Below are 576262 nucleotides of genomic sequence, written 5' to 3'. Positions count from 1 at the left end.
ACCAAGGGGTGGCCAAAGTGGCGGTGTGCCCACCAGGCAGGGTACCGAGCTGGGCTCAGAGGGGCCTGGGGGCTTTTGACTGCCTGCTGCCCGCAGCACCCTGTGGCCTGCTTCTGCCTGTGGGTGGTTCACCATCAGTCCAGCACAGGAGCTTTCCTTGGAGCTGGTTCACATAGGGGTGAGATCATGATGAGGCCATCAGACACATTTTGGGCAAAAGTAGCAAAAACTGCAGTGGCCAGCATGCTGCTCTGCAGCCAGAGGCAGATGGGGGAACCTGCTGCAACACCCCTATTAGAAGGCAGAATGCAGGATCTGACCTTCAGGGACTCTTGGCTCTTGTTGCCACCTGCTCCCAGAGCACAGCTGTCCCTTTCAGTGCCCTCCCCAGCTCTTCCTAGCCACTGCTGCTGCTCACCCGCTGGCCCCCCAGCGTTGTTACTCACCCAGTGCAGAGCTGGAGCTGGGGGCAGGCTCCACTGCCTGCACCTGTTGCCCACAAGGGCACCTGCAAGCCAGCATGAGGCCTTCCACTGTGTCCCCAGCTCCACAGGTGCCTAGGGAGGTTTGTGTTGCCCTCTGTGCAGTGGCAACAAACCTGTGGGAGATGCCTTACTGTGGCAAAGCCCATCCCAGGCTCGAGGCTTAGTGGGCTGGGCGAGTAGCTGGGCAAAGCCAACAACCCCAGTCAGGAGGAAAATAAGAGAAGTGGAGCTGTGTGCTGGGCTGTTGCCACTGCTTCCAAAGGGAGGCAGTGGGGGTGGTTCAGCCACTTCTGGGGTGCCTCTTTGGCTGCTTCATCTCTGCCCTAGTGCACCGCTGCACCCCTGCCCCACCCAAACCCTGCTGCACGGTGATGGCCAAAGGTGCTAAAGCACAGCTGCCGAAGTGCTGGGGCAGGCAGGGAAGACCTGGTTACTAAATTGACTAATGCAATGACTAATGACTATCGCAATTTTTATTAAATATATATCTGGGATTTTGGAGGTCTCCTAGCTTTGACCCTCATTCTGGAGAAAAGAAGCCACCACAGGGCGCTTCTCCAGGCACATGATCTTTGCCTGCAGCAGGACCAAGTGAGCCCAGGCAGGGGGGTGGGGGACACACTGGTGATAGCATTTAGTGGGCTGGGCACACATTTTGTCACCCATAGACAAGCCAGGCACAGGCGTCAAAGGGATCTGAAGCGAGATGCCAGAGGTAACAGTATGGAGTCAGTGTCAGAGGCAGCAAGTGGGCTTGATGCCATGACAATCAGGAAACACAGTGGCTGGTGAAATGTTTGTGCTCCTGGGTCTGTGCCTGGAGGGGGATGAAAGACCAGGCTGCTGAGCTGGAGCTGCTGGAGGCCACTGCTTGCCTTCACCAGGACCCCCACCAGTACTCAGCTTGGACAGCTGTCACAGACACCCACTCCTGTCTAAGGGGGACAGTGGGGTGGTGGAGACTGCTTTCCTGGCACCCTATTCTTGCAGGCATGGTTAGGCAAACAGCCCAGCTTCCCTGCACGATGCATGGGCATCTTTGGGCAGGGCAGAGTCCCAAGTGCCCCAGCCAGGCTCTGGGTCACCTGCTGTTTCATGGCCACAAGTACAGCCAGACCAGGGATCTGTCCTAGGGGCTTCATCCCTGTCTTAGCCATGAAGAGGACATCCAAAGGACTGTCAGCCTTTCCTAGCCCAGTGGGGCAGAGGGAGCCACCCCACAGATCCAGCTAGCTTCTCACTGCCTACATCTCCAAAATACATTTCCCATCTCTTGAACTGTTAAATTACCACCAGTGGGCAGCCCAGCATGCACTGCCAGCCTGCAGGAGGAGCAAAGTAGATGAGAACACATCTTTGCAGGGGCAGCTGGGCTCCATGCAGATGTCCAGCTTCCTGCAGAAAACCCTTCCAGTGGAGCTATTCCCAGTGCCCACCAGGGTGGCATGGAGCCTTGGGCATGTGGAGCTGCCCACTATGAAAGGCAGAAAGGTGGCAGGGCTGGACCAGGGAGCAGCTCCAGGAAGGGGAACAGCAGGAGCACATCAAGGCAGGGATTACAGCCAGGTGACCTGGAGCAGAAGGGCCTCCTACACAGCAGCTGGAGGCATTATTTGCTTAATAGACTTTGAAAAAGGCCAAAGTTTGGAGTCTCTGATTAAACTGGCACTCCCATAGCATTAAGGTTCAGGTTTGCACAAAACAGAGCCAGTAGTTTGTTTCCCTGCTTCTGGGACTCAGGCCACTGCAGCTGCTGGGGGCTTTTACTCTCCAGATAATAACACACTAGGGTGCCCATTGTCACCCACCTGCTTCCCATCTGCTGTAGCCATGTACTTCAGGCTATCTATCTCAGGAAAGTAGGTATCTTTGAATATCCCAGGAAGCACTGGAAAGCCAAAGTATTGTTGCATTTCCCCCTTCCCACACCCCAGAATTGCTACTGCAAAACTTATCAACTGTGCGAGGGGGATGAACTTACATACTCATTTCCTAAGCAACCTCTTCCCCATGAGCATAAAGCTTATTTCATGCTTTACCTGAGCTAAATTAGGCCAAAAAAAAAAGTTCTGCAGACTACTCACTGCCCAGCTTCAATGCACGTTGTAGGAGCAGGAGTGGAAAGCACCAGCTTAGCATTCCCCTTTGAAAACTGAAGTTTGACATCTACTGAAGGAAAAGGGGCTGGAGGAAAGCAGGTTTCCTGCATGGGTAAAAGCCCACCCTTTCTGCTTCAAGGATCTCTTCTAAAACCAGCATCTCACCCTGATCTCAGCTCAGTCACATTTGGACTGATCAGCGGCCAGAGTGGCTTCACCCCCACCAGAGGCAGCTCTGCTTGATGAGCAGACACCCAAACATCACATCCCTCCCTGGGCATCAGCTGGCAAAGGTGGAAATCTCCAAAGAAACACAGATGGGGCTGGCCTGGCTGCAGGTTCCTGCAGTACAGATCCTGCCACCAGACCCTTGCACCACACTGGTCTGCTGCACCGCAAGGAAGGCACAAGCCCATCTAGCAACCTCTGCCATGTACTTGGGATCTCTGATACTCTTCGCAGTACCCCACTAGCAAGGGCATGCTGCTACCTACAGTCTTCAAACGTCTGACTCCTTTCCACCTCTGTCATTAAATTAACAACCAAAGTGTTTGTAACAAAGTGTTATTTATTAGAATATTACATTGCACTTAAAAAATAAGGGAGGTCTGACCCTGTCATCTTGACCTACACGAAGGAGGCAGGGCCAGACCTACAATAAATATAAATACTATGTACAGTTTATCTAAAATAAATATATAATTTAAAATGAAAAATATATTGTTAAATAGCTGTTACCCTCCCACCCCTCCTGTGCCTAAGAAAGCCCCGGGCCTGGTTTCCTCGCCTTTCACAGTTTGTTCCTCAGCATCACTACAGCGGATGGAGATGCCCAAGAGCCCCTCTGCTGCAGACTGGCCTGTCCCTCCTGCCTCCATGCAGTCACCTGGCTGGCAAGTGTCTCTGTCAAGCCCCCTCCATCCCATAGTTAGCCACAAAGCTGCTTGCAGTGACACCACTGCCCAACCAGCCCCAAAGCAGGTGCTCTCCTGCTGCTTCAGTGAGCTCTTGCCAGGCTTCAGGCTCCCAGGGACGGCGCTGGTTCCATGGCTCTCATGTCTTCCAGGAGGTAGAAGTGTGTTAGTGCTGACCCCTACAAGACAGCAGCAGGAGAGCTCACAACACAGCCCGGGGCCGCTGTCCAGGGAGTGGCTCCTGCATAGCAGGGCCAGCCCAGTGGAAGAGCCCTCAGCAGCCACTCCACCTTGTGGGGCTGGACCCAGAAGGATGGGAGCCAGGAAGCTGGGGGAGCAGCAGCTAAGCATCCCACCCCATGTCCACCACATTTCCCTTCCAGTGACCGCAGCGTTTCCCCCTGGACACATCCTCCCAAATAATCCCCAGGACAGAGGGGACAGTGATGAAAGCCTTGTGCTGAATACCCTTCCCCAAAATTCAGCTCCTATAAACAGCTAAAAATCTCACCCCCAATACTATTACCAACATTACAAAAATTCTTTGAAGGCATTACCTCATCCTCACAAAGAACAAAGATTGGAGGTTTTTGAAAAAAAGAGAAGTAGCTGTAATACGTATGGGCACATCTAACGTCAGGGTTTGGACCAGACCAGAGGAAGTCTGCAAGCTTTCCAGAACCCAGCCACGTGGCCACCCCTGGGGCAGAGCACACCCCATGGCCCAGCCAGAGTAACATCGCATGGGGCTGGCAGCAAGATCCCCCCATGCCCAGCTGCAAGGCATTACATTAGTGCAAGTAATAAGCAGAGTGGGAGTGAAAAGGAAGGGTTTTTTTTTTTATGCATATATAAATAGAGGCAATATCCAAGGAGGGGAAGTGACTCAGAGGGTCACAGAGGGAGCAGAACAAGTGGGGGGAAAAAAAAAACAGAAGCAGCTTCCCCACTGCCAAACATCCCAAAAGCATGCAACAACAGGGCAAAGCAGGGACTTAAGATTAGAAAAGAGTTGGTGGTGGTGGCTTGGGGTGTCAGGGGACAAGGGCTTGAGCAGGAAGGGGAAGAGGGCTGGAGCCCTACAAAGAAGTCCAGGCTCTTGGGCCAAATCCAGCAAGCTGCTTCTCCAGACTCAGACTGCCTTCAGCTCCTGCCTGGCTCTGGCATGGGACCCACACAGCAGTCCCAGCCAGCATGAACAAGCAGAGCCCCCAGATGCCCACCTGCCTCACCACTGCCCCATGACCAGCCAAAGGCTCACCTTGCCAGCACCCGGCATCCTCAGTGACTCACAGCGATGCCCAGCTTGATTTTCTCTTCATTTTCTACATTGTAGACACCCCTCTTGTGACACCTGTGAGGCCAAGCAAAGAGATGCTCAGAGCATGGAGAGGTCCCTGCCACCTTCCCCTGCATGGATCCGATGGCTCAGCCCCAGCCCACTCACCTGAGCATCAGCAGGGCTGCGATGATGATGAGACACAGGGAGGACAGGATGACAGCAACAACAGCCAGTGCTGTAGTGTGGTCATATGCACTGGGGGGGTGCTCCACAGGCAGCAAAAGGCCATGGCATCTCTCTCCATGGTATCCTGGCTGGCATCTGGGCAAGAAGAAAAGTCTTAAAGGTCATTGAGTCCCTCACACCCCAATGAAAAGGTGCTGTCTCTTTTCTCAGCCTTAGCCAGCACCCTGCCTATTTCCATTGTTCCCCTTCCCCTGAGCTGGGAGGTCTGAAGTCACCATCACCTCTCTGGTATTGGTCAATTAAGTTTCTCCTTCCCCAAGCACAAAGTGAAGATTCCTAGAAAGGCTGAGCTCCCCCCAGAAGAAAATACCAAAGTCTGTGCTCTCCCCTGTTGTCCCCAGGTGGAGCCAGGCTGCCCAAACCACCTCTGGAAGTGGGAAGTCCCATGCAAGGTAGCAGAGAAGCAGCTGGACATAGCTCAGCACTTCCCTTAAAGCAGGATGTCCCTGCACACTCTGCCAGCCAGAGGTGTGCCATCTCCCTACAGACTCAGGGAGATTACTCACGTAGCAGAAACAACACTCCCCAGCAGAGCTACAAGGCTGCCCCCTCACCCTGTGAGTCAAAGTACACTGATGCAACCAGACAGATATACCAAGCCCACGGGTCACTAGCACTGATTTCCAAGATGGGGTCTCAGCCCAGCCCTCCTGCCTGCCCTGCAACCATGCCATGCACCAGCATACCCTTCCAGTGAGGCTGGGCATAACGCAGAGGTGCAGGACACAGCCTGGCAGCATCCTCATCCCACCCCATGCACCAGGGACCAGCCCAAGGAAGCCACCACCCAGGACGCTCTGCAACACAGGCAACCAGCCATGAAGAGCAGTGACAACCAAGTGACACCAGCCCACATGAGGTGTCATTATTGGAAGGGACTGGGGCTGCTGGTCCTAAAAACCATGATGGCTCTGAGGAGATACCACCCAGGGATGGGCCACCAGGCTGCAGAACCCCAGCCAGTCCCCACAGACCCCTCCTGCCTTTCCCACGTCCCAGGTCCTATTCCAGCCCCAGGGATCTGGGAAGGGCAGGAGAGACCTGGCTGTCCCAGTCCAAGGTAGGGGGTTGTGGTACCCCAGATCATGCTGGGTCACAGGTCCAAGCCGAACCAACAGAGATCTCCTCTTGCTGGCAGTCCCAAGCCCCCTATGCAAGGGCCCAACTTCATGAACTAAGCGGTTCAAGGAGCCATGTGGATCCTGATCCTTGTGGATTGCACAGCATGAGATCTTGTGGGCACTATAAGCCAGGGAGCTATTACTTTTCCCAGGCTCCAGGCACAGGGTTGGGTGGCTCAGAGGATTGACAGCAAAGAACAAAGCCTCTTATGTATCTGCCAGCTCAACTCTTGCCCACGTCAGCGGGGATCAAATGTGCACCCCTGGGTATTTCCCCTGGTAGCTGTGCTGGATCCAGGTGCCCTGGTAGCAGGCAAACACTTTCTTTTCCACTTGCCTCATCTAGTGCCTGCTCTCTACCTGCATCCCAGAGGGGTGGGGGAGGTGGCATTCACAGCCCTGTCCTTCATCAGGGCCAAGGGACAGCCTGGGCTTTGGCAGACTGTCCCCAAAGCTGCTACCTCCAAACTGCCTTGCTGGTGCCACAGCAGAGATGCTCCTCCTGCCTGCACCAGTATGTCTCAACAGCTGCAGAAGGTCCGAGCTCTCGGCCAAGGCTGGCAGCAGTGAGGGACAGTGGGACACAGGGTTACAGAGTCAGGATGGGCTCTGGCAAACCAGACCCACAGAAGACCTTGGCTGTGAGACCCCAGCCCCTGCTCACCATCTTCCAACCCCCACCACTGCAGGTCTCTGCAACAGCTCTGCCAGAGCTCACTGCACCAGCAGGGGATGCTGGGTCTAAGTCCATGAGAGCTTTTAGTGGGGGATGGACCTTGCTCAAGAAGCACAAGGAAGAGGCCAAGTCAGAGCTGTCCCTGCATGGACATAGAACATGCACTAAAAATATCTCCTCTGCTCTTCCTCTGTCCAGCCCAGAGAATTGAAGGAACCATGACTAAGGCTCCCCTGGCACAGGCACACGCCAGCAACTCACATGCAGGAGGGAGCTCCCAGCTCTCTGATGTATTTGCATTCGCCGTGAATACAGAAATCCTTGTACTTCCGCAGGCACGGGTCTCTCTTCTTCCCCAGGCCTTTGCCTTTTCTTCTTTTATTCCCATTCCCTTTTTTCTTGGGAGTAACCAGGCCCTGAGGCTTTGACAGGAAAGCAACTGGAAGACAATTTGGGATGGAGAAAACAGCAGTCACATCACCTCTGTGTGTCAGCTGAAGAGAAAGCAGAGCAGCAAACCCCAGGCTCAGCCCTGGCACTCCTGCAGCCCTTTGTGCAGTGATCTGCCCCCAAGCAGAGGTTTTTGGTTTGTGGGTTGGTTTTTTTTTTTTCAGCTTCTTGCAAATATCATGGCCTTTCTGATTCATAAGAACAATTTTCAAGGAAAGAAAGGAATCGGGGGGGGGGGGGCACACACAGAAACAGTGCTTTATGCATCTCGAATGTTGCTATTATATGCACAAGTTTCCACTGAACACAGAAAAGTCTTAATTGCTCCTTTATCTGGCTTTTATTTCCCCGATGAGCGCAGTCTTTTGTAAGACCCCTTTCATGGCTCTGATGGACACTCCTTCCTGTGGGTACAAGGATGCCTTGCACACCCAAAGCAGGATTAAGAGAGCAAGCCTGGCTTAATTTTTGGTTTTGCAGAGCCAAAGAGATGGCAAGAGCAGCATTCCCATGAGTTGCAAAGGTAAGTTTTAATTGCAGCGCAGAGCCTGGTGGCTTTTGGCACAAGGCCAGCTCTGCTCCCTGCTAGGTTGCCGAGAACCAGAGCAATGAACTCCTTGCCTGGACATGGACCAAAACCAGCAACATTACTGGAATAGTTTTTAAGATATGCAGATGCCCAAAAAGTCAGCCCACAGCTTGATCTCAGAAGGTGCCGAGATACTAGAGTGCTCACTGCTCTGAGAAGGACCTTTCAGCTCCCCCTGAACCACGGTGCTTGGTAACTCCACTGAGCCCAGGGGAAAATGAACTAAGCCCTGCAGTGCCTGGGGAGAAGAAGGTGGCTGAGCCTAACCTGGCAAGTTGTAGCCTGCCTAATTCCTTCTCAGCCACTTCCTGATGTAACCAGCACCTCTTGTGCTGGAGCACACCAGTTGCACACCTAGCAAAGTTATTTCTCAATTTCCATATCCTTCATGCTGCACCTGGAGACACTGATACTCCAGGAAACTCTGTGGCTTGGAGGAACTCCTGGATCCGGTTGAGGCCCAGGGCTCTGCCCCAGGCTGGCAGCAGAGGTTGTCCCCTCCCCTGTGAGTTATCTTCCAGCCACAGCCAGCAGACACACAGTGCTGCTGACCCTGCTGACCCCCCAAGCCACCTCCACTGTCACCACCCCTCCTCCCCAGGCCTCTGTCCCTTAGGGCAGCCAGAGAAGATCTGGAAGGTCTTGCTGGTAGGAAAACTGTCCAGACCAGGTGGGCAGGGGGATGCTGCTGCTTTCCCCCAGTCAGACACCCAGGGGGCTGTGGCACAGAGGAAGGTGCCTTCAACACAAAAGACAGATTTTTCTGACTGCAGCTCAGCTCAAGGCATCGAAAAAGTACTCAGAGAGGCTGCAGCGTCATTAATCAGATATCCCCCATCCCCTCAGCCTGTCCCACAGATGAGGGCCAGCCCATGCCTGCCAGACTACTTGCTCTAGGACAGGGTCCCCTCCTCAGGGGGATGCACAGAGGAGCAGGCTGCAGCATCTCTCTCCCAGCAGGAGGGGTAACAGTGTTTCCCGGGGGCTGCATCCCCTTGGATGCAAGGGCATCAGACCGGTTTTGCAGGCTTTTTTGTCACAGTCTGATGGCACAGCCAGAAAGCAAAGAATACAGAAAAAAAGGGAGGTTGAACTGTATGGGGCAGAACACGCTCCTCCTGGTTCCAGGATACTGATCTCAGCAGGTCATGTGCAGGGCACAGGTACAAGTCACCCTCCTCAGCCTGTGATGGGCTCCCTGTCCCACCCCCATGACAGTCCCCCGTACACTCTCTCCTCCTGAGGCCAGGGGAGAGGAGGCAAGCATGAATGCCCAGTGAGCCTAACAGAGCAACAGTGTCCCCAACGCCCCCGTAGCAGGGACTGCCGGCTGACTAGCCCTGCCTAGGTATGAGGAGCAGCCGTGTGTAGGCGAGGGGTGAGTCACAGTGATCCCCTTGCCGGCGGCCACCATCTGGAAGGCAGCACAGGCCCACTGGCCCGGGCTACACACCTGCAGGCTGGGACTGCCGTGCCCCCCCAGAAGGGCTCTGCCTTCCATCTGGCCAAGGAGTTGGAGGCCCGGGAACCCTTTGGACCCCCATCACAGAAATTTCAGGGACATAGTCCTTGGCACAAGGCAAGGAGCAACTAAAGCCGTTGCTCTGTGCTAGTGCTCCACGGGCTGGCCCCACTCAGGACGGCTGCCGTGGACACTCGGTACCCGGGGACTGGGGGCTCCCCGGCGGCCCCCTCCGACGCGGAGCCAGAGCTGCTGCCGGGGCACCCCGCGGGGCTGAGCCGATCCCAGCCCCGGTCCTTCTGCACCCCTCCCGGGTCCAGCCGCCCCCAGCCCGCCCCACCGGACAGTACCGGCCCCATGCCCCCGGCCCCGTGACACCACGCTTCGAACCCCCCAGGACCCCCACCCCCGCCCAGCACCCCAACCGCCCCGGCGGCGCCTCCGCCCGCCCGTCCGTACCTCTCGGCAGGTCGCTGAGGTCGTCCCCCGACGCCGCTCCGACGCCCTCCTTCGCTGGGCTGCCGGCGAGCAGCGGGGCCGTGGCCGGGGCCCCGCCGCCGCCCTTGTGCAGCACCTCGTTGTGCAGCTCGGCACGGCCCAGCCCGCCCGCCGCCACCGAGCACACTGCGGAGAGGGGGCACGATCAGGCGGGGTGGGCTGAGCCTTCCCGGGACCCCCCACGCATGCCTGGGACCGGAGCCGCGTAGCCCACGACCAGAGCCACCCACGCGTGCCCGGGACTCGCGTCCCCACCCATGCCCGGACCCAGGGTCACACCGCCCGAGCTCAGGACCTCCCACACGGGACCGGGGTCGCGCTGCCTGGGACCACCACCGCCCGCCACGTGCCCGGAACCCCCCACGCGTGTCCGGTGCTGGGGGCGCGTTGGTCGTGCCCAGGACCCTCCTCTCCCGTGCCCGTACCTGCCGCCAGCAGCGCGTGGACCAGCACCGCCCGCCCGTCCATGACCCGCGGGCACACGCGTCCCAGCCGCAGCTACCCCGCTCCGCTCCGCTCCGCTCCGCACCCACAGCCGCTCTCCGCCAGCGCGGCCCCGCGGCCGGTAGAAGGCGGCGAGCGGCGGGGCGGGGCTGCCCGGCCGTCCCGCCCCCGGGAAGGGCTTCCCCGGCCGCTGTGGGGGGGTCCCGCCGGCCGGAGCCCGCCGGGGCAGCGAGGAGTCTGGGACCGGAAGGGGACGACCCCAGGGGGTCCCTGGCTCCGGCGCTGCCGGGGTTGGAGGCTCACCGGCTACCGCCGCACTGGTACTACCCTCTGTCCCCAGCCTCTGTGACCCAGCACCGTGGGGCTGGGCTGCGCCGTGCCGTGGGGAGCCCGGCGGAGAGGATGATCTCTCTAGGGCTGCGCTAAAACTGTGCGGGGGGAAGAGGTGGCCTGGAGAAAGCAAGCTGGAGACTTCATTGTCTGGTCTCAGACAGAGAAAGAAGAAGGGGGATCACGGTGCACACCGTGGCACACTGGCACAGGGCATCCGCCGGCTGTTGGGACTAGTGCCCAAGGTGGCCTGGGAGGTTTGAGGAGGAGCAAGTGCACCCCACAAGAAGAGCATCAGGCAAGTGGCAGGACCTCACAGTTCAGGGTAAAAACCTCCTCCTGGCCTTGGTTGATGGGGTGGCACCCTGACAGGGAACAGTCTTCCAGCCACCTGCTAAACTGTACTGACAACGGGAGAGGTGTGGAGGTGGCAGCCTGAGATGGTGGCAGAGAACCTTTTTGTCGATGAGGCCACCTTTGTACCCTCTAAAGGTTAATGGAGAGCCTGACTGGTTCAGTCACAGCTCCACCTTGCAACACCCTCTTAGTTGGCTGCTGTCCTTGTCTCCTCTGTCCAGCCTGTGGCTGTTGTGTTTGGGGGCTGCCAGCACTTCTCCGTCCCCTTCACTAAGCTGGTGACCACTTGTTGTGTTTGGCCTTGTCTTCAACCCAGATGACTGCCCAGAAAACACTGCTGACACTGGCATCACACGAGCATGGAATCTTGTCCCAGCTCATGTTTGGGCTGCCCCTTGCTGGTTCCTGGAGGTCCTGAACCCCCAGCCTTGCTGCTGGTTTGGGTTCAGCAAGGCCTGATTAAATATTCCTGCCATTGTTGTTAGCATCTCCAAGGAATACTGCTGAAAAATTTGGCAACCCCCCCGACTCACGCCCTCATTCTTGCTCAGACTTGACTTTAGCATTTGTTTGCTGCCACCTCCTCCAGCCATCAGCAGCCTGAAAGACTTTGGTGGCAGAGCAAAGCACGTCAGTGGTGGCCCAGCCAAGGGGCTCCATCCCTGGGGAGCCCTGCGCAGTGGCTCCCTGGTAGGTCCCTGTGTGGGGAGGGGATTTTCCCCCCTGCCAGTTCCCCACCACATTCCCAAAGCTGGGCATGTGCGGGCAGCATTTGCTGGCTGACCTGGCGCCTTGGGAGTGTAAGGCACTGGCCCACGTCAGCTGCCAGGGAGGTTGCTGGCACAGAGGGCTGGCAGCTGGTGGGTTGGGGGGTTTGCAGGCTGCCATTCCTGCCTGCCTTCCTGCCTCTACCTCCCACTGCCTCCTGCTTGCCTGTCCCGGGACCTCCCCAGCTCTCCTCATCCACAGGTCCTGCTGCCAGACGTCTCCCCATAGTCCCCACCCCAGCCAAGAGCTGCTCCTGGGTATGAACCCTGCCCAGGGCCAGTGGGTTCCAGTGCAACCAGCCTGTGCTGGCCGGGTGTTTGTGTTGCCTGCCACTGTGTTTGCACTGCACACAACCTGGCTGTTTGTATCCACAGAGCCAAGGGAGCCAAGCCCAGTGACAGTGGCAGTGGGTATGCCACACAGGGTGCTGTTCTCCCCTGGCAGTAGTACCTTGCTGGCTGTGCCCAGCCAGGGTAGTGTGGCTGTACCCACATCTTTCCTCCCTGCACGTGCTGCAACATCTGCTCGTCTGCCACAGCCCACGAGGGGCCCTCCGCACACTGGGATGGCTGCAGCCCGGATGCACTCCCAGCCCTTGCCATGAGCCCCAGCAGCAGCAGCCCTGTATTGCCCCACTCTGGATTTCCTCAGCAGTGACACATCCTTCCCCAGTGTACACCCCCACAACCCATTTCCTAGAAAGAGCTGCCACTGGTCCGTACCACCCCTCCTTGCCATGGGCACAGATAACCTGGCACAGGCATCAATGCTGCCACCAGCTATCCGTTTGGCTTTGCTGTCCCCTTGCCAAAGCCTTGTGGGGTGCAGGAGAGCTTGGGAACACACTTCTCCCCCAAGAGCACCAGTGCAGCTTTGTCCACGTGGGTCACTAGGAGGCATGTTGGTGCCCTGGTCTCTGGCCCAGGTGGGCTGCCAGAGGTGATGCAGAAGCCAGCTGCACTGGGACCTGTGGGGTTGGCCCCAGTGTTTTGAGATCATTGTTTTGGGCTTAGCTCGCATGTATTGGTTTCTGACCAGTTTAACCTGGTTCACAGCTTTTATAAGGTGTGGGATGAGTGGGGTCCTGCGAGTGTCAGCAGCTCTGGAGGGGAGCCCATGCCTGTGACTGCCGGTGCTGGTGGCCATGACAGCCACAAGCCTGGAGCGGCCAGTGTGGCTCTCCAGATGACAGACACCCACCCACTGCCCAGATCAGAGGGCTGCAACCCTGAAGCTCCCTACCAGGCTTTTGGCTGCAGCATCTTCCCCTCCAGCATGGCCCCTGTGGCTAAGCAAGTCAGCGCTGCTCTGCAGATGGAGGAGATGGGGGACACCAGCCGCCCACTGCTCTTCATCCAGCTCAACCAGCTCCTCAGTACCCCAGCAGGGCTGGAGTGGAGAGAGACAGCCAGGTAGGCACGCCTGCAGTGGCCAAGTTGCTGGGCAATGCTTTGGGAAGCCCAGCCTTCAAAAGCCCAGCTCTGATGGAGCCCACAGCATCTCCCAAGGCTGGTGGTCTCTCAACCTCAGCCCCAAAGCAGGGCTGCTTGCTGCCTTCTGCCCCCTTCAGTGCCCGCACTGCTTCTGCCCAATTAAGGTGACTAGTTTCATGGGAGAGGGCAAGGTGTCAGCAGTGGCTTTGCACAGTCACAGCACTCTTGCTTCTGCTCCTGCTTTTGCTGCTTCTCCAAGGCTCCAACAGCTGCGCTGGGGCTGGGACAATGCTTTGATGCTCCCCAAATCCAGCTGTCGGGCACGTCTCAAGAGGCGGCCAGGTGAGTATGTGAGGGCAGGCTTGGCTGAGGACAATGGGGCCCAACAGAGAGGAGCTGGGACCAGCTGGTGCTGGAGTAGGGCAGGAGTGCGGCTGGGATATCTCCACACACCACACTGCCCCTCTGCAGCTTGGCAGGGGCACAGGGCCATGTGCCATGGGGGTTTGGGGGCAGTGATTGGTCTGCCCATGGGTCAGAGGGTCGCAAAGCTGCTGGGCTGTGGCTGTGATGGCTCTCCCCAGCACCCAGCCCTCTTCTCCCAGGTATAGCTGCCCATCAGTGGGAGCCTGCTTTGCCAGGGCACGCTCCTACTGTACAGCATGCTTAGCCACCCTGCAGCAGTGTGCCCATCCGTGGTGAGAAAGGGAAGCTCTGACTCTGCCTGGCATGAAAACATTTGGCATGGCCTGAGTGTGGCAGACAGCTCAGGACACTTCTATTTTGACTGCAGCAAGTGCTGTTAATGGCAGGGTAACCCCCAGTCCCAGCACCGCATGGGGATGGGTGGGTTGGGAGCAGCCCTGTGGAGAAGGGCTGGGGGATATCGGTGGGTGACAGATGGGACGTGAGCCAGCAATGTGCGCTCACAGCCCAGAAAGCCAAGCGTCTCCTGGGCTGCATCACCAGCATTGTGGCCAGCAAGGTGAGAGCAGGGATGTTACCCCTCTGCTCCGTTCTGGCAAGACCTGCCAGAGTGCTGCATCCAGCTCTGGGGCCCCCAGCACAAGACAGACACGGATCTGTCAGAGCGGGGCGGCAGCGGGAGGTGCAAAGAAATGGCCTGGGGTGTGGAAGAGCTCTGCCGCGGGGACAGGCTGGGGGAGTTGGGGGCATTCAGCCTGGAGGAGGCTCTGGGGAGGCTGTACTGAGGCTTTTCGGTGTATAAAGGGGGCTTATAAGAAAGACAGAGACTTTTTACCAGGGCCTGTCATGACAGAACAAGGGGCGATGGTTTTGAAACTGGATGGGGACAGGGCAAGATTGGACATAAGGAAGAAATGTTTTCTGATGGGGGTGCTGAGACACTGAAACAGGTTGCCCAGAGCAGCTGTGGATGCCCCATCATTGGAAGGGTTCAGGGTCAGGTTGGATGGGGCTCTGAGCAACCTGACCTAGTGGAAGATGTCCCTGCCCACCGCAGCGGGGGTTGGACTGGATAGTCTGTGAAGGTCCTTTCCAACACAAACATTCTGTGATCCCATGACTGGTGAAATCCCCCTGATCAGATCAGAGTGAGTTGTAGGTCAGCAGTAATGGGGATGTGACTGCTGAGGCTGCCCATCTGCCCCTGCTCTGTGAGCCCACTGCAGCCCTCTCTAGATCCCACCAAACACCTCCCTGAGTGTGCCAGCCTCATGCCAAGCTCAGAGCTGGACCCAACTCCCACTCCTACTGCTTGGCATGGGGCATGGAACTACCCTGCCACTGACCCTGCACATCTCCCTGGGCAGATGGATAAAGTTCGAGGAGAAGGTGGAGGATGGTGGGGAGCGGTGGAGTGCACCCCATATCCCAGTCCTCCCCCTGCACAGCCTCTTCCAGCTGAGAACATGCCTGCAGGAGGGGAAAATGCTCCTGGATCTGGAAGCCCCAACTTTCAAGGAAATAATTGGTAAATGGGGAATGGACAGGTCACCTCCTGGGACTGGCCGGTCACCAGAGAGGGACCAGACCACCAGGAAGTTCCTGTATAAAAGCACTGATGCACGATAGCTGCGTGCCTGGCGTGGCTGTCTGCTGCTCCAGCGAAGCAGGCTTTTCCCTGGGCAGCGCCCTACCAGGCAGCAGACTGGGGGGACTTAGGGTGGTCCCCCATCCCTGTTGCAGACAAGGTACTTTCCGGGCAGCCTGAAGAAACAGAGCTGCAGCCTGAGCTGAGGGAGCGCCTGGCAGACCTCCTGCTCCGCCAGCCACGGCATCAGCCCACCAAATCCCTTCTGTGGCTCATCCATGAGCTTATCCTCTCTCCCTGCCGAGGTAGGCATGGTGCCTGGCCATGGGTGGCAACACGGCTGTCCCACTGGGCATCCCTCTGCTGCCACCAGCCTGTGGTGATACCCACACTGGCTGTTCGCTTGCATATGTGTTTTGCTGTTTGTTCCCTTTCATTGCAGGGAAGGCCAAAAGCTGGTCTGAGCCTGGAGCCCAGCTCTCCAAAACACCTCTTAAGGAGCAGGTAAGGCAGGACAGAGCTGGGCTGAGAGCAGTTGTTGCACCTGAACTGCCCAGCTGCTGCATCACTCTCCTTTCAGCTGAGAAACCAATTTAAGAAGAAGGTCCCACCGGGGGCTGAGGTAGCCCATGTTGTTGTTGGTGAAGTTGAATTCCTGGAGAAGCCCTTCACCGCCTTCATCCGCCTCAGACAAGGGGTGGGTCTCGGCTCGCTGGCCGAAGTTGCTCTCCCCAGCAGGTAAACAAAGCATGGCTGATGGCCCTGTACCTCACTTCATTCCTGTCTCTCTGCTCGGCACAAGGCTTTGCTTGGCAAAAGCAAAGGCTACAGCACCCAATGCCACTGCAGTCCCAGAACCCTAGCTCACTGCTTTCCCCCGGCTTTTCCTAGCTCCTCATGAGCATCCTGGGATGGGCTGAGAGTGAAGCATCTGTTGGGCAGCCCTGGGGGGAACATCACCTGGGTTATCCCCACCTGAGCTCTGTGTTCACTTTCCTCCTTAGGAGGGTCTGGATGCTCTCCGTTTACTGCCTGGGAATATGGGGGATCATGGCTGGGAAGGATAGCAGGAAGAGGTTTGCAGCAACCTCTTGCCCTCCTGCTGCCTGCGGGTGCTCTACTGAGCCGTGAAGTAGCCCTTGTGGCACTGCTGGTAACGGAGGAAAGGAGCAGGGCAGGAGGTGTTTCTCCACAGTTGAGGAATGCATCACCTGATGCGGTAAGGGGAAATGGTCAGTGTGCCCCTTGAACCAGGGACTTAGGAAGTGTGTGGAGGAGGCAGGCAGGGATCAGGAGGGACATTGCCACCTCCTGGTCACTGCCCAGAGTACGCGTCCTCCAGGAACTGAGTGGAGCAGGGAGGGCATCCATCCACCTCTTGCTCTCTGCTTGGTGGGAGATGGGTGGCAGGTCCCCTAGGAGCCCCCACGACTCTCGAAGGGCTCACAATAACCCCTTGCCCTGCATTTTCATTCCCCAAAACAGGACAGGAAGGAAAGCTTGTCCCTACCTATCCTTTTGCCTGTGGTGGTGCCATCCCCTTTGCTGGCCACCGTGGGCTGTCCTGTGGGTACAGCCACTGTCTTGGGGCTATCTCCTACCCAGGTCATCTCTAGGATCTTAAGGTTGTCCCATTGCCTTGATGAAGGTGCCTGAGTGAAAGCTACTGTCACCTCCCAACCCCTTGGAGCAGGCTCCAGGAAGACTCCAGCACTGATGCCTTATGTCAGGGCTGCGGCAGGTTCTGTCAAGCCACTTTGAGCCCCACTCATGCTGTCAAGGCGTTTTCCTACCCCCTCTCTGGAGGTTTGTTCAGGGTACGATCACTGGAACCACTCTGCAGACTCAGAGTACCAGGACTATAACTATTTTTGCCAGTTTTGGAAAGGAGTGGAGGGCTCAGTTAAATATTTGGATGGACTGTCCCTCTGGAGACATTATTTTGCAGCACCCTCTGAGGTGTGGGATTTTAGTCATATTTCTGCAAGGACTCTAGGCCCTTTTTCCAGTCTCCTCCCATGTCCCCATAGTCCTATCAAACCTCCTGTCCATGCAGCTGGCAAGCTCTCCTTCCTGACGGTAACACAACTGCATTCTGCCTGTGAGCAACATTCCCATGAGCGCGACACTACAAACGGCACCAGTCAAGACCCTGACACTACAGACAGCCCCATACTAAAGCTCAGCCCCACAAACACCCCAGTCCCAGAGCCTGACCCCATAGACATCCCCAGCTGAGGATGTATCCTTCTCTGCCCCAAGGACTTGTCCCTCCCCACCCCGAGCCCAGGTTTCTGCAGACCCTGTGATCCAGATGGGGGTCCTGGCGTCCCATGGTCTTCTGTGGTGTTTCCATGCAGTGGGCAGCAGGCATGTCTTGCCTTCTGCCCCTGAGCCCCACTTATGGTAGCCACCTAGGCCACCTTAGGAAGGCAGCAGCCCCACAAGCCCGCCTAGCTGCTGTCCCCAGCATCCCTGCAGCATCATGGTCTCCCCTGGAGAAGGAACGTCCCCCAGCAAAGAGAGGGCTGCTCAGGAGATGCACTGTCTTGCCCACAGGTTCCTCTTCATTCTTTTGGGTCCCCAAACCAAAGTGAAAGCCTACCATGAGGTTGGCAGAGCCATGGCCACGCTGCTGATGGATGAGGTGAGCCTGGTGCAGTGCCCATGGATGGAATGGGTCTGAGGTGAGACCTAGGCTGAAGACACCGGAGCTCCTCTCCTCTGCAGGCTGCAGTGAGGGAGGGAGAGTATGGGGCAAGCTGGTGGCTTCCCTTGCCCAGGATGAGAAACAAAGTTTGGGGTGGGTGTGTAGGATGCAGGTGGACTGTTGCACTGAAGTGGATGGGTGTATTTCTCAGTGATGACTGCAGGCTGGGAGGAAAGCTCTGAGTGGCTGAATGCAGGGGCGTGGTGGCTAAACTGCAGCACCTTCCCATAGCTCTTCCAAAGGGTTGCCCAGCAGGCTGAGCACCGAGAGGACCTCATTGCAGGGATGGAGGCATTCTTGGATGAGTTGACTGTGCTTCCTCCCAGGAAATGGGACCCCAGCACCAGAATTCCTCCACCGAGCTGTCTGCCATCTCCATACAGGAGGTAGGCTGGAGGCAGGGCACCCACAGCCTCTGCCAGACCATCTGCAGGGTCCCAGGTAGAGACCTCTGCCTGTGACATTCAAATCTCCATCTCCATGGGGATGAAGCCACCCAGGAATTGACCTTTGCCAGTAAGGTCCTTCCAGCCAAACCCCTCTACTGCTCTAGCCAATGGCCACAGCTCTGGTCCCCACTGCTATTAGTCTTGCTGTTCTACTTGGCAGGGGATGGCAAAACCACTCTGTGCTGGTTTTCGGGCAGAAGCTGCTGGGAATGCTAGGTTTCGCACTTGCATGCAAAACTCATCCTCTGAGCAGGATACCTCCAGCACTCCCCAGCTCCTCCACCAAAACCAGTCCCACTAGGGCTGGCTGGCTTGGAGGACACCATGGTTGGGTTGGAAGGGACTTTTGAAGGTCATATAGTCCAACCCCCCATCTCTCTTCCTCCTGATCTTTTTCCTCCTCCTCCTTAAAAGGGAAAACATGAGGTCCCCTCAGCTCTGCTTGCACCCCTGACCCATGTCCACTCTCCATCCTTCCTGTCCCCTCACAGCATCCCCTAGACACAGCTGGGTCCTGAGGGTTCCAACCTGAAGCCTGTTGTCTCTCTCTGCTCTGCCACAGGACCACCGTGCACCCACCAGACTGGCAGTCTCATAGCAATGGGGACATGGCAGCAGCTGGGGACAGAACTGGCCTGGGGGACCTATGTCCCAGGGAGGAGCTGGAGAGGACAGGCAGGTGTGTGCCTGGAAGGAATGAGGGCGGTGGGAGGTGTAGCGGGATGCCACATTTGGGGCAGGCACTGGCTCTACCCAGCACATGGGGCCACCACATCCAAACCACTCTGGGCTGGTGTCTCCCAGGGCAGGGACCATCCCTTGTCTTGCAGCTGTCTTGAGGGGCCATGGGTGGCTGGGGGGGCTGCTCTGAGATCTCCCTCTGCTGCCCCAGGCTTTTTGGGGGGCTGCTGCAAGACATCCGGAGGAAGGCGCCATGGTATGGCAGTGACTTCACTGATGCACTTCATCCCCAGTGCCTCTCAGCAGTGCTCTACATCTACCTGGCGACTGTCACCAATGCCATCACCTTCGGGGGCATGCTGGGGGACGCGACTGCCAACATGCAGGTCAGTATGGCCATGGGGTTCCCTGCACTAACCCCACTCCGTCCACAGGTTTCCTGGATGCTTACCTCCCACCTGTGCCTGGGGAGCCAGCCTGAGCATCACCTGAATCCTGCATCCTTTCCTGGCCTCTGTGGTCTCTGAGCGCTGACTTAGCACCCTGCAGTGCAGGGAGGTGCAGGCACCTGCCTGCAGCTATGCCACTTTAGGGGACAGGCCTAGGACCCCCCATCCCTGCCACCCCATCCCTGCCTGGTGCCTGACACCCCTCCCCTGAATTTCAGGGGGTGCTGGAGAGCTTCCTGGGTACAGCCTTTGCTGGCTCCATTTTCTGCCTCTTTTCTGGCCAGCCCCTGACCATCCTCAGCAGCACCGGCCCTGTGCTGGTATTCGAGCGCCTCCTCTTCTCCTTCAGCCGGTAAGTGACCTGCCAGGGATGGTTCCTCAGGCCAGTGTCCCCTGGCCAGGGCACAGGCCATCATCATGCCAGATGGATGTTATCATTGAGGCTTTGGGTCACCCTTCCCACCAGGGACCACAGCCTGGACTACCTGGAGTTTCGCCTCTGGATTGGGCTCTGGGTGGCCTTTTTTGGTGTGGTCTTGGTGGCCACCGAGGCCAGCCATCTGGTGCAGTACTTCACCCGTTTCACCGAGGAAGGCTTCTGTGCTCTCATCAGCTTGATATTCATCTATGACTCCCTGAAGAAGATGCTGAGCCTGGCAGATGCCTTCCCCATCAACTGGCAGTACCGGCTGGACAACGTTACCTTCTACAGCTGTGTCTGCAACTTGTCCATCCCTGGTAAGCCCAGGCAGCTGCAGGGCTGGTGAGGAGCAGTTGGCTGACACCATGGGACCCTGCCACCCAGTTAGATGGGGGAAGGTGCTGGAGGAGGCTGCTCAATCCCATACTTGCCTGCCTGACCACATCAGCACCGTCCTCCACTCCCCTCCATGCAGTCAGTCCCTCGGTGCCTGCCTCCTGGCACTGCTAAGGCACTGGGCAGGGCAGCACTGGGAGCAAAGGAGAGACTTAGTCCATCTCCCATGGCTCTGGGATGGGGGGTGCCAGCAGCTGGAGATGGGTACCTGGGTGGGTTTGTGCTGCTGTTTCTAGCCCAGTCTGTAAATCACAGGGTGTTTCCTGGGGCCTGAAGATGTATCCACACTGATCCTGCAAATGGGACCCATACCATGTACCAAAAGCATCAGTGTTGGGCACAGCCTGGGCTGATTGCACCCCTAAGTAGCTGGTGCTTCAGCCAAGTTCTTCACAGGGGCATCCCTTGTTGGTGCTCCCTGGGCATGAGCTGGTGCTGGGGCCTCAGGGGTCCCATGGGGCCCCATCTAGTACCCTGAGCCCTTGGGGAGAGCCTGGGGAGCAACTCCAATGGCAATGCAGTCCCAGTCATCCCTGATGGAGTGTTCCCATGGTGCTGTCACACTGACATCCCGCCCCCCCCTCCATCCCCCTGCAGGTCACAGCTCTGCAAGGAACGACACGCTGACCCCCTTGCCCCTGGCCCACCAGCAGGTATATCCCCTGCTCCCAAGCAGGCAGGTGAGGGAGTGGGGTGTGTGCAAGGTGTCTGTGTATGACCCCTCCTTGCTGCCTGTTCTGTCCCTGCAGCCTCCTGCTGTCCCAGCTGGACTGAGTAGAACCCAGTGCCTGGGTCAAGGCGGGCATCTCCTGGGGACCAGCTGCCAGTATGTGCCCGATGTCACCCTTGTCTCCTTTCTGCTCTTCGGGGGCACTTTCCTCTCCTGCACTGTGCTCAAACACTTCAGGAGCAGCCGCTACTTCCCTGTGGGGGTGAGCATCCTTTGGCCGGCTTGGTGGTGTGGGGATGGCTCCTGGTGCTGTGACGCAGGGGTGCTCCTGGGGCAGCCCCCGACCAGCCCAGGCCAAGCCCTCTCTATTTGCAGGTGCGAAAGCTGGTGAGTGACTTTGCCGTCATCCTGGCCATCCTCACCTCCTGCACTGTTGACACTGCTCTGGGCCTGGAGACCCCCAAGCTCCTCGTCCCCAGTGAGCTGAAGGTGCTGTTGGGGTGGGCATGGTGCTGTCAGGGAGTGTGTCTGTGCCCCTCACAGTGGCCATCCCACCATGCTTCTGCTGTCCTTCCCACTGCCAGGTCCGGCCATATGGGGATGTGGGCTGTGCCCCAGCAAACAAGAAGGGGTTGAGCCGCAGCCGATCCGACGCCCTGTAAATAACCTGGCCCAGTCCCAGACTAACCACATCATGGTACAGCTCATGCTGCAGTGAGAGCCATAGGCTCAAGTATGGGCTTGGGTCCCCGCCCTGGGTGTGGTGTGGAGCTGGCAGCACCTCAGAGCAGCCCGTGCTTGCTGCTGTCTCCTTGGGCTTGCCATCATCAACACCCAGCGCCACCTCTTTCACCCACTCCCACGGACATGTGCCTAGCTCCTGGCTTGTGGTAGCCAGGACAACCCGCTGCTCCACCACAGCTGGGGTATTATAGGGGTGGGCTGGTGGGTCGCACTGCCCAGGAGCATCCCCAGCATAAAAGAGGATCCTCTTCCTCTCCCCTGGTGAGCACCCCTGGGTGTCAGCAGGGCTCCAGCTTAGGCACCTGAGGCTAGTCCCATCACCGAGCTGTGCCTCAGACCCCACAGGTGGGTGGCAGCTGCCATGACCCTTCTACTCTCCACAGCCCACAAACCCAGCACGGGGCTGGATCATCTTTCCCTTTGGAGCCAATCCATGGTGGGTCTGCCTGGTGTCCGCGGTGCCTGCCGTCCTTGTCACCATCCTCATTTTCATGGACCAGCAGATCACAGCCATCATCCTTAACCGCAGGGAGTACAAGCTGCAGGTGAGTGGGGGACAGGGGATGGGCAGGACCCAGGTCCTGGCTGGACCCTGTGGGCCAGGGGGCAGTCAGGGGAGGCAGCATGCTGAATTGGCCAGCAAGGTGGGCAGACCTCACTGCCACCCCTCTGATGCTCCCAGGGAGACGGCCTGCCCCCAGCCCTGCTGCCTCTCCTGTTGCAGAAAGGAGCAGGCTTTCACCTGGACCTCCTCTGTGTCTCCCTCCTGATGGCCATTACCTCTGCCACTGGCCTCCCCTGGTATGTCTCGACCACCGTCATCTCCCTGGCGCACATGGAGAGCCTGAGGAAGGAGAGTGCAAGCTCAGCCCCTGGCGAATACCCCAAGTTCCTGGGCATCAGGTACGCAATGAGCCTAGAGCCCACTCTGGGGCACCCCTGCCCATGGCTGTGGAGACAGGGAACAGGGACATGCCTGTACTGGCCAGCAGACCCAGCTTTGGGCTGCTTGTGTCTCCCTGGGGATGCCACTGGTCCCCATGGCCATCAAGGCTGAAAAGAGCAGAGATCCTGGGAGCCGGGAGGGCTGGTGTGGGTTGCAGGTTCCCGAGGGAACCTGGGGCACCCATGACACCTGTGCTGCTGCCTGCAGGGAGCAGAGGCTTACTGGCCTGGCTGTCTTCACTCTGACAGGGGTTTCCATCTTCATGGCACCCATTCTTAAGGTAGGGAGCCTGGCTGCTGGGTCTGACCTCTTTTCAAAGGCAGGGGGTGGCTTAATCCTGCAAGACTGGGGGGGGGGGGGGTCCTAACCTGCCATCCCTCATCCCATCAATCCACCACAGGAAGCTTGGCTGGCAGGTAGGGAGCTGTGAGCTATGTGGGGAGGGTCTGGGCAAAGGGTTTGGCTTGAATGCCACAGGACAGCTGGCACACCAGCACACTGTTGCCCCGTGTCAGCTGGCCAGCCTCCCTATAGGCATCAGGGTCCCCTTTGGTCCCCAAACAGGCCCTCCTGCTACCCCACACACTGCTATATGGGGGGCTGAGCCTGGCTGGTGTTGGTTTTCACCTGCTGCTGCTGCCACATTAGGCAAAGCTACCCCCAGTGCACCCTGGCCACACATCGATTATGTGCTAGCAGATGGGAGGTCCCTTCTCCATCTTTGTCCTCATCTCTGAGGATGTAAAGCCTTGTAAAGCCTTTGGTACGATCCCCCACAACATTCTTACCTCCAAACTGGAAAGATATGGGATTGGTGGATAGACTGTTAGATGGGTCAGGAATAGGCTGGATGGCTGCGTCCAAAGAGTTATTAGTTAGCAACTCAATGTCCAAGTGGAAACCAGTAACAAGTGCTTTCCCTCAAGGGTCCCTACTGGGATCAATAGTATTTAATATCTTCATCAACGACGCAGACAATGGCATCCAGTGTACCCTCAGCACATTTGCAGATGACACCAAGCTGAGTGGTGCGGTTCACATGCTTGAGGGAAGTGATGCCACCCGGGGGACCTTGGAGGACATGGGCCCATGTGAACCTCATGAGATTCAACAAGGCCAGGTGCAAGGTCTGGCAGCTGGGTGGGTGCAACCCCCGGTGTATCAATACAGGCTGGGGTGTGAAGGGTTTGGGAGCAGCCCTGTGGAGAAGGGCTGGGGGATATCGGTGGGTGACAGATGGGACGTGAGCCAGCAATGTGCGCTCACAGCCCAGAAAGCCAAGCGTCTCCTGGGCTGCATCACCAGCATTGTGGCCAGCAAGGTGAGAGCGGGGATGTTACCCCTCTGCTCCGTTCTGGCAAGACCTGCCAGAGTGCTGCATCCAGCTCTGGGGCCCCCAGCACAAGACAGACACGGATCTGTCAGAGCGGGGCGGCAGCGGGAGGTGCAAAGAAATGGCCTGGGGTGTGGAAGAGCTCTGCCGCGGGGACAGGCTGGGGGAGTTGGGGGCATTCAGCCTGGAGGAGGCTCTGGGGAGGCTGTACTGAGGCTTTTCGGTGTATAAAGGGGGCTTATAAGAAAGACAGAGACTTTTTACCAGGGCCTGTCATGACAGAACAAGGGGCGATGGTTTTGAAACTGGATGGGGACAGGGCAAGATTGGACATAAGGAAGAAATGTTTTCTGATGGGGGTGCTGAGACACTGAAACAGGTTGCCCAGAGCAGCTGTGGATGCCCCATCATTGGAAGGGTTCAAGGTCAGGTTGGATGGGGCTCTGAGCAACCTGACCTAGTGGAAGATGTCCCTGCCCACCGCAGCGGGGGTTGGACTGGATAGTCTGTGAAGGTCCTTTCCAACACAACCCTTCTGTGATTTCGTGGTGGAGAAACTGGATACTGAACCCAGCTGGTCCTCCCTGTCCCTTCACAGTGGGTGGTAACGTATAGGGCCACGAGGGGTGTCTGCAGGCTTTGGTAGCCTCCCCAGGTCAACTCCTCTTGCCTCCCCAGCCTGAGGATGTCTGGCTCTGTCCTTCATGCAAGGACCCATCTCACCTTTCAACCCTCTATGCCACACCTGCCCCAGGACTTGCAGTTAACTCCCACTTTGGGCGTCTGGATCAATGTTTCCTCTCAAACAGCCCTTGCATGGTCCTGGGGAAGCCCGCCCAGCCCCGCGCAGTCTCTCCTTGTGGAATCTATGGGGAATAGCAAGTGACCCCCATCTCCCTCCTTGCCTGCCCCGGGGCTCAAGAGAAAACCAAACCATGCTGAGCAACACAGAATGCAGGAGCCAGTTAAGTGTTGCAGAGGAGGTAAAAAGGAAAATGTTCTGGGGTGGCAGGCCGCCCCCAGATTCTGAACCATAAGTCGTATCTCCATGTGGCTTGGCATCATGTTCTCCATCTTCAGCCTGGACTGCTCCCACCATGTGCTGGAAAACAGGACAAGGAACTCAATGCATGTTTCCTCTCTTTGAAGACAGTGATGTCCCCACACAAGCAGCATAGCCAGGAGCATGTCTGGGTTTTGAAGCCCTTGAAGCTGTAAGACAAGCAAATAGCCATTAAATTAAACTGGAAATGAAGGGAGCAAATGCTGCGGCCACGTGTGCAGGCTTTTGTAAAGAAAAGGATGTTTAGTGGGGAATCACGCCCTGCTGACCACTTGCCCTGCTGTTTTGCAGTACATCCCAATGCCAGTGCTGTATGGGGTCTTTCTGCACATGGGGGTGGAAGCACTGAATAGCATTCAGGTGAGCAGGGGCTGTACCAAGGGTGCTGGTGGGGGTTGTTTTGTGGTTATGGGGATTTGCTCAATACCAGCTTTTACTGAGCAGCAGAGACTGGATTTTATCTCTGCACGATGTGGAGCTTGGCAGGGGTCTGTCCCCTGCCAGGCCCAGGACAAGGAGGGGCAGAGAGACCTTTACGGGGCAGAGGAAAGGGAAAGGGAGGTGTCTGGGATTCTGAGGAGCATGAGCAACTTCTGCACTGATGGATCAGATGGTTTGGGAGAGGTGGAGGGACCAGTGGATAACCCAGACTTGCTCTCAAATCCACAGGGATGCCCCTGTCTGGGAGCTGGGATCTGCTGGTCGTTTGGTCCTGGCACTGCTGCCAATGTGCCAGCTCTGTTCCTCTCCTGAGACACCCACGGAGGGGGAAAAAAAATCTCCACTCCAGAAATATCTAGCCCTTTTTTTTCTCTCTAAACAGTACATTTTCCTTGCAATTACCTTGCTCTGAATGACAGACTGGGAAACCCCCTCCTTCCCCTCCCTTTGCTTGGGGAATCCTGGGTTGTGCTCTGGCAAAGGCAGAAGCCATTTCCTGCATGCATGGAGGGGAATCAAAGGGTTGTAATTAACCCTTTAAGACCAGCTTGAGTTCTTTCTAGATGTCTGCCTGGAAAGCAATCCCCTGGCCTGGGGTGATGATGGTACCAGGGCCCCTGGTCTTGCAGACAAAACTCACTTGCCCAGGCGTCATGCTGGTGTCCAGCATGGATGGCAGGAGGGCTGAAATGCAAAGACAATGATGAAAACCCATCCTGCCAGACCCAGTCCCAACAGAGAGGTGGGTGAGAGCTGCCTGAAAGCTGGAGGTGTGTGACACACATGCCATGCTCTTGCTACAGCTCACAGACCGCGTACGGCTGCTCCTGATGCCAGCCAAACACCAGCCGGACCTTGCCTACCTCCGCCATGTGCCCCTGCGCCGGGTGCACCTCTTCACCATCATCCAGCTGCTGTGCCTGGCCCTGCTCTGGGTCCTCAAGTCCACCGTGGCTGCTATTATTTTCCCAGTGATGGTACAACATCCCTTCTAATTGGGTAGCACTGCTTTGGTGCTGGGCTGGGTGCTACCCACATGTGCCCTAGGCATTGCTGGAGCCCCAACGCTCACCTTGGCCAAGGGGTGCAGGAGCCGCCCTGGATGGGGGCACACACCCCTGGCAGGTGGTGGATGTGGGTGCTCAGACCCCCAAGGGCTGGTGGGGACCCTGCAGGGCCACAACATGGCTTTACCACCAGGCTTCACCTCCCAGGCTGGGGCTGGCAGAGTGGTCACTGCTTCACATTATATCGGTATCATCCTCTGGGACAAAGCCCCCAAAAGTGACATGCCACCTACGTGGAATTCACCAGGGGGACAGAGAGGCTGGGACAGGGACCACACTGCCTGTGCCCCAGCCACTGTGTGATGCTGATTCACACTTTGCTCTGGCCCCAGCTGCTGGCGCTGGTGGGGATCCGGAAGGGGTTGGAGCGCATCTTCTCCCTGCATGACCTGAGCTGGCTGGACAGCCTTCTGCCCGAATCAACCAGGAAGGAGGCAAAGAGAGGACAACCCAGGGAGCAGGAGGAGGAAAGCAATGGTGAGGAGGTAGGTGATGTCCTGGGCACTACGCTCTTTTGCAGCTGTCCACGGCGTTTCTGTGGTGTGGGGGCTGAGCTTGGCCCAAGCTAAGACTAAGCCTGGCTAGGGCTGAGCTGCATGGTGGCCGCAGTCGGCAGCACAGTGGCAGCAGGGCTGGGAGCGCCGCCAGTCTCACCCTCCCTTTACTTCTCCCTCCAGTCTGAGTTGATGCATCGCCGGGAACAGGGCCCAACACCTGCAGGAGTTACGATCACAGAGGGGACGATCACAGAGGGGACGTGGGGCAGCACTACAGACCCTCAGCACGGCCCAGCATGGAAGGGGCCCTCGGCCACCAGCCAGGCCAACCCCCGCCACGGGCAGGGGCATCTCACACTCGGACCGGCTGCTCGAGGCTCCGTTTAGCCCATCCCTGAAGACGGACGGGGACATGACAGGCCCGGCCGCGGCCGCGACTCGTGGCAATAAAGGGCGCCGGGCCCCGCGCCGGCAGAGGCCACGTGGCCGCGCCAGTGTCGTCACGGCGGGCGGGGCGGCGCGGGGCGCAGAGTGACGGCGTGCCCAGCCTATGGCGGCCCGCGCTAGCCATCGGAGGGCGGAAAAGGGGGTTGGCAGCCGTTCGCCTTGATGGGCAGCGCCCGGCTCCAATCGCCGCTCGGGACAGGCGGGCGTATGGCGGTCTCTCGCGGTGACGGAGTCCTTCAGAGGGGTTCGGAGGAGAGGCGGGAGCCAGGGAACGGCAGCAGCCAACCGAGCGGCGCCAGGCGCCGTGTGTCGTGAGCGATGTGCCTTTCGACCAATCGGAACTCGTGGAAACCGGATTCGCTTTGACCGACAGCCCGCTCGCTTCATCGGTGCCCGCAGCCCTGGCGAGGTGCATGACTGACGTTCCAGGCGACCAGTCATCTGCCGGGCAGTTCAGGAAGCGGGGCTGAGGGAACCGGGCGGGGCTGCGAGCTCAAACCGCCTCGCCGTGCGCTCTCAGGGCAGCATGCTGGGAGCGCGTGACGCACCGCTGAGTGGCGGGCCCTGCGCCCAATAGCGCGCCGCCGTCGGCTGGGCTCGCCCAATGGGTACGGGCGGAGCGGCGGGTGGGCGGCGCGGAGTCCGCGGCCGGGTAGGGTGTGAGAAGTTAGTGGCGCTGCTGCGGTGCTGTGAGGGGACGGTGGGGCTCTGCGAGCGGCGGCGGCCCCGGATCAGCGCGATGCTCACAGACGGCACCGCCGCCCCCGTCGGCGACGAGGAGATCGACTCGGTCGCTCCCCGCGCGCCGCCCGCTGCCGACCCGCCGGCCGCGGCCGGGCCCTCCCCGCTGGGCTTGCGGGCCGTGCGCCTCTTCGGGGAGGCCGGGCCCGGCGGGCCGGGAGGCCCCGGCGTGCCCGCGGCCGGCGAGGCCGCCCTCGACTTCAAACTGGCGGCCGCCGTGCTGCGGAGCGGGGGCGGTGGCGGCTCCGGCAGCGACGAGGACGAGGTGTCCGAGGTGAGCGATCCCGCCGGCGGGCCCGGCCCGCCCCTCCGCCGCTTCCTGACAGGCCTGGCCGGCGGCCGGGGCCGGCGCCCGCCCTCCCGTTCGCCGCGCTGGGCCCGCCGCTGTCAGCTGAGCGCTCGGCGCCGCCCCGACCGGGCACGGGGGTCGCAGGCCGCACCACACCTCTCTTCCCCCCGCCCCGCGCCGGCCCGGGCCTCCCCGCCGCCATGGGCGTGAGCGGCCGCACCGGAGCCGCGGGGGCGGGGTCCCGGCGGGCCCCGCACTGGCAGGGCGGCCCAGGGCCCTTCTGCTGAGGCCGGGAGGCGGGAGGGGGTCTCGGCACCGACACGCCTCCCGGCGGCCCCCGGGGAAAGAGGGCCGGGCCCCCTGCCCGCGCTCTCCCGGGGCCGACGGGCCCTCTGTTCGCCGCCTCTCTGCGTGAGGGGGGTGGGGGAGACATACCTCTCGTGCTGCTGCCTCCTGACCTCGAGGAGTGCTTCCCACTTGGAACCAGGTTCGCAGAGGGAGGTGAGGTCCTCCGCCCAGCGGAGAACAAAGTAAAGCCTCCGGCCGCTGGTATTGCTGCTGTGGGGTCGGTAGGAAGGAGATGAGATTCCCAAACTGCTAAATTCTTCTCTCGCACACATACATATATACACATGCGTGCGTGCACTTTTATGCAGTAGAACTATTTCTTATCGACAAAATGGAGATGGAGGTGTCTTCCTTTGATCTGCTAAACTTGCAGAGAATTTTAAGGGAAGGGTGTGGGGGAGGAGCTGGAGCCTTGTCCGAATTCAAATACAGTGCTGTTGGGCCTGCAAACTTGGATCTAATACTGCTCCATGTAGCCTAGGGAGAGAAGATAAATGAAGGCTCTTATCTGTCACTGCTGCCCACTCATCTTACACCAATGGGTGAATATTACTTCTTTCGCTGCCTCTTTTAGAAAGAAGACTTGAGATCACAGCTGCCATTGTGGCCCTTATGTAGTCTTCATGGAAAGCAGGAGACAGTGCTAGCACTTGCAAGCTTGTTGTGTTTTCAGTGTTTTGTACTTCTGTGTGCTTCTGCAGGAGGAAGAAGATGGTAGCCAAGGCAATGCATACCGTTTTTTCTTTGGGGGCCAGGACTGGGTATTTTGGTATGTGTCCACGTTTCATCTGAAGAACTGGAGGGAGTGGAGCCTGCATTCGTCCTCCTGTGTCAAAATTTTTAACCTTCCTTTGATGACGTTCTTTTGTCCAGCCCTCCTGGAACCTGAACTGACAAGTCTTAGCAGAGTAAAAAAGTGAATTGACGCAGACCCACATGTGCACTTTGTGGGTTTTTGTGTGGTCACAAAGTGTGTGGGTCAGGCGCTTTGCCTGGGACCACCTAACCTACATTAAAAATTGTATTAACAGCAGGACATTAAACTAAAAATTAAATGATCAGACAGATGAGTGCTTTAGTGTGAAAGTTCCTTGTGAGATCAGTATCCTGAACATCGGATGGTATGAGATTATGTGTTCAAGTATGTACCTGTTTTGGGGAGCTGGAAGGCCTACTGTAGATGGAATAGGGTGCAAGTAATTAATGAGTTTCTGCTCTCTAGGATGTCTTTTATGTCACATTTTGATCTGTCTTTGAAGATACAAAGCAGTAGTTACAGAACCTGGGGAGTGGGCTGTGTCAGAGTGTTTGTGGCTTTTTAGGAGGTGAGCAGAGGTCTGCTTTGAAAGCTTCTCTCTCCTGAACTCACCCCGTTACTTAAAGCATGTGAAGATTGAACAGCAAAGGTATTTACGAAGCACTGTATTGGTCTTTTGACTAATGGCAAGTATTAAGAAAGCTTATTCTAAAGAATGTCTGGGAGGTTGGCATTGAGGTCAAAAAAGTAAAGGTTCCCAGACAGTTGTTAAAGCAAAATTACTTGTGTGAAAAACTTGGGAAAAGCTTTCTTATTTAAAGTATGTAGTAGTAGTAATAATAATGCTAACAATAAAAATTTGGAATTAAAACACTTGGAGATTTCCAGAACACAGTAGAGGAGTTGGGCTAATCTTGAAGCTAAAATTGCCTGGGGAGCTCTGTCTTATGTTTCTGGTTGTGGAGCATAACCTGGGGAAGAAGCATGGGTGGGAAGGCTATGCCTTGCCTCTGTGCTGCCTTACTGCACTATGGGGTATGTCTGGGAGGATCGAGAGTGAATTTTTTTTCCATTTTTTTTTTTAAATTTGTGTGTATGAGAACTAAAGAAGCACCTGTTGTCAGTGTTTTGTTGTTTTTTAACAACAGTTAAACTCCTGGGATGGAACATTGCAAATCTTGAACAGCACTGCTTTGAAAACCCAGTGACTGTTTGGACTGTGGTCTTGTGTCATGAGTCACTGATTTGGGTGTATGCCTTCAGCTATTACCAGTGAGTGGAATTAGTGAGAAGTAGAAGGAAGAATTAAATAAAGTATTTGCCATGCTGCCTTGATCTGTACTCTTTTCTCTACTTTTGAAATCATAAAAATAGTGGTACAATATTCTGTAGGTTCTGCTGTGTGTCTGCAGCAGTATTTAGGTATCCTTGTATTAGTCTGAGTTTATTATGCTAAAATAATTGGATTAGTCAAAATGGCAAATTAAGTAGAACAGAAAATCATCAGAGAAGCGCAGGACAAAGTGTATGATTAAATATTTATCTACAGAATTAAAAGAGCAGTATATTTTAGCTTAACTTTTTAAAAAATATATTGCATTTCTTACATGAGATCTTCCAGTATTTTACAGTGGGAGTACTGTCCCCATTTTACAGGTGAAGACAGTGAAGAGTACATGCTGCATTTATCCTGTCGTGCAGAACTGGGAGTGAAATCAAAGCTTTCTGGTTTCCTAGCTCAGTGCCCACTTAATGGTAATCACCAGGCTGCTTGTTGGAAAAGCAGGGTCTGAAGTTGATCCTGTGTAAATGAGTTATCAGGTCTGCAAGGTGAAATTTAAATGCAGCTGTACAGAATATTTTCTAGAATTACCAGTTAACATTATCACATGCGAATAGAAACAGTTGCAAGCTGAAGCATGCCTTTGGGCATGGAGGGGTGAAGCCAGGAGGCTTTGTGTTGTTTCTGTGTAAAACAGTGTGGAAGCCATGCGTTCAGAGAAATTTTTGCCACTAGTTGCAGTCTGAGAGATGAGGTGTTTTTGACCTTGGTGTAAGTAGTTGCATGGTTGCCTTTTAAACTTGGTGAGGATTTGGACACATGCTGCAACTTTAGAGTGAGATTTTGGTGTAATTTTAAGTATGTTACTACCACTCTTTGTGAATTTTTCTGGCACTTAAAGTGGTGCCAAAGGCATGAGTATTAAATAGCCTCCTCCATACTAGTTGTGAAGCCTGTAGGTCAAGGTGAAGGCATGCTGGCAGGGCAGTGATTAATAGTGCATGTATGTGATGTGCATAGGGTCCTTGGTGGCTGAGGGCTTCTGGCCACAGAGCATGCAATTTCTTAACAAAAACTTGTGGTGGAAAACTGGGCTGTAGAAATAGAGTTGAAGCAAGTGATAAATATGGCAGTGTTAGTGCTCACAGGATTGTGTGGTTTGCTGATCTGTTGTAAATCAAGTAGGAGAAGCCAGCTGTGCTGACAAAAGTACCAGAGGATCCTGGAGCTCAGTTCAGTAAGTGGCTTTTGGTGGTGAGCATATGAATGTAGCAAGTCTCTTGTGTTCTGTAATACCAGGGTTTGGAGGCCTTCAATGGTAACTGGAGCTCACCCACCCCTTGGCTATGGAGTCAGCTCAGCTCTCAGCTTCCCTTTCCAGAGCAGGCTGCCTGCCTCCACCAGCTTGCCTTACTTAAGCCTGTACCTATTGCATAAGCCTCTGGGGATATTTACATAAAGCATAATTAAAAATCAGACATAACCTACCTCCTACAATGAGTAGAATTAATAGTCGAATGGCATGCATTCCAGATCAGTTCAGTACTAGGAGATTTTATCTGAGGCTTAATCTTTTGTTTTTGACCTGCCCCAAATCTGAGGTCTTAATTTTTAAACTGGGTTTTGAATTCAGAGTAAATACTTGGGTAGTTTGTTTTAAATTGGTGATGTTGTCTATTAAAGTTGTTACTGTGTTAGTGAATCTTCTTACCATGGCACTGCTTCTTAAATGGCATATACAATTATCTTTGGCTTCTTAGGCTAATTTAATAATCTAATGCTTATGCATTTTAATTTTCTGTATTATATTTGAAATAATGTTAATAGCAACATTTTCTTGACCATAAGGAATAAAACTCAAAGTTGATGCAAAACCAGGTAAATAATATTAGGCAGAAAAGTCTTTTCTCTGGAAAATTTAAGTTTTAGTTCAGAAGTTGATGTTTTTCTTATTTTGGCTAGCCCTTTTGAAGCTGAAAGTAAGAGAGAGGTGGAGCCAAATGGAAAATTATCTTCAAAAATTATTGACCAATTAGAAAACATTGAAGGATAATGGGTTCACATTTCTAGAAGTATTGAGATGATGCTTAAGGATGCAGAGAGCTGGTTAGTAGGGTGTTTGTTCATTCCCAGCCTGATTAGGCCTCTTATTCTTGTAAAAATCTCGTTAGGTATCTCAGTAACTTTGAAAGCCTAGCCTGTGGTAGCCAAAAACCATCTGTCTAGTTATGGTTAATAGTTACTATTCAAGAACACTTTAAAATGAACTGATTTCTAAAGTTTCTTGCAGAACTCCAGTTTCCCTTCAGTGCAGCTTGACCCAGTTGAGTACATGACCTAAAATAAATGTTAGCAGCCATTTTCTAGTGATAGGTGTAGAAAGTAAAGATGTGAAATATTATTGTATAATTATATAAATATGCAGTGCAACCCCTTGGTAAGGAGAGATTTAACAAATATAGCAGAACATCTATATTTAGTTACAAATTTGCACATAGGTTTTACCAGTCAACTAGTAACAGTTGGGGGAGGGGGGAAGTGTTCCTTTGAGCATTAGTGCAAGGCAAGACTACAGCTGGTGAATCATGAGTTCTTGTTTTTTATTGGGGCTACCCAGCTGCTCTGCTGTGGGCTTGATGTTGGGATGCTCTCCTCCCTCATCTCAGAGGACCCTGAAATACAGCTGTAAGGACAGCTGGATGATGCTGTGGGAACTTTGTCCTGTGCTTAGAGCTTAAACCATCCCTGTGACATTTATTTAAAAGAAGGGTAGGTGTGGAGGTAAGAGGAATATAAAGGCACATCTTTTTCTGTGCATGCATATGGCCTGGCTTTTTAAAACTGAGAGTAACGACATTATTGAATTGGCATGCCTATTGAAGGAGTTCAGAACTAGGGTATAGACCCTGCAGGTGAGGAGGCTGCATAGCTTTGATCTTAATAGGTCATTTTGAGTTCTTGTAACATATGAAGATTCCTTAGAAGTATTAAGCTGTTGTTGGAGGGTCATAGTGACTTTTGGATTTAAAACAGAGGCAAGTCTGACTTTTATGGATAAAGGAACCGTTATTAGATTTGTTTCCCACTTAAAACCTCATTAATAGACAGCTGCTGTATTTTTTCCCTCTTGACAACTAGCTTTCCCTTTTTGTTGTGAAGGTGCACAGGTTTCATTTTGCGTATTTTTTGAGGAATGCTGAGCAAGTGAAATTTATGGAAATACTTCCTATCACAGGATAATGTCTTCCTTTTACTCTTGCAACTCATTACTTAAGAATATTTTCCTAGGTAACATTGATTATTTTAATGTCTTCATAAAATACTAGAAAATTTTCCTAATTTTTGTGGTGTTCTGCATCTTCTGTTCAAATGTGTATCGAAAACACTTACTACCATAAGATGTAAAAGACTTGGTCCTGCGCTGGATCCTGTGACTTCTTCATTGCTTTTTGTGGGATGAGACCACTCACTCATTTTTGCCTTTTACTTTTAATAGGGAGTCATGCATGTTGTTTTCCGAATTTCTTTTAATCTTTAGCTCTTCCAAAGCGTCTCAGAATCTGAAGGAAAAGTGTCCCTGACTGAGGGGGTTGCTCATTGTTGAGTTACTGTGTTTGTCAGAATGCTGGTGGTAAGTGAGAAGGACTGTGTGTGTGACTGGCTCTTCTGACCAGGGGAGGTTTTGAAAATTACCTAACTGTATACCTGTCCTGCAGGAAAAATTATTCCCTGTTTGTCAAGTGAAAAAATGGATGTTTTACTGGCTAATGTAAGGTGGGCCAGCTGAGGATCACCTCTCTGGTTGTTTAAACATCTCATGGGCATTAAGTTTCAGTTAGGTCCATAACTTATTGTCACTTGCTTTCAGTAAAAAAATAGAGATTACTAATTAATGAAGATTTTCTTCTAGGAGAATTCCCAGCTCTGTTGACCTCTTCCTGCTCCAAAATCATGAATAAAACTAATGGTGTCGCATGGTGGGTGGGTAGTATATCAGTCATATTTCAAATCAAGGGAAAACAGGAGATCAGCTTTTAGGGCTGAGTGGTCTACTTCTGTTCTGTGTTCCTCCATCATGGTGTCTTCAGAGAGTCACCTAGTCAGAGCATGTGTTCATCCACATCATCATAAGGTAACTGAGCGAAGAGGGAGTCTATGAAGTGAATGCTTAACATTTAGGATTTGTTAAGGTAAACTCAATACCTTATATACATGTACATCTTCTGGTTCTTTTTCTAAAATTAAATAATTTAAAGCCCTTTCACTGCTACAACTTGAGTTTTCAGTGGGTCATACTTTAGATGGGGATCTCTGCTGTGTTATTCATTATGATAGCTTCTTTTAAATGGCTAACTGATGGATCAGTAGATTATTGTTTCTGCTGGTTTTGCAGTAGTAGAGTATCCTTAAACCTGTTTATACAGGCCTTGAAAAAATAGTTACCTTTCCACTAGCCTCAGCTCTGAGACTAGCAAAAAGCCCAGTATGATTTTCAGTTTGATGTAAGTTTCCAGATAACTTAAAGTCAGTTAGTCACTTTAAATGTGAGGTGCCTTTCTGTCTGAAATGTGTAGTTTGGCCTGGGAACAGATTATTGAATTTTTAGACTGGGCTATGTTCATCATATCCACTTGTATGGTTTTGGTTTGTTTTTTTAATTGCGGTGTCCCTTTGGATTTGCAAGAGATCTTAAAAGGTCATTCCCAAGAAGGTGGCTTAGAATACTTTGTCTTGGATGGGTGTGAGCTTTTGCATCGGCAAACAAATGCATTTATTCATCTTCTGTTTTGAAGTTTCCTTCACTTCAGTTTAATGCTTGGGATTTAATACTTGACCGAAGATCCCAGCCTGAAAGCCCTGGCAAAATTAATGCAGCAATTATATTTTACATTCTAATAAATAAGAATGTTGTTACACCTGCTGTTTCATGGTTTGAGATGAGGAAAGAAGAGGTGCAGGATTATTAGATAGAAAAAATAGGGGGCAGAAGGGAATCTTAAAGCACGTAAAGGAGATAGAGCACTGAAAATTTATAATTTAGAGTGGGCGGAGATAGAATACGTGAAAATAAGGAGTGCTTTGTGTAATTGCTATTTTAGTAAGGTTTGCTGGTCTCCATTCAATGGTTTTCTTCAGTATGAAGACTGTACATACAAAGAACAGGCACTTGATTTACTGGGATTCATGTGAATTTTGGATATACTTAGATTGTCAGTTCCAGTTCTGTAAATGGCAGCTCCTTGCTGCAAAAGATTCTTTTGTACATCAGGAAAACTTGGTCATAGTTATTTTTGTTTACCAGACATTGAATATGTGATGGCTGTAGTCTGGTTTTTAACAGGTTGGTTGTTTTGGTTTGGGTTTTTTTCAGTAGTGACTGAAATAAATAATGCTTTCTTTTCTGCTATACAGAGAAACTTTTTTTATGTTGCCAGCCTCTTGACCCAAGAGGACTCACCCTGTGTGTTCTGTGACTTAGGTTTTTTTGAGGGTTAACTAGGGTTGCAGTTATATCTTGGGTTTACTGTTGTGGAACAGTGTTTTAATAAAAATGAATTGGAGATTTCTTGTTTGTAGAAGAACCATAAATCAAACAGCTCTGTCCAGAGGTGTGTGATAAGGTGTAGTTTTTAGTATTCAAAATTACTTAAATTGGTTATAAGGATATCTAGTGACAGGTGATTGCTTAAGAGAGAAATTAGGTAAGTGGTTAAATTTACTTGAACCATTTGACAGACGCTTGCTCATGAATGCCTGCTTATGCATTTAATGCAAGAAAATTGAAAACCCAGGATTAACAATCTCTGGCATAGAAGAGTAGTCTCATAAAACAATAAACCAGAACTAATGTTTTATCTGCATGTTTCAAATATTAGACATGATTTTGAGAAATGACTAGTGATTTGAGCTGCCAGGCTTGAGAACCTTTGATGGGGCAAGACTGAGCAGAGAGGAGCTGCTGTACAAATGTCAGGCCTCTCTTCCTGCCAGTTGTCTCACCCATCATTTTAGTCGGCTTAAGTTAATGCTGAGATGGGTTTATGTGTGTGCTAACACATCAAGAACATATGGCACAGTTTTATACACAAAAGTCAGACTTCTGGACTGCACTGTGTGGATGAGAGGCATTTTCCTTGTCTCTGGTGTCAAAGCATAGAGTTGTGTCCATCTTTATTTGCATTGTGTCTATAGCAGCATTTGCAAAATGAACCTGTGTTTTGAAATTAACTTACTACGGCCCAGATCCTATAGTTGCTTGTTTCATTATCTGATAACTGCTTAATGTATATTGGAGTAAAGGCTGGCCTTTAGGTAATTCTGCCTCAAGTTAGTCAACTTCCTATTGTAATTGGGACTAAATAGATTTGCACCCCTCCTCTTTCCCACCCTCCCAGTCTAATTTACTGCCTGCAAAATCTATTGTACACAGCTCAGCTACTAACAGGTCTGCTTAAATGTGTGGGGCAGTCAGATCTGTAGCCTTGAAGAGAGCTGATCTGATCTAATGGCTTGCTATTCATAGAAGAATAATATTCTAGTTTATCAAGCCCCTTTGTAAGTCTGTGAAATTCAGTAAAGTGCTGGAAAAGTATTTGCTTCCCCCACTTGCTTCCCCTCCTTCCCCGAACACCCCCCCCCCCCCACCCCCACCCACCGTATTTTCTCCCTTTTTGATATGTTAAATCAACCCATGAAAGTGGCTGATAGCTGCCTGACTTGTCACAAGATGAGCAGTGAGCAGAAATTATTGTTAGTAGATTTTTACACTTCCTCTGTTCAAGGTGGTGGTGTCCCCAAGCATTGTGTAACTCCCCTGAGTTGTTAGGATACTTTGTAATCACAAGGTCCACTGGAAGATGATCTCTTGGCAATTCAGTGATCTTAGTGTCTTCTGTTTTCTTGGCCTGAAACTTTTTTTGTTAAAGTCTTCAGAAATTACAGTTCAGGCCTAACAGAGTGGGCGTGGTCTTATGTCATTAATTATGACTGAATTGTTTAAATTGATTGTATGTTGTTCCTGTGTGTTGACTCTGAAGTACTTCTCTGATATTTTCTTTTTCTGGCTTTGAAGTACCAAGAAGAGGCAGTGTTACTGAAGTCCCACCAAAAGGTTTTGTGAAAACACCTGCATTTGTGTGTGTTTTTTTCTTCCTTTATGCCATCTCTTGAAACTGAAATAGTAATGCCAGGAAGATACTTTAAGTAGGTTCAAAAATGTTTGACTAGCATGGCTGGGGGCAGGGGCAGGAGGGTGTCTTTGTGTGTGTGTGTGTAAAAGTATGCCTTAAGGTAAACCAAAGCCAGGCCTTTTGGTGGTGTGATATCTACACCAGGGATGTAGTGGTGCATCTGTCACAGGACGATCCTAAGTGTCATGTAAGTGATAGTCCTTCACTTCACTTTCTCATTGGAATAATTATTTTTTTAATGGTTTTGAAGTGGACATTTTTTTATATCTGGATTTTAAAGGCGTTTGATGTTAAATTTGAAATAAAAACTAATTTTCATTCTTTGTTTACTGCAGGGGTCTTCAAACTATGGTCTGCGGGCCAGATACGGCCCCCAAGGTCCTCAATCCAGCCCCCAGTATTTACGGAGCCCCCCGCCAGGGGTTGGGGGGGGAAACCAAGCAGCTGTGGATGACTGCCTGCCACTTAATCCACGCGCTGGCCCCCTGTTTAAAAAGTTTGAGGACCCCTGGTTTAGTTTTATGGTGTCTGACATCCTATCAGTATTCTCCAGTACTTTTAGAGCAGCAATACAAGCATTAATCAGTTATTTGCATTCAATGTAATAAAGGACACGAAACGTAAAGTATCAGAGATTGGGTTTATCAGACAAAACCACGACATCTTCTTGGTGTGATCTTAATAGCGTTGCGCATCTTGTTAATTATGGAGTGAAAATCGTTTAAATATAGATGACCAATTTTAACTTCATAGCCATGAACTTTCAGCCTGATTTACAGGCCTGTATTAGCCTTAAAGGAAGCCAAGGTACCTCTGCGTACGTTCAGTTGTATTTAGCCATATGTCCAAATGGAATTCTACAGAAATAATTATGAAGGGTTACCTAACACAAAAGAGGAAAAAAAAGAGTAGTTTGTTTGCTTAATAAATAGAAGTTTAGGAGTCCCAGTCAAGGGGTCACGTACTCATTATTTGTAGACTCTCCAGAAGTACAGAGCAAGCAGTATTGTTACTCCTGAAAAGTGTTCATAGCTCAGGGCATATCTGGAAAATGCAAGTTCAATAGGAGGCTTTAACAGCAGCTTTCTCTTTTCTGTGGACGCTTCTTGTAAAGATTGTCCTTCCCAGAAGTACTAGTTGGCACAAATGGAAGGAGAAGGTGGAATGAGCTGTCTGTGCTGCTGCCTATTGCCTGCTGGAGGAGGAGGTGCTGGTATAGCTACGGCAAGAAGCTTTTCCATGGTTTATAGCCTGTGTCAATAACAGGCTATTTGTGAGCAGGTTCTGGCTATTCTGGGAAAAGTGCTTTTTCTGCAGTAGTGCAATGTACGAAAGATCAGTTTAGACTTAATATTAGAAATGTGTTTCTAACCCTGTATGTCATTGCCCATCTTGTAAGAATTGCTAGTGTTAGATGTGATGTTAGTGGTTGCAAAGTCGCCTTTACATACCCCTGACCTGAGGTAAACTCAGTCATGGTACTGACATATAAATACTGATATAGTTGAGTCCAAATAGCTGTGAATATAGCTGCTATGGAGGGAAGAACCAGTGGTGTAACTGGATCTGCAGAGCTGTGAGGCTGCTGCAGTCCTTGGCAGAACTTCAGGAAAGGTCCATCATTCCTGTGCATGAGTGTGAAAATATGATGCTTTAGTGAAGTACGTTGATGTTCTGCATTCAGTGCCCTGTCCTCAGGACCTGTGCAGCTAGCAGCTTTTTTTGGTTTTTGGTTGGGAATTGCTCCTAGTTGCAATTGTTTTGGCAGTTAAAATAATGTCTTGAATCCATGTGTTGCTAATGAGCCTTACCAAGTAAGATGCTTATTAACTGCCTGAAGCAGCTCACAAAATAATCCAAAAATAGTACAGTGACTGGTTACTCTATCACTTGCTACAGATCTGATTAGCATAGAGCAGAGTGCCTAAGTGCCTAAGTTTTGCCATATGAGCAGTATATTAAGTCTTCCAGGAATGCTAACATGAAATCTGGTTGGTTTGGGGTTTGTTTCTTTTTCTTTTTTTTGTTGTTGTTTCACCTCCCTCCCCAGTTTATTTTTTGTTTAAAAATTAAAATTTGTTTGGTATATTTGGAGTATTTTGAATTATTATTTTTTTTAATTTCTTACTCTGGTTATCAGTGATAAGGTATCCAACTGTTCATCCTCTCTAGCCTTGTCTTCGTGCATGAGAAACTGCATTGATTTACAGAGATGTCAGACATCCTGATTTGAAAATGCATTGAAACTTGTTCAGGGAGACTGGCAATGGTACAGCTATTTTAAGATTTTGCATGTGGATTTTCTGTATTTTCACACTCAAGTTATATTTGTATTATTGATAGGTTATTAAGCTCTTACTAAAAATCAAAACAAAAACCTAAAAATTCATGTGCCGCAATAATGAAAGCAGCTGACTTTTCTTGCTGTAGTATAAGACTAAGATTAAGATAATGTATATGAAGCAAGACTTTTGTGTGAGACTTTAAATGTGTGAGGTCTTTGGAAGTACAGTTGCAAACCTAAAGAAGGGCAGAAAAGGCAGTAAGATGAAAAGAAGACACTGCACTGATACTACCCCATTTGTACCCTAAGTAAAAGCTGTATCTGTACTTCACTTTAAGTAGTGTTTGCATAATCAGTGTTCAAAAGACAGAATTTTAGTTTCCTGTAAGCAAAATACACTTCCTGTTGGGGGAAGAGAGGAATTCCTTGTAAGTTCATAGGGTATTTGTGGATGGTGAATTAACACTGATTTAGGTTCAAAGAGGTGTATTGTCGCAGATACTGGCCTGTAAATATATATGTTAGAGCTTGGGGCGGTGTCAGTCGGGAAGAGAATGGTCCATACCATTACCAAAGTGTCAAAAAATGAAATTTTAAAACTTGCAGTGCAACAGCTTCTGGAAGGTTGATGCAAGGCTGATGTGCTTACTTTTGCTTGGGTGTTGTCTGGCTGTTCCTGAGATCGAAAGTTAAGGCTTGCCAGAAGCCACTTTGAAAGATTTTGCAGTATCTGTTCTTCATAAGTGCAGCTGCTTCAGTGGTAGGTAGCATTTTTACCCCTTTTGGTGTGTCTTCAAAAGTTGTTAATTTCAAAATTCACTTCAAAAGTGGTGTAATTGAATAAGAAAAAAAATATCCCATTAGCATCTAATAAAATTTCTTGTGTGTAGTTCTCAGCTATATATAATAAATAGTCACTTAGGTACACAGTGAGATTTTCTGTTGGTCACCAGATCACACAAACATTGTTGTGATAGGAATAATATTTCTAGCATATTGGTGAGGCAGAGCGTGTTTTGTAGTCTTAGGGGAGAAAATGAAAAACTGAAGTACTTCTGTATATAAGGGTGAATTTTTCCAGAAGTCAGTTTTGCATCAGAGCTTATGCTGTCAGGGCATCCTCAAGCTGGCTAGGTGGACATAACCTGGAATTTGAGTTCTGCAGAAGGGAATCTTTTTGTAGGGGTACATTTTGCTGTGAATTGTAAATAGCTCTTCTTTGTTTGTAGAAAAATGTGTACCACTTGTTCAGGCGAGTAAATTTTCTATGTGTTTAATGTTCAGCTCTTTCTCACAGTGACATTTATCTTATTTTAGGACTGTTGTCTGGACTAATCTAGAAATCTTGCTTCTTAGCTTTAGTATCTGTGCCTTGGCACACAAGACATAATACCTGTAAGCTAGCCAATATCGTGCATATCCACTGAGATATGCATATCCACTCATGTTCTGTGTTCCTAAAAGCCACTCTTTCTCCCTGATGCCAATTGGATTCCATATGTTAGCAGTGCATTTCACTGGGCACCCACAAATTGACTTGGACACCAGGGGACAACATTATAGAACATTTACATATCAAAAAGAGGAAGAAATTAACACAAGTTGGCTCCTGAATAGCAGTGCTGTGTAGCTCTCCAGACTCCTGTTAATGTTGTTCACACAATGAGGCACTTCATAAATTTGCAGATGGCCTGACTCGACTTTTTTTGAAGTGTCAGCTATCCCTTTCTGAAGTTTTTGTGGGGTGTTGTGTGACAGGGCTGAATATGGTGGTAGTTATTCCTGGTCGGAGAAAGATAGGGGGAAGTATTAGGGGGGAAAAGAGAGAAAGGAAGATGAGACTGGGGCATGAACTGGGAAGGGCAGTAGTGATTGTATAATGAGCATTTCTCATTTCTATGGCATATTTAGGTCACCAGTAGCGTTGAACAGATAATGTCTAATTATGAAATAGTGGTTTTATCTTAAAAGTATTGCTGAAAATAGAGGAAATTATGCCTGTACTTGGGACAGAATCTGAAGGGGTGTTCTGCTCTAATGAGAGTACGAGTCGGGTATCCTCCTTGTTTACTCTGGCAAGCTGTCATAAAACTACAGTGTGATGTGTTGAGCAATTCCACAAGCTTGTATTTGGAGATCATGTGGGCCACTGGTGGGACAATGTTATTGCTGCTCAGTGGGAATACCTGCTTGCTTAATTGTTCTATGTGTCTGTTCTTGCCTAGAAAACAGTAACTGGGGGTAATACCAAGTGCCAGCATGGAAACAGATACTTTCGTTTTGAATTTAGTCAACTACCATGTTTCTACTCAAAACAAACAAAATCTTTGTGCTACATTAGTTGAAATGACTTTTAAAATAGAACAGAAGAGCATCTCGGGAAACTGTTCAGTCTGTCCCTGGCTCTCATGTAGGTTCATACTAAAGTCATTACTGATAGGGTTTCTTTTAATAACAAGGTAGACAGAATTCTGATGACAGAAGATGCTTTTGTGGCAGTCTGTTGTTATAGCTAACTATCCAAACATGCTTATCACTTTTTCAATATTTAATCTGAGTTGCCCTAGCTATAGTTTAAGATCTTGTTAATTGTAATTTTTACAATAAACCTTTCCATATAGAGTTTTTCTTTTGTGATTTCAACTACCTTTTCAGTGAGTTGACCAGATGATTTTTATAGCTGTCCTATAATCTACATTTTATATATATATATATTTAATAACATATTATAATATATATAAAAACCATAATATAACCTACAGTTAAAACATGATTATGATAGTACAGTTAAATTATTTTGGTGGTTTTTCTAGTATTTTAGATTTAGCATAAAACTTCAAAAATGGTAAAATTATTTTTGTAACTTGGCAAACAGGTTGAATCATTTATTTTGGACCAAGAAGATCTTGATAACCCAGTACTTAAAACCACATCGGAGCTATTCTTATCGAGTGCTGCAGAAGGTGCGGACTTGAGAACTGTGGATCCAGAAACACAAGCAAGACTAGAAGCCTTACTGGAGGCAGCAGGTACTTTCCTTGTATATTTTTTTTTCTGAACTTAATTTGCACATAGATCTGGCAACCTGTAAATTTTGATCCTAGTGAAGTATTCACAAGTCTGGAAATTTACCATGATGATGGGGAGCAGAACATGGAAAACAAGCTTATAATTCTTACAGGTGTTGAGGGTTGCTTGGTCTACTCTTTCTGTATGTATAAAGTTAGAAAAGTTAATTTGAATTGAATGGTATTTCATTGATCAAATGAGATTATATGTGTTACCAGAGATTAAAGGGGAGAGAACAGAAGGAAGTAGACTTGCTAAAATGATGTTTTTTCTGCTGCTTTGGTTGATACATAATTATTAATAAATTGGTCCAGAAATTTACAGGTGAATTACTTGTTTCTCTGTTTTGACTTTAGCAAATATATTTTTCCATTCTGTAGGTCTGAGATATGACTGTTGGAAAATACATATTTAATGTTCATGTGCTGGAACCAGACTAGATGAACATAGTGCCATTACATTTGTTACTTTTATAGTGAAGGCTTGACTAATTTCAAGTCTTTCTAAGGTTTGTGACTCAGATGAGGGTTTGGGACGTGAGTATTGGCAATGGATTTGAAAATTACTTCTCAGTTTCAAAATTCCAAGGACAAAAAGATGTAAAAAACCTGCTTTGAAGCAAGTTCTGTTTGATCATTATGGGTGCGTATTCAGACTGCTAGTAGCGTACTGAAATTGCAGTTTTCAAATTTTAGCTTTGAACACACTTAAGAGCTAGATAAAATAGCGTTTACTTGCAGATGTTTAGAGGTAAAGCTATTTACAGTCTTAAAGGAGAACTTCATTCTGGGGAAGCAGGAGGGGCAAGGGACTCAGGCTTTGGGCTGTCTTTGCATTTTGAATTTGAAAAAACCCAACTTACAACATAGCATAGCTTTTGTCAGCAGAAAGTTGCAGCAGCCTAATTAAATGTGGTCTCCTAAAATTACTCTATCCTGATGTAACTCTTGGGGACCAAACTTTGCTATGCAGGGAAGATAAACTATTTCTGGGATACTCTGGACAGTAAGAGAATTTGAATAATCTGATCCCTTTTTAAGCATCTTTAAAATGAAAATGATTTTCAGTTACTGTCATGTACCTGATGACTGGTGTGTCCTGAAACCTATTGCTGGCTTTATAAATTGTCAGTGGAGACTTCTGATGGCTAGTGGTACAAGGGCAGTCAGTCTCTGAGGCATGTACTTACATCTAGGGTTGCAGTGTTCAAAATGATTTCACGGTATTTAACAAGTGTAGCAGGTACCATTGCTTCCTGTAATGCCTGTGAGAATACTTTACATTTCTAAGCAGTAGTTGGCCACTTGTCCCCAGGATTAGATTAAAAACAAATAATCAGAGGTTTCCATACTTAGATTCCTGGAGTGCTTGGAGTAGGAATGTAGAAAATGGGCAGAACAGAAGGAATCTGGAAAGAAGAGCAAATAATAAAAAAAAAGTGTTTTTATTTGAGGGCTTCGTCTCCCTCTAAAAAGACTGGACAAAATTAATGCCACTTGATGAATGAGTGAGATTGAAAGACTGAAATTCAACACTCTTGAGAAATTCCTCGTTAAGCAGTACTAGTCTTTCCCACTGTGAATTTGAACACTAAAAATATCATTAGGCTAACCTAAACGAGACACTGAGAATCTGGTAGTTCATGAATAAAAAGCATAGTCTGAAAGTGTTTGAAAAAGAAGCTAGTGTTTCTTGGTGATGTTCTAATATCTTTGCTGGATTTCTCTGGCTGGTTTGGCTGAAAATACCCTTTCTAAACTTCAGTGAGCTGCTAGGTTTCTGTCATGGCAACAAAGAAAGCAGACTAGTGTTGAGACTTTGTATTGTTTTGCAGCTTGGCAAAACCAAGTGATTTCTCTTGTTTTAGTCACATTTTAGTCCCCAGCATTAATGATAGCAAGCAAAAATCTTGCAGAAAAAAAAAAAAGCAGCAAAAGGTGGCAGAACTATTGTTTGAACAAGTAGTTTAGCTACGGCATTATCTGATGTCATTTCCAGGGTAGCGTGGCTTTTGTTGTGATGATGCTCTCTCCTGTGGGAGGCTTGAATCCGAACTTCTTACAACCTAGAGGAAAATTGGTTTGCATTTATTGTTTCATATTTCTTAGGGTTTTTCACATGCAGGGTTCGTGGCTGTGTCATTAGGATCTTAATGAGTATGACTTGCAAAACTAGTTTTGCTCATTCTTCATGAATCCTTTAATGCTCAGATCTCCCATGGACATGCTGTTTATTACTTTTGGAAGGTAAGTTCTAGCAACTGCAGCCAGATGGGTTGTTCTTCAGATTACCTTTTTTTCACTGTTGCACTCTTAAAGATTGTGGGAGTTTTGATTTTAAGGAGTTGTCTTGATTTGAGAGCTTGTTAGGCCTGCATATGCAAGGGTAGAGGCCAGAGGTTAGTTGAACTGCTTAAAAATGTTTCTACGTGTTGTATTTACCAGTCACAAATAGTTTTTTTGCAGTTTTTTAGCTTGTTTAATCTGCTTCTAAGAGGACATAAAATACTTTGTGCATTTGGATGTTGAGGGTGATAGCCTTGAGTAGAATTGCCCCCCTTAACTGAACGGGAAGTATACACATATGTGCATACACATGTACATGCGAACAGTGATTAGTTTTTTCATGTTTACTAGAGCCTCTGAAAACCTGGCTGATTACCTTTAGTTTGGACAATGATACTTCCTTCTGTAATCTGTTTAAGCAAAGCACAGGTGGTGTTTTAATGGACAGCTATCTTAATACAATCGCTGACAGCTGTTTAATTTCACAGAAAAACTAGTTTTACATTTTGAAGACAGAGACTTCACTGTTCTATGAACATCATGAATTGTTTTCATCTTCAGAAATTAAAGATAAAATAAAACATGAAGCATGTTCTTTGGGAAGTTATCCTAAACAAACCACGTCTTTTGTATACCTTCCTTCAGTTTGACTCCTAGTAGCAAAGAAAGGATTTATAGGTAAAATAACCCATGGAAAGAGAACAATACTGTTTGGAGGTATTTCCATTTTTCAGGATGCAGTTATATTGATTCATAATATTCTGACAGTGGCTTCATGCTCTGTGCTAGAAACACTCAGTTCCACTGTTAAGAGTACTGTTGATTTCTCAAAACAGTATTCTAGTTCTGAAGAATCATGATTGTTCATGGATCTTCAATAAGGTTACCTATTAAATTTCCTTTTTAGGGATGCTAGTTGACTGCTGCAGGATGAGAGCTCTTTGCTACTATGAATGAATGTTTATACCGTTCAGAGCTGTTGCTCTTCTTGGTTACTCCATGGGTCACTCAACACATGTTCTTAAAAGGGTCAAACTCACGTCCAAAGAATTGGGGAAAGTTTGACAGGTTAAAGTGGTTTCATTTTATGGTCCCGCCTTTTATAGGCGTCAGGAAAGGAAAATGACTTGTTTATGTAGTGCAGTCATCTTTCTGGAGTACAAGTTGTTTCTTAAGAAGGATAGAGAGATGTGTTGGTTGAAGCATGTGGTCAAGTAAACACAGTTTGGTATATTCTGCACCCAAAATGCAGAGTTCCGCAGGAAGTTGTAAAATGTCAAAATGTTAATCCCTGCAGTGAAAATACTCTGTTCATAGTGTTTCAGCGTGGTTTTGCTGGGTTTTTCTGGGAAATGACATAGAATGTTACTGAACTAATTTTTAACTTGAGGAAATAGCTTGAGTGCCTGAATCCTTACCAGCAGACCTTTTGAGCATGTTCCTTCTCAATTTGAATGTTGAAGCACTTTGACTATGAAGCATCACAAAATAGATAACGGAAGGCAGTGGTAAAGAAACTTTGTCTAGCATTGGAGCACTTAGTATTCCTGTTGTGTATCTACACAGGGAAGATTTTTGTTAGCAATGACTTTTTCAGGAGTCCTACTGTTGTTTATGAAGAAGCTTGTGAAGAAAATCAGGGTATTTTGGAGAGAAACTGTGTTCAGCCAAGGGTTTGCTTAATGAAACAGATGTGAGTAGTCAATCCTTATGTTTAAACAGGGAGCAGAGTTGTATACATCAGTCTTTTCTGTTGAAATACAGGATTGAAGGTGACAAGAGACCCTCACATAGATGTTTTGGTGTATTTGAGACTTTAGGGAATTAAATGCAGTATAAATGGTGAAAGAGAAATTTAGTTTTAATAACAAGTGTCTGTTGATACCTGGTGAATTTCAGTAGTTGATTCAGGCATGAAGGCCTGATACTGCTCTTTGTAAAGTTGATAGGATGAGGTGGTGGTGGTGGGTTGGAACAGGGGAAGGCAAAAAGTGGAAGTAATCACTCACTTAGTGGAAGTACAGAACACAGGTCAAAGTATGAATGGGCCCAGATAAAATCTGCCTGCTTTAGGATAAACTGAAAGGATAGAGCAAGATTCAGCAATTGTAAAATTGAATGCTTTCCAGTGTGTGTATGTGTATCTGTATTTACTCACTTGCCAAGCTGTGGACCAAACTTGTTCATAGTTGCTTTTTGGGTTTGGTGGGGTTTTTTGTGTTTGTTTTTGTTGTGGTGTGTGTGTTTTTTTGTTTTTTGTTTTGTTTTTTTTTTTTAATGATGTGACCCAGACCATTCATTATTCACTAACAGCAAGGGGTTGTTTTTTGGTTCATACGAAGTAAGTTATATTTGTTTCCCCCAGCTTTAGGGGCTTGAATGTGACAAGATAGACCTGTGATCCAGCTGCCAGATTCAAAAGATGCACAGCTTGCTTTCATCCTGTATCAGAGAGGCCCCTTAGGAAGTGTCAGAGACTAGGCTAGATAAATTCTTTGATCACATTGTTTATGATCAATAAGATTCACTTTTAGACCTGATGCCTCTTTTCTTAGGGCTGATGAGTAAGTAACTTGTGATTTAAATGGAGGTGGGCATCTAATCCTTTAGAAACTTAACCTCTGAAGGGTTACCCAGGCTCCACTTCAAACTGTAGTGAGGGCTGGAGAAAACGGCTGATTCATATTTGCCAGTTTAATGGCTGTACTTCTGTGCTCCTGGAATGTAACAAATATGTTTCTAGAACATTATCAGTATTATTGAATAAAAAAGAAAAACAGGATCTTTACTGGGGGGAATCTGAGAGTGTGTTTCTGGAATCTGAGCAAAGATGGAACTTTATTGTTAAAATGTAGCACTATCAAATTTGAATTGTGTTTAGCTGCCTTCAATGTGGCAAAAGTCTTACCTTTGTCCAACCATTTTTGACTGTGGGTTGTTTTTATTTTAAACCAACAAAAGGTTTTCACCCAAATTTGATCTGACCTGAAATACTTGGTGTTGTATGGACACAGTATACTGATAACATAAGACAAAGTTTTCATTAAGAAAGATCAAATAGGCTTCATTCTAGGCATTTATTTGGAGGTCAAAGCTACACTGCTACTAAAATCGCCACTGTCTTGTTAACTGGAAAACTTTTGCCTTTTGAGAAACTGGCACATTACAGTGACTTGCTCATTTTCTTCCTTCACCATCTAAAGATTCAGAGTGGGAAGGAATATATGGTATGTGAAACATACAGATCTGTTGTGCTTTTGAGTAAGTTGGATAAACTGTCTGAATTTTGTGCATGTAATTGAATTATTAATATTCTATTTCTCTGAAGCTTTGCATGATTTAAAGATAGGTTTTTTTTCTAACCTAGTAGACTTTTAGATTAGAAGAAGTCTATTCTAATCCTGCTCTTAGTCAAATTAACTCCCATACTTTGAAAGTGCATTAAATATGCCAGCTTCATATTTTATGGCTGTTTCTCAGTTGGATTTTGCTGTGAAGAACAGTTTTATTGTCATAACACTTAACCGATGCGTTTAAGTATCGGACCACTAAGTTACCTTACCACATCTGAACACTGCTTTTGGAATTCTTTGGCAAAGATGATTCTGAGATTTTAACTCTAGCAGGAATGGGGAGTGAGAAGAGATGAGACAAAAAGTTCCAAGTTTTAATCTGTGAAGTATTAAAATTGTCCAGGGTACTCTTCAATCTCTTTGTCTGCATATTTATATATCTACATATATCTGTCATACATAAGTCTATCAGAGTAACCATAGTTAATCAGCTAGTGCTTCATGACCATACAAGTATTGTGCAATTCTTTTTAACATGGTTTTTTTGAAGTCCTGGATATATTTTTTTATTAACTCTACTTCTCCTTTCTATTTTACTTCAGCCATATTTTATTTTTCATGCAAGTTGGATTCTTCTGCAAGATAAAATCCCCTTTGGTCTCCTGTTCCAATACAGGGATATTCCTTGTTAAAAACTTTTTTCATTTCGGTATCGTTTCCAGGACTTCATGTCATGTTAGTGACTGGAGTAGACTCAGCCAAAGGAGGAAAGCAGGGAGGGTTTGGCCAGGAGAAAAGAAGCAGTGCTTTATTGACAGTCTTATGTAATGCCTGAATTGAGATGGGATTTAGCCCATACCAAGACAAGAACCTACTCTGTGGTTTGGTTGGTTTTGGTTTTTTGGTGTGTGATGGTTTTTGGTTTGTTTTTTTTTTTAAAAAAACAAACAAAAAACCATGTATGCTTCCTTCACCTATCAAAGTAAAAATGATTGCGTTCACACTTTGCAGTGGGGTGCAGAAGCTTACACTGGGCTTTGTGCTACTGCTGGCCATTGGCTTAGAGCTGGTTGTGTAGGACTGCAGACTGTGCTAGGGAGCTGGTACCCCTTACAGGGTACAAGGGGTCTGTTGTGGGACAGCTGGTAAGACTCTTGTTTGTTGACAGTACATTGAAGCAAGCTTTTGTTTTGGTTGTCTTGAGATTTGTGCTAGAGTTGGTAAATAAAGATCTTGTATAGCAATATTGTAGGTAAGCTACTTATGTGGGTCTGTGATATTAATTGGGTAACAGAAAAAATACAGAACGCTAGCTTAAACCACAGGTCCCTGAAAGCTAGTATCTCACAAGTATTGATGTTGACCCAAATGTCTTACCAGCCAAAGAATATATCTTATTTTAGCGTGTTAAAATTTTTTTTTCTGTGTTCTGTTTAATTTGTGTGCATGCTTTCTCTCTCTAAACAGATGGCTACTGGTATCATTCTTTGTGATGCCTATATAAGAGGGGAGTATAGGTGGTAACCTTGTGAAATGAAGCAATTAACTATGCTTGCAAGTTTGAGTTCATCAGAATGTAACTCTCCCTAAGTACATCCGAGAGTAAAAAAGGAGCGAGGAGGTAGAAAAGCCTGTGTCTCTTGTATCTCCTGCAAGAAAACGTGATTAATAGTTTATTAAAAAAGACTTAGTTACACAGACTTGGTTTTGAAGTTTGTATTTTTGATGACTTCCTGCATTTCTGTCATGCAGTTTCCTTAGCGCATGATAAAAAATAAAAACAGCGTTTAGAAGTGTTCAGAACAGCTTGAGTATTTTGAGTGCTTGATAGTGTTCAGAAGATGGGATCTGAATCTCCCCACTCAGATTTCTTTTTTTTTTTTTTTTTTTTTTTATGTTTTGTAATGTAATGGCAAAGTGTGGTGGCAGTAACTACTGCCAGCTGCTTAATTTCGTACTAGACAGACTGGTAAATCAGATTGGTAGTCTGAACATGTAGCCACCTTTTCTGGGGCTGGTGGGAAGTATACTGTGAGATGTAGCATTAATTGTATTGGAAGCAGAGCTGCTTGCTACCTGTTTATGTAAGAACTTCTTAAGCTATCTAGTTAGTGTGTTGTGACAAGTGTCTTGGGACACAAGAGGAATTAACTGAGCTCTTGTTGGCAGACCTACAATACATTCTTCTATCAGTTTTAGAATGGCATTAAATACTGTTTGTTTTTTTTTAAAGTGTCAGAAGCAACAGACTATACTGAGTCATTAATACACCATGTACTGTAAAGTAACAGGTGAATCTGTTGCTTTTTTTCAGTTCGTAACTTACCTTTGAGAAAATACTACTATTGTATATTTAGGAAGTAATTACACTAAGCAAGTTTATAGGAAAACAGATGATAATACATAATGCATAGCATTAATGATCAAATTCTGCTTATTTCTCCAAAGTCAAGCTAGTTCTCACCAGATAAATGACAAATTTATGTAAGATATGCTGCCACATGTCTTTGATTCTACTTATGGAAGCAAGTGGCTTTTTGCAGTGGGGCATGAGCACCTTCATTGCTTGTTGTAAATAATTTTCTGCCCTTGTAAAGACCTCATTTTGAAAGTCAAGAACTTTTAAATCTCTTGATTTGAAACAATCCCTAGTACATTAAGCATCTTGCATAAAAATGGCATTTATATTCTTTGTGAATACAAAGTATTTAAATACTTGAGGATCTAAAACATACTAGGAAACTAAAAAAAATTTTGCATTGCACAAATTCATCCTTGTTGTATCCATCAAGAAAATGCTGTAGGAACAAAAGGCTCAGTGCAGTTCTGTAACTACTTTTTCCTCTGTGTGACAAAGCATTATCTCAGAAACAGCAATTACTAACTTGTCGCTTAGCCATCACATTTTCCTCAAATTCTGTACAGCTTCTTAAAACTTCCCAAAAATAGGGCTGAAAGAAATCTCAGTAGGTCTAGGTTTATCTCCTCTCTTCTCCTCAGGCAAATTCAGCTGTGCTTGTGCTGTTCCTGAAGGGTGGCTTTAAGAACCGGTTAGACAAACTATCTCCAGTGCTGGAAGCTCCACAGCATGCCAAGCCAGCTGCAGTCCTTAGGATGAGAAAATTTTTCAGAGTTATCAGTCCTCAGTGTTACATGCTGAAATATGTAACTTGGGAGCGAGGGGGCACTAAGCTGCTTTGGAAGAACTTCACGAGGGAAAGAAGAAAGTTGTAGTAAAGCAGTTGGTATGTTTTTAGTGGAGTTGCTTTGGCTGCTTGTTTTATGCATCATACCCAAGTTCAGTGTTCGCTCTTTCAATGCAGCCACACTTAGAATCAACTTGCAAACTTACCTTCCTCAGTTCTTTTTAAATTATTTTCTTTTTTTAGGCTAAATAACATCAACTATTTCTCTGCCCTTAACTCATGTTATTTAGACTTTCATCTGCTCTTGTTCTCCTCTGGAGTCTCTGTACGTGATCTTTGTTCTTCATAGCTTGTTGCCCCAAATTAGTCATATTACTCAAGTTGAGCTCTATTGATGCATGAAGAGTAGGAGTGTTATTTCATCTGTCCTGCAAGCTGTGCTTTTGTTTATACATCTCAGTTTGTTGTCTTTGGTTTACAAGTTGAATTTGACCTTAGATCTACCAGTACTTTTCTGGCAAACTGTTACCTGAACAAATTATGCCTGTGTGCAGTGGATTATTCCTGCGTGTAAATATATATGTGTATGCATGTAAATATCTATACACACATGCATATTTGCTGACGCTCCTGTTTGAGTATGTTCTTTAAAAAAACTTCTTGAATCTCAGTTGTTAAAAGGCTAAAATTCTGTCTTTGCTTTCAAAGAATTGCATGGCTTTTGAGTAACAGAGGAAGGCCACAGTGAACAAGAATATTTTAACCAACCTGGCATGACAATCAGTTGGCTTTGTCTTGTATTGCCAAAACCAAGCAAGCAGCCTGATTTGGAAATCTCTGCAGATGAAGGAGCATGTAGGGAGATCTAATAATAAAAAGAGGAAAAACCTGCAATGTGGCTGTGCTTTTGGCTATTAGCCTTCTCTTATAGTGAGCATACCCAGTGCCTGATCTTCCTAAACTGTAGAGACAGAATAAGGGGTAGAACAACTTCATTTTAGTCTTTATGCAGACAAGAGCAAAGACATGGAGGGAAATAATGGAAGATGTTTGCTTTAGTAAAATCTTAGTTGGCTGGACTTTTCCAAGCTTGCTCTGAGAAGCAGCTCCATCCAGAAGCTGTCCCATTGGATGAATACTTGTTACAATTCCCGTCTGCATTGTGCTACAAAGCAGAAGACTTATGCTTCGTGATGCCGTGTGTTGGATTCTGTGACCTCTGATGGACAAAACCTCCACTTGAAGAAGCAGAGCTTCAGAGACATGGGCCTAGGTGGAAGTGCATATCTATGCACCTGTGTTCTCTACCCTTTTCATTTTTGAACTGTAAGAGGATGCTGCAAAGAATAAAAAGATGTGATGGTGTGAATACCCTGGACTGTTCTTGTAGAGAGGTGTGTTTTTCTGATGCATTAACATTCTTTCTTCAAGTTGAGTCATGGTAAAATAAAGTCCGTATTTTTTTTCTGAAGACTGTAGCATCCTGATTTTTGGTGGTTTTATCATTCCCAGAGACCTTACTTTCAGGATGTTTTGTTACACAGCGTCTATGTAATGACAGTACACTGAAAGTTAACAGGAGAGGTTTTTATGAACAGTTTCTCAAATGTTCATTTTGAAACAACAATTTGTACAGTAGTCTGTGGTATACGCCATTAGGGTGGTGATATTTTTCTTTTTAAAGGAAGTGGTGTACTTGGTCAGCCTCTGAAAATACTTGTATTTTTGGCTTACTTTGGCATGCGTAATTGGCATAAACTGGGGGCTAAAAGTCCACGGGCTTCTACATTAAGTTGATGATATTACTGGCCCTCAAACTTTACTCTTAGTTCTTTGCTTGAAAATGTAGAAATATTTATCTTTTTTTTTTTTTCCCCAGACGGTAACTGAGTACTGAGCCAGAGCTATTTTCTGATTTAGGAAAGCAATTACAGCCCATTTAGACTCACTTTCTCACTGAATGCTAGAAATCGAGAGAAAACAGTTCAAGTGAGTGTTTGCTTATAAACAGTACTCAAAGGTTATTGGAGTTGCCCTCTTCCTGCATCTCTGTTGTGCATGGGCATCATACCCTGGTGTTAGTCTCTGCAGGGGCATGAAACTTGGCCTTAGGTTACTCAAAAAGCATAAAGTAATTCCACTGTTTTTTCCTTCTACTACCAAATAGGTGAGAGTGTCTGTAATCTGTTTTCAAAAGTCAGAAGCCCTAAAGTAGAGATGAGACTTCAAGTATTTGGCTTAGAATGCAAGAAGTCAAGAATACATATTTTGTGCCCCTTCAGCATGAATACATTTTTTTCTTCTTTTGATGGTTCTCAGGGATATGTGGGGATTTTCTTTGCTCCTTACCCTCCCACAGTGGTCAGTACCATTTCCATGTTCGTTCTTTCCATGTTTCAGTAGCAGTCTTAGCTCTTTGCGGTGTATCTTTTCAGATTCTTGGAGGTAAGCAATTGCCAGACTTAAAATGAGGAAATACTAGTTTTTCTTTCTGATAAGGCATGAAAGGAAGAGTCAGGAATTAAAGAATAATTGCCTACCATTACGTTTGGTATTTTTCTATAAAATAACGAAATAATCCTTGTAAATTTTTCTATATTTGATGGCACTAAGTACAGAATTAATTTTGAAGCTTTCCTTACAGAGGTCATGATTTCTGCTTCTGGATCATTTACAAAGTTGTTGCCTTGATAGTTGTGTGGGTCAATATTTTAAGTACTACAGTCTCAACTTAACTCACTCTTGAAGAATTTATTTTACTTGGGGTTTCAATACTATTTTGTATAAGCAACCTCTTGCTTGTTTCTCAGTCTGTAGCCTGGATGCTTCCTTGAGACACAGGAATGTCAGAGCTGATGTCCAAAGCTCTGAATTTGGTGGAGTGTAGCTGCTTTGATTCTTGCTGGGGCACTCGGTAGATGATACCAATCCTTGCATATTCATTTAGCACTGTATACTGTCATTAGAATCCAGTTGAGTGTGCTGGTATGTTTGTGTTTGACAGGGTGTGAGTAGGTGACTGCCCATCACTAGGGGAAATGTGCTGAGTCTGCCTTTTGAGCCCATGTCCATTTAAAAGCTAAACAAAGCCAGGCAAACAATTGAGCTTTTGGCTGACGTTTTTCCTTAGCTAATCATAGGAATACTGGCAAGCGTGATAGAGCTAGAAGAGCATTTGTTTCAAGTGTATAATGTACCTGAATACTTGCTGGTGCTGTGGCCCTGGAAAAGATGTTGTGGAAGGTGGGTAATGAGGGAGGGAAGAGAAGGCTGGCAATGAAAAAGACATCAGGCACCCAAGTAATTCACTGTGATTTTGGTGTCATGACAAATCTTTCTGGGTGTGTATTTGCTGTCTTTTATCAATGTTAAGGATGGAAATAAAACCCTTAAAAAATCCCCGATTGGTCGTTAGAAAAAATTCAGAAATTAAATGATAAACCACTAGTTAACTGTAATATATATTACCTTCTGTTTAATTCCAGAGAGGCACCAGAACAAATTTGTGTCCCGAGTAACATAGATATTTATAAACTAGTGCTTAATCCCACCCTTGTCCTTTATAATTTGGATTAACGTTAGCATTGTCTTGAATATTCCTTTCAAATGCAAGACAGTACATTTTCTTAGTATCAAAACAAGTTAGAAAGGAGGCCTTAGTTGCCATGGGTGAAAGTGCTTGTTTTTAATTTAAAAACAAAACAAAAATAACCCAAACCCTAACAGTTAACTGGAACTGGTAGAATTAGCTGTTACTCTATGACTTGTTTAATAAAAATACCTGAGTTAGTGCAACAAGATCTGACAGTAGCTAGAACTAGTACATATGTTGAGGGAAGACAGGCAGGGTACTGTGACTATTCTATAGGATGTAGAATTATTTTCTTAATATTTAAATATAGACGCCTAGTAGATATTAGATCTTTACAGACTGAGAAAATCTAGAAAAAGAGTAGTTTGTGCTGTGGGGATCATCCCTGGGTTGACATGTGCCTTACAACAGTTGAAGTTACTGGGTTACAACTGTCCCAAGGTTAAAGCAATTTCTTGATGAACAACGTTTTTTTCTGACTGTTTCCTATTGCAGTTCCTACTTAGTAGTCCCTGTGGATGTGGCTCAGGTTTTTGGAGGTTTGGCTGTTTATTTTTTTGGGGGTGGCGGGGTGTGTGTGTGTTTGGTTTGGTTTTTCTGCTGGGCTGGTCTTCTACATTTGCTCTTAACTCATAATGAACAGAAGCTTTTCTCCTCCAAAGCCATATTCAAATGTCTGTTCTTGCATTTGATCTATCTTGCAAAACACAGATAATTCGAACAAACATTTTGTAGGAATCTTTGTTGCCACACATTGAAAAGATCCAGTTTAGCTTAATCTCTTTTGACTTACACTTTTTCGTTTTTTTAAAAAAGCCATGTACCTTGAAGAAACTAAACTTACTTTTTCCAGCACAAAATCTTGGGGCTGAGGAAGATCTTCCTTTCTCCCCTCCTTTCTGTCTTACCTCTCCATCTTGTTGCCTTTTGAATATGCTAGCTGAGCAGATGCCTTGGCCAGCAGGGATCCTGTGGAATTACAGAAGATAAACTAGCATTTACGTGTCAATCGAAGCCTAGCTGTTAATGGAAGGTAGAGAGTAAGAACCCCTGTCCAGGGGTTCACATGTGTAATAGCTTTCAGCGCATACCAAGTATTTTGATTGGTTGTAGTATTTCATAGGTGTGAGGAATGTACTCATTAGGTTTTGAGCCAAGGCTTAATTCTTCCAAAGATACTTCAAAACCAAACAGACAAGAAAACCCTATCCAAACAAAACAGAAAAAAAAATCCAAACAAAAAAAACACCAACTCCAGATAAACCGAAAAGGAGAGGATGAGTGAACACTTCAGACCAGTCTATACAAGTTCAGCATTAATGTCTTTTCATTCCATAATTGTGTTATATATTCACTACTCTGCTAGAGGAAATACGAATGCTTTCTTGTAGCTGAATATAATCCTTCAGGCTTTATGACGAACCACAAGCCCTCTCATATTCTCCCCTGAGCTTTAGTTTGCTTTAAAGCAATTCAGCCATCAAATTGCTGTTTAAACGATGCCTGTGACAAAACTGGCAATTTTTTAAATTTTTTTTTACTATATTGTTGCTTTTGTCCTAATTGTAGCTGATCCAAGAGGCAGGTATCTCTTCCAGACAAATATCTACAGTGAAATGGGTGAAAAAGCCATTTGATGAAGTACATCTTTAACTATGACATGGGAGCAATTCATGATGCTTCCATATTAACTACATGTAATATGTATTGGATCAAAGTGCATTCGGTTGAGTTACCAGCATGATTTTATGCGCATACATGATGAATGTGTCTGAACGGCCTGGCTCCTGTAAGCAGTCAGCAGTTTTGAGAATAGTATCTGGAAACTTGTCACCTTGTAATAAGGCAAATGTTTATTTGCTAGAGATTTAATAGAAACAAAAGCTTAAAAAATGGAAAGATTTGTTTTTTTAAAAAATATTTGACTAGGAAACATAAAAATTTGGATATTCTTAATGAGTGGCATGAGGAGGGGGGAAAGGTGTGTGAGGTGACTGAGGTGGTTTAGTGGCTATTTGCTGTCACCTTCAAGCAGGAATCTTCTGTTCCTGGCCATGAAGTTTTCTCTTGCCAGTTCTGGTGGTGGCTAGAAAGACCCTTTGCTGATCAAATTCATCTTGCTGTGCTGGTGGAAAGCTCCCTCTTCTTTTTGCGGATGTGAGTGCAGTGGGGTTGGTGGGAGCGCCTGGGGAAACCCAGGGAAAGGAGGACGACCAAGTCATTTTTCTGGCAGTGGGCAAATGTTAGATCGGGACAGGAGAGCTTCTGTTATTTCAGCTTTAGAAAAGGTAACTTGATTTCATACAAAGAGAGAAAATGGATGCCTAGTGAAAGCTTGAAAAAAATCAAACTGATAGAAAAAATTAGTTAAACTAGCAAAGTCTGTTATGGTCAGGAATTTAATTAAGATGGAGTATGAGGAGATAGTTATGGATAACTTTTCGGGTATTATTCTTTACTATTTGAACTCTCATATGGTAACTGTCACAAAGTTTAAAACTATCTTGTATTTTAGTATTTTAAACTAAAATAGGTATGGTATTCCATATCTGTCAAATATCCATGTTCTTGCATTCTGAAAACAAAGGAGATGGGTGGGTTGTTTTGGTGGAGAGGAACTGCATGAAATTGCAGACTATTTGGGGTAGATTGGGTTTTTGCTAGAAAGATCTGTGATTTAGGTAGAGTTGGGTTTTCATTGCTGAATTTGCTTATGGGGCTTTCAAGCTTTAGTAAAAGTGGAATTTGCTGGCTAATGTTGTGATTACCTGACTAGGTAACCTGGTATTGAATTCTTCAGTATGAGACTACATTGAAATCTAATGGGGAAACTCTCAAAAGAAATGCAGATGTTAATGGGTATTGACTAGTTAAACAAGAATTCCTGTTTGTGCTAAGTATAGAGAATGAGTTTTCAGATTTTAAGATAATCTGAGCACACTGATATAAAAGCAGATGATCACAGAAAGGAACCCTTGTCATCAAAATGCTTCCAAAATAACAGTAAGAAGTAATTGTATATGGAGAAATGCTTCCTTGCTTTTGATTGTGAAGAAAGAAAATCTCACTGCTGGAGTTGTCATACTGGAAAGCAGAGAGAAATGTCATTGAGATTTCTGGCTCCTGTTCTGACAGCTACATTGAAATATATGTAAATGCAAATACAATATTAAGAGTTTGCAATGTCAAGCAAGTGAAAAATTAGAAGCTGTAATTAAGGATAGTTTTCTCTAGTGGCATGTGTATGTTGTGATGGCCTGGTTTTTTTTCAGGTATCCCTTATCACTTGTAGATGTTGCTCAAGTGGGTGAATTCCTATTATTTTGGGGAGTGATTTGTGAACGGGCTGTTTTGAGGTTAAGACCACGAAATACAAGCCAGTAGAATAAAATTATATTTCTGCTTTTGCCAGAAAATGCTTAGTAGGTTATCTGAACATGTCATTGTCATTTTTGGGTGTGATGGTTTGCTGTCAGGAACCTGATTTGTAGAAATTAAAAACTTGGCTGCTCTGGAAGTCTGTGGGCAACTGTGGTGATGACACATGAAATATTGTAAAATACTAATTACTCAAAAAAACCCCTACCAAACCCTCAAGCTGTAACTCTTTAATTTCATGCTAAATGAATTTCAGTTAGCATGTCCATACACTGATTGAGAAGAATAAAAATGGCAGTGAACTCTGTGCCATGTGCTGGGTGATGGGGTGGGTGGCAGGGGGTGGGGTTGGGTGGGGGTGGCGGTGTGGGAAATACACTTTTATAGTGGAAGTTTGTAGCAAATGTATATAAAAGGATACATTCTTCTGGTAAGTGTAGTTAGAACGGGGATGTTAAGGGTACAGTAAGTTCCGGTGTCACATTAAGCCACCAGATATATTTACAGGAGAATTCTTTTGTTGTGATTTGGAAGATGGCAAAGGCTTACTCAAGGAGTTCAACTGAGCCTTTCTGCTGTAAGATTGGCACCAAATGCCTAAGCTACACTGAGCTTATCATCCTCACTTTGCTGGTACGGTCCATGGGCAAGACTATCCTTTCTTCTCTACAGGTTGGAAAAGTAGCTGCATGGGACTTCCAAGCATATGCTAGGAGTTACTGGATTGAACAACTGTACAATGTAGGCTGAGGAAGACCAGCTCTTCTAGATAGGTGTATTTCAGAGACCTTTTGCATTTATTCTGCACTATGTGGCCACAGCCCTTCTCTGAGATATCTGATGGACCAGCTGGCTAGGCGCAGTTGCTCAAATGCATTCCAAAAGTGCCAAATTTAGTTAAAGCACATAGAATCATAGAATTGTTGCTGGAAAAGACCTTTAAGGTCGAGTCCAACTATTAACTGCCAAGTCTACCACTAAACAGTGCCCTTAAGTGCCACATCTGCATGTCTTTCAAATACCTCCAGGGATGGTGACTCAACCACTTCCCTGGGCAGCCTGTTCCAATGCTTGACCACTCTTTCAGTGAAGGTATTTTTCCTAATATCCATATTAAACCTCCCCTGGTTTAGAGGAGTGGTCTTAAGAGGCAATGTGAGGCCATTTCCTCTTCTCCTATTGCTTGTTACTTGGGAAAAGAGACAAACACCTGTCTACAGCTTCTTTTCAAGTAGTTGCAGAGGGCGATAGGGTTCCTCCTGAGCCTGCTTTCTTCCAGGCTAAAGACCCCCAGATCCCTCACCTGCTTTTCATAAGACTTGTACTTTAGACCCATCACCAGCTTCCATTGCCCTTCTCTGGATGCTCTGCAGCACTTCATTGTCTTTCTTGCAGTGAAAGGCCCAAAACAGAACACAGTGTTTGGGGTGTGGACTAACCATGGCTGAGTAGAGGGGGACAATGGCTTCCTTAGTCCTGCTGGCAACACTGTTTCTGATACAAGCCACGATGCTATTGGCCACCTGGGCACATGGCCAGCTCATTCTGCTGGCTGTTGACCAACAGCCCCAGGTTCTTTCCCACCAGGCAGCTTTCCAGCCACCCTTTCCCAAGCCTGTAGCATTGTGTGGGGTTGTTGTGACCCAAGTGCAGGACTCGGCACTGAGCCTTGTTGAACCCCATACAATTGACCTCAGTCCACTGATCCAGCCTGTCCGGATCCCTCTGCAGAGCCTTCAGGTTCTCAAGATCAACTCTCCTGCCCAACTTGGTGGTGACTGCAGACTTACTGAGGGTGCACTTGATCACCTCGTCCAGACCAGTGATAAACATACTGAACAGAACTGGCCCAGTACTGAGCCCTGGGGAACACCACGTGTGATTTGCTGCCACCTGGCTTTAATTCCCTTCACCACTGCTCTTAGGGCCCAGCCATCCAGGCAGTTTTTTACCCAGTGAACAGTATGCACATCCAAGCTGTGAGCAGGCAGTTTCTTCATGAGAATGCTGTGGGAAATGATGTCAAAAGTTTTCATAAAGTCTAGGAAGATAATATCCATAGCCTTTCCCTCATCCACTAAGCAGGTCACCTTGTAATATGAAGGAGATCAGGTTAGTCAAGCAGGACCTGCCTTTCATAAACCCTTGCTGACTGGTTCTGATCACCTGTTTGTCCTGTACATGCTGTGTGATGGCACTTGAATTTATCTGCTCCATAACCTGATTGAGCTCTGATGTACCTGAGTAGTAGGCATGACTTCCCTGAAGCAGGGGTTATACTGTGTGAAGATGCATGAAGCTTTTGTCTGGATAGAGGTGTGGCAGTGCTCATTACAAGGTTGGACTGCTGTGGAGCAGCCTTTTGATAGGAGTAGTTTACTTAGAAATGCTGTTATGGCTCTGCAAATACATTGTTGTAAAGGACTGAAGCATTAGAAAGGCTCATGGATAGCTTTGAGCGCACACAAGATGTTTAGGTGGTATCTCTGCATGATTTTTTTTGGCCATCGTTTGTTTGGAGACGTCCTGTGAGATGGTAGCAGCTTAGTCTGTTCCAAATGGTTTCTGGTGTGGGTTTTTTTGACTAGAACAGTGGTGGTCTGCTCACCCACCATGTAATGTCAGGATGCTTCATTTACTTTATTGCATGATCCATTTCCAGCAAAAGCACTGAGCTTTTTTTTTAATTTAAAAAAAAAAAAAATCTCAGGAAGGTGTTGGGAAAACTTAAAGCTACTTCTGTATGAGAGAATCCCTTCTAGGTGGTACGTCTTGTGGGTGACCTCTTGCTGAACTCTGTTATAGTTTGAGTTGTGTGTCATCCCCCTCCCACCAAAAATCTGGCCTTGTTAAGTGGAGAGGGAATAGCTAACAGAAGACTTGGCACTTGTCTAAAGATTTTTATATCTTAACTAGAAGCTAGCATCTTGCTGATGCATGATTTTGAGCTATCATGACCTTGGGGAGGGGAGTTTGAATACTTGTTCATTAGATTTTATCTTTGAAAGAGATTTTGGGTCAGAAGACAAGCTCTGGTTTTGATATATTGCACTGGCTTTGTAGTACCCTGAACTTAAACACTTTAATAGGGTTAACGCTAAAACCAACAGAAAACAGCCAAGGAATCAAACCTCTGTGGTAACACAGAAACAGGATAAACTTCAGGGTTACCATTTCAATCTGGGAATGTTACTGAAATCTGGTAAATACAACAGAATATAGTTAGAAGGGATATTCTCCTACTCTTGGTTTTCTGTTTGGTTTTATGAGGCGATAAATCATCTGCTGAGGAAGCTGTCAAGCTTCAGCCTTCTCAGGCAAGCTGACAGTGCAGCACAAGAAGGGTTACTTGTGTTGTGAAAATCTCTGCACAAGCTGAGGCAGTAGGTGTGGTCTGAAGTATTGTGGTGGTTGTATAGACTTTGAGCCCTGCCTTCCAGGGAATGGCACTGCCTTCAGAGAGGTTGATTTTTATTATTTTATTGGCATGGTAATAAAGAACAACATTAGCCTTCCAAAAATGTTACAGGGTGACACTAGTTAAGGTTGAAAACCTTGAGAGGTGTGGTTATAAAGCCTTTAGAGGTTATATTTGTTGGAAGGGAAAAATCTTTCAGTTACAACATGGCTAGTTGTAAGACAAATTACTCTGGTACCTTATAGTCCCCTCTTTACTAGGTCAAAATAAGGAACACAGACATTAGATATGTAAACACAGCATATATGTTTAGTTAACTTTAATACAGCCCTGCTGTATTTGAGAGAGCATTGTGAATTTTAGCAATAAGTTTAGTAATGGTCAGCTGACTTACAATTTAAGCACATTGGCAATGTGTAGAAGCAATTGGAGAGAGCAGGTATATAATTAAATTTTTTTCCCCTTGCTACTGAAGATGGGCTAGGGAACTAGTTTAGTCTGAATTGGGATTGATAAGGCCTTTGAAAACATGACTGATATATGTCAGCATAATTTTGTCTCCTTTCATTTGCATTCACATCTGTCTTTTGGGAATAACTGTTTCTGTTAAGTAGTGACTAAGGTTTCCTATCTTTCAGTTTGACTATTAGACAGTGCAGAAAGACTTTCAGGAAGAATCTGGAGCAGAAGAGGGGACCCAACTTATTGTTCAAAATAATTATTAGTATTTAAAGAGTTTTCTATTATCTGTGAGATAGCATGCTTATTTAAGCACTAATGGGTAATCATACATAATGACACAGTAATGTGTGATAATCTGTTATGTAGGGATCAGAAAGGGTGTTGCCAAGTGGCTTAGATATCTTTTCGATGATGTGTCAGACCATAATCAAATGTTCTGGGATTGGGATGGTAGAGTAAGATTATAAGCAAGTTTTTAATGGCAAGTATTTAATGGTTGGGCTCAATCCTTTCCAACCTAAATGATTCTATGATTCTAAGTTTGTTGCAACATGGAAGTATGTGGCATTTTTAAATGTCAGGAGTGAGAATTCAAAAACTTGGAAAGAGCATTTCTGTTCAAAGTTCATCTTCTGAATGATGCAAAAGATGAGGTAGAAAAAAATACAATAAAAGGGTATTTGCTACAAATGTATTTATTAAGGGCATGAGTGTCAGGAGAGAACTTGCCTGGTATGAAATTGATTTCAAAATGTGGGTTTTTCTGAAAGGCAAAATAAAATAGAATTGGCCATGCCTGCACGGAGTTTATGTCACTATACATATAATGTTAGCAATGAAATGTAGGGAAGACAAGTGTATTTTGTTGTTGTGGTTTGTAGGGGTGTTTTGGTTTGGGGTGGGTTTGTTGTTTGTTTGTTTTTGTGTGTTTTGTTTTGTTTGTTTTTGTGTGTGTGTTTTGTTTGTTTGTTTTTGTGATATGGATATTCCAGATGGAAAATCTTTGCAGATTTTAGTGCAGCTCTTCTTTGTGCATCCTTGGATTTCAAGCTCCTGAAGGTTTGCCTTCACACATGGTCCTGGGTGTTGCATTAGATATGATTAGGGTCTGTAAATATTGAGTGAATTCTTCAAAGGTTCACCAGAATCATACAGCAATTTAAGGCAGGCATGCTTAACTTAACAAAGAGGGTTTTAAACTTTAACTGCTTTAGTGAAGAAATATGTTCAGAGGACCAAATGGCTTTACCCAAAAATCCCAATGGGCTCAGTCTGTACTCTGACTTAAAATAGTTATTTTCCTTGCTCAGCAAGTAAACCCTCCCTTGTAAGTCTAGTGTTGTTTAGCTTAGTGTGAATTAACATTTTTTAACAACACTTTATCTTAAATTTTTAAAAGCGTAAAACTCTTAGAAAGATTATTACACTAGAATAAATTACTAGTATTTTTGTAATTCCTATACATAATTTGTATATTCGTATACAAAAATAATTTGTAATTTGTATACAAAGACCACTACTCAATGTGTGGTTTCTTCCTTGAGGATTTTAGTCTGAGCAATCAGCATACAGTAAAGCACATTTAAACATTTACAATATATTAAAAAAATTGTAAATATATTGTGTCCCTCATTCGGATGTTGTGAATTAGATATCTTGATTTATTAGGCTTTGGACTGTTTTTTACAAGAAAACATAAACCAGCACAATACACTGTAACTTTAGATGGGCTTGAGTAATTTGTGTTGCATTCTTGCTGAAATCTCTTTTGCAAGACTAAAGTGTGTCTGTCTTTCCATTGCTGTGTGGCCACGTAATCAGTGGGATCCACTGGTGAGGCAGAACTGTGTTCAGTGCTTCTGTGCCCATGTCTTTCCAGCTGGCAGTGGCTGAGCTGGGAGCATCATGCAGTTGTTGAAACCTGACCCGGAGCAGAGTGGGCACAAGTCTGGCAATGAATGTGCTGTTGGCATCTGTGCTGTGCTCACCAATTCCAGTTGCTTCACCACGTGGCTGCTAACTTAAGTTAGTTGGTCAAGGCAACAAGAACTTTACTTGGGCATTAAACACGGGCAACAAGGTATGGCTGGTTCAGTGTTTTCCTGGATTTGCCAGAAGATCAGTATGGGTCTTGGTGAGTGTGCTGACCGCTATATTTTGGTTTACTGGGTCTGAAAATGATGTAATATGAACCTAGTGTTTGGGAAAATACTTCAACATCATCAGAGTAGGAGCAAAGTGCACGCTTTTTTGTTAGTTATATGGGGAATTAGAAAACCGCTTTCTGTTTAACATACAGAAAGCAGGAAGTTAGGACATTACAGAGTGGCAGCCTGCTGTTGGTAGATGACTGATACAATCATACAGTCTCTGCTTGCTTCCACCACTGCTAGAATTTACAGAAAATAGTAGGTGGTAATTTTCTACAGATGCTTCAGTGGTAAGTATTACCAGAAATAAACATAAAATGTAGATTTAAAGGCTGTGAGAAATCTCATTTCTTTAGGAAACCTTCCTTTAGGTTCTCCTTTTAACATGCCAGAACTGAATTCATCTGAGGTGCTGTTAGGGGAGCGAGACCCATGTTGAAAATTTATGTTAAGCCACCTGAGACCTTACAGAACAGTGCACACTCAGTCTTCCTTGTTGCCACCTTGTCTTGTGGTAGCACCTGTGTGATGTGCCAGAATTAGTACTTTTCTGGTAAAGTTACTGCTTATGGCCCAAGACTGGCAAAAAAACCTGCTACAGTCCAGAACTTCTCAGTTCCTCTGAATGGGAACTCCAGTAAAGAAGCTAAAACAAAGTCCACTCTCTCCTTCCCTGAACCCTCTTTACCTTGTTTGAGGTGCTACTTGTACGACATGCTGATTAAAGCAGGTTCTTGGCATACTGTTAAAAAAAAAAAAGAAAGAAAAAAAGGACACATTTCTGTGCCATGATTCTGATTTCTTTCTTCTTTTGGGCTTTTAAAGCTGTTCACATTTCCATCAAAACCTGCCTTTGGGGGCAAGTGATGTAAGATCTTAAGGAAACAGAGGATCCATTTGAGCTTCTGGGACCAGATGATTCCATGTGAGCTGAAGTTGAGTTAGACACTGTGATGAATGTGAGATGATAAATTTGACATACTAGCAGGTGAATGGGCTCACGTGTGTGTTAGAATGTATGATGTACTGAAACTGGGAAGAAACATAATCACTACTGAATCTGCATTTTTTGGTGAGGATTGTTGGATGTTACCTCTTACGCTTAGATATTTTGACCTCTGGAACGATCTCTCTTGATATTCAAAGTGTGTGTTGACACCAGTTGTATGTGGTATGAGGGACTTAACTGTGGGCTTTATCAGAGTAATTTCTTTTTAAGGTGTTGTAAATGGTGATAATTATGAGCAGTAGCTAGAAACTACACTTCAGTATTTTCTTTATACTTAATATGAACTTTATCCAGTTAGGGAGGGTAGAGCAACTGATGCTCTTGTGAGAATGTTTCTTTTCTTGAAATAGAAGGGAAGGGAATGGTTGCTCAAGTGTGGGTATCTTACTTATGCCTTTACTGCAGTGTACTTGGAACAACTTTGGCCTTGGTTATTCATGTTGGTTCTAAGATTTATTCATGGCTTTCAACATCTGTGTGCAAGTTGTAAAAACATACAGACATGGTTTTCAGAGCATGTAATCTCAGATTCCTCATGGCAAAAATCACAGGAGTGGTAAAAGATCCTGCTCTTTCACAGGTAATAGTCTCTCCTTTCCCTATCCTTCCAGTAATCTCTTGTTCAGGAATGTCCTTAAATAGTGACTTCCAGGGCCGCTGTTCTTAGTATTACTGTAAAGCCTGTGCCTCCAATGAATCTGTCCGATCTATTTTTAAATTTGGCTTTTTGGCCTTTGCATGGTAGCTTATGTTGTATGGAAGTACTTCCTTCTGGTTTGCTTATGAACATGCTCTTAATTTTAGTGGTAAGTTGTAACTTTGTATTGGGAGTGTCACCATCTCCATATGGTTAATGGCTGTAGAATGTTCTCAGTAAAAAATAATCTGCAGTGGCTCCCATATTCTCTTTTCAAACTTACTCTGCAACAGTGATTAGTCCATGAAAAGATGAGGTATGTTATAGAACATCTGTGGTTACTTGTGTTCCTGAAAATGTGCCATTGACCTGCAGCGAGCACAGAATGTCAGACACTGGGTTTCAGTTCAGGTAGTGTCAGATCAGTAATCAATAACGTGCTAGTGAGACTGTAATAACATGAGAAATTGTGATCACTTGTGTGCAGGAAGGATAAATTCGAGCAAATGTGGAGAATGGTCTTGAGGATGCTTTCAGTATCTTGGGACAGGACTCTAGATCTGTGGTGTGACTTCTTGCCTTCAGAAATCCTGGGTATGAATGCTTTAACAGGTAAACTTTAAAAATGAAGAGAATAGTCAAGTGTAGGTTCTGCTTGTCTAGTTAACCTCGGTGTTCTACTGCCTTAGTGATTTGAAATAATTGAGATTGCCAGTTTAGTTTCAGATAGTCATGTTACTTTGGGTTTTTTTTTTAATGTGGATTGTGTGGGGGTTTTTGTTTGTTTTATTTTTGGACCGGACTTCTTATTTCCTCCTTCTTTTCCCAGCAGTATTGCTGTTCACCAGCTCCTTCATGAGACCCTTCTGAGTGGAGGGGAACTGCTGTTGTGCTGCTCCTTGTAAGCAAAATCTGTAGGTTTTTTAGCCTGGCTCAGGGGTTGCTTTTCTAAATCCTGTGGATTTCTCTCAAGTACTCCTTCACTTTGCTTACCACAGTGTTCAGCTTTGGTTGCAGTGGTCCTAGATGAGGCCTGAGAACTGAGTTGTGAAGACTTAAATCCTGGGGTTTTTTTCCTTAGGCAGTACTTTTATGTATACTGCAAGCTAGTGTAAACCAGCACCGCCACCAGAAATAGCCAGTGTAGACATCTGTGTAGTTACTCTGTGAGCTGTCCCAGAGAAGCAGATGTATAGAAAAAATACAGCTTTCTGTATGTGTTTGGTAGTAAATTGATGCCCCAGTACAACTGCACAGTGACTATCCTCCACTGTCCCACCTGCTGCAACTGCAAAGTCAACGGGAATTAACATCCCCCTTTAAACCACCAACGCATTCAGTTTACATTAATGTGTGAGGCGTGAGCTGTGGTGTTTGAGCCTTGTTGTTTATATCCTCACTGTATTAACAGAGGTGGCCAGAAGGGTTATAGCCTCAACAGTTTGGATGGAAGGAGGAGTGTGGCTGGTAGCCTCTTCAAGTATGGTGGAGTCAAGAGTCTGTGGCTCTGTGTTTCTCTGCTCTGATTGCTCTGCAGTGTGCTGGACAGGCTTCAAAAACCAGATGGATGTGGTGTGGGAAAATCTAGTTGTGATTTTCCATTTTATTATCAGTAGTTTATTATAAATGGTTTTTCATAGCCTTTTGACAATGCTGAAGTGCTCCGGAGGTGGGATGGTGTAGCCAGGTAGAAAGTGTGCTTGGATCTTGCAAAGTATTTCAAGCAGTTCATTTCAACCTTCATAGCCTGTGCTTAGTTTCGCTTGGCCAAATAAACTTCTGCACCCCATTGTAGGTGTCTGCCTTGGTGACAGGATAGGGACTTTTCATCATTTCCAGGAACACTGAGCTTGAATACTGTAAGCCAGTGTTTACCAGCACCGCAGCAGTGGTGCAGGGTAATCTAACTGTGTGCCCGGCCTGTGTTGGCCTAAATGGTTTTCAGGGTGGAGAAATTTGGTAAGTATTGGTTCTTACATTAATGAGAAACAAATTGGATGCTCTCAAATTGGGGAAATACATTGTCTGAAGACAATGTTTGAAACTTTCAAAGTATGATTTCAGTATTTATTCTGTAATAATTACAAGCTGGGTTGTGGAGACATGGTCTAAATCTGTCTTGCAGAGATATGCACATACCAAATAGCAGATCTTGTGAGGCATAAGATGTGTTATTTTCAGATGTTTATATCTAATGTGATTCTGCTTAACAGCTAAAGAATTGAAAAGTTACTGATTCATCACTGGTGAAGGTAGCTAACCTATAAACCAGTAACCATTGCTTTTTGTAGCCTGTGAAACAGATTTCTTTCTTTTTTTTCCCTCTTTTTTTTTTTTACCCTAGGTGTGGGTGCTATTCATCAGTGCATTTATTTACACTATTTGCACATTTGTATATGCAAATATAAGCTCTGCCTACACTACAGAGGCAACTGCAGTGATGTTTGCATATGTAAAATAAGCTGTGCTGAACTATATGTAGTAAGACTGGTGTGGAATAGAACTACACAGCTGTACTATAATTTTGTATCAGCCATGTGATACACCTTATGGTGCTGTTCTGTATTGGCCTTCAGCTTTAGTCTTGCAGCAAAGAAACTGTTACAGAAGTTCCTTCAGTCTAAGCATTTCTACTGTGTAATGTTAGTGTAGAGGGGGGCATTGATTTCAAGTATACTTAAAATACTTGAAATTCTGTTTCATAATTTTTGTGTCTAGCTAGAGCTGTGCGGTTTAAAATGTTAAAATACTGGGAATTTAAGCTAGTAATCTTTCACAACTTTTTCCTCCTCTTAAAAAATAAAAGGCATTTTAGAACTAAGTGTACTTCATTTTGGATGGAGTAGGGTGGGAAAGGGGTAGTAACTTCAGATTTTAAATTGGAAAATCCTTCACATTCAGAAAAGAGTAAATAAAGCCTGTGGAATAATACCCGTTTCCCAGACTTTTGGTTTTGGGCTCAATCCCTGGATTTACCTTTATTCCCCTGAGATTATTTTATTTATTTTTATTCTTCAAAGGTATGAGTTGGGAATTTGGGACAGGTAATGAAGCTGCCAGTTGAAAAATAGTTTTCTTACTGCTGTATTATAGTTAATTAAATGTTCAGATCTTATGCAAATGTTAGCAGTTACTTTTAAGTAGCTGATTTTCTGGCATGTTTGCATATCGTTTTTAACTAATAGTGCATGTGGCTGAAATCTAAAATAGTGTCTTTGCATTTCTTTTGTGTGACTTTCTTACTAACCTGACTGATGAATGAACATACACTGAAGGAATTGGTAAATTGTCCACTGCCGATGGTAAAGCCTTCGCAGATCCTGAGGTTCTCCGAAGACTGACATCCTCTGTCAGCTGTGCACTGGATGAAGCTGCTGCTGCATTGACACGGATGAGAGCAGAGAACAATCACAATGCAGGACAAGTGGACAAGTATGTATTGATCACTCCCCACCTCCAGTTTCCCAACTATATGTATTTTTAATTTCAAATTAAGTAAACTTTATAGTTAGCACTTGGTAATGTAGCTGCTCCACTACTTGCAGAAGCAAAGTTAGTGAATCTGAAGGTGTAATCTGTCCCATCAGATAGCTTCGAAGTGTAAGAGAAAAGTACAAAAAAAGTGATACTGTCTAACCTGCTGCTCTTTCTGTGTATTAAACAATTGATTTCTTTTTCAAAAATGGACTAAATTCTTAGCTGTGGAAGAGTTGGTGATAGTAAATAAAACTATATTATCTGATAACTTTTTTTTGTAACATAATTAATGAGGATGGCATTTAACTCCCATGATGACAAACTGAGGATTTATCCTGTGTCATCAAAAGCTTTCTACATTAGTAATTTGAAGGCATCTTTAGGGATCCTGAAATATTTTCTACTCTGACAAGTGATGCAAATACTTTGTAAACTGTTGGGATGGTGTGACTGCTGCATATACTGTTGAACTTCACATTTAGGATCAAAAATGGAAAGTCTTAAGTTTTCTTTAATATGGATGTCCTCTTGGAATTCAGACTGGGATTGGCAAAACAAAGTGCTTACAATAAGGGCAATAGTCTTGAGTCATTGCTGAAAATATAAATACAAATATAGTTTCATTTCCTAACTGAAGCTGAATAAATTACTTGTGGATCAAAACATGAGGAGGCAAAAATACACTGGGGAAGCATGTTTGAATGTAAAAAGGAAGTATGCAAGCGATGGAAGCAGGCCAGGTGGCCCATGGGGAGTATAGAAACAATGTCAGGCATATAGGGGCATGATTAGGAAAGCCAAAGCCCACCTGGATTTGAATCTAGCAAAGGGCGTGAAAAGAAATAAGATATACGAGCGTGAGTATATCGGCTGCAAAAAGAAGATGAGGGAAGATGTGGGCCAGCTTTAGAATATGGCAGGGTACCTACTGATGGGGACACCGAAGGGGGTTTGCCTTGGGCTTTACTGGTGAGATTTGCTTTCAGGAATCCCAAGCCCCTGAGATGAGTGGGAAGGTTGGTATCAGATTAGGGAGCATTTAAACAGGTTGGACATAGTCTAGTGAACAAGTTCCTGGGACTTGATAGTATGTACCTGTGTGTACTGAAGGAGCTGGCTGATGTCACTGTGAGACTAGTCTCAATTTATTTGAAAGGTCGTAGGGAATGAGGGAGGTTCCTGAGGACTGGAAGAAAGCAAATGTCACCCTTGTCCTCAAGAAGGGCAAGAAAGAGGATCCAAGGGACTTGCAGGCAGGTTGTCCTCACCTCAGTCCCTGAAAAGGTGATGGAGCAAATCCTCCTGGAAGCCATTTCCTAACATAATAAGTACAAAATGATGATGGGAAGTAGTCAGCATGGTTTTACAAAGGGGAGATCAAGCCTGAGCTGATAGCTATCTACAAAGAGATGGCTATGTTGGTAGATGATGGATGCTGTTTATCTTTACTTTAGCAAGTCTTTTCACACTATATCCCACAACATCCTGTGGGACAAGCTGATGAAGTACAGGCTAGTTAAGTGGACAGTGAGGTGGATTGAAAACTGAACTGCTAGTCTAGTTAACTGCTAGTTGTTAGTATCAGAAAGTCTGTCCAGGTAAAGGCAAGTTGCTAGTGGTGTACTCCAGGGGACGATATTGGGGCTAGTACTGTTTGATGTCTTCATCAGTGACTAATGTAATGGTACGGAGTGCATCCTCAGCAAGTTTGCAGATGATACAAAACTGAAAGGAGTGCTTGATGGAGCAGATAGCTGTGCTGCCATGTAGATGGACCTTGACAAGCTGCAGAAAAGGAGCCAGCAGGAATCTCATGAAATGCAAGAAAGGGAAATACAAAGTCTTGTACCTGGAGAGAAGTATCTCTGCATTTGTACAGATGGGGAGAGCTGAATGGCTGGAAATCAACTTTGGAGAAAAAGGCCTGAGTTTTGTGGTAGACAAGTGGAACAGGAGCTAGCAATGCACCCTTGGAGCAAAAGTGAACAGCATTCTGTGCTTCATTTGGAAGAACATCCTCATGACATTCTTGTCAATTTACAAAATGCCTTGGATGCATCACAAACAGAACCTGAGCAGAGAGCAAACTGGGAGACCTCTCAAGGTGCCTGGTCGACTAGAATCAAGTTTGTTTTAATAACTCTTTCCCAGAGCATATTTGGTTTTGCAGCAGTTCTGTATTATATGAGGTGGTTTACGGTCATCTGAGAATGACGGATCTGTTTCAGGATTTGTCTCCGAGGTCATGGTGTTAGGTGGCTCCCATTTGTAAAGGCTAGGCTAAGGCTATGTGTGTGCAAAAGTGCATTGAATCCCCACCCTCTCCTCCCCGCTGAACACGGGGACCTGAGCTCTAAGTGCCTCATTATGTGTGAGTTCCATCAGGGCTGTTTGCTTGTGCCATGAGCACACATCTGTCCCTTATCTTCTTCCCAGGAGAAGGTGGCAGGTTTGGTAGTGTCCTGCAGCCTTTTAGTGGAATCCCATTGCTTCAGTATATGGACTTGACTATGTAGCCAAATAATAAACTTTACCAAAATATCAGTTATTTTGCTTAAAATACGTAGTGATTACAATGCAAATGTAAGTGATCAGATGCTGGATACTCTCTTCGGGTCAGGTCTCGGCTTTTATCTAGCAGCTGCTAGCACAGATTATTTCACTTTGGGGTATATGGCAACTGAGGTCCTTTTAAAACAGGGACTTAACATAGTTTAACCATTACAGTCTTTGACCAATTGAAAATTACAACTGGTCTGCTTTCCTGAGGGAACTTTGTGTGCTCAAATGGATATTTTCTTCAACATGAGTGAATTTGAGTGAACTACTATTTTTTACAGAAGAAAAGTAGAAGTTTGAGGTTTTTAATGAATCTGAGTATACTAGGTTTTTTTTAAGAGACAAGTTTCCATATCTTGCCAATAAAATACACTGACAGGAATGCATCACATACAATCCACTACTGTTTGTAACAGTGCTGCTCTTCCTTTCCCCCTCCTGCCAGGGCATTAACTGTGGCTTGGTTCCCAGTGACTGAGGGATGATGGTTCCTTGCATATATTTTCTAAATAAAATTGTCACCAGTTGGAGAAGTGTAACAGAGTTGGTACTGAGCATGACTTGCTGTTGTTTGCACTTGTGTTTAGCAGTGCTTTGACAGTTGTCTTTGCTTAAACTTTTTTTTTTTGTAACAGAAAAAGATTTAAAGGACAGGTGACTTGATTTGAAATAAGTTGAAGCTCAGCTCACAGTTTTCAAGATTTGTTTAGTGTACTTTCCTAGGTCTCAGGGGAGGTAGCTATTCTCTCTGCTTTAGAGGTTAATGATGGTTAAAGTAGTGATTATAGACTTCTGAACTTTCAGATGCCAAGCACTTGGGGTTTGTCTTGTCTTTTGCTTCTGACTCTTAGCTTGTAATTACTATGTGTAGCTTTTTTTTTTTTTAAGGATGAGTTAGTAGTGTTCTGTGTAGAATTTGTGCTACTGCTATTTTAAAAAAGTGCAGTTCATTTGGCTTATTTCATCCATCTGAAAGCTTCTGTAATATGCTTTTAACAGTGCATGAATGGGAAAGTAGTAAACTTCTGTAAGGCTCCTCTCCTTTCTTCCTGTAAGATGTCATTAGGTAAGGATTTTTAAGAAAAAAAAACTTTGAGCTAGTGCAGAGTAGGAGATAGTCCCACTAAAGGAGAGACAATGGTTAGATATTTTTCTTGTTAAGTATTCAATATCAGTGGTCTCTGTGATACTAGTCTGTTCACTTTTTGGCTTTATCTCCACTAGAAATTTACCTTGGTACCTATAGTCAGTAGCTTGTCGTGGTCATTACCCTCTGTGTGTCTGGCATTCCACTGAAGTGTAAATAGTACCAGTGAGATGTATTCTGTATCTTGCAACCACCACAGATTACCTAGATTTGAGCACTCTTCTCTGAATCTAAGCTATATGAGAACTTATGTGAGTTAACAACTGGTAAGGACAAGAGCTAATTTAGGTATAAGCAAGGTCTATCTCACTTTCTCCTGTGGAAATAATGGGTGTGTGTATATATGTATTTTTTCTTAAAAAATCTGTAAGGTATATTTTCTAGTAAGGCATAGTACTAATGTCATGAGTCTTCATTTAAAGACTTCCTTGCATAGGAAAGTTACACATCTACTGCAGATTTATTTTGAGCTTATTCTGTGATAACTGATTTTCCAGTCGCAGTTTGGCAGAAGCATGCTCAGATGGGGATGTAAATGCTGTCCGGAAACTGTTGGATGAAGGAAGAAGTGTAAATGAACATACTGAAGAAGGGGAGAGTCTCCTTTGCTTGGCCTGTTCAGCAGGATATTATGAATTGGCACAAGTAAGTAATACACAATCAAAACTAAACCTTTGTGAAATGCTGTCTAAAGGGTGGCTTTGATAGGTAAACATTTTAGCTATTTTGATTGTAATTTTTTTTATAATCTAAACAGATTATCGGTTAATACACTTTACATTTGTCTTTTAAATGGTAAATGCATCATATATGCCTTTAGGTTTAAGTGACTTGTCTGAGGAATGCATCTTGTTTTATGATGTATCTACTTTTCTGGCACTGTTCTAGATGCAGTCGAGTTGTTCTGCCAAGCAGATGTTGCAAGAGGGTCCAAAATAGCAGAAAACGCTACAAATGCTTACCTTCTAAAAATTCATGTCTCAGTCACTCAAGATTCTTTAAATCACATCTATATCAACAGTGCATTAATTTCTGTGAATTTTTGGCTTTTATACTTGTGTAGCTAAGGGCAGATTTTGTGCTTCTTTGAAGATGTTTAGATGACGGTTCTCAGAAGGTGGCCAGCTTCATGTTTTGATGCTAGGTGTGAGTACAGGGAAAAAACTGTTTACCTGTAAGCTTGACCCTATGTGTGCTGTGGTCATTAATGCAAGTTTACAGTTTCTCTGCTGTCATTCTTGTTAGTGAAGTACCTTGTGACTTTTGAAAAAGTCCAGTATTGCACTGTAACTTAAGGTTGACTTAAGCAGATGTGAACAAACACAGAAAAACAGGATTTCCTGAAGCAGAGCACAGTGCAGATAGTAGTTACGGACAGTCCTGGGGAGTGCCATTGTGCTTCACCATTGAGGGTATTACTGCAAGGGAATGCTGTGGCTGGCTGGGGAATCGTGCTCACAAGCCCCACTGAACTAAAAGCAAAATGTTGGTGTTACAGTTTATTCATAAAGTGATTTTTTTTTTTCTCTAGGTGCTACTAGCAATGCATGCAAATGTTGAAGATCGAGGGAATAAAGGAGACATAACTCCCTTAATGGCAGCTGCCAGCGGAGGCTATGTAGATATTGTTAAACTTCTCCTTGTTCATTGTGCAGATGTCAACGCACAGTCTTCAACAGGTAACTGGGAAGCAGAAACACAAAGGATTAATAAGACTGGCACATAAGATGTGCAGCTGTTCAGAATATCTGTGGTTTTGTCTAATAGTTTCATTCACAAGAGAAGGTGACAGGAATTATTAAGAATAGGCCAGATACACAGCAGATGTGTTTAGTGTCTTACCTGGCTGTTTTAAATTTTTTTTTTAATACAAACTGTGATGGAAAGCAGAGTTCCTGTGAGAACCACCATGGTGTTAAATGATCAGAAAAATACACAGAAATTTGTTTTTTCTCATCTGTAATCCAAAATTACACAGTAAGAAGACCATGGGACACATCTGGTCAAGACCAGTTATTTCAGTCTATAGCTTTTTACCAAAGAGGAGGTGCAATTCTTTGAACCTTGAATGTTGTCTACATTGCTGATGCTTGACGACACCTTAACTAACCTTGCTGACAGTATTAACCTGCAGCTGGATTCTGTTAATATTAAGATAGAATTTAAACTTTGTTTAAATTTTTAAAAAGTGCAGTCTGAACTATGGAATGAAATGTTCTTTTTATCTTGATGATTAGCCATATTAGGCAGAACTTACCTTAAAATTGACTGTAGCTTCTAAAACATAAGCCATATGTGATTGTCTGTCACTTACAGTACCAGTTTTAAATTAAAATTTATTTTCATCTAGCCAGTAGAAGTTTTTCAAGGGATTACAGGATAAAAACCCAAACGTGACAACCCTGCACCCTCCCCACCCCCAAACTCTACAGTGAGCATGAAAATTACTCACTGATCTTTCTGTGTGTGTATTTGATCTCTCTGTATGCTGAAGTAGGAAATGTAATAATCAAAGAAAAAAAATCCTAATTTTTAATACTGGCTTAGCTTTAAAAGTGACATCATAGTTGTGATTTTGGAATTTTATACCCAGCCTGAAATTATTGACTGTGAGGTAAAAGGCTGCTGTTAGTGATGCATTTGGTTTTGTTCAGAGCTGTTAAAACTATTCCTTTCCTGTATTAGGAGTGGGTGATGGAAAGGGCTTTCGTGTAAACTACTTCTTCTCTGCAGGGAACACAGCTCTCACTTACGCTTGTGCTGGGGGCTTTGTTGACATTGTGAAGGTGCTATTGAAAGCTGGTGCTAATATAGAAGACCACAATGAGAATGGGCATACTCCTTTAATGGAAGCAGCCAGTGCAGGTCATGTTGAGGTTGCAAGAGTATTGCTGGAATATGGTGCAGGAATCAACACTCACTCCAACGAGTTCAAAGAAAGTGCACTTACACTTGCATGCTATAAAGGTATGTCTCTTGCCTTCTTCTGTATTTTTGTTTAAATTTATTTGCTAGGATTTATGTAACTAAAGCTTCTAGCCATACTTTGAATATTTTCTTAAGTGTTTTGGAATACTGGATTTTGGTTTTAAACTTGATGTCAGGAAATGCTCATCTGTGATGTAGTGGTGTTAAGCCTGTCTACTTGTGTCCAGATGTGGTGGACATGTATTAGGCATGCTGCAGATGAAAACTTGTGACTGGCTGCATCCAGACTTGTGCTTTGACAAGCTGCCGCTCTCCTCTTCCCCCAGTACTGCATTCCATATTTCATTCAGATTCCCCGTACCAACTGTGTGCAAGTTCTGAAAACCTCTCTGTTAGTTCTTAGGAAAATAGGAAGTTAGAACAAATGTTCCTGGATACCTGATGGGGTGAAAATACTAGTATTATGGATACTTTTCCTTCAGTGTAATTTTGGAGGATGTCTATGAATTGTTAATGTATTATGAACTGTTAGGGACTTTTGACTTAAATTCTTCTGTTTAGAGTTTCTATATAAAGTAACTTAGTGCGATGGTAATCCAGTGTGCTTCCAAGTCTTTGTTTCTTTAAAAAATCTCCATAAAATTTCCAACAATTGCCTTTCTCCTAAGAGAAGCTTTAAGGATGTGGATTATTGTTACGGTAATTCCAGGTTTTGCCTCTGTGGTTAGAATTGGGAGGATACATAGTATGTATAACCCATCTGAAAACTGGTGTCTGGATTTGTAATGGATTTTCTGCAGGATATAGTAGTTCGTTACATGGAAATTTCAGCATTAGTACTCTTGGATATATGTTGCAGGGGCATTCTTGATTCTTGTGACCTTCAAGTGATGTAGTGTAAGATCTCCATTGACTAGAGATTTCCTGTATTAGCTTTAGCAAGATGGTTGAGCTGCCTTGTTTTCCTAACAGTTTATGTAAAACTAAGTCTTGTCTTGGAGGAGGGTGCTCATTGAGAGAATAATGTATAAGGACAAATTCTAAAATGACAGAAGCCATAACAGAGTTGAAAACAAGTATTGGTAAAGTTCACTAGAAGCTTTTAAAAATTGTGTCAGATACCATAATATGACATAATGCGTGTATCTTAGTTCTCAGAAATATGTCTGTGAATACTGTGATAAAAGCATAAAGTTAAGTTCAGATCTACATGGTCTTATTCTAAAAGATAAATTCCCCCCCCCCCCCCCAATTGTGTATACTGCCTTGGAACACTTAGGTAGGTCGTTATACAGTTGAATAAGGAACAAACACTGTCTTTTATAGCTCGAAGTCACAAGGAAAAGTTCCAGTTGTGTAAACTTGAATTATTCGAGAGGTCTGTCTTCATCTCATAGTTGGGCAGTATCTTTGGGAAAGACTTCTCTGTCTGTTCTGCATTGGTATTTTTTTAGAGTCCTTTAAAAAAAGCAGGTTTGTGAATTATAACTTGTAAAAATTATAATAGAAAACTATGAAAATTAAGTGATTTTAAGTGTGCTCTCTGCACTACTAAGTTTATGATATTAAATGCTTGCTTATTTTGATCTGTTTCATTTAAAGGCCATTTAGATATGGTTCGTTTTTTGCTTGAAGCTGGAGCTGATCAAGAGCATAAAACAGATGAGATGCACACAGCGCTAATGGAGGCCTGCATGGTAAATAGCCTTTATTTGTACCCTCCCTTTTCAATGAGAGAAGAATGAAAGAGATGGTAAATTAAAGTGAGCCTTTGTTAACAAGCTGTTTTGGGTCTGCAAGAGGATGTGTTTTAGTTTTTATGGTAAGAAAGCCTTTACTATAGCTACCACAGGTGGCCAGCTTCTCAGTCTGATTGGTCACAGGGGAAAATTACTCTGATTTTTGGGAGTGTGATGTATTGTTTTAAATGCTCCCTATGTGAAGTGTTAGGGGTAACTAATCTGTAGTGTGATAAGTAGTAGGTTGAGCCCAAGTCACTGTTTCTTTTGCAGTGGAATAGTTATTTTTCCACCTTTGTCTTTAGAGAAGGCCTCTTGGATCACCATGGTGTGAGCCTTCCAGAAGTGCACTGAGCTAGATGACTAATGCATTGCACTTGTCCTTTCACCACTGCAGGAAGTATTTTGCATGTAGAGATAGTTTGTTCTCTTCTGAGTTTCTGTAAATAGTCTGTTAGGTTTTTTCTTTTGAAATTAAGATGGTAAGTCAAAAGTAGTTTAGTTCTTAGTTCCTGGGCAACTCATAATTTCAAAGCAGCCACTGAGGTAAAACTTGCCTTTCTAAGAGCTTCATCTTAATAAAGAGTGTGCTGCTGTGTCAAAGCATGTCCGTAACCAGTTTTGTCCAGACTTTAGGTGACCTTTGATCTGTTCTTCAAGCTAGGAAACTTCTTTGAAGAAAGATAGGAAGCACAGCAAAGAGAGGAAAACTTAATTTGCTTCCAGTAGCCTATACTCTTTAAGATAGGCTGCAATGTTCCTCCAGTCTTCTGAGAGCTGGAGGATCAAGTGTTCTTTTATTGCAGTTGTGAGGTGATGATGCAAGTGACCAAGGTCAGATTGTAGTGTCTCAAGCTGTGATGAAGTCTTCCAATAGTGGGATGGTAATGGTGTCCTTGAATAGTCTTCCCAGAGCCTAGTGAGAAGGATGTAGTTGCAGTGGGTGTATGCTGTCTCCTAAAGGAGATTGCCACATGACTACAAACTAAATGTTTTAATTGGCCCACTGTTCTGTTTAGGCTTAGTTTTAGGTGGCTGTGAAGTGTCTTGCTTGGAGAAGATAAAGTTGTGTGGGTTGCTTGCACATTTTTAGCTCTTGAATGTTTCAGACTAGTTTGCATTATAGAGTGTGTATTGACCTTTAAAAGCAACAGGGAGGAAACTGATCCTTTGAAGTCTGGGTCAAAGGATGGAATTTGTTCCTTGTTATCTTTTGGCTGCACCCTTGCAGAAGGGAACCATTCCTGCAAATTATTGTGACCTTTCCCAGTCTTGACTGTTTTCCAACTAATGAATGCTGCAGATACCAGAAGCTGAGATGTCTGGTCTCTGATCCCCAATTGTACTGTAAGTGCCTCTGAGTTTTAGTATGTTTTGGTCAAGACAGTGCCACACGTAGGATAATGCCTTTAGATCAGGTTGTGATTGGCTTTTACCCAGCTTCTCTGAGAACAACACCCTGTTTTTAATTTACAAGCTTGATTGCTGTCAATATCAGGTTGCTTACTACCTGCTTTGTGGTCAACTTAAGACAAGTGTTGACAGGAGTTGCATGTTTGATAGCCCTCTTGCCCCCTTTTCTATAGCTCTGTGTTAGTTAAATTACTGGCTGACAATTCTGGCTAGGTCAGGACAGGAAACTGGTAGTTCACTTGAGGTTGCTGTTCTTAGTATCTAAGAAGTTCTTTAATTTTGGGAATTAGTGGAATTCTTAGCTTTATAACTCACCTCTAAGTATCAGTGCCCTGTCCTGGACAGCTCTGGCTTGAACCTTGGGCATAGACAGAGGTCTTCTAATGTCTTCCCCCCTCCTTTAGTATTCCCCAACTATATTTGGATTTCCTTCCAAGGATACAACATAAAAACGTCTGCTATTTGCCACTGATATTTTTATGTCTTCCTCAGGAAGAAGTATTCTTTAGTTCTCTTAGCAAAATCTGTCAGCATGCCTTGGGGCTAGTTTAAAGAATAAATCCAGCTTAACTCTCAGATCTCAGGAGAATCACTGTGTCATGACACAGGGCTCTAAATCATCAAAGCTGGCTGACAGATTACTCCTTCTGGAAGAATTCCATATTTCTTTGGGTGTCAAATGGAGTGACCATGGTGGTGCACCTAATACCCACGCACCTGCAGTATGCAAGGCAGCGAGTGGTTTTCTCTCTCCTGGTTGATACAAAGAGCATGCTTTGATTCATGTCTTCTACTTGGAGTTTTCTTTCCATCCTGAAGTTATCCTATTAATTATGTATGCTGAAGAAAGGTCTAGTATGAAGTGGCCTCTGATTAGATCCTCAGACCTTCTATGTCTCACTGAGCACTCTGCATGGCTGGAACCTCCCCCTTCATTAGGTGTGGTTTGTAATGTTACAATTTTACAAGATATCTTCTCTAAACTGTTACACAAGTTTGGGTCCCAGTTTTTTAAGTTATGCAGGATAGAGAAACCATTGAATGTTTCTTCTTTCCTAATGCCTGAAATTCTTTAAGTTTTCCCCTTTTCAGAGGTATTGTGGCTCCCTACAAACCACACCTTAGGTGAAACACGGATTTTTGGTACTTGGTCTATTGAAGTAACTTTGAGGAGTTTAGTAAAAGTTTATTGAGAAGCTGACAGCTGCGTTTACATGCTTTGGTTGGTAAGGGCTCAACCAGACTGCTCTGGCAGTCCTAATTCTTTTCCCTCTATGACAAAGATCACTTTACTCTGAGGCACTTCTCAGTATCCTTTAAGATGTATTCAAGTCTTCTCTCCTGGGAAGACTTCAGTTTCTCCTGAAACCACTTCAGTTTCTCTGCAGGTACCTTTCCCAGGATCTAGAAACTGCCAGTTGGAGCTTTTTTTTTTTTTTTTGTCTGTAGAAGCTGTGAATCAACTACAAAGAAAAAGATCTTTTTTTCTGATGCTTGTTTTGAGGTTTAGTCACGGAATGGGTTTATTACTTAAGGTATTTGATCACTATCTCTGTTACTTTTGTGGCCCAGGTATTGTGATGGATATTTAAGAAGGTCTTACAACTCTTTCCCTACTGGCCCAAGAAAGAAAAAAAACCCAAACCAAAACCCCCAAAACCCCTCAATATCTGTCTATCTTTTTTTCCCTCATGCATTTAAACCTAATTTAGATGTAGGTGGAAACCTAAATGTCAGATTAATCCAAGTATTACCGTAACTGTAGTAAATCATCATAAGTGAAAAGACCCTGTCTTTTTAGGATCATTTGCAGGCCTAGTATGATAGTGGTTGCAACTACAACAACTAATTTTCTGATTTTTTTTTTTTTCTGATTTTTGTATTCACCTTTGTTTTGTAGGATGGACATGTGGAAGTGGCACGCTTGCTTTTAGACAGTGGTGCTCAAGTGAATATGCCTGCAGATTCATTTGAGTCTCCACTCACTCTGGCTGCTTGTGGTGGACACGTGGAGTTAGCAGCCCTTCTGATTGAAAGGGGAGCTAATCTGGAGGAAGTTAATGATGAAGGTTACACTCCTCTAATGGAAGCTGCCCGGGAGGGCCATGAAGAGATGGTAGCCTTACTACTGGCACAAGGTGAGATCACTGTTGTTTCTTGAGCATTCATTGTGAAGAATGCAGTGTTGACCATTTGCCATTAAGTGTTCTGTGCAAATACCTATGATGTAGTGTGTGGCTGTCACTGCTCATTGCTGTAACTACAGAGCAAATCTAGAACACCCAGACTGTGGAGGTGATGAGCATTCATCTTCCTACCCTGTGTCTGGTCAGTTAAAGTAATAGCTATTTTGTTTCCTAGGGGCAAATATAAATGCACAGACAGAAGAAACACAGGAAACAGCTCTTACTCTGGCGTGTTGTGGAGGGTTTTCTGAAGTAGCCGACTTCCTTATTAAGGCAGGAGCTGATATAGAACTTGGTTGCTCAACACCTTTGATGGAAGCTGCTCAAGAGGGTCATCTTGAATTGGTGAAATACTTGCTGGCAGCAGGTAGGTGTGTAGTGCAAATGATCTAGCCCACAGATGATAAAGACTGTGTTCTGTGTGATTCAGAAGATAACTGGGCTTGATGGTGGCAGTGTTGGAACAAGAAACTATTCTCAGATCTTAGCAAGCAGAAAAAAACGTGTTACACCTTAGTATTCTTTGATGCTGATATAGGAAAGTGCCTCATGGAACACTGGATTCTGTTGCATATATAGTAGACATCAGCATTCATTAGGAACATTGTTTCCAGCTAACTGCATTTAGGACAGAATGCTAATACAGATAATGTTTGGGGTTTTTTTTTATATATGCTACTCCTGCTTTGGCTGAGCCTGATTATCTGCAGTCAGTCTCCTAGAATAACCGGTACTTTAGGAATGGTGCCCTGGGAAATAGTGTGCAAGACAGATTCTGGAATTTGATGAATTTCTGCGGTGAATGAATTTTACTACTACATTATACAGTTTTAAAAAGTCATGCTGAGTTGGGGAGAAATGACACTTCAATGTTTATCTGTTAGTTCAAAGCTGGTAGAGACTGAAGTGTAGTAATACTGCTTAAAATAATAAAGAAAAAGAGCTGCATTTTGGAAATCTTCCTTGTTATGGGTGGTGATTTAATTCTGTGCACTTCTAAGAATAAGCATAAAATTGTCTAGATTTTTAATTCTAGAAAGTAGTACTCCCTGCTCATCAGGGGACAGTAACAACTTTGTCTCTGTGCAGTGATACAACATGTGACACCCATCACCAGCTCACTTGGAATGCTGCTTGCACTTCACTTCTGATAAAGTAGAAAATTAATTGAGGAGCCTTGTTTTGGCATGAGGGAGTCTAGATTCAATCTCACACCTTGAAAATAAGAAAATGGCTAATCACATTGGCTTTTTTTTTTAACTAATGCATTACATGGCAAGAATCATGCATAGTTTTCATGTAGCTGGCATATATGAAGCTAGTCATTTCAACAAAATGGTTTTAAAGGAAATGATTTTAAAGAGCAAGGAAGAAATTAAATTTATAGAAGTGTAAGATGTAGTATTAATACTAGTTCAGTAACACACATTTTGTCTGGTTTTCCTTGGCATGTAGCTCCTTGTCAAACTGATAGCCTAGACAGCTGTCTGGATTCACTTTTATTTGTTGTAACAACTGCCGTCTTCATTGCTGTAGAGGGAACCTAGAAATAAGTGAGCATATAGTTTTAAGTGCTTAGATTGCCAGTCATGCTTTTTCAAAGCCTTGGCTTATTCCCCTCTCTTCAATGTATTTTTACAATGAGAGTGATTTTTACCATGAGAGCAATGCCCAGGGGCCTGTGGAAGCTGTTGGTCAGTAGGATATAGCTGGTGTCACAGATAGTGCCATTTTTGTGTTTATCTGATATGAAATACTCGATAAGGAGATATCCAATAAGAAAAACCTGATGTGTTTCTAGGAGCTAATGTGCATGCCACCACAGCAACAGGAGATACAGCTTTGACCTATGCCTGTGAAAATGGACATACCGATGTTGCAGACGTATTGCTTCAAGCTGGTGCTGATTTGGTAAGAGTTCTGCTGCATATTGTGGGGAAAGTACTTTGGTTGCAAACTGTACACCAAAGCTTATATGCTTATAGATCAAGAAGACTGTTTTAGCAGTTTTGTATATGGGTGTGAAAAGTCATGACAGAAACTTTTCAAAACACCTGCGTATTCCGATTGGTCTAAAAAATAAAAATTCTTATTGGGTAATCTTCCATCCATTAAGTGAAAAGTTTTATCTACAGGTGGTGTTTGTGACAGTTGATTTTCTTCATTTTGGTATAATCCATAAGTTTAATTGTTTAGCAGGATGTATTTTTGCATTGCCTTTATTGATCAAGCTACTTTATTATTCCCAGACTCTTGTGGATTAGAGTTTACCTGCTCGACTGCTCGGAATTTAAGATGTTTTAGTATTAGGAGCTACTACTTCTCTGTTTTTGTGTTAGTTTCTGAACACTCTGAGTCTTAACTTCTTAAAACTGCAGCACAAAGCCCCCCCCCAAGTAAGCAGTGCCTTTTACATGACCAGCATATTACCTCTTTCCTTTGTTCCAGAACTCTCTTTCTTCTTGTAATTCTTGGATTTAGCATACTGCTTTCAGTGCGTTTTTTTTCTGTAATGCATTTAATCATAACTAAGTTTACATAATTGTCTTTACTTTTTTCTCATTATGTAGACAGGGACCTAAAACTGCCTCTTCATCAGCTACAGGGTTATAATGTGTGTTTGACTTAAGCAGTAAAAACAAATTGATATGTTAAGCTTTCTAAAGGAGTTCAGAAGCCTTATGTCTAATGAGGCATAAGCAGGGAAGAATGTTCTTTTGGTTGCTTTTTTGTTTTTTTTTCCTCCACTACTCTCCTTCCTTTTTTCATATTTCCTGCTTATGTTGGCTTTTTTGTTTGTGGAAGGGGTTGGAGTTGGATGTTTAGGGGTTTTTGTTCCTTTTAAGTAATAAGAATGCCAGAAAAGTTTATCATTGAACCTGATAAATTGACATCCTAATTTAATTACTTAAATTTCAGTCTTAAATGAAGTGTGGGGTATTTTTTAAGTTTATATTTACAAATATAAATAAATTAATGCTCTTAATTGTGATTTAATAATACTTCCATTTTTTTGTGTGTGAATATACTTTTTTTCATGCTTTATTAATTCTTCTGCAGTAAAATTCTGCTTCATATGTTCCTGCCAGGAGGGAAGGTCACTGTAATTGGTGTGTGTGTGCGGGTTTTTTGGTACACCTGCTGTACTTGGCTCAGTTCAGTGTTAGATACGGAGTGTCAGCCACTTCAGTAAACACAGGAAATGTTTTGAGGATTTTATGGTATTTAAAAGCATTTAAGTACTTGGTTATAAAAAGGTATAATCCATGAAGTTATCTCATAGTGAGGAGCAAAGCCTGAAACAAAAATATAAATTGCTATGCATAAACTTTTAAACATGTGCAAGGGTTGCTGCTTAAATATCACTTCAAATTACTAAGAGTCATGTCATTTGTTTTTTCCCTCATCACTAAGGTGAGCAGTGCTTGTAGCCTTTAGCATCTAGTGCTGATCAGTATTGGTGAGAGAAATCTCATGCCTTTCTGAAGTTTATTTTATTGCATTTCTTTGTACTGCCAGTCAAAATTGGAGCTGTCAAGAAAAATATAATGAGGCAGACGAAAATTGCACATGTATGGGAGACCTGCCATATAATTCTACCAGTTTTGAATTCTGATTGTAAGTAAATGGGAATTGCCCACAAAATGGCAGTGATGCTTACGGCAGGTGCCTCAGGTTTGGAGCAATTTCCTTTCAAACCTCTGTGTTGTTTTACTCTGTTAGAAGTTGTAAGCTCTTCTGAATAGATTTTGTTATCTTCAGAAACCTTCCTCAGAGCAATTACGAAGTGTGTTGCCTTACTGCTAAAGTATGAAAAAGCTGCTTTGGTGGTATTGTGGGAGATTATTTTTCTAAATTTCAAATTTTCATTAGTAGTTTTGTCCCAGGAAGTCTGTGGTGGGTCAGGTAATTGAACACAGATCTGGACTTAGACCCCTGGTCAATCTGTCTCCATTTGTCTAGTTAATTTTGCTCTCCCTGTGGTGTACTTTCATTTGCTGTGTCTGAACATCTCCTGTTGCGTTTCTTTCCTTTTTTTTTATCCTGCAACTTCAGTGTTTCCTGGGATTGCTTTCACTGGTGTTTCATTGTTTTCAGAAACCTTCTTTATACCTGAGGTTTATATCACAGTCACTGAGGAGCCTGACATACATCATCTTACCTGTTGTGGAACAGTCCTTTTTGAGGAGAACAGTGGTTATGTCTTAAACAGTAAAATAAACAGCCCTCAGCCCTGTTTCTCTGTTTGCAAGGACAAATGGCACCCACTGAATTTATCCATGCTGTGTAGCACTGGGCCTGGCAGGTCATTGAGTGTGGGGCTATGCCCCTGTCTGTAAGAATGTCAGCAGCTATTTTGCAGTCCTCCAAAGTGGTGTTTTCATAACACAGTACTGAGAGTGTACGTTGGACACCCCTGGATTGTGGCTTGAGGTCTTGTTAGGGGTTTTTGAGTGTGTGAGGTCTCTGAGATAAGTGGAGACTTAACTTCATGTGACATATTCATGTTGCCTGTTGGGAGCAGTCCCTGGTGGCCTCCTTCACCTGTGGTTCTCTACAGGGCCAGCACTGTGCCAGGGAGGCTACAAAGGAATAAGCAGCGTGAATGCCTAACCTCATGCATAAGTTTGTCTCCTGGCCCCGTTTTATTTACCTGTAGAGATGCAGCCACTGCTGGATTTTGCTGCTGTTACTTTTTTTGTTTTGTGAGCCATGTGCATGTTCTGTTTTCTTCCAGGGCAGGAAGGCAAGGAGCATAGTTTTTAGGATTTTTCTTCTCCCTGATTCTAGACTGAGGAAAGAAAGTTGATCTATCTTCCCCAGATGCTCTTGAGTTAAAGAAACAATAAACACTGGCTGTCAGTATACATTGCTTTCAGTTCTCCCATTTCTTCCCAATTCATAGCTGTTATTCCATGATTTGGAAAGCATATAATCTAAGACCTTAAATCTTTCTTGGCTTCTCAGGTCTCTCTTCACTTGCCAGGAGGTCAGGACCGAGTGGCATTTGAGGTGCAAACTTTGAGACTGCAGGTGTGAAGAGGAGCTGGATCACCCAAATCGACAGAGGGCAGAAGATGTTTTTGTCAGGGGTTTTCATGTATTGTGCTCACTGAAAACCTAAGTCTTCCAACTTTGCTGAAATTACCCAACTCACTTTACTGACCCGATTCCTTTGTTGCTCATGTCCAGTTGAGTTTTTTTTCTATCTCAAAGTAGAACCTTGAGGTGAAGTTTAGGCATGTTTTACGATGAGGGTGGTAAGACACTGGAATGGGTTGCCCAGAGGAGTTGCGGATGCCCCATTCTTGGAAAAGTTTAAGGCCAGGTTGGATGGGGCTTTGAGCAACATGATCTTGTGGAAGATGACCCTGCCCATGGCAGAGGTGTGGACTAGATGGTCTTTGAAGGTCCCGTCCAACCCAGACTTTCCTATGGTCATTATATGATAAGTGATTTCTAGCTCCTAGTGGAGTTTTGTCTGAACCAGGGAGCAATTATCACCACCACATCTCAGCACAAAAAGGCTGTTATTCTTGCAAGTAGAAAGTGGGGACTCTTGCTTTTCAGGTATTGATCCTCTGGCCTACATATCAAATACATAATTTAGTTCAAGAACCAGTGAAGATCTTGAGAGCTATGTTACATTCATTAATGTGGCTTTATAACCAGGAGAACTGAAGGAAAATGATGGCTGAGATTAACTTTCTTCAGCTGGTGATTAATTTTTCCTTAAAACTCTGGAGTGGTGAATTATACTAGAAATGAACAGTGTCAGAGTACACTTATCTTTTTCTGTCTGCTGGAGAGCTGCTCAATCATGTGTGGTATTTTGATGAATTTCTGTGTCCTTGTGACTAATTATTTATGAAGTCTGGCTTGTTACCAGTTGTTCTGATGCTTTCCTGATGCCCTTTTTTAAGGGATCTGCCTTTTCCATGTCCTTACAGGGACAAAGTTGGCCTGTCACAATCTGTAGCAACGCTAACTTGGCAGGCCTACATCCTTCCTTGTTAATGTATGCATTTTTGAAATCAGCTTGCTTCTGCCAAGTGTATGAATGACCTAATATGAGGCACATCTGTAGACTTCAGCCTGTGATCCCACCTGTGTCTTAGTTGCATTCTAGTTCCTTCATCGCCTGCAGGACTAGAGACTTTGAAAGTCTTGATCTGAACTCCTGCCACTGGACCAAACGTAAATTTAACTGGTTTACATACTTCTTTAGGGGACAAAACAACTACTTTAGATACTATGATTAATAGGAGTAAAAGTTTGGAGATTGGAAGGCTGAAATATGATTTGATAAAAGCATTTTTTCTAATTGGTGGTTCTGTTTAATAGCTGCAGGAAAAAATAACCAGTGCTTCAGTAATACAGTTATTTACCTGTGTGGTAAGGAGACTTGTTTCCCTGTAAGGTTTTGAATTACTATTTTCTTCTTCTTCTTCTCAGTCGTCTTTGTCTTTAGTAGCAGTTACCTTTATTTCAAACCTTGCAAAAGGTTAAGACATGCCTTGTGCATGTATGTTCCCGCAGGAGCTAGATTAAGGACTGTAAAGCTCACAGAGAGTATTGGTGATACTTAATGAGAGGTAATACCCTGCTTTTAAGCTGTATACCTTCCTATCAACTAACACTGTCAGTTTGGATACCTGTTCCCTTTGAATGTAAAATTAAACCTGGGTGAAATGCTGCGCAATGGAGATTCCGTTTGCTCTTGACCAGGTGGTTGTATCTTTGCCTGTTTCATGGTAGCTGAAAACAAAAGAAAGATTGTTCTTTTTTTGACAGTGAGAAAATCCCAGCTTTTTTCTCAGCTGGGAAGTAAAGAAAAGGATTTTAAATTGGTATTTTCTAATCTTGGCTGCCTTGCAGCTGTACGTGAGTCTCTGCTGCACAGAGAGTTGGTCTAGTGATGGAGTTTATCTTTCTACTACAAGTAGATATAAAAGTGCTTTTATGCTGAAATTGAGAGATGGAAGGAGAACCCCAGAGGGCAGCTTCATCTTTGCGTTCTTCTCGTTTTACACTCTCAAGCTTTCCCCACAGCTCTTTCCACTTGTTAAAATTCCATGCATGGCTTTCCTTAAAAGACTAAAACTGGCTACCTGTCATCCATATAACTCCAGTTGAGGTGGTGGTAAACAAAACCAAACCCCCCCAAACAAACAAACAAAATACCAAAACCAAAAAGCCACAAAAAACAGGCACGACAAACTACCTATTGATTCTTCCCCTATGACAGAATATTTTGACAGATGTTTTTGGCATTGCAGGGATCATTGCTTTGCCTTCAGCTCATAACATCCCTCACACTAATGTAGCTCCTTAATTAAAAACTCACTTTTCTTTATGTGTGTGGCACACTGCATGTTTGATGCAGTGTGCATAAGGGAGCATTTAAATATCTACAAAAGTAGCCAACACTGTATGGATTTGAATGAAACTGTGCTGGAGATAGCTATGTTGTTGTTACAGTGAGGGATCTGAGAAGTTACCATGTTTTTCCATGCTGTTTCTTGAACCATCATGAAAGTCTGGGATTTCAGGTCCTTTTAGACTTGGACCACAGTCTTTTGCTTTTGAAGGATGTGTGAAGCTAGTATTTGTAGTTAACACCTTTTGGATGTTGTGTTGCATCTGGATAGTGCAAAATACAATGAAATCCTCTCTTTTGCCAGTAGTGAACAAAAAGTCATCTTGTATTTAACGAGATGCTGCGTATGACCTTTGTGCTGTCTTTATGAATCTGAATGGCTTGTGTTGCCAGTCTTAACTGGCAACAGCTGCATTGCTTGGTCTTACCTTTGTGCTTGCTTGCCAAATTTCAGCAAACAGTTTTCAGCTGGTGGATCTGATCCATGTAAGTTCGCATTCCAGGTCTTCATGACCAAGAACAACATTTATTTGTAGAACAAGAGCCGTGAGTTCTTCTTTTTCCTTCCGCAGGACAAGCAGGAGGACTTAAAGAAGACAATTTTGGAGGGCATAGAGCCGGGCAAGCATCAGGTGAGGTTGGCCTTTGATGCTTGTAAGCTGCAGCCTCAGGATACATGCTAATGACAAGCATGGCTTTAAGGCACTTAATTTTCTTCAAAAACGCAAGCACTTGCTGTGTAGACCAGACATGTCATCTTTGTCCTGCATTTTCCCTTCTGCTGGGTTTTCTAAACCCCTGTTTTTACGGTATCTCAACCTTCACAAATCCAGTAAGTTATCTCACAGAGTCTGTTAGTATAAGTAGTTATGTTAAGTCTGTTAGCGTATATCTAGCTTCCTGTAAGGTCTTCCCTTTTCAGATACTTTAAACTAGAGGCCTGGCTGAGTTCTAGGTGCCTCTGCTGGTTTGCTCCATATCTCAGGAAGTTTATTTATATCTGGGATAGTTAGGTTGGTGACTGCTAGAATACTGTATCTCTTGATAGGAGTTCAATCTTGAAAATCAGCAAAGTGGCATAGTGTTAAGAATGGTATTGTTTGGCTGTTGTCTTGCATCAAAAACTTCATCTAGATAATTTTGGTTAGAATAACATTTAGATTTCCATTAAATATTCCCTGTTGTCATGGATGATACAAGCTTGTTAAAGAATTGAAGAGAGCAGTTGGACCTTTACTTTGAAAATGCAGATTTTGTTCTAGAACTTTAAAATAACATACAGCATTGGAAACAAACACAAAAAAAATATATCCTGATGAATAGTACTTGCCAACCGTGAATACTTGTGAACCAAGGGGAGTAATAGTGTGTGTGTGTGCGCGCCCTTGTGTAGCTGACCTTGGAATTGCCTAAAATTCTCAAACTTGAGAACTCAAACTTAAGAATAAAAAAAATATTAAAAAATCAATGGTTGTCGTAAGATGCTTCTGATGACTCTGCTTTTGCTCTGCTCTCTGGAGTATTGATTTGTCTAGAAAGAAAATAATTATTACTGACTGGATTCTCTCCTCCATTTTGAGTCCCAGTGGAAGAGGTGCAGATAATGTAAACTTGTACCTGATCTGGGTTATACTCTCGCTTTCCGCTTGCTTCCTATCTGGTACCCAAATCTACAGAAAATTCTTCTCAGGTGTTCCTTGTGTTGAAGCAGTACTAGCAGGAGAGCACATCAGTTGTGCTGTGTTAGGGAATGGCTTTTCTAGTCACAACTGTTGTAGGTGTTCTTTATACCTCTTTCTGATCATATTAACTGCACTTTCTTAGGATTGGAGCAGTGAAGAGTCCTACAGTGCAGATAGCTAGGGAAATTTTCTTTGGCGACAAGCACTCCATGCTAATTTTTGTTCTTACAAAATAAGCATTTCCATGTACTTCATGTTAAAACAAGAAAGTAGTGCATTGGAAGGCTGAATGGAGGATGCTTTTTGACAGCTTTTATGTTCTCTGTCGTGATTTTGATTACCTACCACAGCTAGAAAATACTTGAAATTTATGGCTGTTCTAGGTAAAAGAAAGGATGTGAGTAGACAAAGGCACTGCACTGTCTTAACTGCTTATTTTGGTTTGTTCCAGCTGTTTTCCCTTAAAGCTTGAGTTGATGCTATCTGCTGGCCTTTGTTAGTGCTAAATAAAGTGCTGAAGTAATAGGATTAATTTCACCTTTAAAATAAAATATGCATTTCTGTCTTCCAATGTGAAAAATACCATCAAAATGCAGTGATTTGTGAAGATCTACAGCAGGTGGGCACACAAATGGCTTGGTTTGACTGGACTGATGTGTGTGGTACTGCAAGTATTTGAAGTGTATAATAGTTGAGGATTAAGTTCTGCCCCCTTGACGAAGTGACGGTTAAACTGGGCAGAGTAACTGCATTGCATTTAAATGAGGAAGCCTCCTGACATCCCTATTTAAGACTGCACTGTTGAAGTCTGTTAGGAATAGAGAATGTTGCAAATAATATTTTACTGCTAGTTATCTGAAATGCTACCTTTAAATGCAATATAGGATGACTTTTTACTGTCTTGAATCTATGTAGCTAAGATGATCTAATGGCCAAATAAATGTTTCTTCTTGTCATCTTTGCTGTTGCATCAATGGGGATTTAGAAATGCGTATCAAATTGTTTGGGCAGTAATGTTCTCGTCCTGCTCAGTGAGTGAAGTGGCACCGAGTAGTTCTTTGCATCTGTAGTTGCTTTGTGAGTGATTTGCCAGCAGTACCAGGGGTTTACTGTGCATAAGGCAAATGGCAGCGTCTGGCTTTTTATGATCTATTGGCAGTGGCTGAGGAAGGAAGAACTATGCCGAAGAACAGAATCTAAGCATCAGAGCTCCAGGGCATACTAGTAATTCTGGTACATCATAGGGCCACATATTAACGTATGCTTTACATGTCCTGCAAATACTTCTGACATCAGACAATCCAAAAGCATGCATATATTTATCGACAGCTAAGCAGTCATTTGCCCTGGGAATGGAATCTACTTAGTAAATTAAAAAAAGCTACTTCAGTATAGGTCTGTGAGGCTTCCTATCTGCCTGCGAGCATTATATTACCAAGTAAGCAAAGAAATCAGAGCACTAACGTGGAGTTTAAATGTTTGTTAAAGCAGTGTACGGTAATACAAAGTTCTTATGAAGGTGCAGGAGCAGAGAGTTTCTGCTCTTTCCAAAGCACGTAAGAGGAGAAGGGTTAGGGTAACCCCTGTTATGGCAAAGGTTTGTTTTATGTTTTCTGCACAGGGTCACTCTCCAATAGAAGAGTCAGTCAAGAGAGTACTTCCTTATGTGTATGAACAGAAAGTTAAGGTGCAGCTTGCAACCAAAGCAAGCCATATGTGAAAGGACATATGCAGCCTTTTCAGGAATACTGAAGCTACAGGAAGGAGTTGATTTGTTTTATTAGATCTATTCTTGTCCTTTTATATTTGTAAACAGAAGTATCATCTGTTGCCAGTACTAAATGTTAACTTTCACTGTCAGGTATACATGCAATTCCAGAAGTAAATAGTGAATTTAGAGCTTGGCTTCCTGCATATTTAATTACAAACCCCCACAGTTTTAATGTATTATTGATCAGACTAATATTCAGAGTTCAAATACACTCTCAGGAAGGTGATGTTTTCTCCCCTTGTTGCTACGGGAGGGTTGATATATATTAGTCAGCATTCTTTGTGGTATTGATCATGTCTACATAGCAGGCAAATTTTCTAGTTCTGTAACTTCTCTAATACAGTTGTATTCAACCACGTCTTTCCAGTATTCAGCAGTCTTTTAAATTAGAAAAATTGTTATTGTCATTCATTCCTTTTTTGTTGGTTTGTGTCATCCTTTTGTCATCTTTCTGCTTTATTCTCCAGTCTTTTTATTCAGAGATTTTTTTGTGACCTGCAGTGATTTGTCTCATTTTTATTGCTGGTCCTTTTCTCTGCTTTGAAAATATTGTCTGCAATTCAGACATTATTGCAGTTCTAAAGGTCTGGCATGCAGCATGTGACAGCTTTCAGAACTGTTGCACATCAGTTCATAGTTGTTTGTATACTTCCTGATGCTGGATGATATTTGTGTTCAATAGTGATCCCTTTCTGAGGAGGAAACAAGATATTACTGTTCTCAGTATGTTATGCAAATGAACACATTTGGGTATGTGAGTAGGGAAGCTTCCTTGTGTGATAACGGTATGGATGTGGTCTTAATGTTTTGTACATTACAATGTGATTTAAATTACAATGTGATTCAATATTTAAGGTAGAATGAAAATTTATTCCAGTCAGTTAGTGTTGGTTACAGTCAGTTTGTAAGAGAGATCTTCTACTGAAACAGGTAATTCTGGTCCCTTCATGAGATGGTTCAAAAGCTGAAACAATGGTATTTCTTCTTTACAATAGGAGCATGAATCCGAAGGTGGAAGAACCCCACTAATGAAGGCTGCACGAGCTGGTCACTTATGCACTGTGCAATTCCTTATTAGCAAAGGTAAAATACTGGTTTAAATTAACTAATCTAAAAACCTTAAAATGCCACTTTACAATTCTGCATGTTTGTGATCCTTCTTAAGAATTAGTCTGATTATATGTATTTGAGCATTTGTCAAACCATTAAGGGTGTTTTGAATTTTACTTGGTTCATGATACAATGAATCACAAAATATTTTGCTATTACTTTTCCTACTCTGTTATATAGATCAATAAATAGATTTGAAGTACAGCAAACATTTTCAGTTTTTTTTAAAAAAATTACTCCCTCCTTCAGCAAAAACACATCCTCAATTACTGTCTGAAACAGTAAAAATTATACCGTGTAGTGATACTGATAAATGCTTAGAATTAAAATTTGAAAGTTAGTGCTTTTTACACCGTAAGTGTTCCCTCTCTTACCACTTAGGAGGCCCACTGTTACTGTCATTGCTGCATTGTCTTTACAAGATGAGGAAGATGATGTGTAGAAGCCGTCAGTTATTCAAAAACCCTTCTTTTATCCTAGAAGTGTGTATGAATTAGGAAGATTAGAAAGGTTTATCCTATTCCAGACAATACTGTACTACTTGATACTTTCTTTTAAAGAATTTCCTTGTTTAATTCTGAGATCATCTTTTTATAGGTGCCAACGTTAACAGAGCTACAGCTAATAATGACCACACGGTGGTGTCACTGGCATGTGCAGGAGGTCATCTGGCGGTTGTTGAGCTCCTTCTGGCTCACGGTGCAGACCCTACTCATCGACTCAAGGTATTCACTTAAAAATATGTATTTATCATTGATACTGAAAGAACCATGTAATTGATTTAATGGATTAGTAAATGTGTAATTTTAAATGGTCTAATTAATATCTTGTGTGCTACACCAGGTAGCAGAATTCATCTTCTGACTTTATTTTCAAAATCTCACTTCAGGATGGCTCAACAATGCTCATTGAAGCTGCCAAAGGAGGACATACAAATGTTGTTTCTTACTTGCTGGATTACCCAAACAATGTTTTGTCAGTTCCTGCAGCAGACTTGTCTCAACTCACACCTCCATCTCAGGATCAGTCTCAGGTAAGGAATGAGGAATTTTTATAAAATATCACCTTGTATGTTGTAAAGAAACACTTAGTAGATGTTTATTTAGATGTGAACACATACAATGGAAAGAACTAAAAAAAAAAAAAGTCTGCACATTTGAAAGTGGTAGACTGAGGAAGTTGGTTGGTGATGTCTGCGCAGTGTCCTGAAGAGTGCATGAACCTTGCTCCCTTTTCTGCTGCTTAGACAGGATACTCCTAAACCCTAGTACCTCAAAAGAGTATTATATTCTTGGTTGCATTTGCTTGGTATTTTGTTTCAATAGTTCTAAATCCTTGTGATTGCACCCTCAAATGTTCCAGATTTTGTTTGTTGTTTGAAAGAAAATATATTGTGTAAATTTAGAATTCTGCAAGGCGGAGAGGTAACTTCCCAGTGGAGTTAGTAGATTAAAAGCCTAAAGATTTTTAACAATTTTCCAGCCTACGCAGCCCGAGATTTTGTGAAGAGTAATGTAGTTAACTTTGACATAATACCCATAATAAAATAGCACAGGACAGGTCATTCTAAGAGGCAGCATAGCGTACACAGTTTGGGAAGAGTGGAATGGAGGTCCACTGTAGATTATGTATTTTTGTATTACACTTCCAACCTCTGGTCCATTCAAAAGGTGTTTTTTTTTTTAATCAGTGTGTGTGTCTGTGGCTTTGTTTTTAAGGTTCCACGCGTACCGGTGCATACACTTGCTATGGTTGTACCTCCCCAGGAACCTGACAGAACCCCTCAAGAGAGCTCGCCACCTCTTTTGGGAGTTGTGAAAGGTTAGTATGTAGCCACTTAGAGAGTATATGCATTTTGGAAACTGGTAGGCTGGGGACAATTTTATTAGAGCTTATGCACAGTATAGTCCACTCCATCGATTTTTGAATACTTCTAATGAAGTATAACTGAAAAGTATTTTATGTAGTACATAGTTTTTGCTTATTTTCTTGTATTCTACTGTGTAATAACACTGGTTATTCTAATTTTATTATGCTTATTCTGATTTTTTGGAAGAAAATGACTGCATTAACTGCCATCCTGCAGACTGATTAGAAAAAACATTAATAAATTCTAGGTATGATGTGAATTTTTGAATATTGTATGTTGGCCATCTAGAATAGTCACAACTATTATCCATGAACCTGATATATAAACTTTTTTCTGTTTCTACAGTAGCAATGCAAACACATTGGCACTGTAAAATGGCAGTGCAGATCTGCTTACAGGAGAATTTTTCTTGTATTTCTAATAGTACTCTTGTAAGTAATTGTAACATCAGGGTTTTTGCTTTTAACATGGTTGAACTGACTGGTTAAAACTATTTGCAGTCATTAAATGGCAAATTTAGCAGTTCATTTCCATCTGTGAATTCTGTAACGAATTCTTTGTACCTGCTAAGTCAGCTCAGAAACAGAAGCAGATTCTCAAGTGGAAAGTTAAAAACTGCAACTCCCAATGATTTACAGTTTTGGACAGGGGATATTAAATATTATCCAAAGCTCTATTAGCTAGCTTTATGCAATTCCTTTATTCTGGAAGTGCTCAGTGCTTCCTAAAACAGACAAACAAAAAAACCCCCCAGAGGCACAAATGCAGAGACGAAAAAAAAATTGCATAGCTGATGGTGTTTCAGTGTGCAGCCATGACACTATCCATGCATATGTGCCATGAGTGTGACTTCACAAATGCAGTTACTGTATTATTTTCCTAGGATGTGCAAACTTGGTATTTTGGATTTCATAAAAATATGTACCAAACAAATGAAAAGAACATGCAGCTTCTGGTTCAGCAGGAAAAGCTATATAACAGCAAAAAGCTATATACCAGCATGTGTGCCCTTAAAATTAAATAACTTAGTATTGCAATGTGGATTTGTGTTCTGGAAGTAGATTTTGTAATGCAAGGGAATCAATGGAAGATTAAATGATACTGAGTCAGAAGACTAAAGTTAAAAGCTTGAAGGCTCATGTTCCTTAAATTATGAAAACCAAATAGTTGATTGTAGTTTAAGAAATAACTTTTTAAAAAACTTATTTCAAATGTCAGCATATACTTCAGGTATGTTTTTAGCAGTTCTGTGTTGTTTGAACTGGCACAAGGGAGATGCAATTGTTCTCAGTGTTTCAGGACGTGCTTCGTGCATGTCAGCAAAACTAATCTGTGATGTGTTGCAAGGGATGTAACAATCCCAGATGTGTCATTGGGCTGATGAAGCATTCCTGAAAACTGTGTGCAAAGCTGTTGTGTATCTCAGATCTTTAAGGGAAAAATGGTATTTTGGTGATAAACACTGTGTGATCATTGTAGTGATACCACTCTGCTACTTTAACTGTGATAGACTTAGTGTTCTTTGCAGAACTTCCATTCTTGTTATACACGCATGGTTTTAATATCCCAGACTTTCATCATTAGGCTTTTCGGGAGACAAAGAGCAAGAGAGTACAAATAGAGGCGTGTTCATTATTTCCATGGGAAGGAACAGTCTTTAAGTTCTTATGTAAGGCAATTGTTTATCCTGGGGAAGACAAATTTCTTGCTTCACAGTTTGAAGTAGCCCCCTGAGTTTTTGTATGAACTCTTAACTGCTTTGAGGAGGGAGAGGAGCACCAAGCCTTCTTAATCTCAACATGGTCTAGTTTTTAAAGACCTGTATTGATTTTGCAAGAAATGCAATAGTAACAGCTTGTTTCTGAAAGAGTTCTTGGCAAATCAGGTGTAAAACTAGAATACACTTGTATGTTACTGTTACGATTCAAATATGGTTTGAGATTTTTCAAGAGGAATTTATGATCTACTTTTGAATTACATTGTTAATCTTCAGTAAAGTAAGAAGACATGTGGAATAGTTGCCATTTAAATGCTTTGCCAGAATAATTATTCAACATAAATGTTCAGCAACTGGAAAGAGAAACATTTCGGAGCTGATGGTGATCTAGAGAGACTCTGAAAAGGTGATATGCAAAGATGGCAACCTCCTAAAGACCTGAAGAAAAACCAAGTGAAAGATGGGGCAGAATTAGTTCACAGGACTGAACAGATTTCAACTCTTAGGTGCTTAGAAAGGATTGTTTTTTAGTGCACTGTTTAGCATGTGTCTGTTGTGTCCACGTAAAAGTGAAATCCCAGTGAAGTTCAGCTCTTTGTGCTTTCATGGGGGAGAGGCAGGAAATACCTACCTTGGTGTTTTGTATTTGCTGCTGCCCTTGCTTGAACACAGTCAGAATTGCTCAGCAGCATGTACCAGTTCTGATGCAGCAGCTCAACACAGAGTCTTTTGACTAGGTAAAACAAATGTGCTATTTCTGCAGGACCAGTGGGTCTCTCCTGGTTTACACTGTGAGGGAGGTGTAAAGCACAGTTGCTATGATGCAGCTTCAAGTGCCCTTGCATCTGGTTCCCTGGGGTGAGGGGGGGTCTTAATGCCCAGCACCTAAAGTGGTCAAAAGGAATGTTGTTGGATTCCTTCAGGAAATCGGCTGGTGTAATAGTGTTGCCATTGATAATTGTGTCTAGTTTATAAATGCAAGCTAATGTTTTTAATAAGAGCAAGATTTGAAGCTCCCATTGGTGTTTGTGATTCTGCCTTAGTCTTTTGCAGAGTGTGCCTGGTGAGCGGAGTGGCTTGAACCCATGGTATGTTTTTAGAACATCATTGAGAAACAAACATGCTAGTGCAACAAGGGGGAGCTCAGGAAGCTGGTGGGAAGCATCAGAGTGGTTTTCTTTAGTCAACATATTTGAACTATGTCAAATTTTAAAGTGGTCTATTTTTGCAGGCTGAGGTATCAGTTATTTTGTATATTTTTCTCCAGATTCGTTTTATTTCATCGCTAATCTGAAATAGTGCTTACAAATGAACTAATTGTGTTAACTGAGTGCTTAAAACCTATCAATGTGCTGTCATTAGACTTCTCTGCTGTTGCTTTTAAGTGGGTAGTAACTTGCAGTGTTTCTCATTTGGCGTGCATGTTTGTTTAGAATTCTGCAAGACCTAATAGGCTTAAGTTAGTCATGTGAAAGCTGCCCACATATGCCTTTGATCCCTGGGAAGGAGACCAGCCTTCCCTTGAAGTTGAGTAGGAGTTTTGGAATCTGTAAGCTTTTTAAGTTAGACCTTCAGTATGCAATATTCCCTGTATCCTCACGCTAAGTCTAACAGTAATGGCTTGGAGAAAGGAAATAAAATGAAACTCTATGTAACTTTAATAGCTACAAATTCATGAAATACATTTTAATGCAGTATCTGTCTTCTGTGCCTCATACTGAGTTATATACTGACAGAGATCTCATGAATGTATGATTTAATTGAAATAGGGTCCAGGTTAACAGAACTAGAAAGATTATATTGTCCTCACTGGGGTGAAGGCATTAAGAAGGCAAGATGACATTCTTGCTTTTCCATTCTGACTCCTTTCAGACTTCTCTAGTGTACAGTCCAGCTGTCTACTCATTGTTTCACGTGCCTCAGCATCTTCTGATTAACTCTTGCCATTTTCTCCATATTTTCTGCCTGGGTCAGCAGCTGACCTGGTTGTCCAGGAGCTTTCTAACTTCATTAATGCTTTCTTAGCAGACTTAAAGACTTGTTATTCTTTTATGCGAATCTTTAGTAGTGCAGGCAGATGAGTTAAAAACAAGACACATGTAGGTCCCCAAGAGCACAAGATTATAGAAATCTTTTCATGGTAGTTCATGAAATTCTGCTCCTTTGAAGCTTCAGCCACCTTGCCACTGACTAATTTAATTACATCTTAGCAATTTTCCATTTAGATACTGTCAAGCCACCAGAGGAAACTTTGGAAGACTGAGATTGGAAAGTAACTCAAATTTTTGAATGTCAGAAAATTGAGTTAAGTTTGGCTTGGTTTCAACCATGTAACCATTGCCTTTTGGTTAATATTACACCTATTCCCTGCAAGTTTTCCATATAAACAGTTGCAGGATTGATAAAGATTGGCAAAAATACTGCATGGTTCACAGCATGAACCATGTAGTGAAAATGCAAACTCCTCTGACCATACAGCCCTCCACAGATTGTCCTGTCCTTTATAAAGAAGAATTAAATATGTATTAAAAACTATGCAGCAGATTGATTTACTTGGGAAAGGTAGAGTATTTTTTTTGTTGCCTAATTAGCAAGATTATATACTATTGTACTTTGTGTGTATTCGGATTGACTGATTGTTGCCCCAGGTTCTTAGAGCTGAATTTCTTACTCATATGTAGTAGTTAAATACAGAACTTTGGTGAAAATTCAATGTTGAGCTCATCTTATTCCAGTTGATAAGGCTGGTGAATTTTAATTGCAGACTGCAAATCTAACTCCCAACTTTAAGTGAAATCAGAGTTTTAAAAAAACCTAAACTGCAAAAACAGTGAAGAAGCAATTCTGTTAAAAAAAAACAACACAGAGGTTGTAGTATGGATTTGTTTTCCTGATATCTGTCTTTTGTGAAGTGAGGAACAGACTGTATCTGGTTTTTTGGTTGGTTGGTTTGTGTTTGGTTTTTGCTTTTGGGGTGGTTGGTTTTGGGGTGGGTTCTGGTTGATTTTTGTTTGCTTTTTGTGTTTTTAGTTGGTTGGTTTAAGTTCTAAGTAATATTATGTGTCAGGATGACATGGTGATTCATACAGATTTATATACTAGGCATCAGTTCCAGCAGAGAAGATATATTTGAATGTACAAATGTGTATCTTACAATTGACCTTTTTCTTACTATCATTTTTTAACGCTGGAAAAATCTTTTGGAATTTAACTGTTTGGATTTGGATCAATTTTTTTAATCTCTTTTTTTTTAAAAAAAAAAATAAATTAACAACTCCAGAGATTGAGGAGCTGTCAGCAAGTCCCAGAATTTAATCTAATAAGAAGTGAAGTATAATACAACAAATTCAGATGGTGGCCAAGGTGAAAACCACTAACCTGAAATGCAAGTTGTGTTGCCAGAAACTTTCTGATGAGTATGATGGATTGTAAAAAAACAACACAACCCAACAAAATTCTTGGGTCTTTCTAATTTTTTGAAAAGGCCTTAAAAATAAAGCAGTACTTTTTCTTAAACCTCTGTTGCTTGCTCTAAAATACAACAAATGTCTGTCCTTGCTAATTGATCAGTTAGTGCTTTTAGGGTAAGATCTGAACTAGGCTTTGTTTAAGTAAGAAACTTACTTGTGTACTTCATGTTTCTTGAATGCTTCCTTAGAGTATGTATCTCAGTCAGACTTGCAGGGGACAGTGCAAATACTTGCCTGTGCTACCACTGTACAGTATGAGACCGTGATTTGAGTGTTAGCAAATGTAGGTAGTACATCTAATAACAATGTCATTGGAGTCAATAAGCTAGTTTTAGCTAGGTTTATTTTGGACCAGTAGCATCTCATCTGTGCTACTCCATTCATTGCGAAAGGGCATATAAATTACTTCTTTCCTGGGAGAAGGTGACATCCTAAGGGTTAGAAGCCAGGGCTAGAAGAGCAAGTTCCTCGAGAATGAATCATAAGCACTCGGGATGAAGTATGGTGTTGGACTTGTTCATAAACAGCAACCCTATAAAGAGTGAATATGTTTTAAGCAAATTCAAATTAGAAGAGTTTAATTGCTTAGGAGAGCTATCTGAGGATTATGAATATGAAGGTTATTTTTTCAAACTTTTGTTCAGTGTCTAGGACCTTTAAATGTTACTTGCAGCCGGAAGTCATTAAAAACTGGTAATGCAGTCCTCCCTACATAATATTGGGTGGTCAAGAGACCAGTAATGGTGCTTGTGGGAGGCTTATCTGGGTGAATGGACTATTCCAACTCAGGTACTTAAGAGATTATCTGCAGTGCATGGGAGAAGTACAGGAGTTTTCTCTAGGAAACATCTACCTCTCATTTCTTGGAGAAAATAATAAGACAGAGAAATGGATGGGAAGCTCTGTTTGTGCAAACCAGGTCTTGCCCCAGGTCATGTGTGCTGGTCAAAAAAACTGGCTGAAGATGCATGCTCTGCAGGAATGGTGGTGAAGTCTGAGTTGGTCAAGTTACGAACTGGGACCAGAACCTGTGGGAATATGGAAATAAAAATAAAAAAGCAATTGATGCTACTGTTCACAAAATAAATTGGGAAACAGTAATTTTCTTACTCTGGCTTTCCTGGAGTGCCCATAACCACTCTGGGTTTTCTGCCAACCGAACAATTGATTGTCCTGCAGTCATGATTACCTGAAGGCAGGGGGTGTTTGTGTAGCAACATCTGGATTTTATTGATCCTCAAGTCTTCATTTCATACTAAACAAGTCCTCTAAAAGTGGTGAAAACAGTTGCTTTAGAAGCTAGATTGACTACTTAATATTGCTAGCTCTAATTTTGTAGTAGGTTAGTTGTGTACAAGATTGCTCCACGAAAAAGATAAATGAACAGTGACAAAAAGTTAAAGTAATTATTATCTGGCCTGTGATTGGATTTTTAAGTCTTACTGCACTCACGTATTTCAAATGTGAAAGTATGAAGTAGTATCTTGTTCAGAATTATTTACTAAAATGGGCACAGTGTTTTTCAGAGTATTATAAGAGAGATTTGGATAAAACAGGAAATCGTTACTTTAAAATACTTCCAATGTTATAATATTATATTACAATGCTTATGTATTCAAAGCTGCCAACAATGTCTTCTCCACCTCTGGTCTGAAGTGGCTCTTCAGGTGTGCATGTCAGGTTTAGCAATCTTTCTTCCTATTGCTCATCCTCCTCCAGTATCCCCAAGAAGACAGGTTGCAACTATTTTCTGGCATGGAAAGGGTGATCTGGAACCTGGAAAATGGCCCAGTTAACTAATTAGAAGCTGATTAAATTAAATCTCTGCACCTCTTCTGAAACTTGAGAGCCCAGCGCTTCACTTCTTGGTTTCCTAATGTCTGTCTTCAGAAACTGTCCCAACTTTCTGTGGTCATTTCTGGTCTGACCCGCTGTGTGGGGAGCACTGCTTGCTGTGAGACCGGCCTTGGCTCCTCTGCTGAGTCCCAGCCTTCATACGAGGCTGCACTTCTGCTCTTTACTTGTGCTTGTAGAAGTTTTCCTATGACAGGCTTGTTTTCTCCCCAGGTGGGACTTACTGAGAGGGATAATATTGGTACTTTATTGTGTGGGGACTCTTTGAACTGCAGGCTTTCTTTCCTACAGAGTGATGGAAGCTGTCCAGAGCTGCCAGGTCATGGGAATACTTTGCATTAGGATGGAAATGGTAGATGCAGTAACCTTAGGAACGACATTAAACAGAGCAGTGCGAAGGGTTCCCATCTTAGCTGTGTCTTAAAGGCAGGGTTAATTTGCAGTTAGCTTTCTATAACATTTCTGCTGCTTCAGCAGCGGAGCAGTTTAGTTTCAAAAGACAGCAACTAACTTTTATTAGTTTCTAACAAAGATATAGACAAGCATTTCAGACATTTTTAGTGAGTGAAAATAGAATTTTCAAGAGTGGTCTGCAAAACTTAAGGCACATTTTTTTAAAATTTAAAGGGTAACTATATAAACTCTTAAGTATACTACAAAGCCAAATAGCCAGTGGCTTGATCTAAATATCCACCAGTCAGCACAAAGCAAGTTATTGCTAAATTTTAGTGAAATTCTTTATTGTCTTCTGAAAAATTGTCTTGGGACTCACAGTTCAGAGACTAAATAATAGTAATTATTGGAATAGGTATTCAGCTGGAACTACTGACAAGGCAGTTGTATAAAGTACCAAGTTGGAAAAGAGCTTACTGAAGGGTGTCGACAGTATTTGTGGGATGATGGCATATTTCCTGGGGTTAAGATTGTTGTTTTTTCCCTTAAATTTGGAATATGGTTTGCTTTAACTCCAGAGAGCCTGGTGAAGGTATTCGGCACAGAGTTGGTTCAATTCTATTTTAATATTCTTTCTTTTTATAAGGGAAAAATCTCTTTAAAGAAAAAATTCTCACATTTGTTTGCTTTTTCAGTTAGTTCCTCAAAAGAAGATTAATTTCAGAGTAAGGTGTATGTGACTCTGGTTTTGACAGCAATGCAAAATGAAGTAATTTTTGCATTAGTGTTTTAGTGAAGGAATGCCCAGAGAGAAATAAATCGGTGTTTGAGGAAACTTAATCCTTCCAGAGCTAGTGACTGATCTGGCACTTAATTCCTGCACTCAGATTTTCACTTAATTGTGTGATGTGTAGGTAACTTTATTAAGCCATGGCTCAAACTGTACATAACTTTAATTCCCCATTTAATGATTAGTTTTATGAGTCTGGTTTTTTTAAGTTACAGATATCACTGTTTGGGTATAGCAAATGAGTGTTAGTGCAGAAAATTATTTGATCAGGCTAAAACTTTACACATTTGTAGTTAAAGTTTCTTGCACGGATGTCATAATTAAAATTTCAGCACTTAATCAATTCCTTATGAGCAAGATCTGACTGGAGGCTTCACAGGTGTGGCATTCAGGAAAGTAACTTTGGCTTGCTTGAAGGCAGTAAGCTCTCAGAGAAGCACTGCCCTGGCTTGGTGTTCCTTGCTAGTTTTATATTGAAGTTTTAAGTCTTAATAGTGACAGAATTGTTAATTTGTTACTGGAAAGAGGGAGGCAAGCAAGCTGTTAATTTTGTCTCAGAACTTTTAAAAAGGTGCTAGATCGCCAAAGATTTTTTTGTATACATTAAGTCTGTACTGACAGGGTTCTGTTTGTAACATGAAGGTGGAATGCTCTAGTGTTTGGAGCAATTACAGTTCAAAACAGTGATCTTACTATAGAGTTAGTCTTCTCTCAAATACAGATTACTCTTGGTTTTAACTGTGCTGTTGGAAGTTAGCCTCTGGAAAATAGTCTTAGTTTAATTGCTGTGCACATCAGAACAACTTTGGGAACTCAGTAAATTATTTAAATTGCCTTATTCTTCTTGCTGATTGCATTTCCTGGATGCATTGTCATGTGTCAGAAACCGTAAAAGTTCCTTATTCCTTAAGATTAAAATAGCTGTGTTCAAAGGGATATTAGGATCAATACTGAAAAATCTAGCTATATGCTTTGTCCTTTCTTGTCTTAACATGGAGTGTAGGGTTTACCTTTCTGTGGTTTGACAGATGTGCAGTGTTAGTTGTAAAGTTTTTTTTGGTTTGGTTTTTTTTGGTTGGTGGTTTTCTTTTTGTTTGGTTGGTTTTTTTTTTTGTTTGGTTGGTTTTTTTTTTTGGTGGGTGAGAGGGGAGGTTTGGGGTGTCTTCAGCATGGCATTTTTTCAAACATTTTTCATGTGCTTAGGTGCATCCAAGCAGAAGTCAAGTTCCCTGCAGGTAGCAGATAAGGACCTACTGCCACCTTTTCACCCATACCAGCCTTTGGAATGCATAGTAGAAGAGACTGAAGGCAAGCTGAATGAACTTGGACAGAGAATTAGTGCTATTGAAAAAGCACAACTTAAATCATTGGAATTAATTCAAGGTGAACCTTTAAATAAAGATAAGATTGAAGAACTTAAAAAGAACAGAGAAGAACAAGTACAGAAGAAGAAGAAAATATTGAAGGAGCTGCAGAAGGTGGAAAGGCAGTTGCAGATGAAAACCCAACAGCAGTTTACCAAAGAATATTTGGAGACCAAAGGTCAGACAGACACAGCACTTACCCTGCAGCAGCAGTGCCCACTTACAGGGGTCTTCCCAGAAGTGGAAGCCAGTAAGGGTCTGCCAGAGGGTAACTTCTCAGGGTTCCCTCAAGCTGACACAATCTTGTCTAAAGATGATGAGCAACAACAGTCTCAACCACCTGCTGAACAAATAGAGTTTGTCCCTACCCAGCCTTTGCCAGCACCGCAATGTAATTATTCTAGTAATTTAGGTTATAATGGGACAGAGTCTCTTGAACTTCAGAAAGCATTAGGGAATCAGCAGAATGTAGGACAGCAGCAGCAAATTGCTGGACAGGGGCTCTTAGTTCAAGAACCAGACGGATTAATGGTTGCCACTCCAGCACAGACGCTTACCGACACTCTTGATGACCTAATAGCAGGTGGGTTAAGAAATGTACCTATTATTGCATTAATTTGTGTGCTCCGTTTCCCTCTCTCTCCTTCCCTCCAGAAACATCTTGGGGTTTTCCAGTTTGGGAATACTTGCTTAAGAATAAAGTTCCTGATTAGTGCTATTAATCCTAACAGTGACTTCCAGCTCTAACATGAGACTTTTAAATATCTTTTTTCCAAAGTGCAAAACTTTGTTTTAGCCCCTTTGGCTTCATCTTTTTCTGTGCTGCTTTAAAAAGCCTTATCACAGGTTATTAGTAGTGCCCATTAGGAGGCCTGAAACTGTGACAGTTTTTTATATCTTCTGTAGAATTTTCTATACAGGCTTATACCTCAGTGACTTTCTTCAATGTAGTAGCCATCTCTAGAAAAAGCCAAATTATTGTCACTTGTATGGACAAATATGTCTCTCTCCTTGCTGCTTGAGGTGTTGCTACAGTTTAAACACAACCTGGAATCCATGCACAACCACTCAGTTCTGTAATGGCTTGTGTTTTCAGAATACCCTCTAAACCCTGGTTGTTACACAGGAATATCTGCTTGTTAGATATAACATGGCAAAAGATGTGTCCTTTTTTCTGGATGAAAAGCAAAAAGTCCAAACGTGTTTCCATTTGTTGATAACGGTGTGAAGAGGAATGGAGGTTCCCACAGATTGGGTTGTGTGAGTCTCCTGTGGAGAAAGAGGTATCATTTTGGTTGACTTAATTTCATGGATTTGACTAGGATTGATATTGCTGCTGGAGGTATGTAGGATGTAGCCAGTGTTGTCTGGTCTGTAGTTTTGGGGTGTGTGTGTGTGTGGTGTGGTGTTTGTTTTGTGTGTTGTGGGTTTTGGGGTTTGTTTTGTTTTTTAATTCAGTGTTTCTTCACTTTTATTTGCACCTTGTGTCTGTCCCTCAGCCTTTATTTTCCTGTCTTCGCTGCCCCCCCCTTGGTAGGCACTGCCCTGTCCTCTTATGTTCATTTCAAGGCTGTAGAAATGTGTGGTAAGACATTTTGCCAGGCATTCCTGTGGGCTTCTAGAATCGTAATTGCATCAATCTCATACAAGTTGAGGCTACCTGCAACTTTGCAACCTCCATGGAAACCACAGTTGATGAAAGTGTGTTGTGTTGTACCAGCTCCCTTCAGCTCTACAGTGGAATTCAAAGAAAGCCTCTTGTATTGCCTTAGTTCCCCCTTTTCTGACATAGTGTGCCTCCCCCCAACTGTATGGTGCTCTTCAGAGTATTCGGCCAACACTAAAACAGAAATGCAATTGGAATATTCTTGATTTTTATTACTTGAGATTTGGTATTGGAATGTGTGAGGAGGAGAATTTGAATGGTTAATGCAAAACATAATCAACAAGGGCTTAATCTTGGGAGTAGTTCCTGTTGCTGACAGTTCAGCGTATCTAACACAAGACCATGTAGTAATATACCCTTTCATGGTTAGCAGTAGTGTATTACTTCCAATACTCAGTGCACCCAAGATGAATAACTGCTGCATCAGCTGAATGCGAGAACTGCGCTGTTCGAAAAAAGATTGCCACTAACCGGAAAAGCTTTATCTTAAAAATAATTTTAAAAAAAAATCTTGAATAGACATTGCTTCATCTTCAGAAATTGTTTAGTTTTTGCTAAGAAATTAGATTTACTAACTTCCAAAATTTAAACAAATAACATGTTCTTCTACAACTGTTGGAAACTGTAGTTACAGAAATGCAACTTGAGGAAACTTCAGCTGTTCTATTCCAGAGGCCTCTACAAAAATGTGTTGATGTTGCTTTATTGAAGTATATTTTCTTCTGAAATTCACAAGTTTTACTTCCCTCCCCCAAAAAAAGTTGTTTAAAGAGAATTAGGTATTTTGCTCACTTCTTAAATCCAGACTGTGTAAAAGAGTGATCCCTGTTTAAATTATAATCCTACTGTATCTCAAATTTATGTACATTTAAAAACAAACTGTAAATCTACCTATTCATACTCCAAACTCTTTGATCCATATATAAAACACACTTAGCCTTTTTCCACAAACTTGCCCAACAGCCCTCAATTTTGTAAAGAAGTTTTGAGCAATAGAAACTGTTACGAGAACTGATTTTTACATGCGTGCTACAGATGCCAGATAAAATTAAGGGGCTTGTGCCTGGTGTGTGGGAAGTCTGTCTCTTAGAGAAAGTTGTCTTGCACTTGGGTGTGCTGATGAAGTGTGCCCTTGGTGTGCAGTAATGGTGGTGAGTGACTCTTAGTTTAGAAGAGCTATGAACATTTTTATTGCTGCTGAGTATTCCAGTTTGTATCAGATCTGCTTCAGAAGAAAAGAAATGCTAAATCAGCTTTTTGGCCTCTGCACTGAAACACCTTTTACTGCTGCTCTTACCAGTGGCGATACAAGAGGCAGGTTTTCCAAAGCCTCAGCTGAGACTAGTTGTAAGGGAGAAGCTGCGTTTCTACAAAGCCTCAAATCTTTATTTTGCTGACTAATTGTGACAACACACATAAATAGAGTATTTATCTTGCTAGTCTGCTGACATAATTTCTCAGCTGCTAGGTGTTGAGGTGGTTGATGTCAAGGTGCAAAGTGCTAGAAGTTTCACTGGCAGTCAGTCACTGGTAGATGTGTATCCAAGTCCCCTCTTTCATAAAGCTATGCAGAAGTAACAGAGTAACCTTTGGAAAGTCAGGTAGAATCTAAAAATGAAGGAGCTCTTTCCGCTCCAGAACATTTCAGTTCTAACAGAGTTTTATATGTGTTGAAGCAAAAATCTTGCAACTGATCCTATCTGTGAAGGTATGACTAGTAAGTCAAAACTGGCTTTACAGAAGAGATACAGACGTTGTGCAGTTTAGGGTGGGAAAGCAATGAATTATTTTGGATCACATCTTCCAATAGGAGAGGATGTTTTGAATCTAATTTTCGTTACTTAGTACACATTTGTGTGTACTTGAAGCATCTTGTCTTCCATAGTTGGAATTTCAGTTCAGTTCACATTATGCATTTACCATATTAGATTTCTTAATTGGCAGTATCTGAATTGAAGCTTTTTTGTGTTTTAAGGTATTCAAGATGAGGAACTTTCTTTTCTTTGGTGCTAGGTTTTGTCTGTAGTTGGAGTATTTTTATTCCTATTTGTTTTAATCAGTCAGTATTTTTAGTCAGGAGGTGGCATCTCTGTGTGCTTCTGTCTGACTCTCCTCCTGCAAGCTCCCATTCCAGGCATGTTTTGAGAAACATGTTATTTGGTCCAGAAATTATGGTTGTGGTCAGTTATACAGAATTGCGGTCTTTTAAGATCATGATTTGGAAGATGACATCTGAGTTACTGTATTTAGGATTGTTGTTTGGAGTAAAACTGATTACTAGGATAATCTGGTGTGAGAAATGGTGGCTCATAAAATGAGTTAGCAATGTGCAAAAGCCTCAGTGCAGTAACATGCTACTGAGAAGTTGTGGGAACAGGCTGAAAGACTTATTGGTCATGAAAAAGGGTTGCTTTCTTTGTCCTGAAAATCCCGGTTCCTTTGAGGAAAGGGAAACTGAAATCCCAAGTCCAGTGTCTGTGAATGTCCATGCTCATGGAATGACAGCAGTTAGGTAGAGGCAGTTTCAGACTACAGCTGCAGTCTCATCCAGAGCTGCTTGATTGAGGTTCTACCAGTGCCTCCAGAGTCTTACTTAGATAAAATACCAAGTTCTTTCTTCCTTGTGTTTCACTTGTGGTCCTGTGATACTTTTTCATAACTTTTGAAAACAGTCATCAGTGTCTTTGGAGACCTGTCTTCAACTTCACACTGATTGAACAAAAGACCCTCTGGAAGGTTGCAAGCCCTTCTTAAAATGTGGGGAACCTGGATTTTGCCATGTGTAGAAAAATACTTATTTTTTAATACAAATTCTTTGAAGTCTCTGGAGACATCCAAAACCTATGTCACAAAATGAGTATTTTATAAAGATTTGAGGTACACATTGTGACTTTTTTTTGGGGGGGTGGGGTTGGGGTGTTGTTTGTTTGGTTTTTATTTTATTTAAACCAGTGTCTGGCTATCAGTGTGTTTATCAGCACCCTTCCTGGTGAAAAGACAAAATGCCTGTTCAGTAGGAAGGAACATTTCCTGCATGTTGCAAAGTTTCCCCATGTCTTCTCAGAGAATGAAAGCCATATGTGTTTCTAGTCTGTTAAAATTCTGCAATATGGCATAGAGATGCTGAAGGTGATAATCTCCCATGGTTGGTTTTATGCCCTCCAGCTAGTCTTTTGCTTTGGAGTCTCGGGCAGTGCCAGCGCTGCTCTCCACTGCTAAGTTACATTGCCGCAGTTGTTCCTGCATTAATGCCAATTATTGAGATGAAAGTCTGGAGTGGGTATGGTGGTATTGCTCCATGGGGAAACTGCACATTAGCTTCTGGCACTGTGAGTATGACCTTCTAACTACAAGTGATTGGCAAGACATCCTTGACTTCCCTGGGGCCCATGTTAGACTGATGAAGCCATCCCAGAGGTTATGGCTGGGCTCCTGGTAGCAGGAGGCAGAGGCAGAGAGGTGGCTGTCCCATTGTGTCCCATCGGTGAGATGACCTTGTCTCCCTGCATGGGGTTCAGAGGAGCAGTAGCTGTCCCACCATCTGTGATCAAGGTTGGTAATCCGGAAATGGACTTGGAAATACAAGTTAACTCTGTTTTCATACAAATGTATGTGAAGGGATGTTGTAACCATTGTTGCAAGGTCAACTTTGAGTTAAAAAACTGTATGTTTTTGTGTAACTTGGGCTGAGCTAAATCAGCCCCGTGAAACTGGAGGTAGAAGTTCTCAGACATGTTTTGCTCCACAAGGCTTGAATTATGTTGATGCTCCATTGGGCCAGCTTGCCAGCCACACTAAGGAAATAGATAATTACGCTTCAGAAAATCCTGCAGTTTTGTCAACTCAGTAGAGGGGATGATTAATCAGTGTGCGTTGTAGGTCTGTTTGTTAGATTATATTTTAAACAAGAGTTTGGGGTATCAGTACAGGGGTTATCTACATTTCTATTGCCTTTGGTCTTCTTTCTCATGTTTGACATCATTGTTACTGTGCACGTGAAGCGCTTAGCACACATTCATGTGTTTCAAACACATGATGAAAATGTAAAGTATGCAAGAAATACTTGGGCATTTTCAGTCATGGTTGTGAAATACAGAGAATTTCTGGAACCATTGACAGCAGCACTAAATATATTACTTTAAGGACCCTTAAACTGGGTCAGGTGGAGCCCCTCTGCATACCCCTGCTTTGTATGCACAGCCCATGCACATGTTTTTAGACACATTTATTGTTGCAAGATCTGAAAGCATTTGGCCAGTGTCCTTCATGAGGAAGGACCAGTTTGATTTATTGTAAGTCCTTAAAAGGGTGATTTGGTGTCTTGTGTTTTGGAAGGTATAATCTTTAGAAATCCAAGTAGTATTTTGCACGTCAGTGCATTGAGCAAAACAACTGTATTGCATTAATGCTCATCTGCTGCTAAAAGTGGTAATCTATAGTAAGGAGATGAAGTGGGAGCTTTTATATTGGAAAATTTTAATACAAACCTGGTTTGCTTCACATTACAACCTTCTCGAGCAAGAGTCAACTCTCAGTTCAGATACAGTACTTTGTTGCTTAAATGTGGTAGCCAAATGTTAATGCTGGTTTTTGCTTATGAGCAAGGAGATTGCTTTACTTAAAAACTACAGCTGAAAACTTGTTACCTCCCAAAATTTCAGTGACAACCCCCCACCGTGTTTCCAGAACCCAGCTGAAGTGACCCACCTAAACTTTCTCTAATCTTATGTCTCCTTTGTTGTGGTATGCAGTCCTGTAGGCTGAATTAGTGGTGTTACTGGTCATGGTGAGGATTTTACTAAGACTTTTTAGTCTGCACCATTTTCCTTTGAGTAGTTGCTGGTGTGCAATGTGTCAGTGGAATAGGGAAGGTTGAGCTGGGGAAGGTTTGCAAAAATTTAAGTTGTACGCAGGTTTGAGTTCATCCTTCATCTTCCTGTATTGCTTGAAACACTTGGACTAAAACAAAATGATGCTGCTTACCTGCAGTTGTTAGTGTTTTCCATCAGTTGCTTGTTGCAGGAATACTACAAGGTATTGTGTATTTTGAAATAATTAAAATGCTAACGAGGTATGCCATGTAATGAGACTGCAAGGTATAGAAATTTGGCAATCCAGCAGGGACAATACTTGTCAAATCCAGCTGCTATATTAGCATGGCTTACTATGGTTAAAGTGCCCTCGTAGCTAGTGCATAGGTTTGTTAGACCTTCCTGCCAGGTAATCCCAGCTGAGCCTTAGACACATTCCGGCTCCCCTCAGACTCTCATTTGGTTACAAAGGCAGGCAGAGGTCTTGGCCCTGCAGTACGTATGTGCAAGGATATGTCTGCTTGTTCTGGTAAAGGTTCATTTAAAACTAGTTGAATAAAACTGGAGTCTCTTCCCCGCCCCGCCCCCCCCCCCCAATATAAAAGTTTCATTCCTTGTGACACCAAGCTGTGTTAGATCTTCAGGATGAAATCTTTTACAGATGGGTCAATCAGGATAAATTTTAGGGAGCACAGACAGTTTTCAGCTTTCTTATTTTTGTTGACTGCTCCCTCTTGTCTGCTTTTCTTCTACCCTTATTTACTGGGTTGTTGCAACTCTGAGACACGTTTAATGGTGTAAGTTACTGTCAGTCATCTTGCTTTGAAAACCTGCTATAGGGACTAGGTATGCACTAACCTTTACATGAAAAACGTAGGAATTCCAGAATGAGACTGTATTTCTGCACATTAGGTATGTGCTTTAGTGATGAATCATTTGTCTGCTTAAAGTGAGCATATGATTGAATTTTAACAGTGAAGGTTACAATTTGAAAAGGATAACAAATAACCTTCATAATTCATACTCGCAATGCATACAGACTAATTCATAAAAATATTTTCTAACTTAACACAGTTCAGAGACGATGCTTACACTGTTCAACTGCCAGAAGGCTTCTTTGTGCAAGACACCAACCTGTTTGGGTTTGGGAACACTTGTTTCCCCCCATTACTGTTTTGTTATTAGACTGTTGCAGTTAAACAGGACTGAATATTTTTCATATAGAATGTGGCATTCCTGAGAGTGGATCGATAACTTGGTATTACTTTTCAGCTGTGAATAGCAGAGTGCCCAGTGGCTCCACCAGCTCCTCGCACGCGACTGAATCCCCTACGTCTGAGCCTTGTTCACAGGCATCATGCAATGTGCCCTCGCAGTCAGTGCTCCCTATGTATCCTTCAGTTGACATCGATGCACATGTGAGTAATTGCAACTGGTTTTGAGTGGATTTGCTTTCTGATAAGTTCTGAAAGGAAAAAAAAATCTAGTATGGTATTAAAAAGTTATCTTAAAGTATTTTTATTTTCTGAATATCTACTTCTTTTTCTTCCCAACTGTGAAGACTGAAAGTAATCACGACACTGCTCTGACCCTTGCCTGTGCGGGAGGTCACGAAGAACTTGTATCTGTACTGATAGCCCGTGGTGCCAATATTGAACACAGAGATAAGAAAGGTAAGCTAAAACAGTAAAACAGTTTGACCATGAACTACAATTTGAAACAGTAAATTTCAAATTGGGATTTGGGATTCTTTGCTCCAGAGAATTATCACAGCATGCAAAAATGTAGAATTGCATTCCTGTGCTTCATGTAGAAATGTTGGCTATAATATAGCCAGGGACATTACCTGCCTTTCTATGTGTATTTTTGAAAGGAGCTGCGTCTGAGTGGTATCTTAAGCAGATATGTGAGATGTGAAATGCTTTTGTCTTTATGATCCACCTTCTACAAAAGACCTTAGATACTAGGTAGAGCAGCTAATGGGGGTAAATAGCAAATCTTGGCTGACAAAGCTAACAGGGAGTAGTTGTCAGGTTGTGTATCCTATTGTCACCAATAACTGAGTTCAGCAAAATCTCAAATCTTGTAGAGCTGAGAGAAAAAAAACAACCCACATTGCCACTGTCCTTGGAGCTCACATTGACTACTGGAAATAAGCAGCAGGCACAGTGCAGATGTGTTCACTTGTTGGAGCTTTATTAAACAGGAATTAAGTGGAAAGCTGCAACTTCTCTAAAGAGATGAGTTGTTCAGAACTTGATCCAAACTGATGAGTGCAAGTACTGTTTAGATTTCCTTTGAAGAGTCTTTGGCTATATTTGGCTGGAATAAGATGTGTCAGGGTCAGAAGAGTAAGCTATAGGAAAGGGTCGGAGATTGTGGCCTATACCAGGAAGCTCCCAGTCTGGGGAAGATGTCTGCTCAATAGATGTCATTGTGCATTAACCATTTTGTGTATTTCTGCAGCTTTAAAACTTTTGAGATTCTCAAGGCTGCTTTTAACATGATCTCTTGTTACTAGGTTTTACACCTTTGATTCTGGCTGCAACTGCTGGACATGTTGGTGTAGTGGAAATTCTTCTAGACAAAGGTGGGGATATAGAAGCACAGTCTGAGCGTACAAAGGATACTCCGCTCTCATTGGCATGCTCTGGTGGACGCCAAGAGGTATAGACATACTTGTCCTCAGTGGGTTTGAATTTGCTTTGTAGGCAGTTTTTTGTACAGTGGCGGTGGTTTTTTGGAGGGGTTTTTTTTTTCGATGGTATAATAGATCATCTTTTTTCTGGAAGTTTTTTTAACCTGTATAGGTGTAGCTGTTTCAGGTATTTCTTTTCTTGCAAGAGGAAAGGGGATTTATTCTTTTCTCCCTTGGGTATTCCAGTTTTGTTAGCTAATGTTTGTAAGTTGTGGTCATTCTTCTGTTGATGTATCCTTGCGAGATAAGTACTTTTGTGAGGGAGGTAGAGATGTTTAATGAATAACTGTATTTACTGCACACTTCCATTACGCTTTCCCCTACTCTCAAAACTAAAACAGCTGGTGCAGGCACACAAGGACAGAAACTGGAATTTTGTTGCCAGTACATGGTTTTAGTGGTAATGTGCAGAGCTGATAAGTGCAGATGCAGGATACGTTACACTAGTCTTTTAAGGATGCTTCAGTTTTCTCTGAGCTGGGTTTGTGTGTGGTTTTTTGTGGGGTTTTTCTGTTTTGGTTTTTGTTTGGGGTTTTTTGTGGGTTTTTTTTTCTTTTTGGTCCAAATAGGATTTGTTAAATCCTTCCTATGTTAGTCATGGGCATACTAGCTTAGAAGATGGCATGGAGATGGCAAAGGGCTCTATGCCAGATACGGGAGTGGTAAATTTGGGAACTTCTAAAGCTTAAAACAATTGGCCAAAACTCAGAGTTTCCACTTTGACTTCTGAATTGCAGATCTTTAACTGTGAAAGTGCTGCTCACACATAAAAGGAGACGTCAGTTTGGCCTGTGGTAGCATTGCTTATTGAACTACTTAAGTCTTTTGTTCTTCCTCTTTATATTTTTTTCCTTATGCCAGAATCTGCCTCTTCTGTTTCTGGCTTAGCAGCTGGCAACCTTTTTTTCTAGCTTATTTGAAAATCACCTAGCCTCTGTTAGTAATAAAATGAGGTCCACTAAGGTGCAGTACATCACCAGAAGTATTTCAGATTTCCCCCCTTTTGTCTTAAACAGCTTCTGATAGAGAAGTGCTTCCTGACACTTGTTCCATTACCATGTGTTTTATTGGAAAGATGGTCAGACTTGGCTCAGGTGTCATTTGAATTAAAGTTGTGGGAGTTTTTGAAAGAGAGGCTCAGTGTGAGACATTATGGGAGTGGGATAGATCCCTTGTTTGCAGACTTCAAGAAGAGCTTCACTTTACGGCCTTGCATCTTTGATTAGGTAAAATAATCTTTCTGGAAGACAAGTGTTGCACTGCTGCAACCCACAGAGATTACCTGATGTATTCATAAGTTGCTAAGTCTGTACAGCACATACATAAAAGTAAAACAAAAGAGAGGTTTTCCTGTAGAATCTTACCTATTGACAATGGAAACTGGTAGCATACTTGGAAGGTTTGAAGATGTGATAACATCCTTTCACTTCCTGAGTAATCAGCAAAGCCACAGTATCTTTTAATGTGCATGCTTGTCTTTTCAGGTTGTTGATTTGCTGTTGGCCCGAGGAGCAAATAAAGAACATAGGAATGTGTCTGATTATACGCCATTAAGCCTTGCTGCGTCTGGTGGCTACGTTAATATCATCAAGATTCTTCTCAATGCGGGGGCAGAAATTAATTCAAGGTAATGTACTATGTACACCAGATGAACTGCAGTATAGCACAGACACTCCGTTGTTGGCTATGTACTGAGGCATAGGCTGGAATCTTGAGTGCTTTCAGACCTCCTTGCAGCCATTCTACACTGATATTATCCTTCATGTTATCTTAGTGCTTTTAAATTGCTTTTAACTGTCAAAAATTTCATCTGCCTTATACCTAAATCTTAAGGGATTATTACAGTTTGGAAACTTATTCTTTCCCTTTTCCACCATTCTGGGATCTAGAAGTCAAACTGTTTCCAGTAGAACCAGGTAAAGGAATGACGCAAAGCACTTGGGCCAGCTCTGTGTTTGCTTGAAGATGTCTTTTTCAGTAAGAGGAACAAATTTACACAGCTATGTCCCTTAAGCCTTCATTCATTTTAAGAAAAATTACATATATTCTATCACTTTGAGCAAGTTAGAAATGCAGCTGTGCTAGAAGCATGTGTTTTTATGAACTGATCAGATGCAGCCTTCATTTTTAGTATATGTAGTTTAAGGCTGATGTGTGCCTCAGCCATCTGAATGTCTAAAAGCTGAAATGTATTTTCCTTTATAAATTACAATTGTCTATTGCATGTAGTTACTTAAATGATTTCTCCAAATCAGTTAAAAAATGCTAGTATTTTAGGTCAATGTCTATATTTGTGTATGTTATATGTTTCTTTCTGGCTTACAAAAAACATTTTGTCCCTCTTAGACACACTTATTTCCCAGAGCATTCCTCTGGTTCTGGGAACTGCAGTTTGTTTCTTTCCCTTTAGGACTGGTAGTAAGCTAGGTATTTCTCCTCTGATGCTGGCTGCTATGAATGGCCATGTACCAGCAGTGAAATTGTTGCTTGATATGGGCTCTGATATTAATGCCCAAATTGAGACCAACCGGAATACAGCCCTCACCCTGGCCTGTTTCCAAGGCCGAGCAGAGGTGGTCAGTCTACTTCTGGACAGGAAGGCCAATGTCGAGCACAGGGCGAAGGTAAGTGTGTGAATCACCTTTCCTTATGATTTATTCCTAACAGGTGATTTCTCCGAGTCATCAAGTTTCTTCAGATTTCCCTGTTACTTTGAGCTGTCTTGGCTCAGAGGATTTACTGCATCAGAGGACTTATTAAATGCTCTGAAATAAGTTTTTTTTCTTTTTTCTTTTTTTTTTTTTAAATAGAAACATCGATGATGAATTTTCTGCATTAGGGAAAAGCTGACTGGCCCTTCTGAGTTCATAATGAAACTTAGATTGACTTGTTCTGTAGTACTAAGAAACTTTTCAAGTTTAAGTTTGACACGATACTTGTTAACAGAACAGATGGTTATACATATTTTTACATATCAGTAAAGTCTAGGCAGGAGAGAATAGTGCTGCTTCTGGTGATTCTCATATAGAACAGAGGTCTTGTCTACAACAGAAGTAGTGCAATCAAACTTTGTAAAACTTTTACATTACTGTAGAACCTGTGGCTTCAGTACTGTGACTTTCTGTGCCTCTGAAATGCTCTACAGGTCCCATCCTTTGGTACTCTGGGACGCCTTTGTGTCTCCTACCATAAAGCAAGCTTTAAGCTTGTGTACACAGCCAGACTGATTTCCCCAGCACAAAGGAATTTTTGGTAACCCCTAAAGCTGCTGAAATAATGGCTGTGTCTGTCCTACCCCGCCTGCTTCTGGAATGACTGTGGCTGGAGAAAAGGGGATATGGATAAAAGCCAGCTCTCAAATGGTCAGTTTGGCATGTTAGCAGCTGGTATAAGTTTATTTAATAGTCTAGCCTGGCAACCAAGTTGGGCGCAGATCAGTCTCAACGCTAAGGGAGGCTAGAGAAAAGCAATAAAGCTAGTTTCTGAGCATTTTCTTAGAAACACCTGTGTTTTCATTTGTTCTGTTTAGAACGTTGATCTGTTCTAATCTGTGTTTTACAGAATCTCTGTTGTAAACTTTTGTTTTTGCTGTTGAGACAGGTTATCTGGTGGTACTTAGTCAATTGTATAAATCAAAGCCCGAGAGTATTCGTTCTTTTTGCGTTTTTTTTGTTTTATTTGGGTCTTTTTTGAGAGAGAAAATGCTTGAAGGTTAGGCTTCTAAACTAAGTATAAGCAGCTAAATAAAAAAATCTGATTTCCCAGTGTAGAAATCATTTGTGTCTTAGCCAAAGTATGTTGTACAAATTTCACACTGTGTAACTTACTCTCCTTGCACAGACTGGTCTCACACCTCTGATGGAAGCAGCTTCAGGAGGATATGCAGAGGTTGGAAGGGTTCTTCTTGATAAAGGAGCAGATGTTAATGCTCCGCCTGTGCCTTCCTCAAGAGATACAGCTTTAACAATTGCAGCAGATAAGGGTCACTACAAGTTCTGTGAGCTCCTGATTAATCGGTAAATTATTCCTTGTCATTAGCAGCACATTGGTTTTGTAGCTGTATTCTTCTGTGGCAAGAGTGCCCTTGTTTACATCGCCTCTTGCATCTGATAGTAAAGGGAATGGGAAGCTGCAGAAGTAGGATGTGGTATCTGTTCCCTACTCTCCACTGTTATCTTGGTGTATCCTGCTACTTCAGTGTTAATTAAATGAAGCAGGCAGCTGGGACCAGAGGTAGGCAAACACTGTCTGGCTTCACAGCTCTGTTGGCTGTGTATTAATCCACAATTCCCATATGAGCATTTCCCAGCTGTCACTTGGGAGGCAAAGTCTGAAAGTAACTCTTGAGCTCTTCAAGCATAACCGTGTGCACTGCTGAAATCTGAAGGGGCTTCTTTGTCCTGGGGGGAGCCACCACATTAATGATGATTTAAAGGACCCGTGGTTGCTATTTGCATTGCTGTGGTGCAGTAGGCTACATGAAGTGAGTGTTTGTTACTGTGAGGTGGTTTGAATAATTCCTGTGTTGCTACATTGCAACTTAAAACAGCAGATTTCAGGGACAGAATTTTTCTATCTAGTCACTGTAATTAAAGTTATATATAGAGTTTTACTCTGATCTTTCACGGCCTTACTTCCTGACTTCCACCTTTATTCATACCTTGTTTCACTTGATTACACTTGTACTTTATTAGAGGAGCACATATTGATGTTCGTAACAAGAAAGGAAACACACCTCTGTGGTTGGCAGCTAATGGTGGTCACTATGATGTGGTTCAGTTGCTTGTGCAAGCAGGAGCAGATGTGGATGCTGCAGATAATCGGAAAATTACACCTCTTATGTCAGCGTTTCGCAAGGTAGGAGACCAACAATGTTATGTTTCAATGCTAAATGTTTTCAAAACAAGAATTTCTCATTTGGTCTTAAATCAGAATGCTTGGTTTTGGAAAACTCATATATTTAACACAGCAAAATTACTATTTTGGTAAAATGCCTGCTTTAAAGTAATCATGATCTGTGTACTTCACACAGATCTAATTTTTGAAAGGTGAAAAACTTTGCTCCATAAACCATGTTAACATTATTATTTCCAGTTATACACTGTCCAAAAACTTGCACTGTTTGATATTTTACTGTTTCGAGATTACCATTGTCCCCTCTAAATTTCTGCAGATCAACTGCTTGTTTCAGTCCTGCTTTTGAGATGAGCAAAATACCAGTCTGTAATAAGCTGTCCTGATTCCTTTGTGCTTCTCCTGTTCTGTTCCTTATTTGTTCTTGAGTGGGACACTTTGTGTAGTTGGCTCTTTTGTCACCACCTTTTCTTCTTGGCAGGAAGAACATTGTTTCTTCAGTTATGTTGTTGAACACAAGGAGCATAGCTATATAGCTGAGGAGTTTATTAACTGTAGCTGCCTGGCCTTTAACAAAATACCAACTTGAGTGTACAGCTTTCTTGACAAACAGCAATACTGAGCTCCACTGCTGTCCCTCCACTGCTTTCAAATAACTTCAGATGCAACAGTTGGGTACTTCTCTGTGGTTACACAGTATACCCCATCAATGAGTGGATCCAGCAGCAAAGGAATGTGTTTGCTAGGATAATATTCAGGTGGCCCAGTTCCCTGATTAGATTTGCCTTGTAATTGAACAATCTAAGTTAGCTCTGTGTTGTGAGTAGCAAGAGTGGGCTGGGGTGACAAGTGGGGTCTAAAGAGGGTCATCTGGCCTGTTATTAAAAACATGAACAGCTGCCTCTGCCCTTGGGCCTGTTTTGTTTTGGTCCATGTATTTTAAAATAAATTTACTTGTGTGAGAGCTTGTCTTTGCCACCGTGATGTAGAAGAGCAGATGTGCTGGCAACACTGAGCAAACAGTAATTACCTTTCTTCCCAAACAGCAGCTTACCAGGAATGTTCTTGCTTATTTTTAGTCTTTTGCACTGGACTAGGAGATATCAAACTTGTATTTTCATGATGAATGTTGAAAATTGTATACAAGAGATCAGAATTTTCTTTCCTATTCTAGGGGCATGTGAAAGTAGTTCAGTTCCTGGTGAAAGAAGTTAACCAGTTTCCTTCAGATATTGAATGCATGCGATACATAGCGACAATAACTGACAAGGTGAGTTCAACTTCAGGAAAAGACCCTATTCATTATTTTCAGCAAATATATGCATGAGGAATTCTTAAGTATGCAAAATCTGAATGTACATGTTCTCACATGCATTTGATTCAGAGGTTTATGTACGTCTCCTTTTTAATACAGAATAAAAAAAAAAGTAATCAGCATTCAGAGTCCTGTTCTGTTGAAGTAGTCTGTATGTCTACAAATACAGGGAAGCTAATCTCACATTTGTAGAGCAAGCCTTACTCGTCAATTTTAATTTATTATGGAGGTAGTAAGACAAGTTTGCATTCCAGGACCTGTTGAAAAAGTGTCACCAGTGTGTGGAGACAATTGTGAAAGCTAAAGACCAGCAGGCAGCAGAAGCAAATAAGAATGCAACTATATTGCTGAAGGAGCTAGACCTGGAAAAAGTGAGTAGAGAGTTGCTGTTGTGTAGCATAGCTGTTTGAACTATATATTAATCTATAGGCTGTGTTTTCTGTTGATGCTTCTTGGGGCAGTAGTTCTTCATGCTGTGATTGTATGTGCTTTCTTTCCTCTAATACACAAAAAGTGAAGCATACACTGAGGGTGGCAAATTAGAACTGCCTTCTGCTTCAGCCACTCTGTTGTCCCTTTCAGTAAAGCTTGGACTTGTCAATAGTTAACTGTAGGTAGTAGCTCTCTTGCATTACTTCAGCAAGTTACATTCATGACAGGTGATGTGTGAGTAATGTTGGTCTTCAGTCTTGGTGGTGTGATACATGGTATATTATAAGTTGTGTAAGATGTGTTGTTCATGAGCATTTTATGGACTTAAGCTGCCCGATGAGCTATATGGAGTTGAGCAGAGAGTGGAGAAAATCAACTTCTCCTTCACCAAGGGTACTGTGAAGTGTCCTGGAGTAATGCAGATGCTTCTTCAGCATTCTTTAGCGGGCTCTTTTAATGGAGGCTTTTACAGTTTTTGGCAAACAAGCTCCATATTATTAGTTCATTACATTTTCCAGATGGCTGACTTGTTAAACACCTATAACTTGCTGTGCAAAGCTACAGTATTGCATAGTTGACTTGGCTGATTCCATATATAAAAAAAAAAGCGGTTAAAATTATAGCAGTTTTTTCTGTAAAATATTCTGGGAGATCTTTTTGAGATCTTTGTGAACATTGCTGCAAAGAATGTTAATGAAGTTATTCAGTATTTTTTGGGAAAGGACTGAAGTGATCAGAGATTTGCTGGTTATCCAGTAAAATTATACTTTTTATAGTACCTCTGGTTTTGTTGTTACTTTGTTGTCATTCCTTAGAAGTTTTGGGACTAACTAGCCATGTTGTTCCATAAGGTATTCCCAGTTTCTGCATAATGATTCAGTATATGGCAAAGTTCTAGTTCATTGTGCTCTCTCCTTTCTCCCTCCCCTCAGATTTCTAGGGAAGATCTGAATTCTAAGTATATTTCAGTCTGTGTGAAAATGTTTTTAAATATGGATCCTTTTATCCTATACAGTCAAGAGAGGAGAGCAGAAAACAAGCTCTTGCAGCTAAAAGGGAGAAAAGAAAGGAAAAGAGAAAGAAGAAGAAAGAGGAACAAAAAAGAAAACAAGAAGAAGATGAAGAAAACAAGCCTAAAGAAACTCTGGAACTTCAAGAAGATGATGATGAAGAAGAAAATGATGATGAAGGTAAAGAAAAAGTGTTTCTGTGAACAATGTAGTTGTGGGGATGCCTTTCATTAATCATCTAGGTAAGGGAATCTGTTTAAAAGCTGGCTTCTCTGGTACTGTGACATTGTTGCTTCTGCACTGGTTCTTCCCTCTGCAGTCAGAGTTCCTGGCAAAACTCCTTTATTCACTTTCTCTCTGCCCCTTTGTCTTTTGTTCACCCCTCCCACCTCCACTCCACCCTACTTTGTTCCTAAAAGTCTTTTGCTCTTGGAGGATTTACAGCTGAATGTGGTGCAAATAGTCTGACAGCTCAACAAGGAGCATAATTTCAGCTGTAGTGTCTTCAGTCAGAGCACTGATTTCTGTATATTGTGGCTTTTGACAATATATCAACGGCTTTTCTTTCAGTGGATCAAGAAGTTCCTATAGAGCCTCCTAGTGCAACTACTACGACTACAATTGGAATTTCTGCAACTTCAACTACTTTCACAAATGCCTTTGGGAAGAAGAGAGCTAATGTGGTGACTACCCCCAGCACAAATAGAAAAAATAAGAAAAATAAAACAAAAGAGACTCCTCAGAACATGCAGATAATTTTACCAGATCAGCATATATCTCTAGCACAGCAAAAAGCAGATAAAAATAAAATAAATGGAGAGCCAAGAGGTGGTGGTGCAAGTGGGAATAGTGATTCAGATAACTTGGATAGCACAGATTGCAATAGCGAAAGTAGCAGTGGAGGGAAAAGCCAAGAGTTGAACTTCACAATGGATACAAATTCGTCTGAGCGGCGCTATGCCTCATTACTTATCCCCTCTCAGGAAGAAAAAACGAGCAGCTCTGCTTCAAAAACACCAACAAGGTGAGACTGCCATATTGCTTCCCTGTTGTTTCACAGAGTTTTACCTATGCCAATGTAAAATTTGTAGCTTAAGCTATACACCAACTGGTACATTCCCAAAGTCTTGAGAAACTGAGTTTGCTTTATTTGTGTAGTTCTTAAATAACACTGTCAAAATTGTTGTATGCAACCTCTTTGAAATGGTGAAGGTAAGATTATTTTTTTTTAACGGGCTAGCTAGTTTTTAATACTACTTCAGCAAAGGAGCCAGTTACCTCTCTGTGCTATTTAAGCATCCATGTTGCATTGTCAACTTTATTAGAATAGATTTGAAAGTGAATATGCTGGGAATTGAAAAAGGAAATGCCAGCTTTACTTATAATCAATTTACAGAAGTGGTTTCATTACCTTTTGATTGTTTTATGGTTTCATCATTAACTCAGTTGAATTGCAATTTCTTTGTTTTAAGGAGGGAAGAAGTTGATGACTCTGAGCATTTCACCTGCCAGGTTGATGGCCAGTTTGATTTAACTTTGTCAAGCCAGAGGTGAGAGTCACAAGAACTTGGTGAATGTACAGGGACTATATGGATGGTTTGGAAGATAAAATATAATCGTAAACATAAAAATGAGCCTTTTTATAACACCAGTTTCTAGATAGGTCATTGGTCTGAATCAAAAAGCTTAGATCCTGTCTGGATCTGTAGTAGTCTTTGATTATTTTTATGTATAAGCAGTGTGAGTCTGATCCTCCATAGTTTTCTTTTTTCTTTTCCTGCATTAAGGGAGGGGAGAGGGTATGGGGGTTGATCTACAGGACAACTGGCTGGCTGAGAACCCAGCTTCAATAAGAACGCAAACACTACAGGATCAAAAAGAGCAGCAGGTGTTAGGACTGTTGCCAGATTGATTGAGGCACTTGCCTGAGAGCACGAAGGGAGTTGGGGTTTTCTTTTTTTCTTTTCTTTTTTTCCCCTAGTTTAAAATTAGGGGCAGAATGAGTGGATTTGTCAGCCCTTGTGTTTGGGGGGGTGTATGTTTTGGATTACCTTTAGGAATGTTAGAAACTGGATTTTGTCTACGTACTGGTTTATGAACACAAACCTTTTGTCCAAGGTCTCCTAAAAAACCCTTGAAATCTTGCGCAGTTCACTACAGCAGGAGTAACTAAATGCATACTTCTAACTCCTTGTTGGAAGTGGTGCTTCTGTTAAAGTACACCTAGGAAGCAAGACAGTATGTAAATATCAAAACGGGGCTAGTGTATTTTATTAACTTCTGCAGGTGCTCTTTGGCTTTTGCACTAGGCAGACTTTGTCTGAAAATAATTTCTAAATTTGTTCTTCCTGAATTCCTCTTCTCTCTAGTCATAGACGTGCCAATGCCAAGGCTACTGTAACTGAAATATAAACTCAGACTTCATAACAACACTTCTCTGAAAACATACCTAGAGATTTTCAAAGCAGAAAAAAGCTTTTAAAGTCTACCCAGGAATCACTGTTCCACAATGTACTTCATTCTTTTCTTTCGTATGCATTTTCTTGTTCTCTTTGGTTCAATCTTAACAGTTACCTGAGAACAAGTAAAGTTCTACGGAGAACTTTCAAATGCCTTGGGCAGATGTACTATCAGAGAGCTAGAAATTACTAAGGTAAAGAGAGAAGACACTGCTATTTTAAAAGGCATATTGTCTAAACATTGCTTTTCATATAATCAGTATGCTTGGGTTACTTAAATGTGGATAGATCTCTGAAGTTTGTATATAGTATAAACAAACAATTTGCCTGCAAGAAGACACAGTGAATGTAAAATATGGTAAAGAATGAAGAATAAAATGGATAAATAAAAATTTGCATGTAGTAAAGAGGAGGAGTGATGCTTAGCAGGATAGCTGAAGCATGAGGTCCTTTGTAAATTTTCCAGCTATGCCTTGCTAGTATAACGTAAGGCTAGTTTTTCAATAACTTTTGAATGTTGCTGAGTATGTTTCAGTGCTGCTGATAAACTTGTGGGCTCCCAGTGCTGCTTTTTTTCACCTCCACATAGGTCAGTTAGCCTAACAAGAGATTGCCTGTTCTCTTTAATTTTTTTTCTCTCTCACCCAAACTTTGTGATGTTTGTACCACTAGAACTGCTGCAGCTGTATTAGTACCGGTAATGATATTTGGGCACCTGCTTCCAAATTTATGTCACTGGGACTTAAATACATAAATGTGTTCAAATACCTGTGCCTCAGTTAACCATGCATAAAATGGGGAGTGAGGTGTAGAAGCAGTTTCCAGGAAATCTGTAACAATAAGACCTGAAAAAGACATTTTCAAGTACTTAGTAATAAAAAGACATTGTTGCTAAAAGTACCATTTATTAAAAAGCTATTTGAAAAGGAGGACATAGTATAGACACATTATCAAGATGTGCCTAAGTGGCTGTGTGCCACCTGTTATAAACTATTTTTTTCTGATGTCCTTAGTGCTTCTGGTATTACTTCACTCAGTTTAGCACTCCACTTCTTGGAGGAAGGATATAGGCTGTGGATTAGAAGGTAAAAAAATTACCTGTGAAGTCACCCAACAGTTGCTCCAGGTGGAAAATAAGAATGAAAACAGTTCATGCTAGTAGTTTTAAGCTGCAGAAATGTACACTGTAATGCTGTCGTTTTCTTCTGTAAATTATAATCGGCACATTTCTGTTCCCAGACTTGACAGTGAAGGTCATTCAAATTCTTTGTCAACTACTTATAAGCCCGTTTCCCTGCCTCTGACCTCTCCAAATGTAAAGCTGAATCTGACTAGTCCAAAAAGAGGCCAGAAGAGAGAAGAAGGCTGGAAAGAAGTGGTTAGAAGGTAAAGACTTCGATTCTGTGTTTAAAAACTCTGTGAGCTCTTCAGCTTGTAAATTATTCTCAAGGATTAGAATGTCCAACAAGCTTAATTACTTAGTTGTATGATTAATTTATAAAAAAATCTATCCCCCTTCCTTACTCTTATAGTGCTGTGAAAAAAAATTGCATCCTAATTTTAGCATCTCCTCGCTAACTTAAGATCAATATGGCATGAACATGTTATTTGACTTAACCTTTGTGTTGTCAAATTTTACCTGTGACTTCAGTGGAGTAAAGGCTGTGGGGATAAGATAAAAGGGGGAGGGAGCAGATGGCAGTGAAAAGCCCCAGCATCCAATGATTGCTTGCATGTGAACTAAAGGCGGGATGGATGTTAGCAGAGGAGAGATGGATGATCTTCAAGGCTAAAACTCATAGTGCTTTGGGTGATGATCTTGGTTGCTGATTCCATGGAAAATGTTGTCGCCTTAAACTGAGTGCTAGAGATTCCATTAGATTTAAAGGTTTTCAGTGAAGCAGGCTTTCCCTTTGAAAATGTACTGGGTTTTATTATATGGCTCTTAACACACCAGTACTTCCGCTGTAACCTTTATGATGTCTACTACTTGTAACTAGAAGTGATCACCTGGCTTTCCTTTTTTGTTCCCTCTATCAAAAAGGAATACAGCATAAACATAGAAGTGTCAGAGGCTTCAGGTGCACTTATAATGCCCTCCTGTGTTTGTGTTCTGCAATGGTAGTGACCAAATATGCTTGTTTTAGAGATTTTTAGGCTATGTGCACAGAGCATAATTGTACAAAGAATTTAACGCATTGATTAGTGGAAGCCACAGACTGTTCTTAATAAAGGTTAAAAAGGCAATTTAATCTGAAAATGTAATTTAGAGTTGGTTTGGTCTCTGCCTTTTATTGTATTCACAAATGGGGTTCTCCTCTGTGACATAGCCTTGCTGAATGTATGATTGCAGGCTGCCCACCACTTGGTGAGTCATGCAGGCATGAAACCATTAAACAGGCAGCAGAATTTTCCAGGGCTGCACACAGACCCCACCATTGGCCCTGGAGCTGCTCCGTCTCTCCTCCTGGGTCTCTTGAGTCTCATAGGCTCAACTCAGCTGCTTGGTTGGGTATTGTCTGCTCTTCTGCTGGAGGTGGTAGGGTTCTAGAGATGTCATCCAAACTCCAACCTTTCCTCATCCCTGAGGAGTCAGGCCTTACATTATAAAGAACGTGACCACAAAGCATGCAGTCCAGTGCAGCACTGGTGTTTGCTGTGCCCTGACTGATTGAATCATTTATCCTACCAGAGAGCTTTTTGGTGACTTTAGATGCATATGCAAAATGCCCGGGAGCTGCATGTCTTCCTCTTTTAAAAGTCTCTCTTGGTCTCAACAACAGTTCTCCTTCCCTCTCCCCTGAGTAACCCCCTGGCTGGAAGGGATGTCTATCAAGGTAGTAACCAATGAAAACATCCCTTCTGCCCTTGACAGGCAAGTAGGCAGAGTTTTGAAAGACCCTCCCCCTAGCAACACTCTGCAGCCAACACCAATTGAGCAATTTCAGCTGCAGAGAGGAGGGCGCTGCTGTTCGGGAGCAAAAAGGTACTGTTTTGAGCACTTCTCAAGGTAAAAACCATCGAGCTTGATGGGTAGGGAGGGAAACAGCAGTGGGTGATGGTGGTGGATGGGAGCCTGGGCACTGGGGTGACCTCTCCTGTAGGAGGAATGTCTCCATGGGTGGTGGCATGGAGCTTCTAGTGGGCTGAGGTGGAAGCAGACCAAGGTACAGTTAGGAGCTCTGTGAGTAATGTGGGCATACCTTGAAAGTTAGGTGATGATGGAAGCTCTGGTTTGGGGAGGGAGTGACTGGGATGTCTAGCTTGAGAGAGGAGCCTTGGAGGTGGGAGTGGGGGAAGAAAGCCCAAAGCATTGAAACAGCCTTGAAAGAGACCTGAGTGCATGCTCTGAGGACCTGATTTTTGGGAATGGGGAGGGTTGTAGAATGCTCTTCTGCAGTAGTGGGGGAAAGAAAAAACACCTTGACAAGATGACGTGATGCTTTAGAACATTTCCATGTATTTAGATGTGTTTGAAGTAAAATGAGGTTCCTTTAAGTCCTATTAAGTGAGAAATAATTTCCTGATGATCAAGTTACTTCCACGTTTCCAAGACTGGAAGGTGAAGGTGGCAGTCTTTTGGGAGGGGGTGGTGGGGTAGTGATCTGTACAAAGTTTGGAGGCACCTGCACTGTGATCACAGTGGTTTCTGAAACACCTTTGAATCCCCACTAATTGTTCAGTGTTGAACTAATGCACATCACTGACGAGCTCGAAAGTGGTATATGGGCTTGAGAGGTCCGGCCTTTAAAGTCTGGGGACAGTAGTAGCCCAGAGAGACCTTGGCTGGGGTCTGGTTGCAAGCATAGCTCGTGTTCAAAGACTTCCCAGTACTGTATGCCTGCACTGACCCACCAATACCATGTGAATTAGAAAAATCCTTAATTGACTTATTTTGCTGAACACATGGGTTGCAGTGTTGTGGCCTGACAGTGAGCTTGCTTCTGAAAATCTGTGCTGCCTTCACAGTGGCTTCCAGCAGCTCCTTAAATCAGAGCTGCACAGTTTAACCACCTGCCATCTACCATTGTGTAGCATCACCAATAAACTTTCAGATCTTGAGTTCTGAGAGATGGATACTAAAAGGCTTGTGAATGCAAGTGGTATTACAGAGCTGATCACTGGGAAGATGTTGGGAAACCACCTTCTTCTTATGTAAACCCTTGCTATAAACAGTCAAAGTAGCTACGCCATGGGCTTTTAAGTTTGAAGCGGTGCTATTTATGTAAATTTAGGTTGATAAGCTAAGAATTTGTCTCACTTTGAAGGTACACAAGATAAGGTAAAATCCAAAAGTGTTTCTGAAGCAGTGTGAGGCACATATGTCTGTGCCACAACAGTGGTGGAATAAAACGCTTCTGGAAAATCCTTGTCAGGTATTGAGCATGATGAGTAATTTCAGTGGGGGGGAGTTCTAGAGAGGCTCCAAAGGGTGAAGAAAATATCAGCAGAAAACCACTTGCTGCCCTGAAACTTAAGAATATTGCATCAGCCACCTGTTAGCCAGCAAGGTATTTTTGCATGCCTTTGAAGTCTTGAATACGTTTCACAAATTTGTGATCTTTGTGATATAGGTCAAAGAAATTATCTGTCCCAGCTTCTGTCGTATCTAGAATAATGGGAAGAGGTGGGTGCAACATCACAGCAATTCAAGATGTGACTGGTGCCCATATTGATGTTGATAAGCAAAAAGATAAGAATGGAGAGAGAATGATCACTATAAGGTACAGTATCTAGAAATTAAAGTCTTGAGTTAGTCCACAATGTCATTTATTGAGGAGTTTGCTTTTTAAGACAGACAGCTGCTTGGTTCTATCCTACTAGGAATAGAAGGTACGTTACTGCTGCCAAGAAATGCTGAAGGTCTGCTTCTTTAAAGATAATCCTTAAGATATGCCAAAGTCAAGAAGTAAATCACTGGAGTAAACATACAATAGACTTGCATACCAGTACAAAATTGTGGCTATGGAATGTTGCGTGAAGTGGGGTTTCCTTTTGCAAAAGATAAATATTTTTGTATTTAATCTAGGGGCGGTACAGAGTCAACGCGATACGCAGTGCAACTCATCAATGCCCTTATTCAAGATCCTGCCAAGGAACTAGAAGACTTGATTCCTAAAACTCATATAAGAACACCTGCTTCAAGTACCAAATCAATCCATGCAAACTTTTCATCTGGAGTCAGCACTGCAACTGCTTCAAACAAGAACTCCTTTCCTCTTGGAGCACCACCCCTAGTCACATCGCAGTCATCAACACTGTCTACTTTCCAGCCTACTAACAAATTAAACAAGAATGTCCCAGCAAATGTGCGCTCATCTTTTCCGGTGTCTCTTCCTCTAGCTTATTCTCACCCTCACTTTGCCTTGCTGGCTGCTCAAACTATGCAACAGATCCGGCACCCTCGCTTACCTATGGCCCAATTTGGAGGAACTTTTTCACCTTCACCGAACACTTGGGGACCATTCCCAGTGAGACCAGTTAATCCTGGCAGCACAAACAGCTCTCCAAAGCATAGTAGTTCGAGTCGTGTAGGTAGTCAGAATGGAAATATTTTACAGACAGAGTCTCCTGGATTAGCTACTAATAGTTGTCCCATTACTGTCTCTTCTGTAGCTGCTTCCACTCAACCGCTGTGTGTTACCAGTAATCGGACTCCCTCTTCGGTCAGAAAGCAGTTGTTTGCTTGCGTTCCCAAGACAAGTGCTGCAGCAACAGCAATTTCAACTGTGACAAGCGCCTGTAGCACTCTGCCTTCAGTTTCCTCTGCCCCCGCAAACAACGGGCAAGTGCCCACAGCATTTCAGCCATCTAATGCTCCACAAACACAGCATTCCGCACTTAAAGCAGAGTCTTTCTCTGCTGTCTCAGCACCCAAAGAGAAGGTGCCAGCACCAGACCAGCTCGCTGCAAATGAGTGTGCACCATCTTCCGTTGCAAGTAGTTGCAGTATGTCAGCTAGCAGCAACTCAGGAGTCACTGAAACTCACCCATCGAGTAGCCCTGCACCGCTAAATAATGTCCAAGATGAAATACTGCCGACCAGCATGTCAGATATCAATCCCTCCATGTCGATGCCTTTTTCATCCAGCTCAGAAACTGCTCCTTTAAGCTTAGCGTCACCCAGGTCAGTTGTTGCAGATAATCAGGACAACAGTAACTTACCTCAAGTAGCTGTACCAGCACCTCGAGTTACTCACAGGATGCAGTCCAGAGGTTCTTTCTATTCAGTGGTACCAAATGCAAACCTCCATCAAGATCCTCAGTCTATTTTTGTTACGAATCAAGTTCCTTTGGCACCTTCTCAAGGTCCACCTGCTGCAGTGCAGCTTTCGTCAGCCATGAACGTTATGAACGGTTCTCAGATGCACATTAACCCAGCAAACAAATCATTGCCTCCTACCTTTGGGCCAGCAACGCTTTTCAATCACTTTAGTAGTCTTTTTGATAGCAACCAGGTGCCAGCTAACCAAGGATGGGGAGACTGTCCACTCTCTACCCGAGCAGCAGCCGACCCATCTTTCACTGTTCAGTCTACCTTTCTGAATAACGCTGTGCTAGGACATGTGGAAAACGCGCATCCTGACAACTCCAAGGCTCCTGGTTTCAGGCCACCTTCTCAACAGGTTTCAACTAGTCCTGTAGGTAAGTCATTAAGATCATGCACTGGACAGAACACTTTCTCCAACCATTAGACTTTCAGAATCTCAAACTGATCGAGAAGTACTTTACAAATGACAGCTAGAGAATACTAATATAATGAGGATGGCCTATATTTTCCAAGTGCTCTTTAAAACACTGATTATTTTTTCCCCTCTTTTCTTCAGCTCTTGTAGGATGTTAGGTGTTGGGAACATTGCAGACATTGCATTGCTTACCCTCTGTAAGGCACAGGAATACTTCCACCTGTTTGTAGAGTTCAGAATTGTAACTTTTAAGTTGAAATGAAATATAGGGTTGGGTGATACCAAACCTGAAACACTGGGGCCAGGACTCTTGACAGGCTCCAGCTGCAGGAGAGTGACTGCGTGCAGTTGTTCAGTATATTATCTGAGACTCCAGCTTGACTCAACGAGGGTAAACTCTCTGTACCTTTTGTCTCTCGATACGGCTCTGGGATTTTAAGAAGCTTATGTTGTGATTTGGTGTGCTACAGCATAATAATAATAATACACTAATGTGTTTTGTTAGGAAGTTACTGTCCTGCTGTTAAGTATAGCAGTTAAAGCTTGTCTGCATTTATTTGAAATGGGTTAGGAACACTCACAGTGAGTTCTCTGCCCTTGCTGTGCTGTGCCTAAAGGATTATTATCATCTTAGTGTTAAAACTATGCTGCAGGCATGCTGAACCCATTTGGCTGGAAGGGGCCCTCAAGAGATCTAGTCTGTGCCACCCTGTTCTCCCCTTCGTTCTTGCCATAATGGCTTTGTGGTGCCTTGAAGCTCAGGGTAGCTAGAGAGCCTTGCTCTGAAATTGTCTTCACTCCCACAGTGCGTGGTTTTAGATATTGGAGCTAACGCTTCAGGACCTGAATGCTGGATTGACATGAGTCAAGTATAGTTTGACTTTCAGACTAAAGGAGAGGGGGCATTTGGAAGATGTGGTGAGAAAAGATTTTTTGGTGTTCCTGTTCCTCTCTGTTGAGTTACAAATGTGCAGGACTTCTGAAAACCAGAACACTTGTCTCTAACTAGCTTTAACCACAAAACTGGGATATTTACTATGACTCTACTTTTCTTAATACTTTAACTTGGGCTGTATAGCTCTGCAAAGTGAGTGAATACCTCGAGCTCTGGGGCCATGTCCAGTCCCAGTGCAGTAAGCAGAACCAGATGTAATTAAGGCTGTGTAAGGTAAAGTAATGACCTTGTTCATCAGGCTGCTAATAAAAGAATTGCCAGACCCTTCTCAGGAGACTCCAGAAACACTTTATGTTGACTCAGCTTTTTTTCTGCAGTGCTCTAACCTGGGAGTTGGTAGTTGCTGGAATAATCCTTGGGGAAGGAGGCTTGTGGCAAATGCTATCTTCGGAGTTTTGTGATGATCACATCCTGCCTTTGCAAAGATGGCTGACTGGGACTTCTCATAGCAGCAAAAAAATTTGCTGTTCCTTTATGCTAAGGTCATCTGTTTGTCATTGGGAAGAATTTCTTGGTCCTTTATATATCCTTAAGTAACTGTCTAAATCTGTTTCTTCCCTGAATTAGGAAGGTTAGGTAGATACCCAAGGAAAGCTCATGTATTTGACTTTAGGGGAGACAAGTGTGAAGTTCTGCTCGACTGAAGCACAGAAATACTTGGATAGAACACTGGTGGTTTGTGGGGGTTTTTCTGAGCTGGGATTGGGTTAGGGTATTGCAAAGCGAAGAAAAGCTGTGGATAGGTGCATGTGCCACTAAAATTTTGCCTGGCAGGAGGTGTCTGGTTAGTCAGGACCTTAGTTGATTCATTTAATGTCATTCTACTTAATACTGTTTTTGATCACTTTCATTTCCGAATCGTAAATTCTGTCACACTAGAGCAGTGGGTGATGAGGGGAGCCTGGGGAGAAGGGAATGTTTTGAAGGTGTGCTAGTGAGGGAAGGAGTGGGGGACGGTAGGCTGAGGAAGTTTCTGATGCCTTCACTGGGAGTGAAGGTGCTGTCCTGTGGTCTGTCCACCCATCTCATTCAGTGACTCTTCCCAGGGGAGCGGACTTTTCCACCCAGCTCAGGCTCTGAGGTGGGCTGAACTGGGGACTGCCGTAGCTGTTTCCATAGGGTTCATTGGCAGGCTTCACGACACTTTGAGAAGGCAGGAAAAGGCCAGTCACTGCTGGTTTATGCTTTGGCCAACAGCACTGTGATGGACAAAGAGCGGTCTGGGCCTTACCTAGCAATGTGGTACACTTCTGTGTGATGAGTGCAAGTAGTAATGGCCATCAAAGCAGGTGGACGCTGAGCCTTTAATCTCAGCTATGACTACACCTAACAGAGCAGAGGTTTGCCTGTCTTGCAGAGTTGGGCTGTGGCAAATTTTCCCACAAATCGGCATCTCTTGGTGATCACTTCTAAGCTGATTTGATGGGAGATTTTATATAATTTGATCGAGCATTAAACCACCTTTTTCTTAATAAGTTGTCACCTCAGCGTGGAGTTTGGGTACTCTGCCTTTCCTGTTCATGGGTAAGCTCTGTTGCAGCTTGAGTTTTCTCTGATTCAGCAGTTCCTTTGAGGCATGTGTTTATCTTCTCACCAGCTGTGGATCTGTTCTGGACATGGCCTTTTGTCTCACTTATGTCTTTAGATGTCTTGTCCTAGCAGCTTGCAGATTGAGGGCAGATTTGGCCCAACCATTTGAGGAGGCTGTGGAGACGACCAAAAGAAGTTAATTTGTTACCTCTTTTCTCTGCATTGTAAGGAGGAGTTTGAGACCTTGCTCATGTGGCATTAAAAAGTATCACAGACTTGAAATATGCCAGCATAGGAAGCAGCACATGAATATGAAGTTGCATGAAATGGCCGGGCTCCCTGTTTTACATGGAGTAACCCAAGTGTTGGAGCTGTTTCTCTAAAGGTGGAGGTAGCCCCCTTAGAGTAACCAGTTTCTGCTGAAGTGCCCGGGGGGCTTTGATAGACTGAATTTTGAAGCAGACTACGTGAAATTGATACACCAGCCTCAAAAGTTCAGTTACACTTTCAGAACATGATGAAGAGTTAGAATTCATGGCCCAAGCAACTGTGGAGTATGGTATGGCAAAAGCTTTTAGTATTACAAAACCTGATTTTGTTGGTAAGTACATAAATAAGAAGCTGATTGCTGAAATTGTTCATAGAAGCTATTTTCAATATTGAGCAAAGGGATTTTTCATCCAGTTTTATGAAAGGCAAGATAATGATGATAAAAAGTGTTCTTTACAGCCAGAAAACTGACTGCCCTGTTGAATTTGTGCATCTCTGGCTGTCGTACTTCCTTCAACCTGTAGAAAACACACAGCAGTACCGGAATGGTCTTGGCTGTACAGTCATTGCACTTTGAAATCTGTACATCCATCCTACCAAGTCTTCAAAAGATACAGCTGGGCATCTCTCTTCTGCAGAAGAATTATTTTTGTCATAATCTCTGCCTTGTTCTCTGTTTAGGAAACCAGCAGTCCCCATGGGCAGCAGTAGCTCTGTTACCCCTTCTGTATGGGGCAGAGACTCGGGATCTTTGGTGATCTGTCAACCAGCTGGAAACGTTTCTCATGTGTGGTGTAATCAGTCACTGTAGGGACCTTTTGACTGCCTCTGAGTTGACTTTAGTGGATGAAGGGTTAGCAGCGGTGTCCCGTTTGTAGCTCCACAGCAGATGCACAGGGAGAGCACCCAGCTGGAGGTGCTGCACTCTGCTTACAGCTAGGCTCTGTTCTGGAGGCCAGTCTGCAGCTCTAGACAAACACACATCTGTCAAATTGTGTTTACAGTCAGAATGCACCGGCATTAGCATCCTCCTTGTAGCCATCTTGTACTTTGTGCTATTACAAACCCTGAAAGATTGTCCTCCCATACTGAGATTTGCTCATCTGAGCACCCCATGTTCTGGTGGTGGTGGTAATTTACTTCTCCTTGTCTGTAATGGAGACTCTCTTTTTCTGACCTTTGGAGTACGGCTAGTGAGAAAAATACCTACGTCAAATCCAGTGACTCGCTTCTGTCAGTGTGAGCAGGTTGGATCTGGCATTTCTGGAAGTGTAAACCAGGTTGGTTTGGTTGATTAATATTGAAGGAAAAAGACATGGTTTTCAGGAATGCATCCAGGAGATGAAAGGTGCACCTCTAGCCTTATGACATAAGCTATTGCCTGTCACCACTGCTGTTTGCAGCCTGCTGTGGTATAAGTAGGTACAACCTTCAGTCTTGCTGTGTAGCAATATTGGCTGGTCCTGGTTGTGGTCATTTTGAAACGTTTAAGTGGCTTTGAAACTACTCTTGCTTAATAGGCCCTTGAAACTAAACCCAAACCTCAGGTAAACATATAGCCATGCCTGTTTCTGCTTTCAGGTAACGATGTGTGATAAGAGCTTTTACAATATTTGGAGAAGTACTTAAAAGCTTTGGCTTATTTAAAACCTGTAATTACCCCTTGCTAATAATTTTTGTGAGACTTTGAACTTTCTCTCCATCTCTCCCTTCCTCTCACTCATCCCTGTAGAAGGCAGCCCTCCCACCTGTTGTGCTGTGCATTGTCAGCCCTGTTTCTCTGGACACAGCATTCTCTGACTGATCTATATGTGAACGTACCTATAGGATGGCAAAAAATACACTGCAACGAACTGTTTCCCTGGTGCTGGATTCTCCTGGGACTCTCACAGAGCCCTGTATCCCTGTTTGACTTGCGTGGCTTTTTTGTAAGCTAAGATCCTTGCCACACCCAGCTTTCCTCCTTTGCCCTCCATGCTGCGATAATTTCCTTTCAGTGACCAAAGGGATGGCTATTTTTGTCAAAACTTCAGGCCAAACCAGAAAGCATACAGAAATGCCTTCTGTCGGTTTCTAAAGGAGAATCATGCACTGTAAAGTGAACTTACCATGTGCAGATACCCCTGAAGGTGATGAGATGCTTTAATTATATTTGGAGCACTAGCTTTCTCTGGTGCTTTGAAGCAGGTTCCCAAAGACAGATATTTAATCAAATTTATGTTTATTTCAGGCTTACCCTCTCTAGATCCATCCAACAGCTCTACAACTTCTTCTTCAGGTCCTTTGACAGGCTTTTCAGCAAACATACAAGGAGCACGGGTTTACCTTCAAGGGCCAGCGCCTGTTGGGACTCCCAGCTTTAACAGACAGCATTTTTCACCACATCCTTGGACAAGCGCAACAAATTCATGTAGGAACTTCATGGGTCTGTCTTAGTTAACTATAAATTCATAGCTATTGTCTTTTAGTAGATTTGTAACTTGAGGGGAGATCACCTAGTCATGCACAAAATGCTTTCCAATTGTTCCAGCAGCTGTGATAATGGTGTGCAAATCCCAAGCTGTACTATTTTGCATTTTTTTCCCATGTAAAATGCCACTAGTTCTGCTAGCATTAATAAAGGCATATTTGGACAAAAAAAAAAAAAATCAGTCATTGTAGGCTTTGAGAGGTGAGGCCATGAAGCTGTGGGGGAGTGGAGGTGATTACACCAACCTAAAGATTCCCTGCTAAATAGTGTGAGTGTAATATTAGGTGAAAATGTCATGTTTCCCATGGTTTGAAGTTACAATTGCCTTTTTTTCCTATTTTTTTTTTTAATTGGGATTCTGGAATTGTTTCAAGTTACTTAAAATTTTCTAAAACCTTTAAGCGTCATCCAAGGTAACACTGGGTTTTCCCCCTAATGGGAAGAACATAGAAGTAGCTTTACAGAAAATACGGGTCTTTGATTCAGAATCTTAAGTGAAGAGGCTTTTCATGTCAGTGCATGCAACTTCATTGCCACTCTGAGCTTAAGAACCAAAATGTTTAAAGGAGTGCTTCAAAGGAAGTTGGATTTCCCAAGAAGAGTTAGTGACACTTCTGAAGTTAGTGGGACTTAAGCTCTCATGTTATACATGGCTTTGGGAAGCTGTCCAATTCCTCTTCTGCTAGAAGTGGTGGATACCAAAACTAGACTGTTTAGATATTTATGGTATTTTGGCTGATTTTTTCACCTCTTCCTGAAACTCTTCCATGTTTCTTATTCTTTCTTGTAATTATTTTAGATATACTGCTATGTCATGATCATATCACATGATTGTAATGGCTGAAAGTATTAATGTTAAGGTTGATTTTTAGAGTTAAAGTATAAATAGAATTTCCTTGAAAGACTTGAATGCTTGCCAAAAAAGCCTTTAAAACCTTTTTATTATTTGCTTTGAGATATTGAGGGGATAGAGTGGTAGCATTTATGCTTGCTAGCTTGTGTGCTTTGTGTGTAATTAAGCAAGAGAAATATTCTTTTCAGCAGGTGAATCTCCTATTCCATCAGTTTCCTCAGGATCATCTTCACCCCTTTCAGCTGCTTCTGCACCTTCTAATTTGGGCCAGCCGAAAATGGGTAATGCCAATCAAGATCGAAAGGTACCCCCTCCCATTGGGACAGAAAGGCTTGCTAGAATTCGACAGGGAGGATCTGTCACTCCTACGCCCTTAGGAACCAACTTCACAGCTCCTGTCGGTCATAGTGGTATTTGGTCCTTTGGAGTGAACAGTGTATCTGGTAAGCCTGTTGTACAGCCTGGGGTAGCCTAAAGAAACTTCTAGGGCCTTTTGGAAGTACTACATTTGACAAGAAAGTTGGGGAGGAGGAATAAAGTTCCATGGTCTGTAATCAACTTTCACGTAGTATGTCCTGAAGGGAAAACTGATGTCAGTGGTGGGAGAGTGTACATCAACGAAAGTGCTGTGTTTTTTTCTCCTAATGTAGGTGGTTCTCACCCAACCTAGATTATCTGTCAGTGTATATTTTTAAACCCTGAGAACAGTTCAGAAGTTTCACATTAAATCTATTGATCCAGAATTTAAAAAGCAAATACATTTTATCTGTTAAGGGCATCCATTTTGAAGTCTGACCCTTGGTCTAAAAGGACACTTGCCTCTGTCCAAGTTTTTAGCTTGCTTTCCATTAATGTTTAAAAATGTTAGTTGTGGTGCAACTAACGCATCCAGAAGACATCGTTGTGGATGCTGATTTTTGCATTGATGTCCTCGTGACTCTTGAACAGTATGGGGTAACTTCTGTTCCAAGCAGCCCGGGTTTTAAAAGAATGACTTTGAAACGGCTGAAGTTTTATGTTCAGTTTCCTGGTAGTTTGAGGTTTTTTGTGGAAAGGAGGAGCCGCAGCATTTGAGGCCTAAAGTGTTTCCATTGGCAACTTTAAAGACAAATGTTTAATAGTCCTGTATTTGTTAGGCTTTTCAGTGAAGTCCTCCATACTTTGGTTAACTTAGTGTCTCAGCATTGCTGTGTTTTTTTTCAAGATAACTTGCATGTGCTTGGAGGTTTATTGGATCTTAGCTGTTCTGCTGTGGACACCTGAAACTTGCAGTTATGAATAGTTCCTGTTATATCCACACTTGTCTGGAGGATCAAGATGAATGTACATGCAGATGACAGGTGCCTGGCCAAACTTCCCTGGCCTCACCAGTCTCTCGTCTTTCCCTGTTTTTGCCCCTGTCATAAGTGTAACTTTTTTTCTGTGATCCTGTGTTATATGAGAGGATGCAGGAGCTGGAGGGAAAGGAAGTGTATGTGTGTATAGCCAGCCTTATATAGTGTTGCCTGCTGCAGCTTCTGTGGGGAGAGACCTTGATGCTACAGCTACAGACGACTTGTGTGTTTGCATTGGCTGTAATGCGTTACTAGCCTAAAAACTGCAGGGATCTTCCTGCTTTGCATAGATTGTGGAAAGTCTGCCTTTGCTTAGAGCAGAGCTCTAAGATACCTCTGCAGCTGCATGTTTTCTGGGAGCCTTTGGGTGTATGTAGGTGTAAGCAGCAGCTGAATTCTACTCCGGAGTATATTCAATGAATTGTAATTGGCCATTTTCGATCTCTTTCCAGAAGGCTTGTCAGGTTGGTCTCAGCCTGTCATGGGAAATCACCCGATGCATCAGCAGCTGTCGGACCCAGGCACATTTTCTCAGCATCAGCCAATGGAGAGAGATGATTCTGGAATAGTGGCTCCCTCTAATATTTTCCACCAACCTATGCCAAATAGTTTTGTGGATTTTTCTAAAGTAAGTTACAGAGGGCTGGATTTAGTCTATAAAATGACCGAGGACTGACTTTGTTACATCTCCTGTTCTGCCTGTTTACAGTGTATGTGTGTGCCTCTTCTACCATTGCTTGCCACACCTAGTCCTGAATGTCCTTTCATCCCAGTACTGACTAGAAAAGGTGCCCAAGGCTGGTGTCACATTTAAACAGAACCAGAATTTGTAGATTGCAGATGTTCTCCTATCGAATAGCTGAATGTCTTCATCGCTTTCCACTGTTTCCTTTCTCAGAGGCTCGGTCACTAGGAAATGTTTCATAAGGCTTGCTCAGCTCTGGAGGCTCATTAAAGATTTGCTTAATGCTTTCAGTACAAATTGTGCCCACAAGTACTACATGCCTTTCTTAAAGAAGCAGCCGGAGAGAGGACTACTTGGAAGTCTATGCCTTGTATGTAGCTTGAGGCAGGTGGATGTAGCCAAGCTTTAGTCAGCTCAGCCACCACTGGAGGAATGTCCAGGACAACAGCAGAGCTGCTCACAGCATATTTTAAAAGTAGCTGTATTATGTGCTCTTGGGATCTTCTAAATTGCAGAGCAGCAGTCATTCAAACATGGGAAAGAAGTATCATCATTGTAAAAGCCTGTTCTGTAACTTGCTCTTTATGAACTGGAAGAATATTTTAGACAGCCATTAATAATTTATAGAAAATCTTCAACTCCGAGCCTTGTAGACTCAAGCTGTGTATATGGGCTTGGCTGCAGTGCAGCCCCTGGCTGCAATCTTGTGTGCACCAAGGTTATTGCATGCTGCAGAGGTGAGAGGGAGGAGCACTGAGGTCACTTCGTACAGCTTCTGTGTCTGGCTTTATGGGGTCACCTGAAAGTGCTGTGCAGAGGCTCCTGCATACTGGCAAGGGGTAATTTCAGAAAAATGGATAAACTGATTTGAATCTCAAGCTCTGAATAGTCCCGATATTCAGTACTCTGCCTAGGTGTGCAGGGATGCCCAGTTTCCTCACAGTGCTGAGATACTTGCCAGTAGGTGAACATTAGGTACAGATGTGAACTGCCTCTGTCATCTTGGCAAACATGGTACTATGGTCATCCTTCAAAACCACCAACGTCTTCACTGGCGGTGCTTTCTCTTGTTCCCTCAGGGCTTACCGATTTCCATGTATGGTGGCACTCTAATACCTTCGCATCCTCAGCTAGCAGATGGCCCAGGAGGCCCCCTCTTTAATGGGCTCCATACTCCAGATCCTGCCTGGAATCCCATGATCAAAGTTGTCCAGAACTCAACAGAATGTACTGATGCTCAGCAGGTAGTGTGGCAGCTTCTTTTCACCTTTGCTTACCTGTGTTTTGTTACGGTGTTGTGCTTTGTTTTATTTTCTTTATTTTTGGATAGGTGAGATGTTTTTTCAGTTCTTTGATACTAGATTTGAGATTGTTTGCATGAGTTTTTCCCCTACAGTGCATGTATGTATATAAAACATACATGGTGCTATCTGTACCAAACCTTTCACATTTCAGCACTGCTCAGCCAGGTAATCTACTTTGTCGTGAGAGGGTTTATATCCATACTTGGCATCTTGCAGGTTCTCGGTCAAACCTTGGCCAGAGCTGAAGAGGGCTCCCAGCCTTTGGGCAGTCTGGTTGTATTTTAGGGGGAAGCATTAAGCTAGCCCTCTAGTGGTTAAACATGCTGTTAAAGGAACCTTTATTTGTTTTCATAATTTACTTGTCTTTTTATTTCTTGCTGTAGATTTGGCCTGGCACCTGGGCACCTCACATTGGAAACATGCATCTCAAGTACGTCAACTGATTTAAGGGGGTCTATCGTTTTGTTTTAACCTTGTTTGGGAATCTTTATGATCTTGGAGAACTCTGGGGATTTTTTTGATGTGCCTAACTAAGCAATTTTCTGTGGGCTGTAACGATGGAAACTTGATTGCCCATTGTATAAAAAACAATTTATTAACCTATACAAGCTGATTTTGTTCTCCAGTTAGTTTAGCCATTTTGAACTTAAAAATCAGACATAACTAGTGCTTTTGGCTAAACACTACTGAGTGTTCCTTGTATGCAGCAGAGAACTAGCTAATTACATGATTTCAACCTTTTAGGGTGGTAAATACATGTATAATTGTTTACAGACTTAAAAGGAAAAGCTGAGTAAATTCAATGTCGTATAGTGGCTCTACTTTATGTAGCCTGTATTAATGTGAAATATTTACCTGAATATTCAATAAAAGGCAAACAGTATTTATAGGTTGTGTGTGAGAATTTTGGAACAGGCTGTATCTTGCTGTCATTGGTGGCTGCTGCCGTGCCCAGTGATGCATCTCTTCAGTGTCACATAACTGGCACGTGGATGCAGTCGGGGTTTGGGGGAGGGTTTTTGATCTGCCGTCATCTGTGAGACAAGGTTTGCAGAGTCCTTCCTCCTGCCAGTTGTTAGCCTTTTATTTTTTGTGTGTGTGAACGTAGTTGTGCATTATTTTTAATCCTTCTGGATTAGTTCTGCTGCTTGTAGCACTCTTTTTTTCCAGGTGGGTCTCCTGAGAGATTAGGTTTTCAGGGGCTGGAAATGAGGGCTTGAGTTGACAATGTGACAACTGATGGCCTCTTAATTTGCAAAGGTAAATAGGTAGCTTGTAGGTAAACACAGGGTTTCTTCACCTGACTTGCTGTGACCAGCTGCCTGGAAGCAAGAATCATAGGAAAGCAAAGACCACTTTCCACTAGAGAAAAACATTCAATTCTAAGCTTTCCATAACCCTTCAAATATTGTAAGAGATCCTCAAGGCCTTTCTGTGAGTAAGAAGGAGATTTTTGCACACTGCTTAGGGTGAACATCCATTCTGTAGCCAGGTGCAGAAGTTCCCCACTTTCTGCTCTTGGACTATGCTTATTTCTGCTTTTTGCTCAGTGGTGATGCAGTAACTACACTTGAGTATTTGGTCCATTCCTCAAGCAGGTAACTGCAGTGCACGTAGTGTCCAATGTAATGGACCACTTTTGGTGGTCCCTCAGATCAGATGGAGACTTCTCCACCTTCCTCCACCTTCTCCAGACAAATCCCTACATGTAGCAGCAGAGTTTCCCTGGGAAAAGTATGAGGAAGGAGTACTGAAAACCCAAAGTGCACAAGCAGTATTGGAGTACTGCAGGCAAATAAGCCTCAGAAATGCTTGGCATGATATATTCAGGTATTTTATCTAGTATTTGAGGAAAAAAATGCAAAAAACATTAAACTGCTGCTGCCCCCCTGATAATGCAAATGCCAAAGGAGAAACACTTGTGTTAACAGTAATTGTACTGAAAACAGATGGTATTGTAGTGCAGTAGGTGTTTGCTCTTGGGGTGAGTTGCAGGGGAGGGGCCTCCTCCACTCCACCCATGTGGGCTTCATGGCTGCAACAGGCACCACCACTTCCTCCTGCCCCATTCCAGGGAGCCACCATCTCTCCATTCCGGATGGCTGCAGCTCCACACTGGGTGGCACACTCTACTCCACCACATGGAGGGGTAGGACCCAGCATGGGAATGGGGTAGTCCCTTGAAAGGAATTGTGGCCTCAGCTACCCCATCCCTGCCTTATTTAGGCAGCTCTTTTCTGATTGGGGTCCCTTCCTGGGCTCTACCTTTTGCAGCTTAGTCTTTGGGGCATGGGTGCCTGCTCTGGGCACTAGATCCCGGCAGGCCCATGGGGTGGTGGCTTCCCTGGCAGCCCAGACCTGGAGTGGAAGAGGGAACCCCAGAGCTTTGAAGGAAGATACCGCTAGAAGTTAGGGCCATCATTGCCCTGTGGTACTGAGGGAAGCAAGCACAGGCAGTGCCTGGTGCTTGTACTGCTGGGGAGCGGTCTGCCAGCAGTGCTGCTGGGGTGGTAGATGCAGCATTGGTCCTTTGGAGGTAGGTCGTGCCCAGGTATGGCTGACTGGAGCTGGGGGAGGTACAGGGGGCTAGCACAAAGTCTTCTCCCACCTTGAGTTCACCAGCCCTGGGGGAAGGTACTGGGTGGTGCACCTCCTTCCAGGGGTACCCTAAGTCTTCCCTCTTTGCCCCACATTCCAGCCCAGGTCCTTTACTTTGCTGCCTGTCCTCAGGGTAGCATGTGCCCACTTCTTGTGCTGGGAATGTTTCAGCTTAGCTGAAAGGTGCCCACCCTGTGGACGCTGGCTCCATTGTGTGCCTCCAATAAGCTTAGCTGAGGCTGGAGAGCCAGGCCCAGTGCTGGTGGAGCCAGGGCAGGTGGGGGTTCTGTAACATGTTTGTGGCACAGGGAAGAGCCCAGCCTGCACAGGAGCTCTGGCCTTGCCGCCAGACCCTGGCAGGGAAGCAGTGCAGGAGGGCACCGCAGACATGGCATGTGGCCTGGCATGACTTCGGAGATCACTGGCAGGTGACTGGGGCATGGGAGGTGGGGGGAGGCAGCACATGCCCTGGGTGGGCACTGTGACCTGGGGTTGTACACCCAGCAGGCTGGCACAGTGGAGGAGGTGTCCCACTGAAACCAGTGCATTATTCTTGTGCAGGGCGCAGCAGGGTGGCTTGCTGGCTGAGCTGACGGGAACGGGTCCCCAGGTACAGACCCCCCATGGTGCCATTAGGAGGGCAGCCAGCCTTTGCTGTTTGATAGCTGCAAGGAGCCACACCCGAGCCAGCCACCTCTGGGCAGGATGTGCTGCGGAGCTGCCTGGCTGTTGGGCTTGGGCTGTGCCGGGTGCCCCAGTGCTGGCCCTGCCTTCCAGAGAGTGACTATGGTGTCAGCTATTATGAGGCACGTGCATTGAGGCTGGACCCTTTGTACTGTGCCTTGGCAGAGCTCCAGGAGTGGCAAGGGGAGGAACAATGGGGGGAAGAGCTGCTGGGCAGGGTGGGTGTCACAGTTTGCTCTGTGAGAAGCCCCACAGTAGCTCCAGAGCCGTGTCACTGAGCCATGATTGAGTGCTGGGTCCCACCCCCTACTCACTCCAGGCTCAGGCTGCAGTGCTCAGAGATGGGGGCAGCCAGGGGCTGGCAGCGACTGACAGTCCCCTGCTTTTGGCAGGTACCCGCATCATCTACGACCGCAAGTTCCTGCTGGAGTGCAAGAATTCACCCGTGGCCAGGACCCCTCCCTGCTGCCTGCCCCAGATCCCCGGTGTCACATCCCTGGCCCAGTCCAGCCTCGCCAAGCTGGAGGAGCTCAAGGAGCGGAATGAGAGTGGAGAAGCCATGCCAGGTGAGCAGCCAGGCATACAACCCCACGTATGTGCTGTATGTGCTGCATGGGGCTCCTGCCTGGCTGTAAGGGCAAGGGGAGATCCCACCTCAGCCCCAGTTCCAGCTCCTGACCCCTTTGCCTGTACATTCCTCCCAAAGCAGCCCCATCCTAACCCTGGCCCTGTATCCCTCCATACCCTTGCAGATCAAGACCAGTTTGAGATGGACATCTGAGTTTCCAGCTCCCCATCTCCAGGCCATGGCTGGGCCTGTTCCTGGGCCTCATGGAGGTGCTGGCACCGTGACCAGCTGGCTGCAGCCCTCTCTGATATTGGAGATGGATGTGTGACACCTCAGGCTCTAGCACAACTGGCTGGTGCAACTGCCTAGGAGCTCATGCTTGATCAATAAACACCATGAAACCCTGGTGCTGACCTGGTGTATCTCTGTGCTGGGGCTTAGCTGGGATCTCAGAGCCCTGGGGAGGGGAGCTAAGAGGACCCAAGAAGCACCAGGAGCCATTTTAGGGTGGAGAGGATCTCTGCCTCCTGCACCAAGACCCTGTGGCATGGGAGTAGTGAACACAAGGATTGGGGTCACACACAGCCTGCCCCAGCCATGGTGGGGCCAGCTGGTGATGTTTTCCTGTGAGCGGAGGAGGGACCAGCATGCTGCAATCTGCTTGCTATCCAGGGTAAACATTAACAACCTGACCTGGTTGGGCAGCACTAGCGCATGGTGACGTTTCTTCCTGGATCTCCCTGTCCCTGAGGCCACCCAGGTCTCTTTGGTCCCAAACCTGGGTCTGAGCTGTGCCAGGAGCCCAGATGGGAGCATGGACTGTAGCTGCAGCACAAACCCTGGATGTGCTGGGCTGCTCTGGGCTTGTAGCAGGTTGGCCGCTCCAGCCAGCCTAGAACTCCTCAGGGGCCATCTCCTGCTGCCGAAAAACTGGGCCCTGTGCCTGCTGCCATGTCAGGCTTTGCCAGCTGGTGCAGCAGGGAAACGTAGCACTGGCCACTGAGCCTCAGTGATGCTAGGGGTGCTGCCAGGGCCACTCCTTCCCTCTGTGGGCTGGAAACAAAGCCAGGGCAAGCGCCTCTTGGGCCAGCTTGGAAGCTGTGATAGCCTCACCCAGGAGCCTTGTCTCCTGATGCTCTTGGGAGAGAACCTGGGACCAGCCAGAGAACCAGCCAGAACCCCAGAGCAGGCTGCAGCTAGGGGCAGGTTAGTGCCGTTTATTAAATGCCATGTAGTGAATCACCACCAAAATGTTGCAGTGATTAAAATCCCATTTTCCTGTGTGAGGAGTGGGAGGCAGAGATGCCCACGCTCCCTTATGCAGTGTGGGCCCTTCTCCTGCCGGTGGCCCTGGGCATAGGTTGCCCTGCTCACAGTTCACAGCCCAGTCCCTGGGCATCAGGGATCCTCCTGGCCAGGTCCGACCTCGGTGCTGCCATCCATTGCGGCAGCAGGCAGGCTCCTCATCTCAGCAATCAGGCGTTTGACACCCACCAGCCACTGGCTCACCTCGTTCACGTGGTCCACCATGAGTGAGCGGTGGATCTCATCAGCCATGTCCCAGTGCTGTTCCTGGAGCTCTGTATGTGAGGGAGAACCCATCAGTGCTGTGGGGTCAGCCCTCCCGTGGGTGCCCCCGGTGCTGGCCTGGATACAGCCCCCCTTGCCCCTCACCTTGCACCAGGAGGCTCATCCTCCTCTTCACCGGGGCTGACAGCTTCCCCTGAGCCCACGCGCCCCCCAGCACCGTCAGCCGGCGCCCGATGTCGTCGCACACTTGTTTCTGGAAGCAAAGATGAGCAGAAGGGGGGCACTGCCCACTGCCGGCTTTGCAGGGTGGGGGGCCCGGCCCGGCCCCCCGACTCCGCGCCCCTGCCGAGGGGGAGAAGGGGCTGGGGCCTCACCTGCAGGGCGGGACGGCAGGCGGCCAGGGCCTCCTGCAGCGGGGCGAGCACGGCGTCGGCGGGCACACCGCACTCCTCCGGGCGCGCTGCCGCGGCCGCGCTCGGCTCCCCGCTGGCTGCCCGCGGGGCCGGCCGGGCGGGCCCCAGCGGGGGCGGCCCCAGCGCAGCGGGGGCGGCGGGCGGCTCCGGAGGGGCACCTGCAGTAAGAGGCACCAGCGGGGAGCCCCGGCAGCCCGAACGCGGCAGCCCGGCCCCCGCACAAGGACGGCGGCCGGCCGCGCGGAGCGGCACCCTTGTCACCCCATCAACCGAGCCCAGCCCAGCGCGACGGGGGCAGGCCCCGCCGCCCCACCGCGCCGGCCTCTGCCCCCTTGGGGCCGGCAGCGCGGGCAGGGGCCGCCGGCTCCGCTGCTCCGCAGCCACCGCCACGCAGCAGGGGGAGCCAGGTCCCCCCCTCCGTGCCCAGGCGGGAAGGAGGGCCCGGACCCCCTGAGGGGAGGGGGCGCCGCTGTGGCGCCAGTCGTTCGGGGGCTGCGCTGGGCCCCGGCTCCCCCGGAGCAGCCCCCTGCCTGGGCAGGCGTGAAGCTGGGGGGGCGGGGGTGGGGGGAGCTTTGCGGGTGCTGACCTGGGGGAACTCCCGCGGGCGGCGCGGGGACCCGGCGGGTGAGCGGGGCTCGCCTGGGACCCCTGACCTGCGCCTGCAGCCCGTAGGAGAACTGGGGGGGGTCGTTCCAGCCGCGCTCCTGGTTCCCTGCGGCAGCGAAGGGCATAGTGAGACCGTGCGGGGGACTAAGGCGACGCCCCCGAACACGGAATCCCGGCCCCCTGCGCCAGGATGGAGCTCGCTCCCCCAGACCCGGGGCTCCCACCGCCACGGACACGGCTCTCCCGCACGTCCCCCCGCCAGGGCCCGGCGCCCCCTCCCCGCCGGACCGGAAGTTCATCCTCACAGCGACCCGAGCCCCCTCACCCGGCTTCACGTAGAGCTCCGCCATTCCGCCACGTCACGCCCGACCACGCCCTTTCCGCCTGGCCGTGGGGGGCTGGGAAGGGGTGGGGCCACGCGAGGCACCGCCCCGCCGGGGAGACTGAGGCCGGGGCGGAGGCCGGGGCGGAGGCCGGGGGGCCCCGGCCCCCGGCCCCCGCCCCGGCCCCCTACGGGCTGTGGAGGAGAGTTCGCCTGAGGCGGAAGGCCTCCAGCAAGGAGAAGAGACCGCGCCTGCGGGCACCGGGCCCCGCCGCACCTCCGCTGCTCCCGCTCGCCTTGGCCGCCCCGGTGGCAGCGTCCCCTGCGGCCGTCGGCCCGGCCCAGCCCCGGCCTGTCGCGCCTTTCACCTTAGCCGGTGCAGCGGCCACCAGGCACTTCTGGTACTGCACCTGTGGGGACGCGAGGCACAGGGCGTGGCCGTGGGGTGGAGGAACAAGGCGACACCACCGCAGGGCCGCATACCACGAGGCGTGGCCGCAGGGTGGCATCGCTGGGGGGTTGGGTGTGGCGAGGGGTTGGATGCGGCTCCGAGGGGTCAGCTCCTTCCCGTCCCTGCCGCCCCCCAGGGTTGGGCATCCCACTCAGGCCCTCAGCTTTGCCCTCCTCTGTTCCCAGCCCTTGCCTCCTCCTCCTCCCGCAGGTGTCCCACAGGGCTGGGGAGTTGGGGGGATTCCTGCTCCCGCTCACCATGCAGGCTGCCTGCACTGCTTCCGAGATGGTGCCGGCGTCGGGCTCGCACCAGAAGGCTGTGCACTGGAAGCATCGCCCCGTGTCCACGATGAGTGCAAAGGTGTGGGCATCCCGGCCCACCCCCAGGAAGGTCACATACCGCACCTGGCACTCCCAGATGTGTGCTGCTTCCTCGTCCTCCTGCGGGGACCCCATGGACCCATCCACCCCTGACCATACTCCAGACAGCCCTGCCACCCCCACCAGATCACCTCTGCCAGCAGACTGGGTCCCCTGTGGGGGTTGCCTGTCCTACCCCAGTGGCAGCAGGGTGCCTGCTTCGGCCATAGCCCCCTGTTCCCCTTCCCACCTGCGCGGGGTGCACCCGCATGGCTGTGTCAGATACGTGGATGAGGGAAGGCATCCAGTGCTCCCGCCCAGGCCCCCTTGTCAGCTTTTCAATGGCCTTGTTCAGCACATCCATCCCTGGGGATCGGGAGACCCCATCCCATCAGCCCCTGCCCCAGCTGCAGGCACAGTGCAGGCAGGGTGCTGCCAGGCAGCCCCAAGGGCAGGGACTGCTCAGCACCGAGGCACAGCTGGGGGTGGGTCTCGGGCACCTCCCAGCTGTGGCAGGGCCAGTAGCACTTACCCATGGCCCTGGGCACAGGCAGGCTTCCAATGTACAGCGCCTTGTAGGTCTGCATAGACTGCCTCACCGCTTCCAGGATATCCACTGCCAAGATAGAAGGGGAAGGGGTGGCACCCCTATGTCCCACCCTGTCCCCAAGGACCCCAGGGATACAGCCGAGCAGGCCAAAGGGCTGTGGTCACTGGACATCCCGCTGCCTCAGGGAAGACTGTGGGCTGGGGGAGCAGCTGGCAGCAGTCGGGGGTATGATACCTTGCAGTGGCAGGTCCTCGGTGGAGACGGGCTCCAGTGTAGTGGCACATGGCAGCCTGCTGCTTGCTACAGCTCGCTCAGCCACAATCTGCAAGAGGTGGGGGTCCCTATGCCTCCCCTTACCCCCAAGACCTCCGGGCCATGCTCCCACCAACTCAGGCCCTGCACCCCACCTTGGAGCACATCTCATGCAGGGCCTTGGCGATGCCTTTGGCAGGCACATTGCAGTGAAAGACGTGACACTTGAGGACACAGGTGTCCTTGTCACTGGCCACGAAGGCGAAGTCTCTGCAAGGCCACAGGCAAGTCAGTGAGACCCCGGCAGAGGCAACCCCCCTCTACCTGCACTGTCCCCTGGCCCTGTGACCTCTTACCTGTCCCTGTAGCCACAGCAGCAGTTGGGGAGAAAGGAGAGGGAACAGGTTACTGCTGGTGTGCCTTCCCGCCACCCAGCAGGCTGAGCCACCCCACCCCCCCCAGCCCCCAGCTCTGCCCCAGCCCCCAGCACCTGCCATTGTTGCAGCCAACACCCCAGACACGGATGTTGAGGATGGGCTGGCGGTGGATGAGGCTGTGGTCGAGGGGGTCCACCAGGCTCATGGTGTCCTTCTTCAGGATCATCACCAGGTCTTGGCCCTGCAGAGGGTCAGCAGTTCCCTCTGCCTGGCAGACAGCCTGGGTGCCCGCAGCACCCAGCCCATGTGTAGGGACACCCCATTCCCCCAGCCTGATCAGCCCCAAGTGTGGGGGGACAGCCCTGCCCCACCCCCCCTCCCCCTCATGCCTCCCCAGGTACCATTCCCATGTGTGGTGACAGCCCACCCAAGCACCTCTGGCATCGTTCCCAAGGGAAAGCCCTGTTAGACCCACCTGCCCCACACTCTGGACCACCTCGTGGATGCCATATTTGGACAGAGTTGACTGCCACTGGGACCTCTCCCTGACCCGGCCCCTAGCAGACCCCCCATCGGTGGGGACAGCCAGACTCAGCAGCAGTGGCACCAGGGTGGGACTCTGCCTAGCAACACCATCCCAGGCTCTTACCTCACCCTGGTTCTCCCCAGAGCCCTGGCCCTTGCTGTTGGAGAGCTGCTGGATACAGTTATTGACAGCGATGCTGCTCTTGCCAGGTGCCAGGTCCTCCTCGGGGATCTCCACCGAGCCCAGCAAACGCACAGCAAAGCACTGAGCAGAGACACATGGGGCTTCAGTGCCCAGCCAGCACAGCCACCCATTGCCATGCCAGCATGCTCACCCCTGCTCTTGCTCCCATCCCTGTCCCTGCCAACTACTGTCTGCCTTCTCTCCTCTGCCAGCCCCAGCCCACAACGCTGCAGTGAAGCCCCTGGGTGTGGTACCTTGGAGCCAGGCTCTGCGCTGTGCTGGAAGTCATCTCCCTGCCAGGGCAGTGAGGTCCTGTAGATGGATGGGGCAGTGAGGGGACAGCTCCCGCTCAGCAGCACAGAACCTGGGGACACCCAGGGAAGTACCAGGATGTCCTGGCACTGGCAGACCCCCATGCCACCAGCTGGGAAGCATCCCACAGAGGTGACCAGCATGGTCATACTGGCTCCAATGTGTGGGGCTGCTCCGGTGGGGTGCACCAGGGCCCAGCACCCAGTGGCGGTCAAGGGTCAGTGGTGCCCCACAAACGAGCAGAATGCATGGGCAGCCCTACCTTTGGGACAGCGAAGCCATGGGGCTGGGAATGGGCCTGTTCTTTGCCAAGTGCTTTGCCACAGGGGCCTGGCAGTCCTGGGAGAGAAGAAGGGGTGAGAGCAGCAAGAGAGGCTGTCAGGAGGCACCAGGTAGGAGCCCTCCCTTCCGGGGTAGCAGTGCCTCAGCTTGTGGGCATCCCATGTAGACAGGATGAGGCCAATATAGAGCCTGCTGGAGCCTTTCAGGGGGCTTAACCCGGTCCAGGAATAGGCTGAGCAGGACTTTAGGGTGACAGACAAGCCTGCTCCAAGGGGAGGATGGACTACCAATGCCTAGAGGGCCCTTCAGCAGGCTCCTGCCAGCTCCTGGGGAAGCCATCCAGGTGGAATCCAACACCAGCCCTTACCCCCTTGCCCACAACCCCTACCATTCCCTGGAGTGTCTCCTCTCCATCAGCCTCCAGGTGCCCTCCTGGGCAAGTGGTGTGTGCAGGGTGCTGCCACTGTGTCGTGCCCGTTGACACATGCCAGTAGTAGGTGCCCAGAGAGTCACAGATTTTCCTCCAGCCTGGGGGGAGGTCAGGGTCTGTCTCCAGGCTCTGGTCACTCCAGAGGTTGTCTGTGCAGAGGGAGAGTGTGAGGCAAGGGCCGGGGGGAAGGTCCCCCAGCTGCAGGGCACCCTGAGAAGCAAGCAGCTTCAGCCAGCAACTAAAGGGTCCTGTGGTAGCCTCTGGGTGCACGGCTGGGTACATGGCCTAGGAGAGGAGCACAGTGAAGGAAGGCTTGGCATAACGCCAGAGAGGCTGCAGTGGTGGTGGACCCCAGGCAAGTGAGCAGTGCACCAGCTGCCTCATTGGCACCCAAAGGGATGGGGTGACACTGGCAGGGGCACAGAGAACACAAGGCAGCCTGAGGCTGCCAGGAAGAGGCATCCTGCAGGGGTGCCCAGGCAGGGCACAGGGCTGCCAGCCCAGAACTTGCCCCCTGCCAGCTTGTGGTCCCTGGCCCTCTGCCAGGAAGCTGAAGACTGGCTTCTTCTCAGCTTGGCGGGGGAAAGGGGTTGGGGACAGTTCCCTGGGGTCTAGGAGAAGAAAAGTACCCTTGGGGGGTTGCAGCTAGGAGGGGTAGATTAACTCCCTCTTCCCTGCACCCCAAGCCCTGGAGAGGTCGTGAAAATGAGCCCGTGGTGCAGCACAGCTCTGCTTCTAGGAACGCAGCCCAAAATCTGTAGGGCTCGGCACATCCCTCGTGGGTGCTCATCCCCTGGGGCTGCGCTGTCGGGGGAGGCGGCCGCAGTGCGGTGGTCCACCACTTCTCCTCCCTAGCCCTGCGGGACCCTCGACCCGCGGGAGGGTGGAGACGGAAGTTGGTGGTGCCCCCCACGACCTTGGGAGGGACGAGGAGATGGCGCGGGACGGGGCTGGCGTCTCCAGGACAGGCCGCTGCGGGCCCCGTTCAGCACCACGGACAGCGCCCGGCGCGGCCGCCGCTCCAGCCCGCAGGTCCCGGCCCCCCGGCCCGGCCTCGGCCCTCCCCAGCCCGGCCCCCGGCCCCGACCCGACCCGGTCCCCGGCCCCCGGCCCCGACCCGGCCCGGTCCCCGGCCCCCGGCCCCGCCCCGGCCCGGTCCCCGGCCCCCGGCCCCGCCCCGCCCCGCCCCGGTCCCCGGCCCCCGGCCCCGACCCGCCCCGGTTCCCGGCCCCGGCCCCGCCCCGCCCCGGTCCCCGGCCCCCGGCCCCGACCCGCACCGGCCCCCGGCGCCCGGCCCCCGGCCCCTGGTCCCCGGAGCGCGGCCCACCCCCCGCGCGGCTGACCGTCGCAGTTGACGAGGACGATGGCCAGCATGTAGTCCTTGCCCAGCATGGTCCCGGCGCCCGTCCCGGCGCGGCCCCCCGGCCCGCCGCCTCCCCAGGCCCGGACCCAGCGGTGGCTGCGGCGGGAGGGGCGGATCCCGCGGGGGCGGGGCGGCCGAGCAGACGGGCAGGCGGAGGGCGGTGACGGGAGGGGCTGCTCGATCGCGGCAAGGACCGAGGCGGGGAAGGGGGGGGTGGGGGGGTGGGAGGGGGTGGGGAGCGGGTGTGAGCTGTAGCCATAGCGTGCGGAAGGGGGCGTCTCGTCGGCGTTTGGCAGGGAAGCGGGTGTTTGGGTGCCCGGCGGTGTTACCAAGAGTTCAGAGGGGCAGTGAGGTCCTTCGGGTGGTTTGGTGCAGAAAATGGGACACTGGAGTGGGGAAGGGGCATCTGGGGCAGGAAAGGAGGTTTCTGAGTGCAGTAGCAGGTCCAGGTGCCCTTGTGCCCTTAGGTTCATTCCCTTCCCCTCCATGCACCCTTAGGTTTCCTCCATTCCCCTCCCTTTTCCCCACAGATCACCCTTATTCCTCTCCATCCATGCTTATTCCTTGTTCATTCTCTTCCATGCATGCTCAGGTCCTCCGACATCCCTCTGCCTGCAGTCCAACCTCCTTCAGTCAGTACTGAGGACACTTAAATGTGCATGCTTGTCATCTCCCCCTTCTCACCGGAGGCCAAGAGCTTTTCTTCTCTAGTTTGAGACTTCTGTTTTCTGTGCTACACTGAACTGACAGTCTTGATTGATGCTCAGTACTCGGGGACAGAGGCAATGGAGACATTTTTTGTACGCCTCAATTTTCCCATGGAGCCCCTCCACGTGCTGCTAGGGACAAAGTCCTTCCAAGCTATATATTCCAAAATGGTTTGCTGTCCTCAGCATGCCTAGACACTCCGTCATGGCCTCTTAACCCTTTCTTCTTCATACCTAGAAGCTAGTAGTCCTGGACGTAGCCCGTGTCCTTGATAGCCTCCCATGCCACCTCAACTGCGTAATACAACTTTGTAGTCATCCACAATAATTTATGTATCTTCTGCTGATATCTGACTTTGCAGCCACAGGCCATTTCTTCTGCATCTGTCCAGAGCTGGTTGGGTTTCTAAGATCCCAATTCAAGCCTTGAGCCCCTGGGGCATGTTTTGCCTAAACCTAACCCAATCCAACAGAGCAGGGTCAAGGGAAGCTCATGCTTACCTGTGCTCAGATGTGTCTGAGGTGATGGAACTCAGAGGGGGTTGTAGGCCTTACCTTGACACCTGTTTTGCTCAGACCAAGTGATGCTTCCTCTTTTTCGAGTTCCCAGGAGTGACCTTGCCCCTACAAGGAACAAGCTTATGCTACACTTGCAACACCATGGTATCCTCTGCTGCATGTGTCTCCTTTTCCTTAGTTCAACATGTATTTCACATCCCTAAACCAAGCATGGCTGATCAGAACATGAGGTAGCAACACCAACACAAACTGTTCCCATGCCTTTTCCTGCTCAGCAAAACCTGCAAAGGAGGCAAGGCCCTGGTTCGGCCCGGATCGGCTCGACTTGGCTCGGCTCGGCTGGGCTCGACTGCCTGCTCGTCGCTCTCGTGCGGAGCAGAGGCTATATGCTCCCTCCCCGGGACGCTGTGCCTCTGCAGCAGGTGGGTAGGTAGGTCAGACCAGGCCGTTTCTGACCAGGCGCCCGGCCTGTATCTCCACTTGCCCACCCCCACCCCCACCCCATCCCTGCGGTGGTAAGGCCCCGGCGGGCTCTTTCCTTTGCCGGGGAGCCTCCCGGGATGCCGTGCGGCGCGGCCGAGAGCAACGCCCTCGCGCCCGGATGGCTGGTGGGTGGGGGCGCGTGGCCAGATGCGGAGACCAGATCTCCCTCGGCACAGGGCGCGTGTCGTCCACGAGGTGGTGGCAGTCGCCGGCTGTCTGCGCACCCTGCTATTGCCCGGTGATGATTGGCTGGAACCGACTGATGGACAGACAGACGGACGGACGGAGGGACGGATGGGGCAGACGGGGAGGGCCTCAGTCAGCCTCGCTGGCCGTCAAGAAGCGGGCCCAAGAAAGCCCCGCCTTCGGGCAGTCGAAGCAGAGCGAACGGGGCACCTGTTCCTGATGCGCATGACTGACGGGAGGTCCTTTGTGGCTGCCGCCATCCCTTCTGTCCTCGATGGCGATCGCCCCATGGAACGGGACTCTGCCCTGCCTGCCCTGCCCTGGCCCGGCCTGGCCCAGCCCGGCTCGACTCGGCTTGGCACGGCTGGGATCAGCCCGGCTCGGCCCGGCTTGGCTCGGATCAGCTCGGCTTGGATCGGCTAGGTTCGGATCGGCTCAGCCAGGCTCCGCTAGGCTCAGCCTGGCTAGTCTTGGCTCGACATGGCCCAGCTCAGTTTGGCTCGGCTCAGCTCGACATGGCCTGGCTCGGTTCAGCTCGGCTCGGCTCAGCTCAGCTCGGATCAGCTCAGCTCGGCTTGGCCCAGCTCGGCTTGGCTTGGCTCGGCTCGGCTTCCCTTGGCACAGCACGGTTCAGACTGGCTTAGCTCGAATCGGCCCGGCACGGCCCGGCTCGGCTTGGCTCGGCTCGGCTCATCCCTGCTCGGCTCGGCTCTAATCAGCCCGGCTAGGCTCGGCTTGGCTCCGCTCTGCTCGGTTGAGCTCGGCTCGGCTGCCTGCTCGTCACTCTCGTGTGCCTCAGAGGCTATACGCTCCCTCCCTGGAACTCCAGCGGGGAAAGGTGCCAGGAAGGCATTCCGCTGGCACTTCTCACACTGCCCCGGTAGCCAGCTGAAAGGCACCACAGAAGTTGGGCTTCCTGGGCTGACGCGGCGAAACACTGATGACTTCTTTTGCACACCCCATGGCCAACTCCAGCGGGGAAAGGTGCCAAGAAGGCATTCCGCTGGCACTTCTCACACTGCCCCAGTAGCCAGCTGAAGGGCACCACAGAAGTTGGGCTTCCTGGGCTGAGGTGGGGAACCACTGACTTTTGCACACCCCATGGCCAACTCCAGCCGGGAAAGGTGCCAGGAAGGCATTCCACCTAACCCTAACCCTAATACGCATGTTCAATAGCGTTAGTGGCAAACTAAGGGCAGCGCATGCACAGCATAAGGTTGACGCCCCGAGGCGTGGTTTCTGGCAGCACATGAACATTACCAAATGGGCAATTACGCATGCACAGTCAGAGTTCTGTCATAATTAAGGGCAGCTCATTCGTATAATGGGCTTGACGCCGCGGGGCGTGGTTTCTATTGGCGCATATTGGTTATGAAATCGCCTCTTACGCATACACAGTGGGGTTTCTTGCAAAACTAAGGGCAGCGCATGCGCGTAATTGGCTTGACGCCGACGGAGTGGTTTCCATAGATGCATATGCATTACGAAATCGCCTTTTACGCATGCGCAGTGGCATTTCAGGAAAAAGTAAGGGCAGCCTTTGCACAGAATCGGCTTGACGCCGCGGGGCGGGGTTTGTGGTTTTGTATGCTTATTACGAAATCCGCTTTCACGCATGTGAAGTAGCATTTGTGGCAAACTAAGGGCAGCGCATGCGTAGAAGTGGCTCGACTGAAACGACCCAGGTTCGGGTCACGCCAACGGTAGAATCTTTCCCGCGCGGAGGACATGCGTTCGAGCCCCATGGTCTGGTACCAATTTTTGGTTGCCAGATGGCAGTAGCGCTCCACTAACCGGGCGGCTGCAGTACCCAATTTGTTTCGCTAGATGGCAGCAGCGAACCACCAAGCGCCTGGCTGCAGTATTTAATTTTTTGTCGCTAGATGACAGCAGCGCTCTACCAACCGGGCGGATGCAGTACCCAATGTTTTTCGCCAGATGGCAGTGGCGATCCATCAACTGGGCGGCTGCAGTACCCCATTTTTTTTCGCCAGATGGCAGCAGCGCTCAACCAACCGGGCGGCTGCAGTACCCCTTTTTTTTCGCCAGATGGCAGCAGCGCTCTACCAACCAGGCGGCTGCAGTACCCAATTTTTTCTTGCCAGATGGCAGCAGCACTCCTCCAATCGGGCGGCTGCAGTACCCAATTTCTTCTCGCTAGATGGCAGCAGTGCTCCATCAACCCTGTGCTGAGCACTGGCACGGTGAGCACGGGCCGAGATCTCGGCCCAGTTTACACCACCGGACCACGGGAGCTGCTCGCCGCCGCTGCAGGTTTCACGTTGCTCTGCCCTTTTCCCACTCGCAGCCCAGGCACTTATTGCCTCCGTATGCAAAAGCACCCACGTGGCTCAAGCTGTTAAATCTTTCTGTATGACGCATTCCATTTTGCTGTGCGCAATAGGGGTGCATTTGCTCTGCTTGCATTTGGAAGCACGTTAGTAACAGCAATTTTAAATATATTTTTTTTAAATAGAAGAGATTTTGCAGGAATGCACTTTTTGAGTAGGAAAAAGCGAGTAGTGTGGATATGTGGCTTAGGAAAAGCTCATACAAGGTTTTCCCCTGCACAAGTAAGCCATTATGAGGTGTTGCACGGTTTAACCTCTTGAGCTCACAGCCTTTCCCTGTGACGGGAAAGTGAGGTGTTATCAGAACGAAGGGGTGCAGACTAGGCGGCAGGGCTGCAAGGTGGGACAACGGAGAGGCGTCTTTCCTTCACCTGCGTCTCCCCGCCCCCCCCTCCCCCAGGTAGCCGCTCTCGGCACAGCCCGCACCCCGCGGGCATCCCCCACAGGGACCCGGGGGCCGGCAGGCTCAGAGGAGCCCGCGGCGGCACCGAGGCCCTGCCCGCCCCGGCGCAGACCGGGAGCCCCAGCCCCTCCTCGGCCGGCTCTGGGTCGCGCTGCCCGGCGGGGCGGGGCCGGGGCGGGCGGGCGTGGGCGGGGCGGGCGGGCGTGGGCGGGGCCGGCGGGCGTGGGCGGGGCTGGCGGCGGGCCCGGCCCGGCCCCGGAAGGTGGGTTCATTTCCGGCCCGCGCGGCACCCTGGGGCGGCGGTGGCGGTGCGGCAGTTCCGCGGGAGCCCGGAAGACTTTCGGGCCGGGACGCGCTGGGTGAGCGGTCGGGCTGAGGGCGGCCGGGGGCCGGCGGGCGAGCCTGGCGGGCAGAGGCCGGCTGGGGGGGACGTATCGGGCCGGCGCTTGGCTGCGGCAGGGAGCGCCTGGTGCCGGCGGCGGGCGGGCTGAGGTGAGCGGGCTGCCAGCGGGTCTCGTCTCCCCGGCAGTCACGGTGGTCAGCGGGCTCCTCACGCTGCTGCCTTTTTTTTTTTCTCGGAGCTGCGCCGCTGCCTCAGCGAGGAGCGGCGGCGGGGCGGCCCCGGTGCTCCCTTGTGGCGGCGGGGCCCGGGAGGGGGGTCGGCCCTGGCGCTCTGCCGCCCCCCCGCCGCCTCCGGGCTGCCCGGGCAGCCGCTGCAGCTCTGCGCGGGGCTTTGTCTTTCCCCCAGCCGCTGGCCGGGGCCGTGGCAGCGGGCTGGGGCAGCCGCCCCCCGCGGGCCGCAGAGGCTGCCTTGGGGCCTGCGGTAACGCTGTCACGGGGGGGGGTCAGGAGCCTCTTCCCGTCTCTGCGAGCGGCCAAGGGAAAGGAAAGAAAGCCGGCGGCGGAATCCGCCCCCCTCGCCCCAGACTGCCGATTTCTCTAAAAAGTACTGCGAAGGGCGAGCGTTTAACTACCGGGGAGTGTTGGGAGGCAGCAGCTCAGGTGTCTCGCTGATCCTGTGTCTTGACAGTCAGCTCCTGGGCCAGAGCAGCCGAGGGGAAGAGGCCTTTGGATTTGCTTCTCAGCAAAACGGGGCTCTTTTGTTTTTTCTTTGTACCTAGGTCCATTGGAATTGTACGTTGACAAATCAAGGGAAGCTAAACTGAAGGTCAGTCTAGATGTTACTTTTCCACATGTGCCTTGTGCTTGTGAGTCGGACTGCTGACTACGGAGGGATAACTTTTGCACTTGCCAAGGGCCCACGAGGCTCCATGTGCCCGCTGCTTCAGAGTGCTGCGCTGCTGCTTGGGCAATAATTGGACTGTAATGCCAATGCCACATGTTAGCCTTTCTCCAGAAGTTACAAAAGCAGAATGAGCGTTAAGAATCTGATTACCTTTTAACTAAATTCAAAATAAAGTTGCAGGATGAAGTGACTGGAAGTGTCCTGCAAGTCTGACTGGGTATTGCTGCCGTGCATGTTATCTGCCTGTCTACCGATTGTTCCTGCCTCTTGTTCTGTTGTGGTAATTCTTCTGGGTAACACGTTGGGCTCCGAGTGTAGTGCATCTCGACTTCCTCCTGATCCCCCCGAGATGTTACCGGTCTTTGCCTTCCTCACGTTTCACAGTGCGTGGGAAGGCTAGAGAGGCTGGAAGCCTCAGCTGTTGTGTGCGGAGAAGCTGTCAGCCTTCTAAGAGAGCATGTAGCCAGCAAGCGCATCGTGGTGCTTCGGTACCGAGCTGATATCACAGGCCTCAATCTTTTTTTTGTGAAAAGGTATCACAAGGAAATGTGCTGATGTTGAAGGGGGAAAGGTGGTGGGGGAAGAGGTAGGAAGCAGCTTTCAACCAATTTTAGGCTTAACTCCTGTGTTCCTGAGAATGGTTCTGGGCTTTGAGGGGTTGCTTTTGGCTTTTTGCCTTAAGCTATCAATGTGCGCTGAGCTGCTGCTTCTTAGGGAACTGTGGTGACACAAATTGTGTGCATGCCAACCTTCCTGAAGGCTGTAGCTGTATTTTACCCTAAAAAAGCTTTCCGTAATACTACGCTTCTGTTAGGATGCAATTTTCTCAAATTCCCTCCCCCCTTCAAGGTGATTTTCCCCCACACCTCCCGGCAGTAGGACTAATGTCATCTCCTTTTGCCCGCTTGGGCTTGGACTAAAATCCTTTCCCCGACTATTCTTCAGCTTTTACAGCCTTTGAGCCTTCCCTTGGGCCTGGTTGATAGTCCTTTGCCATTTCACCCTGTTCACAGACAGTGTGAGTCTAGCTACAGACTATCTCAAAGACTTTCAGTTACACGATAAACCTGCTTTTTTGTAAATTAATTTTAGCATTTTAATTGCTTTCAAAGGGAACTACAGGAAATCCTGTCCGCATGGTGGCCTAGCATAAGCAACGATGGAAAGGTGCATCAGATGTGACCTTCGTGTCAGCTCGGCGTGCCTCAGACAGACTGCATTTGGCACTCCGTGGCATGCTGCGCAGCTCCAGAAATCAATGCTAGGGAAAAAATGGGCAAAAATAATAGTCACGTAGAAACACAAGTTAGGAAGAAATGCTATAAATTAAGTCTTTCTGTTGATTGAGGCAGTTGATCTTGCTTGTGGATCTTTGGGGTGTGAACGTGATGCTGAACGGCTCGTTTTTCATTTGACATGCCTTGAATTATTTTCAAAGAGATAGAAGAGAAGCTTATGAAATAGAATAGGTTATCGAGTCTTCCTAATACGCTCACAACGATTATGTATAAAGCCAAAGTGAAGGATGATGGAATAAAGTTCTGTGCTTTATAAGTAAATACAGTACACTTAAACCTGATCTCCGTGGAATGTCCTAGTTATTTCTGGTTTTAAAATCCAAAAGAAGTTTAGGAAGTCTCAGAGGTTAGTATTGTGGGAAATAAATGGCTCTTTCACAAAAAATTCCACGTAAGCAAGGCTCTTTGAACAATTCTTTTCAAAATCAGTTCTAACTACAGCCAGTTAGCGGTTTAATGTTGAAATGTATACTTGCCCTCCTATAAAGTAGTATTTCATTTGCATTTCAGTGCTGTGAGTCATGACAAATTTGGGAAGAGCCTGAGGGAAACTTTTCATCCTGAGATACAGAAGGTAGGAGGTGACTTCTTTTTTTTTTGTTTGGCTGTGGCTTTTTATTATTTTCTGGAAAAATAAGTTGTTACCTATAAATGCCAGTGGTTTGTTTCTTTCGGTAGTAGGACAATAACGAGGAGTAGGGTTACAGTTACAAAATCGGCTGTCTTTATCAGTTGAACTGGCTACTTTGAAATTGAAACAAATACACAACTACGTTACAGGGGGTTTTGTGCTGTCTTCATTACTGGTGTGCTAAAGATACTGTTTTGTTTACAGGATTTATTGGCTCTTGAAGAGCAAGAGGTAAATGTAACCTTTTTACTCCTAGCACTCACTTGGTGATGTATAATGACTTAGATATCAATTGCTTATTGCAGTAAAAAAATGTGGTGTTTCCGTGCAACATCTGAGATTGAAAATCATTTTAAGCACCGGCATAATATATCATATTAATAGATGACCAACTTAGTAATATCATAAAATTCATAACCTATGATCAAAAGTAAATTATTAGGTATCTGCTACTTGAGCATGTAATGGAGCTGGTATGAAGTGTATATTCCCGTGTGTAGGACGTATATAAAAGTCCTTGGAGGAAACATTATTTTAGGTCTTTTGTGTGATTGTCTGTTTATCCTATAATGTGTGGTTCTATTTCTCAGGGACCTGTGAATTTTAAATTTGGAGTCCTTTATGCTAAGGATGGACAGCTTACAGATGATGAAATGTTCGGCAATGGTGTTCAAAACTCTGTTCAAAGGGTTCAAAACTCTGCTCAAACCTGTGGTACGTCCTGGCTATATTAATTGGGGGAAGCAGGAATTTGAGTCAAGCAGCCCTTATATTAGGTAAAACGGAATGATTAATGGTTTTCACTGCTTAAAATAATCACTGAAACGTCATCTTAAGTGTGGGTCTGGAGAAGAGAGATGTCTATTTCTGTTCTTAACAGGACAAAAATATGGAGCCTGTTCCCATAATGAAAAGGAGCACTGGAATTCCAATGAGTTTCCTGTTGGAGGTGAAGGATCCCAACACAGAAGGTGCTGTGCTGACAAAGGCTGGGAAGTACACAATACCAACTATTAATGCGCAAGTATGGAATTAACTGGACTGACCAAAAAGTGAAGAGAGTAACCGTGCATACATGTATGAGTGGCAATGCAGCCGAGGTGGCCAGCCCCTAATTAAAAGGGAGGAACCACTACCTTCATATCTTAACCTTAAAATATGTAGTACTTTCCAATATTAAAATAGGGTGGCACTACTGTTCATGGCCCTGGAAGCTGGCTGACCTTGGGGTATGCTAGGAACCTGTATTTCTGCAAGACATTTCAGTACTGTTTACAGTTGGCGTCGTTCTCTTTGAAAGCTCATTTTGCTTCTGGTTTACATTTCAAAGTCTTCTTGCAAAATTTAATAGCCGTTGGACTGGGATTTCCTCCCCCTCTGACTTTTAGCAAATGTCATGTGTGAAACAGTCTGAAGTTTTCCTGTTGCTATAAGCTAAGAAATTACTCCTGTGTACTGACAAGAGTGGCTGTTTGAAAATGCACTCGGTAGCACTTCTTTTTCTGTTGTGGATCTCCTGTCGCACAAGCTGTAACATAAGACTTCTTACAAAATGAAATTACTCTGAGACTAACTTTACCCTGATCCAGCAATTTACGTTTACCCTTTGGCAAAGGAGAGGTGGGATTCCTTTCCCCTGCTTTTCTTCCTCTTTTCTTTCTTTTCCACTCTGAGCTGACTGGGTAGTTCATCCTATGGATGGGAGAGTTCTGCAGAAGGAAAACTGTTACCCCCTCCTCCTTCTGATGTTGTGGCTCTAGAAAAGTCATTTAACCTAAACGCCTGTGTTGTAGAGAGCTAATGTGGAGTGAGAAGACTTCCATCTATTATTTTACTCTGATAAAATCCAAACCTTGGAAAAATTTACCCATCTTTCACTTTTTTCTTTTTTCCTTTCCCACCCACCCTCCAGGGAAGCTTATGCTAGAGAGAAAAAGGAAAAGCCTCCCTCTTTACCAGAGGAGCTGCGCTCCTCCTCCACATATGATCCCATTCCAGATGACTTGTTGTGTCCCCTTTGTAAAGATCCAATGATGGATGCAGCAGTTATTCTCTGCTATGGAGCAAGTTATTGTGACGAATGTGAGTAGTTTAGAGTAAACTCCTCTCCCATGTTTTTTAATCCAAAACACCACATCGGATCTTCTGAAAGCAGGAATAGGAGATCACCTGTGCTGCCATGTCTATTTCATACTTAAGTATGCCTGGAGTAGGAAAAGCCTCTTCTATAAAGGAAAAAAAAAAAAAAAAGGCCAAAAAACTTTTTTCCCTTTCTGTGTATCTAGTCAAATCTCCTTCACATGTGGAAGGACGAGTACAAGAAGAGTGCATAATTGTGCAGGTGATTACAGTATTAGATATGGAATGCACGTTGTTTGTCCACAGCCCTTTTTCTCATACACAACTATAGAGCCAGCTCTGGTGACTAACTCTGGTCCGCCACAAACAGGCAGTCAGGCATTTAATCTACATTCTTTGCCACTGGGGAGTTGGTTAAACCTTCAAAACTCAAACTGACTCATGGCTTTTTGGGATGTGCTTTGTTCATTAGCCTTGATGTTGGTGGCTTCTTCCTGTACTAGACAGCGGAGAAAAGGCTAGTCCAAACATCAGGACACAGCTCATTCTACATCTTCACCTGTTACAACAGGGAAGTGTCAGAACTGTATAGCGATTTGCTGCATACTAGCCATTTTTTACACTACTGAACATTTATAGCTTCATGCTCTCCATTCAGGGCGATATTCACCCATTAATCGTCTATGTGTTAGTATAATTGATGAGAACCCCAAAGATTTCCTCAGTTTGGCTAAAAACTATTTTGATGCTTCTAATTACACACAGGTATTAGAACAGCTTTACTGGAATTGGAGGAACATACTTGCCCAGCGTGTCATCAGGCAGGTGTTTCTCCTGATGCTTTAGTTGCCAACAACTTCCTGCGCCAGGTAACATAATGACACTTTCATAAACTGTTTGTAAGAAAAGTCTGTTTGTAAAAAGCTGAACGGGAAGAAATTTTTTACATCTCCTTAAAGAAGGCTAAACTGAGTAAGGCTGTATTCACTTGTCAAATGCATTATCTGTAGTTAGAGAAGCTGACAACTCTTTGGAGGCAACCTGGTAAATTCAGGTCACACTTCTGTGTAAGCATGCTTGCCTGTCTCTCAAATTTGCTGTTAACACTGAAGTACTCTAACTACAGATACTCTGAGCTACCAGTCCTTAATAGCAGTGTGGCATGTGATGTGTTCACATATGTATCTGTATGCTTCTTTACTGTAGGCTTGGTAGACTTTACAGGAATAAACAAGTCATTTTACCCCGAGGAGGCTTTTCTTCATCTATCTACTGAACTGTCATAATCTGACACTTTGACCTTTTTGTAAATGTTCTTCTGCCTCTAGGCTGTGAACAACTTCCAAAATGGAACAGGCTACACAAAAGGGCTCTGTAAAGAGATTCAGCAGCAGCAGTCACCACCACCACTTGTGACTGTGACACTTGCTGCTTTGGTGACAGCCACCAAACTTTCTAAATCTTCCTGTCAATCAGCAGTGTGGTGGAAGAGAAGGTAAGTTTTATTTCAACATATGCTGTTGAAATACGGTATTGACTAGAGCTTATTTTCCAACTGTTTGCACTTACTCACAAGGGCTGTCCAGTTCCAGTAGCAAGACAACTGGCACTACCATGTCTTCTGGGCCCCCCCAAGAGCAATCAATACCCACAACTGGTAAGTGATCGTAACTTTAGAATTTCTTTAAAAAAATTACCTTCAGATGAACTGAATGGGATTTTCTTTTTCTTCTCCCCAGTCCAAAAGGTCATCCAATGAGAGCCAGTCCAGTTTTCTCAGCAGGTGGCAGACCAGGGTGGGGACTGTAAGTATTTCACAGAAATTCAGTCTGTGACTACTTGTAACCTGTTAAACCAGGCTGTAACACATACATTACTTCTACAATATCTGATTTGTAATGAAATGCCTATGCACAGAAAGCTGTGGAGAATACAAGTGGTAATTCATTTTTAAGTGGCTCAGTTTGAGTTGGCTTTAACAAAGGGGATCTGTGCTTGCAGTAAAATTATTTTTAAAAATATTCAATTTCTTAAAATATTTTTAAAAATATTTATTATAAATAATAAAACTATTTTTTAAAATATACAAAAAAGATACAGATACCATCTATCAGATAGTATACTATCTGAAAAACACTTTTTGAGGAAACTAAGTATATATCACAAAATTAAACATAATGGCAGAATGAGGTGGAAAGCCAGCCTTTTGATTACTGGCTGGATAGGCCTGAAGAAGCTGATTTCCCTAAAAATAGAATGCCTCCAGCATTCTATTTTTAATGACTTAGTTGGTAGTGATTGAACAAATTCTTGGAAGAGTCAATGCTGGGTTTTTATGACCATTTTGAATTTTTTCAGTTTAGTCATCTCAAATAGCCAAACTACTTTCTCTCAGTTGGAGAGAGAGGAGTCTGTTTTCTCTATTATTGCCATGCCAGGTTAGTCCTTCCTTTTGGTATATGTGTGTTACAGATAGACTGTAAGTGTGCATCAGTGTTTATAAAATCTTAAAGATAAAACAAAACCCAGCATCCGTCCCAGAGATACCTAAAATTCTCAGATTCAGTAAGCCAGGAAAGAACAGTTCAGGGACAAGACCAGGCCAAACAGATCATCACGAGGCAACAACCTAGGAAAGTTTACGGGGAAGAATTGAAAAGACATTTGAGAGAAGATTGGTTAGTATCTGTGCAGTACTTCGAAGCTCAGAAGTGTATTGAGGAGTGGCAGAGGAGCCTTGAGCACATGGCACCTGGGAGATGGGAGTCTCTTTTAAGCATGGGCAGCCTCTTCCCACAGTCACAAAGCTGAATGTAGGGGGAGAAGACTGAGGCAACTGCTTGGGGTGAGGATGTGGAAGGCAAATGTGAGGATCCAGAAATGAGGGTATGTTCATGCTCAAATAAACAGAAAGCTGCCAGAAAAATGCTGAAGTTGAAGTGCTCACCACCATGCTCCCGCTTTGCTTTATTTTCCAGGTAATTGCTTTGCATGTCCCTAACAGAGAAGCAGATTGTCTAGAAGAATCAGGAGGAGTTCCAGTCCACCTCTCTATCCTTAGGTGGACTGGATGGTTCAAGGGATTAGCAGTGATGGGAGCTCCACATGTACGTCACTAGCTCAAAGATGGCAGGGATTACAGGTGACTGATAGTTATAACTGGACAGCAGTTGTGAAGGAATAGGTGTTCTCTTTTGCCAAAGCTTCTCTGTAGTGATATCCTTCACCTCTTGACAGCCCTGAGGAGGCTAGAAACTGAACAGGTGTAGATTCCTCGTCTCTGTGCTCCGATTGTAACTGTTACATCAAAGCACTTTGGAGAAGATACATAAGAGAAATTGCTTTAATGTTCTCTTTGTCTAATCTCACGTGGGTACAGATTTCAGCCTGGACTGCAAACTGGTGCCTTTCACTCAGATTTTGTTGACATTCTTAACATTTTTCTTATGAATTAAAAGATCAGACTTGTATAAGGAAATCTTAAATTGGAGGAGGAATGAACATACGTGGAACAACTTGAGTTTTTTCTTCACAAGATAGCTGATGTCTTCTGTCCTCAAAAAGCACTTGGGCAGGAATTGGAAGAACTCTCTGCTAGTAATGCTGTCAGTATCTTTCCCAGAGCAATGGCATTTGGTCATGTTACTAGAGACTGAGCTCTAGTATTTTTCTTGAAATGTGGTCACTGTCCTTGGTTAGAGCTAGAGGTATGTGCAAAATTTGGCTACAACTGGCTAGAAGTGGGGTATTTTGCATCCTGTACAAATTGCCAAATAGGTAGTGAAGTTAAATAGACTAAGCTGGCATTTTCAAATGGAGCTTTACTGTCTCCAGCCTAAATCCTATTTTCTTGGTGTTTGATGCCATGCTGTAGCCATTAAGACTTGCTCTTTTTGCATCTTACTGCAACAGAAGTGATTTGTGCTGCAGGTAGTTGCTGGGTAGTGACACATCTGTATGTTCACGTACCAGTAGACGCCAGTGTACACCCCTGAAATCCATCCATAGCTAGGGTAGTTCATGCGATAGAATTGAGTGGAAGCAGACTTACCCTTCCTGGGTGTTTTTACACTACCACAGCAGCAGCTGTTCTGGCTTGTAAGCAGAAACCTTTACATGCTGTCATGCTCTTCGGTTTGCAGTAGCAGTATATCAGCAGCTGAAAGAAGCTTTGATATAAGCGTATGGAGAGGAAAAAAACCCAAACCTAAACAAATTTGGGAGAAAAAAGAAAAAAAAAAGGTGTGAATTACTGTTTTGAATTAACTTCATAAATTTCTTTTGTTTTTTAAGGTCCAAGTCTCCATATACAACTTCATCTCACTCTAGAAGTTCGCATACCTACTCCAAGTCAAGACCAGGTTCTTCCCACTCTTGCTCCTGCACTCTTATCATCTAGCCGTGCCCCCTCTCATTCCTACTCACGATCACCACCATATCCAAGCAGAGGCAGAAAGGAGTCAGAACTGTTGTCGTAGGTCAAGGTCACATGGTTATTCCCACTCACAGTCAAGATCACCCCCCTACAGAAGATACCAAGCACGGTAAAGGTCTCTAGTCCGGTATTTAGAGGCCACTCTCCCACTAAACAGGCCACACGTTAAGGGGAAGGAGAACGTGTTTTCAACACATACAGAGAAGTTCCACCGTATGATGTGAAAGCTTACTCTGGCAGATCTGTAGACTTCCAAGATCCATTGGAAGAGGAAAGATACAGAGAATGGGAAAGGAACTATAGAGAACAGTATGACAATTTTTACAAGGTCTATGCTGTTGACACTCAACCTCTACCTGTTTCTCTAGATAGGTCTGGTCCACCTGGGACCAGACAAGAAAATTTGCAGGGATGTGAGACAGAGCCACAGAAATCATTATAGGGCTGGAAATCACCCTGAAGAACCTTCTGGATGGGAGAGGTCATGGCATCAACAATCCTACAAAATCCAAAGAGAAAGCAGTACAAAATCCCCTGGGAGATGGCAAAGGAAACGAGCACAGAAGACACTGGAAGAGAAGGGGATGACAAGCAAGGACTTCCCAAGGCTGAGTTGTTAGAAGGTGCAAAAAACCCAAGAGAGCCCATTATAGCAGGAGACGTTGAAAGAAGAACATATATCTAATTTATCCACTATTGGTAGAAGTAGGACATGAAGGAATTACCACATCAGACCCTGATAAGAATCTTGTGTCTTTGTTAATTCAAAGTAGAATCAGAAGATACTAAATAGACTGCTTATCATCTTAGCTAGTGGACTCACCCTTTCTCTTGTCTGTTCCCATAACTGCACAGCTTTTGAAAAAACACTGAAGACTTAGAAATCAATAAAAGCCATTTTATGAAACATTATGAAAGATGACAGTGTGCACCTCACCCGTTACGACTGGACTGCATGCTTTTTTCCTCTTGGCATTAGTTCTACCCGAGGAAGCCCCATTCAAAAGAGTGAAGAAAAGCCAGATACAAAATGAACCATCATTAATACCATGGAGTATAACAAGGACAACACTGCGCCACCCTGAGATGTCCCCTCCCTGCACTGCCCCAGTGCTACAGGCATCAGCTGGAGCCCCAGGGGAACAAGGGCCGTTGCCAGAGCCCCACAGCATATCACCCCCTCCCTTGCATCTGGGCACAGCCAGGAGCTGCAAACACACCTGGGGGGCACACAGGAGGCAGGAGATGTTTATTCACTAACGCACATGAGAAATCTGAGCTTGCCACAAGGCTCAGTGGCCAGATGCAGTAGGACAGGGGCATAAAAGGGAAGAGAAAGGCAGGAGGAAGGACAGAGGGACATAGAGGGAGCTGGAAAACATGATGCTGCAAACAAGAAACGGACAAGGAGCAGGAAAAAGGTGTAAGGAGAGGAGAGATTAAGCAAGTAAGGGACAGAAAAATATTTAGTAAGTAGTAGACAGACAAAAAAATTGCAGTGCTCTGCAATGTGCTGGAAGGCGAACACAGGGAGTGTGAGGGAAGGGTGGCAAATGGGGCGGTCCCAAGTACAGTAGAATGCAATTTCTGTATTTATCCACTTCCATGCTGTTTGGTGGAAATCAAAGGCACAATCAATAACTCTTTCAGCCAGCCTCAGCTGACAATTCTTCCCAGTGCTCATGCTGCAGAAAAAGCCAAGACTGGCAGTCATTTTTTGTAACAAAGGTGCATTAGAACTTCCTACCCCATTCCATCTTCAACCCAGCAACCTATCCCAGACACACAAGGTTACATCCTTATGCAGCAACCAACAAAGCCTGCACCCACTTCCTTTACTAGAGGTCCCAAGACTTCAATATTGTACCAGTTGTACCATGTAGCTAGCAAGCACTCACCCTGGCCCACAGGGAACACCCCCCGCTTCATTTTCCAAACAAGATGCACACAGAATTCCACATGCATAACCCACCTGACTCTAGAATGGAATAGTTCATTTGCAAGGAGCCTACAGCAATCATCTAATCCAACTGCCAGCAACACAGATACCATAGCCAGAATTGAACGCCCTACCCTTCCAACTCCATTATTACCTTACTACATGCTAGATGACCCAGAACTCCAGGCTTCTCTGTTCTTCTGAGCTCATTAAGCTTGCTGGAAGCTTTCACTGCTCATCCTTTGCTGTTCCAGCATCTTTCTAGACATCCTGTGTTAAAGACACTTGTCCAGAGATAGTGTATCAAGCGTGAAGTAACTTCCTCGTAATGGAAGAGTGGCAGAACAGCCAGAACCACGGCCAGGTTTGGGAAGAGCCTAACAATGCACAAGACAAAGGACATTTGAAATACAGTGTAGCACAAGCAACCTGGAAAATTAAGCTGGCACACAACAAAAGAACAGTACACACAGAGTTGCAAAAGTAAGAATTGTGACATGGAAAATCATGCTCTCACCCCCGACACAAAAGCAGCTGTAGAACCCCAGGATGGACACTTGCAAGCATCTCCATCTGAGGGAGCTGCAGCACGAAGGACTCACAATGGCACTGCACACCTTCGGGCCCTATCAACCCCACAACTCTTATCTGTGGGGCAAGGCACTCTCAACTCTGCAGCTTATTCCCACCCCCATGCTGCCATCCACACCTCGACCTGTCATCACTGGCCTCACTGGGGAGATCTGGGCCCACCACTGAGGATCAGGTACCCCTGGAAACAGCTAGAACCAGCAACCAGCTGTAGCCATTCCCTATGTCTCCAAACCCAGGGAGAGAACATGGTGCAGGCATGAGACAGCACCAGCAGACAAGACAAACACCCGTTTGCACAGACACTTACGTGAGCATATATATGCTTTGTGCTGACACAAACAGCACTTGCACAGACCAACAAGGGCTTACCCAGACACCCCCACAGACAGAGATCTCACAGTTCAGGTCTACAGAAGACAGCAAATTGTGGCTGCTCCCAGCCTCTACCCTTCTGTAGCCAGGTGGGGACCTGGGTTGCAAGGCAGAGCTCTCCTCAGGGGAGGCAGCTGGGGCTGGCAGCAGCATTCTTCCCAACTGCTGCATTCAGAACCTCTGCTCTTCACTGATTCCACCAGTATTCCCCCATGTCACTCCTTTGTTTGCACTGGAGCTCAACAAGGCTGCAGGACAACAAAGTGACAATTGACTTGAACTGAATTTGTACATGGAACTGTAGCTACTTAAATCGCTCACCTCCTTGGAATGCTATTTGTTAAAAGGACAAATTGAATACATTTTCACATATGCCTGGCCCTTCACTTTTTAAACTGATGTCTGGAAGAAAGCTGTATTTCAACTAATTGTTGGAATGATACTTCTGAGTGTTGGCACTGAATACTCAATGCCTAAGGTTACCAGAAGGAGCACAGAAATGAGCAATTTCCTTAGCATTCCATTTTCTTTCAAGTCTTACAGATGACAGGCCATCTTATGTAATGCTAGCAAAGTTAACTCCTAAAATCATGTGAGCTCATTTCAGCTGTTAAGGCACATCCTTCCTTCTGCACAAGTTAGTTTTACATACTGTAACAATAAACTAAACTCAAGGTATTTCAACATACTGCACTCTTTGCAGATACATTGGTACTATAGTAATTAAAACTAACAAATATTTATAGGAAATACAATTACAGTACATGTATGACAATTTATTGTACCACTGTTCATATAAAGTATTTCAATGGTCAGATACAATCTTAAATATCTGCATAAGAATTTACAAACATTAGTAAAGATATACCACAGACTATAGCCTTCTAAATTTTCAAGTGTAAGTGCTGGTAGATATCCATGTTTAAATAAAATGGACAATACCAGTAAAGATGCATACCTCTATTGTCTTTATTTATAAAGAAGTGACAACACTAGAAAACACATTGATAACCAGTGCTTTGAACAGTGAAGGTGGGATCTAAAAAAGTCTGATTAAACTGAACAACCTTAGGTCTTTATCAAGTTGCATATCTGCCAGGAATGCTGAAATGCAAGAGTTTACACCTGCAATATTCCATAACGGAATAGCCACATAATATCAAATATAATCTCCAATTTCCAAACCAGTACATAAAAAAAGCCATCACTAAGTATTAGAAGACCACTGCAAGTTCTTATTGCTTTTTGAGTTAAATAATAATCTTCAAATAAACCAAAACCTAATCTCAACGGTATCTTGCTCATCCTCCTGTTCATTCATTAACACTGGAAGCAATCAGTTATTATATAATGTGGCAACAGAGGCATTTAAAAAACCCAAACAAAACCTAATTAAGTACACGGACATCCCCACCCTCCCTGCCCACCCTCACCCTGAAACTCACTATAACCACTTAGTGCCAGTAGAGGAGAAAAACTTGATAGACAAAACCAGAAATCTGACTACAGTAGGAAGGAAACATAAAGGGAGATATAGCTTTCTTAAATATTCAAAATCTGCTGTCTTCCAAACCAAAGCACATCATCCTCATCATTTAAAAAGGGAAGTTGCTTTTTATTTATCTAATCCTTGCACATGCTGAGTAGTTTGCAAGTCCACTGAGTCCCACTGCCGAGCAGCTGATTTTGAATTCAACAATACTTCAAAAACTACAGTAATATTCAATGCACTTTTTACTAAGGAGAGGAAAAAAACAAATGCATGTTGACGTTGTTCTTGCCAGTTCAGCATTTCTGCAGCAATTCTATTTATCTCTTGCAGTATGAAGGTTCTACCAGCATCAGTCTTCAGAATCATCCTCGGAAGCTATTGAACAACATAGTATAATTAGAAGCCTTTACAAAGGTTTGTGAACTTAGAACACTAAGATGAATAGTGTAAATAAAGGTAATATTATAAAATTAAATAGCAGATTGAACACCCACCCAAACCTTGTGTAATTACATAGCTTAATATTTAAATGCACCTTATGTCAGAAAAATACAGCATTTTCAAATCAAAACTCAACATTACAAAATGCAGTGTCCTCCTGCTGTTCTTCCTCAAAATAGATGGAAGAAAAACTTAATTACGCCAGAGATTCAACTTTTATGTAGTGTTTACAGTGGCTAATTCCAACAGCACTCAGAGGAGAACATATTCAATCCATGACAGCAGCACCCAACACTAGGAAAAGAAATTACTCACAAAGTGAACAATTTGGATACTAAAATATTTAGAAAGGTTCTGCAGTCTAAACAAACGGACTCTTATAAAAATTTTTCATATATATGTATGTTGCTTAATACAGTTATGTCAGGCCTACTTGGAAGCAGCTCCTCTCCCACCCCCATTCTTTCAGCATATGCAAAATGAACATAAAGCCCACATATGCATAGGATTTTGTTGTTGCAAGCTGAATTAAAAGACAAATACATACTTGTCAACTATGATTAAAGAAAAAGTCAGCACACACATCTACAATAGGTTTGTAAAGTGCTGCTTGTCCAAAACAGGAATGTAATTGTCCACTTAAGCAAACTCTGCAGGCAAGAAAGTATTTACACTTGAGTAACTTGTCCCATCTCTGAACACAGAAAGAAGCAATGCCTATCTCCTCACTTCCCCAGATCTTAAAAGAGAAATGTAACTAAAGTAGCACCAATAACAAACATAAAACCCTGTATTCCTCACCTGCAGGTTAGGTAAAGCCTGAATCAAATATAGATCAAATTACTGTGTAAAATGGCACTCATTAATTTTTACTCTAGTAAGGACGCACATAACTTAGGAATAAGTTCTGAACTCAAGTACACCTTTGTCTGTTCTGAACGCAGAAATAATCACCTGCTCCTTGAACTAAGACTTCCACACACATACAACATTCCCTATCATACTCTAAATACATCCTATGCACTGAAAATTCATATATGAACTTGGAATGTTGACATTCACATGCACACTAGGAAAAACAAAAAGGTAGATCCACTACCCTTCCACTGCCTATTAGATTCAGAATACCTTTATTAGAAGTCAGGACATAGTTTTGAATTTAAGTATACTGAAGAAGCCATTAGGTGAAAAGTAGGCTAGTCCTTTGTCAAAACTGGCGACCGTTAAATTTAATTCCTGAAGTGGATAGGTCTTAACAAGGAATACACACAACCAAAAACCGTGCGTGGATAGAAAAAAGAAAGGGGAGAAGAGCGCAAAAAAAGCAAGGGGAAAAGAGGAAATGGCAAGGTAAGTATGGTAACTTAAGTGCAGTGAAATTCAACTTTAAATGTTTCTTTTCTACTAGGACTCATGTAAAAGGCTATAACCTGATGGTTGGTCACCACCAATCCTGTAACAATATACTACCTGAATTACGATAACCAGACTGTATCTAGTGAGGAATCTTGTTGTCACTTGCAGAAAACACTTCTGTGGTCTAAACAACTCTATGCTGTTGGGAAATTAATCATGGAGAATTAAAACCAGTTCCCCCTTGGAATAATCCTACTGATAATGGAAAAACCACTGCTGGGTAAAGTCAGATTTTCAGTAATTAAGCTCAGTATTATGAATCTTGGCAAGGAGGATTGTACTCAAATTTAACTTCCGAGTTGATCTAATGGGAAAAGAGGGGAAGCACCTACTTTCAATATCTTCCATATGTGCCTGAAGAGTTCTTGCAAGGTTAATAAACTAGAAACAAGGCAGAGAGAAAGTAGTTTAAAAGTTGCAAAGTTATCTGCAGAGATTTGCAACAAGTTAGCAAAGTTTTCTTCACTTTTTCCATCCCAAAGCTTCACCCCAGAGGTTGGTTATCCTAACCCATTAGCCCAACTTACAAAAATCAGTGCAAAATTTAATATAAATCCACACACACTAGATTTCAAATTGCTACTGCACAGTTATTTCAGCTTTCACTCTATGTCAAATGTTTATGGTAGCGCTTACTGGCATCATCTTCATGTTCTACAGTCTGTAAAACATCATTTTCAAAAGTAGCACACATGAACAAGTGCCAGTTATATGAAAATTTTTCCTAGAAATTGTAATGCAGAAAACCACGATCTGTAAGGACTTCGTTAGTTGCATCCATTTCATTTACTTCACCATTAAAAGGCAAAACAGAGCCCTCTGACTGAACGAGGTTAATGGAAAATGCATAAACACACTTAAGATTTTAACTATAAAGTTCAAGAGCAGGATTACTATTAGGCATTGGTGGCAGTTTAATCTTAGAAGTACATAGTATCAAAATCCAAAGCCAAAATCCCTACGAATACAAGTTCCTTAGACAATTCTGAAAGTCTCAGCCAAGTGCTTTTTTGTCAGTGACAACCTACATCACTCTTTCAGTGATAGTCCAGATGTTAAGACACAGCAAATAAGAATATAACGCTATGGTTTCCATATGTCAGTTGTATGCTGGGTATGAAATACGCATCGGTGCTCTCCCTGGTTTAAAATGCAGCATCACACAATTGTGTAATGCCACCTCTGATGAAAAAAGTAAAAATATGGTATTTCCGCAATACACTCAAGCTAAGAACCTGCATTGGATGCTGGCTACTATTAGATTGTATGTCTTTTATGTTTCTGCACTTGTAGCAGAGAAAATTGGACATTTCATTTGTGGATCGTGCACTACATTAGATGGGTACCAAAAAAAAAAAAAAAAAGAAAAAAAAAAAAGGAGGACCACTGTTCTAATACAGTAAGAAATTAGAGCACAGTCCTGCCTCTACCCCAAAGGCAGAGTACCTGCTAGCAACCATTCCAGAAAGTGTTGGACAAGTTAAATATTGTCAATTCTATGTCATTAAAAAAAAACAGTCATCAGCTTTTCAGGAGCTCAGTTGATGAAGAACACTGATTCATTACCTAGTATCAAATAAATGTGTAAGAATACAGGATTTCTGAATGAGTCACTATGCAGAAATAACTTTGCATTATGATCTCTTAATGGTAAAATGTGTACTTACTGCATTTCTAAGCCAAGCCACTTAAGTAACAAGAATCCAGCTGAATACCACTAATAAAGAATTCTGACTAATGCCAGAAAATCATAATATAGCTAGTCAGCTGCAGAAAGTAATATTCAAGTACATATTTAGGCACAATCCAGCAGAAAAGCACTGCAAGGTATAGACCTTTGAGATGTAAACTGGCATAATAAGAAAAATTAATCAAATAAGACAGTCCAACATTCTCAACTGCATCTTTTGTACACAGGGAGGTTAACCCTCCAGTTCTGCATAAATTCTCAACAATCATGACAATACATGCAAAGCAATGAATTACCAACAACCTTGACATAAATGATTTTACAACAAAGTAACTGCAATGAAGTAGTACCTTCAGCTTCAAATGCATGGTGTTACTGCACTGACAAACCCTGATCATTTCAAACCTAAATTTGTTAAATAAGCATGCTTTTTGGGTATCTAGCTCCTAGGTCACTCCAGGTAACTATCTAGTTCCAAGTTCTCTGTACGAGCAATTCCTGTCATAAAGTCACTGCGTACTTACTCTGACACGTGTGCTGGCCTCACTTGCAGTTCCTAGCATATCAGAAAAGCGCTGCTCACATAAGTGTAACAACACTACAAGGTAGAGACCAGAGCTGATAAATTCATAGTCTGCCTTAAAGGAGATGAAAAGAAACATTCAGAATGTCAGTGATGCATCTGCATATATGATTCAAAAAGTAGAATAATTATTGAATTTTACTGGAAACATTATAAATTTGATCTCTAGCTGTTCCAAGAGAATTAGTGAAATGTAGTATTAAAAAAATTGAAATTCCAAAAAGCTACTTATACTTCTGGTTCTTCCCATCCACATCCATGTTAGATCCCAGATCTAACATGTTATCCTTGAAGACAACTAAAGCTCTACAAATAAAATTTCAGTCAGCACTATTGGTTCATGGGAAGGAATCTAAGAATCAGAGTATTATACCACTGGAGAAAATAAAACCAACAAATTTTGCTGGTTTCTCTTCAATGGTCACAACACTTTACAGAAAGCCAAAATAAAGGGAAATACTCTAAAGAACCTTGTGATGTTTTAAGTATTTTGAGAAATTATTTTCCCTCCTAAGATAAAAACTTTCAGAATGCTACTGCTGATCTGATCATTTAGTCTCAATTCCTTAGGAAAAAAGTTTCAAAGTTCTTATTTCTATCTAAGTACAGTGACAGTAAACGAACAACCAGTTGTGCTAAAACAGAAGATGATGGCACTCTCAGGAAAGAGTTTTCAGAGTCTAGCCTAAGTGACAGAACTACAGTACTAGGGTAAGAGCTTACTCTAAATAGTAAGAGAATTAGAAGCTGACGTTTGGCCCCAAAACTGGTGTAATTTTCTGTTTTCTTTCGATTTCTGAGGCGGGCAAATTTCATTGTCTTTCTATATCCACAGAACACAACCCAGAGAATAAGGAAAACCTTCTGAATAAAGTTCACTAAAATAACACCAGATTTTTGTTATTTATTCAGTTTTAAACACTACACAATCCAGTAGTTCTAGGATAATTTTTTTACGTAGTGAGAGTAATACTAGTGGGCATGCATTTATTTTTGATTTAGGAAAGGACTTCAGGGAGCAGCAGGAAGTTCTTAGAAAAGAGGTTAGTTTCTACCACTCTGATGAAACAGAAGAATTTTTAAATGGTATGTTTAAACCAACTGCTTTAGCGTGTTAAAAGATGGCTAAAAGCAAAGACAATTCATGACTTAATGTGACATCCAATCTCATCATACTAGTATTCTCACTGCACCTATGTATCAAGAGACACTGGACTGCAAAGCTAGATGACAGATCTGCACCTAAGAAAAGGGTAAGAGATTACACTTACTGAAAGCTCAGCTATGGGAAGCACAGGAGGAAGACAGAATTTCTCTGAACACTGAGGAGAAAAATCTGTTCCATGTTGACATTCCTTTATGTGCATATCAGTCCTTCTGAAAAGGAGATGCATTTCCCTTCTCTAAAGAAGAGCACCCTCCCAGCACTAAAACAACACTTACCAAATTATGCAAAATATACTAACTTGTTCATTCGCATGTGCCCTATAGAGTTCATGAATATCAAAGTCTTCCAGATTCAGGTGCAACTTCTCTTTGCACAGTTCACAAGTTGTTACTGCTTCCAAAGAAGAACCTGGTGGGGAGGGACAGGGGGAAAGTCAGTGTCAAGTTGCAACAATCAACAACATAGGAAACAATTACACAAGCATTACAAACTGTAACTTAATATTTGAGTTTATTTTGCAGAGCAAGGTTAGAAGAAAAGAAAACCTCTAAAACAAATGTAGTAACTATCTGCTACTGTCAGAACTTAAATGCTACAGAATGTTTATTCTCTATCCAACACCACATATTTTGCCTCATGTTCATTCTGGACACCAAACGTCTCCTACTGAAAGCCTGACATAAAATCGCTGCTTGGGCTGTTTGAATGCTACAGTGTAATCCAAATATACACAAAAGTAGTAATAAATATACTGGAATAGCTTAAAAGTTATTGTCAGAGTAACCCTTTGCTTTAAAGTACCAGGTTTAAAACAAACTGCTCTAATAAGCAACAAGATGAACAAAGCAAGTTTGTGGTAGATTTACATCTTCTGTAGTTAAATACTGCAAATTAATTTCTCTGACAGGCTGAGGCTTCTAATACATCCCTACTCTGATGTGGGTCCTCTGATAGTAAGTAAAAAAAGTAAACAGGTGCTAGCACCTTCCTTTGATAAAAAGTATTCACTGTTTTCCTGTCTGCTACCAAGCCACCTGTTTTTGAGTCTTAAAAATACTATAGATAAGTTATAAATTGGTCAATCAATTTATTACAAAAACATTGGTACAGTGTGCAATTTCTGAAGTATTTCTTCAAAAAAAAATCTATACGCAGTCTGAAGCACTGTTTTGAATAAGTAGTTTTAACTGACTTGAACAGGAGTTAGTATCTTAAAAAAAAAAAGATTCAAGTACAGTTACAGTAGAAAAACACTTGGATTTTCAAATCCCTATCACTCTGCTACAAGCACATCTACAAAAGTCTTAACAATTAGAACCACATACATGAGGAAGGGTGGAGAAAAGTGGTAAGTAGTTCTAAAGCTACACTTCTGCAATATTGTATTTTTTCTAACGTCTTAGTATACAAACCCAGAAACATGATCCTTTAAATGACAAATACAGTTCTTGGAACTAATCACATGAGAAACTGCACAGACACACAAGTCTGGAAGTGCCACACTGCTCTTTGTCCCCAGCTGCTCATTTTTCAAATAATTTTAACCAGGAGGACTACCCTTAATATTAAGCCTCCCAATTTAACTGGAAATCTACCTTGGTCCAGAGTCTGTTTTACCTGAATTAATCTTGGACTGCAGCCACTTTTTCATGCACTCCTGGTGAACATACTGCAGACTGCCAGTGCATTTGCATGGCTCTATTAGAAGGTTGTCAGAACTCGCAGAGGACATCTGACAGATTCTGCATAAGTCACCCTCTTCATCTTCAGAATCTTCTAAAAGCAGGCTGCAGGAAGAAACATCAACAAGTGCTGTGACACATTTAATGTAAGACTTTTTATAATGACAATTCTGTTCACTAAACTGTTCTAACACCTACAAGGATTAAAACAAGTTTTTCTAAAGACAAAAGTGAGAACACAGGCAACAAGACTCAGTTGCCACCTTCTTAGAAGGAAAGCTTCCTTTTAACATCACAGTTACAGAAAACTCATGTTAAGTCAGGTGAATTTTATCTCAAAAGAACATACTAATTTACCTCTCTTTAATTTTCTGGAGCCTTTCTGGATCTCTTGAAGGTGGTATTTTAGACTTGCCACTTTCCTGTCCATCAGACTGATTCCAGCCAGAGGGAATAATATCTACAGTTATCATAAGATTGTCAGACAGACTGCTTCCTAATGTTGGAGGCACTGCAAAGCGAAAGAGAGAACCAGGCAGAGTTCCAGAACTTCTCCTACTGTGGGCTGAATGTGGTGGGGAGGCAGTAGCTGCAGGAATACCAGATACTGCAGGTGTTGGTGGTCTGCTAACAGAAGCCCGAGGAGGGCTATCTGAAGCCTCAAGAGAGGTCTCCTCACCTGACTCTCTTCTTCTGAAGACATGTTGTGATCTAGCAGTTGTATCAGAGGTAGAGATCCTTGAGGATTCATCTCTTCCTTCTCTTCTTCGTCTGGAAAAGAGAGGTGTGCATCTGTTCCTCAGAGATGATGATAACCAGGATCCTGTGCTCCTACTTTCAGAGTCTGGCCTGTAACTTTCTCCATCTGAATCTGAGTTATGATTCTGTGAAACTCCTGATAAACCCCATCTTCGCCTAAGAAAACTAAATCCCTGAGAAGCTTCAGATGTCTGAAGTCCTGGAACTTCGGACAACGGAGTTGCAGCTCCATTACTGCTTGACAGAGTAGAAGCTTGAACTCTTGGGACCGTTGACTCTTCAGAGCCTAATGGTCTTGTATGCAATGAATCTTGGCTAGACCTTCGAGAGAAAAATGTAGATGACATACTAGATGCTAAACGAGATAGCAGCTGTCTGGTTGTGCGCCTCCCTTCGCTGTCAGCTGTAGGCTCATTCAATGACCTCTGAGAAGATAAAACCCTTTCAGAACCACTTGAAGAAGGAGTTTCATCTCTCATGGCAGCAAGAGAAAATGCTGGCTGCATGCTCCTCTGGGGAGACTCCAATTCATTTCTCCTTTGTCTTGAAGAATAGCTGGATCTTGAAGAGCTCATGTTAGAGTCTCTGTTGAAAAAAGATGGCCGATGATCAGAAGGCAACTGGCGGTTCATGGATGCATTCAGCCTCAAAGCGCTTAATGAGTTCTCTTTTGGTCTTGCTCCCTCTGCATATGAAGAGGCAGGCCTGTCTTGAAGATCTGTTACAGAAAAGCAGAGGAAAATACCATCACAAGATGTCCTCCAATTGTTACAATCCAGATGGATAACTCTACTGTGTAAATGCAGAAATTCAAGATTTTGTGATCCTACTCAAATTTTTTTCAAACCTGACAGATTCCAGAGCAGTATTAAATTTAAATTTACTTACCAGAATTCTAAAGTTAAGCTGAAACCTAGGCTGGTTTCAGTCTGGTAAATCCATCTGGGATCTTCAGATTATTAAGGTATGACTCTCTCTCTCTTATACATGAATATGAAAATTCTGACCATTTGTCAGAAGTTACATAAGAACAGCACCGGAGTTAAAAACAGCAAACTGTACACAATACTATTAAGGTCCACTTTGCCTGTAGACTGAGAAATACAAGTTAAAGTTTCAGCAACGTAGCAGATGCCAGAGCACCTGCAACAAATGCATGGATAAAGTCAAGTGTATTCCCCACCTATTAGAACAAGCTACCCTTACTCTTCTCATTGTAAGCACATCAAAGGCTGCAGTTATGAACACTACTTAAAAGTAGCATAATATTGACTCTGGATTACAGAAATTGAGCATTATCTAAATTAAAAGTATTTACTAATACAACGTTTTAAACCAAGAACTCAAAAATTAAAAAAATCCTAGAAATACAGTAGTTCCACTACTCCAGCCCAAAAAGGTTATCTACCTATTGTTTTTATCAAAGTAATGCAAGAACTAAGTTAGTTCACATGTTCAGCTACACAGCTGGTTTAAACACCACCAGGCTCAATCATTCTGGATTAATACTCCCACCTGCTCTCCACCTCGAGTACTTATAGTCAGTTAGGTAACTATTACCACATTGTTGTGTCCTCTCCTGCTTATTAATTGTACATTTGATCACCCAGTGCTTCCCAGTGGCCTGCAGGTCAAGGGAAGTGATTCTCCCCGTCTCTCCACTCATGAGACTCCACCAGTAGTACTGCATCCAGCTCTGGAATCCTCTGTACAAGACAGATGCAGACCTGTTGGAGCAGGTCCAGAGGAGGCTACAACAGTCATAAGAGGGATGGAACACCTCTTCTATAAGGAAAGGCTGAGAGAGTTGGGGTTGTTCAGCCTGGAGAAGACAAGGCTCTGGGGGGACCTTATTGGGGCCTTTCAATATATAAAGGGGGCTTATAAGAAAGATGGGAACAGACTTTTCAAACAGGGCCTGCAGCAACAGGGCAAAGCGTAATGGTTCTGAACTAAAAGAGAGTAGATTCAGGCTAGATATAAGGAAGAAATTTTTTTACGATGAGGATGGTGAAACACTGGAACAGGTTGCCCTGAGAGGTGGGTAGATGCCCCGTCCCTGGAAACATTCAAGGTCGAGTTGGATAGGGCTCTAAAGCAACTTGATCTAGTTGAAGATGTCCCTGCTCACTGCAGGGTGGGTCAGACTAGATGACCTTAAAGGGTCCCTTCCAACCCAAACCATTCTATGATTCTTATAAGCATATTTCCTGTAAATACCATGTAAGTACCTCAACACACTAAGAAGCATCCAGCTGTAGTTAACACTACACAAAGCAGCTGAGGAGGCTAACATGAGCTAGTCTCCTTCCTTCAAATGGCTAGATGTGGGGGGAGTGGCGGAATAGAGAGGGAAGGAGGAAGCTGCTGGAGCCCGCTAACCTCATAAGAAGGGAAACTTCTTCAATATTTTAACTACTTAACAAGCATAGGCAAATTAAGTTAGGAGGCAGAACCTTTCTCTACGCATTCTAGAATTGAAGCTTTCAGTGTCTGTAGTTTTGGTGGGGTTTTTTGTGGGTGGTTTTGTTGGGTTTTTTTCTTTTCCCCCCCAGAACAGTTCTGCATGGCAACCACCTTCTACTGTTGAAGTTGAGGTTTATGCATCTGGCAGACTAACTAAAGAAGCATCTGCCATATGGTTTTGATTACACAGCAGGGAACACAGGTCTTTTTAGAGAACTGAACAGTGACACTACTGCTAGAAATGCAGCACAGACAGTACAAAGCAGGGTTGTCCACCCATCCATTTCTCCCATTAGGTTCTACCAGATAAACTCCAACTGTCCACACAGACCATGATAACATTAAAATATACTCTCCTGGTGAGGTAAAGCTTCAGGATGAAATCTGCAACTAGTTTTTATCTTTTCTGCTTATCTTCTGTAATTGCGAACCCAAATGGAAAGAGAGAATATGATACAGGCCCCTCTGTGAAAACCCTTTCCACAATCAAATAACATTATTTTTTTTCCTACACCTAAGTACAAAGAGATCTGAAGATGAACAAGACGACACTTACTGGCTATTCACACAGTTACAGTGGCAAACACCGATGCCATTTTCTTACAACTGAATGCATCCACAAGCTAGACCAGTCATATATCCTTTGACAGTTTAGCTAGTGCATGAAAGTGGCCAATGGACTTCATTTAAAAGGATACCTTAAAATTAAATAGAACTTTTGGCTTTGTGTTTTGAAGAAAATATTAAAAGAACACGCAAAGAAACTAACAGACATGAAAGCTATGGGTTTACAAGCTTTCAGCTGTACAATACATACATGTTGAAGATGAAAAGTCACTGCTTCTGTAGCTGTGATCCACCAGGTTATTAACGGAGAGATCTGTTCTTCTTTCTAATTCTCTTCGCTCTCTCACTAGCTCAGTTCCAAGGGAGCCAAGCATCACTGATGAAGATCTAGGAATCCTACTGTACCTCCAAGAGGAATCTGTAAAGAAAAAGTAAGTAAATCCCCTGGTTTTGTAATAATTAAAAAAAAAATTAAAACTGGTGCTTAAGCATGCATTCTGGTTACACCCGTATCAAGGGTGAGTTTAACAATACCACTAAGCTGATCAGGTGGCCAGCTGCCAACATAAAGCCAATAGTAAGTAGCACTCTGCTGACTCTGGCACTTGAATGAGTTCTGAAAGCTGAACTGGAAAAAAGTAATAATACTTTTGTGAAGAGTCAGACCCATTAACACTCATACAAGATAGGAGAAGGAAGAGAAATAGCATCTTGCTTTCTAATGGTAGCTAGTTATTAAATAGGCTTCACAATATGGCAACACAGCAGCTTAAGACTTCGTAAATGCTGCCATTCTATTGATGCTTCTTAAATGCTCCTAGAATACACTTTCCAGAGAGGTATAAATGCAGCTTAGACACAACTTTAAGAACAATGAGTAATACTATTCTTGCTCATATTGCAGAGTAAAACATGTCAGTTTAAAAAGGGATCTTGTTTTTTGTTAACAGCAACAACAACTAAATAGGGAACTGTACACACTTCAGCTGTGAACAAAACTGTTGTTTCAAAATAGTGTTCTTCAATGGTTCTGAAAAATCTACTTTGATTTTTTTACTGCTAACTTGTAAACCCAAATTTAAGCATTCAATGGTCAGCAGTGTGACGACCAACCGATCTACAAATGGAAAGACAAATAGTCCTACACTATAATGACAAATGTTAATGGCAGTCATTTTCTTAGCAAAGAGTAAGAAAGCATCAACAATATTGTGTTTTGAGCAAGAATTTTTTAGCTTTTATTTGGATGGCTGCATGGTTCCAAAAGGGGATATAAAAAGAACACCGATCCATACTCACAGGGGTAACCTGAATGGATCTATTTGTCTGTTTCAAAATACTGTTCTAGAAATATTTTCAATGTAAGTTTCTGACTGTTATTTCCTAACATTTAGGCTTTTGTTAGCATACTGCTTAACTTATGTCTATCCAATACCATACACTTATTTACAGCTTTAATGAAAATCTCAGTTTTTGTTGAAAGAGCTCGTAGCATAGAAAGTTTCTTTTTGCCTGGCCTATAGAAGTGAGTTTAGGCCCTGCTAAAAAATAACTTTTTCTACCCTGACCCCTAACAACAGTGCTTGAACCAACCATGACACTATGCTTCTTGGAACACAATGCTAAGCAAGGTAAAGATTTCCTTTCTGCTGCCCCTGGCACACATCAGTTTACCAACACAATTTGACTCACAAAGTAAGAGCAGCTGCACTCATTCTTTCTTTGAAATCTTAACCAATTAAGACATATTTGAGCCACAAAGTTCATCTTTACAGCAAACGGAGTAAGTACAGGTAATAATTTTAAAATGACATAAGCACAACTGGGTTCTCAAAAGACCATGTTAACAGCATTCTCAGTACTTTGGATACCGCTATCACTGTGAACACACTCTTCTGTAAGGCATAGGATTTTAAAATTAATAAAAGTGTAATACTTCAAATAAAGTCTTTTAAAACTTGATAAAACCTAATCTTGCTACTCAGAAAATTTTCATGTAACTCAGCTCCAGTAATCAACCTCTCACCTGAAAAGGCAGTCAAGCCATTACTTCTCACAGAAGAGGTAGATGTACAAGATAGCTTAGGTCTCTTTGAATCACTATCTCGCTGCTGGCTATGCAGTCTTGAATATGCTCCCTGAGTTCTCTCAGACTCACCGTAACACCCAGATGCAAAATGAGCGGAAGAAGATGTAGACTGAAATAACATAAAAAAAAAAAATTACACAGTATTTCAGATATAGTTACACTAACAAAAGTGCACAAATGTTACAGACTCAGAAAAATAGTAAAGAACAACTTTAAGATGCAAAGCCTTTCTATTTAAAAATAATGTAGGATCTATGCTTGACCAGTATTTCCAGATTTACTCAATACAGTCCTACCAGCAAAAGCCAGTTTCTATTACAATCAGCATTATTCTTCCTTTATAGATGTGGCTTACAGAGGAAAAAGATATTCCTGACTTGCAAGATGCTACAAACATGATCAAATATAGCTTTACAGATCTCCACGGAAACATAATTTTGCTGTCCAGAAATGGCCAATACTCATCACCTTCATTAATTTATTTAACAGTTTAACTAATTCAGCTTACTTTTCACCAACCTAAAATACACTTGGCTAAGGAGTCAGCTCTGGCTTCTAGCAAACTGTTTAGACTAGATACACTTTGATTACATTAAGTTCAAGTGCAACTGAATCAGTTCAGAGTAAAGAATGGGTACAAAATGATTTTTGCAGTGTACAGCACTGAAATAAAGCATTTTTCAGAAACTAGTACTAAAAAAAAAAAATATAAAAATTTAAAAAGTTGGGATAGCCTGTAAAGTTGTTAGTCTGGACACTTGCTGCCAAGGCACTAATTTTCTATTTGAAATAGTTTTGGTTTATTTTTTGATATTAAAAACTTCAGCTCAATCAAAAAGCTCAATTAAGCTGTCTGTGCTCCAGAAAGCACCTACAACCAAGATCCTTTAAGGATCAATCAAATTACAGTGGATGTTCTAGTTGTGTTTTATTTTTATTTTGTTATGTTTTCTACTAAGCTTATGCCACAACGTTTTAGTCTTTAGAACTAAAGAGGATTTAAGTATTTCTCTTATGCCATCATGAAAGACAGATGGGGAATCACAGAAACTAACATCACAAACCAAGTACAAAACCAGGTCAAATTCCCTCATGAATAATCTGTTTAAAATATAATTTATGTTTTAATAATTTGATATTTGGTAAGTAGAAGATTCAACAGTGTCTTCTGCAATGTTCACTTGCATTAGAACCTAATCTAAGAGAAAAATTAACCTTAATGGGAAAAAAATATACCATTTTGAAAACTCTACAGCACCAACTTGACTAGATATGTAGGCCAATTGAACCACAGACTATTTCCATTTCAACTACATGTAGAGACATCTCCCACTACTTCCCCTGAAGGCCAGCAACTCCACAACAGTTCCTCTCTCCCTCCCACTTATCTCAAAGTGTCGTCACCTTTAAATCACACTAAGAAAACAAAGATCTATTTAAGGTGAAAGCACTCTTAAGGACCCAAACATCTTTCCATTTTAAAGTGAGCAGAATTTTCACTTGTTCAGTATCTTCCCACCAAGCATCCTCACAGTTCTCTGCTTTTCTCATCTTAATATTTCTACTGCAATTGAAAGTGGTTTATTGTCCCTCTACAGTGCATAAGCACGGCAAAGCAGCAAACTACTTTTTTGTAACTAAAGTTAACTAAAAGTTACGAAGGCACATTCTGGAGCCCAGTTAAGCTGTTGAGGCTTGAGCCTTGGATCTCAGTCAGGTGACAGTTAAGGCTCCATTTTCTTTCACAGTACGCTGTAAGCAGCATGCAAGTAAATACAGTCAGACTATGAACTACTCCTCCACAGTTAAATTTTCTAAAGCAGGTGTCCAAACCCATGAACTTTGTGTTAACTCACAAAGCTGGCAGCATCCAAAAACCACACCACCTAGAAACCTGATGCAAGAAGCAGAGTACAAACAACATTAATTTTGCCATCTGTAGGACTACAACACATATGAGATTCTAATCACCCTGATTTTTTCTTTGTAAATTGGTATTTGCAGCACCACTCTCACTTTATTTCTTAACTATTAGTAAAAAATATACATTATTATTTTCATCATCTAATTTCTTAACACTGCAACCTTCTTGCTTTCCGTCCATCTTGACTTAGTAACACCTACTTACCTAGAAACATTACAGTGAGCCCCTGCTAGCAGCTTTGCAGATTAGGAAGACTAAGGTAAAACCTTGCATTTTATGTTGTTGTTGTTGCCATTTTTTAAAAAGTATTACACATGAACAGTTCTCACCAATCTGCTTCTGCTTCCCCAAAATCTTCCAGAACGTGGATGATCAAGTGTCCCTGAGTAGCGAGTTGGAGAGGACGTTGTAAGCTTCCAAGGAGTTTCATGGGTGTCTGTTTCTCCGATTCCCCAGTCTCTACTGGAACTATTCAATACATTGGATTCCTGAAGAACAACATGCTTATCATATGCATCTTGTAACTCAAAATGAACTCGGTATCTGATCTGAATATTGAAAATACAGGGAAGTGGAGGCACTACCAAATCTGGAAATCTTTCAGGAGAAACCTCAAGGGATACCCAAGAAGAAATGAAACAGGCTTATGAGAGAACCACTGGCAAAAGGAAAGATCTTTTTAAACTACTTTCTAGCAATTATCAGCTCCTTTATCCATCCTGTCATTTGACTGTGAACAGTAAGAAGTTGAAGTAAAGGCTTTTGAGGCATTACCCCAACTGAGATACTCCAGCAGCGGGGCAGAACTACAGACCTCACTTTCAAGTGTTAAGTAAAAAAACCCACACAGGTAGAAGAAGAATCTCCATCGCAGCAAAAGTGCCTTTTTGGCCACTAAAGCAAGCCATCTGTCTTGTCCTGGTCATCAGTTTTAATACATGAAAGAACAGGTGCAAAGACATGGGGAAGAAGAAAAGTCACGTTTTGGGCCTACTAAAATAATTATTTTTACAAAAGGAGCATCATCTGTCCTAGTAAAATATATGGGACAACAAATGTAAACTATGTCATCAAGTTATTTCTAAAAAAATACCACACTACTGAAATGACAGTTATCTTCTACAATTCTTAAACACTTTCCTTTATCATCGCTTAAGTTTTTTATTTCTCTGCCGTCTACTCTAATAATCCATCATTGTCCTATTGGTAGGGAAGTCTTGCAAATTAGTCATTATTATTCCAATTATATTTCATGCAATCAGCGAAAAAATAATTTCCATCTTTCACTACAAAACTGAAACTTTTTTGTCTCCTAAATTACTAACATTGAAGACCATCATAAACCAGTAAACTGCACCGGGTACAAAACCACTTTGGGCTTACAAAATAAACAGTTTCAGTAACTAATTTCAGACACAGTGCAAAGATACTGAATCCACAGTTTGATACACATAACAAGCTAAGACTGTTTGGCAGAACAGTCCTGCAAATAAACGTTTGCTGCATTACCTCAGAACAAAATGCTCCAATTATTTGAAGTCTGATGTCTGCAGGGCAGTGACACTAACTGTTCTTTTTGTGTTTTCTCTTCCAAGATATTTAGAAGCCCTAATCTTTACCGTGGCTACACAGGCAAGTTTCTAACAATAAAACCGGGAACTGTCTAACATACAAATCTATCTTATCTTTAAGACAATCTAAGGGATGAGGTTCTATACTTTTAGTTTCACTGAATTTCAATGAATAGATTATAATTAAGGAGATGCACTGCAGTTTAATTTGCTCCACAGAATAATCATTTAAATTAGTAAAATTCATAGAAACAGAAATCTAAATTTTATTACACTTAAGCAGTTTCTGATTATCTGTCCACCTGCTTCCTGTGAACTATTAATACAACTACAGTAGCTTCTGTCACCACTTCTTAAAATTTGTAGTATTAAGATTTTAAAAGCTAAAGAAATATTCACACTCAATTATCATTCTCACAAGCAAAATTAAACCTGAAAATAAAGTATCAGTCAGTAAGTTTTCTCATATTTCAAAGTCTCAGTAGGATTCCTCAGGCTTCTGCATTATTTCATATTGGATAGTCTGCCCATAGGCACTAGACTACATAATTTTAAAGACAAAAAGTAAAGCTCTCTTAAAATTTTCTTAATATGAGCCATACCTGCAGACTTAACTGATCTTGAAATATTTACTTTTCTTTTTTCTCCAGCTGTTAGATTCTGAAGATCTGAGTTATTTTAAGTGTCTGGATCACCACAGTAAAGATCTTAATCCAAGAACAACACACTCACACTAGCACAGCACTAAAAGCCCGTTCATGGAACTACACCATGTATGGTTCTAATGCCAAAGCTGCTTTTGGTAGCTGTGGCATCTCTGCTCTGTGCTCATTTTTTTAAGAAATGTCCCAAGACCAAAGCAACCTACTGGGTATGAAAAAAATGACTTTAAGAGAAAGTAGACAATCAGGCATGACATCAGGAAAGCTCAATCTAATTGATGTATCTGAAACAAAACAAACTTAGAGTACGTCCCATCCCTTGCCAGAGCTTAACAATTAAAGCATTACACTAGATATTCTATTTCTGACATCTATTTTCAGTAGCAGAAAAATGTAATCAGGAAAACATGCAAAACAATTTTATACGTTGTTATTTACATATGTGTAATTTTACATGTATTTATGATATTTATATAAGTCTATTTTATATGCATATTTATACATATACACACTTGGCCCTATCACTCCATTAAAACAAAGAAAACGAAAACCAACTAACCAACTTCCACTTAATTTCTCACAAAATGGTTAATGACGTTGCATCATAAACCATAGGAATTTTTTTCTTCATACCATCACACTGATTTTTATATTCTAAGTCACCTAGAAACAACGCTACGTCACATATATCAGATTAGTTAAGAATTACCCTGCTTGTTATGCCTCCTCAGATGAGCAGCGACTACTACCAAGACTGATCTCAAGTGTACACTATACAAGAATTCATGCCTATATGAAAAAAAAAAAAAGAGAAAGGGAAGTAGAACAAACCCACATGATAGAAACCTGCCTTGTTGCTGTTAGCCCTAGCCACAACCACATATTTAAAGTTTGACGGTTCTGCCCCTGAAAGTTTTTGAGTGAAGCTATAATCAAGTATGGACTCCAGCTGCATAAACGGCTTTATATTAAAAAGCCAAGTCTCAAAGTTCTCTTTCCTCTATATATCCAAAGTATTACTGATAAGTCATGAATTTCTTCTTCTAAATGACAAATCTTTTAAATTATTTGGAACTGAAGCAGCTCTTAATATGGTAGGCTTCTGCATGCATTAACAAAGCAAAAAGCCCTGCCCATTTCATTCCTATATGAGTGAACTTAATCTTGTTTAGACTATGTTTCTTCTTGCTCCACCAACTTGTAATCTTATCCTGCAGGTAGTAATGGAATTTGCTCCTACTACCTCTTTAAGTACCAAAGGTTAGTAAAGAGAGGAAGCTTCCCTAAACCTTTATCACTAAGCACTAGTCTTGTGTAACAAGCTCTCAGACTACCTTCTTCTATGAACTGGGAGTGCAAAGAAGGGATACAACATAAATCTTCTACACAATTATTTTCCCTTCTGTTTTAACTGGAAAGCATTATAAAGATCAGTCCTCAGACTAGAAGCACTTCGTTCAACAGCAGATAGTCAAAAGATAATACACAGTGCACTGATTACACTGCACTTCATGTAATAAAAGACAATATGCAGTAAACACCCTGCAGTTCATGTAATAAATGAAATAATGTAAAGTACATAACTCTCTTGTGTCTGTGTGGGTCCATAAACCCCTAAAAAAAAAGTAAGACTCTGATTTGGTTTTGCTGAGCAGCCAGCCAGTGAAAAATGTGCAGGAATCCAAAAAGCAAAAATGACTGAAGACGACCCTTACATGCTCCCTGTAGCCTACATACTAACAACACGTGTGCTAGATATGGCAAAATAGAACACATACACATGTAATTGTGCTAAAAATAATTAATGCTCTATTACTTGTAAAACTGTTTCTAGAAAAGGCATTATATAACACAGTGTCCCAGATAGCTTGTCAGCAGGGACCAAACTCATAACCATTTTATCAAAAAAACTATGAATATTTAACCATGGAGTTACATTTCTGCAATTTCAAAGACTGGGATGAGCTTACATTTGCAGGCCCAAAATTGAGGTAAGAACTGCTGAAGGAGCAGAAACAAAGTAGTAAGAGAATTGAGCCAAAGAATCACCTGTTGCTTCCAAGTGCTCAAAATAACTGCTGAAGTAGTTTAATCTCTGCTTCCTGCAATACTCTTTTCAAAGTGAAAGTACCTGCAGAGTGTGAAGTCTTATTCTTTAGCATGGCTCCCTTCCCCCACAAAAGCAATTTGGTTAGTGTAAAATACTGCGTGTAAAGCAGCAAATGCCTTCACCCCAACCCTGTCTACTACACACAAAGCCTAGCTGTATTAATGTACTGACAGGAAGTATGATGTAAGCCTACGGGTCCTCTTCTTACCTTCACAAAAAACCTAGATGCTGCAGAACATTACAGCCTACTGTCACTCTTACAGCTGCAACATTTTCCTGTACTTTTTGCATCATCTACACATGAAGTGTAATGCGCTACACGTATCAAAATTCAAACAAAATCCTCACCTCCCCTCAACTGAAAACCCCATTTACCCAGGTTTAGGACTGCAGTGACTAGTGCCAAAACAGACCCTTAAGTGTCAGGATGCCCTTCATTCATCGAACAGCTGCTTTTTAAAGGTGCAGCTACAAACAAAAGCAGGTAAAGATGGCAAACCTAGAACTACCAGTTCACACTGCAGAATACTGTAATTGGCCTGGTTATTAAATCCTTGTACTTTAGAATTAATCTTTGGAGTTTTTCCACAAATGCAAGGTCCTCAGTGGGACTTTTCCTTTTATTCCCCCCCCCCCTTTTTTTTTTTTTTGGGGGGGGGGGGGTGCTGTGTCTGGGTGTTAGGGTTTTTCTTGGTGAAAACCAGACAAATTAATTTATACTTTACAGAAATAGACAAAACACATTACCTGGTATCCAGATTCTAATCTCCATGAAGATTCTCTTGCACTATATGCACCAGCTAAACTGTTCCCAGTCAACGTCCTAGATCCTAGCGAAGAGCTGGAGGCCTGAACAGATATCCTTCGAGGAATTCTTGAGGGTTTTGACTCCATTCTTTGTATCCTGTATAAGGACACACTGATTATTTTTTTTTTAGAAGCAGGGACCTACACGCAAAACATGCACAAGTCATTCTGAGTGCATCATAAATATGACTCACAAGATACAAATTTATCACAGCACTATGGTCTGACTGTGCATCAGTAAGATGGGGAAACAATTTCTTATCCTAGTTTTTGCAACCTCTTCTTTACATTTCCTCCCATTCCATGTTAGAAAACTAGCAACATAGCCCCTTTTGCTATTCTTATTATGTTACAATATATTCTTGCTATTATATTACAAGTGGGACTCCCCTAAGAACTCTGCAGCACTAATATTAACACAAAATGAGCCAGGAAAAGAGCCCTCAGATTTCCTAAATTCCTATGTTACTTTTTTGTTAATGAACTGCATCTCAACACTTGCAGAAACTACTACACACAGACTTATTCTTCAGGGTCAAAACTACGAAATTTCACCCTCCTGTGAAAAACACACATTTGCAGACTACCAGCCTCAAAGAAATATTTAACTTCTCCAAAGACAACGCCCATTAATAATAATGTATACAAAAGAGCACATGGTGTCTCACAGGCATATACATTTACCTTACAGTCGCTGAGGGTTTATTCACTCTACTGGTATTTCTAGGCATTTCAAAATAAATGTTCATGCCTTTTCTGCATGAGAATTGACCCTGTAGTCATTCCTGTCATCAGATGATCTTTAAGGTCCCTTCCAATTTGAGCCATTATACAACTCCATGAAGGGTTATCTTGAATTAATGTTACTCAAAAACCTCAGAGAGCTAGCTGACTGGTTTGCTAACACTGCCAGATTCCTCCTCCTCAGGATGGTACAGACAATACCAGACCACAAAAGATAGCACTTAAATTTAAGAGAACTGCAGTATCCTCAGTGGTATGGTGCAGGAAAAGTAGCATGACAGCTAACACTCTAGAACAGATGGCCGAGAACGCCAACGGCACAAGTTGATTAGAAGAAGTGGTACAATCTTTCATTTAACCACTTTTAATTCTGGTATAACCTCCTGAGAATGGGAATAAGCTCTATCAGAAATAAAAAATCATCAATCAATAAAGCACTTGGTTTTTTCCCACCTCAGCCATGCTCATCAGTAACAGCCTGTGAAAAGCTGCTCCATCAATCCCAATGTACCTCAGGTCTGGCTGCGGTTTCGAGTTCACATACTCAGGACTTTGATCTTAGCAGAAAGTCATGCTGCATTACATATTCTACCTAGTAAAAGCTAGTTTGTACAACTCCACTGCCCAAACAGCTGCATAGCTGAGGTTACTTTTCTTAATGGAAGATTTTTTTAACGACTGTTCGGCTGCATGTTCAGCTGCTAGCTTTACAACACAGGTCACAAAGTACCCTAGATGTTTCATCTTGCAAGTAAGACTTTTTTTTTAACTTCTTTTTATTATTTGGAACAAAACCACATAATGTGTATCAGATTTAAGTGAAATTTACATTCATGTACAAAAAAGCTATGAGGTTGTATTATGGAGAAGCCCACCAGCTTCTAGACCATGCTTCGGACATTAGCAACCCATTCACTTTTGCCAGAGACATCACCAGTTAAGCAAGATCAGCTCAGGAATCTTGAAATTCTCATGTTCCTAACTGTGGATTAGGAACCTGAAATCATTAATTCATTAAATTTCACAGATCACATTTAAACTCCTAAGTAAATATTGAGCAATTGGGTGCAATTCTCAAAGTTGTAAATACAGCTGTATCAGTCAGAATGCTCTAAGCAGTGTTCCAAAGTACAGAAGAACACTGTCAACTGTGGAAGCTTAAAAGAAATTCAGTATGATCAAATCTAATAATCTAAGCTATGCCACTTCAAGTGGACTATTTGTGCAATAAAATGTAAAAATAATATTTTTTTTTTATTTGTGACATTAGATAAGACAGTGTAATGATGGTTAATTTAAGATGTAATCTGCCATAACATGCACTGCAAGTCTAGTACTTCTAAGCTGCCACGCATGAAGCTAAATTGTCACAGTAATATAGACTAGGCCATATGCTGGACAGGACAGCTGTAGGTCTTGATGAGGTCTGACATCCAAAGCACTGTTTATCTAACTTCTATGCCAATACAAAATATACAGGACAGATACATAGAATAATAGATCCAATTCTGTACTATTAAGTACTTGACAAAAGAGTGCCAACATTATTGCTTTCATTATGCATCATTCTGCCTCTGGATCACTTTGCTTCAGACAGGCATGGAACCAAATGAGTTAAGTAACATAGACTGAAGTCAAACACGGACATATGTAGAATATGCAAAGGTTTTAGAATAAGAAATGGAAGCTTCCTATCGGAAGCTCCAGATGAGCAGGGGAAAGAGACATAAGAAGTTATAAGGACTTCAAGACTAATTTAGAGATCACTTAATAATAATAAAATTGCTTATGCACATCCACAGAACAGACAAAATAAGAGCATTCAGATAGGAAAGCACAGGGTGGAAGACTGTGAACACCAGCGCCAACTATCTCTAGAAGCTGAAACGGAGTCCAAGATTAGCAGATTGCTTCTACAAATACAAAAAAACACACAAAACTAATTTTCTCCTCCAGTGGTAACCCCAAGAGGACAATGTTGCCAATCAACTTAATCTTGTAAATTAGCACAGGCTGTGATTTCAAGTTGAACGTCAGAATGATGCTGTCTATATATTTTAAGTAAAGAAATCTTGCAGAAACTACACACAAATAACATGTTAAAACAAGATAAAGGCAGAACATCAGAAAATCCAAAATTCAATATGTCAGTTTATGTATACACATTATGATTAACTTCTCTAATACCACTGTACATTTTTTCTGCAGTCCTGGCCCTGGCCAGCAAATGAGAAGGATATGCTATACAGATGAATCACAGTTGCGTAAGACAGGCATTTAACAAGAGGAACCTTGCCTTGTTTGATGCAGAGGTGGAAAGGTACTGAAAAACAAAAGGCTTTGTGGTCTAGGCAAAGAACCTCTCCCCGAGGAAACTGGATTTTATCTTTGCCTTTCCATAAAGATTCAGCAACATAAAGCATGTCATTCAGATTAATCAGGTTTTTTAAAACACTCTCCAAGAGCTCTTCAATTTCTGGGCATCCAAATTTACTTTGAATCTGAATAGCAAAAATCATGGAACCATGTATCTGCAACTGAAGACAATTGAGCCATGACTTGAAAATATTAGATAGATAGAACTAGATACTAGGCATCTCAACTTTTGTAACCTAACCAACACTAGTAAGAAGTGTTCTGGGTTGTTATATTTTGGTTGGGTTTGGGATTTGTTGTTTGGGGGTTTTTTTGTCCAGAGTTCTTTGAAAACCATTTTAAGCACTGTATCTTGAAAGCTTGAGAAGGAACTGTCTTCATAGTTGACAATCAATACACACAATACACATAAAAGGCTTATGCTTATCATGGTAATACAATGAGGTGGTCAAGGTGAACATGCTAAGCTATCACAGAACACAGGACAGCACAAGACAGCAGTCTCACAATAAATAAGAATATATTATCAAAGCCACAATAATATTTGTCTGCAAGGGGAATATCACGGTTTTATAGGGCATTTCAGAATGAGAACAGCACCCTTTTACAGTACCAGCATCTTAAGGGTTTTTTTGAATGAGCTCAGACACTCAGATTAAAACCTGGAACATTTTGTTTACCCACACAGGTATTCAACAAATCACAAGTGGTAATCAACATGCTCCAATGACTTGATAATGGCAACCTAGCCACCTCAATTTACACAGAGGATAGTGATGCTATTACTTGAGGAACAAATTTAAAAAAACCCCAACATTTAAGTTGTGTTGCAGCCTGAAGTGATTTAAAAGCCTGTTGTTGCCACAAAGGAAAGGAACACCTTACTCAAATATGACACCACTGCTGTGTCCTTCATTGAGCAACCTCAACACACTACCCTGGCAAAACACACTTCTGGCTTCTCCATCATTTTGACACTACTCACCCTGATATCCAACAACAGAGAAATGAGAAGGAACATCAGAGTGAGAAGCATCTCATCAAAGACACGTATTTCATCAGTTCATGCCGTGTTATGCAACTTAGCAATCAAGATCTCATGCAAAAAACTGGAAACTACTTTTGTGTCTCCTGGAATATGGGATACATGTGATGCCTCTCAAGACTTGGTAAGAAACCAAGTTCTGAAATCAAACTTTAAATTTGAAGTTGCACCTGGGAAACAGATGACCAACTTACAACGGGAGGTGGAGCTGAACAGCCTATTTTGAGTACACAGCTCAAATGTCCTGCCCTTCATGATCTGTCATCCCTCCAACTACATTATAAAAAGATCAACCAGAACTTACATAGCCACAAACAGAGATTACAAGAGATAAAAGATCCAAGAAGTCTTTGCAGGAAAGCAGTGTTATCTCAAAAGGTAAAAAAGCAAGTATTTCAAATTAAAACCTCTCACTCCTCCCATCTTTTTGCCTTGACCTCCTCTACTGAAAAATGAAGGGCAATATGAGGTAGTCATGTCTACCAGTAAGAGAAGCCTTTACTAGCTTCCATGCATTCTACTATCAGCTTAAAGCATTCTTGTAACCTCAATCACAACAAAGCAGCACATGCTTCACTCCCAGCTCCTAAATTACAGTTTTCTACCTTGGAACTATGCGGTGACACTTAGGCCTACCTAAGACTTGAGCTTTTATGTCTACAGGTTTTTGCATGTACAACTGCTCATGAGACTTTCTCCCAAGCAACCTGTGATCACGTGCTTTCCTCTGTGTTTACTCACAATGATGTTTTGATTACAAACAAGATAGAGTTCAGGGGCAATTCTGTCTGTCTGCGCAATTCTTCGTTCGCGTTATTTTCTCAACCTTCAATCAAGGAAGACGGACAAAAAATCAAACAGCCTCTCAGGAGCCCCATGAGCAAAAAAAATGTTTACAAATGCCATTCGCCTGCCTATGCCGCAGCAGCTTGTGCCATGACGCTGGGCTGCTCCCCTAGACCGGAGCCAGCCGGCCCCAGACCACACGTGCTTCGCAGCGCCGCTGGAGGGCGCCACACTCTCCTCCCCAGGCCTGAAGGGAGCGATCCAGCCAGCAAGGCCCAGGCCCAGGCCCAGGCGCCGGCTAGGAGCTCAGGGCCGCACTCGCTCGGCGCCCGCCCTCCAAGCCAACGCCGAACCGGGGCTCGCACCAGGCTGAAGGGCAGCGCCGACCGCTCTGCCCCGACCCCGCCGGGCAGTGGCTCCTCAAGGGGAAGGAAAGGTACGGAGAGGCAGAGTGCCACACCGCTCCGTTTCCGGCGAAGGCCCGCGGCCGTCAGAAGCACTTCGCACAGAGAAGGGCAGGGGAGCCAGGCGCCAGCCCCGAGACAAAATGGTTCCCCCCCTGCCCTGGCGCGGAGCCACCGGCACCGGCCCACACACAGGCGCAAGCTGGACTGTGTGGGGCCACCTTCCCCCCCTCAGCAGCGCCAGCCCCCGTACTCACCCTCACGGCACAGCCCTCACGATGCAGGCATTCGGGAGCTGAGGATCCACCGGAAGGGCCGAGTCGGGCCTGGCCCACAGGCTGCCACGCCGAGCCAGCGGCCTCTCCCTGCAACACAATGGCGACAGCGCCGAGACTGCACGACTGTCGATCACCACCCGCGCCCCGCCCATGCCCAGCTCCCGCGAGAGCTGCGGGGGAGCGGCTTGGTGGCGGGGGCGCGGGGGTGGGGGCGCGCCGCGTGGTGCAGGGCGGCGCCGTGTCACGCTGTGTCACGCTGTGTCCTGTCGCGTCGTGTCGCCTGGCCTGGGCGGCCGAGCCGGGCGGCGGGAGCTCGGTGAGCGGGCGCTGCCGGGCCGTGCACGGAGCGGGTGGTGCTAGGGGGAGACCCAAGGTGCGTTTAGCACTGCTCTCCTCAGCTGTGAGGTGATGCAACGACTGCGAATACGGCACTCTGCAATAGGGAGATAATCCGAAAAATACTCATGTTAAAGACAGAATTTCTCTTCATTTTATGGGGAAACATCCCAAAAGCCACAGTCTGATTCCATTTGAAAATTCAACGTTCAGCCTTAAAACTGCAAGCAGAGGTCTGAGCTTTCTTCCTGTGCTACGTTACTTCTCAGCCGCCGCCACACGTAGCCCGCATCTGATGTCAGTCCCCTGAGGGCCGTGGTGGGGTGGGACACCCGAGAAAGCCTCAGCTGCCAGCTGTGGCAATGCCGTTCATTTTAATTGTGTTCAGACTTCAGTTTTGTCGTCTTGAGATAAATAGACGTTGGCAGACGTTTTTACTTGAGAAGATTTTGCATGATTTACAAAATGAGGACTGAAAATGCCAAGTCCTCGCAAATCTGTGTCAATCCTAAATAAACGATGGTTTGCAGTGTCCCTGCCCTCTACAGAATGTGGCAGAGATCTCATGCTACTGTGTTTTCTGAACGAGGCTCTGAAGGAGACAGGCTGTGTTGTTACTATAGAGTCTACTCTACTATCACTGTGTCACAAGTCTCAGTATCTTACTGATCTGATATCCATCTGTCAGCAGGACTTTCCTCAATCCCAGTATCACAGCGAGTGCCCAAGACTGCATTGCTGCAAGTCAGATAAAGGGGTGTGCAATAGTACCAGGCCAGCCATTCTTTAAGGGAGAAAAAAAAAAAAGGGCTGGGAGGCATGCACAAAAATAGCCCAAAACCACAGAAAACGTGACCAAACATCCTGGCACAGGGCTACAACACATATAAATTAAATGTGTGCATGATTAATAGCTCAGAGAGATCTGGGACACGTAAGACCAGCCAGGCTGGTTAGAAATTAGCCAGGTGGCATCTCTAAATTATAGGATAGTCCTATGTTTAGCAATATCCTTGATTTTGTTTCCCTTTCATGCTTTTAAATGTGTTTTTCCATATGTTTGGAGTGTGATGGGTTTTGTTCACTGATTCTCTTCCGCAGAGAAATGGTGGGCAAAGTACTAGTGAATGGGAGATGAGGACAAAGGGCCTGGAAGAGCTGTAAACACAGAGAGCAGCCACTTCAACAAAAACTGATAGGAGAGAAAGGCTGCTGGGTTTTTGCTGATGGGCATGTTGCCTTTCACCAGCATGCCCAAAGCAATGCTTATTGGACTTGGGAAAATCTTGTCTACAGCAGCCAGAAGCAGGCTGCTGCCCCTGCCAATACCATTTATTTGGCATATCCATCTCCAGGGAAAGAGGACAGCTAGGAATGGACTTCATGAATCATTCCAGCAACAGCGGCTGCCCTTTTCCTTGGTTAGCAAACAAAAACACTTACAGAGAGATTCAGATCTACATTAAATTCAATCCTTAAAGGAGGCATTCTGTCTTTTAGTCACATAGAAATCACCTGTAATTGACAGATCAAGTAAAATGACTGTGTGAATATAGAGGACAGAGCGTAAAGCCCTCCTGCAGCCAGAACCGATCATGGCCACCACCGAGCAAGTCCATTATGCTTTTCTTTTTGAAAGTAAGTTAAAAAGTAAGTAGCGTAAGCTCTATCCAATACAAAAATTCAGAGTTCTTCAGCTCAAGTCTCACTATTGTCAGAAGAGGACTTACTGGGGGTGCTAAGAGAGATGTTACACCATTCACCACATTAGCCCTGTCCAATGCAATGCATAATTTGTATTAATTGACGGTTGATGCAATACCGTTTTATTAGCAATCAATGAGCCATTTGTTGGCCATACTTTTGTCACAACCTTGTACCTCTTCTAAGAATAATAAAAAAAATACTATCACCTCAGCTCATAGGCTTGCATTTTTTTTAATCTGCATAATGGATTAAGGATCTAACCTGTAATATTACAACACTGCATAAGTAAATCAGTTTAGTTACAAATATACAAAATCAGGAAAGGTTAATATATAATGATCAATATCATCACATTGCACAAAGACTTCTCTTCATCGTGACTTATTGCTAAAATGGCACCATCTAATGAGCGTGGAATAGTTTAGGATTTGTCTAAAGGAAAACATCAAAATGTTGGGCGATAGTGGCTGAAGTCACAAAAGCCTGTGTAATAATGTGCTTGTAAATGGCAAAGCAGCAGGTTTAGAGTACATATGCTTCATCATGTCCTTTAAGCATATATAGAAATAGGGAAATAGGCAGATTCAAGTCAGTATTAACAGAGTTACTATCTCTAACTGTCCATTCTCACAAAAGCTGTTTTTCCACAAATGACTAAACTTTTCGTAGAGTCTGTCCTTAACTTCAGTAAAACATGGTCTGGAATTTTAAGATTATCTGAAATAGGTGGTATCTAGTTGTCTACTTTTAATCTACTCATGTTGGTAAGTCATACTTAAGTAACGTTCACTTCTAATAAGCACCTGGAGACAGCCACTTTCCAAAGAGTTTTCATAGCATTTCTGACCAGACTGCAAGAATTTCATTAGAGGGTACTAATTTTTTAAATTTTTTTTAACACAGCTTAGATTGCATCTTGACTATTAATTTGTTACGAAGGACTTCAGACAATATCATAACAATTTTGACCCTCTCCTTTCAGTGAGAAATAACAGCGAAAAGGTCCCAAATCAAGAAAAGTTTTTTGGATGTGGCATGTCTTCACAAAAATGGTCCCAAATATTACAGTAGCCATTCACATTTGCAAAGGTGGGCACAGGCAGAAGGAAGACCTCCATGGATAGGGAACATTGTGTCCTAGAAAAAGGAAAACGCATCCTTGAGTCAAAAGTCAGTCCATTCAGCACTTACTGTGAAATACAGTTTTTGGAATACAGCATTGGCTGTGTACGTGTAACTTGGGCTGCAGAAAAGGAATAGGTTGAAGAACGTAGGGACAGACAAAACCAGGGCAATCTTAAATCATCCCTTTACTGTGTTTTTTCTGCATTGAAGAGCTACATTAGGTTATATATGTGGACTTGTCCTTTTCGTTTTATCAGCTAAAACAAGTACTATGGAGATAGTTGCTACAGTTGACTCCATACAGATTCCAAGGGTTATCTTCAATTAGTTTTACCCTTGCCTTTTCTTCCTTGTGTTGTACTTTACCAGCAGGCTGTCATGTGCATTATAGTTACTGAGCATGACACTAAATGTATTATACGTTCCCTGGCTTCCAGTCTGCCAGGAGGAGTTCTGAGCTTGTTCCTGGATTACTTGCTAAACAGTAAGACTGCACCGTGTAAGTTTAGAACATGTTGCAGAGGAGGGAAAACTGCGATGTGAGGAAAAGCAGAGCTCATGTTAAACTGTATATTGTAAACATTACACAGGAAAGATTTCTGAAAGTGGCCAGTGAACTAGAAAGTTGTCCTCAGAGGATCCAAATCACAGTCCACAACTTAAACAAACCTTTTGTATGGTGACTGTGAAAGGCTCATTCTAACCATCCAAACTGCAAAGTACACAGTAATGATACAAAACAAAAAAAAAACAAAACAAAACTAAACAAAACAAAAACAAAAACAAAAAAAAATTATGGCAGCAGAGATAAAAGAATTTGGAACAGATGGAGCCTTAAAGAAACTACTGTAATACTACCTGTGAGAAACATTGCATAATTCTTATAGAAATGAATAATTTATGAAAATGCATGTCTAGCCTTTATAATGCAGTCATTTTGAATGTAGCAATTATTTAAGGCAAAGTCAAAATCACTGCTTCTAAACTTTTTGATATGGGAAACTAATTTAAACGAAAACAAATTTTGATATGGAAAGCTTTGTAACTAAAAGACTTTATAACTTTATTGAAATAAAATTGAAATAATTTTGGCCCATACAGATCCTAGTTCTGTGAGATAAAATACTGCGGTGCACACTCATTTTAGAAAGGTTTTCTTGTTACTTTACCTTATAAATCTATACTTCCTTTTCAGTACCCAGAATAAAATCATTGTCCAATTAATTGATAATTAATTTTTTAAAGTATAAAAATATTTACTTCATTCTGTTACAAATTTCAATAAAATTTTATTTGCGTTTAGAATAAAGTAGAAGACAATTAAAACATATTAATGGTTTAAATTTGTCAGGTAATAATACTTTGGGTAGACAGACCAAGTGTAACTGTATCTTCTTTCAAAATTTTAGGTTTTGGCTACAGGTACATTTTGCAAGTTAAAGGAATGCATCTTAAAAATTACAGAAATAGTTTAGAATTGCTAAAAATTATTTGGGTTTTTTTAATAGAAGTGGTTACTTGGTTTTTTTACTGTAATTGCTACTTAAAGAATTCTAATAGTATAGAAAGTGTTAGTGTTTTAAAATCTTTGTTTAAAGTCTACTTTCGTCTACTGCATACTCCAAGTCAGGAAGAAGTCTAAAGCTTTATGAGGCATAGAATTCAGTTTCTAGTAATGTTTTATTCACTGAGGAGCTCTTACAGCTGATTTGCATTAAAAACATTGATCAAAATGTTTCTGCAGGTTTGTCTTCTCAGAATACCTGTATTCTCTTTCATTCCTTTCAGTGGAATGTTGTCTTTCTAAAGCCAAGGCAAATTTTACAGATACATAAACCTAAAAAAAAATAAATAATTCAGAACTAACATATTCTTCGGCAGAAAACAGGAACCACAAATTTCTTCTTTCCAATAGCTTTTATTATATGCTTGAAAAAAACCCCAACTACATATACCTTGTATAGAAATATACTGATGACTAGGAATAATTCTTCACCCCTGAAATCACATCCATGGATTGATTCACTTTTTTTTAATATATGATGCTAATAGTAAAAAGTCACAAAACATTTCAGAGAGAATGTTTAAGCATCAGCATTCTTTTACATCTTCCTATCCAGGGTGATTTCTTCAATCAGGGACAGTGCTTGCAGATTTACAAATACCTGATCTCTGCAGGTGCAGAAAAACCCAGGTGGCAGTTAATTTCTATTGCTTAACCCAGACTAGAGCAGTAGAAGTTACTCCTTTGAAGATGAAAATGTTTTTAATTATTGTCATTCAGGAAGAAATTTTTGCAACTGAGAACTTAACTGGTATAGCCTTAAGATATCTATGTGCCTAAGTTATAATAATCAAATAATTGCACAAACCCAACATATATATATATATATATATACGCACACATAAACATATGGGGTTGAAAAAGTTTTGGAACAAGAATAATAGCGATGTAAGATTTTATTGAAATCTATCTGAGGTCTTTTACTAGGGACAGTATGTAAGTAGGGTAGGGAGTACAGTATGTTACTACTGTGTGTACTACTGTGTTGATGAGAACGGACCAGAATCCAGGAACAACATAATTATTGTTATTGTGTTACTGTGACTAATTTAGTGCCAAAGCAGAGAAGGAAGCGGTAGGAGCAAAGCATCAGGAATTATTAATTGCATGTACACACAACAAGGAGATCATTGCGCTTTTCCTGTAACTGAAATACAGGCAGTAGAGCTGTCTCTCTCCCTCTCAAAATTAACTACTTGAGTTTATTTATTTATTTATTTTCAACATCTACTCCCTGGCCACCTGACTTTCTTCTGCTTTACAGCGCATATGTGGTAGATAAAGTAATGTAATTTTTAAAAGATACATAATTATTGATTTAAAATGAAAATGCTTGTACATAAATACAATGAAGGCCTAGTTAGAGTTTACCTGGTAATACTAAAAAACAAACCATATTTTTGCTTGTGTCTATTTTATGCCAGCTTATGATAAACAAATTAAAGGAGAAAAGGGTTTTGTTTTGACCAAGGATGGGGATCCACCCATAGCAGAGACAGCAATGGGGAAGAGAGGCAATGAGGTCAGACTTCTGCTTTTGGTTTAAGGCATTATTGGAGGTTTTTATCAGGGAGGCCCAGATAGGCCTGAAACAGTCTATCTTCACCTTTGCCTTCAAGAGAAAGCATTGGAAATAACAAGAGGACAACATAGACAATGCTGGAAACAGGTGGGGGAGTAAAGATGCTCCTTGAGTCTGTGGGATACTGGACAGCTGAGGCAGTTTTGTTGCCTTTTGTTGGGTTTGTCAATGATGTGATGATATGCACTGTCAGTGTTTCACATACCGTGATACTGGACACTCACAGTGTTTGTGGGAAGAGACAGCAAATAACAGAGACACAGCCCAGAGCTGTACATCGAGAACAGGTGGTGACACACATCTTCAGTCTTCATTTTTATGATGGCTGATCATTTTGTCCTCAAAGACACAGACTGATGCTACAAGATTTCTTTTCTTTCTCAGATGCCATGAAGGGTCAAGCAAGAACATAACTGGGGTTAATGCTTCATGTCTTTTTTTCTGAGAATGTGCTATAGGCAAGTTACCCAAAGCAGACTTCTGTGTTCATCTGATGTGAATGAACTCCAGGGACTTGCAGACAGCACATGATGCTTCTAGCTACGAACTCCTGAGTGCAGTGTGCAGTCCTAGTAAGCAGGTCCAGCCTTTCCTTCTGTGCTCTCCTACTGTTTGTGTGCTGAATTACACCAAGTTGTTCTGACCATATCAGTTATTTTCGTGTCTCCCAATGGAACAGGCATGGAATAGCATGCTGCTACTATGTAGTGACTTTCAGGATCTGCTTTTTGCCAGTACTTTATGTGAGTTCAATATGATTTGCTTGTGTTTGGCAGCAGAAAAAAATGGTTTCGCACTAGACAACCCTAAAATATTTTCATACTTTATGAAAGTAAAGCTCATTGCCTTGAGAGAGTGCTCAGCTTTGCCATTTCTTTCTACAGTCCCACACTCTGCCTTATTAAAGCCCAAAGCTACAAGCTGTTGCATGACTGTTCAATGTCAAGGAGAGGGAGCTGGGGGTGGGGGGGATGTGTGTGTTGGAAAGGACATTTATAAGTAACAGACATGGGTGTTAATACTTACGATGACTAATGAATGGGAAATACTAATGGGCAGCATACCTGTGCAATTTATTTCACATTGCCTGTCATGACTGGTAAAGCGCAGTATGCTTTGCATGTGAGCAGAGCTATACCTTCATCTGTTTCTAAAATGAGTATGACTGAAATAAAGATGAGACGTATGTCCTGGCCCTGGCACAATTAGGCATACTATGCTGCAGGGCAGACCTAATAGTTTTGAACAAAACCAGCATCCAACATATGTTCCCACATGCTTACTGTAGTAAGCAACTTAGTACCAAGGTCTTATCAGAGCTCATTGTGGGCACTAGCATCTGGATATGCATGTGGTCGTACAAAGAGGAGTGCTGCTAGTCTCTATTAGTGTGATCTCTGGATGTGTAACATTACACAAGGATACACATGTTACACAAGGATAGATAGCTCTGGTTGGGTAGCTCTGCCCCACCACTTGCAATCTTTTGATCCTTTCCACTTAAGTGGAGTTCTGATGGAAATGTAGGAGCTGGCTCTACATCTGTTACCATTCTATCAATGGTGTTCGAGCTGTACTGTTCCTAATAGTTCGATGCTCTTTTAATCTTCTAAGTATGTGAAAGAAGCAGAGGTGGTTATTTTCTGTCTTTGCCTAAAAATCATTGTGACTATGAAGCAAAAAAGTTAGCTTCCTGCTCTTGCAGTTGTCCCAGTGTTACCCCAATGCAAAGTACACACAAGCAATTTCTACACTAATTCTAGTAGAGAAACATTTGTAAATAATGCAGTCATGTTTCTAGTTCTGTTGTCCATTTATGTTCTACACCTGTTTTTTTGAGAGAGCAAAATGCTTATGAGTCTAAATGGTGGGAAAGAATTCCTACAAATTGAATATTAGATTGCTGACACAATGTAGCCAATTATTTTTCAAAATATGCTAAACACAAGTCTTCAGGGGCATATGCAAGACTAAATAGTTTACCAAATAATATTCTTATTGATTTAGTGTTAATAAAACATTAGCTGTCAGCTCTATAACATGACTCCACACATACTCCCTCCTCATTTGAAAAAAAGGGAATATAGCCTTGTGGCTTACTCCAAAGATGATTTGGAGTGTCACAAATAGAATGGAAAATCCCTTCTGAAATAACAAGTACAGCAAAATCACAGGAGAAAAAAGGATTATTCCAATCTTAGCTGGAATCAATTTTTTCAGACTCTAGAAATTAGAACCAAAAATGTAAAAGTAATTCTGAAACGTGTGAAGTTTTCCCGATACAAACACATATATTAGTAAGTGTACATATACACACATTACAAGCAATGTCTTCTCAGTTTCCATTTTATACAGTGAGGGGATGTTCTTGTGAGATTTGTCCTTGAAGTAGGTATGGATCTTGCCAAGAGCAGGCTCAAGCTGAAATAAGGAGGATCTAGTTCTGTGTGAGTAGCCAGGAGAAAGGAATTTGAGTGCAGTGAAGCCAAGGGGTCAAGACTGAACTGAACTGCACTGTCTTGTTAGAATGTAAGAATAGCCATATTAGGCTGATGAAAGGTCCAGTCAGTCTGGTATCTCATCTCAAATTATGGCTGGTAGACCCATCTAGCAGATTATTAAAAACAGGGCAAAGTACACTATGAAACTTTCCTGTTTCACCAACCCCAGATTTCAGCAATTTGGCCATAATACCCATGTTTTCAACAGCCTTTGATGGATCATATTTTTACTTAATTGTTTTTTTGGAACTTTTTGGATATTTTTGTACATCCTGTAGTAGTAATTCTAGAATTCAGCTTTGCACTCTGCAAAAAAAGGATCTTCTTGTTGTTTGTTTAGAATTTGGTATCTGATAATTTAATTTACTACTTCCCAATTCTTGCAATAAGAGAAACAGCAAATAATTGTTTCAAGTTGTGACTTTATAGATGCCTATCATCTTGACTTTAATTTTTTCCTTTGCTGAGTTACAAGGTCCTAGTCCATTTTTCAATCCATAAGTTCTCTAACTTTGAACATTGTACTTGGGTTTGATAGTAGTGACATGCTCTGTAGTGACAGAGCATGAAGAAGTACAGACACCTAAGGATTCAGTCTAAATGAATTTCATACTGCTTCCCAGAAGGAGGGTTGAACAGTGCCTCCTCTGTATGCTATATTCTAAAGCAAATCAGACAAGCTGCCTGTCACTGTATCTTGGGTTATTCCTGTACTCTTACTAGATATCTGCTGTTAGCTTGTATTTGGTTTATGTGGCCAGGGTTTGGTAGCAGGGGGGGCTTCAGGGGTGCTTCTATGAGGAGACACCAGGAGCTGCCCCTATGTCCAACAGAACCAGTTCCAGACAGCTCCAAGACAGACCCACTGCTGGCCAAAGCTGAGCCCCATCGGTGACGTTGGTGGCGTCTCTGTGATAATATATTTAAGAAAGGGTAAAAATACTGTGCAGCACCTGTATGAGAGAGGAGTGAGAAAAATGTGAAAACCCTGGAGTCACCAAGGTCAGTGAAGGAGGGGTAGGAGGTGCTTCAGGTACTGGAGCAGAGATTCCGCTGTAGCCCATGGGGAGGACCATGGTGATGCAAGTTGACACCCTGCAGCCCATGGAGGACCATGGTGGAGCAGATACCTGCACTGCAGCCCATAGAGAACCCCACGCCTATGGAGGGGAGTCCACACAGGAGCATGTTTTCTGGCAGGACCTGTGGCCCAAAGGGGAGCCATACTGGAACACTTTTCCTGAACGGCTGTACTGCATGGGAAGGACCCATGATGCAGCCCATGGGAAGGACTCATGCTGGAGCAGTTTGTGAAGGACTGTATCTTGTGGAAGGGACCTCATGCCAGAGAAGGGGAACAGTGTGAAAAGGAAGGAGCAGTAGAGAAGTGCATACTGGTTTTGGCTGAGCTAGACGTAATTTTCTTCATTGTATCTTGTATGGGCCTGTGTTTTAGATTCATGATGAAAACAGTGTTGATAACAGTAATGTTTTGTTGCTGAATAGTGCAGTCCTCATTCCCCATCCCTGCTGTACCACTCATGGGGGAGGAAGCAGAAGAGTGAGAAGAAAGGAGTAAAGTTGAGGCTGGGAAGAAGAGGGAGTGGAGGAAGAGTGATTTGCATTTTGGCTTGCTTTCTCACCCTCCTGCTCAATTTTAAATTGGCAATAAATTAAAATTATTTTTCCCCAGTCAGTTCTGTTTTGCCCCTGATAGTAAGTAATAAGTGATCTCCCTGTCTTTATCTCCAGCCAGGAGCTTTTTCATCTTACCTTCTACCCCTGAGCTGTTGAGGAGGGGGAGTGGGAGAGCAGCCTAGTGGGTGTCTGGCAGCCAGCCAAGGTTAACCCACCACATGGACACTGTTGGAAACAAGGTACTGGCCTGGAGATGCTAATTTTCTGACCCTGAATGGGCAGACTTATGTCTTTATACACATTCTTTGAATGTCCCATTAAGCAGGAAAGGTGTCAAACTAAATCACTGACAATTACTGAGTTGTTCCTTTCTTGCAGTGTGAGTTTGATAGCTCTACATCAACCTGAGGAGAGGTCTCTTAATTAGGCCAGAGAGCTGCTTGACAAAAGGAGAGTTAGAGATGAAAGGCACATAGCTGTCACATAGCAAGTATCTTTACTGGGTTCACTATGTCTGAGGTTTTATGGATGTTGGAAATATCAGTACAGCAAATTGGAAACACCAAGCTATGGAACGATCTCATGATGTGGTGAATTCAGAATTCCAACTAATTTTACTCAGGTCCATGTCTAGAAACATTTAGGTGCTGAAGTGCAATTTAATCTTTTATATCTGGGAATATAACTCAGAAAAGCAAAACTGAAAAAAGTAGCTAACCTCTTGTGTCTGTCTGTAGGTGACTACTTTCCTTCCACTGGCATTTTGTAGGCTATTGCTTTTCATCCATTGTAAGTAGCTAAAGACATTGTCACAGATCTCCAGAGTCTCTTTGCATGCACAAAATAGGCATCTTTAAGTCCTCTAACGATGGTGATTTGATAGCATAACTAGCACACAAACAATACATGCAACACCGAACACATTAGCAATTTAGTTCAGATGGAGGCAGAGGTAGCTATCTCCACTGCTTACAAAATAGCCAAATGATTAGGTAACTTTACTACTGCTACACATGTGCCCCTAAATAAATCTGAATCTTCCTACCTGGAAGGATTGAACCTGAAATCAGAATCTACAGTGAGTGATATATGGCTTTTTGATTTAAGGCAAGCTTGTGTGCAATTTGGCAAGTTGAAACAAATTAATTAGATTATTTCCTTCTTAATACTGTTTCTGAAACCACTGGGTGCCTCATATAGAGCACCTTACATAAAAAGGGATTCATTTTTGATCATACTGCCTTAATTGTGACATTATGATGTCACGCAGGGAGAAAATTAGAAGGACCAAAGCCCAACTAGAACTTAATCTGACTACTGCCACAAAAGACAATAGAAAGTGTTTCTATAAATGCATTAACAACAAACCGAGGGCGAAGGAGCCTCTCTGTAAATGCATTAGCAACAAATGGAGGGCTAAGGAGTCTCTCCATCCTTTACTGGATGTGGGGGAAACATAGTGACAAAGGACGAGGACAAAGCTGAGGTGCTTCATGCCTTCTTTGCTTCAGCCTTTAACAGTAAGACCAGTTGCTCTCCAGGTACCGAGTCCCCTGTGCTGGAAGACCAGGGCGGGGGTACCGTGAGGCACCCACAGTCCAAGGGCAATGGTCAGCGTAGCAACCTGCTACACCACTGAGACACACCCGAGTCTGTGGGGCCGGATGGATCCACCCAAGGGTGCTGAGGCAGCTGGTGGCTGCGCGCCCCAAGCTGTTCCCCATCCCTGATCAGCAGCCCTGGCTTGCCGGGGAGGTCCCAGCTGACGGGGGCGGCAGGGTTAGCCAGTGTGCCGCTCATGTACAAGGAGGGCAGGAAGGAGGATCCGGGGAGCTGCAGGCCTGTCGGGCTGACCTGGGTGCCAGGGAAGGTTATGGAGCAGGTCATCCTGAGTGCCGTCACATGGCACATGCAGGACAGCCAGGTGATCAGGCCCAGCCAGCACGCATTTCTGAAAGGCAGGTCCTGCTTGACAAACCCGAGTCCTATGACAAGGTGACCCACTCTAGTGGGTGAGGGAAAGGCTGTGGGTGTTGTTTACATAGGCTTTAATAAAGTCTTCGACACCAGCTGCCACTGCATTCCTCTGGAGAAACTGGCTGTGCATGGCATGGGTGCGCTCTGCGCTGGGTGACAAACTGGCTGACGGCTGAACCCAAAGAGTGGTGGTGGATGGGGTTTACATCCTGCTGGTGCTGGGCACACGTGGTGTTCGCCAGGGCTCAGTGCTGGGGCCGGTGCTGTTCGGTATCTTTATCAGTGATCTGGGTGAGGGGATCGAGTGCAGCCTCAGTAAGTTTTCAGATGACTCTAAGCTGGATGGGACTGCGGATGTGCTGGAGGGCTCTGCAGAGGGGTCTGGGTAGGCTGGACCGATGGGCCGAGGCCAACGGTATGAGATTCACCAGGGCTGTGCGCCAGGTCCTGCATTGGGGTCACACCAACTCCCCACAACACTACAGGCTGGGGGAGGGCGGCTAGAAAGCTGCCTGCCAGGAAAGGACCAGGGGGTGATGGCTGATGGCCGGCTGAACATGAGCCGGCAGCATGCCCAGTGGCCAACAGCATCCCAGCTTGTGTCAGAAACAGTGTGGCCAGCAGGACCAGGGCAGCGGTGATGGTTCCCCTGTACTCGGCACTGGTGAGGCCCCACCACCTTGAATCCTGGCTTCAGTATTGGGCCAGCCCCCCCGCAAGAAGGACACTGAGGTGCTGGAGCACGTCCAGAGAAAACGGGGCACGAGCCTGATGGGGGGAGCTGGGGGGTTCAGCCTGGAGAGGAGGGGGCTCAGGGGGGCCCTGATCGCTCCCTACAGCTCCCTGGAAGGGGGCTGCAGCCAGGGGGGTCGGGCTCTGCTCCCAGGTAACAAGCGACAGGACCAGAGGGAACGGCCTCAAGTGCACCGGGGCAGGGTCAGACTGGGCATTGGGGAACATTTCTTCATGGAAAGGGTGGTCAGGCACTGGGACAGGCTGCCCAGGGGGTGGTGGGGTCAACGTCCCTGGGGGTATTTAAAAGACGTGTAGCTGTGGTGCTGAGGGACATGGTTTAGTGGTGGGCTTGGCAGTGCTGAGGTAGTGGTTCGATCTTTTCCAACCTCCAATGACTCTGTGATTCTATGATTCAATGATCCAGAAAAGGTGAATTTCTGTATGTTAATTTCTCTTCCAGTTATTATAGTACATCTAGGCCTTATCCATATGCATAAAGGAAATGGCAGCTGTTAATACCCTTCCTTGTTTCTTTTTATGTGCAATTGCAAAGATCTTTTTTTGTCCTCTCCTGCATGATAGAACAGGTGTGTCATCTGGAATGGTTCAAAAAGCTTTGGCCTAGTACTTAAGCAGTTGTGGGCAGGAGAAAGCAAGAGGAGGGTTGTTGCCAGTCAGGTAGCACATTCCCACCCTGCAGGTACCATTTTCTTAGGTTTTTCTGGCCAGTCTGAGAAACATGCAGTGCTCACCGAATACAGGGCCTATTGCTCCTATTGTGTGCTGTTTAGAGGCCACATGCCAGTGACTCAGAGGGCTGTGTTCTTCATTCTGGAAACCAGAACCTTATATTCAGGAATAATTAAATGCAGGCTTCTCCTGTTTCACTTGCATCTTGACTTTATAACTTGTTTTTTAGGGAACTAAGAATGCCTTTGTCACGCATGCCTAGCTTCATCTAATTTATTTATGTTTCTTCATTTAAAATGTCAAATACAATATAAAAGGTTTCCATTTAGATGTTTTGTACATTTTTTAGTTTTGTAAACAAAATAAATTGGTTTTATCCAACCTCTATAGCCTAAATAACAAATACATAACATCACATTCATAAGACAGAATAAGAAAAATTAGATCTTACATTTTTAATCATGTTCTTAATATAGCTATTTAGCACTTCTTAACCTTTTCATTATTAGAACTTAAGACTACTAACAAAACTATTGCTTCCTAAAGTAGTGAAAATAAGAAATTATCACAGCTAGAAATATCTGCTTTCTTTGTAAATGTTTGTTGGGTAGATGGGGACTAAAATGTTAGCGAAATAATCACATTTTTCAAACCACTATTCAAATTATTCTTATTGTTACAATAAAAAACGTTAGTGTTTTGACAGCTGATTTAGCTGTACTTGGTGGAAAATCATTGAAAGAAAATCCATGGCAGACTATTTGCATTTTCACTTCTCATTAAAGATGTAAAGAATAAAAAAAAAAATCTAAAAATACAACCAGTAACACTTTACTCCTAAAAGAACAAAATGTGGGAGAAAAGGCTTTTACAATGGGAGCAGCTCTTACAGACTGAATAGCAGCTGGTAGAGGCCTATTTAGAAGACTTTTGTGTGACTACTATGCTGAAAATGTGGAATTTAAGCTGTTGTTAAATGCAGATAAAGGTCAGAGATCATGATCTCCATAAATGATAGTTTGCAACATTTCTTACTTCCTTTATGCACAGGAGGGATGTACAATGCAAAAAACTAGACAAATTGCTGCAAAATAAGGTTTTCTTGGCAACCAGGAGAAATTTACAGCTCCTAACAAAGACCAGCATACAAACAGGTTTAAAATTCAGATACAGACAACTGTTGGAAAAGACTGCAGAACTGTGTTTGTCTTGCATCAGCTGGCTGCTAGGGAAAGGATATAATCTGTAATTTTTTCTAGGAAGTTTCCCCTTCATTGCTGGAGCTCATTTTTATGAGTCCATACTTAGAATTTGTAAATGTTATATTTAGTTATAACCATTTACAGATTTAAATAATGTTACAGAAACCATAGCTCATACATATTAAAAGATCTGCCCCATTTACTTTTATTATAAAAATGTATGTAAACATTGCTACCCACACTGTTGTAGAAATGGAATAGTACTTACCATAATACATGTATCATCTTATATATTAAAAAATGAACATATATATTATGTTTTGCATGGGATTCTTTTAGTTTATTTTTGTAGATCCTCCAAAGGATCACAGATACTTGTTTTGGTTTTGACCTGTGCAGACTCTAGTATAAACCAATACTGCATCTAGCGTCTGCTAGTGGAGTCATTACTGATATATTGGAATTGATCCTGCAGACTTCATTCAGATAAATAAGCTTTGTATGTGTAACTGATAAGTTAATATTAAATTTATATTTACAGATACTACTGACATCCTCTATAAGACAGCCTGTGACATTCATACTTAGATCTCTAGCCTGCTTATCAGGCAGCTGCCCTTATATGCTATGTGAGTTACGGAACTTCTCACAAACCATAAAGGTTAGCATACTCATAAATCTTTGTAATGCTAGAGGTTAAGAGTAGCAAAATAGAAAGTTGTATTGATTTGGAGATACTAGCTATACCAGCAGTGTGTTCACAAGTTTGCAATAGGACTTGGATGCCATTGCCACATATTAAAATGTGTGGTTTATAATTTATTGAAAAAATACTGGTTTTCTCTGGAAACAGTTTTGAATAGCTGTTTTAACTGGTTTGGAGATGTAGCTTCGTTTTTACTCACTAATTACCTTGAGATCTTGCCACTGGACTAACTACAGTATTTTTTTATTTTGCGAAGACTGGAAAGTCTACAGTCAGGTTGTTTATATAATGTATACTGCATTTCTTTTTTTCCAGTGAGACCTGTGAAAAACTAGAAAGCAGTTTAATTTCCTTTTTTCAAGTGTCATAGTCTTAATGTTTTTGTAGAAATGCACCAAAGCTTAGTTCTAATTAATATCCATTAAATATATATTTATGATCGACAAAAATATAACCAATTATTCCACGCCACCTTAAACATTTTCAAAGAAGCATTTATCCAAAGAAGGTCAAACTTACAGGATTAGCCTATGGTTTTGATGGTAATTTAAATAATTTTTTAAACAGAAAACGTACATAAGAAGAACTTTATATATGGGCACACAGACAAATGCTTGCAAACATTTCTGCTTATATTGCTTGCCTGTAGACCATCAACTAAATGTATTATTTAGTACATAAGACCAATTACATCTACTGGTAGCAAAACTATCGTAGGTTATTTTGGGTTTCAGGGGAGACATAATTCCTTATATAAACCATTTCAGAATAGATATGGTTTAGTACAGAGCTATTAAACCCTTTTTTCATCTGTGTTACAGCAAGTCAGAATTCTGTTTTGTGTTTCCCTTCAGATGACACTCCCTGCACCTGCAACATAATGGGCTTTGGCATGAATCAAAATAGGCAGAAGGAAAGATAATTTTTGTTGCGCAAAAGGCCCGTTTTATGCCAGTGGAGCTTTTCTGATTTTAAGGTAGCTATACGAGAAAAGAACTACAGAATGTAAACTTTCTTTAGCAAACTAGAAATTCACAACCCCTCTGCTGATTTTTCCTTTGGGGTCATTTTCAAGACTGGGTGGGGAAGCAAGGCATGATGATAACATACTTTTGCCCTCGAACAAATCAGAAAATCAGATCATGGCAACTGATGCTGTTTTGCCAATCTAGCAACTTCCATTTTTACCTGACGTGACACTCCTGCTATTCACAGAAGCTTTTCCCTAAATGTTAAATTTTACTATTGGGTCATACACTTTCTGGCATCTTTCAAATATTTGCTGCATCGAGATCCTTGGAACTTCTTTGACTGAAGTATATTTTGGTATACTGATATTCAGTGTGTTCAAAACTGGTACTTGGGTAGATAGGGTTTTTCTCCTGGATTTAACTTTGGCAAATCTTTTGGCAACCCAAACTTGGATGTCGTTACTAATACACAATGAAAAGCGTTCACTTGTTGCATAAAAACTTGCAATCCGTTTCTTTTCATCACATCTCCATTCAGTGATCATTTGCTTGTGTGGTTTTAGTATTCTTCCCCTCAACTTTGTCTTCCTATGCACATAACTCTTCTCCACCCAATGATTTAGTTTGTTTCATTAGTGAAAGAGGAATTCAGCCTGCTGCTTTTAGGTTTTAAGACTGAATATAAATGTGGTCTTGGTCAGAGTGAGGATTGTTTGCTACTGAATTTTCTTTCAGAGCTAGATGGGAATTTTCAATGAGCTAATTTCAAGAGCTATCTTACCTCAGTAAATATTTATGTAATGAGTGGGAAACAAACAAGATTTAAATATAAAATTGGGAACTAAGTATCATTGTAATCAGGTCAGAGTCCACATCCCTCTCAAACACTTGCTACACTCATTATAATGTCTTTTTCTTTTGTAGCTTGTACTGCTGTTTCTAAAGGAAGTGACAGAATTCTCAAACCATACAAAATCTGCAAACATAACTCAGTGTTTTATGTCCTTCTCTCTATCCACCTAAGAACAAATCTAAAAACCAATAAAAATGTTATTGCAAAATGTTGCTTAATTTCCCTTTTTCTCTGGAAGCTCAATTTCAAACCAGAGAAGTCAAAAAAATTTACTTGCCAAGCTGTTGGCTACTAGCATCTCACTTCTTCACCACAATTACTGCACATTCAAAAATCCCACTTGGAGTGCATTTGATTGTGGTGGTGTGATTGACCTTCTTCCTTATGAGTACCACTAAACATCATCTTTCATGCATGTGATCTTTCTTCTATTCTTCACCATGATTAAATACAGAATCTCAAAATACTTTTGGAAACAATTTTATACAAGCTAGTATTTGCTTAATGCAGAGTCAAAAGCTTGAAATGTAATTAAACTGACACCATCCTGTAGCTAGGGATGTGTTGAACTGCATTCACCAAATAGGAATGCAGTTTTGTTTTACAGAAACCTTATGACTAACTATAAAAGTGTATTAAGTGCTATGGTGTGTATTTTTTTTTATATAAATAGGCATATTTCTGCTGAGCTTTTGAAGTAACATAGCCTAATGCAAGGTACAAAGTCCTGTGCAAACCTGCAGAATAATTTACTGACTTATCAAACCAGCTGAATCACTTTTAAACAAGAATTTAAGTGGTTTTCACCTTTTTGGAGCAATGTCTTAAAAGGAAGAGGAAAAAAAGGGGCTGCACAGGAGAAAACACTCTGAATGTGGTAAAGGCAGACACTTCAAAGCATATCTGAATCAAAACAACAGACCATTACCAGAGTTATTATAATTAAATACTGATCAATTTATAATACTAGTGTAATGTGTTGCTTGTAACATGTAAGTGGTGGTACGGATATACAAAAGCAAGAGCTGCAGCAGCTGGGAATAAGAGTGAGTTCCACGGCTACATGAAATTACAGCAACAGTCACTTTGACATTGCTGCCTACATCCCATTTTATTTCTCAGGACTACACCTGTGCTTGTGGTCTGGATGCTAGGAGTGGGAGATGTGCAATGGACCAGGTTAGGACTTCTCCACAGGAACAAGTTCTTGGAGCTAAACAAGATCCGGCTTGTTTGCCAAGCTGTGTGCACCCTGGCAGAGGGCGCAGTCTTGGACTATGGTAAATATTCAATAATGTATCCTAATTTAAGCCTCTCCACTTTCAGTGTAAGCCAAATTAACCTCAGGTTTGATATGGGTAAGGCACACTCATGGGTAATTACGATTGCTCAGCTGATACGCATTTAAATACTGGTAATTTGAGCTTCCATCTTCTTGCAGTGTCCTTGTGGTATAGCTCAGTGGTACCAAAGACTGATCTGTACTAGCACTGGCAGGGTCCTTTCCTCCTGCCTAGCCATAGGCCTGTTCAAAGACACTAGTATTTGTGCATCCTAGTGATGTTCACATTCAAGGATCATATCTGGCCATAAGCTTTTTACTACTTACTGTGTTAACTGTTTGTCCATAGGCTGGTTCCATGAGCAGCTGAGCTCATCTAGTGGCTCATGAATGTCAAAAGGTAATCTCATTGCCTTTTCCATCTGCCAGCCCTTGCTCATCCCCTTTCCTGCCGCTTCTTACCTCCTGACTCTCCGCTAGTGGATGTTCACGGATCATACCCTTCGTTTATACTGATTCTCATTGGTAATTCACATTCTTATGTGTGTGAATTTGTATCAGTAAACTCCTGAAAACAATCTATGTTGGGCAGTGTGTGGGTGGGTGGATTCTTTTGTATCACTTTAACTGAGGTAAAAATAAAAGTCATGGTACAAGTTAAGGGAAAGAATAAAGAGCTGGGAGCTGGGAGGAAGGTGTGAGCTGAATTGTATCTGCCTCTTTTCTCTGTAGTTACCTGTTAAATCAGCATAAGTGTCTAATAGAAAAGAAACACAGTCTGAAACAAATTTCTGCATTTAAGGCAATAATTCAAAGGGATCAGTGATTAAGCAGTGTTGGACTTAATGACAAATGAGATAAAAGTAACAGCCAGGTTGTAATAAAATGGATGGGTATCTTAAAATGAAGATGTTGTACAACTAACCCAGCTAAAAGGTTCAGAATAGAATAGACTATTTCAGTTGGAAGAGACCTACAACAGTCAACTAGTCCAACTGCCTGACCACTTCAGGGCTGAGCAAGTTAACACATGTTATTAAAGGCATTGTCCAAATGCCTCTTAAACACTGACAGGTGTGGGGCATTGACCACATCTCCAGGAAGCTTTTTTCAGTGTTTGACCACCCTCTCAGTAAAGGAATGCTTCCTAATATCCAGTCTAAACCTCTCCTGGTGCAGCTTTGAGCCATTCGCATGCTTTCTATCCCTGGATGCCGGGGAAGACTTCAGCACCTCTCATGTCCTGTCCTCAGGAAGCTGCAGAGACTAATTAGGTTGCCCCTTAGCCTCCTTTTCTCCAAACTAGACAAGCCCACAGTCCTCAGCTGCTCCACAGAGGACAGCACTGCCAGCCCTGTCACCAGCTGTGTTGTCCTCCTCTGGATGTATTCAAGGACCTTCACATCCTTCTTCAATTGCGGGTCCCAGAACAGCACGCAGTATTCAAGGTGGGGCCACACCAACATGGAATACGGTGGGATAATGACCTCATGTGAGCTCCTGGTTATGCTGCATTCAATGCACCCCAGGACGCAGGTTGCCCTCTTGGCTGCCAGGGCACACTGCTGGCTTACACTGAGCCTGCTGCCAGCCCAGCACCCCTGGGTTGCATAAGACCTTTGGGCATTGCTTTGAAAGTGTAACAACCGTTCCCGCTGCAACACAGGAAGCAAATGAAGAAAACAAATGCAAATACTCCAAGTCAGAAACTCAGGAAACATGCCATTGAGACTAGACAGAAGAATGTCAGATCATTCTTAAATAATGTCATCAAACCCACAAACTATGACTTGGATCTATGAAAGGAGTTAGGTATGTAATACAAGAACTGCATTTTTTTTGTGCTCAGCTGACCCCTTGCCTAGGCGAGGTAAAAATCAAGTTCGGTCTCCTTCTGGGGAAACCTTCTCATATCCTTTATAAAATATCCTTAGCTTGCACTATTGGCAAGGCCATGTATATGGGAAAGTGAGGAGGGTGTGTCCTGTCGTCATTGGAAGTTGTTACACAGAAAAGGGTTAAAAATAATGGAATATCCATGAAACTAGGAAATAAGATTATCTCATTTAAAATATTATTGCCTTTACCTCTAATAATCAGGCATATTCACATATGCACACTGATTTGTTTTCACAGAAACATATTATTCTCCTGGATGAAAAGATAACTTTTACATATAGATTTTCACATCCAAGACATTACTTAAAAATTAATGGTCTATTTGCAATGTTAATGAGGGTAAATGCATTTATGAAGGCCTCATCCATAACTAATTAGAAAAATTTTCTTGTGAAGACATGTTTTTCTGATGTATTATATTTTCTTCCTTTTCTAGGAATTGAAGTTTTGTGTTGCAGATACTTGTCATGCCTTATTGACACTTCATATGTGGTCTGTGAGGCTTTAGTCAATGCCTTAGTTATACTTTCTTGTGTATTGTCTGTGGCATGAAGAACATAAAAGCTGTAATGATCCATTGGATCTTTTTAAAAAAGCTGCTGTTCTAATAAAGAAAGAAAGATGGTTTTAACCCCAATAGCATGTAAAGGAAGTAAACAGGAAACATGACACTAGGCAATGAGAGCGTACTGCTCACTAGATAGGGAGTTGTCTCAGTGAAAGGTCATCGTATTTAAAGACTGAATTCTAATCCGTATGTACAGGAGACCAGTGTAAAGATGGTTAAGGTGCAAGTGCTTGAAGATTTCTAAATGTGAGATTCTCTTTATCAGGTTATCCTGGGAAATAAATTGCTTATGTAAATTGGCAGTTCAGCAGATGGTACCCTTTCCTCTGGGTAACTTAAGCACAAATGTCCTGTACTGTAATGGGGAACACTGTTCTTCTACAGATGATAGACTGTTTGTTTCTCAGGTTGAATATAAAATCAAGATCCTCAGCATTTGTAATTAAATATTCTAGATCATTATTTGCAAGAGATAAAATATTAATTCTTGTGTACTCCTCATGCAAGCTCCTGCACACAGTCGGGGCAGTGCCAAGCACAGATGCAGGAGCTTGCTCACAGATGCACTGGGCTGAGAGCGGCCCTGCGGAGGAGGACCTGGGGGTGTCGGTGGGCGAGAAGCTCAGCGCGACCCCAGCCATGGGCACTCGCAGCCAGAGCCCCGGCCATGCCTGGGCTGCCCCCCCAGCAGGGCCGGCAGGGCGAGGGAGGGGGCTCTGCCCCTCTGCCCCGCTCTGCTGAGACCCCCCCGCAGCGCTGCCTCCAGCTCTGGGACCCGGCATAAGGGGGGCACGGAGCTGTGGGAGCGAGCCCAGCGGGGGCCACGGAGATGGGCAGGGGCTGGAGCCCCTCTCCTGGGAAGCCGGGCTGGGAGAGCTGGGGCTGTTCAGCCTGGAGAAGAGCAGGCTCCGGGGGGGCCTTAGAGCAGCTCCCAGCGCCTGAAGGGGCCGGCAGGAAAGCTGGGGGGGGGCTTCTTACAGGGGCACGTGTGACAGGGCACGGGGGTGGCTTTGAGCGCAGAGAGGGCAGATGCAGGTCAGAGATCAGGAAGAACCTCTCCCCGTGAGGGCGGCGAGGCGGTGGGCCAGGCTGCCCAGAGCAGCTGTGGGTGCCCCATCCCTGGCAGTGCTCCAGGCCAGGCTGGATGGGGCTGGGAGCAGCCTGGGCTGGGGGGGGTCCCTGCCCGGGGCAGGGGTGGGAACCGGGTGGGCTTTAAGGTCCCTTCCAGCCCAAACCGTCCTGTGATTCTATGATTCGCTATCTTACTATCTTACTTTTTGCAGTTTCAGGTTGAACACTGTTCCTCTCCGTTTCAAATGGTCTGTAATGTGGCCATATATTGTCAAATAGATGTTGAGTTCCACTTCAAGAATGGATTCAGTTAGCACTGAGTAACAAGATCCCTATATACAGTTTGCACCTTGGCTTGTTATGTTGCAGTTATAAAACATTGTGACTGTTCAAGATGAAAATTGCTAAATATCTGTAAAACAATTGCTGCTATAATAGAGATACTGCAAAGCCCGGGTAAATAAAATGCATTTAGTTTTTAATTGAATATTCAAGTATAAAAATAAGAGGAATATAGCCAGAAACAAATAAGGAAACAGTTCTAAACGTACAGGTTGTCAACTACATACATCCATTGGAAATTTTTAAGTTTAAGACCACTAGGTGGGGTTGCAAACAATGTTGTATTGGTGTGATTTGTTAGATTTGTTAAGATTCCACTGAAACTATACACTGCCAAAATTGTAATCTCCAGGAAATAAAGAAAGCGATAGTCTACTAACAGAACAGAAATAAGGCTTTCACAATAATTTATTTACCTTAAAATACCATATCCGGTATATAGGTAGAAAAAGGTTTCTAAAACATACTCCAGGCTTAATGATTCTATTGTGTAATCACGCAATATCATGTTGTGCTTTTTTTTTCCTTTTTGTATCTCAGTATCCATTTTCCTCACTGATACAGCACGGGTTTCCCCCCTTTATTGTAACAGTTTATTAGCACCAGTTGACACAGTAACGCTGGCGAAATCAGAAACCTTGTGCTGCAGTAAAAACAGATTTTGATGTATTCTTTCTATTTCTTCTTCCTCTTGTAAGAAAAAACATTCTGATGAATAGACCTTGCTCTGGAAAGCTACACATTGAAGCAATTTTATAAATGAATTCTTATTGATTAACTGTATCCCAGTGAAGTACAAAGAGGGGCAACAAACTGTACCACCCCAATCCTAATACTCTCAAGCTACTTTTAAATACCCTTTGAGAAATTGCTTTGTTGCAAGACATTATGCTGCTTTGTTGTGTAATTTATGCGTACTTTTTGAACATAATGTAAAGGCAAGGTCACTTATTACATCACTGAAATGACTGAGTGTATGTTCTAGGGATGTTAACCTCTAATTTTTTCAGCATATCCATTGCATCTTCTAACATATTTACTCCTTTTCTTTGTCTCCCTTGCAAATAAGGCTTACATCCATGTAACTGCATGCAAAAACACCAGTCTTGCTTGTTTGTATGTCATTATCAATGTTAAAGATTATTTTTATAACATATTAGAGACTTTCTATTCAGTTACAATCATAAAAGTTGATGTTATTTACTTTTTGCCTCCTGAGTCTCAATTAAGCATTGGTCAGCTTTGAAATCAGTCATGGATTTTTAAACTGCCTCCTGCTTCACCTTCAAAATTGTCTGTCTTCTTAGCTCAGGCTATAATAAGTGTTTAGCATATTGCTGAACAAGTAATATTGTCTGGAATTTAAATAACATAGATCCTGTAAGAAAAATATTTGCATTTGAGGAATAGTGGATTGAATTATGGATTATTGCTTATCTGTGAGGTTAAAAACTCTGGATTTCAAGCTAGCTTCGGAGAGCAAAAAAAGGGTCTGACAAAAAGAAAGCTTGTATCTTAAATTTTTTATAACATAACTCGATCTACTTCTATTTACTGTGCAGAATTATAATATTCTTATGATAATATATATAGATTCCTGTGATTACACTTGACATAATTAAATTTAGCATGTGTTTTGTTTGTAAGGTGTCATTTAACTTCTGTATTATTGTCACTTAATAAGATAAAGAACAGATATTGTAAGAAATATTAATCATTTCTCATAATTTAAGCACATTCATGGAATTAGTTAAATCACTTAATATCTTTTATTTGATATCACAACCTTAGGTTCTTTTGTTTGCCTTAATAAATAAGCATGACTGGCAGTTTCATATGAAGCAATAATGTAGGGGAAGAGAGAACCATCACCAAGCTATAAGAGCTGCAAGTAAGAGGCGAAAATAAATACAGTACTCCTTTAAAATAATCAGTCAGCATTTATCATTGTCAGCTCTAACATAAATAGCTAAGGGTAATGTTTAATTTTTGCTAAATCGTCATCCAAGCAATTATCCAAACCAAATACATTCAATTAACATTGATTATGGCTCTGAATCCAAATAGTAACTGACCTTAAAAAAAAGAAAGGAAGAAAAAAAGAAAAAAATACCAAATGACCAAAACACAGGAATTGAGTTTGCATATTATACCCTCCCAGCAATTTTGTCAGAAGTCATTTAGGCAACAGTTCTAGGCTTTTAAAAGCCTAGAGCCATCTCAAGATTCACCCAGGATTTTTGAAAGTCTGGATAAAACTGATGTTCAAAGCCTTGGGCTCACAGGTGCCTATTTGATTGGCATAATATTAAGTGCTTTACAAGAATCTGAGATGCTGGTTTCTGTCTAATACTAAAACAAAGGTGATATTGTGGCTCTTCAAAGATTTGTTTACTAATAGGCTTGGTGCTTTTTGCAGTGGCTTTTCATCAGATGCATAGTTATTATCCTGGGCTGAGATATTGGTGACAATGATCCCTAAAACCCTCAGTGAGGCTTTCTGTGCTCACCGTCACCTGCCATTACATGCCAAGACATGGCAGTTTGGACTGATACAGCATTTGGAAAGAAGTCCTGCAGTGTGGGGTAAGTCCACTCCCTGTAGAAGGCTAACGCTTGTGATGCTGACAGGATTGCTTCTGAATGATGGAGGAAAAGGTGACATATGACAAGGGGAAAAATTAACCACTAATACAGTAATTCACTTACTGAAAGTCTACTTATTCCACGCAACTTCTCTTGCACATCTCTTTCTGAAGTTTGTAAAATTGTTCTGTGTTCTTTCCTTCCTCTATGTTGTGTATACATAGCGACTGATTTAGGAGTGCTCCAAATATGAAGTGGGGTAGCTTTTTTAACAGTATACTTGGCCAACTATTTATTTTACATTTTTGTCCACTTTTGCCAAATATATGCTTTCTTCCACTGGTACTTCATAATGAGAAAAAGGAGTGTTCTGTTAGAGCCAACAACCCAAGACTCGTGAGAAACTATCATTACTGTCAAAGTAAAAAGAACAAACAAATATGAGAAACTTGTGTCTTTATCTTGTGGAAACAAAGCCAATGGAAGAAACTACAGGAATGATGCAAAAAGTTGAAAAAAGGGTTGTATTTTTTGAGGAAATTTCCTCCACTTTGTACTAAAAGTATTTTATTAAAAAAATGTATGTATACCAGCATTTTCTCCAGTCCTTGGCAATAAAAAAAATACTGAAAGCAATATATACGCATTCTTGGAGGATTCTGTGGTCGACCATCTGCATCCATTAAGGATCCAGCCAAACAGCTCATCCCATGCTGCTGGAAGACATGGGAATGCCAGGAATCAACTGTCACCTTCTTACCATTTACTTACTTAAAATGAAACCTTTCTGAAACTATTAACCATTGTGTGTTGCAATTGTTTGCTTTGTTTAGAAGACAGCCAGAAGAATCTTACACCCAAGTCATGTACCAGCTTAGTTTTACATACTGAGCCAGTCTGTTTGAGTACACTTTGTCAAAGTACATCTCGGCAGGCTTCAGCTCCTGGTTAGAAGATTAACTTCAAGTGAAGATCAGAGTAAATCTTAAATGTTTATTTGAAACAAATTTTGATGGAGATTCCTTTTTGTAGTCCTAAGTCATTAATTTTTCCCCCCCAACATGCCTCTGTTTATATTGAGAAGGAGCCTGTAATGTAGGTGTGTCCACAAAGGGGGCAACTGTGTTTCTGCTTACCCTGTAACTGGAGCCAGTTTGACCCCTGCATAGGTTACGATGCTCTCATCAGCATGGTTGAGAGACGTAATTCTAGCATGCTTTCCCAAGGAAATGAGGCACATAGAAACACCCTGTCAGTCACACTGATGGTTCAGTGTCTCGACCAATTTCAACCCATTTTGAAAGATGGATAGAAATCTAAAAGATAACCGTGTTCCTGCAAGTTTTCTGAGAATCAGTGGCTGTACAGAGGTGAACACCAAAATAACATAGACATTTCAGTGATAAAGCCAGGGTATGTGGCAGCAGAGATTTCTAAATCTGAGCCTGAACAGAGAGAGAGAGAAGTTCCTTGCTGGGACAGAGATGCTCAGTGAAGATCCTGGGAGAGTGATAAAGGCAGACAGAAAGAAAACTTACTGGAGGTCTCAGTGGCTGGATCTTTCCAGGCATGAAGGAGAGTAATAGGAATCAATACTTTTTGAGAAGAAAAAGATGGCAGGATGCATATACTGTATGGTCTGGTTGGAACAAATCTCCTGGCCAGTCAACACTTGCATGGATCGACATTAGGCTGACACGTGTTGTCTCCTGCCCTGGGAAAGGATATCAAAGGGGTAAAGTGGACTACTGTGGTAAAAGAGGAATAAAAGGGCACAAATCCATAGAAGTAATGCTTTACTGATTCTTCTGTTCACTGAAAACTTGTATTTTGTGCAAACATAAATATTCAGGTGAAAAGTTTTGCTTTAAGGATGTCAATAAACACAAATTAAAATAGCTCCACAACTACTGAAACTAGCAAAGCCTAGCTTCATTTCCCTCTTCCAGAAGGCCATATTAACAGCTTTTTCTGTAGTTAACAAAAGGTTAACAGGAGATAGGACATCAAATCAGTGCATGGCTTCTTACATAGTTTTTAGACTGAAATCTCTATTATTAAATTCAGTTTCCTTCAACAAGTTGGATTTTTAAATGAGAAATAAACTTATGGAAAATCAAATGTTTAATTTAGGGAGACAGAAATATTCCTGAAATTAGTGACAAAATAAAATAAATTTTCCACCTTTTTCACAATGTGAGGACTTTGAGAAAATATTTTTGATTTAATTTGCCACGGTTACAAAGCGACAGTAATAAAAATCACCTTTAGATTGAGACACACGAGCAAAATCATTCTGTCAGAAATGCCAGCATTCTGAGCGCAGGAATCTTTAACAAAACTACCTTTCCAGTCATAAGTCTTGAATTGCTGCCGTGTACTTTTAGCAATGCCAATACGCCTCAGATAACAAGGAGATATTTTAAACAAGTCTTCGTACATTTGTTACTGCATTGACTGTAAATCAATTGCCCTGTTTGAAAGCAACTGAAGTCAAACTACAAAGCCAGATTATATTGGCAATTGCTTGTGTGTACAAAATGAAGGACAACAGGCTTCTACTTCTTGTACTGTAGCAATGTACACACCAGAGAGGCACATGAGTAATTTACCAATTCAGAAGCAAGGAGTGGGCTGTATGTAAGATTTTTTTATAGGTGAAAATTAATCTGGAACAAAAGCAGACATGAATTTAAAGTAGATTTTTTATAATATGGTGGTTAAGCCATGCATGAGACCTTGTTTACATGACAGTTTATTCTGGAATAATAGTCCTGATGTGGCATACTGGTTTATGCATATTAGAATTATTTTCTCATTTTCCATATGTGGCATATTGGAATACATATCTGCTAACTTCGCTTGATCAGTTTGGATACTCAACTCAAATGCCTGTGTTTTGTGAAGATCTTTGCTCAAACTTTAAAATCATGTCAATTGCAGTTGTGAATACCTTATACTTTCAGAAAATAGGTAGTCAAAAGTGCATATTTAGATAGTGAAGACTAATTATTGACCAGCTCTGAAAATTCAGTTTAAGAAAAAACATTTCATGACAGAGGTAGGCTTAGAAAGCCTGCTCTCCTTGTGGTGTTCATTTTCCTTAACTTAAAGACCAGCAACTCAATATTTCATTAATTCTGTGCTCCAATTTCTGCAGCAAGTTAGTCAGGAATTCAATAGACAACTGCCTCCTTTGTGTACAGACCCGATACCCCACCAAACCACACTAGAATAGTAAGCTCATCAGCACAAGGAGGCCAAATTAATGTCACACATGCAGCTTTAGTTCTGTTTGCTCTTAATGCAGAGAGCTTGCCTTTGCAGTCTTGACAATATTTTTTTATATAACAGCAAAATGAAGAAGTGCAGGATTATTTCTATAATATATGTAAATTCTTGGTCCTTAGGCCTGCTCAGCTCACAGTTGATTGACATTTAATAGCTGTCAAATTTGTAGTCCCTGTCAAGGAAGCTAAATCTGAGATCTTTGTCTATTCAGTTTACTGAAAAATTTAAACCAATGGCATAGAAATCAAAGCTGACAGTTTGCACTGCTCCCCTCCAAAAATCTGTTCTTTCTTCTCTTACTGCTGCCACCCAGGATTTAGGAATCTAGACTCTTCTTCCTTGGCCATCCAGCTCTCTATTGCAATGCAGTGTTATTACAGACATACACATTGTATATAGTTGTCTTTTTTAATCAAGTTCCTGCGCATATGAGCAACCTCAGTACTGTCCTCTGGGGTGGATTTTCAAACATCCATGAAAGAGGGGTATTTAGAATTTTGACTTTCCTGGGTCAAAGCAAAAACAACTCAAAAGATGATGGACAGTCTCACTTATTATTCTGCATGCATTTTAATGTATAAATATATAAATGAAGCTACGGAATTTGAAGCCAGTATAGCTGCACTTAGAACTCATGAACACCATTTGTAGTCCACTCAAATTAAGAACATATGGGCAGGTGTGGAAAAGAGAATTTCCAGGGCTGACTACATCAAGTACTACATCAAGCCAGCCCTTCAAAACCCAGGTTGTTATTAGGGGGCTAGTTGTGCTGTGCTTTTTCAACCTAGCCTTAACTGAAATCCAACTAGCGTCTGGACTTGAAAGCAAAAAGCCTCATTTCTCAACTTCCTCAAATTTTGTATGAGACTGAGGCTCCTTAGACGAAGGACCCTGTCTCCCAGTTTATTTTGGTTCCATATACTTTAGTGCACGTGGAAGACAGCCAAAAAATCTATAAATGCTGGTAAGTGCAAGAGAGGAGATCAAGGTAAGTCTCAGACAATCTTAAGAGGTAACTTGATAGCTAATAGTAAATACCTGCTGGTGTGCTTATAGAACTCAAACTTTTATGAAAAGACAAAGTATCAATCAATACATGTAATTAATATTATGCAGCAAAAGTAGGGAAAAGAATAAAACCTGAGATTACTTTTGTCAGTTCATTTGGCTTGAGATAAATTGGTGGAAGTTAGGATGGCTCAGAGAACTGAACTAGTATGTTTGACGTTGGGGAAAATAAACCCCCCTATTTTTATCTGAACTCTTCAGTAGAGTTAATGGAAAAAAATTTTAGGAAAAAACAACATATAGCTCAAGGTCTTAGAGCAGAAGCATACTCTTTTGTACCCTGTAACATGGAAAATTAATGCTTGGTAAGAACAGGTTCAGAAATTCAGTAAACATGTTTTCTTAATAAACGTCCCATAGAGGAAAAGACAGACTATTGAGGACTTCCTTGGTGATAGGTTTCAAATATAACTACAGGAATTCTTTGCTAGCAGTTTCCTTGCCAGCATCTAAATCTCTGGACAGTAGCACTATAATGATACTGTTAAGGTTAGCTATTAGGGTTGACTGAGACTTACCTTGATCTTCTTTCTTGCAGTCATCAGTATCTACAGATTTCTTGGCTGTCTTCTATGTGCACTGAAGTATATGGAATGAAATCATTTGAGGTTAGTCTGCAATGGGAAAATTGCCTGTTGTTGGCAGTTTGTCCTTACTCTTAAACAATGTTCAACACTGGATAAACTTGTTGAACTGCCTCTACTACTAACACTGATTTCTGACAGCAGATAATATGTCCAATGGAGATCAAGTCTTTTATATAATTCTTTGTCATTGGAATTCTTCATTCAAATTCCACATTGGTATCTTATGGCAAGAATTATTCCTCTCTTTCTATATGTATTGAGAGAAAAGGATCCAAAACTGGCTTGGTTTTGGTTTGGTTTTTTTTTTTTTCTGTAAAATTTAAGACTTGCACTTATGATTAGTCCAGAGGCCTCACTATTATTATTAATATTATTATTATTACTGCTTTACATGGACTGCGTTTATATTGACTGTGTTAAAGCTTCTTGGCTTCATAGTTCAGACTGCATCTACACCCAAAAATCACATCTCATTTCAAGTGTAGCGTATATATTTGCCCCCAAATGTTAAAAAATGTTTCCCTAACTTCTTGTTCAGATACTGTTAATAGACTGAGAAGTTTCTGTCATTACTTTCAGTACCGGAACTAGGTCCAGCAGTGAAAAAAGGTAATAAATATGACTCATTTAGATTTTTCATATTTCTTTCATAGATATAACCTTTCAAGAAACAAGTACACCTATTCAGCTGTATGCATAACTGCTTTGAAAAACAAAAGAAAATAACCAAGTCTTTTGTTTTCCATCTAAACTGTGTGTTGATACCTACTCCTTTCCCCCACTGTTTGCCTCAATTCCTCTGTGCGTAAATATGCTTTTACCTACTCTGAACTTCCACATATTTTATAATGAACATTTCACTGGTTGTTGCCTAACAGTTTTTGTGTACATAAATTGACTCATTCTGAAGCACCACCCTGTTTGACACCTGCACACATTTTAAACAAAGGAACATAAACTGAATTTCACTGTATTTTAGAAGCATCCTTGCCAACAAGTGAGGTAGGTGAGAGAATTTAATTGTGCAATAAACCACTCCAGTTGAGCATGAGGTCACCCTACGTGGATCTTACACTAGCAAAACCCAACTTCACGCAGAGAGATAGTTTAATAATCAAAGTAGGACCCAGACCCAAGGGTTTTCAGGCACTTGGAGGCAGGTCTGGTACTGGGAACACAAACTCCGGAAAAGCAAGGGTCAGTTAGGTCCATCAGTTTTGCTGCCGTGTCACACTGCACACCCACACAGCAAGGCCACCTGCCCCCTCTCCAGCCAGGCAGGCCAGCATGGCTGCCGGCCTTTAAGTTTGGCCAATCACCACAGATGTTACTGAAGGGCGAATCAGCACTCAGGCCCCACCCTACTGCCTTGGCGCTGTGTCTGGAGGTCCGAGAGCATGCTGAGAGGGTGAGCAGGTGGGCGAGGGCCACTAGGCAAGGCCTGCATGGCAGCACGGCTTCAGGGGTGATGGAGAGACGGAGATGCTGCTTGGTGTGATGCTTCATGGGGGTTTGTGTTGGGACCATGAAAACCCAGGTGGGGTCTAGTAAGTGCGCTGCCTTCAACAACTAGAAATCAAAAACATGGCTGAATGTGGGCTGAAGGCCACTGATGTGGTAAAATCACAGAAAAGCTATAGGATCTAGTGATCAACACTACAGGTATTCCACTAACTTTTTTTTTTTTTTAAATAACTGTTTAAAGTTTTTGGTAAACTACTGAAGAGCCACAGAAAAGTAGGTTGATTTTAGTGTATATAGCTTATTAAAAATGCTAGGAAAAGCATCGAGGTTATTTTTAACTCTTGCATTTTATGAATGTATGCTGTCTTTCTTATTATCTGTCATGCAGCTCTATTTATATTTTCTGAGTATGATTAATGTTGAAATTCAAGGCTAGACACTTGGACTGTTTTGGGGTTCCTTTTTTTTAAGTATTTCTCTGTTTATGTTAAAAAATTACATTGGAGGCATCAACAGAATTTTTACTGATTTCTTTGATCAAAATGTGATCAGAAACCTAATGTTTAGAAGCTAAAATTTGGATTGACATGCTTAATTTAAGAACAGTTTCTATTATAGTCATAAAAAGTTCAAACATTATATACTTTTCCTACTTATGAGAATTCTTAATGTGCTTTCACAGAACCACAAATTAGTTGTTTTACCATGCAAGCAAGTGCTTTAGGCAAGGTTTTGTCCTAGAGCTTTGCCAAAAGCTCTCTGTAGGGGATAGTAATGAATTTATGCAGTTTTAACTTTCAACAAAGGAAGTTAGTATAATCTGAGAAGAGAGAAGGAGGGAAAAGGTAGCAGGAAGGCCAAGATTGCAAAAGTTTGGAGTTATCAACGTGCATATGTCAGCTTTCTGCTTTTCTAGTTAGTAAGCAGCTTTTTGTTACAATTGTTTGCCAAAAATACCCCCAAACATATGAAAATAAACCTAGGGTGTTTCAAATTTTCACTAGTGAGGAAATGGTCCTTTTCATCTTTGCTTTCGTAACAAGAAATGCTAGTATAGAATGGTACAAAATTTCCTTAACACTTGCTTCAATCCTTTCAGAAACACTTTTGAAAAACATTCAGTTTCTGATAGCTCCAATAAAAATTTCTAGAACTGTAGTTCAGCATTCTGTAGTCCTGAAAGAAGCCTGATCTGTATTTGGGTTATGTTGTGCCATGCATGGTGATGATGTTCTGAGGGTTCTAAGTGAGTGTGAAGAGTTAAGAAATCAACTTGATGATGCAGAAAATGTGCTCAGATTAAGAAATAGTAGATTAGCAAGAGTTTCTGATAGCATGGAGATAGGATGAACATTTTTTAAAAATGGCAATAGTCAATATTACATTCAGGAAGAATACTTCTGAACTCTTCTACAAACTGTATTATTATAAACCGAATTCATAGAAAACCATGAGTTTCTGGAATTTGTATTTCTTTAGCAACATGTACAACTAGCCTTAGTACAAAACTCTTCCTTAAAAGGTTTTTGTCTGCTGTTTGAAAGGTGGAATTTGTACAATTTGGAATCACAAGCTTATGGTTTCAGCTGTTAGTTCTGTCTACCTCAGTCCTTATCAATGAAAGAGACGTAACTATTAGCAGTTTTCAAATTTAAGGGTTCCTGTTTATAAGGCAATGAAGAAAGATCAAGTAAATGTAACTTTTAAGGATCACTGTATAATTCACCTTTGAATCTAGCTCTCATCTAAAATAGCACTTATGATATAGGCGGAAAAGCAAATATACTAATTGGTTGATTCTGTTATGCTAAGGACACTCTTTGGACATTAGAACCCCTGTCCTCAGTATTTCTTCCACTTAATGGCATTGTTGGAAAAGCCATTATCTGAAGAGATGAGTCAGAGCACTTTGACATTGCATACTTTGTCTTTAATTACTTCACCAGTTATTGTATCTGCCATATTTAATCAAATCAATGAAGTTATCTGCAATGATAAAGTATCAGATTAATATTTAATTATTTTAAAATTATTTAAAGTTAAATAATTTTCTGTGAAGTAGTTAATAGAGGCTTTTGTAACTGAAAGTTATGAGGAGTTAATTGGATCAAACATACACATGTATGCTGGATGAACATTGGTATTTTAGGATGTTGTTTTTTTCTTTATGAACATGGTTTTGTAAATTCATCTGACTTATCCTCCAGGTTACCTTTCTTGTAGTTATTCTGGTTTATGTATTTTCTATTTTATGGATGCACTACCAAGTTCTTAGAAGATAAAAGTGTGTTTATAATGTCTTTAGCAATGTTCTTTGTAAACATGATAAGGACAGACTAAGAGAAGAGCAAGAAGGCTAAGAATCTGAACTGCATAAGCAGAGACAGTTGTGCCTCAAAACCAAAGGCTTTGCAGGCACCAGAGATCGTAATGAAGTAAAATGTGCCCCACATGCATCTCTTTAAAAAAAGAAAAAAACCCCACCAGAACCCACCCACCCAACCAACAAACAAAACCCCATCTCTCTTGTGTCACAGTATTGGTGAGTTTTGAAAAGAAATTCTACATTATTCTGTTTTTATATACTAAAAATCAGCTAGACAATATAAATCTGATGTAGCTTTAAAGTTAGCCAACTGCATGGTACTTTATGGATAAAACTATTTAAAGTACACTAAAGGTAACTTACCTTAAATAGCCCAAGTGCAAGTTGAATATATACATACTGACAAAATAATTTGTCATGGCTTCTTTTGGTGCATACTGTACTATATACGCAGCAGTAATATGCTGTGCTTTCAAATTAAATTCATGGACAATTAATGAAGAGTGTGCTGAACTTTTCGCAAGACTTCTTAATCCTTGTGACCTGGCCAGATGCCAAGTTAGCTAATTACATAAGGTTATTTCCTGCTTAGCTATAGTTTAATAAGAGATGCCATCACTTCCTGTCCTAAACTATTGTGTAGTCTTGTCTGCTGTGTAACAGCTGTTGTACTCCACCCTGAAAGAGCTTCTTTCACTTGTGGGTGTAATTAGTACAGATCAATGCTAAATTTTGAGGTGGGCTTTTTTGAATCCCTGTAGATAAAGAAGGAACAGGAGGGAACCTCCACACACACACTATGTCCTTTGGTCAGAGAAAACTCAGCTTTAATTTTAGTCTGGAAAAAAGAAGCCTTCATAGACATAAAGAAAATTAACAAATCTATTTCATGAAGTATTTTCTAGAGTTATATAGGGAAAGGGAAATGCCAAATATGCCTAAATAGCAAAAAGCATCTGATTTTTTGGAAGAAGATAAAAATGAATTGGATTTGCAAGTTAGTATTTCCCTGTCTTATTTCTTATAAAAGGCTTAGAAAAAAAGGATAGAAAAACCCCTGGATTTTTGTCTTTATGTGTCTCTTTTGGTCACTTTATTTTGCAAAGATTTTGATAAAACAAGGTGAGCTCTCACAGTAATAAAAGATTTTCAGTATCTTAATTGCTAACACTACTATTGGTGAGGCTGGTGTTTTTGCAGTCAAATAGAAACAACTAACCTAAGTCTTTCCTAGTGTAGAAGTATTTTATTACCTGACTGAAAAATTTAATATGAGCTTACTTTTCACTCATTCCGAGGGTCAAAATTACATCCTGGATATCTGGCCCAAACAACTTGCAGTTGAAAGCACTCCAGTACTTAGAAAGAAACATTGGTTCTAAGTACTAGACAGAACCATGTATTTTAACTGTAAAATGGAATAAGAATACCAGTATAGAGGGAACACAGTGAAGAATTTTTTTTATATCTGTCTACTTTTAAAGGGTTAATAGTTTAATTGTTTACAATGAACTGACATTTCTCGTTGTTAGTGATTAAACTGGTTAATAAAAATACTACTTTTGTTCACACTCGGGGCTTTCAGATGGGAGAAGACATGAAAGAGATGCTGAAGGAGCTATAGAAGGCAAGGCTGGATATGAGACCGCTAAAATGGAGCGGGCAGAATAAATCATAGATTTCTGTATTTTTTTAAGGAGAGCAGAAGTACCTTTTAACAGTTGAGGACTGAAAGGAAATAAAATAACTCATAGCTGATTTTGCCTTTTTCAGTGAGATGTGCAATAACAGGACCGCACTTACTAGGCAAATGTGTCTAGTAAGTTGTCCGTAACATAAGCTGATGCAGAAGCTCCTCAGGGAAGATTTTTAGGCTTTGGTAGTATGTGTGAAGTTGCAGTCTAGATTCTTTCCCATCCTTTGGAAGTTCTTACTTTGGCCCTCGTTCAGATCATCTGACTTCAAATCTGTATTCTGTGCAGTTATGGCTGTTCTTCTGGGGATTCATTTGGCTCAGCACCTTTGCAAAGCTTTAGAAGAAAAACTACCTACCTACTGACTCTCAGCAATTAAACAGCATTTCTTAATGGAAGCAACTTAGTGGTGAACACATCAACCCAGCTGCAAAGCTATTACCTTTGGTTTATATTCTGTATACACTTGTGCTTTTAAAGATTACTTGGCCTTTTCCATTGTAGTGAGGAGTAGATCCCCATTTGACCACTCTGGGATGGTCACCTAATAAAGGTCACCCCTAATAAAACCAGGGGTGTAACAGCATAAAGCCGGGAGTACTTAGAGATGTTGAGTTGTATAAATAGCCCTCAGAGAGTGGTAGCATAACCTCTGCAACACCAACAAGTATTTGTGAGGAGAATAACCCTCCTAAACACAGAGTAAATTCAGCAAAATGGCTATGCTTTTAACTGGTTTACACTGTTACTAGTTTTGAATGTAATGTTTTAAAACATAGATTGCAGATAAAAATTGAATGATATATTCATTTTTTTATTAAAATCGACCTTTCTATATTTTTTTAACAGCATGCATTAAATGCTGACTGTTTCTACCCTTCATTGAAGAAATGACTAGCCCTACTAACCTTGCAAAAACTTTGTTTTTTCTTGTATGGTAACTTTCTGCTGGTCCTTTGTGTGTGTCAAATCTGTCTTACTATATAATAATAAAATACATACTTTGCAAACACCACGCCAGGACAGCTGTTAATGGAAGTATGTAGTATGGTTTGTAGCCTCTAGTGAAGACTGCATAGCCTTTTAAAACGCTTTCAAAGATTTTTGTTTGTTTAGGTGGATAAGGTGGTCTGCCTAGAACAGACCGTGTTACAAGATCAGAGCCTGGAAATATTTGTGCGGGTTTTAACTTTACTCACTGACCTTAGAGTGTGGCCCCACAAACAGATGAATTGCTACAAATGAAGGGTTGTAAACTTGTGAAACCGGGTGGAGAAGAGAGGAACCTCTTCAACTGGCTTTGCCTTTGTGGAGATCATTACAGTGAACTCCGCCTATGTAGCTCCATAGGAATTTTGGGCTTGACTTTCCAGATGTTTATGTATGGTACATAGATGGTCCTAGTGACACCAGTATAATTATGCAAATGCATAAGGTTACATGTCTGCAAATCTGGAGTTTACTTGATTTTATTTCTGTTTTCTCCCAATTCAGCAATTAAGTATATGAATGCATTGGTGGGTGCAAATAGTTAATGATAGTGTCAATAACTATTGCAGAAAAGACAAAAGGAACTACAAAACAATACTCTGACATGGTGCACTGTGGTTTTTGGTTGGTTGGTGTTTTGTTTTTTTAATGGCACTTACACTGGAAGCCTGAAAAGAAGGCAAAGAGTAACTATTTGTGATTAAGTCATCATACAAAGAAAGCAAAAGAAACAAGAATCCTGTTTTTGCAGTATACATGCTGCAGTTTGAATCTGCATTTTTTTAAATTGAGAATTACACCTTTAATATTGCCTGGGGGAGAACAGCCAATTTTGAAAGCTAGGAGCACTTCTGATGTAATAGTTATCACTTTAAATGCATCAGTAGCATCCACTAAGAACAGCTTCTGTTGAATAAGCATATTAAAACAAAGGAATTGTTAACACATTTTAAAAAATGTAGTAAGTTTTGCAGTAGTCAAAATGATGTGTTTGTGACCAATGGAAAAACAATAACTTTTAAAAAATACTTTGGTGTGGACTATAAAATACTAGTAGTTACCTAAAACTATTTTAAATTGTTGACTGAAGGCCAAATTCAGTGCAACGAGAAATATATTGTTCACATTCTGATGTCAAATATATCCCAGTGGCTTAAGTTTGGATAGTTGACTGAACTCAGTGAAGAGAAGTGTGTGTTGGGGCTTGCAGTTCTGTATTCAAACTGATTAAATTCTGTCCTGCTGAGCATTACAGAAAACAAAGATTACATAACATTGTCTAAACATACGCATATCTTTATTTTTCACAAGATACTATGGTTTGCCTTATTAAAAGCAAAATATATATTTAGAATGGTTATTTAGAGCAGTCATAATAATAGATACTAAAATTTATTTTAAATGTTACAAGGAAAGATATTAAATACATGCATAACACCAGTAGATTTGATAGTGAATTATCTAAACTCATTGTTTGTTTCCCCTTAAAAAATCCTGTTACCTCCTGAGTGACAATATTGTTGTCTTGGAAAATGCATGAGTTTTTGATGCATAACATTCTGAGCAAACCAGCTATTTATTGTACCCATACTCATTCTTATCCCACACTCCTTTTTCAAGACCATTATTAGTAAATTTTGAGGTTAGAGAGGTACTGACCCAATCAAACATGTACAGAGCTTGGCCTCAGAGTTAATTAAATATGGGTTAATAACATATTATAAGGAAATCATTGTCCTTATTACAGTTATTAGGTAGTTAGTCAAATTATAGCTTCAAAGGAATGCAGAGCATGGAGAACTCAGGACTAAATTATGCATTTGAACCTTAGGCCAGCTTTTACTGTTGAGACAGTTTGCTGCTAAAAGAAATTGTGTGTCATTGAAATTAAATGCCTTTCTGGGGATGGAAGGTTCCATTTTTAAATGAAATTACTGTGTGGTGTAGGGAAATGATTAAAATCTGTATTCCGGGAATGTGGTGGACAAAAAAAATCAATAAACGCTAGCAAGCCTTTGCTGCTGGATGTGAATCCTGGGAACAAAATAAACTAGTACAAAAATAACAATTAAAAACATATCAGCACATTAATGTATTTAGCATGAGTCTCGTGAGACATCATCTTCACTAATTTTTAGCATACATTTTACTGTGTAATGAGAAGCTTTCTTTTCTCATATCCGTATTAGGCAGCATTTTTGCCCTTCCCCCCCGTGTTCCTGCATTGCAATCATTGTGCTTGCACTTATTATGTTACAAATGACCGAGGTAAGGCTGACATTCTCATTGCATGCAAAAAGAGCTAGTCTGCCAAGCTTTTTTTTTTCTCTAATGAAGCAGCTTTGTGAAATCTCCCCATGTGTTAATACTAATGAAGATCCTCCAGCACAATTAAAATCACAGCCAGTGGCTGAAGAGGAAACAGAAAACAATGGCATCTTTCTACATATGCATATTTCTTTATGCTGAGATCAGCTTTATTTAGAAATAACGTTGATTTTTAAAATGCTTGTAGGTAGCATTTAACAAGGTTAAGGAGCTTGCGTATTCTTCAATTCTGCGAGCGCAATTTTTTTACTAGCTTGTACTGAAATCACTGGAGATTTCCTCCGCTGCACTGTGGTGTAACTTTAAAGCTACAGCGTTAGGGTTTAGGGGGAGCAGTCCCGTGGCTCTAAAGTGTACTTCAACCCTGCCCGAGGCTGGGGCTGTGCCAGGGAGGAGGGCACCACGCCTGCGGTCTGGGAGGCTGGCACCGGGAAACGCAGCTTTTACAAATCACCTGTAAAGGCTGTGGCAGGCGAGGCGAGAACGTTGGTGTTTAGAAGCTGGACTGTGGTTTGGTGTTTGGTTTTTTTTTTTTTTAATTTTTGTGTCAATAGCTGGTGAATATGAATACTTCCCCGTAACTTTAATTCCCCCGCCCCTGTTACCCGTTTCGCTTGAATGTAATTTACCTAGTTCGTCTAGAGCATGCAAGTTGAACATTACTTCCACGGTGGATTTCTGCTTTGCTAGGCTTCTGTAAAACGTCTCCTCTTTCGAAATGGGTCACTTTTTTTCCTTCTGGTGGTTTTTGGGTTTTGGTATTTTTTTTTCATTTTTTTTTTCAGTAGATGGCTATTTGTATCACGGATTCTTTGCATTTTTTTTTTTTTACCTGAACTTACATCTGCAGCCCAAGAATTTATTTCGGTGCTTAAGGTGGACAACCCTGTTTCTCCCCCGATCGGTAAAACCCGTCATTAAAAAACCGACGCAAGGCAGCCCCGCAGCCGCCTGGCGTTGTTCGAAACCACGAACCGCGGGCAACTTTCTCCGGACAGAACGGGGCTGCGCGGGGGGCTGCGGGCGCGCAGCTCGTTCCCCCGCTCCTCCTGCGGGCTGGTGGCTCTCTCGTTACCGGGGCCGGGGGGAGGGAGGCGACTCGGCCCCACCGCCCGCCTGCTCCACTGCCGGCAGCCGCCTGGCCGGGGAGCGCGGAGCGGGGCGGTGACGTCACCGCGGGCTGGCCGAGCCCCGCGAGCCCCGAGGCGGGACCGGCGCGGCCTGGCCGGGGGCACGGGGCGGCCGCCGTTGCGCCCGCCGCGCGCGCTCCCGCGCACACGCCCCCCGCCCTCGCGCGCGCCCCCGCCCCCTCCCCGAGCTGCGTTAGACTCCGGAGAGCGTTGGGCTGGGGCGGCCCGCCGGCTCGCACCGCCCGGCCCGCCGCCGCCGCCGCCCGGGACGCAGGCAGCGCTCTGCCGAACTGCGGAGGTGAGTTGCGGCCGCCGCCCCGGGGGGGGGTTCGCCTCACGGACGGCGAGCTAACGCGTCAGGGCGGCGCGGGGCGCGGGGTGCCCCGCTGGGGCGGCGGGCCCCAGGCGGAGCGCTCCCCTGCCAGCGCGTATCGCCCCTTTGTTGTGGTGGGCCGGCCGCGTCTCCGGGCGCCAGCGCGGGTTCTGCCGCGGGGCCCTGCCCGGGCAGGGCTGCGGCCGGGGGCGGCGAGGCGCAGGGAAGCGGTCGGGGCGGGACGGGACGGCCCGGCCCGGGTCCCACGCGATTTTAAACTTTCCTGGCGGCCGCGAGCCCGTCCCTCGGCCCGGCGGCGCCGGTCACGTCTCCGCTGGCGGCCGCCCGTAGCCTCCTGGGCGGCGCAGCGGCTGGCGGCGGCCGCCGGGACGGCTCTTTTGTGTGGCGCGGTGGGCTGCGCGCCGGCCCCCGGCCCCGCTCGGCCGGCGCTGCCCCGCGGCTCCGGCCGCCGTCGCTGCGCTCCCTGCGGCCCCGGGCAGGCGCGGCCCCACCGGCCGGTGCTGACTGGCCAGGCGTGCCGACCGGCAGCGCGCGGGCGCGGAGCGGCGTGAGGCGCCCGGCGGGGCCGCGCGGAGCGGCGGCGGCGGCGGCGGAGAGGGGGCGGCGGGGAGGGGGCCGCGGCGGCGGGAGCGCGCTCCGCCTCTCCACCCGCGTCTCCCGGGCTCCGCAACGGCAGCGCGGGCGCGCCTGCCTGCGCGGGGTGCGCTGGCGTGGGGCAGGAGCGGGCGCCGAGCCCCTCTGCCTTCATCTTTTGTGCGTGCCGCTTCCTTATAAAGAGAACAAGCAGCTGCAGCCCTGGGCCGAGTTGCTGAAATTCATCCCTTTGTGTATATTACAATATCCTCCATTTTTCTGCCCTCTAAACAACGAGCCTTTCGCCATCTTGGGTAAATTGTTATTCCCAAGTCTGTCCGTCTCTTTTCGGAGGGAATGAGTGGAAATCCCGAAAGTCCTTTTGGATGAGACTCAAAGTTTAGGAAATGTTACAGGGACGGACAGTGACGTCATGTAAAGTTTAAGGGGAATTTTTCCAAGAGCCTGTGCTTTCCCCCGGAATTCCTGATAACAACGTGCTGCAAACGGCGCGTGAAAGAGAAAGGTGCCTAGTTGAGCCTGCACGTTCAGGGAGTGTTAAGACCAACATGCTGCTTTAGCTGGCGTCTGGGTTTGTAACAGGTAGGGAAATAATCGTGCTTTTCGGTTATTGCTTCTCCCACCACCCCGCCTTTTTATTTTTTTTTTTTTAAATCCCCCCCCCCCCCCCCTTCGGCCCTTGGTATATAATACGTGATGCTTGCGTAGTTAAAAAACCCCCAACATTCCAAAGTTCTTATGTTAAATAACGAATCATCTGGAGATTTGCATTATTTTTGTTTATGGGAAGTAGTAATCTGACATGAAGTTTACATGGAACACTCGGTACAGACTCTTCCCTGAGGAATAAACAGTTTCAACTTGGGATAAGGAATGGAAATACACAGTTGTTCCGTTTTTAAGTGACAGATTTGGGGGACCTATTTGGAAGGAACAAATTTATTAAGCTATATTGTTAAAAGGTGCTGCTTGGAAAGTACCTATATGTGTATTACATGCGGTTTGGGTTATGTTCCAGATACTGTATAATGTAGGTGGCAAAACGTAGTTACTATGCTAAACACTTTCGAAAAAAAATATTTACAAATGTCTTTACCTCTGGCTACAGGCTTTGTGTCAGCTGTTGTGAAAAGGGAAACAGTAAAAGGTTCTGTTCTGTTAATTCTTAATTGCACTTTTTAAAAAAAAAATCTCGTAAGTTTTTCTGGTCACATGATACGACTTAGAGAAACATGGGGTACTTGATAAGGAGTAACTATTATAGATGAAGTTTTGCTTTTCCATTCTTTTTCCTTTACCTGTCTTACTTGCTGCATATTTACAATCACACTAACGAGAACATGAAACTGCCTGTATTTAATTTGCATTTTCTTTCTCTTCAGGGTTGGGAAAAACATTAACAACCGTTAACATAGATGGTAATAGGGATAGCTGTTAGTATGTCAAGACTTCTTGTTTCTTGTCAGTATTGAATGATGTACCTAAAGCGTTCTTTGGGGTTATGTTGGAACAAATGTCAGAGGCTTACCTTGAGGGGCGTGTGTGTGTATGTTTTGATTTTTTTGTTTTGTTTTGTCTTTAAATGCATTAGAAATTGTGGTTGAACTGAGTATTTATTAGGTGTGTGGATATCAGGTAGAGGAAAATGTGCAAATAGTTGAAAGCATGTACAACAGATGGTTTTAAATTATACATGCAACAAAGGTCTAGAAGATTTGACAGATTATAAATGGTGAGCAACAGAGGGTAAGTGGTTTCAGAAAACGATCTCATACCTATAAAACTATGTACACATTTTTGTCATAATCCTACAAATCAATAAACTACGTAATATTAGGAAAATGGCAGCCAAGGTGATTTTTAAGTGTGTATGGAGGAAGCATTAGGAGTTGCTAAGGGATCTCTTCGATGTTAAAGAAATTTTGTATTTACTTCAAGCAGGGGGTATTTAATCATAGATGGTACCAATTCCTTGCAAGCAGTGGAGTATGTATGTCAGGTTGTGATAAAGTCCTTTGTATGGAGAGTAAAAAATGTTTCTTCAGAGGATCAGGCAGTTTTCCCTTTTCATTACTGACTTAAGTCTGTTCTGAGTAACGCAGAATAAGGTTTTGTGACTGAAGTGTATTGAAAATAAACTAGATTGTGGTACTGGTATTTCACATCCTAATTTTTTTTTTTTTTTTTAACTGAACTGGGTTCCTTACCAAGTCAGTGTTGCCACGGAAGGTAATTGTTTTTAAAATTCGTTCTTGTGGAGTATTGTAGGTTGTCAATAACACTGTAAAATTATTTTAATAGTGTTGGGGGAAAGATAATACATACTTTGTAGCTTTTGGTGAGAAAAATCTTCATGAACATGGAATAAGATGCTTTGCATTTTCAAAAGATAAATTAGCAATATTTTTTATATGATGGAATAAGCATTGGTTGACCACTGCGGTATATTTTTGTAATCTTTATACTGACCTTATGATAAGAAGAAAGGGCTGCAAGACTGACTTTTTTTGTCCTTTTGGGAGACACTGAAAACACAGATAAAGTAGTGGAAGTCTTTCTTTTTAGGTCCTGTTGCCCTTTTTCTCGTTTTCTTTGTTTGCGTGTTTATTGTAATACTGCAGCATAAAGGAGCAGATGTTTTGCAAAACATCCTGATGTGTGGCTTTTTCTTATGGGAGTGCATAACTTCCTTCTGATGCATCAACTTGACAGCTGGTTGATTTGATGGAACTGCTAAGAAGCCATTAGTGGTGTCATTGGATTGAAACAGAACAGTCACTCCCAGCTTGAACTGCAGTTGTTAACGTCTTTGTTGCTACTTCTCTGTTCTTACACAAGATGCGGAATATCACAATTGCAAAGAAAAGGAAGTTTGTGCTCTCTGTCTCCTTTCCCTGAATTAGGGAAAGGAGGCATTAGTACTTGAGTACTTCTAGTGTCATATTATTTTTGTAATGGAATGTTTGAGATCAAGAGATTTTAGCTACTGGGAGGTAGACTTAGCACAACCAAAAATGCAATTTGCTACACGCACCCGCCCTGACACAATAAGAGCATCCCACAGTTCAAATTGCTTCACTGTAATTCTGTCGTTTCCCCCCCCCCCCAGGCCCTAATATAGGTATCTTTAACTAAAACTAAATAGCGGGGTCTTTTTTTGGGGTGTGTGTGTTTGTTTGGTGTAGGTTTTTTAATTTTATTTTTTTTTAACCAGCAAACTTTATTGTAATAGAAGATTACACAACAGTGATACTCATTTTTTCATCACTTAAATAATTCAGACCAATGGAGATTCCCAAAGTCTACCAGTTTCCTCCCAAGTATCATTTGACTTCTGAGTTAATTTTGTTTTACTACAGTACATTCAGTAAGCTATGTCATACCATCAATTATAAATTAGTTTGTGATTATAAATTGCCATCAGAAGAAATGCTGACACGTGTGTCAACAGCAGCAGTGGGTTTGTGATTGTTGGGTAGTTTACAACGTCCTGAACGTTGATAAAATGTAGTAAGTATGTGCTGGTCAACATATTTTAAAGAAATTGGAAGTTTGTGGTGAAGATACCTGAATTTTGAGTTCTGCATAATGTGAAGATTATCTTCCCCACCACATCAAAGAAGAAAAAGAAATGTCCTCTTTGTGATGTGACATTTATGTTTTTTAATTTTTTTCAGTTATGCTGCTACATTTTTGCTTTAAAACTATTTTACTGTATTCTTTCTCTGTAATGGTAGAATTAAAGTGCATCTTGATTTTGAGTGAGTGGTAGAGGTTTGGAATTCTTCCCTGGTTACTTTTTACTGATCAGGAACAGAAACAAGGATACCGTGTTAGTAAGATTAGAGAAAATGGATCCTCCCCCACCCCAAATATGGCCTGCTTATTTAAAAAAAAAAAAAAAAGAGGAGGAGGGGGGAGTGAATAAAGCAACAAACCATTGGACAAGGAGTTCCCAGAAGGATTTGTGTAAGGAAAATAGTAGGTTCACATCAGTTTTTTTTGTGTGTGTTTCTTAATACTTTCATGAAGGTGAGAATGTATTAGTTTTACTGTTACACAGATGAAGACTCTGATGCATGGAAGGATTTAGTCTTTTACCTACATGGCAAGAAGTTGGTGGTAGGGGTAGAAAGAAAAACTGACTTTAATCTGTTGTGTGTTGTGTAGATGTTGCCTTGAAAACTGAAATGGGTGTTTGTTGTTCTGCAGCGAGTAATGCTACACCAGTAGCTGAGTTCAGTGCATATAGTCATTAAAAGAAATTGGGACCGTGTTTTCACCCAGCCTGTACAGAAGGGCCAAGCAAGATGCAGTACTTTTCTGTTACTGTGTTTCATAATTGTACAATTTTTAATTTAAAAAAAAATGTAGAACATTTAATTCAATTGACACACAGTGTCATGTATTGGCTGTGCTAAGTTCTTGCTTACTCTTTTATCCCTTTACTGCCCTAAATTTACAGTTGTATAATGTCATAGTCTTGAACTATTCCTTAAAAAAAGAAAATCAAATATAGTTTTTAAAGTCTGATACAGAGGTTCTCTTGAGATTTAAATGGAAATAAAACAAAAACTTAGTAATTTTACAGTATTATTTGGAATTTTGGGGTTTTTTTTTGGGGGGAAATAAATTGTGATTTATTTTATTGCAATATTAGCATTCACCAGGTGAAAGAAACACCCTCAGAGAATGAGAAAGCCTTACGTTTGTTTCAGCTTTTTAATGTAGAAACAAGGGAAGGAGTATACAGAGTGTTCCTCTGCTTAGTTTAACAGAATTTTATGCATTTGATGAAATTCCTAATACTAGTTTTTGCACTGAAGTGAAGTTTTCTCCAGGTCGGTTAGGAAAACAAATATCAAATTACACATTTTTTTAAAACCTTACGTAGTGACAGATGATTTCTCAGACATAATCTGCAGTAGTATGGACTTACTGACAAGCCCAACACGTCTTTTTGTGTGTGTTTTATTCTTTCAGAAGGATGATGCCTGTTGCCATTAATGTAGAATCTCTCTCTTCGCCTTCCTACTTACATTGAGCAGGGCCTCCTATATGTCTTGTTTTCTGTGTGTAAAGGACATAAGACTCTTTTCACTTGATGTAGGTCAGGCATTGTGAAGAGCTGAATGGGTTAAGCCTTGGTAGTTTGCAATAAGAGATTGCAGAGATTTTTCTAGCCCCTGAGGGAGGAATCGTACAAAACCTTAAAATTCAAACTACTAAAAATGTAAAGGCACCATCTGAAAAATTGGTCTACCTGATAGACTGTTTATATTAGTCATGGTCCCATTGAAATCAATGGGACTACTAAATATGAAGACTTGTCTCGCATAATGTTTGCAGTATAAAACCTTGGAAAAGAAGGTAAGTTTAGAAACAATGCAGTGATAGTCAGTGTCATCTTTTTGGAGCATCACACAGAACTTACTTCTGCTCTGGAATTGTCGGAAGGGATAATGAGGAATTTATATGTTTGGGTAATGGAAAACCCTACTGGTGTCTTCTTGGAAATTACAGGAAGTGTAAGCTAAATTTTCTTCAGAATATTTATTAAATACAGTGATTTAAAGTCACAAAATACTCTGCGTAGCTGTTCTTGAGCTTGAATCTCAGTTGTGAGACTGTTGGACAAGAAGCTAAAACTTTAGAAATCTTCCAAGGGAGTATTTTTTCCTTCACTTTGAATACATAGCTAACTTTTTTGGATTGTGACCCTATTTATTAATCTATTTTTATTAATTCATGTTTTTCTAACATTGAAAGATTCTTCAATAAGCAATGCATCGCATATTAGAACAGTGGTGTGTGGTATCTAAATATAATCTGCAAGTAAACCCACAACCCCGTCTTCAGCCCTCCGTCTTTTCTTGTACAAAAGAAAACCAGTTTGATGAAAATGGTTGCAGTGGTCAGTCAGTTGCATAGGGACATGATTGTGTGGATTTTGACCCATTTTCTGTTCCTATACTTCTCCACAAGCATGTACTCATTAATCAAAGACACTGTACTCCTGCTGAGGGCAGAGAGGTTCATCAAATTGGCAGCCAGTTTGGTGTAAAGAACAGCGTACTGAAGCTCTTAACCTGCTAGGACATAAATAAATCTAAGGTCTTTGTATGCAAACCCTGGAGGTTAATACTGTATAATTCAATGTCCTGTCTTTGTTTTTATGATTGATGTTTTTAAGTGTTTGAAGCAAGCCTTCAAGCAGGTCAGGGCTGACCATCTGATTGGCTGAAGCAAAAAAGCGTTAGCTTGGCAAGAGGGGCTTTTGTGTATGCTGCTGAGTGTATTTTCAGTCTTTTTTTAGATTTATTTTTTTGGCTGGGAGATCATTGTTATATTGCCTGAGCTGTTACAGGAAAGTTCCAGAGATTGACAACCCCTGCTGTGCTAATGGACTTAGTGCGTAAAACACCGATGGTGGATGGTGTGGTCCTATTTGTTCTGAAGCTATTTGTATCCTTAACAGAATAACATGTAGAACAATCAAAAACTACTGGGATTTCCCTGTAGAAATAGTGCTGGGATTTGGCTTTAAAATGAATTGGTTGCATTTTCATAATTTAAGAACAGCTAGTTACAGCAGGCACATAGTCATTTGCAAGCTATTATAAACCATTCTATTCACACATGGAAGGCTGTGCTTGAGCATTATTTTTTTTTTTTAATTGATCTACCTGCATTTGAAATCTGGTCACTGCAGCCGCAGATGCCTTTCATTTTAGCTGTGCTTGCATCATAGAGCAGCCTCGGTATTAAATATTTAATTTTAACTAAATACTGAATAAAATGATAAACTGTGAACTTAAAAAAAAAACCTGTAAGAGAGCGCAGAGACATACATCTTAAATACAATATGTTGTTATGTAAACCAGACTAAAAAAGCAACGTCAGCCAACCTTGGTAGTCCTTTGGTAGCTTTTTTTGTTCTCAGTAAGAAGTCTTTGTTAGATTTAGCCAAGGTTACCTTTCTAAAGCTGTAGTTGCTGAAATTTGTGGTTTTCATGCATTTGATGCCAGTGATTTCGGACGAAAACCCAGAAGTATGATGTGATTACATTGCGCAAAATGATGGTGTAGTAAAACAGTAGTAAGCACAGTCTTGCTATTACATGGAAAAAATAATGGATATATTAGAAATGACGGTACTCTTACATGGACAAGCTTATCTGTTGTCATAATGTGAAAAATACATACTTAGAAATATTGATTAGTAATATATGTAAGCTGTGTTAGTAAAGTTGATCTTCCCCCTCGTACCCTTTCAGTTTTGCTTTCCAGGTTAGAAATCAAGTGAGGCATTTCCATTAGTTTATGAACTTAGTTTGATAACTTTTCTGTATCTTTGCTTGTCCTAGTAACTGGAATTTGTAAACGGACAACTATACTTTTGACTATAAAACTCATTTTTCTGAACATCCTTATTTCCTTTGGAACATTAAGGAAGGTTCACTACTGTGTTAGAGCCAGTGAGTTAAAAATATCAGGCATACATGCCTGAAAGAGAGTCTAGTTTATCAAGCTCTATCAGTTGATTTAATAAAAGATACTAGCACTCCCTACAGCTGTTGTCTTTTCTAAATAATTACAGCAAATTTAAAAAGTCTAAACTGTAAGAAATGCAAACCTGTGTTTTTCTATTTCAGCTCTGATCATTTTTCATCCTTGGAGTTACCCTTAAGCACCTCACTAGTTCTTACCAGTGTTGATGGAAGAGCTGGATCAGAGAATAGTTGAGAATTCAGCTGTGTGGTTTAGGAGAAAAGTGAGGCAGGAGAGAAGAATGCTCAATAGTTAGGTCATTTGGGGACCCAACTTCTATGACAGCTGTAATGCCAGAAACAAATTCTTTATAGCACGGTTGTAGGAGCTTTCAAGGCTAGGAGAATTGCTCTGGTTTCATTACATGCCTAGTTCTAGTATTAGAAAAAATATGAGTTGCCATTTGGGCTCTTTCAGGGAAATTACCTTAAGTGGGATTCCAAAGAAGCAAATGGATGCTTTTCTTCCCGCCCCCCGCCCCCCTCCTTCCCCCCATCCCCCCGCCCCGAAACACTGTTTGGGAATAGTCTACTTAGTAGTCATTAACAATCTGACAACAGCAGACAGTGATTATATTGACATGGTGAAAAAAATTCAGACCATGTTAAAAAACTACTGTTCCTGAAGAAAGTCTGAGAAATGGGAAGAAAGTTGAGATCCAAAGTCTTAAAGATGGAAAGATGTAGATTATTGCAAAAAAATCCCAGTAATACATTCCAATAATTCTTTATCTTTTTGAAAATGTAGTAGAGAAAGCACTCCAATTTAGCCATACCTTGAATGTGTCTGATAAAGATTTGGAGGATAGGGTTTAAGTGGAGTGGGTGGGTGTTTGTACGCATAACAAGGATGTCACAAACTACTGAGTCTTTGGATGGCATACTGGGGGCCTTCCATCTGGCAAGTTTGGGTTTTGTTTTTTTTTTTCTTTTTTTCTCTTCTCCTAACTTTCTGATAGCTACCAAATAAAAATAATATTAAAGGGTTTGTATAGTTTACTTGTTACTTAATGCATGTAGGGGTGTTTGGAGAAGTAAATTTTAGAAAAGAGCCTTAAGGAAAGAATATATTCCTAAAATGACAACAAACTGTTACTGAAGATCCTTTATTGTTTGGCATTTAACTGATACTAGCACTAAATTCTTCTGCAGTTGTCACCTTTTTTTTCTTCTCTTGAAGTGCTTTTCAAGCCTTATTTCCCCTCCTTAAGGCTTCAAAGTATAGCAAGTTGTCCTCCTTGAACCAAACGTATTTTTGAACAAGAGTGGGAAGTATTGATTCCATAGTTGAGCATTGTCCAGAGGGTTAGTTTTGAAGTAGTTTTTTACGACTGTGTGAAGGAGTGTATTTGTCAAGCAAAGGTATATTCAGAGGGCATGCGGAGAAGGAAGGAACTTGCTGTCACTTATTTTAGGGTAAAATTAATGTTAAGTGCACTAGTAAGTGAAGTCAGTTATAAAATGCCCCTTTTTCTCCTGGTATGAGGAAGTAAAAGGAACAGATTATGTGAGGTGATTTCCCTTTTGTTTGTATGTGATAAAGATATAGAGGAGCTTGGAATACTTACCTGTTTTTTTGAGAGATGTTCTTCTATGTGTCAAGCTGTTTTTGATTATCATTGAAGTAAATTTATACTCTTTTGACTCTTGCAGATGCCGGAAAATTTTCAGTGTTAACAATTATGATATTAAGGATGTACAGCATATTGCAAAGTTTTTGTTGATAGAAGTGTTTTATACAGCGTACCATTTAAATATAGCCTACAGTCTTTTTGCAGTCAGGGAAATTAATTTTGTATTTTGCGACATCCATTAATAGTTCAAAGACTTCAGGCATGTGGGGGGGCAATCACTTTTTTTATTTCTTTGCTTCTAAATGCTTAATGTATATAATTATTTTAGTTTTGGTATCTTGTGAAGAGCTTAAAATAAATACACAAGCAATCATCCTGGAATGATCTGTGTCATAGTCGTTGGTAAAGCTGAGCTACTTTTTTTTTTCTTCATACATAGACGTCAACAGAACTGGCCTGTATTCTATTAATTTTGTAAAACTTGGACTGGCAGAAGGGTTTATTATTTAATGTTTGTTGTCCCTGTTGCTTCCAGCAGCATAGGCAACAATATAGGTAATTTGAGTGCTAGAGTAGTTAGGTGATCTGTATAAATCTTTGTTTTCATTGTATTATGTTCTTTATATACACAAATCTTGTTTTTCATTTGAGCCGCCCATTACAGTTGTCTTGTTTCCATAAATAATTTGAGGGATTCGTAACTCAATAAACAATTTGTAGTTTTCTGCAAAAGTTTGCTTGAATTGTAAAGAGCTATTTGTGTGCCAAGTTTAAAGTCTGGTTCTTTATAATAGTAATTTCAGGTGTTTTAAGAAAAAAATAATATGCTAATTTCTGGGGGAGACCCCGTGACGGAGAAGATGATCCAGAAATAGTAAATCAAAATTCTTGGCCAAAACCAGCGCTGCAAGTTACAATAATGTTGTTTAGTGAGAACTGCTGATTGTACAAAGCAGTGACAAACACTTAAACACACACTTTTTTCAGAGGTGTCTCAGAAGAATGTTTGAGGTATACAGCGCTTGATGTTCAGAAGCAAAAGTTGCATTTTATCATGTTAGGATTTAGTCAGTCTGGAGATGCGCAGTGACCTCTGTTTACGTACAGCATTAGACCGATTGGTAGATAGTTCTTGTCAGCCTTTCTGTCAACAGAAATAAAGGAACAGTTCAGAGAAGTTACCTGTGTTATTTAGTGATGTTATTTATGAACTCAGAATGTCAAGGGTGGAAACGAAGAGTCATGTATTGTTTTGGATGTAGAGTGATCTAGTACTGTGTTGAAAGGTTTCTCTGGCTTTGTAAGGAGGAATAGTTGCTGGTATGACCGATTGTCAAATCCTTTTTCATTCATATTTTTTAATTCTTAAGTTTGTGATGGTTTACTTGGAGAGGAAGAAGTAGGATGACAAGTAAATGACTGGTACTTGTGGGTTGTTTGCCTGTCTTGCTAGCCATGAAAAGACATTCACAGGATCAGTTTTTGTCCATTTTTCAGGTCAAAACTATTAAGGCCTCAACTGTTCCCCTGAAAAAAGGGCATGACGGACCTCTCATTTTGTATTGCTTCAACTTCTTGAAAAGACAGTTATTTCTTTGGCAGTTATGGTGGTGATTGGTGTTGTCTAGCCTTGAGCCTGTTGGCTGTAACCTATTCCACTGCACTATCAGAATAAAAGTTAAGATACTACTTGTTTATTGAACATTCACAGTAATGTTTATGGACATAAAAATGTGAAACTGACTCAAAAAATGTTGCGTTATGTAGGCAGAGTGGTATCAGATTACTTCATGTTTATGCCCCATTTTGTAAGAAAATTTCACTTCCAGCATGAATTCACCAAATGCTTTATGTATTTTTGATTTACTGAAATTCTGACTTATTTATTAAGTTTTATTCTGAAAAGCAGCAACCACATGCAGATTAAAAGTAAGCTAAGACCTCATCCTAGTTATTGAACAGTGTTTACAAACAATGTACTTCAGATTCATGAGACACATTGATCTCTGCTACCGGGTAGCTTGTCTGTACAATGACATTCAGATTTTTTTGATGGCTTGGCTAAAATGCAGGATATATATATATATATATATATATATATATATATTTTTTTTTTTTTCAGTAGGCTGTGATTTGAAAGACCATATAGGGCACAGGCTGAGTTTATCTGTTAACAAGAAAACCCTTTTATCATGGTGAAAAACCACCATGCTTATGAAAAGATCAAACTGAACTGGAAGAGTCTTGGGAAACTTAAGTGGCTGCATGAAATTAATCACTGATGAATTTGAAATAAGGCACGTGGGGCAGAGGGAAGCAGGAAGAATAACATGGACTAAACATACACAGTGATGGGTTCTAAATTAATTACCAGCCATCAGGTAGAGAGATTGGAGTCATAATGCATAGTTCTGTTGAAAACATCAGTTCAGCAGCAGTCACAATGCAAGTTTGACAGGTTACTGGGAGACAGGAGAGAGAAAAAACCAGAAAATGTCTAGGACACTATATTAAGTCAGGTCACCCTGTCAAGTAGAATAAAAAGCAAATAAAAGTGAAAGGAAACATCAGTTTTGGAACACTTCCCATATGAGAAAAGAGTATATAGAAGTCTTCACATGGGGCTATGACCAAGTGCTATGAAGTCATGCTTGGAATAATAAAGTAAATAGAAAATTATTTTTTGGCATTTCAGATATGACTGAAATATAATATTGGAACTACAATAACACAGTGGAAGAAAACCCAGTAGCATGCTAACATAAAATACGAAGTAGTGCTTTTCAGTTGCTGCTGGGTTAAACTGTGGAATCATCCTTGGATGACAACACACTTAGAATGGTAAGATATATTAATGGAAGATGTGTTTTATCAGTGGCTTCTGAACATGGTGATTGAAATGCAGTGTTAGGTTTGTTAAGTCTTCATACTTCTGACTTCTGAGAGAAGGATATATACCTTTGTTCTTTCTCAAAATGTTTATTACTTGTGTGGATGAACATCTGTTCTGAAGTAGTTGCTGTTAGGGTTTTTTTGTTAATATTTAATGTTTTGTGTCATTGATAATTTGTGTAGATGGAGTAATAAGGATGCCAAAAATATAACAATTCTTCTAAGATTTAAATGAATATAGAGGTTTCTTCATGTGTTTCTGTGAGGGACTGAAAAGTAACCATCTTTGGTTTGTGTTTATTAACCACAGTTTTTTCAGTCATCACTGATTATCCTGTCCTTCGTTTTTTTTCCTTACTGAGCTCTTTTGGCATTGAGTTTGTTGATGTGCGTTCTGCCATTAACATAATGTAACAGAGAATAATTTTATGTACTGTAACATCAACCTTACAGATTTTTCCCCTATCTGTTTCCTTCCCTGTACTTGTGTGTGTATATTTCATTTTCAGGTATATAATGTGTGATATTTGTAAACTCAATCTTTACCCCACTCCTGCCATTTTTCTTCACCTTCTCTCCATCTCTAGGAAACCATTTATGATGAAGAGGATGGTTTTTTTTCTGCTTCTTGACTAAATTCTCCTAACACCATAGCTGATAAGATGAGCCTCATACGTTTCAAAAATAGTCTGGATCTCAAATATTGTCAAAATTGGAAGGGGAGAGTTGAAGATAGCACATTCCATACCTAGTTCTTAGTCCTAACATATATATTTTCTATGTATAAGAAACAGTCTTGAACTAACTGCATGTTGCAGTGTCACTTTAATATTAAGTATGTGTAATCCTCTCTCAGGCTAGCTGGAAACATTGGCTGGGGGTGGGGTGGGTGGAGGAAGATCATTGTAGGCCTTAACCTATTGTTGTTTTCAGCAGAGTGAAAAACAAACCAGAAATTCTGGGATCAAAGGAGAAGAACATTCAGAAGGAAAAGCTGCCCAGGAAATGGCAGAGTTAAAGAATAATGCATAGAGCAAAGGAATCCCTTGCATTTTGCCGTATTTTACCGGCAGAGACATTATTAAAGTTTGGTCCGATCAGCACCCTCATTCTGTTCTCTCTTGAGACAGCGGGCGGCCAAGTGTAATGACTGGGTAGTACCTACTGAGAATATTTATTTATTTATTCTCTGCAGCTTGTGGCAGTTCAGGGCTAGCTGCTCAGGAAGAAAAAGAGGAAAGAAACCAAGCTATTTCTGTTCTAAAATGAGCTTGGGACAGTCTCATTTATTATGGTGCCAGATATGCAGGGAGCAAATAAATGACAACTGTGTATGTCAGTATATTTGTGTGTCCTTACATAGGAAGGGAGAAGATAGAAGAAGGATTTTGCTGCATGATGAAGAATTTTCATACTGTGCAGATTCTTTTATAAATACTTCAGATTATTACTTCTGTGGTTTTCACAGACTGTTTTTTGACTTCTAGTACAGGGCTTCTAATGATGTAATTCATGTTTATTTGCATTTTTGAGTTCAGAGGTAATTTTTTCTTTTTTTCCCCTCTTTTTTTATCCTTTCTGTTTGTTTTGGTGAAATAGCACTTCTACCCTTAGCTGTTGTTTATCCTTTTTATTTTATTAGTTTTTCATAATACTGTATCAGTTGCCATGGGATCAAAAGCATAACTGGAGAACCAGCAGCCAGCAGCTGGACTGTCTTGACCTGGTTTCTCCTTCTCTTCTCTTCAAAAGAGTTGTTTTAGAGAGGGGAGGATAAATACTTAAATTACTCTGGCAACTTGAGCTTTACCTTTTTATGACTTCTCTGATTTGGAAAAAAAAAGCACTTGAGAATGGGGTTTTTGTTACGGACTTGAGGAACAGGCCATGAGTAGTCAGATTAATGTGTCAGTAGAAGATAGGACTTGAAGAACTCCTTCATTTTTTGATTTGACAAGTGATTTCAGGATTTGATACATAAATATATTGTCTTAAATTGTGTATGTTTCCATTGAATACTGAAAAGGAACAATTTGAACATAGTGCATGTTTTCATAGATGCGTTTTAGTCACTGATTTAGTAAATGTTTTAGTAAATGATTTAGTAAAATTTCAGCCATGGACTAAATTCTTATATGCCTCACCTGTTAATCCTAGACTAATTTTAATAATTCCTAAAGTCCTGACTACATTGTTCTATTGTAGATTTTTTTTTTTAAATTATTTCTCTTGTTTAAGAGGACATTTTGAAGCTATAGACTGAGTCACTTGTATAGTTGTTATTATATTTGAATATTTCTCTGGTGACTGGAACTGCTGCTTCAGTTTTAGAAAGTTTATTAAAGCTCTGGATAGTGTGTAGGTGTTTGTGTAGTAGCATATATAAACATTTAAATATTTGGACCACAGAATTGCAAAATGCAACGTTTTCAGCGTGTGCATAATGTGTATCATAGCTAAGATGTAACAATTCACATATTAAGGGTAGAAATTAAGGCACATAGTAAAAAAATAACTAGAAAATCCAGTTCTACTGTAAACTTTGAATTCTGAATTTGCTTTACAAGTGTTAAAGTCCCCAAGCCATCTGAAACAATGTTGGAGGTGCTGGCATGAAATTTTTCAACAGAAGAGAATTTTGAGCAAGGCTTTGCAGCATGTTGTTAGAACTGTGTTTAAAAAGAGGTTTTAATCTTTATGTACAAGCAGCACTTTTTTTTTTTTTCTTGGATGTATTTTAAATATGTTTTTATGAGCTTTCTGAAAAGGTCTTCTGTGTTGACCAGAATTTTACGAATGGAAGTAATGTGAAACTACTGGTGAAACATAAGGTGCATAAATAGGTTAGTTCCTTGGCCAGTACAAGTTCATTCTTTTCATTGGGAAAAAATTATGATAGCAGTGTGGTAAACAACAAAACTGTTACATAAAAAGTACTGATTTCTTGTGAATTATGATCTAAAAAAAAAAAAGGCAAACCTCGGCAGGTGTCAACTCAGAGTATGGTGTTGGTATTATTATATTAAAAGGAAATGAAAAATGTCCTGTCCTAAAGATTTCACACAGTATTGTGAGTAAATGGCAGTTAAACTTGAGCTAATGTGTTTGGCTGGAGTAATGAATAAAGATGTTGAAACTACTGCTGTCCTGTGGGGCTTACAGTAGTTGAGGCATAAGAGTTTGCATCTGGTTTAGAGAAGACCTGCTGTAACTTGTACATAAAAAAAGGCTAAAAGAGGCCACCTGCTACATACAGTTCTCAGCTTGTTTACCTTTTGGATCACCCCTGAGAGAAGATTAAAAGCACATCAGAAACTCGTGTAAACATGTTACTTGGTTTTTATCTCTTTTTGAGTATAGCAGGTAACCTATCAGTGCTATCGATGTGAACAACATAGTACTAATAAGCAGAGTATTTGGTGGAGTAATTGCTCTCTGAAATACAGCTTTTAAAAGAATATCTTAGAATTATACTTGGCGATGACATCACTCCAAATAGTGTACAACATTATTTTGTAACACAGAAGCCAGAGTGCATTAATTGCCACAAAAGACTTAACTGTTAGGATTGGCCATTCCATACATGGATATACTGCGTTTAACTTTCATTACAAGAATAAAAGAAATAGCGCTGCTAGGAATTTGAAAGTTTGTATGTTACAGATGGGTAATATTCTAAAGTGTTGAAATACATTTTGCTCAAGTGCAACAAAGCTTTTAGTTTGTTTGCTTTCTTAAGAGGAAGGTTTGTGACTTTGATATAACAATGATATTTTTAGAGGAACTTCTTGGATTGTAGTTACTTACAAGGAAGTGTCTTATTTTGGTTAGGCTAAATTAAACAAGTTCAGCCTGCTCATGAGCTTAAGTTTATCTCCAATTCATATATAGTGTGAAAATGAAGGCCTCCAGTTTGTTGGATATGTTTATTCTCTGAATGGAATGTATCCAGTTGAAGTAAACGTTATCTACTTCAGAGAACTGTTAAGTGAAAATGAGCAGATCCGTGTGCTTATTAATATACTGGGTAAACATTGCTTATAAACCTTGATTCAACAAGAAGGTATGCATTTATTCCCAGATTGTGTTTCACTAAAGTAGATAAACTAGTGAAGGTGCCCATGGGACCTGCCGCTTGTGAGCAGAGAAGGACTGCTGGGGGATGTGGTTGGAGGCCAACCTGGGCACAGTGATCACAAAACCACAGAGAGTGATTCTTGGAGAAGTAAGGAGGGGCCAACAGAACTGCCACCCGGGGCACCCAGAGGGCAGGCTCTGGCCAGAGTCCCTTGGGCAGCAGTCCCGACGGGCCCAGGGCTCCGGGAAGGCTGGGCATCCTCCGGGAAGGAAAGCTGAAAGGCACAGGAACAGGCCTGCACGGCCCTGAGTGCATAAGGATGAGCTGGTGGGGGGAGACGACCAGCCTGGCTGAACAGAGAGCTTTGGCTGCAACTGGGAAAAGGAGAGCTTACAACCTTGGAAAGAAAGGGCAGGCAACTCAGAAGAGCTGCAAGGATGTCATGATGTCACGCAGGGAGAAAATTAGAAGGGCCAAAGCCCAACTAGAACTTAATCTGACTACTGCCACAAAAGACAATAGAAAGTGTTTCTATAAATGCATTAACAACAAACCGAGGGCGAAGGAGCCTCTCTGTAAATGCATTAGCAACAAATGGAGGGCTAAGGAGTCTCTCCATCCTTTACTGGATGTGGGGGAAACATAGTGACAAAGGACGAGGACAAAGCTGAGGTGCTTCATGCCTTCTTTGCTTCAGCCTTTAACAGTAAGACCAGTTGCTCTCCAGGTACCGAGTCCCCTGTGCTGGAAGACCAGGGCGGGGGTACCGTGAGGCACCCACAGTCCAAGGGCAATGGTCAGCGTAGCAACCTGCTACACCACTGAGACACACCCGAGTCTGTGGGGCCGGATGGATCCACCCAAGGGTGCTGAGGCAGCTGGTGGCTGCGCGCCCCAAGCTGTTCCCCATCCCTGATCAGCAGCCCTGGCTTGCCGGGGAGGTCCCAGCTGACGGGGGCGGCGGGGTTAGCCAGTGTGCCGCTCATGTACAAGGAGGGCAGGAAGGAGGATCCGGGGAGCTGCAGGCCTGTCGGGCTGACCTGGGTGCCAGGGAAGGTTATGGAGCAGGTCATCCTGAGTGCCGTCACATGGCACATGCAGGACAGCCAGGTGATCAGGCCCAGCCAGCACGCGTTTCTGAAAGGCAGGTCCTGCTTGACAAACCCGAGTCCTATGAGAAGGTGACCCACTCTAGTGGGTGAGGGAAAGGCTGTGGGTGTTGTTTACATAGGCTTTAATAAAGTCTTCGACACCAGCTGCCACTGCATTCCTCTGGAGAAACTGGCTGTGCATGGCATGGGTGCGCTCTGCGCTGGGTGACAAACTGGCTGACGGCTGAACCCAAAGAGTGGTGGTGGATGGGGTTTACATCCTGCTGGTGCTGGGCACACGTGGTGTTCGCCAGGGCTCAGTGCTGGGGCCGGTGCTGTTCGGTATCTTTATCAGTGATCTGGGTGAGGGGATCGAGTGCAGCCTCAGTAAGTTTTCAGATGACTCTAAGCTGGATGGGACTGCGGATGTGCTGGAGGGCTCTGCAGAGGGGTCTGGGTAGGCTGGACCGATGGGCCGAGGCCAACGGTATGAGATTCACCAGGGCTGTGCGCCAGGTCCTGCATTGGGGTCACACCAACTCCCCACAACACTACAGGCTGGGGGAGGGCGGCTAGAAAGCTGCCTGCCAGGAAAGGACCAGGGGGTGATGGCTGATGGCCGGCTGAACATGAGCCGGCAGCATGCCCAGTGGCCAACAGCATCCCAGCTTGTGTCAGAAACAGTGTGGCCAGCAGGACCAGGGCAGCGGTGATGGTTCCCCTGTACTCGGCACTGGTGAGGCCCCACCACCTTGAATCCTGGCTTCAGTATTGGGCCAGCCCCCCCGCAAGAAGGACACTGAGGTGCTGGAGCACGTCCAGAGAAAACGGGGCACGAGCCTGATGGGGGGAGCTGGGGGGTTCAGCCTGGAGAGGAGGGGGCTCAGGGGGGCCCTGATCGCTCCCTACAGCTCCCTGGAAGGGGGCTGCAGCCAGGGGGGTCGGGCTCTGCTCCCAGGTAACAAGCGACAGGACCAGAGGGAACGGCCTCAAGTGCACCGGGGCAGGGTCAGACTGGGCACTGGGGAACATTTCTTCATGGAAAGGGTGGTCAGGCACTGGGACAGGCTGCCCAGGGGGTGGTGGGGTCACCATCCCTGGGGGTATTTAAAAGACGTGTAGCTGTGGTGCTGAGGGACATGGTTTAGTGGTGGGCTTGGCAGTGTTAGATTAATGGTTGAACTCAGTGATCTTAAGGGCCTTTTCCAGCTGAAGTGATCGGTTCTGTGGTTCTGTTAAGGTGCATGTTTCCTTGTCACTTGCATTCCTTCAGTTGGGGCCTGTATCTGCTGGAAAAATATTTAAGCATCACATGTATCTGTAGTGACCCCACTACAGAAGTTTACCATTACATGTAGGGCATGTATCATAACTCAGATGCAGTTAAATTAAGTAAATACATATTAATCCTGAATAGATCTAAGTGTGCCTGCATTCATAAATAGGTATTGACCTATTGCCATTTAAAGGAGCTTATCATGTAAAATTGTTTTGTAGAGTCTCAACTTTAATTTAGTTGGTGGCTGGGCGCTTTTAATGATTTCTTTAGTAACATTAATGCTATTTTAATACCTTTTAGTAATTTGGTTTCTTTTTTCTCTTCAAAACCTAAGTATATATGCTTTTTTTAATAAAAAATTATTTACCAGATTTCAGCTGTCTTCTCATCTCATTGATACTTTCTTTACTATGAAAAATGTTTTACCCCACTTCCTCTTAATCAAGTAGTCAGAAGAATGTAGGCTGTAAAAAACCTTGGCTGTTTTTCTCTGGAAGATTCCAAGTTTTTGCACTTCTGTTTTTTAAACATAACTACTTTTTCTAGACATAATGGTTAGAGAAAGAAGGGAAGTTTTATGTGGCTGCTGATCCAGTATGATACACTTTTCAATATGGTAGTGTTCTGTACTTAAAAGTTTAGCTTTGGTGCATGTACACTATTCACATCGTGATGATGTGAGGTAACAACTAAAAAGCTGCCTGTGATGTACAAAATGGCATTAGTTAAAATGAAATATGCTTTCGAATACTGATTCTACATAATGCAGGGTTTTGAGTCTCCTTAAATAGTTATTGTCATGGACCCAGAGCCTTGTTAGTGTCGGAGCTGCAGATTAACTTGTATTCACATGCTTGATTATAAACAGAGCTTGAACTCAGTGTTTATGAAATGGTACAAGTAATGTCTGATAAAACTCAACTGCTTCCGTGATGCTTCTGTTACTCTTAATTATGCATATAGAAGGTTACATTATGGCTTGTTCTCTTTTGAGTACCTGTTGTCAACAGATGTAAAATCCTACTGTGTCTGTTCACCTGTTTGTCCATGTGCCTGTCTGTTTCATGCAGTACCTCTTGTTTGCTGTTCATTTTTAGTCATAATTGAAGCTAGGCTAGACATTCAAAGTTCTACAGTTTTTTGGGAAAATCAGTCGCTGTATTGAAGAAGATGCACAGATTAGACCTGCCAGTTGAGGAAATGGTAGGCAGTATTAGTATTACTTCACCCCTGCCCCAAGCAGTTTTCAGACTCCTCAGTGTGTGCGCACTGTCCAGCAAGTGTATCTCTGCTGTCATTACTGTGCTTGCCAGGTGGGTTGTTGCAGTGGACTTGTGTTTCCCAGAGAAGATCTGGTTTATGGCAGTAGGAAAACGCAAGGATTCATCACAGGAATACTGCTCACAGGAGAATTTTTTTCTGCCATCTCAAAAGTAGCATGTACATAAGGAAACCTGTAGTAAAAAACTCCTGCATGGTACCTTCTTACATGTGTTCAGCGCATAATAGAATGTGGACACTGGATGCTAAAGTTTACTTTTTGATTTAAAATATGTTTTCAGAATAAAATTGGTATGATTTCAATTAGAAAATGTTGGTCACTTTTAAAGTGACATGGATAGAATGATGTTAACGTATGTAACTACAAGCAGTAAGAAATCCAATTATTTCTGTTAGTGAAAATACCTTAGAATCATTCCCATGTTCACATGTAAGTATTTCTTACCGAGGGTGCAGATATGGTAATGCAAGTCATTCATATTTGTTGTTATCTTTTCATTCCAGTATTACATGAGAGAACAAACATTTGCATTGATGTGTGAAATCAAAACTTGCCTTTATGAAACACATGCACATAATATACAGTGTTCCAGAGCTCTCGTTTTAGTTGGGGATTTTTCAGAGCCAAAATCTGTGTGCTTAACAGTGTCCTGTGAAACAGATTGTGCACATGGTTAGATTATGGGCAGCTGACTGCAGTTTCATCAATAAAAGCAGGACTTGCTATTTTATTTGGTCAAATGTAAACGAAAACCATAGGGTTTTGAAAAGTACAGTGATTTTTTTTTTTTTTAAAGCAAGTGAAGGCTTGGGTTTTTTTCTTTTTTTTTTTTTTTTAAATACTTTGGACTGGATTTCAACTATGCAGTAGACAATACCTGATTCACTTCCATATTGTAAACTGTAAACTAGACTAACAAGAGTATGACCTGTTTGTCAGATATTAAAAAGCCTACACAAATGGCTACTTTATTGTAATATAAATCACGCTGGTTCATGCATGTGGCAATAATTAACTTCTGTTGATGTTAGAAAAGAAGTCATATCATTGCTGAAAAACTGGTTTCAGTATGCTTTGACTTAGCTAACAGAAGTTAGGTGCCATTAGACTGGTAGAAATTTAACTAATTTTGAACAGCAGAAGTGTAAGACTACAAATTTTAAAGGGCTTGGAGCAGCTTTGTTATTTAAACAAGACATTCAAGTTGTGTTCTGTCATCATCGCCCCCCTCCCTTTTTGTTTTAAATGGAATATTTTGCATATAGCAACTAATGACATAATCAGAAATTGCATCTTTTAAACTTTAAGAGTGTGGTCTCAGAATGATTGATTTTCAACTTCCCTGTTGCTTGCTTTCCTGGTTAGTTTTTATAGGCCATCAAGAAGCAGTCAGGGAGCAGGTTAGCAGGAGTGTGTAGATCGCAAACTGAAAGCAAGTGTGCTAAGTTTTATAACAAATGTGTATCTTGACCATCTTTCTTTCTAAAGAAAAAGTAGTTTGTTAATAAATCTATTCCAGAGTGGATTATTAATAAATGGCTTTAATGTTTTTTGTCTGAGATACTCAGATATTATTTGATACTTAGCAGTTTCTAAATACTGCCCTTAGAATTTCTGTTGATACTCCTATTAGGTGTGCTTTGCACTCCATTAGTAGGAGAGTTAAATTGGTGCTAAATAGTGGTGGATGTTTCATTCTTTAGCTCAAGATCCAGCCTTTTAGGAAATGAAAAGGGAATGATACTCTGTTAAGACACACTTGATATATATTTGGACTTTGGCTAGCTTGTGGCCTCTTGCCCCATCATGCCCTGCAGTAGTCCCTTCCACTCAGGTTTTGGTGCCCTTTCTTTCACTCACTTCATTCACTGAGCAGAAAACTTTCTTCTACAGTTTCCTAAGTTGCCTTGTCAACCTTCGTCTTAGCAGAAGTCTGAGTCAAAACTGTGTTCTTACCCTGAACCTGAAAACCAGATCAGAATAAAGTACTTGCAAGCTTAGTTTTGCCCAGAATGTGTAGGGAAGCAGAAGGAAAATAACCTGAAACACAAAGCTATAGTTACTTTCAATAGGTAGCCATGAATAAAGTCTTCAGGCTTGCAGTAATTCTTGCTGCTGTTTACCATCACTGTCAGAGGTCATGCCACTGCTATTGTACTAGAATGATGCTAGGATAATGCATTTAATATATATGAATGGTTTGAAGTAAGAAATTTATGACTACCACTAGTTCCTTATTTCTAGAGTCTTTATTTTCTGCGTGTGTAATTCACTGTGGCCAAGATTTACGTCATCACTTCAGCAAGACGTGGCTCATAGGAAAGGAGAAAGAGGAGTACAGAAAAAAACACTGGCACTCCTAGCAGCAATGTGCATCACTCCTACCTAATTCTTGATTTTCTTTTAACTAGTAGGAGGTTACACTGTTAGCTAACTTTGAGCTTCCAACTTCCAGTGATGTCTTGTAGTCTGTTTTGGTGCTGCAGTGCTGTCAGTATTTTTTGTTCATTAATATCATGGAACTGTGTTTTCCAGTAGTACAGAGAAATGTCTGTGTGCAGTTTCTGTTTCTTTGAACTAGTTATCATAATTCTTTCTGCCATAAGAATATTTGTATTTTAGAATGTTTTGGTGACTTGTTTAAATTGATTTTATGTCAGAATGGTGCTGGGAGCACATGCAGAGTCATAAGTTTTGACCAGAAGAGTAGAATATTGCTACGGTCTTGACGTAAAGTATTCTAAAATTCTGAGGTCTTTTAAATTTCATTGGAGTAAGATGCATGAGGATTAAATACAGTCTACCCAATGTGTTCTTTAAAAAGATAACTTCTTTTGTTCTGCTATTTCTTAGTTTGTACTGTTTTGACAGTTAAAGCACAATGTCCTGAGAGGGGAGGAGGCGGCCTTCTTCAAAGTGCGCCTTAAGGAAATTGATGCATGGAAAGTACAAAATGGCTTTTCTTGTCCTGCTGTTATATCGTGTTACATCATGTTATGAGAGAACATCGACACACGTGAGCTTAGTAACTGTGTGATAAACTGTGAGTACAGTGAAACGTTGACTGTTACAGGTTAAACTTCAGTTCTTTTTGTTGTTCTTCCTCAGAATAATAAAAATGTTGTAAGTTGACAGAATGGAGCTACAGACAAGAAAGTTGTGTCTTTGTTTAGGCGTGGGTAAAGTTGAATGGAGATGATTGTTGGTTTTCAGGGAAAAACAAAGGAGCTAATTTTAATACAAGAAAAATCAACCCTTCTCCCTATCTCCTCACATTTTGGGTAAGGAAGAACTCGGCAATGTAAATACATGCAGTAAGCCATCAAAGGCAGAACTGAAGAACTTGCTACTAAGCTTATAATAAAGCAATTACCAAGTCCAACTAAATGTAAATCACTTGTACCTGCCTTTTTTCCTTAACCAGGCATTACAGAGCCATGGTATAAGTGACCCTATTGGCATAAACTAAAACAGTACTTATTTTCTCTTTGAGAGAAGGAAAATGCTTTCTTCTTACTGGGAATATAGTTGTGGCATAACTGTCAGTGCTCCTGTAGTGTGTATGACTCGTTCATCTGACTGCTGTCTTGTGTCTGGTTGGTGGCTTTCTCAGTGCCTGTATTCTGCATGCTACCAGGGAGCAACGTGACTTCTCTGTTACAGAATTTTGTGTGGTAGTCTCAGTTGGAGGGTCTGTTTTGCCTTTTAAGCTTCATGGAAGTGAACTTTCTGTAGTGGGTTGTTTAGGAAGCTCTGTGGAACAGACTTCACACACCAATGTGTGGGGTTTTTTTTAATTTTTTCTTCAGGTAACATGTCTTACACCTGTACTTATCATGTGACATGATAAATCAGCTAGGTATGCCTGTCATATGGCTCACGCCATGTGTTTTGACAGTAAGGGATAAACAACCAAAGATTAGTACTGTTGTTTTTCTGTGAAGTGATGTAGGCTTTTATATTTGCACGTTGACCAATTTGAAGCCTTTTATTGTTCAAGTGTAATATGTTACTTTAAAGTCACTGTTTGATAAAATATGTTCATTAGTTTAATTTCTTTGTGGCTGTAATGCTACCTTTTAATAATCACACTCCATTTCTGGAAATATGAAAACATAAAGGGTAATAAGTAAACATAGTATGATTTTGAAAATCAGGAAGATTTTTCCCTTTGTTCTTTGCCATGATAAGATACAGTTTACCAACTTAAGTGCCTTTTGTTGGTAAGGCAGTAAACTTCAGAAACTAAACAAGTAACTTAATAAATAAACCTGTAATAACAAACCCCATTTTGGTTGTTTCGAAAAGTAATGCTGCCTTCACTATACATCTAGGAAACATACTGTGTGATCCATTATCTTGTAATTTTCACTGTGGTTAATGAGAGCATTGTTCTAATCTAAATTTAGTAGAGTGATACAAACCTATAAAGTTTATTACAAGGGTTTTAATTGAAATCAAGTATTTTGCTAAGCACTGTTAAATGAGAATGGAATATTTGAACCACAGATGGGATATTTTGTTATCACAGCTCCTTCATATCTTGATACATTTTCCTAACATATTGCTGCTAGTTATCTTAATAGTACTAGGTATTTGTTAATCACATCTCCCAGTACAAGGCTGTGTAACTCAGATTTGAGTATGTGCTGCTTCTGTAGTAGCATAAAAGCAGCATACTACATAATTGTCAAGGACAGAATTGAAGCGTATGCATTGTGAAATACAGGTGAGGGAATGTGATATTGCTATCTAAGGACTATGTGATATGAAAAATAAATGTTACTCTGATCAGCTTTGTATGACAGATGCCAGTGCAGGAGCCTGTGATTGTTATCTTGGAAGAAGAAGCAAGAGCTGTGAACTGTAGGTATTTGGCCTACTGAAGGGGGTGTGTTTGTGTTTGAACGTTGTATTATGCTGACTTGGTTTGTGGATAGATGGAGACTGTTAGTTCCAGTGTGCAAAACATTCTAGTGCCTAAAAGTGTTACACATTTGTGTTTGAAGAAGATAGTGTTACCTTGGGCAAGAGTGAATTCAAATTCCAATAGACGGTTGTTCCCTAACAAATATTTGTAGGTAAAAGCTATCTCCATTTCTATAATAGTCTTATTGTTAAATCTATTATTGTTTTTTCTGACGTGCCTATGAAATATATGTATTGATAAATAGTATGATCTTAGCATTGTGCAAGATTGTTTTTCTGGAAGTGGTTTTGTTCTTGGGTTCTGGTAGTCCTCTGCTGAGTAAGCTTTCAGATGCATTACACAGGCCTCCCCCCTAATTTCCATTTGTGACTTCTGTTTTATGAAACTGTTATGTCCTACTAGCTTCAGGTGATGTAATTTCTTATGTATTTAATATCAAAAAATAATTTTTTACATGTATCACGAGAACATTTACAAATAACTGTAAAAAGTACTTGTGTTTGTCTCAAAAATACTACTTCTGCATTAGGTCTGAATTAATTCTTCAGTGTCACAATATGGGTGGTCCTTTTCTCCCACGGTATCTCAGGCTCTAAATGGCAGGTGATTGGTAAGGTGGATTTACAGTAGTATCAGGAAAGAAAATCCTTCCCTGTGGGGCTGGTGAGATATTGGGAGAGGCTGCCCAGAGCAGCTGTGGGTGCCCCATCCCTGGCAGTGCTCCAGGCCAGGCTGGATGGGGAGCAGCCTGGGCGGGAAGCGGGGGGGTTGTCCCTGCCTGGGGCAGGGAGTTGGAACGACAGACCATTCTGTGATTCTATGAATGATTCGATGAGATACTTGCTAGTGTGTCAGAAAACCATGTATGTAAGAATTTATTTCCGTGTCTGGTTAATTTTTAGGAGTAGGAGATAAAATATATTTGCCAGTTGGATTAATTGGTTTTGCTAACAGGCAGGGCAGTGTTTTTGTCATTGATGTGAAAATATAGAGAGACAAGATCTGATGCAAAGGATGTTTATATGTAGCTATACTGGATAACTGGTTAATTTCAATTTCATTTGGTTAAAGTGCTTTATCTTGCCAGCTCATGATTACTTTTATGAGAGGAGACAGGCTGTTTCTGTTTGTCACATCAGAGGGAGCCCAGCTTTCAGAGTTTAAAGATCAAACTACTTTCTTTTAAGGACCCGGGAATAAGTTTACATGGAAAGAAGTAGCTTCTTACAGTTTTCAGAATAGGGCTTGGTATTTGCTTTGTGTACCCAATATAATTTAATTGGGAATCAAACCTGTATTTCACACCTCCTTATAGCGTATTGTTTAAATGAGATTTCAGTGCTGGAGAATTAATAAAAGTAACTTACTGCCCTTTTAAATATGATGTCTCAGTTTTGTGCTGGCTGTGATAGTAAACTCATGCCTAATAAAGGTTCCTGTGTCAGTGGTGAGAATTTGCAGAAATTAATCAAAGAATCCCAGAGTGGTCGAGGTTGGAAGGGACCTCTGGAGATTGCACAAGGATTGCATCCAGATGGGTTTTGAATGTCTCTGCAGAAGGAGACTCCACAGCCTCTCTGGGCAGCCTGTTCCAGTGCTCTGTCACCCTCAAAGTGAAGAAGTTCTTCCTCATATTCAGGAATTTCCTGTGTTGGAGTTTGTGGCCTTTCCTCCTTGTCCTATCGATGGGCACCACTGAAAAGAGCCTGGCCCTGTCCTCTTGGCACTCACCATTAAGATACTTGTAGACATTGATAAGCTGCCCTCTCAACCGTCTCTTCTCCAGGCTGAACAGCCCCAGCTCTCTCAGCCTTTCCTTGTAAGGGAGATGGTCCAGTCCCCTTATCTTCATAGCCCTCCAGTCCCCTTATCATCTTCATAGCTCTCCGCTGGACACTCTGCAGTAGTTCCCAGTCTCTCCTGAACTGGGGAGTCCAGTTAAAAGAACTTTAAACTATTTGTGTTAACAATTCTAATAACTATAATAATACTACTAATTCAGAGAATTACTACTTCATTCCTGTACAAAGAATTGTCACTTCATTCCTGTATGATTTTTTCCCCCTTCTCATTTGCATTGTGTTTATGTTTTTCAGTTAGTTAAATTAATTTTTTCATTTTTTAAAAAAAAAGCAAACACCTTTCAATCTTTCTCATAGGTTTGATTTTTTATTTTCTTCCCTTGACTGGCTCTTTCAGCCTTGTTTTTCTCTCTTTTCCTCAGCTAGGTTTGTGTCTGTGTGACTTTTTGCTTTTTTAATATGGTACATGTTTCCCAGAGTCACGCAGAATGCAGTGAAGTTTTGTTTGTGACTGGGATTTCTGGCTCTATGCAAAACAATTCCTGTGTCTTTTTGGCAGACAGGAGCAGCTACATGAATGCTGAAGTCATGTCTTGCTGCTCCTTTGTTTGCTGGAGCTTACAATATCGTAGAACAAGTATGCGATCTCTAGGTAGTGGTCAGTTTTTAAACAGAGGATGAAGATATTAAGTCCCTTCTAATGCAGTAATGCTCAGACTTTTGCTTGTTCAGTGCAAAATAGACGTTAAAAGATGAAATGACACTTCTTTTGCTAGGAGAAGAACTTAGTTCTTTTCACGTTGGGGTTTTTTGTTTGTTTTTTTTTTCTTCATATTCTATTGATGATGATGGCAGGAAGAGGAACAGTATTGTGATTTTACTGACTGTTCCTTACTTTGGTTTATACTGGCATGGTAGAGTTGTTAATCAGCATGTCCCCAGTTGTTAGAGAATGGCCCTGACATCATTCTTGTTTATCAAATGTATGGAAGTGACATACCAGGGAGGTTATATAGAAAGGCTGACACTTTTTAGTCGTAAGTGTGCTTGCTGATCCCTGTAAGTGCTGAGTCAGAGAAAAAAAATCTATCATGTGTGTAGAATGTGGGAGTCGATGAAAATTAATTGATGCAAAAACCTTTTAGCACTTTTAGACAAGCTTTGCCAAAAGATATTTTTTTTGTAAGTCTTGAATCTTGATCAAAAGACCTAATCATGATGTAGACCTTCTTGTCATTGCTAACATCATTGCTTTCATCCATCGTAACAGTGAAAGGTCCTGATGTGGAAAGGTTCATGGCCTAATACTGTGTGATGTGCTGACAGAGCTTTGACAATCCAGACAGCTTTTGTTTCTTCCAAAGGGATTTTTTTTTCTTAGTAGCTGAGTCTAGGAATCTCACCTTGTCAAGCTGTGTGAAATGGTCAGCAACGTGAATAAACCCCCCATACTTCAGCATTCTGAACTTTTTTGCATTTTAGCTTGGATTCCTCTTCAGTGAGAGGATAATGGTGCTACAAACTGGCATGTTTCACAGACACATTTTACCTCAAAAAAGCAAAAAGGACTTAGAAGTTGAATTATTTTTCAATACTACTGAACTAAATAAAGCCTCAGACTTTAGATCAGTAGTTAAGCTTTTTGTGGCCTGCTGCACTGAAATAGGAAGAAGCACAAAGGAAGATCCTCTTCGTTCTTCACACAGTGTATACAGAGATTTTCAGCATTTGGAAGTCAGATGCTGTATAATTATTCTAGTATGAGAATTAGTAATATTTTTAAAATAGTTGAAAATGGGTAGACAAGCAAACAAATTAATGAAGATTTAATGGGAAGGTTAACAAATCAGAGAATAAGGACTGTGTCCAGAAGATGTCTACTTGATCATAATCAGACAGTCTTGTGCCAGGGAGGTTTAGATTGGATATTAGCAAAAATTTCTTCACTGAAAGGGTTGTCAAGCACTCGAACAGGCTGTCCAGGGATGTGGTTGAGTCACCGTCCCTGGAGGTATTTAGACCTGTACATATGGTGCTGAGGGTCATGATTTAGTGGTGAGCTTGGCAGTGTTAGGTTTACAGTTGGACTTAACAATCTTAAAGGTCTTTTCTGACCTGAATGATTATATGATTCTCTGTAAGTTGATCCCTGTACCCAGAGAATTGAATATGAGAGAATTCTCCAGATGCATAGATCAGATTACTTAAGTAAAAGAATATAGAGGAACTGTGGGCTAGAAGCCTTAGTTTTGCGTTTTAAGGCCAGTTCATAGTTCCTGCGTGCAGTGTTCTAGTGGCTAACTCTTGAATTTCCTCTGCAACAGAAAAGCATGGTCTGCCCAGTGCTTTGATCAAAGGGTCTGCGTGGCTTCTGCTTTCATAAAGGAGTGCTAGCATACTCACAATAAAAATGTGGCTTCCAGAGTTTAAAACAATTGTCATAAAAATAGATAACTCCCATTTTCTGCTGCTCAAAAGATGATTTCTTGGTACAGTGAAATGGAATTAATGTTTCTTACCTTCATTATCTTTTTACAAAGTTAAGATGTGGGTAAAGGCCTTAGTTTCCTGCCACTTCCAGGACTGTGTTTAATGTAGGTGAAGAGTGGAAGAGACCCAGTGAAACTTGATAATATTGAAGATAAATTATTGTGTGGTTTTTCTTACACCGCCACCCCCCAATTGCATTGTTCCTGTTTAGAAGGCACAGCAAGAGCTGTAAAGACCTTAGCCAACAAAACATTTCTGCCTGGCAGCAAGTGAGCATGTGACTGCTGTATCTCTCTGTTGGCGGGTACTTGAATACTTTACTGAGGTAAATGTGGCATCTCTGGATGGGAGGCCTTCTGTGCAGTGGTTCTAATGATTCTCTTAAATCTTTGTTGCATTTGGAATGTCCTGATAAGGCCTCATCTGGAATACAGTGTTTGTCTTTTTTGTTCCAGAAGGATTATTCATGTTCAAGAAACTTGAAACTAAAATATGTGAAAAGATACACTAGGATCCCAAGGGTAATTTGGAGACTTACAGAAGGATTTGAAAGAACTAAAGACTGGTTTAGTTAAAATTAAAATATGAGAGCTTGCCTGTTCCTCCTGCCCCTCCTTGGGCCACAAACTCCATGAAAAAAGTGTTAAGAGAACAAAAATTGTATGATTCAACAAACGGGGTTAAGCTGATAGATAACAATTTTAGGCTGAAAACCTGAGGAACATAAAGGTGGGGGAAGGAAGCTAAATTTTAAGATGGCATCTGATCCGTTATGACGAGGGTTGTATCATGTGGGATAGGAAGGAAGTATATTCGATCCAGGAAGTCTTCTCCAGTCATGTGCTCTTTTAGTATTAGTACACTGGTTTATGGGAGGGGGCGAGAGAAGAATTGCAAGCAGGCAAAACCTGAATACATGAATCTTTAAAACAAATTAAACCCAGAATCCAAACTCTTAAGGGGAAGTATCTGATTTCTAGTACTTAAATATTCCTCATACCAACTGATGCCCAGTCTTTGCTAGCACTACTGTGCACATTGCTGAAATACTGAACTCTTGTTGAATTATTAGTAGTTTCCAAAATCATAATGGATAGTTTTGCTTTGGTAGATAAAAAATTTTCTGAAACTACATGATATATTTGTATAAAGCTTATATTCTCAACTCTACTGTCATAGTGGAGATTTTTTTTAGTTGAGTTTTTGTTCTTAATCCCTATTAGTTCATCAAAAGAGATAAAAACCTTTAAAAAATATTTCTAAAAATATGTGAATTTTTTAAAATCGGCTCACTTTCCTAAAGTTGTCTATTTTAGGGCCATGAATTCTCCTTTCTTTTGCTTTTGACTGTTTTGGTAGAAGAGTTTGCCAAGAAGCAGGTTGTCATGTGTTAGTCTTTAATAGGCGCTAATGACTTCTTTGCTAAGACTTTGAAAAGTGTCTGTAATGGCATGGCTCATCTTGCACAGAGAAACTTGCTTCATTTTAAAAACAATATTTATGTAAGCTTTAGAGAAAAAGTGCCCCCATTTCATCAAGTATCCTTTCTGTCCTTTCAAGAATAGTAGTTGTAAATGTTAACAAAGTATGAAAAAGTTTGACAGTTGTCTTATCTCACTTTTTCAGTCTTTTATAGTGCCTTAACTTTGTTAGCCTTCCCATCACAGTAAACTTCCAGGGCCGACAAGCCCTGAATACTGATGAAAACCTGGAAGAATGTAGCTTAAAATTCATGTTCCTTCAACCTTTTTTTGCAATATAATTGGAAGGGGCACTAAGTCGAATTCAACAAGACAGGCATATCTTCTGTAAGATGCTTGCATTGGAGAAAGAAGAAGACTGCAGTCAAGAGCGAGCCTCTCAGCTCTATGAAAATGGTGCAGTTTTTACTGCATTTGCAGCGATTTCAGATTCTAAGTTTTGAGTTAATTGAGAAGTTGCCAGTGCCAGAATGTAAACCAGTTATACTAGTCTTGTTTTAAAAAAAACACCTCGCAAAGTGATAACAGTAACAAAGGTGGGAACTCACCCCACCCTGTCTTCCCACTTAGGTCAAACCTCAGTTAGCTCCATTTATATGCTAATATCAAGGACAGGAAACTTCCTTTTTCTTTACTTTGTACACAATAAGGAAATAATGCTGGAAAAGAGATAAGGTTACAGTAACATTGCATAGTTATCAAAGAAACTTGAAAATAAAAAATAACATAACATTTCCTGTCCACATTAACTGTCCCATTCTTGCAATGAGATGCAGTTATCACACCTGTGTGTCTGTGTAGCACAGTGCAGCCAATGAGACACCGCCTGTGCTGAGTTGATACTGGGAAATATAAAAGAAAGTTCAGAATCTCCTTTTGCAGGCACTCCACATGTTCTGTTCTTTCAAATATTCACCTTCTGCCTATCTGCATTGAGTGTGGAATGTCGGCTGCTTCTGGCCTTTTATTTTCAAATTGCATTAGAATTTTGTTTGTGTTTAAGGATACCTTGTTTCATGCTTTGCAATAATCAATTCTAAAAATAAATCTAAAAAATAAGCCACCATAAAATGCTTTTCTCTTGGGCTTTGTTAGTGGAATAACTGTGGGTACTGAAAGGCAAAAGAAACTAGTTGCAAGAATGTACGTTACTGTGCAATTAAATAGTAAATCCTGAAATTTCCATGTTTGTGTGTATGTGCAGTTGTGACAAGGAAAAGAATATTTAGTCTGAAACAATATTCTGTGGTACTTTCTATTTTTTTTTTTTTTAATTGGACAGAGAAGTTGGTATTTGTGTTAACTCCCTTAAATTAATCCCAAATCATATCTTTACTGTTGAGTTTTAGCTTAGCTTTCTGCTTAGTATAGTATTTGTGTACCTAAGGCACCTGTTTATCCTGTACTGCAGGAAGATGCTGGAGCCAGTACCAGTCTGTGTGCTTTTGATCGGGGAGAAGAAAACGACTGCAATACACAAGGAATGTATTATTTATAAAAGTAGATGCTTCATTTGTTTTTAATTGCAAAATTATAACGTTTCGGTCTTGGTATATACATATCTAGAGCAAATAGTACAGTTTTTGAAACTTCACAATCACTAGTTTTAAGTTACGTTTTCCCAAGTTTTGCCCTAAAAATAATAGTTGTGTCTTTTTGTAGGTAATGGTTTATGTTGAGTTTTCATTTCTTTTACAGTTTGTTTTTAAAAACCTTCAGTTAACATAGAAGTTTGGGTTCTTCCTTGAACTTGCTTCTAAAAAAGTTTTTATATGTTAATTGTTCTTTATAGTGCAAACCTCTACATGGTCAGCTAATGCAAATACAATTCTGAGTAAAGCAACCATAAGGATGGACTCCAGAGGAAGTAACAATCAGAATCACATTTGCCACAGTAGATGTGCCTTTTAGTTATAAGTTGGTACATACCAATGGTTGAGTTGGACTGGTCAGTAAGTTGTAAAGTGATGGTAGAAATGTGCAGTAGACAGATATAATCTAGTGAGGTAATTAAACCCCACAGCTGTGAAAAGGATGTGCCATAGTTTCCATCTGAGTACTTCCTTTATTTGGGCCATCAAGTACATTCTGGTTGCAATGATAAAAATTCTTGCTTTTTCTAATAGTTTAAACCAATTGGGAGTCTGTACTGCTTCCATTTAATTGGTACGATTTTCTATTGTGCCTTCTTTGGTCTTGTGCTGAGATGTTGTGGTGAGGAGCAGTCCCATTGCTTTAGCTGCATCCTGCCCCTCTTTCATGTTGGATTGTACGCTTGCTTGGCTGAGTGAAGAGTGAGGTGAACTGATGTGTTGGAGGGTGTCTGTGTGTGTGTGAAATAGACTACAAGTCGCTTTACTGCGGTACCTCTCAGTCTCCGTTAAAACTGGCTGTTCAAGAGCAGTGTTACTGAACTCCTGAGCATGTGACCAGCACGTTCAGACTGATGTTGGTAGTGTCTGAATAGAGCGTTTGTTTAGAAGGAGTTGCAACCAGAAGCAATGGGATGAGGAAGAAAAAAGGAATATGTTAAATGGAAGTACTGTCTGTTCAAATTTATAAATGGTTAAGGGAATTTTTTTTGAAGATGGAGATTCTGGTTCCTGAAAACTTGTAGAAAGCTTTGGGGAGCTAGCGTGTTTGCAATGGAAGCAGCTCACAGAACCCTGAACCAGCTTTGGACTGGCTAAATTTAAGTGTTGCTGACAGTGTAGATGCAGCTGCTCACAGGCTGAAGGAAAAATAAGTAAATACTTGACAATTAGCTGCACTGTGTTTTGTGTGCATTGTTTAGCTTAGCTTAAAGTTGGCAGAAAACGAGTTCGACAGACATAGTGGGGGTTGTAGTGAGGATATATCCATTTACAGGAGAGTCTTTTGCCTCCCAGAACCCATCAAGTGGTGTGGTAGATCTGTTTCACTTTTACCCTTGATTTTATCAGGTAGATGTCTTGCTACAATTAAATTTTATACAAAACCAGCCTGACCACTGGGTGTATGATAGCCCAGTTTATGCTTACAGGGCACAGGCTGTGAGGGTTTCACAGTGCCCTGCACTATGTGTGTTTCTTACATTGTCTCACTTGTGATATTAAAGCCCTCTAACTTTTCTCCACCTCTTCCTCATGTGTTCGTGTGTAATATGCAAGTGTCCAATTAGGTCTTGGAATGTTAACCAAAAAATTATCATACTACTGAGTGCTACTTCCCTTTAGAAAGAAATGCACAGCTGTGTTTACCTGGGAGGGTAGAGAGTAATTTCTTTCAAGCAAAGCAGGTTGATAATTTCCAATTTTCCAGAATAAAGTGTGAAATAATTTGATTGCACCACTGATAATCATCTTTTGACTCTCTTGGGAGCACCAAATACAAGCTGCTGGAAAGAGGGGAAAATAAGAATTCTGCTTGTGTAACCTTCAAATTACTTAAAGTCAAGCTAATTCAATGTGTGAGATATGTGCGTTGTCCAGGTGATAGCAGATGTCAAATCCCCTGTGTTTAAAATAATGATTAAAGTTACAAAAGTATCTCCTATGCATCTGCTGTAAGGTGAGAGAAGGAGCAGTAGTTTTGTTGACATGTTACAGGGAGGTGAAATTCAGTTATTGAAATAGACAGTGTGTGGCTGAGATTTGGCAAGGTAATGAAGGGAGATCAATTCAGAAGTCCTACAGAAACAGAATGGGAGCAAAATGAATAAATGACACTTAGTGACTCAACTTTAAGCCATTCGTTCTGCTTTCATGATGGTGTGTTTAAGGAAATACTGTAACCATTGTGGAATGGAATGTATATTTAAAATAAAGAAGAGTTACTTCTACTAATGGATGCACCTTGTATAACATTAATTTTAATCTTGTGATAGACGTGCAAAACATACCTGCAGCCTACATTACACCTAATTCCTGGGACTGAGGTTTTGACTGGTGCCTATTGTGGGTTTTTTAAATAAAAAAAATCACAGAGTTATTTTAAGAATAAAGTGAGTAATTGGGAAGGTTAGCTATGTCTGTATAGAAGTGCCATTTTTTAAGAAAAACTCATGAGGCAGATTCCAATCCATTCCAGCATGTGAGCTTGTAATATTTCTTTGATGCTGAGGAAGGTGGAGTCTGGGGGGAGGGATGTCATCAACATGTAAGTTTCTTCCCACTTTCAAAGGGAAAATTGCTATACCTAGTTTAGAGGCCTTGGACCGTTTCTTTACTGACTGTGGCAAGTACTACTAATGTATTGAGATAGCTTTCTACAGCAAGCAAATAAAACTCTGAACAATGAAGCCATTAGTCTTTGCAAAGAGAATAAACAACCTCAGTAATACAAGACCATGCATAAATATGCTTTTCTTTATTGGTGAAGAATGGACAATGGTCTTTGATTAACGTGGTGATTTGTTTATTATAAATATATATAGTATATGGAGAAGGAACCAGGGCAGTGTATGATGCACGTTGTCATGTTGCATTGTATTTGCATTTGTTTGTTTACTTGAGCAAGAAATGGGATGTAAGATTTGTCCTCCTGTAAATATATCACACTTGTCTATTTTTGTTCTTAAATACTGAGTTTATTTGATGAAGTTTACAGCAGTTGCATCAAGATGCACTTTTTTCCCTGCATTGAAGAGTCTTAGATACACAGGACGTTGGTCAGTCAGTTGTGTGTAATACAGAGTTGTCCAACTGAAGTTAGTTTTGGCTCATCAAAAGATAGTAGGTAAGTCTGTGTGTACACATTTAGACCTTCACTAAAATACTGACTGCGCAGTTGACACTGTCTGGGAGGAAGAACATTTGACCACTGCATTAGGTTAATTTGACACTAGTACTGGTTTTATTGTCTGTAGTTTTGAATGTAGTACTAAAATTTTCCTTCTGAATACAGGCTTTTTTAGTGTAATGAAAGTATGTGATACTCATATATTCATGCTGGATGATTTGCATACCATATGATATTTTAATGGACAACTGTGCTCCTGGATTTCTGTTAAGTGTTTCAATAAAGGGATTAAGGAATTACCTTGTTCGGGTTCCACAGCACCTGCTGGTGGTGTTGCACATTTGCATGCCTTCCTATCCTGGTTTTTCATCCTCGCATCTCCCAGGCGTTTCCTGACACTTGTGCTTATCTGTCTCAAACTCTGATTTCATATTCCATTCCCCTTTCCAAGGTTAGATTCCACAGCCCTCCTATCCCTACCCCTTCCCTGAGGTGCAATCAACTTCATGGCTCAACTGCCTGTGGAAAGGTATTCTACATACACAGGCATTGAAGGTAGGAATGAACATAGAACATGACCTCTAATAACATGGGTATCAAGAGTATAGAAGACTGAAAGCTTACACAGGCAGCAGTCTTGAGGTTTTGTATGAGTTTTGAAGGTGGACTGAAATGGTTATTGCATCATTTCAGATTAAAGGCTGACTTTAGTAGGTCTTTAGTCAAAGAAAGCTAAGAAAATGCAAATGTACTTTGTTGAAACTCATTTTACATTACTATCTTAAGTAGTTCATGTGGTATGAAGCTGTGAGATAACTCGAGACAGTATGAAGTTACTTTGCTTCTGCATGTGGTTAATGTTGAATTTTTTTTGCTCTGGAAATAGTTCTTAACATACGCAGACCATGAAGTATTGGAGCCATAGTAAAGCATGTTTTTGAAGCTGTCACCTGTTTTTACTTGCAGTCATGCAGTCTTTTGCATTACAATTTCTGAAGTACCTGTTCCAGTTTCTTGTGGAAGCTGCTTTGTTTACAATTTTTTGGATTTCTAGTTAAGTTGTAGAGGGTTTTCCAAGAAGTGATGCTTTCCATGTACTAAGATAGAGAAGAGATGAAAAAAATCCCCTTTCTCTCTCTTTCCCCACGGCTTGGCTTACATACTTGCATCCAGTCAGAGCAAAGTATAAAGAAGTCAGCGGCTGGTAAAGGAGATTTGTTGAAGCAACAGATTGTCAGAGGGCATCAGGCTGAATCTACTACTCAAGATTTCTTCCCAAGTCTTGTCTTCCCTTTTGGTAGTGTTGTTACCATGGGGAAACAAGTCAGCTGTATTCCAGTGTGGTTGGATCCTTAGAGGTTTGGGAAACAACTTCTTCTCAATGGACAGTATTCAGGGCTGTGACAGTGCAGTATGCTCTGCCTGCTGGTAAGGTAGTTGATTATCACTGCTTGCAGATGGCACACTGGAACCTTAATAGATGTTTTCACTATTCTCAACTGTATTGAAGCTCTAACATTTGTCTCAAGGTTCAGGTTTTGGTGGGCTATTCAATGCCTTCAGGACTGATACCAACCCCAAAACTTAGCGGTGCCACAGGTATAGATGTAGTCAGAAGTAGAACATAACGTGCAAAATTATAACAGGTAGCAAGTACTTGAGCTTCATTTGATACAGGAAATGCCATGTTTCCAGCTTAGAAGAAGAAATACAACTTCATTTTCTGCTTTCCGAAGGGTGGTTCCGGGTTCTAGCCAACCAGCAGGATATTTGAGAGTGTAGCAAAATACATGCTTTATTAAGCTTTTCCTCTCCAAAAAAAAAAAAAAAAAAAAAAAAAAGCAGCTTTGCTCTCACTTTTTAAATGGTGTAGGTACTGTGTCATGTCTCCTTCCATTGCTTCTGTTTGTTTCTGGTCTAGTAGGTTGGGGAGTTCTTTGGTGGTGGTAAAGCATGGCAGTAGGGTAGAGAAGGAAAACAGTAATGTTTTGATTTCTCCTTGGGAGAACAAGTGTGATTCCTTTCCTCTGTAGGTTGATGATGTTGCCACTGACTGTTCTGAGGAGTGATTTGTTTCTGGCTGCCCTTTGACAGGGGAGAATACCTATTTTTTCCTGGCAGGCCTGGGAGTAGAGTTTGACAGTAGTGGCCATAATAAATAAAAAACTTGGTGATGTTAATGCCCACACATTTTCAGGTTGTAATTTAAAACTAAATTTAAAAAACTATGGCTGTTGTTGATGTAACTACCTACCTACATTGAAATTGTTACGTAGCTTACCTAACTCTGTAAAAAAAGTTCTTGCTTATGTAGATGGCTGAAGTTTTGGTTATGTAAACTTATTAGCATGTTTTCTTGACTGAGCTACTGTGAGATAGTGGGAGCTTTATGCTCCCATCAGTGTGATGCTGTAGAAAAATTCTGGAGCAAAAATGTCCATTCCCCCCCCCCCCCCCCCATTTTCTTTGTAAAAAGTGTTCAGTAAAGATAAAATCCCCAAACAAACCAACAACACCCCCACCCCACCCCCAAATGCCATTTTACTCTGGCAGTTTTTGATAGGCAATTATTCATATTTGATAGACAGTTTTAACTGAGCAATGTAGCTGTAGAGAGCATTGTACAAGCTTAATATAACAAGTATATGTTTAGTGCTGCAGAAAATACATTTAAAAAATAAAACTGTAAAATCTCACTGAGTATTTACTAGTCTCCAATGAAAAAAAATAATTAGAAACCCCTAATAATACCAGATTTCTGTTACTATAGCAAGTAACATTTTCCTGAAGTGGTTGTATTCCAAACGTAGCATCTGTTGTGCTGTTTTCTATTTCCTATACAGTGTGAAGCAAGAAAGCAATCCAAACAAATGTTTGAAAATTAATTTTAGTTTTCAATTTTCAGTGAAATATGTGTGGATTTTGTACTGACATAGACATTCTTTGAATTTTCAAAGCATGAGGAGAAGTTGAAATCCCCATGCTAGAGAGTGTTAGTAATGGAATGGAACTCTGGCTCCACAGAAACAGAATAGAAGATTCTCATTGATTTCTGGGAGGCCAGAATTCTTTTTGAGTTTTAAGAGGAAGATTCCTTTGACTTACTGGGTACAACAAAGGGGAAAGCATTGTATCATTCACAGTTTAGTAAGGGTAAAATGGGTATGTGTATTTAAACAGCTGGTTGCAAACAAAGAAAGTGTGATTACATAGCATTATGCTTAAACTATTGTTGTTTTTAATAGCTTCATGTCTGGCTGTGGGAAGCAAAGTATTTTCAGTATACTGAAAATACCTTACGTGTTTTTTTTAAGAATTTTTACTGTTCTGTTCTATGCGTCTGTCCTTGTTAAAGTTGCTTGATGAAAGGATGACTCAGCTGATAATTAATTGTTTTCTGTTTACAGGTTGCGAAACAGCAATGTCACAGAACTGACCAGGTTCATCACAGTAAGTAAGCCATAGCGATAAGTGTTTTCTGATAAGATTTTCTGAGAAGCATGAATCATGCAGGGGGAAAAAGAAGGTGTTAGGTACTGTATGGCTTAGTGCTAAATTCTGCATCCAGGTCCTGATTGCAGCAAGACATTAAGCACAGGCTTAACGAAGACTCTTAGATTCTTAGTTCACAAGTGCTATTACTTTCGTGGCTGCATGTCTAACCGTTGAGTAGGTGTTTTAACAATTAATGTCTGTAATAACACTGTTAATTTTCTTTCTGGATTTCTTTATATGTAGGCTTGAAATATGATAGAATGTAATCTTAGTGTGTTGCATGTTGTCAAATACATCTTTAGTAGTTTTGATATCTGACATTACATAGTTTAGGGAACAGTTAAAATGAATGGAGAGATTGTGCAGAGAGTTTTGATTCCAAAATCAGTTTTAGCAACTTTGGAAAAAGTACTTTGAATAGTCAGAGCCATGTGATATTTTGCTGTGTGATGAGCATGAATTATCTTGTTTTATTAATAGTTTACTACAATATTAGGAAATGAAGAATAATTTTCCAAGTTTATTATTTTGGTGCTCCTCATATTAACCATCAATTCTTCATACACTTGTGATAATATACCCTGAAAATAGCCAATAACATACTTAAATCTGTAAAGACGTATTGCAAGTTTATGTACAGTAATGAGACAGGTTCATTAATGAGAGCCTTGTTTAGATCCCAGACATGATACTGTGTGATACAGTGGAGTCTTACATTTCAGTAGCAGCCTTCATGCCCTCTTTTCAGAGGTACCTTTGCAATCAGTAAAGATTAAATTTGCACTGACAAGGTGGGGATGGAGTGGGGGGGGGAGGAGGGAAGAAGGCTAAATCAGTCATTTTTACGTGCTGATTAAAATAATTTTTTAAGATTAAATTTAAAAGGCTCAGGTTTTAGAAGTACTTCAGGTGTACAGTTGCGTGATTTCTGTACAGTGCAGAAAGAGAAGCTATTAAAACCACTACATGTGACTTAATACAGTACTTAACGGAATGGGAAGAACAGCAACATCTGCTGAATTCAAAGAATGTATAGGTTCATATGGAGAGAGCAGATCTATTAAATCAAGTGAATTAAAGGTCAAAAGAACAGTTTTCTAGTGAACACATTGCTTAGCAGGCAGTGATATGAGAGCAGGTAAGGGCAGAACATAAGATAGCGTGCTATTTTGAAGTGAGGAGCAGCAATCTGAACCTGTTTAAAAAAGCAGAACTAGGAAAGTCATTAAGTAATCTGCAATAGTAGACAAAAAATAGGAAGACTGTATCTAGGATTTAGAGTTTACTTCAGCCATCAGACATGAAACTTACCCTACTACAGTAGTATAGTGCCAGCTCATATAAGCTAGGCAAGTTTTAATGAAAAAGCTTTCTTTTCTTAAAAACTGAACCCTGTTGTTTCTGTGTTAGAAGTTAACTTTTTTTTTTTTGGATGTACTGAAATGGAAAGGCTGGGGCTTTCCCAGCCTCCCTGGGTCTGATGGAAGTTGCTGAAACTTCCTGCAAAACTGGAAGCTTCCTCTAGGGGGTAGCGGGCTGTGGTATCTAATTAATTTTAGAAACATTACCTGTATCTTGGGCTTTAAAAAGGTAAACCTGCTAACCTTCTAACTTGTGAAATCTTGTTTGAAAAAAATAAAATTAGTCCTTTTCCTTGGGAAGGAGGTATGAATCCCATTGTGAATAGAAGTACATAAAAATATGAAAACAACCATTGCTCGAGTTGAAAATTTCTCTGTGACTTTTCTGAACACTGAAGTGTTATGAAAGCTCCTTTCTCCTTAATGTTTTGGGAGTTACTACCCACAAACAAGTCTAGATCCCACTTTGGGGGGGCAGTTTCCCCTAGACTTACAACCATGGAGTGAGAGGTGCTAGATGGGTGCAGCTGTGTTACACTGTGGAACAGTCAGGATGAATACTGAACAAAAAAACGGAAAAGTGCCTTACTCAGTAGAATGAGAAGAATGCTCCATAAATGGTCAAGTTTACATGCATAGCTTTTCTTCCTTTAAATATGCTATTGGGGAAAGACAGGAGGGTTTATAGATTGATTTGTGTTTTTTGGTCAGTTTTCCCATAGGCCTTAAATGCAAAGGAAATAATAGCCAGGTGCTGATCTCTTTCTTTCAACAAGCCAGTTGTTAAGACTGATTGTACTAACTCAGTGTACCAGTTTATTTTACTTGTGTGTTTATGGCCAACTTTAAGTTAGTTACTCCTTTTGTGAGGAATGAAAAAGGTCAAATCTCTGAAAAAGGGGAAAAAACATATCCGTAGCCATCTCTAACACTTCTGTGGGTACAGTCAATTCTTTACCCTACATTCTTTCTTTGTTATGAAGCAATAACAGCCCTTCCATCCAAACAAAGAAATGACACTTCAGAATGCATTCTGTGGTAACAAATAGGTTGCTCCAGGGAGAGCTTGAAAAGACTAGGAAAAATGGCAAGTAATACTTCCTTGTACTTTCTGAGTTGTGGTGGTGGTTTTTTGTTTGTTTTTTTTTTTTTTTTTTCCTTCTGTTAAGTCATGCCATTTTAGATACGAGGTTCTTGAGGAGACTAATTTCGGCTCCCAAAATACAAAATTCTTTTCATCCCTAATGGTGGCTCTTTTTATTTGTTCCAAAAGGTGGTGGTGGTGGTTGTGAATTCTAACAGTACCACTTTACTTGTGGAAACAGAATTAATGCAGAATGTTGGCATAGTACTTGAAAGTTACGCAGATAATACTTTCAAAAAAATTTTCTATATGGTTATAATGAAACAAATTTATTAACAGCTAGAATTAAACAAGTGATTTAAAAGTAAAAGGTCAGCTGCACAGAAGGCTGAACAAAAACTTCTAGAGTTAAGGTAAAATGAAGAAGAGAACCCTCAGAATTTGAACAAAATTGTGATGACAAGTTACATTTGAGAGATGCTGCCACTACAGGAATGCTAGTTGGTGAATATTGAGGTTAGCAGAAGAGTCATTGTAGGTGAGATCTACATTTAAGTTTTTTTCCTTTTGGGGAGGTGGGGGTGGCAGGCGGGCAGGGAGAGAGGGTGGAGGAGAAGATCAAGGCTTCACAAATTGTGCTTTCTGCAGAAAGTAGAAGTAAGGATTTGGCATGTTCTGAAAATTACCCAGTTTCTTTTTGCAGTAACAAGTATGCATTGGCCTACTTTGAATTGGTGGCTCGGAGTGTGAAGATGAACAGCAACAAAAAAAGTGTGTGAGTGTTTTTGCTGTCAGATCCAGGAAAGATGTTATATATTTGAATTACTGCTTCTAAAATGCAGAAATTGCCAAGAAAAGCCCTTCCCTTACATGAAACTTAAGTGTGTGTAAATAGTAGCCTGTTTGCAAACTAAATAAAAACACAACAGTCTCTCAGAAACATGCAAGTTAGGCAGACATCTTGCTTTCTTGTTTGTTTGTGCTTCATCACTTGTCAGATGTCTCAAAACAAAAGAAATGGCACAAAAAGATTGATTGTTTCACTGTGAGTAAAATTTGACAAGAAGCCTGGGAACTGGCAACTAATGAGAAACTATTGGTAATAAATTGGAACACGCTGTGTGGAGAGGTAAGGGGGAAAGAAAGAAGAAAATATTAGGTGACTTCAGGTTAGTGAAAATAGTTCTGTGCTTTTATGAAAATTTGAGTGTATCATTAGCTCCTTCCCCACAACTTCCCATTCTTCTTGTCAGAAGCTAGCTTGAAGCATCTAGATGCAGAGCTATGTTTGCCTTTTTTCATCACGTAAATACTCAAGGGTCTAAAGAATTCAGGTGAAGGTGTATTTGGTTATGGAAAGGGAATCTTTGTTTTTATATTCCCCCAAAACTATTCTGGGGCCTACAGTGCAAGAAGGACATGGGCCTGTTGGAGTCGGACCAGAGTCGGGCCAGAACAGCTCAGAGGGCTGGAGCCCCTGCTCCTGTGGAGACAGGCTGAGAGCATTGGGTTTGTTCAGCCTGGAGGAGAGAAGGCTCCAGGGACATCTGATTGTGGCTTTTCAGTATATAAAGGAGGATCATAAGAAAGATGGGGAGATGCTTTTTACCAGCGCCTGTAGCAACAGGACAATGGGTAATGGCTTTAAGTGGAAAGAAGGCAGATGCAGATTAGATATTAGGAAGAGCCTCTCCCCGTGAGGGCGGTGAGGCGGTGGGCCAGGCTGCCCAGAGCAGCTGTGGGTGCCCCATCCCTGGCAGTGCTCCAGGCCAGGCTGGATGGGGCTGGGAGCAGCCTGGGCTGGGGGGGTGTCCCTGCCCGGGGCAGGGCTGGGAACTGGGTGGGCTTTAAGGTCCCTTCCAGCCCACACTGTCCTGTGATTCTATGAAAACATGCTTCATTACTTTTAGTAATAGTGCTTGAAAAGGAGCAATTCGGTTTTTTGACTGTGTAGGTGGATGTACATTTGGTAAGCTCAGAAAAAATATAAAAGCTGCCAAAACAGCCCATCCCCCAAAGAACATGAGGATTTACTTCTTTGTACATATGTAACACCTGCAGATTTAATTATATCTTTACTTCAGTATAATAACAACAATTAACATTGACTAAGAAACTAAAAATAATATGATGTTAACAGTTTTATGTGCCTACAGTAATTATACAGAGTGTAAATAAAAAAGTAAAGGCAATTACACTTTTTTCCTACTTAATTTTGCATAGTTATTTTTAGAAAATAATCTCATCAAAATTGAAACAAAAGTAGTTTATGGCTGTATGTTTGCTGATTTGTCTGCAAAGATGGTCATTGTGTGTGTATATGTTTGCTTGTATGTGTATGTATGTTTAGATTTATCAAAGAGAACAAATTAACATGCTAGATAAAATAATTATGGAAGTAAAATTACAAAATAGCTGACAGTTTCAAGGAGAAAAGAACTAATAAACTGTATTTCTCTGCAGAAAACCTAGGTTTATTACAGTTTTCTTTTAAACTAATAGTCTATATTTTATGTGTTGTGTTTTATAATAGGAAGGCAATTTTAAAAAACAAAATGGAAAAAACCCATACTACTGGCACAGCTTCTGTACATTACTCCCAGCTGTTTTAGTGCTGCTGCTGCAAACCAGATTTAATAATGGTTATTTGCTGAAAGAGTTAAAGAGGAGATTTTGATTATGTATTGTCAATCCATGATTAGTATCTCTTAGCAGGAGTAAGTGGTTTATTAAGCTTTATTGTACAGATGGCAAATGGAGGACCTCAGATTTAAGTTGACTTTTCGATAGTGCCACTGTATTGTTCAGAGCAGCTGATTTTATCTTTGCAATAGCAGTGATCTGTTCTCACAAAAAAGTAGTTTCGTTGTTTACAGGTACTTCAAAAGTTCACAGATCTTTCCAAGTATATACAATTAGATGAGGGTTTTCACTTAGGCTGCTTTGACTTTCTCACAGAAGCGGTGTTCTTAGTGTTTAAATACAAAGCTTTGTCCGCTTATGAGAATGAGAAATATTTCTTCTAATTAAATTTATGAGTATTAATATACAGTAGCTCTGTAATTTAGATGTTCAGGTTAAGAAGACATTTCTGGTCAAATACTGAAAAGATAATTTTCCATATGTAAATTGATGCAACCTTATTTGTTGAATATAAATCTTCAGGGACTTTTCTGCTAGTAGCTAATCTGAGTATTCCTGTTTCAGCTAGAAAGCTGCTTTTTAGTAGGACTTCACCAGTTCACCACAGGAAAACTGTTTTTAAAAAGTCTGATCTGGGTAAGGATTAAAAGTTTGAGGAGGGAGGCATATTGTACATGGTTTTTTGTGTTTTTCTTTAAATTTTCTGTTACAGCATTCATATGATATTTGATTGTATTCTTAAAGTATATTCATCAAAATCCTTAGGCAAAACTAAATTTGCTTTATTTAATTTCTTTTCTGATTTTAAGGTAAGTAATGAATCCTGTGGTAATAAAGAAAACTTGAAATAGTGGAATCAAAAGAGTCAAAACTGAGAAGGCAACCACGATTCTTAATTAAGTAAAGAATGAGAGTTCTTTTATTTTTAACTTGACAACTGGAAGAGCTTAGACGTGCATTTTGTGAGAAACTGATGTGAAAATGGAACAGCTTGGTAATGGGCATACTGATCAGCATCTCTCTTCAGCCATGTGTGAAAGGCACAAGGCCTTGGCTTAGTCTTGATTTGTGGTTGTAGTGCTGTTCTTCTGTTGCTTGTATCATTGGTAGTCCATAAAACACTTACTAATTTATTTTGACAGTAGGTGAATAAGAACAAAAACCCCTCTTTTTCAGAACGTTTTGCCTAGCGGGACAGGTTGGGGGCAGTAGGCGCTTGGTTTTGATAGACAGCAAGCTGAACATGAGTCAGCCATGCAGTCTTGTAGCAAAGCAGGCCAGCTGCATCGCTGAGTGTATCAGTGAGAGTGTAGGCAGCAAGTAGTCTGAGGGGAGCAACTCCTACTGCCCCATTTGGGTGAGACCACATCTAGAGTGCAGTATCCCAATTCAGAGGTCCCAGGTACAAGAAAGGGGCATACTTTACTGATACCAGTGGCTGGCTACCAAGACGCATAGGGAACAGGAATGTGTGATGTAATACAGATGTGTGGGAGAACTGGAATAATTCAGGCTCGAGGAGGCTCAGTGAAGCTCGTGGTTATCTTGAACTGCCTGAAAGCTGTTAAAAGTCAGATTCTTCTTGGAAGTGTACGATGAAGAGAAAAGAGGCAAAAGACACAAACTGTGTGAAGGGAAAACCTGACTGATAAAAGAAAAATTCCTGAGAATGAAAGGTGTCAAACTTCACGAGCTGGCAGTGTGTGCTTGCACCCCAGAAATCCAGTAGCATCTCAAGCTGCATCAAAACAAGTAAGTCCAGCAAGTCAAGGGATGTGATTCTTTCCCTCTGCTCTGCTCTCATGAAAGCCCCCCTTGGATCACTTATCCAGCTCTGTAACAGGTTGCCCAGAGAAGTTGTGGGTGCCCCATCATTGGAAGTGGTCAGAGTGTGGCTGAATGGGGCTTTGAGCAACCTGATGTAGTAAAAAATGGCCTTGCCCATGGCGGTGGGGTTGGACTTAATGATCTTTAAGGTCCCTTCCAACCCAAACCACTCTGTGCCTCTGCAAAACACTGAAATGGGAGCTCAGCCTGCAAAATCTGCATCTTGTTTAATGGACAAGGCTCTGACCAACTTGATGTAACTTCGAAGTTTACCGTGCTTTGAGTAGGAGATGGGACCAGATGACCCCTGTAAGATCCTTCCAATCTAAACAACTTTATGATTCTATCTTAACTAGGAAGTTGTTAATTATTTCCCTGTTCTTTGCTTTTGTCTCTTTCCTCCTACAATTTTTAGAGGAGGAAGGCAAAATTGGAAAGAGGCAGTAGCACCAACAAGTTGTTGAGTCAGGGCAGTGCTTCATAGCAGGGAGGATGTGGTGGAAGACATCTGCGGTTGTGTAAGAATGAGAAGTACTGGGTTTCTGACAGTGATTGACTCTGGTTTTTTCCACTGCCCTTCTACATCCTCAGTGAAATCTTTCTTGGGGTAGTGCTGTCTCCCATATCTGGCCATGCCTGAATACCTTGTCTTGGTCTCCTCCTTAGCTCTGCTGCACTGTAGTAGTACATTGTTTCAAAGATGCATTCCTTTGCTTTTCTGTTGGGCCTGGTTTTCCCCAGTTCAGGAACAGTCGTCTTAAATTTGGATGCAGCCTGGTGCCCTTCTTCAGGTTAGACTTTTGGGTGCAAAAAGTACTGAACAATGAAATGCTGGTCAGTATTAGACTTGAGACAAGTATGTTTCATGCAGGTGCTCCCTTGTATTCTATAGTTTGCCAGCCCACTTTAATTACTTTGGCTTTTTAGTGGTGTTAGCTGGTGGTAATGAGGAGATGGGTAGGGGTAGTTGAATTGCAGATGAGATAAGATACAATGGAAATGTATATTGGAAGCAGGTGGGAAATTGAATGAGTTTGGTGGGGCTTTTTTGTTTGTGGTTTTTTGTTTGTTTGTTTTTGTTTTTTGGGCTTTGGATGAGAGATGTGATATGATAGTGTCAGGTGAATACCTGTAAGTCATAAAATAAACATGTTGGATCTATAACCATGTATATCTGATCCTACCCTTTCTAAGGCAAGCGCAAAGGTAACGCCTGAACTAGTTCAACCTTATACTGGAGTCTACCCAAGCCCTAGTGTGATTTATCCAGGGAAATTCTAGTGGGCAGTGTGTTTTGGGGGGTGAAGAGACATTGTTTTCCCTATGGATTTAGAAAAATATTCTTGGCTTAAATTGTGTTTATGTTTGGAATATTAAAAGCAGCCTGAACAAAGTGAGTAGTGAGCAGAAAGCACATAGAAATAGAACAGATTCAGTTTATCAAGTGTCTTGACACTTACTTCTGTAATAGGAAGAAGTAAAGACACAGGCAGTGAGAAGAAAGGATGGGAGGTGAAGTTGAGGTTGTAAAATATGTGCATTATAGGTGCTATGAAGTAAATTTTCATGAAGTTGCTTGCAAGTTTTCTCTAGTGTTAAATATTTTGCTCCTGTATATTTAACATGTCAAAGGTTTGTATGGCAGTAGTTGGACATCTAGCTTTGCAATCGTATGTGTTCATATATATATATGTGTAATACAAAATTATTTCTTCTGTGATCCAGTTTCACTGTAAAATCAAGCTGCAGGTTTGCATATTTAAAAATTAGGGTACCAACATGTGCCTGAATTTCAGTACTCCAGAAGCTGTTACCATGAAATAAATTAATTAAAAGCTATGTTGTGATGAGCCTGATGATGGACTATATATTCTCATACTTGATGGACAGCGTATGTGTGCATATGCACAGGAAAAAGAAAATGTATAAAAAAATTGCTTTTATTGATCCATGTATAATCTGTTTTTATCTGAGGTCCTAATTCTTTAGGTATTCATTCAGTAAGGCAAGATTCTCTTTCCTTTTTTGTCCCAGCTCTAATGTGGAATTTTTTTTAAATGAGTTTTTATATACATCAAGAGGTGTAGAGCTGAATGTCATTTTGTTGGTTTCAGTGGAGCTGTGATAGTTTATTCTGCATGGTGGTCTGTAATGAAGATCTTACCAGGCATGTTTTGTTTATTTGGAAAAGGAAAAATAAATTAAGGTTGTGTGCATGTATGTTATTTAAATACAGATTTTAAAATTAACAGATGTTTTCTAACTGTTTTAATGCGTGTTGTCAATATTTGAAAGGCTTTCTTTTTAGGTTTTCCAAATGTGATTTATTTAAAACAAGCACAGCAATGAAAAGGATGTAGAATTTTGAGTTTTAATATTCTTGTACAAATCAGTGGAAGTAAAGAAGTGGTATGTTAGGGCACAGTTTAAATGCATATCAGTTGAATAAAATGTGGGCTTAGAGCTTGTAGAGGGGCTATAGTTATCATCTGGTTCAGGTGTGTTACAGAGGTGATGTCAAGGTGAAAGCAGACTTGCGGAATAGTTGGAAATCATTGATATTCTGACTCTGAGGCTGTAAATGGCTCTGAGGCAGATGGAGTCATTGTCAAGGAAGAAAAATGGCAGCTCTGGAACATAGATGTTTTTGCTTACCAGCTCAGCAGCATAGGCTGTGACCTTCCAGTGTTCAGAAGTTCCTCCTGTGCTTTAATAAATTGCCCTCCACTTTTATCCCCTAAAAGTGGATAAATAGTAGTCATCATAATTCAGTACAATTCGGGGTATTTCACTGTGAAAAAAATATAAGCATGCTTCATTGCCACATTTTAAAAAGTAAGCTTTGACGGATGCTTGCAATTTGTGCATGAAGTGCCAGAAATAGCTTTTAACTAAGCATTGTGTGTTACTGAAAATAAAGGCATGTGTCTGTGTTTGTGTGCATAGGTATGACTACTGGTACAGCACAGTACTAAAACTGTGCATGCAAACTGTTAGTTCTCTGGAATATGATTTTAAACCACAACAAAAAATACAGTAAACTGGACAATGTTGATTTTTAGAATATGTTCATACTGTGGGCATCTATATCTGTGTGATTTATTCCAACAAAATACAGAATCTTAGACTCTATTGAAGAAGGTATTTCTGGTTAGTTCAGAGAGGATAAATATGGTTGATAAATTCAGTTCATGTTTTTTCTTTACTGATAAAAATTCAGGTATTTTTTAGCACCTGGCAGCATCTAATGCTGTGTACTGTTGGTAACAGTTTAATTTGTGTTCCTTTGAGGTTGAGTCTACATTTATAGGATGAGGGTTCACTTTTTTCTGTAGAGTAACTGATTTCTATATTGTCACTCCTATTAATGAAATTTGTGCCAAGTTGTGTAAGTTGTGAAGTTGGATGTCCTGTACTTAAGATAGATGCGTGATTGCCTAAAGCCAAACAGGTATGTAACCAGCATCACATATTTCATATGTACAGTAGATTTGGATATCTTAGGGTCTTTCTCATTTAATCATTTGGATTAAGACTGCATCCTTTAACAGTTTTCTACATTCTTAGGTCCCATATACACTAGTTTGATCCCTAATAAAACCATTGATGTCAGTTGTGTAGTGTATGGCTTCAGGAGCCTGTAACATCTTGTAGAAGATGCTCAATTGGACAGTTGACCTGTATTACAGGGTAATAAGTCATTGTTAAAAGTGCAAGCATTTCACGACTATCACCTGCCAGCCTACTCTTTAGCCTACTTGACAATTGTTAGAATTATAGAAAGCAATCACTGTTCATCACAGGAGAAAATGACCCAGCACTTTCAAGGGTCAAGGTTGTTGCATTAGAGTCTCTTTCTTTCAGATGCTGGAGGTTGTATAGTCTTTGCTTTTAAAGGTGAGCCCACTATAATTAACTGTGCCTCTGTCTATTCACTTTCAGTCATTTTGAGATGTAATGTGGATGGCCTTTTTGCAGAAGGACAAATGCTTTGTAATTGAAACAGAATTTTTGATAGCATGTGATTGAAAATAGTCTTCATACATCTTTTCATTAGGACATCATAATGCACGAACCAGAGTAAGACTGCTTCATATGACATGCCTGGATGTTTATATCATGTAGCTGCCTATCTTTAAAAGTGAGAGAAATAGAAGGAAAAGTAAAACCACATTATATACTTTCAGCTTTCAAAGCCTTTAGTGATGTAAGTGCTTGTTAACGCAGAATTGGAGCACATATGAAGATAGTTTATGGAAATTTTTATGCTTTCAATTACTTACCTAGTTCATTACGTCTACTATCTTGATGGTATTCTTCCTGGGTTTATAACAACAATTTGATGTGACTAGCTCCGGGTATGGTTAAAGTCTGTTTTCAGACATTTCATTATTTTTCTCCTCTATTTTTCAGGGGTCTCTTGTGCCTTCTGTTTCTTTGCTGTTGTGGTGGCCGTCGTAACTATAGAATGACTGAATGGCTTCCTTATGCCCTCAAGATAAAATGAGAAAAAAAATTTACAAATTAATTTATTTCAGAGGAGCTCTCAGTGCAATTTTGGTATACGAAAGTAACTAATTGGCAGTTTGTCTTCATGGAATTAGGGTTTTGGAGTGTTAGTTGAAAAATAAAGGAGAAAAAGCAGCAAACAACCGCACCCCACCCCACCCTTCAAACTGACCAACCAACTCTACCAAACAAGCCAGCAAACATTTAATTTTTACTGTTTTGTATTAGTTTTTGGTATGACTTTGAACTTACTGATGATAGTGCTAATGTGACAGTGGCATTATGGTAACAATATCTTATTTGTATTATTTCAATTGAAAAAACCTCTGTCAAAGAGAACAGTGGAAAAATGTAGTGGGCTGTATTAGTTGTAATAGTTTTGGAGTGAATTAAAAACATAGTTTTGATACTCTTGGAGTAGGGGTGTAAATAGATTGCTTTTTGTCGATGAAGTATACTGCAGCATGTATCCCATGAAACCAAGATAGGGTGTTAGTATAATGAGAGAAAAATGTCTTTTAAAATACCTTAGTAATGTTTTAATTTTTATGGTCAGGTCTGAGTAGTAGAATAAAGTACTCCATAGAATAAATAATTCCACACCCTCTCCACCCCCCTTTTTTTTCTTCCTTTTTTTTTTTTTCCAGTAAAGTGTTTGCGTAACTGATGTGTATACTGCATGCTTATACATACTGTTACTGAACTTGCTAGATTGTTTTACTTGGATTCTTGATGATTTTGCACGTTCATGCAAAGCAATTACACTTTATTTGTGTAATGGCTCTAAATTCTGTTCCTGTTTAATCAGTAGATAGAGATTTTAAAAAATGGTTTGTCTTGTATTAAATTCTTCTATTAATTGCTGTGCAACTTCGGCTGTGAAAGTATAGTTTGTTCAAAGTGACACCTAATTTTTATTAGACATTCCTGCTGTTTTACAGGAAAATAAAACTCCTTTGTCTCCTTAGCATCCATTGATTTTTTTTTTTTTTTTTTCAAGGCTACATTAACAATACTGAGAGAAACCATGCAATTAGAATCTACGTGTAGCAATAAGTAGAAAAATAAATATTGTAAAATAAAAACTGTTGTACATACAGTGTTAACAAAATATATTGCAGTGTTGCTGTACTTGAAACATTGAAACCAGGAGGAGGACAAGATACTGAAAGGTCGAGGAAAAATGAGAGAAAGAACAAATGATGCAAAAAGAAAATGACACTGAGGTCTTGGTTTAATACATATGTATTCCAGGTTGATGGCTGATTTCATTAGCAAATCTCATTGTTATGCAATGTCTGTTCTTCTGCAGCAAAATGAATATTGTATTCTCAGAGGGTCTGTGAGTGTGTGTATGTGTATATTATGATGATAGATAAAGAATATATATTTTATAGTTGTTCTAACCTTTTAAAACTTCTGAAAAGCCTTTATATTTTCAAAATAATTTTGTATTTCAGTTTTTCCTATGAAATGGTAAATTAATGGTTATTTTTATGGAAAATAGCAGTTTAACCCTCCTTTTCTGTGCCATGTTTGTTACCTGTGTAATCTTTTCCCCAAAACCTTCAGTTTGACTAAGTAACAGTTAATACTGAATTTACCATATCAGAAATAGAAATCTAGCTGTAAGAATATTGGTCTCTGTAATGCTTTTTTTTTAAGTGGATGATAGTAAAGTATATACACATCGAAACAAATATCATCTCAGTCTCTAATCAAACTCAGATTACTTTATATTTTAATAGAATATACTGAAAATTATTGTAAGATAGATCAACTTTATTATGAAATGACATGTTTTGGTACATAGGACGATAGGTTCCTTAAGATACTGATGTGCTTTGGCTTCTTTTGTTTCCAAGTTGCTAGTTAAAACTGCTGGTTTTGTAAAGTTAAGGCATTTTGATAAACACAACATTCAAAATGAGAAGAAACATACGGAAGGCTTTGATGCAGGAAAATTAAAATGCACTGAAATTATGTAATTTAGGTATTTTTCTAAGCTCTTTCAGAATTTATTCCATATAAACTTTGTGGGGTCGAAATCTAGTAGTAAATGTGTGAAATGCTACTAAATAAACTACAATTTGGGATTTTGAATAGTTTTGTGATTAGTTCTAAGCAATGAGCCAGCATGCTGGATGTTTTTGGGCACTGTGGTAATGTAAAGAATAAACCAGTTTTCTGGGTTTTCATTTGCGTGACTTTTACATGCCTTGAAACAATTTGTTCTTATTAGGATTTTGTTAGAGATGTGTTTAATAGTAGTAGAATATGGCTGGCTTTTTCTGAGTGATAGTTCTGTAGTAGCTACCCGTTTATTCCAATTCCCAGATACTATTTTAAGGATCAAATTGATAGATGGAGTGTCCATGCATTTGGTAAATAATTCAATGAGGAGCAAAGGGCTTTTAACGTGAAAGTGAATCATGAGCAATATGACCAATATATGCGACCAGAATACGGAGGAGGTAGAACAAAGAGAAGATTGCTGCCTCTCTTTTCCCCTTGGGAAAGGAAGCCTGTTTCACATTGCTTTGGTAGGGCTAGGGTCAGCTGATGAGTTTGAGAGGTTGCTTGGATTGGTTTAGTTGGTTTTGGTGGCAAGAAACTAGTTGAAATGAGATAATCTGTCTCTTGCTGCATCTTAATGTTTTCAAATGTGTGAGGCTGATTTCAGCATCCTGTGTTCCTCTGTGTAACAGCAGAACCCAAGAATGTTCTCTGCCTCGTAGCATAAGTGGGGAGAGAAGGGTACTGGGGCTTGTGAATGCTGTCAGCATCTAACATACAGGGATGGAAACAGGACATGCTTCCATGTGCCATTGCATGAAGGGGTCTCAGGAGCCAAAGGCACAGGCTGAGTATGAGGAGGAAAGTTGGTTGCTTCGTGTGCCCACCCGCATCTATAGTAGTTTAGCTGGAGGTCACTTTTGTTAACTTGTTAATTTTTCTTGAGTAAAAAGATGACTTAGAACTTCTGGCGTCCCACCCCAGAAAATTACTTCTCTAAGTAATTAATTGTGCCTTTTGCCCCCTCCTTACTTGTCCATGCAGCTAGTGTCAAAGGATTCCAGCTAAAATTGCTAGAAGCAAAAGAAACTAATACTGTCTGTGAATCTTTCAGAAACAATTGTTGATTTAATGTACTGCAGAGGTAGACACAGGGAGTAAATACTCTCTAAAACCATTGTTGAAAGTTGTATTCACAGATGATGTTGGATTTATTTATTCATAAATGTTTAATATTTTAAGCAAGTATTTCTACTGTGAATTAGTGTTTCTTGCCAGCAATTCCGGTGTTTGCATCAAGGTATAATGCAAAATTCAGATCTCTAGCTTTGTTGGCATTCACTAGGGCTTGTGTAGAGATCACATGTTCTTCTCAGGTAAGTGTAAGCAAGTTTATGGTTTAACTGCTTTTATGTTTCTTTATCACAGGGTAAACAATGAAGTTATAAATAAAAACTTTTTTTGGAATAGAGCTATACCTGAATTTTATAGGTAGTTCTAGATAGTCACAGATCTCTCTTTTGGGGTTGATACTTGGTTTTTTGATGCAGGGTTGAGATGATTCTTACACTCTGTAGTGGTATGATTCTTAACTTTTTGAAATTTCTTTGGCAGATAGCATACCACACAAGGCCCTGTAATAAGCTATTGATGTTTTAAAAAAAAGACAACAAAAAACAAACAAACAAAACTTTCAAGATTTTGTATTGTCTACGTGACGATAGATTTAATCCCTCTGAGCAATATTTGAAATTTTAATAAAAGAACACCTCAGTATTTTACTGTTACAGTATGTATAGTAAAAAAAAATAATTTAAAGATACTTCTTTTTCAATACCCTTATTTATAGCTAGACCCATAGTCGATACCCTTAATAATTTATAATTCAAAATTTCTGTATAGAAACTGATACTCTTTTTTTTTTTTTTTTTTAAAAAAAAAAATGTCTCCCAGAAAGACAGTAACTGTTCGGTTGGGCTCCCCAGGTTGATGCTTTGCCATTTGCTGAGGGTAGGTGCTGATGTGTATTTAAGGCATAGCTGGAGTAGTGATTAATTTTATCATATGTTCCAGTATCCTACTAGGACTGTTTCATAGACATAGTTTCTTCATGGTGCTGAGGTGCTGGATGCCAGTATTTTAGTAGGCTGTAGAATTTAGGGCTGAGAACATCAGTTTTTAAGTCATTGCTCTTACTCTCTTGCTGACTAACACGGACGGAGGTAGTGAGATGTTCAGTGTGTTCAGCTTCTCTAATGGGCGTACTAGTAGAAAACAAATCCCTGCTTTTTAATGTCTTCTACAGACTGTTACTGGGCTAGGGCCTGATTCAACCTGGGGTTCAGAAATCAAGGATGGACCTTCTGCTTGGCTGTTCCTATTTTTGTTTATATTTTTGTTTTCCCTCTCCTTTGTTGCTATCTCAATGCAAAACAGCTGTTCCACACTAACTTTTTTCCCACATTATAAGCAATATGGATAGAAATAATCTTAGGAAAACCATCATTTATGAGCTGATCTTCTGACATGTAGAACTATTGTATGTGATTCTCCCTGAGTCATGTAAGACTCAAATTCACTGTGGTTGTATTTTAGGGTGCAGATTTTTGGTATTAAGAATAATTACCAGACTGAGGCTTTAGATCATGATCTCCTAAAACTTGTTGTGAGAGCTTGTTCGCAGTGATACTAGTACCAAACTTCCCTGATTAAATACAACATATGTTGCTTTTTAAGATTATTTAAAGACTATTGTGAAGAGTTCTGGTGATCTTCCTTGTCTTTGCAGAAGGCTTTTCTTGTTTGATGGTTTGGACTGTTACTATTCCCTTCAGAAGCACTGTATATTGTTTGAAGAGACAACTTTTTTGTAAGGCGAGTAACAGTTGAAAACTAGATGAATGAAATGTTGAAGTTTTGCTGTGGTTTTACTTTAAGGGAATGAGTTCTTTTGAAAAGTTTGATCAGGAAATTGTGGCTGTACAAATTATATCTATAACAAGCACAGCTTGTAGAAGTCTTACTTTGGGTATTGTTTTGGTTGCGGAGATCCCTCTTGCTAATATATCTTGCTTGGGAGTTTGTGATGGTAGAATAACTCCCTTATGGAAGAAGATGCACCTTCATTAGCAGGATTCACTTATACAGATACACCTGTTCATATTTAATGATCTTTCCAGTAATGCTTTCTGTATTTTTGTGTCATAGTTTTCCTTTGTTCCTTCCTTGAGCTTAACGTGAAAAATGGCTGCAGTGTAGTTACAACACTGTTACTAGCTTTTCCAATTTGTCAGACATGTTCCTTTAGTGTATTCCTTAGGTCATCTTGTTTCATTCCTCTGAGTTTCCAAGAGGGAGAATTAATTGATTGATCCATTCCCCCACCTTTGCATATTTCCTCTAGTATGCACATAACCTTTTATCTTGCTGCATGCTAAAGTTCAGGCCCTTGTGCTGTTGTTTCAGGGCCTGGAGCAGTTTCACTTGCACCAACCTGTTGTGTAGTAAGTTGACAGTATTTATCCTGTAAGTTCTGTCTTCTGTCAGTGGACCACATACTTAATTCTAGTTGCTTAGGAATAACAAGCTTTTTCTTTGTTAGTTGAGGGTTTTTTGGGGGGAGGTGAGGTGGGTGTTGTTTGTTTGTGGTTGTTTTTTTCCTGTTTTTTCCTTTTTAATTTTCATAGAGCCCTCTTCAGTTCCACTGTGAAACCCTGGTTTTTAAACTGGAGCTTGGTGAAATTAATTTTTTGAAAGAGTATAGATTGAAAACAACTAGCTTTTCTCACTGGATCACTTCCATGTGCAATGTAAGTTTTTTTGAGGAGGAAAAGCGTTAGGCAGTTTAAAAAGGGGGGTGGGGGGAAGCATTAATTTTTTCTTCTTTTAAAATTCTGTTCAGTAAGTTAATTTTGATCATTTCTGAGTACTGCTAGGAGGTTTCTTTAATTGTGCTTTTTGGAGAGAGACGGTTAAAATCTGAACACAGTGATCAGCATTTGCTTTTCTCAGTTTCAGGTTTTTCCAGAGTTGATTCACGTTTTCATTTCATAGCACATTCTCATGCCAAAACAACTTTGTGAGTGGTTTGTTCTGGGGTGTGTGTGAACATAAGCATAATTGAAAAGAAAAGAAAGTAACTTTTATTTGGCTTGGCTTAGAAAAGAATACGACAGAGTAAGGCAGTGATGACTATGTAACTTTGTGGAAAAAAACTTCCTTCATGGTTCAGTTATTTTTATGTTTTGGGCTACCTTGTTGCCTCATGTAATTAAAATACAGATAAAACTGCATGCTTCACCTGGGTTGGTTTTGGTCATGTGAGCCTGTGTGTTTACTAGTGATCTGAGTGCTCCACCTGCCTTCCAGTTTGTTTACCAGGAAATCAAGTTGTGTAAACTGCAGGAAGTACTATTTGACCCTCTCGACAGTATCTCATTACAATAATTGCTAATCTCTGAATAAGACAGCCATGTTTTGTGTGTAACACAGAGGAGGTTGTGGTAGATTTTAGATGCTTCCTCAAACACGGCTTTGTAAAAGCTTGCTTGAATTCTGTTTTCAGGGTGGCTTTTGACAATAGACATCTGGCAACCTTTGGGCTTAGCAGAGCTCGGGCTCCGTAGCCTGTGTTCCGTTTTCCTTCTTAACTGAGGGGGGTTGAAGGAAAAAAACCACAACCCAACACCAAACCCACGGCTTGTTTTGGAGTGCTGTCACTGCTCTGCAGCGACAGGATAATGGCTACTTCCTGATTAAACCACTCTCCACAGTAAGCTGTTAATGTTCTGTATCTATTCTTCTGTACTGCCAAGTGTTCAGTGCTTTTCTTGTGTGCTTCCTTCCCTCTCCCCCTCCCTCCCTCCCTCTTTCCCAGGTTAATAGTTTGAAATGCTTATAGATTGCAGAAAGAATATATAGAGTTGCAACTTTCATTTTTTTTGCTATTCTAAGATAGACAACTACTGCTTTTTTGTAATGCTTATCTAATGGTAGTAATCAGCAAATATATCTGATTTGCATGAGATTTTAAACGAAGTCTATTTAGGTGTTAGACAACTAGTATTAACTTTATGAAAAATTCTGATGAATACTCTGGATAAATACAATGACATAAAATATATGCACATTCCAAAGTATTGGTGTTTCATAGCTTATTTGTTATCACTTGCAGAACATGTCTAAAAAACAGTTTTCAAATTAAACAAAACGGCTTTTTTTCAGCTTTTCTTATGTTTTGGAAGTGTTGTGCTGTTTCTATATTTATTATAGTTGATGTGTTATTTTTACTTCAAGTAATTTCTTGACTCTTGCTGATGAGGACTAGGTGGGTGTGACATCTGTTACTCGGTGCACAAGTCCAGTTTTATTTTGCTTCAGAGTATCAGCCTAACAGGTTTCATATTGTAAAATGATGGTTGCCATGCAATTTTGGTCATCTCTGCTCTATTAAATGGGTCTACAATGATTATTTTTTTGTTGTTTTATTAAGGTTGGTCTTATCATACACTAGTATAAATGGCAAGGAATTTGCAATAGCATTATATGTACCACGAGACACTTCACTGAAGCTCTGTACCAGATAATGCCAATGCATGTTTTTGGTTATTTTGTGAAACTTTAGTTCCAATATAACTTAATATTAAAATAATAATGTGTTCTTGATACCAGAGACTTTTTGACTTTTTTTTTGTAAGCTAGAGAGTATTAAAAAACCCCTGTAGTGAATTCCTGGCCAAAACCATTATTGCTGTCCACTTTTTTTATTACTGTATCCACTATCTTGATAGATACTAGAACCAAAAATGAAATCTGGAGGAAAATTACGATTCAGTTAAAAGAAATAGGTATTTTCATCATAGTTAAAAGAACAGGTATTTTCAAATAGCTATTATTAGAGAACTTGTGAAGTAGACAGCATATACAAGAGATGTGTGTGTTTGACACTGAGAAAAACAAGTAGGTGAGGAGTTCTTCCAGCTTGGGTAGAAAGAGGTTTTTGGAGATGCTTGACCTGTTAGTTCATGTGGGTTTTTACATACAGAGAAAAGGGTGTGGGCAATGGAGTTTAAGCTAGTAGATACAGGTCTATTTTGAGGGGAACAAAGCAGGAAAAGTGCCATGGGGAAGAAAAGAAGATTCAACCTACATGAATCTGTTAAAGGGCTCTTCTCCAGTGGTAGTGAAGACCTGGTATTTGAAAACTGTTGATGTGCACTGTGCCCACATATTCTGAGGATTATTGAGCAGTGAGAGCCAGTCAGCATTCTGTGTGAAACTATGACCTCTTCATGTGGAGAGCATCAGCTGCCAAATCAAGGTTTCATGGGATAGCCTTAGGTCTGTTACGCATGCTGCTTCCCTTACAAGCACCTTTAACACTGGCTATTTAATCTGAAGGGCTGGTGACCTGCAGTATTATTCTATGCTAATTCCTCTTACAAAATGGCATTCCATTAATTTTTTTAAACAAAATACTGAATTGTTCCTGTTACTAAATAAAATTTTATGTAAACTAAGTTACAGCAATGCTTATTATTGATGATGTCTAAGAAATGTCCTAATGTGGGTGGCAGCAAAATATATCTGTCTTCTTTCAGCAGGCTTGCACTTCCTCATTGTCTAGCTGCCTTCTTGGACCCCGGTCAGTTTTTTCTAGAGTCCTACAATCCTCGTGTATTAAAAATGTTTCCCTTGCTATTTTTAATCTTTTTTGCATACTCCATCTCTATAGAGGCTTTAAAACTCAAAACTTGGTGCCTCACAACTGAACTTGTTGGCTCAAAGCTTCAGCTTAGCTTACCTGATTAAACTGGATTCCTGTAAAACAGGAGGGACAGCCCTGATCTGATGGGTGCTGCTGGTGCTACCTGTTTGTGGGCTGCCTCGGTTCATGTCAGCTGTGTGTCCCATGGGGAGAGGGCAGTGTGGGTGGGGGGTGGCTGCATTTGAGGAGTGCAGCTGCTCTTGCTGCACAGAGAAGGGCAGGCAAATCCTAATCCAGGGTGCAGCCATCGGCCATCACTGTGCACTGCTTGTTGCACTCTTGAAGTGATCGCTGTGTGGCCGAGTTTGAGCTGCCTAGGCTTCCTTCTCCCCCACTGCACGAAAGAGCTACAGTTGTATCTGTTACTCGTATATGACTGTGATGTACCAGCTTGCCTTTGCAGAGTGCCTTTAAATACTCAAAGAATGGTTTATGGGAATACTTTGTGTCTTTGGTAATAATTTAAAGATGAACAAACTTTCCCAGAAAACAGCACTTGATACAGCTGAAATGGACTCCTGTATTTTAGCTAGTGTTCTTTACTAATGTAGGAAAATGTGATGTTTAGCATGTGGTTTTGTTAGAAGCCTAAAATCTAGATACATGTTCTGACAGTGCTTTTGTTTTTGTAGGTGGGAATATGGGTGGTGTATTATCTTTTTTCTCTTCAGGCTGTAGAAACACAAATGCAGTCTGTCAGGTTTTTTTATGTCTAACCACTTCCTTCAAGTGTGTAAATAACATTATCAGATTTGCATCAGCTTGGTTCGTAAGAATAGTACTGTGAATGGAGTCAGTAAGGGTAGTCTTCTGATGTGGTAATAGCTGCCATGGTTTCTGCTGAGGCTTGGTTTTATTTCTTAGTATCTTGAGAACCCCATCATTAAGAACACAGCATAAGAAGGACTCAGGCCTGTGGGAGTGAGCCCAGCGGGGGCCACGGAGATGGGCAGGGGCTGGAGCCCCTCTCCTGGGAAGCCGGGCTGGGAGAGCTGGGGCTGTTCAGCCTGGAGAAGAGCAGGCTCCGGGGGGGCCTTAGAGCAGCTCCCAGCGCCTGAAGGGGCCGGCAGGAAAGCTGGGGGGGGGCTTCTTACAGGGGCACGTGTGACAGGGCACGGGGGTGGCTTTGAGCGCAGAGAGGGCAGATGCAGGTCAGAGATCAGGAAGAACCTCTCCCCGTGAGGGCGGCGAGGCGGTGGGCCAGGCTGCCCAGAGCAGCTGTGGGTGCCCCATCCCTGGCAGTGCTCCAGGCCAGGCTGGATGGGGCTGGGAGCAGCCTGGGCTGGGGGGGGTCCCTGCCTGGGGCAGGGGTGGGAACTGGGTGGGCTTTAAGGTCCCTTCCAGCCCAAACCGTCCTGTGATTCTATGATTATTATTCGTTCTTGTTACTCTGTTTAGGTAAACTTAAAGTGGAGTCTTTGTTTTGTTTTGGTTTTGTTTTTTGGTGTTGGGTTTGGCTATCTCAATTTTGTAAAAGATCATAGTGCCCTAAACCTAGAAAAAACAATGAACAGATAACCTAAGAAAGGTATTTTGGAAATGAGGGTGGATGCCAATGACAAAGCTGTCTGAAGTTGATTGCTACTGTAGCACAGAATGCTTCCTTCTAGAACTGGTTCTCTGTTTCCAAAGAACGACATGATTTGAACAACTTGAAAACGTGGAAACCATTTATCTGTGTGTCAGCCTTGCTGCCTCAGACTATTAGTGGGAGCCATTACATTCCTGCTAGATGACACCACAAGGTGCTTTAAGAGTTCAGAACTGAGGAATTAGCATTCCTCAATGATCAATTTGTTTGGTTTGTGTTTTTTTTATTTTATTTTTGTTCTGTTTTCTTTTAGTCAGGGTGCCAAAACTCAATGACATGAGAGGATGATAGCCTTCTTCGCTATCGTACAGGCTGAAAGTGGTGTTTGCTGGCATTGGACAATTGAATGTACAAATATAGATGTTTGGCTTTCTCTCTTTTTGTTTAAATATAAAACAATAGTAACGTTATAGTAATGAGACTGGTCTGGTGCTGTTGTAAAACAAAATCAAGACCCAGTGCAAAGCCTGAGGCTGCTACAGGTACACATGCAAAAGATTTGTTTCACTTGTGCTTTTGTGGAAGTCTTACTTGGTGTCCAAGAACTCATTTCTCATCAGAGTATGCTAGTTGATTTAGTTTTAGCAATTTTTTGAAGGAGTAAAATAGATTTTTCATCCTAACAATTTTAGATACTTCAAAAAAAAAAAGTAGCAGCAGCTAATGGAGGCTTCAGACCATTTATTATGAAGGAGCTTGATTAACATCTTTGCTCTTTCTTATTCATTTGGAGTATGTTTTGTATAGTCTAATTCTTTTTATCATCATTATTACTATTTTTCTTATTTTACCTTCCTTTTCTGTCCTATTAAACTGTCTTTATCTCAACCCACAATTTTTACTTATTGTCCCAGTTCTCTCTCCCATCCCATGGTAGAGGGAGAGGAATGAGCAAGCAGCTGTACAGTTTAACTGCCTGCCATCTTAAACCATGACACTGAGGTATTATGGTAGTTTGTAATTTAGGACTGCAAGGTAAAGGAATCCTTTTTTCTGCATCTTTATTCTTTGAAAGATTTACAGGGGAGTGCCCATGAACTAGTTCTGAGTCAGTTACTTTGACCCATGTGCAGAGTTCATACACAGAGATAGATACCTTGGGTTTATAGTTATTTCTTCCCCAAATTATCTTTCCTTTAGCTTATGCTTTTAAAGTTTTAACTGTTTGGATTGACATTTTATCTGCCTACTCTTTTTTTTAATGCACTTTTTTTGCCAGCGTGAAGCAAAATAATATCAGCTGGGCAAAATAAGTTGTTTGTAGCAAGTGTTTTGGAGAGTTTTTGTATATGTATGTTAGAGCAGATACAAAATTAGCTTTTGTTGTAGTGCCTTCTATCGTTCTTTGGCAAAGATATGCAAAGTACAGTTATGGAAATACTAACCAGCATGTTTGGCACAAGGATGAATTTTAACACTCTTGAATCTTAACAATTGCCAGACAAACCTGTGGCAGCTTTTGCCATCAAAGGTTCAACAGGGCACTTCCTCTGTAAGTTTTTTCCTCAAGCTCTGTTGGAACCTGTAATTGGGGCTAAGCTAGATTTTGAGTTTGAGGAGATGAAGTTTGGCTTTTGAACCATGGGAAGCGGTGTACAATACAATTGCTAAACTGGAACTAAGTTTCTGAGTGGCAGAAGGTCAGCAGAAAAGCAGAAGCTGTGCTGCTGACAGATTAAAAATCAGGTTTTGGAGGAGCACAGGAAGATGCACTGGTATGTGTTTATTGGTAGGAGATGAAGAAACAGATTCAGAGATTGAAAGGATTTCTTCAGCTATCAAGCAGGATTTATTTAAAATAAATACATATTTTGATAGAAAGATGGTTCTGTATTTTGGGGATTTTCCTTACTACAAGGTGAATTTTAACAGGTATTTTGAACACTGAGTATCTATCCAATTAATATAGTGTTTTGTTTGAGACCTGCTTGTTTTCATAAAATAAAACGCTCATTAAGAATATAGAAATGGGTTAGAAAATTGTAGAGGAATCATGCAATGGTCAGAAATACCCAGCTGCCAAGCAACACTACTTTATCCTGTCTGTTGATTCTTTGATAATAAGTGCCATTACATAGTAATAAAGAAAGTTCACATTGGGAGCTACATACATAAATAGTTGATTTCAGAGTGTAGCTATCAATTTGCTTTAGAAAACAGTCTGCATAGATTGCTTTTCTGTCTTTTGTCATTTAATTTGGTGCTAATGTGCAGTTGTTAAGAGAACCTATTTAAGTTGAGCATAACAATGCAAAATTTGGATATTTTTGCAGGGCATTAATTTAAACTTTTTGTTTAGATAAGAGATAGTTGCATACCATGCACACAACTTTCTAAACACATTGAGATCAAAATAAGAATTAGAAAATAACACTAGCTCAGCTCAGTAGATCACTCTGTGGTAGCTAGCTACCTTAAATATTTGTTTCTACTTGCATTTAAAAATAAGGCATTTAACGTTTCAGTCAGGTGTCAATAACATTTAAAATTATGTGCAGTCTTCAGCGAGTCAGTTCTGTGTTTATTTAAAAATAGCTTATTCTGATAAGATAATCAGGTTTAATTAAAAGTGCTTTGCTGAAAGAGGTTGCTTTAACTTCCTTGGACTACTGCTGTTTTGCTGCATTAATATTGTCAGATAAAATAAACCAGAACAAAATGTTGGAATCTTTTACTTTACTTTTTTTTCAAGCTTGTTTATCTTGAAAAGTCAGATAGAAAATAGCTATTAGTCATGTTTCCCAACTGATTCTATAACAGTGGAAGAAAGAGTCTGCTTATTGAGGTTTGCTTCATCTTGATAAATCAAACATATTGATACAGAGTTGAGGAAACGCAGGCGAGGTTTTTGTAGGTCGTGTATCAGATGTGGTAGGGACATTTGCTCAGGCCCTGTGGTGCATGACGGCAATCCTTGGACAGTGGTCAGCAGGGCTTCTGGGCCCCTCGCTCTGCTGCCCTGCGAGCCGTGCGGCAACCTGCTTTTCCTCCGGCGCTGGCACTGCATCGGTTACGGGCAACAGCTACCTGTGCTCCCCGTTCACCAGAAAGCTAGTAGGCACTGACAGCTACAGCTGACACAAACAAAAGGTGCCTGGTGCCAGCCATCACTGTCTGCATCAGGCCACCAGAAGTTCCTAAAAGGTGACTCCTAAAGAAATTTCCCTCCAAAATTCCCTGAAGAAGCAACCCGGTTAACTGCTGCACCAATTGCTCTGCCTCTGTCAGTTGCCTCGCTTGCTGCACTGTTATAGCAAGGTCAGAAAGCTATAATACACTTAATGGAGCTGCATTATGTATGAGACTCACCTGCTTTCAATTTTAGTTTAAAAGATATTATTTTGTAATTACTGTTTCTTACGCTGTTACTTACAATATATAACTATGGGTAAGAAATTCTTCTTTATGCTCCACTGAAATACAATTTTCATTTTTCAAACTGTTTCCTCCCCTTGTAGAGAAAGATAAAGGAGGAGAACAAAATTAGGAGGTAGATAATTTATGAAGTGGCATATATCTAGATATTAATGTTAAAAAGGTTAGAAACTGCTGTCCTAAACCCCTGCTATGTGAGCTACTATTATGTGGTAATAGTTAGAAGTTAATTATGCTCTTTCCCTGTGATCATTCTCAATGGTGATATTTACTAAGCTTAAAAATGTTGACTGGAGGACGCTCCTGTGTCATCAGTCTTGAAAAAACTTGCCAGAATTATCCTGTGAATGACTGAGTCACTTAAAAGTATGATGCTTATTCTCATTTAACTCAATGAATAGGAACTTAGGTGGAAAGAGCATTTCTCACCTTGTTATCACAGAATAAAGTGTATTCAGGCTTTCTTCACTGAAAGGAAAAATATTTATCTCGGAGAAAAAATTATAACGTAGAGGGAAAATAAAACTTTTTTTGTTAGGCATCTATATTTAGGTATGTAAACATTGGAGATTAAGGTGACTTCAGGACGTGTTGGTGTCGTGTGCATTTCAGTGAAATGACTCTACCTGGAACTTTTTCTGCTTTCATTCCTTTACATGCAGATTATCATTGCAGCACCTGTAATTAAGTCCATGGACAAGTATACTTCCAACAAGGCAATTACTGAAAGGTGATGTTCTTCACTTAAGTCTTTATTCTTACTGGGGCATTATCTTATTGGATACTTGAAGTTGGAGGGAACACAGTAACAAAGGAGTTTGGTTAGCTGTTCACACAGTTAAAAGTACAAAAAGACTAATTAATGCAGATTTTGGGAGCAAGTCCCAAGTGTTTAGTCATGCAAGGCCCAGGAACCTTCTCATCTAGAGTTGTCTTTACTATTAGAATATGATGAGAATTTGAGACAGATAAATAAAAGGTGACAGTTTTTATTTCACAGTTCTGATTTTAATGGATTTGTCTGCCACAGGAGTGTTCAGACACTCCTCTTCTTTCATGTTAAAGTCCAGTCAAAGCAATTCTTTGTGTTAGTGGTTTTATTTCAGCACTCAAGTTTGCTGATGTAAAGACTTCCTGGAGAAGTGTATTGAAAGAGACTGTGCTGCTGCACTTCACATCATTCTGGTAGCTTAATTTCTAAAATGACACTGTTCTTTGTTGTCCTTTCTTGGTAGGTGAGGAAAATGTTAATAATAAAAATGCGTAGTCATACTTTTGTGAGTTCTAAATGTATTTATTTACCTCTGTGAAACATCTAGATATTCTGTGCATAAGTAGTACATGGTTGAGTGAAAAGATTAGCTTGATAGACATCAGCAAGTAAAATTTGGATGCATAGTAACTGGTAAGCAAAATAATATGGAGTGTATCACTGGGATATTACGAGCAGGAGTACTTGTTTCAGACATCGCAAGTTTTAGATGTGAGCAGGGAAGATAACCAAGTGATTCTCAGGAAAAGAACCTGAGTTGTTGTTCAGCTTAGAGAGGTGAATAGGAGAGCAGGATACACGTAACCAAAAAAAATTAGGTGATGGTACTTGCTTTCAGTTGCAGAATGGTAGACTAGGTAGTGGCCAAGTACTATGCTACTGACTTGTCCTGTTTCTCTTAATGTTTGGAAACTGGAGGCCTGATGTTCATAGTACTGGGAGCCCTAGCACGCAATTAGGTTTGTAAGACTAGAACAAAATATAATTACTTTGAGTCCTTAAACATAAATTTTATTACTGTACCATGTCAAGGAATGCATTGTAAGGGCCCCCTGTTCTCCCCTCATCTGAGGAACTTTTTTGAGATTTCCTATAGGTAGCCTGCTTACACCTATGTTTATGGATTTAATTCAGAGTTTTCATGTTTGTAAGCTGCAATGAAACAGGTGTATTGACAAAGTATTGCCAACAACAGAGCAATGTGCTGTCTTTTTAGCTCAGTGTTAAAAATCACCTGATTATCAAATGACTGGATAAGAATGAAATAGAAATGTTTAACGCCTTATTTTCTAGTATGTACAACAAAAAGGACTAAAAAATGGACTTTAGAATACCTAAAGTACTCAAATAATCTTTATACTGCTACTTAATATTCTGATTATTTTAGCAGCTATACTTAGAAATGCTGGTTTTGTTTGATCGAGCCAAATGGTAATTTCTGTAAAAAGCATGCTATGAAATAGCTCACTTGTAATATATTTTCTGTGCTTTTTCAAAACTTACTGATTTTTTCAAACTACTGTTGGCATAGGATTTCCAGTGTGATTCCTGTTAGCTATTTAAGAGCTACCCTAAGAAACAGTTTTTGCTATGTGTTTGAAAAATGTTGTATTGAGTATTGGAATGCAGAGATTGTATAATAATTTATGATTTCAAAAATCGAGGTGGTTATAGGTACAGTTTGCTCAGTGCCCTCACAAACTTAAGTAATAGTATAAAATCCTATCAGTCTTGCTTCTGTAGAACAAGATGTAGTAGTACTAGAGTCTAGTACAGATGAACCAAGTATCAAAGTCTTATAATCAGGATATAAAGAAACAGTTGTGTGTGGAATGAAAGATTGTATTTTTACACAGAATTTGGAAACAATTTTTTAATCTGTTTAATCTGAACTGTCATGCACAAAACTATAATCCTTAAACTGATATTCATCCCAAGTCAGTATAAAATATTGCAGTCATGCATTTTTTTTTCTCTTTGAACAGAAAGTTTTGTGAAACGTCAGTTCTGAAATGAAACATTTGCTTCGGTTTGGTGACAGAATCTGGTGGAATTGCCTCTTTTCGGCACTTATCAAACTGATGCCAGAGAATCCTTGCATTTGAATATTCTTCAGATACTATTATTTCAGCATGTGCAGTCATGACTGAGTCCAGGCTCTACCTCAATTTTAGGTAGTGCCAATACTTACTTGCTGTTTAGAATCTGCTTAGAAGTGCTGGAATACAGACATGTAGTGCTGTCATCTCTGCTCCATGAGCTGTGTCTCCTTGGGCCTTAATGTTGTCTCCACAGAATTGCACTGTACCATTGTAATCCTGCTATCTAGAGAATGACTGCTCATCTTCCGGAGCTGGATGAATTGCATAGCTTTTCTGCTGGCAAAAGTAAATTATATGATGGGGTCCTTTTCTTGTCACCTGATCGGAATTTGTTGCCCTGCAAGGAGTGGCTTGTGCAGATTAATTGTACTAGCAGGCAGCTTTGTAGGGTGAGCATTCCTGATTGAGAGTGTTTACATCTGTGTAAAAAGCTATCTGCACTAATCTATTTTTGTGTTTTCAGGGTGGTGGTGTCAGCTTTTCCTGTCCTAACCCAACACAGAAGTGAAAATAACAGAAGTTGAAGGGTGCTTAATTGAAATAAAAGTGGTGACTGCTAAACATACATGTACAAAGTAGATAGTCTAATACAGAATAACAAATATTATTGCTGGATTTGCCTTTATTTATTTAAACCAGACTCTTAGTCTTTTTTTTTGGTACAACTTGGATAGATTGTATTTCTTGCCCAGCATTAAACAGCTTTCAGGAATATATTCTGAGGTTTATCCTGAAGTGAGGAACTTGGAGGGTTGCAATTTATTCTGGCCTGTGTACCCCTTCCCTTTTCTGTCCATGGAACGTAAAGCAACTGCATTATAATGCCCTCTGTCATTCATAAGTATTCTTTCAATATCATAATCATGAAATGTGTGCATGCAGAAGTATTTGAACTGAGGTGTATTTCCAACTAAAAACAACACACTTGTAAAATAGGAGAAAATGAGATTTTGAGTTGCAACTTAATTTGCATGTATCATGTAATGATGAGTTTATCTTGTCAGATGAAGTCAAAACAGATGCATTTTTTAAAAAATGGCAGATTATCCTGAGTCTATTTAAAATAGCCATTACATGTTGCCAAGTTGTAAAATGGCAACTGATTGCCTTCTCTGTTTCCATTTTTGCCAGGCCAGTCCTGTCTCACTTACGCCAAACGTAAGACTTGGATCTGCTTTGAAGTGGCTTTTAGTAATCCACCTTATGTGGGTAAAGACTGTTAAACATTTGTGGGGTTGTGATGTATTTGTGATTTTTGAATTATTTTGAATATTTTCACTGCTATGGATTCTGATGCAGTAAACAGTGAGTTATTACACCGCTGACTGAATCTTGTCTGGTATGAGAAAGGGAAGGGCTATGAAGGGTTTAGAGCATAATGTAGAAGTGTACTGTGTGCCTTGCACAGTGTAACTGACAGTAATATATTGAAGTTACTTGTGGATAGAAGCGTCTTTGTAGTTGGTATGGTACCTATGAAACACAAGCCAGTGTTGCTGTTGATTTACTAAAAAGAGTGTTATTGTGGTGGTTGATTTACTAAAAAAAGTTTTATTGTGCTAGGTTTCTTCCCTAGAGAGTTTTATGTAAAGTGCTTATAGTAATTTATTGAAAGTGACACAATTATAGTCAAGTTCTGCAAAACTTGGAATGTTTAGCACTTAACCTGGCCTTTAAGGTTTATACATCATTTGAGACTTGTAAAATGAATCTCATTAATAATATTGACACTTTTTTTTGAGCTTAATCTCAGATGTCTAAAACACTGTAGCAGTAGTAGACTGCATGTTGGAAGGTCTGTGACTAGATGTTGTCACCAGAGCAGAGAGCATCACTGGGAGCCTCCTGTGTCTTGTCTGCAATGAACTGGACCCGTTCCTGTGGGTGCTGCACTTCTTTCTCTGCGAGGTTTTGGTCAGGGTACTTGTTTGGCTTGTGGTGGTCAAAAATATGCACTGCTTTGACAGTTGCTCCTCCTTGGTTCTGTGGCCATTGTTACCTTGTAGCATGGAATCCGTGGGTGCAGCTTAGCCTGCTGGGTTGCCCCCCAGCCAGCGCTCAAGCTCTGCACTCAGCTTCTGTGCGTTCACTTTTTTGAGCTCTGCCCCACTTTGAAGGAGACAAGTTAGATTTTAAATTTTACTTCATAAAATTAAACCAAATTTCAGATCTGTGATGAATTCTAATTTGCTGGAGTGTAGAAGTTAAACTGAAAGTTCGAGGTAAGTCTTGATCTTCAGATTTTTTTCAAGACTCACTTTATAGTATCACGCATCCCAACTAACATTGACAGGATACTGTTATATCATGATAATAGCCCATGAAGGGTATTATTTTTTAATAACTGTTTATAGGTTTTTCTGTGTTAGTACACATTTCAGCAAAGGCTTTGAGCATGGAATTGGTAGGAAATCTAGTTCACAGACATTTGATCTTGTTAAATGTGAAAATGATTTGATTGATGTTTCCTTTAGTAAACTTTTACCTCATTTTAGTGTTCTTATTTTTGTTAAACATTAGTAATTAGTTTCTGTTGTTTCTACTTATTCAATTTTTCTTTTACAAATACGAGCGTTTAAAAAGCAGTCATGAAAGATCATAAGTATTGGCTGGAAAATACGCTAAAATAGAACAAATGTCTAATTTATACTTGAGTTTAAAAAGAATATGGATCTGCTGTAACTGGTATGGATCTTTTTAGTCACAGAACGTATTAGGTCTACAGTATAATTATTGCTGATCCCGACTAATGACTGTTTCGGGGATTATCTCTTTTGGAGTCAGCCATCTGCTGTGGTCTGAGTAATTAACTAAACATAATTAAAGGTTGACTTAGTTTGAAAGCAGAAGTATGTATGTCTCTAGGAAAAGAATATGATTTCTTCAGTTCAAAATCATTCAGAAATGCCAATGTTCCAGTTTTCTATTAATGACTTTAAATAAGCAGCTGAATTAAAGGTTGAAAATGCAACCCCCTCAACCACCACCCACAAACTGAAACAAAAAGAGCTGGGGAGAAGCCTTACAAGGGTAGTTTATTACTGTTCTCTCAGTTCTTACTTGATGCTGTATTACCAATTCAAGCAGATGGCTTGCCTTGGTTAAAAGCTTGGAAGTATAGCTAAATTTACATTTCTATATTAAAAGAAGTATTGATATACCAAGAATATCTTCCCATTTATGACAACAATACAGATTGCTTCTAAGTGGTTCTTAACTGTGCTTATTTATAACATATAGTAGATGGTAAAGACTTACTGTAATGCTCTATTATTATACACAACTTGACAGCAATTTTTTTAGAAATTGGAGAGTTATATATGTTTCTGTCAGGAAACACAAGTAAAATAAAAAGTTTCAATCCTGAGTTTTGAATGCAATGTGTTAAAACTTGGAAATACTTTCCCTTTTATAAGTGATTACTGTAATAATACCATTATGATGTCTTACTGATTTCCTTTATGCCATCCATATATAGAGTAAATTCACTGTGGCCATACTTACAACAATGAATACCAAAATACAGAACCATAGTTTTTTGTACAAGGACTGCTTGTTGGCCTCACCTAAATTCAGTCATTCATAGTGTCTAAAAACTGTACTTTGTTATATTCATTTATGTCTATTTATTAATCTGTATATACACTGAAGATAGTAATTTATTTTTTTTTGTAGTATGAAATAATGCATGTGGACATAATGATGTTTAAAGTCTACGGTATACAAAATATTTAACAGTGCCCTGTTTCCACTAAGTAGCAGTTTAGCTGAACTATAGTCACAGATTATTAAAAATCAGTGAGTTATTCTTTAACTCTAGATACAAAATGTTTAATTGGAGAAAAGTATGTATTTAGGAACCCTGAATTAAAAATTAAAATGTTTAATAATCTTTTGCCTTGGTAAGTTCTCTGAAGGAAATAGTTTTCGTGATTTCTACTGTTGTTCTCAGTATAGTAGTAGATACTTTTTTTGTACTGTATCAGTGTAAGTAGTTGATTTCTCTGTATTTGCAGAAAACCCCCCAGTTTTCTTCTGTATTCATGAAGATTACGTGTGATAAATTGGGCTGTAAAGAATAAAAGCAGTGAAGTCTTTTGGTGCTGTTTGCAGAATTGTTTGCAGTTTGTGTAAAGGGTAGATTCTATAAGATATACTATAGTTCCCTAGTTAGCAGAATTTTCACTTCAGGTAAGCAGTATCTCGTGTTCTGTTAGCTAGCAAAATCTGTATAGACTTTATCCGGTATGTAGAAATTGGCACATATAAAAGTTACTAGTGGTAAGGAATAAATGATTTAGTTAAAATGGTAAAAGATACACAGTGTATCTTCCAGGTATTTTGTGTGTTTCTCTGTGACTCTTGCTTTTGTGTTTCCTTTGGCTTTTTAAGGTTCATTTTTACTGACTGAGAGAAGAGAAGAATACTGTGTCTTTCTGGAGAAGCAGTTAACAGCTTTTATGCTGGCTTTCCAAATGACTATTTGCGAAGTTGCTGTTTAGCATAACTTTGGATCAGAAGTGCTGTTTAACACATCAGTTGTCTAAACTGATTAGGATAGCATTTGGAAAAGTGTCTCTTGTGTACTTGGCATTCTGTTGTACAATGGTTGGGGTGAGATTTTACAGCCTGGTACCTGTGATGGGGCTGGGAAAGGTGTTGCCTCTGTAGCTGAAGGAGGCTGCAGGATGGGAATTGGTTTCTCAGAAGTTTCCCTGGCAGGAGTTAACTGTGCTTAATCTCCTTGCTTTTGTAATAATAAAGGCACTCTGAAAAGACTTTTTTCCCCCACCTTATTTATACTTTGATCCTGACATACTGTCAACTGAAGCTCTGGCAGGTTGAGTCAGATAGTGTTTTGACTCTGCTACCACTGTGCTTGGACAGCATTTGCTTGGTTGCAATTTGTAAGAATTTGAGGAACTACTTCTCAACAAGTATTATTTTTAATAATAATTTTACTCTTGTGTGTTTTTGTACAACATGTGTGCTTGTTCAGTGAAATACATCTGGTAACTTTTGGTTTAGGCAATAGTGGTACAAATAAAAATGTCTTATTTCACATGGAAAGCTCACCAGGGAAAAAAAAAAAGCTAGCAGCTTACAGGAGTTGTGATACGCTATCTCATCATAATTGCTGGGTCTTTCCCTAAATTAAGAGACTAGATGCAGACTTGCTGGCATGCGTTACAGGTTGTGTAAAGCTGGGGTGTGTCAGGGAGCCCAAGAGCAGGGCAGCTGTGCCAGCAGGGACAAGCTAGCAATAGGGGAGCTGCAGGCAGCGCTGGTCCCGGCTCCGGCACAGGCCCACAGGCTCCGAGCCTGAGGTGTCACACGGGCCAGGCCAGCTGAAAGGGGCCCGTTGGGCCCAGGGGACCCCTGGCAGTGCGGGCAGGCGCGGCGGCAGGCAGCACTGGTGCAGGCCTGGCAGGCAGCTGTAATGAGACATGGACACAGCCCAGGCTGCAGAGCTGTGGCCTGCCTCAGGCGAGGGCTGGAGGTGCTGGCCTGAGCCAGTATGGACCTTCTGAGCAGAGGGTGTGGGTGGTGGTCCCAGGTGAAGCTGTTGTCATAGTTGAAATGTGATGTAGCTCTCAACAGCGCTGCTCTGTTCCCTGACTGTGGCAGTTGTGCTGGATTCCCCTGAGCGCCGTTCATGTGACATACCCCTTGTGTGAAGGTCTTGTAGCACCTAATCAAGAATTGAGTGCAGATCCCGAGGCGTGGTCAGCACAGGCACTCCTGTAGTTCCCTTGTGATTTCATTTCCTGCCATAGAAGAAAAACATGTATCTTCTCTCTTACAGATATGGAGTCTGGGGAGTGGTTAACGTCATCATCCGTCTCTTCTACTGCAACTGCCTCGACTCCAGCATCTTCTACACCATCTGTAGCTTCAGCAGTATCGAAGGGTGGCCTTTCCACTGGAGCTGCATCACTGAGTTCTGCAATCAACACATGCGGTAAAAATGACTCAGTTAATACATTGCAATGTGATTTTAGTGTTTGTCAACAATTCTAATTATTATTACAAGTCGAATATAATAAGATCGCACAGATGCATCAAAAACAAATGTTTGGATTCCTTTTGCTAAGTGACATGTGAATACATTTTACATAAGTACTTGTTTATTGAAGGAATGAAATTAACTTAAAATTGCTTATTTCAAATATTAAAGAACTTTTCAGTTTGCAAAGCTGCCTTGGAAATGAGGATCAAATTAAGTATTGATCTAACAAACTCTGTGCCATGTTCAGGCTAATATCTAATAATCCACTTCTGAATATACATCATGTTCTCAGCATTCAGGCCCAACCCTGACTGTATTTTTGTATCTGGAGGAATAGTTTTGTCTAATGGAACTTGAGATCAAAAAGGTGAATTTCAAAATGTCATAGTCTTAGATATTCTTGACTTGAGTGTGAAACACCTTGCCTTGAGTCAGAAAATTACATGGAAGATTTCTCCATGCAAGAATCTCATTTTTGTCAATGAAACTCATTTCAACTGAATGATGCGTATGTCACCAACAGAACAAGAAATGGTATCTCACTCTTCCCTGCTGTTTCTTCACTGTGGAGAACAGATGATACATACTCTTTTTGTTAGCCTGAGTACTGCTGATTTTTATGACATATGCAGGAAATGGGAAGATTTTCAGCTTAAATTCATGGTAATCTGCTACTTTCGGAACAAACTTGGTTCTTGCAATGAAGTGAGCAAGTGTGTGTTCTCCAAACTGAAAAATTTTTCTGCCCTGGATACTATAGAACCAGTAGATTCTAAGTGCTCTACTACAGCCTGTGTTTTTTCATTTGCAGCTTGCTTGGGAAGAAAAATAGAAACCAGAATGTTTGCATACCTAGAATTAGGTTTCAGCTATTTTTTTTAATTACTTTAAAATCAGCCAGAAAAGTTCTTAACTAAAACTGATCCAGAACAAGTAACTATGTTTTATTTTTCAGTACCCCACTACAAACTCAACTGCAGGAGACTTTTGTGTCTGTTCGTTAGCCCATGCCATTTGAAATGGTTCTCTGTGGTGGTTCCCAGAATCTAGTAGGAGTTCATTTACGTATGGCTATAAATGTACGGTCCCCAAATGAGGGTTAATATGACTCCATTTACCTCTCCCTGCTGCCTTTGCTTTGTAGCTATTACAGCATGTAATTTTTTGTCTCCTGTAACATTATGTTTGTATATTGAAGGATATGTATTTGGTCTATCAATATACAGTGAGACAAAAGTAGATGAATGATGTCATAAGGATAGTAAACTGTCATTTTCTTTCTTCATTAGGAAATCCAGTAGTCCTTTTCTTAAGTAGCCTTAAAAGTTTTATACTCAACTTTTATTTAAAAAAAAAAAAAAATTCATTGCTGTCTGATAGCTAATTAAGACTGATAGTAATTCTGAGTATTCATGGCTTGTTCCTTTTGGTTTTTTTTAAGGTCAGAGCCGTTGTCTGGCTGCATCTGATTTTTAAGAATGTATATATTTTCTCAAGGACACTTCATATACCTAAACACAAGCTGGAATGATGTTTACTATTGATACCCTCCCAGCAGTTATCAGTTTCTCTGCATGACACAGTACACTATGGTTACTGTTGCATCTGCTCTGAAAAGGTATACTGTCCCAGAGAAACCTCACAGAAGTGTTTATGCTGTCAACCAGCCAAAGACTGTTTTCCCATGAATGACCTGTGGCTGGAATGGCAACTTCATTGAGTCAAAACTTTCTTGAATTTACAAGATATTCAGTAGTCAGGATAGACTAGTGTCGTAAACTGAGATGTTATTCACTTCTGTGATAATTTAAAAAGTAAAAAAAACCACAAACCAAAAAACACAAAACCAAAAAAAACCCAAAACAAAAAAAAAAAAGACAATATCTGCCAGTGTCAGTCTTTACATTTAGAAATGCATTTCTCTAGCATCTAATAAAATAATTGTTTAAGAATGAACAGTTATTCTTGTTCTAAGAGAACCTGCTAGAAGAAGGTAAAGTCATCTTAATCTACGTTAGATCAGAGAGGTTCTTTTTATTCCAGTTCATCTATTTATTTTCTTTGTAGCAATCAATAGTCTATTAAGTAGTCTCCACAATACACTTGATTGGATGCCCTGTCAGGTCCCCACGATGCATGGTGAGTTAGGACTGAGAATCTTTATGCTTTGGCAGGTAGATTTCACTACATATAAATTATTTTGGCATATTCCCAAGTCAAATGGGCAAAGCACCTGTGTTGAAACTATTATGGAATATATATACTGTTAGTTTAATTGGCTAATATGACATTAGTTCCTAAATAATTGAAGCATTCCAGTCAAGTAAACAGATACTTCACTTAATTCCTCCTTATTCACCTATTCCTGAAAATAAGAAGGTGTATTGGAAAAGAAAATTGGCTCTGGAAAGAGGTTTAAATTCATCCTCATGAGAATGGTAGCAACTTTGGAAGAATATAAATCAACAACCTTTTCCTTGCATGAGTAAATGATACCGTAATTCATTGTTTTGTCTTTGTGAGGGGCAGTAATGCCAGTATGTGAAACTGTTCAAAGTTGAACAACAGAGTCGTACAGTTCTGATATTGTCAGACATAAGGGTCCTTTATTTTTAATTTTCAAAAGAAGGAAGTTCATTAACATTTTATAAAATGGAAAAAACCCCAATCAAAACCAGAAAGCAACCTTCTTTTCCAAACCAGGAACTGCTTCTATCAAAGCAAAATTCTTCATTCTTTTTGGAGTCTGCTATTTCTCCTTAAATGAGACCCAGAAGAATTTTAAAGTTGTGGGCATAAATGTACAAAATCACAGGATTATTTTAATTAGAAAAGTTTGTAATTTTCCACTTGATTTTCTGATTTATAGTTAAAAAATTGTTTTGTTTTTTTTTTAACTCCAACTATTTTTTGTGTCTCAGTCTTTTATATAAAAATGATATTGTTGCACCTGAAATAAATGCTGAGAAAGATCAGATTTAGTGCCTAAAATGTAAAACTGTATAAACAATTTTTTTTTGTGGTGTTTTGTATCATCCTTGGGTTTGTCAGAATTTTCATCCAAGGCTTGTAGGTATTTATTGACTTCTAGAGATTTTTAAAGATTGTGACTGCTAAGTGACAATAGCAAAATTGAAGTGGTTATGTAGAAACAAAGTGGTGATTAGCAGTTTGTGGACTGTACAACGATTTTTTATGTTGAGGGAGAGAATGTGATGGTAATAGTTAAAGCGATGCAGATGCTTAGGCGAAGTACAAGGATGTGAAGAATAGTAAAGTACAGTTGCCAGCTTTGATACTAACAGACTACCCATAGTGTTACACAGTCTACATCACAGGTTCTCAGATTTTGGAAATGAATGTTAATGGTCAGTACATCTTAATTTTAGTGTGTTATATATGTATCGTTAAGAAGCAGTCTCTAATTTCATTATTATCAATAATTCTTGAAACATACCAGTTTCATTCAAACTTCCTGCTTTATATTATTACCTTTAAAGGCCAGAAACTGATTTCTTTCTCACTGTTCAGTCTGGACAGTGCAGTGGGGTCCAGGCACTGGCTAAACTCTGTTTTTTAGGGATAGGACTGTGACAAGAATGTGCCATGTGTAAAAAGTAAAAAAAAAAAAACCAAAACCCAAACAAACCACAAACAAAACCAACCTATTTTTTCAAGGTTATTGAAGAACATAAAAATAAGGAGGAGAATAATTGAATAGGTATAATTCAAGTACTTCAGTGTTTCCAAATTCTGTCGTATCTAATATTTGCTATAGGGACTACACAGATGAGTGAACAATTTTGAGTATTGTTTGGACGTGGAATTTTACCTTTGTATGTAAGAAATGGACTTAGTAGAAACAACCTTGAAAGAAAAACAGTTTCAGTGTATTGGTTTTTGGATCTTAGAGATTAAAAGAAACCATTGTATTCAAGTACCAAAATAATTCCATTTAAAAACACATCAAGGACCTAGTAGTTGTTATATTAAATAAAGCAAGTCTCATCGAGATTTGCCATGTGATTGCTAAGCTTTAAAACATGGCTTAGTAGGTCAGTGCACTGTTCCTTGTATTCTTACTTCTCAAAGTTAATCTGCAGTGTTTGTGCCTAAATTATGTATCAGCTTTCTTAGTAGAGTGCAGTTTTGTCAATCCCTTTTGAAAATTTCATTTTTTTAAAAAAATTAGTCCAAAACTAACTTCTTTTAACCTGTAACTTATGAGGGAAAGCTAAAGATGGAGTCCTTGCAACTGCATTCATGTTTGTTACCTGTGTACTTGCTTCTGTGAGAGCATATTCAGAATTCATTAAAATACTGGTTTTTTTGGGGGATGGTGGTGGTGATGTTGAAGTGCTTTAATGAGATAGCCAGTGCTTTTTCTTCATTTAAATTAACATATTTTTTATGTTCTCTCTATTCGTATGAGGGTTTCTGGTTTTTAAACCAATGATAGGGGTGGATGTTTGTTTCTTCCGTACATATAAACGGTTTCCAGCCTTTTCCAATCTTTCCAGCTTCTTACAATAAGGAACATTCACCAGTACTATGAAGTCGTGCGTGCAAGTAGTTCGGAATCATGCATACAAGGAGTCTGGAAGAATTGCTGGTGTTGGGAGGCATTGAAGGCAAACTTTGCAAGCACTGTAATGATTAAAGAGCACAAAGGAAGAAAACACAGAAATTTCTGTCACCCTAAACAGTTCTCTAGATTTGATGTGTAAATTGGAATGTCCTTAGCATTGTTAGAAATACCATGTCATTTTTGTATTTCTGCTGGTTGGTGCATTGATGCTTTGTATTTTAAGGCATTATTTATTCCTTTTTAGCTCTTTTGAAAACCATATATTGCACCATGAAGTTCATTAATATTAACAAAGGCATTCATAGTTATCATTCCTTGTTACTAAGAGACCAGGATTGTTGGAATGGATGTTGCCCTTTGGAGTAATGCTTTCAATCATTTTATCTATGTAGTGGTTAGTAGAATTTCAAAAGCTGTGCCCCAAAATATTTAACCTATTTAAAGTAAGTCAAGAATGTTAAGGAGAGCAGTTTAACATGAAATTTTGCTATGCAGAGCATGTCTAGGGTTAGTTAGTAACTGGAAGAGCAAACACTAAAAGAAGAAATTTAAGGAAATATTAGAATTAATTGCTAGACAAACTATTAAATGTTTTCATCCAATAAAGAAGAGGAAAAATGTCATTACAGTTCAGTTTATTGTTACAAGACTTTGCTTCCATTTTTCCTTTATGTTGTGTTTCTTCTGAGTGTCTTTTAAATGCATATTTTTAAATTTATTATTTATCTGGAAACATTAGATAATGGCTTAGGTAGCACACAATGTATTTTTTACATAATAATGCGTACTAAAGTCACCTACTTTTTTGATGCAGACATTTGATAATACTCTAAAGATAGGTCAAATTAAAACATCTTTTGAGCTTAAGTTTATCATAGAATAACATCATGGTTTGGGCTGGAAGGGACACCCCCCCCCGCCCAGGCTGCTCCCAGCCCCATCCAGCCTGGCCTGGAGCACTGCCAGGGATGGGGCACCCACAGCTGCTCTGGGCAGCCTGGCCCACCGCCTCGCCGCCCTCACGGGGAGAGGTTCTTCCTGATCTCTGACCTGCATCTGCCCTCTCTGCGCTCAAAGCCACCCCCGTGCCCTGTCACACGTGCCCCTGTAAGAAGCCCCCCCCCAGCTTTCCTGCCGGCCCCTTCAGGCGCTGGGAGCTGCTCTAAGGCCCCCCCGGAGCCTGCTCTTCTCCAGGCTGAACAGCCCCAGCTCTCCCAGCCCGGCTTCCCAGGAGAGGGGCTCCAGCCCTTGCCCATCTCCGTGGCCCCCGCTGGGCTCGCTCCCACAGCTCCGTGCCCCCCTTATGCCGGGTCCCAGAGCTGGAGGCAGCGCTGCGGGGGGGTCTCAGCAGAGCGGGGCAGAGGGGCAGAGCCCCCTCCCTCGCCCTGCTGGCCCTGCTGGGGGGGCAGCCCAGGCACGGCCGGGGCTCTGGCTGCGAGCGCCCATGGCTGGGTCGCGCTGAGCTTCTCGCCCACCGACACCCCCAGGTCCTCCTCCGCAGGGCCGCTTTCAGCCCAGTGCATCTGTGAGCAAGCTCCTGCATCTGTGCTTGGCACTGCCCCGACCGTGTGCAGGAGCTTGCACTTGGCCTTTTTGAACTTCATGAGATTCAATGGGCCCACCTTTCAAGCCTGTCAAGGTCCTTCTGGATATGGTATCCCTTCCCTCCTGCATGCTGATTGCACAAAATGGCTTGGTGTCGTCAGCAAACTTGTTGAGTGTGCACTCAATCCCAGTTTTTGTTGAGTTTCATAAGGTTCCCCAGTCCATTCCTTCAGCCTGTCTGGGTCCCCTTGGATATGAGCTGTTGCCTCAAGTGGATTCACTTGTCCCCCAGTTTGATGTCTTTGCAAATTTTATGAGAAAGTGATCAATTATCTGGAGCAGGAAATAGATAAAGGTGTTAAACAGGACAGGTCTGAGGATGAAACCCTGCACTAATTCACTTGTTGTGGTCATCAATGTAGAGTAGGGCTCATTAACCGCTATCGTCTGCACATCCCACTGTTTTCTTGCCCATCTAGTTGTGACCCCATCTAGACCATAATGTCCTAATTTGGGTTAAGGAGTATTTGTAGGAGACTGTATCAAAATCCATGCTTACTTAGAGGTTAGTGAGATGGAACTGTTCTCTTGCCTGTAGACCCAGTAATTTTATCATAGAAGGCTTTCTGCATGTGCCCAGAAATGTCTTCCTACATGGTTCATACAGAGGGCTCACTGCATTATTTACCAGGGGACTAGCAGAAGTGTGCCCTTTTTGTAGGTCTTTTTCTAGTGTCCTCCTGGTCTTTTTTTGAAGATGGGTGTGATGGTGGTCCTTCCCCAGTTGTTAGAGACTTCCCCCAAGATGCATGTCCTTTCAAAGGTGATAGTGTGACTTTGTCCTTGCATAGGCTGGGTCTGTCCTCCTGTCAAATTGCAGTGACGGCCTGATTTGGCTAGAAATGGTGATAGGTACATGATGGGTATAAGAGTTTGCCGTATGTCAACTGTATGCAATCATAATGGGAAATGAGTCATTGCGATATAGCTGTATTAGTATCACAAGTTAGGTCAGGATGTTGTTTTGGACACTAACAAATTACAAGAAGGAAGCTTAAAATGGTCTTTATGCTTATACCTGTCAATCGTAACAGATTTTTTAAGAAAACCTGTGTAAATTGTATGGTTCTAGAGAGGTACAGAACATTGGTAGAACTTCCGTAAATTAAAAAATTAAATTGGAAGCAGAAATATCTAGTTAAAGAAAAATAAATGTTTTTATTTAATACTAAACATTTGCAATATTTTTAGGTACGTTTGTCTTTTGTAGCTGCCTGCAATGTTTTATATGATGTGTAAGCTGCTAAATAAAACTAGTTGTAAATAATTTGTTCTTAGATGTGGGATATTGTCTTGAGTTTACACTGACATGTGCTTGCAAGTTTGTAGGATCAGAGGAAAACTCAGGTTGGAGGGAACTTTAGGAGGCCCCTGGTCTGAAGAGCAGAACCCATTTCCAGGGTCAAGATTGTCACCTCAACCCTTATCCAGTCTGGTTTTGGAAATCCCCAAGGACTGAGACTGCATATTGTCTTGGGGCAATCTGTTCCACTTGAAGTAAATCCACTGAGAAAGAAATAGAACCAAACCACTGAAACTCAAAATGAGTACTGAGAGATCTTAATGTAGACTGTGGAAAACCCCCTAGTTTCTCAGTGTCTCATTCCAGGGGTCCATGTTGTTGGTTTTGTATACTCCTACATCTTTTCTAAGGGAAATGCATACCACAGGCTGCCAAGTTTGTAGACACCAGACTTAACTTTTCTTTCTTCTGTTTGTTCAAGTGACAGATGGAAGATCTTATCTGTAGACTGTTTTTTTGGATTAGTTAATGCTGTTAATTTTGAAAGGGGGAAAAAAAGAGGAATTGTGAGAGTGGTTTAGAAAATTGTTTTTTGTAAGTGCCTTTATTTTTTGGATGCTATTGAAGTCCAGCTGTGTGAAAGATACCTTATTGTAAAGCAGGGTGGTATTTTTGTTGGTTGTGTGTTTGTGGTTTTTTTGTGTTCTGTTTTTGTTTTTTAAATAAAATTTGGCTTTAAAGGCATTCAGTCAAGAAAAGAAGTGTCTTACAAAAATAGAGGCTACAAAGAGCTGTAGCATATCCAAGCTTGACTGATGAAGTCATTTGACATGACTGTTGACAGATGTCTGACAAAGCATTGTAATGCTTCCTGTTGTTTGACCATGGGATTGGTAATTAGCATTCTAGGTGTTTTAAATGAAGTTGTGAGCTTTGAAATTAAAAGTCTGAGATTAGAACTAAGTACTGTGGAAAAAGATTTAGGAGTAAGGTACATCTTCCATTTAAAATGGGGTTTTTTTGGATCATCTTCAGAAATTCAGCCCTGTTTAATTCAGTGTAATTCATCTAGAACCACAGCTAAAAAGATGAAATGCAATGTTTTAGCAATAGAAGAGTGGTTTCACAATTTCTACAAGGCAAAACTAATGGTTTCCTAAGAAATTTTACTTTGTACTTTGATACCAGGAAGGACTGAATGTTGAAGTGCTTACAAATGGGTAATTTGGTCATGATCAATAGAAGTTTCTTTAAATACTTTTCTAAAACTCACTTGCTTATGTTTAATTTTAGATCTTCAAAATGTTTGAATTTATTGGGATTTTTGAGTTCCGTTTTAAAATCTGTAATGTGCAAAATATCTTTGTTATTTTGTGTATTTCATTATTAGTTTGTGCTTTGTGTGTTTTGTAGGCCCCTATTCTTCTCTGAAATGGTATGTTTCATGTGTATTAAGGATAGATACATCAAACAGTTCTGCTTATAGAAAGATACTCTTCTGTTTCTGATCCCAGAATGCTAAAGCAACAGACTCTTTTCCACTGCTAACAGGAACTTCCATGGCAAATGTAATACCATTTTTTGTTAGAATTGCTCCCATTTTCAGCTGTTGCAGAAATACAGTGCCAATACTAGAAGATGCTAAGTGTAAAACTTTAATGATAGCTTTTAAAATATAAAAGCTTTTAAATAATTTTTGTTATTAAACCTTGAGGTTGGACTCACAGCATGTGTTTGAATAGTGCAATTTCAAGTGTGTTTTTTTCCCCTGAGGACACATAGGTAGGTCATTTCATGGGGGGTTACTGCAGGTGTGCTTCTGTGGTGGAGGCCTTGGAGCATTCTGAGGTTGCAGAGGTGACTTAAAGGCATTGTGCCTTTGCGTACTTCTGATGGAGGAGGACTGGTGAGGTAATAATGGATGTTTAAGAGTCACCTGTGAATCTTGATCCTATTTATGACTAGCAGTCTCATTTTGGGGTGATCAGTCAAATAGCTTTCTAGTAAGTATTTATTTTCAGAATGCATTTAAATAGAACTGCACTGAAACCTTTACCAGAATGGCTGTAATGACTTAAGACCAGAATTGGCTGCAGGAAACTAATGTTGTTTAAGGAGTTCCTAAGTGTTTTGTTTTCTTCTTACTCCCAGATTTAGTAAACCTGCTCCAGATTACGTACAACAACATGCTTACAGAAATACTTAAATATATTATTTGAACTACTAAAGTTTGTTTTTATTTTCTTTGTGGAGCAGAATGGTGGCGAGCAGCGGACACACACTCTCGTCCTGGGGCAGCTTTTTTCCCACCACTCTTGGGAATTCCACCACTGTTTGCACCTCCTGCACAGAATCATGATTCTGCTTCATTCCACTCCAGAGCTACAGGAAAAAATATTCGGAGTAGTACAGAAAAAGGTAATGGCTAAAGTTGTAAAGGGAATAATCAGACTGAACTTGAGCACATGCAGAAAGGTGTGGAATTTGAGCTTTACCTCTCATTGTTCTTCCCGTTCCCGAACAGTTCTATAAAAATTGATTTTTATCAAGCCAGGCATGAGACATGCAAGTATGGGCTTTCAATTACTAAGTATTCCTACTAATTTTTTTAGTATATCTACTTTTTCCTTAGATAGTTTGTCTGGGACTGAGTAGTAGGGAAAAGTTTTCTTTTAAAGCTTGTGGTTTGATTTAGGAGGCCTTGTACTTCTACAGTGAACACTCCATAGTGAATCCTGTGTGTATGGGAAGCATCGGGTAGTAGCTCGTTGGGGGGTCATGGCAGGGATGGCTGCGGCCACAGGATCCCAATGAAAGTAGCCCAGTGACATTAGAACACTTTCTTGCATTGCAGGACATTATTTTAGGTAGTAGCATTGCATGCCTTTTGAAGATGGGAGGCGCATTTGTTTTACGTTTGATCTCAGGATTGTTCAATAACCTCAGTGCTGCTGATGGCTTCCTGGGGGGGTTGGGTGGTGGCACTGGGAGGGAGGTGCTGCTCTCTCCCCTGGTGTTGGTGCCAGGACTTGAGGGCATGACTTAGAGCTGCTTCAGGGGAAGTTCGTGTTGGCTGTGAGGAGAATGTTGTTCACTGAGAGGGTGAGCTCGCTCACCAGGGAAGTGGTCATGGCTGCAAGCCTGTCAGTGTTCAAGGAGCATTTGGATGATGCTTTTAGATCTATGGTTTCCTGACTGAGTTGTCTGTCCTGTGTGCCGTCAGGACCTGACTCGGGATCCTTGTGGATCCCTTCCAGCTCAGGATATTCTGGTCTGTGATTCCATGACGTACTAACCAAACTGTTTTCTTACACTTTTGGTAGGTTTTAGGACCTGGTGTGTGTTTCAGAATCAATGTGGTGATAGTCTTGGGATTGCAGAGTAGTGAGTTTGTGTGATTAGGGGTATTTTCTTAGAAAACAAGTCATCTTGACAGATAAGTAAGCAAGCTTGAATGTGGATGTTACTTCAAATCGCAAAACTCATAAAATACTTTGGGCTTAGTGTGGTTTTCTTTGGAGCTGATTAATACTTTTGAAACTGTAAGCAAATTATTCTGTGAGGTACTTATTTGAATATGTATTTTTGTCTTTCTTTAAAATCATCTTTTTTTGCCCCTGACTAAACTCAAGGATAGTTTGGACTTAAAAATAGATGATTTCAGGTTTATTTTTTATTTCTTATTTCGCTCTTTACAGCATTGAATATGTTTGTCCTTTGAATCATGGGTGCTCTGTATGTTCTAATTAAAATAATTCCATCAGCAAATCAAAGTGACTCTTGGATGCAAATTTTAGTATATGTTGGGAGTAACCTGTGAGTAGTCTAGTGTCTTGTTATGTGTTTATTCAAGCTAGGTTAGTGTGACTGGAAAATCTTAAAGTATCTGCTAATTCAGAATTTTTAAGTGACACTTTGTAAATCTGTCATCTTAAGGTATAAATGGATCACTGAATGGGAACAGTACCACTGCAGTATCTGGTATCAGCACATCTGTACTATCCACTAGCATTGCAACATCAGCAGGACAAGTGAAAGCTATAACCTCAGGAGCAGGAGGCCGTAAATACAACCAGGAGCAAAACAAAGTTCAGCTTTTGGACACCAGAGCTGACAAAATCAAAGATAAGGTAAATATACAGAAAAAAACTTTTAAGATTCAGACAAAAAAATTGACATTTTCTGATGGTGCACAGCAGCATTTTTAAGTGTTCTCTCCCAGTAGAAAATGTTTTGGGTTTTTCATATTTATTAGAGCAAGATCTGTACACTTGTTGCCTCTGTTGTTGGTTTTTTTGTATTGGGGTGTCTTTTTTTAAAAATTATTTTTTGTTTGTTTTTTGACATGTTTATGAGTCAAAAGCTACATTTAGCAGTAATTTCACTAGATAATATCTGTATGCAATAACATATTTTTACTTAATTTAATTAGGAAAATGAATATATTATTCTAACACTACTATTTGATACTACTATGTTAAAGTATAAATATTTTTATAATAATAACAGTAAGTAACCTATTATATCTGTTTAATTATGTTTTCTTGTAACTTAAAATATAAAAAATGTAAGAAACAAAATGACATTTTTAGACATTTATAGGAAGATGCTTTTCAGGGAGTAATTTCCTGTTTATCAGAAGAATGAAATATTATTAACAGCAGTGATTCAGCCAAAAATTTAAGACGGCCATCTAATGTAAAAAACATGAGTAGTCTCAGTGAGTTAGCAAACCTCCTTATATATTGACCCAAGCAGGCCTTAAGAACTTTGCTAATCTTGGAATCAAAACTGTTCAGTCAAAGCACAGGAGGTGGGATACTGGGAGATGGATTACTGTCAGAACTGAAGATGAGGGAGTCATTCCCTACCGGCAGCCATCTAGGCTAAAATACTTTTATTTCTTGATATGTATTTTTTATTTTTGTTTTGTGAGTGAATTTGGCCTGTTGCTTTCTTTCTCTTTCTGTTATCGCATTACATTCAGGTCCCAAATCCGAGTGTTCTTAGGGGAGAGATTGGCATTTTTCAGAGGACAGTTGGTGTTTGCATGTATCTGCATCAAAATAGCTGTTAGCACTAAAATGGTTAACTTCTGTTTGTGTAGTGATACGTTTAATATATTGACATTAGGGAAAGTATTAACGTATTAAAAAACATTTCCCCTCAAAATGTTCTTCATGTGTTCAACAATTGACAGCTTCTGATGAAGGTATTAAGGTAGATACAGGTGTTTGGAAAATCTTAAGACTTCTTTTTTTCAGGGTTAAATACAAGAAATGGCTCTTCCCTTTCTAAAATTCTGCTTTTATCTTGGATATCTATGTGCAAAACATAAGCTTTGTTTCTGTGGTGCAGAGGTAAAGCTTTTTCCAGGTAATGCCTCTGTGTTTCTGACTATTACTGCAGTTACACAGAATACCAGAGAAATTACTACCTTTTAATATGTCCCAAAAATACCTTCCCAAAAGTTTGTATTGTAAATAAATGAACAGACTCTTTCTGTTCACTTTTTGGCTCTGTCTTTTCAGAAGAGCTGAGCTGGTTAAGCTAGCTACTTGTTAATATGAGTATCACTGAAAAATTCACCTTTCTGCTTTATTTTCAAATTTCATTCAGGATGTTTGTGAGCATTGTTATTTTCTCCTTTGTATTACCATTTGTCTTTAAGTATAAATTTTGTATCCTTGATACATTTTCCTTTTATGTGGGTGCTGATTTCACACTTCACTTCGAATTTGCTAAATACTGTTTGTTGTAAAACTGTGTGCTCAATAAATTAGTGTACCTCCTTTCTTGAATTTGTTTAATTTTGTATCTTAACATTTGAATTGTCTAATGCAGATAAATTTCAGGATGTCAACAGTTGTGCTTCTTAGGTTTTTCTAGTAATTTTTCTACTACTGAAGTGGAGTTTATTGTTCCTGGTCTTACTTGATACACTGACCTTTAATCTTAACTTCTTTTCCTCCAAAACTTTTTGAGGTAATTGGTATTTGTCAATGTAATGATTTGGACAAGCTTTTCCATTAAAATATACAGAATACTCTAAATGAGAAGTCCAACATGAGGAAAAGATCAACGAGATCTGATTCAACAAAAAAATAAAAATCAGTATTTTAATTTCAGTATGTTAGAATGAAGTCTCAACTGGAATTGAAGGCAGAGGAATAAGCAGGGCCAGTAGGTAGGTGAAGTATTTTGTGCTGGGCTTTGTACAAGTGATGTTACATTTTTAAATTTCAAAGTGTAACAACACTTGTGTCTTTTTCTGAAAAAGCACAGTTTATTTTAAAACATTTTAGTTCTGAATGTTCCTTTCTTTAGGGTGTTAGTTTTTTTTTTTAGTATTCATCTGCTGACTTCTTCAATCTTCAGTTGTAAATTTCTTTCGAGGTTGGTATTTAAAAAAAATACTTAGTTTTAATGAAAAGGCAAAGCTTATAGCAAGGTGTTTTTGCAGCAGAAAATCTAAAGAGTTACTTGCTGTGCAGTGTTTTTTTCCTGGCTGAATTCTAGTTCCATTGTCCTAACATCTTAGGGAATCCTATAGGACAGTCTGATAGTAAGTTGTATTTTGTAAGTTCTTTTGCCTGTAGTGTGTGAAAAACAACTTCTGAGTTGACAGAAGCATCTTATCTTCAAAGCTGTAGTTATTAGAAGTTCTCATCCAGTTCCTTTTGTCTAGGGTGTCTTATTTGATCATTCAGAGGGCTCTACGTACCAGACAATGATGAACTGGAATCTGTGTGAAACACGAGCTTAAAGTTGTGCCGTATCCTCACTCATCACTGTCTATTTGCAGCATATCATGTTATATCTGTTGTGCATAATGATGCTGTATTGAAGACAGATGTCATCATGATGATCTGAGATACTGTCCATTACTTCTTGCATACAAAAATTTGGTGACTGCATTACCTTTTACCTTTGCTGTGTTGCTCGCTGTGTTGGTAACTTCAGCATGCTTTAGTTGTCTTCTTTTAAGCCTGCCCTGTTTGTGGCCAAGATAAAACTGAATAAGCCAGATGCACTTTATAAATAGTCTGAATGTGCTGCTTCAGCCTCACAAAAAAAATATAAAGCTGCCCCTGTGTTAATTGGTGAATATTGTTATAGTGAACTTCTAGGATGAGGAAGGTCAGCAGGATTTTAGGTTGGTAAAGTGTCTTGTTTTCAGCTGGGACAGAATTAATTTTCCTCTTAGTTGCTGGTGCAGTGCCGTGTTTTGGATTTGACGTGAGAACAGTGTTGGTAACACACTGATGTTTTAGTTGTTCCTAAGTCATGCTTACTCTGCCAAGGACTTTGTTTCCCATGCTCTGCCAGTGAGGAGGGGCAGTAGAAGCCGGGAGGGAGCAGAGCCAGGACAGCTGACCCCGGCTAGCCCAAGAGCTATTCCATATCATGGAGCATCATGCTCGGTAAAGTGGGGGGAACTGGGAACTGGCCAGGGCCTGCCAATCGCTGCTGGGGGACTGGCTGGTCATGGGTCAGCGGGTGGTAAGCAGTTGTATTGTGCATCACCTAGGGCTTTTTTCTTCCTTCCCTTTGGATTTTGTTCTTCTCTCCTTCTCCTTCCTTTTCATTATTGTTGTTGTTATTATTGTTTTGGGTTTTTTTCTCCTATTTTATTTTAATTATTAAACTGTCCTTATCTCAACCCTTGAGTTTTACATCCTTTTCCAATTCTCCTCCCCATCCCTCAGGGGGTACTTAGTTTCTGGCTGGGGTTAAGCCACAGACATAAAGCAACAGTCTCCTGGGACAGAAGGCATAATGGGTGAACTTGAGTCTCATTTGGCTTAGAGAAAGCCCTCTACCATTAAGGGCACCTGGTGAGGTAGGAATCCCCTCCCAAGATCTTGTATCAGGAGCTTCTACTTACCTGGATTCCAGAATTAGCATCAGGACACTTGGTTATGAACTGTAGTCACATCCTTTACTTTTAATATCTCTTCTTGGCAATTACCATGGTATTTCCTTTATAAAACTCAGTAGTTTGAAATCATGACTGAAATGTTTCTAAACTACCACTTTAGTCACCTTTTCATGATACTATACCATTGTGTCATTAAGGTCAGGCTACTTTTCTTGGTTCTCGTGTTCGGTCTAGATTATTGATTTCTGAACAATGGACATTTTCAACTAGCATAACCATCCAGCAGATTTGCTAAAGTTAGTGAACCAAAATAAAATATGTAATTTATTATAATTGAACCCACTCTTGCATCAACTTCTGTGACTATATCGTGGCCTAGTTGAAGTGAAATTTGCTCTTTAATATAACTTCATAATTTATTTAATAGCCTGTATTTCTTGAAGAGTCTTTTATTGTCTTTTTCTAAATACTATATTATTTTATAAATATCTGCCTGGTCTTACATATATCTTTGGAAGTCTAATGCTCTCTCTTTTTTTTTTTCTTTCTTTCTTTCTAGTATATTTCAAATGAAGTAAACCAGTACTTTTTGGTTTGTACTTTTCCTTCTCTTTCTTGGCTATTTTCTTTTGTGTCAGCAAGCTTTTAGAATTTCTTGCAAGTTGTTTTTTTGTTGTTCTAAATGTTTTTACAGAGAGATTTTTCTTTACAGTTATGTTTTTGTCCTTCTGGCTTACATAATTTGAATTATTTCTTCTTTATGCATTTTACTGGCGGCCCCTGCCTTCCCCCTGCCCCCGCTGCTTTACCTTTTATGCTGGATTTGATAAAAACTTCTCCATCAAGATTAATCCTTTTATAGCCACTAAATGCACGAGTTTAAATTTCCCCTATCGTTACATTTTCTCTAAGCTACTAATTTGCCATCCATTCTTGTGGAATCCTGCTAATTCAACAGCTTTTATTGGTTTTATCCATGTCAAAAGATTCTGTTTATTTGTGAAGTTAAAACTGCCTGGGAAGTGTTTGCATTTCATGGTGTAGTTAAGTGCCTGATGTGTTCTGAAGCATTTGATTGCTTACAAGTCACCCTAAATTTCATGTCAAAATTAGCTGTCCCTTTTCTTACTCGAGGTAATTCTTTGTGAGTCAGATTTAGTGTTGGATGTTGCTTGGCACTTGCCACCTCCTTTTTCATGAGAATGTGCCTGATTTCTTGTATGGTAGTTTTCTTGTGTTCTTGTCTGCAGTATGAAAAGATAGATTTGTAAGATACAGCAGCTAACACATTTTGTAAAGGTAGATGGACAGCAAAAGTTTTACAGTGTTCATGAGTGGAGGTAATTACTGTCGGTTAAGTAAGCACATGACATACTTTTTTTTTTTTTTTTTTCCAGACTGCTACATGCATCTCTTGGGAAGCTGATGCTATGAATATGTATTTCATCAGCATTGTGAATAAAGTGGATATTTCTGACTTTAGTATTATTGCAGTGTTTTAGGTGTTTCCCTTTGCACATACAGAGAAAAATGGAGAACCATGAAGGGGAAAACCCAGAAAAGGATTCTAGAGGTGTGATTCCAGGAGGCATTGTTACTTTTACTGCTTCAGATCATGGCCTTGTCCTTTGATCTTGACCTTCATGAAGAAATTCTGCATCTGTGCCAAATAGTAGACAGGAAGATACTTAAATATATGATGTAAAGGGTACCAGCAATGAAACATACAGGATATACCATAGACTGGCACAGTTACTTAGATCAATTTTTTTTTTTAAGTCTCTGCATTCATTCAGATTGTTGTCCCTGCTGTGAAGTATTAACTGACACCTTTCTGAATTGAGCAGTGAAAAAATAAATCCAAATAAATACACTGAACGTTCTTAAGATTTCCCAACAGTGAAGCAATGCATGTGACAGTATGCAGAAGGTGTGATGATAGAAAGTATACTGTGTTCATCACAGGAATCAATAAAGAGAACATAGTTTTTAAAATAGAGATACCAGCCAATTGACAAACAGATGAAACTTAATCTACCTACTGCTTACATGTTTCATCGCTATTTTACAAAGTAAATGGAATCCCATTGCTGTGGGCAGCTCAGTCCTGTGCAGCAGCTCGCTCGCTGTCCCCACAGTGGTTTGAGGACAGAATTGAAGGGTAAAAGCATGAAAACTCTTGACTTGAGAGAAAGGCAGTTTAATGGAGAAGGCAAAAGTTGCACGCACACAGGCAAAGCAAAGGAAGGAATTCACTCACTGCTTCCCACCGGCAGGCAGGAGTGCAGCCACTTCAGGAAAGGGGGCTGGAGAAGACAAATGACTTAACTCTGAACGTCCCCCTTCCTCCTCCTTTCGGCTGCTGAGCGTGATGTCATGTGGTCTGGAATATCCCTTGGGTCAGCCGGGGTCAGCTGTCCCAGCTGTGCCCCCCCCAACCCCTCGTGCCCCCCGCCGGCTGGCTGGCAGGGCAGGGCAAGGGGCAGAACGGCTGTGACACTGCGCAAGTGCTGCTCAGCGGTAACTCACACACCCCTCTGCCATCAGCGCTGCTTTGGCCACAGGTTCCAGACCCAGCACCACAGCAGCTACTATGAGGAAAAATTAAACTCTATCCCAGCCCAAACCAGTACACCCGCTTAGAAGAAAGTTTGTCATGTTCTCCCACTAATTTAAGTGAATTTCTTCTTCATAAGACAAGGATCTTTGACATAAAATTGCTCGCTCTTCTTAGCTTCTTGTTTCATGATGCACCTACCATAAAAAAATAGTCAACTTTTTGGGAAAGGTTTGTTAAGAAAACTTTTTTTTTTTAAAGCAGTTTTTCTCTGTTGATTCTGTCAGCGTTTTTATTTAGGATTGCTGCCGCTTTGCCCTCCAGTCACCTACATTTGCTGTCTACCTCTCTTCCCTTGGTCTAATTCTAACCTTAGAGTTCCCTCAGGCACTCCACGTGCCCTGTTTAGATGCCACAGAACACTTGCTGCTGCTGCCTGGCACCTGTAATCTTGTTTCATGTTGCTCTCCCTTCGAACATGATTCTGTGAACTCTTCAATGCTTAAATATGCTTTAATGTAGTAACACATACTTTCATGCCTGTCTCACAGCTTGAGTCCATGTGTACCTCCTTCAGACACGGTTGTGAAATACACACATGAGTTTTAGTTAACTCACCGAAAAGCTAACTCTCCTCATCCATTGCGCTTTAAAACCTGATCTTGCCGTATCAACATTTTGGAATTCCTGTGTTTTTTACACCTTCTGTTTCTACATTCTTGTGTGTTGCTGCTTTTACTTTCCCATTCTGGTCTGCAAATTTGTTCTTTCCAAGAATTTAAATGTAATATAGTTGGCAGAGTATTTCAGCAGATTTTGGTCCATTTTTCAGAAGCAAATTTCAGAAGCAATGTGATGAACATACTCTTTTCAGTCCTCAAAACCTTAGATTGCTGAACAGTGCATACTGTGAAACTCAAGTTCAGTAACACATTTAAATGGATGTATCGCTGAAACATATTGATGAATCTAATATGTATTGTTCTTTCTATGTTAGTTTGCAATAAAGCTTTTTGTTTTAAATTTTTTTGGAAGCAATAAATTCTGCTGAGGTTTGCAAGACCTTGAATTCAGGCCAATTTTTCTAGGTGTAAAATTTAATATATTGCTTGGAAATATAGTGATGCCAACTGTTCTGTCGGTGTGTGTTGTCAGAAAAATACTTTAGTAGAACCTTGTGACCAGTTTTTCATTTTCATCATCTTGTGCAGCACTTTTTTCTCTTCAGTCTTCTGCGAAGGCAGGCACTTGTGTTCAGGGATTGCAGCTTTACTCCAAAGTCTCACTGTGTTTTTGTTTTAAAGATACGCATAGTAATAAGATATAACAGATTAAAGCTGAACTATTAATAGAGCGTTCGTCTTCCTGGTAGAAGCCCAGAAAAAAAGCGGTGGAAAGCTCTAGTAACAGCGACAGTGATTCAGGCTCCTCTTCAGACACCTCAAGTGAAGGCATAAGCAGTAGTGACTCCGATGATCTAGAGGAGGATGAAGAAGAGGAGGAGGACCAGAGTGCTGAAGAGAGTGAAGATGATGAATCTGATTCTGAAAATGAAGCACATTGCAAAAACAAGAACAAGGTATGACACCTTGCTCTTCTGCTCAGTCTTGTCACTGAAAGTCATTTGTGACAAATTGACCTGTTCACGTTCGTACTAGCGAGCGGTTATTTAACTGCACATTAATGAATGCTAAGAATACTCCTTTTGGTTTTGCTTCAGGGTTTTCTGGGTTTTCTTTTTGCTTCCTTTGTGTGCATGCTTATGTGTGTGGTGGTGTTCTTTATGGGCTAGGAGTTTAACAGTCAGTAGACTCGTTATAAAGCGGGAAATCGAAAGAAATTAAGTGCTGTGTGCTGATAGCATATTGGAAGTATATCTTTCTATGGATGTTGCTTTGGCAGTTGCTTTTTTCCTAGTAGAGCTACTACTTTTCCTGGGAGCCAATAGAAGAACAAAATTGGAATCTTGGGTATCCTTTTAAGTTTACAGTCAAAAATACATTTAAAACCAACCATGGTTTAGTACTCCTCCTCTACTAAATGTTGTTTTCATGTGCTGAAACTATATGTGGAAAAAAATCCCTAAACAATATATGGCAAGACTGATTTAAAAATTACTATTGCTCATCCTCTGTCAAGAATAGTATAATTGTTTCACGGGGACTGATGATGTACTTTTTTTTTAAAAAGATCTTTAATTGATCTCATGTGAACGGTTGAAAATATATATTTTGCAGGTGCTAATGCATAGTGGTGTAACAGATACGAAAAGTGATGGACAAAAACCACATGAAAAGTCCCAAGAAAAAAGACCACACCAGCAGATACCTCTTGTGTCTGATTCCCAGACTCACTCATCATTCCAGTCCCAGCAGAAGCAGCCTCAGGTTTTGTCACAGCAGCTTCCGTTTATTTTCCAAAGCTCTCAGGCAAAGGAGGAATCTGTGAACAAACACACAAGTGTAATACAGTCTACAGGATTGGTTCCCAATGTGAAACCTTTGTCTTTGGTACATCAAGCCAAAAAGGAAACCTATTTAAAACTCATAGTTCCTTCCCCTGATCTACTCAAAGCAGGGAATAAAAATACCTCTGAAGAATCTATCTCTTTGACCAGCGATGTAAGATCAAAACGGGTGAGTAAAAAATGACTGTTTTTTTGATCATTTGTAACCTGCGTTGACTGCTTAATGAGATGCAACATTCTGCTATAATACGATTTTTTTTTAAATTATGTGTATATTTATTTTCATATCATGTTTTTTTTATCATGTTCTTAGGGTTGATGCAGATTTCTGAGTTATGTAAATTAACACAAATTTTGTGGGTAGAACTGTGGTGGTTGTTCTTTTGGGGTTTTTTTTGTTGCTGTTGCTGCTACTTTTTTTTTAAAGAGCAGCAAATAATATGCTTTAATTTTGGAGTTGATCCACTCTGCATTACAAGTGCTCTGAACTATTCCATAACTTCATCTTGGAGAAGAGTCATGTATTTGGCAGTTCATGTATGCATGCCCGAATGTATACACAGTGTGATCGTATACACAACTTACTGTCACATCGTGCCAAACTTGAGTTTCATGCTCATCACACAGCAGAACTTTACAGCTCAGCTGAAAGCAATCACTGTAGTGGTGAGGGTAATGGGTACAGAGAAAGCAAAGGATTTTGTCATGCATTTCTTAAGGAAGATGAGCAGCTAAAATCAACATCAAAACAAGAAAAGTACTCATGGGTTAATTGTTTTGGATATTTTCTCTGTGCTGTTCCTAGTTTGAGTCAGTACTCTGATTTAATACTTTCCCTATCCAGTATGTAAGCATGGCTTTGCTTTGTGTTAAGTCAGATAGTTTTAAGTCAAAGTAATTAAAATTACCTTGTTTAATAATTGGTTTCAACAAAATAGTTGAAAGCTTCTTTTTTTTTAAAAAAAAGTTAGATTTAATCTTGGAAATTTTTTGCTATTTAAAGACAGAAGGATATTGGTGCACTGACAGCTATTAAAACTCAGTATGGCCATCGCAATAAATCTTGATTTTCCTTTTTCCTGGTTAGGAATCTGCGGAATGTTTAGATGTGTCTATCTTAGCAGTTCTGTAGTTCAGAAAAATTCTTTCTAGATTCTCAGTTTATTTTGTTAATGGTGATTGTCATGACTAGTGGAGAATGTTCATGATTTCAATTCAGTTAGATTAGAAGAGAATAAAAATCGAGCATTTTAGAAGGGTTGAGGCTTGATAGGTATATATGTGTGTATATATATTTACACGCACACACACACACAAAAAAGTGCATTTACCAAGGCAAGTTTCATTGTTACAAATCAACTTTATTTTAAACTAAGTAGTATTGGTGAAGAGTAAACTGAACCCTGAACATAGCTACACTCAGTCCCTGGTGAGGGCAGAAAAATATTTTTATCACATAGTTTCTATCCCTAGACCAGAAGAGAAACAATATTTTTCCTTTGAACTCCCAGTTACTTCGTAAAATTCATTAGTTAATCATTTACCTGGAATGGTTAAATAAATTACAATTATGAAAACACAGGTCTTTGACATTGGAAGAGACTTCTGCTGTCAGTTTTAGGTTATGAGTCTTTAGCTGATGATACATCACCCATTTAGTCATTTGATTTCTTTAAAATTTTTACTGGAAACATGCACTGTGTGAATATTTATTTTACAGGTTTTCATAATTTCATGCTCAGTTTTAAATGTTAGTAACTTCAATAATTTATTGTATTTGACTTAATATTTAAAAAAATATTTCAAATGCAGCATCTTTATCCATCCTATTAATTTTTCTCCATCAAAGATTATGTATTTTCTTTTTCCTTGGAAGTGTCTTGACAGTAAAGACAGTGTGAACTTTACATGCATTTGTCAGCCACTACCGATTAAGTTTTACCTTAAGAACTTTCAAGTACTACTGTTTCAGAGTTAAAAAGCTAGCATATCACAGTACTTCTGAGTAATACCTTTTCCCCATTTTTTAAAATATTTTTCTATGCCAAGACCCTTCTCTTGGTTTTCTGCTAGTGTTGTAGCCATTAGAGTGTTGTATTTACCTTGTGCTTTAAAATGAACAAACTACTAAAGCTAAGTTGACATTCACTACTGAGATTTTTATGTGCTGAAATGAGTAACAAGTGGGGTTTTTCCTATGCCAGCATATAAATCCTTTTAAAAAAAATTCTTTTTTCAAGATGCTTAATATCTTTATGAAAATCAGTCTAGAGTGATGTAGCAAGTGAGAAAGCTTCCTTGCATAATTTAGATCGGCTTCATCTTGAGTTCAGTATGTCTTTTTCTGCTTGTTTTACAGTGAAAATCACGACTTACATAACTTGTAGTTACTCATCTCTTCCGTGGCACCTACTTTTGACCTGCTAAAAATAGCTTAGCAGATGTTTTAAGATCTCATAGAGTTCACCTGCCTGCATACTAAAAAAAATAAAATGTCAGCATTTTATTCCTCTGTCTTCTTATTTCTTTAGGAACAATATAAACAGACATTCCCAGCAGCACAGCTAAAGAAACAGGAATCATCTAAGAACCTGAAGAAGGTTATTGCAGCTTTGTCAAGCCCCAAATCAACATCTAGTTCACCAGCTCATCAAAAACTCACATCCTTGGAAAACAACCATTCTAATCCATTCCTGACAAATGCACTTTTAGGTAATCACCAACCCAATGGAGTTATTCAGAGCGTCATCCAGGAGGCTCCTCTTGCGCTTACTACGAAACTGAAATCCCAGACCAAGATCAATGAAAGTGTAGCCATTTCTAGTAGTGCCCCCTTTTCTTTGCCAGTAAACTTGGGTGCATGTGGGAAAAAAACAGCTGGTAACCGGACACCTGTTATGCCCTCTACCTCTCCTGTGTTACCTGGTTCAGGAAAGGATAAACCAGTCAGCAATAATGCAGTAAACGCAGTAAAAACACAACACCGCCTTCATTCTGCAAAACTGGTGGTGGAGCAGTTCAGAGGGGTAGACTCAGATGCCCCCAGCAGTAAGGACTCTGACGACTCAAATGACGATGACGACGATGATGAAGATGAAGATGAGGACGATGAAGATGATGATTCTGATGATAGCCAATCAGGTGGTTTAACCTTTTTAATAGGAAAAGCAGAAACTTCATTTTTTGAGTGTTGAAAACATGCATTTCCCACCATACGTTAAAATGGGGGTAGGAACTTTTGGGGTGGCATGGCCCAGAGCGTCCTACAGACAGTAGGAAAGTAGCACGTCTCCCATTGTGTCATATCCAAAGTCATATTTTGGGTGTTCCGATCCTTGGTCATATGGCAGGTATATTTTCAGCTGTCCTGGTAAGATGGCTCCCCAGCCTTCAGGAAAGGCTGGCAGAGACCTACCTTCCAGATCAGTTACCCAGCCTGCAGCTTGTGTACTGCTCATGTGGCAGGGTGCTGGGGAAGGAGATGGAGAAAATAGGCTGGCTGATGGTTAATTATTCTGGCAGGCAGAGGCCATCTGCAGAACAGGCTGTCCAGCCTGAGCGGGACTAAACAAAGGCCTTCAAATTGTCGAGAGTGGCAAGAAAAGTACATTTCCAGGCTTCACGCAAGGAGCACAGTAGTCAATGAGCAAGATAAAAGTACCAGGACAGTTGTAAGGGCTGCAGTGTTCATGGATAGCATTCCGACTACTGTTTCAAAGGCTCTGAAGCAATACAGAAAGGCAAGGCCTGTTGTTAAAGTTGAGTGTATTCCTAGTAACTCTGTGCTCCCCTGTGTGCACGTATCCCTTGGGTCCAGCTTCACCTTCATCATTCTCTTTCCCCCTCATCGACACACCTTATACTAATCCTCTTTCTCTCCCTCACAGCTGCAGCCTGTCTTCAGCGCCTTATGCTGTCTGCCCTTTACTCTGTCTCTAACTCTTCCTTTGCCCAGGTTGCCATACTTCCGGTTCTGACACCTTTCAGCCTGTACCCAGATCCATCATTTGCTTCCTCTTCATGCTAGGCTTCACAAGCTGTAAAGAGCCTTTCCTGCAGTAGTGTTCAACCACTGCCTGGCTCACAGGGCACATGTCATAGCTGTAGCTTATTCTAGGGTAAACAAATCTTTTAAAATACTGCACCTTCTGTCTCTCATCTCCTCATGGAAAAGCAAAGAATTCCATCTGAAACAACAGTGCATTATCATGCAGAATTACTTTATGCTGTCATATAGTCATTTAAATTTTAGGTAGTTAATTATAACCACCTATTTATACTCCAGAGATGTTATACAAAAAAAAATAAAGTTAGGAAAGCTTCTTATTTAATAAGACAAAAGACTTTGCAGGTGTTAGAGCTTAAATGTATTTGCTGGTAGTTATAAAGTCATAATGTGCCTTTTGCCACACTTCTTTTTTTACACAGAGTCTGACAGCAATTCTGAGTCAGATACAGAAGGGTCTGAGGATGAAGATGACGAGGATGATAAAGACCAAGATGAATCAGATACAGACACTGAGGGAGAAAAACCTCCACTGAAACGGCGTAAAACTTCATCCTCTGTGAAGAGCTCTTCCATTGGTCTTGCAGCTCATTCCACCCCACTTAATCTTCAAGTAGCAAAGACCCCAAGCTCTGCGCCAGCTGCCTTATGTCCTGAGTCCCAGCCTGCGGTTTTCCTTGGGACAGCACCATCTGCTCTTACACCAAGTACACACTGTGGTATCTGAATGTCTTTTATTAGAGTACAGTGTAACATCTAAGCAGCATGTGATGTAAAAGTAGTTATAAAATGGTTTAGACACTGGTATGAAGTGGTATCTCAACCTAAACCCCCCCATTTTTGTATTGAGAACAGTCATTCACTGCAACCGCCTCCACAGGGATGTGGTAGAGTCCCCATCACTGGAGATCTGGAGGTTTTCAAGATGTGGTTGAACAGGGTGCTAGATAATCTCATGTAAGCTCCCTTTCCCATGAAAGGCTAGGCCAGATGATCTCTTGGGATGCCTTCCAACCTGGGCTGTTCAGTGATTCTGTGAGCTTTTCACGAGTGTTTGCAACAGATGTTAAAATCAGTCAGCAGAATTGCAAGTTCTCAAGACATGAGCATTACATTTAGTCCAGGATGTTTTAGCTCATATTGTTATTTGAGAGAAGGTAGGATGAAATAGCCAGAGTTTATATTTATTACATTAAAAACACTTCATTGTTTAGTGTTTGTTATTTACCATTTTATTCTAAACGTTGTTATTATTTCTGATTTCTGAGCATCATAGCTTGCATTCTGAATCTTAAATTTCTGCCCCTTCCTCAACAAATTTAATAACTGTATTTAGTTAAAATCTAACTTTGTTATGCTTACAAAATTCTCAGTAGAATTTGTGGATTACTTGCAAGGAATTATTTTTAAAAGGTTCATGAAAAATACATTTAGCGTTTGCGTGATGTTATATAGTGTTTATAATCCCTCATTTGCTGGCTGATTTGTAAGATTTGAGTAATTACTACTGCTACAGAAAAGAATGCTTTTCTGAAAATCATACTTCTCAATTTGCATGGTAACAGTTAAATGAAATTGCGTGTTTACTACATATAATTAGAAACTTGATACTTAATTAACATGCAAGTGAACAGATTTCAGATATATATTTTTTATATTTATGTCCAGTGGAATAGGGATTTCTTTCCATGTCATCAAGGGCATTAACCTCTGAGGCAGTGTAATGTGATCTACTTAATATTTTTCACAGAAACAGGCCTGTTAATCACACAGTTTGTAAAAGAGTTCCTATACATTAGGTGTAATCCAGATCATTAAAATGTTGATATTTTTCCTCAGGAATCTGTGTTGATTTTAAGGTATTTTGAAAAGGCTGATAGTGGATTTTTGTCTGTTTATATAGGTGGGAGGTAGAATAAACTAATTTTGAGTCCATGATTTAGATGTAGGACTTCTTCAGTCATACAATTAAAGTATTTTTGTGTCCATTTTAGCTAAAGCTAGTCCCTCCCTGAAGAGGTCTTTTGTCTCTTCTTAGTACCTGTTTGTCAGTGCACAACTCATCTTTTCGATTCATTGTATTTGGACAAGCAATCTCCCTCCCTCCACTGTGACTATTAAAAGTAAGATAACAGTCATGGTAGTTTAAGAGTGCAGACATGTCCAAGAAGCTTGCCATTCAAGCGTGGGCAATTCTGCAGTGCTTTCTGGAGGGAACTCTAGGCAGTTGCTTCCAGATCATGCAGGCATCTCAGCTGGAAACCTGTGCCATTGCGCCATTGGCCCAGTATGATACTCCTTCGGACTGTAAGAGATTGGAGCAAGTTTTGAGCAGACGATGCTCTCTCATGTCCATTTCCACAGGGAAGGAGATATGTCACATTGTTTACACAAGGTCCAAACTACCTTTCTTGAGAAACCTATCTTCCAAAAGCTTGTCTATGTACACAGCTCCTGTCCTGCAGCATGCTCAGAGGGGCCTGAGAAAAGTATCAGCCTTTGGCACTCTAAACCCTGTGTTTGGTGGTTGCCTCTATCATATTATCGATTCAGTCTCATGACTAGCACCAAACACAACATCTGTTTGAACTTTGAAAAGCTGGAATAATCCTGAAAATTTTCTGCATTTGGCAGTTGACTGCAGTCTACATGCAGTGTTCTTTGAAGGCTAAGCCTGTTATACTGTATGGATTTTTAAAGTAAAGAGTGTTTTCATTTTCTTCTTCTGTACTGAAAAAATTTAAATATGGTCTACAATAGAAAAACAGGTGTGCAAGGAATTATTTTAGCAATATCTGAGAGCCAAACAAGGCAAACAGTTCAGTATGGCATAATTAGGTTTTCTTCTGTTTACAATTTTAGAAGATGTTGTTAAAGGAAGCTTAGAGGAAAATGTTTTTCAGGGGGATAATAGTTACATTAATTTTCTTGGTAGTTGAGGTGTGTAATGGTTAGAGTGTAGAAATGAATTATCTTTTGGTTTAGGGATGTAGGAATAAAAAGTATATTTGAGGAACATGTTTTCATTTTGCAAATTCTCTTAGGTGTTAATCAGAAATTTTGTTTTAGGTATTTCAAAAAGACGACGAGTAACAGATGAACGGGAGTTGCGTGTTCCTCTTGAATATGGGTAGGTTGTGTATATACTTGCTATTCCTTCAAGGGAAATAATATTTCAAAAGTCAGTTTGTAGAGAAATGACTGTTGAAAAGAATTTGAGGCTGAATACTGAGGAAAGGGATTGAACAATTCAGATTTCCAGCTGAGAGTGACTGTGGAGCTCTTTAAAAGTGTTAGCATACTTCATAGGTTAATTTTTGTGCATTAGATTTGCTCTTTTACAACCATGACCTTTCTCTTAGCAGTTTTGCCGCTGGAAATTAATCCTGATGGTTAGATCTGAGCCAGTATAGACTCCAAATAACTCCATGAAATGTAGTTCTAAGCCATTTTAAATCTGGTAATATCTGAAGTAACTTGATTCCAGTAAATCCTTATATAGTCAGTTTGGACAATAACAATTTTAACAACAATTTAATAACAATTTTGGATAATAACCGTTTCTGGGTTTGCCTATCTGATTTATGATACTCTTGTTACATTTTAGTTCTGTGCCTTTTTCCTTTTATGTAAAAATCTTAAATTTACATTACTTTTTAAAAAGTGTATTATTGTGTGCAACTATTTCATATTACTCTAGTTGGCAAAGAGAAACCCGAATAAGAAACTTCGGTGGTCGTCTTCAAGGAGAAGTGGCATATTTTGCACCTTGTGGAAAGAAGCTGAGACAGTATCCTGAAGTAGTAAAGGTACATTAATTTTTTTTAACATCTGTGTTCTAATGCTACTAAGCATGCTTACAATTAAGAAATGTCATTTTTTTCCCTCCAATAAAGATACTTATTTCAAAACATCCTGTGATATGAGGCATAATGTATCTCAGCCTGTTGCTGATTTGATCTCCTATAAATGCATATCCCTTTGATAGAATATGCAAAACATTACACTCACTAAGTTAGCTGTACATCAAAGCTGAGTTGTAATTGTTTACAAGCTGAAGTGGAAAAATATGTGATTTTTTCAGTATCTCAGCAGAAATGGAATAATGGATATCTCAAGGGACAATTTCAGCTTCAGTGCAAAAATAGGAGTGGGTGACTTCTATGAAGCCAGAGATGGACCGCAGGTATCCACTTTTTAAAAAGTAAAGTCTTTGATCCAAGGAACCTTAACTTAAATTTAGTTGAAGTAATTTTTGCTACAAACGGAAGCATTGCCTGTTCTTAGCTAATTCTTTCTAAAAATTGTGCATATTTCTTAATAGTAGTTATATTGAGATGCTGAGAGCTTGATCCTGGGCAGTGCTGAAAACTGCTCCTCTCAGTGATTTTATTAGGAGGTTGCAGGAGCTCAGCATGCTTTATGATCAGCTCGAAACTTGGATTTGTCTAGTACAAAAGAACTCTGAGCTACATGTTTTATCTTAGTCAGTATTTAGATATTTCTGACTAGAGCTCTTACTTCTTCCTTTACTGTATAAACATAACTTTGATAGTAGTTTGTGTATGCGTTAAATCACACTCTTTTCATGTATTCATATGCATTATATATATACACACACACAAAATCCGTGTTTATATAGAAGTGATTTCTGTATCCAGAATACAGTCTTAAGCTTCCTAAAGCATGAGCTTTTTCTGGGAAGAAAAGCTGATTTATACTAGTTATGCTTTACAGTGGTAGAACTGTTAGACTTTGTGAGGATAAACCACACAAGGATAAGTATAAAATTAGAATTTTAAGGAAATGAATATTATGTTTGTGCCATACTTTGTAACTGTATTCTGGTCATGTTGCCACTTCTTCAGGATGTGCATGAAAAATTTTGGACTTCTGTAATTGAATATGTTTGCTTCTTTAAAAGATAAGTATACTGAATATGCTACTACAGGAAGGTGGACAGACATCGGGCTCTCGGCAGTCTTAAATTCAGGCTCTAGTTAAGTCTTATGTCCATGTGATACCCTGTAGAAATACGTAACATTTAAATAGTATAAATTTAAAAGCAATGAAGACTGAGTTCATAGTAAGCAGCTGCTTCTAGGTGGTGCTTCCTGATTCCTGGCTTTCAGGGTAAAGCATCGCTAAATCCTCTTCATGTTTGGCCTTCATAAATCAACAATTACAAGTTCATGTAGTTGTGAACTTCATTATGTGCCTGAATGGCTTGATTGAAATAATTCCTTACGCTGTGAGCACAATAATGTCAGGGTATCTGCTGTCTTTTTACTCTGTCACCTTTTTTGTGCCTGTGCCCATCTATTCTATTCCTTCATTAGTCTTGTCCCCTTTTCTAGTTATCTCTTTCTCCTCTTTCATTCATGAGGTGTTTTGCAGCTTTTGCCCTTTTTTGATACTGAACACTTGAGAATGAAGGCATCGGGAGGGGCGGGTTTCTGTAGGCACAGTTGGCAATAAGAACATGAAGTTGATGTACACAATCTTGCTGTAGTTTCCGCTTGTATAGTTTATGGTAGGTTCCACTGAGACTTGGTTAGACAAGGGAAAAGTTTTTGGTGGGGCAGGCAGGGGGAAGGGGGCAAAGGCAGCTGCTTCAGGTGTGCTAAAACATTTACATTTTGTGTGTGAAAATTTCAATGAGATTTTAATTTAAACAGTGGAGCTACACTCAGGCTGATAACATGTACTTGGTAGAACAATATGTGATACTGGTACTTCATGAAGAGAATTTGCACCCTTTTTACTGAATTTTTTTTAGTTGTCCAGCTTCAAAACAGTATGTGATAAACATATCGTCATGGATGTTTGGAGGTAATGCCAGGAATTTTATTACTGGTTTTCCTGTAATTTGAATTATTCTGTGTAGCCTTTCATGGTTACTCTTTCCTTTCTTTGTTATATATTTCTGTCATCTTTTGAGACATGCAACATGCATACAGAGTGATTGGATAAGTTTCACAAAGTTCAAAGGTGGAACAAGATGTAAAGAAAATTACCTAAGGGCTAAACCAATTACATTGAAGAATTACCTATAGCAAGCCAAAAATACATTTGGGTCTGATAGCACCTGTGTTTCTGTCTCCGGGTACAGTCAGATATGGCAGATTATTGAAAGCGGTGATTAACTGCTTTAAAGAAGTATATCTGGCACAAGTGAACCACGGAAGGCAGGGTGAGGAGAATGAAGTTTGGCAAATGTGGAAATTCAGTGACAGGACCTGGAGCCTTTAAACTGCTGTGGTTTTGAAACACTAGTGTGAATGTTATTTGGGGTTATGGAGAGGGTATGGGTCCTTGTGAGTTCAAGTAATCTAGGTAGGAATACTGCAGCAAGTAGTAGGTAGAAGAGAGTGTTGTGGAGTGATACTGTGCTGTGCCCTAAGATTGTGTCTTGCTGGCTTTGATTAATACATAACAGCAAGAGTATCAATCACAGAACCGCTGAGGTTGGAAGGGATCTCTGGAGGTCACCTTGCCCAGGCTTCTGCTCCAGAAGGGTCATCTGCAGCCGGTTGCCCAGGATCGTGTCCAGACAGCTGTCGAAAACCCCTAAGGTGGGAGACTCCACAGCCTCCCTGGGCCACCTGTGTCACTGCTCAGTCACCCTCACGGCAGCGACAGAGTTGCCCATGTTAGGGGGAACCTCCTGTGTTCTGGTTTGTGCCCACTGCCGCTGGTCCTGTCACCGGGCACCTCTGAGCAGAGCCTGGCTCCATCCTCTCCACTCTTTGCACCCTCCCTCCCGGTGTTTACACCCATGGGTGAGATCCCCCGAGCCTCCCCTCCCTCAGGCTGAGCACTCCCAGCGCTCTCTGCCTTTCCTTCGCAGGGTCATTATGTAGTTAAAAGAAAACTTGACTCTTCATGCAGTTCCAGTGAGATCTATTTTAGTTGAAGATGAAGTATCAACAAGGGCAAAATACAGACTTTTTAACCTGGATATAGCTCTCTGGGAGTAATCGTTAAGTCATGTTAAACATGGCCTGAATTTTTTTTTCCCAGTAAGATTTTGTATGAAGCTATGAAAATAACTTTTTTTTTTTTTCCCCAATGAGTCTGAATACTTGCCTGGGAAGGGAGGAAAGTGCTTAAACTACTTTTCTCCATCAATTTAGTGTGAATAACTTCTGATGTAAATTAGTCTTTCTCAGAGTGTCCAAATACAGTGCTACCTCAGAACATACACACAGAGCATCTTTATAAGTCATGAAGTCTACCTTTTAAGCCAATTCTTAAGCTTACTGTTGTGTACTTAAGAGACTTACTCTGTGAGAAAGAAGTCTAAAATGTTCATTACAGGCGCAATAGTAATACTATACAGAACAGCCAACTATAAAATCAGCTGTTACATGTGTTTGTAATATAGTAGTAATTATTTGCTTCCTCTTCTAGAAACTGTTTGTCCTATTCTGAATTCTGGAATTCACTTTAGAAAGCTTCTGTTAACTTTTTCTCACAAATCTACACTGAAATGAATGAGCATGTCTGCTTCTTGCAAAGTACCTGTGGTTTTCTTCATCGGTTTGGATAATAACGGGCATTGAACTTGGTTCTGCTTCAGTGCATAGCTACCTGGTGTGTCTTTGGCAAATGTCCTGATTATAGTACAGTATTGCAATAGATGGTAGATGCCTGAAGGTGAGAAATTTAATTAAGTTCTTATTTTGATTAGTTTAAACAATAAACCACAACATTTCAAAATGTTACTCACATTTTTTCGTCTAATGTTCGTGTGGTGAAGCTTAGATTTTATGGGAGCCCCTGATTCTCCTGTGTTGGGGCACAATACCCATATTTTTATCTTTGGAATATTGGAAATCCACAGAATATTAGATTGTGCATTACTTTAGCAGAAATATATTTTGGGTCAGATTTTAAGATATCTGAACACAAAATACAGATGTTAATTACCTCTTGCTTAACCCTTAACGGTTCTGTTCTGGACAAGTTTTGTCTTGTTCTCTCTGTAAACTTGTGGAAACTTGTTGGATCCACAGTGTCCTTTGGCAGAATATTAGACAGTCTTCTCTCCATTCCTTGAAACACCATCTTCCTTCTGCTTATTGGACTTGCTACTAGCTTCATTTGATGGCCTCTGGTTTCTCTTTTGGGAAGCGTTAGGAAAATGTAATATACATCCATGGTCTCTTGTAACCCTCTTTCTCTTCGGTGTATTTGTTGTCTGTAGTAACATTGACCATAGAATATGCAAGAGCAATCTCCGTATCTCCATTGCAGTACCTAAGGTACTTCTTGAGCTATATATAGCTGCTTCTCCTCCCTTTCTTTGAATTCTGTTCCACCCCCCGCAACCCTCTGGCGCTTGTGGTTTATGGAGTAAGATTTCCTAGGTTGGAGGTTGGTGTAGATGATAAGTACAGTATTAAATCTAGCTTAATATTGCACAACAAACTGCACCTGTGATAAATGGTAAATCAGGAACTAGACAGTGAAATGAATGTGTATGCCTAAGCAGTACTCTTAAAGGTAGAAGCTGAATTAACTTCTGTTTAAGTGGTAGAGGTAACTATTTTGGATTAAAAAGTCCACAGTGATGATGCATTGTACGTATAGTGATACGGCTGTGATTCTGAACAGCTTGGTTTTAGGAACATATCTAATAACAAAGCCCTGTGGAATGTCTGCAAACTTGAGTGTGAGATGTACTCTTGGGATAGTCTTACATGGGAGTGGTTCAAAGTTCAAAAAAGGTATCTTTGCAGATATTGATAGCTTCCTTGGAATCTGAGTGTTTCATTAGCAAAATGCCATTTCTTTTGTCAAATCCTATATTAAGCATTTGTAATTATGAAGAATGAGCAGAAGAAATTAAAAGATAAATATTCAGAATAAGCAAATAAGAATGTATGTTATGATACAGCAAATTTGATTTCAGTATTTATGTACATGTAAATGTGAAAACTTTGGTAACATGTATGTGTTTTTTCTGAACAGGTATTTGATTACTGTGTTTTATATGTTACCAACTTTTATTCTTGCTTTAGTAGTCATTTTCAAAGTCTTTTACAAGCCTTTTTAAGACAAATTATGGAGTAAGTAATTTCTGAAGGGGATAGTTAGCATACACTTTTCCCGCGAATTTTTCAAAAACTTGGGAAAGTGGTAAAAGATGTTACAGTTTTGAAATACTCATGTTCCATCAAACAGGATCAGGTAGACCGTGTTCCTGTTCTGCTCAGTAGATGCAGTAAGCCACTTTTTATCAGTTACAGAAAAGCTGTTTCTCTGTGAGGACTAACTTGGGTATTGGTATTTACAAATTACTTCAATATTTGTTTTTGAGATTCCACATAAAAACAGTAGTGATAGTGAAAAAGAAAGGGTTGAATGTATTGCTGCGTACTTTGTTTAGTTAGAGAATATAGTTAACGTAACTTTTAGGTCAGATAGATGTATTCTTAAAGTTTATAAACTTTGATTACTTCAAGTTGGTACAAAAATTAATTATCTTGCAGTGGGTGAGGGGAGAGCTAAATTGTCCTAAATAAAACTTTAAAATGAGTCTGTGTTTTTCCAACTCAGTTGAGATCTAGAACACCTCAGAAAGCACTATGTGAAAATGCACTACTGCATTTGCTTGTTATGGGTATCAAAATTTCTGTAAACACTAACAGTTGAAAACAGTGACTCATAGTTTGACACATTTTTTCATTCATGTGGAGCAGTGCATTATGTGAAAGCAGAGTAGTTATGAGTTTACATAATAAGGAAGAATCTGTTTCACCTTTTAAAAAGGGTTGAGCAATTTGATTTGGTCAGAAATACTTAAACGTAACAACACAGTAGTGATACACCTGCTAGGTAGTAACTGTGAATGTCACTGAATAGTCTTCAAAATCTTGTGTAGTAGTACTATTTGCAAAAGTTCGTAGTCATAAGCTAATACTATATAGCTTCTGTGCATCCTGAAAACATTGTACTACCCAAATAGTACATCACAGCTCTCACATATTTTATATGTGTATCTTATTTGGAAAGGAAATCTCTTGATGTTCATGTTCTCAAGTGTCTTAGCTTTATTTTTCCTTTTTTAAATCTGTGTTTATAATACCTGTCTGTGAAATGTGTCAATTAAAAGGGTGTGCAGTGGTGTCTTCTGAAGGAAGAGGAAGTCATTCCCCGTATCAGAGCTATGGAAGGGCGTAGAGGGCGACCACCGAATCCAGACAGACAGCACTCTAGAGAGGAGTCAAGAATGAGACGACGCAAAGGCCGACCTCCGAATGTTGGTAGCACTGAATTTCTAGACAACACCAACGCAAAGCTTTTAAGAAAGCTCCAGGCTCAAGGTAAGAAGTATGTTACTGTTTTCACGAACAGAGGGTATCTGTATATGGAGTTAATGTTTCTTCTAAAGAGGAGTGATGTGTTTCACTGGGTTGTTAGCATACAACATTTTGTTTTGGAGATTTGTCACAGGCTTTTATTGAAGCCTCTTTCAAGATCAGTAAATTTATATATGAATCAAAGGAAGAAGTGTGTGTGTAAATGTGTGTCTGGGAGCTTACTCTATAGTTACTTCATTTAGATGTATAAAATTTTAAAAAGCAGACACCCAATAACCTGCTTACCACTGATGTATTTTTTAAATTAGCAAAAGTCAGCAGGTTTTTGTTTCCTCCTGTATCAGCTCAAAAAACGGTAGACCTGGAAATTGAGAACCCTGGAAGTTAGCATTTCTGTGAAGCTTTTGGCTGTTCCAGGGAAAATGCTTTTCTTGTGAAATCCCTGATGGTGACAAGATTTAAATTCCTGTAAGACTGAATAGGTTCCTGTAATAAGTAGTACCAATGTGAACAAAAGAACTTTCATGATATCAGGTACTACTGTATATTAAAAGCATGAGGGCCTGGTTTTAATTAAACATCAGGTACACAACTTTTGAATTCCAGTTCTTTAGTCCATAACTGTATCATATTTTCTGATTGCATCTAATAAAATATGAAGAATTCTTACAGTCCAGGCAGGAGTCAAGATGTTTCTTTTAACTTAAGACTTAACTGTTCTTTCATGTACTGACCATGGGCATGTTTGGGTAGCTATCTTGTATTTTGCATAAAGTCCTTGCTAACAGTATGTGTGCGTTTAATATTTGCTTTGGTGTGATTCTTTGCATCTTTTTCCCTTGTTGCCTGAAAAGCGTGCTCTTCTGTACAAATGTATTTAAGGCATGCAGTGATAATTCTTTGAGCACGGGGACAGAGAGAACACAATTTGAGAAATACCTTAGGACATGGTATGTCTTACAGTGTTACACAGCTATTTTACTTGTGTAAAAAGTCGCCACCCCCTTTTGTTCAGTCTGAGAATTAGGAAACTGTTTCAACTGCTGAAGCATCATAGCATTTGTGGAGAGGCTGTGTATTTATTGTTGAGACACGGTAACTGATTCCAGAAGTCTTTTCTTGTCGGTGAGAAAAGATAAGCCCTAGTCATTAAGCCATTTTGCTGCACTTTGTATCTTTCCTTTCCCTGAATCAGTCTCTGTAAGGGGTAGGCATTAAGGGAGCACTCTCCCATGTGTATTTTCCCACCACACACTGTAGCATTTAATAGAATTAACAAACACTTATGGTCTGTATAAACAAGAAGATTCAGAATGTATAATATTTGGAGTTACATGTGTTCGTATCTACCTAAGGTACTTTTGTTGCTTTTTTCCCCCTCATGAGAACATAAGAAATGTCTCAGTGGCTCAGCCTGGGGGTTTACTGGGTGAAGAGCTCTTCCTCCAGTAGTGGCTATAGGAGATGCTGCTTGGAGAAAGCAGTTGAACCTGATGGCTTCTTGGTCCTTTTATGTCCTCATACATGCACCATGGCATCCTGAGGTGCTTTATGAGTGATGTCACAGAGCACGTTTTCTTCCTGCATTTATTTTCTGCTTATGGAACTGTTGCCCATGAATTAGCCTGTTCTTTGGTTTTTAACCTCATGACAATGTTTGCTCTGCCAGCCTTCTATGGCAACAAGCTCCAGAAGTCTGCTAACTACTGGACTATTTTAATTTTTAAAAAATGATCTTCTGTTGCTGTCAGTGGGTGTTCCCTAGTTCCATTATGATGGGCTTTGGGGAATAACAGTTCTCCAGTGTATGTTGTCCACCACCTTGATTGTCATGGTTTAAGCCCATCTGGCAACTAAGCACCATGCAGCCACTCCCTCAGTTCCCCACCCCACCCCTAGCGGGATGGCGAGGAGAACTGGGGGAAAAAAAAAGGTAAAACTTGTGGGTTGATGGAAGAACAATTTAATAATTGAAATATAATAACGATGAAATATAATAACTGTAATGAAAAAGAGAGAGAAAGAGAGAAGAATAAAACCCAAGTGATACACAGTAGAGTTCACCCCCTGCTGATGCCCAGCAAGTCCCCAAGCAATGATTGACCCCTCCTGGCCAGCTCCCCCCAGATGTCACTGAGCGACATTCTATGATGCGGAAGGCCCCTTGGGCTAGTTGGAGTCAGCTGTTCTGGCTGTGTCCCCTCCCAGCTTCCTCCTGTTCACCTACTTGCTGACAGGGCATGGGAAACTGGAGAAGTCCTTGATTTAGAGGAAGCAGAACGTAGGTACAACCAAAACATCCATGTGTTCTCACCGTTACTTTCATACTAAATCCAAAACATAGCAGTGCACCAGCTACTAAGAAGAAAATTAACCGTATTGCAGCTGAAACCAGGGTATTGATGATTTTGCAGACCTTGATCCTCTCTGTCCGTAGTCTTTTACTGTTCAAACTGCAGAGCCCAAGTATTTTCAGTCTTTTCTCAGACGGTAGTTGTTCAATCCCTTTGATTCTGTGTCATCTAATTCCAGACTTTCTTTTCTAGATGTATTACCTTATGTTTATCTGTGATGAAGCTGTTCTGCTACCTTTGCCCACTGTTTTGCCGGGCTTTTCCAGAGTTCCTTGTCAGCACAGCCTTGGAATTTCCAGAATGCTAAATAGCATGTTGACGTTTTGGGATTTAACTTTGCAGTCCCCTTTACAGGTTTCATTGATGGGAAAAAAAAAAAATTAAATAAAGCTGGTTCTAATATTGATTTGAGAAGAAACTCTCTACTAAGTTCCTTTGTCACAAAAGGTGGCTGCTGATCTCTGCCCTTTGCTTACTATCATTTAAAGAGTTTTCAGTCTGTGAAGCTTTCCTTTAGTGACATAACAGCTTAGTTTTATTAATAATGTTTGACTTAGAACCTAGTCAGAAACTGTCTGAAACTTCCAATGTTATGCCCATTAGCTTCGCTTTATCTACTTGCTAATGGCACACTTCCCTTTCTAAAAGCCATGCTGACTGCCTGAAATGATGGTATTGTATAATGTACTCAGTATATATAAGGCATAACATGCAGTAAGACTCCGACACCTCAAAAGGAAAGAAAAATCAGACTAATTGATCTGATCTTTCCAAGGCTTCTGTTAGAGCCCCTCCTCCTTTTTTGTTGTTGATAAGTCACCAATCCTGTGATACAGTGACTGTTGTTAATAATATGGTAAACACTAAGACCAAAGACCAATGTCTCTGTGTCTTCATGTTAGTGTTCCTTCAGATTTCTCAGCTTAGTCAGCCACATCCTGGTGATCTGTTAACATCTGACTTACCTTCTTGATGTAATGCTTCTTTTATGTTTACCCAGAATTAATCTAGCTTTTCGACCTCTCTGTTGTAGAGTAGGGGAATCTACCCAACGTCATCAGCAGTAGAGACTGACACAAGGAATTCAGTAACCTTTGTCTTTTGGAGGTTCTTTTCTCTATCCTGTTTGCTGTTAGGTCCCACTGATTGCATTTCTGGCTTTCTGTTGTGATGTGTGTAGAGATCTTTTACTGTTTGCTTAGGCATCCTTTGCAAGGTGCTCTTCAAATTACTTTTTTTAGCCTGACTCACTCTTTAAGTTCGGTGTGTCATAGTCTTTCCTGTTGTTACTTGAACAAGCTTTAAATTTTTTACATGCTCACCATTTTCCTATGAAGGCCTCCTTTTCTGAAGAGGCACATGTGGACTACCTTTTCCCTTTTTCAAATGTAGCTGAGTGTTTACCTGGACTTTATACATTCTTTTGAACTGCTTCTAAGTTGCTTGCTTGAAGACTACTTTTGTACAGCTTCAGGGGTTCCACCAAACAGACTGTATAGATAGCTCTTCATCATCATTTTTTTTAATGCTCTGTGACTTGACAATGCATTTTGCATAGAAAGCTGGTCTTTTGCCTGTACATCTCATTCTGATACTCCTGTAACATTGGTACCTGCCAACACTGTGTATTATTAATTATACTTCTAATGGCTTGAGTTGTCCATTACATCTAGGTTATAATTTGATACCAAGAATTCTAGTTTCCCTAATTTCTTCTTAGATTTGTTGGCTTGATTTAGAAGCCCTTTAGAAGCTGCATTTGCTCAATGCAGCACTTGCTAGTTGAATGGAAACTGCAGGTGGTCTGATTTGTGGTTCCTGTTTTTTGCAGTATAGGTGTTTGTTTCCTGTCTGTTTCCAACACGTGCTGAGCATTAACTACATCCTCCTCATGGATTGTGTCAACTCAGACTAAGCGGTCCTCTGCATTTGTTGGCCTTTCCATAGTTCATAGTTTTAAGTTCTCTGTAATGTAAATTCTAATTTCCAGCTACTGGTTCTGTTTCAGTTAAGGTGTGACTTCTTCAGTATGGTTTCCCCTTGGCCCTGTTTGTCATGTACCTATTTATACTGCCCTTGCTATCTACAGCGTCGTCTTATCTATACGTGGATTTTCCATGTCTGCCTGTGTCTTGGTCACTGCACAACAGCCTACAGCTGTCTTACATCAGTGTGTCCATGCACAGTTCGTCCAAATTCCATGAATATTCTCACTTAAAATAGTAGAATAATTCAGGAAGCTGCTAATTACCGGAACAGTGGCTGGCTGTAGGCAGCCACAGTAAAGTGAAGTGTGACCCAGATGGGTGTGCTCTTACTGCATTGTTAAGAAAGATTTAGATAATTACATGGTGTGACTTACAAGGAAAACAGTAGTTCCATGCTTTCTGAATAAAATGTTGATTTAGTACTGAGATACAAGTGTTTTCTGTTTTAAAAAGAAAGAAGAAATTAGTTTTTAAATGAAGCATTATTGGCCTGATGCTATCACTTAATAGATAATTTGTTCCTCCAAAAATGTAGAAAGGATCCATGTTTGTTTGTGCTGTAGATATAGTTACTGATAGATGAGGTGCCACTAAAGGTAGTTGATGGTGAAAAGCTGTCAAATGGGTGCAAAACAAATCCATTGTTTTCTCTATCTTTACATCATGCAGATGTCTGGAATATGAACCTCTGTCTTTATTGTTGGACAGCACTGGTTTTCTGAACTTAATATTTTCTTTTTTCAACAGAAATAGCTAGGCAAGCAGCACAAATAAAGCTACTGAGAAAACTCCAGAAGCAGGAACAAGCTCGAGCTGCCAAAGAAGCAAAAAAACAGCAAGGTAAGTACTACTTGTGAAAGTTTGTGCATGCTAGCAGGTTATTATGAAAATTACTTATGAAAAATTACCTGTCTCTTGTCATGTTCTGCTGGTACTAATTTTTTGTTTGCTTTTGTTTGTTAGCTATTATGGCAGCTGAGGAGAAGCGAAAGCAAAAGGAGCAGATGAAGATAATGAAGCAGCAGGTAAACTTTATATGATTGCTGGATAAGATCTTTAAATTATGTTTTGCATTACTGAATTTGTGGTATTTTAATTATTAAGTGGGCTGATTACAAAGTGGAAGTTTAAGTCTAGTTTTCAAGATCACACGGTGTATATTACTTAAAATTCTAAACTCTATAGTTGTTCATAGTGGTAGGACATCACAGTTTTGTCTGTGTTGATTTAAGCCACCCAACCTTTAGTTGCTTGCCAGTATCAGTAAGAAATTTTAGAAGTGCTACTAAAGTATGGTGATGCGGTCTTCCGTTATTTGGTTCTGTGGGGGAAAAAAAACCCCCAACCCACAGTGTTATCTCTGTTTACGCAATTACTGGAATAGTGTAATTAGCTTCTTCAGTTATTCTGGCTGGCTGACACTGGTTTTAAGCTGTGTATGAAGAGTTGTGTCTCAGTATGCCAGTGAATTAATTGGTTTTTTTAAAACATACAAGTAATGTTAAATACTGTCATAACAAATACTTAACAATAAAAGTGAGCCCATATAAACTTCACCAAATGAAGTTACTTATGGAAGCAGGCTTTTACATTGTTTTAACAACCGATTTTAGTGAGTTAGTGAAAAGTTACGTTGGGAATCTGAAAATTTTTAAAAGGGAATAAATTGCATCCAAAAATATATTTGTGTGGTTGGTGTTTATATTCATTCTGTTCAGTATGAAACTTACTGCAGAGTTCAGCAATTAAATACTTCATCTGATAGCAGTCAAAGGACATGTTTTTAGCTTTCAGTGGATAGACATCTTTTGTGTTGAGTAGCATTATTGCTTTAGGTTTTTACCCTCTTAACAGTGGCGGAGAATTAACTATATAAAGAACCTTCTAAAAGCAGGACAAGCTGACTTCAGTAGGCCAATTCAACCTGTACTACTGTTGAATTAGTATGTGTTTGCATAGTACAGATAGTACGTATGTTTTTTTAATTATTTTTTAAAGGAACGTCTAAATATTGTTTGAATTAACTGTTTTATATTATTTAATGTTCATGTTCTTATTATAGTTGTATTTATAGATGCTTAAATAAAAGGGGTATGTGAAGATGGAAAGGATGAATATTTACTATTAAAACCAATACCTTTTATTTGTGATAGAAACTTTTACTGAAATCTCCATGAAATTCTACAAGTATTTGCACTTGATGATATATGTGTTTGCTTTGTGAAGTGTATTTTTAGCTCTAAATAAAATTGTGAAGTTGGACATGGGAAGAGAGGATTCCATGTTTGGCTTGCCCTGCAGTCAGTGCATCAGATTATCAGGACATTTCATAACTTCCTGCTTTAAAATACCTCATGGCTTTTGTACAGGATAATGCTGAACTCTGTTGCAGTGGAAATGTTTCTTCGCTGTTGAAGTGTCTTCACTGTAGTCTCAAGACTGGTTTCTGTTTATATTATTTGGTTGTGTTTTTTTCTAAAGATGGCTTAGGTATTTTTTTTTTGGAGCTCTAGTTACACCTTATCAACCTGTTACGTTAGGCTCTGTTGAGTAATTTTATTTTCCAGCGAAGTTACATTTAGATCTCTCTAGAAGCTTCACACCTAGAATTCAGATTCAGAAACTGGCAAACCAAAACATGCCTTTATTTGATCCAATTTGTGTTTTTGTTAAATCTCAGAGAACAACTAATAAGGATGAAGTAATAGAATTGTAGAATTGTTTAGGTTGGAAAAGACCTTTAATACTGAGTCAAACCTCGCGCAGCCAAGCGCACCACTGAAGCATGTCTCTCAGCACTGCATCTATGTGTCTTTTAAATACCCCCAGGGACGCTGACCCCACCACCCCCTGGGCAGCCTGTCCCAGTGCCTGACCACCCTTTCCATGAAGAAATGTTCCCCAGTGCCCAGTCTGACCCTGCCCCGGTGCACTTGAGGCCGTTCCCTCTGGTCCTGTCGCTTGTTACCTGGGAGCAGAGCCCGACCCCCCTGGCTGCAGCCCCCTTCCAGGGAGCTGTAGGGAGCGATCAGGGCCCCCCTGAGCCCCCTCCTCTCCAGGCTGAACCCCCCAGCTCCCCCAGCCACTCCCCATCAGGCTTGTGTCCCAGTTCCATTGCCCATCTTCATATAAAGACTGCTTCAATGTCTTTATATGATCTCATCATCCCACCACTTTGAAATAGTACTAGAGAACCAGATCTCTCATTATTTTGCGTGTAAGTGGCATCCTGAGGTATTAAAAATGCCAATGAAAATAAAGGCCTTTTCACATCTTTGAAATCCAGATATTAAAACAAGAGTACTTTTTTTTAAAAAAAATAAAATCACTTAACCAAAATTGGTGATACTGCAGGCTGTCCCAGGAATATATAATAATTCATCTTTGTTGGTAACTGTTTAGATCTATTTTCCATTAAGAAAGTGGTTAGTGTAGTAGACAGTGGGCTAGAAGTGGTCACTGCCATCTACGAGTTAAACAAGGAAAGGCAGAGAGCGCTGGGAGTGCTCAGCCTGAGGGAGGGGAGGCTCGGGGGATCTCACCCATGGGTGTAAACACCGGGAGGGAGGGTGCAAAGAGTGGAGAGGATGGAGCCAGGCTCTGCTCAGAGGTGCCCGGTGACAGCGGCAGTGGGCACAAACCAGAACACAGGAGGTTCCCCCTAACATGGGCAACTCTGTCGCTGCCGTGAGGGTGACTGAGCAGTGACACAGGTGGCCCAGGGAGGCTGTGGAGTCTCCCACCTTAGGGGTTTTCGACAGCTGTCTGGACACGATCCTGGGCAACCGGCTGCAGATGACCCTTCTGGAGCAGAAGCCTGGGCAAGGTGACCTCCAGAGATCCCTTCCAACCTCAGCGGTTCTGAACTGTAGGTAGTGATGGCTTCAAAGTTTCCACTTCTGCAGGCAATTCATAGTTGTTAAAGAAAGGCAGATAACTGGAGTTGTATCCATTGACATCACTGTATGATTGTAAAGTGGTCCTTACGTTCTCAGGTGTGCAGGGAGCGAAAATTGCTTAATTGTTGAATGCATCAAATCCAGACCTTTTTTGTCATTGCCGTATTCCTTCTTGATACAAAACTGACAAAATTTTCATGATTCCAATGTGCAGAATACATCTTTTCTCCTTTGAGATATTTCTTTACTCTGATCTATGCTGAAAAGTTAGTTCTGTATTAAGTGTAGCCTATGTGGAATTGAGAGAGTATAGTACATACTCTCAACTTTTGTACAGTTTTATTTATGAAGTATAATAGGGGATAATACAGATGTAAGGTCCATGCTTGAAAATGAAAGGTCAACATGTATAAAGAGGGCCCCCGAATTAATTTACTGGATAAGGCAGTCCTATGCTGGATGTCTCAACAGTTTAAGGACCTGGTAGGATTTGCCTGAAGTTTGTAGGATCTCATGAGGATCTCTGCTGGAGCTCTACTCTCCAGGAAATTCAGTATGTCTTTGTCTTCTGTGATTGCTCCTTTTCTGTTAAATATTTTCGGTTTATCTTCTCTTAGGCTTGGTTTTGGTTTTAGTTACTTTTTGATGAAGTGAACACTTTGTGTTCTCTAGAAAGTAAAATTTTACAGTGATCCATGTACTAGGGTCCCGGACCGGCTCACGAGAAAACAGTGTCTTTTGTGCAGGTGGGCTTTACCCTCGCTGTTTGGAAAACCTCTGCTGTTCCAGAGGAGGCGGCTGAGCTCCATCCCAGGCTTCTGGTTGAGGCCTCCTAGCGTGCAGGGCTTTCCCATGGTCTGGTTTCTGCTGCTAAAACTGTACAGCACGTCCAGCTGAATGTGTGGCAGTTATTTCTCTTCGTAGTGGACCCTTTCTGGTCACTGGGTTGTACTGCCTATGGCTGCTGTTTCGGTTACTTTTCTTCTTATTTCTGTTGAGCATGTATAAAATTCAGTCCTCTAAACTACATATTAAGGCATCCAGACTTGTCATCGATTACTTGAATGCTTTAAAAATCTGGAGAAACTGAAGCATACTTCATTGTGAATATATTATCCAGGTTGCACATGGGTGACTGTTACAGTCCGGCAGTATGTGCATTGGGTTTCACAGAACTCAGATTCATTGTGTGGCCCATGGTACCATAATGAACTGGAAGGCTGTGAGAACCAAGGCATAGTGGTTTGACAGAACCCTGTATTTCCTGTTTGGGAAGATTACATCAAAACCTCATGTCTTTCATGTCATAGCTCCCATCTACATTCATTCCTAAATAGCTCCACCATTGCCAGCTAATTTTTAATTGTGCTAGCTTGCTTAAATTGTCATTAATCTGGTCCCCTTAAAGCTGTTAAAAAAAACCAAAAAACCTATGGCAATCTAAACATGAGCACCTATGCATAAAAAAGTGTTGGTTCCTTCAGGGATAGTACAGGCATCTTCCAATGCTAGTAAAAATTATAAACGTACATTGTTACATGGGAGCAATTGACTACAATGAGTGTTAGACTTAATAACAAGAAATACAGGTGTATAAACGTGGCCATTTTTTTGAAATGTAAAAGTAAATTTACTTTCTCATAATTATTTTTTTTTTAAATAACTTTCTTCCGCTTGTAGGAAAAAATTAAACGAATCCAGCAAATCAGAATGGAGAAAGAACTTCGAGCTCAGCAAATTTTAGAGGTAAAAATAATAGCTTTAATATAATTTTTGTGTTGCCATTTTAAATAATGTTGTATTTTAATAGCCACACATGCAGTTAGGAATGTTACTAAATGCAACACCTCTAACAGCTTGGACTTCCAAAAGCTATTTAAAAAATGTGTCTTAAAATATTTTTCTTAAAAACATTTATTTTAACTGTGACCCACATCTTGGAAACGTTCACTTAAGTTCCCAGCTTCCTACACAAATAGTCTTGTATTTGCTGAAGTTAACAGCATAGCTTTCCTTTGTTAGAAAGCAAGTTTGCCATAATAGGATATTAAAGCAGTATCATGCTCTGGTCTGTGTGAAGTACAGTGGATTTAACATACTAAATTTAGATGTATGTTAGAATATACTGGTATACTATACTAGTTTGCTGGTATAGAAAGTTTGCTAGTTTTCAAGTCTCTGTGCATGGAAAAATTAATGGTAATCTCTTCGCTATTTCCATTTTATTGTTTATGTGTATACTTACTTTCTTAGTTGTAATAACCAGGGGAAGCAGTTTTGAGTGGGACTTGAAATTCTGGCTTAATTTTTAAAAAGTGAATGAATTTTGAATTGATTGATTATGCAAGCTGGGGAAGAAATCTGTTGGGGTGTACATGATATGTGATGATGTTTTGAATTTCTGAAGGCACGTAACTTTATTCCTAGTCAGATAATTTTCAGGTTGTGATGGCGCTGTTGTGTGACCTGTTTTGCATGCACAGGCAAAAAAGAAAAAGAAGGAAGAAGCAGCAAATGCCAAATTATTGGAGGCCGAAAAACGAATAAAGGTTAGTTTAGAGGAGCTCCAAAACCAAGAGCTGTGTTATTGCGCATAATATATGTTGATATATAAAACTAGTAAATTTGGGAGATTATTCATTGGTAATGAACTGTAAATAGAGATGGCATATGATTAACATGCGTACGTATGTTTATATAAATACATGAAGCATACACAGAGCGAAGTTTGTGTGGCATACACAAACACACACATGTACGTTTATATGTACACACATGACTATATAGGGAGACAGTAATTTTTTGTATGCCATTACCTTGAGGTTTTTTTATATGACACTTAGACTTAAAATGCTTGTGGCAGTAACAACATTATTCACAATATTCTTTTAAGCACACTGTATCCAAACACTTTGTTGTTTCTCAACAAGCGTAGTCTTTTCTAGGCTGTGTGTAATACAAGACTGCAGAACTCTTACAAATATTGGAAAACCCAGTTTATATATGTACTTCTGTTACTGCTCTGGTGGTCTTGGTGTGTTGTAACATGGAACTCCCAAAGCATACATTTGCTGTTACGTACACTGTGTGTACTTCTCTGTGGTCAGTTTGTGGGGGGTGGGGAAGTAAGAACTGAATTTGATGTGCTGTTTTAGTGTGGCAAAAATGTGTAGCTTGGTAAGTAATTTTTGATAAATACTTTAAATACATCTTTGGCTTTTTGTTTAAGGAGAAAGAGATGCGAAGGCAGCAAGCTGTTCTTCTGAAACACCAGGTTGGTATACATTCAGTTGACCAAATAGCCAGAATGCGTATTACTTAAGCTATATGGTGGGGGTGGGGGTGGGGGAAATCTTCAAAATACGCCCTTTTTAAATTTCTGAGTTTGATTCCTGCACAGATTTTCTTTCACGTTATGATTTGTTGCTTTGCTTTGGTATTGGGGTCTTTTGGGGGATAATAAAGTGGTTTTATGACTTTGTGATTTCTGTTTCATAATGTTGTGCCAACTCTTTCTACCAGGAGTTGGAGAGGCATAGACTAGATATGGTATGGGTATGTTTATTTTTGTACATCTAACACCGCATTGTGATTTGGTTGTGATATGGTTGTCATAGCAATGCATAAAATGTAGCACTGGCTGCTGTCATATTACATACTGCTGCATGGCTTTACAGCACAGTGCATTGCATACATCTGCTTGTCTTGTCTGTTCAGGAAAAAAAAAAAGACATCTTGAACATGTGTATAAATTGAACATGGCAATAAATAAGTGAGTTTTTTAACCAGAAATCTGTTACTGATGTCCTAATAGAAATTGGACTAGAGATTAATTGATACAAAATTCATAGGTAGTCACTTGGATAATTTTTGCAAGTCTTGTCCCATTCACTGGGAGTGAATCCAGACAGTTTAAATACAATTTGAATTAACCTGTTTTAGAAGTCAGGATGATGTCTTCCTAAGTTTGTAAGGTACTGAGGAAATTAGCTTTCAGTCAGTGGTAAATACATAATTTTACAAGTACACAGTGAAACATTAGAATGTAATCCTAGCCTCACTGAATTAGGTGGTAAAGTTCCCATAGCCTTTATTGGGGCCAGTATTTACTTTGCATTTTTTAAGGCAAAGCTCCCATACTTAATGCTCTAGAATACAGCTCCTTAATGTATTTGAAGTTACCAGCATAATTTATTGAGGGACAGGCATCAGTAAATGCAAGTGTCATTGCATATGTATATGCGCCACCAGTAGCTTGATTAAAACAGATCTACTGCTGAGAAAATTAATCATATTAATTTGTTGCTTGGTTATAAAAATACTAGTATTTGCAGTTTTTGAAAATGACCACTTTAAAATTTCTGGTGAATTGGCTACTGAAGAAGTAAATTGCAAGTTCCATAATAGCAGATGTAAGGTAACTGACCTGTTCCAGCCAACCATTATGCTTTTTGTTCTGCCAGCTTATGAAGGAGCATCACAACTGACCATAAGTAAAATCTGTATGCTTCTTTTTTACACTGTCTCCATGTTCATTGCTTTACCTTTTTGCTTTTGATTGTTCTTGTATTTGCTTTCTAAACCTGAACTAAACATGCACAGACTTGGCCATTCTTGTCCTATATTTAGTATTTACTGTGACTTGTCTATTAATGCTAAATTCGTTACTCAGCTTTTTTACTCATTTGAAAACATGGATTAGTGTTGCTCTAATCTCACCTGCTTCAACAGGAACGAGAAAGGAGAAGACAACACATGATGCTTATGAAAGCCATGGAAGCACGTAAGAAAGCAGAAGTGAGTATTAACCTTAAAGTTTGACATTTGCATGCTTTCGTTCTGTAGATATATAGAAAAGCAGTGTCTTTGATGTACCTGTATGTATAATTTAATTTGGGTACATGGCAGTGGCAGGACAAGAAGCAACAGGCACAAATTGAAATACAGGAAATTCTGTTTAAACTTGAGAAAAACTTGATTACTTGGAGGGTGATGATTGAACACTGGCACAGGTTGGCCTGTTAGGTTGTGGATATCAGTCTGCTGTAGCTGATACTGTCTGGGGGGGAGATGATGGCAGGGACAGGTCATACATGGGGTTGGGGACTGGATGATCTCAAAGAGGGTCCCTTACATCCTCAGTGATTCTGAGCAAGAAGCCAATAAATTACATACCCTCTTCAGAGTCCTTGGGATTTTCTGGAAAGGAAATTTTGTTTACTTTTCTTCACATTGTTCATGTGTGTAAGGACTTCATCATACTGACTCATCAGACTTGCTGAATAGGTTTTCCTCAGTAGTTATCCAGGGGTAAAAATACACATCTTATTCCAGTCCAGGCTTCCTAGAACTTGGGGGTTTTGTAGATGATTCTAGATTTGGACCCCAATGAAACCAAGCAAATAGAATTATTATGCCTTAATAATTTTGTTTTTTCTCCTTCAGTAGAAGGTACTGCTGCACTACAGAAAGTAGATGCTTGATTTCTTGTTTTGATTTACTAAATATATATGTTACAAATTCTGAACCAAGAGATAGAGAAGTATAAAGTCCTAAATGCGTGTATTTCTTTTTGTGTACAATCATTTTACTTTGTCCATCTCTGAATCTAGTTATTCAGTTTGTTTTCTTTTTTGAACACATTGATCTGATGTGACATTGACCTGGTGACAAAAACCTGCTTGGTGTCACTTCCCAAATTTTCAGGCTTCTTTTGGTGCTGATCATCTAAATACCTAGATTTTTTTAAAATCTGTTTTGTTTCTGAAAAGACGACTGTTTTCAAAATAGCTGCCTTTTTCCTTACAGTGTGTGCTGAGTGCTTCTTACTCTGGTGACTGCTTTCATTATCGCAAGAGGACCTAATAACATTTGCTTATTATGAGTTAATGTTAAAGATCAAATACACATTCTGTGCTATTAAATTGGGTGTTTGTTGGGCAACTGAATTAAACTGTTTCTTATAAAGTACTGCAGAATGGAAATGTTCTTCACAATCCAAATGATTACTTTGCTTAAAAGTTAAGGAACTCTAGACACTTTATTTAAAGGGAGGAAAAATATTCAAGAAACACTTGCAGTCTGTATTGGCACAGCCTAACCCCAAATCCATCAAAATATTTTCATTGAGTTGATTAATCAGGCCTTTAACTAGTTAAATTTTACTCCTAGCCATACTATCATATGACAGATGCTGAAGGTTCCCTGCCCTTAAGCTAATGCAATAGTGGTTTTGTAATAGAACTTGTTCTTATAATCAGTTGAGAGGTCTCAAGTTCATTACAATATTGCAGAAGGAAATGAGGGAAAAGTCTTTGCCTTGAAAAGCATTTGTGACCACATTGCTTATGTTCATAACTGAGGTGGCTTGAGGAAGAAGCCTATCTTACTGGTGTACCATATCCTGCTTATTCAGGGTACACTGCACTAAATGCATTGTTACTAGCTAAAACAACTCCAGCATTTTCAGCTTCATTGGTTTGAAATAATACAGTAGTTTATGTTGCATTATAGATGGTTACAAAAAGATTATCTGAAAAAAAAGTACATGATGGAATAGCATTGATGATGATAAAACCAGACGTGTACAGTGTGATGGATGAAAATTTTATTAGACCATGATAAGCTAATTTACATGTTAATTCTGAGGCTGGCTTCATTTTTAACCCTCATATTATCTTAAGAGGGACTATCAGTGTATTTATGTAATTGCTAACTTTTTAATTTTACTTTTTATATATTTCTCTGTATCTTGAGACTTTTATCTCTGTATTTTGGGACTTTTATAGATAAAACGCAGATAGCTGAGAGATTGAAGTAAAATAACCATCATTATAGCATCTAGTTGTCAAATACATTGTTAAAACCTTTCTCTTAGACAGTGTTCATAAATTTAAATGAAAGCGACAGAGCAAAACAAATTAAAATTGAATAATACTTTAGTGCAAGGAAGAATTTCAGGTTAACTCTTAAGCCGGCTAGGAAAGGTGGCCTCCTAGAATTCTTGTTTGTGAATAGAGAGAGCAAAGTGGTAATCAGTGGCTGTCTTGGTCACTGTGACCACGTCACCGATGATGGCAAGTTGAATATGAGTCAACAGTGTGCCCTGGCAGCCAGAAGAGCCAACTGTGTCCTGGAGTGCCCCAAGCACACATAGCTAGCTGGTCAAGAGAGGTGACTGTCCCACTCCACACTAGTATGGCCCCACCTCAAGTACTGTGTGAAGTTTTGGGCTCCTCAGTGTAAGAAGGACATCAAACTAATTATTAGTGTGTCCAGAGGAGGATGACTAAGATGGTGAAGGGTCTTGAGGGCAAGACTTAGGAGGCATGGCTGAGGTCACTTGGTTTGTTCACCTTGGAGTGAAGAAGGAGAAGGCTGAGGGGTGCCCTCATTGCAGTCTACAGCCTCCTCAAGGGGGGCAGTGGAGGGGAGGTGCTGGTCATCTCTCTGGTGACCGGCAACAAGACATGAAGGAATGAAATGAAGCTGCATCAGGAGAAGTTCAGATTGGACATGAGGAAAAGGTTCTTCACTGAGAGGGTGGTTGATCACCAGAACAGGCTTCTCAGGGAAGTGAGCATGGCACCACGCCTGTCAGAGTTCAAGGGATGTCTGGATGATGCTTTTAGTCATATGGTTTGATTTTAGGTAGTCCTGCAAGGAGCAGGGAGTTGGAATTGATCATCATTATGGGTCCCTTCCAACTTGAGATACTGTATGGTTCTGTGATTAATGTTTGTTAAAAGATTAGATTGAGTTGTTTCTGATCTTCCTAGTGGTATCCCGTAATACAAACTGGAAAGGAAAATAATGGCAGTTTTGTTGATAATATTTTGATAAACTAAAATCAGGACTCTGTTTCGGAGCTATATCATTCTGATAAGTAGTGACAGTTACACTTGTGCAAATAAAGCTACTAAGAGCTGAATATTCTGAAGATGTTTTTTCCACAACAGCCATAAATGAGGATTAGATCTGATTTAAAAAAAGAAAAAGAAGTATGTTTGTCACATGAAAAGGTGGTAGTGGTGGGGGAAATCCTCTCAACCCCAGGTGCTTGATCTGTCTATTTTAGCACCCTGGGAAAACCCAGACCCTTGTACCCGACCAGTCTGTCAGCATCCCGTTACAGGGACCCTTCACTGAACAGTTCCACTGCACTGGAGGGCAATTCAACCAACTCGTTCAGGGCAACACACCAACAGCATTAGGGGGACCCCTCAACAGGTCTGTCCACTTTGTTTAAATGTGTTACCTGCTGCTGGCAACTGCTAGCGCCCACAATGGACTCACATTAACAGTTTACAGAATAACACTCTTTATTAATAATTACAAATTAAGGTTTGTGCTCACTGGTGATAGGGACTGTCTGCAAAAGCAAACTTGAAATGATATACAACCAAATCACATACAACTAAAATAACAGCTAGCGTGGGTTAGTTATTTAGCATGCATAAGTCAAAGTTCTTACCCAACAGGCGTCCCTGTGAGGGAGAAGACAGGTTCAGCCCGTTGACTGATCCCAGAAGTTACAATGGAGTCTTCCCTAACTTCTCCCTCCTTTGCTTGCCTTTTATGCTTCACAGGGCATTGCATAGTCATCACCATACACAGGATTGGCTGCAAGTTTCTTGCTTCTATTGCAAATTAGCACACATCCTCAGAGAGCAATGCTGAAGTCCTCTACTAACTACACATGCTCCTCAAGTGGGGTTTGGCCCTCTTTTTTTTTTTTTTTTCTTTTTTTTTGGGGGGGGGGGGGGGAGGGAGGGAGCTATTTGAGTTGGAGGTCGCAGTCACCGCAGTTATCTTTGTCTTATTTTCAGCTAATTTTCTGTTGATGTCAGTGGACTGCAACACCTTATCATCCTGTTTCCTCTCATAGCCAGAACTTTCCTCACTTGAAGGCTTCTTTCTGGGTAACTTAGATAACGGTGGTGTTTTCACTACCTGTTCTTTGTTTCTTGTCCTCCCCAAGGCTGACTACCTTGATTAGAAGTCCATTCATAACAACTTTAGAGAGTGAGTCAGCTTGACCTAACTTTGTGAACACTGAATCAAAGTTAGGTAATCTGGGAGTTTAGACAACAATTCCCTCCCTTCGGATTTATTTCAGTCCAGGACCAGTCCATTTCCATCACATTTAAGCGGAGCTTGAGTGACTCTAGTCATACCTGTTGTTGTTACTAACTGGTACTGTGTGCCCAGTGAGGTCTGGTAGTACCTTGGAAGCAGGCAACTTTGAGATGGAGGTGTGCGTTAGTGTTACGATGAGATTATTTCATCTGAGGAAAGTAATTTTGCCGCAATGGTTTTGCTCAGGCACAGACATCTCATGGGTTCTTCATGCGACAACTGCTATGCAACTTATCTGCTGTGTGGTGCCATCGAGTTCCCGTTCCTGCAGGGAGCATGACAGAGCATGGCCGTGGTGTCTCTACTCCATCCTCTGTCACTCCTATCAGCATATGCTGAGCTGGCAGGAGGTGTTGCTTAGGGAACTGTGGTGATGTAGATTCTGTGCACGCCAACTGTCCTGAAGGTGATAGCTGTATTTTACCCTAAAAAAGCTTTCTGTGATACTATGCTTCTGTTAGGACCCAATTTTCTCTTAATTCCTCGCCTCAAGGTGATTTTCCCACAATGTTCCATTTTAAAGACAGTGTTACCCTCTCCATGTTTTCCACATCCTTTTTGAGGTAGAGGGCTCAAAACTGGACACTTTTCCAGGTATAGTCTCTTCAGCTCTGTGCAGAGGAAGATGGTACCCTCAGCACCTGATCCACTCTTGGAAATCAGGATGTCAGGCTAAATGGTAGTTTAGTCTTGCCCAGTGCTGTAATTATTCTTACTCTTAATAGAAATAGAAAAGTAAATGTTTCTTGCAGCCAGTAAAAGTAATCTCTAAATACATTCATGCAATTTAACATGGTTAAGGTTTGCATTTTTAATTATAACTGCAAAATAGTTTGCTGCCACTTAAATATCCATATGTACTTCTCTTGTTTTCTTCTGACATAGAGTGTTTCTAGTTGTCAAAAACAAGTTGTGGGGAATGCCAGTTGGCTTTGAAACCTTGACATAGGTTAAGATGAAAGGGAATGAACCAAGTTAGGGAGTATTTTCCGTATTAAAATGAAGTAAAGGATTTTGTGTGCTGCTTTAGTGTGTTGTGATTTTTCCATACAAGCTGTGTGCTGTTAAAGGGAGAAAAACACGCATAAACAGTGTGACCCTTGTGAAATCACCGCAGATATGAGGGCCAGCATTGTCAATACAGAGGATGCTTACACAGCCACATATCAGCAGTTGGACAGATGGGTAGTTCTGTACGTGACTGCTTTTTTTCCCACCAGTGTAAGATTGCTGGACCGAACATGTTCTTTGTGCCCAGCTCCAAGCTTCATCTTGCCTAAATTCCACTGAAGACTGTAGCAGTAGAGGCCATTATCAACTGCTCTGTGCTGTTATCACCAGAGGTGTAGTAACATTCAGTATAGAATCAAATGAAAGGATAAAATGTTATGGAGCCTCACAGAACTATACAGCGAAGTCAGCAGTTAATGCCATTCTACAAACACGGGCAAGTCCTGACTTACAGTTACAGCCCATGCTGTAATCCGTGCTCTCTGATTTAGGCAGAATTTGGTAGTGGTAGAATGGAGAGACTAGAGTGACCTCTTACACTGACAAAATAAGGGGGAATGATTCCGAATAATGCACAACTTGGCTTGGTTCTGCAGCCCTCTGTGTCCACAAGTGAAAAGCATGTGTAGGGTCTTCACCTTTACATTGTGTCAGGTTCTTAGGTTGTGACAAACACACGCACACATGTTTGTGTATATGCATGCATTTCTGTGATCTAAAGAGGTAGCACTGACACGTGGCAGATTCCATACCTGGTTTCTTATTCGCTACTTTGCATTTGATACTGGTTACACAGAGGTATGTAATGAGTTGTGTAGGCAGACCAGCATATCCACGCAGGGTGTGTGCAGCAGAACCGCTGGAGTCAGGGATGGGAAAGGCAAGTGGAGCTCCAAATTCAGTCTTAGCAGGTTAGAGATAACTAGCATAGTATTCTGTGTGATGTCAGTGTAGAGGGTGTTGGAAGAGAAAAATAGCAGATGCTTGGCTTCTCACTTGGTTGGCCCTGTGTTCTTGTTGTACAGAATAAGATATTAATGACTGTTGGGTTCTCAGATTGCATGCTAAGTGCATGGTAGTTCAAGACCAGAGGCTATGTGCGTTCACAAGATCGATCGTGTTTTATAAGCTACTCGTATCCAGCTTATGTATTACAAGAATTTTTAAACCATGTGCTGTCCAGAGAGGTCCTCCCAACCACTGCTTTCTTGAGTAATCTCTGCTTTAGTGGATGCGTACTGATGATACTAGTTTGTAAGTGGGGACTTTAAAATCAGGTGCCTTGCATGTATGACAGTTCGTTGCTACATTTTTCACTCAGTCAGTCATCTTTCTGAAAGTTACTCCAAAGAATCTTTGAATCTTTCAATGTAAACATACTCAATACCCATTTGCATGTGGGCAGGAGAGGGGGGGGGGGGGGGGAAAGTGAATCTCAGATTTGATCACAAATTTGATTGTTTTGTTCTATTTCTGTAGTTCCCCCCTGCCCTTTAGTTCAATGCAGGTTCCTTAATTGCTGTGGTAATTACTAAGATTATGTAAGTAGCGCTTTTCAAATTTGTAGATTGTTCTGTTTTAAGAATAATAAGTGGGGTTTGTTTTATGCCTTTTAAATTCTATTTAAGGAAAAAGAGCGGTTAAAGCAAGAGAAACGTGATGAAAAAAGACTAAATAAAGAACGTAAACTGGAACAGCGAAGACTGGAGTTAGAAATGGCAAAGGAGCTAAAGAAGCCTAATGAAGATATGTGCTTAGCAGACCAGAAGGTAATCATAATAATGTAAACTTAGGTTTTGCCTCTTGTTTCTGTATTTTGCCACTTTGACAATTTTTGTTCTTGCAGCCACTCCCAAAGCATTCAAGTTTTGGTCTAGATTGGTCAAATACTTTAGGTACATACAAATACAAGATACTACAAACACTAAAGTAGCATATATTTAGTTAATTAAACACATTTTGTTTAAAAGTGGCCTGCTTCCCAAAAAGCAGTTGCATGATTGCTTCCAAAAAAATTGATCACTCTTGAGTTATTTTTACAGCAGGAATGCGCATCATGTCTCAGTACACAGTCACTAGGTAAAGCTTTTCTCATATGATTTTTTTCGGCAATTATTCTAAGCTGTTCTTCAAAAAACATTACTCTCCTAGTCCTCTGTGTTCTTAGTTCTTGTCCTTCAGGACTTGACCTACCTCAGGTTCAAGACCTTTCTTTTCCACAGAATTCCCCTCCCTATGTCCCCCAAATATTTTTGTACCACCTTTAATAGTATTTTGGCTCAGAATAGAGCTTGAGAGCATCTCCTGGCCAAAAAGTAAGTATTTGTTCATCTCTTGCCTCCTACCATATGGAATTACCAGCCAAATTCCCTAGCTAGTATCGAAAAAGTTTTCTTTTGAAATATACTGCTGAATCTTTCATTGGTTTTCTTTACTTTTCAGCCTTTACCAGACTTGCCTCGCATCCCAGGCCTTGTTCTTGATGGAAGCACATTTTCAGATTGTCTCATGGTAGTGCAGTTCCTGCGTAACTTTGGTAAAGTTCTTGGCTTTGAAGTGAATGTGGATGTCCCTTCCCTGAGCGTTCTACAAGAAGGTTTGCTGAACATAGGGGACAGCATGGGAGAAGTACAAGACTTGCTTGTAAAGCTTGTCTCTGCAGCAGTTTGTGATCCAGGACTTGTTACAGGATACAAGGTAAAAAAAATAAGAAAGAAAAAGCAATCTATAGTAAACACCCTATATTTATGAATGCATTCTTCATAACATGTTTTTACATCAAATCTCTGTTTTGAAAACAAAACTCTCATTTGGATTTCCATTCTTTTTCCTAATTCTTCTCTGTGGTGTCACTGTTCTAATGTTATTCCAAGACTTTGTGCCCTGCCAGCCTTCCCATTTTCCAGAAGTGATGTATTTCTGGGCATTTTCTCTACCCTCCCCTATTTTTATTTGGACCTCTTGCAGGGCTCTATTGCATCTGTGGCCATGTCTTTTATCTCCTTTCTCCTCCCTGCCCCCCTATTCTTACCCTCATGTTATACTCTCAGTAAATCTTGCCATTTCTTTCTTCAGTCTGCTGTCTATGTCGCTTCATCAAAAATCTGATTCATACATGATTCTTTTTCTTACTGTCCTTTTTCAAGCCAACATTGCTCTTTTCTACTCTATATAACATGATTGTACAAAACAGTACTCATCAAGTTTCAGTTGGACCATGTCTTTTTTCATTTAACCTATTTTGTTAATTATCTCTGCTCTTAAAAAAACTTAAGAGTTGAAGACGTTCTACTTTGTTACTCTATTCAAGACTTATATCTGAATAGTTTTAAAGAAAAATCCTGATTAAAGTCCTTAAGTAAATGCAAACAGAACCACCCCACTGTTTTATACACAATAATACAGCCTGCAGAGGAAACCAGTATTTTAAATGTGACTATTCGAAGTATCTTTATTCTTTTTAGGCTAAAACTATTCTTGGGGAACACTTACTGAATGTTGGTATCAATCGGGATAATGTGTCTGAGATCCTGCAGATATTCATGGAGGCACACTGTGGGCAAACTGAGCTGACAGAGAGCTTGAAGACAAAAGCTTTTCAGGCACATACTCCAGCTCAGAAAGCATCAGTACTTGCTTTTCTTGTCAATGAGTTAGCGTGCAGCAAAAGTGTAGTAAGGTAAGATCTTTCCCAAACAGGTCTGTAAAAATCAAATTATAAAAATAGTTCGGAATTACTGTATACACTGTGTTCTGTTGCAGGAGTGTTCTTGATGTTCTTATAATGAAAGCTGGAATTTGCTATGTTACTGCTTCTTGCTTTTATCTACTTCTGATACGATGGAAGAGTAAAACTTTTCCATGTTTGGTCTGTAAGTTTGTTTTCAAAGCTTGCACCAAAATGTCTCCAGCTGCTTTTGGAGTAAAAGATGAAGTTGATTACAAAGAAGTTTACCAGTTCTTCTAGGGAATAATGTAGAAGAGTTGTATAAGGCTTCTGCAGTACTCTATATTCCCTTTTTTCCTTTTGTTCTTCAAGACCTCTTTTGTCCAGGTACTTAAACTAGGGTCATAAGCTAAGGTGGCAAGCCTGATTTATCGTGGTAGTAATTCAAGAAAGTATACTTCATTTGTGGTCAGTAATGTATAGCATTTCAGAATTTAACCCCCCCCAATCCCTATGTTAAACAACATTCTAAAGCCCAACAACGTGCAGTACAAACTTCAGAAAAGCCAGCCTTTTGAGTACCTCCACTTACTTATCATGGCAAAGTCTTTCATTGCCTAATTGAATGCTCTTTTGTGAGTTCTGCTGCTTTTGGTGTACTGTGGTGCAAAAGTGAATCACAGTTGCGTAAGGCAAGACTGAAAGAGATGCTTTGTGTTTTCCAAAGCTGAAAACTAGCAGAAGTGGGCAGTGCAAGTGCTGTGCATGTACTGTGCAAGAGTTCAATTGTATTTATCAAACTCATCTTAGTAAGAAACTTCATCTTACTGCACATGACCATCTATTAAGTCATATTTGTAGAAATTATTATTCAGAGCTTGAGTGTCTGTATTTTCATCATAGAAACAACTATAACCTGCTGAATTACTGAGTTTGGGACATCTCATCAGTGGGCTTGCAGACAGTTGTACTGAAGCACTTGTTTTGGTTCTTCAATTTCTGCAGTGAAAAGTGTATGTTAATTTGTAGATCACATGGATCCTAGTGAGAATACCATAGACATACCAGTGATAACTGTTTTCAGTGCAGGGCTAGATGCCTTGTGGCAAATACACCTGGAGGCTTGAAATTGAATTACAGCTATGGAGAGAAATGTCAAATTGTTTGAATGACCTGCTTGTTACATGGAAAGAAAACTTAGATGATACTGTAAATAAGACTGCCTGACATAGGTACAGCAGTGCGCTACGTCAGCATTCCTAGTATTGAAATTTCCTAGCTTTAAGAGTATTTATTTTTAATTTTAAACATTTCTCCAACATGTTTCTTTGAGATGTAGTATCTGTACATAAATGTATGACAGAAAAAGATAATGGAAGCTCAGAGTTAATGGATTGTTTTGTCTTTGACAGTGAAATTGATAAAAACATTGATTATATGTCAAACTTAAGGAGAGATAAATGGATGGTTGAAGGCAAACTTCGGAAGTAAGTTTTCGTTTCCTTCAATGTTACGATATGTTGCTCTTTTTTATTTGCTCAGATATGCTGCTATATAGGCAACTGGTTCTAAGAGCAAAATTAGCTGAGGTAGTTATGGGTTTACCAAGAAGATCGTAACTGAGCTGCTCAATTAAGGTAGAAGTGGATTTAGATTGGTGCAGCACCGGTCTTTTACAATCTGGTAAAGATGCATGAGATTCAGAGGGTTAGGTGTCCCTCAGAATTGGAGCAAAATCAAGTCCATTTTGTCTTCTTTGGAAGAAAGTACAGACATTTTTTATTGGAATATTACAGGAGCTGTCAAATCGCTGTTGGCATTATCAAGGTTTATTTGGACCTACCTTAATTACCAATGTTTGTTCTGAAAGGCCTTTTGAGAGGATGTGATTGTCATACAATGATTAACAATCAAATTTTTTTAATTTATATTATGTTACCTTAGTGTTTCCCATCTGTCAATGTTGCATTGTTCCCTATAGCTAGGGACCATATGTAGAATGCAAACTAAGAGATTTTTTAAAAAAATACTTTTATCTAAGGGAAAATTGGAAATTTTTAAGGGTTGTCACTTTCATATCCACTGTTCTCCCATCCTACAAGACAAAATTCCATACAGCAAGCATAACGGCTCCAACTACCGGGGTGCTAGAAGGCATAAAGTTCATGAATCACAGGGGGTAAAAATACATGGCCAGTCTCTACTTTCTTTTTTTTTTTTCCTTAGTCATCTTTACCTCTTACTAGGAACGGTGAATCCTTTCTTAGTCCTTGCTTTAGGTACTTGTGTTTCTAATCTTGTCTCCCTTTTTTCCCTTTAATTTATCTCAGAAGGAAGAAGGAAAGAAGTAAAGAAGAAGGACAAGAGGGAGGTAGAGGAAAAAAAATTAGACCAGTAAAAAGAAATTCTCCACTAATACTGCAGATCCCAGTCTGCACAGGGTTAATATATTTTATCTTTTAGGACAACGCAAATACCTTTTCCTGTCTTCATCTGTATCCCCTCTATGTGCTATAGTTTAAAAAGTGTTTCTGAAGTTCTGATGTAGCCAACTGTCCATTAGTGGAACAGGACCCTTGCCTGTCCCTGTCTCCTTAGGGGCTCATTAGTCTTTCTCTCCCTCCATCAAACTGTAAGTACTTGTAGATGTAGGATCCTCCCTTTTCCTCATGATCTCTCTTTTCTTCCCTTCCAAATAGTAGGCGTAATACCCTGAAGTCCCAAGCCCCTCTTCCTTTCTGCAGTCATTTCTCTGCTTCTTGTGTTTCTCCCTTGTGTGGATTTCAGGTTCCAGTAGTGCTGTCCCTGTTTCCGAGTGTAAGTATCGTGGGAGTGCTCAGAAACATTGTTCTTCCTCTTCTTTGAATTTACTAGACTTGATTCATATCTCTCATCTTTGGTTCAAAATCTTTGGATTTTCCACTGTTTTTCTGATGAACTCTGCTTTTTAGAAAAGCCTTCTTTGATCAATTTTAAACAATGTTTTCTTCTTTAATATGTCAGTTGGTGTTTTTCATAAACTCTTAGAACTGTTCTGGGGCTTCTCTGGAAAGAATCCTGTCCTTTTCAGTCTTCTGTTTGGTCTTTTTTTTCTGCTTCCAGACTTCATCCTTGTGCATGTTATCTTCCCCATCCATTTCAAAGCTCAGTTTAGTTTTTAAACATCCCAGTCCCAAACAGTTTTGCACAGAAATATCTTGCCATGTGATCAACAGATATGTACTCTTCATATGCATACAGACCTTTACATGACCCTCAGCCTGGGAAGCATGTAGTGTTAGGATGTGGAGGAATGGGTTTATTCCATTTCAGCCTGGTTTGCCAGTGTTTGTTGTGGTAAATCTTCATACTGCTATGTCCAGACTGTCTTGAAGTATATCCAAGTGGGATGAGTAAAGATTCTGGCTGTATTAGATGTTTTCACCAAGCCATTTTTTGTGCTTACAGTCTCACTTATTTATGAGATCAATTATTCAGCTGCGTATTGGGGGTGGGAGGAGGGAGGCAAAAAAAACCCCACCAAAACTCCATGTGTTTGTAGGATACAAAAAAGCAACTTTAAAATCCCGGGTGGGAAAAAGGAATCATTGTATAAAAGCCTATAGGGATGCTTTTTTTTTCTTTTCTCCCACCCCCCTCCCTCACCCACTCCCTTAAGGATATTGGTCAAAATTCCTTGATAATCATGATATATATGATTGATACTGAATTCTTAGCTGCTTGGACTGATTCTGCTGGGCTGATGGTCAGTGAGAGGTTGCGTCTAATTCCTTCTCTGTCACATTTAGATCCGAATCTTGATACTAATCGCCATCTTTGTAAAGGCACCTGTCTCACACAATCAGTTCATCTTCTTTGTGCTTCTGTATCACAGGTAGTCAGAAGACTGTCTCATCTGAGATGATTTGGCTGTTTTTTGACTAGATGATCACAATCTTAGCATCTCCTTTTCCTTTACATGTCTTCTGCTTGGCATCTCTTTTGTAGCTTGATCAATATAAAAGGGAATAAAAAAGAAATAGAGCTTCTTGAAGTATTAGGTAATAGCTGTTTCTTTACAAGAGTTAAAATATTGCAGAACAAGGTTTTTCACTGCAACAGTGTTCTTTTTAACATGCCAATATTATGGCATACTCCTTGTAAGTTAATTTCTTCCCAACAAAGGCCATCTCAACTGTAAATGATGATGCTATATCAAAAGCAGTGTTACATGAGAGGAGAAATTACAGCCTGAGTTTGGGTAGGAGGTGGTAGTGCTGATTTGGGAAACTCATTTTTTGAGACCCAAGCTGAAGCATGTTAGAAGTGCATGAAAAGTATGATATTTAGAATTTCTTTGTCTTGCTACTACTTACTATTTATGTGCAAAAATTAGGAGGAAGGCATGAAAATTAAGTCAAAAGGTGATTTTTACCTCTGTGGTCTAGTAAACATCACAGATTAGGTTAGAGCCGGCTTCAGTCACACACATGATTATCTGGTGGGCCACCCACTCTTTTTGTTGGCCAATAGACTTTATGATTCTCTCAACACTTGCAGATGTTGTTTTGGTATATACCTGAAAGTGAGAAAGAAGAAGTGAAGGTTTTCTTCTCTGTGAGCTGTATCTCTAAGTAGCAGCAGGAAAATTATGCCAACTGTGGAAATACCTGAAGATTTTTAAAGTTACGCTGTCATTGGTTTTTGCCTCTGCACTACTTTGGGTACAGGCTGTTGCCTTCGTACGCTTATGGTGCTATTAAAAGAGAGCATCTCTGATTTATTTCCATCCTTATAATCTGTAGTGTCTTTCGTGCAGTCTTCCTTTAGTGCTTGACAGCATTATATCTCTACTGTTGCTTTCAGCAAAAGTACCCTTTTTGGCTGCTTCTCATTTCTTTTAGGTATATGAGAGACATGCGTTGGTCATTGAACTTCCACCTGCCAGCTTTATTATTGAATTGTCTTCAAGATTATCTTAGTCTAATTTGTCTCTAAAATTGTCCAGTCACGCTGCAGTCAATCCAATCATTGACTAGTGGCTTTGTTTGATAGTTAATTCCTGCGTATAGGCAGGAATTTCCAGTCTGGAGAGAAGAGGATTTGGCGTTCTGAAGTTATCCTCATAAAAAGGAATTTTTTTTCTAAAAAACTTCACTTGGTGGAAGCCTGAGTAGTATTGATACTCAGTGAGACCACGGCTTTTTGCAATAGACTTGAAAATATTAGTTGCTTCTGAATTCACTGGGAGGCTTGAGAAATTTTTTAGATAAAAAAATATTTTAAGTAACTAAAATAGTTAAAAATTCATTTGTATTGGAAAAATGTAAGTGTAAAACTTTCTAAATTCTTCGGTGGATTAACCACTGTATAAAGAAAAAAACCCAACCAAACAAAAAAACCTAAAAAACCCAGAACCAAAAACACACACAGAGAAAACAAAGCCCCACTGTTTTCAGGCAAACAGAAGTCCCCTTGATTTCTTCCTAATGGTCTTTTTTAAAAAGTGCTGCTACCGCTTGAGCAGTGACAGCTTCATTTAAATCTGTGCTGTTGAGTACAGATTTTGTTTATTAGCATTTTAGAAGGCTGACAGGTTTGTCAGTATGCTCAGAAGCCAGCACTTCTACAACACTCATCATACTTGTAGCCACTTGCTGTATGGAATATTGTTTTGTAGGATGGGAAGAGAGAGAAGTATGACAAGGAAAAATTACGTACTGGTAATTGTGTTTGTCGTTACCGTTCTACTTTTCCCATCCTACCTTCTTCCAGTCATCTCTTACAAATCTTTGTCTTTTCTACACGTGTTTATGAATCTCTTCTAAGTCAGTTGCATTTTTGGTCTGCGTTATAAGTGACTGGTTAGGTCTGGCTATTTATACCTCCTGTGATTCAGCATGTTTGCCTGCTAGCTCCCTGATAGGTGGAACTGTAATTTTTGCTGTGTGGAATCTTGTCTTATAGGGGTTTTATAGAAGAAGAAGGTCTACTACAACCATAATTACTGGTATGTAAGTTTCCCTTTTCTTTCATAAAAGGAAAAATGAGAGTTTGATTGAGTAATCTCTTAGTAGTTTAGGTAGCTAAGATTTCTCAGAAAAGAAAATATGTCCTAGAATAGAAAGTTCAGCCAAAGGACTAAAATCAAATAATATGTAATAAATGAAAAATGCATAAAAATCTGAAATGGAAAAAACCCAGTACTTTAAACCAATCTTGCTGTTGCCATGCAAATGTAATAATTTCATACTTCCAGCTGAGGATTTTTCCTTCCCCCCCCCCCCCCTACTTCAGACATAGGTGATTTACGTTCATATTCTTAAAACACATAAAGCAAAAGATAAAGAAGTTGAAATGGTTATTTCTTCTAATTGTTTTTCCTGACTTTTCAAAATCCGTCTTGTGTTTCATTTCTTCTAAACAGTTACGCAATTAAAATTCACATGGGAGAAACAGAAATTCTATTCAGAACTGAATAAGCGGCTTAAGAGGTTTTATAACCTGATTTATTTTTTCCATTGACTAATGGCAATAAATACCGAGAAAACACAATGCCATATTAGAACAGAAATGCTAATTTGAATCCAAAATGTATGATTTACTTTCAGTCATACAGGAAGAAAGGTATGTTTACACTGTAGACATATTCCATAATTTCACTCCTTATCATGTGTTTCAAGGCTTAGAATAATTCACGCCAAGAAAACTGGTAAAAGAGATGCTACAGGAGGTGTTGACGTAGGAGAGGAACAGCACTCTTTGGAAACACCAACACCAGGCCGCAAACGCAGACGAAAGGGTGGGGATAGTGATTACGATGATGATGATGATGATGACAGTGATGATCAGGCAGATGAAGATGATGAGGATGAAGAGGACAAAGAAGACAAAAAAGGAAAGAAGGCAGAAGTTTGTGAAGATGAGGTGGGGGATTTTAAGTATAGTGAAACTTAATCAACTAATAAGTTAAAACTTGTTTTCCTTCTGTTTCTCCACAATATGTCACTACTTCCTCAAAATCTTACGATAAAAAGGAAGGAAGGATGGCATACCTCTAATATTTCTGAATTTTTTAATTAAGTTTATTTTTTGGAGTGTTTTTTCCTTTTATTTATGGCTGTTGTACTGTGGTTTGGTGGAGTTTTTTTGTCTAGTTTGGAGGTGGTTTTTTTTTTTAGTTAGGGGTTTTTTTCTGCTTTTAATTTCTCTGAGATTCTCAGAGATTGTACCAGATACAAGGAAGTGCAGCTTTGTTAGCAAATGAGCAAAACCGTAGTTTTCTCTTAGACGAGAGTAAAGGTCATTTTTTTTAGTTAACAAAATAATAAAGTATAAAGTTATATTTAACCTTATCTATTATAAAGCTTGCCTGTGACTTTCCTGCATTTTTTTTTTCATAACTTTTCTAGGGTAGTTGCTGCCTGACTGTGTATTTGATCACAAGATGATAAGTTTTACTAGTCAGTATGAGATAAGATAGAGAAAGGGTCAGCAAAACAGTTTTAGCTTGTTGAGCTGAATTGTATCTACAATAGTCAGAAGACTTTTAATTAAAGTGCTACAGGCCTGTAAGATTCACTGTAGAACTATAGAATTCTCTACTGGGTGAAACCTGATGAGAGACAAGCAATACCAAATGCTACATTTTAGCATACTGGGTGTTGTGCTGCCAGAAAATGATCCATTAATGCAAGGTTATTGAAGTTCAAAGTGAGGTTTTAGGGGCGCTGTGGATATGGCTGCTTGAATAATGCGTGTATACGACATGATATGTGGACTCACATCTTGTCAAACACTGTTCCTTAGAAACCCAGCTAGTTTTTAGGGTAGGACAGCCCTTTGCGCTGTTACACTAAATTTATTTAAAGTCTGTAATGTGTTTGAATTTAGGAGAATACCTTGGAGGCATAGAATGAAGTTCTTATAAATTAATACTTCAGAATTAAAAATAAAATTTAGGTATCTAATCTCACGTTCATTCCTTAATCTTTTTTCCATTAGTACAGTCTGCTGGTTTTGGTGCACTGGGCATTTCATAGACAAAAGTCCTGTAACTCCTGTAGAGAGATTAATTTTCTGATGCAACAGAAGTTCCACTGCATTCGTGCTGTATGTGGTATTTCAGAAGGCTCCACTCTGGTACACTTTTTACAGAGCCAGGAAATAACAAGACCAGTATCTTAAGGTGTAGGTGACTGGGAACTCCTAGGATTTTGGTTATATTCTTCTGGAACTTAGTGTTAACTCCAAAGACTTTCTTGAACTAAATTAAAACTCTCTTTACGGAAATTACTCTCACTTTTAAACAGTGTCGAGAAGAAGGTGACCATAGATTCAATTATGGGTGCATTCCTCTTCAAAAATCAGCACGATAAATACTGGAACTTTTTTAGCAGGCTTGCAATTTAAAGTGGCTCTACAGTTTCTTGTAGACATTGAAGGAAGATCCAAGTGTGCACTGACCAAGGACTTTTGGCAATACCATTATTTTCATGCATGAAAAACACTTAGAAATGTATTTTAATATCCAAAAAGCTTCATAGAAACTAAGGTTAAATTCTGTAGCCTTAAATGTTTGTGCACAAACTGAATTATTTCTTCCCATAAAAGAATGTTTTCAGCAAACATCTGGCCATGAGCTTTCTCCTTCATATGTATCTGGGATAGTTTGGAAAGATTCAAGATACATCTTCTTCCAGTTACATTTTTCTTAGCAAATATATTGAACAAGCACAAAGTTTGAACTTTTTTACCCTTAGAATTTGCTTCTCATTTTTTGTTACATCTTTTTACTGTCATATTGGTAAGACATAGTAGTCTGATTTTATCCTGGAATAAATTTGGTGTGACAGTATATTTGCTGATTATAGGATGATGGGGACCAGACAGCAAGTGTTGAAGAACTAGAGAAGCAGATTGAAAAACTGACAAAGGTGAGAGGTCATTTGCCTTTTTTATACTACAAATTTCATTACTGTATGTTGCGAGTTGTGGTGTTAACAATCATTTTCAGTGCTCCAACTTAATATAAATTGAAATCAGGATCAGCTTTTTTTTTTCATGAAAATATGAGTGATGCTACTGTTCATGGCACCTGAATTGTGAGTTTAGGGTAGTGGCAGTAAGTGAATATGACTCAAAAGACAGTTAGGAAGCTGTTGATGATAATATATTTTCACATCTCAGAATAAAAAGTAATACTGTTTTTATCCAAAGCTAATTAATATTCCTCTGTTTGTTGATCTTAGAAAGTGATAAATCTGTAGGAGAAGCAATGACTTTTCCATTATACAAATGATTGCGGTTCTCATTCCCTCCTACAGTTGGCTAATTTCTGCAACTGTGTTCCAAGCCAATACAGAGCTGTCTTTGCTTCAGATTTTGAAAGAAGAATTAATGAAATAGGAAGAGAAATGTAAATTAAAAAGGTGGAATGCTGTAGATAGGGGTACTCGTGGCCCATGTTTATATCCTTTGTATTAGACAATTCGTCATGTAAGACTTTGTCTCTTGGTTTCTCTCATGTTCCAAATTGCAGTAAATTAGCAGTCCAGAATTACGCCTGACTTCTAGCATTGTCAATTTGACAGAGCAAGAATTGAATAAAAACCCTGAAATTTTTGTTGGCTCCCCTTCAGAGAACTTTGTTGTTGAATACAGCGTTTATTTTCAGGCATCATTGTTCTCATTCTTTTATGAATCACTTAAGATATTTCACTAGTTTCCCATCGGGAGCTGCAGTATCAGCTGTCTTCAGTGCTGTGTTTACCATTTGCTGTTAGTGTATAATTGATAGGATTTCAGCTGTTCTGGTACAATGAAGTCTTTGATCCTATTGTTCTGTGAGAGTCAGTGCTAAAAAGACAGGACCTACCAAAGCAAAATGTGTTCTTAAAGGAAGACTGATAAACTTCACCTGAACCAGGAAGTGATTGAATTGATTTTTTTTAAAGGGACTCTGTAACTAAAATCAATCAAGGCAGCAGTTGTGAGTAGAATATCATATAGCGCACACACACACGCGAACTCTTAAGAGAAACCTCCTCATGTGACCCTTGGAACTTTTGTTCAGCCTGGCAGCCAGGAGATGTTTTTTGTTCTAACAAATTTTTCTCCCCTATTGAATTATAATGCTTTCCCTTTTTTAAAACAGCAACAGAGCCAGTATAGAAAGAAGTTATTTGAAGCTTCGCATTGTTTGCGTTCCATGATGTTTGGTCAAGATCGTTACAGGCGCCGATACTGGATCCTGCCCCAGTGTGGTGGTATTTTTGTAGAAGGCATGGAAAGTGGTGAAGGTAAGAAACATAAAGGAAAGAAACATCACAGCAAGAACCGCTGCCTGCATCTGTAGGCTGTGGTTTTGTGCAGCGTGGTATTCAGGCTTCACCTTCAACCTAAGGCTAAACAGGCAGCTGCTGTCAGTAGACCTCTTTATTCATATGGTTCTCTCTGAGAGTCTTTTTCTGATTATTAAATATCAGTTAATATCTTTCAGAATTAGTATTAACATTTTGGAAGTCTTCAGTTGTTACAGTTCTATATGTATGCTTTTTCATATTTATCTATGTGGGATATTTTTTGGCTCTTTCCGAACCATTTCACATTTCCCTATGGTAGCGAACGCTGCTTGTGAAAACTAGGATGACCATAAAACGCTAAAAAAAAATAAATAATCTTATAATGTTCAGTTATATTCTGCAAATGCACACACAGTTCTGTGCTTGAAGATTTGATTTCTGTCTCAAAAAATATGAAAATTGCTTTTACACAGTGAAGTACTGTGTTTTCTAATGAACAATATGATTTAGTCTCTGTATTTTACCAACTGATCTTTCTTCCAGTCTAGCAAATGCTGAAGTTACATTTGCTAAAATTAAAATGTAATTTTGTGGTTGTGATAGTTCTAACTGTGATTGAATTTTTCATACACTTTAAATTGGATAGATGCAGTAAATATATATTAATCTGACCTTTTCATGGATATTAGAATTTTTAAACGTAAGCCTTCATTTTAGTCACAGAAAAATCTGTTCTAATTCTGATACAGATGAAACAAAACCCCACTAACTGTCACTATTTCCCCCCCCCCCCCCCCCAAAATAACAAAATCTCTGATATACATCAGGATTGTATGATCTCAAGATAATTGCATCATTCTAGAGAGCTATTTAATTAAAATTACTGTAAAATTACAACACGGTATGAAATTGAAGCCCTGTTTTGACCCCAGAAATAAGCAATAGAACTTTACCTAAATCTAATGTTGATCTTCAAGTTATCTTTCTAAAGTGGGTAGCATAAAAATTCATTTTTATGTATCTCCTGTTCTGCATTATTTTATGCTGTATGTTAGGAATTGTTTTACACATGCGTAGCTGGATACAGAAGGTAAACTGTCATATGCTGTACTGCTTGCATTTCTTTTGTTCACTAGATTTATGATATTTTAACCAGGTAAATCCCCAAATACTTTAGAAATTGTACACGAAGAAAATCACTGAAATACAACTACCTGTCTTAAGATAGTAATCAAACCCAACAAAACTTAGTTTTAGCCAAAAATGGTAGAGCAAACCCATATTTTTTAATGTATTAATCAAAGTTTAATCACCCTGAATAGCAAAACGGACATGTTTTTAAGTTCTCAGCTAGTCCCTCATCCCCTCAGCTCTTGGTTTGCCCTGTTTCAGTAAATTCTACAGTTTATCTTCTTCTGATTCCTTTATCTAAACATTTGAAATGTGAGGCAAACTGTTGAATGGTCTGTCCATTATAAAAATTACTTCTCCTTCCCTCTTCATGTAGCATTTTAGTTTTTACATTTTGCTGTATCTTTGTTGTTGTTAAATGTCTTTGCTGATACTCAAATTGTTCCTGTTTTGACATACAGCGTAACTGTGGACACATTTTTAAGTTTTAATGGCAAGGAGTATTATTTTTGTTAATGAATTATCTTTGTAGAAATTATCATTTTCCAGAACAAGCAAGTAAACTTTTGTGGATATTCTGGACTTAAGCAGGACCTCTGTTTATTTGCAACTGCAGTTCCATTAAAAAAAAATATGTGGCTGCAGTGTTGGATTTTCTACCTCCTCTTTCTTTTCTGATGTTTTTTCATCCTGTTTCTAACTTTTTAAGACTTGTCTTAAGTTGACGCATCAGTATAAGGGTAGAAGAGAAATAGTTAAGGAGGACTAGGAGAGCAAAGAAGACAGAAAAATGCATTTCCTTTCTGATAAAATCAAAATTCCTTTCTGATAAAATGATCTTTTGTACCTCATATGTTTAAAGAAACTGACTTTTGCAATAAACTTCTACTGGTTGTACTTTAAATGCCTAGATGTTATGCGGTCTGAACACATCTGTCTGCTTAGCTGTGTGTCATTTCCCAGTCATCGCATTAGGTGGCTGTTGAAAGAGTTCTCAACTTTCAAGACTGTTGACATTGTTTCACAGTCAAATTGTTAATGATTTTTTATTGAAACAGATAAAATACTTAATGTTGTGTTTCAATATTTGAGAAATACTTGATTTCATGATAGGAATTTTGATCTTCCTTTTCGTAGTTGGCTGTGAGTTTAATGAACAGTCCTTTGCAAAAATAAGCTTTAAGGCTGTAAACACTGTACCCAGTTGATATAAACAGAGGCATTTTTTGATTAAGTATGGAGAGTCTTCTAAAAAGAAAGCTTGCAAAAATTTGTCCCTTTCAAAGACTTTGCGCTGGCAAGCTGCTTCAGACATACATGCATCTTAAGGGAGAATCCTCTAAGTATGTTAATTACATGGAGGTTATTTTTCTTCCACGTGTTTATTAGTTTTTAAATCTGTGTATGCCTTGAAGCTTGTTTCCTTCTGCAAATTGTTCATAAAGTAAGAAGTAATTTCATGTAGAAAAGAAAAAAGACATTGCAATCTAGCATGCATTGAGCCAAAAAAAAAGTTATTTTTTTTATTTAACTGTGCTGATGAAAATAGTCTCTATTCGTTGGTCTGTTATTCCATCTATGTTTCTTGTACATTTTTAGGCCTAGAAGAAATTGCAAAAGAAAAAGAGAAGTTAAAAAATGTAGAAAGTATGCATATCAAAGAGGAAGAATTTGAGACTGAAGAAAAATTACACTGTTTAAATACAACTCACTGTGAACAAAAGGAAGATCTGAAAGAAAAGGACAACACTAATTTGTTTTTACAAAAACCTGGGTCATTTTCAAAACTAAGCAAACTGTTGGAGGTAGCAAAAATGCCACCTGAATCTGACACTATGTCCCCAAAACCTAATGGCAGCGCAGCAAATGGCTGCATGTTATCTTACCCAAGTAACTCAAAAAACTCTCTCTGCAGTCTTCAGCCTACTGTATCACCAAGCACCATTGAGAAGTCTGATCCTAATAATCTTTTCAGCCCTAATGCAAGTGGGACAGGAAAGTTTTACAGTTCTCCACTTACTCCAAATGATCAGTTGTTAAAGACTCTTACTGACAAGAGCAGACAGTGGTTCAGCCTTTTACCAAGAATACCCTGTGATGACATGTCAGTTACCCATGTAGATACACCAGCTGCTACAGCTTCACTCACTCCTCCGACACATCCACCATCAAAGTCACCTTCACCTGTTCCATCACCTCTTCTGGGCTCAACCTCTGCACAGAGCCCAATAGGATTAAGTCCTTTTGCACTGCCACCATTGCAGGTAAGTAAATGAATTTTTGAATAGTCTGAATTTGCTGTCCTTACGTGGGCAGAACTTCAGTTCAGACAAATCCTTTCACAGAATTGCTGTAGTTATGTCTTAATTTCTCGATTACTTTTTTTTCTGTTCCTAAATATTAATAACTAATTCCATGTTACAGATGTTTTGTAATACTAAAAGTTTTTTGATAAAAAAAGATTGATAGATAGAATTAGGTAAGCCAATGTATGAGACTTCATACGTGCATTTCAGTAGTTTAATATGACTTTTAAGAGGTTGCCCCCGGGTATTCAATGAAAAGTAAATAAATAAAAACTAGCTTTCAGAAATGTGACACACCATACCCTTCCTTTAAAAGGTATTATTTTTTAAGCATTAACAGGGCCCTAAGAAGTGTTACATGTTAGTGTTACATTAGTTTTTCTTCAAACTAATCAAAGTACTGAGTAAAGACCTCCTTTCTGTTTTGATTGTTGTTTGACAAATAGCATCCTAATGATAATTCAGGTTTCTGGGTGATTACTAATGGTAGTTGTAATTGTGTTAATATATTCTGTGTAGCAGATGAAGGCTGGACTACCTATAATGGGACTTCAGTTTTGTGGATGGCCTACAGGAGTTCTTACTTCAACTGTTCCATTTCCATCTCCTTTACCTGCTCTTGGATCAGGGTTGGGATTGTCAGAAGTGAATAGTAACTCATTCGTGGCATCTAGTGTTCCTGCAAGTAAAAGTGAATCACCAGCGCTACAGACTGAAAAACCAGCTTCTGCCTCTGCTACAGCAGTTGAAGTAGCCAAGGCAGTAGATTACCCTAACCCAAAACCTATACCAGAAGGTAAGTACATAATACAGCAATAAGATGGAACTCCATGAAGGATAATTTCTACAGTGCTACTATGATGTTACAATTTATTATTTTTATAATTTGCCTAAAAATGCCTGCAAGTGTCTACATATGCTTGTCTTGATTTAGAAATGCAGTATGGCTGGTGGAGGATTACTGATCCAGAGGACCTAAAATCTTTGCTTAAAGTGCTGCATCTCAGGGGAATAAGAGAAAAGGCCTTACAAAAGCAAATACAGAAACACATGGATTATATCACTCTGGCCTGCATCAAAAACAAGGACGGTATGTAACTGGTATTTATGTTATGCATGGTGTCGGGGCATAAGACAACTGGCATAGAGCCCAACAAGACATGTTTAGATGCAGATAAGAGTAGCTGCTGGAGAAAAAAGGTAAAGGTCTCATTGTAGTTGCCTTTTAACCAGCCTTGCTGTGTAAAGTTACAGGGTTGGAGAATTTTTTTATACAAATTGCTGTAGTGGCCTAAGTGTTGGTAACCTTTTTAAGCTCCTTCTGTCTCTGCAACACTAGCTCAGGCTCTCCTTCCCCTTCCTGCCTTTAAATTGCAAGTGTGAAAACCTACAGAATTTGTTGTCCGTGTTAGGTATCTCAAAGAGGAGTACACTTTAACAACACTTCTTCAGTGTGGAGTGACAGGTAAATTAGCTTGAATTTACTCAGAGAAGTTACAATACTAATTGAAGTAATAACAATGTAATTCTTCAACACAGTTGCAATTATTGATATCAGTGAAAATGAAGATAACCAGGTAACTCGAGATGTTGTGGAAAACTGGTCAGTAGAAGAACAAGCCATGGAGATGGATCTTGCTATTCTTCAGCAGGTGGAAGATCTAGAGCGGAGAGTTGCATCAGCTAGTTTACAAGTTAAGGTAAAACCAATTTTTAGTAAAATGTCTCTTTAAAATAAGCGGTAAGAATTTAGATAGTAGCACTGCTTGTGCTGTTGGTAAGTGCCTTCTTATTCCATCTTTAATTGTCTGCAAATAAAACAAATGCACTGCAGCAAGTATCATGCATATTTGTGTTTGAAATATTTCATTGCAGTTAAATCTTCAGCTGAAGATGCTCAGAATGGCAGTTCATGGGGAGTGTTCTTGTATAGTGTACAGTTCCCTGCATGTTTTGTTAACCTTCTATGTTTTATTGCATATGAATTGCTTAATTATAGTTAGTTTTGACACTGTTCTGCCTAGTTTGGGTGATTGTTGCTGTTAAGGCTTTCAGAAAAGCCTACAAGTGCTTGAGTATTGTAGAATCGTGGAGAAGTGATGGTTGTGAGTGTGAAAGAGTTAAAAATTCACTGGCTGTCATTACAATTTGGAATTTTTCCAAGGTGGGTGTAGGGATACCAAATTGTATATGTTCGGTTGTAGTACGGATGTAGTGTTTGGGATCTAGTTTGTTGTAGGGGTGGATGTTACTTCTGTGTGATTGATAACTGCCTCCTGAGCCTGTTGAAGAGATAGACCTATTCTGACGTTTCATCCAATAGAACAGGATGCTTCAAAAGGAGATAAGAATGCAGACTGTTGCAGAAAGTCCCTTCAGAAAGCCTGGTAATGCTCGTATTTTTTGATTAATTATTTAGTTGTCCGAATGTTTTGGAAACTGTCTCTACAGATGGATTACAAGTAACCAAGATCTACTGGAAACAGCGCTTCAGTTACTTAGTTTGATTCCGTAACACAGTTCCTCTGTTTACACACTTAAGTTAACAGCAACCAATAAATGCACAAACCTTTCTATTAACATAGGGTTGGCTGTGTCCTGAACCTGCATCAGAGAGAGACGACTTGGTATATCGTGAACATAAGTCAATTACTAGATTGCACAAGAAGCACGATGGAGATTGTGCTGGAGGCGGAGAAGGCAATACCAGCTCTCTAGAGCGGAAGAGTGACAACCCTCTAGATATAGCTGTAACCAGGCTTGCTGACTTGGAGCGGAACATAGAGCGAAGGTATCTGAAGAGCCCCTTAAGTACCACCATTCAGATCAAACTGGATAATGTGGGCACAGTTACTGTCCCTGCTCCTGCACCATCCGTTAGTGGTGATGGTGACGGGTAGGTTATTGAGATTAACTTGAAAAATTATTGTGCTTCTTTGCTAATTGGAGCCTATTTTCTTATTGCCTGTTATCTATGTACTTTCTTGTATGTCTGTGATCCATATGGATCATGTTATTCTGCATGGTGCTTTGTAAAGATATTTTTTTGTTACGTTTGTTGATAATCTTGCAAAGTTATCTTACATTTAACTGGTTGTGACTAAGCTTTGAGGCACGTAGCTACAGTCTGTGCACTACATGAAATTTAGTTGCTTAAACTTTATACTTATTGGCTGTGTACGTTTTGTCATTGCTTGGCTTTCAATGTGATAATGATTGTTCCACATTTAAACATAAGAAACATGGATGTGACCTACTTAATTTCTCTGTATTTCAATGCAGAACAGAAGAGGACATTGCTCCAGGGCTAAGGGTATGGAGAAGGGCATTGTCAGAAGCGCGTAGTGCTGCACAGGTAGCTCTGTGCATTCAGCAGTTACAGAAATCAATAGCATGGGAAAAATCTATTATGAAAGTTGTAAGTGTTTTTAATTTAAAAAAAATAATACTGTAACTAAATTATTTTTGCTATGTCATATTCCACTTTTAGGCACTTTAAGATACCATGGTTAATAATGTGTTTTTTATTACTGCATGTAAAACTTAATACAGTTAAATAGTACATTGTGCACAGATACATATAGGCCTAGTGGAAAAGATTGTCCCTTGCTTGCCAAATTCAGCATACTGAATGTTCTGAGATAAAAAACCCATGTAGCTTGTTGCTTTATTTAAGATGGTAATTACTCTTTGTTGTTAACATTTAGGTAAAAAAAAAAAAAGAGTAATTTCTGGCTCTATCTGATGAAAGATACTCTATCTGGTGGAGTATTTCTGATCTCACATGTGACATAAGCTTTATGGAGGTTCAACAGCACATATCCCAATTAAGGACTTAATTTTTCAGAAAGTTAAGATGTTCCAAATATGTGGCTTTTTTGCATGCACACTTCTTACAACTGAACATACAAATTGGGCAAGTGTGTGAGCAAATAGGCTGAAATACCCGTTTCCTTGTACACTTACCAAGTAGATCTGTGTTAACTCCATGTACAAAGAAGGTATGCAAAATGCATCTGTTGAAATTTGCATAGACCTTTGAACCTCAGATTTCTGAAAGCAAAACTATTACTACAGCAGTAGTGATTATGGTGTGATTAAGTATGGCCACTGCTATGTAGTAGGTAGCAAAAGTGATTCTTCCATTAGTGATCTTTTCCCTAATTTTTTAATTTCTGCTAGTCCTATACAGATTCTAATTATATTTGGACAATTAAAGGATTATTTAAATAGACATTCTAGTGTAAGGCTGTACCTTTTGAGTTTCTATAGCTCTAAGTTTAAAGCTGTATCTTTAGAGAAAAAAGTTTATGAATTTTGTAGGAGCACTTGAAAAGGCATTTGAATTTTTCAAGGTGTAGTAATTTATTATCCAGAGAAAATGTATAGTGTCAATCTCAATTTGATTGAAATGTTCTGTGCATTTAATTACACAGTAAACGTAAGTATTTAGTGAAAACATGGGGAGACTTTTAAGTTGTTGAAAAAGAAGTCCAGATATAAGTGTGTATCCAAATGACACAGTGTACGTAAGAAAACTGACAATGCATTTTTTCAGTTAGTGTGAATTTTAGGTAGTGCTAGGATCATTTGTTTTGCCTCACTGAATTTGTTCATGGTGGCCTTTGGATAAGATCCTTACTGATTATTATTTGAAAATACCATTATAAAACATAAATTATTTTTATGAAATAGCAACTTATATATGCAGTATAGGCATAAGTAAATACTCCTGAGCTAGTATGTGTAGGCCAAGTGACTTTGATGGGTATAAGATACCTTTACTTTTCATGAACGTTAATGAAATACAAAAAATATTGATAATTTTGTGTGCTGAAGGACACCTATCTTATAATGAATTGCTTTTCAAATGTCTTCCTAAATGTAGTCTTTAGATTAGTTCTTCGCATACTATATATGTATTCTTTTACAAATGAGATCATTTGCCACTCTGATTGTGGCAAAATGAAAGTAATTTTGAGAGTGAATGTATATGTTTGGAGGGGAGAGGTAATTTAGGTACTATTCCTGTGTTTCAAATTTTAAAAATTGAATTGTATTACAGTACTGCCAAATTTGTCGAAAGGGAGATAATGAGGAACTGCTGCTCCTTTGTGATGGTTGCGATAAAGGTTGCCATACCTACTGCCACAGACCCAAGATCACGACCATACCAGATGGTGACTGGTTTTGTCCTGCCTGCATAGCAAAGGTAATACTAACCATAAAGGTGAAGTGACATACAGTAACCTTTTTATATATGGTAAAGTTACAAGTCTACCAGTGCTTTTTTCAATGAAAACAATGAACTGTATATTTTGTGTTGGGCTGCCATTAAATAACGAGATTAATAGCTTTATTTAACTTGGATTTTAGTGGCAGTAAAGGCTACAGTTTTATTTGTTTTAAACTGTATTTTTTTAAATTTAAGTAGGTACAGATTTTTTTTGCTGATTCAATACCATGTTTTTTTATTTCTCTTTTAGAATTTTTTCAGTATTTGTCTTTCAAGATTAATTTTGAAGTGTTGACAGACCAATGTCTTAGATTCTCTTTGAAAAGAAAAATCAGAGAAAATACTTTTCTGTCATTTTTGTACAACATACTTTAGTTTTAGGTTTTTGGTACGCAGTACATTAGAGAGTCAGTCTGTGTATGTTTCCTGTGAGGTTTGGTTTGGGTTTTTTTCCTCTCCCAAGAGCAGTAGTCTAAATAGAACTTTAGAATAGCTCCATTGAAATGACTGAATTAGCAGTTAGTGTTGCTTAGAAGTTCACAATGTTCCCATCCCTAGTTAGTCCTAAAATTAAATGCATTTTTTGCAAAACTTATTTTTTCTACCATTACCTGTGAACAATGTAACTGAAGAAGTAGCTTTACAGTAAACACTCAATTTTGTATTTTTTTTGGTTATTCTCAATGTGATCCTTTTTTCTGTGTGTCTTCCACAAAGTGGTAAGGAAGACAAATTGTTTTTTAAATTGTTATGTCCAACAGAAGTAATAGAAACAGGTTACTGTTGAGAATTGATTGTGTAGTAGTTTATAAGGGGTTAACTCATGCTGTAACTTTTTCTGTCATCGTTGTTATATTACAACTTACCTTGTTATAAAGATAGAAAGTACCCTATCATGCTGTAACTTACCCAATCATTTCTCTTGATATTTCCCTCTTCCCCCCCTGCCCCAACTACTGGGTTTAATATAACAGAAAAATGTGGGGGTGGGGTTCTCATTTTGGTGGGTTTTGTTGGTTTGGTGGTTTTTTCCTGTCGCAAATTTGGCTGAAAGCTATAGATGTAAAGGTGACAGAAATTTAAGGTGAAATTCCAGCAGAACTTTAAAACACGTTGAATATTGATTCAGTATTCTGCAAAACATTGAAACTTTTGTTGAAGACTAGCTATAAATTATGTTATCATAATTTAACTCAACTTTTTTTTTTTCTTGTCTAAACCAAGAAAAACACGAGTATCTGCCATTACACCTACTTAAAATGAATATTCACAGAATGTCTGAAAGTCAGGTCTTAGGTGATTATGGTTGATCTGTTCACATTGCCTTACATTGTGTTTTTAACCAAATGGCTGAAAATCAGCATTCCTTTTCAATTGCCATGTCAACTGATGTACTTGGACTGTTTTTCTGTTCTTGGACCACGAACATAGTGATGATACAGAGTTGTGTTCAGAGAGTGCAATTATTTACAGATATTTCCAGTGTTCTGTGTTAAGCAAAAGTAACTCTATACACAACATGCATTTTTTCATATTGGTGCATTCATCCATCTCATCTGATTTGTACAAACTTGACTACAGTTTTCACCATGCTAGTTACAATCAGTGCCGCATGCTTAAGAAAGTCATTTATGACATACGTGAAATAAAGAAATCGTGTAGTAATAGCAGGCAGCAAAATCTGCATATTCTTACCTCTGGAAAAGTATATTATAAAAATACAGGCTTAGACAACTTTAAAACCATAGTGTTTTGATAGGAGAATATAAAATATAAATGTTACAGTTCAAAAATTGTTCACACTATCTAAAGTAGTCTTAGTAGCACAGGTACAACTTAGTACTTTTGATGCTGGCTCTCTTCCTGAAAATTGCTTTATCCTGTCATTCTTTGACTGTCAAGTCTTTTCAATGGCATCACATGCTTGACTTGACGTTCCACAAAGGTCCTATTCTGATGATCAGAATGAGGTCTTCAAATACTGTGCCACATTACAGTGCTGTTAATACCCATAACAACTTCTTTCATCTTAAGCGTACCCCTTAATTTCATCTTACTGTCTATAAATAATTGTGTATTATAAATAGTTGTATATTAAATATGTTCCTTTTTTCCCATTTAGCAGCATTCTTGTATTGTCATACTCCTTATACATCCTCCTGCAATTGTCTTGTAGCCAAGCTATCTATATCTTTCATATCTAGCTTTTAATCTTTAAATCAATTGATCCTGTCCGTGACTTTTTTAATAACCCTTTTCCAGTTTTCCTTACCTTGCAAAAAATATCGTTGCTTGAAAATGAATAATACTATTCCAGCTGTGATTATAACAGTCATTTTAGGAATAGACAGATCTTTGTATAAAAAGTATGCCAGCCTGGCTTGTTAGGAGCCACTGTTTTACCAATCTGCAGGTCAGGTGCTTTTATATTGTCACAAGTTGAGAACCTGAATCACTAGTAACAGGAATTTCTACAGCCTTACTTGCCTTTAGAGAGGAGCAAAAAATGAATAATCTCTGGTATTAAACATTTTGGTGCATCTGTTTATCTGATCTTCATTCCTGCCTATCAATAATAACAGAGGTTTCTGTAATTTCTTGGTTATTGCTTATTTCAGTTCTCTCTATTGTAGGCAAGTGGTCAAACTCTAAAAATAAAAAAACTTCAAATCAAAGGAAAAAAAAGCAATGAACAAAAGAGAAGCAGGAAATTAGCAGGAGATACAGAGGATGAAGATTCTGCAACTACAAGCGCCTCTTTAAAAAGAGGGAAAACAGAACCTAAAAAAAGAAAAATAGATGAAAATGTTTCTGTAATCCAATTAAAGCAAGAAAATTTCACTGCTATTAAGAAACCTAAAAGAGATGACTCCAAGGACCTGGCTATATGCAGGTAAAGTGACAAATTCTAAACTTTGGGTAAGTGTTGTTGAAACAAGTAATGCCTGATTCTTTGTATCTGTGTTCTGGGGAACAAGGACCCCGTTTTTGTCACATATCCCATACAGGTTTTGATAATTTGAGTTTATATATAAAGGATTTAATGTGTGCATGCTGGAGTAACTGCTGTATTTGGTAATGAAGCTCAAGAGGAATGTAACCAAATACTGGAATGTAGTCTGTGAAATCTGGTCCTCCATGCCCTTCCAAGAATGGGAAGAAAGGAACCTGACAGCAGTGGTACTGGCAGCTTTCTCAAATGTTGCAAAGATCATTAATCCACTCTGTCCAAAAGGTGTTGCATTACACAGGAGGAGACGGGAATGGGAATGCATCTTCGTTTGTAGTATTGCTGGTCAGTCAAAAGTGACACAGTTTGGCCTTGTCACAGTTTTGGAAAACCAGTATTAGCACCTGTTTTACTTGTTTGCAGATGGTTTACATTGAGGTTTTAATACTGAAGTTGCAGGGCTGCATTTTTCTTTCAGAATGTTGATCACTAGAATTTCATCTTACATAGGTTGCCTGGAGATAACTTAATGCAATTTTAAATACACGGGTAAGATGTCATCTTCATCAGCATTGTTCTGAGCCTTGCACAGGGCACAGAATGAAGTGCTTTCCTTTTATAAAGTGAATGGGTTGGCAGTATGTGATGAATTGAGGAATGGTGAAAAACATCTGTGGATATATTAATAGCTTAAAAATACTGATTTAAAATCTTGTTTTATTCAGCATGATTCTCTCAGAATTGGAAACTCACGAAGATGCCTGGCCTTTCTTACTTCCTGTAAACTTGAAACTTGTTCCTGGTTATAAGAAAGTTATTAAAAAACCTATGGACTTTTCCACCATTAGAGACAAGCTAAACAGTGGACAGTAAGTAAACCTATTGTAAATTTTACTTTACATTTTAAAAATATTTAAACACTGAAATACAGTACATTTTTTAAAGCTAAACTATTTCAATCTGCCTGCTTGAGCACCCCTGTGATCACTTCTTTAACTGTATACTTTTGACTTTGCTATATCTAAGTGAAATAGCATGTTAGGTGGGAGAACCTGTGAAACTGGCTGAAAACCAGTAAAACTGCCAGGTCAAATGCACAAAATAGAACAACAGGAAAAACTTTTATTTCCTCATCTTTCCTCATTGAGACATCATAATGTTATTACATGTAAGCAAGAACCAACTCTGTGGGCTTTAAGCTAGTGGAGGTCCCTGTAAATGATGTTGCAGCTGTGGAGCGAATTTGTTCCTCTGTTGTGGGAAGCCAGGTGGCATTTCAGTAATGGTGGTTAATCATTTTATAGTCTTAGAATTAGACTCCACAACTTTTTTAAAAAGAAAAAGACACTACTTGCCTCTGTTCCCCTTCCCTCCTTGTTACAGCCCTGTGCTCTAATGTCTCGCCACCACCAAAGAAAATTTTGTCATCTCTAAAGACTGACCCTCCTCAGCATCTGCCAGTTGCACACAAAGTGAATTTCCTAGTATAACTAGAGCTTTTTAACCTCTTCAGGCTTTTTCTCCCTTGAATGTGCACTTTAAATGCTCCACACATGCTTGTTCGTATTGGTAGACTTGTAACTTTCAATGTCTTTCTTTTAAATAATAATTCCTGTGAATATTGGAACACTGGGCCATGTATATTCAGGATAATGAAAACAATAACAAAGACAATGTTGCAGGATTGATCTGGGCAACATTTTTGTACCTGGTTATTCCTCTTTTTACGTAAATGTAGTGTACTCAACACTTAACTTTGAAAGGACTTGACCCCAAGAATAGATGAATAAATGGAAAACAGCCATAGCATTTTACCTAGAAAGCTATTGAAAGGAAGGGGAAAGTTAATGAAAAAAAATTTTTTTTTTCCAGTATGGGCTTGAAATTCTAACTTCTGGAGTTTTTGAGGAAGATTAACAAATACAATGACAAAAGAGTATTTCCTTCCGCTGATGTTCATTTTCTTGTTAATATTTAAATTAAAACTAAAAAATCATAATTAACATGTACAACATCCATTGAATATTCTGTGGCTGGTTGTAAATTCACTGATGTTAAGGTAGTTCTTTCTCATGTAGTTGAAGTGTTTTCCCCCTTTGATTCTCCATGTTCTAAAAGTCACTCACCTTTTTCTTCTTTCAGGTACCCTAACCTTGAAGCATTTTCGCTAGATGTCAGGCTTGTTTTTGACAACTGTGAAACCTTTAATGAAGATGATTCTGACATAGGCAGGGCTGGCCACAACATGAGGAAGTATTTTGAAAAAAAATGGACAGAGATTTTCAAAGTGAGCTGAAGTTACCAGAAGTCTTTCTTTCTCTTTCTCTTTTTTTTTCTTTTTTCCATTAAATGAGGACTGATAAGACCAGCAATGTGAACTGTATTTACATGAAAGTGCAAGGCACATGCATAACTAATGACTGTTTTTTTCATTTAAAATATCACAGAGTTGTGATACTAGTTCTAAAGGCTTCACTCCTACAGCAACCATGGCCCCTTGGTTATTGGGTTGTGTGTTTTAACAAACTAATTTAGGTAGAACAGGGAAGCACACCCAAAGAATTTCAAAGAAAGGGGTGTTATAGTGCAATAGCAATTTAAAATATATCAAAACGCACTGAATATTCAACCACCAGAGCTCTACTTGGGGAAATGGTTCTCTTTTCCCTTTCAATAAATATCTATTTTTCATTTTTTTACTTTGTAGTTTATTTTTTAGTGAATGTATTTAATTTTATGAATTATTTATGATTATACAGCATTCAGAATCTTCGTTTTCTGTGAAAAGGAAGAATTAGAAAATTGCTTTAAATCTTGAAAATACAACAAGGAATGTTTTAAAATATAAAACAAAGCCAAGTAAAACTGTTTACACTGTTGTGCTGTAAAAGCACTAAAAATTAAACTTTACTGTAGAGTTACAAGTACATTTATATATATGTTGCTGGATCACTTGTGTAGTTAAATTGTATTTCAAGACAGTGAAGAAAAATTGAGACATGTATATACTGTTCATTATTGTTTATATTAAGTCTTGTTTTAAATATGTATGATGTGTACATATTGTTTGCAGACATTATTGTTTATGCCTTAGGAGGATGGTAGCATTTTATTTTAGTCTTAAGGTAATTATAGCTATATGGCTTGTACAGTAATTATCCTCTACCAACACTGTGGAGTCTCCTTAATCTTGGTAGTGCCTGCCTTTAAAACAGGGTGTAGGGGATATTAGTTTTCCATTTTTTCTATTTTGTTATATAATTTCAAGCCACCACGGCCTCAAATTCAAGTATAATCATTTGTATCCATGTGGAATAAAATTGTGACAATTTCCTACGCACACAATATTTTTTCATAGAAACATTTCCCTCCATTTGCCTTGCCACAGAAATAACAAAGACATTTGTAACCACTGTGTTTTATCTACTGTGTGTTGTGGTGGCCTGTTGGGGCAGATAGATCAGAATTTTTTTTGTACTAATGTAACAGTACTTGAAGTTTTATTTAAAAGAAATGTTGTGGAAAGGTAGCATTCTTTTTGTTTTCCTTTTTTAGGAGTGTTATTTTTCACTAGTATGTGTGGCACGGATACAATAAAAGACTGTTTTGCAAACCAGATTTTCTTGGCGATTTTATACTTCAGATCCTGTGTATACAGGATTTTTTTAATATCTTGGGAGCCTTGCATTTAACGTTCAGTTCTTACTATGACGCATCTAATTCTCCTGGCCTTTTAATGGTAATTCAAACAGAAGCCATTGCCAAGCAGTCAGAGTGCAGTGAGTGTAAATAACGTTAGCTGAGGCCTTCAGGTATAACCATCGGGCTGCCTAGTGTTTGACCTGGTTTTGCCAGTCCTGTTTACTGTTGCTACAGTGTAAATGCACATGATAATTTAAATAGATGCCACATGTAATGTTTCTGAAAACCACTGTCCGTTTAAGGTTTTGTTCTTTTTCTGGTCTGTGGACGGGCAGGAATCATAATCCTTGCTCTGACTGAAGCACACAGAATTACAAATGAATATTGTGGAACTCCAGTGCTGATCGCTTCCTCACCAAGTAATGTTTTGGGTTGGGGTTTTTTTGGGGGGAAGTGCTGTTTTTTGCTTTTAAACTAGCCCTTCCATGTTTGAGTCTTTAAGCCTTGTTTTATATACTTCCTTGCCATTGTACTTCTTGTCTCTGCTGAGAAAGAACAGTCAATGCCTGATTTTTAATAAAACTTTTGTTTCCGTTGTCCTCCCCAGAACATCTGGTTCAATAATATTTTTCTTTTCTGATGTGCTGTTAGAATAATTTGTGTTACCTAGAATAAAATACTCACATTTGGGTGTCAGGCACTCTTGCATTCTAACATGAGCTCCACCACTGACTGCTTCACACCTTCCATTTTCATCTCCTTTCTGAAGACATCAATAAAAGGTTTGCTGACATGTTCCAGAGATGTGAAGATAAATCAGTGTTTTGAACATATGATGGTATGCTTCTAAGAGTGTTACAACTATGCTTAGATTATTTGGAAAACTATTTATTTGATGCCAAAAAATTGATTTCTTTCTCACATTCTGTACAGGTTAATGCTTTATCTGCCATACTAAATGTAATACTAGTTTTCTGGAAAGTCAGAACAACATTACTAGCTACACTGCATACATGGTTACGTTTTTTCAGCTTGTATCCTAATCTATCTGAACAGCTGGGAAAGTTCAGGTGGTAACAGCTGCTATAGCTGTGACAGTCAGACAGGCATCACCTTTCTTAAATGGACATGACCAATGTATTGCTTTGCGCACTTAGCAGCCAGTGTCTTCATTACTGTTTCGGTAAAATTGAATTTACAGGAATTAACTGTATTTTAATGGCAAGGTTGAATCATACACATGCCATCATATATCTCCATAGAAAAAAGCTGGGATTTAACGACTAGAAAAATATGCTTAACATTTTTTACTAACTTTCTCTCCTGTTGATGTTTCTGTCTGTCAGTTTTCTTAAAGGAAAAGTTTTTCCATTGTGCGCTCTTCCTTTTTAAATGAAGTATGTTGGTCTTGGTTTAGAGAATTTATTGACAAGCTGTCAAACTCTTTTATTTTAAAATACTGTTAATGGTGCTCCATGAAGAGTGTTCTGGTTGTGAGCATGGGTTCTATTTTATCTCTTGGCATGTCTTTGAAAAAAACTGAATGATACAGAAGTAGCTGAAAATCTGGAGTTGCAGTTGTCTTGGACAAAGTATGTATCTTTAAAAAGGGGTCTAAAGCTTTTTCTTTATTCTTTTTTTTCTTTTTTAAATATTATTTCTGTTGCTTCCTACTGACAATTGGAAGGGTAGGGGGTGCTCTGTTAACTGTGAATGGGCACAGGCATCTGAGGAACAGTAATTTTATGTAAAATGGTGAATGGGTAGCCTAGAGGACCTGGTTTGTTCAACCTGTATCATTCCTTGATGTCGGATTTTACCAAAACTGTGCCTGCAAACTGAGGGCTAAAGACCGACATCAGGAAAGCCACAATTATGCTATTTAAACTACCTTGAGCCTAGAATTTCAAAGTTAACCAGAAGTTTTTATAGCCGGTACATTACATTCAGAAAAATGAATTTGTTATATTTTATTGCACAAACTTCCATTGCTTGTATTATCCAAACTAATCATCGTTACTAGAACTGATTGTAGCTAAAATTCTGGGCATGCTACTGATTGTCAATGTCTTACTTAGCAAGTAATTTCAAGTTTCCTGTCCGTAAAATAATATGGAACAGTCTTTTAAGTGTATTGGTATGGTAGTCACAATCAGCTGTCTACACTCCTCTTCAGTAAGGAAGCCTGTAGCAGTTTATGGCCAGGAAGTGTTTTATTTAGTAGCATATATTTACAATGTGTGAAAATTCAGGATTGCTGAATCAATGCAGCACATGAAATAAGACTGAATACTAGCCATCATCTATCATTCAAATAATTAATGGACAGTCACCAGACAGTGAATAAAACAGCGTGCCATCAGGTGACGCATACCACAAAACAGAATGCGGCATCTTACAGGTTCCGAAGTGGCCCAGTGCATGGAGGGGAATGTTTCCTGGGGAAAGTGATACCAAGACAGTGACTTCATTTTCCTCAGTAACGTAGGTGCTGCGATAAACCGTGTATTTTGCATGTATCTGCATGTGAAAAGGGCAGTGATGCGGTTGTGGGGAGCTTTATTTGAAACCCCTTTAATTAAGCTGTTGGTCGCAGCTGCCCTCAGGCATTGGCAGGCGCGGCGCCCCGCGGCGGGCGGGGACACTCGCGCCGCCCCTGCCACCGGCTGCGCGCGCAGCCTCGGCACGCCCCGCCGCCGCTGGAGCTGGCCCTGGAGTGACAGGCACTGGCGCCAGCCAATCAGCTCTCGGGTCCAGCAACGTCCGCAGCTCATCTGCCCCGCGCCGCCCCTCAGTCCTCAGGTGGGGGCCCGTGTCGCACAGCGGCAGGGCGTGCTCGAGCAGACACAGCGGCTGGGGGTCACGGGTGGCTCTAGGCCACCGAATCTGTGAAGTGGAAAGGGTCTGGGCAAGGGCTGCGGTCGCAGCGGGGCAAAAGGACCTCGCACGGCCGCGGCGAGGGGAGGGGAGGGGAGCGGCCGAGTCCACCCCCCCGCGGCCAGGGCGCGGTGAGCCGGAGCGGGCCGTACCACGCAGACAAGGGGGGGGGGCGGACTGGGGAGAGGCTTGCGCGTGCGCAGCGGCCCTGGCCTGTGTGGCGGCTCTGCGCGGCGGGAGTGCTCCGGTTGGGCCCGCGTCCAGGCGCGTGCGCAGCACTCCCGTGCCCTCGAGGGGCGGCGGACCCTGGGCGGGTGTGGTGTCCCTCCGAGCCGCTGCGCGCGGCTGGGCCCCGGCGCAGGGACCCCGCCGGAGCTGGGGGAGGCGCCCGCCGGCCTGTGCCGCTGCCCCGGCCGCGCGTGCCTGCGGGTGGCTGGAGGCGGGTGGCAGTCACGCCTGGAGCTGCTGCAGCGTTTTCTGCCAGCAGCTGGCGGCGGCCTGTGGGCTCGGAGCGAGCGAGCCGCTGGAGGAGGGAACGCTGCAGCGCTACGCGTGTCTGGCGACAAGTGATCCAGGTTCTCCTTGCTCCCTCAGCTACTTTAAACTGTAGATACCTGAGACTTCTCGTTCCTAGGTTTGCTTTTCTGTTCCTGAAATTGTCATCACAACGAGATTAAGGTGCCTTTTTCAGCCTCGTCTTTCCAGATACCGAGCTCAGGTTGACATCTTACTTCCTGATAGCTGAAGGAAGTATGTTCGTTTTCCTTCTACAGATAAGAGATGTTATTGCCAGTACTTAATCTGTTTAATGGGTTTAAAGGGAACAGTAGTAAAAGTAGGAGAATCCTGAAGCTAAAAGAGCAGTCAGAGGTCTGATCTTTAACTAAATTGGCATGCATACGCTGCCTGAAGGGAACAGTTATTTTATCTTTCTATATACACCTTATATATACATGTATAGACATGTATATGTGCATACATTTATACATATTAATGTGACCACATGTATATGGACATGTGTGTGTATATATATATAGAACCACGCCTGTTTGTAGTTGCCTCAGTTCTGAAATTATTGTTCAGAATGAAGCACTTAATATCCTGCTGTTTTAGACAAGTTAACTCAGTATAAATAGCATTACTGCTTTTGTTCAGCATAAGCAACTTTTAAGAGTTACAGGCACTTCCTTTTGGCTCTGTGCTTCTTTGTTCTCAGGAAGTGTGACCGCGATCTGCAGCATGAGGAGGAACTGTTCGGAACGTACCTTTTTGGGGTGTTTCTGGGCATCAGTGGTGTAAATTGCTTGTCTGATGCTGAGATCTAAACTGGTCCCAGCAGTCTTAAGTACTGGGAAAATGTGCATGGAGTTCACCTTTTCTTTTGTTGTTTTGCATATCAGCAGATGCATTTCTGGAGATGTCCACCACCTTCTCATCACCTCTTAATATTCATATTTTAACAAATTTGTTACTGAATATGTGATGTTTGCTTTACATGAACATTGGGTCAAATCTCTGATTGGCAGCACAAGCCTGTTGTTGGTGTTTTTATGATGTTTTGCTATCACTAGCATTGCTGCCTAGCAGAAGGGAGCTCCTGGACAAACTCAAATACGAAAAGGAAGCCTACACAGGGTAGAAGCAAGAACAGGTAATCTGGGAGGAATACAGAGAAATTGTCCAAGCAGTTAAGGATCAGGTTAGCAAAGCTAAAGCTCTAATAGAATTTAATCTGGCAGGAACATCAAGGGCAACTGGAAAAGCTTCTGTTGGTGTGTTGGTAATAAGAGGAAGACTAGAGAAAATGTGGGCCTTCTCTGGAAGGAAACGGGAGACTTGATTACCTGGGACATGGGGAAGGCTGAGGTACTCAATGACTTTTTTGCCTCCGTCTTCACTGGCAAGTGCTCCAGCCACACCGCCCAAGTCAGAAGGCGATGGCAGGGACTGCAAGAATGAAGAGCTGCCTGCTGTAGCAGATCAGGTTTGAGACCATCTAAGGAACCTGAAGTTGCACAAGTCCATGGGACCTGATGACATGCATCTGCAGGTCCTGAGGGAAGCGGAGGACGAAGTGGCCAAGCTACTATTCATCATATCTGAGAAGTCATGGCAGTCTGTTGGAAGTTCCCACTGACTGGAAAAGGGGGAAAAAAAAAAGACCTGGGGAACTACAGGCTGATCAGTCTTACCTCTGTGCCCAGCAAGATCATGGAGCAGATCCTCCTGGAAACTGTGCAAAGGCACATGGAAAATAAGGAGGTGTGACTGGTGACAGCCAACATGGCTTCACTAAGGGCAGATCACACCTGAAAAATTTGATGGCCTTCTATGACAGGGTTACAGCTTTTGTAGATGAGGGATGAGAAACTGACGTCATCTGCCTGGACTTGTGCAAAGCATTTGACACTGTCCTGCATGACATCCTTGTCTCTAAACTGAAGAGGTGTGGATTTGATGGATGGACCACTCAGTGAATGAGGAATTAGCTGGATGGTCACACACAAAGAGTTGTGGACAATGGCTTGATGTCCAGGTGGAGACCAGTGACAAGTGGTGTTCCTCAGGGGTCAGTGTTGGGACCAGTGCTGTTTAACACCATTGGCAACATGGATGCTGGGATCAAGTGGACCCTCAGCAGGTTTGCTGACACTACTAAACTGTGTGGTGTGGTTGACATACTAGAGGGGAGAGATGCCAGCTTGAGGCTTGAGAAGTGGACCAGCTCGTGAAGTTCAAAAAGAACATGTGCAAGGCCCTGCACCTGGGTCAGGGCAATCCCCAGTACCAGTACAGAATGGGGAACGAATGGACTGAGTAAGATCAGCCCTGCAAAGGAGGACACGGGAATACTGAGTAGATGAAAAAGTAGCTATGAGCCAGCAGCATGTGCCTGCACCCCAGAAATGCAGCCGTATTCTGGGCTGCATCAAAATAATTTTTTCTTTTCAGGTGCTGCTGCATCAGGGCCAGCAGGTTGAGGGAGGAGATTCTGCCCTTCTGCTCAGCTCCCCCGGAGCCCTACATCCAGCTCTGGGGTCCCCGGTACAAGGAAGACACGGACCTGTCGGAGCGGGTCCAGAGGAGGCCATGGAGACGCTCAGAAGGCTGGAGCCCCTCTGCTGTAGAGACAGGCTGAGAGAGCTGGGCTTGTTCAGCCTGGGGAGGAGAAGGCTGTGGGGGAGACCTGACCGGGGCCTTTCTACTTATAAAGGAGGATCATAAGAAAGATGGAGAAACCTTTTACCGGGGCCTGCAGTGACAGGGCAAGGGGCAGTGGATATAAACGGGAAGAAGATAGGTTTAGACTGGGTGTGAGGAAGAAATTCTGACTATGAGCGTGGTGAGACACTAGAGCAGAGAAGCTGTGGATGCCCCATCTCTGGAAGTGTCAGATGGGACTTGAAGCAGCCTGGTATAGTGGAAGATGTCCCAGCCCATGGCAGGGTAGTTGGACTAGATGATCTCTAAAGGTCCCTTGAACCCACACCATTCTCTGTTTCTGTATTCCTGGTGCAACCCTAATTAATGCTTTGATCATCTTTTATAGTGCCTATTTATTCCATTGTGTCTAGTGTAGATGCAAATAATAAATTTGAGTAGTGGCAAACTTCTTAGCATAAGTTATATACCTAGAATAACTTGTTTCACCACTGCTTTTAAGACCAAGTGACTGCTATGTAATCTTGCATGTTGTACTGTGGAATTGCTAGTCGACATTGAAAGTTTAAATAGGTTAATGCTACCAAGTCATAAACCCCTCATCTCATTGCTTGGATTAATCTCTAATTGAAGATAAAACAATGCTTACATGAAAGTGTCTTGTTAATGTAGCATGTTTCATTTATGAAATAGGAGAGATGATAACTCTTAACTGTTAAACTTTTTTTCAGATACTTTTGTTGAAACTAGGTAAAATGGTGACACTAATTCGCACTTTAGCAGATCATAGTGATGATGTCAACTACTGTGCCTTCTCATCATCATGCTTGGCTACTTGTTCCTTGGACAAAACAGTTCGTGTTTATTCTTTAAACAACTTTACGGAGCTTCCATACTCGCCTTTAAAAGGTCATACATACGCTGTCCACTGCTGCTGCTTTTCTCCATCAGGACACATTCTAGTTTCATGTTCGACAGATGGCACTACCATGGTGTGGGACACTCGTGATGGGCAGATGCTGGCAGTGCTAGAGCAGCCCAGCAGCAGTCCTGTGAGAGTCTGCCGGTTTTCTCCCAAGTCCACACACCTAGTGTCAGGGGCAGCGGATGGGAGTGTTGTTCTTTGGAACATGCGGTCGTTGAAACTGTACAGGTGAGTGCCAGATATTTTTTGACAGCCTTGTTTGCAATGACAAGAGTATAAATTAAGTACCGTGTTGTACTGTGTACAAGACTTAACACCACTGATAATACTAAGAAACGGGAATAGGATTTAGAAGACCAAAAGACTTACCAATAGAAGAGCGAGAAGTGCTGAGTCTCTCTCCGTCCCCCTCCCCTCTCCCTCCCCACTCCCTCTCCCTCTCTCCCCCCTGCCCCCCCTTCTCTCTCTCGTTAATGCAGACTCAAGAAGTTTTAATTTTTATGAAGTTATCTTTCATCTAAATCCTGTTGTTTTTTAAGCTCATGGAAGTGGGTTTTTTTGGTTTAACATGAAATGAGGATGCATTGCGTACTGCATGCATCCAGTTTGTAAACAGTGGATCAGCAAACTATGATATGTAATATAGAGTGAGTTAGTGGAGCCAGAATGTGCTGAGTGCCTTAAAATGCCTTATATGTAGTGAGTTTTAGTTAAGTATTTATAATTACAAGGCTATGTGGAGTCCATGAATGTCTTGGAAGCTTCCAGCAATCAAAGAAACTTGGAAACCATTGACATATCCTGAAACCATACAGTTCAAGATGTAACAGTGACAGAAAGGAGTATTGGAGCTGATTGAGTTGAGAATCAGCATTTCACATAGGTTTCCAATAAGCACTTGAAACAAAGCAAATGAGTATTTTTATTGATGTTCACAGTTAAAAGCATGAACCTTTGGGTGATCTTCAAAGTTCTCCTCTACATCTCTACATTTCAGTAAAGTTTTCAGGCTGATCGTTGTAGTCTGTACTTAGGCAAGACATTAATTAGGCTTTAGAGGAGCAATTACACAACATCCCTAAAGTTAGGAAGGAAGAATTTGTGAGAGTTGGTGAGATGTTTCAGCAACCATTTCTAAAAGCCAAAATTGTCTGGTTTTGGTAATCCCCTGTCAAGCATGTTACTGCTTTTGTGGTCTTTCTACCTTTGCCTTCCACAGCAGTGATTTAGATGAGGACTGTAAGTTTTTTCAAAATGATTGATTATAGTTATCTGAAGTCATGTAAATCTGGAAACCTGTCCATAAACAGAATTTTGATAGATTTTTTTCCACCTTGTTGTTTGTAGTGCATACAGAAACACTGAAAGGGTTGATGTGTTTCAGGAGAATAAAGAGGTACTGATTACATGCTGTTTCTTGGTTTTAAGAAAAATTAGGAATTTCAGTCATTAGTATTCTGAAGTCTAAGGGTTTATGTATTTTGAAGTATTACTCATTAAGACTTTCTTTTTTATTTATCTGGAATGCTTGGTACTGCCAGCAAAAAAAACAGAAATACTGAAAAGTAATTTCTTACAAATACATGCTGTTAATATATGCAGTGATGCATGTTTTAGACCTACGTCCTTTAATTTCCTCCTAGTTGAATGATGAATGTATAATGACTGTATAGAAACTGTGTTGTTTTAAGCAGAAAATTTTCTGCTTTGGTGTTCCCATTGTGAAGAAACAACAAAGAACTTGAACATTCTGGTCCTGTCCCCTTCACCTTTAAAAGTTCATTTCAAAGTGTTAACAAGCCAACAGTAGTCTGCTTAACGTTTATTGTATGTATTTTGGGATGTGTGTGTATATTTGTTTTCAGCTGATTTTTTTATTATTATTGTCATTTGTAATTGCTGATAAAAAAGTATACTGGTCCTGTTTTCTTAAACCTGAGATCAATATTACATAGAAATTGTCAAGGTACTTAAAAAAAATGTCAGAGGATTTTTAGTTAACCATCTACTGGCAGTCTGTGGTCCTCTGCTGCTTTTGCAACAAGTTGATTGTATTGATACTGAGAACACCTTTTACCACACTTGAGTAAATCAACTGATGGTAACAAAGGTGTCCAGCTTTTCCTTATCAGCTCCACTGTTATAATTGTCTGTTCAAATTGTGAAGATGGCTATTCAGATTTTGTCTATGATGGATGTGAAGAACATGAAAGCAGATTAATTTCTGTGTATTTTTTAAAGCGTTCTCTCAGTAGTTAAATACTGATACCTGGCCTGAAAGTCTTAAACAGTACTATACATGTTCACGCATTTATTTTACTGTACGTTTTCAGAGCAGAATCTGCAGCTTTTTGTGTGAAAGAAGGAAAGTTTTAAAAATGCACTAATGAAAAAGAATTGCACATACAAAACTGGGAAGCACCGCAGTGTGATAGTATTCTTAGTGATAGAATTAAGGGAACCAATGCTTTTTTGAAGGTCCTGGGTCTGATTAGAGAGACTTTCTGCAAAGTTTATTGACTTGTCTTCTTTGGCATTAAGTTTGACGCCTCTGGCAGTAAATAATATTTCTATCAGCAAAATAGAATGAGCAGCCGTTCTACTAAATACAATGATGGAGTAAAGATGACTGACATTTCTTGCTGTATGACTGTTGCTTATAGCTGTGATTTTTTCCCTGCACTTAAAGATTCAACTGTGCATGCTGGGGTGGATATAGTGTCTATTAAAAGGAGTGTGACACTTTCAACTGACTTTAGGTTACTACCAGATAAACTAAAGGGTGTTAGGTTGACCTCACTTCCTACCACACTTCCACATCTGTTAGGAATTTTCTTTTAAGATCAGTTTTACAAAGTGCTTTGGCTGACTTGTTAAAATGTAGAAATATTTTTTTTCACATTGCTTTCTCTTGTATATGAGTAGTCCAAAATTAACCCTGTATCATTAATCACAAAATATTCTATTCAGTCACAGCTTGTTGTATGGCTTAGTAGGTGTTCTGTTTTGTCTTTTAAGAACAGAAGAAATTGTGGGAGTCCTTTTTTTTTCCCCATTGTGTACTTGAAAACCTGTTTTTTGACAGTTGTGTATTTATCTTTGACTTTTAAAACTTACCCTGCTATAGAATTTTAACAGTGCATTGTGCCTTTCAAATGGTAAGTCCATGCAGATTGTCTTCAGTTTGAAAAGTATTTTATCACTCAGTTAAAGTTACTGCCTTGGGGTGCCATCTACCATTATTCCTCCAGCAGTCAAAGGGCAGGTCCTGGTTCCTGCAGCTGTGGTTATTTTGTGTCTCTTTCCACAGGTGGCGTGAGTTAGTTTGCCTTCTGTTAACAAGTTCCAAAGTGCAAAAATTAGAACAGTTTGGCTTACTGTTGTCAGATTGTATTTTAGAGATCACGTATTCCGAACATTACTTACACTAAATTCAAATCTGATGTACTCTTGCTTTTCAGATCTGGGAATGTTAAAGATGGTTCTTTGGTGGCCTGTGCATTTTCTCCTAATGGAAATTTCTTTGTCACTGGATCATCGTGTGGTGATTTAACCATTTGGGATGATAAAATGAGATGCCTGTATAACGAAAAAGCACATGATCTTGGTGTTACCTGCTGTGATATTTCTTCACAGCCAATTTCTGGTTAGTTACTTGACTCATCAGGGGAGGAACATGGGAAAAAAAGAGTTATTTCTCTCTGGTTCTTGTTTTCATCTTTTTGTCATCAGTGCAAGTACAAATTACATTGGGAAGAACTGATGTTTTAGAATATTTTGAATATTCTTAAGTAAAAGTTGCAGTCAAGTTGATAACAAGCAATGTACTTGGTAAACAAACAAGGTGATTAGCATGCTTATGATAGCTTTCAGTAGCTAATTATCCTGCCAGAGTTTTGGAGAATACTTAGACTTCACTTACAAACACTGCCCATCTCCCAGGTCTAACAAAGCTGTTAGAAGATGCAATGCTTGATTACCTTTCTCTTACTCTCACTTTACTCTTTCGTACTTTGGTTCTCCAAGGAGGAGGACTGGATTAAAGCAGAGAACTGTAAACCTAATACCAAGCTAAATGCTTGAGCTGTGGGATGTTAATAGGTAGACTGTTTTCCTGCACCTGGCTGTCTCAGTTGGAGGAATCTGGGGGAGCAGTGCACCCAGAATCTCATGTGTCCCACTAAGATGTGGTACTGTGCAAATGTCTTATAGTGGTTTTGGCTGACCTCGCTGTATAAGCTGCATTTCAATTTTGTCATTATGTGGTTCTTCACAGTTGTCATGACATTAACTTAAGCTCTTTCTTTTGAAAATGAAATCTTATATTTCTGTATATGGTTAGGTATTAGAATAAAAAACATAAAGCATGCATAATGTAGGCCTTTCCCAGGGCTGCGTTGCATTTTATGTTCAGTTTTCATTCATTTCACATTGGTAAAGCTTTCTGTGGAACTAAAATAATTAGAACCTAAATTTCTGTATATGCAAAAACTGTATACTGAAAACTGCGTATTTAAACTTCCAGCTGTCTCAGGGAAAGCTTTGCACTTGTGTGTACAGGCTTTTATTGTTGAGGTTTAACCCCGATGGGCAGCTCAGCCCCGTGCAGCTGCTTGCTCAGTCCCCCAGCTTCCCCACGCCAGTGGGAGGGGGAGAGTGAAGGGCACAATTGCAAAAACTCATGGGTTGAGGTAAAGACAGTTGAATAGAGAAAGCAAAAGCTGTGTGTGCAAGCAAAGCAAAAGAAGGAATTAATTCACTGCGTCCCATCAGCAGGCAGGTGTGCAGCCATTACCAAGAAAGCAGTTACAATGGCCTGGAAGGGCAAATGCCTTAACTCCAAATGTCTTCCTTTCTTCCCGCAGCTTTTATTGCTGAGCACCATGACATATGGAATGGGATTTCCCTTGGGTCAGTTGGGGTCAGCTGTCGCAGCTCTGTGTCCCCCAACTCCTTGTGCCCCCCAGCCAGCTCGCTGGTGGGGAGGGGGGAGGGGCAGAAAAGCCCTTGAGGCTGCACAAGTACTACTTGGCGATAACTAAAACATCCCTGTGCTATCAACTCTGATTTGGTCACTAATGCAAAATACAGCACTGCAGGAGCTACTATCCCAGATATAACCAGTACAGCTATGTTGCAGCACAGGTTTCCTATATAATTGTGTGGGAATACCGAAGAGTTGCATGTCTAAGCTTGCATAGCTTGTATAGTGGGATGAAACATTTGCACAACAAGAACCTCTATTTGAAATACCCTGGAAGAAATTAATTGCAGTACAGGAAAGTGTCATAGTTGAACAACATAAATATTTCAGAATTTGCAATATTTAAAGAGTCTGAAAAGCTGAAAGGTTAATTTGCATGAATTTTTGTCATATAAAAGTGTTAAAAAGAGTTGGAAAATCATGTAGTCATCTACTTTTGATGGAGGTTGGGAAACTGGGCAGAAGTCTCATTGTCAGATTTAGGAGGTAATACTCCAACTTGTCTTAACAACCTTGTAGGTTTGTGCTTTCCAGATCTACTATGGAGACAAAGCGGTCTCTGTAAAGGTATGAAGGCTTCTGTGTTCAGAGTACACGAGCTGCTTGTGCAAAGGTACCAAAATTATAACTGAGCAGCCACTTCCATCTTTCAGTGCTAAACATAGCGATAACCAGCCTTCCAGTGCCTAAAGGGAAGCTCAAGAGGGACATTTTACAAGGGCATGTCATGACAGGGCACGGGGGTGGCTTTGAGCGCAGAGAGGGCAGATGCAGGTCAGAGATCAGGAAGAACCTCTCCCCGTGAGGGCGGCGAGGCGGTGGGCCAGGCTGCCCAGAGCAGCTGTGGGTGCCCCATCCCTGGCAGTGCTCCAGGCCAGGCTGGATGGGGCTGGGAGCAGCCTGGGCTGGGGGGGGTCCCTGCCCGGGGCAGGGCTGGGAACTGGGTGGGCTTTAAGGTCCCTTCTAGCCCAGACCATCCTGTGAGTCTGTGGAGTGCTGCTATCTGTGTACCACCTTGTTTAAAAAGGTGGTACAGAGCAGGAAGAAAGCAGGAGAAGTAGGGAAAAAAGCAGGACAGAAGCAGGGGAAGGCAGAGGAAGTAGGATGTGACCATGTACTTCAGCACAGAGAATTAGTGACTGACAATACCAAATCAAATGGGTGCCCACTGAAAGGTGTAGGGACAACACTGAATTAACCTGTCACCATGGAAAGGGCATTAATCTTTAAATAACACCTCTAGATCTTTTTTGGCGAAAGTACTACCCAAAAAACTCCATCGGGAACTAAGAATTGCTTCTGAGGGCAAAGGAACATGTTGAAGCTAAAACAGATCAGAGTGCAGTTTCCACCGCTCCATGTTCTGTGGAGATTATTCTCTTGGTTTAAAAAAGTATCTTACAAACCTTCAGCTTTCTGCCAAGATAGAGTGAAATAGGTAAGAAAGCAAGTATATCCTACACCATGGATTTTTTTAGCTGATTTGTGATCATTCTTAGTTTTATTTAAGCCATATGTTACTGAAAGTCAGCACTTTCCCTTTTTGTGTGTTGCTGTTTAATCACCAAGGATTGAAATTTACAGGATTATTGGCAGATTCAACATCCATACAGATAGTGCTTATCCAGTACAATTAAAGATTGGTTTAGATTTAGACTCTCTTTACCTGCTCAGTTTAGAGCAAAATTAGAACCAGAGTTTTGGTTCTTTGTTCTTTACAGCATTTGTAATAGATGATCCTCCTGCTTTTGAAGTATATTCAGTCACAGTTGCATTGTCAGATCTAGAGCAGTTACAACACTGTGCAGGCTTTCCCATCTGACTGCGAAGTTTCAGTGCTGCCTTGCTCCTAAGTAAACTTCAGTGAAATTACCTCGCGATACTCATTAAAAAATTGGCAGATCTTGTTAAAATTTTCCAGCAAACCTCAGTGGAAGACAGTGTGCTGTCCTTCTCCCAAGTTATCTCAAAGAGCTCTACATGTACAACACTGTAATACCCCATTAACAAGTTGGTAACTTGTAAAATATTGTTGAAGTCTGTGCATCATGACAGAATTCTTATCCAGACCAAGTTTCCAAGTTCTTAGTTATCAAGAAACATGTTTTTACAACATGATAGCTAATGTGTGCTACTCATCTCTGCAAGACGCTTGATTTTAACAGATTTGAGGTAGAGTCCTAAGATCTGCCACAGTCCCAGTAGTTCTGATAGACCTATTTGTTCACAGGAACAATGTATACTAGGATTTTATTGTTGTAACTGTTTGAAATTAAAATACACTTTTATGTGGTGGAAAAATGGAGGTTAAAATCTCAGGTAATTTTGTAAGACACTCAACGTAAATATTTTGACATTTCTGTTAACCATAGAGCTGGAAAGCTTAAAAAGTCTTGAAAAGAAAAAAAAAAATTCTGATTTCCAGCCTTAATCCTGCTAGTTCTTGTAGGAATTCTAAGACTTGGTACCAGCAGAGGTAATGCCACTGAAGGATTGTTATGGTGGCTTGTGTCAGGCTGGCATCCAGCTCAGTGGAGTAGAAGAGCAGAAAAAATTTGGCACTGGACTTACAAATAAAAAAGTATTCTTGACAGGCTGAAATAACACATTTGGAATGGAACGTGATAATTCCAAAATGTTCATATTGGCTGAATAGAGAGCGGAAAGCTGTAGAAATATTACTGTTGTGTTTAATCTTTAATACAGTATTTCACTTGGTTTATAAAAGTGAAAAACTGAACATTTAAAATTATGAAAATAGCCTGTCAGATACACATGTACAAAATGTGAGAGTATGTGGTTAAGTTTGAGAACTACTGAACTGTATAAGAAATGGATACAACTGTAAAATTTATGTTGGAAGATTATATTGGTGCACTCAGTGGATAAAGAAATCAAATATTTACTATCAAGAAAACTTAAAATATAAGCCCAATTCTGGTTTTATGTACTTGTTCAGGAAACAGTGTAGCAGAGATAACTATTCCTTATTTCTAAATGGTCTTGGAACTTCTGCAATTATTTTTGTTAACACTTTTTAAAAGTAGTACTGAGATTAAGGAAATGTACTAAATTCTAGTGTAAGAATGCTGATGTAGTTTACTGGTATGCTGTTATTTTCAGTGCTTCTGATTGCCATTAATATATTTGAATTTTACCAGATGTTGAACATGAATTCACATATTTCCAGATGGCTTCTTGTGGTCAAGATTATCAGATCAAACTCTGGCTTATTTTGTTTGCAGATTTCATAGGTGTGTATGGAGATGCTTTTTTCATATTCCAATGTCTTAAGTCTTAGTGGCAATTTGCATCTAAGATCAAATTTATATTGTTGAAGTTGAAAGTTTTCTTTTAATTGTTTAGCAGAAGAGCAGCTAAGGTGTGCAACACTTTGTAACATTGGGCCCTGTAGATTTTATTCAGTAATCTATTTACCAATAATTGTAAAAGTAAATATATTTTTAAAAATTCCCCCAGTTCCTTCCAACTTAATGTTATCATAAATATTTGGTTTTAATTAGTATTTGTAACTTTGTGTAACCAGTATAATTTCTACTGTGCCTTTTGAGCAGGTTGATAGGTTGAAACCTCTTAATCTACCAAGCCAGGGAGAGGTTGCCTTTCATCTTTCAGTATGTCTTGGCCCTTGAGCAAGAGCTGGAGAAATTAAAACAGCGTTGGCTCCTGCTAAAACTGCAATGTAGATGTGTGACTGCTGTGTAGAGACTAGGCAGATGGCCAAAAACATCTTCAGTGGGTGTTGTTTTGTGATCTCTTTTATGTAGAAGTATATAAGGACGAATATTGTGTGTACAGAATATACACTTAATTATCTAAACCAGTTAGACATGCTAAGACTACAAAGTGAGGAAGTCAGAGATGTTAAGCTGTCTCTGGGATCTTTTATCCCCTTTTCTTGCAGACGGTATGTCACAGAGACTGATCTTTGGTGCAGCTTTACGCTTCTAAAAGTGGCTTGTCTTATACCTTGTCAGGTATGTCCATATGTAATAATTTACTTTTTCTGATTTTAGGTGTTGAATTAAAATACAAATGCACACTGAGTGGACATTCTGCCCCAGTTCTGGCTTGTGCATTTTCTTACGATGGGCAGATGTTAGCTTCAGGGTAAGCAGTATTTTACATGTTTAAATTTCATGCTCGTGGCTGTCCAGGTTAATGCTTCAGTACTGTAAATCAGAATGTTCAGAAGAGAAAGTTCAAATGTATTTCCAGTAATTAAGGAATAGTTCTGTGACCTCCAAAACTCCTGAAGTGTCTTTCCAATTGGTTTGTGTCTTGCGGGTGATTGATGTATAGGGTGTTGCAAGCTTTGTTCTCATGTAATGAGATTCATGATTTCCTGGTTTTGGGGCATTTATGTGGCCTTCTATGTGGATCTATTAAAAATACAAGTCTACATTACAGTCTTACCATCTCTTTGGGACACCATTTAGGATTTCTTTTGTACTCAGGCACTTTCAGGAACTTTTTAGAAAGTGAAATATCTTGAGATTTTTGTCTCTGATAGATTTGGTTGAAATAAAAAAATTCTTCACTGATCCACACCCAGCGTACTGCAACATAAGCCTTTTTTCCATAAAAAGTGCATGACTGTAGACGTGTTTTTGATGTCAGCCCTGTAACAGAATAATGATTAAGGCCCAACTTAGTCATGAACCATCAGTTAGAGACTTGTATTATTATTAGTCTTTGTTAGAGACTGATAAGGGAGTTGCCAGTGTCATTGCTAGGTCACTCTGTTATGTTTGAAAGACCCAGGAGGGTGGAGGTGATAGAAAGATTCCTGATGACTGAAAAGATGTAAATGTCACACTTACCTCCAAGAAAGGCAAGATGGAGGCTCCAGGGAACTTCAGGCCAGTCAGCCTGACTCCAGTCTCTGGGAAGGTTGTGGATCAGATCCTTCCAGTGGGTTTGGAAGCTGCTTCCAAGGACAACGTGTTTGGGGAAAGCAGCAGGAATTGAACAAGGGCAAACTGAACCTCACCAACCTGCCTGCCTTCTGCGATGAGAAGGCTGGCTGTGTGGACAAGGGGAGAGTGGTGTGGCTGCACACCTCAGCACCTTTTTGTTCACCTTTAGCAAGGTGTTTGACGCAGACTCCCAGTGTAATCTTACAGTGAAACTGGGGAGATGCAGGTCAGAAAAGTGGACAGTAAGCTGTGCAGAAAAATGATGGGAGTGTCAGGTTCAAATGGTTGTTGATCAGCAACACAAAGATAAACTGGCAGCTGGTTACTGGTGACTTTCCTCAGGGATCAAGCTATTGAAAGAGATTATAAATAAAGTATATAGTATTTTAGGTTTGTATGAATATTAATGACTGTATGCTTTTATTCTGCACTTCTCATGAAAAGTGCTTAATCACTTCTAAACTCTCTAAGGGTGACTTGAAATAACAAATAAAATGGTGCAACTCTGAATTTTGTCTTTTTTGCAAAGACTTTCTAAATGGAGAAAATGACGTCTTCCAAGGGAAAAAGAAAAGACTACAATACCCCGCAAATAAACTTAAAACTATACAAACCTCAGGAGACAGTAGCTTGCTTTATGTCAAAAAATGGCATAATGACAAAATGTCACTATGTCAAAAAATGTCAAATTTATGATGTTTTGCTTTATATTCTTTTTGAGAGTCTTTTTTCAGTATTTGAAGATTATTATGAATGTTTGTGTTCTAGAGTTATTTTATTTTCCATTAGATATATGGCTTATTTTTTTTGTTTCCATTGTCATAGTGAAATGTCTATCCCATAAAGTCTTTCAGGAAACACTGCTGTCGTGGTAAATAACTATGCAATTTGTATTTCATGAAGTATTTTATCTATCAGTTGCATTTCAATGCTACATTTTATGCATTTCATTACACTACTTCCTCTAGCTTGCTTTGCAAATGAAAAGATTTCAAAAACAAATAAAGTGCTGAGATTAGATCAGGGAGAGTCAGATTCTGTGGATCTGCTTTACAAATACTGATTACAAAGACATAGAGTAGGTACGGTACAGACAGTGGGGAGCAGTGGGAGTGGGGGCCAGTTTTTTCATAAGCACTGTGCAAATACTCTATGTCAAATTCTTGTGAAAGTGCAGAGTTTTCATATTTAACCACTGTATTTAATACCATGCTGAAGGTACAGCTAATCAGTAGTGTTGTTTTAAGGTGGGCATGGGTGGAGGGGATTTAGATATTTAAGCTTTTCATAAAGTAGTGTTCAGAAATCTGTTTGCTCATTTTCTTTGTGGAAAAGGTTGTTTTCTTCCTCTTCTTAATTAAAAATAGTTTGCTTTTTCCTGTCTGCATCATTTTAATGTCAGTGTGTTTGTTTTGAAAGGTCTGTGGACAAGTGTGTCATAATATATGAAACTGTAAGTATAACATTGTACTTCATTGGATTGTTGTCTTTCAGTATCAGCACTGCTTCTGAGTGTCTTATCAATGTAAAGGAATACGAAAGAATAGAAACTAAATAAACCTAAAATATTTACTGTGCATTGCGGGAGGGGGCGGAGTTCAAGGAGAAATGTCTCTTGACAATTGATCAGCCTTTTTCACTTTTTATTTAGATTTCTTTGAGGGGGTTGTTATTTGATTTCTTTACAATAGAGTATTATTCAATGAATTCCATACTTACATGTTATCTTCATCTTCATACCGAAATAGAAAGATATTTGTTACTTAACTTTATCTTAGCTTCCAAAGCAGAAGGAACTGTAGCTTTTGACATAAAACTGGGAATGGTGATCATAGACATTCTTTAGTTCATATATATATAAAGTGCTGCACATGAAATAGAAGCATAATAAAGAATTCAAGAATTTTTTTATGTTAAGGACAATGTCTTTAAAACATAGTAATTAGGCATTTTCTGAGATACTGTTATTACATCTTTCATGGTTTACCTGTTAAGTGGCATTTGCCTTTAGTACTTTACAGTATTAAAAATAATAATAATTTTGCTGAAAATGAAAGATGAACAGATTTTAACTTTCTCCAGCTCCAGCTTGTTCTGCACATACTGTTGCACTAATACGGTTCCTCAGTTAGGGTTGGTTTGTCACCAGGATCACTAATTTATACCTTCTGAATTTTTGGCCCAATTATTTTAGTACTTTCAAGCTTAGACAGGTATGTAAGAAGTCCCTCAGATTTTGGAACCTCAGAAAATTGAAAGATGCAGACAACCACAGCATAAATATTTTTTTAATGCTATTTGTCAGCTTTTGTGGCCTTAGGTATTTACCAGGTGGGACAATAACTTCTATAGCTGTTCATAAGTGGGGGCAATAAGCGTTCATGGGAGGGAGAGAGATTTCACCCTAAAATAGGGCACATTTCTCACATTGGACAGCTCAGAAAACTGGAGTGCTGACTGATCAATTAGTGATTCAGAGTAACTTTGCTTTTTGTCTTTCCAGCCTGTTGGTACCCCTCAGAGAAACAGTATCTTTCCTAAGAGGGAAAATCTTTCAAATTTTAAGTTAAAACCTTATGGAAATTAAGGAATCTAGTGGCCAAATAGGAGAACCACAGATGTGATTAATTATTGGCCCAGTTGAAGGATTGTAGCATGAAGTCTGTTTGAATTTTACCTCTTCACTTTTGGTCATTTTTAATCTTAGATTTGTAGAAGAAAAGTGTTTATCCTCATGAGCAGCCAGTCAAATGGATGTAATTAATTCAGTTGGTATTTCTGGCATTGTTGTGTCAGAAGTTCTGTGTTGGCTGGTGTTGAAGGATAGGAGTGTTCCAGTGAATTGAACAGGGGGCTTCAAGCTGGAAATTCAAGATGCATTTCTGACTCTACTGCTGATCAGCTTTGGCAAGGTTGTATAACTTCTCCGAAGGAAACTGTCATCTTGCAAGAAGCAACATTATTCCTTAATTTGAAAGAAAGTATACAAATGAATGAACTTTCTTTTTATTCTTTAAGATTTAAATCACATATTCTTTTACAGAGTACTGGCAATATCCTTCATACTTTGTCTCAGCATACCAGGTAAGAACCCAGTATGATTATTCTCTTTTACTGTTAATATATAAAAGAAATTAAATCCTTTTCTTGTGAATTTTCACACTTTTATTTGTAGATACGTTACAACTTGTGGTTTTGCACCACATAGTCCGTTACTTGCCACAGGTTCAATGGATAAAACTGTGAACATATGGCAGTTGGACCTTAAGCAACCCTGTGCAGGTTGGTGTGGGAAGTATTTGTGATCTGTTAAAGCACAATATTGTTGAATATGTTCTGTAGATGCAGAACCCCCGCTTTTTCTTACATGCAGTTAGTTTGTAACCTCAGGATTATGTGCACATTAGTTATCTTTTCTCTGAATTGATTTTATTAACATCCTACAGAGGTATTCTCGTTTTTTAAATGAAAGATGTACTAGAAGTATTTTGATTTTATTAGTCTGCTATATCTTCTTTTCTGACATTTGCCATTTCTTACTCTCTGGACAGCATTTAAGGGGTGAATATTATTCCCAGAGTGCTGAAGGATTTTTTGGACAAGTATCATTAGTGATGAGTTAAAACAGAAAATACATTAATTGCAAGCATAATTATCAACAAGAAATACAGCTTACCAGTTGTTATAGGTGAAAAAAACAGGCTAACTAATGTTATAAGATATATCAGCACCTAAAGTATGTGGAACGAAGGTACATAGATCTTTGTTCAAAGCACAACAGTTAAGTCTGGACTTCAGTCTGTTTTTCTCAGGAGGTGTGAGACTTGGTTTCAGTGTCTGGTGATGTTTTTCTGTCTTTGAGTTCACTTCAGATTTGACAGAAAGGTAGGCGTCTGAGAGGTTAAATTCCTCTAAACTTTGAAAATTGATATGTAAAAGACAAACCCAAATAATTGTCCCCCAGTGAAATAATGTCTAATAAGCATTTCTTTTATTAGATACTGGGGAATCTGTAGTACTGAGAAGACTTGAAAAACAGCATTAATTACTGGCCATCATTCTTAGAACAGGGTTATTTTTAATTGAGTTTTTTTGGGGGGTGGGGTGTTGGGGGGTGTTGGGTTTGTTTTTTAACTGTCTTTTATCTTTCCAAAGGAAATATGGTAGAAAATGAATCTAAGCTGGCCGTTAAGGACTGGTCAGAGGATGATGTTTCAGCCTGGCTTTGTGCACAAGACTTAGCAGACTTTGTTGAGCTTTTCAAAATGAATAACATTGATGGCAAGGAACTACTGAATCTTACTAAAGAAGGTCTGACTAATGAATTAAAAATTGGTAAGATTACAGAAATCCAAATAGTTTCTAGAGTATGTGTGAAATGTTGGAATGAAAGTGAGTGAGGGGTTCCATACATGGTTTGTTTTCCCCTGAAATGCATTTTTATTTCATTACCAGGGCTGATAAAAAATCCCTAATGTCACATTATTCGCAGTACTCTTTTTTTTTTTTTTTTTTTTTGTTTATTTGTGTGTGTGTGTGTTGCTTATACCTAAAGACATAAAATGCACTTCCCCCAACAGTGCCATGTTATATTATATAATTATATGTATGTAATAGGTAGTATATATAAAAGCAGGTCTTACCTGCTTTTGTTTCTGGTTTCATTTTCAGATCTTGTATCATTAAGCTGTATACAATTAATGATTCTGACTTTGGTAAATAAGGCACACTATAGTTTTTCCTGTCAGTCTGCAGAAGTGCCATGTTTATAATGCTATATTGTCAACAACCTTGAATTTAGCAGTGAAATTCTTATAGCATACTGTTATCATAATAGAAAAACATAAGGTATGTTTTAGTTTTTACTTACTTTGGCGATGAAGTGTTTGAGGTTGACATTTAGTAAGGATCAAGCAAAGTTTGCCTGGCTCAGACACTTTATAATTCATTAGGTGTCCTCGTTAGTACATTGTCCTGTCACTTTATTGGAAAACTGTGATTACATTTTAGAAGGAATCACAAGGAAGTGCCATATTAGTAATGATTCCACAGTGGTTATGCTGAAATAAGAAATTTAAGGATGGTGAACTACACGGGAACTTTCTGAATATAAATTCTCTGTTCGTTTTGATGGCTAGATTTAGGTGTAAATTAGGTGCTGGTACATCTGCCAAAATGAGATCAAGTATAGCAAAAGGCTGAACGAGTTAAGAAACCTTTCAAAAAGTATTTTTTATTTTATTTTTAGAAGTTAGTATTCTTGATTGTGGGAAACTTCTCCCCTTTTTTTATGTGTGCATGAGTGTGTGCTGTTGGTCTGTATAAGCTCGTAGTATCTCTGTGTATCAACTGGCTTTGTTGAATTCTAGAAGTCAACAGAGATGCTGGGAATCTGTCAGGAATTGTCATCCACAAAAGATACTTAGCTTCATCAGTTTCTGCACACATTTGGAGTAGCTTAATGTTGCAGCAACCTCTGTCTGAGGCTAATTAAATAATGCTGACTAGAAAGTTACGTGAGAGCTGAAGGCAGTGTGACCAATGCTGAGAACTGACCTGTTGTCTGTGGGGAAAAAAAACCAACAAAAGCATGTGTTGCCTGATAGATTTGTAATGATGCTATCAAAAACAATTTCAAAGTCAAATAAGGAAATAAAATCTGAATTGTAAGAGCCCATTGTAAGGTTATAAGACGCAAAGGATAGATGTGGCTTTAGACAGAGCACATGTAGAATACAGGCTGTTTATGGGAAACTGTTACTTTCTGGCTCTTTCATTTGCCGTAAAAGGATGCAGTGAGGATTGATTGTACATATGAGCTAAAGTAGCTTCCATATGTTCTTTCTCATTATCAGGTAAAATGCTCATTGCTCAGTCTCTGTTCTCAATACTTGGGTCTTTTGCCATGTTTTTTCTTCAGCAGGTACTTTAATACGCATCATAAGATTATAAGATAAGGAATCAGATTTTCACAGGTATCAGGCAGCTATAAGATATTTTTAAAAAAGCTCTAACTGAAATAATTTATCGCCTTAATACACATAAGCTACTCCACAAATATGAACCAGCACATACACAATGTGAAGCAATGAGTTACACTTCAATGGTTATATAAAAGACATTTATAAAACAAAATAATGAAATATACTACTCAAAGTCTCCAAATAAAATCATTCAGATCAATCAGTTCTGAAGTGGTAAATGTTGTGTTTCTGCTTCTGCATGTCATTCTGCAAGTATAATTGGCACAGACTAGAAATTACAGCCTCATATGTTTGACAAGGATTGTTTTCTACCTGGCACGGGCTCAAGCATTTACAAAATAGGAAAATACTATCTGCCTAAAACTTAAATAGTTTTCGGTGTTACTAAAATTCCAGTTTAACTGAGTTTTAAGAGTCTATAAAAAGACATGAATGAGCACACTTTCTCTCCTTGATAACCTGTTCTCTTTGCACTAGAAATGCGGCATTTACTGGTTCCTTAATTTCCTGCCAAAGAACTCTTGAGGTTTTTTACAGTCTTTGCAAAGGGAGGTTTTTTAGACCCTTTTACTCGATGGTTGATGGGACAGAAGCTTTTTCTTCTATCATTTTTTATTAGCTGCTTATTTCTTGTCCTTCTTAGTCTTTGCTTTAGCTCTGGTTTGCATTTTAAAAACAGTGTATCCTCACTTGGAAGGCATTTTATCTAAGAGAAAGTGATTAGCGAGTGGTTCACATAACATTTCATTAGCTTCTTTGATTGTTTTTGACAGCTTTTTGAAAGAATGCTTCATTACCATGCAATGGAACTAGTCTCTTTCCAACCTAATTGTCATAAATAACACTGTATTAAACTCTGTAAGATGTTGAGCAAAAGTGAAGTGACCATTATATATGTTCTGGCTGAAAAGCTTGTGTACATTCAGCAAAGTTTGGGATTTCTCGTTCTTAACAGACACAATGGCACATTCATTGCAATTCTGTGATGCAGTTGAGTCAGAGAAAAAAAGAATACGCATCCTCTTCCGATTCAGAATAGAAGGTGAGGGCACATTGTTCTATGCCTTCCTAATGTTTTTCTTATCAAGCTAATTGAATGTGCTAATGTAAGGTGAATCTTGACTCCTGTTTGTTTGCAGAGGGTGGGCAGGAGGCGAGACTAGCTCTGAAAACGACACCTTCAGTTTAGAGGTTAGTGCCATCGAAAGTGTTTTGTGCTGTACTACCACAAATTGTAAAGAAGTTGGAAGTATTCCAGATACTTTCCCTTCTTCTGCAGCACATTGAGAAGGCTTTTCATGTGACTCTGTCCTGATTTAGGTTTGGTATGTAAAGAGAACAGATTATCTTAAAGACAGTGCAACCCTTTCCTTACTGCAGGGTGTCCTTAGAACGTGAAACAGGGATAATAAGCACAAACTGAATTTTGAAGTCCCTGATCAGGCTGTTTGTCGTCTTTTCCATAAGCAATATACTTCAAAGATGTGGGGGTTTTTGTCTTCCTTTTTTGTTTTTAAGGTTTCATTCTAAGTACATACAAAAAGTACAAGCAAGTTCTTTCCTGTTTCACATCTTTATCAAGAAACTCTGAGCATTAGAATGCGCTCGGAAGCAACATTTTGGAGCAGAATTTGAATCAATCGTGACTATTTACGCTGAAGTAGGAGTAAACTTTGGGAGAATTGCTCAGTACAGATATAACAGCAAATGGCAAGTGCTTTGCCTATATCAACAAAATCTTATTTTAAGTGTTCTTTTATGACTGGTTTTCAAAAAATGATCTATCACAGATAATTCTTTAATCCCTGATGAGATTTAATCAGGAGGTAGTTAATTGAGGTGTAGACTGGATGCAATAGTCTTTAATCTGGATGAGGTGAATTTAGGGAAAATTGCCCATGTGATAAAGGTTGTAGAAGATGCCCTCAAAATCCAGTTGTAACTACAGAATTATTTGGTTTCTTCTTTACGTTTCTTTCTGTCGGATATATTCTTAATTTTTCTTGATCTTACAAACTGATCTTACAGATTTTTACAAAATTGGCCGTGCAAACTGTTCCTAAGAATCAGCATGAACTTTTATTGTATTTCAGTACTGTATTTCAGTTCTGAGGTTGTCTTTATCTTTACATATGTTGTTACATAATCCTTATTAAGGAAATGTAGGTTAATTTTTTATGACTGATTTTCATCCCTTTGCACACATCGTTTGAGGCAGCTGGTTAACTGTACAGCGAAGCTGGAAGCACTGGTGTGTTGGGGCTGGTCTGCTTGGCAGTCTGCAGGTGGGGTGGGGCAGTCGGTTGGAAGACTGCTGGGTCAGCTTTTTATTTTAGTATTGAGGATAGAGAATTAACCAGAGTAGGAACTAGTATACACCACTGCTAGATGGGAAGAAAAAAAATGTGACACAGGTTTTTTGACATAAAAGCGTTTTTAAAAAGATGAATGTTTTGTGCTGCTGCAAGATGAAGGTTACTGATATCCAGGATGCATTTTCAATCGTGACAAGTTAAAATTGTATTGTGACCATTTATAGAACTATAAAATTACTTTTCTCATTATCAGATTTCTTTTCTCCTCTTCTCACAATTAAGTTGGAAAGAATGGCAGCTGTCTCAGGCACAGGTTTCTCTCTTTTTTCAGATTCACAGCTGTTGTATAGTCTCAGTAAAAGGGTAATAGTAAGTACTCAAATAGGTTTTAGGATACTTTCATGGGGGGGTTATGTGTTAATCATGTGTTAATATATTAATAATGTGTTATAGTATTTGTGATGCTATACATGAACATGAAAAAGAGTTTATACGGCAACATGTGCGCTGTGGAGAGAAGAGCTTGCAAGACTCGCAAATATCAGATCAGAGTATTCTTTCTTTAAAAAAACTCAACAAACAAAACTAATGCAGTTTTCATAGACTCAGACAAAATATCAACACTTAGGCTCCACAGGTCTTTTTTTATGCAAAAGAGATTGGTTGTATTTGATTGAACCAAAATGAATGGATTCACTCTTTACTAAAACCAAAGATGGTTAATGCTCACAGTAACAGGCCCCTCTTTCCCTAGTCATTCCCACCATTGGATTTTAATTTTTTTTCAGGGGTTTTTGTTTTGTGCCAAGAACCAGCTCACCTTCACTTGCAATAGTACATTACTATATATGATTTGAGAACATTTGTGATAATATATTTGTGCACCATCAAGTTTAAAAATACCAACTGTCAGCACTAAGTGTATGTTAGACTGGAGCTGTATGTCAGTATAAAAGGCAATGATGACTATGCTACTGGGCATTTTCATCATGTTTTTTGAAAAAAATTCTTCTGAAATGTCATTTTCCCCTGCCCCAACATATAAGATGATGTTCAGCTTTAGTCAGAAGTTGCATGCATTTTTTCCTCTTGTATACAGCTATTCTGCTGGTCCGCCCCCGAATCAAAATATTCATTATTTTTATTTACATGGACTGAGTGCATTGTGCTTTCACTGCTTTCTGCTTCGGCTGTCTTGCTTGATAGTGAAACTATAAATGTAAGTAATTCAATACAGCACTTTAAATAGCATAATTGAAGCACTGATGTCTTAGGCTGCTTTGCAGGTAGTCATGCCACTAGGTAGTTCGTTTTGTTTCTTGTGAATGAGAAGTATAAATGGATTCTGCACAGTGTGTGGGAATGAATATAACTTGTGTGTCCCCACCTTCGGTGGATGGAAGCAAGCATTAAACTGGATTGTGAACAATGTTTTTGGCAGAGGTATTCATAAAACACATCTCACAAACTATAGTCAAACTTGATGAGAATTTATAAAAGACTTAGGTTCCTATACATTAATCTCAATATAATTTGTAAGTGTACCATGAATCCAAATTTGTTAGCAATATTTGTGCTATGTTGTAATACCTAATTCTGTGCCAGACATTTTAAAAAAATACAGTGAGGTGGGTAATCCATCGAGATAGTCTTACTAGATAGTTGCTTTCTAGAGTGGATAGAAGAGAACTGAATGAACATCTTCTGCAATCAGTTTAGTGGTAGCGGTGCTGCCACCGTGGTGAGATACAGTGGGAACATCATCTCCACAGTAATAAAGGAGCTCTGTTTCTGAAACCTTGAACGAAAGGTGGAGGTCTGTGTGTATCACAAGGGCTTCAGAATGTCTTACCCAGGTTTTTCAGGGTTTATCATAATCTTGCCAAGGAGATTGTCCACAGTGAGGTTACTATTTAAGAAAGGACAGTTGGGAGTAAAATAAATTATACAGTTTTATTGGTCTTGTGTGAAGCAGAGTGCACCTCATTGTAAATGCTACGCATGTGTCTGCGGAGAGGAATGCCAGGGAACAATGTAACTGTAAAAATAAGTGATTTCCATTTTGATACAGGTTCCTTACAGAAGCATCGCCTGAGTATTGAGGTGTTGCAAGTCTAAGACCCTATTGTTCATGAGACAGGAGCATATAACAATGAAGTGTAATTTGCAGGCCCAGTGTACAAACACACCTTATTGTTGTTGATGCATTGTTTGAAGACTGCAAAGTTACTGTTGATGGGTTTTCACTTTATTGTCTTGAGCGCTTCTGGACTGAACAGGCTGAAATAAAACAAGGAAGCATGGCATAGCCATAGCTGTGTTTGTAGTTTTATTTTTAGATTAGGAGGATGTTACTCTTTTAAAAAACACAAGTTAGGCATTCTTCAGTCTTCCCTTTGTAAGCTATAAGACAGCAATACTTTTGGAAGCCACAGGACAGCAATACTATATGACAGGTGTAGGGTGTTGTAATAAAGAGATGTCAATGACCTTGTGTGACAAAAGCTAATGTGAAGGTTAAGGGAAATAAAATTAATTATACTTTTACAGGAATGGTATATCCTTATATTTAGCATGACTGGAAGGACAAAGCAGTCAGTCCCTGTAATGTTAGTGGTACTGAGGTTTTTTACTCTGTAATTACTTTTTTTAATCCCTGCAAACAGATAGTCACTGCATGAATTGTGTGTTTTGTAACACATCAGGCATTTAGAGAAATTACTGTATTGGTGGCTTGAAATTAGTTCTTTACAGTGTGCCACCTCCTTTTATTTTGCATCTTGCTATTTTGTGGCTTGTATTACTTAAAACAATGTTTATATCAATTTATATGTTTTAAGCTTTCAAAGTTATGTCAGTATTTTAAAAGCGCTTTTCTAAGATTAATATTAAAAAGCCATTCTAAGATTTGTTGATGAGCTTTTTCAGGGTTCCTCTGGCAGGGTAACATTTTTATCTTTTCTAATTTTTTTAATCTGGCATAGTTGGAAGCTGAACAGTCATCCTGGCATGGTAGTGTGGGAGAAAGACACAGCTAACGGGTGAATGGGTGTGATACTTACTGTGGCAGAAATTAGCTTCCTCAGGAGATTGTCAGATGATCTGGGGGAAAAAAGGGGAAGGTAATTTTGCACACATGCTATCATAGAACCATAGAATCATAGGCTGGTTTAGGTTGGAAGGGGCCTTAAAGACCATCTCATTCCCCCCTGCAGCCCAGGATGCTCCCAGCCCCATCCAGCCTGGCCTTGAGCACTGCCAGGGATGGGGCACCCACAGCTGCTCTGGGCAAACCCGTCATAGTAAAAAGTTCTTCCCCATGCCCAATTGAAACTTAACTTCTTCCTGTTTATATCCACTGCCCCTTGCCCTGTCACTGCAGGCCCCGGTAAAAGGTTTCTCCATCTTTCTTATGATCCTCCTTTATAAGTAGAAAGGCCCCGGTCAGGTCTCCCCCACAGCCTTCTCCTCCCCAGGCTGAACAAGCCCAGCTCTCTCAGCCTGTCTCTACAGCAGAGGGGCTCCAGCCTTCTGAGCGTCTCCGTGGCCTCCTCTGGACCCGCTCCGACAGGTCCGTGTCTTCCTTGTACCGGGGACCCCAGAGCTGGATGTAGGGCTCCGGGGGAGCTGAGCAGAGGGGCAGAATCTCCTCCCTCAACCTGCTGGCCCTGATGCAGCAGCACCTGAAAAGAAAAAATTATTTTGATGCAGCCCAGAATATGGCTGCATTTCTGGGGTGCAGGCACATGCTGCTGGCTCATAGCTACTTTTTCATCTACTCAGTATTCCCGTGTCCTCCTTTGCAGGGCTGATCTTACTTAGTCCATTCACTCCCCATTCTGTACTGGTATTGGGGATTGCCCTGACGCAGGTGCAGGGCCTTGCACATGATCTTTTTGAACTTCACGAGCTGGTCCACTTCTCAAGCCTGTCAAGGTCCCTCTGGATGGCATCCCTTCCCTTGAACAAGTCAACTGCAGTACTCAGCTTGGTGTCATCTGCAGACTTGCTGAGGGTATACTCAATGCCACTGCCTGTGTCACTGATGGAGATACTAAATAGTATTGGTTGAAGTACACACCGTTGAGGGGCGCCACTCATTACTGGTTTCCATTTGGACATTGAGCCATTGACTGCAACTCTTTGGACAAGGCCAGCCAGCCAACTCCTTATCCTTCTAACAGTCCACCCATCAAAACCATCTCTAATTCAGAGACAAGGATTTTGTGTGGTACTTTGTTAAAGGCCTTGCAGAAGTCCAGGTAGATGACATCAGTAGTTCTCCCCTTATCCACCAGCACAGTCGTAGAAGGCCTCCAGATTAGTCAGGCATGATTTGCCCTTTGTGAATCCATCTTGGCAGTCTCTGATCACCTCCCTGTTACCCATATGCCTTGACATAGCTTACATAAGTATCTGTTCCATGTTCTTACCAGTCACAGAGGTGAGGCCAACCGGTCGATAGTTCCCAGGGTCCTCCTTTTTACCATTTTGAAAAACGGGTCAATCAAACTGTAACTAATGAACGGAACCCATGTAACTGGCATGTGGTTTAATTCTTGGTGCTGCCTGCTTCCATTTTGTAAAGTGGCACTCCTTGTTACCGCTTACAGTGAAGGTGAATGTATATGTTAATGATGGCCTGAATTCAAGGAGTAGGAATGTGGTTCTGGATCTCCAGTAACAGAGTCACAAGACCTGACAAAGCCTGGATGCAAAGTCTCAGAACCTCTGTGTGAGTGTAATTGTATGTGTGTTGTGCAGACATGGCTTAAAGGTAGATGAAATACATGCTAGTAAGCTTATACTTGAGCAAATGGTTCTACTTCATGTGGTTTTTCTCCAATTCTGCAATGCAACGAGTGTGAGGAACAGGGCTCAGAACTTCATCTTAATGGAGTCTCCTGATCCTGCTGCAGTGTCAGTGAATTTTGCTGTCCTGCTTGGTGTAATGGTCTGCTAGAAGACCAGTTGCTGCATATACTTGAGAGGTGAGGAGAGTGGACTTGATGGCGCACAGCTTAAGTCACACTGGAATCCAGACTACCAGGTGCCTAGGGGCGGTGCTGGACCACTGAGCTGTTGCACAGAGGGTTGGAAGTGGAGTAAATACCACATTCTTACCATCTTGTAATGTGTAATGCTACACCAACAACAGAGTTCTTGTGTTAAGTGTGCTTAGCCTTTTTGGAATTAGACTTTTGGGGAGACTGAGCAACATCTGAATGCTTCCCTACTGATCTGTGACAAATTTAGCACTTTATGTCCATGGTGGTTTCATAAATGTGACCTTGTGCTAAACCACAGGGCAGACCTGGTCCAAGGGTGATGAGTCCTCACTCAGGTGCTTCAGTGGCGGGTAGTCTTCTGTTTGGAGGTGATGATGGCAGTTGCGCACTCTTACACCTTCGTACTGTTATTTACGTATTCTGGTTTCAAGGGAGAAGTACTGCCATCTTCCACTATCTCGCTTTTATCTACAGGTACCTTTGCACATGCAGCAGTGTGTGATTGTCAGCATCGCCTAGAATGCTGTTCTGCCGGGTGGCCATGTCTTGGTAGCTGCCTTGCACTTGCATTTGTTGTAGTTTGTTTTCATTACCCCACAAAGCTGTTGTTAGCCGGCAGGAGTGACCTGTAGTTGAGCTGTCTGTTGTGGTGGCCGGGGGTGTCTGCACATTTTTCTGTATTGGGTGGGGGTGGTGAGATGGAGCTGTGTCTCCTGTATCTCCTGTAACACAACTGCTAATTATTGTAAGACCTTTTTGCCCTGTATGTGTTGTCTGCCTCATGTGTGAATAACTTTTCAGAGTCTCTAGGCCTGCGCAGTAAAGTCCTCCAGAAAATTGAAGAACTTAGGATGAAAATGATCTCTGCTTCTGTTGATATCCCTGATGAGTTCTTATGTCCTATAACAAGAGAGCTTATGAAGGACCCTGTCATCGCTGCAGGTATGTCTTTAAATGACATTGACTGAAATTCATCTCTGAAGGGTAAAGGTAGGTGTGGGAACCCAGAAATGGGCATACCTCATTCTAAATGGCTGTGCCAACAGAATAGAACTATGGTAAATGTAAAATGGTAAATTTTCCAGATTACAACTTTGATACAGAGAAAAATACTGTTTCAAGGAATTCACTTGGTGTCATCTCTGCTGATGAGTCTGTGTAGATTTTTATTTTTAATGTTCCTTTGTTTATGTGCCTTTGTAAATATAATTACAAGCCTATTTACAGACTTGTCTTGTTAAGTGCAAAATGGAGTTGGGGGTGGGGAGGAACCAAAACCCAGGCTCATTACTACTCTTAGCACACCATGTGTGTGGCACTTAAAAGTTAGTACAGAATGCAATTCATTCAAATTCAGCAAGACCTTGGAACTGAGATATGCAAAGAGCAGAAGATGTTTCATGTAGTTAAAACATTTTATGAAGAACTAGTGTTTTGTACTTCTAATCTTGGGGGCAGAGAGGCAGGGCATGTGATGGTCAAAAGACCAGTGTATTTTTTTTTTACGCTCTGTAAACAGTGACTAGCTTCATACAGTTTTGAGGTATCGGGCCAGGTTTTCAAGAATTCAGATGTTCAAAATACGAAAACATTTGTTAACTCTTGGAGCGGTAAGTGCTGCACATAACAGTGCTTGAGCTTCTGAACAGTAGTAGTAGGAAAGACAGCCTTGCATATCCTTTTTTTAAAATATAATTTTGAAATAAGGATACATAGTTTTAGAGCAGGATAGTTTTGTTGAAAGCTGAAAATTACCGCTAGTCACTATTCACATGTATTTTACAAAAACAAACAGGCATTTTTAAGATAAACTGTTCATTTTTTTAAATAAAATGTTCATGGTGTATGTGATCAGTTATAGTATTTACTATCTAATAAATATTGCCTGTGTGCCATTCAGTGTTCATGTATTGCACTGCTGTTGTGAACCATGGGATTCCTCTGCTTTTCAGAACACAGGGTGGGCACATCAGGGAGCTCCTGACCTTGCTTTATTTCTGCAGAAGCTGATGAATAATAGCAGAAATGTCAGCCTTTGCAACAGGAGAAAGGTTGGTTTGTGGCAAGACAGGTGAAGGAAAGTAGTTTTGTGTTTGGAAATGTCTATATTCACTAGCTAGCTTCTTTACTGCCCGGTTCCTGTAGTGTGATTTTGCAGATTCAAATTGGAGGAATTTAAGTATTTCTGAGATTAGAAAGTAACTAAGCAAATTGAGCTGGCTAGTTTGTTTAGTTCGGTAAGCTAGGTAAGAGTTAAGTAAAACTTTCATGCCTCTGTGCTATGTAGAATTTAAGCAAAAATAGAAGGTGGGATGCCAAACTGTGCATTTCTTCTCTTTTAATCAAGAGACCAGCCTAATTACGATATTTTTTTCCCCACATTAAGTGGCTCATGTTCAGTAAAGGGGAAGGAGATGGAGCATAGCCCTGTGTTAGGGGCGTGGGGGCTGCGGGTTTGTACCACAGAGCTGTTCCTGGGTGTTTGTGGCAAGAGTTGGCTTGGCCGGGGGGTCGGGGATGGGGGGAAGATGTGGTTTATTCCTCTGTTTCTGCTCGTAGAGTAACAGCTTGCTTTGGTACTGGCTGGAAGAGCTGAAGTCGTGACAGCAGACAGGTGTCACGGGTGTTGTGCATGCCAGCTTGGCTGCCCAGCTGGGTGCTTAGCGTTGCACAGGGGCAAGCTTCAGGTGTGCTCGCTGTTAGTGTTAGTCAGCTTTTACTTCACATTATGCATCATTCAAATGGAAAAAAAAGTCTTACTTAACAAGTGCAGAATGTATTTTGGTGCTTTATAGTCAGAGATAGGAGCATGAAAGTAGGCTAAACTGTTTATATTCCTGGTCAGCTTTCATTGTCTTCTTTTTTCTGTAAATGGTTCCTGAAGTGAAGATTATTTTTACAAAGTTACTCAAGATGCAGCTAAATGGAAATCTTTGTTTAAATTGTGATTAAGTTTTATTAACCAAAGGCATGCAGTAACTTTAACCCCTAAATGCCATTTATGCATTTTTGATAAAACACAGATTTGGGTTTTTGTCTTTTAATTTTTGGATTTTTTGGCAGGGAGTTCCCACTTCCACCTTTTTTTTTTTTTTTTAAACTAACTGACATACTGGGGGTTTTTTATTACAAACTTTGTTTCAGGCACAGTGATGTTTCAGTACCCTTTATCTTTCCTCTTCCATTGTCCTTAGCTAGCAAATACAAACCTTGTGATACATTTCTGTAAGTATTGGGACGATTATTACTCATAAATGCTTGGTGGGGCTCAACAGTGTCTGGTATGGTGCCTTTAATTTCAAAGTAAACATAACAAACTGCAGTTGCGGGCAGTGATGAGAATGGGCTGATTTTCTTTACAGGACCCTTCCAGGACCCCAGCGACCGCTGCTGTTGCAAGCGCTGACTGTCAGTGCAGTTTCGTGGCTCCTCACCTTGCTGTTTTAGTGGGTCTTACCTAAACACCGCAGTTCCTTTTTACAGCTTTGTAATGAACTTGATCTGCACTGCACGTCATTTTTTAACCACCGGGAAGGACGCAGGAAGGCTGCCCTGGCCCTGTTCACTGCTCCCTTACCTTGGTCACAAGCTCTGGCACTGAGACGGCTTAATGCCATGCTCCCACCAGGCACAGTCCTGCAGGCAGGCAGGGGCTGCTTCACCTGCTGCCCCTGCTGCCAGTCCAAGCCAACCGAAACTGCTGGAGTGGCAACATCTTCAGTGCACCAGTGCAGCCTTCTCTGGAGAGAGCTGCGTCTGTGTGTGCCTTGTGTTGCCACCCTGCGCCTGCTGCCCTGCCTCTGCTCGCTGGGGGAGCGTCACTCACAGCTGCAAGAGCTTCTCATGCTCTGCTGCTTTATATGCTGATGCAGCTGTAGCTGATAAATTTGCAGTGCTTTCTAAAAACAGCTTGTAATAGGTAGTTCGCCCCAGTACAGTATAATTTAAAAAGTTGAACCAAATTTTGATCTTACTGCTGCATAAAGTTTTACTAAATACTTTTAACTATGCAATTTGAAACAAGTATGTATGAGCTCATGGTGCAGCTTTCAGAGACTGTTTAATTTTTCTGTCTCTCAGTTTTCCTGTTTGGAAAAGCCGATTCCCTTACATCCCTCTTAAATTGAAATAGCTAAACATCTGTACAGTGTAGCAGTGCCTGAGCATCTGTAACACAAGCTTTTGATGATGGTTTCTTTGTAGATGGCTACTCCTATGAAAAGGAAGCAATGGAAAACTGGATCAGCAATCAAAGACGATCTAGTCCCATGACAAATCTTCCTCTCCACTCTCCTATGCTTACACCAAACAGGACACTAAAAATGGCTATCAGTCGCTGGCTGGAGACTCAGCAGAAATACAATTAAACCACCTAGTTTTGAAGTTGTTTGTTAGAATTAACTGAAATGAAATTGTATATAGCAAAAGGAAATAATTATCTGAGAGAAATGGAAAGAAAAAAATGTTTTTCTGTTCTAATCTGTGGCTGTCATTTAAATGTTTGTTAGAAAGAAAATCTTCTCTATTAGCAGCTCCCAGAAAAACTTTTAAGTTACTGGTAATTTTATTTTGCAGTGTTTCTATTTAAGAAATGGAAGTATTCAGATTCAGTTTCTCAAATAAAATTTTCTTAGAATTTTCACTACATTTATGAGTTTTGAGCCTTGATTTTGCAAAGGTAGTCTTTCAGAAGGTAAGAAATAGCACTGTATAATCCGTATTTTTTCTAATTTAAAAACCAAAAATGTGTTCCCTATTACTGAACAGATAGTTGGCAAAGTTGGGAGAGAGTTTCTCCTGCAACCATCAGTGACTGCATCTCATCCCACAGGTATATTAATAATCTTTATTTTGTATGGGAAAAATACAGTAGCTGTGCAAAAATAGAACTACAGGACAAGACTAATATAGGACTTGTACAAAATACGAAAGAAACAGTAAACAATAAATAAGCTAAAGCATAATGATGCAAACAAGAATTTGTAAAAATGGGTACGGTTGTTTACAATGTACATAAAACACTGTATACAAAGAAGACGTGGAAAGTGACTATGTAAAGGTGACAACTTCAACGTAATTGCACTCATAGGCATGTCACTGCATCTGTTTGTTCTGCCAGTATAAAACCTTTTCTCCAAAAAAACTTTAACAACTTCATCCTGTCATGCAGCTGCACATACACTTTTCCTCAGACTGCCATCTTTGCTCCATCAATTTCTTGGGTTTCCCATAAAAACACTAAACATTTCATTGCTGTACCTATATCACAAATAAAACAATAAATCATTTTGCTTTAAGATAGCACCCAAAGGTGATTAGATAAACTATATAAAGTGCGATTATTGTTAATATGCTGTAATATTGTGTTCCTCAGTGCAATAACCAATCTGGTCAAAGCCTTTCAATACACATGCAGATGTCACTGTTTATTTTACTTGATTTCTTCTAGTTACTAAAAATAGTTATATTTACATGTCAGGACATGGCCATTTATAGTTTACTCATACACAAATTATTTATGCTTCCTAAATGTACATCATGCAACCCAAATTAGATCCCACTAGAAAAGTGATAAAATATGATCTTTGAGTTAAAAAAACTGCATACATATACAGATCTGAGTATTACGCAGTAGATACCTTTCTTAACACTGTTTTGAGAAGCACTTAAGCATTATAGAGGCACAATTATCATGTAAGTAGTGAGATATAACTGAAAGCCAAGATTAAAGCCCTATGTAAAAGCTAATGGGAATTAATGGGAAGGATTTCTCTGCTCGAGGTCCTCGTTTGGTGCACTGGTGATCCTAATTGACTCTTTCTACATAAATCTACTACTCCAGTTACTGTAACTGTCCTGTAATGTTAGGAACAGTTTAAAGTGGTTGTAGCCCAGTAAGTACAGGCCAACCCTGACTGCTTACTCCAACTCACAAGTGACCAGCCGATCAGTATTTTGTATAGAAGTAACCTACGATGTTATGAGCCAAGTTTCACAACCCTGTAACTATACAAAATAGTATTTATACATTTGATTCAATGAATGATCGCTTTGGTTTTGTAGATGTGACGTGGCTGAGGTGGCCCTCCTTACTGATGTGAGACTGCTGTTTTGATACAGCATCTGGATATAAATGGGAAGCCTGTTTAGGTGACCTGTTGTCTTGACAGTGGGCAGATATTTGGCACTTAAGCTCCTCGTGCTCTTTAGCCTGCATACCATTCTGGCTGCTGTCTCCTGGGGCAGCACTGGTAGAGGCAACTTTAGTTTGGTAGTGTTTGACTGAGAGCTGCTCAAAACTTGAGGGCTGGATGCCCCCCAAAGCAACATTTGTTGATAATCCATCCGGTGCCTGAGAGTGCCAAGTGCGACTGGATTGAGTGCTCTGCTGCTGGAACCTGGCAGTCTTATCCATGATGCCCATAAATGGGGTATTGCGGGGTCTGTAGTCGGCCCCAGCCCCCTGCACCTGATTAACGTTGCTCTCCTTGAGTCGAACATCGGGGCCGAGCCCCTTAATACTATCTGAAAAACTACTGGCTGAAGCTAAGCTGCTGGTCGAGCTGACAAGAATCATGCTGCTGGCTGGAGAACTAGAAGAGACACCACCAGTTGAAGGAGTTTGCTGCCTGGCTTCACTGAAATGCATTTGACTAGGGGCTGCTGACCTGTCAGCGGTTTTAGACTTATTTGCAAAAGAGTGCGAAGAGAGATTCTCATTGTGCTGTGAATGGGAACACTGGCTGGACGTGAACTTCTCACTGTACAGTTCAGAACCTGTGGAAGCGCCTCCAGGTGACAGTGTGCTCGTCCCATCCAGGTGCTGAATTTTAGAGTGCCGGACTGGCAAGGGACTTTGGGGAAGATGCTGAAAAGATGGTTGGGTCTTTGCATTACATTGGCCGCTTCCCGGTTTTGATCCAGGCTGGGTGGAGCTCAGGTGCTGATTAGTTTTTACAATCTGTGCCTGCTTTGTTGGCTGCATGATCAAGCCTGGCTCCCTCAGGTATTTATTGCCAGTTCTGCTTTGAGGGGACACAGATCTAGCTTTCTGCTGAACACCTTCCTGAAGGGTCCTGCTGTATGATGAAGCAGCTGAGGGACACTGCAGCCTTTGTGGAGGGGAAATGGATTCATCAGCATGCAGCAGTTCATCCTTCCTGTCCTGAAGGTTAAAATTGTCATTCGCACCTTGTATAATGCCCTCCTCCTCATTATCAGAGTTGTTTATTTGCTGTGGTAGGTGTGGAGACTGATGCTTCTGTTGCTGCGTTCTCTGAAGCTGTCTGCATTCCTCTTCTACTCGAGCCAGGAGACGTTTTATTTCTTGATTGCCGGGACACAGCTGCGTGGCTTCACGTAAGTCAGCAAGGGCAGCAAGTAGTTTTCTGTTTAGGAAGAAAAAAAAGTATATGTTAGATGAACCTTGGGGAAAGCTGAGTCTCAGCATTGCGTACTACTAATCCACCTCCACCACTTTCAAAGAAATACTCTGTCATCTCCTGCTGCAGGAGGTGACAATATAATTGGATCTTTTCCAACCCAGGAAATTCTTTCCTACAGGGCAAGCGCAGACCCAGCCCTAAATCCTTTCCCTCGTATCGTAACAGCATTTTCAGGAAGGCAGCAGAACTCTGCTGGTAACGCTAGGAACTGGTGCTTTGTCTCATAAGCTCTTCACTGTTACCTTCAGAGCAGGTAACTTGCTGACAAGTGCTTCATGGCCATTTACTCTTCTGCTCAGAAAAAATACCGTGAATTGAAATGGCACTTCTCCCGATGCTTCAACTATACCACTCTAGTTTGATTATTTTTCCAGCTTGAAGAGATGGTTCCTCCTCTCTCCCCTTGGTTTTTATCCTGTACTGCTAATGATTCAACATTTCCTGTCCTATGAAAGCACCCAGTAATAAATAATAAACAAACATGGTAATAAATAACACAGTGCTGGGGTTTGCTGGCACCCTGGTGACAACAGTCTACTGAGTCACACGGAGTAGCAATCCCATTCACTCCTACACTTAACATAATCCTCCTTCATATCAATTGGTTACTTTCTCGATTGCCTAATAATTACCTAAATGAGTATTCAGTATTGCTTTCTGGGTTTGGTTGGCTTTAACCAATACAGAGACCTAATACAGATGGGAAGTGCACAAGGAAAATTACTTTTTCTTTGCAAATTCCAAATACAACTAGAGGAAAAAGTTATTGGAAGTGTTAGAAGTTAAAAAGATCTGTGCAGATGCACAGAATCCTGCAGTACCTGCTGTTCCTCTTGGCTCTTGCTCTAGCATAATAGGCTTCATAAGACTTGGGTTTCAGGTCCAGCGCCTTGGTAGCAAACTCTTCAGCCATACCAAAGTCCTAACAGTTTAAACAGATGTACTCATTATACATTGACAATAAAGAAAGCTGCATGCTCTTTATTCCTGGTAATCCTTTGAAAGTGCAGATTGCTTTGTGGTATAGAAAGTCAACTTTTATCAGTTAGCAAGACCAGGTATTTTCTGACAGACTGAGATCAGATGTCATCTTGCCAACCGTGTCTCACATCTCTGAGGGAAACTGACTCCAAGGCAGCGTAAAAACAATGTTAATACCGGTAAGATATGTTTCTCTTCAACCCAAAGATGTAAATATGCTAGAAGAGACTGGGTGTTTCACAGGATAAATGACCACCTCAAATAGCAAGGCTTTAGAATGTGTTCTGGACAAAGGCCTGTTAAAGACCTAGGAATTTAGAGGAAAACATGAAAAATCAGGAAACGGGTTGGACTAGTCCAGAGCTTTCTTTGATAAGGTACGTGAAATTTTTATAGAAGAATTCCACTAAACATAATGCATTTTGTCTTTATTTAACAAGAACACAGAGTAAGAGTTTCGTAAATTGTTGGTTAAACCAAAGACTGGAACTAACAAAGCCAGAATGAAATGAAGGCAAAGACTGTTAGGGGAAGATGAAGGCAGAAGCAAGTCTTAATTTTTATAACAGCTATGCACAGCACAGGGTGTTCATGATAATGAATTGTATCAGCATGATGAGGAGGTTGGAAAGTACTGACGCTGAAATAAAAAAAAAAACCATCGTGCAAGTGCAGAGTAATGTGGTGAACTTGAGCCTTAGATGTAAGGTGACACACTTCAGGATTAGCAAACTGCAAATGAGAGTTTATCAGTGGGATATGATAAGAAATGTGCACACACACTCTCTCTATTTGGTCACAGCCACTTTCTGCTGTTTGATGCAACTGAAAAAGGCAGTCTCATCTAGACAGGCATCAGGAGAGGCAGTTCTAGCACAGAAAGGAAAGAATGAGTAGTGCTGTGCAAAGCAGCGGCTTTGTGAAGTGTCTCTGTGAAGTCCTGGACGCCTATGTTTAGAAACTGTTCAAACTGGAGCTGCTGCCAAGAACAACTTGGATGACTAAGGAACTAAGAAGTTACTGTTTGAAAAGAAGGAACAGTGTAAGGTATATTCAAAAAATTCAGAAGTTTTTGCTGTGATGGTCATTCAGGTTTTCACTAGTGTCCTGCTTTCAGCTGGGATGGAATTAATTATCCTCTGAGGAACTAGCATGGTGCTGTGTTTTGGCTTTGATGTGAGACTTTTCAGTTCCTCAGGCCTTGCTAGTGAGAAGGCTGGAGGGGCACAAGGAATTGGGAGGGGGCACAGCCAGGGCAGCTGACCCGAACTAGCCAAAGAGGCGTTCCATCCTGTGGGACGCCGTGCCTGGTACCTACACCTCAGGGGTTGGCCGGAGGGGCAGGTCATTGCTTGGGGGCTGGCTGGGCATCGGTCGCCAGATGGTGAGCACTTGCCTTGTGCACCACGTGGCCTTTCTTCCTTTCCCTCTGGATTATATTCTCTCCCTTCCCCTTTTCATTATAACTGTTATTGTCATTGTTGTTATTATTGTTCTTTCATTTTTATTCTACTTCAATTATTAAATTGTTCTTATCTCAACCCTCGAGTTTTACGTTCCAACTCTCCTCCCCATCCCTCAGGGTGAGGGGGGAGTGGCTGCCTGGTACTTAATGACCAGCCGGAGTTAAACCGTGACAACCAGGCATCTGATGCACGGGTGAAGGAACCAAGAAACAACCAGCACATGCAATACAGCCACAGTAGTTGGTTATGCTGTATAATAAACAAAGGGTAGTGGTGCCATTTTCCATTCAGTCCTTTAAAAGTACCAAAAACATCCAGCAGTTCATCATTCCAAAAGAACTGGATTACATAACAACAACTGTAATGGATCCCCCACAGCAACATGTCCTCATCTTATGAACTGTCCCGATTTGTTGCCACAACAAAATCCCAAACCGGAGTAACAGTGAAAAGGATTCTAAAATAGCAAAAATCAATGTCTAAGTACAAACTCCGTAATGCAGTAGAACAGAAGTCCAAGATTCCCAGTGTCAGAGAGGCAACAGATTAACAGCAAGAGCTTACATTCGTTTTTCGTCGACATCGTGATAAATTCAGGTATAATGAAACTTTCAGCTCATTGAATGCTTTCATTTCTTCTCCAAATCCTTCCCTGGGAAACTTCCTCAAAGCATACTGATAGCGCTGTGCTGCTTCCTTCATCTTGCCTTTCTGCAAATTCAGGGAACAAGAGGCTTTTCACAAACTCTTAATATTGCAATACTGTTGCAAAAAAGCACGTTTATATTTCACATCTACCAACAGGTGCTCTTCAAGTGGAAAACAGAGCCAGATTTTTTTTTTTTTTAATTAAACATACACCGTATGAGTTAGGCTTACACACAGACGCAACGGGTGAACTTGCATGTTAACTAGAGTTCGTGTGTTTCTAAACTCATAGCTTTAATGGTATTTCATCAGGATAGTATCTGCGTTAATACTATACTTTGTACCAGAAATGCCCATGTATGTACAACTCTATTTTAAAACACGGCAATCAAATATCTAGTGATGTAGTTGATTAATACTAGGGCCTAGATGCTTTAGTAGAACATATCCTGTATCAGGGATGGCGCAGAACAAGCTCTGGCAACGTAAGGGGCTGGATGGAAAGAGGAAGAAGTTCAGCATGTACACCACCGCACACACACCTGCAGCCCGGCCGCTGCCTCAGCTGTCACTACCTGCGTGACTGAGTCTATGAATCTGAAGCAGTCAAAGGTCACTCTCCTAGTGCTTAACAGAGGTTGGATAGGAGAGCGAACCTGTCCCTTGGGACCGCCCGAGTGACCTGCCCTTGGCACTGGAAATATTCAGACTCTCCATAATAAACTGAAGATTTCAGACAGTTTTCCTACAAACACCGAAATCCTCCTAGTATGGTAAGAAAGGCAAATCTTGCAGTTGACAGATGAAGAAATTTTTTTCTTTATGGATATTTTAACAAGTTAATTTCTTTTCATAAACATTGGGTGTTTTTTATTTAATTCATCTTAATACTCAAAGTGATCAAAATTTACTGTTAGCAAGGAAAATATTTAAGGTTTATCTTATTTTATTCAGCTGGAGAGCTGCAAAGTACTTACTGCATATTGTGAGCATGCTCAAATATGTGCTACTCTGCAAAACAACTGTTCATTTAAAACACTCAAAAGTATATTGGAAAAAGCTTAATGAACTGACATATCATAGCTCTAACAAGTCCATTCAAATTACTATAATAAAATTAAGCACTCTAAAAATAGATATCAGCAGGGAATTTAACCCCTTGTAGCAAATTGTGACACATATTAGTTCCAAGTCCTGCTGTATTACTCCGTGGTCTCAAAGTCCAGGCAAGGTTCACCTGCAACTTGAGAAGAAACTGAAGAAAATGAACTGGTGCTGGCGACACGGTGGCACCTTCTTCCTGAGCCATAAATGAGTGGCATTCAATGCACTGCTAGAGAAGTGGGACATAAAAGAGGCTTCCCAGGAATGACAGGACTGCCTTTGTAGTGTAAAATCCATCACCCTTTACGCTGAAAGATGTCCCATGCTTAAAGGTACCTGCTTGGATATAAAGCTCCAAACCCATTTCAGGATCAATGAACTTACAAATACATCCAGATAATTTGTAAGACTGCTATACGGGGTTGGAAGCAGCTAAGCAGGTCCAACCCTCATTCATGATGGCGAAGTCTCAAGGGTGTCTCTTCTTTACTGTGCAAAGCTATTTGATACAGAACAAGTATCTGCCACCTTATCTCCCATATTTGAAGGCTTTTATTAAAAACCCCTACAAATTACAAGTCTTCTAGCTAGAACAGACCTTAAATGCTGCGCCGGTGAAATAACACAGGTGTTTATACCAGTTTACAAAAATAATTCCAGTCCCTCTTCTGAGCAACGTATCACCACTAGGTAAAAAGACACTATCAAAAAAGCTGTCACCTTCCTCACTACACATTTAAATAGCATACAAAAGAACATTATCCCTGAGGAAAATGATATGCCTAAATGTCACTTAATTCCACAAGGCACCTTCAAATGAGCACCTTACATTCCGAGTTGCTCTTACGAAGCAACTGACTGCTACAAATGCTCCCAGAGCACCTTGCTCAACAGAAAGAAAAAGTACTTCTCTATCTTTAAATTTTCATTTATTTTACACAGGATTTTTCAATGATTCTTTCCCAGGGTTCTCAAGATTTCTTGGTCTCATTCTCAACATGAGAGGATGTGCAAGTACACACCTCGCTTGAACAGAAAATGAGCTGTAAAGAGGTAATAATCTATCTTCAGGCAGAATTCCAATGTTCTGCTACCAGAAAAAAAAAAAAATCTACCTACTTTGTACAGCATATTTCCTTCTTCCATCAGTTTCTGTAGCAGAATAAGAAGGATATCTGGTTTTGAGGTGGCCATTGCCCATGCTGCATTTCCTGCAAGTTAAAATTTAAGGATCTGTGACAAAAGGGAAGAAAGTGTGTTTCTGATATCTATTAACACTAGAAAGGCTAGTCCTATTTCAGTAGATATTCCACCTGCATGGAATTATAATTATTAGCAGCAGTGTGTGCACATGTATTTAAAATACGTATATACCCATACCTGTGCCCTGCTGCCCCCACATAGATAGCATCCAGATATTAAAAAGTCCAGTTCGTTTCACCCCTGGTCAAAAACCACTATAGGACAGTATGAAAGTCCTGGTAAAATTCAGGCCCAAGCAAGGATCTATATTTGATCATACTTAGTAACTAAATAATAATAAATGATGATTTATAGTTAACAGTAATTATCATGTACACACCTGCACCATCTACTTGCCTACTGATAATAGAGCATTTGGACATATATTTTTTGCCCACCCTTTGCAAAACCATGATTCTACAATTTATTAGAAGAACATTATTAAAACTTAAAACTTCTTAATCTAGATCATTGATAGTGTCAGAATTAAGCATCACTAATAGCATAATAATAATTTTATTGTTTAAGTATATCTTGATAGAGTAACTGCATAAAGAATGACTCCTCCAGACCTCCTCATCAACATACACTGGAGAAAGGAAAAGAATAAAATTACTTGCTTTTCCTCACTTCTGAAGTGAGTCTTGAGAGTCTGCCTTTAAAAGAAAAATTGATTTCTCTTGAGCAGGCATCTGCAAACATACAACCTGCAAAAACCTAGAGTGCATTTCAAGATTCACTTATTTAATCTATTTTACAGAAATTACAGTAATTCTAGCAAAGTAAATATTCAGTTGTTTCTCCCGAGTATAGGATAGTTTTACTCACCTAGTTTAGCTCCTTTTCTGAGTAGCATAACCACTACTGCCGTATTACGACATCCTATAGCTCTGTCCAGTGGCCGCATGCCGCTGTGGTCGACATGCTCAATCATCGCTCCTTTTTCTACCAAATACTGCACCTGTGAAAAGACACAAGATAAGCCTCATAACATTCTTTCTGGCAGAAGAGGCAGAACAGTGAAATTTTTAAGCTACTGCCTAATCTTCCTTGAAGTATACTGAATATACACTCCAGTGTATGCTAAAGCCGCTTTAAATCCATTGAACTGCATCCACTGAAGACAACACAGTGTGGAAACACCATCAAACTGCACCTAAGGGCTGCAGCGCCCTTTGTATTCAAATATACAAACACCCCCCCCAAATTCCTGGAAGTACCTGTGTCAAAAAGCACTAAGCCCAACATGTTATGCTTGTTCCCTCCGCTGTTCACGTCCTGCCTGCCCGTACACAGACACAGCAACTCAAGCGTAGGGGCAGCGGGCCTTGGGGAGCGCCCAGCCGCAGCGCATGCCCCGCACCTTCAGCTTCAGCTGTGCCGTACGGCAGCAGTGCCAGCACGAAGCGCGGTGCCAGCACATGCTCCCAGTATGGTGCACAACGCCACAGACACGCAGTGAACAGAAAACACACGGACTCCTAAGTGCGTAAGGTCAGATTTTACAATGTTCTCATAAACAGTGAAAATACAACTTACGGTTCTTGTTCTATACAAAGAAAACCACATTTTTTAAAATGTTATTCGTTTCTTAACCATTTGTTACAGCAGTCTAACACTGTAGTTTGTCATAAATGCAGCGAATGTAAAATGCAGCAAGTACAAATAAGAAAGTTTAAGAAAGCAAAATAAGCCTGCCAGACACCGCCAGCTTCCACCAAGCATTCGTCAAGCATCCAGAAAATGGAGTAATTCTAGTAATTGTCCATCAGCAACACTAATCAGAAGCGCAATATCTAGGAAATGACAGCAATGGCAGGTTTGATGTAAACAACAGTTCTTTCACATAACCACTGCTTGCCCAAATACATCTGTAAATACTGTTGTATTAACAATAGGGAGATATTAACATCCCTTCCCACTAACAGGCCCCCAAGACTCAAAGCTGCTGGCCTGCTGACTGATCCCCAAATTCCCATTATTCCACCTCTGTTGCTCCGGCACAAGGGTCAGGCTGTTCAGCCATCTGAACCGTGGATGTGGCCAGTCTGCCAGGTGAACCGGCAGCCTGTACAACTCGGATGCAATAACCTACAGAAAGTATGTACAGGAGCCTGGGCATCCCCTCGCTCCCCAGCAGGAAAGTCCCTCTTCAGGTACCCGGTGTTACTACGAACACTCGCAGCAGCAGGAATAGCTCCGTGATGCGACTTCTGAAACCTGCTAAAGCCAGTACAGGATCTAAGGGCTTATTTACAATTTCAAGTTAATTCTGACTAAGGCCGAATGGGACTTACAGGGCTATAGCAAGTTATGCTGCATGGCTGTATTTTCATTCAAGAACTGCTGTTTTATGCAAACTCTAGAAATAAAGACACTAGCAAGTTTGGGAGGCTGCATATGCTGTTCTTTCTAGCTTCCTGATAACTCCTGGATCTGTTTATAGTGCATGCAGACTTGAGCATGCCCTTCCATGCAGTCTGTGGAAAATGCATTCCTATCTGGCCAGGCTTCTGAATTGTGCTTAATTACTGAGTTTTGAAGCATGAGAACAAAGATATACAACCACTTCAAAAACCTGTGATTTTAAAGAGAGATGATTCTAAATCACAGACATATTATTGTATACTTTTGATCTCAGTGACAGGCACGGTCCATTTCAGATTCAGAAAAACTTCACTTAAAATGCCTTAGATTCTTGTACTGTTTTCCTTATTACAGGGGGAGAAGGCAGTATGTGAGAAAGGAGCAGAACCGAAAAAGGAGCTTCACTTGTATTTCTGAAATGACCTGTGGAACAAACTGAGAAAAACTGAATTTACACCTCAGGTCTCGTATTTTCCACATACATAGACTGCAGAGTAACACCGAGATGGGCTCGGTGCCACCTTCACAAGATGAAAAGCTTAAGGATTTCTCACAGTTCTCTCCCTGTCATGCAAAGCGTGTAAGATAACTATCAAAGACAAATAATGGTGCCTTATGATGAGGAAGAAAAATCTTTCTGCATTTCATCTATTCTAGCAATATTATTCTCCTTCCTACATCTCTCACTTGGTGTCTCTGTTCCACTAAGACACCCAACTGACAAGGACCATGTCAGATTACCTTGACAGGTCTGCAGAAAAAAGATATTTTCCTTTCATGTGCCACAGGGGTTTTTGGGGTTTTTTTCCTCCCCAATTCCAGTTCATCCAACACAGAAATTGTAAACGCTACTTTTTCTTGAGATTTACAACACTCATGATGAAGTACAACAGCATGCTGTAAAATGTAACAGCATAATGCTGGACTTCTATCACAACCACCTTGGTACTAAAACCTTACCTAGAAAATGCTTTTCCAAGTAAACACATTCCAAGTAAAAGCTGCGGTCAAGATGCTAGCAGCATAAGAGAATTTTCAAAGGCTGCTTCCTCAAACTTTTCTATTTTGTTTGGCAGTATTTTTTCTAATCTTTGTTTTGCATTATGAGAATTCAATACATGCGTAGCATTTCTACTTGTTGGTTCTACTTACAATATCAGCATCTCCATAAAAAGCTGCCAGGTCTAGGGGTGTTCGTCCATTTTTGTCTGTCTGATCAGTTGTTGCACCTTTCTCAACTAAATAATGAACCACTTCCCTGTGGCCTTTTAGACATGCCCAGCTCAAAGCTGTCAATCCTTCTTTGTCCAGAGATGAAATGGTTGCACCTGTAAAGCGAAAGTTAACTTTGTTAGGAAGATGTCCTGTTTAATGAACAAAACTACATAACTCACACAGGTGCAGTCTCTGGTACAGCTAGGTGCAACCTTGAACCACTGTTTATTTTCTACCTTCAGAAAGCAGAAATTCCACAGTGCTCAAATGTCCTTCACAAGAAGCCACCATAAGTGGAGTTCGCCCTTGCTTGTCACTTAAATTCACGTCAGACCCATGCTCCACTAGAAGTTTAGCAATCTGAAATAGAAAATAGCAATTTAAAAGTAAATTGGTAGATTTAAACCTTAGCCAGAACAGCTTGAACTTTTAAAGAAGAGGACTAAGGAGTTACTTATAGCAATCATTGAGAAATCCTGTGCAGCTCAAGCTAACTGTTTGCAGCTCAGGGCCTTCTCCTGACAGCAGTGGCCAGCATGAGGAAGGCTCCTGACCCTAAGGTCTGCTCTCCATTAATGCAGCAGCAGCATGGAGAATCTGAAATCGCCTCTGTTCTTGGTCTAGGAAACAAAGCATTTTAAAGCCCACGTGCTACTTTTCAGGTATATTATGACTAAGGCTGTCATGCAGCTGATGTACTTTCAAATCCTTTGTATCACTTTTAATAACTTAAGAAGTGAGCTTCTGAACACATCCCTTTGAAGGTGACGCAAATGTGTATTAGAAAATTTACACTAATTTATTATAGGACTAGAGATGGCAGGAATCAAGGACCGCTTCCCAGAGGAATCCATTTTATTCGTGAAGATGTGTCAGACCTGCCAGTGCCCCTGCCGTACTGCACAGAAAAGTGGAGGAATCCCCCTCCTATTAGCTCTCGTCACAACGGCTCCGTGTTCAACAAGTAACTTGCAGACTTCCAGTTTTCCTCTTCCTGCTGCAGCTGTTAGGGCTAAAAGAAAGCATTTTCATCAACATCATCTCTCAGCTGGTTTATCACATCTTTTCGCATATGCACATTATGTGAGAGTTACCAAATCCCCAGTGTTTTCAACTCAGCTGCTCCACAACTATTTCGTAACTATTCTCAGACTCAAATGGATTAGACAGAATCAGGTTAAGTCAATAAGCCAGAGACTTTCTCTGGTAAATAAAGAGATGATTCTCCAAGATAACAACTGTACCACGCGCACAGTTTGTAGGTTAAAAGGAATCATAATGAAAATTTTGGATAAACACACTAGCCTGTTCTAGTTCCATTTTCATTTCACCTCTTTCCATCAGGCCCTTCCCAAAGGTGAAGATGGTAACAGTTCTGGGGTTCAGCAAAGGTAAATCAAGTTCTAGGAAGTACTTTTTACTCAGTCCCTAGTAGTGATGTATTGCCAAATATCAGATATTTAGCTACCTGCAGAAAGTCTGTATTCTTGGACAATTTAGCTTCATTCTGCACTGCTTAAGAATGGTTTCCTCTGTTTCTCATGGTGAAAACCACAGTAAGTTATCAATGAATGGTTCTAGTTCCTGTGTGTTAACCCTGCTCCAGACCTCAGGGACTGCCATACGTTTCCCAGTACACAAGACAGCCACATTCTAGTTCACCTTACAAGTCTTTCTTTGAACTGAACAATGTATGCAGTCAACAGAGAGTGCTCTTGACCTATGGCCATAACCTTGCAACTTTTAAACAGATAGATGCTACTATCAGAAGACACCCTTTCAGCCCTGGCTGAAAACACCAGAGTATTGCAACTGCATACACACCTGCGCACCCACGTGCTGGATGGAGCAGCCCAACACAATTTCTTAAGATGAAAACTAATGCACATCTATGTTCACAATATGGGGCTTGTGAGAAAGCAGGTAACTGCCACACATTTGGCACTAATACTTTGTGATTCTACTCAGTACCATAATGCTGCAGTGTTGCTGTAAGGCTATACACTTAAACAGCTTGCCACCTTCTCCTATAGCTGGTTATACTGCTTGCTTTTCACTGTGACACTCATGGAGGTTGAAAAAAAAAAATATTTTCCCCATCATGATTTTTCCCCTCTTACATTTTACTGTGTGTTTTAAATGGAGCTTGAAATTAAAACTTTTTGTGGTTGTTGTTTGTGTTGGTAGTGTCATCAGTAGTGTTAATGCTGTTTAGAAAATGGGTTCACGTACTAACTTCTGCAAAAATCAGCGAAGGACTCATCCCTCCATTTTCTAAATCCTAACAATTTATATTTTCCAATAAGATGTGGGTCAAATCCTGAATTTCTTGTTACTCATTTTTCAGCATTTTCAAACATGATAAAGTGGAATTTTTTAAAATTCCATTGAATGCCGATGATAAATGAAATTACAAACACTGCAGGAAGTAGTTTGGGTTTGTGTTGGGTTTTTTTAAACAATATCCAACCCATTCACTCTTCATTCACTGGTACTTCATTACGTTACAGTTACTTCAACTATTTAGATCTGAACAACTGGAAAGTAACTGCTACAGATATTAACATTAAAGGCAAAACATACTATCTTGTTCAAAAACTTCACATTTTTTATTCTGTCAGTACCAGCAATTTTAACTCATGGCATAACTAACATTACAGCAACAATATAACTCCCTATACCTTATCCAGGTATAGGACAACTAACCAATTCCTCCAGTCAGTTTAAACAACATCACCACTAAATCCTGCTCAGGAATTCCAACTGTTCTGCTCAAAAGGATCTCCCCTCTGATCAGCCTAATGGTACTCTGCAAAAGTTGACAGCAGCCAAAATGATGCTATTTTCTACCACTTTTACTAGACAGTAAGTAATGCTCCAAATTAGCTAATCTGTATAGAACAGATGAGGCTGGAGAAACATCTCAGAGATGTCTTTAACCTAAGATTGTCTTTTGCAGCCAAGAGAGAGTAACATGGACTTTGGAAAAGGCAAACTAAGGAAATTTAGAGAATTAAACTTAAAACTCTCCCACCCCTACACCTTCTCATGTGTTATGTGACTTTTTTATCTGCTCCGCTTTAATTTGCTATTTAACCTGCCTTGAGCCTGTACTTCACAGGAACACGACCTTCATCTACATTAATGTGATAAAATACTGGGAATGGAAATTATGATCTCTAGTCATCCTTCCCTCTAGAAGACTCACAATGCAAAATGATATTGAAATAGCCTCTGCTATGAGTGGAACCAACTTAGGACTCAAGCAGGTTAACAGCAGCACAAATACATGAACAGAAACAAGCTGTTCCTGAACATATTACTGAATGAACAGGAATGACCTTTAAGGTTGTTCTATGCTGTTTTAAGGTGCGATGGATCTTCCCTTTCCAGAACAGCAACTCACAAAACACGGTCCCTCACTCCATCTGCCTCATACTTCTACGTTTTATCGCTACCCAGTTCCGTATCATGATCCCGTTTACAAAATAGACACCACAGAACCATGCAGTACAATGCAAATGTAAGTCCACCCACACATGCAAAACTGCGAAGATTCCAGCAGCACCTAAGTTAGCATCCTTTCCAGATAAATTTATGTTCGATAATCAGAGTAGTATTTCATGTAATGCTAATCCTGTGGCTACCTTGACTCACTCTACGTGTTTTTCTTGTCCCAAACTTACTACTCTGTATCTCAGAGAGCACAGAAGTGCCACAGGGACTCAGACCTCCACCTCCATCCCAAGTTAGGACTGTATAAGGAAGCATGCACTTAATGAGTAAAGGCTCCCAATACATTAACCAAGAATTTCAATACAAAACATTGACAAGGAAATATTAAAGGAAAATTGATTTAGAAACAGATGTATGTTTTCTGGAATTCATTGGCTTTGCAACAAGAGTTTTGTATATGCATAGGAATAAAGAACATTTGCTCCTCCAGTATGTGAAGAGGCTACTGACAATCATTAAAAGAGACTGCTTTCCCACTTGCTTGTGCAATCTCCACTGTTTAAATGAAATTGAGATGCTACTCATATGGTAAAACAGGGAAACTTTCAGCTGCAGGCTGCACACCTTACAGTCTGTCTTTAAAAAAATATTTGCCATTTCCCTTACATAAAGGCATGTCTTTTCATCCATTGCCTCATTAGAACAAATGCCTAGCATTTCCTGCAAACAAATGAGATTTTTCAAAAAGTTCTCAAACAGATAATCCTATAAAATTCTACACTGAAGCCTGATGCACTTTATTTCCACTGAAAATTTTAAATTTAATTAGAAGTCAGCAATTTACAGTAATCTTAATATAACACGTCAGTACATGACTCTGTACTTACTTATAAACTGCATTTTATTATTAAATCTGGTATTTCCCCTTGACTTCTATCACAGAAAATTAAATTTAAAAAATCAAAATTAAAAACTCTTACTTCTTAAATGAGCAAGTCTAATTAGGGAAAATATGCAAAAGGAAATACCTGTTTCTCCCCACAAGTCATCAGTGTCATTGATATCTATTTCATGATCCTTTTCAATTGTCAAGATATAAGAAATGACCTGTCAAAAACAGCAGAGATGTGGTGGATCAGAAAAACCAGCAGTCACTTGCAAGAAATAGCAACAGATAAAGGGTTTAAAACAATTGAGAGTGCTTCTCTCTCCATGCATATGAATCCAAGAAAATTAATATTGTTTACAATCCATCAGAGTTAGTTCAGTATGATTTTTAGTATAACTTGAAGATGACTGAAAGTTATGAAAAGCAGTTTAAAAAAAAACAGCCCAGTGCCCTTCTGTTAATTGGTTCACGGTGTTTTGCATGATGATGATTTAATGAGCTCTTGTGTGACCTACATATAACAGAATAATCAAGACAAACAATGCCAAAAATAAAAACAAAGCATCCCAGTTCAGTAAGGAAGCTCCACATTGTCTAAAACAAAGGGGAAAAAACAGAACATTTGCATACACCCTGTAAAATAACAATACCAATTTTTTTTCATTTGACGTTGTTTAGATCTTAGCTGTTTTCAAAAATTCTTCACAGAATGGTTTAAGCATACATTGTTACAGGCTAATTTTTAAAGTTGAGGTGAGTTATAAATTAAGTTTTTCTGTGTTTTTATTTTATTAAGAAAATTATGTTTTGTAACCACCTGCTAGTGAAAGATTATTAAACTAAAACCTCCTCTAAGGCTGTTTTAAACAGATTTTCTAATGGGAGACACTGTCATAGAGACTGCAGCAACCAGGTGAGGGAGTAAAATCGTACTAGCAAAAGCTTTGGATGCTACAGGAAAAAGCAAAGGTAGGAAAGGAGAGAGTCTATGAGTATTTTCAGGCTGTATGACAAGTTGTATACGATGTATGGAAAACTCTGTAACCTGAAATGCTGGAATATAATCTATTTAAAATTCGTGAAACACAAGTCTTTTTTCTAGCTAAGAATTAAGCTTCTTAGTATCCTAAAAATAGAGAAAGATGGACATTTTCAGGTAAGGGTATTTATGATTAATATGACCTATTTTGCTGATATTCAGGAGTTGACTGCTTTCTTTTAATCAGTGGTAGTAAATAACTTTTATGAGAGTGACATAATTACGCATAAAAGTTAATCATAGTTCAGAATCCTCAAATTTATACTGACAGACAGTGATGGCTTATATATATCATATAGTAAATTAACTACACATATACATCTCTTATGTTTGAATCATGTAAACAACTTTAAAGATCAGATTCTTGATCTTACAGCAATTAAAAATAGATTTAAAAGAAGTAAATATTGAAATGGTTTTACTGAAGACATTTTAAGTTTCTGTTTTTGACATATCGCTTACAATACATTCACAGGAAATTCCATCAGTGTGATCTTTATTCAAGTATCTTTACTTACCAATTACTTTTATATCCAGGTTAATATTTGCTTTCCCAATGAACAGAAGGCATAGTTGTATCGCCTAAATATCGAAAGCATTTTGCATCTCTTATGTGTTTACTTCTAGCATTCCTTTTACTGAATAATACTGTAATGCTGAGAAACCTTCTTTTATCATATACACGCACACAATCCCAATTTTCTGTCTTAAGTAACATTATGCAGAATTAAGTCTATAACTTGACATGTGCATCAGGTTAAAAAGTTAAGCATGTGCATGTACGTGCAATATATGATTTGTTATACTATGAAAAAAAAAAAAATAAAATCAACCTGAAGCAGAAACATACCAGGTTGGATCACTGATACAGAATATCATCATTGCCACTAAAGATTTAGAACAACTTCCAGGAACAGAGAGGAAAAAGTACACAGAAAGTTACGTATAAACAAATACTGAAGCAAATAATATTATTGGACAATTGACTACAGCATTTAAAACAGCAGCTAAGAATGCCTACTATTTTAAATATCAGCAGTTTCAATAGCGCTGCCTTCCAAACCTCTTTTCAAAATAGCTGCAAGCACAGTTGTACAATTCTGATAAATTCAAACAGATTTGGAAATATCTGAACTACCAACCTACCTGACAGTGTCCCATACTGGAAGCTGCTGTTAGAGCTTGTTGCAGTGCCTGGCCTTTTCTTAGTGAATGTTGCTCTTGGGAAGGAGTTAGCCAAACAACATTGAGCAAGTACTCAAGGATATCACAATGCCCTCTCAATGCACTGTGGACCAAAGCACACTGGCCTTTCTTGTCTACCCAGTCAGCCTGCATTGGGAAAGAAATTGTTCAGAGTTAAAAAGCCTAGTGAAAGGCCACAGAGAGGAGAAGCTCCTGAGCACTGCAAGACAGCAAATGTCACTCCTGTCTTTGAGAAGGGCAAGAAGGAAGATCTAGGGAATTACAAACTAAACAGCCTCACCTTAGTTGCTGGGAAGGTGATAGAAAAAGTAATCCTGGAAGCCATTTCCAAACACATGAAGGACAAGAAGGTGATTGGGAGTAGTCAGCATGGGTTTACCAAGGGGAAATCATGCTTAACCAACCTGACAGCCTCCTACCACGAGGGGACTAGCTTGGTAGATGAGGGGAGAGCTGTGGATGTTGTCTACCTCAACTTTACTACGGCTTCTGATGTAGTCTCTCATAAGACAGTCGTGGATAAGCTGATGAAGTACAGCTTATGTAAGTGCACAGTGAGGTGGATCCAAAATTGGCTGGACGGTCAAAGGGTCATGATGGCACATGGAAAATGCTTCATGGAAGTCTGTGGAGATGTTCTGGACTCCCCCACCACCCTGCTCCAAGTCTACGTGTGTTAATTATGTACTTACATAATCCACAACAGTTTTCTTAGCCCTTTGCATGATTTTTTTTGGCTGCAAACATTGCCATCTTTGTGCATCAGCTTACCTTTGCACCTTTTTTGCACAGCAGTGAAACTATCTTCATGTGACCTGCAGCAGCTGCATAACTAAGTGCAGTCATCCCATTTTCTGAAGTTCCATCAATAGCAGCTCCAAATTCTAGTAAAAGAGTGACCACTTCTTCATGTCCAAGGTGTGACTGGACACACAGCACTGGGGCATTATTTAGTACTTCAGTCCTATAATTCACATTTGCTCCAGCCAAGATCAACAGCCGACTCACCTAAAATATAATTTCAACACAAAAATTTTTTCCTCATATTTGTCTGAATTTATTATTATTATGCGACTCTGACATCTTGATTCAGGTACTCACATGTTACTCCCTAATACTGATGCAGACTTTATTGGCAGACATTGATTTTATCACATGTATAGCAATATGAAGGCTTAAAATAATCTGTTAGCAATTTGATTATTGTATTACTGAACAATGTACTCCTGACAGAAGACTCACCTCTCCCCTGAAACTCACTACTCTCTCACCACAATTTCATCTGCGTGACTTGCTGCTACTCTGCAGATTTATGTAACTAGTCCCATTAATACAGAACCAGATTGTATAAAAAGCAATCTCCAAAAAATTATCAGAGCATGCATTTGTGTCCACGTAAATGCAAATTTCCAATCAAAAGGCTTAGCAGCTGGCCAAAATTGCAACTTGTCAACTTGAATTTCCCTATCCATAATCCAGGGATTCAAATAATAGTGCAAAGTTCTGGAATTTTGCACCCTTCCATTCTTACAGTACTTCCCCTTTTGCAATTCCCTTGTTACTTCCCCACAAAAGAAAATACAGCTGATATCTGCCCAGCAGATCAGGTGGTGCATCTGCCCCCCTGAAAATGCATCTACACACTTACCTATGCTACTGCATCAGAATCAGGGTGAAACCCTTTCTCCCATCAAAACTATGAAGGAAAACTGAGATGGGCTTTAACAACAGCTTAAAAAAGTAGGTGAAGGCTCATGATAAAGGAGTTCAGTTACAGATGCATAGTGGTGGCTTTTTTCCTCTAAAGGGTTACATTAATTTCAATATTCATCAACAGAGTTACAGCCACAGCAGCAGATGAAAGCACCAGTTGTACATGAATGCTTATTTTCTTACCTTCACATTGGGTGTATAGATGTTTCTCAGAGAAGCAAGGGCTGCAGACAGTCCATCAGTACTATAACCAATCCACAAGGCTTGAAGATGACTGGAAGAAATTCCAGTTCTTTTACTGAGACCCTAACAGAAACGACATAACAGGAAATCTCTCTATAGGATTAGAAATGCTACTTATATCTATAATTTGTGAGTATAAAGAGAAGTAACAATTTTGTTTGTTAGCACTACCAGGTATTTTGCATAAGCTTCTAACAAACTAGTAAAGCAACTCAAAGGAGAATCTCTAAGATGTATTTAAATGAATAAGTCATAAAACCTATTAAGCTGTAAGCTTTACCTTAAAAATGTGAGCTTTAAGTATATGATGACCAAGTTCCATAGTTTGTTGGCGGTTTAACTTTCCCTCTTGTCGAGAAAACATGAAAGCCAGTAGAGCATGTCCATTCCTAGTAAAAAGGATTAAGAGAGAAATGCTTTCATAACTATACTTTCAGTCAATATCCTAACACATCTGCATGCCTGTTACAATAGCTCAACTTTCTCTGTCAGACTACTGAAACATACCATTACATCTAAACAAAATTCTTGCCATAATGAAATGACACAAAGAGAAAAAGAGCAAATTTCAAAAGTTGAAACCTACTCCTAATATTTCTCGACTGTCACCTCACAAGCGGCCCACATCAGCACCCATGCAGGTTTGGACACAGATTCCATAGCACCATAGAATACATTTGCATACTTCTCCCCTTATGTCTTGTGAGAGACTGCAGGTACCTTACATAAAACCTAATCCTTCAAGAAGATCTGAATCCTTCTGATATTAGAGATAAAATGTGTATTTAGTAATTCTTCATCTACATTAGTCAGTGGTCAGTATTCTAGGCAACAGTGGAAATGGCATAACCCTGAGACAACAAGGTTATCATATACTATACATTAATCAGACTTTATACTGGAACTGGACAATTAACCATATGCTAATTAGACTATTCATCTGGGGGATGAAATTCTGGGGGCTTCTTGCCCCACCTTCAGAGATTTCTGAACAGAACTTTGAAAAAACAGAAGCTTTAAGTACAACAAGGTAACACTCCACCTTCTGTTAGAGCACCCATGGTAGGGGCCAAACAGTCTGCAACCCTGATAATTCCACCTGCCGAACTGTTCTTGTTAAATCCACTCTAAGAAGTGTTGGGTCAGTGATAATTTCAAATGTCAGCATTTTTTGTTGTTTTGCAAAAACAAAAAAACTAAAACTCTGAAGAATATGAGAAAAATGGAAGACATGGACTGCATGAATGTGAATGTGCTACAGCAGCTTATTGTCTCCAATTTAACTCGTTCATGTCAAGTAAAGGAAGGTGAGATGGAACAAACAATGCCATGAGAATATAATTATAGAATGAAATGTCTTAATATTTTTACATTTAAAAGAGCTCAAATGACCTGTTCTTTTTATTCCTGCACTCTAAATAGACGAAGTGCTGCTGCACGTAGTTGTCAACAACTTTACTGTATCAATAACACCACAGTACTCTCATTTCTTCACAAAGGTAGCAAAGTTAAATGCAAATCTGCAAGTTCTACAAAGTCAATTATGTATTGTAACCTCTGATACTTCTGGTCAAGCTTATCTCTAAACATATAAAAGTTTTCATTTTGGAAAAAATCAGGCATGCTTGTATTTTAACTTTACTCTTTCCTCTCACCAATTGTTGCAACCAATTATATAAAACATAATTGCAGTTATTTGAACATGATTTACTGCAGGTTTCATTTACCTTGGCTCACATAAGAAGTCTGTATTTTCACCATCTGCTCTCCAAACAAGCCATTCCCTGAAGGAAGGATGGCAGAACATACGTGTTTTGTCACGTCTTTTTATCAGAAAACATGAAAGGGCTTCCATCCTTTGGCTGAAGTCTTCCCATTGTTGTTCACCACTTATTTGGCTTGCATTAATAGCTTGGAAAATCTGTTCATCTGTCATGGGATGTAGGGATGCCAGTGCCACATTTAATATTGGCAGGGCTCGCTCAAAAGCAGAGTTTGTCATGAACTTCATATTGCACTGAAGTAAGTACAGTTCTGATAGAGACACTGGAACAACCTTGTAGCTTGCACTTTTGATTACTAGATGACCTTTTTGGAAAAGATCCAGAGTGAGTTTCAAATAGAGGTAAGATCCCAGGCTTCTCATGATCAGGTGGTTACTCACTTTCCCAATAATAGCTGCATCAGCTTTTCCATTTAAAGATAGGTTGTTTATAATTTCCTGGCTGTTATTAATTCTGTACTGAATATAAGCATTCAAGTCATCGTGAATTTCTTTGTTGTCTGGAAAATTGTCCAGGGATATTGCGATAAAGGGCAGTGAACTTACTACTTCCTATGAGGGGGAAAGAGAGGAAAAAAAGAAAGAAAACAAACCAAAAACCAACCAAACAAAAACAAAACCACACAGGCATTACAGTATTCCAGCACTTGAAAACTCAACAATGCATCTTTTTGCTATATTTCTGTTCTGTAAAGAGCACCAGACAAATTACAAAGAAATTCAGTATCTCTGCAACAGCTTCGCAAATATTGGCCCCCAGTAACAGGTAGAACAATATTTCTACATTGCATCATTTTTCATAGGAAGGTCTCAAATATTTTACTGACAAAGCACAGCAAGGCAGCTGAAGGGGAGGATCTACAGCAATGATCACTTTAGACTCAAGGGACCATGAAACAGTTCCCAGAATTGGACAGGCCACGGGAAAGGGGGGAGGTAGAAGGAATGATCAATTAAGAAGGAATGATTTATTAAGAAATACCACAAATGACAAAACAGAAGAGACTCTCCTCATTGTAACATCTTCCCATAACAATGTGCCAGAAAGGTACCACCCACACATACGAAGTCCCATTTAGTTCAAGGCAAGTACCAGGTATGGCACAGGCACTTCCACAGGTTCACCCAAACACATTTTTATGTTCACGGAACACGTTTATGTTTATGTAAATAAAAATCCGAAAGACCTAAAACTTATTACATAGAGGCATATATCAGAAGTGTTTAACAAACTTTCACAACCTCACAACCTAAAAAAGAACTCTTAATTCCCCTTTAAAGTAGTCACGTGGATTTCAAAAGCTGAACTTTCAGGCCAGTGAAATGTTTTGATCGCAGATGCACACTTCTCCTGAGGAGAAACAGTCTCTACTACAGAAATTCCTTGTTAAAAATAAAAATGTAGTTGAGAACTCAACTCTGCAGGCAGTTAAATGTTCAGAGTCCTAGTAGCAAGAAGGCAGATACAGAACAAACTCTCAGAAGGCTGTTCTGAGGCACACCTGCACTTCAACATGGTCAAAACAGACTTACAGCCATCGAGCAGCTGGGGTTGGAAGGGACCTTTAAAGGTCACAGAGTCCAACCCCACCACACATCCAACTCCACACCACCACTGTCTGGCACCTTGTCAGCTTGGTACACAGAATAACTCTGGAGTAATCTGTCCACTTCTCTCCAGCTATACTCCTGACTGCATTAGGAAACAGCTACCACAGAGCTGGAGTTGGTCCTCCTTCAAGCTGTCTTTAAGAGTGCAAGATGCCTAGTGAAGCAGCAGCGTATGACTGGCAGAGCTGTATCTCAAGCATTGTTGAAATATATAAAGGGTGCTATGTCAGAGATACGGTAGATGACTAAACCAGACACAGCTGCTTTTTTTCAACTGAAGCTAACTGAAGGCTTTAAACAGCCTGACTAGTGCTGAAAACAAAACCAGAACTTTGTTCAGAACATTACTGCCCAGCGCAGAACAATGGGAATTCTGTATGTCCTTGCTTGAACGCACTCGGGATACTTGCAAGTATCTCTTAGCTGCTTAATTCTGACAAAATGCTTTAACCAGAAGTTTTGAGGCTGGATTCAGAGAGATGAAGAGATGCAGAGGGATCAAAGGTAGTAAGGCCAGAAATCAATCTCATCAACACAGATAGTGGAATTGTGGCTTATCCCTTCCTCAAAAGTGAAAACCCAGAGCATAACACTAGCAGAAATACACTCCAAGAAGTAAACACCAAAGGGAAAATCACTATGGGCTTCTAATTACTTTTTTTAAGCTTTCAACCATTCATTTGCCCATTTCACTCTTGAAGGCCAAGGAAACATACTCAGATTTCACGACTTCTTTTATTAGCAATTCTACTAGCCTACTGAGGAAAGAGATTCAAAACAAAAAGGGCCCCTGGTATCATACTTGTGTACTGTAAATAAACATGCAATAACAAAGGAAGGAAAAAAGACCAAGAGACTTTACTTTGAATTCCTCTAAACCCAGTATTTTTCATAATAATGCAGCTGCACCAATATAAAAGATCACTTAGTCTTTGAGGGCAAAAAAAAAAAAAAAGTTAAAAGCTGTTTTTACCTGGAAGTTAGTTCTTATAGTCACAATGAGCTTCAGCCAGGGAGGAAACGTACAGATTATGTTTGTGATAAATGAAGAAACTGTGTCACCATAATCAGGTTTATGAAATTCTGCATCATTTAAACCATCTATCAAAATTATATAGTCTTCCTCAGGAATTTTCCGCTCTGAAATACAAAAATAAAAAAAGGAAAGGATGAATGCAAATTCTTCTATTAAGTGCCATATTTTTATCCCCAAGTTTGGAATGTCAAGAAATAAAAATTACCTTTATGTGCAGCAATACATCTTATAGCATTTAGGAGATTGAAAGCAACATTAGGAGATATAAAATAACATCGCCATAAACTGATAAAAAGTGGAAAGAATCACTTAAAATAGTGCTTTTTACTGCACTACTACTAGGGATCTATTTCACAACAGATTTAAAAAGTTAAAAGATTGAACAAGGCTGTTAACGTAAGAGATGCAAGGATATGGGAAGAAGGCATACATAGGTTAAGCTATTAGTTAACACTGCTTTTGATTATTAGCTATTTACTTAAAACTTATCCTTTACTGGACTTACCAAACAAAAAAATTTACAATTTGCAAAAGTCATAAAGGCACTGGTTTACACTTTCAGTTCTGAGGAGAAAAATTTATTTTGCAACAGCTTAAGAAAACAGCAGTATTCATTTTGAGCACTTGTTAAGGATGAAAATCCCAGTGGTAAACATAAGATTTGCCAATGGATTTCACAGGAATTTTGTTGACTGTCAACAAAATTCAAGAACTGCAAAAGAGTTTTCATAGGAATGACACATGCTCTGTTCACACATAGGCAAATCTCCTCCCCCATCTTGCCAGGTATCAAGTACCTGCTCAAGCTGGCATATACTGCGAAGCTAGCTGTTTTCAAGGAGGAGTTTGATAGCTTTTTTTAAAAAATATGAAAATCATGCTACACGCTTTCTTGGGAAACTGTGATATCAATTTTAAAAGCGAGCAAAGGACACATCCACTTTGCAGGTGTTTAGGCACAGAGAATCACAAAACAGAAGTGTGGCAAAACACAAAAGCATCTGAAAACAAAATCCTTTAATGCAAATATGCCACCCTTAACTTCAAGCCACAAAGTTATCCTTGAGTTTTATGACAAAACAATAAATGTAAAGTTTCCATGACCTTTGATGTATTTTAATATAATTTTATTTAAAACATGAAATAACCGTTCAAAACCTACCTATTATTGTTACAAATAACTACCACAATTAAGGAATCCCTTCCTCTGGAATGCTCTGCTTTATTTATTTCTCTTAGAGCATTAAAATACATATTCTTAGATTTTTTTCCCCCCACTTTTGATGCAGTTTACATTCAGTTTCCAAGTCACTTCCTGCTTAACCTACCTTTCCTGAGGTTTGAAAGTGGTTCCAACACTCCCCTTTTAAAAGCTGCTGCTGGATCTTGCACACAAGATCTCAGGCTAAGCATGCTTTGTAAGTGAGGCTCTTTTATTAGAAGATCTCTGTATGCTGTTAATTGATTTGAACGACAAAGTAAAGCTGCAATACTGTGCACAAATTCTGGAACAAGACACGTGTATGTGTTGTCAGCTTGACAGTAGTGATAAGCAACGACCTGGAGAATTAAAAAAAATAGTCCATTTTGATAAAATGTTACTACATTTCTCTTTCAAGTATAAAACACTTTTTAGTGTTAGAATAATAATCTAACTCTGCAACTGGTCTCAGATGGCCTGTGTCAGAGACACAGAGTAGAAGCCTATAAATAGATTTTGACCTTGTAGGGCATGCAAAGAGGAAAAGACATCAAAATGTCAGATTCTGGCAGCAAAACATAGTAATCTGAGTTCATGCCATTTGGATACAGTGGGTAAACAGCTAAGTAACCAAGTAGTACAAGAAAAATAACTTGAGGCTCTAAGCAACCTATTAGCTATAATCTGACAACATCGTGTCACACACTGTAATTACCTGACGAGTAATCTGATCATCATCATACAGAAGTAGATGACAGACAGATATTAAAGACATCCTCATAACAGCAAACAGATAAAGAAGACAAATGGCTTTATTCTGATTATTACAAAGGTGTGTATTACTTATCACATAGGCCATATTTCTTTGAAAAAAAATCAAACCACAAGGAAAACCTGGTGTTCACAGTAAATACAAAGTTTGCACTTCAGTGGCTTTCATAACATTGTTTCCGAATAATACATGTCACCTTAAAGACTGCAACGATAACCTCATGTTTTCCTCACAACTATTTGAATAAAGTAGGCAATTCAGACATTAATTATTTTTATTGCTTAGGGAAAAAATAACACACTTATCATAATTATCTAATGCAAAAGTAACTTTTAAATTGTTTACTTCAGACTCTCAGAGTATGGAAAATAGCAAGACTACATCCAGATTCAACCTGTATCATTGAATATAGATGGCTTATACATAGACCAAACGGTTTATCTCCTTCCCCGCCCCCCCCCCCCAATTTTGCTTTTGGAAGGAAGGTACACTGAGAACCTACCTGTAGAGAACACACAGCCCATTCTGCAAGTAAAGGATCCCAAACTCCCATACACACATGAAACTGATGTGAAATTTCTAATAAAACTCTTTCAAAGACCAAGCAGAATTCAAGCAATAACTTGAAAGGTAGAAAAGGCAGATTGCTGGTTTCACCAGTCATGAAACGTACACATCTTTTAGAAGTGTCCAAAATTACTGCTTGTTCTCCCACCACCACCTACTGGCGTACTCAGGAGGACAGCACAGCAGGCTGTCTCCTCTCAAGTTAGGAGTTTTCTAACATACTGAAAATCTATCAACAAGTGAAAACTCACCTTTGAAGCAAGATGTCTCACAGAATCACCTGTCTGATTTTGGTATTCAGGAGTACCAGGACAATTCAGAGTGTTCATCGTATTGGTGCCATTTGCTGGAGGAGCAGATTGGGCTAACTGACTTAGGGGAATCTCCTGACAGGAGTCACCACCTGTTTTTAATAAAAAGACAACAAACGAGACCAAATTTGCTGACAGCAGATTGTTTTTTAAGAATTCCACAGAATATCTTTAAAGCTAGCATAAAAATCGAAACTGAACAATAGCATTAAAAGAAGCCTGCAACTAGTCTGATAAATACAGGCACATATTTGCAACTTTACAATTTTAAAAAGATTCAACTGACTTTTAGATCAAAATGATAGAATTACTGAAAGCAGAACCATGCTGATGTGAAGAGCTTCCTTATGTATGAAATTTATACATTCACTGACTCATTTAAACTAAGTTATTATATGACTGAACTGCTGGGAAATATGAACAATTTATCATTATTACTAATACTACTACTATTATTTGAAGTGTCAGCAGGGCAGGTAGCAGCAGTAACAGTCATGCCATCCTTCCATTTAACGTAGGCACTGGAATGGTCAGGTGACAGAATCCTATGGATCCCAGCAGAAGACAGAATGGGCTCCTTCACAGCTTTACTCTTGCCTCTACTGGAATTCTTTGGAAAACACGTGGTACTGAAAAGCGTGTGGTGCACAGTGGGGAAGAAACATCTCCCTTCTCTCTTTCCAAACTAATGGGAGAACAAGCTACTGACCGAGTTCAGGGTACACACTGTCTGACAGAAGGAGATTCTACCTACCATTCCCATTTACCACCTTTTGATGGGCTGAGCCCAGGCTGTATTAGCGGAAGGTGTCTGACAGTGTACAATTGTGACAGATTCCTTCCCTCACTGGAGGGAAAAAGTGTCAGCCCAGGAGCTGATGAGGCCCAATTGCCTCAAGCCAAGAATGCAAACAACATTCAATTTGTGTTATTAGTACAATAACCCAAACAATTACTCAGAAAACCAACATACTTTTGGGGGATGAATTAGGGCTATTTGAAGCTATTTGCCTCATGCGACTTCCGTGGCAGCTAAGTGCCACCAGCCGTGAAATAACTGCAGTCTTCCCAAAGCCCACATTTCCAGTAATGACTGCTCCCCTGTTCTCTGCTGGATCAGTATTCTTCAGTTTTTCTTCAATCACTTGAAACAGCCATTCTCTCCCAACAAACACCGAGTCTGTTGTTATGCTTGGCACTTCAAACAACAGTGGCTTCAGCAAAATGTCTTGAGGCTTATAGGGGATGAAACGAGCTGAGAAGAGGTGGCAGGGAGAAGAGTTTATTAGAAGAAACTCAACATGCAATAAAACAGCACCGTTTCAGAAGATCAATTCATTCAGTAACCTTGTTAATAGTGTTGATAATCGGACTTCTTAGAGCTTTCATCACAAAAACAATAAAGACTGATTTGCTCAGTTCAGGTCACCTCTGTAATTCCTACGTGAATTAAATTCTAGAGGACAGAAGCTGCAAGTATAATTTGAGGATGCTTTTTCACAATTGAACTTGAGTTAGTAAGTTGCAGAATCCAAGAGTTTTCTTACAAATGCATTAATAATTCTATAAATGGGGAAGTAACAAACATTTTTCAGTTTTGAGTGAATACACTGCTGAGCATCTCAGTGTCAGGTCTTCAGATCTGTAAAGACAATTTGCAATGAAACAGAAAAAGGTACAGAGAATAAATATTTCTTTCTGTTTTTTTTTAAAAAGTACTTTTAAAGCAATATAAAAAAAAAAATTACTACCCTGTTTTTCCATACTTTGTAAGCCACAAGAACAGAAATTAAGCAGCACAGCTGAAGGTGTAGTCATGTTTGATTACTTTAACCTATACATTTGGCAAACATCTGACAAGACTTTTAGAGAGAAGAATAATTTGGGTTTGGTTGCATAAAATACATTAAAATTTACAGAAATAATAATGTTCACTAATACAAGGCTCTCAGGATTCATTAACCAAATCTAATGTTACACAAATGCCGTTTCAGCATTGATCTACAACTATGAAAAAACGAATTAGAGGACCGCACTGCATCCATATATGACCTCAAAATTAATTTTACCAGGAATTTGCTTAAATTTTTCTGCTTTTAATTGTTATTGGTTGTGATGGACGCACTTGACCCCTTGACCAAACTAGTGGTAGTGTGGTTCAGGCTCCAAAGGAGGTAAAGGCTCGAGCTGTAACAAGGCCAAGAACTTCTCTAGTTCCAGTCTGTTCTCTGGAAACCCACGCAGGAGCAGAGCGACCCAGTAAGCATCGATGCATATGAGCTTGGAACACCAATCATGCAATCAACACATGAACAGCAGGTGGCTTTTTGAAGACTCATTCATCAAGGAACAAAGGAAGTTGAGACTACAAGGAGTCTCCAGAATACCTTTTCCATCACACATAGTTTGACTACAAGCCAACCACTTTATTCCACAGATAGGGCAGCCTGAGCGAGTCTCTCTTGAGTTCTCCCTGTTAAGCAGCTGGCTGCATGGTGCTGATCTCCCCTAGAGCTGGGACACCCTCAAGGTTGCTCCTAGAGGCAGAGACACCTCTCACACTGCACATCTTCTGTAAGGGATCGGTATCACACATAACCTTGTGTTATAGTGCACTTAGATTCTGGTTTGGTAGTTTTGAATCCTTTGTGCAGTAAGTGATAGAGTGAACCTTCCCAACAAACCTTGTTAAGTCGCACTTTTCAAACATCGTATTTCAATAAAACCACTTTTGATGATGCCTTTGACAGTGGTTCTTTAAGCAGTCACCCATTTACAACATTGCTAAATTAACAGAGCCTGTAGATGACTGTTAGTTAAAAGGGGGCAAAAAAAAAAAAAATCACATACCTCACTTGCATTTAACATAAACCTGCTATTTTCAGACTCAAAGATCAGAGAGATCAAAGTATATATTAGTCATAAAGAAGTCTAATGGTATTAGATCAGTTTTCTTCCTAAAACAGAATTCTAATGAAAGCCTCCTGAAGATTTTAAATTCAGCGTAATATTCCTTAAGTTGCAGTACACCGTTATCTGAATGTCACATTATAAAATCTGGCAGTCCAGAAAATATTCAGTACAGTTCCTGAACACGAGTATTATACAACTATAATTTGGAGATCTGCACTGCACTGCACTGCCCATGCACACTTAGATAAACAATATACTGTTTTCTTATTTAAAGTCATATGTTCACCTTCTAAACCACAGCATTAAGCAGGAAAAGGTGTAAGCAAGCATCTTATTTTCAGACATGTTGAGTGATCTTTCAGGAGTACTCTACAACAACACATCATGGGATGGGGATGTTTACAAAGATCACAGAACAGCCATCTTACAAAACTACTGAAGAACTGCATGACTGTGCCGAGGCAGATGCAGATGTAAGTATGTATACCTTTACCTTCCTGCTGCACTCTTCCACCAGCAGTGCTGTGCCAAGGTAAGCGAATTGAAGTCCGTAAAGGAGTATTTCTTTGTCCATCCAAATAACTCAGATCTTCCAGTTTGGTTGAACTTGTTGCTAGAGTGTGGAAGGATTGAAGCTTGTTTTTCTCTCAGCATAAGTTACAAATAACATTATTATTTATTACAGTTCTTTCCTCAACATAGTACTTGCAGGTAAGTTTTTCTACACAATGGCAGCGGTTGAAGCCATTCATGTTGTAATATTTACAAAACGCTTTTCAATCAAGTTCACTAAAGATTTAGTTGGATTTTTCCCCTTTGAGATGGCCCTCATGTCTACCTTAACATGCACTAAACTGTTCTCATGTTAATACAGTTTCCTTTTTTACTATGAGAACAACCATATCAGTGAGGTCAGAAGCGTTAGGAACAGGTTCAGATATCAGCTGCTAGCACACCGCCTGTGAGGAAATACTTACATTCTTTTTGTATCCAACACTACAGAATTCTGGATAACATTTTCTATTTTGTTCAGTTTTTAAATGAAAATGACAGCTGTACAAAAGAAGAACTGAAAATCCAGAGAACATATTTGCCAAGTTATATCAGGGATGTATACTTTTTCATCAGAAATAAACCAACTGAATATACACATTAAAATAAGCAGCTTTTAAATTGGTATCAAATCCAAAAATCTTCCATCTGTTGGAGGAACAACACAGCAGGGCATAAGCAATTCAGATTTCTGGGGTGCGCTGACAACAACTTCCTGACACAGGCAACTGAGAAGCCAAAAAGGAAAGATGCTCTGCTGGAACCAATACAAACAAGGAAGAACTTGTCAGGATGTGAAAGTGAAGTGCAGTCTTGGCTGCAGTGACAAGGAGATAGTGCAGTTCAGGAACCTAACATGAGAGAGCAGAGCAAAAAGCAGAGGCATGCAATCAGATTTCAGGAGCATGGACTTTAACCTCTTCAGGGTTCTGCTTGGAAGAACCCCATGGCATATGGTCCTGGAGAGAAAAGGGATCCAAAAGAGCCGGTTGACGCTCAAGGATGACCTCCTGCAAGCTCAAGAAAGGGCCATCCTGACAAGCAGGAAATAAAGCAGATATAGCAGGAGGCCTGCACGGATAAGCAACGAGCTCTAAACACAAGCAGGATGGGGCTTTGAGTAACCTGATCTAGTGCAAGATATCCCTGACCCCAGGCAAGGGGGCTAGAGCTAGGTGATCTTTAAAGGTCCCTTCCAACCCAAACCATTCAAGTGATTCTATGATACTACAAAAAGATGACTGTCTTGGTGGATTGGGGGGAGAGCTATAGATGTTGCCTACCTCTACTTCAGTAAGGCTTCCGACACAGTCTCCCATAACACTGTCATGGGCAAGCTGATGAAGTACAGGTTATCTAAGTGTCCAGTGAGGTGGACCCAAAATTGGCTGAATGCATGAGCACAGAAGGCAGGGGCACAGAGTCCTGCTGGAGGCAACTCTCTAGTGGTGCATTCCACCAGTCAAGTCTGGGCCCCATACTGTTTAACACCTTCATTAATGACCTACGTGATGAGACAGAGTGCAACCTTACCAAGTTTGCAGATGACACAGAGCTGGGAGGACTGGTTGATATGCTAGAGGCTTGTGCTGTCATTCTGATGGACCTTAACAGGCTGGAGAACTGGGCTGAATGGAAACTCATGAAATTCAACCAAAAGTTGCAAGAAAGGTCAACAAAAAGTTGCAAACCAAAAGAAATGCAAAGTCCTACAGCTGAGGAGGAGTAACCCCAAGCATCAGTACAACGGGGGCTGACAGGCTGGAAAGGAGCTGTGCAGAGAATGACCTTGGGGTCCTGGTGATAGACAAGCTAAGATTGCAATGCTTGGCAAAGGCAGCCAACAGCACCCTGGGCTGCATTAGGAAGAACGTTACCAGCAGGTTCAGGGAGAATATCCTCCTCTACTCAGCACTCGTGAGACCACACCTGGAGTACCGTGTCCAGTTCTGGGCTCCCCAGTGCAAGAAAGGTACAGGCTTACTGAGCATTAACCGAGTACCCTCTCTTCCTAGGGTAAAGATACTTAGCACTGGCACTCAAAAGCCAGAAAACAGTAATTTACAGCACAAAAGCACATTAGATTTCACAAATATCTGTAGCCAAAATCTGTGCACTATCAGATACTAGAACATCTAAGATTAGGTTACTACATTTCATTTTACATGTGTCAATCTGTACAGAGCATTAACTTTTTGGCACCATAAAACTATAGCTCAGCTCATTTAATAGGCAAATTGCAGATAAATCAAGCTATTTTCAAAGCACACTCAAGAATTATTTCTAAAATTTGTAATTTTATAAATATGTAAAATAGCTGAAGACATGCAAACTCATTAAAATTTTTTGCTGCAGTTCACTGTACAACATTCACTTTTGACAACAGGATGATTCTAATGAACACAGCAGAAAGCCAAAGCACTTCATTCTGTGATAACAGCAGTTTTTGGAGGAAGCATGCTACTCTTTCCCCTGCCCGTAAACCTGGGCATTGTTGTGTTCGTATCACAATACATTATTGCAAAATAGTCCTTCAACCATAGAATTCTGAAACAATGTACTAGTAACATTCATGGTATTTTAAAACCTGAAATTACCTTAATTAAGACTGCAGTATGTGTTTCAGTATCTTTCATGACACTTCATGAAGCTTACATTTAGAATTACTTTTTTTTTTTTTTTGTTAAGCATAAGATTTTGGCTATTACTGACAAGTCTTAAGTTCTTGGTAAGATTTACTGCGCTGCCTACTAGCATCTTTTTACTGCTGCAATTCCAATGTATCACAATTTGTTGTACTTTTCTGGAATAAACACATTATATATTCCTTTGAAAATGAAATGAAGAATGTTTCCTTGTTTTTCTTTCAGCACGAACCAACATGTTGGTGCCTTCACAATGAAAAGACAGAGCTAGTGCTCATATTACAACCTCACAAAATTTAAAGTAGTATCATCAGAACTTAAAAGATTTGCATCAAAATTATTAGTATGTTCCTTGACAAGATTTTGCCCTTGACAATTTCAAAAATTGGTTTACTAGCAATACTTCCCCTATACATCTTATCATACCAAGCAAATTCCATGCACCGATTTTTGTTTCATCTTCTATACTAAAATACTCCCTTTTACTGACAATATTTTCTGCCTGGAATTAAGTACAATATCCTCTCATCTTCCCTCTAGGAATCACCAATTCCCAAGCCTAAACCTCATCACTGGTTTTCTTCAGTCTACATTTACTAAGTGTTTTAACTTTGAATTTTCAGTTAGCTAAACCTACTGCCACATCTATCACATGCATGCTTCTGAACACAATCAGAATGCTTTTCCTGCAGGGTTGCAAGTGAATTGCCCACTAGTGTTAGAATCTGATGAGCTCTACCCAATAGATTTCAAATCAGAAGCACTTTTTCAGAGATTTGTCCATTTCACAACACTTAGAAAAAGTAATAGTATGCCCACATATGTATCTACCACAACTGAACAGACTCATTCATTTTCTGAATGAATGGTTCAACTAGAAGGCAGAATTTCACATAGTTCTTTAAAAAATAAGTCACTTGTTCAACAGAGATCAAAGTACGATTTTGGTCTTAGATTTACAGATCTAGCAAATGCGAGCAAACACTAAAACACCTTAAGCACTAGTTGACACCAGGTTCAGTTCCAGAATGACTGGTGGAACTTTTTAAGTGTTTCAAATGTTCTGACCTAACCAATACCTACTAAAAAGCATGATACTAGCCCTCTGTATAACAATTTTAAATAACTTAGGTTCTAAACTTGAATAGATGAGTGTTACCCACTTTTTTTCTTTTTATCCTATAAAAACACTTTCATACTAACAACGTAACTTCAAGAGAAAGATTCAACAGAAATATCCTATCATTAAGAACATTCTTTTTTCTACCTCAGGACTTTACCTGCAACTGAGTTTGGACGAGGCATTATTAAAGAGCCAGAACTCTGACCATAAGGAACAGGACCCTCTCCTGCTGGTACTTCTTTCGGCAAATTCTCAGCAGTTCCAGCAGTTTCCTCTTCTGCAACTGGTGAACAATTATCTGTTCTTCGATCATGACTAATCCCTTGATGTTTTCCAGCTCTGAGACTCCCATCCTTGCTCCATTCCAAACTGGATCCACTACGATCATCATTTTCTGATGAACTTGTTATAGTTGCTGGAAAACAAAGTTAAAAAACACCCTACAATTACAGTGCACATCAGAGGAAAATGGTGCACTCATGTTAATATGCATTTTAATTTTCATACTCAAACAGCATTTTGGTCCAGCAGATACTCAAGCACTACTTCAATGGATATTTTGTTAAATTTAAGGAGTATTGTTTATCTAAAAGAGCTAAACAACACGGCTTCTCAGATTGGGAAAAACACCTTGAGGAAAGGAGGCAAGAAAGTCTTCTGAAGAATCCAGGTATATCTTTATATCTATGGAACTTGTGCTGAAGGGAGGAAAAAAGCCCAAAACCATATACACCCCAACAACCACCAAAACCTTTATGAGTTTAAATGAATATATACTACTTAAGCAAAACGTGTCTCAACATCATTTAAAAATTTAAATTCGGTAACATATCTTGTATATTTTTCAAAGCATTCTGTAAACATGGAGACAAAAGCTCATTAAGAATTAAAACCAGCATCTGGTACAAAATAAAATTTAAATGTATCTTTTTGGTAATTCACTTTTTTAAAGACTAGTATTTTACAAAAATAATTCACAATTCAATTCTTTGAAAAAACTTGCACAGTTCTTCCAAAGTTGGGAGGCTTTCCACAAGCCTACTTGTGACTAAACATCCTGTATATTGCGAAGCATCAATGATAAAAATTCAATGTTGTTCAGAGATCTACTTCGCCTAAAATAGATAGCTTAGCCACACATTACGATGACAATTGGCTTGCACTCACATACTTGGCAAACTAACCTCAACAGAAAGCTTCCAGCAACTATTCCTTTCTTGTGTACCTACTACATTTCACTGTCAGAAAGAGCATGAAGGCTACATGCATGTTTGATCAGACCCAATAGAGTATATGAACAAAATATCAGATTATGTTAAACATACTGATTTCGGTTTTTAAAGTGTTTCAGCATACTGCAGTATAAAGTAAATCAGAAACTGAAATGAAGGCTGGTTTGGGGGTTTGCTTCTGATGTCATTTTAAACTAACCAGAAAACATTTACAAATAATTCCTCAATATTATGTGAAACTTTCTAGCAGTAAGATGTGCTTTTTTTGCTATGAAAATTTCAGATGACAAGTAACACAGAGCTAGACAGATCCTCAGCTAAAAGACCACACAGGTGGTTTTGGCTGCTGCACTACAGAACAGTAGTTTCCCACTGCTGCAGTGATTCCTCCCTGAAAGCTGAAACACCACTAACTGCATGACCCAGAGTGCTCCAAATATGCCAGTTTGGAAGCTGAGGATTATCAGAGTGCACCTTTAGCTCCTCAACACTGTAGTTAATCAAAGCCTCCTACAATAACTGAATGCAAGAAGAATCCATACTCCTAAAGGACTGACTTAAGTAATTTTTGTCAAAACTATGCTGATGGGCTCACATAAGAACACTTTGCAAATATATACTGGGTTTTGTATGTTTAATAGTGAAATTACTCTGTTCCATTCAAGACATTTTCAATACATACATTAAATTCACAAAATAACTGAACAATATTAAAGGTTAAGCCAACATTCGATGCATTTTGAACACCTGAATGCAACAGAGGATAATATAAAACAGAATAAAAGGGCAACAAGATGGAAAAAAAAAACCCCAACACAATCAATGTCAGTTCAAGTACTAATATCTATGTGACCTGCGAGTCTTCCCCAGGCTAGAATTTTAAATGTTGAAGGTATATAGGTAGAGATTCTACACTCAAGTGACCAAATCATTAAGTAAAACATTCCAGTATATTAGACCGCTAACAAAACGCCAACGCACAGACTGTTCCTTAGAACTGAGGCTTGTCCAGGCAGAAGCAGCACAAACTATTCTTCTTTCACATCAACTGCATTGCAGCTTCAGCCTTGCAAGACAATGAGGTACTCATACAACTCCACATTCTCCCAGCTTAGGCACATGTAGATCTCGGGCAAAATTTAAGATCTGATGCTTAAATTCAAGAGCTCTTATTCTAAGAAATACCCATAATACAAAATACATTTTAGAGGCAATAGATGAAAAGCTTTTCAGGCATCCCATTAACCTTTGCACACAACTTAGACTGTACTTCTGTATGACAAATTAATTTCATGTTTATAGTCATGTAAAAAAAAAAATAATCTGTCTCCTCCTGAAGTATGAAATATTTAAAACTACGATTCCTCGTGAAGTGAAAAGTAGCATCAGGAAATCTTGCTGCTCAAGATTTCCATACTGGAACAGTGGCAAGTATCCAGAAAAGCTTACATTTTGGCCAGCAGCCCAGTCTTTTCTCCTACTTAGCTCATTGCTGAAGATTAAAACCTGCCTGCACTACTGTTATGTCAAACTCTATAGAAGCAAAGAACTCAACTACAGCAGTAAAACATTAGAAAATGATAGGAAACCTGAACTGTAAGTAAAAAAGAGGGAAAGGGAGAAAACCTAAGATTTCCCATCAGAATCTGCTGGCCCAGAAAACATAGTGGGAGTAGAAATACAATAGAAACCCACACACAAGTAGCATGAAAGAGCAAGTTATTTTCATGGCTGAATGAACTCTGTCAAAGACATTTGAAAACATGTACTTGCTAAACATAATTTAAAATGCACATTTACTACTAATAACAAGTATGGATGCACAGACACATTTGTATTTAAAAAACAAACCCACGGGTCATTTATCAGAGAGGTGCCTCTTAACTTCCCTTTTTGTTTTTATGCCTTTACAGACATAAGGGGTGCTGCCATGGGTTGCCAAGGGACAAGAGGTGTTCAAATTCTCCCTGAATTTGAGACATGAATGACAGCTCCTCAGAACTGTAGCAGATGATTTTCTTTCAGACCCATGATCATGAACCATATATACTTGACTGAAGGAGCTATACAGGAGTTCCCCTCCTATCTTCTCTAGGGTTTTTTTGCCTTCTCCTCTCATATTATTACACTTCACAATGCCATCATCCTCTCTCTTCTCCCTGTGTAACAAAGGTCTTCTTTTCATGTTTCTCCTATTTTCGAAACTCCTTCCTTTTAATTAGTTCAGTAAGCAACTCTTATCACAGAGTTCAAAAATCTTGTCTTAAAACTACTAGTACTTACAAGATTATACAATGGATGATGTAGCTGTCATGCCAATATACTGTTTTAAACAAGCATGAGGCTAGTTATGACCTCATTTAGAACACGGATATACTCACAGAATATTTCAAGTTTGTAAAGCATGGGTGGTAGGTTCATAATGGTATCTACATTTTTCCACTTGAGAGAAGGGAAGCTGTCACTCAAGAACAAGTTTTAAGGGATGTTAAAGAACAGAGCTCCAGCCTATTATCCTACCCTTCTGGAAGGAAAGAGGATCCCACTCCACTCCAAAACCAGCAGCTTCTGCTATAGTCTTGGAGGAACTATGCGTTACTGATACTGTCAACGTATTTATTCCAAGACTTCATAAAGCATCTGCATAAGAAATGCATCTTCTGTGATATTAAACTGAATATAAAAAACATGCATGCATCCCTCCCCTGGGCAGCAGTGCCTCACAGAAGAGCTCAGTAAGACTGAAAGTCTGTCATTAACAATGATCCTCTTTTCCCCTTCTACATTACATACCAGAGAAGCAATTTAGTGTATCAATAACATCAATTTTTATAGTTATATTGATTCTACTCTCACCGATACAAACAAAAGTTCCATGCAAAACAGTGTGCAGCTCTTCAAATGTTTTTGCAAAGGTAACTAAGTTTTTCAGTGCAGTACCACTTTAAAAAAAACGAACACACACATTGGTTTAGATCTCCAAATAACTAAGTATTCAAAACCAACGTGACTCCTCTTTTTATAAAAGGCAAACACTCACCACTTAGAGAAGCCTTAATAAAGGTCCCACATTTTTAAGAAACATGCCTAAGCAGAAGTGCCCAGTAGTCTACACATCACTTACAGAGCTAGTAAAAGCTTAAGCATAGATGCATTCATGAAGGTAGAAGCATCTTTGTAAGCATGTCCTGGGTGGGAAGCCTGTTCTGTTTCAATGACACAGCCCTCTGAGATCCCTGTGTCATTCAAAGAACTAATTTAAACTACTCCATTAAATAAGCAAAACCCCTATAAAACATTTTAAAATAAGGAAATGACTGAGCTATACTGACAGAAAAATACTTGTTCCAACAAGAAGCATTACTGCTTCTTCTAGTCATACACTGTGGTATATTTATACCGATATACTCACTTGTATAATCACTTCAGTTTGTTTTATGCTTGCATCAGTGTAATCAAAACAGGAAACCCTGAATTCTGACCAAACCTACCTACAACTAATGTACTTTATTCTCAAGTCTGGCAACAACTGAAACCTGTGAACCCAAGACTAACCATTCTAATGTATCCTTTCTTTTACATCAAAATGTTAATGCTATCTAAAAACTAGATCTTACACAAAATTGACCATGCTTAGCAATCTACTTGGAACAAGTTCACAAAATTATTTTCTAAAACTGAAGTACTTAAAGTGTTACACAAATGAGTCTTCTGACCCGTGATGAACATCTCTTTTAGGGTAACTGATCAGTAAAAATGTATTATGCCGTAAAAATGTATTATGCCATATATGACTATTGATTACTTCACTTTATAACAAAATGCAGGAATGTCTATGAAGTCCGAGTAAAGTGTTATCAACTGCATTATGAAAACATGTATTCTAATTACTTCTTGGCAAGTACTACACCAACAATCATCATGGTAGTCTTCATAATGGCAGGCAGAGACCACTTTCACTTCTATAAACAAAAGTTGTAAATAAAAAAGTACCAAGTTCACAGTCAAAGAAATGACACATCGTAAGTTTACTTTCTCAAATCTAGGCATTGAAGATTTAGAATCACTTCCCTTTTTCAGCCTCCCTAAATTTAGTCCATCAGAAAACTGAAAGCTCACTTTTATATACTGAGAAAGCACCACGTTAGGGGGCATTTTGTGCTTTGTTTTTGTTGTTTTGTAACAGCTGTTAAGCTTACCAAGTTTTAAAAGGGGTCAGTTGGTTAAGAAGTTAGCCTTTAGAAAAAAAATAAAATACTAACCCAATAAAGAAGAATAAGCCTTCCTACAACAGTATAACAACATGAAAAATAGGCTTTTTACATCTTAGTCTGGCCTTCCAGAAAATAACTCTAAAGCAGCCACCCGGGTATCCAAAGGTACAGGTAGACAGTGATACAGACAAAGACCCATTCAGGTAGGGAGCAGAAACAGGGAAGACTGCACAAATGAGGCAGCAAACAATTTAGATTTTTCTTTAGTACTAAACAGACTTACTGAAATATTTGGCTAGCTGGTAAAAGGAGCTATAACGGTTGCTCTGTGATTGTAGCCGCCTCTCTAAAGATAACTGACTCCCCATAGGAGATGGATATATAGCCTCAGTTCAGTCATCTATTCAGTGGGGGATCACACAATTTCACCTCTTCCATGATACCCCATTTTTATGCCAACTACTCAGAGTCTGCACTGTTTTTAAACAGGTTGATTTAGGTTATTCTCATAAGTAGCAGCATTAATTATTTTTTTTTCTTAGATGGAAATTCAACCAGCTTCCAGCTATGCTGTACTTCACCATTATGAAATGCATTGTAGAGACCTATATAACAGAAAAGGAAAGAGGTAGAAGAAAATAAGACATAGAGCGAAACAAAGGAAATAAATTATTTTAAAGTAAAACATGCACCATGAAAACAAGAAAAATGCAGACCTAACAGCAGCAAAAGAATATGATTTCAGTCTTTCAAATACAGAGGATTTGAAATGGGATCCAAGGACAACATAAAATCGAAACCAAAGACATGAAGCAACTATTCGGACTTATACTATTAAGATTAATGTCTATTAATCGCATTACTCATTAAGATGCTTACCTATAATTCCACTGTCCTTGCTCTCCAGGGTGGAGCTGGGGCTGCTAATGGTTCCACAGGGACTACCTTTGTTAGCTGCTGTTTTGCGAACACAACTATTGAGAGTTGAGCAGGGACTATCAGTGCTAGGTGATGTAGTGCTGCTTGTGAGGGTGGAACATGGACTCACTCCTTGACTGGCTACTGTACACTGCAATGTGAAGAAAAACTAATGGTTATTGCACAGGAGACAGTCCACTACCATACTGAAAATTACAAACACCAAGGTCAAGTAGAGTAAGAACAAAGCAAAGAGTCCATTTTTCAAGCAAGAATCAAAGGCTTTATCTTGGTTGGGAACCTTAATGACATGCTTTCAGATTATTCTTAAAAAGTGACTTCTGAAGAAAAAAGGGAATTTCACACTTCAGTGGAAGAGTTTCAGTGAGGCAGACTTCCTCTCTTTAAACATTATACTGTTTAAAGAGAGATACCACTCCTCTTCACCCCCAGTATTTATTCTTTTGTTTAAAACCATTAGAACTGCAGTATTACTCACATTCCACTCTCAAAGAAACCCAGACTGATGCACTAAGATTTATGAGGCCTGGAACTAAAAGCGGAGAGAGGAGGGCGAAGAAAGGGAGGTTGGAAGTTACTATGCAGCCTTGGTTAGCAGATCAGATTCACACAGATAGTAGCTGCTTGCTTCTCCCCAATTCCTCTGCCCGCAAATGACAGAAATGACTGTCAAATGGAAGTGAACTTCTCAGGAAAAAAAGCAAACACACACATCCCAAAAGTATACTCCTATTTTAACAAACCACTGACATTTTCCGTTCTCATAAATCACTGAGAACGGAAAGAAAAAAGTTCCTCCTAAATACTAAAATAAGGCAGAGAGAACCTTAGAAGCTATTCACGTTCATAGTAGATTAAATTTAGCTTTCAGAAATGATGAGTCTATTCTTTCTTTTTTTTTTAATTTTAAGAATGCAAGACCAACTTACAGTTTCAAAACAAACACAAAGTTGTTGCAATTACTTTACAATTCTATTACCATATGCCTATTAAAATGGATTGCATTTTGGTAAGTATCAGGTAACTGCCATCGGTAAACAGAGAAAATAACATTAGTCCTCTCTAAAATAGGGTGAACATTAAATACATTATTTTCTGTTATCCTACCATGACTTCATTTTTCTCTTCTATATGAGCAGAAGTTGGAATTCCTTCTCCCAGTAAAAAACCCAATCTTGTCATCAATTCTTGTGCTGCAGGAGAACAGCTTGAGTCTTTATCAGGCTTTGCTTTGGAGTACAGGGAAAAAAGTTGGTAAAGATTAGTGTCTTATATTTGGAAACTGTTCCAAGAGGTAGAAAAAGTACCATCAAATGCAAATGCGAGTTCTTCTGTCAGCAACGTATCTAATGGAGAAGTTAATGTAATTTAAATTTTTTGTCCATGAGACTTTAAATTGTTGTTGGGTCTTGGAGCCTCTGCATGAGAGCCAACCCACCCTGCCAGTCTAAAAAGAAATGGTTAAGTGCAACCAGTTCATCACTGGACTGTTGATCGATGTGATTATTCTCCAAACAGAAGCAGTAAGCTCAGTGCCATCAAAGCTCAGTGGCAGAATAAAATTCTGTTCCTGCCATTTTTTATAAAATTTTCTGTACTATTAAAAACGTGAAAAGTAGAGGTTAATAATACAGATGCTTTGTAATCCCACAGTTAACACTACAATGGATATCATACATTTTTGGTGTGCTTGCTATGCAAAGGATGTGACACCAATTCTAAATGTCCCAGCTTTTCTGGTTGCAAAAAGATTTGATTTTATCAGTACAGTGCTTTAAAAACATCTCCTGGTGTCCAACCGATACAAGACAAAGTTCAAAACAAAGCAACCTCCTACAAAAGCAGCCATCACTGGTCTGCTCAGGGAAGCGCCTGTTGCTAACACAATCTCACAGACTAGCGTCTGCTGCTATTTTCCTTCTTTGATGCCAACAGTTTGGCATCACCTACCAACCTGTAATGGTCTTTCCTAGCAGAAGCATTTATACGGTATTTATTTCTTTTGTCCACTAATAAAAAAAGGAATAATGTGTAGGCCTTTTCCATCCTCAGGTATAAACAGTCAGTTAAGGAGCATCATCCCACCACTCTCCAAAATAGCCAAGGGGGCAGGGACCCTCAGCTGCAGAACCGCTGGCTGTGGCAGCTGCCACCCAGCTGCAAAATGGGAAAAAAGCAGGAGCACCTGTTCTGCTGCTTCCCAGTCAGCACGGTCTGAGCAAGATGGTCACCTTTAGATTAGGGAGATGAGGACTACAAGCTCTCCCTGTTGGACATAAAACTTTCATACCAGCACTAAGCCAGTCGTGAACATGGAAGCACAAGAGGGACTAGGGTAACATACCAAATTAAGCATACAGGAGAAGATGGTGAAAACAACTACAATGCATTCTATTTTCACCATTATGGGCCTTTTTTCAAAAGAAAACACTGACTTTTAAAACTGTAGCTTCCTTTAAAATTGAAGCAAAAGGAAAACAAAGAATTTTTCAGCTGGAAGCTCATTGGTTACATGCAATGACTTTCATGAGGCCAGTTAAACTGAAGAATTAATCTAGAAATAGAAGGCATATGAAATGTTACAGTGCATACAGTCAAATACCAACAAATGGGTTATTTTGCTTTGACCATGACATTCACTGTCAAAGCCACACTGTTATGCACTAGTCAAATTTAACAAATGTGAAACTTTCCAAGAGTACCAATTAACTCTAGGGATGTAGCTTTTCCCAGCTCTGCCAACACAAGAGCCTACTGTTACTGCCTTTTTATTTAGCAAGCTTTTACAAAATTTCTAAAATGAATCATTGTACTCACTGCAGAGCTACACACTTGGAATCAATTTAAATTAAAAACAAGTTCAGAAAAATTCTAGTAGACCTTTGGCACATGTAGCAGTCAACAACACTCGACGTTTTGCTTGCAGTACATTTGTAGCTCCAAGAATTGAGACAGTTACATAAAGATCACATAATGACAAGCATCCCCTCACCACAAGCATGTTAAATCTGCAAAACATTCTTACAAATAAAGAATTAGATTTCCTTATTATGCAGCCTTCTTTGTATCACTGTCTGAAATGAACAGCTGTTCTACCAAATAAAGTCTCACTGAGCAGACTCTTACCATTTTGACTGGGTTCTCCTTGCTCTGATCCTTTTCTCAGCGGTAGAGACGCCTCACCTGGCACTCTAGGGCTTTCCACATACTTGGGCTTCCTGACTGGACCTGCAATGGGAATGAGCTAAGTGTATCTAATTTTTTCCAGATGGACCGCAAGTTTCATATTCAGAGTGTCTATCCTCTACAATGCAAAAGTAGCAGAGGAATTATTTGTTACATACACAGCTGCTACCATAAAGACTAGTGAGCTGCTGCACTTCCACTCTTGCGAGAAACATACGCTCTCTTTGGGCTTTTTGGAATGCAAAGCCTGCTGGAAAACATAAGTGATCTGTTTGCTGTGACAAACCTGAAAAGTTTGCTGTATATGTAAAGTGACTTTTTCACGTTTAAACTGAGATAACTTTCAATGGGCCTTCTTGGTTCAGAGCTTTTGTTTTCCATTATAGCAGGAAGGATTTTTTGTTATCAGCATCTTTGAAGCTAGGAAAAAGACACCACAGGCAGACAGCTTGCAACAGCAACACACTAAATAATTCAAACCCAAGAAGTTTCATATTACAGTGTACTTTCTCCAAATACTGACACGTGCCCTGGAATGGTGAAGATGAGTTCAAAAAACCCAAAAGAAAACATCAATGGCTACTAATGGTTTCTGCCTTCATTAAACAGCAGCATTCCCAGTTCACCTATACACCAAGTAAAACATGCCACCTTCGGTATTAAGAAGAATTGTGTGTTCACACACACACGCATAATATTCAAAAATTAAACTGACTCACTCTTTGCTCTCACTTTTAGCTTCATGCTTTGGTTTCAGGCTGTGTACGATCCTACTCTTTACGAAATCTGGTTTAGTATCAGCCAGAGGAAATGTTAACTACACAACTTATCTAACAGAAGGGAAAGTGCTGCCTTCTGAAGGTTTACCAGAAAAAGTACACTGGTACTGCTGAATCAGCATCTGCTTGCACAACAAACACAGGGTGAAATTCTGATTTTAATTCAGCAACTGGCAGTACTGGCAGTAGACTGTTACACTGATGCACAATACGTTGCAGAATTGAAACTCCACCATGTATTTATCCACATCCCAAAAAATATGTCAACAGAATTTTCTAAATATATTATATAAATATATATAATATACTTATATATAGAGAGACACACAAATAAAGGCATTTGCAACACTGAGTTTTGGAAAAGCATGAACAGGGAAACTTGTGAAGTTACACACTGGAAAGCTAAGATATTTAAATAGCATGGGGAATGGAAACATCATCGTCAGGGTACTGAAAACTCAAACCCAATTTTTTATCCTAGATTGTCATTAAAACAATCCCAATTTCTTGTACTGTGTGTAACAAAGCCACCTGAAACTTTCAAAATTTTAGTGAGCTTGAGGTGTGATAAGTGATTCCAATGGTTCATCCAGAAGAACCTAAATATCAGCTGGAAGTGCCTACAAACACCGTCAGCTGCTGGGTTTAACAAAACACAAACCCAGAGGTACTTCTGTGGGTTTCCCCAGCTCTGGCAACAGACAGGGATTTTCCCCTTTGTCTTTAAATACAACCTCTTGTACCACAGAGCTATGATCCTAGGTTCTCTCTATCATGTAACGTCACCTTAACAGTAGGAAAGGTCTTTTTCTCACTTGAAAATGTCCAACATGCTGCAGTCAAATACATTAGGCCACAGTGACAAAGCACAGATGAAAACCATTCTACTGGCAGCGTTCCACTTTTGCATCTTGCCTGTTCTGTGTATTACTCTTATTATTTTATTCATAATAAAAACAAAACCAAGGTCTCAAAAGCAAGCATGCACAACTTAGCACATTTCTCGAAGACCATTTCTCGTGCTACTCCACAGAACCCTGAGCTTAAGTTACAGGGGCACTTTGTTTGGGGTTTTTATTTTTAAATCAGAGAACCTGAAAGCTAGATTCTGTCAAATTCCAACAGGAGAAGCCGAAATGCTGGAACTCAAATGTGGTATCCTATCTGCACACTTAAGTGCTAGGTTACATTATACATCCTGGGAAAGAAGAAAATGCAACCACAAAGTGGCAGCAATATTTTGAGAACTCAAGAAGTGAATGTTTTTAATCTCTGACCAAATCAGCAAAAAAGGTATAACACCAAACGCACCTCTAACGAACACTCCAAAGGTCTATGGAAAAGGCTGTGATGAATGCCGATGTGGTACTAAATATCAGAGGATCAGACCAGAAAGAAGCAAATAACTTTGCCTTTAAGCTGTTCAAATTCTTAAACCCAGAACTGTCTGAAAAGATTCAGCCACTGGAACTGACTCCCCAGGGAGGTGGTCACAGCACCAAGCCCGTCAGATTTCAAGGAGTGTCTGGATGACACTCTTAGTCGTATGGTTCAGCATTAGGTAGTCCTGCAAGGAGCTGGGAGTTGGACTGGATGATCCCTGTGGGTCCTTTCCAACACAAGATAGTCTAAGAAGGCAGAGAAGGTACTGGAACCTCATACTAAATAAACAGGAGAAAACTCCTTGAATAAAGGTGCTTACCAAGTGCACCTCATTTGTCCCCATCTGACTAAACGAAGCCAGCATAGCCCAAAAATATTAATGTAAGTGTAATTAAACAGCATTTAAACACTACAAATGGAATTTTCAACAGCTGTCAGCAGAGGAAGGATGGCTGTTAGGACTGCCATGCTCTCTGGTGAAACTATTCCAGATCCTGGAATGAGAAGTTTTGCCATAAGTTTTCCTTCCACCCTACCCACTCCAAACTGTCCTTCCAGGAACCCAGGTCCCAGCCCCAGGCTGTCACAGCTATACTTCCTCACATAATCTCAGTGCAACTTTATTCCCCAGCCAGGCTCAGTTTCTCTTACTTCCCTACTCCTCCAAGGAAGCTCTTCTCCCCTTGCTTTCGTACACTACCCCTCTCTTGCGTTCCCAGAACATTTCACTCAGCAGTTCAAGTTTAGTGGAAAAAGACACCGGACCTTCTCACAGCAGGGTCCTGGTCTTCATCAGGAGCATCTAAATAGTACTAAAATTCTTAAGCGCTAACAATTATCAACATTATGCTATACATGCCTTGTTTCCCAGATCCTTCACCTGCCCAAACGTATTACAGTTTCCAAGTCACATGTTTTGTTTACAGTCCAGAATTAAAACTACTTTCAGAAGCCTTTTTTAAAAGCACTTGCCAAACAGAAAGTCCACAGCTACCGCAACTTAAAGTCATACCAATCTTTGGCTTTCAAAAACCATCCCTTTTAGATCCTTTATTTAATCAAATTTACAACAGACTTTAAATCAAAGCAAAATCCCAAGGTCTCGGCCAAATGTCTTCTCTGGTTGGACTGGTTAAGTTTGCACTGACACGCTTGTAAGGAACTGATGCTCTAAAAATCAAGATGTGTTTCCAACTCCACCTTTCATCAAATAGTAAGCCCATACTGAAAGCAGGTGATGAATTCAAGAACTAATTTCTTTTACCTCTCAGTGATAAACTACTGACCAGGCTACCTGATTGGGTTGGGGTTTTTTTTTGTTTGTCCATTTATTCATTTATTTATTTACAAACATAAAACAATACACAGTACACAAACCCAGTAAGCCGACCTACAATACAATGCAGACCATGGATTTTATTATTACGAAATCCTGCAGTTTTCAAGTCATTTCACTTCCTGACGCTGCCCACAGCCAACTAGGGACTGGGTGATGGAGCTCCTTTTGCAAACAGTTTAACTTAGGGCTAAGGAGAACAGAAACAGCAGCAGGCCAGGAAATGCTGCCATCCAGAACCTGAGTCCCAATTACTTCCACGTGCACACTAACTGCAGCCTGCCAGAACTCTGGATCTGAGCACTGACCAGTGCTTCCAAAGGCGGCCAGAGCCAACGCCAGGAAGCTCCAGGAAAAGCAGAGGCACTTGCACATGAACCAAGGGGCAGTTCACAGTACATCTTTGGAGTAAACGTGTCCTCCACGTCACATTCCCTCCTCTGCACTGAGCTGCCTCTTCACCAGGTGAATGAATTCAGCCCTTCCTCCCCTCAGGATGTCTTGGATCAGAAACGATTCCCGAAGAAAGCAGCTGTGCTCAGTGACCACTGCTGACAATGTCTATTCTTCTCTGCTCTAGGGACCCTGTTCATTGAAGGAAAACAGGACATTTTACAGAGTCCTATGAAGGAACAGTATGGTGACATTTACGTAGCACATCTGTAAAGTAAGGAAAATAACCTACAAGTCCAAGTTTTATCACACTGTATTATACACTCCAAGTATCACTGGTAAATATAAAAAAATTGTGGGCATAGTTTTTAAACTTCCCTGACTTAATCATTACAATCATAGTGGTATACTGACATCGGGTTAGAGAATCACTGACCCCACACAAAACAAATACTAATGAATCCTATGTCCTAATGGTTGATAAGCCCACAGTGTCATTTTACAGGCCTATTAATATGCCCATTTTTCACCAGTGTATCTTCATGAGTTTTGCCTACTACAATCTTAAAGGAATCTTTAAAGAACAATATTTTTGATGGAAGCACTTAAATATTCATCATGTAGCTTACAAAGATTTCACATAAAACTCAAATTGATATTAAAAGGGTTTTTAAATTACAGTTTATAGTCTTTCAATCCCTTAAGCTTATAAAACGACATATTAGATACTGTTTTGACTAAGAAAACACACATTTCTACAAAGAAAGGAGTGAAAAAATATTTCAGGTAAGTATACTTTTATGTAGGAACTACAATATCATGAATGAAGTACCAGATTGAAAAGCTGATTTTACAAATACAACCTCATCTGTTAAAGGATTTGTATAACAAGCTCAGTTCTCTCATTTACTAAGGAAAAGAGGCTCCAAGAGAAAGGGGCTCAGTTACCAAGCCACTAAACAAGATCGTTCCTTCCCACAAAAGCTGACCAGCTTATCAAGTAGAAGCATAAGTCTCACGACACAAAAGAGTTCTAGCAGATAAAAGCTTACTGGTAAAATCCCAAATAACTGTGAAAGTAATTTTTCACTATTTCTGAAGCCAACGTTTGTCAATCATGACCATGCCTCAGCGTCTACAGCTACATATTCTTTTAATATACATGGACAGCTATAACTACAACCACAGATGCTACTGCAGCATTTGACCAGTGATGACTTCTAATTAGTTTTACAATGAGATTTCAAGAAAGTAATGGAGGATACAGCTAGAACCTTTCCTTAAGTTAAATACAGAAAACATAACCAAAGGTAGAGTTTTCAAAACAAAGGTGAATGTCCTATTACACAACAACAAAGAAACAACCTTAATAACAACAAAAAAAGCCCCAGTTTTAAAATAGAATAGCCTATAATATACTAGAATCAGAGAAAAAAGACCACCAAAAAAATCCCAAACAAACAACAAAATAGGAACAGAGTTTCAGTCCCAGTGGATAACCACCTCACTGTGCTACTGCCTTGCTAAGTGCTACTTTGCCACTGCAGCCCTTCAGGTTTTACTTTCCTCCTCCCAGACCAGTAACAAAGGGAGAAGTACTCACCTACCTCACTTGACAGTGCTGGCAGTTTTTGGATAAAACGGAACTGGCTTGCCAGCTATTCTTAGTACATGGTGTGTTAAGCTGCTCACGGCAAACAACTCCAGCGGGCTGGCTTCCCTATTCTCTTCCTCCTCACCGCTAGCAGGTAACTTAGGACTGCACTTCAGGCTTTCAACTTCTCTTTCTGGTCTGCAGTCTCCCTCACGGAGTAAACCCCATTCAGAAAGCACTGGAGAGAGACTGCAGGACTGATGCTAACTATACCACGTTGCCCTTGATAAGGCGGTTTTCTTGTCTTCAATTTGGATCTTCAAATAGCAGCCTTCTACTTGGCTCAAAATTCAAGGGCACGCCAAAGTTTTCCGAGACATCCCAGCACTTTGCTCACAAAAGGAAGCATGGGACATTTTGTATGACTGCAAGTGTCATTGCCTAAATATACTGTGGGTTTTTAAATAAACAGTCTCAAATGCTCCATTAAGTCTCTGAAAACTACATTGATTTCTTGCTCATTTTCATGAACACTTCAAGGCTGATGACCGCTTTTAAAGACAAGTTGCAATGCTTTCCATTTCAGCCTCAGGCTCCCCAGGGTAACGCACTGCCCCATCACACTGCAACCAACCCAAAAAAGTGACCTGCTACATCACAGGCCTCCAACCATCGTGCCCCAGGTATGAGCCGGTTCTACAAGAGCACTGAGACATTCCATTATTGGACCTACCTGTTCTTTCAGATTTGCACCTTAAAAGTGCTATATGGTAATACGGTGATAACCTAATTCCTTAGCTAAGAAACACTGGGCAGGAAATGCAATTCATATATGAACATATGTTTGTATCCCTGCCTACGGACTATGAGCCTAAAAGACCGCTTAGCTACCAACCACCGCCAGGGGGGGCTCTTCCAACGCGAGTTCATAACAAAAACCCGGGGCGCGGGCCCTGGTGAAACCAGCTAAAAATACATTCCCTTGCAACAAAATCGCATTCTTTAAGGAGACAGTCGTCCAAATCTGCCATTTGTGAGCAGAAGTATAATTAGATGTAGCAAAGCTGAACAACAACAAGCAACCATTCTAGAACAACCAGAACAAGCTGTAGCAGTCATGTAAAATCAGATCAGAAAGGAAGTACCTTCCTTCAGGATGTATTTTTTAACACTTGCACTTCAGGCTGTGCAGGAGACCCCTGACTGAATTTTCTTCATCACAAAGTAACATGGAAGTGACTTACAGTACTTGCAAATCTGATAAACACTGCGATTAACTAGGAAGATTTGTAAATTTATTTTCATGCACTAATCTAAAATAGAACACGTGAATTAATCCATGGATGAAAAAGGACCCATTTAAATGTGATCTTTATCTGCACAGTGGAAGCTCTTTCCCAAAAGTGTAAGATGGCTGATAAAGGTTCATCTGGGACAGTGTTTTATCGGCAGCAAACAGCAGAGAATAGCTAAGGGAAAACATACTTCCCTGGTAGACTTTTCCTGACTTGTGTTAAGTGACTTATTGTTTCCTGAATCAGAAGTGGTCACTTTCTGTTTAAAAGTTCTAGATGGATCTTCCTTCCAAGAATTCATCCCAACCCTTCTTTAACAGTCTGCACCATCCACACATTAACTCAACATGGCATGAAATAGCAATCATACTGTCTCCTTTCCCCACAAATTGTCTTTCTTCCAGGCAGAAAAATACCAGTCAAATCTATCAAGGTAATTTGTCTTCAGAGCCATTCCACACCTTTACTCATTCCTGCAGCCCTTCTCTAGGGCTTTCCTAGCTCTAGAGTAATTTTTAAAGTTGGTATCACTAGAGCTACACCAGTATCTTCCTGTGGTAGATGAACTACAGATTTAACATATTTAATTTTACAATTCCCTAACAATACTTTTTTTAAAAATGATCTATTGCTTTCCAAGTAATTTTTAATGCTTTTTTGACTGCAGAAGAGCTAGTTTTATTGTAACTACAATAATTGTAGATTATTGTAACTTCTGCACGCCCTTCCTAATCCTCTGAACTGGCTTTCCCTCCCTCAGCATTAAATGAATCTCTATCTGCACTGGTACTGGGGATTGCATGTGCAAGACCTTGCACTTGGATAGCTTATTGCAAGCAAGAGGAGCTGCTTCCCAGTGTTCTCAAGATCAGTGCACAAAACTGAAGCCTTAGGTGAAACCAGTTCTCTTACCCAGTCTAGCCTCAAGTGTCAGGTATGCTGATTAATTTACTAAAAGTTTTAATTTAAGTGTAATTTAAAAACTAACTAAAAGTTCTGTTGCACAGTTATGGAAGACTCAGCAGTCATCTTTGGCATTCACTGATGTCTTTAAAAGCAAAGCTGCTTCCTTCCTCTGTTCAAGCATGACTGTATCAATAATTTAAGTCTGTAAACTTTTAATTCAAGGGCAGCAGCATCCTTCATTCACACCTTAAATTTCAACAACCAATTTTTTTGAAAGTCCTTTATAAATCAGCATTTTAATTCTTTTATTTGGCCCTCCTAAATCAGAGTACAACCATTACCCCTTTAAGAACCTGAACATTGGTTTAGTTTCACACCTGTACGATTACCAATCCAAGCAATGTTCATTCTAGCTTTATAGTAGAAGAAACTCAACTTACTGTGACAGTTTTTCATTTACTGCTCCCACTCCCCTCCCCCAAGTTGTCCTGCTGACAACTTTTTCCTTGTTCTGTTTGTTTCTGCTCTTTTATCCACCTCTTCCTCAATGAACTGTTCCATTAAGGAAGCTTTTGACTCCAAATGAACTAGTTGCTTTAGTTCTGTGATAATTTTACGTACCTTAGAAATTTAAGATATAGTTTGTCTCTTCCCTCCTTTTATATTTAGAGTTGAGGACTGAACTGGGGCCAGAAACACTGGTATTCTTCCAAGCTCTACTCAAAGAAAAAGCTCCCCTACCTCCTATGCAAATAATCAAAACACAGTGTCACTCACAGTAAATTGTGTTAACGGGATTGCGCAGCTTTCTGTGTTCCAGCAAAGTTTGCCTTGCTCTCCCATGGTTTTGCCTGCCCAATTGTTACAAGGTTCTAGTGGCTGACCTAGCTGCAGATGGATGAGCAGAAAAGCAGCTATGACCACACATGTGCTGCAGCAAAGATGCCCCTCTCAGCTGTGTACATTTGTCATCATGCCTGTCCATCGTGACAGGAACAACAGAACAGCTAACAGTGCCAGCATACTGGTCTCAGCATACAGGACTGATCAGCTCAGGCTCAAGCCTGAGCCCCTACCAGGAGAGAGAGGAAACGAGAAGTGGTATGCCAGAGATCAGGACAGCAGTTTCAAAGAGACACCAAAACCAGAAAGTCCTGTGCTGGTCCAGGGGGTCCTCGGGCTAGCAATTTCCAAATTATTTCAAACAGATGCCTCCAACTTGCTAAACATTAAGGTATCTACGTGATTTTCTGAGAGACATGAGTCCCAGCCTGAGAAGTGGTAATTACATTATTCACGGAACAAATATGCCTACGATGGAACAAAATTCCCTTAGTCTAAAGGGACACAATGAAAACACCACACTCCCCACAGTACCTCTGTGGCTAATCCATACTGGTAAAAGCATTCTACTCTGAGTCATCTGAAGTAGAAAACTACAGAGGTATACAACATTGACAGAGAAAATAGTTTCAAGCATAACATCCTTTTCCTACCATTGCATTTTTAATTTAAAAAAAAACACAAAAAACTAAAAAAAAAAAATCCTGAAGCAACCTAGAAAGTAAAATAACCTTTCAGATTAGCAAATGTTCACATGAATACGCCCGACAAGAAGGAGGGGGGGCTGTACTTTTCCATTATTTTAAATTATAAATTAAACAATTTGTCTGGATTTATACACTGCTTCAATGTAATTTTACAAACTGGCCTTATATTTTGTTTGTTGTTGTTGCTGTTTTTCATATGGTACTACTGCTAAATGATACATTAAACTACCAAAATTTACTAACATGTTCAAAATGTTTGCAATACCTTTTGCTTAACAAAATACAGTGAAAGAATTTGCTTTCTTTCAAGCACCATCTATCTATGAGTGTGCAAGTTTCTAAACAGATAGGAAATTCAGTAAAAAACATACGTCCATCATTAACTAAATCACTTTTGGTGAAACTAAAATGCTGTTTTTTCAACAGTTTTAGGTGATGGATAACCAGATTGTGAGTGGATGAAGCAATTATAGAAGGAAAAATTTTGCTCAAGTCCTACTCAAAATGCTGACGCATTTTAAAGGAAGGACAACGTACAGAAATACTTGCTGGTCAGGCAGTAGTGAAGCCAAGCAAAGAGGGAAAATTATATCAAAAAACAAAACCAGAAATTCCCTTCTGAAGGGGGTAATCTGAAAATTAACACCCACTTGGAAATATGAAGAAAGGGCAACGAAAGCAAAAGCAGTACGAGAAACTTGTCACATAATTTACACTGATGATTTTTTTGTTCTAGACATCACGAACAAGAGTAATTCCATGGAGGAGTCTGAATGTCTGTACTAGTTACACCAAAAATGTAAAATATTTTACAGTGCATTTCTTACTGCAGAATGTTCTTCCATGCATTACAATTATTTAACCAGGAAAAGATATTTTTATTCACTGATCATATAATCATAATTAAGTAGCTATTTTTAAATCAGCAAATACACATGCAGGACTAGATAAATGTAAGGTAGAGTTACAGACAAATTTGCTAGAAAAGTAGAAATATATGAGTATGAAGCCTTCAAATACAGATGTTTTCATTAGTACAACTAACTAATGGCTAACTACAACTTTTGTTTTTTTAATTCATAACTCTGAAACATACTGTCAGGAAGATCTGACTTTTTAATTTACTAACCAAAATTTTTAACTAAAACTACTCAGACTCAATTAACAGTTATGAAAAAGTCTTCATTAAAACCTGGGTAGCATTTAGTGAATATACTCTTTAATTATTACCACTGAGTATACACGCAGTACACTGCTTCAGTCTAGTAGACACTAAATAGAATTTTACTTCAAGGAAATAAGTTATGCAAGATATCTATAGATATATTTCATATAGATATGTATATATGACCATCAACATGCCTGGGATAAATGAACAGAACCACAAAACAGAAACAAAGGTAGAATCAATGAATACATGTCAAGGGACATCTCCTCTATTCTATTACAGTTCCAAAGACTTCAAACCTATTAACAATCTGATTTACATTGCAAAATATGTTTCTAAGTAGCTGCTTTGTCTTAACAGGACTGAAATTAGAATTTTGTTCTACCACTCGTTAGATAACTTAATCACTACATCTTAACTTCAGAATACTCTCCATGCAATCCTTTCTTATTTCATTCACCATAACCTGTAAAATCTTTAATTCACTATTTATAAGCTACTAAAACAAAGTGCTTTGAAATCAGTACATTAGTATAGTGTCTTTTTTTATTACTCCTGCCCCAGATGCTAGACAGGTAATTTATATTAAAACATCTTCCATCATCTATTTTTTGTTCAAAGTCAAAGCAATAGCACAGATGTTTCCGTGAGCATCCTATCAGCTGGTTACATATTTGTACAAATTAATGATACATAAATGTCAATGCATTCACAGCACTTCATAATCTTAAATTTTTTTCTTTGACTATATATCACAGTGGAATGACTTTGAAGTCATCACGACCATGGCTTTTCATTCAAAATTTACTGTTACACATTCTTTGCAGGAGAAACTGTGAGCAGCCTATACTCTGCTGATAAAAACGTGTGTGACTAAACTAATCATGGAATAGGAAGGCTGGTAAGATACTATCTCAAATGTACCTAGAATACAGTTAAGTTCCCAACAGTAAAAAAACCTAAAGGTTAGACCCTGACCTTCACTTCAGTCTTTGGCAGAAATCCCATTTTCTTCTCCATTACAAGGACTTTAAAAGATAGAGTGAAGTTGTTTAGCACACAAATCACTTGTAGTAAGGGACAAAACAAAATACCATTCTGTGGCTCAAAATTTTTACATGAACTGTCAAAACCAATCTGAAATTATTTAAAGATGAAGTGAGATTATTATTTTCAAGTTTTGAAAGGAAAAAATAAATACTGATAGGCAACTTAAACCAAGAACACCTTTTACAAATTGTATTTACTATCCTGTGACAATTCTTTGAGCAACATTTTTCTTTAACTTTATGTAAAATGGGTCATTAATGAAGACATCTCTCAGTGCTGACAAAACCCAACTTTCAACACTCTTTGTTGCTAGACCTCATAAACTTTACAACTAAGAACCTCAAAACTGTTGAGTGTTCCCACAAGCAATAGTAATATGGACAATTTCACTTGACGCTCAAACTTTGACCTGAATGAACCCAAGTGATGCTAGTGTGCTGGAATGATTTACATGTACAGAATGCTGATAAAAAGGGAACCAGATGGAGCACCTTATTTAGCAAAGCTCACACATAAGTACATGGTCATTACTAAGGACACAACCAGTGAAAATTAACAGGTTTCCTGTCACAACTTCAGCAGCAATTTATCTATTAATACATTTATGTATGTAGATACAAGTAAAATAAATTAATTGTAAAAGCCACAAACAACATTCACTCTTATACAGTCACTAACGTACACATAGACAAAGGTTTTTGCAGCTGTCTTCCACCTAACTGATATACTTATCACAAATAACCAGTTTTAAACATATTCTGACATTTCAATATAGGTATTTGCAATACATATTAAAATAATTCTTTGCCATATGAAATAATATATTCTATTTAACCACCAATCACCTTTTTTCCCCAGGAATATGCAAAAAGCATTCACTGCTCTTGTTCTTTCTGCAAAAGATTTAAGATGATTGTATTTGTTACTTTATATAAAAGTGTATCAAAAAACGAGTTAAAGGGCTATAAGATTTTCGTTGTCTGTCAGTTTCATTTTACCTGGAGACTTTTTATTTGATCTCGACTGCATCAAATAGGACTGGCGTGGCAGCAGAGGTGAAGATGGCAGTGACATTGAGACTCCTTTAGCCAAGTTCATTCTATAAGTGTCCTCAGAGACTGGCTGATTGCCAATGGGAAAATCTGCATTGTGGCCAGATGTTGCTATAACCTGCGCAGCATTCTCTGGACAGGAGTCGCCTGCTAAAAATACAGTGTTGTTATCCATTTTGCGATATACCAAAATGAAATGCAAGTATTTAACGCAGAAAAACATATTTGCCAGCAACAATTCAGCATGACTCATCTTACCATGCACCCCCCACAGCAGAATCCAGATAACCACTAGAATAAATACACAAGTAAACAAGATTTTAGTTTACTGTAATAGAGACAGCAAGGGGGAAGTAAAACCCCATTTTCAACAAAATACTTTTCAGATTTCATTCTTGGAGGTAAAATCAAGTTCCCTATGCAGATAGAAGCATTTTTACAGCTCAAAACATATTTTAGGATCACTGTGATATCCTGAAAGTCAAGAACATCTGAAAATATTGTTTACTGAACTAGTTAAAGGAGGAATTTCGTTGGGTTACCACTTCCACTCAAGTGAAAGGTAGATCACTAAAAGGTAAAGGTACACTAAGAGATGGCTGGTATAAGTTTTGTTTCTTCTGTTTTAAAACCAAGAGGTCCAGTGATTTACACTTGTTATGAACAAGCTATTGGTTCACAGCATACTAAGTGGGACAACAAAAGCAGGACATACACTCAAAACAGAGAAATTTCTTGCTGTTGCAGGAAATGCTATTTCAGCTAAATCAAGAATATTTTTTCGAAACAACAGAATAACACATTGCTCACAATAATGATTCAAAGACAGCAGAAATACATGCTGAAAGTGCTAGCTTTTCCTAGACAGATGACAAACAGAGCTGAAAAACAAAGGTTAACAACTAACTACAGCTTTTTTTTTAATATTCAGATTACAGCACTGCTCAATAATTTACATGAACTACTGCTGAAATTCAATTGGTATGACCAAAGATAAAAAACAGCAAAGCAAAACTGATGCAAAGAGGAAAGAGAATGCCAGAACATTTTATTAGACAAGCCCATGTGCAACAAGCAGCATGATTTGAAGTACTGGCACCCAAAGCACAACTAGAAGAAAAGGTAAACAAAGGAGAAGTAATATCTTTTCAAATGTGAATCCCTCATACCAGGTTTATTTTCTTATAGTCAAGACTTTAGATAAACATGGCTCTACAAGATCTGCATTTCTTATTCATTCTGTTGTCATTCAATTGTTGCCTTTAATTTTAACAGCTCTTCTCCACTACAGGCAGCATTAACTTCCACACTTGTCAGAAGGAAAAAACCAAACCAAACCTAATGTTCTGAGAAAAGTAAAAACATTTTTGTCAATTTCACTATCACTCTCTTTTTTTAGAAGTATGCATGGAAGATAAGAAAACCAAACATGCCTGAGGATTAAAGTCTAACTCCCTATTTCCAAAGCTGCACGTATTTAAGATAATTTGGGGGTTTTTCTTAGCCATACTTTTTTTCCTCACAAGAACCAGACAAGGACTATGTATAAATGGCCTTGAAGAACGCTATGCTAGATTCAAACTTTTCTTAACATTTCAGAACTGTAAAACTCACTCTCTTATTTTCCTCTGACACCAACTAAACTATCAACTTCCAAAAGTTCTCTTCCGTTCAAACAAAACTCATAGTAACATGTAATAATTTTAAGAAAAAAACCCTCTAGCTTCATCAAGTCAAGATGAAAGTTTAAAAACTCAGTAACCGTAACTTTATATTCTTTTGTGAAGTCCACTGCAACTATTATAGAAGTGTAACTATTGGTTTAAAATCCTGGGACCCAGAAAAGCAGATTCTACATTTTAGCAAGCTTGCTGCAACACACTGTTCTTAATAAAAAAAGTACCGCCTAAGTATATATTTAAAATAAAAAGACTAAATATTTTAGACACTATGATCACATACATGAAAACTTTTTGATATCTAAATTACTGAGTTCCCATATACTTTCAGTGAAAATCAAAAAGGCTAAGGATTTTCTTTCTCTCTTCTTCTAGAAATTAAACTTTTGCAACAGCTGGTTTTTAAATACAGATTTAATCTTAGGTATGTCATGATTTATTATTCAGTAGAGCACATGTTAGTTTGGTTCATAAATTGCTGAAGAACGCACAGAGAAACTTCTTGCTATATTCCATTTTTTCCTTTGAACATAAGCAAAAAGCAAGGAAGTAGCATGGTAATGCAGCTAACTGCAATTAGAAAATACTACCACTCTTGTTAAGAGGTTTTTTTACTAGATTCGTTGCCAAGGTTGTAATTTGGAATTTGTGTAAATACTCCAGCTGGAATGCTAGTGAGGGGGGTGCAAGAGACAAGAGAATAACAAACAAAAATTACCTCCTCCCCTTTCAGGGTTAGTAACTCCACCTACAAGTCCCTTATTTCTGTTTTCCCTTTTACTATGAGACAAGCCATCAGTGTTTAATTCACTGTCTTCCTAATAGACTCCTAATTTTTGAACTAATTTTAATTTATCTATCTCTATTGTAAACAAAACATTACACCATGGAAGAGAGCTAGATGGGGCTAAATACACTGCTAGCATAACTCTAATAAATGAATTCAGATTATTTGATCACGACAGTAACTTGAAAGATATGTTACATTCTCTCGCCCCCAGCCCTTTAGCAATTTTTATTATACCAGTATTCTTATTATTATTGTATTTTCCTGACAACACTGCAGACACTTTGGGGAGAGGTACAAAGATCAGGCTCTCTGATTATGAGAGCAGTATGACTTAAAAAACAAAAATCCAAAACATGTATCACAGAAATTCTCCTTTTCACTTATTTTCCTAATTTTACAATAAGCTTTTGCTTACTGTCATCACATACCCACACAATAGCTCTTTAGAGCAAGAAATCACACCTTGAAAAAGCCTAACGACACTGGCTTCAACCTATAAGAACATCATATTCTCAGTGATGTCAGAACATATTTAAACAGTAATGTAATCTACTGAAGCAGTAAAAAAAAAGCATGTTATAAATTGAAAATGGTTAGGATACTATGGAATAGCAGACAGCTATGAGACACAAATCATTCCAAGAAAGCAGAAACTGCAGTTGCTCCTCCCAGACCTTTCTAAAGAACTGTTAACTAAATGCAATCCTAGCTATACAGGCCAATCCCACATTTGTGACCTCAAAAAACATAAAAAACAGGAATAAAAGGGAACAAACAGAACCCACATACCACAACCCTCCACACAGTGTCGCGGTCACAGACACCAACCAGATCTTCTACCAGGAGAACAACTCCCCATAAAGCCCCACGATCAGAGAACTCCTCTAACTGTAATAAACAGTAAATGGAAACCCATGGCATTTGAATGCTAAAGCTTTACATGGACTCCAGGGACTGTTCACAGAAGTAATCCCTTGATGGCAACAGCTACTTGCAGCTGAGGAGGTCCCCAAACCCATCAACAGAGGCTAGCAACAGGGTGAGCAGGACCACTGCTTGCTTTGTTTTCTCTCTTCTCTACGCACCTCCTCTGGGTTCATCTTGCCACTGCCTCTCTTCCTAACAGAGGTGAACATACTCTCACCTACCAAAAAGGGAGCAAGAAGTGAAGAAAGGGTGTGCAGGGACACAAAGAGTTAAGCCTGTAGGAGGGCAGAACATTTGGAAACGCACCCTGCCTCTAGCCGGTGCCAGGATGAGGCTCACCTCACCTTTCCTCATCACAGAACAGAGTCACAGCAGGAGGAACCACTGCTTCATGCCAAGTGAGGACTGCACGATACCAAGTTCCTACAGAGACAATCCAGTTCAACCGAGTACAAAAGCACTTGCGTCAGACACACACAATTGTATGAACAGGCTCCTGGGTCTGTATCACAATTACAGGACAAAATCAGAGGCAGATGACCTCTACCTCTTGGTCCTCGGGCTCTCCAAGTGGACTGACAAAATTCATTATTTTTGCACTATGGCATCGAGGGAAGTTCTATATCCACACAATTAATGTTATTTATGTTGTTATATATTATGTTATACATATAATATATATAACACATATATATAATGTTATTTATGGTTGGCTACAGTTAAATTATACATGTGATAATGCAAGATGGCAAGCTTCGATGCTTATACCATCCTTTCCCAAGTCTCTGAATCTATCCTCTATACTTACCCTAATCCTGCATTTTCTTTTTTATATAAATTTGACTGATGACCAAATCTACACATTTCACCCAACTTACCACAAAATTCCTGTAAGATACTTGGATCTACATATACGACCAGACAGACTCGGCATTAACAAGCTTGTGGGATCTACAAGGTGATACATTATGCCTTCCACACAACAACCTGCTATCAGGGAAACAATACTAGAAAAATGCATGAGCAATAGCTGTCAAACTACTATTTGTTACAATGCCTGAACATAACCAGATGCCACACTGATGCACACAGAAAACTGTATTTGTCATTTACTTAAAGGTTAGTAATTTCAAGTATTTTAGCTACCACAAAAATACTTTAAATTTACATGACATTTCTTTGTCTCTAACCCAATGTAAACCTGACAAATATCAGTTCTGGAATAGGAAGAAAATGATCTCTCACAAGTTTTTTAATAATGTTGAACTAAAACGTAAGAAAGGTTCGGTGAAACCCCACTTTCTTATTTTTAAAACCTCCGAGTTGTACATTTCCCACTGCCAAGTAGCCTCTGGACAAAAGTTTCATAAGCATCAATCAACACCAGAGTTCTTATTCAATGGTCAAAGTAACCACGGAAACAGCTTAATAGCTTTAAAAACCACACACACAAAGCTTTGAGAATGGAAATCAAATCCCAGTTTAGTTGCACCTACGGATGCAACTGAAAGGCATAATCTGATTAACAAACTATTTTTTTTTTCTTAAGATACAAAAAGATACAAGGATGACTGACTAAAGTAATGATTTTGTAGAGCCTAATATCCAAGAGTACTTGAACTTTAAGATTAAACTAATCTTTCTATTGAATAAAGAGGATAACTAAAATGAAAACCTTTACAGTGTATGTGTCAGTATTAAACATAATAAAACACATCTAGTTCTTCATTCAATGTAAGTTCCTTAGAAACCAGAAGGACTCTTAACTACTTTACCAAAATATGCATAAAGTGGTGTTTGGTGCAGATGTTGGATTACAGACTGTTTTAACATGAAGGAACAGGACCGCAACCTTCAAAACAGGACAAAACAGTACAAGATAAAACAATGGAAATGCAGACTCCTTAAGACTGAATATTGATAGCGACTGCAGAACCACGTTCCGCAGACTTATCTCAGAATGTATTTCTGACATAGCTGACTTTTTCTCCCTTAGCCTCCCTACTAAACAGAAGATTCTCAACCCGCTTTAAAAATGTATCAAATATAAAACTGTGTTATAGCAGAAATACTAAGTTCTGTAGTTTTGCTTAAGATGTTTTTAAAAAAATGAAGAATTATAATGAAGTGTTAAGATGCAGGATCCTATTGCCGGAAAAGGCCCCTTGCAAGCACCCCAGGTGAAGCACCCCCACACCACCTCCCCAACAAACAAGAACTTGACTGTAACCATCCAGCCTCAACCAGATTACTCGGGCACCAACTGGAAAGCAAAGCAGCAGTAAATGAACTTTGCCACGTACCAGTTGCAAACTTTGCACTTCTGTAACACATTCAGGGAGGAGACCAGAAGGTGGCAAAATCCTGGCTGGCACTGCTGACTATGGGTAGAAAGACAGGCTGTTAACAGCACTGGTCTAGGGTGACATGTCTACCACAGCCACTGCTGGCTTATGACAACAGTCCTCAGAGATCAACACAAGTGAAGGCAAGAAAGAAATCCGTATTCTCTACAGAAGAGCACGCAGACAGCATTAAACCTGGTGGCTGGCTCAGCCTTCAGCCTGCACACAGACTGCCCTGACGTTTCTACTGGAGCAGAAGAACCGCTGGACTTATCAGCCACTGGTGTATTGCTGTTGTTACAAATGGCGAGCATGGCAGAGCAGTGGGAGAGGTCGCTCAGGGAGGCTGCAGAGCCTTCATCTCTGGAGACTCTCCAAAACTGCCTGGACCCAGACCTGGGTAACCATAGCACTGCAGCTACGGGATGACTCCCACATGCACAGCCACCACCAAAAGCCTTGCGAAGCTCTTTGGAGAACTTAACCAGGAAAAGCTGAAAAGGTGAGCTGAAGAGGCATAACTCCTTTGCTATTTCAGAGCAAGCATAAAATAATGTCGAGACAGAATTAATCATGCTGACATGGGGATCACGTAAAAGATTGTAATGACACAATTACTGCTGGATTATTTTGTTATCTGCATTGCATGAGGCTTCTGTTCGCTTCACGCCAAGTACCCCATGATACTGCTGTGGAAACAGCTGCTGAGTTTTGAAGAACAGTACAAGTAGCAAACTGTAACAATCCACACACACGCAGCACTGTGAAAAGAAAGACTGTCTCTGCAAACAGGAATATCCAACATTCTGACGTGCTTACACATCATTACTGACAGTCTTATTAAACTTTATTCTGCTTCGTAGGATCTGTGTCATCCTAACAAAACTTAAGAAACAGAGGACAGAAGGAGCCACGTGACTGACTCTCTCTAGTTAGGACAAGGTAACCATTCACTACTACCAACACTGACCAGGAGTTGAAACAAAAATTAATGGTAAGCAGTTGATCAGCTAGACCTCTGAGATAAGAAAACAGGCTTCTGTCATGTAAAATACATGCATTAGGGAAGATAAGCATTTAATCATTTTGCCCTTGAGACTCTGGAGAGACCAGAAAAAGGGAGTAAATAGCCTGTAACAGGAAGAAAAACCATCACAGTCTGAGTAACTGAAGCAGTGAAGTGCACCAACTGAGGAACAAACCAAGTAAAGATTAGAGTAAAGGTCCAAATGGACAATCTTTACCAACCATGCTCATAGCTGACATTATTTGCTCACTTTCTGGCTTTTATTTCTGAACTCTGGATTACTTTTTTTCAGTACACAAAATACTAATGTTCTCTTGTTGTTACTTTAAAAAACCCAAACAATCTTTAAAGAAACAGTGATAAATAGCAGTTATTAGGACCACTGTAGTAATGTCAACTAATTTTTATTTATGTATTTCAAGGGCAGGATTCTTTTTTATTATTATTTATTTATATGTACATGGGATATATCACTGGAATTACCTTCTGGGAAAAGACATTCACCACATTAAATACTCACAGCAAAAAAAGGAGTTTAAACTCTTAAACTGTCAACAGTCACAGAAAGTGGGCAAAGCAACACAGAATAATCAAAAACAGCTCCGTATTTGAAGCATGAAACAATGCTTCTTCTGTTGCAAGATATTTTTAGAGTAACAACAAAAAGTCAGACTGAAGCTTGAAAGCATTCCAGTACAAGTTCAATGTTCCAGCTAGTGGATGTGTACTTCAAGCACCACAAAGTCCCTTTGCACTTAAAATTCAAAGCCTAACATTAGAGAGAGTTTGGACAAACAGCCAATTGAATTTGCGTATTTAGTTTTAAAATGCAAACTTACTTTAGTGATTTCAAGGCTCTCAGTTTGCCAGAAGGCCATCTGAAGCTCTTGATGCCCTCAGCCTAGTTACAAATGTGTTAGTCAAAAATATTTAATGAGACATAACGCAAGAAAGGTGTGGTTAAAATACGCATTAAACTGAACAAGTTCACCTGGGAGCTGAACCTTTAATGCTACACGGAAATAACTCCAGAAACACTCAATTTGAAAATAATGATTGAGTAGTGGGTCTTAATAAAAGACAAGACCTTCTTGCCTAGCAACTTCACTTTTATTTTGAAGTAGCAATCTAGTTGCCATTAACAACAAAAAAATTTTGTCAGTGAATTTTAGCACATTTATGTTTATGATTCAAAGTGCTGTGCTTGTGCTGTGCATCAGGGTTGCTACAGTGACCTACACTAATAGGAAAGGAAGACACAAAAGTAAGAATGGTAGAAATCATATGAGCAATTACAGCTCATGTCTTTGAAAGCCATTTAACTTTTCAAAGAGAACACTAAGATGTCGATTTCTTAATTCTATGAGATCATATGTAAAAAAAGCAAGAGATTTCAAATTCACAGATTTCATTGTGAATTGATTAAGTTGATTAAGAGCAAGGCATGCAAACAAGACAAGAGAGTATGCCAATTTATAACAGAACATAATGCAGAAATAAAAGCATCCATTCTAACCTAGCATTCAAAAACTTTATACTCTCATACTTAGGTCAAATACACTTATATAAAGATACTGGAATACAAGAAGGAAAAACAAAGGAAACTAAGCCTCAAAAGAGTATTGTAAAAACAGAGTCTGATCTACAGGAGAACGAAACAAGAGCCAAGAAAGATTTACTAATATGGAACTCTTTCGTAGCCCAAATTAAAAAAAAAAAATAAATCTGAAGACAATCACTGAAAAGTACAATACATACGAATACATAAGCACTTCAATACCTTTTATTTCATCATCCAGAAATCAAAACCACTGATCTCATTTCTCCAGATTTTCAACCTTTAAAGCACTACAGTATTTTATTCTAAACATTATCTTTTTGCTGACATGACATTTTGACCCTTCTTATTTGAGCACCACATGAATGTCTAACAAGCATTTGAGCTGGAAAACCTTGAAGTCTCAACTAGTTACCACATTAATTTCTACTGGAATCAACAAAGTTTTCATGCGTACCCTGTACTACATTTGATGTTAAACTTCTGATGGGATTTAGTGCAGGAAGAACACTGCAAACTAAGCACAATACTTCCATTATTCATGTTCCTTCAGGCCTGCTTTTGGGTCAACAGAACGACAATGCTCATGCTACTAAAAAGCCATCTGAAATAATTGAGCATGTTCTGTAGAAATTTAATATACGGGATTTTCTTTTCAAGTTGAAATACATTACAAGCATTTTATATTGAGTGGTCTTTTGCTTATTAAGTAACAAAAAAATGCAGATACCCAGAATACAAGCAAGTTGCTGGTTTTAGGACAGTTGAAGAAAACAAACATAATTGTATACTGAAAAGCAGCTGGCAACATATAAAACCAACAGGAAATACTAATACAAATCTCTCTCTGAAGCTATTTTTAAGCATTTAAGAACAAGTACCTAAGTAGAACTGCTACTAGAACAATCATAACTAAAATGTGGTTTTTGTTTATATTCTGAAGCTTATTATTATCACCTCATCATGGACACAGACAAGACTTGCAGGTAACTCTGTGTAACTTCAGTTTGAACAACAGTCTTCTGGCTCCAATTTCTTGAATTGTGACACACTAAGACATGAAGCATCTGTGTTATACTAAAATAAGAAAGGTCAGCTCCTTCCAAGAGAGGCCAGAGGCAAAGAATTTCCTGGTGGCTACAGAGGTGAATTCAAGAGCCTCAAGGAAAGAAACTGGAAAACATACAATAAACTATGAAAACAACACAGAAGAGAGAGCAGCAAGAAATTTCCAAGGTAGCTAGAAAGAAACACAGGGTAGAAATAAAGACAAAGAGATGAGATTGTATTAAATCTAGAAAATAAAGTCAATTAATAAAACAGAGGTAAAAGGCAAAGAATAAGAAAAGGTGTGCCCTACGAAGAAGTCAAAAGGACTATTAAGAGGTACACCAACAGACTAGGTCTACAAAGAGACTAGGTCTGCCACTTCTTATTACAAAAAAGCACCTAAGGAATCTCTCAAGGACTTGGAAACCTTCAAAGTTTAAAGAGAGAATACTTATTTGATGATGATAATCTGACAAAAAGGAGAAAATTCCAAATTTTTACTTTGAGACTGAATGAAAACCTTGAGAAACAAAGATAATCTGAGAGAGTAATTACTGTGCATTTCCAGCTTGGTGTACCTGAGACAGTATAAATCCACAGATTACTTTCTGGGTCACAAAAATTATTGTTCCTGTTTGCCCTCTTCCAGTTCAGTTCCAAACATTCACAAAACAGATTTGTTACTTTAATGTGAGAGGTGTAGACTGGAGTTTTTTCCCCCTTGACCTTGAGTTCTGTCCTTTACCATGTATGTACATCACTAATGGAAGGATGGGGGACAAGACAAAAGCAACTTACAGATACTTATTCCCATACAACAGAAGTAACTATGCCTGAAGAGGTGTAAAGACAGCTTGCTTCATACTGCAGAAAACCTGAAAAGAAGCTGGATGCAGAAGTTGGATGCCTGGGTCAAAAAATTGGTTTGTTTGAAATTCTGTTCCTTTGGCAAACCATTTGCCAAATACAGTATCAACTCCCTTGTCTTCAAATCTACATTTAGAAGTAAGTTTATGAAGTTTTATTTTGAAAACTTGTTCTGTGCATAAATAACATGCTGTCAACACTGCTCTCTTCATCTTTGTTCACGTCTGCACATACTGATATAAATCATGTACATAATTATGTGCATGTTTAAACACACAAATCTTGCTTCATTTAGATTTTACCTAACTCGACAGTAGCCACTTACCTAACCAATACCTCCCAGCCACACCTAAATATACAATTGTTTTATTAAAATGAGTTTAAGAAAATTATTATTGCAGCAGCTGCAGGATCTGAGCCCAACTATCTAACACTAGCACACTGCTACTGGAGTAGCTGAAGGTGCTGGTTTTCCATCCAAAAGTGAGATTTCCACATGCCAGTCTTCCACCTGATTAGGGCAGAAGGTGTTTATGTAAAGACCCTCTACCAGTCTTTAGCATAACGCTTCAGTCTCTCTCCCACAAGCATCAACACTAATTCTTGCAACTCTTTTTTGAAAGATAACCCTGAATTTAAAAAGCTATGAAATTGTAATTAACATACTCAGCAACTAGATTTCAAAAGTGTTATGCACATCTTCAGCTCTTACACCTTTATGTCAGGGCAAATGAGAAAATTCTAACATTAAAATCCATGCAAGCTATTTAAAAAAAAAAAAAAAAAAAAAAAGTCCTAATTTCTTTTGTTCTTTAACCCCTTTTACAGGCTTTTTAATACTACACTTGTGCTTTCTATCCGGGGGGGGGGGGGGGGGGGGGGGAATGCCATTCCTGCTTGCACTGGTTCCACCAGGCTAACAGATGTAAAACCAATAAGCTACAGCTAGCGCACAAACAGGAAGGTCTATTCAGTAAAACAGGATTCATCGCACTCAGATCTGTATTACGCAGACTTCCAGGCATTCCTTTTATGCACAAGGAAACCCATGGGACAACAGGGGTTACTTCAGTTTAAGAATAAGCTATTGCTGTTTAGCCTAAACCTCTTCCAAGCTGCCTTCCGTTTGAGTGACACAATCACAAGTGGCCAAGACACAGCTTTCTGGAGCTGCTGCTCTTCAGCTGCAACTCAACATCTCTGCATCTCTCCCCTGTCTACTGGGATGCAAAGTATGATAAATTTACTCACACACCTTAACAGAAGTTTGCAAGCACATTCATACAGTCAATTCTGAAATGGCTGGGACATTTTAAGATTTTATTACCTTCTGTAGATGTTCAGCACTATTTCTAAACCGGGTATATATTGGAAAAAAGGTCACAGAAGTCTTCCTAATTGGGCTCAGCTTGGCACTATTGAGCTGTACTTTCCCATCTACTTCCTACTACATTCTGAAGCTCTCAAAATCCTGACAACTTTTTCAAAACTTTATCAGCAAAAAAATCAAATCTATGTGTCCACAAAGCTGCGAGAAGCATCTAAATTTACTATTGCATTACTTTCTTAAATGGTAGCTGGAAAGATGGATGTTTCCATGTTAACTGTCTCTCAAGTCAGCTTCCATTGTTAGCACACATTTTCACTCTCTTCATAGTTCTTTAGAGAGTAGTAAATTTTAGGAGCTGTTGTTGTTATTAAGCACCTGAAGGGCCATGAAATGGAACAACTCTACAATTTAAAAAATTTCCATTTCTCATTGTTCGGAATTTAAGGACCAGGGAGGGGAGCAAGCAAAAAACAAGCTCTACAAAGACTGGTGGGTTTTGCCTTGCCTCACGTCTTCTCTAAAAGCTGAGAAATGTCTTACAGCTGAAAGAATTGGAAGGTCCTTTGGAACAGAAGAAAAACTATTAAACTGCACTAAAACTAAACAACTTTGCAGGAAGTCCTGGATGTAACAAAGCACGGAATGCACACATTTCTTTTCAAACTTTCCACAACATTTTCAAATACAAAGTAAGCCAAAATCTCTGGAATCCACTGTATAAATTAATCACTTCATTTTAAAAACCATTATGTGCACTCCTCCTTACTCTAGCTTTTACCAACCAGCATTATTCACAGATTTTTTCCCAGTACTTGGTTTTCATAACATTCAATTCACACATGAAACTCTAGAGCTTTGCTTAAAAAACAAAACAAAAAACAAACCAAAAATGAAACCAAAAAAACTCCCACACTCCAACATTCCCCTTGGTGTTCAGAAATACAGCAGCACTGTAATTGTAAAAACAAATGGAGAAAACCCTTTCTTTTGCATACATCAATCCAGACAGACATGATGAGTTCCTAAAATAAAAAAAATGTGTGTTTTCTGACCTAAAGGAAAAAGGCTTTTCAAGCTCCAGATTTTAATCAAAGCCTGGTCAAAGTTCCGTTCAAAACAGCCTGATTTTCCTTTTGAGCTTAAACCAATTTCCATCTAGTATTTTAAAGAAAAATGTACCAATGAAGGCCTCACCACAGGAATCTTTAGCCCACTATGTTTAAACAACTCCAGCTGGTAACTTAAAGTCAGCAGTACACACAAAATCAACAGGATGCCTTTTGTCTTGCTCTGCAATCACTTCTATGCATCTTTGATCTAGTGTCAATGTTTTTTCTTTTCAGGATAGCTCTCATCATTCAGTCACTTAGAAAGAAATCGTGGTACAGTGTGAACTTCAGAAGACCACAAGAATTTCCTGAAGAACACATTACCTGCCAGATGAACACAGAACTGCTTTTTGAAACAGAACACTTAAAATACCCTCCCCCCATAGGACTCAGTATAGTTTTAAAAGCTGCAATGCAATATATGTATAACTTGCTCATCAAAGAAAATATGACTGCATTGTTTTAAAGGTTCTGACAAATGTGAACATGGTAGTCTGTATTACATTCTGTACTTATTACATTAAAGGAATATTTGGATTTACTTTTTTTTTTTATTCCGAGAGTAATAAATTTGTGTCGCCAAAATGCAGAAATTCACTCTTACAGATAATTTCGGATCTAACTAATCAGAAAATCAGATGTATCAGTCTACATTAAAAGTTTGAAGCAAAAAATTTAACTGTGATGAAAAGGTGTCACTCAGGTCCATTAACTTTCTAGTCACTGCAGCATGGCCTTCACAAAGCAGGCAGGTTTAACACTCCACCACCACCACCTGTCCTTCTATAATTATTACTCCTTACCAACAGGCATTGCAGGTCCTTCTCTGCCCTTGAAAATGGCAGAGATCTTAGTTACCCCTTCTCCTAAAAGGCAACACAGATAAGTAGTGGCCTACTAAATATGTGGTTAATAGTAAAGCAAGCTTTTTTTTTTTCTTTTAAATAAAATTTTTTGATGATTAATTTCACCTTCAGAAATCTCTGTAGTTAAAGCAAAGGCTAGAACATGATAGAGGTTTGATAACCAACTTAAAAACACTTCACTAGATTTATTTGTCAATACTTTTTTTCTAAATACATGAACAATAAAAATTCTATTGCCCATAACAAATAATTTCCCCCCCCCCATAATCTAATTGTGTAAGTACTTTTAAAAGTATTTCTGTAGTTCCAGGTTCTGAACCTCTAGCCCTGGGCCACGCTGAAGCTGGCAGGACAATACACACAGACAGCTCTTGGTATTTCTATGGTAAGAACCAAGAGCAAGCTGCTCTCTTCTGTCCTTCCCAGCAGCGATTCAGGAACAAGTGCACTGGATACACCTTCCACGAGGCTTCACCAGACCTGCAACTCATGGCCTGCACGTAAGCAGTCCGGCCACACCAGGGGAGGAACTATGGCCCACAGACCTCCCTGCCATCAGCACCAGGAGTCATGCGATGCCTGTAAGATGGGGCATCACTGCTGCAACAGAACAAATTTAATTGCTGGATTTATAATGCACAACTCAACTACATTATAAAATATTTTATTAATATTCATACCTGAGTCTTTCTTGTTCCCTTTTCCACCCTCTCGGCTCTTTTTTAAAACTGCCTTTAACATTTTAAATGTTCCTCCTAAAGGATAACAGAAAGAAACAAAAACAAATGCAGCATTAATAATGTCCATTCACACAAATCTGAACAAAATAAAGATAGGATCAATAGAAATAAAAGTGAGGTAATCAGAAGAAACTTTTTGGTAGTTACATTTATTTTTTTACAACACAGCTTGGTTAAACAAAGTCCTGATGCACAAGGAATGTTTTAATACTTGAACTAAGCAATTAAGAGTTCACTGTCTTACACAGAAAAATAATACAGCATTCTCCACATTCCACATATAATTAAGGTTATAAGGCTAAGCCCCTGTAAAGTACTGTAATACACTTTGACGAAAATAAAACAGAATAAACGTCTAACTTGGGACCAGGGTTTATCAGTATAGCTGGGGGAGCAGGTGACATGCTAGAAACCAGCTGTCAGCTGGAGACTCCAAACTGCAGGAGCATCAAACACATGGGTGACAACAGCACATGGTACCACCATGCAGCCAGTCTTTATCCATATGCAACACTCTGCTGACCAACACAAAGAAAGCTAAACAAATTCCCTAAATCACTGCACTGCAATGTACATGGCTATGAGCCCACATACCCATGCCTGTGAGCACACACACTTCTGCCTTCCTCACCTCCAGTTTAACAATCAACTTCAAGTTGCAGATTTCAGAGGATTACTAACCATAAGAAAAGTGTATCTGGGATGTAAACCTGGAAGACACTTGTTTAAGATAACTGTCTTCAGTTACAAAGCAAGGAAAATAGAATGAAAGGAATTATGAAGAGCACTTCTTTCTCAAAAACCTTTCTAAAGCACCTATAAATTCTGATTTCATTTGTTTTCTCTATTGAAAAATTCCAAAGAGATCTCACTTTAGAATACTTGCAACCCAGGATATGCAACAAGAAGGAAAAAGAAGCCTGACTACGCTGTTTTATTTAAGGGATTGCCATAAAACCCACATGAAATCAACAGGAAAAGCAAAATTCTTCCATCCAAAACACATGGGCTCTTCAGACAGTTCACTTTTGTTTTTATGAAATAAAGTAGAAAAAGAAAAATCAGCACAACAGAGTTCTTAAGCTTCCATGAATACCCTGAAGCACACAGAACTAATACTAATTAGAAAACTGGAAGGTTTCCAGAGTCTGTGTTATATTCGCTGCACAAATCCCTGGCTCAGTTCCACACAGGTACAGCTGTGCACACAAACGGCTGTTTTTCATGTGGCAGGGTAACATCTCTCCAGCAAGCTGTACTGTGAGTTACACTCCTTACTATCACACATCGTAGGACAAGCAGATAGTAAACACAATATCTTCTGTGCTCTGCATCTTGGGCAGAGTATCTGCCAAGAATTGCACGGGGGGTGTGGGGGGTGTGTAAGACACGCTGCTAATACTATGTCTCTGCAAACTGCAAGAGTAAAACAAGTTCTGAAGTATTTTCAGGCGTTTCCCAAAGAATGTAAACTAAGCAGCCCTCTCCAGTTTCTGCATTAAAAAAATATAATTTAAAAAGCCCATAAGAACATCCCCAAAATCAGATCAGCTAACTTAAAAATTAAATAAACTAAAAGGAAGCAAATTATTTATGGAACACAAACCACAAACAAAATTCTGAAAATAAGCATTGCTATACTATATCAAAATACTGAATGCCAACTGGGAAGAATGAAGCAGTTGTTTTTTTTTTAAACATACACTCTATGTGCTTATAGCATCAGTGTCTCAGTATCAATCATATTCTACAGGCAAAGGTTATGACGCCAGCTTTCAACACATCTGACCAGCAATGTAGAAAATGCTGGACTGAAAGAACATGGTTAATGACACTCCCTGAACAATGCTTCATTTTTCTGAAAATAAGAAAATATCTCCTAAAGTTAACCACAAGATCATGACAAGGAAAAACTAAATGCAATGTGGAGGAAACACTCCCTTCCTTGCTTGTCTGGATAAGCTAGCTAGATAATAAGACAATCCGTAACAGCAAAGGATCTTCTGAGATTAACAGCACTGAAAACTAGAAAAATAAGTTTAAAATGGAACAATCTGAACCAAAATTTAACTGCAGCCCCAATTACTTCCTCTGAAATACCATGTACTACATGTTCCCCAACAGCCACTTATCAGGAGGATGAGAAAGGCAGCCAAGTACTGTGTGTATCTCTACTCTCACTCATCATGTGTGTTCCCTAAACATTTCCCCTTTCCCCTCATGCCTTCTAGCTTTGCAAAGAAGGGAGAAGTGCTCCTCCCTTACACAACAGCTTTCACAAAAAGTAATAAGGAAAAAAGACAAGTCATGTCCTCGGGTACACTGATAGAAAAAAGGAAGAATCAATTCCCTGAGAGACTCAAGACATAGTCAGCTGGCAATAGTGCATCTGATGATAGGAGAAACCTAACCCCTTAAGCTGAACAAAGACCAACACTGCCTTTAAAACAAAGAAAGTCATCATTCCACTCTACCTGGTACCAGGGAGGCCTCCAGAGGCACCTACATCCCACTGTTAGCACCAGAATTCAGATCTGGACCAGGTGAAGGGAATGGAGAAGGCGATGCCAGAGATCAGCAGTCTAGGCACTGCAACTTGAGAGACTGAAAAGGCTGTTTATTTTTAAGAGCAGGAGACTTGAGGAGACCTAGCTACAGTAGCCCGTTTTATATTTTATGACTGTTACACAAAAGGGATTGATCTGTCCTACATAGCAACTCTTGATAGACAAAGCAGTATCAGTCTGCTTCGCAGCAGACAAAATTTAAACACCAAGAGAAAACCTCCTAGTAGTGTGGACAACAAGCTACAGGAAAACTGCTTGCCCATAACGGAAGAGTGGAATATTTATCTCCAAAACAGACATCTGCAAGGGCAAAAAAACCACCTCCACACAGCTGGTTATGGCTGGAGTAAAACCTGTTAGGCCAAGGATGAACCATCCAGACAAGCCGACATATTTCATTTGCATGACACAGCATCACTGGATGGGGACAAAAACAAAACAAAAACTTTAAGACAAGCCCTAAACCTCAGAAGTTTCTGCTTCAAGCATGAAAAGAGATTGTAAACTTTAAAGCTTACTTTTCTTCCAACTCTATCAGAAGGTGTTTAATAATGGAAATCTTTCAGATGGATCAGATCCGTAAGCTGGATGGTGTACTAAACCACCTTCTGAAAGCCCTTCCCACACCTGTTTTCTGTGGTGTCATATCTCAGCCAAGAGGAATACACAGGCTCCAAGAAGGTTCAGAGAAAGCTGCAACTAGTTATCAAATAGCAGTTACAAAATCATACATAAAAAGGAAAAAGATACTTCAAAAAGGGCACAAACTGAGGATTTCAGTAGCTTTCCTGTCTTTAACAACTGGCATTTCTTACATAAATTTAATGCATGAGGAAGAATTTTTTTTTTTTTTTTTTTTTATTACATACAGTCTGGGTTTTTTGGACTCATGTGAACACTTTCTATTTTTGGAAATCAAATCCTCCTTTGAAAAGTATTAACAAATCAAGAACCTAACAATTCTCTTTGACAGTTTGAAACAGGTATGAAGAGTGACTTTACATTAAAATTTATGTATAAAAGCATTATTTGATTTATTAGAGATATTCCAATGTTACAGACAGCTACCTTTCCTCTATCTCTATAAAATATTGGTCTTTATTAGGTACGGAAAAAGAGGTATTTAAAAATATTACTATTATAAGAGCACAAGATTAAAATTTGCAGATTAAACAAAAGAGGCTTATGCATACAGAAATCATGTCAAAACTGTGAGGACAAGCATTTAAGAGTTAGGAAATTAGAAATTTAAAAAGCTGGACCACGCAATCCAAATTTGTGCTTCTTTTGTGCACAAATTGTGCTTGAAACTTTAATTATGTTAGCACATCGTGTCCACTCATCTGGTGCAAAGGATGCCCCAAAGCAACTGAAGCCTCCTTTGCCTACAGCATGCCAACCGGGGCCCAGGAAGGCTGCATTCTCTTCCTGGCTCTACCACAAGACCATTGTGATGCACAGAGGTAAAAGGCTCCTCAAACACCTTAAATGTATTTTTCCCAAAAGCTGAACGAATCACCTCTGAAGTTTATTAAGTATTCTTCCAGAACAGCTTCCTCCTTGCTCCCATCACGCAGGCTGCAATGGCTGCAAGAACATGCACACCCAGCGTGCGCTGCAGGTACTTGGGCTGTACAGTGTAATTCAAAGTGCTGGAGTGCGTGTTCCTTGCTCAAAGACCAGGCTTCTTGGATGTTTTCTGAATCACGCAACTGTGTAACAAATGGTACTGCTACAAGACAGCTGTGGTACACAGCTCATACCTATCAGCCAAACTCTTACAAGTCTGCGTTATTTCTTGTGGCAAAAATCAAGACTCCAGCTCCATTGTCCTCTTTCCCATGTTCTTATCATCGTTTTAAAAAGGATCTTCTCAATTTTAGCACAAAAACCTTAAAAAAAAAATATCTGAAAACAACTGTTCTGACTGATCCCAAATACTTCTGGCCACTTCACACTGTAAGATACTGGTTCATGTATGAGTTTGGAACTAACACTGACTGTGCTTCATATTCAGGCACTGGTGTTTTGTTCCAGAAACCTGGATATATAAATTTCACCTTAATATTACAATTTGAAGGTCTTACATTCTTTGGAACCCATTTTTAAATGTAATTAGACAGTTCCTTAAAATGAAGATTTTCTCAGCTCATTTTAGTACGTTATATTTGAGGTAATTGTACTCAAGGGATCGTAGCTTTTAATATTACTAGCAGGCATTCACAGGTTCACAGTTAGAGCATTCAGTGAAGGAAAGTGTTCAATCATATAATGATTGGACAGCACACATGTAGAAGAATGGGAAGCCTAATTGGAGCTGCAGAGACATTCTTAATTTGGTATTCCCTAACTTCTGCATGGCTTTGCAACATTAATGCTTCCTCTAAAATTACGCAGTGGTCTATATGGCTGGTATGTTGTATGATAAATTTTACTTACAAGCATTTTTAAATCTCTTAAGTCCTGCAGAACAACAGCCACTAATTAAAATTCAGCTGCACAAGGAAGCAAATTTGCTGAAGTTCACTGAGCGTGTCTCACATAGCTCTGCCCTATAGACACCACTGTATGCAATTTTATTATTTTTTTTCCAAAAGTGACACAGCTTAGTGGTGTGATGCAACCAGAACCAAAAATACAAGAGAGTAATTATGAAAGAGTTTAGCTTCACAGAGCTGATCGTCAGAGGGGAAGCCTACTGCAAGCAAAGACAAGGATACTGTTGCAAGAGAACTGGATCTTTTCTTTAGAAAAGTACAGTAATAATAAAACACAACATTTACAGTATCTTGAACAGGTGCACAGCTAGAAGAAGCCTTTTGTATCAATCAGAGAGAGAAGAAATGTAAGCTTAAAAAAAAAGTGAGTGGAAAAAATACTGGGTGCAAAGAGGAACCCAATGGACAAAGAGGCAATAGGCACAAAAACTGAAACACAAGAGGTTCCCTCTGAACATCAGGAATGCGTTCTTGCTGTGAGGGCGACCAAGCACTAGCACAGCTTGCCCAGGCAGGGTATGGAGTCTCCTTCCTTGGAAGTACTCAAGAGTCATCTGAACACAGTCCTGGGCAACTGGCTGTAGGTGACACTTTTTGAGCAGGGCGGCTGGACAAGGTGACCTCCAGAGGTCCCTTCCAACCTCAACCATTCTATGATTCTGTGATTAATGTCAATGTTCAGCGGGATCAGATTCTGTACTGGCCCCTGGGGTACACCACTAGTTACTGGACTTCAACCAGACTCTGTGCCACTGACCACACAGGCTGTGTGCATTTCACGTCATACCATTTACAGTACACTACTCCCTTTGAGTCTACCTACCCCTTAGCCCAATATACTGCACATACTGCTTTAAGGGATAACCCCCCACGCACATTCAAAACAAGAGAAATGCCTTGAAATGTATCTAACATACTGAGGGAATGTGATGGGAATAGCAGGAAATGCAGCTCTCATAGGTTGGTTCAAGTGTGTTCCCCTTCTCCAGCAAAACCCACATTGGATCAAAATTCTTGCAGAGGCAGTAAATTACCCGCTCAAGGGGCTACCAAGAGGACGCTTGCTGCCTCTGAAAAAAACCTCATGGCATGGACCAGAATAAAAACATTCTGGAAGCCAGCTGCAGTGTAGCAGAAAGTGCATTCTAACTCAGTCTTAGATTGTTCGTGTTCAAATGGCATATGCCTCCCAGTACTACAAGATCTAAAAATTCTAATTACCAGATTCCAAAGGGAAAGAAAAACAACTCTAAGCACTTTTTCTGAATACATAGTCAAGCACCCAGATAACCTCCAAAGCTAAGACAAAGAAAAGTCCCAAAGTATTTCTTACACTCTGCTTTTTAGTTTAAAATATTTGTTTTTCTTTTCCATACAAAAAACATACACCATGATAAAAAAATCCGCATTATCCAATGGTAAGATCTGGAGCTGTTAAGGAACTTCAAGACCTGAGAATGATATTCTACATACATAGCTAGAACAGAGTGGCATTAACAAAAACCACACAACAAACAAACCACACACCTGAAAACCCACCCAGTATATTTAACTTTCTTCTTATTTTGCAGACATTACAAACTGAAGTTTTTGATTAACCAGAACAGAGAGGCTTGATAGAGAACTGAAATTTTACAGTATGTGTCATTGCTATTCTTAGGATATCCATAGGGGGCAATAAGAGATCAATTAAAAGGAATCAAAGACAATTAAACTGCCATCTTAAATAATTCTAAAGCCAACAACTTGGTTACTTTACAACATCATTCAAATTCCACAAAGGTGTGTAACTGAACCACTTAGGAAATGAACAAAGTACTACAGCTTACAAGTACCTATTACAAATGAACTAAATATTATCTAAAAAAATCCGAACTTATTTGTTCATATCACGAAGCTTTCTGACATATATAAAAAAGCATTTCAGCTTTAGGTAACAAATTTCTTTATATCCATCTCCCACTCTTCCAAGACAACCGATCACATCAAACAGCAATACTGTACACATTTATATATCCTCATCCCTTGAAACAGACATGGGATATTGGATTTCATTTTGTTTTAAAGATATTTGCATCAATAGGGCATTTTCCAGTAATGCTGGCATCTTGTCTCTTCTAAGCACATTGCATTTCCTCTTTCTCCATAACTAAGTTTAAATAAAATCATTCACTTAGATTTCAGAGGCACCTTCAGCTACCGCAATTGTTTTGGTTTGATGAACAAATTCATTCTAAATTTTCGTGGTTCCAATTTTTGAGTTCTGCCCTGAACCCACTTGTTTGGTTGTTTAATGTGTGGGTTTTTGTTTGTTTTGTTGGGGGGTTTTAAGATTGGAAGGTATTTTTAAAACTTTATAATTTCCATTTCCAAAACAGATACCAGATGTGGATTTGTTATACAATGGTTGATATTAATAATGTCACATAAGAAGAAAAAAACCTGGACACACTTTTACTTATGCAATTAAAGATCACATTAGCTGCTTACAAAACTGGATCCCCCACCCCATCTCATGTCAAATACATTTTAAAATGGGTGCTGGCCTCACACCAGTTCAACTGTTTGTCTTAGATATAAAACATTTCATACAATTGCTTCACACTCACAGCATGAAGGGAAATGGTGGAAAGTCCCTGGCTTTAGAATTGGTACGATCAGCTTTTTTATAAACGAGGGACTCTGAAACAAGACCAAGTTTATAAAACACAAATGTTAGGAAGAGTTGGGAGCACAGACATACACAACAGTTTACTTCATTCCTAATCTTTTACAAGTTAAGTATTTCCTAGGGAACCCCCTTTGAAAAGCAGAAAGAAAAGAAACCGCTCTCCACATTTTCACTCTTCCAGTTAAGTCTCCCTTGAAACTCAGCAACGTCTTTGCATGAGAGTATTTTCCCCATACAGCTACTATGGACAGATACTAACATCAATAACAAGATGATTCACAGCTTTTGTTCACATTTCTAATTTTTGTTCACATTTCTAACTTTTGTTCCACCTTCCTCAAAGGTCTGCAGCATGCATACTTTATCCACCTTACCTATCAGAGTGGGTTATTTTCAAAGATTTATCCACAAGAGTTCACCACTTCTGCAGAGGTCAAATAAACTGATCCTACAAGGTATGTAACCACCTGAACCAATGCCTGCGAACTCCATATTTACCTGCTTTCCAAAGTTGTGTTTTTCAGTCTCTCCATATTTAAATTCTGAAAAACAGTTAACATATATTTGCAAAGAAATAAAGGGTGGAAAGTGTAGAACTCAATAAACATAAATTTCAAAAAAAGCCATATTTTTAAAAGTGCATTTTCTGTTTTGTAAATATCCCAAGATTCGGGCCAAAGGTTTGCAGAAAACCTCATTTAGTCACAACTGCTTTCAGTGCTTTTAAATACATTAAGAATTCCATCATTTACACGTAGAATAGTTTCAACATTTCCCTTTTCTGGCAAATTCACATTCCTTTAGCTTAACTACATTTTTCAAACAAGAGGAAAACAACCACCACAACCCTTAAAGCAGTAAGGTGTTACTGGTGTAACAGAAAGCAGGACTGTAATTTTAAAAAAATCCTTTAAAATCACTACATTTTGAGTCATCAATATCTAACATTTTATAATAAACTCAGAGCATGTTCCCAGATCTAAGGGACTCCTAGTTCAAGAATGAACAAAAACATGTGAAAACAAGAGAACAGTATTTATTACTTTAAGGTACAAATTCTGACGAGATCTATTTGATCATTGAAATGCATGAATGAAAATGATAAAACAGGTACACACAAAAAAGGTTTTTACTGATTTCATACAGTAAAAAAGTAAATGGCATATCTGACATTTCCAATGGGCTGTATTTAGCCAAATCTAAACAAACTCACTTAAGTTAAACAGCTATTACTGAAATATTTTTCTGCAATACCCTAAACAGGATGATCAATACAGACACAAAATTGACAAGCTATACTGTATGTTTTGTTTGTTGCTCACTCAATAACCTAATTATTACTAATCTTACCTATGAGATGCTCCACATCCCCCTCACTCTCATCTGACACCCCTGAAAGCTATGCATCAATTTAATAGGAGACAGCAAAAGAACATCACTGTTTCCAATTTGCTGCTCACTTCTAAAGAGCGGAGTTATGCCCTGAAGGACTATTAAAATACAATTAAAGAGGTGAAAGATGAGGACGTGAGAAAAACCTCATTATCATGTTAGCTATTAGAATGTGCTTTTGCAGTAGCATTTTTCCCACCAGTCTGGTTCTAGATTTGACTTCCCAGATGTCACAGATATACCTATTCTATACTGCAATCACCCAGTTTTCTGCTATGCCGATTATTTTGGCCACTGTCTCCAAGGGCTGCCAATACAGGGGAAAAGATGGTCTCTTTACCTGACTTCTGTCCAAAACCTCTTTGTCAGGTGTCAGATACTGCAGAAATGACTGTTTATCAGTTTGAAAGATTACTGTTCCCAGCCACTTGTTACTACTACCCTGAAGTGCTGAAGAAACTGATCTTGCACAGAAGCAGAAGAGTGCCCACAAGTCAGAAACATTAACTTCAAAGGTCATAAGCCCCTCTCTGAACCAACCTGAATGATTCAGCAACGGTGCGGATGAAGAATCATCAGTTGAGTCATTTGCCTGTTTACACTAGGGAAAGAGAGCAGCAGTTGACAACAGAGGAGCCATAAAATTTTAAGGATTCACAGCTGATTCTCACATGAAAAATATCCAACCACAGATGAAATGTAGACAAATTTATTTTTTCCTTTCTCTTCCCATTCTGCCGAGTCTCTCCAGAGAAAATGCCAAGACCATAGCCTTCTGCCATTTTCTACAGAGCTTCCCCTTTCATCACTTATGACTTAAAAAAACCCACAAAAAACCACAAGCCAAAACCAAACAATACCCCCCAAAACAAACCAGCAAAACACCCTGCTTCTCACCCCTACTGAATATATCAGATTTATCCTTGCTGTTTAGGTTTCTTTCTGAACCTCACCCCTCTAGTTCCTGTCATTTACAAGACATGATCAAATTCTTCAAAGGATCAAAAGATCCACTGTGTTCTCCTAGTCTCATCTCATTTAGCCTATCTCTACTCTCACTAAGGCTGCTTTCTCCCTTCAATTTTATCTTTAGGTATCACAGCAGTAAAGTACCCTCTATTATTCCACTGCCTTTGATTTCTAAAAATCAATTAATGATCTTTCCTCTCCACCAGCTTTGAAAGACAGGGATCGGTGTACATAGATTATACCACAAAACATTTTTTTTGCTTCAAGGGCAAGAAGAAGGGGGGTGGGGGTGGCAAGAGCAGAATAATGCAGGGTGGGTAAGCAGAAGACTGCTTGCTACTTGTCCTCAGCAATACTCCTGACATAAAAAGGTTAAAAAAAAAAAAAAAAAAAAGTTGGCCCTCCTCTAAGTGGGAGGTCACTATTTAGAAAGGCATTCTAGAATTAAATAAGGTCAGGAGGCTTAAAGAGTCCTGAGGAAACACCACTATAGGCATCCCAGCCAGCAATCTCTAGGAACCAGTGGACATCACAGACATTATTTGCATGGAGGCAGGAGGGAGCAAAGGAAAACAAAATACAACCATAGGTATGTTTTATCCGTGCTTTTATCATAACGGCCACTTTCATCCTATCTCTTTCCATCTTCCCATGTTAAACACGGAAAGAGTGACAAACTTCCTGCTTTAACACTGATTATGAAAGTGTCAAAGCACCAGGCAAGAAAACTCATCGCTTTCCAGCCAGCAGAAGTAACACCCTGCAAACAATGTCACCAAAAAAATTCAAGAGCCTAAAACTAGACAAAAACTAGGTCGAAAACTGTCATTTCAGCTTCACTAGCATACAGAAAATGAAAGGAAGGCAAAAATCATGCTAACCAAAATCCTGACCCAACTCATAGTAATGAAGTCTTACTTTACTGAATAGTTGTATGCTTAGGTTACAACAGCACCATCCTCTCCAGAAAGCATACAAGATGAGTACAGAAATAAAATGAGTCTCCCATTTCTCAGCTGTCCTAGATACATCCTATACGTCCTAATTTCCAGATGAATTTAAACACACTGCTTGTAAAATAACACCACCATTCACGTCCAACACCCAAAAGTAAACTCAATGCTAAGTGCATCCATCTCACATTATACAGGCTGCAGTTCAAACAACTTAGTGGGCAAGACCATTCTACTTCAGCCCACCACTCTACATCAGTTGAAACCTGCTTCCTCCTTCCTCACTGCTGCAATTCCAGACATTGTTTCATGACCCACAAAACTGAAGACAGGATTGATCTAGCAAGGTAAAAATGAGGACAGGTAGCACATCTCTATCTACATTAACTGACCTCAGTATTTTAACACACTGGATCTCTGGGCTATTCAGGAATCACGCAGTTTCCAGTATATCCATTACAACATTTGTGGATTCCCCCATTTCTAAAAAAAAGTTCAACAGGCATCCTGTATGGGTTAGTCTTTGCAATTTGTATTTAAGCAAGATTTTTCTGCTCCTGTTAAACTACATGTACTATTAAGGAATCACCACAGTCTAGAAAGTTAAGTAGGGGAAGAAGCAGAAGAAATCGATCTAGATATAACAAATATTTTTAGCATTAAGAGAAGCAATAGCCAGAATACCTACTTTGCAAAAGATCTATGACTACAGGACAGGCTACAAACTCCATACAACAGTATCAAACTGACTGGCCACACATCACATCTGTATTAATTTTGGGCAGGATTTTCAAAGGGCTGCAATGCCTTCTTCTGATCAGGGATCCTCTCTTCTTTGTGCTGCAGCAAAGGGAAATATATAGTTTCTCCTACAGTGTCAGGAGTGATGTCCTCAGCACATGAAAGTGATGTCTGCACCACATGAAAATTCTGAGCCCAATGACAGTTCACTTCATGTCTGTATGGCAACATAATCCTGCCAGATGATCAGAAACACTACCTGGCATATTGCATTCATTATGCTTTAAAATTCACATGACTGTCTCCTCCAGCTGTGCATGCAATTGTTATATTCTCCTCCATAGAGGAGAAAGACCATATTTCATTTTTCAGCCAGCAAAATGACATCACAACAGTTGAATTATTATCAGCTTCTGGTACAGGACATTCTTTTAAGATGGTCAGTTCTTCCTCATCAGATAGCATACACAAAATTTGTCTGTCATAATCCAGGACAGAACTGGCACACCCAAAACTCAGTTTTGTTTAACTCATACCATTTCAATTCAAACTCCCCTCAAACGATGGAGAAGCTCTCCAGGCACACGACAGGCAAGTAGCCAAGGGCTACATTTCCCCTCATGTTACTACTGAGAAGATTGTAAGGTCCACCCAAGTAAGGTTGAATGCTAATGACTTAACCTTCCTAGACATACTATCACTAAAATCCATAAGCTTAGCAAATTAACTACTGCAGCTGAGACAGGCAAACCATCATCCATCCGCTTGTTTACTGTGGCTTTTAGGCTACAGCTCACATAGAGAAACAAACAAATTACTATTTATTTCAACCACCCTAAAACTTCAAGGGAAAGAAGTTATCCCATATGAAGGGATTTAATATCATAAAATACTTTATTAGAAGGAAACATCAGGCTAAACCAACAGCAAAGGGGATAAAGTTAAGTTTTACTTTCAGCTTGCCAAATACCGCAGATGAGAAACTCTACATATAAAAGAGTCCTATATAAACCTCTCCAGTTATGTGCCTGCATGGAGTCTGGTCTTCAGACTTAAGTTGTGTATTTGTAACTCAGATCCTGCAAAGCAGCCACTTTCATTCCTTTTCAGTCCAAAGAACACCAACCGAGCTCTTATCAGCCTCAATATTAAAAAAAGAAAAAGAATCACAAACTTTTCCAAAATCAGACCTGACCAAAATGAGTAAAGTCTTAAGAATTTCAGTGGAGTGCATTGGTAAGCTAAGGCAGCTCTAAAAACAGTACTCTAGGCAATATAAAAAAAAAAAATGTTACTTCAAAGTGCTCTAACACCACAGGTCTTTCCTGGCCATATTAAACTAGCATGTGGTCCAACAAACATGATAATTTCCATATTTGTTGCTTTTGTCTGCAAAGCTACACATAGCAAACCAGCAAATCAAAACATGAACAAAGGAAAAATAACATTAGGCAGGTCCAGATCTGAAGAAACTTTGCTGCACCTCAAAATGAGACCATTCTACCACCATACTACATATAAACATGCAGCACAACTGTCTTCAGTCACATTTTTTAAAAAGGGATGTTTTTGTATACCTAAAACATCACCTGCTGCATCTACCCTAACTAGTCTGACTGTGATACTGCTTCATATATGGGGGAAAAAAAAGAAAATCACTGCATTCCTAAGACTTTAACAGACTAACTGATGATCCTTTCAGAAAATTTCCTCCAAATGCTAAATGAAAACATCATTTGATACCGAACCAAAGCAGGCATTAGTGAAACCTGGCAGGGTTTGAATAGCAGATGCATATAACTCAAGGGAAATATTGTAGGACTTAACATGAAAATATATGCTTAGTGTACAGAACTGAAGGCTTCTCCCACCATTTCTTTCACCCACTGAAAAGCAAATTCCTAGCAAGCATGGATGATTTTCCTCACAGAATTACTCTATGCAACAACAGGAAAGGGGATCATTGAAAATACTGCTGAATTTACAGCATGCTGATATATACTTGCACTGTACATTGTCTGCCAAAGTCATCGCCCCACAGCTTGCTTCCTTTAAGAGTCTTCAGCCCTGCCTCTGATTGCAGGTAATTCAGCAGGGCAGACCACCGCAGACGCTAAGAAGATACCTCAGAAGAGGGGAAAAAAAATTTGAGATAGTTGACAGTCACTCTACTCAGGAATCTGACCTTTGAAAACAACACTGAAATGAATCCACAGGTGGAGGAAGCAGTAATACAGTTCCCTCGGTTTCTGGTACATCAATACACTGGTACATCACCGTTTCTCTTTACCTGCCAGCTGTTTAACTGTCACTCCTGTACTGAATCCAAAGCCAGGTCTGTTCCTGGACACTTCTACTGACACATTAAGGAAACTATACCAGCAAAGCTGTCAACAGCATTGGTCAAGTACCATCTTCACCATCCAAGCGCAGCAACGGCAAGGCAGCAGCCGTGTCGGTGTAACCGCATGCTGCAGCCCCCAGGCAGGACTGTGCCAGCCACAGTAACCGCGCTGCTCTGGCCCAGGGCTACCCTGAGCACGGCTCCGCTGTGCAGGAGGTGAGGACGCGCCACCCTGTAGCTTAACTGTCCCTGACCAACGATGGCAACACAAGATCCCCTTGATAAATCTAGCAACAGACAAAACAAAGCTGTCAAAGTCAGTATTATGTCCAGAACACTAAAAAGGTGGGGGTTTCATTATCACAGTTACTTTCCAAGTTTCCAATGAATCCAGTATGTCCGAGATTATTTTTTATTAAAGAAAGGTCACACTAATTTAGACAGCTGTATTTCCTTGAATGACGGTAAGATGGTGCTGATAAAACTCAAAGCTTTTTTTCTACTTCAGTTTCTCGTCGTATCTAGTTCCAGGTCTCTTGTATTCTTCATCCATCTTACCAAGTTTCAGGATTTTATTGTCTGCTTTTTCATGCAACTTTCCTCCCTTTCAAAAAGCAAAAATGGTCTCTCTCCTACTTCACTAGTAATTTTCTCCTATCACTACAGGTCTCTATTTTAGACATCGATGTCCAATACAGGTGCATGTTCTTGTCTTAATTCCACCACTCCCCGTCATGTCAGCTAGCCCTAGAAATTCTGGGACAGTATGTTTTCTACAATCCCTAAACATAAAATACCTGACCTTGAAATGGCTGGGAATCACAGCAACTCACTTTTGCCAGAAATCAAATGCAGAGCTCCATCCAAACTCTGTATACAAAGGACACATTATATACCTCCTGCTTCACAGGCCTAAAAATGAACATTTCTGTTATGAAGCAAGCATTTCTGAGGTTTTAATGCAACTTTTAAAAGATATTAATCTGGTTTCAAATTGACGTTGATACTTTCTTCATTAGGGTATCTATCTTCTTGCTTCAGTTGCTAGAGGTGGAGTGGTACATCTGCAACAACAGCCTGAAATACCCATGATGTCAAAAAGTAATCACACTCATTAAGAGTTTGAGTAGGGTAAAGTAACAGAATGGCTGAGGTTGAAAGGGACCTCTGGAGGTCAGCTGGTGCAGCTCCCGTGCTCAAGTAGGGCAAGTCATACAAAAAAAATCTTGGAAACCTGTATTAAAAATGCAATGCAGACAGTTATTTCCTTCAGAGAATGCAACTGCCTAAATGGATCTGTTAAAAAATACATCCAAAAAGAAAAGAAAAAAACAACAAAAACCAAAAAAGGGAGCAAGATACAACTCCTAAGTGACCCTAAACCACAGAAATAAGCAGGAACACAAAGCTCAAACATACCAGGACTTTTATCTTTGTCCGGGATACATTAGCACAATTACACACACACCAAAAAAAGCCCACCGAACTCAGAAGGGTATAGAGCAGCAATCTAAGTGGATTAAATAAATTAGCAAACTTAGGAATTTAACATTAACGTTCTTGAGGCTGCCTAGAGACTAGACGTTTAAGTTACATAACCTAGAATGTACATGAATCAGAATGTGTCTTAGGCATCTGTACATACTGCCTGTTCTTCCTCTGAGCATCTCAAAACATACCTCAGCTCATAACAGCCTGCAGGGAGGACAGCAGTCTTATTTCCATTTCACTTAAGAGGAGCAAAACCCAGTTTGCTCCAGGTCAGAACAGGCGAGTCTTTACAGCTTTATATGTGCCAGCTCTGAGGAGTTTTATGTGTGTTCACTGATCTGCACTGCAGAGTCAGATAAGCAACAGAGATGACACAGGAAAAAAAGCAGGATCTCATGGCAGGTACAGAAGGAAAGAAAACCACTCCTGTGAACCACAACAAATGGTTAGATTGGCTCAACTGTCTGCTGAAATCTCACCCGTAGGAATGTGGAAAAGCAGAAATATTACTCTTCCCTATTTCCCATCTCAGATCCTGGGATGCTATCTTTGTCTGACTCTTGTGAAATGTAAACCTGCTTTTAATTACTTGATTATGGTATTTTATGGACAAGACTCAGGCATTCTTCTACCATGTAAACTACAAGGAAACACTCAATATCCATATTCTTCCAATTGCTTTTTCCTTTAAGCACTTTTCATTTTAATGTACAATGCGGTAGCATCAAGAAACCCTGTCACAGCATTAAAATAAGCTCTAAACATTTATGACGTGCAGCAACTACCACAACAGGCTTACAAACAAGCCCCCCAATCCTGCCATAACCCAGCATGTGTGTGCTCGCTTTACACAAATAGACCACTGAAATCAATGAGATTACTCAAGTGAACTAGATACATGCATTAGGTATCATTCCTCATCAGCTGCAAGGCCACTACAGAGCTCAAACTAGGGACAAGAACATACATGGAAGATCCCAGAGTCTGCTCTTGAAGAAAAAGTAAAGGCTTGTCTATACAAGGGGAAGAGTGCTTCACATTCACACCCTGCTTCATTCTGTAATAACTCCCCAATGGAGACAAGATCTTACATGCTCTTACCAAAAATATGAAATACCTGGCAAGCCCATATTTATTAAAATTTTACAGTTGTCCTATTGCTTTCAGTAATTAAACAGCCAAGCACCATTAAAGCCTCTAATTCAGATACCAGAAAGCATTCCCTCCACAGGCAAGCGTCCAAAAAAGCCAACCAATCAACCAAATAAATTAAAACCTCACAACCAGAATTTAGCTAGTAGTGGAATACAAACTTGTACCCTTCAAAAAAATTAATTATTCATTAAAATCTCAGGTCTGTGTAAATCTTTACAAGTTTGCCAAGACAGTATATACTGCCCCACCTTAACCTGTTAATGGGATGTTTGCAAGTTCAATGTAAATCAAATGAGACGAGTTCACTGATTTATGAAGAGATAGATGTAACACCAACAAGAACTCACTTAGCTCAAAAACATGCTAACAAAAGAAAAACTGCAAAGAAACCAAATTCAATTTTTCTCCTGGGGAAAACTTAGAACTGAAGAATGGAACCTCAGGCAAGGCTCACTAAGAAGAGCATTTGTTTTTCCTATTAGCAGACATGATGAAAATAGGAAGAAAAGAATCTTGCTTCTACCAGACTGAGTGACAGAATCAGATTTCTCAAGCTGCCAGTTATGCAAATTTTTGGAACACTTTACTAATAAAATGAGCTCTCTCAAGAAGCTCATTTCCCCAGTGTGATCCAAGACACAACTCTGGTGGTACACACTGCTGCAGAGGATGCAAAAGCCTTGGAGGAATCCTCTTCACAGGCATGGGATGGTGAGGGGAGAAAAAGAAAGAAGTCCTTTGTAAGAAACCATTCAGTATATTCCTCTGGTGTAGACTTTTACAAAGCTTTGAACTCTAGCATGGCAGTTTTGTCCTTCTTTCCATAGCGTCTTTTAAAGACAAAGCACAGCATTTTTGATCGGGGGGGGTGGGGAAACACCAAACCCAAAACCCCCCCACCAATAATTAGATCTTTATTTTCCACAAACTTTCAAAATATGCCTAGTACCTCTGAATGAGTGCAAAACTTCACAAAAAGCGTTCCCATCACTCATTAATTGACTTACTGCAAACTTACAGAAAATACATGCAGTAACATATCACAATGGAACAAAAAAATAGCTTAGAGAACAAAAAAAATATACACACCAGCTCTGTATTCTCATAGTTTTAAATATACACATGAATTCTGAAACTGTACATTAGTTTGGTGTGCCATGCTATAAGGCACAATGTTCCTACAATCCATTCTACCTCTACCAAGTGTGATTTATCGGAGAATAAAGGAAAGTGTTCCCCTGATGTCTTTTCATTGTCTCTTGAAGTTTTCAAAGTAATTCTTGCATACACACAAAGATTCTGTATCAGTAGTTGGGAAGTGCTGAAAATTTTATTTTGTCATAGCAAAACCATGTTTAAGTTTCCTGACAGTAGTATCTCTCCCTTTTTTCTTCAAATTTCCAGTTGCTGGCAAATATTGTACAAAAATCCGAGAACTCAGTCCTTACCAACACAAAAAAATCCCTTTCTGACCTTGGTAGGAATTTAACCCAGTGTAAACAGACAGACCTTGAAGTATATTAACCGTATAATCAACTCAACTCAAAGGTGTTTCTGGTGTAAAACACAGAAACAGCCTCCCTCCAAAATTCATATAAAGAATATTTTGTGGTTTATCATTCTTGTTCAAAACCAGTAACGTCACAAAAAAAAAAAAAAAAAGGGCAATAAACCAAGCCTGAACTAAAAACAACCCACACACTAAACTCTCCGGCAACTTCCATCTCATTTAAGTTTCAAAAATCAAAGGTCAAATTTTGCTTCCATTTATTCCTACTTGTACATTGTTCAAATCCTAACTTGTTAAATATGGTGAGAAATACAGATTCGAAGGAAAGGACATGGGTTAAGAAAGAAATGGATTAGTTTCACTGTAAATGACTGAAAGAAAAGCACAATCATCTTCACACTACTCAAATTCTAATGTTTTTCTAGATGAAATAAAGCTGAAGCAGTTTAATCTGGAGTCTGTCTTTTCATCTGGAGTCTGTCTTTTCAGCAATTAAACACCTCAGCTATTTTAAGTGCAATAGCTCTGAATTTTACTTAAACTTACTGGCTTTTAACAAGTCATAGATATTTAATAATTAATTCTAAGCACATGGCAGCAAAGTTCCACCAGAATCTAATAAAGCGTTTAAAGATGCAAAACTGTTCTAAACAGAGCTCCCCACAGTCTAACTCCAGCCATATAGCTGCAGAGTTCACTTTTACACACAAACATACACATCAAAAACGTTCTTTCAGGGCGTTTCCTGTGTTGCTAACAAGTTCCAGCTTCTCTCCTGCTGCATCTAAATTTAACCAGGACTAAGACTGAGTCTTAAAAAAAAAAAAAAAAAAAAGAAAACAACAAACCAAAAACCAAACAAAAAACCCAACCCACACTAAGCAACTTCAATGCAATGCAGCAAACATTTTTTACAGGCACCTTTGTTTTTCAAGCTGTTAATTACCAAATATATGAAACATGCAGCAAACAAGTAGCAGCCCCTCACTTTTTCACCCTACACGTTTTTGAAATTGCACTTTTCAGGCCACTAGGTACAGATAACACAAGCACTAGTAACAGTTGCTAATTCAATAAAGGTATGTAAAAGTGAGCAACCCTTACAGAGGAAGTCAGAAGTTCAACCAGAAGCCAAGGCTCCCCAATATGGCCAAGCGTGCTTCGCCATCTGAACTAGAAGACTAACCACAGCGGTAGCTTGGATTAAGCCAAGAAGACTCCTTACGAAGTCTTCAGACATTGTTACAAACATGCTAATTCTTGAACTAACCAACACGTTTGGCTGAGCAAGATACGGGGAATATGCTGGTAGAAGGGAAAGGGTAAGAAGCAACTTGACCTGAAGGCAGTTCAATGTTCAGGCTACTAGGAACTTTCATGTTCACACACCACTGCTATCCCAAGGTGCATTTATCAGTGTGGCTCCTTCTCGAGACCACACACGCAGGTGCTCCTACACCATCAGTACAACTCTTTCACTTGCCACACCACGCACTACATGGCATACATTCACCTTGCACGCTTTTCTTAGGTAGGATAAATCTCACTATGCTGGAATCCAATGCATCTTTAAAAAAAAAAAAAAAAGAAGTGTTAAATCTGAATAATACTTGGATGGCTAATAGAAGGGGAAATTCTCCTGCGGACCGAAATGAGACTGCAGATGAAGCTATGGAGTTTTTTCTCTTTTAACACCAGTCTGTATTTTAGAAATCTAAAACATGGAAATCTGCATTTTACTGAGAATTCACAAGTTCTAATTTGAAAGCAACTGTGTGAATTTAAGGCAGCTAATAAAAAAAATTGCACAGACTTAAAATACTTATCTGTACCTTTGTACCTTCTGTGGTTACAATATTTAAGATCACTAGAACTCTAAGCTGCATCTAGTTTTCTAATTTCATACACGTCTAGATACAGCTGAACGCTACCAGGCACGTGCAAGGCACATGAGGAAGCACTAGAGGACTTCAAGATCAGCCCCATTTCCAAAATTATTTTGGTCATCTGGATTGCAGAAGCACCTGAGAAGTACTTCACAAAGCAGTGCTTCACCAAATAACTCACCATGCAAACACTAGAGCTGTTGACACACAGTATTTGCAGAAAAAGGTCAAATGTGCAGTAATTGATGAGCATTGCCACCAACTTCAACAGAACACCAAGATCCCAAAAGCTGCTCTTGATTTGACCTCAAAGACATTTACATTTCTGCTAGTGGCTATGCAAAGAACTCATTTACTGCTATCACTGAACTAACCCCTGTTTAAGACCCTGTGAGATTCTCAAGCTGAAAGCGTTATATAGTCTATGAAAAGCAGCAAACTGTTCTCTGTGAACACTTAAGAACTGACATCCCACACGAGGAGACACTTCAAACTCTGGCAAGCTGGCTGATCCACAAAGCACTTCATCCAACAAGCTAGTGGAACTTCTGTTTTCAAATTGGCACCCTCATTAGAAATTATTATTCCAGATCAAGAACAGAACAGAAAAGAAGTGAAATACTGAACTGGAGATGGCACTACCTCAGGAAATAACTACTCCCAGACACACAATGGGGAAATCACTCTAATAGAGCCTTTTGGTTACCTGTCCTTCTGCTTCCAGACTCTTACGAATGTTACTCAGGCACAGGAGCCTCTCCTCACGTTATACAGAGAGGCCAAGCACTGGATTTAAGATACTGCTGAGTTTAACAATCCAGTACCAACGTGCCTTTACAGATTAAGCCTAAAGCTTAATAGGCCTCCTCTCACTGAGCGGAGGGGAGGAAACAAAACCAGAATTCCTGAAATATGGCAAGAGAAACAGGACTTTAAAAAGTTAAAGTCATTACATTGACATAAACTACAATGCGTGTATTTCAAGATGCAGGAGTGACAAGAACGGATGCAACAGAAGTCTATGCAGTGATGTATCGCCTATACAGCACAGAAACCTGAAATAACTACAAAGCAAACCCTGTAGGATTAGTCTCTCTATGAAGTTGAAAGACAGGGGGTGGGAAGCAACAGGACATTTTAGCTATGATAAGGAAATCAAAGGCATGCTACTTTGCTGCAGCACAAAACTGAATGGCAGAAAATCTGTGTTCTGGTTCAGACTTTCCCTACTTAAAATTGTCTCCAACCTAAGTAAGCAGGAAAGGTACACTGCACTAGACTCTTAAAGGTATACGGTGAAGCTACATACAGAATAGAGAGCATCCCATGATCGCTACAGTGTATTTTCTACTTGGGTAAATAATCTAATGGAATGAGAATGCTGAAATATCTTTACAAGTTTCCTAAATACAATGAACACTGAAGGATTTAATCACTCATACTAAACAACTAAGGTTGTAAGAGGCAGTAAGAGATATCATTGGAAGCAGACCCATCAATATTAGGCCGCACAATAGATAGTTTGTATTAATAAGCAATTGATCCTTTTATTTACTTCCCTTCAGGACAAGATCAGAGAGTTTAAGGCTCCACCAAAATAAAGGGTTTTTTTCTTTTTTTTTTTTTAAAAAAAAAAAAAGCAAGACACTTTTCAGACTAGGGTTAAATACAAAACCAAATGCAGTAAGGATCATGGACTGTTTCAGTGCTTGCTTCGGGGTGTTGTTTCAGTTTGGTGTTATAATGCCTTACTTATTATTCAGAAGTCAGTTTTCTAACAGTGGTGCCTCCTATATACAAACATAGTTTAAAAAAAATAAGGCCTTATACATTTGTTAGACTATACGCTTTTTTCTTTTTCCACTGCCACCACTTTGTGATAAACAAATTCTCCAACCTCCATGTTAAGTCTTGGGAGCTGAAAGCAACCAAAAGACATGAAACTAGCTGGTTTTCTCAGACCTTACCCAGACACAAAACCCAAACCAGACCTTTCTCTGTTCTTCTCAAAAACATGAAGATCTAGCTCCCGATAGAGTTTGAAATGCCAATTTTTAGTCAAAACAGCATCTCTACAGAAAAATCTTGATTTTAAAACCAGTAATATAAATTTCAACTTACAGATGTTTATGGGTATCATCACAAATAAGCAACAGATCAGGCTGATGTTCTTACACACACAAGAGTCTGAAGGCTTGCTGATTAACCTTTCATCTTCAAAGAAAGGTTCAGCTAAAGAAAAACAGAACACCTCTGCTAAGGCTGCTTAGCTGTCTTCAAAAGTATATACTCGGAAGTTGCTATGGGATCAACTTCAGGACTGTGGTTAGACCCACGAAATGTCTTTTTCCTACAGACTGTTATGGGAAGCTGAGCAACTTTGGCCATGAACCAAATATGTTTTGGCTCTAAAGCAGACATAATTCAGCAGCATTGGGCATTCCAATGGTTAGCTAAGCCGAGAAAGCAAGACAACCAGCACTTTAGAGCATCCATGTCAATGAAGCTCTAAATACACCTAGCAACAGCAAAAATAAATTGGATTTGTGCTTACGTTGTTTACTAGTGTTATTTAATAACACAATACTGTTCTTCCAGCACTTAACCATCAGATCAGAACAAATGGGAAAGATTCATTTTTGCCAGCTGCATGTCACACTACAAGCAGAAGGAAATTCTGTAGGATCCAAGGTATCACATTTATTTCCCTCGTTCCCTAATATTTTTAATTCTATAAGCATCGGACCATTTGTAAGCAAAGGCTAAAAAAAATAGGAGCTAACATAGGACTTCCACGTGTAACTGTATAATCCTGCAAAACTCTGAAGCAGCCTGGATGAATAAAACATTTAACATACTCTAAAGCAGCACACCACTTGCAAACTGCTTGACCACAGAAGCCCAAAGCAAACCTCTCACATCCCCAGCTGTTAGTTTTCCAAATGGTAATGCAGCGTTTGCTTCATCAGACAGCACAGCCTCTGAAGTAGAGCAGACCGAGTGCCACTTTCACATGGCCACAGAGAGGGGGAATGAGGTGGGTACAAAGCAGAGAACAGAGGTGAGGGGACCCACACAGTATCACACCGATGCCGATCTAAACCCCCCCTTTTACCCCCAGAGGCTCATCCTCACAAGAAGGCATCTCCAGTTACATTCTGTTTTCAAAAACATATAGAACCCAGTTTGCTCTCTGTCCAGTAAATATGCATTATGGGGCTAGGGCAAACAGATAGTCGAAGTAACACTGCTAAGAAACCATGTTATGAACTACACAGTTACGACAGATTATTAGTAACTCACGTATTAAGAGACAAATCAAGTAATCGTTTTATTCTTTGAGATCGCACCAGGCACCACCGAATTGCACGGGCAGGACCTTCTCTTTTAGTCGTCAAAACAAGGTCATTGCCAATAGATACGCACGTGCCCCCACACCACCGCTTCCAGCCGGGAAATGCAAACAGCGAACTGCATCAGCATCCATCCAACACCCCCCGCCCCCAGCCCTGCCCGGCACGCGGCGGGGGCACCGGCCGGCGGAACGCACCGCTCCCGCAGCCCCGGTGCCGCACCACACGTGGCACAACCGCGGCGCCCCTTCTTAGCAAGGTCTTCTTCGCGCATTACTAGCAAAAAGAAGTAACCACAAAGAAATCAAGTTTTCCTGAAAGCGAGATTCCCCCGCCCAGCACCACTACCAATCGAAGAACGAACGCTGCGCCAGTCACAGAAACGGGAAAGTATGCGCAGGGGAGGCGGAAATCACGGCCCCAGGCCTCGCCCCTGCCGGCGCCTCCCCCAGCCCGCCCCGGGCCCCCCCCCCCAGCCCCGGGCGGCCCCCGCCGGCCCCAGCCCCGGCCCGGGAGCGGCCCCGCCTCGGCCCCGCCACCCCGCCGGCCGCCTCGGCCCGCGCGCCGTGTCTGCCGGGCGCGGCCGCCGCAGCCCGACATGCCCGTAACACGCTCCTCGGCCAGAAAGTTTCACTCGCGCCCCCGCTCCCGCCGAGCCCCCGCGCAGCCCTCCGGACCGGCCGGCCGCGGGGCGCGCACCGGCGGAGCGCGGGCAGGGAGGGAGGGCTTACCTCCGCCCGCGGGGCCCTGCCCCTCGCCCAGGGGCTCCTGCGGCGCGGCCCAGACAGGGCTCCTCCGCCGCCAGGCAGGCGCGTCGGCGGGATGAGCTCACTGGGAGCGGGCGGCAGCAGTCCCCGCCCTGCGCACCCCCACGGCCACCCCTCCGCAGGACCGGCTCGGCGGGGCGGGGCGGGGCGGAGCGGGGCCGGTCCCGCGGCTGCCTCAGCGGGGCACCGCGCCCGCGCTCCGAGCCCCGGTCTCGCCGCGGAGCTGGGCGGCGGCGAGGGGAGCGACGGCGCCCGGACGGAGCCTGCCCCCCGCGGCCTGGTGGCGGCGCCGCGGCCCTCCGCAGGCCCGCGTTCCACCGCCAGACAGCCCTGCCCGGCCCGAGCTAAAATCTCCTCAGCTGCCCGGGCTCTGCGAAGCAGGGTCTGGGGTCCGCCAGCACCAAAGTCACCTCAGCGGCCTTTGCTCTGCAAAGCAGGGTCTGGGGTCCAGCAGCCTGTTGGATTCAGCCATGTGCTGCTCAGATCACCGTTCGTTCTGCCATCTTATCTTCACATTTGTTACAGTTTGCTTGGATGTCACAACCTCAGCCAAGCCGTGAAAGCCCACTGGCACGGCTCGGGCCTCCGGCGCTGCTGCTGCTGCCAATGTGCGACCTGCTGAGAAGCAACTCGTCCCTGGGGAGCCCAGCCAGGGCCAGCTACTGAAAATAATTACATCGTTGCTTATAAGACCTGCAAAGGACAAAAAGCTGGGTGAAATATAACGACAGAAGCTCTTTCAGAGTGATCCAAATTATTTGCTAAACTGGGCCACAAGGCATTTAAGACAGCCAGATTGGAAAATCCACGTTTAGGAATAAGGAATGTGGCCCCGGCCCACAACACAGAAAGGGACATACTACGTCCTGGAAAGCAGCGCCTTTGAAAGGATTTGGGGCTGTAATGGTAAAGCCATGGAACATGAACATTGCTGCACCGAAACGAGCTAGCACACTCTTTGTCTGTATACACAAGGAATTAGCAAGCATGTGCAGAGAGGTGATATTACATCTGAATATAGCTTGGGTAAAACCAGCATATCAGTATTCTCCAAGATACTGAAAATAGAGGGTGCTGAAGAGAACCACAGCAAAGATCTGAAGGCTGAAGATGATGCCTAGCAGTGCCAGTGTTAAAATATTTAATTCCTCAAAATGATGGCTCAAAAGGCAGCTTGTGAGAAAGAAAAGGACTTACTGATGTTTTTACTTTGGTGCACCTAACTGAGGTCAGCACTACCTGTAGTAACCCTGATAAGTTATATCAAAGTAGTCACTAAAGAGCATTATTATCTCTAGGGGTGTTTAGATAACCATCTCACATTAATGGGTGTAGTGTTAAAGTTAGGGGGTTTAAGTGTTAAGACACAGGTTTAGCAGTGACAGTTCGAATGCCATCATAAGGAGCACAACAGCTGAAATACTCATCTGATGTGTTTTTCTTTCCCACCCTCAAACTGCTTGCCTTTCCTACCCAAAAAAGTTCGATACTCCAGCTATGCTCCACATAGAGAGCAAAGTGCTTGGCTTCCCTACATGCAATTTCTACAACAGTTTCACATAATTAATTAAAAAATAAATCTTTCTCACACCAAAAAAGGAAAATGTAGGGACAATCCAAAATACATTTATAAATAATAAGCAAGGGTTTGCTGGGCAAACTAGGATTTAGTTTCATAAGTAATTCATCATGAAAAACTAAATCTGAATTTCACTGCAAAATAATTATTACAGTGCTAGAGTATTCTAGAATATTTTCTATGTTATGCATGCATTTCATAGGCCACCTTTCAATGTGTCTGTAAAGGGTATAAAAGAGAATCCATATGTGTTCACAAACAAGTTACAGGCTTACAAGAAGAGCATCCTCTCAAGAACATTTGACATGATTGCCTTGTATGGTATTAGAGGAGCAGGCTAACATGGAGACAAAGCCTCTGAGGGTTACAACAGCAGAGCAGTTATCTTACACTTCTTTTATAGTGACTTCAGCAGCTTAGTAGCTGAAGACTTGTCCCAAAACAAGGGTAGGATGCTGCGTGCAACTCAGCCAACAGCTTTTCTTTCTTCTGGTGGAGAATCCTCTTAATCACATTCTCTTCCCTCTGTTTTGCCTATCTGATGAGATGTATATTAGGGAAGAAAGGAATTTTTCTCTCTCTCAGAGGAAATGGTCTTAGTTCTGGCAGCCTTTTATGATTTTGTCTTTGCCTCTGAAATCTGAAACAAAAAACTAAACTCTGACTCCACCCTTCTGGGATCTATTCTTCATCAGGTGCAGTGGTCACTCTTTCCTCCTCTGTATATGAACCCAGAAGTTTTGAAATAGCATTTGCAGTCAGTTAGGTTTAGGTCCTGCTGTTCCACAGGAAAGCTCAGAATCAAAGAATTTTTAATTAGGGCTTGATTTTACTGATTCCCTACTCATCTCAGAAGAGCGATGCTTTTGATACTAACAACATAAAGACTTTTGCTCTCATCAGTAGCTTGCTTTTGGGAAGAATTTGGTCCACAGCTGTTTTTCTACTTTTAACTGTTCTGCCCTCTGCTCTTTCCACTCGTTTGTTCAGACGATTTGTCCATTCCTTGCAACTGAAATTCTTCAGCTCTTCCTTTTCTTTCTTCTCACAAAGGTTATGGCTGTCCTCAGAGAGTCTCACACTTATCGTGGAAGCTTCTAGTAGTTTTAAATCTCACACACACACACATACCCCCCAAAAAAAAACACCCACAAAAAAAAACCCACAACCAACCAAGAACCTCAGACCAAGCTGAAATGCCATGGCAGCAGTGTGCATTGTAATGCTGGCGACTAGGGAAATAAGACAGCAGACCTCTCACTTTTTCTGCTCGGCTTCAGTGTTGTTTATGTTGGCTTGGGCTTCTCATCTTAACCTCCTATTTCAATTCTTGGTGTTGGAGGGCTCCTTCAAAGAAGATAATTTTGTAAATTTTAGGAGCTTCCTTTCAATGTAGCTGCTTTTATCCTGTCAGATTCATTCTCATGCAAAATAACAATTTGGTAGAATAGTCTTGATTTACTGATTTCAAGAAAACAGCTTCTTCTAAACTAGTAGAATCAACACCACCATATATTCAATAGCTTTGTGACTGTTGGATTTGCAGGTATCTAAGAAGCTGTGAGTTCTGATTTATTTTTGTTTGTAAAAGTAGCATTCATGATGTCTATCCAGTATGCAGTTATCTGATGTCTCAGTGTGCTTTTGTTTGTTTCTTGGCTACCCGTTTTCAACTAGTAGTATTCCTCTCGGTTGATTTTACTTGAGATGAACTGACTGGGTTTTAAGCTAGTGGGGAAAGAGAGGGAGGGGAACAAGTAGGTAGGCAGGCAGGGATTGTACATGGGCCTGTCTTCCCTATGAAACCAGGCTGGAAGTTGGTCACATGGCTTTACAGGGCAGAACAAGAGTGAAGCTCAATATCAGGTCACAAACAACACCTATGTCAAACTATGATCACTACATGCACCAGCTTAGTTGCATGTTGCTGTCCAGAACAGATTCTGTACAGAGCCCTCAGTAATTTCACTGATAACACATCAGAACTTACCATATTTGTGATGTTTAATCTCTTATGATACTTGTTTCTCAACAGCTCCCATAGGTGTAGATGCTACTTTGTAAAAGTGTTAATAGGATAAATAGTAAAAAATAAGTCAGTGATAGCAACTAAAATATTCCAAATGCTATTACTTTTTTTGCAATTGCTTCCATTAATAATTTGTTCCCTGTCCTCTTTTCCATCCACTGTTTTCCAGCTTAATTTCAATTATTGTCCTTTCCTATGCTTCCATTCTGTCCACCTATTCCCAACTCCTTCCACTATGTACTTCTAAAAAAAATTACCAGAAACTGACATCTGTGTAAGGTCTGGTCTTGCAGACAGCATCTTAGAGAATTTGGCACTGGCATGTGCTGTTCTCTTGTCTGTCAGGATAGGGAGGTAAGACAACAAATAAGAAATTGCTGTTCTAAAGTGAAAGTGAAGGGGGCAGGGAGTTACTATACCTGAATAATTTTCGGTTTAAGTCTTGCTTTTTAGGCAGAATTCACATAGCTTCATCACACAAGAACAGATGCTACTTAGAAAAGAAAGAAAAACCTCTCCTGCCTCGCTACAGAAGTCAGACTGACAATGAATTATAATTAATCTTATAATAATAAGTGGTGCAAAGGGAAAGTTTTGGGTTTCTTTGGGGTTTTCTTGTCTTTTTTTATTATTTGCTTTTTTGTTTGTTTGGTTTTGTTTACTTAGCATAGGCATCAATTCAGAAAATGGACTTTTGAAAATGGAAAAAAAAAGTTTTCAGGTCATAGAGTTTATGAGGAGCTTACTGCATATGAAATATATGCTGAAACCTATGGTAAAATCATAGAATATGGGGGACACATGCTTTATATGTGAAGAACTACTAGTAGTATTTGTCTGGAAATGAATCCCTGTGTGGAAAATACTGAACAAAGTAGTAGTTTCAAGGGAAAAAAATATCTTGATTTGTAGGAAATAATGCCTTATAACACCTTATACTTTGGTAATCTGCAGGATGTAACCCAAAAAAATATTTAAACAAATAGCCAATTAATGTCTTGAAAAGCTGGAAGCACTAAAACCACCTATCTGATGACATCGGTCATGAAAGTAAAGAGAGGTGTGCTTATGACTAGTAATTTATGCTGTTTCACTAGTATATTTTTTCCTTCATACTTCTGCAGCAATAGGTCTGACATACGGTATTAATTTATGTTTCTGAAGATTCTGTTGGGAAAGACTGTATCAAAAAAGATCTAATGGAACTGTCCGGTTACAACAGTTCAGCTCTGTAAGCACACTGTTGAAAATATGAATGCTACTGGGGTCCTTCTCAGGAACAAGGACATTTTTTCCCCACCAAGCTGGAACCAAAGCATAGTGAAAACGACTCTCTTTCACATTTTTGTTACAAATATTAGGAACTGATCTTTAAAATAAGAATTTGTTTTTAATCAGTGAGCCAGTAAAGCAAAACACACTGTGCCTCGCGGGCAGCGTTTGAGGTCGCAATGCATACACCAGGCTACTGAAAGGTTGTACATGAGCAGGGGAAAATACCAGAGGTGAGTAGTCCTTCTTGCTTCTTTTGAAAAGAAAAGTAAGGTTGATTAAGAAAAAAAAAAAGAAAAAGAAAATCCTGAGTTCATTATCATTCTACCATCCCCACTAGCTTCAACCTTAAGGGTCTTCGATTTGCGAAGTGTGAGCTTACTGGTTTAGAACAGCAGATGCATGCAGTATGTCCAATTTTGACAGCCAAATTCCTAAATTCCTTACAGCTACGGTTTGCAGAGCTTTGGGACACTGTGCCACCCTCTCGTACCCACTCCCCAACCCCCCCTTTTTTTTCTTGTTATTCATTATGACTCAAGATAACCAGGCCAATTTTAGGCTGCTACTAAAGGACTAGGCAGCTAGAGTTCTCAACATAATTGGAGAGCTCTTTGTAATGTATTTTAAAGTACTGTCTTGAGAAACCTCAGAAGACTTCTGTATAGAAGAGTTCAAATGCATATACACTGTGGACAAGCAATTATATGCCTACCCATCTTTGACTGGCATCTGTGAACAGCTCCAACAAGAGCATCTCATTCTAAATTTGGCTTTTTGACTTGTTTTACTTTTTAAGGCTGAGAGCTACAGAATAAACCAAGTTAAAATTTTTCAGTTTCAGCTATTTTTTTAATAGATTATCTTGCTTTTAATTATTTTTGCCATTTCTTGATAGCAACATATAACAAATATTTCAGGCTAGTGTAGCTTAAAGATAGCTCATTTTTCTTAACTCTGAAAAACCACACCAAATATGGAAAATTTAAACTAGAAGGAATTTAATGAAGTTATGAACAATGAAAATAGAAGGTTGGATTTAAACTTTAAAGTCAATCTTCATTTTAGCAACTGTTCTATTTCAGTATACAGTAAATGCATATTGTGCAACTAAAATGATAGGTATTATATAAAACATTTTTTATAATAGCTTAGGGAAAGTCTCAATCATTCCTTTATGTAAAAATCAATCATTCTGAATTTACTTCTGAATTAATCACCAGAAGTAAACCCAAAATACAGAAGAAAAATATCAAGTATAAGTGAAGTCAGTTTCAGAAATTTCATCCCTTTATACAGAACTGTTGAATATGAAATGCTATATCCAACTTTTCAGTGTTCCCTGGTTCATGAAGCAATGAATCTGTTCTAAAGTGACAACACTTAGAAACGTAATACAAAAGCATCTACACAACCAGCACATCTTAATTACGCATGCAAATTTACCTGATACCAATATAGTATGCACGCCACTCTATTCCTTAACCTGTGCTTCATTTGTAATTGAGTACAGCTGTGAACAGAGGATGCAGGAGGGATAAGGAATCAGATACTATTTGCTGCCGTCAACTTATGCCCTTTGTATCTTTAAACTTCTAGGGAGGCACATCCTCTATGAAACACCAAATGGTAATTTCATAAACTAACCTATTATTTTTTCTTTGACATTTTTTCAGCAAACTAAAATATGCCTCCTTGTAAGAAAATAGCTGTTTCCTGAGGCTAGCTCAGCTGGCACAACCTGAATAAGCTGTAGGCACACAGCAACCCCTTGTGGCAAGAACAGTATACACATAATAATTAAATTTCTTGAGCTACTCTTGATATGAGTCAAACCTCTATAAAACCTTAAGTGTTAGCAAACAACTGGAGAGTCAGCAATACTCACACTTCAGAATTGTAATAATCTTTTCAACTGAAGAGTGAACTAAATATTAATAGCCTGTTATAAATGAAGTCCCAGCCTGAAATTTCTGTTAATAAAATAATTTAAAAATTTTTCATTAAAATTCAGCAGAAGTGGAATAATGGCCAGGAGTAGGATCCATGGCCAGGTTTGACAAGAATAATAAGCATGCTATTATGTTGACTCATTGTTCTCTGCATGGTTTTGCTGAATAAAGGGAAAACTATGACTGGTTTCACCAGGGAAGTCAAAGTGCTTTTAGAGTTTACAGTAGCTGAGCAAGACTGAAAACAGAGAACATGCCTCGTTCAATAACACATTCTGCAGAATGCTGGCACAGCAGCAGCCCTGCAGCTGCCTGTGGGGAGGAGAAGAAACGGTCAGTCAATGCTACAGGCCTGGAAGGCAAAACAAATGGAACCCTGGCATCTGCAAAGCATCCCATGACACCTACCTCTTTAAAAAGCTTTAACTCACAAGTGGTCCAAAAGCGTGAAGCGCACATTCCTCCAGCTAAACTGATCAGCTTCAAATCTCTGTCCTGCTCACGCTGAGGAGAAGGTTGCCTAGAAAGCGCAGGGAAGGAACATATGCAATGGCAGCACATTAGAACAGTGGTCCTCAAGGACAGTGAGGTTTTCAAGGGCAAGAGGTGCTTTACTGCGAACCTGTTATGAGACTTACGCACAACAGGAACAATTGCAATGTGAGTTACCACAGATGACACTGGTTAGACCAAGGAATTTTTTTTCATTCTAGAAATATACTCCTCTACCACTGAAACAAAAGCAGTGAATGCTTGGGCTTCTGTGTGTACCAGTTATGAAAACTTTCAGGTTTTGTATACAAGGGAGAGGTTACTGTGCTTGAAATGGTTTGCAAATCTGCACATGCTACTTAGAGAGTAACAGGCTGAACACAGTTGCGTCTTGGAAGGGATAGAGGCTTTAAAGAACTGTTAATATTTATTATTTATTAAATTAACGTTATATTAATATAATATTACTATATATTATACAATAAATTTATATAAAATGTATATAAATATATGTTAAATTAATTTATTATTTATTACAATTAAATATTCAATTATTGTTCTTTTTTATTGTAACTTCCCAGACTTGCCATATGTGATTTCTTCACCATTTCATCTGCTGCAGTTTCACGCTAGAGTCAGAGATCGCATATTCTTAATTCAGACCTTGGTCTGCACACTTAATAGCATGTACTATAGTTCATTCCAGACCAATTCAAAGTTGCACACTGCCAAATTCCCAAATAGCTCTGTCAAGCACCTCCCAACCCGGCAGTGTCACATGCTTGAAGGCAGAGACTCTTCCTTGCCCAAGAGGAAATGCATCCCTGCAGAGAAGTCCAGTGAAACGTGTCTTACTCAGGTCGTCAAACAGAATGTGTATCACCATCAAGTTTACCAGTATGGCTGTGTCTATGAAAATGCTGAAATGAAGATCATCAGAAGAAATAATTTCCTGAAGCCATGCCATTCTTGTTTAATGCCCACATCATTCATAGTAGTAACCCTCAAGAAGCCTGAAAATAGGCTTGCTGCAAGGTTTTTATTTTTCTAGCAAACCAGCTGTATTTGTTTCTTATGGTTTGAATTTAGCTGTAGTTCCTGTTCAAACAGTGAAGCAAAGTACTAAATTAAGACTTGAAGTAAATAAAACAAACTCCCTTAAACAGAAGACAACTGATTCACCACAGCATCATCAATGATAGTGCAAATACAAACTGAAGTGACACACAGAAAGGAAGGCACAAACAGGATGAAAAACTAAGTTATCTGTTATTTATAAATTCAAAATACAGTTTTGGTTTCCTGTTTAGCTCTTGTTATTAAGAATATTACTATAAGTAGGACACCTTAGTAAACAAATAAACTAGAGAAAATAATGCAACTGTCAAAATACAACAGGTGAATAAAAGACTGACTTTTATTGAAAAGGGAGTGCTCTTAATTATAGGGTGTTTTTAATTATAAAATACTTTTAAGCAGAAGAGTTGTTTGTTCTCTATACAAATCTTTCAGATTCCCTCCAAAGAGTAGTAAGTGCTACTGACTCAAAAAGCAAGTATGAGACGCTACCTGTAATACTACCACAGGGGACAACATCCTGCAGAAGCAGGAAATTAAATCAGTTGCCAGGATTTCTTGCTCTGCAAGGTATGTGTTACAGCTGCAGAGGAGCTTGCACCTGCTTTACATTTAGTAAAACCATGAAACCGAGTTTGTTAAAATTAGACCTCTTGTTAGGTCTTCTCTCTACACCTGAAAATTTTACACACACGTGGAATGCAGGAGATACTTTACATTAAAGCAGGCTTTCTGCTGGGCTGTACGGAACTACCAAGCTGTTGCTCCAGGTATGTTCCATATGTACGCAGATCCCAGGCATTGCTGCAAGGCAGGCACGGGTTCCCTTTTCCAGGAGGACTGATGCTTCTTAGAAGCACGTGCTGACCTATGCCATGTAACTCCTGTTTGCTGACACAGTAGACACTACACCTCCAGAACGTGAGTTACTGGAATGAACTCACTAGGTGTACACTGCACAGAGTAGTATACAGGACCTTTTGAACAGAACTATTGCATCCATAAGCAATGACTGTATGACTGCCTGATTTATGCCATGAAAGTGATTTCCTATAGCTACCTTCTACACTGAGCATGCCATCCCTACCCTGAACAAACTACTTTAAACAGTTTAAATACCATTCATTTAAAAAAACAAAACACCAGACTGCAAAATCAGATAAGGAACTAATAGAAGGAACCTTTGGTTTATTCACTGCCACCTGCAGCGACATTAATGTTACACCACAACATGGGTGTTCACACAACTGCTGTAATGAAATGCTGCAGTGACAGGTCAAACTGCCACCAAGCAATGTGCACATGGCTTGGACAGTTTCCAACCACTCTAGGGATGCAGGATAGAAACAAGGTATCTCCATTCCCACTGTATTTGACTAACTACTCACAGCAGGGCGCAGCTTACCACCGTTACCCATTTCTATAGTGTGCCAGGGTACAGTCCATCCCTTCCAGGCACCAGGAAAGGGTGTTCCAATGGCTTCTCCACTCAGGTGTATGTTCAGCACAGGCTGGCCGGAACAATCACATGTCTAGTTAAGCCTAGCATCCAGGGGAAGGCTGGGTATGACTCAAGAAAAGACAATCCTTTGAATGATCAAGATTTTACTAATATTCTAATATTAATGTATTTATGTCAGAGTACATGGTGCTATTTTTGGCCTTGAAAGCATGAATAATCATTTCACACATGATGGACAGCTTTAGCTCAAATCATATTTCATCATTTACATTCATATAGATATTAATTTATATACAGTCAGCCTGGGGAGTGTAAAATGTGCTGTATATGACATAAAACCAGAACTAGCTGCTTTCCAAATCCCATACCTAAAACTTAAATATTCATGAAGTATATTGCTGCTGTTGTCCAGGACAGCAGTGACAATATTTTACAAGCAGCTACCAGTCAGTTAAGGAGATGTGGGAAAAAAATCAGCCTTCTTCATAGGAGCAGCACAATTTTAATTTTTCCTATTTATTCAAGGTGTAACCAAACTATTTATTGCACATACTACTAATCCCCACATTCTGTGATCATAATTTAATCTTTAATCAACATATAAAGTTATTTAATTTTATGGATGGATGAAATGATAGAGATGTTCATGTTAAACGGTAACACTAATTCTGGGTAACCCACCTGGGATCCCTCTAAGAGGGAGTAGTTTCATATGTTTGTAATAGCTTTCCACTGTAGTCATGTAGAAGGCACACTATAGAAAGTAGCCTCGTTGACAATATAAACATTTTTAAGCATCACCTTTCATATTAAGCCTATTTGGACTCCTTGACTACAATTTTAGTAGCATATTCATCTGCAGTCACTACCTTAAAAAAACCAACACACCCAAAAACCTGAAACACCCCACAAAACAGTCCCAGAATTAGATTCAGAGCAAGAAGCCAGCTGAGCTACCCAACTAGCCGCAGTAGGAGAGTATTATTCTCTGGACGGGGTGGGACCATCTATTTACATTGTCTTTTGCTGGCAGTATGAGCAGGCAAGGCTCAAGGATACTTCCTGTATTTGTCTTACAATTGCTCCTCCCCATTATTAAGCTTGACCCCTCAAAGATCCTACTACTACTAGTCGGTGCTCAGCCTCACTTCCCATTCTACCAACCTTGAGCACTATATTCAAATCACCAATTCTCTGCACCTTGACTCCTCCCTCACACCGGCCCTCTTGTCCCAGACGTTCCACACCAAGTCAGGTACTTCCTTCACTCACCCTCCCCAGCCCAAAAGAGGTTCAAACAAGCAAACAAACAGATTTCACTTTATTCTTCCTACTGTCTGGATCCCAGCAGAGGACTCTCTGTAGAGGAGCTGTACTTCCTTATAGAAAGAAATACAAGAAAACAAAAAATATTCCCACTGCATGGAAATCTTTCCCAGGACTTTCTGAAGTTTCTTATTATGAAGAAGCCTAAGGCATACATTCAGCATGGAACACCTACACCTAAATTAAAACAAAACCCCATGCCTTTCAGTTGTGACCTGCTTTCTTAGGATCATGTTCACTTCAGCTTTGTTATCATTAAATAAAAAAACATTAAAAAAAAAAAGAGGGCTGACTGTTTCCAGTACTTCAGTCAAAATTCACACAGTAAGCGAAGCTGTTAAAGAGTTCTTGGCATTGAGTAATTACACTAGTAAAACCAGGTTAGACAGAAGCCATAGTATTTTAATAAATCCTGAGTACATTTAGTAAATCTCCTTGTATTTTATTGTCAGTTACAGAAATACAGTAAGATACAAGGCACACAGCTTTTGATCATTTTACCACAGTATGCTAAGTGCTATTCAGAACAGAAACTCACTTTTAAGTAAACATGAGTATTTTATTACGTATCTTAACATTTCCGTGGCTGTTGAATAACGTACATTCTTTTATGCAGTATGAACTTCTCCAGGGCAGGCTGTGGCTTTTGGTGAGCCACTTGTAATGCTGCTGCATTAATTTTGTGGCTCATCTGTAACATTAAAGGAGGGGAAATAAATTGTGATAGGATACAGCTTTTCTGCTATTCTCTTCCTAAATTCCATCATATAAAAATAGTTTAAAAACAGTAGTAAAACCTAACCCCCTAAAAGTTCAAATGATCAAGACCTAAAACCCACAGTGATAAAACCCACAGATCTGTACATTTAATTACAATTTCTGTTTTCAAAGTGGTATTGGCCTGATTACCTTCAGTGAACCATTGATTCCCCCCGCCCCTCCCTTTTTTAGTAGTTCATAGAATGAGCTGTCAAGAAAAGGAAAGCAGAGCAAACAATCGGTATGCCAGAGTTAACAGCAAGTTGCTTCAAATACTTATTCTCCCAGATTCAAATAATCATCATTACAGCATCTAAATAACACTTTCTAATCTACTGAGGATGCTTCACATATGAGATTTTGGAAACCAACAGGAGAAGGAAATGGTAGGTCAGAACCGAGGAGATGGGGACAAGCGGAAGAGAAACGGGATAAGTTGTACCTGCTCTCCTTTACAAACAAGCCTAAGCAGAAATTTGAGATCTACATACTAAAGCTATAAACACATGTGTTAATAAAATCTTATGTTGAAATGATGCAACTGATGTTTTACCAAGCTCTATGGAAGAGGAACTCCTGTATGCTTCAGAATCTAAAGACTGCAAGTGTATGAAAAATAGAGGAGATCTTCACATTAGCATGAAAATTAAAAAGCTGCTTGTTAAATCAGCTCTAGCACAGTACAGGTGTAAGAGTACATCAACAGCCTAGCAAGAGATACTGGACAACAGTTACAAGCATATCGATGAACAGAAGGGTCTATCAACAGTTTTGTAACACAGAATTTTAAATGATCTTGTAGTGTTTCCAGGTGAGAAGTCAAGAAGATACCTGACTAATGCCAGGCCTCAGGTGAAACAGCTGCATTTGCGCCATCAGTGGAATGTGCTGTGCCTGTTGTCTCGGGGATCACTTAAAGCTGTTCGACATTAGCTTACCATCTCAGTATCCATGGCACACTTGCTAGTGACACTGCCCACCTCCTTCAAGAAGCTATCTTTTCACTTCTCTAAGTTGGACCCTTACAGAAGGTAAATCTATTTCCACAGTAGGATGAAGAACTGACAGCTAGGTTTTGTTCTGGCTTGTAATCCCAGCTCTGCCACAAACTTACTATGTCACTGGTAGTTGTTCCCCACATTCCAATAAATAAAAGCCAATATGTCACTTTAAAAAAAGGGCACATCTTACTATCTTGCTGCACTTTAACAGGTACACATAACTACCCTGGGGCTACCTAGTGTTAAATAGGAATGGAATCAAACACCACAGAATAAGGAAGAAAGGCTAGTTACTTTTCAGCTATCTAGCATTTTAGCAACTACCACTAAAGAAAGAGATTACCTTAATAATATTTAGTGGTAGGTGACAAACCTACAAATGTCAGATGACAGCAGTTTAAAGAATATGCGCTTTTTGATTACTTTTTTTTATGGTTAGCTGTATGGAGAAGCCCTGATAAACATGCATCTTGTTCTTCCAGACATACTTACTTTGCTTAGCACTCCTGCTAGCAAGACACTCATGTTCCGAGTTTTTGAAAAACTGGCAATAGCACTATGTAGGAAAAGAAAAAAAAATTAGCATTTCCATCTCACAGACACACTTGCCACTTTCATTTTCCAGACAATACAAAACATTTTGTAATAGAAATTCAGGTTTTGGAGCTAAAACCTTTAATCACATTTAAAAACATATGACACTAAGAAAAGGTATGCTACCTCAGAATAGAACAATGCAAAAATCTGTGTTGCAGGCTGTTTATTTAGATATACAAAAATGCACATATAAAATATCCTTAAATATCTCAAAAGGGATTTATTTTTTTTTTTTTGCACGCTGTGGAGCAGCTTCACAGAACCTGAGCACTGATATCCAGAGCTACAAAATTTGCCTTTGTAATTTTCTTGATTCTGATCTCGACCCACAAAAAAAATGGGAGTCTCTGCTTTCGGGGAGCATCTCTCTTGACAGAAGCAATTTGTCAAGCAAGAACTTTTTGTGCAAGATTATCTCATGAACATCTTCATATTCCAGTGAATAACAGCCATGCTACCAGTATTCCACAAATAAACTGTGGATATCAAATAACTTAGTTCAGCAACAGGAAGAATCGTGGATTGCACATTCTTCTGATGATACCATTATTTGCAGTGACACCTCTGTATCTTAAAATGGAGTTGGAAAAAATCCTTATTACCCTTACACATGGAACCAGGTACCTTTTAATGTGACTCTTGAAAAAGTAGATAGTGCTTCCGTTAAGTTAATGATTCTGTGGAACAGGCAAAACACATTTCCTACTGAAATTTCAATTTACTAGTCGATACAACTTGCCACACTGACAAATGTAAGTTACTCAAGGTCTGTTTATGTGATAACTATGACTATGGAAGACAGCAGCAAAGTTACACCCAAATAACTGGCAATCAATGAAAAGAAAAACCTTCTAACTCCAGAAAAACACATGCACACACACATAAGTTATTAAAGAACAACAACAAAAACCCAAGAACACCCCAAACTTTGAATAGTTTCTGTTAACTAGTGAGGTTGTCAGAAAACTGTCAGGCAGAGATCTAGTTACTAACATGATACATTACATTCTATTATGCCATGTATTACACAGCAACTTCAGTAACTTTGTTACTTTCAACACTGACAAGAGGGATAAAGGCACTAAACGCACAGGAGTTACAATGCTGAGTGGAATTTTAGATGCGCCTCCTCACAGTACTTCAATCATCACATTTTGTCCTATCCCCACAAGTCTCAAGTCTCTTCTGTGAAGTCTTTTTCCTATGAGCCTTCAGTAGGAAGCATCTAGCTCACTGGTAAAGGCAAGTGACACAGCAAGATATGTACCAATTTTAACTGACAATCGGCTAAAATTCAGGCTTCCCGTTTCCTCACAAATACCCTATTCACCATATGGAGGAGAATATGTACACTACTTCTTTGCTGAGCAAGGTCACAGCTATCAGGACACAGCAGATTTGTTCCAAGAGCAAATCACCGGATCAGGCTCCTTTGAACAAAATTTTGTTACAGCAGTTATGACAGGTGTGAGGTACCCTGCAATAACTATGCAGTTCTAGATAGGCCCCCCAAAAATTGCAGGCTCTTAAAGGGAACTTTTTGTGCAAAAAAGAAGGTATGTGGTGAGATAAGAGCATCTGAACTCAGTGGCCACTGAGAAAGTTTAGAATTGCAATAGAAGCAAACACCTGAGTGTTTAAATCCTATTTATGCACTGTGTTCCATTTAGGATTTGGACTGTAATGCAATCTGAGGAACACCACAAGTCATTAGATGTTTACCCTCTTATCCTTATATTGGTCAACTTAACTTTTTGTTATGTGATATCTAAGAAAAGTGCATATATTTTAGAAAAACAGTCTTCATTTGAAAAAGCTGTGAAGAAAATACCTGTTTTGATGACCACTTCAACTAGTCACTGCTACCTTATTCAAAAGTAGAAGCATGCTTTCACTTTGGGGCAAAATAGCTTGAGTAACATTATGAAGTAAAAAACAGAAAAAGCCAAATTAGATTTCAGATTGAAATGGGAGATATAGCCTATATAGGAGACAGTAGTCTCTGCGGGGAGCGGGGCAGGTGGGAAGGTGCGAGTTTAAATTCAGAATTAGGACAGCCTAAAATTAATTTTTATTTCACTGGAACTGTTTGACCATTACTTTATTAGGTACAGGTAGGCAACACGTTTTAATTTCTGTTCCATAACACATGGTGATAGAGAAGGGATTCAGCCTTTGTCTTTCACCACAAGGCACTGTCCTTAGGGTTGGGTTTTTTTGGGGGGGGGGGGGGGGGGGGGTGGCACGGTGGGGTGTTTTTTTCCTTTGTGGTTGGTTGGTTGTTTTTTTTAAAGTCAATTATTATCTCAAAGTTGACTTTTATCTATAAATTGCACAAATTATTTTAAGAATGCAACTCTTGAGAGATGGAGTTCTCTTTGCTTTCAACCTTCGGCCCAATACCTATGAACTTTAACTACGGGGCAGGGGGGAACAAGCCCTGCAGTGGAATACCTTGTTTTTTCTTTTCCTGGAAGTTTAGTATTTTTCTCAACAGGTCCATTTACTTGCTTTTTAGAAACTCTCATACCTCCGGCTTTGACTGCAAGAAGAAAATGCAATTTATGTAAAAGCGTATCTACAGAATTACATACTACATCATGGACACTTAGAGAAGGAAAAAATACACCCCAGATAATTGTTGACAAGAAATCATCTTTCAGTATTTGACTCCATGCTTCACTTCTAAACACACACATACACAGAAATAAGACCCAACAAAGACTTTGAACTTCTATGTCATGGCATACTCAAATGAACTTCCAAATCCTATAATCAAGATGTCAGAGCGGGTTTCGTAACTGCTAACTGTATTAAATCTTAACACCTTAGTATGTTAATACGCATTCTTCCCCCCTAAATCTCAGATGTAATAGTTTCCATTTAAAATTAAAAAAAAAACAAACCAAACAAGCCTCTACACACTTTCACATTTTTTAACAATGCCACTATCAGCAATAAAGGTTTCATCATAGAATCATTTAAGCTAGAAAAGCCTAAAAGAGCGACACTGCCAAGTCTACCACTAAACCACGTCCCATGGATGGGTGCAACTGTCCTATTGGTGATCAGCTTTGATTATTATAATTATAACCTTCAGAACTGGCTTAGCTTTAAGCTTTCATCATGTGCTTTTTAGTCAATGTCCTGACAGCAGAAAGTATATTGTATTTGAGCCCTTTTCCATGTTCTTTTGAGAGCTGCATTGTTCTGTGGGAAAGATCCGATGCTAGCAGAACACAAATTATGATCTTCACAGACAAATTCATTACATAAGGTATTCTAGAATAAACCTAATAATGCAGATAAGAACCAGCTGCATACTTATCTTGTACTTGTGTCCCAACATGTTTAATTATATTTTGTTAAGATATCTGCCAATCACAAAACCAATTAGCACTAATTAAGCTACAGACAACCTAACAATAACAATTTAAGTTCTGAGACATGTCAGAAAATTCAGTTCTGAACAAAGAACATATAAAGTTATCTAAAACATCTTGTTAAAAGAAATACTTTCTTCATTAGGGTACTTTAAGTTTCAAAATTGTGGGAGTAAGAAAGAATAAACTTGGTATGCATTTCTCAGTTTGAAGAAGTTGTGTTGCCTTACAGCAAGGTTCTTACTCTTATCATGAATAATCAAGACTGGAGTTTTCAAGCTCAAATATTTGGGGGCAGAAGTGAATAGGGAACGGAGAAAAAAGTTTAAAGAATTACTCCATTAAATAGCACGAGACATGTATTTGGCCATTTCAGGGAAGCTGATGTGTCCATCTGTAAGCAACTCCCATTTTCTACCAAATCTGACTACTCACCTTGTACCTCCTGGTTGCAGGTTTAGTTTAACAAATAAGAATTCTCCTTCAGACATATCCAAAGCAGCCTTACAGCGCTGGATTTCTGCAACTAGACTTGGATTTTCTTTTCAAAATTACATACATACAGTTAATTACACTGCTGTATAAGCAGCAAATGAATCCCCTAGCCACCTTATAGCTGCAAATACAGACAAATACAGCTGCAAATACAGACTAAATAGACTAAACCGAATTATTCTGGGAGTCTACCTGCAAAATGAAAAGTCTCCTCTGAAATGGAAGTGTCAACCATTTCCAATTATCTACCAGTAAAGAGAACCAAGATTCTAAATACCCTCAGCTCACAAGGTGTGAAACCCTTGTCTTTGAATGCGAGAGATAACATGAGAGGCATCTTTAGGTAAGAATGAGAAAAAAAAAAGAAAGAAAGAAAGGGGAAAAAAAAAGACACAAACCACAAAAACTCATGGAATATTTCAAGGTCTTAGACTGATGTTTTCTTGACATCATGTTCCCTCTATAAAACATTCATCAAAACACCAATGCTAATTATCCCAAGAATTCTTCTACAGCTTGTTAGGTGCTTAGATTTTTTGGCTTCTTAAGAGTCAAACTGCAAATGGGAACTCAGCTAAAAGTTTGGATGTAGATAAAAAAACATAACTGAACCTGGATCCATGACTTTTGGTTTGGGACCTTCACTAAGCACACATGTGCAGGATTGGTGATTTCTAGATGCAAGTGTTTTTCATGTTTTTTAATTTAGCAGGGTGAAAAGATCCAGATGCACAGGGAAGCAACAACGTTTTAACACTATGAAGCTTTAGAAAAAGCACAAGGGAGTGTTGGGGGGGGAGTGTTGGGGGGGGGGGGGGGGGGGCGAGAGGAGAGAGATACCCCAAATGGGAATAGATATTTAAACATTTAAGTGGCCAATCAGGAATAGTATCTACTTTCAACAAGCCCACAGAAGAAAGTTATGTATAATGATTAGAAATAATGCAAACTTATCTCAATCTTTCCACTGTCCTGAAAACAGCTGCTATTAGCAGTGGTCAAACCTGCTCATACACATCCATGGCAGTGTAAGAGTTAAACATGGATGCTCCTGGAAGGCACCAGAAAAATGTTTTGCAAATTGCCTTGAAATAAAGCAAGCAAGACAGATATCAAAATTTCAGTACAGAGTTCAATTTTGGGATTTTGGTAAGTGCCCTGTAAGCCATGTAATTGAACAGTTGAGAACTAAGGGCCAAAATCTTTACTAACTTCCATATTTAAACCACCATATATTTTTAAAGAAAGGAAGGAAGGAGGATCACCCCCCTTCTTCCCTCCCCTCCAAAAAACACCAACCAACCAACCACCAAACAACCAAATAAACCAAAACCCAAACGTAAAACAAAGGCACTGAGCTCTCCTGAGTCCCTAGGTCACTTGTGAATACTGTGGTCAGAATAAAGGTGCCCATCTTCAACCCACTTTGTCCACCAAGTGCACAACTGAAACTACTTATTCCTGCCACCCCACTCCTCTGCCAGAGACCTCCACTGCAGGGCCAGATAAGCCTTACCAAGACACAGTTTACTGTCGTGCAAATTAAGAAAACCCAGTACCCACACTAGGTCACTGCAGTGGTTTAAAGGCCCTTTCAGGTGCAATTCACCTGTCCCTGCCACACAGTGACGAAAAAATCCAGGTAAGGACTAGAGACAAGCAAAGGTGAAAAAACTACTTCACGTACTTCACAAATTCACGTAAAAGCATGCTCAAAAAAATTATACTTTCAAGAAAGCCAACCAGATTTTAGAGGTGTGATGAGACACGTAAATTATGCCTGGTGTTCCTGAGGCTCCTAATGAACCTGGGGGACAACACCCCTGAACTGGCTTGGACTAGGCAGCAGCTGCACAGCAGCTCCGCAGGCGCAGCGTATGGCAGCTCTGCATGCGCACCTGGTACGGGCGGGAGGGAAACCAAGTACCTCCGCCAGCTGTGAGCTCTGAGGCACCAGCTCCACACCGCCGACAGACAGGCAAGCACAGGAGCTGGTTACCCTCTGTATGCCTTTATAAACTCTCCAACAAACCTAGACATGCATTTAAATACTAAGGATCACATCCTTACGATGTAGAGCAGTGGTTAGTGTAGAGCAGTGCTGGGTGCTCGTCAGCCTGGACTCAAAGGCATGCTTTAGTCAGGTAAAGAACTCCCAGAGAGCGCAGGGTGGGAAAGTTTTTCATGTCAGGATAGGAGGTGAGGAAGACTGCAACAGTAAAAATAAAAGGAAAAAAATTAATTAGAACACTGATGCCTAATTCTCTCCCTACTGGTAACGCATTTCTGATTAAGACAGCAGCAGAACCTCACACCACCCTGCTCTATCAGGCCCGAAGTCAAGTTTAAATTCAATGGCGCGGGCGCAGCGTGAGGCGCGGTGGCTCTGGCCGAGCACGACGCGCTCCTTTCCACGCCTACACCTGGGCGAGCGCAGGTCTCCCGGCCGCTCCAGCAGCTCCCCCCGCGGCAGGGCCGGCCTCCGGGAGCAGCCCCGCCGAGCCCCCGGCGCCGGCGCCGCCCCACGGTCCCTCAGGCCCGGCGCGGGGCGACGCAGGTGCCCGCGGGTGCGGGGACGCCGGCTGCGGCGGGGCAGCGCGGCCCGGCCCGGTGACCCGGCGGGCGCCAGGCGCTACCAGGAGGCCGTGCTTGCGGAGGGCGGCGGATCGCGGCAGCCGCGCCCCCTCAGAGAGCCGCCGCCGCACGGCGGGGCAGCAGCCGGCTCCCCTCTGCCCGCCGCGGGCCCCGCGGCCGGGGGGCGCCCTTTCCGCGGTCAGGAGTGCGGCGGCCGCGCACGCCTCCCCGCGCCGGGAGCCCGGGGCGGCCTCAGCCCCTACCTGCGGGAGGGCACCGGCCCAGCGACGGGAACGGCGAAACGCGCTTTCTTCGCACCATGGCGGGCCGAGGGAGTCGCGGAGCAGCGCCCGGGCACGGCGGCGGGGCGTGGGCGCGGCTCCCGTGCGGGCGGCGGCTGAGGGGCGGTGGCTGCGGGGCGGTGGGAGGTGGCTGCGGGGCGGTGGCTGCGGGGCGGTGGGAGGTGGCTGCGGGGCGGTGGGAGGTGGCTGCGGGGCGGTGGCTGCGGGGCGGTGGCAGGTGGCTGCGGGGCGGTGGCTGCGGGGCGGTGGGAGGTGGCTGCGGGGCGGTGGCAGGCAGCCAGAGGGGTGTTGCGCTGCCTGCAGCAGCGGGCCGAGGAGCAGCGCTGAGAAACCGGGCTGCGGCGCTGCAGCGTGAGGGCATCGCGTCAGTCCGGCGAAAGGGAGGGAGTGACTGAGGGAAGACAGTCAGCTACGCGAGGAGTTAGTGTCAGACTGCCTGCTGTCCCGTCTCCCTCTGGTAGAAACCTCCATCACCTTAGTCAGCTCTCATCCAGGTCGCCCTGTCTTTATGCCTTTTTCTTTGTCATGGTTGCTCATCATAAACTTCTTAAATTACTGCTGTAGACGTTAAAGTTTTCTTCAGCCTACTTTATTTTCTATGGTATTTCACTTAGAATTTTTCTCACTTGTCAAGTTTTTTATTGCTTTCAGAATGGTATTGTTGCTCTTGTTGATTTGCTAGATTTTTTAGCTGAGTTTCCTACAGAATCCAAACTTACACATCCAGCTCGTGTGTTTTGATGTACTCCTTCCTGTTACTGAGAACTTTTGACACCCCCCTCGGCTGCTCTGGGCCACATTTGACAGAGGACTAGAGACTGCAGATACAGTTCGGTGCTCTAAACTTGGCGAAAATCCATTTCTGGTAGAGAGGTACCTCAGCTGCTACTACTGCAGCTGACGGAAGGACTCTAGCAGGAGTTCACCCCCTGGCAGACAGCAGAGAATCTCAGTGCTTCGGGACATCTCATCCAGAGTGCACATCCCCTCAGAACCAGAGCCAGTCACTCGGGCTGTGTATTCCATGGAAACATGCCCTAACATGTATGCAGGTCAAGGAAAAGTCTGGTTTAGTCAGTGCAGTTAACGCTGACTTAAGTGGTACAGAAAGAAAATGTCATTTATTATACCAGGTGTCATATTACAGCATCTGTGTTCTTGCTAAGTGATAATATGTGTTTCATATGTATGTGTTTCACTCTGCTGTTCAGCTGCACCTGCTAAGTGCTTCTAATGAAAATAGTGAAGTTAGTGTAAAGTTGTGTGTGACCTTGTATCCTGACTGAAGAAACCATTCTCTTTGGGGACAACACCAGGTCATCAGTTTCTCTGCGAGTTTTTGAGTGGTGCTGCAGCAGAACTTGGCTTTAACTGTCAATGACACGAAGTTCAACTATAAGTCTGTGGTCCAAATTGTAAGTCTGATGTCTAATATAATAGTTGTGAACAACCCCCATACTGATGTGTGGATGTATGTGACTGTGCATTTGTCTGCTAGGTTTCCATGACCAGTGTCTGGGGAGAAAGCCTCTAAATTCTTTTTGCTCTCCAAGGGAAGGCTTGAAGGCTTTATGTTCCACCGATCAGGAGATGCACAAATATTTGAGGGAAAACTTTACCCTTACAGCTGATCCTTATTTGTTGGCAGAAGCCACAGTGAAATACAGAAGCTTTACAGAGATGACAGGAGATTATTTTTTTAGTCAACTTTCTCCCCAGTTTTATGCAAGCCATTTAGCAGTAAGGCTACAGCTAGACCTTTTAAGAATTATGTGGTGATTTTTTATTTCAAGCAAAAGACTGTAGAACTTGATTTAGTGAGGTAAATCTTACCCTCTTCAATCATGAATAACTGCTTGAGATAGAATTAAAATGTTGACACTCACATGCCTTTTTTTTAAAAAAAATACCCATGACTTGAACATATGTTTGTTTTACACAACAAAGGCAATTAAAAAAAATTTTTTTACTATCCATTTTTAAGCCTTGATGTATCATCATGACCAATTTGTCTTCTGTTCATTGCATGCTAACACAAGCCCTAGTTTATTGTCAGTTATCAAAATGATCCTCCCTTCCATTTTTTCTAAGAACCTGCTAAAAAATCGAAAACATTAAAAATACCTCGCAGTACCTCCTTCCGCATTATTTTATGATTTTACCATCTCCTATTACTACTGCATTACTGATACAATTTACATTAGAAGATCTTTCTCTTGAAGAGTTATTCTGCTCCTGCTGCCTATACCTTAGTGAAATTGCATTTTTGTTTAAGATGCAATAACTTACATGTTAATGAACTAGCGTGTCATAAATACAGCAGGGAAATGGCATGAACAGTAAAGGCAGAAGTTCCAAGAAAGGGCATGAACAAAGCTGCTGGGTGAAGCCACATTAATATTGTAAAAATAGGTTTTCCAAATCCCTTGGAGAATGAAGGCTGAACTTTGCCATCTTAAACAAGATGTTTGGAAGATCAAGTTAGTTTATTATAAAAGAAATCACCCAGTTGACTTGGAAACAAGTTGGTAACAGACTAGTCATTGCTCATCCATTGTCTAGGGTGGTGGTCTCCCAAGTGAGGTGTGTGCAGCCCTGGGGTGTGCAGGACTGATCTGCTGGTGTGCATAAAAGATAATTTTAGAACTTCTATTTATTCTATTTTTAAAAAATTATGCTTTACTAGTATTTAATATACAACTTGACACTGATTCCCTCACTTGGTCTGTATGTGAGAGGACCCTGTGCCATGGATGGTAACAATGTCTCCTGGAGGCAGGGCAGCTGTTCACAGTGCAGAGGTGTTCACAGCAGTGCCCTTGTTTGTGTGCCCACTTTCGGTGGATTGTGATGTATTGCAGTTTGTGTCTGCCTGGTCGAGTGGATTTATGGATTATATTATCTAGGTGTCACTAAAATAACGCTTGCAAAATGATCAAGTGGTCAAAAAGATTCCTGCAAAGAATCCACCGGTTGAAGGCGATGATGCAAGCACAAGTGAACAACAAGAAAATGGCAGAGCTGACACTTCATCTACTCCTAGTACGAGCTCATCAGCCACGTTACACGGTAAAAGCAGTGATGATCTAATGAGATCTGAGGAGAAATCAGCCAAAAAAAAATTAAATTATCAAAAAGCTGAAATACGGATTTACATCTGCTATTAGTAATGAAGAACCTCATCCTAATTGTGTGTTGTACCCTGATATAATAGCTAATGATAGTATAAAGACCTCAGTTAGCGAAACATTTAAAAATGAAGCATCCAGAAAATAAAGATAAACCTCTACAGCTTTTCAGTGATTTTTTTGAAAGTCATGTTATACACAAGCACATACATAATTTCACTAAAAACTGTAAATCTTTAAAAGCCTTTTTGAGGTTTCTTACTGTCGTGGTTTAACCCCAGCTGGCAACTAAGCCCACACACTCGCTCTCCCTGTGGTGGGATGGGGAAGAGGATGGAAAGAGTAACAGAAGACTCATGGGCTGAGATAAAAGACAGTTTAATAGGTAAAGCGAAAGCTACAGACACAAGCAGAGCAAAACAAGGAAGTCATTCACCACTTCCCATCGGCAGGCTGGTATTCAGCCATCTCCAGGGCAGCAGTGTAACGGTGACTTGGGAAGGCAAACACCATCACTTTGAACATCCCCACCCCACCCCCCTTTCCTTCTTCTTCCCACAGCTTTATATGCTGAGCCATGATGTCATACAGTATGGAATATCCTGCTAAAGAAAATGTATTTTGAATTAAGAAATTTAGAGTGCTGAAGCTGCTAAGTGGCAGAACCAGGCCTCGTCCCTTGTATAGCCCTAACCCAAGGCTGGTTTAAAACTTAGTCAAGTTAATCAGTGGGAGAACAGAGAAACAACAGATGATCAATTTGTGTACACAGGTGCATAGGATAGAGATCCAAATTACAACTTTGTCTACAACAGCTTATTCTTGTACTCTAGATCCAGTAATTAAAAGAACTCCACTTTGTATACGGGCTATAGCAACTGCTGCCAAGTAGTGGAAAGAACATGGGCTACTGTCCTGGGACCCCCGCAACAATATGTGTACCCCATGAAGTAGAAATACTTTTGAAACAATATGCAGAAAAAAGCGCTTTCTCCACAAAAGGCACATAGATATGAAGTAGTGCTTTTACCTGCAGACAATGTGAAACTTGAAAGATGTAATAACCTTCATCCAGCTGCCTTAATGCCACTGCCTACAGAGGGAGAAAAAGATGGTCACAATTGTGAACAAGTGGGAAGCACAACGAGTAAGCCGTGAGACGATTTAACAGATCAACCTTTAGATAATCCAGATTCAAGTCTTTTTACAGATGAACCATCACACTATGAAGATGGCTGGCACTGTACTGGATATGCAGTTACCACAAAAAATAAAGTTTTATTGGCTGGACCTTTATCTCCCAATCTAGGCGCACAAGGTGCAGAAATTGTTGCTCTCACTGAGGCTGCAAAATATGCACTTGGACCACGAGTTAACCTTTACACGGATTCTCAGTATGAATTTGGAGTTTGTCATGCTACAGGTATGCTATGGAAGAAGCGTGGGTTTCTTACCTCCTCAGGTAAGACCATAGCACAGAGAACTTTAATTAAAGAATTGTTAGAGGCCATCCAACTGCCCACAGAATCGGCAGTGATTTATGTAAAGGCTTATACTAACCCCTGAGACAGTACATCTCAAGGAAATGCTTTGGCTGATCACGCAGCAAAAGCTGCTGCACGGCAGGTGATTTGAGCAATGACTCTGATTCTGACTGAACAGGATAAGGCTGAACTCCCAGATGTAACTCATCTCTACGAAGATCTACCTGCAGAAGACAGACAAACTTGGGAGAAATTGGGAGCACAATAATGTGATGGACAGTGGCTATTAGGAAGTAAACCGCTACTTCCAAAGAGGTATTTACTACCTATCACTCACTGTCAACATGATAGATCTCATGGAGGACCAGAAAACATTGCTCTCAAAATCCAACGATTGTGGGCAGTGCCTGGAATTTATGCAGCAGCTAAAAGAATTTGGGAGAGCTGTTGACTGTGTAAAGAATCTGCCTCTTTTAGAATGAAGACACTGCTGGGAAAGTGACCTCCAGCAACATATCCTTTTCAAAATCTTCAGCCTGATTATGCCGAAATGCCTGAAGTAATGGGGTTCACATACCTACTTGTTGTTGATCAATTGTTAGTGTGGGTGGAAGCTTTCCCTACTTGGAAAAATGACCCAAAAGCAGTTACTAAAGCTCTCTTGAAGGAAATTATTCCTAGATATGGAGTTCCAGGTAACTGATTCTGACAGGGGAGCTCACTTTTCTGCAGCTGTATTAGTAAAAATTTATCATTCATTAGGAATTCCATCACAATTACATACTCCCTGTCATCCAGAATCCTCAGGACCAGGTAGAGAGGATGAATAGAACTCTCAAAGAGAAATTAGTCAAAGTTTGTAAACAGACTGGGTTAAAATGGCCTGAAGCTTTAAATTTAGTTTTATGGAATATAGGAAATACTCCCAGGTAGCCAACTGGAGTTTCTCCGGCAGAAATTATTTTTGGAAGGATTATAGCAGTACTGGGAACTTCTGTCCGATTGAAGACAAGTTTGTTGCGTGGAGATGAACAGGTAACCCAATGTTTATTGTATTTGCAAAATTCTTTTTTGGATTTGAGAAACCATGCATATTGGTATCAAAGAATTAACATCTTGGTTCCCTAACCTATCAACATGGTTAAAGAAACTGATCATTATAATAACTGTTGTGATTTTTATAGTTGTGTCTGTGATTGTATTAATGCAATGTTGTGTGACGTGTGTGACTGTCTTAGTAGCAAAATTACATGAAAGAACTTGGAAATAAATATGTTAGCTATTAAAGTATTGCAGGTATGCAATGAAAAAACAAAAGGAAGGAATTGTTAAAGAAAATGTATTTTAAATTAAGAAATTTAAAGTGTTGAAGCTGCTAAATGACAGAACCAGGCCTTGTCCCTTGTATAGCCCTAATCCAAGGCTGGTTTAAAACTTTGTCAGGTTAATCAGTGGGAGAACAGAGAAACAACAGATGATTAATTTGTGTACACAGGTACTCTCAGAAACGCAGGTGTTTTTAGGAAAAATCAGTATCTGTGAATAGGAATTGCTTGTTCAAAGACTAAGCGTGCTTGAAGGAGTGTGTGAGTTAAAGCAGGAAGAAAGATGATGATCCGAGGAGGAGCTTGGAACCGAGGCAGAGACTGGAACCGAATAGATGAATCAACTGGGACAGGGTCAGGTGATGGATTCGCAGAACTGGCAAGACCAAAGGAAACTTCTATAAACTTTGGACATTGACTAACAATTTGATAAGTGTATATAAACTGTGCTGTATCCATTTGCTCTCTGCCACTCACTGAGGTGGTGGCCCAACTCTGAGTTGTGATTAAAGCAAGTCTAGTGGTACCCGCGTCAGTGTGAATTTTTCCTTTAACAATCCCTTGGGTCAGTTGGGGTCAGCTGTCCCAGCTGTGTCCCCCCCAGCTCCTTGTGCCCCCCAGCCAGCTTGCTGGTGGGGAGGGGTGAGGGGCAGAAAAGCCCTTGAGGCTGCGCAAGCACCACTCAGCGATAACTAAAACATCCCTGTGCTATCAACGCTCTTTCCAGCACAGATCCAAAACATAGCCCCATGCCAGCTACTGTGAGGAAAACTAACTGTGCCCCAGCCAAAACCAGCCCAGATACTTAACAGTGGAAGACAAAAAGGCACATGCCATTGGGGAAACTCTTTTTTTCTGTCATGCTAAAAATGGCTGAAGTAGTATGTGGAAGGCTCATGGAGACAAAGTAAGATGCATTCCTTTGTTAGGAAGTGCTGTTGGAAGATACATGGAAAACATTGCTGAATATTTGAAGAAACAAGTGTTAGGACATGTGTGCTGTGGGGGCGTTGCTGTGCAGTTGGCTGAAAGTACAGGTATTTCTAACATGTTTTCAGCTTATGGTAATGCTAGATTTTGTTTCAGTAATGACGTACAGTAGAACTACTTTTTTATGAACCACTGAAGGAAAGATATACTTTATATATTCTCAACAGCAAATGAGTTCTTTAACTAAAGCGATGTTTTATGGAAAGAACATGTAAGTGTAACCACAGCTGGAGTGGCTGCTTTGGATTAAAAGTATAATTCTAGGGTAAGCTTGCTGTGATTGCACCACACATGAAATTAATTTGCTGCATCATTCATAGGTAAGCTATTGCAACAAAGAAGTTCGAGGGTGCTAGAGGATGTCATCAACGTGGTTAATTTTATAACAAGAAGACCTTTATGTAGTAGAATGAGGTGGGGAGCAACCATAACAATCTTTTGTACCACACAGAGGTTCGCTTGTTACCTCATGGCAAAGTGCATTAGAGAGTTCTCAGACTGAAAGTTATGCGTTTACCTTTTCTGTGATAAGTGGCTGTCAGTAGTGTGTAACCTGGCTAACATTTTCAGAAAAATAAACACACTTAGCATGTCCCTTCAAGGTAAAACAGACACTTCAACAATGAGTGAGAAAGTAACTGCTCTTTGAAATAAACTGGTGCTGTGAAGAGAGCATTTTGAAAGCAGATGTTTGGAAATTATTGTGCCAAAAATGATGTGTCACCTATAAAACTCTCATAGCTGTACACTTAAAAAACTTGGAAACAGAAATTCCTAATCTATTTAAAAAACTTCCAAATGAAGTGTTTCAGTGGGTTTTGAACACTTGTGTTAAAAATATAAAAATGCAACACCTTCCTATTAGTTCGCAACTAATTAACAACTGATTAACATCAGGGAAGGTGAAAATTTACTAGCCAAATTTCAAGAAAATAAAAGCCTTTGCATAATTAGCGGATGGGAATGAAAAATGAGTATCATGATTCAACAGGCACTGCCAACAACACGCTACTTCCATTTAGATCTGCCTGTTTTTGTGTGTCTTGGTGTTGGTTTTTTTTTCAGCTATGACAGCCGTTGAAACCAAGTATCAAAACAAACTGAACTTAAAATTATTCCAATTACTATTATCACAAAGTGTTACACCAATATTTTAAAAAATAATGTAGCATATCCAATCATATAGCTCTTGCTATAATTAGTATTGTAATTATTGTTATTATTATTATTGTCCACTATTAATTTTGCTAGAGCAAAAAGGTTTATTGTACCTTAATAAATTATTTTTAAAAAATTATCCTTTTTTAATTTCTATTTTTGTGTGGTTTATAATGTGCTTTTTTAGTACAGTGGTACATGTATATAATTTATACATTAATATACATCTATTGGGTGTGTGAGCTCAAAAATTTTTTTACTTACTTGTATGCACAATCAAAAAAGTCTGGAGACCACTGTTATAGGGGTTTGATTTAAATCTTCTATTTGAATTGCAATCTTTTGGACATAACTTTGTATTTCTAAGTTTAGAAATGGACAATCCAGCAAGCATAGTGCAGAAATGCACCCTAGTTGTGATTGAAAGAAGCTAGAATTTAAGACATGCATACGTCGACTCTTTATCCAGACGATTTTACTATCTGAAGTGGCCCAAATGAGAGTCATGGGCAACTCTAAATCCATTCTGCAGCTATCTTTTCTGTTACACGGGTATACTGGGTTTAGACAGGACTGTTGCCAGCAGTTTGTGACGTGCTGTGGAGCTGTGGAAGCTGGAGTGTCCCCAGGAACGCCTGGCCCGGTGGGAGATGGGGACTGCCGCCCAGTGGAGCTGGGCCCAGTTCGGCACCTGGATGGAGCTAGGGGCTGTCCAGAACCCGTGCTGGGCCTGGTAGTGAGGCCAGAATCAGCCTATCCAACTGAAAAACATCACAGTTCACTTTTGAAAACCTAAATATGACATAACTAAATAGTGCTTTAGTGCTGAAGGAGCAATGGCTGTGATCTTGAGTAGTTTAGGCAATGCTCCACACCCACCCCCGCCCCATTTCAGTGTACCAAACCTGCTTTATTATTCATTATTGCTTAAAGAGGACAACTTTTACTGAGTACGTTGGCACTGATACAAAAAGGCCATGGTGATACTCATGAGCTTTTATTCTTAATGTATGAGAAAGAATCCATTAAAACCCTAGACAGTTTCCAAATACTCTAATTAGTTTGGATGCATAGTATCCAAAATACACATGCAGCATACCAATGAGTTACTTGTCCTCCGAAATCAAGCCCGGAAGACTGTTGGCTGCTAGATACAGATACTTTCTCTCTGTTGTGAGCTATATGTATATATCTCAAAAAAATGTTTCAAACCCCGCCTTTGTTTCCAGGCCTGCTACAACTTACTGTCACACTTCAAAAATACAACAGTGCAGCTTTTAGCAAACACACTCTAAATTACCTAATGCATACTAATAAGAAGGAGTTATACTACATAACGTTATAAAATATTAACAGAACTTATTAAAAATACCCACCTTTCATAATGTCTAAGTTATCAAGTGTTTCATCGCTTCAGCCAAAAGATCCCATTTTGTCACTCAGAAAATCTAGCATGAATTTTATTTGCTCTTTGAAAAGCTGTGGTATGAAGTTAAATCTTCGGTCACAATGAAGTCTTTTTGCCTTCAGTAGCACTGTACTTTCACCCTTAATTAATACAGAATGTCCATAAAGTGACTGTGACATATATTTTCAAAGTGGTAACATTAGTGATAAAATTTTATACCAATGAAAATAACATTCAACCCTGCAGTGAACTAGGAGCATCCATTATTTTTCTTGGTTGCTTAATATATTAAATACATATAATTAGTTGTCACAGGCTTCAGTTAAAGGCTTCAGTTAGCAATTTTCCAGCACTGGATGGCACAAACAGTTTTTTCCTGTGTGATTTTACGTAATTTCCTATATAGAGTTCATTGTAATTATTTTCCTTCTTAAATAAGAAACCAACAACTTAGTGACAGAGTGTTAATGAAATATGGTACATTCGATTTAACTACTGCTATTGACAATGAGGACATGTGAACAGCTAGCATGTTTTCTTATACTGCTTTTATTGCCTCAGATCAATATCAAGGTAGCATGGCTGATGGAAAGCCCTGCAAAAGCTGGAGAGAAGTACACACTGGAAACAACAAAGGACCTAGTTTCAAAGGTAGCATTCATCAATGATTTTTCTTACTATGTATGAAACTTGTTCTGTCATTAATGCCTAATTCTAAAATAACCCTACTGTGAACTGTTACTCAGTAGGATTTTCTGAATCCTCTTTTTATCATTTTTATCATCCCAGAGTTCTGGTAGTTAATCCTGTTTGGAAATAGCATTGTCCAAAATTAATGTCCTATGTAGGAATAGGAAAAGAAAAAAAAAAAAAGGAAAAAAGAAATATGTAGGAATAGCATCACCCAAGATAAATGTCTGATTATAATAATCTTACAATGAAATACAAAAACTGGAAGTAGATACAGCTAACCTGGAATTATTTAATTGATAAACTTCTTTATGGTTTTATTTTCAGTATTTAAAATTAAAAATTCCATTAAGGAATTACCTTTTAATGTTTACCATCTGTGTTGTGAACCATGTTGCAGATGAAAAAATCTTCACCATAATTTTAGGCATTTTCTTGAATCTGTCAGTGATTATGATCTTTTGTATCAGGATAATGGTATCTTCAGTGCCTAGGCATTATGCAAGATGATGGGCAGGTAGAGTAGAATGTAGTTCCTACTCCATTCTTACTTTGTCTCTAACCAGCCAAGCCAAGAAAGGTGTGTGTGTGTGTGTGTGTGCATTCACATACCTGTGCATGCATGTGTGCTGGGAAGGGAGAACAGAAAGCAATGTTAGAGTACTACCAACACAGGTTATTTTATTGTGTTGCAATACTTGGTGGCTTAAAAAGACAGCTATGAAAGCACTGCTCGCAGTACCTGACTCATGCAAGAATAACCCCTGCTGGAGTCAGAGAGTAAAATCTACTTATATTGTGATGAGACTGTGTTAATTTTATCTGCAAACAGTTGCTGAAGCCATAATATGTAATGCCAAAGAGATTTTTCTAGAACACTGTAAACGTGTTCTGCTTTGCTGTGCCAAAGCATTGCATCACAAAAAGATGAGCTCTTTTAGAGTCTGGAAGCAAAAGATGAAAGAAGAAAAAATCATTAGTCTCATGATTTATTTGGGATGATTGTCTTATTCTTGGCTCTCAACAATTAAAAACAAAAGGAGAGAGAGAATGTAAAAATAGGATGTGATTAAGTGGAATCTAAAGAAGGGGGAAATAAAGTAGAAATAGTAGAAGAGAACACAGAATAAGAAACCATCAGGGATTTACGGCACAGCAGCTACCTTATGGTTGACTACAGTTGGCTTGGATTTTTAGAGCAAGAAAAAGTCAAAGGGCATCCAGTCCAAACCAGGTCTATTTGATATTTTAATTCTGTATGTATCAGTCAGGAAACAGCTTTGAAATGCAGCAATTTCCTCCCTAGGAAAGCAACATACTCTGCAAATATTAAAGTCAATATTTGTGTCTCTGCCAATAAGTATTTAGCTTGAAATGGATGATGACAGTTTTGACTGGGGAAGGAAATTCTTTCAGGTAAAACGATCTGAAGTAGAGATAACAAAAGAAACTTTTTCTGAAGTATTTTTTCAGAAGTAAGGGGTTTTCATACTAATGTTACTCTGCCTCAGCAGAGAGATGTTGATTCTTTTTTTTATTTCCGTGAACTTGGGTATGGTACCCTCCTCATATCAGGGGTGAATGATTTGGGAGCTTTTCCTCCCAAATAAAGATAATACAGCATTTATTTTCTCTGCATCTGACAACAGCAATGACAAATGAACTGAAGTCAGTGTCTCCTTACACTGGTTAGGTATCAGAAGTTTCTTTTTGCACACTACTCACTTTTAGGTATTGTCCACAAGTTTCAGTCCTAGAAGTTGAAGCATGCAATTGCAAACCTATTAAATCCTTCTATCATTCCTTTTCCCAGCAGCAGTATAGCTCTCAGGCAGACATGACTTACATATTTCATTATGACATATTGGAAAGTTGTGGGGGTGATTCCCATCCATGGTGCTTTAATTTCAAATTTAAGCCCCATTAGATCTTACCTAGTCAGATCAGGTGTAACCCTCACCGGTGGATACTTCTTGTAAATAGCTGTTACTTTAATGGGTTGACACAGCCTACTTTACTTTTTTGGGAGTGGACCTAGAATTCACTTAGGAAAATGAGGTGTCTTGGAGATGCTGCTGGGTCTGCCAGCAGGATAAGGAAGAAGTAGATGTGAATAAATGTAAGAGTGAGAAAATTCAAACAAATAAAGCATGGAGAGCAGAAGAATCTGCAAAACCCATGTGAGCCTGCTTACCTTGCTGCAGCTTGCATCTCCTGCGTGAGGTTCAGTGTTCAAACTCTTCTCCGTTACTCTGTTCCCTCAGTACCCTCAATTCAAACTTGGTGTTTGGCAGTTGAACTGCTGTGACTCTTTTGATACTGTGCCACCTAATAATTATATATTTTGGCTTCATGTTTCTGCTTAAAATACTAGCTGTGTTAGTGAGGTAACCATCTCTACCCATTGTCTACAAGCATACTTCAGTATCAAAACCTCTATAAAACTGATCCAAAGAAGGCAATTCTGATCAGATTTAGATTTGTATCTGTTGGTTTGAATGTTTAAGCTTGGATTTTCAGAAAGTTATCTAAAAGGCAACTCCTTCATTGCCTTTAAAATCCAGACTTCAGTTCATGTAGTAAGAGTCAGTGCTTTCGATGCTAAAACCAGAGCAGCAAACCCAGCCATTGGCACATGCTAAATTAGTCCAATGATATGGAAATCTAAGTGCAAAAATGAAAACCATTGTGCAATCTGATAATGAGTGTGTATCATGAAATATATGGAATGTTTTTTATGGTAGAGATTGGAGAGGTGATGGCTCATAACTTACTGCATAAGGCAGTCATGGTATACAGATATGGTGTGCTGCCTAAAGCATCAATAATAAAAAAGTTTATTGTCATTGTACATCTGTTTCAGAAATTCTTGTGAAAAGCATGGGAACTCGTTTTAAACAAGAAATATGGTAAGTCAATGTGGATTTCTTACGATATTAAATATAATCCACCCTCTTTCTCTTTACTTCAATACTTCTGTCACCTGTTATATATTTAAACCAGTAGCTGTTGTGAGTGGAAATCATATCTGCATACTACTTATCAGGGTACCTTGTTCTTGACTGGTAGCCCTTGGCATTATTAAAATACTGGAACATCAGCACAGATTTGTAAATCCTGGTTTTATTTAATGCTTTAATTTATTTATCCTTTCTTCTGTTGGAAATTATTAAACTGGTTTGTCTGGGTGGGAGAAATGAGAGAGACTCATTCTTCTGTGACCATGGGATAGTGCTGTTGAAATCTCCTCCTTTTCCTGCCATTCTCAGTCCTATTTCCATTGAAGTCCTGATCACATGAAAATCAGACTTCAGAGATGTTAATCTGATGCTGGAATGGATTTCTTTTAATGGTAATGGTCTGTGAATTACTGAATTAGGAATGGAATTTGTGTTGTAATGGTTCTATGTATTTTTAGAATGTGGGTTTTTTTGTTGGTGTTTTTTTTTTTTTTTATAATGGAGGCAGATGTGGGAAAGCCTGAGGGCAGACATAGAATTTTAAATGTGATAAAGAGACAGTAGTCATAGGAGATTTTTTTGAGTGGTGCTCCCAGTGCTCTGGAACTCTTTCACCTTTCATGATAATTCCTCCCTTAGAATCTACATTCTAGAGGCAAGTTATTACCTGATTGCAAAGTTTGAAAAGTCATTTGGCAGGATCAAGAATCAACACGTTTCCAAGCAGACTGTCTGCTTGCTCTAATCTAGCTATTAGCATAATTATACACCAGGCATAGTCCACATCTAAAACAAGCACTTCAGCACACAGGCATATGGAGTATCTTCCTCATGTGTCATGTTTTAATTCATATCTCTGTGTTGTTAAATCTATTGCTCGTGACTCTGCAGTATTTTCCCTTATCCACCTTATCTCCAGTATTGCTTGTTTTCAAGTGCCAGAATTACTAATTTGTGGCTAGTGATACAAACTGATACTGTTTTTACATCTGATAATTAAAAGGTAAAATACTATTGCTCTTTTCTTAAGCTCAGTTACAGATAGGCAATACATTTTTTTGGTTGAGTCAATATAGCTGTTTTTAGAAGCTGCAGGAGCATGGTGGAGACAATAAATATTTTGGTACAGGTATATAACTTGTTTTCTATTAATACATGCTTTAAAAATTATTTTTTCCTCTGTCCTGCATTTTTATTGTCTGTTTATAGTAGTTCAGCATAAAGTTAATGATGTTGTAAAGAACATTACTGTTAAGTATCCAAAGCCTGGATATGACCAATTATTGAAGGCAGCTCTATGTTCAGTGATTTTTATATTGATATAATTGTTCACCAGTGCATATATTGTGCACCTGACAAAATCTGTAGGAAGTCTGGCTTCACATCTGTAAAGTTTACCTGTTTCTTCTTGGAAACCTGGGAAGTTCAAGTCCTAGCTCTGATCTGGATGCCAGTTGTTGCACAGACTACAGGAGAAAAAGGAGTTCCAAGAACTGTATGGTAATGCTGGAAAGTAAAGGGTAATATCATTCAGGAGAAGATATACCTTACTGGCTGATTTTTGGTTGCAGAATCAAACTTTTTTGACAGAAGGACTAGAAGAATATACCTTTGTCATCACAGGTTTTATACACATAGGTGTCCTTGGTAAAAAAAAAGTATCACTGGGTAGTAGAGTAAGTGAATCAATTCTAAAGAATTTAATTGCAACGCACCAAGCTTTATGAACACACTTCCACAGATTTCACTACTTCTGTTGTATCACAATGGCAACACCTGTTTCCCCAAAGGTTAGGTATGAGAAATCACTTTATTTTGTTGCTGTTGATCATGGCTTTGGACCTTCACCCTCAGAGAAGAGATTAATGGTGGGCAGCAAAGGAAAGCAATATATATGTTAGTGTCTTGCAGGTTTTCCATGTCATGCGATACTGAACTCCTCGGAGCTAGCCAACTGTAAATAACTTGTCATCGTTGTATTTCTGATAACAGAAGCAACGTTGCCACTAGAGGGCGTGTGATAGTCAGTCATTGACCAGTGATTCTTTACCACCCACGGCTTCATCCTGCACCCAGCTGTAAGCAAGAATTTTACCTTTCTCATGGTGGGTAGAAACAGATTCAAGTTCTCCAGTAACTGCTACTGGAATAAAAGCTTTCTGAAGCAGTGGTGATTGTGGGAGACTCCTTGAAAGCATATGAATAAGCTGGAAAATGGAGGGAGAGAACTGTGAGTGGCCCTGCTCTTGTTTGGCTGATTATCATTTATAGCAGGGCTGGCATAACCTTGTAGTAGTGGGTAGCTAAAATGTTATTGCTGTATTTACATAGAGGAACAAAAATGAAGGTTAAACAAGAGGAAAATGTTATCATTATAGTCTGCAGAATGTCATAAAAATTATACAAAGGTACTAAAATTGAATAATCAGGATTAATTTTAGTATACCCGTTTTTCTTCTGCTGGTGTTGTTGCAATAGTTATCAGGAGATTGATCTCATGAGCCAGATTACTGTCTTTTCCTTGTTTGAGTCTATGGGCCAAGGTTGAGGATAAGTGAACTAAAAGCCTCCTCTCTAGTTGCGACCCATTTAGCTTTTTCAAAGGCAACGTTGTGCAGACAGAGTGGGTTAGTCCTGCTGTCTTGGGTGGTGCCAATCACTCAGAAGAAAATGTGGAGGAAACAGGGACACAAGGGTTCCTTTCTTTCCCCCAGCAGACTACGGAATAGGATCAGCATGTATGGGGTAATTATACATATTAAACTATAGAAATAATACGTGTCACAGACTGTGGAAATGTAAGTCTTGGGGAAGCACATCCGCCTTGTGATCTTGTTTACACGCTGCTTGGAAAGCGCAGGAAGTGATTTTACTGTATTGTGTTGACAGGGAAACAAAAGTATTTCCTATTCTCATAAATGTAACTGTATAGATAAACTGCCACTAGATGGTGGTCATGAAGTAGAGGAGTTTAGCACTTCGGCTGAGATTAGTTTTCCCAGCTCTTGCTTTCTCCTCTTAGCACACAGGCTTTGTAAACCCCACAACTTATACCCCTGGTCACCACTAGGACAGTTTCATTCTATTTGGAGAGAAATCTTCACCTGGGTATATTTGTTCCCATAGCAGGATAGCAGCTATAGTGCTATAGGGAGAGTTTGTCCCTATAGACCTATAATTTACAGCCAGTGTGTCCCTCTAGGACTATAGCAGGATAGCGCTACTTGCACAGCACTGTCTGTGCCGTTGGACCAAACAGGCTTTATGGTCTTACTTGTTAATTGGCACCGTATCTAGCACATTATTTTAAAACCACATAGATCAGGGAGGGTAATTGCTGAGGCAAATAAAATTGCATGGCAGCTAGATCTGCAAAAAATATATGGAGACACCTAGTGAGCATTTCAGAGTAACTTACTTTTTTGTGCAGTTTGTTAGGTCAGTAGGATCTGTTGGAGACTCTAGTCTAAGATTTGATGAATGACCTTATCCCTGTTTCACTGTATGGGGTTATAATTGTGTGCAATATTTGAAATTAGATAAAACCTCTTCTAAAGCAATGCAGTAACCTCTCTGGATGAGTGACAGCTTTAAATAGGATCTGGTTCAAGAGGAGTGCCGGAGAATTTACAGCCAAACTGAAGGAATGTGTATTTTATTCCTTTATTAAGCACTTACATGCAGGGATTGATTTCGGGGCAGAGGGGAGATTGTTAGCAGTAGTAATTCAGCATTTCATGTGATATGTTGATCTCAGTTTCCTGTATCTCTGCCCATTCTGGGGATGCATTTGCAGATTCTGGATTTACTTAACTATTTGAATAATTTTAGGACGTAGTCAAACGATCTGTGCTACAATGTAGCCTGTTGTAATGAAGGTCTTTTGCATTTAGTGCTAATGCAGATCAGTCTCTTCTCATAGTGTGTGATTACTTTGTGCCGATGGACAGGTAGATAATGCATTTCACACTCTTCCTACTCAAGAAAAATGAACTCATATATGACTTTAAGAACTAGCTGGAAATCACCCCATTAAATATCCTGCTGTTTGTGTTTCTCTTTTACACATAATAAATATAAAGCATAACAGAATACACAGTGTTATTTAGTATTAAAAAACAGTGTATGTGAAGATATTTACTGATATTTCGGGTGCCCTGAAGTAGTAAGCGAAGTGTGGTGCCTGAGATTACTGGCCTGCTCTAGTGCTCAGACTAGTTAACTGCATGGCTATGGCTGGTGAACCAGCTGACCCTGACAAGGTGATCCAGCCCGCTGGCTGTCTGTGGAAATGCTACTGCTGTGGTCTCCCAAAGGGAATACCTGCTTTGCTTTTTACAGCACTATCAATATATCCATTGGCATGATAAAAAAAAAAGTCGAACTTTGTTTCTTCCTGTGGCAGGACAGCGCTCTGCACAAACTGCCTGCAGGCAGTGACACCAGGCAGCTGTTGTGACCTCGCTTGTTGTTAGCTGCTGCCACACTCATTACATTCTTTTAGAACCACTTTTATTCCCTAGACTAACCACAGAAGCAAGAACTTTCTATTTTTGCAATTTAATAGCATACCTTCCCCATGAATGCTGCCTTACTGCGTGCTTTTCCTGGCCTGTGTTCAGAAGGGGTGTGATCAACACCTATTTCATCTGTCCATGTTAACTGGTCTGCCCTCACTCTGTGGTAGCACTCCCCATATCTTTAAAGAATGTGTAGGAGTTGTATCAACTTTTCATGGAGTTTGAGCAGAAAGAAATGCTTTGAACATACAAAGAGATCCAAAACCTTAGTATTATGTATTACTGCCCTTGTTCAACAATGCAATAGGCAGTTACATACGACGGTATCTCTCAAGAAGCTGTTGCATTCTCTTTTTAAAACTCCGTGAAGCATTCTGGTTCTGATACTTCCAAGGGAAATTGTTGTCTTGTTTGTTTGGTTGCATAAGCCAACATGTCACTAAAGATTTAATGTGCAAATTCATAGTACTTTCATTGGCAAAGCATTTCAGCACAGATCATCATCATTGTTGCCATCATCCTTTGAATTACTAAATCCTTTTGCTGTGGGGAAAGAGCCTATTTCAAAATATTTACAGTGACAGACTTCACAGTGGAAGAGCGAATGTTTAGTTTTCTGCTTTGTGTGTAGGTTTTACACTCCTGTTAATTCCATTGATGGAGCTATGACTGTCCGCCATTTAATTTCCTAGGGTAACACTGCTACTGGTGACTGGCAGGTTTTCATTGTTCTTCGTAACATACTGATGGATCTCTGAATCCAAAACCATCCACTGTGTTGGATCAGCTCCTGTGAGAAAGTGATGGAGGTCTATCCTAGAAATTTCAGATAGTCTGCATGTTAGCTACGACATGTGAATCTTTCATGTGGCATGCTGACTTTTCTCAGCTTATGTTCAGCAACAAATGAAAAGAAAAAAAAAAATCCCTTATCCCTTGTGTGAAAGTACTGCAGGACTCATTTCAATAGAAACAGGGATAAAAAATGTTGATCTTTTTGTCCATAATATTACTTTTTCATTGTTTTCTAATGCTCATATGAAGTTTTGTATAAATGTGTGTTACCATCTGAGGGCATGTCCTATCTAGGAGATACAGAAGTTGCCTTTAAATTTGTTACTGTGAGCACATCTAGGAAAACCAAGAAGCTCATTTAACAACTTGAGTATTTACCCACTTTCTTGGGTAGATTTTGCAGCCTCCACTGAGCTCTTTACTATTGAAGCTACACATTTAATAATAATCAGACTAAAGCTTTAGTTCCCAAACTGCTACTTGCCCCTTTGGTGTTATAGAATTCATATGAAATGTTTCAGAGGAGTGTATTGTCGTTATAGTGTTTCCAGTGACACACGTGACATGCAATCCATGTTACCAATACGTAACTGTAAGCCATGCTCCTGCTTCTTCCTTCAGTGTAAGATGCACCTATGACAATGGAATATAACTCTGTTGCCGGTCTGTTGTTTTTAAATCTCCTTTGTATTCTAGAAGCTCCTCTGGCCAGATGATTACTTTCCTGAGTGAAAGCTGAAACATACTAATATCATTATATAAAGAAAATCAATGTAAATTAAGAGTTAGTCTGAACTGGATGTTGTCCAATACGCTTTTTCCTTCTCTCACGAACTGAATTATTCTTTTGTGTGGAATATCCGAGCAGTTCCCCCATTCAGCAGTTCTCCACTGACCTTTGTCAAGTCTTGACCTTTGTCAAGAAACAGGAGTGCTCTTCCTCACACATTTCCTGACTGCGGGGGGTGGTCGTACGTGTAGATGATGAGGTGCACCAAAGCAGAATGACAAAACAGTAACAGGCCATGAAGGCTGCATCAGAGTAAGCCTTTTGACTTGCTCTCATTAGAACAGTGTTTTCTTTCTCAGATGCAGATCCTTAGCCTGGCACATTATGTTTCTGACTCTTGCTTATTTTCCAGTGTTTATACTTCAGTTATTTTCACTTTACCTTTTTGCTTTTGATGGATGGTTAGAAATGAGGTCAAATTTTGTCCGACAAAGTGAAATGTAAACAAATTCTGAATGGGTTGCATTAGGTTGGACATGTAACACATAGGACCTTCTTTCATAGCTTTTATTTCTTTATGTTGTTTATTTAAATGTAGTTTTATATTAATTTGGTTCAGCAGAACCTGTTGTTCCCTGTTCTAGAGGAATACATGGATATATAGGCCTCTGCCTGCCTGCTGTACATCTGTACGTGTAGGAGGGATGGTATATTATCGTGAACATACCTTTCCTAACCTTCATTTTAATAGAACTTGATAGTAACAGCACGTAAGGCCTGTTTACTAGAACAAACTCCATTGCAGAATTCACATTTAAGCAGAGGGTACAGTGCAGAAGTAGCAAGTCAATTTAAAGCAGGAGGCAACGCACTGTTACATGTGAGATTGACTGATATCAGTCAATGCTTTTTATAGAATAAGTAATACATTCTAGATGAGCTTGCTGATATAGTAATATTTCTTATTTCCTATGTCTGTTACTTTTTTAGAAAGTGATGCCTCCATATGGAACTCTGTATTTGGTCTCAGTCCAGATGTGAGTAACTGCCTGGCAAATGTGAACATTAAGTGTGCTCTAAGCCACGGGAGAATGAAAAAATATACTTTTCCAGTTTTTTTTTCCTTTTCACTAGAAAGTTATACAGAGAATGTAACTGTTCCATAAGAGAGAGTAAAATGAAATTATGTGAAAATCTCACAAAGCATCGTTACTTTTTGAGTAAACTTTCCAAACATGTGCAGAACTTAGAAAAAATGTAATGAAACCTTTCCCTTCAAGCACCCTCCTTGACAACATGCAAGGTTAAGGGAAAAATAAAGTATGACTGATTTTCTGTATTTCAGCTCTTCATCTGTAGGTGGTTTACTTTCTAAAGACTTAAAGATCTGGCTTCTCTCCTTGGAAAATTGCATGCTGTTGTTTTTCACCTACCATATATGCTCTAGCTGCCGAAACAGCTGATAGAAAGTCTTTGAGATGCAGGGCTAGGGGTGCTTTGTTTCTTTCTTTTGGCACTGCCTGTTTTAAAATGCTGTCGTAAGTGAAACTGTGCTCATGGCAGATTGAAATTGAATTACACAACTCTCAGGGAAGTCTCCATGTTTTCTTCTCAAAATTGAGAACACAGGCTTTTGACAGTTAATGTTTACTCTGGGAAATAATGTATTCCAGATATTCTACTGAAACTTGTGCTGGGTTTGTGGAGACTCACAGTCCCGCACAGGCTTGAGGAGGGGCTGTCAGTGCAGCAGTCGACCAGATGGTAGGTGCTCGAAGTCGGTGTGTGACTTCAGTTTTATTTATTTGTTTGTTTGTTTTTAGCAGTATGGTTTCAGAATAGATGTCTGGTGTGGAAAGCTACATAGCTGATGATGGATTTGGTTGTCCTATATCATGTTCATAAAACCCAACCAGAATGGTTTTTCTGGGGTTAATCTGAAAGTCCTCTAGAATGTTCCAGTTATACGTTTCAAGCATACCTGATTAGGTTTTATGAAAATAGCACATCTAGAATGATTACACTAGCATGTCTAATTGTGATGTAATTATCAACTCTACTGTTAATTAAAATGCCATAAAGAAAGCTAAGTAAATATTAATTTTCTGATAGCTTGAAAAAAACAAGATCAAAAAGAAAACTCCATATTTTTTGAAAATACATGCATTTTAAACAGATGAATGCCCTGTAAGTTATATGCATCTAAATATAAAATACTCAGAAGCTGTAATAAAGTAATGATATCTTTGGATAACGAAACCCACAGAATACTACTTTGATGCTTATCATTAGCAAATGAAGAGCTTGCTGCTGATTTCTGACTGCCTTTGCGGACCGTGACTTCTCCCACCTATATTAAGTGTTTGGAGAGAGGTATCTCTCCATATCCTCTGACAGGGTGCTCTGAATAGTGACCTGCTCCTGATTTAGGCTTCTCTGAGGTAAAATGTCCAGGACTTCTCCTAAACAAGAAGGAATTATGTACTGCAGGCTGTGCTTTATGTACACTAGTCTTCTATCACATTAAGGGCTTGGCTGGGAAAGAAATTGCTGGCTGTTGTCCTGTCTTACATTTGCCATATTCAGTAACTGACCATTTATTGCAAATTTGTCTTTTTAATTAGAAGTGCTAATCTCTTAAGAACTTGACTTTTGGGTCCAGGCTCTGACAGTATTCAAATCCTACACTGATGGTGGGGGGTGCTTAGAGGACACAGCCAGCAGCATACTTCAGATCGGAATGTCCTGCAAGTTCATGACTGTGTTTATTCAAGACCACTCACCCAGTGACTGCCTGTCTCCCAGTGACAGGGAAAGCAGACACATCTTCTCATGTGAATGTGACAGGTGGAAAAAAAAATAATTAGTGGGGCGTTACAGGATCCACAGTGCTGTGCATCTGTTGCGTTCGCATTGTGTTGAAGGCATGTTTTGGCTTTGGAAAATGCTGTTATGTGCATCATAGAAAATGGTTGTGATAGGTAGTGAATGTTGCTCAGCAGGGCCTGAGGCCTCTGCAACCAATTCCTCTGAAAAAGTTGGTCTACAAGGTGTCAGACCTTTTGCTGTAGGTCTGAACTGACCAAAGTCAGCCTTTTCAGGTCTTCCCACGCTTACATGTTGCATGACTGGCGGCAGTGTATCCCCGGTGAATGGTGTTATGGCAGGATCCTCTCCAGGCCTTCAGTAACGTGGTGACAACGGTGCCGATGTATCCTCTGTCATTCAAACCAGTAGTGCAGGAGGGGGGGGGGTAGCTGTTAGTTGTTTGTGAAGGGGGTTGCAGAAACGTGGCTTTGAGACTGGTTTCTTGATACTAAAAGCTATTGCCTATGTGCATGGCAGGTTTAGCTGAATAAACTTTGCCATAGGTGAGCAGGTTTAGCCAACCAAAGCTTATGGTTGTGTTGTGACGGCTATCTCATTTGGTATAGCTCTTATGAGTAAGAAGTAGCATTTGTGTCACTAGCAGATCAATTTGAAGAGTCTTTCCTGAAGCAGCATGGCATAGGTTTTGAGATTGTTTGAAGCTCTTCTTGGACATGAAGAAATATGGTATGGCTGGCTGCAGAGAATTGCGCATGGGTAGGGAGAGTTCATCTGAACATGCTAATTGAATTGCTGGAGATGCTGCTGGTCATACAAAAGACATGTCAACCTTACCGAAGTCATTCTAACTCCCCTGCAGTTCAGGGCATACATAAATGTTTGGAATCCAGCTGAGTTTGGGCACTTCTCTTTGGAATGGTTGTACTTTGGATACAGTTTGTCTTTTGTCAAAGTTTCCATAAGCAGTGAATGGCAAATCAGCAAGAGTATTAAAATCTAGTGATCCGCCATTCCTTTCAGCTGGAGGAAAAGGATGATGCTTAGAAGAACTGAGAAGATTGTAAGATATAAATTAAAAGAATTTACGCTATACAAACAAGAAACTGAGTATCTTGGCTTTAGTGAACATAAGGCTAGTGTGGCATCTCAGATACAAGCTCAGATAAGGATCAGTATGGAAAGCCCACAGCTTGTAAATCCTGTTTAATTATCTCATTTCTCATTTGTAGTGTAAACACGAGACAGTTTATAGATCATCAGGAAGAAATTTCAGACCAGAAAAGTTCTTTCACTGACATGAAACATCCATTTTTAAAAGGGGGGAAATAATATTTATTCTGAAACTATACCTATGCTACCTCTTTTTGTGCCACAATGGACAATAAAAAAAAGTGTATATTTCTGATTTTTTGAGTAGGAAAAGATGCTTACATCAAAAGGATTAATCTTCAAGTGCTTTGATTAACAACTGATTATTTTTAAGGGAAGGTCATTTACTGCATTAGGAAAATTAAAGCCTGTGGTGTTTCTGTACAGTTCTTCAGTTCTGTGTGTTAAATCATAGTCCTGCCTGTGTGAGTGGAGCAGAGCACACAGAAGTTGACTGTGCTCTAGTATTTTATTGCAGTAGTTATTTGCCAAGATGTGATGGGGTTTTTTGGTTTTGTTTGGTTGGTTGTGGGGTTTTTTTTTTCTTTAAAGTGGGGCATGTTAGGAATTTGTAAGTACAAGGGTAAGGAAAATGTGGGACAGGAAGGTAATAAAACAGTGAGATATTAAGACCATACAGCTTTGGATTGATGAGGGAATTCTCAGTCTCACAGGCCAAGGTGCTGATGTTAAAAAGACATGACTTCTCCCTGGCAAGAGGTGATTCCATCTCTAGGAGGAAACAGAAATGGGAAAAGCAGTGAGCTGTATGTGTTTGCATAGCAGTAAGCTGTATGTGTTTGTAGATTGATCTGTTCACTGCCTGTGTTTAGAAAGGATATTTTTAAACCAAAATATGCATTTTGGATGAATCAGCCTTGATTTGAAGCCTGCAATGGTTGCTGAAAAACGACTCACATGGGCTGGGTAATGGAAAGAGAGCTTCCTAGAGGTATGTGAATGCTATGCAAATGCAGCAGTCCCTAAACACTAGTTTAGCTATTATTCTGGAACAGATAGAGCTCTAGAAAGAGGGGGAGATATTGTGTATATCAATTTGAAAACAAGGTATTTGCTGGTCCTTATGTAGAAGCAGAAAGCTGTATTCAGTGCTATTTGCAACTGTTGTGGAGATGAGCAAGTTCTCAGTGCTTTTTCCATCTGTGGAAAGAGAAAAACCAGGCATGTTTTCCATGCAGTTCAAAAAAAGCCCCCCTTTTGTTCTGCCATATAATGCTCAAACTGGACTAGACGTGGTGACTTCCACCTCCTTAAGATCTTAACTGGCACACTGAGTTCGTGAACATATGTACTTTACCAGATCATGCTGTGCTAACCATATCCCTTTCCATAATATTTTGATTCCTGTGGGGAAAGGCATGGTCAAATTTTAGGTTAGCTTCAAATATATAACCACTGCTGTGTATTTTCTTGTCGTCTTAAGAACAGGCCATTAATTATATCTGTAAAGACATTGAGAACACACAGACTGTTTAGCTGTAAAAAAACAACCCTGAAATATAAGTTTTGACAGTCTTTTTATATGCAACAGTACAAACCCAGCAGATTCAGCTCAGTTTCTTCCCTTAATCTGACCTTGTCCCACAGGGCATACTTTCTATGTGGTCACATTTGGAAGTTTACATCCCATTTGATACACCTGTGTTGAAAACTATACCTGTTCTTTTTATTAATCAGAGGAAAAACATTTAAAAATACATTGTCTGATCCTCAAACTAAAATAAATAAGGGGAGAAACATGCATTAATATAAATATCTCCACGTAAAATGTGTAAAACACATGCCTTGGGAGCTAGACAGATCTTCTATAGAGATACTTTGCTTGGATTTACATTCCAGTTGTTCATAAAGATGATAAATATGATTGCTGTTCTGGTGTTTTCTGAAAAACAAACAACTTTGCAAATAGTAACAGTCAAAACAGAGCAAGAAAATGGGAAAGCGATTTACATCAAAGTTCCAGATACTTATTGTTATAATGGCCACTATGCACTGGGAATTTCAATAATTATTCTTAATCTGCTAAATGGCTCTAAACTTAACTTGTTTTACATAAAAAATACACCTCAGTAAGAATCTCAAAAGATATGTTTTTCCTTCTCTTGATGTTTTTAAGCTTTCCTGCTCTCTAGTCACTCTGCCTTTCCACTTCATCTCATTAACCTAGGCACTAAGAAACTCTGTTTATCCTCTTTATTGTCTTCACTCCCAAAGGTTAATGACAGAATGCACTAAGCTTTTGAAGAGACAAGCAGACTTCTGAGGCATATTTTAGTAGATTTTTAAAATGCAGTATAGTAGCACGTGGACAGATGAAATATTTAAGCTGTAGAATAAAGCAGTACATCTCAGGACCTAGTCTAACAATACAGGAAGAATGCATAATGGAGACGGCCACAGTCATTCGCACTAAACTTCTGTGGACAAGCACAATTCAAGCAATCCGAAGACCAGCTGTGGTACCTTTTTTCCCCCCTCACCCGAGTGAGCTTTCCTAACACAGATGAGCTGCTGATGCATAATGGTAACAGAAGAAACAGTGCAGGGGCTTCACTAATGAGCTTGTTAATAGTCGTAATCAACAAACCCTAGCTGTGACGATGCTCGCCATGCAGCGTAATTCAGACCATGTTCTCAGCAGTGCCCTCTGCGGATGGGTACTTTAAGACCTTTCCATGTCCTTGGTGGGTTTCTTTAGAGCTCTGCTAAGTGGGTTGGCTTTACAGTTGAAAGGATGAGTTGCATTGCTGTGTCTTTTATGTTCCCTTAGCATGGCAGTAAACGATTGCACAAATACAGGTGAAGGAAGGGTGTCCTGTGGATCAGTGAAGAATACATAAAAAATGCTCAGTCCCTGCTTGCTGCTGTCTTTTTGTCAGCAGCTAGAAGGAAGCTGAGGAAGAAATCCACCTTTTGTCTGGAGCAAGGTACTACATGTCAGTGGTAGCAATAACCTCTGCAAACAAGGTGTTTGTGTGCTTCATTCTGGCTCTGTATAAAGGTATAAACTGATGAAATGTTACGTCTAGGGAGTCTGAATTCCTTGGTGTGAAAATACATGTAGAATAGCCTTAGTTGAATCATTTAGCACTCTAAGTTGGAGTTAAACTTTGTTGCACAAAGTGATTATTAAAATTTTAAAAAATGACTTGATAACAATCCCCCAAATCTGAAAATATTAGGGAAAAAATTATTCTGAATTATGTATCTATTCCATGACACTGGAGCAAGGTTTGTAATTTTTCCAGAATGTTTAAAACGCTCTGTTGTTAATAGGCCCCAGGTGAATTGTATACACATGGATAAGTCCAGGTATTTTTCAGATCAAGCTGGTTACAGTTAATTAGTGTTGTAAGATCTGGCTATATAGGATTGTGGTGAGGATGCAAATTGGTGTTGCCTATGCAGCAAGCTGACAGAGCCCAGACTTTCAGAAGTCAAAAGTGCAATTCAGCAACTTAGTTCCCACCAATAACTCATTAAAAAGAATGTTTTACCTATTTCTGAGCTTCAGAAATGCTATCGTCCACTTTAAACTTAGCAACAGCTTTGCTGTGTCAGCCAAAAGACCTGAGCGCTTGCCTCTGGCAGTGACCTGTTGGACTTGGCCAGGCCATAGGGTAGGACAGGACGTACTATTAAACTACCTTCACTGACTGTATTAATAAGTACAAGAAGGATACACCTAGTAATTTTTCAGTACATGACATTTTAATATCCATATTATCCTATTATTATCCTGGGATAAGGGGATATATATGTTAGGTGTTTGGCATGTCTTTTTTTATAAATTTTTTTATCTTTTTGAAACATCTCGGTAGATGTTAACACATTTGCTTTGAGCCTTTAATATAGTATCATTAGGCACTCTTCAATTCACAAACATCTCTTCCATAGTGCTTAAAAAATTTTTTTTTACAAACTTTCAGTTTTTATGTAATTGCCATCTCAAATGTAAACATCATAATAATAGCTATCTGGGCTTTTCCTTAAGCCTTGTTTAAAAAAACCCTAAAATGGAATAGTGAAAAGGGCAGTTCCTGAGAACCGGTTCTGACACACTAGTCACTGCTTTGTGCTGTTTCAGTTTCATCATTCTGGAACAGGATCTGGGTATTTTGGAGCAAGTCAAGTTACTTTCCCCTCTGATGGAGAAGTTGTGGAGAAATTCCTTTTATATTTTTTTTAAGGAGAGATTGCTTCCCCGCCCCCCACTCCCCAAGTGGCAATCTGTTATGGTATGTAAGAATACAGTTTGGCCATCACACCATAATGTGGCATTTTCCCAGCCTACATGGAAGTAACTGAGATCTCCCATCATCATTGCATTTACTGAACTTGCAGTCTTAGGGAAGCCTTAAGGACCTTCCTCCACCTCTCATAGCGCCCTTTGACATTCTCCTTTGGCCATCAGTGGTAACAGCTGGAACAGATGTTTCCTGCCTGGGCCCTGAGACCTTGTTCAAAAGACAAATCAGCACTTGAATCCAACCAGGCTTCTTAGAAGTGTATATGTCTGTAGTCTTGTTTTCAATTTTTTGGTAACCCTTTAAACTGGGAGTAGGTGTTTTCCCTCCTTCAGACTGTTCCTTACCATTTGCTATCTGAGTTCTTGTCAACTTGTCTTACTCTTTTCTTGAGGATACCAAGCTTTTATGTTTCAGCAACTGCCTCATTCCAATCTGTGTACTCTTCTGAACCTGTTGTATGCCCCTAGAATCTGATTTATAAAAAAACAGGTTTAAAAGTAAATACATCAAACTAGAAGCCAATGGTATTCTTCAGAGATCTTTAGCTCATCTTTGGAAACAAAGTTTTAACCTACAAGAATCACCTAAATTTTCTCACCTAGTTATATGGACCTAATATGACTGTGTCACATTAGACTTACTCCAGCCTGGCTGAGGTTTTGAGAAGAGATGCAAGTATCAGATATATCAGAAGAGATGCAATATGAGGCTCAAAATTTAGCCACAGAAATTGGCAATAAAAAATTCAACTCAGTATGTTTTCAGAGCTTATAAATGTTATTGTTATTCCTATCACCATTATCATTATGTTACTACCTCAGTGATACTTGATTGACTTCATATAAACACGAGCTGCCATCAGATGTAAATTCAGTGAAAACAACATCAGATGGTAGAAAAATTAATAAAACCCATTATTTCTTTCTGAAGAACTGTTGATTTCATACGTAACAACATGCGATGTTAGGGGCTGTTGCATAAGATTCACAGATCAGCTGGACACTTGTTTCTGAAAAAAGGCACAGAAAAAAATAACCCTGTACTTGTCAGCAATTTACATGGATCTTAAAAGGTGTAGTACCTTCACCTAGCTTACCATGGGTCAGCTTAAAAATTACCTGACTTACCTGTTTTCCTTCATGGATGATTCTGTAGTTAAGATCACATTATGATGTCAGTTTCTGAATAGGTGTTCACAGGATTTTTCTTCTGTGTGATTTTAGTACGGTTAGCCTAACCAAGTTTTAGTTGCTCATCTCTTGCATTAAGTGTTACAGGCTATGGCACGGTGTGACAGCTGTATATTTTATAAATATATTTATAAATATATGTAACATAATTATATATTATATAATATATATAATATAATTATATATTAGACATTTATTAATATATATATGTGTGTGTATATATATATAAAATAACTTTGTTGCTTTTTCCATTTTATAGGATGCATAGCAATTTCTCCCCTTAAAGTGTTTTTGACCTGTATACTTCAATGCTGTTGCATTTATGCTGATGTTCTGCTTGGTCACAGCCTGCAGAGAATTGAGGTTTGCTTGAAAGACCAGAGCATCACTGTCTGTGGGCTAGTTATTCTGAAATTCTGTTCTGTTGGAAAGGGGCTGTTTTCTTTTTGATGGAGACTGGTGGATCTTTCCAAGTCTACAAGGCTGATGTCTCACTAGATGCCGATCATTGTTAGGAAGGCACCGTTGTGCACAATAACATTGGGCAGTCATAATGGTCCAGTTCTGAGGACTGATGGAGCGAAGAAAGTGGTGCTGCCAGAAATGAGTCCTTGCCTCATTTCTGCCCCATAGCCAGAGATCAACCCCTGCACCTTTATGTGTATGAAGATTCCCTGTCTCCTCCATCCAGCCTTGCCTACAAGAAAGTTTACAGTTGGTCTCAAAATGACAGCTTTCCTCCTAAGCCCTTTATCTACTGTTGCTGACAGCTGCAATTGATTTACCCACAGCCACAGTCATGTTTCATTTTGTTTTAAAAAAAGTTGATTAATGTTTACCTTGTTACCTTTGAGGAGCATTAGTCTTTCTTACAGTAACTCAAAACCAGAATGCACACAACCAGTGTCCTTGGCTGAGAAGTCTTCTTTGCAGTTCAGCCAGTGTCTCTTAGCTCTGGTAGGCAGAAGTTTATCCTTTTCAACTGTTCACAACCCTTCTTCTTATAGCTAAATTTTGTCTCTCAGCATAACTCATTTCTACTCCCACCCAGCTCATCTGTGTCGCCCTTCTATTGCTACTGTGTAAAGTTGGGTTTGGCCGTGATGTTTCGGTTCACTCGGCAATTCACCCGTCTTCGTCAGGCCTGTCCCACTTCACGTAGCTGTGTCGTCACAGCACAGCTCGGTGCTCTCACTGGTGCTATATGCCTCTGTGTGTGTGTCTGGAAGGAGTATTTTAGGATATATCCTAGATCTTTGTGGTACGCTAAGGTGAGTCACTCCATTTCTCTCCCTTTGAGCACACAGGAGAAATTTTCTAAGGCAGTGCAAGACGCAGCACTTACATTTCACTTCAGTTACAGAGGACTCGGTATGAAACAGCCAGACCCAGCATGGGCAGAAGTGATCTGCTGACTAACGTAAATCCCTAGTTGAACCAATGAAATGCATGGTTATTAAAAAAGTCAGATACTGTATCCAAGGAAAGGTACAAGCCAATGACAATTCAGGCACACCCTTCAAGCCAACTAACGTAAGTCAAAGAATCATCTTATGACCCCATCCTGAAAATAATTTCTCGTCAGTCTGTTCATGTCAGACTGTTGAGAATTGTGAACATTCATGTGTTACTTACATTGCCTGAATTGTTCGTAATGCAGCCAGAGCCCCATCCGTGCCTGGGCTGCCCCCCCAGCAGGGCCGGCAGGGCGAGGGAGGGGGCTCTGCCCCTCTGCCCCGCTCTGCTGAGACCCCCCCGCAGCGCTGCCTCCAGCTCTGGGACCCGGCATAAGGGGGGCACGGAGCTGTGGGAGCGAGCCCAGCGGGGGCCACGGAGATGGGCAGGGGCTGGAGCCCCTCTCCTGGGAAGCCGGGCTGGGAGAGCTGGGGCTGTTCAGCCTGGAGAAGAGCAGGCTCCGGGGGGGCCTTAGAGCAGCTCCCAGCGCCTGAAGGGGCCGGCAGGAAAGCTGGGGGGGGCTTCTTACAGGGGCACGTGTGACAGGGCACGGGGGTGGCTTTGAGCGCAGAGAGGGCAGATGCAGGTCAGAGATCAGGAAGAACCTCTCCCCGTGAGGGCGGCGAGGCGGTGGGCCAGGCTGCCCAGAGCAGCTGTGGGTGCCCCATCCCTGGCAGTGCTCCAGGCCAGGCTGGATGGGGCTGGGAGCAGCCTGGGCTGGGGGGGGTCCCTGCCTGGGGCAGGGGTGGGAACTGGGGGGGCTTTAGGGTCCCTTCCAGCCCAAACCGTCCTGTGATTTTATGCTAATGGCCACTTTTCATTCAGGCAGAAGTAAAGGCCTCAACAAAAAATCCCCTACCAAACTATCTCTTTAGGGGCCAGGATTCTTTTGAACCTATTTAAAAAGAAAAATGATCCCAATTCTGTTAGGATTCACTCCTTCAGTGTATTGTATTTAGACTTTTTACAAGACAGAATCACAGCCACGTGTTACTTTCAGCACTTGTTTCCCATCGTTCTCTGGCATTCAGTGAGTGTGACCGTGTCACTGAGGTCAATGCTTTCAGTTGTCCTCCATGGGAGTTACTTCCACAGAAGGACACCTACAAGCCTGCTGTTGAGTCTCACTGTACACCTCCTCAATCCTTCTAATCCAAATCATATTTAACTCCTTGCTTTTGAAGTTTAATTTCTTTTTCTTTCACCATGTTTGCAATTATTAGAAAGTAGTGAATTTCCCAGGGCACTATTAACTTCCAAATTAGCATCACCTTCTCCTCCGGACATCCACGTTTTCAAAAAGTTATCAATTTTTATCTTTCTCAGTGGAGTATCAATCTGAATATAAAATGAATACAATGCATTTTAAAAGCATTCAACTTAAATTTATGCTCCTGGTATTATGGAACAGGCCTAAAAGCCAGACTGCACTATGGAAAGGAACAACAAAATGAAACTGCCCTATTGCCTCCCCACTTCCACACACTGTCTGAAACTACACGTACAGGGAAATTAACCAACAAGTATACTGTACAGGTCATTTTAATCAGTATAGCACCAAAACATAAATAAATGAGACCAATAAAACCAAAAGAAAACTAACATAATGAAATATGTATGTGTGTATACGTATATATTTTCTACAGCATGAAAGATCCAAATCGAGGGTGCCGCCCCAAATCTTGCTGGTTTTGATCCTGATGAAACTGCCTCAGATGAGAAGCAAAAATCATTCCATCATACAGCGGTTTTGTTGAAATTACTACCCCCTCTGTTTTGGAGAGTTATTAGCAGACTCAAAGCAGCAAGTAGTAACAGACTATGACCTTTTCAATCTACTATTTTGTTATTTGAAGCTAATTTAAATCTTCCTGGGACAATGAAATGCCTAATAAATATATTTGGCTGAGAGAGCTTACCACCTTTAGTAGGTTATAGGCATACCAGATAATCAGAATTGATCTGCATTAGCCTGCGCACCAAAGCTTGCATGTGCCTCTGGCAGTAGCTAGAGCAGCGATGAAAGATCAGTGGCAAAATTATTGTTGTAAGAAACCAACTCAAGTCAAGAAAATGGAAGCTATTTTCTACCTTAAAAGGAAAAACAGAAGTCTTCTAGGAAACAAAAGGCACCTTCTGCAAAATACTGGCCCTCAGCAACCCAGGTCGCGCTGCAGCCGGTGGGAATTGCAGAGCTGTGTATCAAAGTTAAGACCTAACTCACTACTTACACTGCTGTTTAGCCC

At 40.7% G+C, this 576262-nt stretch overlaps 11 protein-coding genes across 73 annotated transcripts; 5 read left to right on the top strand and 6 right to left on the bottom strand.

The window, feature by feature from the left end:
- Positions 1-3132: 3132 nt before the first annotated feature.
- HBEGF (heparin binding EGF like growth factor) lies at positions 3133-10386 on the bottom strand. Its single transcript, XM_055719328.1, has 6 exons — positions 10248-10386; positions 9784-9948; positions 7085-7262; positions 4946-5101; positions 4760-4852; positions 3133-3677 (listed from the first exon to the last, which is right to left on the bottom strand). Exons 1-5 carry the CDS (start codon positions 10288-10290, stop codon positions 4780-4782), a joined length of 615 nt encoding a protein of 204 aa, XP_055575303.1. The 5' UTR covers positions 10291-10386; the 3' UTR covers positions 3133-3677; positions 4760-4779.
- Positions 10387-12837: 2451 nt separating this feature from the next.
- SLC4A9 (solute carrier family 4 member 9) lies at positions 12838-27107 on the top strand. The gene is made up of 20 exons (XM_055718440.1): positions 12838-13133; positions 14948-15108; positions 15324-15473; positions 15611-15672; positions 15749-15906; positions 17728-17815; positions 18110-18264; positions 18890-19006; positions 19220-19394; positions 19676-19809; positions 19924-20195; positions 20872-20927; positions 21024-21206; positions 21320-21433; positions 22072-22233; positions 22413-22591; positions 22842-22914; positions 25322-25390; positions 26275-26448; positions 26871-27107. Exons 1-20 carry the CDS (start codon positions 12838-12840, stop codon positions 27105-27107), a joined length of 3015 nt encoding a protein of 1004 aa, XP_055574415.1.
- A 1014-nt stretch (positions 27108-28121) lies between these two features.
- ANKHD1 (ankyrin repeat and KH domain containing 1) lies at positions 28122-145251 on the top strand. Of its 21 annotated transcripts, none has more exons than XM_055719539.1 (40): positions 28127-28497; positions 43249-43402; positions 70088-70244; positions 74493-74640; positions 75527-75674; positions 76729-76962; positions 78526-78620; positions 81976-82213; positions 82437-82628; positions 84063-84172; positions 90215-90274; positions 94091-94178; positions 94803-94930; positions 95095-95238; positions 95924-96026; positions 105503-106246; positions 113413-113558; positions 113702-113813; positions 114662-114807; positions 116323-116465; positions 117249-117462; positions 118679-118854; positions 119533-119695; positions 120867-120962; positions 121262-121378; positions 122455-122629; positions 123020-123473; positions 123922-123999; positions 126148-126294; positions 127784-127894; positions 129483-129632; positions 129938-131553; positions 136628-136774; positions 137861-138115; positions 139459-139634; positions 140771-140935; positions 141379-141425; positions 143070-143144; positions 144670-144843; positions 145030-145251. In XM_055719539.1, the coding sequence occupies exons 1-39, from the start codon at positions 28222-28224 to the stop codon at positions 144821-144823; spliced, it is 8082 nt and encodes a 2693-aa protein (XP_055575514.1). In that variant the 5' UTR covers positions 28127-28221; the 3' UTR covers positions 144824-144843; positions 145030-145251. The 21 variants fall into 21 exon arrangements, with proteins under 21 accessions (XP_055575531.1, XP_055575514.1, XP_055575513.1 ...); XM_055719538.1 differs by having other exon boundaries at positions 136580-136759; positions 137864-138115; XM_055719537.1 differs by having other exon boundaries at positions 136580-136759.
- A 780-nt stretch (positions 145252-146031) lies between these two features.
- On the bottom strand, positions 146032-147834 carry SRA1 (steroid receptor RNA activator 1). Its single transcript, XM_055719557.1, has 5 exons — positions 147720-147834; positions 147375-147500; positions 146750-146946; positions 146520-146628; positions 146032-146425 (listed from the first exon to the last, which is right to left on the bottom strand). The coding sequence occupies exons 1-5, from the start codon at positions 147742-147744 to the stop codon at positions 146244-146246; spliced, it is 639 nt and encodes a 212-aa protein (XP_055575532.1). The 5' UTR covers positions 147745-147834; the 3' UTR covers positions 146032-146243.
- Positions 147835-147881: 47 nt separating this feature from the next.
- Positions 147882-152934, bottom strand: APBB3 (amyloid beta precursor protein binding family B member 3). The gene is given in 13 exon segments (XM_055719558.1): positions 147882-148102; positions 148104-148607; positions 148693-148892; positions 149059-149142; positions 149311-149398; positions 149484-149598; positions 149685-149690; positions 149819-149946; positions 150355-150495; positions 150669-150726; positions 150989-151065; positions 151397-151587; positions 152782-152934. Coding segments are annotated over 13 exon segments (1839 nt in total). The 5' UTR covers positions 152831-152934; the 3' UTR covers positions 147882-147904.
- A 5019-nt stretch (positions 152935-157953) lies between these two features.
- LOC106630851 (uncharacterized) lies at positions 157954-171484 on the top strand. 2 transcript variants are annotated; one of them, XM_027799111.2, is made up of 12 exons: positions 157954-158618; positions 159081-159282; positions 160505-160568; positions 160830-160856; positions 161216-161339; positions 161506-161596; positions 162538-162707; positions 163470-163573; positions 164033-164199; positions 164291-164361; positions 164444-164509; positions 166998-171484. In XM_027799111.2, exons 2-11 carry the CDS (start codon positions 159251-159253, stop codon positions 164461-164463), a joined length of 870 nt encoding a protein of 289 aa, XP_027654912.2. In that variant the 5' UTR covers positions 157954-158618; positions 159081-159250; the 3' UTR covers positions 164464-164509; positions 166998-171484. The 2 variants fall into 2 exon arrangements, 1 of the variants encoding a protein (XP_027654912.2); XR_008733403.1 differs by having other exon boundaries at positions 157959-158618; positions 164281-164361.
- Positions 170990-197563, bottom strand: MARCHF7 (membrane associated ring-CH-type finger 7). 10 transcript variants are annotated; one of them, XM_055717487.1, is made up of 12 exons: positions 197084-197221; positions 191412-191568; positions 186651-186809; positions 184335-184506; positions 182559-182726; positions 179196-179993; positions 178874-179027; positions 178452-178621; positions 177133-177242; positions 175608-175721; positions 173726-173774; positions 170990-171911 (listed from the first exon to the last, which is right to left on the bottom strand). In XM_055717487.1, exons 2-12 carry the CDS (start codon positions 191556-191558, stop codon positions 171886-171888), a joined length of 2067 nt encoding a protein of 688 aa, XP_055573462.1. In that variant the 5' UTR covers positions 191559-191568; positions 197084-197221; the 3' UTR covers positions 170990-171885. The 10 variants fall into 10 exon arrangements, 8 of the variants coding, with proteins under 8 accessions (XP_055573462.1, XP_055573461.1, XP_055573460.1 ...); XM_055717486.1 differs by having other exon boundaries at positions 178874-179993; XM_055717485.1 differs by lacking the exon at positions 173726-173774.
- Positions 197564-237401: 39838 nt separating this feature from the next.
- On the top strand, positions 237402-393857 carry BAZ2B (bromodomain adjacent to zinc finger domain 2B). Of its 20 annotated transcripts, none has more exons than XM_055717766.1 (38): positions 237402-237618; positions 276824-276866; positions 306089-306148; positions 310764-310919; positions 320660-320821; positions 322340-322533; positions 330215-330421; positions 331080-331478; positions 333841-334450; positions 335738-336022; positions 338385-338445; positions 339016-339124; positions 339400-339501; positions 345436-345646; positions 350733-350825; positions 350949-351010; positions 355565-355630; positions 356368-356433; positions 357114-357158; positions 357407-357439; positions 358616-358681; positions 365662-365802; positions 366476-366730; positions 367498-367712; positions 369113-369187; positions 374363-374606; positions 376553-376615; positions 377836-377980; positions 380714-381378; positions 381940-382216; positions 382355-382510; positions 382960-383120; positions 384006-384316; positions 384703-384838; positions 386486-386632; positions 389290-389549; positions 390332-390475; positions 391749-393857. In XM_055717766.1, the coding sequence occupies exons 4-38, from the start codon at positions 310766-310768 to the stop codon at positions 391900-391902; spliced, it is 6474 nt and encodes a 2157-aa protein (XP_055573741.1). In that variant the 5' UTR covers positions 237402-237618; positions 276824-276866; positions 306089-306148; positions 310764-310765; the 3' UTR covers positions 391903-393857. The 20 variants fall into 20 exon arrangements, with proteins under 20 accessions (XP_055573741.1, XP_055573740.1, XP_055573739.1 ...); XM_055717765.1 differs by having other exon boundaries at positions 335738-336034; positions 357407-357433; positions 381943-382216; XM_055717764.1 differs by having other exon boundaries at positions 335738-336034; positions 357407-357433.
- A 2177-nt stretch (positions 393858-396034) lies between these two features.
- WDSUB1 (WD repeat, sterile alpha motif and U-box domain containing 1) lies at positions 396035-428091 on the top strand. Of its 10 annotated transcripts, none has more exons than XM_055719181.1 (11): positions 396035-396256; positions 400019-400440; positions 403674-403858; positions 408358-408450; positions 409234-409327; positions 411556-411589; positions 413180-413220; positions 413312-413418; positions 414292-414471; positions 424246-424386; positions 427648-428091. In XM_055719181.1, the coding sequence occupies exons 2-11, from the start codon at positions 400043-400045 to the stop codon at positions 427809-427811; spliced, it is 1437 nt and encodes a 478-aa protein (XP_055575156.1). In that variant the 5' UTR covers positions 396035-396256; positions 400019-400042; the 3' UTR covers positions 427812-428091. The 10 variants fall into 10 exon arrangements, 8 of the variants coding, with proteins under 8 accessions (XP_055575156.1, XP_027663459.1, XP_055575154.1 ...); XM_027807658.2 differs by lacking the exon at positions 396035-396256 and adding an exon at positions 396362-396700; XR_001334861.3 differs by lacking the exon at positions 396035-396256 and adding an exon at positions 425397-425495 and having other exon boundaries at positions 396558-400440; positions 427648-427779.
- A 185-nt stretch (positions 428092-428276) lies between these two features.
- On the bottom strand, positions 428277-523850 carry TANC1 (tetratricopeptide repeat, ankyrin repeat and coiled-coil containing 1). 5 transcript variants are annotated; one of them, XM_055719173.1, is made up of 26 exons: positions 523599-523850; positions 499278-499352; positions 484996-485199; positions 472484-472585; positions 470465-470586; positions 469298-469487; positions 463130-463387; positions 459140-459265; positions 456713-456994; positions 455680-455831; positions 454217-454448; positions 452826-452992; positions 450186-450793; positions 448739-448847; positions 448399-448521; positions 447274-447510; positions 446443-446628; positions 444397-444475; positions 440791-440924; positions 440149-440272; positions 439850-440025; positions 437159-437291; positions 436208-436299; positions 433901-434047; positions 431711-431811; positions 428277-430832 (listed from the first exon to the last, which is right to left on the bottom strand). In XM_055719173.1, exons 2-26 carry the CDS (start codon positions 499336-499338, stop codon positions 429467-429469), a joined length of 5511 nt encoding a protein of 1836 aa, XP_055575148.1. In that variant the 5' UTR covers positions 499339-499352; positions 523599-523850; the 3' UTR covers positions 428277-429466. The 5 variants fall into 5 exon arrangements, with proteins under 5 accessions (XP_055575148.1, XP_055575149.1, XP_055575150.1 ...); XM_055719174.1 differs by having other exon boundaries at positions 484996-485196; XM_055719175.1 differs by having other exon boundaries at positions 459146-459265; positions 523599-523849.
- Positions 523851-535240: 11390 nt separating this feature from the next.
- Positions 535241-544033, bottom strand: DAPL1 (death associated protein like 1). The gene is made up of 4 exons (XM_055719153.1): positions 543896-544033; positions 539635-539722; positions 537076-537139; positions 535241-535514 (listed from the first exon to the last, which is right to left on the bottom strand). Exons 1-4 carry the CDS (start codon positions 543951-543953, stop codon positions 535395-535397), a joined length of 330 nt encoding a protein of 109 aa, XP_055575128.1. The 5' UTR covers positions 543954-544033; the 3' UTR covers positions 535241-535394.
- Between the last annotated feature and the right edge of the window lie 32229 nt (positions 544034-576262).

This window comes from Falco cherrug, chromosome 8 (assembly GCF_023634085.1).
Source record: "Falco cherrug isolate bFalChe1 chromosome 8, bFalChe1.pri, whole genome shotgun sequence".
NCBI classification, from domain to species: Eukaryota; Metazoa; Chordata; class Aves; order Falconiformes; family Falconidae; genus Falco; species Falco cherrug.
Note: the sequence above shows the minus strand (reverse complement) of the source record. Positions and strands in the feature narration are given on the sequence as shown.

Excerpts from the sequence above, each read along its gene's own strand:
- HBEGF (XM_055719328.1), bottom strand. The coding sequence starts at position 10,290 with ATGGACGGGCGGGCGGTGCTGGTCCACGCGCTGCTGGCGGCAG. Across the intron at positions 7,263-9,783 it reads CCTCAGCGACCTGCCGAGAG|TTGCTTTCCTGTCAAAGCCT; the intron begins GTACGGACGGGC and ends ATTGTCTTCCAG. Across the intron at positions 5,102-7,084 it reads CTGGGAGCTCCCTCCTGCAT|ATGCCAGCCAGGATACCATG; the intron begins GTGAGTTGCTGG and ends CTTCTTGCCCAG.
- SLC4A9 (XM_055718440.1), top strand. The coding sequence starts at position 12,838 with ATGCCTGTGACTGCCGGTGCTGGTGGCCATGACAGCCACAAGCCTGGA. Across the intron at positions 17,816-18,109 it reads CCACGCTGCTGATGGATGAG|CTCTTCCAAAGGGTTGCCCA; the intron begins GTGAGCCTGGTG and ends ACCTTCCCATAG. Across the intron at positions 26,449-26,870 it reads CTATTATTTTCCCAGTGATG|CTGCTGGCGCTGGTGGGGAT; the intron begins GTACAACATCCC and ends CTCTGGCCCCAG.
- ANKHD1 (XM_055719535.1), top strand. The coding sequence starts at position 28,222 with ATGCTCACAGACGGCACCGCCGCCCCCGTCGGCGACGAGGAGATCGAC. Across the intron at positions 84,173-90,214 it reads TTCAAGCTGGTGCTGATTTG|GACAAGCAGGAGGACTTAAA; the intron begins GTAAGAGTTCTG and ends TTCCTTCCGCAG. Across the intron at positions 136,775-137,860 it reads TTCATGTAGGAACTTCATGG|CAGGTGAATCTCCTATTCCA; the intron begins GTCTGTCTTAGT and ends TATTCTTTTCAG.
- SRA1 (XM_055719557.1), bottom strand. The coding sequence starts at position 147,744 with ATGGCGGAGCTCTACGTGAAGCCGG. Across the intron at positions 146,947-147,374 it reads GCCCGCGGGAGTTCCCCCAG|GTGCCCCTCCGGAGCCGCCC; the intron begins GTCAGCACCCGC and ends CTCTTACTGCAG. Across the intron at positions 146,629-146,749 it reads CCTGCCGTCCCGCCCTGCAG|AAACAAGTGTGCGACGACAT; the intron begins GTGAGGCCCCAG and ends CTTTGCTTCCAG.
- LOC106630851 (XM_027799111.2), top strand. The coding sequence starts at position 159,251 with ATGTTGAAGGGGGAAAGGTGGTGGGGGAAGAG. Across the intron at positions 163,574-164,032 it reads CCAACAACTTCCTGCGCCAG|GCTGTGAACAACTTCCAAAA; the intron begins GTAACATAATGA and ends TTCTGCCTCTAG. Across the intron at positions 164,362-164,443 it reads GCAATCAATACCCACAACTG|TCCAAAAGGTCATCCAATGA; the intron begins GTAAGTGATCGT and ends TCTTCTCCCCAG.
- MARCHF7 (XM_055717483.1), bottom strand. The coding sequence starts at position 191,558 with ATGGAGTCAAAACCCTCAAGAATTCCTCGAAGGATATCTGTTCAGGCC. Across the intron at positions 177,243-178,451 it reads GCAGTCCAAGATTAATTCAG|GTTCTTCTTTGGAAGCAGTA; the intron begins GTAAAACAGACT and ends CCTCCCCACCAG. Across the intron at positions 171,912-175,607 it reads AGGCCAGCACACGTGTCAGA|CTTCCGAGGATGATTCTGAA; the intron begins GTAAGTACGCAG and ends GTTGTTCAATAG.
- BAZ2B (XM_055717757.1), top strand. The coding sequence starts at position 310,766 with ATGGAGTCTGGGGAGTGGTTAACGTCATCATCCGTCTCTTCTACTGCA. Across the intron at positions 322,534-330,214 it reads CTGACAAAATCAAAGATAAG|AAGCCCAGAAAAAAAGCGGT; the intron begins GTAAATATACAG and ends TCTTCCTGGTAG. Across the intron at positions 382,511-382,959 it reads CTGCATCAAAAACAAGGACG|TTGCAATTATTGATATCAGT; the intron begins GTATGTAACTGG and ends TCTTCAACACAG.
- WDSUB1 (XM_055719181.1), top strand. The coding sequence starts at position 400,043 with ATGGTGACACTAATTCGCACTTTAGCAGATCATAGTGATGATGTCAAC. Across the intron at positions 408,451-409,233 it reads TTTGTTTGCAGATTTCATAG|GTGTTGAATTAAAATACAAA; the intron begins GTGTGTATGGAG and ends TTCTGATTTTAG. Across the intron at positions 409,328-411,555 it reads GGGCAGATGTTAGCTTCAGG|GTCTGTGGACAAGTGTGTCA; the intron begins GTAAGCAGTATT and ends TTGTTTTGAAAG.
- TANC1 (XM_055719173.1), bottom strand. The coding sequence starts at position 499,338 with ATGTTAAAGGCAGTTTTAAAAAAGAGCCGAGAGGGTGGAAAAGGGAAC. Across the intron at positions 472,586-484,995 it reads ATCAAATAAAAAGTCTCCAG|GTCCAGTCAGGAAGCCCAAG; the intron begins GTAAAATGAAAC and ends TTCCCATTGCAG. Across the intron at positions 463,388-469,297 it reads CAAGGACAGTGGAATTATAG|CAACTATAACAAGTTCATCA; the intron begins GTAAGCATCTTA and ends TTTGTTTTCCAG.
- DAPL1 (XM_055719153.1), bottom strand. The coding sequence starts at position 543,953 with ATGGTGCGAAGAAAGCGCGTTTCGCCGTTCCCGTCGCTGGGCCGGTGC. Across the intron at positions 539,723-543,895 it reads GGGCCGGTGCCCTCCCGCAG|TCAAAGCCGGAGGTATGAGA; the intron begins GTAGGGGCTGAG and ends TTCTTCTTGCAG. Across the intron at positions 537,140-539,634 it reads CCAGGAAAAGAAAAAACAAG|TGCTATTGCCAGTTTTTCAA; the intron begins GTATTCCACTGC and ends TTTCCTACATAG.